We start from the raw sequence: 520197 nt of genomic DNA on the forward strand, positions 1-520197 counted from the left end.
CCTTCACTCAAAATATCTAGTTCACACCCCAGATTCATTGGATCACACGAGGTCAGACATTTCAAAACCCCTCGTGAGTCATAGTTCATAAACATGCCTAACCTCAACACTATATATGTACTCATGATTATATAATGATCTCAAATCTGACACAATCGCTCGGTGTGATGACCTAAACCCGCCCCTATAGGTTTAACATTGTAACTGGCCAGTAATCCTGGGATTACCAAAGGCCTCTGAAACAGTTTAACAAAAAGCAAATACAATCATATAATGTCTATAGAGCTATGCAGACGTACATGGAACAAAAAATTTGAAACTTCTATTTACATATATGATATCATTGTCACATTAGCCTTACGTCATCTTATATACAGATAAATCAAAATGGGCCTTAGCCCAATAAACAGAGTGTATAAGAACTTGATTAGACTTAAACAAAATAAACAAAAGGCTTAAATGTAGTTCACAAATTTCGACCACTTGAAGCATTCCGGGAACCTCCTTGGGAGGCGCACAGGTTGGCTGACACAAAATAGATCTAGGTAGCAACTTAGGTCTGATCACGCGCCTGATCACCTACATACATAAATAATACAATGAGTTAGAGCCTAGTGAATAACAACAGAGTAAAGGGTTTATGAATGATGTATAAAATAGATTCAGAAATCAGATTTCAGATCAGAACAAATTCAGATTCACATACTTACACAAATTTCTCAACCAGTTATACGTGGTACAACCATTAGCTAACAAATCACTTGGTTATAAAGACCCACATTCACTTGGGATGGTCATAAAGACCCACATTCACTTGAGATAGTCATAAAGACCCACGTGCAGATCATATAAGCAGTTATGCATAACCAGTTCCATGGATGGAACCCACTTGAAACCCTGGTTTTAGGTCACACATATCACATGAACACTTGATACTAAGGATGTTATGAATACATTGCAGAAAAAATGGACAACCATTCATGATTCTCAAAATAGCATTTATAAAACAAATCATATCTTAGTTACGACAAAATGGATTTAAATCCAATACAGTTAAAGCCCTAGGCTTGTACAAAAGGAATACAACAAAATAAACAAAATGAAGCTTTTACTTCCAAGTCCTCCCAATCTATTTCCTTGCAGAGACATATCATCAGCACCTGAAAATGGTTTTCCCACATAGGGTGAGCCAAAACCCAGTAGAAATAATCCAACACAATATATAAATCTTAACAAAGATATAAGGGTGAAATATACACGCAATGCTTGTGTCAAAACATTTTATATCTTTTTCCAAAAACCATGTAATGCCAGCTTTATACCAGAATTCATAAGTCACTTCCTTTACAATAGAAACAGGGCAGTGAATTACACTTTGGGAATCTCAAAACAATATCAACCTTTCACAGAAATTTCGTCTGCGAGAAACCGTAAATCGGCACCTATATAAACGTAGGCTGTACAAGCACTATTATTGTCATTTCATGAAAATTTCGTCCACGGGATCGGCACCTATGTATATGTGATAACCCTGTTCCTTATTATGCTAATTGGTCCTTATCATGAATTTGATTATGTGAAAATATGTGATTTTGAATTTCTATCTGTTCATCGTAAGAATATCTGTTTGATTATCTGCTTTGGAATTTAAATTGAAGGCCTTATCGGCCACAAAACCCGAAATTGACTACGCCATTGTGACTAGCGTGATTTTTAGAGCCTACGGTGAAATTTAATTAAAAATTGATTCGGATCAAAATAATTAGATTCAAAACGATTAAGTGCTCAATTATTTAATATTGATAATTTGATTTAGTGGGGTTATATAAAGGGCCATATACACTTAATTTCTCTCTTTTATTCAACTTGGCTGATTTAACTCTAAGAAAAGGAGAAAGCGTCGGCTTAGAGAGAGGGAGAGCTCACAATTGAAGTTTGATCTTGAAAGCTTGGAAATCTTGAAGATTACTCAAGAATTTGCTATAGATTGAAGGAATTGAACCTCTAGGTAAGCAAGTGAGCATGAATTCAGAAGTATAAGTTTGTAAATTGTGTATTCAAGCTAGTTGGGTAATCAAGAGTAAGAATTGAAATGAAATTGAGTTGATCATGTTGAATTGAAGGTCAATGTATGCATGCATGTGTGTAATTGCTTTGAATTTGCATGTTTGAGCACAAAATGTATGATCCATGTAAGATTTTAGTTGAAGCTCATGTTTTTGACCATCTCTTCATCATCTAAGTTGAGAACAAAAGTTGTGTTCCACATGCATGTACCATCCATGAGAATATGAGTTTGAAATACATGGAATTGTTATGATGGAAACAAGTTTGGTGTAAAGATTAATTAAATCATTAAAAATTTGGAGCGTGAAGTGCAATTAGATCCCTTTTTGAGGGGAATTCATATTATTCTCAATTAGAATAATTTATGGTTAGCTTGATTGGACTAATCAAATGAAATATCCAGGCTCCGTTTAAAAAAGCCCGTATCAATAATTATGATTTTACGTATGGACAATTCCTCAATATCTTGTTCATTCGCAAGAAAATATTTTCTTTGTGCGTCGGTAAAAAAAAACATGCTTTTTGGGGGAGAGATACTATTTCACCAATCGAGTCACAGGTATCTAGGACTCGTTGAGAATGATTCTGATCTAGTTCATGGCCTATTAGAAGTAGAAAGCGCTCTGGTGGGATCCTCACGGACAGAAAAAGATTGCAGTCAGTTTGATAATGATCGAGTGATATTGCTTCGTCGGCCCGAACCAAGGAATCCCTAGGACAGAAATAAAGCATTGGGTCGAACTCTTCTTTGGTGTCAAGGTAATAGCTATGAATAGTCATCGACTTCCGGGAAAGGGTAGACGAATGGGACCTAGGAGGGAATGAAGAAATCGAATAGGAACGAAAATACAAAGAAATAAAAGGGGATCCTATTTTATTTCTTTGTACTGTATCTGAACTGAATCTTGTTTATTTGTTGAATTGAAGGTCAATGTATGCATGCATGTGTGTAATTGCTTTGAATTTGCATGTTTGAGCACAAAATGTATGATCCATGTAAGATTTTAGTTGAAGCTCATGTTTTTGACCATCTCTTCATCATCTAAGTTGAGAACAAAAGTTGTGTTCCACATGCATGTACCATCCATGAGAATATGAGTTTGAAATACATGGAATTGTTATGATGGAAACAAGTTTGGTGTAATTTGGAACATGCATGTAGGTAATTCATGGAATTGAGCTTCATAATGTTGTAAATTGGTGTTTGTACCATGTTAGTACATGTATATGTGGAGTTTGAGCTAAAATCATGTATTTAGAGCCTTTGAATTTCAAGTTTGAGCTCAAGAAAAAGTTCTGGAAAACCCAGAAAATTTGATGTCCGCTCGAGCGGGAGAACCGCCGCTTGAGCGTAAAATTTGGGCTTCCAGTATTTTTTTGCAGGCATGGTGTTCGCTCGAGCAGAGAAGTTCACGCTCGAGCAGGGAGCCATGTAGTGAGGCCTTCCGCTCGAGCAGGGACCCCTGTTTCTAAAATTTTGAAAGTGCATTATGTGTTTCGTTTCCCGTTCTCTTTCACTCCTAAGTACTCTTAGGCATGCATTAAGCATTGTAAATGAATTAAAGGGACAAAAATGAAGCCTAAAGAGGAATGTGTAAATTAAAAACGGATTGAATCGGTTGTGACTCATATGTGTTATGTGATGTGGGTCAAGCTCCAGGGCAAATCAACCAGCCGATCACTGTGAGTAATATCTTAATAAAGATATTTGAAATATGTTGTTTGTCCAATTACTTACTTCTATGTAAGTCTTATAAGTCCATTAATTTAAATGGTGGACAATGTTTGCTATGCCAAATGAATGGGCCAAATGCCAGTTTGATACGAATGAATGAATGGGCCGAAGGCCAGTCTGACATGAATGAATGAATGGGCCAAATGCTAATTTGACATGAATGAATGAATGGGCCGAAGGCCAGTCTGACATGAATGAATGAATGGGCCAGAGGCCAGTATGATCTGAATGATAGAATGAGTGGGTCAGAGGCCAGTATGATCTGAATGAAAGAATGAATGGGCCAGAAGCCAGTCTGACATGAATGAAAGACAAATGGGCCAAAGGCCAGTTTGACATGAATGGATTGGGCCCGAGGCCGTCCGATGTGTTTGGAACCACAGTCACTTACTAGATAGAAATATGAATTGGGCCTAAGGCCGTCTAATGTATATATTGTTCCAATGTATCTTCTTTAATTGATATTATTCACTGGGCTTTCGCTCACGCTCATTCATGTGCTTGTAGGTGAGCCAAGAGAGGTCCAAACCCAACCTCAATGAAGTTTGTGTGAAACAACCAAGGTTTTGAAGAGTCAACCCTCATGTCTCACGAACGAGACACGTCTTCGCCCTTTTGCTACCTTATGTCATTTTGTCATATTGGAGAGGACTTTGGATACGTTTGTATATAGTTTTGATTGGTTGACTTAGACTTATATGATCCTGTATGTACAGAGCTTTGTGTTAGTACATATTTTGATGTGAGTTATTAATATATGTATATATATATGTATGGTTTGTCATGTGCCATGTAAGCACAACTCTATGGACAAAGTTTTAAATTACTTCCGTTTGGCCCCCATTAACTCTGTTAAAATACGTTTGGTTTGGTTTGAGGCCGCAGGTAATCTTATGATTACTGGCCGGTTATATCCTTAACCCATGGGGGCGGGTTCGGGTCATGACAGTATATGCTGTGACTCTTATTTGTATTGTTCTGAACTCGCAGCATAGCTTATACTTAAAACTTACATGTTCTCTGTCAATATGGTAATATGCAAAGTACCCCTTCCACTAATAATGAATGTATCTGCAGTTTCACCATCTTCAACTTTCATGGCCAAATTTTCTCAAGCTCACGATAGAGACGATCTCTTAAGTTTCTACTAGTAACATACTTTCCCTGAGAGCAAACATTGAAAATAGCAAACTGTCAATGCCAGACCACAATGAGGAAATGCTTATTAACTGCAAATGTTGATTATACAACCTAAGTAAGGCACATGAAGCAGCTAGGTTCTTATTGCCACAGAGAGAAATAGAAGAGTTAAAAATTGAGAAAAATGAAGTAAAACATGATTAAAACACACATAAGGAATGGGAACCACCAAACCAGGAAGAAATAAGAAATTATATTAAAAGTTTAAAATAACCTACTGAAAAGGTTTGATAAATAAAATGGAACACACAAGAACTATAATGATTAGTCCAACTAAGGGAACAATTAAAGAATCTTGTAAAAAATGTCATGTATCATCTTCTCAAAAAAGGCTTCAAGACCATAGAGAAAAAGAAAAACCCACTAACTACATTTCCCATAATTTTTTCCTCGTCTTTTCCTAGCAGGTCTTTTTTTTTTTTTCTTCTCAAAAGTTCCCAATGAATTTTCCTGAAGGTTCTAGACATTTCTAAAATGTTTCCAGTGGTTTCCCCTAAAATTTTTAGGATGTTCCATTACATACAAAGGTGAAATAGTAAGAGAGTTTTGTACAGTCCTATGTAAAATTACATCAACGCTGTGTTTGGATCAAGCATTTGAGGGAGAACTGGTGAAGGGAAAGGAAAAAATAAGGGAAAGTGAATAATATAAACTAAATTTCTGGATTTGCTGTTTCTAGACGAGTCCCATAACTCTGTTTTGCTGGTTTTGCACCATATGCATTTCTGGATTGCATCAATATTTATTATGTAATTGTCAACTAACATCATAGTAGATGAGTGGCCCTCATGTTCTTTTTACAGTCATATTTTTTTTATTGTATATTTGATTTATTTTATGGATCCATTGTATTTTGCTTGATAATTCTAAATTTGTTAAGATTCTTTCTACTTTTCTTGAACCTCGATTGCAGTGTATTACCCTACATGGAGTCAACACATCATGACCAATCATACCAATTTGCTCCTAGACAAAGACCAAGAGAGAGACTTTGAACCATGATGGCTGTAGCATGTTTCAGCTCTAGCCTTGGCATGAATTGGAAAATTTGTTTTCTTGTGTCTATGCTGTCTAATTTTCCAAAATCTCAATCAAAGTACTTCTTTGAACTGCTGTAGCATTTGTTAAACGGATACGCATTAACAAGAAGTGCCCTTCTATCCAGAAAAAACTTTGTTCTCTATTAGTCACTAATAGATTTAGTTGCTTTAAAAATTAAGAAATCATGAGGCTTGAGCTTCACTCATGCAGAGATTCCAATAGCACGATTCAAGCATTCATGCTTTGTTATTCTTAGGACACTGATGCACACTGAAAAGTTCAGATCTAATATAAATTTTATGAATTTGTAAATAATGTATTTGAGGATGAAACAGTATATAATGTATCAAGAATATCTTATATTGTTCATAACATGCAACAATACGCTTAAGGTACTGTTGCAAATTCTCTGGGCTTGTCGCATCATTATCAAGTAACATTACAAAAGATCCATCCAGAAACAGATGAACACGAGAATTTCAGATTTCCCAACTTGTTTTTGACAAAGGGACATGACCCATGAATTAGGAAGAAATCACATGAACACGAGAATCATGCAGCAAAGACTTACTAGTATCAATGGCTACAAACTTCGAGAATAAAATTGTTTTGATGATTCAATCAGTACTAAATTGTGAAACTAGGGAACAAATTTTCAAAGTCACAGTTTAATAACATACCTCTCCTGTTACCCAAAAAAAAAACAAAAAAAAAAAAAAAACAAACAAACAAACCAACATACCTCACGGCCAACAAAAGGTGAAGTATTGATAGAAAAAGCCATTTTCACTGTAGGTTCTTCCACCTTAATGGCAGGTAGTGGCTTCCCAGAAATTTTGTCACCAATTGTCTCACCAATCTAAGAAAAATAAATCAGTTACCACAATTTCAACAAAGAAAATGATTGATACAAATATTCATCTTACAAGTACTGTTAGAGAGAAAAAAATTTGATCAATGCAAAACAAGTTTTTTTCTACCTGAATATCATCAATACCACAAACAGCACAGATATCACCAGCCTCCACAGCCTGTGCAGCAACCCTACTAAATTTCTCATACACAAAAAGTTCACTAACTCTTACATATCTGCATGTCTCATCCGTTCTGCAGACCTTCAAAGATTCAAATTATTAAAATTATGAGTGAAGTTCTTTTTGTGTTCTTTTTTTACAGAAAATCTTCAGATTATAGAATGAAACTCATCTGAGCATGATATTTCTTATCACAATCTCCAAAGAGTAGCTTACCTTGCCATGGATCCTTCATCATTTCACAAGTCACAAATTCAAGAATAGCACATACAACTTAAACATCATAAGAGTCTTGGAAGAGACACACACTACATATGCATGTGTGTGTGTGTGTGTACTATGTATATTTGTAATGCAAAATCATACGTTGATATAACATGCATGAGAATCCGTGCAAAATAGTTTCATAGAGCATATCAGGTCAGGCAAGAGAAACATATGATATCATCCATTTTGGTTTCATAATATGAAACTATGACCTAATATCGAATAGGGAGATGGGTAAGACAAGAACTAGACCTCCTGTTGCAACAAAGATAATTACTCATCATCAACTTACACTTACTGCACCAAAAATTGGAAGTGCTCACTCATCACACCACTATGAAATACACCCCATTTATGTAACGTTAGTCCTGAATAGGACGAATTCCTAATTAGTATTTAACACATATGTTTTCCATTTCTTTTTTTATTTAAATAAACATAAATTTTATATAGGATCTTTTCAATTGTTTGAGCCTTTGTATATCATTAATAAGGTCTCTCACTTATAGACCATTACTCCACCTAGCACAGCCACCTTGCACAACCCGGCCACATAACATGGCAAAAGTCCAGATAGGAACTTCAAGTGAAAGCCAAACAAGATAACAAGAGTGCGATTTCTTTAAGAGACATCATTTCAAGAAATTCAAATTAATGGAGAACAGTAATCTCATATAACAGTGATGATGATCAATGATTGTCATATTAAAGTAATCAGAATACACAACACAGTCAGCCCTTAATATGATAATTCTAAAAATTGAACAAATGCCATCAGGAACAGATGTTAGCTCCAAAGCAGTACACTCGCACATCCAATCCTCTCCGCAAAACACCAGCATGCAGGCGCCCAATGGCTATCCGTCCTTTATGTTCCTCGTACTCAATATTTGTCACCTAGAAGTCTGTCTAGCAGCAATCAACTATAGCATAATAATATGATATTGAAATTTGACAAGATAATACAAAAGAAAACTTCCTTCACTTAAGTTTGAAAATAGGCGATCGGGGGCCAAAAAAATCTGTAACAGTCCCGAGAAGGCCCGTGGAACACCTCCAACACCTCGGGAGAAACCAATATAAGTTGTGGAAACTTACGGAACTAGCGCAGGACTTCCGGTTTGAAAACTAGGTCGGAAAGGGTACTTTTTTCACACTTAAGCTTTGAAAACAGGCATCGGCGGGCCGAAATCGTGTAACAATCACGAGAAGGCCCGGGGAACACCTCGAACATCTCAAGAGGAACCAATTTGAGCTGTGAAAACTTAACGAACAGGCACGGGACTCCTGATTTGAAAACTAGGTCGGAAAATACAGTTTTCTAACACTTAAGCTTGGAAGTAGGCCATCGGGGGGCCAAAATCATGTAACAGTTGCAAGAAAGGCCGGGAACACCTTAAACACCATGGGAGTGACCAACGTGAGCTATGAAAACTTACGGAACTAGCACGGGGACTCCCGGTTTGAAAACTAAGTTGGAAAGAGACACTTTTTCCACACTTAAGCTCGAAAATAGGACACCGGGGGGAGAGGGGCCAAAACCATGTCACAATCACGAGAAGGATCGGGAAATGCCCCAAACACCTCGGGAGGGTCCAAGGTAAGTTGCGGAGACTTACGGAACTAGCACGGGACTCTCGGTTTGAGAACAAAATCAAAAAATGCACTTTTTTCACACTTAAGCTCGAGAATAAGCCGTCGGGGGCCAAAGTCGTGTAACAGTCACGAGAAGGCCCGGGGAACACGTCAAACACCCCGGGAGGGACCGATGTAATTTGTGAAAACTTATGGAACTAGCACGGGACTCCCGGTTTGAAAACTAAGTCTGAAACGGCACTTTCCTCGCACCTAAGCTTGAAAATAGTCCATCGGGGGGCCAAAATCGTGTGAACGGGGAACACCTCGAACACCTAGGTCGGAAAATATACTTTTCTAACACTTAAGTTTGGAAGTAGGCCATCGGGCGGGCAAAATCATGTAACAGTCGCAAGAATGGCCGGGAACACCTCAAACACCACGGGAGTGATCAACGCGAGTTGTGAAAACTTACGGAACTAGCACGGGAGTCTCGGTTTGAGAACTAAATCAAAAAATGCACTTTTTTCACAATTAAGCTCGAAAATAAGCCGTTGGGGGCCAAAATCATGTAACAGTCACGAGAAGGCCCGGGGAACACGTCAAACACCCCGGGACGGACCAATGTAAGTTGTGAAAACTTACGAAACTAGCACGGGACTCCCAGTTTGAAAACTAAGTTCGAAACGGCACTTTCCTTGATCTTAAGGTTGAAAATAGTTCCTCGGGGGGCCAAAATCGTGTGACAGTCAAGAGAAGGTCCGGGGAACACCTCAAACACCTAGGGAGGGACCAACGTGAGCTGTGGAAACTTACAAAACTCGCATGGGACTCCCGGTTTGAAAACTAAGTCAAAAAATGCACATCCTAAACACTTAAGTTTGAAAATAGGCCATCGGGGGCCCCCAAAATCCTGTAACGGTCCCGAGAAGGCCCGTGGAACACCTCCAACACCTCGGGAGAAACCAATGTAAGTTGTGAAAATTTACGGAACTAGCGCGGGACTTCCGGTTTGAAAACTAAGTCGGAAAAGGTACTCTTTTCACACTTAAGCTGGAGAATAGGCCTCGGCGGGCCGAAATCGTGTACCAATCACGAGAATGCCCGGGAAACACCTCGAACACCTCAGGAGGGACCAATTTGAGTTGTGAAAACTTAATGAACAGGCACGGGACTCCCGATTTGAATACTAGGTCGGAAAATACACTTTCTAACACTTAAGTTTGGAAGAAGGCCATCGGGCGGGCAAAATCATGTAACAGTCGCAAGAATGGCCGGGAACACCTCAAACACCATAGGAATGACCAACGCGAGTTGTGAAAACTTACGGAACTAGCACGGGACTCTCGGTTTGAGAACTAAATAAAAAAATGAACTTTTTTCATACATAAGCTGGAAAATAAGCCGTCGGGGGCCAAAATCGTGTAATAGTCACGAGAAGGCCCGGGGAACACGTCAAACACCCCGGAGGGGACCAATGTAAGTTGTGAAAACTTACGGAACTAGCAGGGGACTCCCGGTTTGAAAACGAAGTCCGAAACGGCACTTTTCTCGCACCTAAGCTTGAAAATAGTTCCTCGAGGGGCCAAAATCGTGTGACAGTCAAAAGAAGGTTCGGGAAACACCTCAAACACCTAGGGAGGGACCAACGTGAGCTGTGGAAACTTATGGAGCTCGCATTGGACTCCCGGTTTGAAAACTAAGTCAAAAAATGTACATCCTAAACACTTAAGTTTGAAAATAGGCCATCGGGGGACCCCAAAATCCTGTAACAGTCCCGAGAAGGCCCGTGAAACACCTCCAACACCTCGGGAGAAACCAATGTAAGTTGTGGAAACTTACGGAACTAGCGAGGGACTTCCGGTTTGAAAACAAGGTCGGAAAAGGTACTCTTTTCACACTTAAGCTTGAGAATGGGCCTCGGCGGGCCGAAATCGTGTAACAATCACGAGAAGGCCCGGGGAACACCTCGAACACCTTAGGAGGGACCAATTTGAGTTGTGAAAACTTAACGAACAGGCACGGGACTCCCGATTTGAATACTAGGTCAGAAAATGCACTTTTCTAACACTTAAGCATGGAAGTAGGCCATCGGGGGGCCAAAATCATGTAACAGTCGCAAGAAGGGCCGGGAACACCTCAAACACCACGGGAGTGACCAACGCGAGTTGTGAAAATTTACCGAACTAGCACGGGACTCTCGGTTTGAGAACTAAATCAAAAAATGCACTTTTATCACACTTAAGCTCGAAAATAAGCCGTCGGGGGCCAAAATCGTGTAACAGTCACGAGAAGGCCCCGGGGAACACGTCAAACACCCCGTGACGGACCAATGTAAGTTGTGAAAACTTACGGAACTAGCACGGGACTCCTAGTTTGAAAACTAAGTTCGAAACGGCACTTTCGTTTTCAAACCGAGAGTCCCGTTGAAGTTCCGTAAGTTTCCACAACCTACAATGGTCTATCCTAAGGTGTTTGAGGTGTTCTTCGGACATTCTCGTGATTGCTACATTGTTTTCAAACCGGGAGTCCCGTGCTAGTTCTGTAAGTTTTCACAACTTACATTGGTCCCTCTCGAGGTGTTTGAGGGGTTTCGCTGGGGTTCTCGTGACTGTTACACAATTTTAGCTCCTCGATAGCCTATTCTCAAGATTAAGTGTGAAAAAAGTGCAATTTTTTACTTAGTTTTGAAGCGAGGAGTCCCGTGCAAGTTCCGTAAATTTTCACAACTTGCATTGGTTGCTCCGAGGTGTTTGAGGTGTTGCTTAGGCCTTCTCGTGACTGTTACACGAATTTGGCCACCGATGCTCTATTTTCAAGCTTGAGTGTGAAAAAAGTGCATTTTTTTACTTAGATTTCAAACCGGAAGTCCCGTGCTAGTTCCGTAAGTTTCCACAACTTCTCTTGGTCCTTCCCGAGGTGTCTGATGAGTTTTTTGGGCCTTCTCGTGACTGTTACACGATTTTGGCTCCCGATGTCCTATTTTTAAGCTTAAGTGTGAGAAAAGTGACTTTTCCGACAAAGTTTTCAAACCGGGAGCTCCATGCTAGCTCGGTAAGTTTGTACAACTTACACTAGTCGCTCTCGAGGTGTTTGAGGTGTTCCCTGGGCCTTCTCATGACTGTTACACAATTTTGGCCCTCGATAGCCTATTTTCAGGATTAAGTGTGAAAAAAGTGCATTTTTTGGCTTCGTTTTCAAACCGAGAGTCCTGTTGAAGTTCCGTAAGTTTCCACAACTTACAATGGTCTATCCTGAGGTGTTTGAGGTGTTCTTTGGACATTCTCGTGATTGCTACATTGTTTTCAAACCGGGAGTCCCGGGCAAGTTCTGTAAGTTTTCCCAACTTACATTGGTCCCTCTCGAGGAGTTTGAGGGGTTTCGCTGGGGTTCTCGTGACTGTTACACAATTTTAGCCCCCCGATAGCCTATTTTCAAGACTAAGGCCCCGTTTGGGGACTTACCTTTTTAGCCAAAAAGCCAAAAAGTTACCTTTTTAGCCCAAAAGCCAACAACTCATACCAAAAAGTCAAAAATTCTCTTTTCTCTCTACTTTTTGCACATCTTTTCGTAATTAGCCAAAAAGTCATCCCAAACATATAAGTTTTTTTTACCTAATTTAGCCAAATAGCCAAAAAGTTACTAAATTAGCCTGTTTCCAAACGAGGCTTAAGTGTGAAAAAAGTGCAATTTTTTACTTAGTTTTGAAGCGAGGAGTCCCGTGCAACTTCCTTAAATTTTCAAAACTTGCATTGGTCCCTCCGAGGTGTTTGAGGAGTTGCTTGGGCCTTCTCGTGACTGTTACACGAATTTGGCCACTGATGGTCTATTTTCAAGCTTAAGTGTGAAAAAAGTGCATTTTTTGACTTAGATTTCAAACGGGATTTCAAACCGGAAGTCCCGTGCTAGTTCCGTAAGTTTCCACAACTTCTCTTGGTCCTTCCCGAGGTGTTTGATGCGTTTCCTGGGCCTTCTCGTGACTGTTACACGATTTTGGCACCCGATGTCCTATTTTTAAGCTTAAGTGTGAGAAAAGTGACTTTTCCGACGTAGTTTTCAAACCGGGAGTCCCATGCTAGTTCGGTAAGTTTCTACAATTTACATTGGTCGCTCTCAAGGTGTTTGAGGTGTTCCCTGGGCCTTCTCATGACTGTTACACAATTTTGGCCCTCGATGGCCTATTTTAAGGATTAAGTGTGAAAAAAAGTGCATTTTTTGGCTTCGTTTTCAAACCGAGAGTCCCGTTGAAGTTCCGTAAGTTTCCACAACTTACAATTGCCTATCCTAAGGTGTTTAAGGTGTTCTTCGGACATTCTCGTGATTGCTACATTGTTTTCAAACCGGGAGTCCCGTGCTAGTTCTGTAAGTTTTCACAACTTACATCGGTCCCTCTCGAGGTGTTTGAGGGGTTTCGCTGGGGTTCTCGTGACTGTTACACAATTTTAGCCCCCCGATAGCCTATTCTCAAGATTAAGTGTCAAAAAAGTGCAATTTTTTACTTAGTTTTGAAGCGAGGAGTCCCGTGCAAGCTCCGTATAAATTTTCACAACTTGCATTGGTCCCTCCGAGGTGTTTGAGGTGTTGTTTGGGCTTTCTCGTGACTGTTACATGAATTTGGCCACTTATGGTCTATTTTCAAGCTTGAGTGTGAAAAAAGCGCATTTTTTGACTTAGATTTCAAACCGGAAGTCCCGTGCTAGTTCCGTAAGTTTCCACAACTTCTCTTGGTCCTTCCCGAGGTGTTTGATGCGTTTCCTGGGCCTTCTCGTGACTGTTACACGATTTTAGCTCCCGATGTCCTACTATTAAGCTTAAGTGTGAGAAAAGTGACTTTTCCGGCAAAGTTTTCAAACCGGGAGCCCCATGCTAGCTCGGTAAGTTTCTACAACTTACATTGGTCGCTCTCGAGGTGTTTGAGGTGTTCCCTGGGACTTCCCATGACTGTTACACAATTTTGGCCCTCGATGGCCTATTTTCAGGATTAAGTGTGAAAAAAGTGCATTTTTTGGCTTCGTTTTCAAACCGAGAGTCCCGTTGAAGTTCCGTAAGTTTCCACAACTTACAATGGTCTATCCTGAGGTGTTTGAGGTGTTCTTCGGACATTCTCGTGATTGCTACATTGTTTTCAAACCGGGAGTCCCGTGCTAGTTCTTTAAGTTTTCACAACTTACATTGGTCCCTCTCGAGGTGTTTGAGGGGTTTCGCTGGGGTTCTCGTGACGGTTACACAATTTTACCCCCCCGATAGCTTATTTTCAAGACTAAGTGTGAAAAAAGTGCAATTTTTTACTTAGTTTTGAAGCGAGGAGTCCCGTGCAAGTTCCGTAAATTTTCAAAACTTGCATTGGTCCCTCCGAGGTGTTCGAGGTGTTGCTTGGGCCTTCTTGTGACTGTTACACGAATTTGGCCACTGATGCTCTATTTTCAAGCTTGAGTGTGAAAAAAGTGCATTTTTTGACTTAGATTTCAAACCGGAAGTCCCGTGCTAGTTCCGTAAGTTTCCACAACTTCTCTTGGTCCTTCCCGAGGTTTTTGATGCATTTCCTGGGCCTTCTCGTGACTGTTACACGATTTTGGCTCCCGATGTCCTATTTTTAAGCTTAAGTGTGAGAAAAGTGACTTTTCCGACATAGTTTTCAAACCGGGAGCCCCATGCTAGTTCGGTAAGTTTCTACAACTTACATTGGTCGCTCTCGAGGTGTTTGAGGTGTTCCCTGGGCCTTCTCATGACTGTTACACAATTTTGGCCCTCGATGGCCTATTTTCAGGATAAAGTGTGAAAAAAGTGCATTTTTTTGCTTCGTTTTCAAACCGAGAGTCCCGTTGAAGTTCCGTAAGTTTCCACAACTTACTATTGTCTATCCTGTGGTGTTTTAGGTGCTCTTCGGACATTCTCGTGATTGCTACATTGTTTTCAAACCGGGAGTCCCGTGCTAGTTCTGTAAGTTTTCACAACTTACATTGGTCCCTCTCGAGGTGTTGGAGGGGATTTGCTGGGGTTCTCGTGACTGTTACACAATCTTAGCCCCCCGATAACCTATTCCCAAGATTAAGTGTGAAAAAAGTGCAATTTTTTACTTAGTTTTGAAGCGAGGTGTCCTGTGCAAGTTCCGTAAACTTTGACAACTTGCATTGGTCCCTCCGAGGTGTTTGAGGTATTGCTTGGGCTTTCTTGTGACTATTACACGAATTTGGCCACTGATGGTCTATTTTCAAGCTTAAGTGTGAAAAAAGTGCATTTTTTTAATTAGATTTCAAACCGGAAGTCCCGTGCTAGTTCCGTAAGTTTCCACAACTTCTCTTGGTCATTCCCGAGGTGTTTGATGCGTTTCCTGGAGCTTCTCGTGACTGTTACACGATTTTGGCTTCCGATGTCCTATTTTTAAGCTTAAGTGTGAGAAAAGTGACTTTTCCGACATAGTTATCAAACCGAGAGTCCCATGCTAGTTCGGTATGTTTCTACAACTTTCATTGGTCGCTCTTGAGGTGTTTGAGGTGTTCTTCTCATGACTGTTACACAATTTTGGCACTCGATGGCTATTTTTAGGATAAAGTGTGAAAAAAGTGCATTTTTTGGCTTCGTTTTCAAACCGAGAGTCCCGTTGAAGTTCCGTAAGTTTCCACAACTTACAATGGTCTATCCTGAGGTGTTTGAGGTGTTCTTCGGACATTCTCGTGATTGCTACATTGTTTTCAAACCGGGAGTCCCGTGCTAGTTCTGTAAATTTTTACAACTTACATTGGTCCCTCTCGAGGTGTTTGAGGGGTTTTGCTAGGGTTCTCGTGACTGTTACACAAATTTAGCCCCTTGATAGCCTATTCTCAAGATTAAGTGTGAAAAAAGTGCAATTTTTGACTTAGTTTTGAAGCGAGGAGTCCCGTGCCATTTCCGTAAATTTTCACAACTTGTATTGGTCCCTCCGAGGTGTTTGAGGTGTTGCTTGGGCCTTCTCGTGACTGTTACACAAATTTGGCCACTGATGCTCTATTTTCAAGCTCAAGTGTGAATAAAGTGCATTTTTTGACTTAGATTTCAAACCGGAAGTCCCGTGCTAGTTCCGTAAGTTTCCACAACTCCTCTTGGTCCTTCCCGAGATATTTGATGCGTTTCCTGGGCCTTCTCGTGACTGTTACACGATTTGGGCCCCCGATGTCCTATTTTTAAGCTTAAGTGTGAGAAAAGTGATTTTTCCGACATAGTTTTCAAACCGAGAGCCCCATGCTAGTTCGGTAAGTTTCTACAACTTACATTGGTTGCTCTCGAGGTGTTTGAGGTGTTCCCTGGGCCATCCTCATGACTGTTACACAATTTTCGTCCTCGATGGCCTATTTTCAGGATTCAGTGTGAAAAAAGTGCATTTTTTCACTTCGTTTTCAAACCGAGAGTCCCGTTGAAGTTCTGTATGTTTCCACAACTTACAATGGTCTATCCTGAGGTGTTTGAGGTGTTCTTCGGACATTCTCGTGATTGCTACATTGTTTTCAAACCAGGAGTCCCGTGCTAGTTCTTTAAGTTTTCACAACTTACATTGGTCCCTCTCGAGGTGTTTGAGGGGTTTCGCTGGGGTTCTCGTGACTGTTACAGAATTTTAGCAACCCGATAGCCTATTCTCAAGATTAAGTGTGAAAAAAGTGCAATTTTTTACTTAGTTTTGAAGCGAGGAGTCCCGTGCAAGTTCCGTAAATTTTCACAACTTGCATTGTACCCTCCGAGGTGTTTGAGGTGTTGCTTCGGCATTCTCGTGACTGTTACACGAATTTGGCCACTGATGGTCTATTTTCAAGCTTGACTGTGAAAAAAGTGCATTTTTTGACTTAGATTTCAAACCGGAAGTCCCGTGCTAGTTCCATAAGTTTCCACAACTTCTCTTGGTCCTTCCCGAGGTGTTTGATGCGTTTCCAGGGCATTGTCGTGACTGTTACACGATTTTGGCTCCCGATGTCCTATTTTTAAGCTTAAGTCTGAGAAAAGTGACTTTTCCGACATAGTTTTCAAACCGGGAGCCCCATGCTAGTTCGGTAAGTTTCTACAACCTACATTGGTCACTCTCGAGGTGTTTGAGGGGTTCCCTGGGCCTTCTCATGACTGTTACACAATTTTGGCCCTCGATGGCCTATTTTCAGTATTAAATGTGAAAAAAATGCATTTTTTGGCGTCATTTTCAAATCAAGAGTCCCGTTGAAGTTCCGTAAGTTTACACAACTTATAATGTTCTATCCCGAGTTGTTTGAGGTGTTCTTCGGACATTGTCATGATTGCTACATTGTTTTCAAACCGGGAGTCCCGTGCTAGTTCTGTAAGTTTTCACAACTTACATCGGTCCCTCTCGAGGTGTTGGAGGGGTTTCGCTGGGGTTCTTCTCGTGACTGTTACACAATTTTAGCCCCCCGATAGCCTATTCTCAAGATTAAGTGTGAAAAAAGTGCAATTTTTGACTTAGTTTTGAAGCGAGCAGTCCCCTGCAAGTTCCGTAAATTTTCACAACTTGTATTGGTCCCTCCGAGGTGTTGGAGGTGTTGTTTGGGCCTTCTCGTGACTGTTACACGAATTTGGCCACTGATGCTCGATTTTCAAGTTTGAGTGCGAAAAAAGTGCATTTTTTGACTTAGATTTCAAACCGGAAGTCCCGTGATAGTTCCGTAACTTTCCACAACTTCTCTTGGTCCTTCCCGAGGTGTTTCATACGTTTCCTGGGCCTTCTCGTGACTGTTACACGATTTTGGCTCCCGATGTCATATTTTTAAGCTTAAGTGGGAGAAAAGTGACTTTTCCGACAGTTTTCAAACCGGGAGCCCCATGCTAGTTCGGTAAGTTTCTACAACTTACATTCGTCGCTCTCGAGGTGTTTGAGGGGTTCCCTGTGCCTTCTCATGACTGTTACACAATTTTGGCCCTCGATGGCCTATTTTCAGTATTAAATGTGAAAAAAGTGCATTTTTTGGTGTCGTTTTCAAACCGAGAGTCACGTTCAAGTTCCGTAAGTTTACACAACTTACAATGGTCTATCCCGAGTTGTTTGAGGTGTTCTTCGGACATTCTCGTGATTGTTACATTGTTTTCAAACCGGGACTCCCGTGCTAGTTCTGTAAGTTTTCACAACTTACGTCGGTCCCTCTCGAGGTGTTTGAGGGGTTTCGCTGGGGTTCTTCTCATGACTGTTACACAATTTTAGCCCCCCGATAGCCAATTCTCAAGATTAAGTGTGAAAAAAGTGCAATTTTTCACTTAGTTTTGAAGCGAGGAGTCCCGTGCAAGTTTCGTAAATTTTCACAACTTGCATTGGTCCCTCCGAGGTGTTTGAGGTGTTGCTTGGGCCTTCTCGTGACTGTTACACGAATTTGGCCACCGATGGTCTATTTTCAAGCTCAAGTGTGAATAAAGTGCATTTTTTGACTTAGATTTCAAACCGAAAGTCCCGTGCTAGTTCCGTAAGTTTCCAAAACTCCTCTTGGTCCTTCCCGAGATATTTGATGCGTTTCCTGGGCCTTCTCGTGACTGTTACACGATTTTGGCCCCCGATGTCCTCTTTTTAAGCTTAAGTGTGAGAAAAGTGATTTTTCCGACATAGTTTTCAAACCGAGAGCCCCATGCTAGTTCGGTAAGTTTCTACAACTTACATTGGTCGCTCTCGAGGTGTTTGAGGTGTTCCCTGGGCCATCCTCATGACTGTGACACAATTTTCGTCCTCGATGGCCTATTTTCAGGATTGAGTGTGAAAAAAGTGCATTTTTTCACTTCGTTTTCAAACCGAGAGTCCCGTTGAAGTTCTGTATGTTTCCACAACTTACAATGGTCTATCCTGAGGTGTTTGAGGTGTTCTTTGGACATTCTCGTGATTGCTACATTGTTTTCAAACCGGGGGTCCCGTGCTAGTTCTGTAAGTTTTCACAACTTACATTGGTCCCTCTCGAGGTGTTTGAGGGGTTTCGCTGGGGTTCTCGTGACTGTTACACAATTTTAGACACCCAATAGCCTATTCTCAAGATTAAGTGTGAAAAAAGTGCAATTTTTTACTTAGTTTTGAAGCGAGGAGTCCCGTGCAAGTTCCGTAAATTTTCACAACTTGCATTGTACCCTCCGAGGTGTTTGAGGTGTTGCTTGGGCCTTCTCGTGACTGTTACACGAATTTGGCCACTGATGCTCTATTTTCAAGCTTGAGTGTGAAAAAAGTGCATTTTTTGACTTAGATTTCAAACCGGAAGTCCCGTGCTAGTTCCGTAAGTTTCCACAACTTCTCTTGGTCCTTCCCGAGGTGTTTGATGCGTTTCCAGGGCATTGTCGTGACTGTTACACGATTTTGGCTCCCGATGTCCTATTTTTAAGCTTAAGTGTGAGAAAAGTGACTTTTCCGACGTAGTTTTCAAACCGGGAGCCCCATACAACTTACATTGGTCACTCTCGAGGTGTTTGAGGGGTTCCCTGGGCCTTCTCATGACTGTTACACAATTTTGGCCCTCGATGGCCTATTTTCAGTATTAAATGTGAAAAAAGTGCATTTTTGGGCGTCGTTTTCAAACCGAGAGTCCCGTTGAAGTTCCGTAAGTTTACACAACTTACAATGGTCTATCCCGAGTTGTTTGAGGTGTTCTTCGGACATTGTCATGATTGCTACATTGTTTTCAAACCGGGAGTCCCGTGCTAGTTCTGTAAGTTTTCACAACTTACATCGGTCCCTCTCGAGGTGTTGGAGGGGTTTCCCTGGGGTTCTTCTCGTGACTGTTACACAATTTTAGCCCCCCGATAGCCTATTCTCAAGATTAAGTGTGAAAAAAGTGCAATTTTTGACTTAGTTTTGAAGCGAGGAGTCCCCTGCAAGTTCCGTAAATTTTCACAACTTGTATTGGTCCCTCCGAGGTATTTGAGGTGTTGCTTGGGCCTTCTCGTTACTGTTACACGAATTTGGCCACTGATGCTCTATTTTCAAGATTGAGTGTGAAAAAAGTGCATTTTTTGACTTAGATTTCAAACCGGAAGTCCCGTGCTAGTTCCGTAAGTTTCCACAACTTCTCTAGGTCCTTCCCGAGGTGTTTGATGTGTTTCCTGGGCTTTTTCGGGACTGTTACACGATTTTGGTTCCCGATGTCCTATTTTTAAGCTTAAGTGTGAGAAAAGTTACTTTTCCGACATAGTTTTCAAACCGGGAGCCCCATGCTAGTTCGGTAAGTTTCTACAACTGTTACACAATTTTGGCCCTCGATGGCCTACTTTCAGGAATCAGTGTGAAAAAAGTGCATTTTTTTGCTTCGTTTTCAAACCGAGAGTCCCGTTGAAGTACCGTAAGTTTCCACAACTTACAATGGTCTATCCTGATGTGTTTGAGGTGTTCTTCGGACATTCTCGTGATTGCTACATTGCTTTCAAACCGGGAGTCCCGAGCTAGTTCTGTAAGTTTTCACAACTTACATTGGTCCCTCTCGAGGTGTTTGAGGAGTTTCGCTGGGGTTCTCGTGACTGTTACAAAATTTTAGCCCCCCGATAGCCTATTCTCAAGATTAAGTGTGAAAAAAGTGAAATTTTTGACTTAGTTTTGAAGCGAGGAGTCCCGTGCAAGTTCCGTAAATTTTCACAACTTGCATTGGTCCCTCCGAGGTGTTTGAGGTGTTGTTTGGGCCTTCTCGTGACTGTTACACGAATTTGGCCACTGATGCTCTATTTTCAAGCTTGAGTGCGAAAAAAGTGCATTTTTTGACTTAGATTTCAAACCGGAAGTCCCGTGATAGTTCCGTAACTTTCCACAACTTCTCTTGGTCCTTCCCGAGGTGTTTCATGCGTTTCCTGGGCCTTCTCGTGACTGTTACACGATTTTGGCTCCCGATGTCCTATTTTTAAGCTTAAGTGGGAGAAAAGTGACTTTTCCGACATAGTTTTCAAACCGGGAGCCCATTCTAGTTCGGTAAGTTTCTACAACTTACATTCGTCGCTCTCGAGGTGTTTGAGGGGTTCCCTGGGCCTTCTCATGACTGTTACACAATTTTAGCCGTCGATGGCCTATATTCAGTATTAAGGCCAAGTTTGGCATCTACTAAATAATACAAAAAGTCAAAAAGTCACTATCTTATTTAAGTCACATCATCTTATTTAAATCACATCACCTCTCTAACACATCACATCAAACCCAACCCAAACCCAACCCATATAAGCCAATAAGTCAAAAAGTGCACTTTTTTAGAACATCCCAAACCAACCCTAAATGTGAAAAAAGTGCATTTTTTGGCGTCGTTTTCAAACCAAGAGTCCCGTTCAAGTTCCGTAAGTTTACACAACTTACAATGGTCTATCCCGAGTTGTTTGAGGTGTTCTTCGGATATTCTCGTGATTGCTACATTGTTTTCAAACCGGGACTCCCGTGCTAGTTCTGTAAGTTTTCACAACTTACATCGGTCCCTCTCGAGGTGTTTGAGGGGTTTCGCTGGGGTTCTTCTCATGACTGGTACACAATTTTAGCCCCCCGATAGCCTATTCTCAAGATTAAGTGTGAAAAAAGTGCAATTTTTTACTTAGTTTTGAAGCGAGGAGTCCCGTGCAAGTTCCGTAAATTTTCACAACTTGCATTGGTCCCTCCGAGGTGTTTGAGGTGTTGCTTGGGCCTTCTCGTGACTGTTACACGAATTTGGCCACCGATGGTCTATTTACAAGCTCAAGTGTGAATAAAGTGCATTTTTTGACTTAGATTTCAAACCGGAAGACCTGTGCTAGTTCCGTAAGTTTCCACAACTCCTCTTGGTCCTTCCCGAGATATTTGATGCGTTTCCTGGGCCTTCTCGTGACTGTTACACGATTTCGGCCCCCGATGTCCTATTTTTAAGCTTAAGTGTGAGAAAAGTGATTTTTCCGACATAGTTTTCAAACCGAGAGCCCCATGCTAGTTCGGTAAGTTTCTACAACTTACATTGGTCGCTCTCGAGGTGTTTGAGGTGTTCCCTGGGCCATCCTCATGACTGTTACACAACTTTCGTCCTCGATGGCCTATTTTCAGGATTGAGTGTGAAAAAAGTGCATTTTTTCACTTCGTTTTCAAACCGAGAGTCCCGTTGAAGTTCTGTATGTTTCCACAACTTACAATTGTCTATCCTGAGGTGTTTGAGGTGTTCTTTGGACATTCTCGTGATTGCTACATTGTTTTCAAGCCGGGAGTCCTGTGCTAGTTCTGTAAGTTTTCACAACTTACATTGGTCCCTCTCGAGGTGTTTGAGGGGTTTCGCTGGGGTTCTCGTGACTGTTACACAATTTTAGCCACCCAATAGCCTATTCTCAAGATTAAGTGTGAAAAAAGTGCAATTTTTTACTTAGTTTTGAAGCGAGGAGTCCCGTGCAAGTTCCGTAAATTTTCACAACTTGCATTGTACCCTCCGAGGTGTTTGAGGTGTTGCTTGAGCCTTCTCGTGACTGTTACACGAATTTGGCCACTGATGCTCTATTTTCAAGCTTGAGTGTGAAAAAAGTGCATTTTTTGACTTAGATTTCAAACCGGAAGTCCCGTGCTAGTTCCGTAAGTTTCCACAACTTCTCTTGGTCCTTCCCGAGGTGTTTGATGCGTTTCCAGGGCATTGTCGTGACTGTTACACGATTTTGGCTCCCGATGTCCTATTTTTAAGCTTAAGTCTGAGAAAAGTGACTTTTCCGACATAGTTTTCAAACCGGGAGCCCCATACAACTTACATTGGTCACTCTCGAGGTGTTTGAGGGGTTCCCTGGGCCTTCTCATGACTGTTACACAATTTTGGCCCTCGATGGCCTATTTTCAGTATTAAATGTGAAAAAAGTGCATTTTTTGGTGTCTTTTTCAAACCGAGAGTCCCGTTGAAGTTCCGTAAGTTTACACAACTTACAATGGGCTATCCCGAGTTGTTTGAGGTGTTCTTTGGACATTGTCATGATTGCTACATTGTTATCAAACCGGGAGTCCCGTGCTAGTTCTGTAAGTTTTCACAACTTACATCGGTCCCTCTCGAGGTGTTGGAGGGGTTTCCCTGGGGTTCTTCTCGTGACTGTTACACAATTTTAGCCCCCCGATAGCCTATTCTCAAGATTAAGTGTGAAAAAAGTGCAATTTTTGACTTAGTTTTGAAGCGAGGAGTCCCCTGCAAGTTCCGTAAATTTTCACAACTTGTATTGGTCCCTCCGAGGTGTTTGAGGTGTTGCTTGGGCCTTCTCGTGACTGTTACACGAATTTGGCCACTGATGCTCTATTTTCAAGATTGAGTGTGAAAAAAGTGCATTTTTTGACTTAGATTTAAAACCGGAAGTCCCGTGCTAGTTCCGTAAGTTTCCACAACTTCTCTTGGTCCTTCCCGAGGTGTTTGATGCGTTTCCTGGGCTTTTTTGGGACTGTTACACGATTTTGGCTCCCGATGTCCTATTTTTAAGCTTAAGTGTGAGAAAAGTGACTTTTCCGACATAGTTTTCAAACTGGGAGCCCCATGCTAGTTCGGTAAGTTTCTACAACTGTTACACAATTTTGGCCCTCGATGGCCTACTTTCAGGATTCAGTGTGAAAAAAGTGCATTTTTTTGCTTCGTTTTCAAACCGATAGTCCCGTTGAAGTTCCGTAAGTTTCCACAACGTACAATGGTCTATCCTGATGTGTTTGAGGTGTTCTTCGGACATTCTCGTGATTGCTACATTGTTTTCAAACCGGGAGTCCCGAGCTAGTTCTGTAAGTTTTCACAACTTACATTGGTCCCTCTCGAGGTGTTTGAGGGGTTTCGCTGGGGTTCTCGTGACTGTTACAAAATTTTAGCCCCCCGATAGCCTATTCTCAAGATTAAGTGTGAAAAAAGTGAAATTTTTGACTTAGTTTTGAAGCGAGGAGTCCCGTGCAAGTTCCGTAAATTTTCACAACTTGCATTGGTCCCTCCGAGGTGTTTGAGGTGTTGTTTGGGCCTTCTCGTGACTGTTACACGAATTTGGCCACTGATGCTCTATTTTCAAGCTTAAGTGCGAAAAAAGTGCATTTTTTTACTTATATTTCAAACCGGAAGTCCCGTGATAGTTCCGTAACTTTCCACAACTTCTCTTGGTCCTTCCCGAGGTGTTTCATGCGTTTCCTGAGCCTTCTCGTGACTGTTACACGATTTTGGCTCCCGATGTCCTATTTTTAAGCTTAAGTGGGAGAAAAGTGACTTTTCCGACATAGTTTTCAAACCGGGAGCCCCATGCTAGTTCGGTAAGTTTCTACAACTTACATTCGTCGCTCTCGAGGTGTTTGAGGGGTTCCCTGGGCCTTCTCATAACTGTTACACAATTTTGGCCCTCGATGGCCTATATTCAGTATTAAATGTGAAAAAAGTGCATTTTTTGGAGTCGTTTTCAAACCGAGAGTCCCGTTCAAGTTCCGCAAGTTTACACAACTTACAATGGTCTATCCCGAGTTGTTTGAGGTGTTCTTCGGACATTCTCGTGATTGCTACATTGTTTTCAAACCGGGAGTCCCGTGCTAGTTCTGTATGTTTTCACAACTTACATCGGTCCCTCTCGAGGTGTTTGACGGGTTTCGCTGGGGTTCTTCTCATGACTGTTACACAATTTTAGCCCCCCGATAGCCTATTCTCAAGATTAAGTGTGAAAAAAGTGCAATTTTTTACTTAGTTTTGAAGCGAGGAGTCCCGTGCAAGTTCCGTAAATTTTCACAACTTGCATTGGTCCCTCCGAGGTGTTTGAGGTGTTGCTTGGGCCTTCTCGTGACTGTTACACGAATTTGGCCACCGATGGTCTATTTTCAAGCTCAAGTGTGAATAAAGTGCATTTTTTGACTTAGATTTCAAACCGGAAGTCCCGTGCTAGTTCCGTAAGTTTCCACAACTCCTCTTGGTCCTTCCCGAGACATTTGATGCGTTTCCTGGGCCTTCTCGTGACTGTTACACGATTTTGGCCCCCGATGTCCTATTTTTAAGCTTAAGTGTGAGAAAAGTGATTTTTCCGACATAGTTTTCAAACCGAGAGCCCCATGCTAGTTCGGTAAGTTTCTACAACTTACATTGGTCGCTCTCGGTAAGTTTCCCTGGGCCATCCTCATGACTGTTACACAATTTTCGTCCTCGATGGCCTATTTTCAGGATTAAATGTGAAAAAAGTGCATTTTTTGGCGTCGTTTTCAAACCGAGAGTCCCGTTCAAGTTCCGTAAGTTTACACAACTTACAATGGTCTATCCCGAGTTGTTTGAGGTGTTCTTCGGACATTCTCGTGATTGCTACATTGTTTTCAAACCGGGAGTCCCGTGCTAGTTCTGTAAGTTTTCACAACTTACATTGGTCCCTCTCGAGGTGTTTGAGGGGTTTCGCTGGGGTTCTTCTCATGACTGTTACACAATTTTAGCCCGCCGATAGCCTATTCTCAAGATTAAGTGTGAAAAAAGTGCAATTTTTTACTTAGTTTTGAAGCGAGGAGTCCCGTGCAAGTTTCGTAAATTTTCACAACTTGCATTGGTCCCTCCGAGGTGTTTGAGGTGTTGCTTGGGCCTTCTCGTGACTGTTACACGAATTTGGCCACCGATGGTCTATTTTCAAGCTCAAGTGTGAATAAAGTGCATTTTTTGACTTAGATTTCAAACCGGAAGCCCCGTGCTAGTTCCGTAAGTTTCCACAACTCCTTTTGGTCCTTCCCGAGATATTTGATGCGTTTCCTGGGCCTTCTCGTGACTGTTACACGATTTTGGCCCCCGATGTCCTATTTTTAAGCTTAAGTATGAGAAAAGTGATTTTTCCGACATAGTTTTCAAACCGGGAGCCCCATGCTAGTTCGGTAAGTTTCTACAACTTACATTCGTCGCTCTCGAGGTGTTTGAGGTATTCCCTGGGCCTTCCTCATGACTGTTACACAATTTTCGTCCTCGATGGCCTAATTTCAGGATTTAGTGTAAAAAAAGTGCATTTTTTCACTTCGTTTTCAAACTGAGAGTCCCGTTGAAGTTCTGTATGTTTCCACAACTTACAATGGTCTATCCTGAGGTGGTTGAGGTGTTCTTCGGACATTCTCGTGACTGCTACGTTGTTTTCAAACCGGGAGTCCCGTGCTAGTTCTGTAAATTTTCACAACTTACATCGGTCCCTCTCGAGGTGTTGGAGGGGTTTCGCTGGGGTTCTTCTCGTGACTGTTACACAATTTTAGCCCCCCGATAGCCTATTCTCAAGATTAAGTGTGAAAAAAGTGCAATTTTTGACTTAGTTTTGAAGCGAGGAGTCCCCTGCAAGTTCCGTAAATTTTCACAACTTGTATTGGTCCCTCCGAGGTGTTTGAGGTGTTGCTTGGGCCTTCTCGTGACTGTTACACGAATTTGGCCACTGATGCTCTATTTTCAAGATTGAGTGTGAAAAAAGTGCATTTTTTGACTTAGATTTCAAACCGGAAGCCCCGTGCCAGCTCCGTAAGTTTCCACAACTTCTCTTGGTCCTTCCCGAGGTGTTTGATGCGTTTCCTGGGCTTTTTCGCGACTGTTACACGATTTTGGCTCCTGATGTCCTATTTTTAAGCTTAAGTGTGAGAAAAGTGACTTTTCCGACATAGTTTTCAAACCGGAAGCCCCATGCTAGTTCGGTAAGTTTCTACAATTGTTACACAATTTTGGACCTCGATGGCCTACTTTCAGGATTCAGTGTGAAAAAAGTGCATTATTTTGCTTCGTTTTCAAACCGATAGTCCCGTTGAAGTTCCGTAAGTTTCCACAACTTACAATGGTCTATCCTGATGTGTTTGAGGTGTTCTTCGGACATTCTCGTGATTGCTACATTGTTTTCAAACCGGGAGTCTCGAGCTAGTTCTGTAAGTTTTAACAACTTACATTGGTCCCTCTCGAGGTGTTTGAGGGGTTTCGCTGGGGTTCTCGTGACTGTTACAAAATTTTAGCCCCCCGATAGCCTATTCTCAAGATTAAGTGTGAAAAAAGTGAAATTTTTGACTTAGTTTTGAAGCGAGGAGTCCCGTGCAAGTTCCGTAAATTTTCACAACTTGCATTGGTCCCTCCGAGGTGTTTGAGGTGTTGTTTGGGCCTTCTCGTGACAGTTACACGAATTTGGCCACTGATGCTCTATTTTAAGGCTTGAGTGCGAAAAAAGTGCATTTTTTGACTTAGATTTCAAACCGGAAGTCCCGTGATAGTTCCGTAAGTTTCCACAACTTCTCTTGGTCCTTCCCGAGGTGTTTCATGCGTTTCCTGGGCCTTCTCGTGACTGTTACACGATTTTGGCTCTCGATGTCCTATTTTTAAGCTTAAGGGGGAGAAAAGTGACTTTTCCGACATAGTTTTCAAACCGGGAGCCCCATGCTAGTTCGGTAAGTTTCTACAACTTACATTCGTCGCTCTCGAGGTGTTTGAGGGGTCCCCTGGGCCTTCTCATGACTGTTACACAATTTTGGCCCTCGATGGCCTATATTCAGTATTACATGTGAAAAAAGTGCATTTTTTGGCGTCGTTGTCAAATCGAGAGTCCCGTTCAAGTTCCGTAAGTTTACACAACTTACAATGGTCTATCCCGAGTTGTTTGAGGTGTTCTTGGGACATTCTCGTGATTGCTACATTGTTTTCAAACCGGGAGTCCCGTGCTACTTCTGTAAGTTTTCACAACTTACATCGGTCCCTCTCGAGGTGTTTGAGAGGTTTCATTGGGGTTCTCGTGACTGTTAGACAATTTTAGCCCCCCGACAGCCTATTCTCAAGATTAAGTGTGAAAAAAGTGCAATTTCTGACTTAGTTTTGAAGCGAGGAGTCCCGTGCAAGTTCCGTAAATTTTCACAACTTGCATTGGTCCCTCCGAGGTGTTTGAGGTGTTGCTTGGGCCTTCTCGTGACTGTTACACGAATTTGGCCACCGATGGTCTATTTTAAAGCTCAAGTGTGAATAAAGTGCATTTTTTGACTTAGATTTCAAACCGGAAGTCCCGTGCAAGTTCCGTAAGTTTCCACAACTCCTTTTGGTCCTTCCCGAGATATTTGATGCGTTTCCTGAGCCTTCTCGTGACTCTTACACGATTTTGGCCCCCGATGTCCTATTTTTAAGCTTAAGTGTGAGAAAAGTGATTTTTCCGACATAGTTTTCAAACCGAGAGCCCCATGCTAGTTCGGTAAGTTTCTACAACTTACATTGGCCGCTCTCAAGGTGTTTGAGATGTTCCCTGGGCCATCCTCATGACTGTTACACAATTTTCGTCCTCGATGGCCTATTTTCAGGATTGAGTGTGAAAAAGAGTGCATTTTTTGGCTTCGTTTTCAAACCGAGAGTCCCGTTGAAGTTCCGTAAGTTTCCACAACTTACAATTGCCTATCCTGAGGTGGTTGAGGTGTTCTTCGGACATTCTCGTGATTGCTACGTTGTTTTCAAATCGGGAGTCCCGTGCTAGTTCTGTAAGTTTTCACAACTTACATCGGTCCCTCTCGAGGTGTTTGAGGGGTTTCGCTGGGATTCTCGTGACTGTTACACAATTTTAGCCCCCCGATAGCCTATTCTCAAGATTAAGTGTGGAAAAAGTGCAATTTTTGACTTAGTTTTGAAGCAAGGAGTCCCGTACAAGTTCCGTAAATTTTCACAACTTGCATTGGTCCCTCCGAGGTGTTTGAGGTGTTGCTTGGGCCTTCTCGTGACTGTTACACAAATTTGGCCACTGATGCTCTATTTTCAAGCTTGAGTGTGAAAAAGTGCATTTTTTGACTTAGATTTCAAACCGGAAGTCCCGTGCTAGTTTCGTAACTTTCCACAACTTCTCTGGGTCCTTCCCGAGGTGTTTCATGCGTTTCCTGGGCCTTCTCGTGACTGTTACACGATTTTGGCTCCCGATGTCCTATTTTTAAGCTTAAGTGTGAGAAAAGTGACTTTCCGACATAGTTTTCAAACCGGGAGCCCCATGCTAGTTCGGTAAGTTTCTACAACTTACATTCGTCGCTCTCGAGGTGTTTGAGGGGTTCCCTGGGCCTTCTCATGACTGTTACACAATTTTGGCCCTCGATGGCCTATTTCCAGTATTAAATGTGAAAAAAGTGCATTTTTTGGCGTCGTTTTAAAACCGAGAGTCCCGTTGAAGTTCCGTAAGTTTACACAACTTACAATGGTCTATCCTGAGTTGTTTGAGGTGTTCTTCGGACATTCTCGTGATTGCTACATTGTTTTCAAACCGGGAGTCCCGTGCTAGTTCTGTAAGTTTTCACAACTTACATCGGTCCCTCTCGAGGTGTTGGAGTGGTTTCGCTAGGGTTCTTCTCGTGACTGTTATACAATTTTAGCCCCTCGATAGCCTATTCTCAAGATTAAGTGTGAAAAAAGTGCAATTTTTGACTTAGTTTTGAAGCGAGGAGTCCCGTGCAAGTTCCGTAAATTTTCACAACTTGCATTGGTCCCTCCGAGGTGTTTGAGGTGTTGCTTGGGCCTTCTCGTGACTGTTACACGAATTTGGCCACTGATGCTCTATTTTCAACCTTGAGTGTGAAAAAAATGCATTTTTTGACTTAGATTTCAAACCGGAAGTCCCGGGATAGATCCGTAAGTTTCCACAACTTCTCTTGGTCCTTCCTGAGGTATTTCAGGCGTTTCCTGGGCCTTCTCGTGACTGTTACCCGATTTTGGCTCCCGATGTCCTATTTTTAAGCTTAAGTGTGAGAAACGTGACTTTTCCGACATAATTTTCAAACCGGGAGCCCCATGCAAGTTCGGTAAGTTTCTACAACTTACATTGGTCGCTCTCGAGGTGTTTGAGGGGTTCCCTGGGCCTTCTCATGACTGTTACACAATTTTGGCCCTCAATGGCCAATTTTCAGTATTAAATGTGAAAAAAGTGCATTTTTTGGCGTCGTTTTCAAACCGAGAGTCCCGTTGAAGTTCCGTAAGTTTACACAACTTACAATGGTCTATCCTGAGTTGTTTGAGGTGTTCTTCGGACATTCTCGTGATTGCTACATTGTTTTCAAACCGGGAGTCCCGTGCTAGTTCTGTAAGTTTTCACAACTTACATCGGTCCCTCTCGAGGTGTTGGAGGGGTTTCGCTTGGGTTCTTCTCGTGACTGTTAAACAATTTTGGCCCCTCGATAGCCTATTCTCAAGATTAAGTGTGAAAAAAGTGCAATTTTTGACTTAGTTTTGAAGCGAGGAGTCCCGTGCAAGTTCCGTAAATTTTCACAACTTGCATTGGTCCCTCCGAGGTGTTTGAGGTGTTGCTTGGGCCTTCTCATCACTGTTACACGAATTTGGCCACTGATGCTCTATTTTCAAGCTTGAGTGTGAAAAAAATGCATTTTTTGACTTAGATTTCAAACCGGAAGTCCCGTGATAGTTCCGTAAGTTTCCACAACTTCTCTTGGTCCTTCCTGAGGTGTTTCATGCGTTTCCTGGGTCTTCTCGTTACTGTTACCCGATTTTGGCTCCCGATGTCCTATTTTTAAGCTTAAGTGTGACAAAAGTGACTTTTCCGACATAGTTTTCAAACCGGGAGCCCCATGCTAGTTCAGTAAGTTTCTACAACTTACATTGGTCGCTCTCGAGGTGTTTGAGGGGTTCCCTGGGCCTTCTCATGACTGTTACACAATTTTGGCCCTCGATGGCCTATTTTCAGTATTAAATGTGAAAAAAGTGCATTTTTTCGCATCGTTTTCAAACCGAGTCCCGTTGAAGTTCCGTAAGTTTCCACAACTTACGATGGTCTATCCTGAGGTGTTTGAGGTGTTCTTCGAACATTCTCATGATTGCTACATTATTTTCAAACCGGGAGTCCCGTGCTAGTTCTGTAAATTTTCACAACTTACATTGGTCTTGCTCGAGGTGTTCGAGGGGTTTCGCTGGGGTTCTCGTGACTGTTACACAATTTTAGCCCCCCGATAGCCTATTCTCAAGAGTAAGTGTGAAAAAAAGTGCAATTTTTGACTTAGTTTTGAAGCGAGGAGTCCCGTGCAAGTTCCGTAAATTTTCACATCTTGCATTGGTCCCTCCGAGGTGTTTGAGGTGTTGCTTGGGCCTTTTCGTGGCTGTTACACGAATTTGGCCACTGATGCTCAATTTTCAAGCTTAAGTGTGAAAAAAATGCATTTTTTGACTTAGATTTCAAACCGGAAGTCCCGTGCTAGTTTCGGAAGTTTCCACAACTTCTCTAGATTCTTCCCGAGGTGTTTGATGCGTGTCCTGGGTCTTCTCGTGACTGTTACACGATTTTGGCTCCCGATGTCCTATTTTTAAGCTTAAGTGTGAGAAAAGTGACTTTTCCGGCAAAGTTTTCAAGCCGGGAGCCCCATGCCAGTTCGGTAAGCTTCTACAACTTACATTGGTCGCCCTCGAGGTATTTGACGTGTTCCATGGGCCTTCCGATGACTGTTACAAAATTGTGGCCCTCGATGGCCTATTTTCAGGATTCAATGTGAAAAAAGTGCATTTTTTTGCTTCGTTTTCAAGCCGAGAGTCCCGTTGAAGTTCTGTAAGTTTTCACAACTTACAATGGTCTATCCTGAGGTGTTTGAGGTGTTCTTCGGACATTCTCGTGATTGCTACATTGTTTTCAAACCAGGAGTCCCGTGCTAGTTCTGTAAGTTTTCACAACTTACATTGGTCCCTCTCGAGGTGTTCGAGGGGTTTCGCTGGGGTTCTCGTGACTGTTACACAATTTTAGCCCGCCGATAGCCTATTCTCAAGATTAAGTGTGAAAAAAGTGCAATTTTTGACTTAGTTTTGAAGCGAGGAGTCCCGTGCAAGTTCCGTAAATTTTCACAACTTGCATTGGTCCCTCCGAGGTGTTTGAGGTGTTGCTTGGGCCTTCTCGTGACTGTTACACGAATTTGGCCACTGATGCTCTATTTTCAAGCTTGAGTGCGAAAAAAGTGCATTTTTTGACATAGATTTCAAACCGGAAGTTCCGTGCTAGTTCCGTAAGTTTCCACAACTTCTCTTGGTCCTTCACGAGGTGTTTAAGGCGTTTCCTGGGCCTTCTCGTGACTGTTAAACGATTTTGGCACCCGATGTCCAATTTGTAAGCTTAAGTGTGGGAAAAGTAACTTTACCGACATAGTTTTCAAACCGGAAGCCCCATGCTAGTTCGGTAAGTTTCTACAACTTACGTTGGTCGCTCTCGAGGTGTTTGAGGTGTTCCCTGGGCCTTCTCATGACTGTTACGCAATTTTGGCCCTCGATGGCCTATTTTAAGGATTAAGTGTGAAAAAAGTACATTTTTGGCTTCGTTATCAAACCGAGAGTCCCGTTGAAGTTCTGTAAGTTTCCACAACTTACGATGGTCTATCCTGAGGTGTTTGAGGTGTTCTTCGGACATTCTCGTGATTGCTACATTATTTTCAAACCGGGAGTCCCGTGCTAGTTCTGTAAATTTTCACAACTTACATTGGTCTTTCTCGAGGTGTTCGAGGGATTTCGCTGGGGTTCTCGTGACTGTTACACAATTTTAGCCCCCCGATAGCCTATTCTCAAGAGTAAGTGTGAAAAAAAGTGCAATTTTTGACTTAGTTTTGAAGCGAGGAGTCCCTTGCAAGTTCCGTAAATTTTCACATCTTGCATTGGTCCCTTCGAGGTGTTTGAGGTGTTGTTTGGGCCTTTTCGTGACTGTTACACGAATTTGGCCACTGATGCTCTATTTTCAAGCTTAAGTGTGAAAAAAATGCATTTTTTGACTTAGATTTCAAACCGGAAGTCCCGTGCTAGTTCCGGAAGTTTCCACAACTTCACTTGGTCCTTCCCGAGGTGTTTGATGCGTTTCCTGGGACTTCTCGTGACTGTTACACGATTTTGGCTCCCGATGTCCAATTTTTAAGCTTAAGTGTGGGAAAAGTGACTTTTCCGACATAGTTTTCAAACCGGGAGCCCCATACTAGTTCGGTAAGTTTCTAACTTACGTTGGTCGCTCTCGAGGTGTTTGAGGTGTTCCCTGGGCCTTCTCATGACTGTTACACAATTTTGGCTCTCGATGGCCTATTTTCATGATTAAGTGTGAAAAAAGTGCATTTTTTGGCTTCGTTTTCAAACCAAGAGTCCCGTTGAAGTTTCGTAAGTTTCCATAACTTACAATGGTCTATCCTGAGGTGTTTGAGGTGTTCTTCGGACATTCTCGTGATTGCTACATTGTTTTCAAACCGGGAGTCCCGTGCTAGTTCTGTAAGTTTTCACAACCTACTTTGGTCCCTCTCGAGGTGTTTGAGGGGTTTCGCTGGGGTTCTCGTGACTTTTACACAATTTTAGCCTGCCGATAGCCTATTCTCAAGATTAAGTGTGAAAAAAGTGCAATTTTTGACTTACTTTTGAAGCGAGGAGTCCCGTGCAAGTTCCGTAAATTTTCACAACTTGCATTGGTCCTTCTGAGGTGTTTGAGGCATTGCTTGGGCCTGCTCGTGACTGTTACACGAATTGGGCCACTGATGCCCAATTTTCAAGCTTCAGTGTGAAAAAAGTGCATTTTTTGACTTAGATTTCATACCGGAAGTCCCGTGCTAGTTCCGTAAGTTTCCACAACTTCTCTTGGTCCTTCCCGTGTTGTTTGATGCGTTTCCTGGGCCTTCTCGTGACTGTTACACGATTTTGGCTACCGATCTCCTATTTTTAAGCTTAAGTGTGGGAAAAGTGACATTTCCGACATGGTTTTCAAATCGGGAGCCCCATGCTAGTTCGGTAAGTTTCTACAACTTACATTGGTCGCTCTCGAAGTGTTTGAGGTGTTCCCTGGGCCATCTCATGACTGTTACACAATTTTGGCCCTCGATGGCCTATTTTCAGGATTAAGTGTGAAAAAAGTGCATTTTTTGGCTTCGTTTTCAAACCGAGAGTCTCGTTGAAGTTCCGTAAGTTTCCATAACTTACAATTTTCTATCCTGAGGTGTTTGAGGTGTTCTTCGGACATTCTCGTGAGTCGTGATTGCTACATTGTTTTCAAACCGGGAGTCCCGTGCTAGTTCTGTAAGTTTTCACAACTTACATTGGTCCCTCTCGAGGTGTTTGAGCGGTTTCGCTGGGGTTCTCGTGACTTTTACACAATTTTAGCCCGCCGTTAGCCTGTTCTCAAGATTAAGTGTGAAAAAAGTGCAATTTTTGACTTAGTTTTGAAGCGAGGAGTCCCGTGCAAGTTCCGTAAATTTTCACAACTTACATTGGTCCCTCCGAGGTGTTTGAGGCATTGCTTGGGCCTTCTCGTGACTGTCACACGAATTTGGCCACTGATTCCATATTTTCAAACTTCAATGTGAAAAAAGTGCATTTTTTGACTTAGATTTCATAGCGGAAGCCCCGTGCTAGTTCCGTAAGTTTCCACAACTTCTCTTGGTCCTTCCCGTGTTATTTGATGCGTTTCGTGGGCCTCCTCGTGACTGTTACACGATTTTGGCTCCCGATGTCCTATTTTTAAGCTTAAGTGTGAGAAAAGTGACTTTTCCGACATAGTTTTCAAACCGGGAGACCCATGCGAGTTCGGTAAGTTTGTACAACTTACATTGGTCGCTCTCGAGGTGTTTAAGGTGTTCCCTGGGCCATCTTATGACTGTTACACAATTTTGGCCCTCGATGGCCTATTTTCAGGATTTAGTGTGAAAAAAGTGCATTTTTTGGCTTCGTTTTCAAACCGAGAGTCCCGTTGAAATTCCGTAAGTTTCCACAACTTACAATGGTCTATCCTGAGTTGTTTGAGGTGTTCTTCGGACATTCTCGTGATTGCTACATTGTTTTCAAACCGGGAGTCCCGTACTAGTTCTGTAAGTTTTCACAACTTACATTGGTCCCTCTCGAGGTGTTTGAGGGGTTTCGCTGGGGTTCTCATGACTGCTACACAATTTTAGCCCCCCGATAGCCTATTCTCAAGATTAAGTGTGAAAAAAGTGCATTTTTTACTTAGTTTTGAAGCGAGGAGTCCCGTGCAAGTTCCGTAAATTTTCACAACTTGCCAATTCCGAGGTGTTTGAGGTGTTGCTTGGGCTTCTCGTGACTGTTACACGAATTTGGCCATTGATGCTCTATTTTCAAGCTTGAGTGTGAAAAAAGTGCATTTTTTGACTTAGATTTCAAACCGGAAGTCCCGTGCTAGTTCCGTAAGTTTCCACAACTTCTCTTGGTCCTTCCCGAGCTGTTTGATGCGTTTCCTGGGCCTTGTCGTGACTGTTAAACGATTTTGGCTCCCGATGTCCTATTTTTAAGCTTAAGTGCAAGAAAAACGACTTTTCCGACATAGTTTTAAACCGGGAGCCCCATGCTAGTTCGGTAAGTTTCTACAACTTACATTGGTCGCTCTCGAGGTGTTTAAGGTGTTCCCTGGGCCTTCTCATGACTGTTACACAATTTTGGCGCTCGATGGCCAATTTTCAGGATTCAGTGTGAAAAAAGTGCATTTTTTGGCTTCGTTTTCAAACCGAGAGTCCCGTTGAAGTTCCGTAAGTTTCCATAACTTCCAATGGTCTATCCTGAGGTGTTTGAGGTGTTCTTCGGACATTCTCGTGATTGCTACATTGTTTTCAAACCGGGAATTCCGAGCTAGTTCTTTAAGTTTTCACAACTTACATTGGTCCCTCTCGAGGTGTTTGAGGGGTTTCGCTGGGGTCTCGTTATTGTTACACAATTTTAGCCACCCGATAGCCTATTCTCAAGATTAAGTGTGACAAAAGTGCAATTTTTACTTAGTTTTGAAGCGAGGAGTCCCGTGCAAGTTCTGTAAATTTTCACAATTTGCATTGGTCCCTCCGAGGTGTTTGAGGTGTTGCCTGGGCCTTCTCGTGACTGTTACACGAATTTGGCCACTGATGCTCTATTTTCAAACTTAAGTGTGAAAAAAGTGCATTTTTTTACTTAGATTTCAAAACGGAAGTCCCGTGCTAGTTTCGTAAATTTCCACAACTTCTCTTGGTCCTTCCCGAGGTGTTTGATGCGTTTCTTGGGCCTTCTCGTGACTGTTACACGATTTTGGCTCCCGATGTCATATTTTTAAGCTTAAGTGTAAGAAAAGCGACTTTTCCAACATTGTTTTAAAACCGGGAGCCCCATGCTAGTTCGGTAAGTTTCTACAACTTACATTGGTCGCTCTCGAGGTGTTTGAGGTGTTCCTTGCGCCTTCTCATGACTGTTACACAATTTTGGCCCTCGATGGCCTATTTTCAGGATTCAGTGTGAAAAAAGTGCATTTTTTGGCTTCGTTTTCAAACCGAGAGTCCCGTTGAAGTTCCGTAAGTTTCCACAACTTACAATGGTCTATCCTGAGGTGTTTGAGATGTTCTTCGGACATTCTCGTGATTGCTACATTGTTTTCAAACCGGGAGTCCCGTGCTAGTTCTGTAAGTTTTCACAACTTACATTGGTCCCTCTCGAGGTGTTTGAGGGGTTTCGCTGGGGTTCTCGTGACTGTTACACAATTTTAGCCCCCAGATAGCCTATTCTCAAGATTAAGTGTGAAAAAAAGTACAATTTTTGACTTAGTTTTGAAGCGAGGAGTCCCTTGCAAGTTCCGTAAATTTTCACAACTTGCATTGGTCCCTCCGAGGTGTTTGAGGTGTTGCTTGGGCCTTCTAGTGACTGTTACACAAATTTGGCCACTGATGGTCTATTTTCAAGCTTCAGTGTGAAAAAAGTGTATTTTTTTACTTAGATTTCAAACCGGAAGTCCCGTGCTAGTTCCGTAAGTTTCCACAACTTCTCTTGGTCCTTCCCGAGGTGTTTGATGCATTTCCTGGCCTTCTCGTGACTGTTACACGATTTTGGCTCCCGACGTTCAATTTTTAAGCTTAAGTGTGAGAATGGTAACTTTTCCGACATAGTTTTCAAACCGGGAGCCCTATGCCAGTTCAGTAATTTCTACAACTTACATTGGTCGCTCTCGATGTGTTTGAGGTGTTCCCTGGGCCTTCTCATGACTGTTACACAATTTTGGCCTTCGATGGCCTATTTTCAGGATTCAGTGTGAAAAAAGTGCATTTTTTGGCTTCGTTTCCAAACCGAGAGTCCCGTTGAACTTCCGTAAGTTTCCACAACTTCCAATGGTCTATCGTGAGTTGTTTGAGGTGTTCTTCGGACATTCTCATGATTGCTACATTGTTTTCAAACCGGGAGTCCCCTGCTAGTTCTGTAAGTTTTCACAACTTACATCGGTCCCTCTCGAGGTGTTTGAGGGGTTTCGCTGGGGTTCTCGTGACTGTTACACAATTTTAGTCCCCCGACAGCCTATTCTCAAGATTAAGCGTGAAAAAAGTAAAATTTTTGACTTAGTTTTGAATTGAGGAGTCCCGTGCCAGTTCCGTAAATTTTAACAACTTGCATTGGTCCCTCCGAGGTGTTTGAGGTGTTGCTTGGGCCTTCTCGTGACTGTTACACGAATTTGGCTACTGATGCTCTATTTTCAAGCTTGAGTGTGAAAAAAGTGCATTTTTTGACTTAGATTTCAAACCGGAAGTCCCGTGCTAGTTCCGTAAGTTTCCACAACTTCTCTTGGTCCTTCCCGAGGTGTTTGATGCGTTTCCTGGGCCTTTTCGTGACTGTTACACGATTTTGGCTCCCGATGTCCTATTTTTTTAGACTTAAGTGTGAGAAAAGTGACTTTTCCGACATAGTTTTCAAACCGGGAGCCCATGCTAGTTCGGTAAGTTTGTAAACCTTACATTGGTCGCTCTCGGGGAGTTTGAGGAGTTCCCTGGGCATTCTCGTGACTGTTACACAATTTTGGCCCTCGATGGCCTATTTTCAGGATTAAGTGTGAAAAAAGTGCATTTTTTGGCTTCGTTTTCAAACCGAGAGTCCCGTTGAAGTTCCGTAAGTTTCCACAACTTACAATGGTCTATCCTGAGGTGTTTGAGATGTTCTTCGGACATTCTCGTGATTGCTACATTGTTTTCAAACCGGGAGTCCCGTGCTAGTTCTGTAAGTTTTCACAACTTACATTGGTCCCTCTCGAGGTGTTTGAGGGGTTTCCCTGGGGTTCTCGTGACTGTTACACAATTTTAGCCCCCAGATAGCCTATTCTCAAGATTAAGTGTGAAAAAAAGTACAATTTTTGACTTAGTTTTGAAGCGAGGAGTCCCTTGCAAGTTCCGTAAATTTTCACAACTTGCATTGGTCCCTCCGAGGTGTTTGAGGTGTTGCTTGGGCCTTCTCGTGACTGTTACACGAATTTGGCAACTGATGCTCTATTTTCAAGCATAAGTGTGAACAAAGTGCATTTTTTGACTTAAATTTCAAACCGGAAGTCCCGTGCTAGTTCTGTAAGTTTCCACAACTTCTCTTGGTCCTTCCTGTGGTGTTTGTTGCGTTTCCTGGGCCTTCACGATTTTGGCTCCCGATGTCCTATTTTTAAGCTTAAGTGTGAGAAAAGTGACTTTTCCGACATTGTTTTCAAACCGGGAGCCCCATGCTAGTTCGGTAAGTTTCTACAACTTACATTGGTCGCTCTCGAGGTGTTTGAGGTGTTCCCTAGGCCATCTCATGACTGTTACACAATTTTGGCCCTCGATGGCCTATTTTCAGGATTAAGTGTGAAAAAAGTACATTTTTTGGCTTCGTTTTCAAACCGAGAGTCCCGTTGAAGTTCCGTAAGTTTCCACAACTTACAATGGTCTTTCCTGAGGTGTTTGAGGTGTTCTTCGGACATTCTCATGATTGCTACATTGTTTTCAAACCGGGAGTGTCGTGCTAGTTCTGTAAGTTTTCACAACTTACATTGGTCCCTCTCGAGGTGTTTGAGGGGTTTCGCTGGGGTTCTCGTGACTGTTACACAATTTTAGCCCCCCGATAGCCTGTTCTCAAGATTAAGTGTGAAAAAAGTGTAATTTTTTACTTAGTTTTCAAGCGAGGAGTCCCGTGCAAGTTCCGTAAATTTTCACAACTTGCATTGGTCCCTCCGAGGTGTTTGAGGTGTTGTTTGGGCCTTCTCGTGACTTTTACACAAATTTGGCCACTGATGCTCTATTTTCAAGTTTAAGAGTGAAAAAAGTGCATTTTTTGACTTAGATTTCAAACCGGAAGTCCGGTGCTAGTTCCGTAAGTTTCCACAACTTCTCTTTGTCTTTCCCGAGGTGTTTGATGCGTTCCCTGGGCCTTCTCGTAATTGTTACACGATTTTGGCTCCCGATGTCCTATTTTTAAGTTTGAGTGTGAGAAAAGTGACTTTTCCGACATAGTTTTCAAACCGGGAGTCCCATGCTAGTTCGGTAAGTTTGTACAACTTACATTGGTCGCTCTCGAGGTGTTTGAGGTGTTCCCTAGGCCTTCTCATGACTGTTACACAATTTTGGCCCTCGATGGCCTATTTTCAGGATTAAGTGTGAAAAAGTGCCTTTTTTTACTTAGATTTCAAACCGGAAGTCCAGTGCTAGTTCTGCAAGTTTCCACAACTTCTCTTGGTCCTTCCCAAGGTGTTTGATGCGTTTCCTGGACCTTCTCGTGATTGTTACACGATTTTGGCTCCCGATGTCAAATTTTTAAGCTTAAGTGTGAGAAAAGTGACTTTTCCGACATAGTTTTAGAACCGGGAGCCCCATGCTAGTTCGGTAAGTTTCTACAACTTACATTGGTCGCTCTCGAGGTGTTTGAGGGATTCCCTGGGCCTTCTCATGACTGTTACACAATTTTGGCCCTCGATATCCGATTTTCAGGATTAAGTGTGAAAAAAGTGCATTTTTTGGCTTCGTTTTCAAACCGAGAGTCCCGTTGAGGTTCCGTAAGTTTACACAACTTACAATGGTCCATCCTGATGTGTTTGAGGTGTTCTACGGACATTCTCGTGATTGCTACATTGTTTTCAAACCGGGAGTCCCGTGCTAGTTCTGTAAGTTTTCACAACTTACATTGGTCCCTCTCGAGGTATTTGAGGGGTTTCGCTGGGGTTCTCGTGACTGTTACACAATTTTAGCCCCCCGATAGCCTATTATCAAGATTAAGTGTAAAAAAAGTGCATTTTTTAACTTAGTTTTGAAGCGAGGAGTCCCGTGCAAGTTCCGTAAATTTTCACAACTTGCATTGGTCCCTCCGAGGTGTTTGAGGTGTTGCTTGGGCCTTCTTGTGACTCTTACACGAATATGGCCACTGATGCACCATTTTCAAGCTTAAGCGTGAAAAAAGTGCATTTTTTGACTTAAATTTCAAACCGGAAGTCCCGTGCTAATTCCGTAAGTTTCCACAACTTCTCTTGGTCCTTCCCAAGGTGTTTCATGCGTTTCCTGGGCCTTCTCGTGACTGTTACACGATTTTGGCTACCGATGTCCTATTTTTAAGCTTAAGTGCGAGAAAAGTGACTTTTTCGACATAGTTTTCAAACCGGGAGCCCCATGCTGGTTCGGTAAGTTTCTACAACTTACATTGGTCGCTCTCGAGGTGTTTGAGGTGTTCCCTGGGCCTTCTCATGACTGTTACACAATTTTGGCCCTCGATGGCCTATTTTCAGGACTCCGTGTGAAAAAAGTGCATTTTTTTGCTTCGTTTTCAAACCGAGAGTCCCGTTGAAGTTCCGTAAGTTTCCACAACTTACGATGGTCTATCCTGAGGTGTTTGAGGTGTTCTTCGGACATTCTCGTGATTGCTACATTATTTTCAAACCGGGAGTCCCGTGCAAGTTCTGTAAGTTTTCACAACTTACATTGGTCCCTCTCGAGGTGTTTGAGCAATTTCGCTGCGGTTCTCGTGACTGTTACACAATTTTAGACCCATGATGGCGTATTCTCCAGATTAAGTGCGAAAAAAAGTGCAATTTTTTACTTAGTTTTGAAGCGAGGAGTCCCGTGCAAGTTCCGTAAATTTTCACAACTTGCATTGGTCCCTCCGAGGTGTTTGAGGTGTTGCTTGGGCCTTCTCGTGATTGTTACACGAATTTGGCCACTGATGCTCTATTTTCAAACTTGAGTGTGAAAAAAGTGAATTTTTTGACTTAGATTTCAAACCGGAAGTCCCGTGCTAGTTCCGTAAGTTTCCACAACTTCCCTTGGTCCTTCCCGAGGTGTTTGATGCGTTTCCTGGGCCTTCTCGTGACTGTTACACGATTTTGGCTCCCGATGTCCTATTTTTAAGCTTAAGTGTGAGAAAAGTGACTTTTCCGACATAGTTTTCAAACCGAGAGTCCCGTTGAAGTTCCGTAAGTTTCCACAACTTACAATGGTCTATCCTGAGGTGTTTGAGGTGTTCTTCGGACATTCTCGTGATTTCTACATTGTTTTCACACTGGGAGTCCCGTGCTAGTTCTGTAAGTTCTCACAACTTACATTGGTCCCTCTCGAGGTGTTCGAGGGGTGTCGCTGGGGTTCTCGTAACTGTTACACAATTTTTGCCCGCCGATAGCCTATTCTCAAGATTAAGTGTGAAAAAAGTGCAATTTTTGACTTGGTGTTGAAGCGAGCAGTCCCGTGCAAGTTCCGTAAATTTTCACAACTTGCATTGGTCCCTCCGAGGTGTTTGACGTGTTGCTTGGGCCTTCTCGTGACTGTTACACGAATTTGGCCACTGATGCTCTATTTTCAAGCTTGAGTGTGAAAAAAGTGCATTTTTTGACTTAGATTTCAAACCGGAAGTCCCGTGCTAGTTCCGTAAGTTTCCACAACTTCTCTTGGTCCTTCCCGAGGTGTTTGATGCGTTTCCTGGGCCTTCTCGTGACTGTTAAACAATTTTGGCTCCCGATGTCCTATTTTTAAGCTTAAGTGTGGGAAAATTAACTTTTCCGACATAGTTTTCAAACCGGGAGCCCCATGCTAGTTCGGTAAGTTTCTACAACTTACGTTGGTCGCTCTCGAGGTGTTTGAGGTGTTCCCTGGGCCTTCTCATGACTGTTACAGAATTTTGGCTCTCGATGGCCTATTTTAAGGATTAAGTGCGAAAAAAGTACATTTTTTGGCGTCGTTTTCAAAGCGAGAGTCCCGTTGAAGTTCAGCAAGTTTCCACAACTTACGATGGTCTATCCTGAGGTGTTTGAGGTGTTCTTCGCACATTCTCGTGATTGCTAAATTATTTTCAAACCGGGAGTCCCGTGCTAGTTCTGTAAGTTTTCACAACTTACATTAGTCCTTCTCGAGGTGTTCGAGGGGTTTCGCTGGGGTTATCGTGACTGTTACACAATTTTAGCCCCCCGATAGCCTATTCTCAATATTAAGTGTGAAAAAAAGTGCAATTTTTGACTTAGTTTTGAAGCGAGGAGTCCCGTGCAAGTTTCGTAAATTTTCACAACTTGCATTGATCCCTCCGAGGTGTTTGAGGTGTTGCTTGGGCCTTCTCGTGACTGTTACACAAATTTGGCCACTGATGCTCTATTTTCAAGCTTAAGTGTGAAAAAAGTGCATTTTTTGACTTAGATTTCAAACCGGAAGTCTCGAGCTAGTTCCGTAAGTTTCCACAACTTCTCTTGGTCCTTCCCGAGGTGTTTGATGCGTTTCCTGGGCCTTCTCGAGACTGTTACACGATTTTAGCTCCCGATGTCCAATTTTTAAGCTTAAGTGTGAGAAAAGTGACTTTTCCGGCAAAGTTTTCAAACCGGGAGCCCCATGCTAGTTCGGTAAGTTTCTACAACTTACATTGGTCGCTCTCGAGGTGTTTGAGGTGTTCCCTGGGCCTTCTCATGACTGTTACACAATTGTGGCTCTCGATGGCCTATTTTCAGGATTCAGTGTGAAAAAAGTGCATTTTTTTGCTTCGTTTTCAAACCGAGAGTCCCGTTGAAGTTCCGTAAGTTTCCACAACTTACAATGGTCTATCCTGAGGTGTTTGAGGTGTTCTTCGGACATTCTCGTGATTGCTACATTGTTTTCAAACCAGGAGTCCCGTGCTAGTTCTGTAAGTTTTCACAACTTACATTGGTCCCTCTCGAGGTGTTTGAGGGGTTTCGCTGGGGTTCTCGTGACTGTTACACAATTTTAGCCCGCCGATAGCCTATTCTCAAGATTAAGTGTGAAAAAGTGCAATTTTTGACATAGTTTTGAAGCGAGGAGTCCCGTGCAAGTTCCGTAAATTTTCACAACATGCATTGGTCCCTCCGAGGTGTTTGAGGTGTTGCTTGGGCCTTCTCGTGACTGTTACACGAATTTGGCCACTGATGCTCTATTTTCAACCTAAAGTGTGAAAAAAGTGCATTTTTTGACTTAGATTTCAAACCGGAAGTCCCGTGCTAGTTCCGTAAGTTTCCACAACTTCTCTTGGTCCTTTCCGAGGTGTTTGAGGCGTTTCCTGGCCCTTCTCATGACTGTTACACGATTTTGGCTCCCGATGTCCTATTTTTAAGCTTAAGTGTGGGAAAAGTAACTTTTCCGACATAGTTTTCAAACCGGGAGCCCCATCCTAGTTCGGTAAGTTTCTACAACATACGTTGGTCGCTCTCGAGGTGTTTGAGGTGTTCCCGGGGCCTTCTCATGACTGTTACACAATTTTGGCCCTCGATGGCCTATTTTCAGGATTAAGTGTGAAAAAAGTGCATTTTTTGGCTTTGTTTTCAAACCGAGAGTCCCGTTGAAGTTCCGTAAGTTTCCATAGCTTACAATGGTCTATCCTGAGGTGTTTAAGGTGTTCTTCGGACATTCTCGTGATTGCTACATTATTTTCAAACCGGGAGTCCCGTGCTTGTTCTGTAAGTTTTCACAACTTACATTGGTCCCTCTCGAGATGTTTGAGGGGTTTCGCTGGGGTTCTCGTGACTTTTACACAATTTTAGCCCGCCGATAGCCTATTCTCAAGATTAAGTGTGAAAAAAGTGCAATTTTTGACTTAGTTTTGAAGCGAGGAGTCCCGTGCAAGTTCAGTAAATTTTCACAACTTGCATTGGTCCCTCCGAGGTGTTTGAGGCATTACTTGGGCCTTCTCGTGACTGTTACACGAATTTGGCCACTGATTCCCTATTTTCAAGCTTCAATGTGAAAAAAGTGCATTTTTTGACTTAGATTTCATACCGGAAGCCCCGTGCTAGTTCCGTAACTTTCCACAACTTCTCTTGGTCCTTCCCGTGTTGTTTGATGCGTTTCGTGGGCTTCCTCGTGACTGTTACACGATTTTGGCTCCCGATGTCCTATTTTTAAGCTTAAGTGTCAGAAAAGTGACTTTTCCGACATAGTTTTCAAACCGGGAGCCCCATGCAAGTTCGGTAAGTTTGTACAACTTACATTGGTCGCTCTCGAGGTGTTTGAGGTGTTCCCTGGGCCTTCTCATGACTGTTACACAATTTTAGCCCTCGATGGCCTACTTTCAGGATTAAGTGTGAAAAAAGTGCATTTTTTGGCTTCGTTTTCAAACCGAGAGTCCCGTTGAAGTTTCCGTAAGTTTCCACAACTTACAATGGTCTATCCTGAGTTGTTTCAGGTGTTCTTCGGACATTCTCGTGATTGCTACATTGTTTTCAAACCGGGAGTCCCGTGCTAGTTCTGTAAGTTTTCACAACTTACATTAGTCCCTCTCGAGGTGTTTGAGGGGTTTCGCTGGGGTTCTCGTTACTGTTACACAATTTTAGCCCCCCGATAGCCTATTCTCAAGATTAAGTGTGAAAAAAGTGCATTTTTTACTTAGTTTTGAAGCGAGGAGTCCCGTGCAAGTTTCGTAAATTTTCACAACTTGCATTGGTCCCTCCGAGGTGTTTGAGGTGTTGCTTGGGCCTTCTCGTGACTGTTACACGAATTTGGCCACTGATGCTCTATTTTCAAGCTTGAGTTTGAAAAAAGTGCATTTTTTGACTTAGATTTCAAACCGGAAGTCCCGTGCTAGTTCCGTAAGTTTCCACAACTTCTCTTGGTCCTTCCCGAGGTGTTTGATGCGTTTCTTGGGCCTTGTCGTGACTGTTACACAATTTTGGCTCCCGATGCCCAATTTTTAAGCTTAAGTGTGAGAAAAGTTACTTTTCCGACATAGTTTTAAAACCGGGAGCCCCATGCTAGTTCGGTAAGTTTCTACAACTTACATTGGTCGCTCTCGAGGTGTTTAAGGTGTTCCCTGGTCCTTCTCATGACTGTTACACAATTTTGGCCCTTGATGGCCTATTTTCAGGATTCAGTGTTAAAAAAGTGCATTTTTTGGCTTCGTTTTCAAACCGAGAGTCCCGTTGAAGTTCCGTAAGTTTCCACAACTTCCAATGGTCTATCCTGAGGTGTTTGAGGTGTTCTTCGGACATTCTTGTGATTGCTACGTTGTTTTCAAACCGGGAATCCCGAGCTAGTTCTATAAGTTTTCACAACTTACATTTGTCCCTCTCGAGGTGTTTGAGGGGTTTCGCTGGGGTTCTCGTGACTGTTACACAATTTTAGCCCCCCGATAGCCTATTCTCAAGATTAAGTGTGACAAAAGTGCAATTTTTTACTTAGTTTTGGAGCGAGGAGTCCCGTGCAAGTTCTGTAAATTTTCACAACTTGCATTGGTCCCTCCGAGGTGTTTGAGGTGTTACTTGGGCCTTCTCGTGACTGTTACACGAATTTGGCCACTGATGCTCTATTTTCAAACTTAAGTGTGAAAAAAGTGCATTTTTTGACTTAGATTTCAAAACGGAAGTCCCGTGCTAGTTCCGAAAGTTTCCACAACTTCTCTTGGTCCTTCCCGAGGTGTTTGATGCGTTTCCTGGGCCTTCTCGTGACTGTTACACGATTTTGGCTTCCGATGTCATATTTTTAAGCTTAGGTGAGAGAAAAGTGACTTTTCCGACATAGTTTTCAAACCGGGAGCCCCATGCTAGTTCGGTAAGTTTCTACTACTTACATTGGTCGCTCTCGAGGTGTTTGAGGTGTTCCCTGGGCCTTCTCATGACTGTTACACAATTTTGGCCCTCGATGGCCTATTTTCAGGAGTAAGTGTGAAAAAAGTACATTTTTTGCTTCGTTTTCAAACCGAGAGTCCCGTTGAATTTCCGTAAGTTTCCACAACTTACAATGGTCTATCCAGAGGTGTTTGAGGTGTTCTTCGGACATTCTCGTGATTGCTACATTGTTTTCAAACCGGGAGTCTCGTACTAGTTCTGTAAGTTTTCACAACTTACATTGGTCCCTCTCGATGTGTTTGAGGAGTTTCGCTGGGGTTCTCGTGACCGTTACACAATTTTAGCCCCCCGATAGCCTATTCTTTACTTAGTTTTGAAGCGAGGAGTCCGTGCAAATTCCGTAAATTTTCACAACCTGCATTGGTCCCTCCGAGGTGTTTGAGGTGTTGCTTAGGCCTTCTAGTGACTATTACACAAATTTGGCCACTGATGGTCCATTTTCAAGCTTGAGTGTGAAAAAAGTGCATTTTTTACGTAGATTTCAAACCGGAAGTCCCGTGATAGTTCCGTAAGTTTCCACAACTTCTCTTGGTCCTTCCCGAGGTGTTTGATGCGTTTCCTGAACCTTTTCGTGACTGTTACACGATTTTGGCTCCCGATGTCCTATTTTTAAGCTTAAGTGTGAGAAAGGTAACTTTTCCGACATAGTTTACAAACCGGGAGCCTTATGCCAGTTCGGTAAGTTTCTACAACTTACATTGTTCGCTCTCGAGGTGTTTGAGATGTCCCCTGGGCTTTCTCATGACTGTTACACAATTTTGGCCCTCGATGGCCAATTTTCAGGATTCAGTGTGAAAAAAGTGCATTTTTTGGCTTCGTTTTCAAACTGAGAGTCCCGTTGAAGTTCCGTAAGTTTCCACAACTTCCAATGGTCTATTGTGAGTTGTTTGAGGTGTTCTTCGGACATTCTCGTGATTGCTACATTGTTTTCAAACCGGGAGTCCCGTGCTAGTTCTGTAAGTATTCTCGTGATTGCTACATTGTTTTCAAACCGGGAGTCCCATGCTAGTTCTGTAAGTTTTCACAACTTACATCGGTCCCTCTCGAGGTGTTTGAGGGGTTTCGCTGGGGTTCTCGTGACTGTTACACAATTTTAGTCCCCCGATAGCCTATTCTCAAGATTAAGCGTGAAAAAAGTAAAATTTTTGACTTAGTTTTGAATCGAGGAGTCCCGTGCAAGTTCCGTAAATTTTCACAACTTGCATTGGTCCCTCCGAGGTGTTTGAGGTGTTGCTTGGGCCTTCTCGTGACAGTTACACGAATTTGGCCACTGATGGTATATTTTCAAGCTTTAGTGTGAAAAAAGTGCATTTTTTTACTTATATTTCAAACCGGAAATCCCGTGCTAGTTCCGTAAGTTTTCACAACTTCTCTTGGTCCTTCCCGAGGTGTTTGATGCGTTTCTTGGGCTTTCTAGTGACTGTTACACGATTTTGGCTCCCGATGTCCTATTTTTAAGCTTAAGTGTCAGAAAAGTGACTTTTCCGACATAGTTTTCAAACCGGGAGCCCCACGCTCGTTCGGTAAGTTTCTACAACTTACATTGGCCGCTCTCGGGGTGTTTGAGGTGTTCCACGGGCTTTCTCGTGACTGTTACACAATTTTGGCCCTCGATGGCCTATTTTCAGGATTCAGTGTGAAAAAAGTGCATTTTTTTGCTTCGTTTTCAAACCGAGAGTCCCATTGAAGTTCCGTAAGATTCCACAACTTACAATGGTCTATCCTGAGGTGTTTGAGGTGTTCTTCGGACATTCTCGTGATTGCTACATTGTTTTGAAACCGGGAGTCCCGTGCTAGTTCTGTAAGTTTTCACAACTTACATTGGTCCCTCTCCAGGTGTTTGAGGGGTTTCGCTGGGGTTCTCGTGACTGTTACACAATTTTAGCCTCCAGATAGCCTATTCTCAAGATTAAGTGTGAAAAAGAGTACAATTTTTTACTTAGTTTTGAAGGGACGAGTCCCGTGCAAGTTCCGTAAATTTTCACAACTTGCATTGGTCCCTCCGAGGTGTTTGAGGTGTTGCTTGGGCCTTCTCGTGACAGTTACACGAATTTGGCCACTGATGGTATATTTTCAAGCTTTAGTGTGAAAAAAGTGCATTTTTTTACTTATATTTCAAACCGGAAATCCCGTGCTAGTTCCGTAAGTTTTCACAACTTCTCTTGGTCCTTCCCGAGGTGTTTGATGCGTTTCTTGGGCTTTCTAGTGACTGTTACACGATTTTGGCTCCCGATGTCCTATTTTTAAGCTTAAGGGTGAGAAAAGTGACTTTTCCGACATAGTTTTCAAACCGGGAGCCCCATGCTAGTTCGGTAAGTTTCTACAACTTACATTGGTCGCTCTCGAGGTGTTTGAGGTGTTCCCTGGGCCATCTCATGACTGTTACACAATTTTGGCCCCCGATTTCAGGATTAAGTGTGAAAAAAGTGCATTTTTTGCTGCGTTTTCAAACCGAGAGTCCCGTTGAATTTCCGTAAGTTTCCACAACTTACAATGGTCTATCCTGAGGTGCTTGCGGTGTTCTTCAGACATTCTCGTGATTGCTACATTGTTTTCAAACCGGGAGTCCCGTGCTAGTTCTGTAAGTTTTCACAACTTACATTGGTCCCTCTCGAGGTGTTTGAGGGGTTTCGCTGGGGTTCTCATGACTGTTACACAATTTTAGCCCCCCGATAGCCTATTCTCAAGATTAAGTGTGAAAAAAGTGTAATTTTTTACTTAGTTTTGAAGCGAGGAGTCCCGTGCAAGTTCCGTAAATTTTCACAACTTGCATTGGTCCCTCCGAGGTGTTTGAGGTGTTGCTCGGGCCTTCTCGTGACTGTTACACGAATTTGGCCACTGATGCTCTATTTTCAAGCTTAAGTGTGAAAAAAGTGCATTTTTTGACATAGATTTCAAACCGGAAGTCCGGTGCTAGTTCCGTAAGTTTCCACAACTTCTCTGTCTTTCCCGAGGTGTTTGACGCGTTCCCTGGGCCATCTCGTGATTGTTACACGATTTTGGCTCCCGATGTCCTATTTTTATGCTTGAGTGTGAGAAAAGTGACTTTTCCGACATAGTTTTCAAACCGGGATTGCCATGCTAGTTCGGTAAGTTTCTACAACTTACATTGGTCGCTCTCGAGGTGTTTGAGGTGTTCCCTGGGCCTTCTCAGGACTGTTACACAATTTTGGCCCTCGATGGCCTATTTCAGGATTAAGTGTGAAAAAAGTGCATTTTTTTACTTAGATTTCAAACCGGAAGTCCCGTGCTAGTTCCGTAAGTTTCCACAACTTCTCTTGGTCCTTCCCGAGGTGTTTGATGCGTTTCCTGGACCTTCTCGTGATTGTTACACGATTTTGGCTCCCGATGTCCTATTTTTAAGCTTAAGTGTGAGAAAAATGACTTTTCCGAAATAGTTTTCAAAGCGGGAGCCCCATGCTAGTTCGGTAAGTTTCTACAACTTACATTGGTCGCTCTCGAGGTGTTTGAGGTGTTCCTAGGCCTTCTAATGACTGTTACATAATTTTGGCCGTCGATATCCTATTTTCAGGATTAAGTGTGAAAAAAGTGCATTTTTTGGCTTCGTTTTCAAACCGAGAGTCCCGTTGAGGTTCCGTAAGTTTACACAACTTACAATGGTCCATCCTGATGTGTTTGAGGTGTTCTACGGACATTCTCGTGATTGCTACATTGTTTTCAAACCGGGAGTCCCGTGCTAGTTCTGTAAGTTTTCACAACTTACATTGGTCCCTCTCGAGGTATTTGAGGGGTTTCGCTGGGGTTCTCGTGACTGTTACACAATTTTAGCCCCCCGATAGCCTATTATCAAGGTTAAGTGTGAAAAAAGTGCATTTTTTGACTTAGTTTGGAAGCGAGGAGTCCCGTGCAAGTTCTGTAAATTTTCACAATTTGCATTGGTCCCTCCGAGGTGTTTGAGGTGTTGCTTGGGCCTACTCGTGACTATTACACGAATATGGCCACTGATGCACCATTTTAAAGCTTAAGCGGGAAAAAAGTGCATTTTTTGACTTAGATTTCAAACCGGAAGTCCCGTGCTAATTCCGTAAGTTTACACAACTTCTCTTGGTCCTTCCCGAGGTGTTTCATGCATTTCCTGTGCCTTCTCGTGACTGTTACACGATTTTGGCGCCCGATGTCCTATTTTTAAGCTTAAGTGTGAGAAAAGTGACTTTTCCGACATAGTTTTCAAACCGGCAGCCCCATGCTGGTTCGGTAAGTTTCTACAACTTACATTGGTCGCTTTCGAGGTGTTTGAGGTGTTCCCCGGGCCTTCTCATGACTGTTACACAATTTTGGCCCTCGATGGCCTATTTTCAGGAATCAGTGTGGAAAAAGTGCATTTTTTTGCTTCGTTTTCAAGCCGAGAGTCCCGTTGAAGTTCAGTAAGTTTCCACAACTTACAATGGTCTATCCTGAGGTGTTTGAGGTGTTCTTCGGACATTCTCGTGATTGCTACATTGTTTTCAAACCGGGAGTCCCGTGCTAGTTCTGTAAGTTTTCACAACTTACATTGGTCCCTCTCGAGGTGTTTGAGGGGTTTCATTGGGGTTCTCGTGACTGTTACACAATTTTAGTCCCCCGAAAGCCTATTCTCAAGATTAAGTGTGAAAAAAGCGTATTTTTCACTTAGTTTTGAAGCGAGGAGTCCCGTGCAAGTTCCGTAAATTTTCACAACTTGCATTGGTCCCTCCGAGGTGTTTGAGGTGTTGCTTGGGCCTTCTCGTGACTGTTACACGAATTTGGCAACTGATGCTTTATTTTCAAACTTAAGTGTGAAAAAAGTGCATTTTTGGACTTAGATTTCAAAACAGAAGTCCCGTGCTAGTTCCGTAAGTTTCCACAACTTCTCTTGGTCCTTCCCGAGGTGTTTGATGTGTTTCCTGGCCTTCTCGTGACTGTTACACGATTTTGGCTCCCGACGTTCAATTTTTAAGCTTAAGTGTGAGAAAGGTAACTTTTCCGACATAGTTTACAAACCGGGAGCCTTATGCCAGTTCGGTAAGTTTCTACAACTTACATTGTTCGCTCTCGAGGTGTTTGAGGTGTCCCCTGGGCTTTCTCATGACTGTTACACAATTTTGGCCCTCGATGGCCAATTTTCAGGATTCAGTGTGAAAAAAGTGCATTTTTTGGCTTCGTTTTCAAACCGAGAGTCCCGTTGAAGTTCCGTAAGTTTCCACAACTTCCAATGGTCTATTGTGAGTTGTTTGAGGTGTTCTTCGGACATTCTCGTGATTGCTACATTGTTTTCAAACCGGGAGTCCCGTGCTAGTTCTGTAAGTATTCTCGTGATTGCTACATTGTTTTCAAACCGGGAGTCCCGTGCTAGTTCTGTAAGTTTTCACAACTTACATCGGTCCCTCTCGAGGTGTTTGAGGGGTTTCGCTGGGGTTCTCGTGACTGTTACACAATTTTAGTCCCCCGATAGCCTATTCTCAAGATTAAGCGTGAAAAAAGTAAAATTTTTGACTTAGTTTTGAATCGAGGAGTCCCGTGCAAGTTCCGTAAATTTTCACAACTTGCATTGGTCCCTCCGAGGTGTTTGAGGTGTTGCTTGGGCCTTCTCGTGACTGTTACACGAATTTGGCCACTGATGCTCTATTTTCAAGCTTGAGTGTGAAAAAAGTGCATTTTTTGACGTAGATTTCAAACCGGAAGTCCCGTGATAGTTCCGTAAGTTTCCACAACTTCTCTTGGTCCTTCCCGAGGTGTTTGATGCGTTTCCTGAGCCTTTTCGTGACTGTTACACGATTTTGGCTCCCGATGTCCTATTTTTAAGCTTAAGTGTGAGAAAAGTGACTTTTCCGACATAGTTTTCAAACCGGGAGCCCCATGGTAGTTCGGTAAGTTTCTACAACTTACATTGGTCGCTCTCGAGGTGTTTGAGGTGTTCCCTGGGCCTTCTCATGACTGTTACACAATTTTGGCCCTCGATGGCCTATTTTAAGGATTCAGTGTGAAAAAAGTGCATTTTTTTGCTTCGTTTTCAAACCGAGAGTCCCGTTGAAGTTCCGTAAGTTTCCACAACTTACAATGGTCTATCCTGAGGTGTTTAAGGTGTTCTTCGGACATTCTCGTGATTGCTACATTGTTTTCAAACCGTGAGTCCCGTGCTAGTTCTGTAAGTTTTCACAACTTACATTGGTCCCTCTCGAGGTGTTTGAGGGGTTTCGCTGGGGTTCTCGTGACTGTTACACAATTTTAGCCCCTCGATAGCCTATTATCAAGATTAAGTGTGAAAAAAGTGCAATTTTTTACTTAGTTTTAAAGCGAGGAGTCCCGTGCAAGTTCCGTAAATTTTCACAACTTGCATTGGTCCCTCCGAGGTGTTTGAGGTGTTGCTTGGGCCTTCTCGTGACTGTTACACAAATTTGGCCACTAATGGTCTATTTTCAAGCTTAAGTGTGAAAAAAGTGCATTTTTTGATTTAGATTTCAAACTGGAAGTCCGGTGCTAATTCCGTAAGTTTCCACAACTTCTCTTGGTCCTTCCCGAGGTGTTTGATGCGTTTCTTGGGCCTTCTCGTGACTGTTACACGATTTTGGCTCCCGATATCCTATTTTTAAGCTTAAGTGTGAGAAAAGTGACTTTTCCGACATAGTTTTCAAACCGGGAGTCCCATGCTAGTTCGGTAAGTTTCTATAATTTACATTGGTCGCTCTCGAGGTGTTTGAGGTATTCCCTTGGGCCTTCTCATGACTGTTACACAATTTTGGCCCTCGATGGCCTATTTTCAGGATTCAGTGTGAAAAAAGTGCATTTTTTGGCTTCGTTTTCAAACCGAGAGTCCCGTTGAAGTTCCGTAAGTTTCCACAACTTACAATGGTCTATCCTGAGGTGTTTGAGGTGTTCTTCGGACATTCTTGTGATTGCAACATTGTTTTCAAACCGGGAGTCCCGTGCTAGTTCTGTAAGTTTTCACAACTTACATTGGTCCCTCTCGAGGTATTTGAGGGGTTTCGTTGGGGTTCTCGTGACTGTTACACAATTTTAGCCCCTCGATAGCCAATTATCAAGATTAAGTGTGAAAAATGTGCAATTTTTTACTTAGTTTTGAAGCGAGGAGTCCCGTGCAAGTTCCGTAAATTTTCACAACTTGCATTGGTCCCTCCGAGGTGTTTGAGGTGTTGCTTGGGCCTTCTCGTGACTGTTACACGAATTTGGTCACTGATATTCTATTTTCAAGCTTAAGTGTGAAAAATGTGCATTTTTTGACTTAGATTTCAAACCGGAAGTCCGGTGCTAATTCCGTAAGTTTCCACAACTTCTCTTGGTCCTTCCTGAGGTGTTTGATGCGTTTCCTGGGCCTTCTCGTTACTGTTACACGATTTTGGCTCCCGATGTCCTATTTTTAAGCTTAAGTGTGAGAAAAGTGACTTTTCGGACATAGTTTTCAAACCGGGAGCTCCGTGCTAGTTCAGTAAGTTTCTACAACTTACATTGGTCGCTCTCGAGGTGTTTTGAGGTATTCCCTCAGGCCTTCTCATGACTGTTACACAATTTGGGCCCTCGATGGCCTATTTTCAGGATTTAGTGTGAAAAAAGTGCATTTTTTGGCTTCGTTTTCAAACCGAGAGTCCCGTTGAAGTTCCGTAAGTTTCCACAACTTACAATGGTCTATCCTGAGGTGTTTGAGGTGTTCTTCGGACATTCTCGTGATTGCAACATTGTTTTCAAATCGGGAGTCCCGTGCTACTTCTGTATGTTTTCACAACTTACATTGGTCCCTCTCGAGGTATTTGAGGGGTTTCGCTGGGGTTCTCGTGACTGTTACACAATTTTAGCCCCCCGATAGCCTATTATCAAGATTAAGTGTGAAAAAAGTGCAATTTTTTACTTAGTTTTGAAGCGAGGAGTCCCGTGCAAGTTCCGTAAATTTTCACAACTTGCATTGGTCCCTCCGAGGTGTTTGAGGTGTTGCTTGGGCCTTCTCGTGACTGTTACACGAATTTGGCCACTGATGCTCTATTTTCAAGCTTAAGTGTGAAAAAGGTGCATTTTTTTACTTAGATTTCAAACTGGAAGTCCGGTGCTAATTCCGTAAGTTTCCACAACTTCTCTTGGTCCTTCCCGAGGTGTTTGATGCGTTTCCTAGGCCTTCTCGTGACTGTTATACGATTTTGGCTCCCGACGTTCAATTTTTAAGCTTAAGTGTGGGAAAAGTGACTTTTCCGACATAGTTTTCAAACCGGGAGCCCATGGTAGTTCGGTAAGTTTCTACAACTTACATTGGTCGCTTTTGAGGTGTTTGAGGTATTCCCTTGGGCCTTCTCATGACTGTTACACAATTTTGGCCCTCGATGGCCTATTTTCAGGATTCAGTGTGAAAAAAGTGCATTTTTTGGCTTCTTTTTCAAACCGAGAGTCCTGTTGAAGTTCCGTAAGTTTCCACAACTTACAATGGTCTATCCTGAGGTGTTTGAGGTGTTCTTCGGACATTCTCGTGATTGCTACATTGTTTTCAAACCGGGAGTCTCGTGCTAGTTCTGTAAGTTTTCACAACTTACATTGGTCCCTCTCGAGGTGTTTGAGGGATTTCGCTGGGGTTCTCGTGACTGTTACACAATTTTAGCCCCCCCGATAGCCTATTCTCAAGATTAAGTGTGAAAAAAGTGCAATTTTTGACTTAGCTTTGAAGCGAGGAGTCCCGTGCAAGTTCCGTAAATTTTCCCAACTTGCATTGGTCCCTCCGAGGTGTTTGAGGTGTTGCTTGGGCCTTCTCGTGACTGTTACACGAATTTGGCTACTGATGCTCTATTTTCAAGCTTAATTGTGAAAAAAGTGCATTTTTTGACTTAAATTTCAAACCGGAAGTCCCGTGCTAGTTCCGTAAGTTTCCACAACTTCTCTTGGTCCTTCCCGAGGTGTTTGATGCATTTCCTGGGCCTTGTCGTGACTGTTACACGATTTTGGTTCCCGATGTCCTATTTTTAAGCTTAAGTGTGAGAAAAGTGACTTTTCCGACATAGTTTTCAAACCGGGAGTCCCATGCTAGTTCGGTAAGTTTCTATAACTTACATTGGTCGCTCTCGAGGTGTTTGAGGTGTTCCCTGGGGCTTCTCATGACTGTTACATAAGTGTGAAAAAAGTGCATTTTTTTACTTAGTTTCAAGCGCAGAGTCCCGTGCTAGTTTCATTAATTTTCACCACTTGTATTGGTCCCTCCCGAAGTGTTTGATGTGTCGCATGGGCCTTCTTGTGACTATTGCCCGATTTTGGCCCCCAATGGCCTTTTGTCAAGCTTAAGTGTGAATAAATTGCCTTTTTAGACTTTGTTTTCAAACTGAGAGTCCCGTGCTCGTTTCGTAGGTTTCCAAAACTCACATTGCTCCCTCTCGAGGTCCGTGCCTTCCTGTGACTTTTACCGATTTTGGCCCCCGATGGCATATTTTAAACCTTAAAAGTGAAAAAGGGCATTTTTTTACTTTAGTTTTCAAACCAGTAGTCACGTGCCAGTTCTGTAAGTTTCCACAACTTACATTGGTCCATCCCAAGGTGTTTGAGGTGTTTCCCGGGCCTTTTCGTGACTGTTACACGATTTTGGCCCACAAAGGCCTATTTTCAAGCTTAAGTGTGAAAAAAGTGCATTTTTCGACTTAGTCTTCAAACCGGGAGTCTCGTGCTAGTTCTGTAAGTTTCCACAACTAGCATTGACCCCTCTTAAGGTGTTTGAGGTGTTCCATAAGCCTTCTCGTGACTGTTAGACCCATTTTGGCCGGCGATGGCCTATTTTAAAGATTAAGTGTGAAAAAAATGTATTTTTTAGCTTAGTTTTCAAACCGGGAATCTCATGCATGTTCTGTAAGTTTCTACAACTTACATTGTCCTGATGGCCTATTTTCAAACTTAAGTATGAGAAATTTGCCTTTTTGGACTTAGTTTTCAAACCGGGAGTCCCGTACTAGTTCCGTAAGTTTTCACAGCTTACATTGGTCCTTCTGGAGGTGTTTAAGGTGTTCCCCATACTTTCTCGTGACTGTTACACGATTTTGGCCCCCGATGGCCTATTTCCAACCGTAAGTGTGAAAAAAATGCATTTTTCGACTTAGATTTCAAACAGGGAACCCTGTGCTAATTCCGCAAGTTTCCCCTACTGACATTGGTCCCTCCCAAGGAGATTGAGGTGTTCCCTGGGCCTTCTCGTGACTGTTATACGATTTTGAACATCGACGCCCTATTTTCAAGCTTAAATGCAGAAAAAGTGAATTTTTTAACTTACTTTTAAAACCGAGAGTCCCATACTAGTTCCATATTTTCAATAACTTACGTTGTTCTCTCCCGAGATGTTTGAGGTGTGGCCTTCGCATGACTGTTACACGATTTTGGCACACCAAGGCCTATTTTCATGCTAACGCGTGAAAAAAGTGTCGTTTTCGACTTAGTTTTCAAACCGGAAGTCCCGTGCCAGTTCCGTAAGTTTTCACAACTTACATTGGTCCCTCCCGAGGTGTTTGAGGTGTTCCCTGAGCCTTCTTGTGACTGTTACACGTTTTGCCCCCAATGGCCTATTTTTAAACTCAAGTGTGAAAAAATTATCTTTTTCGACTTAGTTTTCAAATCGGGAGTCCCGTGCTAGTTCCATAAGTTTCCACAACTTACATTGGTCTCTCCCAAGGTGTTTGAGGTATTCCCCGATCCTTCTCGTGACTGTTGCATGATTTTGGCCCCCGATGGCCTATTTTCAAACTTAAATGTGAAAAAAGTGACTTTTTCGACTTAGTTTTCAAACCGAAAGTCCCGTGCTAGTTCCGTAAGTTTTCAAAACTTATGTTGGTCCCTCTCGAGGTGTTGGTGGCGTTTCCCAGGCATTCTCATGATTGTTACACAATTTTGGCCCCCGATGGCCTATTCTTAAGCATAAATGTGAAAAAAGTGAATTTTTTGACTTAGTTTTCAAACTAGGAGTCCTGTACTAGTTCCGTAAGTTTCCACAACTTACGTTAGTCCCTCCTAAGGTGTTGGAGGTATTCCCTGGTCCTTCTCGTGACTGTTACACGATTTTAGCCTCTAATGGCTTATTTTCAAGCTTAAGTGATTGAAAAGTGCATTTTTTGACATAGTTTTCAAACCAGGAGTCCCGAGTTAGTTCCGTAAGTTTCCACAACTTACATTGGTCCCGCCTGAGGTGTTTGAGGTGTTCCCCGGGACTTCTCGTGACTGTTACACGATTTGAGCCCCCGATGGACTATTTTAAAGCTTAAGTGTGAAAAAAGTGCCTTTTTCGACTTCAATTCATGAATTCGGAATTAAACACATACCTAAAGTCTTCAAGAACACTAATTCTAGCAATTTCTTAAGGTGTCTTCCTCAATTCTTCAATTCTCAAGCAAAATTCCAAGCTTCCAAGCTCTTCTCTCTAAAATTGAGTTTCCAAGCTTAATTGCCTAAATGAGATTAATTAACATTTCTCGTAGATTAGCTTAGGGCCTTAATTAGGGATCAAGTTAGTTAAATAGAGCTTAAGACTAATTAATCAAGGCTTAATTTAATTGATTTAATCTGAATCAAATTTTAATCAAACTTCTGACGTCATTAAGGCCTTCAATTTCATATTATAACCGAAATCACAACAGATATTCCTACGGTTAACAGATATGAACCTAAAAATCATATTAAACACATAATAAGCATTCAAATTCACACAAAGCACTTAAATAACATTCAAAACAGATGATTAACAGGGTTGTCACAAGATCAATATTGCTTACCAACAACAAAATGTTTACTGGATTTTATAATTCAGAATGGGAAAAGTGAATAATCAAATTAAAGTCACACACAGCTCCATAAAAGATAACTTTGAGGGCAAAACTTAATTTATATGACACAAAATACAACAATTATTTCGTTGTGGTGATAAAAATACCTATACAAGAATAGTAAATATAAGTTGGATGCTAGAAGCGCACAAGGACCAAGCTTTCCTTCCACCACCCGTCAGGTCAGATAAAAATTTCCACAGCAAAATGTTTACTGGATTTTATAAATCATAATGGGAAAATTGGATTACCAATTTAAATCACACAGCTCCATAAAAGACAACTTTGAGGGCAAAAAACTTAATTTGTATGACACAAAATACAACAATTATTTTGCTGTGGTGATAAAATACATATACAAGAATAAGTAAATATAAGTTAGACGCTAGTAGTGCACAAGGGCCAAACCTTCCTTCCCAACACCCCAGGTCAGATAAAAATTTCCACAGTGTGAAATAGCATGGTCTTAGCAATATCATTTGTCAAGCGCTTGTGCCAGTTGTAATGCATCTCCAAGAAGACCTTTGAAGCCATGTCAAATGTTTTACGCCATGTCTACATGAAAAGAAAAAAATAAATAAATAAATAAATAAAAACTAATAATAGAAACTAAATAGAGGCAATTCACAGTTAAACATTAAGTTGACATTGTACTGCTACAGTTCACAATAATTTAATGAATCTCAAGGTGTAAATAGAAACTATTCCAATAGTTGATGAAATCATGATGGTGATGGAGTGGCGGCAGTGATGGCGTACCACAACCAATCCTGCTATCTAATGTAATGATAGTCACATGCTGGTGCAATCATCATGACAACGATAATGATACAAATCAAAAGAAAACGTGTACTTTTAAAATTTCAATCTCTTTTCACTATAAGTAAAATGAATTTTACCTAACCAAAAAAGTAAAATGAATTTTCTGTCTGATTTCTAATCTCATCCTTCCCAAAACACTTGATGTAGTAGGTATGTGCTTTAGGTCTTATCAATTTTGATACTTTAGGATAAGTCTTGTGAGTGTATACAGCCTTTCGTTTGCATGCTGACCAACACCTAGGTTCAGTTTTTCCTAAAGGAAGTCTTTATTATTAACTCCATTCTTACATTGTGCTAATCTAACATGTATCGCCCTTAATGCCAGCCATGCTTCGCCGTGGAAAAAATCATCGCAGCCACTCTATGGGAACATTTACTCTGGTGAAAGTTTCCTGCAGTTGAAATGCAAAATGTCATGCTTTTTGGTAACTATACAGTGCCATTCCTAGGGATCAAAATCTACGTATATCCCATGATCTACGTATATCCCAAATTTTAGTTGACTTGTATAAATCTTTCTTAGCCAGGCTTAAAATATAACCCTAATAAGCCCTCATCTATAAACAGGGTTTTATTTCACATCTTTTGGTCAAACGACTATTGCAGTAACATTTCAAATAAAAAATTAATTTGACAATGCTAAAAATCTAGTGATTCAGATAAAGTGCTAATGCTTCACACTTAAAATGTTGTTTGGCACTTGAATAAGGTCTAGAGGAGATTTAGCCCTCAAAATGGAAAGAATTTGCTTAGGATTGATAACATAACATGACAGAGATTATGAATTGTTCATTTTATTCAATTAAACCAGTACGAATTTTGCTTGATGCCAATCAATTCTGCAATCAATATAATAATCAATTAGACACACAAAAGGATTCCTTTTTTTTTTTTTTTTCCTTCTTCCTGTCGAAAATCAAAACGAACAAAAACCACAGGACCCCGTAGCCAACCAATTCACCATTAGTAAGGGGGAAAAAAAATAGAAACAATCCAACCCTAACCTAGTTCATGTGCCTTGTTAGCGTGTTTCTTATACCACTGGAAATTGATGATGTTTGTTCCTGAATGGTTGGTAGAGTATCAAGCATCCATGATACTCTGTGAATTCACCACAAATTAAACGCGATCCACCATTGACTAGGAAATCACCAAAACAAACTTGAAATGTATTAAAGTGATGTAAACGCATATTAATCAATTGATAGTGCAAGCGAATATGATACTTCTCTTATTTGACAAATTTATTTTGGTTACAACTAGTTTAATTCCCCTCCCGTACGAAATTGCTAGTCCATTGTAACTATTCCAAACATCCCAAAAAAATCATCTATGTTTTTTTATTTATTCTTTCTTTCAATTTGTAGGAAAAAAAAATACATTATTTATTGACCCTACTAAAAGGCATGAATGCTGAAAATTGACAAACAATTGGGGATGGAACGAGTATTTATAAATGAGATGACTTGAAGACCAATCCCATCCAAAATCCAAGTTAAAACCACCTTAGACTTTGCAAAATCGTTGGCCACTGCTCGAGCCATGAAAATCCCTAGAGATTGGGTGTCTGCTTCCACTTGAGATCTCAGTTTTTTAATAGATGGAAACAAAGTTGATTGAACACTCACAATTTTCATACAATGGAAGATTTTTTCTTTCAAGCTTGTCCCTTAGCTATCCTTCAAGTCAAAAGTTTTCCTATAAAAAATTGGATATGTTGTGACCAAGATTTTTCTTTATACTTTTGTTTGGATTTGACTTGCTTTCATATGTATTTTTTCTTCTATGATTTTGCTAAGCAGTCAAGTCACACAAGGAGGGTTCTTTCCATTCTAGTTGCTCCCAATATGTATTATTATTTCTTCCACGATTTTGCTAAGCAGACACAAAGGAGGAATAAAATGATTGATATTTGCTCCCAATAGGTATTATTTCTTCAATTGTGATTTTGAAGGTTGGAGCTAGTCCTCCTAGGCATTTGTACATCAACTTCTCAGCACACCAAAATCCCATCTAATCAACTTCCATTTGATTCAAATTCTTGTTAGCCCTCCAACACATAGGAGAATATAATGATTGATGTTGGGCCTCCAGTACTACTAAATCAACGACAGCCTAAGTTTTCTAATCCAAGATTAAATAGTTTGAGAATTCAACATGACCAGCCTTAAGACAACCAACTTTATTTTGTTCATGTTGTATCTCAAGGGGGGAATAATGAAGGAGAATTTTCCTCTTCCTGGTAGATAAAATCCAGAACGAGACACAAGGAGAAATCTCGGGCAAAAATTACATAAGAGGGAAAAAGGCCAAACTATACATCAACCCATAAGCTAAATTCTTCCGGCAAATCAATCAAGAAACAAAAGAAAGAGATTCCTAATAGTATTTATCAGAGAGAGAGAGAGAGAGAGAGAGATTCCTAATAGTAATCCAAAAAAGGGCTCAATATCAAATGTTTCGACTCCAAAATAAAAACTACACCTCCATTAAAGATTCTCCTGAGGTGGAGGCTTTTGAGGGAAATGAATTGAACAGTGTCTTTTCTTTGCCACCTCAGGGTCAGCAATTTCAGGGTGGTGATCATATGTCACTCAACGAGCTTATGACGCGTACAGTGAAAACGGATCCAGGCATGGAAAACGGGTGGACGGATTTCAGGCAGTTCACCGGAGATTTCGGGTTTGAACGGGTTCGAGATGAATTATGGCCTCTCCAGGACTACTAGCTACCCGGCAGCAGCGATATCGGAGGTGGCAGTTACGGCTACAGCAGTGACTGAAGCAAAACAGAGAGACTCTTCTGTCTTGCCAGAGAAGATGAGCTTCAAGGAGAGAAAGGCTGACAAGAGCCATAACCTCAAGGTTTGTCTTCTTTTCTTTTGTTTTATAAATTGTGAGCATTTGATTCACTCACAATCAAAATAACAGAATACATTTTAACAAATTGAAGAAAATATATGTTTGGAAACTAAGAAAATTTGACACATATTCAGGCAGTAGCAGAAGAAGAAGATTGTAAGGAAAAAAGGATCAGAGGATGTACCGAACAGGGAGAGTCGAAGATCACGGAGCAGAACAGCAACAGCGACAACGATAGCAAGAACACCAGCAACAACAATAACAACAAGAGAGAAACATCTGCAGATACTTCCAAGGAGAACTCGAAGGTTTCGGAGGTTCAAAAACCTGATTACATTCACGTTCGTGCACGGCGTGGCCAAGCCACTGACAGCCATAGCTTGGCCGAAAGAGTACGTTCGAGTGTTGCCATTGAACTTATATATGTTTTTAGATCTCTATAGTTGTAGATGGTACTAAATTTGTGCAATATATTTGTGAAATTGTGCATGTGAGGAGAGAAAATTAGTGAGAGAACAAAATATCTGCAAGATTTAGTACCGGGATGTAATAAGATCACGGGAAAGGCTGGTATGCTTGATGAAATCATCAACTATGTTCAATCTCTTCAAAGACAAGTAGAGGTAGAAAACATAGTAATCATAACACTTAATTCAATTGTTGTTCTTAAGAAGGGTAAAGTGATAATCTTCCTATGTTGTTATTGTTGCCAAAACACAGTTCCTGTCCATGAAACTGGCTGCTGTAAATCCAACACTCGACTTCAACATCGACAATTTTGTAGTGACAGAGGTAAAGACATCACAAAGTAGAAACATTTCAATGTTAACAATTTTCCAAAACATTTTAATGTAAACATTTCTATAAAACAGGTGTTTTCAGCATGCACATCCAATTTTCCAATCGAGGTATCATCAGAGATCGCTAACCCTGCCTACCTACAGTTTAATCCATTACAACAAGTAGTTTCGTGTAGCGGGTTGGAAATGGGAATAAACGCTCCTGATATGGCACTTCGAAGAACGATCAGCGCCCCCGTATCGAGCCCTGAAACATTTCTCGATTCGTCCTGTTTCAATGTAATTTCTTCTACTACTAATATTTTCCCCCTCCAATCTGAATGTTATACATATATTTTTAAATTTCTCACAAAAGTTTAATTCATTCACACTACAACATATACAATCCTCATCGGCTTGGGAAGCCAATTTACATAACCTTTATGGTGTGGAGTTTCTCCAAGGAAGATCACCATCATTTCAAGCCCAGCAATTTACAGGTATATAGAACTAACAAGTATTGTCAAATGTCAATCTTCAATTCCTGTTTCTAATAATTGTATAAGAAAGAAGTAGGGCTACAATCGAGCCTAATTGAACCAAGTTTTGTGATGTTCGAGCTTGGCTAGCTAAAAATTAGTCAAACTTGGCTCGAGCCAACGAGCCAAGCAAGAGCTTGAGTTCAAACTTGAAAAGAAAAATGGAACCTAAATTAATATTGTTCATTTAGTGGAGGAGCCTAAAAAAATAGCTTGAGCTTCAAAAGAGTTTTAAACGAACCAAGTTCAAGCTATTCATGAACAACTTAGTTGGTTTGGAGCCCTACAAAGGAAGTAAGAAAAATGGAGCAAAGTGGAACTTACTATGTATGAGAGAGACCATAGGGAACCCCACAAAATGTTAATGATTTTTCTCAAGAATAAATGGGTCTTCTTTGAGTTATATCAAGAAAGCTGCCTATTAGGTATCTTTCTTTTTCTTTGTCTTCCACCTAAAAGGACCGAAGTCATCGGACCCTTTCGATGACCATAAATTCCCAAAACCCTGACAAAATGAGTGGCGCATTTTGGCTATTGATGGACACAAAATGGCCATCTATATATCACCAATCCACTATTAAATAGTGCAACATACATTATCAAGACTTTTGCCCCAAAAAAAAAAAAAAGTCAAATTCTACACCCACAAAATCACACGGTTGTGATCATTTGATCGCATTGATTAACTTAAGATATGACAATATCACAGGCGTTGGATTCTCACTGTATGCATCTTATGCTATCCACATCCATATATATTCTTATGCAGTTTCTCTAACCCATACATGACTATAAATAACATTTGCTCTTTTTTGGTGTTGAATCTAAAGAAACATGACTCTTTCATTTGCAGGCTCCAATGAAGCTAGCAATCTGAAGATGGATATCTGAATCAAAACATAAATCATATGATTTGTTGGATGAGTTCAATCCAAATGCCTTTCTTCCTCATTCGTTTTTTGTTTTCTATAGCTAGTACATAACGTGGATAGTTGTATGTATACCATCTCCGTAGAAATAAGTATTATAATGAGAAGATACCTATTAACCTCCTCAACATTCTCTAGCGTGTGATGTACTATGGGTGTACTTTAGGTTTCAATCGCGATTGATTTTTTATTTTCTCCCTATGATTCTTCTGATCACCATTTGGACCATTCTGTTCTCATCAAAGTTACTACCATATATCAATTGAATAACAAAACAATACAAAACTACACTAGAAAAATAAAAGTTGTGCAATTGGGAAATGGAAGAACTGTAACGTGAAGATCAAGGGGCACAAATTGTCCTTACAATGAATGAAACCCAAAGGACAATGTTAAGGCATTCCCGTGACGGATAGAGAACATGAGCCAACCAATGGACCAGAGCGGTTTCTTTTGGGACAGAATGAGATGTGTCTGAATAAGACGCTGATAATTGGAGACAGTGAAAGAGAGCATATATAAATAAAGCCAAAACACACACTCTCTCTCTCTCCAGGAAAATCACATCCAATCCTGTCCACTAGGAAGGTTTCCATGTCCCCAGTATTTACAGTATCTAACTAGCTAACTGCATCATCAACATCAATATGTTTCCATATTACAATTTTTATATGTGCTGTGTAACAACAAAAGCAGCTATTAAATATCTTCAAACGATTTAAGAACATATTTGTAGCGTTAAGGGTGGAGTCAGAGAAAATATCAAGGTTAGTCATTCGGTTCCTTAGGTTTCGCATTAGGCTAATAAGGGAAGTTGTTTCACCTTAAAAACCATGTTAATTAGGATGAGTAAAGAGGTTTTACGGCACTCAATAACAATAGAGATCATGCCATACCTAATATTAGGATGATTTGAGATATAGATATATATCTAATGATGGTGTAGAAGTGAACTTAGTAACCCAGATGAAGATCCAGTGAATTATTAGCTTTTTCAATTCCAATATTCTTCTGTCATTGTTACTTCGTATGTAGACTCAGACAAGTATTTATAAAAATGTTGTTAGATGGATATAGTAAAAACTATAAAGTTTCAGTCACATTATACCGGTGACAAGGAAGAATGTTTCACAATTTTAGAGCATTATTTTCTAAGCCAACTAAGAAACACCAGCTCCCTCTCTTCCTAAAACCATAGTTGCATGAAGTGGGAGAGGGGAGACCAGGTAGCGACAGCCCTATAGAAGAGTTTTAAGGTTGGGAGTGGGGCCGGGAGTGAACCCCAATAGGAGTTTCCTGCTACTATGCCTAACACCATTTTTTAAGAAACAAAGTGAACAATTGAATCGAAACCAATTACTCCCTCCGTCCCAAAATATTAGTCCCTTATTCCATTTTTCATTGTCCCAAAATATTAGTCCCTCTTCAAAAATCAAGTACAAAAATAATATAAATTTCCTATTTTACCCTTCTTTTAAATTAATAAACAACATAAAAAGTACAATTATGCATTGATATTCCCAAAAAATGTACTATCAAAAGGATAATTTTGGAAAATCAATTTTTTTCAAATGCAATAATTGTACTACCAAAAAAAGTTGGATTCCCCAAAAGGGACCATTATTTTGGGACGGAGGGAGTAAATCATATTATTATTTTCACATATAAATTACATAACTAGACTAGGCTTCACAGCCAAAAAGATCACCCCAATGTCACAATCAATCTTAATACATAAATATAACTGCCATGGTTTTCTTCTCCTTTTTTTTTTCTTCCTAATTCTGGAATAACTAGTAATATCACAAGGGGTTTTATTTTTTCTATTCACAGACAGTCTCTATTCCATATCTGAATAACCAGTAATATCACAAGGGGTTATATTTTTTCCATTCTCAGACAATCTCTCTCTCTGTCTCTCTGTCTCTCTCTCTCTCTGTAAAAAAATTACCATAATTTGCTCATTTTCACATAAGAATTACATAACTAGACTAGTTTTCAGAGTGAAAAAAGATCACCCCAATTTCTCAATCAATCGTAATACATAAATATAACTGCCATGGGATATTTTTTTTCTAATTCAGGACTTACGGTAAAATATCACAAGGGGCCTATATTTTTTCCACTCTCTCTCTCTCTCTCTCAAACTATGAAGAAACCATACTTACCTCTTCTATGCTATCGAGTTTAGACAGCTACAAGTTCCTGTCTTTCTATTCATTGTCTTAATGCTAAAGAAAGGTTGTTTTCAGTGTTTGGGTAAGCAGCTATGAGCCATACTTTTCCCTTCCTTTTCAAGCCTCAAGTAATAGTGAGAGGGGTAGGACCTGTGGCCCTGTCTCATCTGGAGGCAAGATACTCTGTAATTCTCTCTGCCTCAAGTGGGATAGGGAGAGATGGTTTTTTGCCTTTACCCTTTCTTGAGGCCCACTTATGCTGACCTGGAATTTTCCCTTCTCACTTTTGACATGGTTGCATATTCAAGCACTCAAAAAGCTATAGAACCTAGAAAGATTCTCTGGGGCTATGTGGTGAATGTGAGTACTACTCTTGAGCCGATATTTATTGGGAGAAGCTAATCTGGGGATTGGACTGTCTCCAGCCCGTAATTGGACTAGAAACAGGGCTCAAAAGTGGGCTCACAAAGCCCAACAACACCTCTTCAGTCCAATGGAGGACTGAAGAGAAACCATAGCCTTAATTTGGTACGGGTGTTGGGTGCCAATGCCCCCATCAATCCTCAAATTTATAGGTACTTAGACTTGGTAAAAAAGTATTTTACTCATTTTGTAGCAATTATACAACAATATATATAATAATAGGGTCAAATACAATTATGTAAGAAATGTCCAACAAAAAGCATTGGACACATCCCACACCCTTGTCAAAGTTCCGGGCATCTAACACTGGTATTTTATTTATTTTGAAGAGTTTATGTAATGGGTCTTGTTAATGACCGTCCATTGGGTGTTGGTTAAGGATCAAGTAATGCCAAAAACATAAAAATTACAATACACATTTTACATATTTCTGAACACTTTCATATATTTATATACATATTTTACATATTTTAATATACTTCATACACATATAGCGGTGGTTAACATTTCCCATATGTAATATCAGCCCCCAAAGTTGGTGTCTTTTCCCTCAGGACTCAAGTTTGTGTCTTTTAATTGGCAGGAGAATCGTAATGAATTCTCTGCACAACCTAAAGAATCGAATTCCTCTGTTTGCCAAAAAAGCGGAGAGAACAAACATAAATGTACTGCAACTTGATAATTCAGCCCCCCCCCCCCCTCTACCTAAAGTGAACAATAAAGCCAAGAGACCTCAAGCATAATTATGAGCTACACCAATATTTGGGTTGATATATTTGACTAACAAAGACAATCTCATAATAAAGTATATATGCAAAATTTTGAAACAAGCCTAGGCCCAAAGTTCTCTGCTAGGCTCAATTAAATTGACTACAACCAAACTGTCCAAGTTGGGGTTTCTTTTTCAGAGAATTATTGAGTCACATAACTGCAATAAACAACAATAGGTAAATGAGTGACTCAAAATAATGTAATGGTCAGTCTGACTATAAGACCTACAAGTTGATGTGGCCACAAAGATCCGAACCGTACTACGAGGCATATACAGGTTCCATTGTGAGCAAATTTTTAACACACAAACCATTGGGGTTAGCCCAGTGGCCAGAACTTGTGTTCTTCGAGGTTACAACTTCAATTCTCCTCCCCCTCCAATGTACCAAAAAAAAATTACATGTTCTCCATATGCAAGTTCTTTCATAAACTTTGTTTAACAGCTTGAAAAGGTTGAACCAGGGAATTAATCTATGGTTAGAAGATTTCTCTATCAGATCATTAGATCGGAGACAAACAGTATAGAAGAATAATGCAAGAGAAACCAAAGTTCAAGATCAAGGAAAGTCTCCAGTCCGATTCGTTAGAACAGTTCGTTTTCTTTTATTTTATGTGCTTCTTTTTATGAGTTATTAACTCATGGGTTGGCTAATAGTATTTTCATTTAAAATGTCATGTGAGTCATGTAAATTGGCTTACTAACAACTAGTTATTCATTAAGGCAACTTTAGGCAGATTGCAGCTATAATATGACTCTAAGAAGCTCACTGCTGTATCAATTGTTATTCCTATTGGGAAAAGTATTATAAAAGTCATTCAGTAATTCTAGAATCTCAATTATCTTTATTCCCAGTTCATAAGTTTGCTATTATTTCTGTTTTCTCATTGATTATTAACATATAAATAATGAATTGATGAACTATCAACATATTAACGAAAGCAAAGAAACTTTAGAGCCAACTCATATGCTCTAGGATCTCTTTCAAGTGCTCTCACCTATATAAGCCTACCATCAACATTACTATTTTACTTTTCAAAGAAAAAAGAAAAGAAAAGAAAAAATGGTTCATTTGAAATTTAAAATATGCCAAAATTTACACATCCATCTTAGACTACATTTCCGCCAGGTACCTTTTTTCAAAAAGCAGGTTTTGTGAGTAAATAAGTCGAACAGAATGTAGTTACCGGAAACACTACTGATTCTTAATTGAATTATATAGCCAGGTATTTAACTAGAAAGAATCAATTTTAAATGGAAATTCTAAACCAGATGTACAGTGTGAAACAACATCACAACACCACTAATTCTGGACTCAAATGTGACAAATTTGGCAAGCATATGATTTCTCTAACTAATCAAGATAAGAATTTCCACAAGATTTGTGCTTACAATGATCTTTGCAGGCAACTATGGTTAAGCAACTGCACAGGGTGTTGTAGGAGTTTCAAAGTCGAGGCTTTGGATGAGGATGTATTAAGTGAGGATGAAGGGACCATAAGATTAAAAACACTCGAAGGTCTGAGTTTTATGGAGGCAAAGAAGCAGTACAAACGTCAGACTAGTCTAACAGGATTTGAGATGGCACAAACGATGAGGCCAGTTGATAAGGAGTGATAACGAGTGAATGAATCAAATTTACGCATTTGTTACTTGTGAATATTTAGATGGCTCAGATTTAATAAGAAGCCAGACAATGAGTTCTACTTCAATGCCTTTCAAACAATTACACAGTTTACACTCACCAATCATACATCTTTTAATAAAGAATATACATAATTCATGTCTACGAGTAACAAAACTACAACCATTGATTCACAAGCAAACTTGTCTTCATCACAACAGCTGCAAATACTCACAATGAAACAAGGTTTCAAACAGACGTCGAATCTGTTTTATATCTTCTTTCAAGTCAACTAAATTACAGATTCCTGTCCAGCTTTTGCCAGTTCCACATCACAATTTTATAAAATTCTGTAATTATTGAAAATCACCGAGAGGAAATCTACAGATTGATTTAGTTAAGACAAAATACCTTTGCCTGGAACAACAATAATGGGTGCTGTTTTACAGTTGTGGAAACAATACTCGCTCACACTTCCCTGCAATACACTGAAGAGAAAACTACCATTCATATCAGAGAAAAAGAAAGGGAGAGACAGAGAGAGAGGGAGGAAGGGAGGGAGGGTGAGAGTGACCTTTGGATTAAGGTTCGGCCTCTGGTACCCATTACAACAGCAGCAGGTTTTATCCTTTCTGATTCCTTGCAAATTGCCTTTCCTGCATCTCCTTCAACAACACAAGCCAATGTCTTCACCTATTATCATATAAATTATTCAAAATCTATTGATTATAAAGCTAGAAACGCCCAAGTTATCAAGGTATGGTTGACAACAAAGTTTTACTTGGTTAGAATATCATTTATCACATAGCTTCGTAAGGACTATTCCACACAGGCTTGGTTTAAGTATTCCATTTGTGTTATGCAGATTCCCTGAACTAACTTCTTGGGACAGCTTGGTATGAGAAAAAGGTTGATGGTTATTAACAAATTGCACTAATATTGCTTCAAATTTTATGCTGATTTAAGATAATCAACCCTTTTTGCATTTACCTCATCAATTTTGATCACAATTTCATTTTTGAGTTGTGTAACAAGTTTAGTGAAACCAATTTAAATTTGTGAAATGTAGAATTAAGGTTTGTGATTAAAATAATAAGAAATATAACCATTCTACTGCGAAGAATTGGAAAGAGGGGCAACATTTTTTTTGGGTGTCCAAACATGCTTTCCCACAAGTCTCTAGACTCTAGTTATGCTAGGAGCTTCCAATGAGAGATTTATTCAATTGTACAATTTTTATCTCGTTTACAACAATACTTTCCCTTTCCTCTTTCATAAGTAATTGGTTTGGCAACAAAGAAAGTATATGATTTTGGCCCGTCAACTACCACAAGTATTGGATTTAAATTTTGCATCTAATGCTATTTTTATTCCTGCTGTGGCTAGTAGTGACTTGCATTTATTTTTCCAACCTAAGATGATTTGTACAAGTCTAAAGATTCATGACACCCTTCAAGCACTGTGAAGAGAAGGAAAGAACTTTAGCTAGGGGTGCAATATGCACACCAACACCAACACACACACACACACACAAAAGAGGATAAGCACACTTGAGAAATTGTAGACATCAGACCTATATATAAAAAATAAATAAATAAATAAATAAATAAAAGACCAATGTGCAACTAACCAGATACTTTTATTGTGGGAAAGAGTTCATTCATGTAACAATGTTGAGCATTTACATTACACCAATTTGCTTCAATTTAGAGGTCATGAGCAATGTACCCAATCTATTATGCTGGATCATTTTCAAATTTAGTGTCTAAAATAAAAGCAAAGGGAAAAAGTATACCATACAAAGGGTAAGTGACACAAGAGTATCCGTCATGATGTTTGCTACCATGTGTATGGATGGGGTAAGAGTTTCTGGACCTACACTAACTCATCTCTACATTCTTCTTTTTCTCTAAAAGAATACCTACTCCCAAGTGTTCTTGCTTCTACTTTCACAAACTAACACAAAGCCCAATTCAAACTCTCACATATAAACCAATAACATTTGAATTCAGAAGCAACTGGCAGCTATCAAACTCAAAACTAGATCAAGCATAGCTGAACAAGTAGCAGTAATTGCGTGGTGAATAACTAAAAACACAAATCTCACCAAGGGAATTTCAGGCTCTAGAAACCCTCTAAGTAGAAAGCAACACTGATTTGTTGATTTGTCTGCCCCTTTTGTTTCTTTGCTTGCTCTCAAGCCGCCAAAGAGAGTAACGAATCTATTCAGAAAAACAGCGTGCCAAGAACATAAAGGAGGTGTATGATTGGCAGGATGCCATGGATCATACACGGAATATAGTAAGAGTCCTTTTGGGTTTTTTCCCTTTTTTTCTCTCTTCTATTTCAATAGAGAATTTTCAATAGAGTCCTACAGTCCAAGATTGAATTCTAAAATTTTGCAAATTTCTGACACTAAAATTTTCCATCCAAAACTTTAACAACATATGCGTGTGGCATGTATACATTAAAATATATGCACATGGCCAAGCTTTTTGTTAATCGATGTGGGATCACAACATACAATCACGATGTCCATGGTAACCCTATCCCTCGACCCAATGATAACCCTATCCCTTCTGGCTGTTTCACTCTATCAGTATTGGACACCTTAGTAGGTATCTAATCTATACATGTGTTTGATCTCATACCCAATGTAGTGGCTAGCTCTGATACCAAATAATACAAAAACTCAGTCTTAAACTGAATTTTCAAAACTGAAATTCCTCATTCAAGTTCTATAATATTCTATGAAAACAAAACAAAACAAATGTAGATAGTGAAAAGGAAGATAAAACACACCATAGCGATCTCAAATCCCTGGACCTGAGCCGTGACCTCCCAATCCCCACCCGCCGAATCAGCGCAGATGACATCCGGGTCAGGTGGATGCCGCCACAGCAGGAAGAAGCGATTTCCTCTCAACCAAACTGGCCCGGCGGCTTAAGGAGGAGGAGGAGGAGGGGTTTTCCCTGGTGATTTTTTTCCGGTGGCGGCGGCGTCGTTTTGCCAACTGCGAAAGCTCTTTCTTCGCGGTGGATCCCGAACCCACTTCCGCAAATTTCCTTCGAGAGAGAGAGAGAGAGAGAGAAACTCTAACCAAAACTTTTCAGGGATGTGAGCTTAATCGCAATGAGGAGAGAGAAGGATAAAAAGATGTAAGAGGAACATTTGCCTCCTTTGCAATTTTGGGAGAGAAATGTACCGTTTGGGTGGGGGCGGTGGTGAATATAGCCGTTGTTGGGTAGTAAGGAAACACGGGTTTTTTCCCAAAATAAGCCTCTTTTGCTATTTCTCAAAGTAGGTCAACTTCTGACGAAATTCTCAAATTAAGTTGAAGCACCATTCTGATTCGTGCTTTTACTATTAGGAGGTCGAAATTTGATGAACAGTGTAATCCCTATTCCAATTCGCGAGTTTGATTAAGAAAACGCTGTTACAAATAGCGCTTCTAAATAAAACGCTATTCTGAATATAGCTTCATTTCGGAATGTAGGTTTGTGAAGAAAACGCTATTACAAATAGTGCCTTCACTGTATATGTGACGAAAACGCTATTCGGAATAGCGCCTTTAGTGCGCAGTACTGTTCTGAAGAAAACGCTATTTCCAATAGCGTTTACACTGTACACCGCACCCAACTTTCATTTCTTTCCTCATTAGCAAATTATTTTTTTATTTTTTATTTTTTTTTTGTCTGTTGTCATTGTTTTGGTGATAATATGATTCATAAAATTGAAATTGGCTTTACTAAAGCTATTGCCATGTTAAAATATGTTTTTTTTTTCTTTTGTTTTTGAATGCAGGTTTACAATAAATTTTACATAATATGAGAAAAATCTCTTTTCATATATTAATTTTACATACTATTTTTCATATATATAATTTTAAAATCATATTCATTTAGATATTATTAAGCCAATCATGTTCATTTATTTGGCTTTACTGAAGCCATTCTCATGTTAAATTTTTTATTTTTTCTTTTGTCTTTGTTTTGATTTAGAAAATATAATTAATAATTTTTTTTCGTCTTACTGAAATTGTTTTCATGTAATTTTTTTTTTTTTGTTTATTGTTTTGTATTTGTTTTGGGTTAAAAGGTGATAATGTAATTAATAATTTTTTTTTTGCTTTACTAAAGTCGTTTTCATGTAAAAAAAAAATTTCTTTTGTCTTTGTTTTTGGTTAGAAGGTGTTATTTAGAAAATTATTTTTGCTTTACGAAAGCCGTTTTCATTTAAACATACACATATATTTATTCTTTTGTCTTTGTTTTGGGTTAGAAGGCGAGAATGTAATTTAGAAAACCAGTTTAGTAAACCAGTTTAGTAAGGCCATTTTGTACCCGTTTTCATTTAGAAAATTTATTTTTTTGTTTCATCTTTGTTATGAGTTAGAATGTGATATGCATGCTCTACAGTCCGAAGCACACCCACACACTGTGCAGCTCGACGAGCAACGACGAAGGGTGAGACGCGAAGACCACCGCGGAGTAGGCCAAGAAGACGAAGGCCACAGCGAGAGCTCCTAAAATAAATTTTGTCAACAATTTTGTAATAATACTTAATACATAATATACGAAGTCACTAATTTACTAAATACTCATACAGGCATGAACACAACATAACTGAAGTTGCAAATGTAATAGTTTCCAGTTACATAGGTAGTACAGACATAATTCTCCCACAAAAAGACATTCTGGACACCATGAACTGAACACACATTACATATATCCTGGACACCCTGAACTGAACACATAATACATAAACATAACAGTTAGACAGACAAACACCTAATTCATGACCTAATATTGCATATTAATAGCCGTAACATTTGATAGACACAATACATAAACATAAACTTAAACATAAACATAACATAACAAAACAGTTATACTTACTCTAACACAGACATTACATATTAATGCAAGTTGTTATATTGCCGAAGTGTAGGCATTAACACCTAATTCGCGCTTAAATCGGCAGGTGGCTCGGAGTCTGAACAATCTGAAAGCTCAGCATCAGAGACAAGCTGAGGATCCTCCATGATACCCTTGATAGCTGCATCATTTGGTTCTGTTTTGTTCTTCTGGGCATCCTTCTTAACTATGTATAGCTGCATATCGCGAGCTAACCTACGGGTCATTTGAGAAATCTCACGTTGTAGTCTTTCACATAGTCGATCAACATTATCAAGATCTTCCTTTTGGATCTCAACAGAACGTGCTTTTGGCACCTTCAATCGATTTTCCCGACATAATCTTTCCATTTGGACTCGCTCTATAAATAGTGCGGGCCACTTCAGAAGTCTAGCGTTTGCTAAACCATATCCTGTTTGATTATCTGATGGTTCCTCCACCAAACCACATGGATCTCGATAGTACTTGGGCATGACAAAATGTCGCTTCCCAAACCTATCATGATAAGCACAAGAGGCATCTAACGAAGCAAATGGTGTTTCATCTTCAGCATCGCCACTTCCCCTTCCCCCTCCTCATCGTGAACTGTCACCCCTTTGCAAGTTCCTACCACCTCTGCGATTCCCACTCCCTCCCATGAACCATGTAGCCATGCTAATTTTTTAAAGCAAATAAATGATAATTTCGTAAGGCGAAATGAGTTATAAGGTTGTGTCTTCACCTTTACTCGTTTATATAGTTGGTTATGAACGGCTTTAGAAAGATGCCTCTGCATGACAATCCGACATATATGAACAAGGTATGAGTTGCCACTAGACTGAAAAAACTGAGAAAAGCAAATACTGTGTACGAAGTCACGTGAGTTGAGAATCCATGTACGTATACGGACAAAATAAGGGCATGCTGACTGTAAGGTAAATCAGTGAATTCACTGTTGCCATGTGACTTTCTGAATTGAGAATCTCACATATATCAATAAGAGGTGAGTTGTCACTGTAATAAAAAAATACATGACTTGACAATCCATCTGCATATACGGACAAAAAAAGGGCATGCTCACTATAAGGTAAAACAGTGAATTCACTGTTGCCATGTGACTTTCTGAATTGAGAATCCCAAATATATCAAGTAGAGATGAGTTGTCACTGTAATAAAAAAATCGAGAAAAAAATCGAGAAAACGAAAGCCTGTGCACCAAGTCACATGACTTGACAATCCATCTGCATATACAGACAAAATAAGGACATGCTCACTGTAAGGTAAATCAGTGAATTCACTGTTGCCATGTGACTTTCTGAATTGAGAGTCCCACATATATCAAGTAAAGATGAGTTGTCACTGTAATAAAAAAATACATGACTTGACAATCCATCTGCATATACGGACAAAATAAGGGCATTCTCACTATAAGGTAAAGCAGTGAATTCATTGTTGCCATGTGACTTTCTGAATTGAGAATCGTAAATATATCAAGTAGAGATGAGTTGTCACTGTAATAAAAAAATCGAGCAAAAAATCGAGAAAACGAAAGCCTGTGCACCAAGTCACATGACTTGATAATCCATCTGCATATACAGACAAAATAAGAGCATGCTCACTGTAAGGTAAATCAGTGAATTCACTATTGTCATGTGACTTTCTGAATTGAGAATCCCACATATATCAAGTAGAGATGAGTTGTCACTGTAATAAAAAAATCGATCAAAATATCGAGAAAACCAAAGCCTGTGCACCAGGTCACATGACTTCACAAACTTAGTCCCCCAACTGGACCAACCACTTGGGTTTGAACTTGTTTGTCCAGCTCCCGAAGTTTAGTTTTCTGTCAACCCCCCATTCCTTACCAGAGTCATCATTTTTACTGGACTTCCAAGAATTGGAATGCGACTCTTTCTTCTTTCCTGATGGAGATTGAAATTCTTTACGTTGGGGATCCCTATTTGACGAGGCCCAGTTACGGGAAGCTTTTCACCGACCTACCTCTTATGTTTTATGTGTTATTGAAGGCGGTAGTTCGTTTCACCGAGTTTAGTTTTTTGTCAACCCCTCATTCATTACCGGAGTCATCATTTGTACTGGACTTTTAGGAATTGGAAGGTGACTCTTTCTTCTTTCCTAATGGAGATTGAAATTCTTTGTTAATTAATCCCTATTTCACCAGCCCCAGTTAAGGGAAGCTTTTGACCGAGCTACCTGTTATGTTTTATGTGTTTTAAGTATTCACATAATTGAACATACATTAATCCATTTATTAATCCAGAACATTCATTAACTCATTGCAATTCAATAAAGAAAGTCATGAAGTTCAGGTTCATAAAATAAATACTTGAAATACATCTGTACGTTAGATTAACAACAACATTGTCTTACACTCTAGTAACGAACATATGACACAACATACATACAAACATATATGGAAGATAACGGTGTTTGATTTCTTATTCCTCATCTGACATGTAGTAGTCAGAGAAATATTTTTCATTATTTAAGACACTATTTCGCTCAGTCATTGTCAAATCTCGGTTGCTTGCTTCTGCCATTTCGGTGGCTAGCTGAAGCATGAAATGTTGACATCTCCGCATCAACATTCTGTTGTTCTCCTTCTTAATTCTGGTAACTGCTATTTCATAGTCACTCACATTTCGTCTAGCCATGGTCAATGAACGACGATGAGGTACCGGTGCCCCAAAGTTATGCAGATCATTATACAATCCTTCTTGCTCCGTTACCCTGAACGCCCATTCTGCTCGGATACCAGCATAATAATCCTTCGGACTTGAGTACTTTTTGCTCTTGTAGTCATACGTAAATGGAGGTAGTAGCCACACTTTCGGATTTCTTTGCCGGCGTGAACTTCCTGCACCTCTTGAAGACATTGTTCAAAAAGTAAAAAAGTTAATAATAATAGTAATTGTAGATATGTTACTATTGTTATGACTTCAACAAACATCATACTGGGGTATTTATAGACATCATAGTGGGGGTTACCTAGAGGTGATCTGGTGACGATAATGCGTCCTGGGGCACTATGGAATATGTGATACACGTGATATTATTTTATGTTATTCATTTCATGCAATTTTACCAATATAATAGCATTTTCTACTTTTTTTCACAGTCGTATTAATGTAACTTAGATGAATTCTTAAATGCATTACTGCATCACTGTATAAAGTCACATGCTCTGATATAATGTGAGGAAAAAAGTCACAACGTATACAAGCATGGCAAAGTCAGAAAGTCACATGTATCACTGCATCACTGCATAAAGTGACATGCATCACTGCATCACTGTACAAAGTCACATGCATCACCGGGTCACTGCACAAATTAATAAAAAATAACAAATTAATAAATACATAAAAGTAAAAAATATTGTAGAAAAAGTGGTTTGCACAATGGGTAGAAAAATATATTGTACCTATGATGTAGTCACGGACGTGGTTGTCAGATAAAACTGCTCGGATTGTAGGCCAGAGAATCACAATGCAATCCCTTCATATTCGAGCAGTGAGTTGTCAAATAAAACTAAATGCAGTGAGTTGTCACATCGCCACATGAAACTATTTTGTCATGCTTACTTTTGTAATACAGTAAGTAGTCACTTGGAATTGACGTTTTCAGTACATATAGGTGTTTTAAAAAAATTATAAATTAAATCAAAAATAAAAACAACGGCTTTAAAGTAATATTGTTCATAAACAACTATAAAACAAAGTGCAAGTAAATACACAACCGTCCAACTCAGTTAGACCTATAAAATTATCGTTATTTTTTGCACCAAACTAATAAAATGGTCACCTCATATGTAAACACGATTGGAACTTTGCAGCCTATATTTTATCTTATTTACAGTTAATGAACTTCACAGTCATCCCATTTTCATTGTTGTTATACAACCATCCATCATGTTTTTTTTCACCAACATAATAGCATTTTCTGCTTCTTTTCACAGTCGTTTTAATGTGACTTAGATGACTTCTAAAATGTGACGAAAAAACAAAGCATGTAAGTTGCGTTGCAGAAAGTCACATGCATCACGTAATCTGAGGAAGCATCGCAAAGTCAGAAAGTCACATGCATTACTGCATCACTGCATAAAGTGACATGCATCACTGCATCACTGCACAAAGTCACATGCATCACCGTGTCACTGCACAAAGTCAGATGCATCACTGCACAAAGCCGCATACCTACCTACTGTGCCCATTGGAATTATGCAATTCATACAAATTTTGAGGGGGTGTCAGAACAAAATAACAATAAATTAATAACCATTACAATACACCTAAAAAGTAAAAAAATTTGTTAAAAAATAACAAATTAATAAATACATAAAAGTAAAAAATATTGTAGAAAAAGTGGTTTGCACAATGGGTAGAAAAATATATTGTAGAAAAAGATTGTAATGTGAGGAAAAAATACACTTATTTTGATCATCCCAAACAATCTATTAATTTTCAACTTCCATTTGAAGGTAAAGTTACATATTTACAGTAGCCAGGCTGACACCAGCTGCGGCACAATAGCCAATGTTACAGGCCCACCTCAAAGTTCATAACTTGACAAAAGTGGAGTTCTACCAGCCGAATGCACTGTATAAGGTCAGTGACATGCATACAATTCATAAAAGTCGAAGTGACAACTCCTATCAAGTTGATGCATAGTTGTTCAGGTCATCAAAGTTGACGTGACAACTCTGATACATAGTTGTCATAGTTGTTTACAATCATTTCATACATACAGCTGCCATGTGTATATATGATATAAATATCGCATCATACCACAACAAAAGTTTTACAGCTATTTCCAGTGATATTATCATGACATATACGGTGGTTGATCAGCAATGGGTCGCTATTGGGTTGCAGATGGAGATGAATTTCAATACCCATTAAATCCAAATTTGCGTTACTCACGTGCCACCGTCAATACCATGAGAGCTGAGTGGGAATTTCGCATAACTCGAGCAAACGTTCTCGTTGAGTTATGTCGTGAAGTTAATATTAAATCTCCTCGTCGGTTAGCCATGCGTATGCCAACTGACACTCCACAGTTATTGCAAAGGGCATTGCATCGTATCCGCGACGAAGTTAATTGCATGACCCAACGTTTGCAAAGGTCCTCACTAATGAAGACCGCAAATGAGCGGGCTGAAGATGAGTTAATGGATGATGCGCACCAGTACTACGCGTGGAGCATGGATGTTATGTATGAATCTGATATTGAGATGTCAGATGATGATGATAATGAATGAAATTGTTTGGATGAATGACCAAACCATTTATGTTGTAATGAATTTGTAATGCTTATCCACGACTTATCAATGAAGGGAGATTTTTCAATTGTTTTTAGGCTTGAACAATTGTAATTTATGATTTTCTAAAAATAAACAAAAATCAGTTTTTAATTTTTTTGTAAACATAAACCAAAAACGTAAACGTTACCAAACGCTACCTTATTTATTTTTATTTTAGGGTTTAGGATTTATAATTTAATTCTTCAAATTTATTTAAACATCAATTTTATAAATGGTTGTCTCAATTTGTAAAATTGAGGAAAAATCGTAAATTACTATAAGGAAGACACATTTACATCAATATAAGTAAGAAAAAAAAACTGTGAAATTATAATTGCGAGTAAATAAGGAAGACACATTTACATCAGCCGTACAAGTTTGATTTACAAAAACTATAACAATTACCAAAAAAAAAAGAAAAACTATACAGTCCATATCACAACCGCTAATGCCCTAACCTGCCCCCAGTCCCACAACCCCGACCGCGGACCTCCCTCATCGGTCTCCTGCGGTAGACTCTCTGAATATCTGGCACTCCCCCCTGCATGTGGCCCTCCAGTGACTGCCTGGGCACCTGTGCGTGTGACCCCCCCTCTCCTGCATCTGCTACCCCTGATCCTGTCTGTGTCTGCAAATCGGCCACTGCTGTGAGCTGTGAAACTCCCTCATCTGGTGCAACTGTGTCACGATCTGCAGCTCGACCTCGACCTCTACCTCTGCCCGCACCCCGACCTCGGCCGCGACGTCCCCCACGACCATAACCTCGGCCTCTCCCTCGTGCTCTGGGGAAGGGCTCAATATCGGCCTCATCATCAACGTGGGAGATGTCAGTGAGAACTGCATCATGTGTACTCATGGGCGTAGTCGAAATAGTCCCCAGAAAAGCAGGTGGTAACTGGGTGGGTGGGGTAACAACATCATGCATGAACCGGGGCGCGGTCGAAGTACTCCCCAAAAAAGCAGGTCGTAACTAGGTGGGTGGGGTAACAACATCATGCATGAACCGGGGCGGTGTCCAATCAGGGTCAGGATCAGGGTCAGCATGCTGGGTAAGATGTACGTGTGGGGAATCTGGAGAAATGTATTGGGTATAATGCGGTGGGGTCACTGAAGTCCAATGACCTGCTGTGGCTGGCGCTGAAGTGGGAGGCACTGACGTGGACGGGACTGATGTGTCTGGAGCAGCTGCTGCACTGTAGTCCCCAAAATGCAGACGATCTACCTGATGGGCATGCTGGATCCCCTCGTACAATAACTCTCGGATCTCTGCAAGGGCCTGCAGACCAAGCTGTCCATCACGTCTGAAAAGGACGTCTGAAAAGGGCGTCCTCAGCCAAGTGATATGACCTCCCAACTCGACCCACCTGAACAAAAAATCAGATATATTAGGCTATAGTTTACTGAAAACAATCAATTATGATATTAACAATTATCTGACACATACTATGATACTCACCAATGCCTCGAGAGAAGGCCCAACTCCCTGATATCCGGCCTCAGACAGGTGGCTCGGATTACCGACAAGTAGGTGTGTATGTCACCGATACCACAACATGTAAGGGTCGGGAGAGGGGAGGACCCCATCACTCCACTCAGCCTGTACAATAGTGTCGCGACGGGCATCCCACAACTGTATGTATCGCATGTGATGCACACTCCAGTCAGTGCTGGCTCGGCCACGTCTGTCAGTCGCATGCAACCGCCACTCGGTGTCACACCGATCCGGTACGGACTGGACCCGACCAAACTGTCGGAGGACACGATCAGGGAGATGCCACTCAACCACGTCAAAACAAATGAGTGGCACTATCGCCATCCATATCTCCTCACCTAGTCGGCAATAGTCTGGGAGCGTATCGAGGACCTCAACATAAGGCTGCCAGATAAACTACAATAACGACAAGTCTATTAAAAATCGCTCATGAACATATACACTTCATATGACAATTAAAATTTAGGTATTTAAATTTGATACCTCGCCGTCTATCATCCGGTCAAGCTGGTCTCTATACACGATGACTACGTGGGTCGATACGACCTCGTGGCCCATGTCAACCCTCCACAGGCTACCTCGAGGTCCGGCCGGCAACTGCATGTCTCCCTCGCCGATGGGAACCTCACCAGGAGCAACCAGTTGCCGCCTAGACGGCGCAATGCGAATCAATCTCTCCCACGCCCAAATCTGCAATAGTTCGAACGCAATTACAATACTAATATATGCCATACAATATGAATTGACATGTAATAAAATTCTTACTAACCTGTAGCAAGACAAGGGGTCCTCCAATCTGATTCGCACCCACCTAAGATGCTCGACATAGCATCCTATACAAGCATGCCAAAGCCGCGGCGCCCCAGTTGTACTGGCCGATCACGTCAATGTCTCTCAATAATGGCAAGTACATCAGCTTGAGCAGGTTCTGTGACTTATCAGGGAGAAGTACCCCCCCAATAAGCCACAGAATATATGCTCGTGCATGCTGATGTACTAACTCATCTGGAGCATGATCTGGAAGATGGCCCTGAAACTGCTCGGACAGCCACCTCACCCTCACTCTACCTGCCTGTAAGTCTGCAGGTGTAGGTGCTACTCCCAATAACTCAGCACATAGGGCTATCCACTGCTCCCTCGTCAATGATGGGTCAGGTCCAGTAACTGCTCGGCCATCAATCCGTAGACCGTATAGAACAGATACGTCCTGCAATGTGACGGTGGCCTCACCGGTCGGGAAATGAAATGTATGAGTCTCTGTGCGCCACCTCTCGACGAGAGCAGTAATGAGTGGGTGGTCCAGTCTGATATGGCCTATACGATATACACCATAGAATCCCACGCGTAGTAGACACTGCAAGACTCTATGGTCCAATGGATGGTCCCACAGGCCGGAATCTCCCCACCGGCATGCTACCACGGCACGTGCTTGGTCCTGCATAACAGAATAAGTAGTTTAAATTATAGCATTATCACGTAATATAAAACAAAATGCAGGATATTTTCATTGTAAGCGTAAAGTCCAACAAACGTTATTGCATACCGGGTCCTCCCATATACTGTCAGCCCGATGTGGATGACTAAAAAGTGGGACCTCATCAGGTAGATGTGCCATGAAGCCTGTACAGTTGAAAAACAAATACATTTTTAAAAACTGTATTCGTGAGCATGTAATTTAACTATAACAATTAAACAATTAATTATTCAGTACATGACGACTTGAAAAAGTATCAAATTTGTGTGGTCGATTATTTTAAAAGTATCAATTTGTGTGTCATTAACATGGAAGCAATTCACTAAAATCTAAAGTTTGCATATTATGTGCCATTAAATATGATAACCAATTCAACAGAACCTATCGTTATGTACGCTATAACTAATATAAAAATCTTTTACAAAATCATTTTACGGTCTCAGTTACATAAGGTTAATAACGACCAGTAACATGTTGATAGTTTTCGTACGTAAATAATTGCGAACAACAAGAATGAGAATTTTTTTTCCAAACCTTCATTATTGATTTTGGCATATTTGACAAAACTTCATTACATTTATGGCATATTTGACAAAACTTCATTACATTTATAGCATATTTGACAAAACTTCATTATTGATTTTGTAAGGTTTTTTTTTTCCAATAAAGTATACAATTTGTAAATTACGTACATCTAGTTCAGAAATTGTAAATGTACAAAATGCTCGCATCAGTCAAACTATTAAAATCTTCAAATGGTAGAAGAACTATGTGATTTTAACTAAAATTTTGTAATAGACATTTTCAATCAAGTAGAGAATAAAAAACATAGGCTTATGTGGTATAGTTAAATGTTTTTGCATTGTCATTTAGTTTAATTTATTTGTTTAGTATGTTAGTTGTAAATTTTGGAGGGCCTATTAAACAATTACAATATATAAAGAATTACAAAATAGAAATGATCTATTACAAATAAAAAATTATCTATTTAAATGTACGACCCTGTTTACAAATAATGAATTACAAAAGAAAAGAAAATTATCTATTACAAATAAAGAATTAAGAAATGATCTATTACAATATGTAAGTCATACATAGTCTCCATCGACCAACTCGTGCCGGAGATGTTCGCCTGTCATGACCTGTCTGCTGGCACTGACTGCAACGAGCGGTCAAACGCCTATCTGATATGTCCATCTCATTCGGAATACGAGACATAGATGCACGACCCCGTTTAACTTCTCGCAGACGCAGTATATTAGGCATTAAGGTTCACTGCGGATCAGCCCAATAATCTTGATGCGGTATTGGATTGAATTTAGTTTCCCAAACCCTCATGTATACAGGAAGCCTATATACTAGATCAACGTACTCGAATGGATTGTCACCGCATTCAGACATTACAGCGAGCATATGAGAACATGGATAGTGTCGTATCTCATATTTCCCACAACTGCACGTGGGTTAATTCATCCGCACAATTTGTGTATTGCGACCTTGTCCATGGCGAAAAGATGTTTGCACCTCAAACACGCGGCGTGGCCTATCAGAAAATTATAATAGAAATTAATCAAGTTCATGTTTTTAGGTGTACTTAACTTGACAACATAATAACAACAATTTAGTTTATATTACAAACTAACCTGTCATATGATATCAACCTGAAAGTATTTGCCCTTGCGATGCCATCCTCAATAGTTTTTTGCATATCTCTAGGGTATTAAAACTCATTTCGTACATCTATTTCAGCTTGGGCTCCCATCTCGTCAAAATATTTTACGAGCCGCCGAAATGTAAATTCAACCATAGCTGAGATAGGTAAGTTCCTTGCACCTTTCAAGACGCTATTGAAGTACTCTGCATCATTGCTGGTCAATACCCCCCACCGATGTCCACCGTCATACGAAATGGCACACTCCTCAGGATTCATCTTGTAAACCAAATTGATGGCTTCTTGGTCAATAGCCTGTATTTGTTGTAAGTAACCATTACACTTCCGTCGTTGATGAGCACTCCCTGCTTTCCATAGAAGTTGTTTGAGCTCCTTATTTTTGAACTTAGTGTTGAAGTTACTACAAACATGTCGAAGGCAGTGCCGATGATATCCAACAAATTGGAGCGAGGGATTCAGCCAATGCCGCCTCACAGCAGCTAAAATACTCTTAGCTCGATCAGATATCAAAGTCACTCCCTGTCGATCCATGACAATATGTTCCTTGATATTTGCAATGAAGAACGACCAAGACTCCAAACTCTCCCTGTCGACAACAGCGAATGCAAGCGGTAATAGTTTGCCATTGGCAGTGACAATCGTTGTTACAAGCAACACACCAGTGTATTTCCTGTATAAGAATGTACCATCTATGGTTATAACAGGCCTACAATGTCTGAATCCATCGATGACGAGTTTGAAAGACCAGAAAACAAAGTGGAAGACGGGCATAATGGTTGTACTTCCGGTATATTTGTGCTTCTATTGCACGATGGTGCCAGGATTAGATGTTTGTAATGCATACATGAATTTAGGCAACATCCTATATGATTTATCCCAATCCCCGAATACCATTCTAATTGCCTTTGCCCTTGCATGCCACGCCTTCTTGTATGATATACTATAGTTCATGGTCTTTTTTATATCTTCGATGACATTCTTAATGGGCATATCAGGTTCATTCTGCATATGACAAACAAATTATTTTGGTGTGAACACTTTAAACAAACAAATATGTATATAAATGTAAACATTTATTTTGTATACTCACCGTAACTTGTCCCAAAAGATGAGAAGCAATGTAACTAGAGCTAATATTTGTGTGGTTCCTGTTCATTCGTGGGTATAAACAATGGTGAGAACCCCTATACTGCTTTATTTCAAAAAGACCATGTTTCCTACTAAGAGATGCACGTAACCACCATCTACAATCGTGTTTGCAAGCACACACCCAAACGTCTCGTTTGGAGGTTACGACTTTATACTCTCGATTATTTGTTGCATGGTACAATTTCACTGCATGTATCAGTTGCTTCTTATCAACAAAAACCATCCCTTTGTCCAACTCTGGATTTTTAGCATTCCAGATTCGGTTACGGGGAACGATATCGCGGTTACTAATGTCAAAATCACAACCTATGTGAATGTTTTCATAGAAAGGGATTTCTGGTCTAGGTGGAATGGGGGCATTCTGAATATCAACGGGAGCGTCGGCATCATCTTCTTCATCATCATCATCATCTGATCCACCCAATAAATTTTCTTCATCACACATTTCATTCTCATCATTGTCTAGGGCGACATCAGGACCGTGCATGTCACTGTCAGCAAACTGCACAGAATTAACCGTTTCAGCCATATTACCAGCAACTTCAACTGGAGTGGTATGATGACTGTAGGTAGGCATATCTTCGGTGTTATTGTGAAATTCAGTCTCGTATCCACCACGTGAACTTGATTCTCCACCATGGCCATGAAATATCTGTTGTGTGTAGCCAGCTGCATAACATTCATTCGATTCATACATACGAGACTGAAAAGCTGTCGTGTCAATCCCATGTGTCAGCAATGTAGTGAACGGATGAGAATCCATCTGTGTTATATTCGGAAGATTTTGTACAACCTGTTTCTCAATGTACACTTCCAAACAATTTGGTGGTTGGAAACTTCCACCGATACTTAATACGGTGTTCAACGCCTCATCGTCATTGATCGGTAATATTTTGTATTTGCTAGTTGCTTGCCACTGGCGATAAGGATATCTGCATTTGAAGATCAATCGGACTGTTTCCCCATAACTTGCCATCTTGGACATAAACATCTCCTCCAAATTGCTAAGTGTGGCGCCAAGTTGCACCCCATATATCCCTTTCGGCTCAGCATCATATGATGCACCTTCATCGGGATCCCGAATTATGTTTCCCCCCAGTAGAAGATAATTGGAACAGTTGCCATATACTTGTTTCAATGAAACAATAAATATTAAAATATGAACAATATACATATATCGAAACAATGTCCATATAACCACAAGCATTATTATCAGCATAATAAAACAACCTTACTATTGTGGCAAGGGTCTCCCTATTACAATATGATCAATTTTTAAAAGGCATTCACTGAAAATAAATAAATAAATAAATAATAATAACTCTACAGAACCGTTAATTTACGCAACGATTTAATCGTACTTTGTATTCATCGGGATTCCGAATTAGTGCTTTGTATTCATAAAAGATGTGAGTCTAGGTATAGGGCTTGTAAAATGTTTACCTTAAAAAAGGTTCATGTTTCTTTAATGGTAAATGAAAAACATTTAAACACTTAAGAGATGAATATGATAGTGTAGATGAAACTAAAGAATATAGGTTTATCGTTGACTAAGGGAGTTTGAGGTGGAATTTGCACTGAAGAAGATGAAATCAGGTAATTTATTAGGATAAGATTGTTTCCCTATTGAGGGTTTGGAAATGTTTAGATAAGGAGGAGTTTGTCTTGATTGAAAAAATTCTTTAATAAGATTCTAATGAGTACAAAAATGTTTGATGAGTGGAGAAAAAGTATTTTAGTACTTTATTTATAAAAATAATGGAGAGTTGAGTTCATACCCTTATTTGCCTTCGTCATGGATGAGTTCATACTTGGGAGAATATCTCATGGTGTGGGTTATTCATTGATGATATTGTTCTAGTTAATGAAACTAAGGAAGGAATCAACAAAAATGTAATAATGACTTATAATTATATAAATCAAAATAAAAATTATAAAAACATAATGTTCAGATTTTCCTTTTCAATGGTGGCAGACAGTCACAAAGCGGAAGTGGCGATAAACCACTTCGTTTAATACCCATTTCAAAAACTTTTTCTAATTTTCTTAAGTTTTGTGAGGAAATTTTAATTTCTACTATAATGCTATTATATGTATTACAAATTCGGCTCATTAAATTTTTTAAAATTTCTATGACAAGATTATAAAATTAAATGTTAGTATTTTATAATGAAATTTCTTCAAATTATTCTAATATCAAAGTTAATATTTTTTTATATAAATTACTAATTTTATTGAATGTATATTAAAGATAATACATGATATAGCGGTTTGGTTTTATTTTTTTAATTATTTTTTTATTTTTTTGAAAAAATATAAATAAATTTGACAAAAATAAATTGTTTGGTTTGATTTGCAAATGGTTGTGAAAGAATGTGGCACCTCCCAAAATTACACTTTTTTGGTTGGTTAGCTTGGAGGGGCAGAGTGCAAAATGATCTTACATACAATTTACAAGTGAGTATGTGCTTATATGCAGACACCTGCAATAAGGTATGTCCTAAAGTATGGATTTCGATAGTTAACAACTAAGTGGAAACCTTTAGCTAAACCCAAATGAAAATAAATTCTAAGAATTTGTAATCATATTCTGGGTGTCTGACCCCAAATATAGTGAAATAAACCAAACGAAACTATACCAAAATATTATTATTTGAATAAAACAGAGTCAAAATTAAATATTTTGAGAGAACATGATATTTTCATTTATTATTTTGAAGTCAATGAAAATATTTATTTTTTAATAAACTAGAGTCAAAATTAAATGTTTTGAGAGAACATGATCTTTTCATTTATTATTTTGAAGTCAATAAAAAAATGTTTTATTTAATAAAATAGAGTCAAAATTAAATATTTGAGAGAACATAATATGAATTTGAATGAGGAAAAATTCCAATTCATGAGTAACAGAATATGAATTATCGGTTTATGAGTAACATAACTAATAGTTTGTTTGATATTTTTTTAACGAGGAAAAATTATTAGGTACTCTTGGAAAGTCATGCGTTTATGTTTTTCAGTAACCATCCATTGCCTTTAAGTAAAAATTGATTTATTGACCTCTTAATTTATAAATAATATGATTAAAAACTTGTTTGATATTATTTTTTTAATGATTTCTTTGACTTTTTTATAAGTTAAAAAAGTTAATATGAAATTGGGTTGCTTTTTATTTTTTATTTTTAACGGGTGATAAACATAATTTTTTTTATCAATTTTAATTTTTTAAAAATCAATTTTCACAAAATAATGTTTTTTGGGTGAATACAAAATAAGGTAATATTCCTTACAGTGTACCATAATATCTATACAAGTGATTGGACTTATAGATTTTCATAAGTCAGTATTATTTGGGTGAGTGGCAAATCGAAAATGAAATTTACCTACTTAGTTCTAGATTATGCCAACCAATTGATGTACAAACTGAATAAAAAATTCAATATACAACCATAAAGTGAACAATTCATGCTATGTATATTAGTAATTATGTGTAACAAATAAAGAATATTCTAACTGTATATATGATTAAAGCAAATTGACTTTAACACATCAACTTCATATATAACATATACAAAATGAAAAACATTATACAAATTCATAAATTTTATAAATTATTCTTAATAATTGATATATCATGTACTAATAAAATTTTTAAAATTAAAGCATGAATTATGTCAATGATGTAATAGGTGTTATACTAGTAGTTAATTTTTTTTATAATACAAATTTATTAATATATATAACATTATCAATTTAAAATAGGGATAATTGGTGAACAGTCCACACTTGGTGAACAGTCCACACTCATGGGGCCATATGTTATTTAGTTCATGAAAAATTCCAAATTCCAATTCAAACAAACTCTTAGTTATGTTACTCATAAATATCTGAATTCATGAATTTCATAAAATGATTTTCAATTTTCAATTCTCAATTATATGAATTTCATAATATGACATTAACAATTATCAATTATATGAATTTCAATTTTTTTAATTTTATTCTTAGTTAAAAAAAATTACTTTTAAAACCCTAATTTCAAAACTTAATTTCCTTTTAATTCCTCTTAACAAGCAACAAATAAAATTTCCAATTCAACAAATATAGGTTGATTTATACACAATTCAAAATTCCAAAAAAAATATAGACATTTTGATTCACAAGCATAATTTCAAAATTCCAATTTATGCTTTCAAATATCAAAATATAGACATTTCATAATTCCAATTCAACAAATATAGGTGAAGAAGATGATTTTGTGTATAGATCAAATATAGACATTTAGCTCAAAATGTTTATATTCCAATTTAACAAGTATGGCATCTAGCTCAAATATAGGTGAACAAATATTGGTGAAGAAGATGTCTATATTTTCTTCAGAAGATGATTTCGAAATATAGACATTTCAAATTATTCACAAACATAATTTCTGATTTCTGATTCAGAAGCAAAATTCCAAACCCTAACATTTTCACAACACTGATAAAAAACCCTAACACATTACAACCAACACATTTAATAATTGACATTTAAAACCCTAACATTCACATTTTCACAAACACACATTCACAAACACAATAAATAAATACATAAAATTCAGAAAAAAAGACACAGCCATACCACGGAGACAGAGACAGAGACAGAGAGCGAGAGCAGCGGGAGAGCGAGAGCGACAGTGAGAGTTGAGCAGAGGGAGATCGAGAGAGAGAGAGAGTGAGAGAGATCGAGAGCAGAGGGAGATCGAGAGCTGAGGGTGAGAGCAGAATACCAAGTGCAAAAAACGTGGCTTGGGTGTGTTTTATGCTGTCTGAAAGCGTTATTAGAAATGGCGAGTTTGTAAGTGCACAGTGAAGGCGCTATTCGGAATAGCGTTTTCTTCACAAACCTCCATTCCGAAATGAAGCGCTATTCCGAATAGCGTTTTCGTCACATATACAGTGAAGACGCTATTTGTAATAGCGTTTTCTTCACAAACCTGCATTCCGAAATGAAGCTATATTCAGAATAGCGTTTTATTTAGAAGAACTATTTGCAACAGCGTTTTCTTAATCAAACTCGCGAATTGGAATAGCGATTACACTGTTCATCAAATTTCGACCTCCTAACAGTAAAAGCGCGAATCGGAATGGCGCTTCAGCTTAGTTTGAGAATTTCGTCAGAAGTTGGCCTAGTTTGGGAAATAAAATGCAAAAGAGGCTTATTTTAGGAAAAAGCTCACGAAACACACCCCAAAATTCTAATAATCAAACTCTTTCAAAACTGTAATTATAATAAAAAAAATTCAAAATTCTTTTTCAAATGTATAACCAAACACACGATTCAAAATTTAATTTAATTTTTTTTTTTAAATTCATAATTAAACTCTTAAATTTTAAAAAATATTTTTTTATTTCATGTTTTAAAATCATGATTTTATTTTTTAAAATATTTTATTTTTTTTAATTTCAAAAAAATTTGGATGGCCATATATATCTAAACCATAACAAATTATTTGGCCAATACTTAAAAAAATAATAAAAAATATTTTGATTAAAAAGTTTTTGAATTGAGTTTTGAGTTATGTGTTTGGTTATGAATTTTAAAAATAATTTTTGAATTGAGTTTGGAGTCATGTGTTTGCTTATGATTTGATTGTGGAGTTATGTTTTGAATTTAAAAAATTTACAAAAATAAAATAAAATATTTAAAATGAAAAATAAAATTTTCTTAAACGTTTTTAAATATTTAAAAGAAATAAATTCGAAAAATTTCAAAATACAACTCAAAATTCAAAAACTTAAAACTCAAAATACAACTTAAAACTCTTTTCAAAACTCAAAATTCTTTTCAAAATTCAAAAACTCAAAAATATTTTCAAAACTCATAACCAAATAAATTTTTATTTTTTTAAAATTAAACTCACAACTCCACACTTAAAATCACAATTTCACACTTAAATCATAATTATAAAATTAAACTAAACGGATTTTACCATTAACTCTTACACTCACTACTATGCCTTGCACATACTCTCTCTCTCTCTCTCTCTCTCTCTCTCTCTCATACAGAGATGAAATTAGGATTTTATTACTACAGAGGTTAAAAGATAAATAATATTTTTTTACCATATAGACAAATACATATATAAATTATATATATACACATAAAAAAAATTAAATATCATATAAACAATCTCTAATAGAATGAATAAATTTTTTTCTAAAAAAATAATAGAGAATAAAAGATGAGAAAAGAATGAAATATATATCTTTTACACTAAGATGCTATTTTATTTATAAAATAATACATACAAATATATATATATATATTTAGAAGTACTACGGAAAATAAAATTTTCACAGAGACAGAGGGGTCATGACCCCTCATAATTTTCTCCTAGTTCTATCCCAGCACACATACACTCACCTCATTCTTTTAATAAAAAACAAAATAAAAAAAATTATCTTTATATTTTAAATTTATTTTATTTTATTAAAATATATTTAATATTTAATATACAAATTCTATTTTTATAAAATTGATATTGTTCTAAAAATATATTTAAAATTTTAAAATGCAGCTAATATTTCACATATTTAATAAAAATTTAAATTAATAATCTAAAATATATAAAAATTTATAGAATTAAAACAATTTGTATGACTTAAGTTAATATAAATAATAAATTACTTTTCTAATTAATATATTTATATATATATATTGATAGGAGAAAACGTTTAGAATTATACTAATGTAAATAAAAATATATTAATTCAAACCACGCAAATAATAACTCAAACCAAAATAATAATATAATAAAAAAATAGGGGCCATGTTTGATCCCACACACAAAGTAACACTTGCACCCACACAAACTAAACTTACACTTCACATAGACTAGACTTGTATCCCTACACATATTAGACTTACACCCCACACCTTACATAGATTAAACTCGTGCCCTACATAAATTAGACTTGCATCCCTACACAGATTCAACTTGCACTTCACACTAACTAAACTTTCACCTCCACACAGATTCAACGTACACGCTAACACAGACTAGACTTGCACTACTACACAGATTTGACTTGCACACTCTACGCATACTGAATATGCATCCCTACATAGACTAAGGTCTTGTTTGGCAAATGATGATTTTAGTCAAAAAGTCAAAAAGTCATTAAAAAAATCAAAAAACCAACTACTTATACCAAAAGTCAAAGATTCCCCTTTTCTCTCTACTTATTGCACATCTTTTCGTAAAAAAATCAAAAACTCATCCCAAACATACTAGTTTTTTTTATATCATATTTTAACCAAAAAGTCAAAAAATTACTAAAAAGCCTGTTCCCAAACGAGGCTTAAACATGCGCCCCACACAGATTAGATTTGCACCCTTACACAAATTCAACTTGCACCCATCATAGATTTAATTGCACCTTACACAGACTAAGCTTGCACTCCCATATAGATTTGCCTTGCACGCCAACACAGACTAGACTTGCACAACTACAAAGATTTGACTTCACACCACATAGACTAAACTTGCACCCTCACATAGATTCGACTTGCATGCTAACACAGACTAGACTTGCACCACTACATAGGTTTAACTTGGACACCACACATACTAAACTTGCACCTACACATAATGAACATGTACCCCCCACACATAATGGTCTTGCACCCTACAAAGTACTTTAAAAAATATATATACATCTGAGTTATTTATAAATGAAAAATATATTACAAAAATATTTCTAATATTTTATATTATTTTTTTAAAATTAATTTTTAAATAAAAAATATTATTTTATCTGCGAAGAAAAAACGTAGAGATTAATAAAAATATTAACTCAAATTATACAATTAATATAAAAATATTATTCAAACATACAAATATTATTTTCGTTAAAAACAGAAATAGAATCATATGAAAATGAAAACGATATCTTTTATCAGGCTACTTTTAATTTTTTTTTTAAAAAATAAAAGACAAAATTTAAAAATTCAACCAAACAGTTTACGTTTCAAACTTAAAACTAGTTTAAAAAAAATTAATCGCACAGCATATTTCAATTTTATAAATAGTTACAAAAAAAGTAAAAATTAGTCACAGGGAAAAAAAAAATCACATAATATTGTAGACACCCCATTTTGACCGGCCCTAAGACTTGGGCGCTTTCTTTTGATTACCCGATGATGACAATCAGAATGTGTTTCTCACAAAATTATTAGTAAGAGAGCTTGGAATTTGAGCTTTATTCCTAACCCTAAACCTATATCAGCCAAGTGTTTAAGCCCTGTGGGACACCCGGAGTGAAATGGGACCAAACCGGAGTGAAACAAGACCGAACCGGAGCAAAAAGGGACAAAATCCACCCTAGCCGGTCAACCGGTAGCACGATCGCGGGCACGACCAATGTGATCGCTGGTGCAACTTGCCTTACTACGGTCGCGACCTATTCACATTGGGCGAGTTTTTTTTACTGTGTGGGGCACTTTGTGATGTTATTTCTTACCTATTTTTGCACCAAATGCATGCTTACTCATCCTCCATTGACTAGTGCTTGAGCCAACGAGGATAATGCTCCATTTTAGTACCCCATTAGCTCCATTATCTTCTCTAAATGATCCACTTTGTCTTCCACCATTGCTTCACTAGCATTGCCTATATAATGAGAGCTATAGTCTTGAGTTTGAGGAGATGAATTAGAAGAGAAGTGTAGAGAGAATACTAAATTTGAGTTAGAATTTGAGAGAAAAAAAAAATCCTTGAAAGCAAGAGAGTTGTCTTTCCAAATTAGTAAAGTTATAAAGCCTCTATACATCTCATATTTCCTTGCAAACACCACTCAAGAACCAAGTCCTAAAGCTTTGACCAAAGTGAGAGTAGTCTTGCTAGTTGAGGAAGATTAAACCGTGATCATACACTTGTCCAAAACATTATTCTAAGCTCAAATTCCAAGCTCTTGAATTGAGGATTGAGATCAAAATTCATAACATTGAGGGTGATCAAGATGAAGTTTGGAAATCGAGAAGTTCAATCTTTCTCTGGAAGGTGAATTTCAAGTCTTTCATTTTCTTTATATTTTCTATTTCATAATTATTTTCTTACTTTCGATTTCATAGTATTTTGTTGTAATCTAATTGGAAGTGGTTAGTTTAGTTCATATTTATTTTCTTACTTCATATTTTAAAGCGTTTTGTTGTGTAATCCAAGTGGTTAGTTTAGCTCGTATTTATTTTCTTACTTTTTATTTCATAGTGTTTTGTTGTAATCCAAGTAGTTAGTTTAGCTCATATTTATTTTCTTGCTCTTGTTTCATATTGTTTTGTTGTAATCTAACTGGAAGCGGTTAGTTTTCAATTCTTTCATTTTCTTGCATTTTCAATCTTATAGTCATTTTCTTGTTTTAAGTTGTAAATTAGTTTTGTTGTAAGCTAGCCGGAAGTGGTTAGTTGAGTTGCCTACATATTTCTTGTTTGTTCTTTTCTCGGTATTGCAACAAGACAGGTTTTGCTAAGCCTAGGCCAGACGGTTAACTTCTTTTTGATAAAACGGCGTAATCTTTCAATGTTGACCAATTTTCGGTGGTTTTCAAGACGCATGAAACCTCTATTTTGTTTTTTTTTTATTTGAGTGTTTTGTGAGGTTTTTATTTTGTTGTAATATTTTCCTCATTTCTCTCTAATTTGGTTTGTAATTATTCTTTCAAGTGTTGTAATAATTCTCCGCTTTACTTCTTTCTATCCTATTCTTTTACTTGCTTTCCTTATTTGTTCATAAGCATCATAATTTTTTTTTAATCATATCCATGCTTTGCATCCATGTTTCATGCATCTTAATTCAGCTAAGTTTGCATTTGTGGTTTTAATCAATTCCTATGTGATTATGTGCGCTACCTCATATTTTTGAGATGATTCACATGTCATATCTTAGAAGTCAAATCTTTAGTTGCATTTCATGAGTGAATTGCATTAGAATTGGGTATAAAAGATCATGCATAGTTTTCTAATGTTGTTTTGTAGCTGTTTGCGGGACGTCGGTAAATATGTAAGTTTTTCATGCTTTAGCATCTCGCTTGTGTGTGTTTTGTTTGCGGTGTTTAAGTATCTTATCATATGGCTACTTGCTTACTTGATATAATTGTATGAATGCCGATGGATGAGGTTATGTCGCTTAATTTGGAATGATGTTGATTTTCATGATTGTAAACTCAATTTCTTTTAGTTGTACATCTTCAAAACTCTTTCAAAACATATGAAATCACGTTGTTCCAAAATGAATGGCATAGTCTATATTTGTATGCTTCACATAGTAACTTTTAATATTTATTTAATAATCAGAATATAAACATATAAAGTTAATAAAACTCATATCATCGTTTAGTAGAGGCTGATCTTTAATCAGGTGAGCGGGGGTGCTCAATTAATAACCTTCCTATACCTAAGGTTCTGAGCGAAGCATCTTTGGTTACGAGGAATAGCGATCCTGATTCTTCCTCCTTTGATTGTTGTATCTGGATTTAGGTTCCGTGGAGTTGGTTGTTGTATATGTCTTGTTGTCATCCTTTAATTCCATATGTTTGAGTTTTAGGATGTATTAGGCGTGTTTCGAACAGGTTGGTTGAGTTTTAGTCTCATTTCTTATTGCCCAGATTTTTGGTGGTCCGCTCGAGCGGGTCCCTTTGCGCTCGAGCGGAGTTTACACACTTTCAGCATTTTGTGCGTCTGCAAAAGTACCACAGGTTTGTTTTTCACATTCGAGCGGATTTCCTTACGCTCGAGCAGGCCTCTTTGCGCTCGAGCGGGTGTTCGAATTCTGTAAAAATACTAGAATAGTGAAATCTACGCTCGAGCGGGTTTCCCCTTTGCACTCAAGCGGGTGTGTTTTGCAGTTGTGTCTTGGCGCTCGAGCGGGTATCCTTGCCCTCGAGCGGGTCCAGTTTGTGTGTTTGACGCTCGAGCGTCCTATTCTTCGCTCGAGCGGGTTAGTCGTATATCAGTTAGCAACTGGGTGATTTTAAATCACTTTTTCATATCCCTCTCTCTCTCTTACTTTTCAAAACCCTATTTTGAGAGCTTCTCTCACTACCATATACCTTCTCTCTAAGGTTTGATCTAGCTTGAGTGATCTCTCACCTTTGTTCCTTTGTAAAAAGAGTAGAGCTTGGTGTGGGCTACCTATCAATCCGAAAATTTCTTGGTTTGGAGCATTTCGAGATTTCTTCATCATCTCTATTTGGTCTCATCTCTTGAGGTAGGGATAACTACTCATCTTTATGAGCTTTAACATGGATGTTGAGCTTGTTGAATAAATGGTTTGATTTGGGAAGTTAGGGTTTGAGGTGCGTTATATTGAAAAGAGGAGTTTTGTTCTTTTGACTCATACATATGTGTTTTGGGTTTGAAAAAGAGGTTATTGATGTTGTTGATAATATTTGGGCCTTTGGGTCAATATTGAGAAAATGGGGGAAAATGTCATGTTTGGGTATATTTGGGTCATTAGTGAAATTAATGACATTTATTATGGAAATATCAAATTGAGTTGGAAATAATGAAATTGGTTTATTATGAGAATGAATGGTGGTGTTGGATTGATTAATCACCCACTTTTGAAAATGTTGATAAATTATCTGTTCGATGCATTTATTATCTGTTTAGAAATAATTGCTTTGGGCTATCGGTGGAGGATAGTCTCGATTGTTGTAGACATTGCATGATAATTAGGTGAACTAAAACTAATCGGTTGAATGTCATTGAATATGACGATTGGAATAATACATCAAATTTGTGTATTGATTGAACATGTATATGATAAATGCTTATATACATTGTGTTGTGTGGGAGGAGATAGGGGATGCACTCTGCGGTTTGGGAGGAGATAGGGGATGGACTCCTAAACCGGTTGTTGTTTGGGAGGAGATAAGGGATGGACTCTATTGATACAACAAATCTGTGTATCATATATGAAGTATGGAAGTGTTTATTTGAGATTGATACAACAAATATGTGTATCTATTGTGAAGTATGGAAGTGTTTTGATATGAGTGTTATCTCATTTGAAAATGAATTGTGGATAAAGGAAGTGTTTTAATATGAGATGTAATCTCATTTAAATTGTTTGGCCAGGTTCTGAGCCATGTCTATAAATTGAATATTGTATAAGTAAAGGAAAGTGGAATGACACATAGATTATTTGTCATGGAACTAGGTTGTGTTATATGTTGGTTTATATGAGTTAAACATTTATCAAATGCTAATGTTTTAGTTATTGCTCATATTATGTTTAGCATATCTCTACTGGGCGTTGACTTACCCTATATGGGACATCATTTTCAGGTTCAGGTATTATGCCGCCTCCGTGGTCTTAGCTTGGATGGTTGTGGGAGTTGAAGGCTCTTTTGTTTATTTCGTGATTATATATATATTTTTTTTGTATTACATGTATATCAAGCCTAGGGCTTATTTTGTATAGAGTTAGTACTTTCCTTTTTGTAACCAAGTGTTGACATGGAAAGTTATAAGCCCGTAGGACATTTACTTTTGTTGTCAACATGTAATACTTTTGGATTAAATACTCTGATGAATGGAAACATGTTTATTTCTCTTATGGTTATGGATGTTGCGGATGTATGATTTATGGGTCTATTTTGAAGGCGTTACAATGACCTTGGCATGAGTCACTGGTTTTCTAATTTTCCCAAAATGATTCTAAGATCTGGTGATGCAGTCCAATTCTGGCAATGGTTTTGCAATAAAATGGATTTTCTATAAAAGTTGCCAAATTTGGACTCTCATCTATGTTTCATATTGCACTCGTGAGACTAGATCAAATAAATAGAGGTCCCGAACTGTTTAACGCCTATGGGTACCCCTCGGGCATGTGACAGTTTTTGGTGACTCCGTTAGGGATATTAAGAAATTTTGACTCGACCTCTATGATTTGAATTTTATTTTCAATTATATATTCATTGCATTGCATGTAATAGTGAACTTAAAGTTCCTGTGTTGCCCAGATTTTGGTGGGAGTGCAGGCAAACTTTTTGTGACACTATACCTATCTCTACGTTACTTTAGAGCCCTTGTGTTATAACTTTTTGAGATCTGTCAAAAAGGTAGTTCTACTGTCTAAGGTTCTCAGATTTCGATGAGAGGCTATATTGACTCTTCTGATTTCCTGGGATCTTCATTGGTTATTACCCAAAGGACTCTTTCGTAGCGTCACCTTGACATTAACCCCTAGAGTAGAGCCAACCTTATGCATATAGTGAGCTATAGTATTGTGAAAACCCCACATTTAATTATTCTTAAAAGAAAATAAATAAATTAATTAATTAATTAATTTTGTCTATAGTCTATCTGAATTGTATATTAGTGTAAAAGATAGTTTTAAATTGACTCAATTCAATCACTAACAAAGACATTATTAAGAATAATAATTTTGTGGGTGTTCAATATTTGTTGTTTATAAATTATTTTAATTAGAATTCAATATAATAATTATTTTTACTAAATACCTTAGTTAAAAATCTTAGTGTATCAATTTTCAGAAACCCACACAAATACAACAAAAAAAAAAGAGGGAATCAAACCTTTGCAGAAATTTGGTGGAGGCTTTCCACATGTTGATTTGCATGCTTGTTTAGGGAAGAAGAGCTAATGATGCTCTTGGAATTGAGAGAAAGAAAACTTAGAATGAAGAGAAAGAAAGAGAGAGAGAGAGAGAGAGAGAGAGAGATTTGTGCAACAAGCATTGTATATATATATGCATGCAAGCCTTCATTGTCTATAGGGTGCATGCAAGCATTCGGTGAGAAGAAAAAAAAAAAGAAGAGAGAAATTCCTGAAGCAACCAAGCTTAGTGATAGGAGAGGAAGAAGAGTAGGAGATTAAGGAAGCCAAAATTCTCAACCATTTTGTCACCCTATTACTAAGTAAGAAAACCCTCTCAACCCTCTCATTTCTTTTTATTAGTGAAACTTTTAGATTACTTCCTTGTGATTAAAATGACTACTCATAAATAGAAATTTTATATGTATGTGTAGGAATTTTGTGATGAAAATAGTTTGTTTTGAATCTGCCATAATGTTGTCCGAATTTTTAAACAATTTTATACTCAAAATTTCGAGATGATTTCTTCTACAAAGTTGTTGATAATGATGTCTAGTTTATCTAGAAATTTTTGGAAATAATTTTCGAGCTTTCTATGAATTTATACAAATTTTTAACTAAATCTGAAACTATGAGACAGATTTTACTATGTATTTGAAAATATATTTAAAATTCTCTACTAAGCCAAATCTAGTAATTTCTAACTAAAAGATGACATTTGAGAAGTCTAGTTTCATGATAAATTTTTAAATTATGGGTTTGATCTATGAATTAATCTAAATGAATAATGGTATATATAAAGTTACTGATAGAGGGTTAATACCGGGTATTCAGGGTGAGCCCTGGTTTTTAATAATTTTAAGTAAATTGTGTCGCGAACCCTAAGATGGCACGTGAATTATTTGAACCCTTATCGGTATTTGGTTTTGGAATAAGGGTGGATGTGCGGGTGGCACGCAGGGAAGTTACGTACCCCTGGCAGACCGTTCCCTTGGGGCAGACCACGGATGTTACGGCTTGGGTATATAACTCCGGGCGTAAGCATCTTTGGTAGTTCTTGAATATTTGACCAAGGGGGGTTCCAAATTAACCGTGGTCATGACTTAGTGGTTGGTAAGTTAAACCTCTTTGGTGAGATTTCAAGGGTCACCTAAGTTATTAAAATTATTTGAATTGTTTTAATGGCTGTAATTTATGTTTGCGATTATATTTTTATCTCGTGTTATAATCTCATTATTTTTCTCAAAAAGAATGGTAGGTTGGTTATGTTATCTTACTGTGTTGCAAAACTCGTGGCATATATTTTGTTGCCCTGGCGTTTCATGCCAGATTATGTCGAAGAAGGGACTGAGGCTGAAATTGGAGTTGCTGCCAATATCGAACCTTGGCTAACTTAGAGTCAAGATTTTATCAAAATAAAATCCTGTTATCCCTTGTATTAGGATTTAACTATGTTGTGATGTTGTGTGTGAACTTGTAGTTTTATTTTGTTGTTGGATTTTGACTATGTAAGAACTTAAAAGTTCCTAATTAGTAGTTAAAATTTTATCTAGTAAGTTATTGTTATTTAAATCTTATGACGTTTCAAAAAAAATTTGGGACGTCACAAGTACCTTCCAAAATTAGGACAGGATGCTCTCCTATTTCTAGAATTTATGATATCGTTTGTTTGAATAGTGAAGCCTTAGATCAATTCAAAGCTAGGAGAGTGTCATGACCCGAACCCGACCCCGTGGGTTAAGGACATAACCGGCCAATAATCATGAGATTACCTACGGCCTCACAACAAAAGAAACGTATTTTAACAAAGTTAATGGGGCCAAACGGAAGCAATTCGAAACTTTGTCCATAGAGCCGTGCTTACATGCACATCAAACAAACTATACATAAGTACGTTAATAACTCACAACAGAAACATAGTACCAAAAAGTTCTGCACAAACAGGATCATTCGAGTCTAAGTCAACTCATCTCAACTATATACAGATATACACAAAGTCATCGCCAACATGACAAAATATAAATACATAATAAAAGGGCGAAGACGGGTCTCGTGCGTGAGACACAAGGGCTGACTCTCCAAAATCTTTGTTGTTCCTCACAGACTTCACTGGGACTGGGTTTGGACTTCTCTTGGCTCACCTACAAACACATGAATGAGCGTGAGCGATAGCCCAGTGAATAATATCAAATACAGAAGTTATGTAAACGATATGAACAACAACATGCTTCCAACGGCCTTGGGCCCAATTCATATTTCTATTCAACATATATATATATATATATACAATTTAACTCAAGTGGTTGTGATTCCCCACATACTGGCCTTTGGCCCATTTATCTTTGCATAACAAACTGGCCTTCGGCCCATTCAGACTTTTATTCATGACAAAACGGCCTCTGGCCCATTCAATCATGTCAAAACGGCATTTGGCCCATTCATTTATGTCGAAATGGCCTTCGGCCCACTCATTCGTGTCTAAACGGCATTCGGCCCATTCATTCATGTCAAAACGACTTTCGGTCCATTCATTTGTATCAAAACGACCTTCGGTCCATTCAATTATGTCAAAACAACCTTCGGTCCATTCATTTGTATCAAAACGACCTTCGATCCATTCAATTATGTCAAAACGACCTTCGGTCCATTCATTCGTATCAAAACGACCTTCGGTCCATTCAATTATGTCAAAACGTTGTCCACCAATAGAATCGACAATTTATAAACTTACATAGAAGTAAGCAATTGGACAACAATATATTTCAAATATCTTTGATAAGATATTACTCATAGTGATCAGTTGGTTGGTTTGCTCTGGAGCTCGACCCTACACATTCCATGAACACAAAAGGGTCACTAACAATTCAATCTGTTCCTTAATTCACATATTCCTCTTTAGGCTTTATTCTTATCTCTTTAACTCAATTACAATGCTTAATGCATGCCTAAGAGTGCTTGCAAGTGAAAAAGAACGAAAAACGAAACACAGAACAAGCATACACAATTTCAAAAAACAGGGTCCCCGCTCGAGTGTGGACTTACCCGCTCGAGCGGACCCTTAAGGCCTGCAAAAGTACTGGTTGCCTCAAAAATACGTTCGAGCGTCAAATAGGGCGCTCGAGCGAAAGGCCTGACTACAAAGCTCCCCGCTCGAGCGTGAAATGCCCCACTCGGGCGGACACCAAGTTTGCAAAAAGTACTAGGAGCACGTAATTTACGCTCGAGCGACGGTTCTCCCGCTCGAGCGTACCTCAAAATTTTGGATTTTCCAGATTGAGTTCTTGAGCTCCAATTCGACTTTCCAACCACAATTCTTACATATAAGAGCTCAAACTTCATATTAACATGTACTAACATGATACCAACATCAAATCACAACATTTTGAAGCTCAATTTTATGAATCAAACACATGCATGTCTCAAATTAACTCAAACTCAACACCAACACATTAGATTCAAACATGCAAAGCTCATACCTCCATGATCTACTCTTGCACGTGAGAAATATTCATTCATATCAACTCAATTGGTGAAGAGATGATGAAATACATGGTCTTAAACCAAAAATTCAACATGGATCATACACATTGTGCTCAAATATGTAAATTCATAGTAATTTCTTACATGCATGAGTTCTAAGACTTCAAATTCAACAAAACCAACCCATTTCATGCTCCTTATCATCATACAACTTTGAACACACAAGATTACACATTAAACTCATGAATTCAAGAATTAATTGCTTACCTAGAAGCCCAATTCTTTCAATCTATGGTCCAATTTAGAGTTGGACTTCAAATTTCCAAGCCTTCAAGATCAAACTTTGATTCTCCTACACTTTCTCTCTCTCTAGTTCAGTTCTCTCTTCTTAGAGTTGAAACCAGCCCAAAATGATATAAAAGAGAAGAATCAAATATAATAAGGCCCTTAAATAAAAGTCCCACTAACCAAAATTATGAATATTAAATAATTGGACACTTAACTAATCGTTCTGAATCTAATTATTTTGATCCGAATCAATTTCCAATTAAATTTCACCGTAGGCTCTAAAAATTACGCTAATCACAATGGTGCAACCAATTTCGGGTTTTGTGGCCGATACGGCCTTCAATTTAATTTCCAAAGCAGTTAATCAAACAGATATTCCTACGGTGAACAGATAGAAATTCAAAACCACATATTTTCACATAATGGTACACAAAATCATATCAAAACACATAATCACATTCATATTAAGGACCAATTAACATATTACGGAGCAGGGGTATCACAGAGAGGGTAACCTTAGCCCCCATAGGGGTGTTTGTTCTCTTTCTTACTATGTGTTATGTGCAATGTATGGGGATTCTCAGATTTAGATGAATAGTTCAGGCATTTCAGTTTGTGGGGTTTGAGTTCATTTTTTCAGTGTGATTTAGTAGTAATCAATTGAACCAGCATGCTGCTGAAATTTAATTGGGGGTTCTGTTTTATTTTTGCAAGGTAGTTGGGCACCATAGTTTCAGAATAGTCAAATATACCCAAGTTCTGTGGACTCGTGTTGGTAGACTTTGTAAGACTATAGATTTGGTTTAAAGATAGCTAGTGTTATTTTCTTTGCCACCGATCACACGAAGCAGAAGAACAAAAGCCGCATCAGCTGTTTAGAGTACCCCTTCTTCACTAGCTAGATCATCCCCACTTAGCTTATCGGCATCATTGATGGCTCAAGTTCTGGAAAATACAGTGGACATATGTTGTTGGCCCTTCAATGAAGTTTGGCGTAATCTTCCCCGGACCTTCTCGTGACTGTTACAAGATTTCGACCCCCAATGGCTTATTTTCAAGTTTAAGTGTGAAAAAAGTGCCTTTTTCGTCTTACTTTTCAAACCGGGAGTTCTGTGCTGGTTCTGAAAGTTTCCATAAGTTACATTGGTTCCTCTCGAGCTGTTTGAGGTATTCCCCCCACCTTCTCATGACTGTTACACAATTTTGGCTTCCGATGGCCTATTTTCAATCTTAAGTGCGATAAAAGTGCATTTTTTGACTTAGTTTTTAAACCGGGAGTCTCGTGCTATTTTCGTAAGTTTCCACAACTTACATTGGTCCCTCCCGAGGTGTTTGATTACTTCCCGAGGCTTTCTCATGACTGTTACACGATTTTGGCCCCCCGATAGCCTATTTTCAAGCTTAAGTGTGAGAAAAGTGCCATGTTGGATTTAGTTTTCAAACCGGGAGTTTCGTGCTAGTTCCGTAAGTTTTCACAACTTACATTGGTCCCTCCCGAGGTGTTTGAGGTGTTTTTTGGGACTTCTTGTGACTGTTACACGATTTTGGCCCCCAGTGGCCTATTTTCAAGCTTAAGTGTGAACAAAGTATATTTTTCGACATAGTTTTCAAACTAGAAGTCCCGTGCTAGTTCCGTAAGTTTCAACAACTTACATTGGTCCCTCCAGAGATGTTTGACGTGTTTCTGGGGCCTTCTCGTGACTGTTATACGATTTTGGCTCCCGATGGCCTATTTTCAACCTTAAGTGTGAGAAAAGTGGCTTTTTGGACTTACTTTTCAGACCAAGAGTCCCGTGGTAGTTCCATAAGTTTTCGCAACTTATATTGGTCCCTCCTGAGGTGTCTGAGATGTTCCTCGGGCCTTCTCGTGACAGTTACACGACTTTGGCCCCCGATGACCTATTTTCAACCTTAAGTGTGAAAAAGTGCATTTTTTAACTTAGTTTTAGAACCGGGAGTCCCGTGCTAGTTCCGTAAGTTTTGACAACATACATTGGTCCCGCCCGAGGTGTTTGATATGTTCATTGGGCCTTCTCGTGACTGTTACACAATTTTGTCCCTCGATGACCTATTTTCAAGCTTAAGTATGAGAAAAGTTCTATTTTTGACTTAGTTTTCAAACCGGGAGTCCTGTGCTAGTTTCGTAAGTTTTCACAACTTACATTGGTCCCTCCCGAGGTGTTTGAGGACTTCGTCGTGCCATCTCGTGACTGTTACACGATTTTGGCCCCCGATGGCATATTTTAAATGTTAAGTGTGAAAAAAGTGTCTTTTTCGACTTACTATTCAAATCAGAAGTCCCGTGATAATTTTGTAAGTTTCCAAAACTTACATTGGTCCCTCCCGAGGTGTTTGATGTGTTCCCGGGCCTTCTCGTGACTGTTACACGATTTTGGCCGCCGATGGCCTATTTTTAAGCTTAAGTGTGAGAAAAGTGCCTTTTTGGACTTAGTTTTCAAATCGGGAGTTCCGTGCTAGTTTCGTAAGTTTTTACAACTTATCCCTCCTGAGGTGTTTGAGATGTTCCCCGGGACTTCCTGTGACTATTACACGATTTTGGCCTCCGATGGCCTAGTTTTAACCTTAAGTTTGAAAAAAGTCCATTTTTTTACTTCGTTTTCAACCCGGGAGTCCCGTGCGAGTTCCATACGTTTCCACAACTTACAATGCTCTCTCCCAAGGTGTTTGAGGTGTTCCACAGGCCTTCTCGTGACTGTTACACTATTTTGGCCTCCCGATGGCCTATTTTAAAACTTAAGTGTGAAAAAGTGTCTTTTTCAAGTTACTTTTCAAACCGGAAGTCCCGTGCTAGTTACGTAAGTTTCCACAACTTACATTGATCCCTCCCGAGATGTTTGATGTGTTCCCGGGCCCATCTCGTGACTGTTACACGATTTTGGCCCCCGATTGCCTATTTTCAAGCTTAAGTGTGAGAAAAGTGCCCTTTCGGACTTAGTTTTCAAACCGGGAGTCTCGTGCTAGTTTTGTAAGTTTTCAAAACTTACATTAGTCTCTCTTGAGGTGTTTGAGGTGTTGTGCAGTCATTTTCATGACTGTTACATGATTTTGGCCACCGATGGCCTATTTTCAACCTTACGTGTGAAAAAAGTGTATTTTTTGACATAGTTTTTAAACCGGTAGTCCCATGCCAGTTCCATAAGTTTCCACAACTTACATTAGTCTCCCCCGAGGTGTTTGAGGTGTTCCCCTGGCCTTTTCGTAACTGTTTCACGATTTTGACTCCCGAATGCCTATTTTCAAGCTTAAGTGTGAAAAAAATGTCTTTTTCAACTTAGTTTTCAAACCGGGATTCCCGTACTAGTTCTGTAAGTTTCCACGACTTAGATAGGTCCCTTTCAATGTGTTTGAGGTGTTTCCTTGGTCTTCTTGTAACTGTTACACAATTTTGGCCCCCAATGGCCTATTTTCAAGGTTAAGTGTGAAAAAAGTTAATTTTTTGACATTGCTTTCAAACGGGGAGTCCCCATGCTAGTTTAGTAAGTTTCCACAACTTAAATTGGTCCATTCCGAGGTGTTTGATGTGTCCCTGGGCCTTCTCGTGACTGTAGCACGATTTTGGCTCCCGATGGCCTATTTTGAAGCTTAAGTGGGAAAAAAGTGCCCATTGGGACTTAGTTTTCAAACCAGGAGTTTCGTGCTAATTTCGTAAGTTTTCACAACTTACATTGGTCCCTCCCGAGGTGTTTGTGGTGTTCCCTGGGACGTCTCGTGGCTGTTACAGGATTTTGGCTCTCGATGGCCTATTTTCAAGCTTAAGTGTGAAAAAAATGTCTTTTTTGACTTAGTTTTCAAACCGAAAGTCCCGTGCTAGTTCCGTAAGTTTCCACAACTTACATTGGTCCCTCCCGAGGTGTTTGATGTGTTACCGGGGCCTTCTCGTGACTGTTACACGATTTTGGCACCCGATGGCCTATTTTCAAGCTTAAATGTGAGAAAAATGACTTTTTGGACTTAGTTTTCAAATCGGGAGTCCCGTGACAGTTTCGTATGTTTCCACAACCTTCATTGGTCTCTCCCGAGGTGTTTAAGGTGTTCCCGGGTCTTCTCGTGACTGTTACACGATTTTGGCCTTCGATCGCCTATTTTCAAACTTAAGTTTGAAAAAAGTGCCTTTTTCAAGTTAGTTTTCATACCGGGAGTCCCGTGCTAGTTCGGTAAGTTTCCACAACTTACATTGGTCCCTCTCGAGGTGTTTGAGGTGTTCATCGGGCCTTCTCGTGACTATTACACAATTTTGGCCCCCGATGGCCTCTTTTCAAACTTAAATGTGAAAAACGTGCATTTTTTGACTTAGTTTTGAAACCGGTAGTCCCATGCCTGTTTCGTAAGTTTCTGTAACTTACATTGGTCCCTCCCGAGGTGTTTGAGGTGTGCGCCGGACCTTCTCATGACTGTTACACGATTTTTTCCCCCGATGGCCTATTTTTAAGCTTAAGTGTGAAAAAAATGCATTTTTTGACATAGTTTTCAAGCCGGGAGTCCCGTGCCAGTTTTGTAAGTTTTCACAACTTACATTACTCCCTCCCGAGGTGTTTGAGTTATCCCGAGCCTTCTCATGATTGTTACATGATTTTGGGCCCCGATTTCCTATTTTAAAGCTTAAGTGTGAAAAAAGTTCATTTTTCGACTTAGTTTTCAAGCCGGGAGTCCCGTCCCAGTTCTGTAAGTTTCCACAACTTACATTGGTCCCTCTCGAGGTGTTTGAGGTGTTTAACAGGCCTTCTCGTGATTGTTAAACAATTTTGGCCCCCGATGGCCTATTTTCAATCTTAAGTGTATAAAAAGTGCATTTTTTGAGTTAGTTTTTAAGCCAGTAGTCCCTTGCCAATTCTGTAAGTTTCCAAACCTTACATTGCTCCCTCCCAATATGTTGCAGTTGTTCCCCGAGCCTTCTCGTGACTGTTACACGATTTTGGCCTCCGATGGCTTATTTCAAGCTTAAGTCTGAAAAAAGTGCCTTTTTCGAGTTAGTTTTAAAACTGGGAGTCTTGTGCTAGTTTCGTAAGTTTTCACAACTTACATTGCTCCCTCCCGAGGTGTTTTAAGTGTTCTCAAGCCTTCTCATGACTGTTACAAAATTTTGGCCACCGATGCCCTGTTTTCAATCTTAAGTGTCATAAAAGTGCATTTTTTGACATAGTTTTCAAACTGGGAGTCCCGTGCTATTTCCGTAAGTTTTCACAACTTACATTGGTCCCTCCCAAGGTGTTTGATGTGTTCCCGGGGCTTTCTCGTGACTGTTACAAGATTTTGGCTCCCCAATGGCCTATTTTCAAGCTTAAGTTTGAGAAAGTGCCTGTTTGGACTTAGTTTTCAAATCGGCAGTCTTGTGCTAGTTCCGTAAGTTTCAAGTCCCGTCCGAGGTGTTTTAGGTGTTTCCCAGGATTTATCGTGACTGTTACACGATTTTGGCTCCCGATGGCCTATTTTCAAACTTAAGTGTGAAAAAAGTGTATTTTTTGACTTAGTTTTCAAACCGGGAGCCTCGTGCCAGTTCCGTAAGTTTTCACAACTTACATTGGTCCTTCCCGAGGTGTTTGTGGTGTTCCCTGAGCCTTCTCGTGACTGTTACACGATTTTGGCCCCCCGATGGCCTATTTTCAAGCTTAAGTCTGAAAAAAAGTTAATTTTTCGACTTAGTTTTTAAACCGGGAGTCCTGTACTTGTTCCGTAAGTTTCCACAACTTACATTGCTCGCTCCCGAGATGTTTGAAGTGTTCCTCGGGCCTTCTCGTGACTGTTATATGATTTTGGCCCCCGATGGCCTATTTTCAACCTTAAGTGTGAAAAAGTGCATTTTTCGACTTAGTTTTCAAATCGAGAATCCCGTGCCAGTTCTGTAAATTTTCACAACTTACATTGCTCCCTCCCAAGGTATTTGAGGTGTTCACCAGGCGTTCTTGTGACTGTTACAAGATTTTGGCCTCCGACGGCCTATTTTTAACCTTTTGCTTTAGGGGGTTGGTTCACAGGTACAACCTTTGTAACTTCATGGTATACTCATGGATTGGCTAGTTCCTATTTGGAAGGCTGTAATTTCTTAACAGCCGCAGTTTCTACTCCTACTAATAGTTTAGCACATTCTTTGTTGTTTCTATGGGGTCCTGAAGCACAAGGAGATTTTACTCGATGGTAAGTGTGAAAAAAATGCATTTTTTTACTTAGTTTTCAAACCAGGAGTCCCGTGCTAGTTCCGTTAGTTTCGACAACTTACATTGGTCCTTCCTGAGGTGTTTGGGTTGTTCCCGAGAGTTTTTGTGACTCTTACAAGATTTTGGACCCCGATGGCCTATTTTCAACCTTAAGTGTGAAAAAGTACATTTTTTGACTTAGTTTTCAAACTGGGAGTCTCGTGCCAGTTCCGTAAGTTTCCACAACTTATAATGCTCCCTCCTGATGTGTTTGAGGTGTTCTCCGAGTCTTCTCGTGACTGTTACACAGTTTTGGACCCCGATGGACTATTTTCAAGCTTAAGTGTGAAAAAGTGTCTTTTTTCACTTAGTTTTCAAACTAGAAGTTTCCACAACTTACATCGGTCCCTGTTGAGGTGTTCGCAGTGTTCCCCGGGCCTTCTTGTGACTGTTAACTGATTTTGGCCCACTTAAGTTAAAAACAAATAGTGGTCTAAGATATTTTGTTTAAGCTATTTTGTACCATGCAACAAAATAGCTAAGCCTAAACCTAAGCCTAAGACCTTGAGCTATAACTTGAGCTGAGGCTGCAACTGTAGCTTGAGTTGTGCCTTGAATTTGTTGAACTGTGTGTTAATCCTCTTCATTTTGCTTTGCTTTTCATTTTCATTGAAATAGGTCATATCAAAACCTTAGGACAATAGTTTTCGTACCAATATGTGTGCCTTTCTTTTCAGTCGTACAACATGATAAGAGAGGTTTGAAACATAGGGACACGAGCATTTTGAGATAAAGGAACCAAACTCTGTCAACTTTAATAGCGTAGTCATAAGTTAAGTCCTTGTCCCAATGTTTATGTCATTTTTTTTCAAGCCTCTCTCTTAACCATATAAGATAAGATATTATTCACCCAAAAAAAAAAACTATATAAGATATTACTCACCTTGAGTAGGTTGATTTTCTTCCACAACGTTCGAACCTACACATTGCATATAAGCATACACATTGAAACATATTGTTTGAACCGAATAATTCATCTACTCTTTTCTAATCCAATTATTCATGATGGTTTCTTACTTATTAGTTCCTTAATGAGTCATAATTCATGCCTAGGAATGCTTAGAAGAAGATGGAAACGAAGATGCGAACACAAAACAACATCCCAAAATGTGCTGAAAATGACATGATCGCTCGAGCCACCAAATGGTCGCTCGAGCAGACTGCATGGATTTCAAAAATGCTGGGAAGGTTTGAAGTTGGCTTGAGCCAACACTCCATCGCTCAAGTGGTCCGATAACATACAAAGGGTTCGCTTGAGCCACATTTTGGTCTCTCGAGCGATTTGTAAAGATTGCAAAACTATTGGGAGCCCATGAAGTTCGCTCGAGCCACTAAACGGTCGCTCGAGCGGTCTGCAAAATTTCTAGGTACCAAGCTCAACAAAAATGGCTTCTAACAACTCTTCAAAACTTGGGGTCGTGCATGGTTTGTTCAAATACATGGAATAGTTTTAGAAAACTCAAATACAAGACCTTTGAAACATCCTTTATTCAAATCTTCATCAATTTGTCAAAGGTTTGAACTAAAATCCACGCATGCAAGAATTTCCAACTCTTCTCTCTTATTCTTCAAAAAAATATGCAACGGTGCTTATAAATTCATGAGTTTCTGAAACAATAAACAAGATATGAATTCACATGCATGCAAAGACTTCAAAACTCATACTTAGAATGATGAAATCAAAGATTAACTACTAAGAATGTACATGCAACTCATCTTCATGCTCAAAAATCCATTTTTTTACAACTCTCATGAAAGTAGCTCAATAACTTGATGAAATCATGACGCATAAAGGATTTACTACAGAAATTGTGTTCAAGATTCTTACCTAGAGCTTTGATTTCAGAAAATATGAGATGATCCTCCTTAGTTTCTTCAATCTCTAGCACAAAAATGGGTTTTTCTCTCTAAAGCTAGTCTTCAACTCTCACTCTCTTTCTAACTTGAGCTCTCAACACAAGGAGCCAAGGATGAACTCAATAAAACCAAAGAAATAATACAACATTCCCTCAACTCAGCAGAATACATATACACACACTCTCACATCTTGACTCTCCTACACAAGATACGTGCACACACAACTCTTCTAAAGCTTCCAGCACAACACACACTCACGGATTTTAATCCTCTACACCCAACATTACAAAATTCTCATCTCATACTACACTAAATCTGATGTTGAATCATAAATAGGATTAAATTAGATACTAATCATGTATTATCTTATATCATCTTAATTAAACACAAGTAGTCTTAATTAATCAAGGTTAGTACACAACTCAATTAACCCAAAATAGTTCAAATTAAGGCTCAATTTAATCACATGCGATTTTACTAAACTAAATCAATTTCTAATAAAACTTTTTCAAATGGTTCCAAAAATTCCAATTAGTCTATCCATGTGCTTAGTTTCAGTTTCTAAAAACATTTTGGCTATCAATTTCAGATTTAGAGCAGAAACCATGATAGATAATTTCCAAATCAGATAGATATGTACAAATTAATCACAAGGCACATATCACAGTTAATAAATAACATATAAGTAAATGAATATAATCATGATATGTATGTTGAGGTTATCATCAGACTTGTAGAGGAAAATATTGGTTGCCTCAATTCACCGCTCAAGCAGTAACTCCACCGTTCAAGCGGTACTTTATTTCTCCAAAACTATTATAATGTTTTTGGATTCTTCGACGCAGATTATATGTCAACTTAACTCAACTCAAGGAAATGTTTGTGGTTTATTTGACACATATTGAGGAGCCCTCTCCGCTAATGGTATCTAATTGAGCTCATTAGTTGTAGAGGCTCACTAGTCACTATGTATTTCATCATCATAGAACGAAAAAAGAAAAAGAAAAAAAGAGAGAGCAATAAATGATAGGCATACTCCAAAATTCATCTTAAGCATTTGTCAAAAAGGCAATGCTATTATATGTAAGTTATAATATTTGTGGGGTTGATTATTACAAATGTCATAACTCAATTTGTTGGGAGTCAAAATTTAAAAATATTTATAAGGTATAACTAAAAAACGTTTGAATCATAACCAAAATAATGTCATAATCAATATTATAATGAGTCATGACTAACATTACAATAAATTATAACTAAATATTACAAAAATTATAACTAGAGATGCGTATGTATATACTATAAACTTTCCCTTGTGAAATATCTTTACCCTCTTTAACGAAGTGCATGACCAACCATCAGCAGTAGTTTGGAAGCAATTCTTTAGTAATTTTTAAAATTTTCAATTTTATTTTATTTTATTTTTGTTAATTTTAGTTTGGATTTTGATAAAAAGGTCACAGGGCCACCTAAAAACGTGTAGAAAGTATTTATTGTTTGTTGAAAGTGTGAATATTCGCACTTTAAAAAAAAATCGCATTATTTTTATTTAGAACAAGTGTAAAGTTTATTTATTTATTTTTTATTTGTTGCATTTCAAATATGTGAAATTTCACATTATTAGAAATTTAAATTTAAAATTTTTCAATTTAGAAACACTATGAAATTAGAAATTTAAATTTAAAATTTTTCAATTTAGAAACTATATGAATTTTAAAAATGTGAAATTTCGAAAGTTATACATTTTCATTCAAAAAGTGTTTTTTTTTTTAAAAATAATTTTATATTCAATTGAGATATTTTTTTGATAGATCTTATCAAATAGTTTTAAAAAATGTAAATTTTATCAAAAATAAAGGTAACGGCCCAAATACTACTCTTACTAAGAAGCTTTAGGCAATATTTGATCAATAATCAAGTAAGGAAAAATTGGTCTATAACCAATTATATATATGTTTTGTGCTATTAATTATAAGATTAAAAAATTTATCAATTTTGTTAGATAATCATTGGAATCTAAACTGAATAATAAAATTTGTAACAAAATAATAAAATGTGAGTTTCATGTACCAATAATTCAAATATCATATTATAATTCATCTAATCAAATAAGGCAACTATAACAATTAAATTATTTAAATTAAAATAATAGATATGAAAATAAAATTTAAATCAAATTAGAAGGATAAAAAGTGTAATTAACACTTGTATTTATTTGATATATATATATATATAATGCTTTAGACCACATGTGTTTTGTGCTTTTTTTTTTTTTTTCAATTGCCACCTCATTAATAATGGTATTGGTGATGATAAATTAATGGTCTATAGCATTGCTCTATATATATATATATATATAAACATTATAATCAGCAGTTTTGTCTAAAACCCTTCTAAAGCCTCCTCCGCAGCTCGTGCTCTGTATTGGTTTGGCTTTAGGGTTTAAACGATCACTTGTCTCAAAACCCTAGAACGTGTTTGGTTGCTTAGAAAAATTTTCAGGTAAAATGGCACGACCTTCCAAGAAAATTTCAAACAAGAAATCTGAGCAGAAATTCCAGAAGTCATCTAAGAAATCATTCAAGCCCACAAGTAAAACAGACGAAACACAAGTATTGGCTATGCAACTCCAAGACGACGTCCCTGACTTCCCTAGAGCCACTGCCAGAGGTGGTTCGTGTATATATATATATATATTACATGTATGTATGTATGTATGGTTTTAAATTTATTTGTTGTTTTGTATGTGTTATTATTATTAGGTGGAAGTAGTTCACTTGGGAAAGAGGTCGATGAAGTTGATGGCGATGATGTTGATATGGAGTTTGAATCAGGAGAGAGGGAGTTGAATAATAATAATTATAAGAATAAGAATAAAAGGCTACAAAAGCGAAATCATTCAGCAGAAGAGGATGATTTGGGTTCTCTTTTCGGTGATGGCATTTCTGGAAAACTACCTAGGTTTGCCAATAAGATCACCTTGAAGGTAAATATTTGTTAGATAATTGATTGTTTGTGTTTTAAGTTATTATATGTATGGAGATAGATTATTCTATCATTAGTGTGTACTACGGTTGGTTCTCTCGGATGCTATGCTATTGTTGACCCATCCTTGAATCATTATTATAATAGGGTTTTGATGTATAATTCATTCAAGTTTTCTTTTGTATTGTTGCTGCGACATCTGTTCTAAATGTCTGATTTTCCTAGTTTAGGAACTGGATACTCGAGTTATATGCTGAAAACAACAATGTGGTTTCGCAAGAAAACAAACAAACAAAAAAAATGGAGAGTAAGTGGGGGAATAAAAGAGGAAATGCATGAAAAGAAACAAGATTAGTAATGACTCAAACAATTGACAAGTTCGATTGGAGTTAGCCTATAAAATTGCATAATTACTAAGCTGAATAGGGAATTCACTGGGTGATGGAAGTAATAAGATGGTTGTTAACAGCCGTACTTAGGTGCTAATAGTGCTATTTCATTAAACTAAATTAAGTTACTGTATTTCCAGACTTGGTGAATTTTTGTTTAGTTGTTTGACAGGCCGAAAAACTGAAATCTGAGAACCTTTACATCTGCAATCTTGCCTTCACAATACTGAACTGACAATGTTTCAGCTTCATTCTCAGTTTGATCTATGAATTTAAGGTGCTTAGATTCCTTGAAAAAGGTACAAATAACAAGGGTGGGTTAACTTAGTTGGTTACCCTGGTACATTTCTATTTGAGAGGTTAGGGGGTCAATCCTTGCATTGAGCAAGGATTGATAATTTCTTCCCGCTCTTTCCTAATATTGTTCTCTTCTCACTACAGGAAAAGTGGTCTACAACAACGTTTTTTTTGTGGCGTTTAGGGAAACGCCACTATAAATTAACGAAACACAACGTTTTCGAAAAACGTTGTGTCTGATCTCAGTGAAACGGCGCCGTATTGGGTCAATGTATTGACCATCAAAACCTCCGTCTCTTTGAACTCAGTCTCTCTTTCTCAGTCTCTACCACAACTCAGTTTCCCTCTCTTCCAAAACCCTCGATTTGAAGCTCTCACTCGCTCTCGCTCAGTTTCAAACACACACTCTCTCGCTCGCTCGCTCAATTTCTCATCCTCAACCCTCGATTTGCTCGATTGCAGATCCAAAACCCTCGATGGTTTGCACTTAATCGATCTCTGTCGCTCGCAATCGAACTCTCTAGCTATTCTTCATCGATCTCTGTCGCTCGAGGGCTTTGCTCTAGCTGTTCTTCATTGAACTCGAACTCGATCTGTTCTTCATCAAATCGATCTGTTCTGTTCATCATCAAATCGATCTGTTCTTCATCAAATCGCAGATCCAAAATCCAAAATCCAAAATCGATCTGTTCTAACTGATCTCTCTTGCTCTTAATCAGGTACATTTTTCATTATCTACTTTCTCATTGTCAAATCTGTTGATCTGTTCTACTTTCTCTGTAATTTTTTCGTTCTTTAGTTTAAAAAATTTGGATTCTATTTACTTAAAATGTTTGTAATTTCCGAAGTCTTAGTGGATTCTATTTACTTAAAATGTTTGTTTGTTTGTAATTTTAATTTGGATGTAGGAGACAATAGGTCACTTGAGCAAATTCCTATTGCTTGCAAAGATGCAATAGTAATTTTGTTTATGTTTGATCTTACTAGCCGGTGTACTCTAAATAGGTATGTTAATTATTTCATCATTAAATCAATACTCCTTTTAATAGTGATACATACATAGTTTTAAGTTTAAAGAACCACTAATTTGATATAATTTTGTGTTTTCTGGATTATTACAGTGTTATTGGATGGTACAATCAAGCAAGAAAGTGGAATCAAGTACTAAATCTATCTTCTAAATTTGCATCAACTGGAATGTGTGGTTTAGATTATTCTATGCATTTTTCTGTAATATTTTTTTCTCCTATAGCAGTAGTGAATGGATAAATATAATGGCAACGAACAACATTATGAAAGTGGGTAGAACTTCATTTTGTTGATGGGGTCTTTACTAGTGAAGTGCCAAACATTTAAGATTATTAATGATCCAATCATATATTCCTCAAAAGAAAATAAAAAATAAAAAAATGCAATAGAAAAAGTACTTGTTTAATGCAATTGTGGCGGAGAAAAAGATTTATGTCAATAATTTGATCATTAATAAGTGTGTTATGGATGATATCGACAGCAATCTCTATTTTTGTATTGAAAAGAATGAAGTTGCAGAATTTCATTATTTGGATACTATTCATTCTTAAAAGAGTATGAACATATTTTCATATAAAATTTTTAATTTTTTTGCTTTAATTTTTGTTTGCAGACGGCAATTCCTATACTAATCGGGACCAAATTCGATGATTTTGTTCAACTTCTGCTGGATTTGCAGTGGACAATTGTGACCCAGGTACAAATTCCTCAGCATTTTTTGTGCATAATTTGTTCAGCAGTATTAATTGACAAAGAAATCTGTCTTTTTTGAAATAATGAAGTTGATTAACTAATTTTGTTCCCAAATATTAAGGAAAGCTTTAATATGCAAATGAAACAGGACCCATATTTTTCATATAAAGTACAACTTATTCATCATCCAGTCTGAAGGTGGAATATTCAAAATCTTGGTTCATAGCTGCCCACCCCAAGTGCTAAGCAGTATGTCATCCAGTTTGAAATGGATTCAAAACGTGCTAAGCAATATGTCCTATCCTTCATTTCAATACTTTGGTTTCTTAGCTTTCTTACTCTTATTATGTGGCATCATCTTTAAAATTGCAAGGTTTGATGATGATCTTTATCCAAAGTTGTTCTATGGTTTATTTTTCGGTTTAAAATTGCAAGGTTTTATACTTGTTCTGGTGCAGAGAAAGATCTGCACCAGATTGAGAATCCTGTGCCTAGTCAGTAGAGTTCCCAATATTAGCAGGAACATAAATCAGCACGACTTTGTAATTTTGGTTATACATGACTAGGAAAACTCGTTCAGTGATCAGTGTCAAATTAAAGAAATTGCATGCTCTTCCCTGGTGGGACAATAGGTCCTACGTTTGATCAAAGTTCATTTGCTCTTGAACTGGAAATCAATATGTATGAGTGTATGGGTTTTAAAGTGAAGTTGTTTGATATTAGTTCTTTCAATTAGTAATTCAGATGTGGTGGCTTTAGGTTTTTGTGTGTGTGTGTGTGTGTGTATCGTTTATATGACTATACTATTGAATACATTAGGTAATTGGATATGAGAAGTCTGCAATCTTTAAAATGAGATTGGTGTTATCTGTAAAGACTATTAATTTGATATGTGAGTTGCTGCGGAATAAATATGAAATGCTGTTATGCAGGCAATTTGCTCAACGTTCACGGGTTCGGAAACTTCAATATATAGCTGAACTGGAAAGGAATGTGCAAGCTTTACAGGCATGAATTAGTTAAAAACTACTAAAAAAATTTGAAACATTTTTTTTGGGGAAAGTTGCTGTAGTTTATCATAATGTGCTGATGTTGGTCCTTATATACAATTACAGGCAGAAGGATCTGAATTTTCTGCTGAGCTTGAATTTCTCAACCAACAAAATCTTATTCTAACCATGGAGAACAAAGCCTTGAAGCAACGTTTAGAAAGTTTAGCCCAGGAGCAGCTGATAAAGTATTGTGAGTTTTCATACTTCTTGAAGCTTTTTGAATCATATTTGCTTCTGTTGCTTGGAAGCCCCCAACTCAGGTATAATCAATCCTACAAGAATTATGGGAATATTGATAATGGATGCTGTTTGAGGGTAATTGTGAATCTGAATTCTTAGATGATAATTGAAGATATAAACTGTATTGGAATGAGCATAAAGGAATATTGAGCTAACTGTAAACTTCCAGTGGTTTTTGCCTATATGTCATTGAAGCAGGGGAAAATTTTTGTTGTAGCATTACATAATTTTTAAAACATTTCTTTTACATTTACTGTAAGAAAACATTAAATTTCTGGGCGTTTTCTGCATGAATGCTCCTTGAACTGTTATAGGGTTGGGGAGGGGTGGGGGATCAAAATCAGTTTCTGATTTCTGTGGAATTTGATAGAGCTTCTTTTATTTTTAGTTTTTTAGTTGCATTACATCATTACCATTTTTGGTTTCTTGTAGACCTTTATTCAATAAAAAATATGAAAACTGCTAACCCAATTGTTGCACTACTTAGCTTTAGGCTCATTAACATAGTAGGTGGATTATGCTTGTTTCAGTCCATGCTTATTCTAGTTCATTTGTTCAGCTGGTTGTAGCCCAGGGTCTTCAATAACTTTAATACCTTGTTTCCTGGGTATGTTTGGATAGCTAACCTAAGTCTTGGGATCAGGAGACCTATTATTGAACTTATGCTTGGATAATTGTAGTAGCTGTGCTTGTTTGCATCCTTGTCAGCACAGCATAAGTGCTTGCTAAACAGAAAGATTTCTCTCTAGATTGTTGCACCATTGTATTACCTGGCTGCTTTTGATAAGTATTAGTTTTTTAAAATTAAGGTGAATGGTGGATTCGCTTTTCTTGAGAAAGTGACATCCTTCTGGATGCCCTTAGAAAGTTGGTGGACGTATTTTCTCATTGGATAATGTAGAAGATGTTATGCTGAGGTGAGGAAATGATAATTGGACAATGGCAGCAAATATAAACAACCTTCATTTGAATCTGTCTTCTGGTGGACAGAATTATAGTGACAGTTGTGAATTTTAGATAATCAAATTTATTAGGCAATCATTTATGATAAAACTATTTCTTTGTTACAATTAGAACGAAAATTTTAGCTGGGTTGATCTACATGTTTGTTGTCATTTGTTTCATTAGTAGAATCCAACATATATATCTTCCTTTATGATTGTTACTAGAGGTGGCATTGAGGTAGGTTATATATAGAAACTCACATGATTGATATGTATTGCTTCATTTTTAAGAAAAATTGCAAGCAATTTTGCCATGTCATAATTTCTTTGTTGATAAATACACACATATAAGTGGTAGATAGGTTACATGCTTGAAAAGCTTTAATATCATTGGTATTGAAATCACTTGCATTACAAAATGTGCGACTTTGGAGCTTAGTAGCATAGCTATAAACACAGGACATTGACTTGACATGACTTGATGCGACATGGATTACATGACATTGCAAACCTTTAAAAAAGAAGACCCATCCATACTGAGGACACAATGCACAAGGCTCGCACTAAAGCAGGGTCTGGGAAGGGCAAGATGTACCCAGTCTTAACCCCCATTTTCGAGAACACATCAACATCTAAATATATGACAGTTATAATTTTGAACCATCTTACTTTTTGTGATAACAATTGCATAAAATGGAAATTGAAGCTTGGCAATTATCATATGGATAAATACATGTATGCTCTTTTTGTTTTGTTCACTTCACTTTTATTTATATTTACTTGTTCTATTATATGAGTGTTTATTGCATGCTTGACTTGTGGTGCCATGTGTACAAAGTGGAACTTTCTCAAACAAAGAAAAATGAATAGTAAAGGTTCGACACTACTGGGTGTACTCTTTGTTTTTTCAAGTGTGTTGGATGCAGGACTGTGTGCTTCACAACCAGTGTGGACACATTAAGCATATGAAAGAATGAGCGCTGTGGGGTTAATATATCCTTAATTTGTATTTTTTTGCGAGCTGCAACACAGGGCAGCAGTAAATTCTTTCACATATTTTCATCCAGAAACTAAGACAATTGAAGGGTTTATGCAGTGGAGCATGAAGTATTGGAAAGAAAAATTGGAAGGCTGCGAGCCTTGTGTCAACAACAACAACAACTGTCTTCTAGTCATAGACGCAACAAATAGTAGAGACCATGATTCACAATTTGCAAACCTCTCTTTGAAGCACAGGGATACCAGTTCTGGCCGTGACCCACTTCACATTTGAACATATGATGTAGCTAGAGAGCTGTGACCCACCTTGACTTAACAAAAATTGCTGTCTCCCTTGTGCCGGTGATGTTTGACCCGAGCTCTTTCACTCTCGGTACCTTTCATCTAGCAGCTTTACTTGTTTTCCATTTTGACTTTTGTTTCTGCTTTTCATTCTCTACTTGTATTTGCTCATTTAATTTAGTATGTGCACCTGGTAGTCATGCCACGAGCTTGACTCATCTGAGGTGGAAACTGAAAAGAATGATCAATGTTCTTCTCCACTGTATGTTCTACTGATTAAAATTCATAACTTTCCGTTCAAAATTTGCCCCCTTGCAAATTTATTGTCTCTTGGAATCCAATATAGTGCACAAATTTGTAGGGGAATTACTTGTAATGCATGCTGACAAGAATTGTTGTAAAATTTGTAATAAAAGCTATGCTTTCTCCAGGAATTTTTATTTATTTATTTATTTTATTTAATATGATGCATTTGGTTTATAGGTTGTCAATTAGCCTATTAGGCTCTATTGGTTATGAGATCATGTCGTTTCGGTATTTATGCATGCCCTTGAAGCTATGTTTGGATGTAAGGAAAATAATAGAGGGAAAAAAAAAAAAAAGAGTTGAAAGAAGTTGAATTCCTGTCTTTTATTTGGTAGAAATAATTTTTGAGAAATGGAAGTTGGAGGTTGTGGCTCAGCATTGAACCTCTAGATTTAACATTCTTGTATCAAGCTAAAATTTGTGTAGATTGTTGCCTAATTTCATGTGGTATTTGAAGTATCTGAAGTGTGAATTTGAATTTTGTTTTTTTGGATTTCATTATAATGTATTTGGCTTAGTCTAGTGGAAGATTTGTTTTTTCAAATTCATTATAATGCATATTTTCTAAAATGGTATGCTTTGGACATAATAATAATAATAAATAAATAAATAAATAAATAAATAAATAATTTTAAAAAAAAGAAAAAGAAAAAGAAAAAAAGTGGCGTTTTTGAAAAACGCCACTAAATGACGTCATGCTCACGTCACACGTTAGTTTGTGACGGTAATAGAAGCGGACGTCAACATTTTTGTGGCGTTTTAAAAAACACCGTCTAATAGTTTTAGCGACGTTTATTAAACGATGCAAACCTATTGCGGCGGCCGTATCAACGGCGAAAATTTTAAACGTCGCTATAACTTTTTACGGCGCTTTTCAGGCTTTTAGCGGCGTTTTAAAAACGCCGCTAAAACTCGAATTTCCTGTAGTGTCTTCCCCAATATGGGGCATGTTTGTAGGTTGGTTGGTTGGTTGGTTAGGCTACTTGTTTCTTTCCTATTATAGGGGCTCTTCACTAGATTAGTTGTGGGGCTTCTATTCTATAGTTGTTGGACTATGTTTGCCCCTGATGTAATTCACTTCATATTGAAAAATTCTCTCTATCAATTGACCCAAAAAAAGAAAAAAGAAGAAGGGGGGAATGTTATATACATAGACACGTACATCCGTATGACTTGATCAAACTCAATCCATGTAAAATTTTAATTAATATATATTAAAGGGTGAATGAACTATGACCATAAAGTACTGAATACAAGGGGAGCTTAGTTTCTAAAATTAAAGTTCTACTTGTGCTAAAATGGGAAAATAAAATTTACAAATCTGAGCCAGGTGGTTAGATTTTGTATTTCTTCCTTTAACTTGCCCCTGATTTCATGTGAAGTTAATGAACTACCCCGATGGAAGTTGTTGGATCAACTTGAGTGTCTAGGGTCTGCTAAACGTGTCAGCTGTGAGTCTTGTGACTACTTTTGCTATGCCCACTTGTTTTCTTCCTGATCATACTTTCTCCAACCCTACTTGTTTTCTTCCTGATCATACTTTCTCCAACCCTGATCATAATGTTATGATTGACTATATAGACCTTGTCCTGTCATACTATTTCATTTTCCCTTCTCTCGTTCCATATGTGAATGTTATCTATTATACTTCTTATTTATTTTTTTTTTTGGGTGAATAACTTCTTACTTCTTACTTCTTATTTATTTATTTATTTATTTTTGTGTATTTTCTTTCTTTATTTCTCTCTATTGAGACTGGGCAACCTGAGAATAGTACAGTGCGTGTAGACTTTATTTTGAAGATTTTAATAAAAATTGCATGAAATTTCAATAAATGCCTAATATTGTTTTCAAAAATTCTTGTAATTATTGGTACTGCTACTTTTGTATTTCTAGCTTATCTACACTTTGAAGTAAACTTCATAGATGCCATCTGTTAATAATTTAGCATCTTAATTTTGGATATATTTTTTTTCCATATTAATTTGCTGTCTAATTTAAAGTTATGCTTTCTTTGTGCATTCCTAGAATATTTCTCCGGGAATGAAGCTTTGGGGAGTCATTGCTGAAGTAAATGAGAAAGATATCATAATTAGTCTTCCAGGGGGCTTGCGTGGATTAGTTCGTGCAAGTGAAGCATTCGATCCTATTTCAGATAATAAAGTGAAGGTGGTGACTTGCTTCTTCTATAAAGAATATCCAAATAGTTCTTCCCTTGACATTTATTTTCTGTCTTTGTGCCATTATTATTCTATTGCTTTTGAACTAATTTTTCTCATTTAGATTTTCCCCCTCCTTCCGTACATTTATGTGTGCTTAAAATCGTTTGTTTTCATAATTTCAGTCTAAGAAGGTTTTATTTTCTATTATATCAGGATGTGGAGACTAATTTTCTTTCTAGCATTTATTATGTTGGGCAATTGGTTTCTTGCATTGTACTGCAACTGGGTGATGATAAGAAAAAGAGAAGGGGAAACGAAAGATCTGGCTTTCTTTGCGTCTTGCTTTGTTGCATAAGACCTTAACCTTGGATGTTATTCAAGAAGGAATGGTATGCATTTTTTCAAATGTTTCATTGAAGATTTAATTTTTCTTTTTGCAAGAAAATGACTCTGATACTAATATGATACTTTCTTCTTATTTTTGGTTCCTTCCTGTTTTCATTCAACTTTTTTTGACCACAATCCTATAACAAATGAATATTAATTTTAATAATGATAAATGTTACTAGTGAAAGGAAAAGGTGTAATAAAATATTTTGTGATGAGAAATTGAAATTTGATATTTTGTGAGTCGAGACATGTCACTTAAGACTAACGATGCCTTAACCTTAAGCCTAGGGCTTACAGACAATTAGTAAGGTACTTCTAATATGCTTATGTAAACGTGCTCAATATGCTCCTCTCTTGCGCGTCGCCTCCCTTGCTCTTGATGCCATGCTCGATGCCTTTTGTTTGGTGGTAGAGTGATTCTTTACTATAGTGTGTTTCACCTATGCTGCGTCCCCCCTTTTCCCCCAATGGCATCCAATGCTCCTACACTAGCCTAGGGACCTCTCTGGTAGAGTTTGTTCCACGATTACAGGGCAGTTGAGTGAGACCCTATGACCCTATGCAATACCTCTCAGGTCATGTGACTTGGTGGCTAGAATTAAAGGTTGATTAAGATGCTCGCTCCACTCTCCCTCGAGGGACTTGTGCTTTTGCTTGACTTAGAGAGCGAAAGAGATAGATCTCCAAAAGGAGATGACTCTATACCAAGATAAAGGCATGTGATGTGCTTTGTAAACATCTGAAATCTGTGTATTGGTGATTTGGCGGTCCTAGTAGTTGAGGTCCCACTATTAATGAGGTGTTAGGATAGACAAAGGCAAACCACCTGTATCTTGTACCCACTTAGGCATATGTCCTTGCTTTTTTGTGATGTAGAATCAGTGCAAATTGCACTCTACTAACAGGAGTGACTCTTGTTCTCAAATGTATAGCAACAAAAAAAGTGCATGTGACTCTTTCAGTTAGTTTTAAAAAGCTAGATGAGTGAAAAAATACGAGGATTTTACGGTTTTAAAAGTGAAACAAAGGGTTGGGTTTTGAGATTGAAAAATATGAGTTTTGGGGATTGGTTTGGGCTTGTTCCTACCTTGTGAACAATATCCAAAAAATAGGAATACATGTTTATTTTGCAGTTCTTTATAGGGTTGCACTTGTGATGTGAGATGTTTGAGGGTTAAAGTGCTTTAAATAAATCTGGTTATTGGAATCACTTTTACAAGCCTTTGACATCGCACCTCGAGTTTGATTGCCACCACACCCTCTAGCTTGGCCACCCTCTCCTCTGATTTCTTGCTTATCTCCACAGCTTCTAGCTTTGCCTTCTCATCTGACGCAATAGAAGTCTTAGGCCAAGATGCCTCTTGCTCAGCCACCTTGGGGGTCCTCTTGGAATCCTCTAAAGTAGTCAAATCATCAATGATATGCATCCTTTGTACACATTGAAGAAGACAGTCAATTAGTTGCTAACAAGGGAGAGGAAAGACTTAAATATGTACAAAAACACATTTCCATGGTTAGCATTTGGGCTATTCCCTTCATTATGTGGTTTCTTGAAGGAATGTTGTGGTTGGCCATGTCAAGTGGAAGAAGATCTTCGACAGATCGAAAGCCATCTCGCGTGAATTTACAACGGAGTTAGTGGTATTGATCAGTCGGCCAGTATGCATCAAAGGCTGTTCCCACAGCTCGGGCAACTCTTCGTTCCTTGCTCTTCAATATGGCATCAACTAGTTCTTCGCTAGTCTCCTTATGCCTCTTCGAGGACCTCTCGGTTTGGGGAAGGGGGGGACTTGTTTAGTTCAACCTCAGAATAAAATAAACGTTCTTCTCCTTCAGACAAATTTCTAAACAAGCCTCTCATACTACCTAGTCTAAGGAAAGGCAAGAGAGCTGTTCCTTGTGTAGATGTGGAATTGAGAACTTTGGTCTCCAAATCAAGCATCATTCTTTGCTTCAGCATGGTTATCTCCTTAGACAGTGCTATTGGGAGCTTGGCTCGAAGAACGGGTTGGAACAAAAGAAGAGGCACTTGTTGTCTAATCGAGTTGATGCTTGTCTTTATGCTCAGGAGACTCTTGAAGATAATCAGTACTTTAACTTTCTTTGTGATAGTAAACCTGTAGATTTGTATGTAACCGAGCAACTCTAGAGCTAAACGTTTTTTGTATTGAAATGTGGCCTTGATCGCTTCTACGTTCTCCGTGGTCGGCTGCCTCGTGTCAACTAGAACCTGAAAGGGGAACCAAACGAGTGACTTAGGCAAAATAATCAAGAATTTGAGATTAAAGGAGAGGTCAGTCCAAGACTTGGATGGCTATCGACTTGTGGTAGCCTCTCTATTTGGTCCTTAGTATCGGCTGAAAACTCCCAATTTCTCCTAACTTGAAGGAAGTCATCATTGTGCTTGTCCTTTACCAAAGAGCTTGGTAACTAGGTGCAACTCGGCCGATCAGACACACAAGTAATATGTAACTTGGCCGACCAAACACACAAGTAATATGTGCTATAATCCTTGTTGTGGAATAAACCATTGCAATGAAAGATGTCCCAGATTTCAAGGTTAAGTCTGAGCTTATGATTAAGGGTTGAGATTCCACAGACTATCCTAATGACATTAATAGAGACTTGCATCGAGGTAAGCATGACTTGATGGAAAAGCTGATGCAACCAAGTGTCTAATAAGAATCTAAGTCTGCCTTCAACAATGGATGCTATAAGGAAGGCGACTGTTGATTTGGCCCCCATCTGTTTAGCATCCATCATTGCCAACGATAATGTGACGTCATTGGCAACACTGTACTCATGTTGGAATCGCATCATAGCAGCGGGAGTATCCACCTTACTCTGAAACTTGTCCATGGCGTTGAAACCTCACAAAGCACGGAAATAATAAACGGCGGGGAAATCATGGCAATAGTCACTAGAATCAATGGCGGACATCGAGAGAAACCAGAACAATATTGGAAATCTAAGGAACTAAGTGCGACTAGGAATCAAAGCTAGTGAGGAAGGACGACTTACAACAGATGGGCTCAAAGTTGGGGTTGGAACAGGCTTGTTGGAGCGGAATGATGGAATTGGAGTGAACAAAATCTGCGAGAGAGCTCTAGATCATTAGAAAGGGGAAGACCTTCTTGGAAGGAAGATGTAGTACTCATAGCTTTTGAACTAGAAGAGACATCCGAGTGTATTGGGAAACCAAAGGGTGTTATTTATTACTATCATTACTTGTTGGGGAAGATGAAAAAATACAACGGATCGTGTCACATTGAGCAAATCAAGCGATTAAGGACAGGTTGGCTTCACCAATCGAAAAGCGCCACGTGTGCACAAGCAGTACACAAACGGATATTTGTGTCTGACCAGGGGGATGACTGAGCTAAGGAGGTAGACACTTAATATCACAAGGAGATTGCCCCTGAAGTTAGCTTCCTCTTCACTAAGTCCCGGTGTTTTAAAAGGCGCTCGAGTTGCAATGAGGAGCAACCTTGCGCTTCGAACAGGTCAAGGCGAGGCGCAATATGGAAGGCGCAGCTTAGGTGCTGAGGCGAGGGATTTTTTTTTTGAGGCGCGAGGTGTGGGATTTTTTTTGAGGCGCAAGACGTGAGCTCATACCTATTTTTCTACTCCAATTGTTGATTAAGTGCTTTTTTTGTGAGTATACCCACAGGGATTCAAAACTCTTCAATATAAAATGACAAAACGTGGTCAAAAGAGAGTGAAAAGTGATAAAAGATTGAATGTTATGCTTTATATCTTTCGTTGGATATATTTCTAGTTTTTAGATTATTGAATGTTATGTTTAAAGATTATTGGAAATGGTTATGATTTCTGAAATTTTGTATATATTAGTTATGTTGAAAAGTTTGCCTATTTTATAATTTTGCTTTTCTTCTACTACTTGTGCTTCGCTTTGGTGAGGCGAGCGCCTTGCCTCGTGCCTTGTGCTTAGGCTATAGGAGACCTTGTCGCCTTGGTGCGCCTAGAGCCTTTTAAAACACTGCTAACTACAAGTGAAAGCTAAGGGGCAAATGAAGGTGGTTAATATGACCGAGGCAAGGCCTAGATTGGGCCGAACTCGTCACATGGGTTAAGCCCAACTAGCCTGCGTATGTGGTTAGATAAGGGCATAGGCCAAGTACACGAGATGGGCTAAACCTAGTCTAGCACCCTTGGACCGCGCCGAGCTTTGGGCTAGGGCTATGGCTAGGGCTAGGGCTAGATATCGTATATTGGAATTAGGGTTGTGCGTCAAGAATGTTAGAGTTGGTCCAGCCACTATTTGGGCCAAGATAGGCAATGGCCGAGCATCTGTAACTGGATCAGACCACTAAGATTATCATATTGGCCAAGCACAGAGTGGTTAGTGTGGAAGAGCTTGACCGTACAACTAAGGGAGCACTCCCAGAGAGAGAGGGCTACCTTTTGGACTAAGTAACAAGGTCTTGTCCTTGGACTCAACTCAAGGTTGTAACAGAGGAATACATGTCATCAAAATCCCCAGGTGCTGGATTAAACAATTAGGGAAGAATCTTGCGTCACATAATAGGTGAGCTCACATGAAGGATGTGCCTAACAGCATTGTGGTTCCCGCACTTAGGAATGATGATGACTAGTGCTAATTGTGGTAACCCTAGTCCTAGTGTTGTGAAAGGCGCACTTAGGCGTAGGGCGCAACTGGTGTCTTGAAGGGACCCAAGGCGAGGCACGTTGAATGAGTTGTGCGCCTTGGCCAGGCGCTGAAAGGCGCAAGGTGTGAGCCTAAGAGGGCTTTTTTTGTTTTTGCTTTTGTTTCTGATGCTGATCTAACAGCTCTGATCTGTGTTCAAAAGGTTCTAACCCATAGGATTACAACTCATACAATACAACTCGACCCAAATCAGTCAACAACTTAAATCCCTAATCCATTGAAGAAATCTGTGTCGTCTTCTAGGCTCGTTTCTCTCGACTTCGACTTCGATTTCGATTGAGGACTTCAAAATCTTGAAGTCAGTTCTTCTTCTTCTTCTTCGTTAGTTGCTGTTAGGTGATTCGATTCAATTTGATTCGACTTTTTTTTTTCCCCCTTGCTCTTTTTCTTCGCTGGTTGCTAGGTGACTTATTTTTTCTCCCCTCCTCCCTCCCCTTCTACTTTGTTGCTCTCTGTTTTTTTCTTTTCGACTTTGACTCTCTCTCTCTCTCTCTTCTTCTTCTTCCTCCTCTTTGCTCTATTTTTTTTCTTTTTCTAGCTTCTTTGACTCTCTCTCTCTCTCTTCCCTGCTTCTTTGCTGGGCAGGGTTCTTCTCTCTCTTCTTTTCTGTCTATTGCCGGGTTGGGTTTTTTTTCCTGTCATTTTTTTTTGCTTCTCTGTTTCATGGAATAATGCAAAAACGAGAATAATAGCTGTTTGTATAAGCAAGCACATGTCTTCTTTTTTTATTCTATGGTTTGAGAATTATTCGATAATTTGCCTTGGTTACTTTCTTCTTCTTCTTTTATTTATTTTTAATTTTTTAATTTTTTAAAATAATTTGTCTTAGTACTAGTATGAGTCATTAGTCTATGTTAATTTATTTATTTTTTACTAAGACTGCGTGCCTTGCTTCAATAAAGCCCGCACCTCACCTTGCGCCTAGGTCCTAAGAGACCTTTAGTGACTTGGTGCGCCTTGAGCCTTTAAAAACACTGCCTAATCCTCTATAGCAGAGGTATGCCAATACTCAAATTAAATCCTCCCTTTTCAATTACCCATGAAAAAATAAGACTCAAGTATTATTGCTAAATTATTAATTATTATGTGTTCTTTTAGCTCTTTATTTTCTAGCTTTGAAGTTGTAAAATAAAAATTTTATTCCCTTATTTGCCTATATGACAAAGGAGGCTAGGTAAGGCACTCTTTTTGGTTTAATGTGGAGTCTGTTTCTTGCGAAATTGTGTTTGAGTTGAACACTCTACTCTTAACCATAGCTTTTGTTTATCTCTCATGCTTATGTTCTGGTATGATTTTTTTTTTTTTCTTTTTCTAATTGTGTATGATTTACAGGTTATCACTGCATATGTGAAGAGCATTGAAGACCACGGCTATATACTTCATTTTGGATTGCCTTCATTTACTGGGTTTATGTCGAAAAATAGTCAAGCTGGTAATCGCTAGTCATCCTAGCATATCCATTCTAGTCACTTTTTGTCCTTTAATTAATCTTTGTTACATCTTTTTTTATAAGTAAATATGTATTAGAAAAAAACAAAAGGGCAAAGGATACACAACCTGTATTCAAGAGTATCAAAGAAGGTTTGATGCCAAGTTGAGCTCCTGATGAAATCTACAGTAGACGAGGATTGACAAAAAATCTTTTACACCAACAAGGAAAACTATGCAAAAGACAAATCTTGAACATAAAAGTTGCTAACACTGTCATCATAAAAAATGCACCCATTTCTTTCTTTTCATAATACCACAAAATGCAGGGAGAAGCTTTCAATCAAGCTCTCTTTGTTCTCCTCCATTTGCAGCATTCCCAACTTTCCAACAACTCTCTTAATCAAGCAGGGATAACTCAAAGAACCCCAAAAATGTTCTAACAACAAATCCCAAAGCTCCCTAACCTTCTCGCAGTTGAAAAGCCAATGATCCAGAGCTTTGTTATCAGGATCTTACGATTCACGATTCGATTAACAATTTTTACAAAATCGATACAAATCTATGGATGAATCTATTTTGGAAGTGAGTCTCTAGTGAATCGCGCAATTCACAATTGATTTACAATTTGATTCACTTTTTATAATTCATGCAATTTTTGAAACTATCATGTTTGACATATTTCAATTTTTTTCTTCATTTTTTTAGTTAAAATGACATAATACAACTTCTCATAGGGTTTAGTGCGAAATAACCAATATATATACATGAATTTTTTTTTTTTAGATGAGGGAGTTTTTAATAGGATCCAATCAGATTTAGTCAGATCTAACATGTTTTTAATATTTTTTTCTCTCTTTTTTTTCTTTTTTTTTTTCCCCTTAAAAAAAAAGCAGAATGTATATTCTAAAAATGTTTAAGGTTAAAGTAATTTCCAATATGAATTCATCTATTGCTATTTTATTGAAATAAATATATTTTAATATTACATGGATGAGGTTAGTTAAACCTAATGGTTCTACAAGTTCGTTATTGTTGGGTCATTGTTACTTGTAAAGGTATATATGATTATGAAATATCAACATCATTGTTAAGTTATTGTTTCTTGAAAATTAAGAGTTGATTTTAATTGAATAGATTGCTGAAATTGCAATAAAAGTATAGGGGACAAGTAGGGCTTGTTTAGGATAATATATGGTTAAGAGTTTAAGCATGAAAAGATGAGATTTGGCACTGTTTAGGGGTTGTTAAAGTACAGAAAATACAAAAGGGAAAGAAGGAGAAGAAGAAGATAGGTTACGGAATCACTCTTAGAATCTTTTAGGCATTACACCTAGCATTTGATTGCATCACACAATCCGTGAAGAAGCTTCAAAAGCTTTGAAAATTTTCTTAAATATCAAATCTATTGAATTAGAAGAATTACATGACTTCATATAGACTTTAAAGACGTCCTATTCCAACTATAACAAGAAAAGTGAACTACTAAAAATTCTTTTACTTTCGAAACCAATTTAAGACCAAATAAGAAAATATGAATAAAATCCAATTCAGTAACTTGACCCACAGGCCAACCCCTACAACCCATGTTAGCAAATATGAAAATTACCAAAATACCGCTGCCTTAAAATCCTAGTAAATTAAAACTAGTCATAAAATAAGACTAATAATACTAGAGACATGATTATGTATCGATTTTTTTTTGAAATCATCCTAATTTTCAAGTATCATCGCTTATTTAAATTTACTCTTCCTTGAGCATTTTATACTCAGCATCATGCTAGCTGGATGGAAAAGGCAATATCTATATAAGAGATTAGAATCACTCTTATTAAGGGTTCCCTAGCTTGCTTGCCTACATTGTGTATAGGGGGCTTTCATCATTTTTGCCTTTTTAATCTAGCCTTGTTGGGTAAATGACTTTGGATATTCGGAGAATAGAAAGACAATCTATGGAGAAGGGTGACGATTGAGGATGGTCTGACTTTGTCAAGCACATGAGCTTTGTGGTGATGGTCATAGTGACCTTGGATCTTCATAGTGTTGTTGTGAACTAGGAAACTTTGATAGCAGATTACATGAGACTCAGGAATGGTTTGGAAATATCTCTCATTAGATTGCTTTAGGACTAGTAATTGGAGGCTATAAATTATTTCTTTGAGCTTCTATACAGAATTACTGTTCATAGGAGTAAGATTGGTGGAATCATGGGAATGGGATTTTCATGGTAAAGTCCTATTATTCTCTAACATTTGGTAGGGTGAGGATCTTATTTCCTTTTGAAGTGATTTGGGAGTTGGGAGCGCCAAAAAAGGTGGCATTCTTTGTATGGATGATTGCGTCAGACTCTTTTCTTACTATTGATAAACTAAAGAAGAAAGGATATAGGCTCACCAATCGCTTTATTAGTGTTGTGCTGCTTATGTTAGAAAGAGGAAACAATAAATAACTATTCCTTCTATTGATAACCTAAAGAAGGCAGGGTATATACATACCAATCATTGTCATTGCTTATATGAGAAAGAAGAGGAAACAATAAATTAGGAGTGTTAGCAGAGTGTCAGTGTTTGACATGACACTTCTTTCATAGAAGTGTTCCTACTTTTTGTGGATATATGGGAGCTTCTATTTGCACCCCAAAAAGTAGAATAGGCGCCTCAATTTAATGATATATTTTTTTATTACTATTAAGTCCCTATTTAAAATGACCAAAAAGTACTTGACTTTAGAAAAAGTGTAAATAAAAGTGTTTTGAAAACCCCATTCATCATCAGCCCCAATATTCATTTTCTCTATTCTTTTCCTACTTTTATCACTTTGCATCTTCATACCCAACCCTAACCCAACCCTATTTATTTTAATTCATCATTCTTGTATTCTATTTCATATTGAAATCAATCATGGACAATAAAGAAGACGTTTCCAAGCAATTTTCTATAGAGAAATTAAGTTTTTAATTGTTGTTCATCATTTTTCGTAGGTTAGTTTTCCGAATTGATTTGACACTGAGTATCCGAACAAACTTCACATGTTTGGAATTAAGTATCCGGACAAAATATTTTGTTCAGCACTGCGTATCCATATGAAACAACTGGCCGGAATAAACTTCACGTGTTTGGAATTAAGTATCCGGATAAATATATTTTGTTTGGCACTGAGTATCTATATGAAACAATCGGAATCAATTTTCTGTGGTTTGGGCTTGAGTATCCAAATAAACTTCATATGTTTGGAATTAAGTATGCGGTCAAATATATTTTGTTCCGCACTGAGTATCCATTTGAAACAATTGGGACCAGGTAGCCGCCGGTTAGGGGGTGTGCACGGTGCGGTTCGGGCAGCTTGAGAGTAAAATTATAAACCGAATGGCGGATTGACAGATTGATAGATTGGTAAATTGCGGTTTGAGTGGTTTTGGATGGATTGGCAGATTGAAGAATATTTTAGCCAATTATCAAGTTTTTGCATAATATATAATACTAATTTGCATAATATTTTTCATATATATGACACAAACTAATTTTACATAATAGTTTTCATATATATAACTACTAATTTGTAATAAATTTCACATATTAAATATCTTTGACACTCATTTTTACTTTGATATTTTATTATAGGTTAAAAAATATATATGTATTAATTATAGCGGAGCAGAGCGGTTTCGAAGGCAGATTATAAATTTTAAAGTTTAAACCGCGGTTAGCGGATAATGTGGATCGATGCGGATCGGTGCGATTTTAACGGATTGGGCGATATTTTGCATAGCCCTACCGCTGGTAGATGTAGGAGTAGTAGTTTGCTTTGATAGACGGATTGCATAGAGGAGTAGAGAGAGACCCTCTTCGTCTCAGATGAATTTAGAATCCCTTTTCAATCGCTTGGAATTCCAGAGACTCCAAATGTGGTTTTTGTTCCTCTGTTTATTGGTAATAGAGTGTACAAAGTAGATTTGTATAAGGTTTTAGAGCTTTTCCGATTAGGATAGGTATTATTTAGAGTGTCCAAACAAATAAATAAAATTTCAAATTTATTATTGGGGTGCTCAAAGTAATGGGGTCCTCAACCTACATTTTAGGGTGCAAATAGAAGCTCCCGTGGATATATATTAAAATATAGGGTAAATTACAAATATACCCCCTGAGGTTAATTTAAAATACGAATTCTGAAAATTACATTCCACCTCTTGAAGTTTTTAATTTCATAACAAATAGTCTCTTTTGTTAATAAATCATCAAATAAATTAACAGTTTTTAATGATGTCAGAAATTTATTTCAATTAATAATTCATGTAATTTTATTATTCTATAGAAGAGTAGTCAAAAATTTTATTTTTTTAGTTAATTCTGATAAATAAAAAATTCTAACAAGAAGGTATTTGTAATTTTCCAAACTATAAGAGATAATCCATATTTTAAGTAAATCTTAGGCGGTGTATTTGTAATTTGCTCTAAAATATAATTATATTTATGAGAATTTATATGCTTGAGTTGAAGTTGCCCTTTTCCCACCCACCCCCTCCTGAACCTAATCAGATTCTACCTACCCATTCCCAAACTCATCCCATTAAGGTTGGGATATTGTACCAAAAAAAGCATGGATGATTGTATCACGTGGTGGTTGTGGAGAGAGAGATGGATGCATGGTGGTGCAAAAATTAAAGATTTGTTTATTGCATAGTTCTCATTTTGGTATGAAGGATTTTTTTTTTTGTTTTTTTTTCAAATCCTCTTTTGCTCTAGTTAGTTGATATTACCAATGTAATACAAGATCATATACTTTACCCCTTAATTATTTATCATTAAAATCTGTTCTATTTTGTTTCTTAAATTTTTTAATTTATTTCAATTTTATCATTTCTATAACATCTATAAAAGAATGAAAGCTGCTTGAATTTAACACAAAACGTCAAAATAATGAATCTAACGCAAAACATCAAAATCATGTCCAATTGCCCAAAATTGCCTTTCATTTTTTAAGTTTAATTGTGTATGGTTTAAAAAAATTTGTAATCAAATTAAATTATTAAAATTATTCAATCAATTTGACCCAAATCATTTAAACACAATTTAGATGAATTTGGAATTACGTTTTTACATAATTTGTTCCTAAAAAAAATCATATAACATTATCAAAAAAATTTAACTTATCATAAATTTCTGAAACCATAACCCTCATATTTCACAATTCAAAACCCTAACCCTAATTGAAAAATGATTTCACATTCATCAATTCAAAACCCTAATTCAAAACCAAATACCTCATTTGTGATTTCACATTCAATAGAAAACCATAACCCTCATTTTCTCATTTCAAACATAATATTTAAATTTTTCTGAAACAGATTTCACAATTATAAACAGATTTCACACTTCTAAACAGATTTCACAAATTTTTAAACAGATTTCACAATTCAAAACCATAATTTCTCAAATCGTAATCGTAATTTCTGATTTCACCATTATAAACCCTAACCCTAATTTATGATTTATGATTTCACAACATTTTAACATTCATGAACCCTATTCTACCCACATTGTACCCACGTTCACATTTTCACAAACACAATAAACGCATAAAAATAGATCAACAGAGAGAGACATAAGCCATACCAACAAGAGAGAGCAACCCACGGACGGAGAGAGAGCACAGAGAGAGACTGAGAGCAAAATAAATTGAGAGACAGTGGCAGTTAATGCTGTGGATTGCATCAGTTCAGGCTACCCCGCAATTCTAAATTGAAAGACAGTGGCAGTGAGGCACGAAGGTGTTGGTTGTGATTGACAATGGATGATCCGGTGATTTGAGGCAGTGACAGTGTGATGATGTTGATGCTGCTGACGGTTCATCAACACTTGAAACATTGGTGGTTTCCAACTGTTCGATGAACCTCTTGAATGAATGAGGGTGGCCAATGCCAGGATCTGACACCTAAATTGATGCAGGATCAATAAGAAAGAACGAAAAGAAAAGACGAGAAACATTAGGTTTGAACATTGAAGGAGTTTAGTTTCAGACATAGCAGCAATCACCCTGGGCTTTCACATCAATCATAAGTCAAAACGATAATTATTAATTGTTTTCCAAGTCAGCTAAACCATTACATAAAAGATTTATTTATAAGCATGCCTAACTAATCCTAAACAAACTCGACTTCCTAAATAGATAAAATTCTTGGATAAATAGCTTGTAGATAAATAAAATTCATAGATAAATAGAACTTTTATTCTTATCCTTATCCCATGCATTCTCCATCACTTGAGTTGGACAATAAAGAGGCAATAGAACTTTTTTTCTTAAATTTTATGGCATGGTTATAGAAGTCACCCATGGGTCAGTATATCGGTCATTTGATGGTTTTGAGTCTCTGAATTTGTTTGAATTGGGTTATATAGGTTTTTTAGAACTTGATGCCTCAAGCTTTACATTTTGGAATCTTAATCTTTTGTTTGAATTGGGAGTTCTTTTAAGTCTGTATATAAGAGGTTGTGTCCTGGTGTGATGCAAGTGATATCCGCCTTCAGCCTTGTGGCTCGGGTTCTAGTCATGGGAAAAATATGGGGGGAAGGTGTGCATTGGCCTCTTTGTGTTTATGGGTAGGTGTGTTAGCTTGTGCATGTTTTAATCATATTTTGTGCAGTTTGTTTAATTGATTGGAGTTTCTTCTATAAGTGTTACTGTTTCTTTCTCCTTATTCCTTTGCCCCCCATGCAATGGGAAAAAAAATAAAAAAGAGAGAGGAAGAAGAAAGAATTGTACCTGAAAAAAAAAAAAAGAATTATTATTTGTAGCAAATTTCTGATTGACTATTTGATGTTGTGTGTCCTTATCTGATTATCGAAAGAAACTAACTGATTGCATCTGACCCAGATCTGAGCTTGGTTTAGATCCTGGTGATGACCCAACTTCGCTGTGTCATGTTGAACAAGTTGTCAAATGCAGAGTTACAAGTTCTGTTCCTGCTTCACGGCGCATCAACCTTAGTTTTGTTATAACACCTGCAAGGTAATCTTTGACATCATTAGATGAAGTGTTTATTATTATAATTGGGTGCAAATTTTTCGCAAAATACCTAGCTTTATAATAAAACCATAACATAATTGAGCAGTCAGAATATTTTTTTATAATTTGATTCAATAGTTAATGCATGTTTGACATATAATGACACACAACTCACAAAGGATCAGGATCTTTTAACATAATCTGTGAAACCTTGAAAAGTAACTGAAAAAAAAAGGAAAAAGAAAGAAGATATGATTTGTTTAGAATGATGAAACATATTTTTCATAGGAAAAGTGGTTGAAAATTTATGTCAGAAACAGTGCCTAGGTGTTGTAACTCGTGTGAAGGTTGTTTAAATAAGAAAAAAAAGAAAGAGATAAAGAGGGTGGAGAGTGAACAAGAAGGGTATGGGAGACCAACGCCATGGCTTCTGCACAACTCATTCATATTTTTCAGTCCTACCCTAGAATGGAAGGACATGATTTGCATTTTTGTAACTGGATACCTACGTGTGTAGTTAGTTGGCAGCAGAAACTGTATTTACTTGGTCAATAATTCAATGGCTACTATCTTTTGGTAAGGTAACTTGGTTGCATGAGTGTGAACTAATATTTGTATTACTTAGCAATTACCCCCTTTTTTTTTTCCTCATGGAAAACTCGTTAGAATAGGAAATGTGCCTACTATTCATACATGTAATATGCATCCAATCTTATAGGAACCTGCACATTGTAAAAGAATTATGGACTGAAAATAACATTGCTTCATACGTGGACAGTTATCTTCTCAAACATTGTTTTGTGAGCCGCCTTCCTTAGAATGCTCTTTTATGCTTTGAACAGTAACACTCCGTTTGGATTGTGAGGTGAGAAAAGAAATGATTATGGTTTCTCACCATCTACATTTCATGGATTTGGGTACGAGTGTCGGGTGCGGGTATATATTTAGAGGTCGGACTCAACAAACCTCTAAATGAGGGATACGCGGGTACGACTAAAAAGTACCCAAAAATTAGACACGGGTATCTGGATACGGTTAAACATGGATTTGCAAAAAAATATTTTGTATTTTTCTAATAAAATTTTATGTAATTTTTTGATAACATGACGGTTCTATTATAATTTCTTCCCAAACCAAAAGTACCACACCTAATAATTTCTCTTAATAATATTTTTAATTTATCTATATATGTTATCTTTAATTGACATCTATATATATTATAAATAAAACATTATAACAAAATAAGAAATAACAAATTATGTTGAAAGAAATAAAAAATAAAAAATAGATGATTTGTTTGACTCACGAAATGGCCTTGGATAGAGTTGAGTGGAGAAGAAGGATTCATGTAGTCGACCCCATTTGATGGGACTTAAGGTTTGGTTTGGTTATGATTTATTTTATAGATTTTTTATTATTATTATTATTATATATATATATATATAATTTTATTAGTTTTTTTTTAAAAAAAAATAAATGATCTATTTTATTCATTATTATCTATTAAATAGATGATTTTATTAGGGTTTTATTTATTTATTTATTTATTATCAGAGAGAGAGAGAGTGAGAGAGAGAGAAAAGAAGAGGAGATAAATCGATTGAGAGAGAAGAGGAGATCGACAGAGAGAGAGAGAGAGAAGAAAATGAGACGAGACTCGTTGAAGACGAAGGGGAAGTTGAAGAGGAGATCGACAGAGAGAAGAAGAGATCAGTGTCTTCACCCTTTTGAAGTTGGCGACCAGGTTGTCTCCTTGCTCTCTCTTCTTTCTCTTTTGCAATTAGGGCTCTATCATATCTGTTTGTAAACAGCCGTGTCCCGGTCATATTCAGCACCCGTACCCGTGTTGTGTCATGTCAACACGGGTACCTCTCAAAAAACAGAGAGTTCGTGTAACGTAGCTCACCATTATATTTGGATGAATAAAAGAGAAGATAATGTGGTTTCTCACCTCTCTTGTTTGGATAGAGTAAATAAGAAAAAAGAAAGGAAAGTGTTGTGTTTCATTTTACTAAAATAACCTTCCATATTAATAAGCTATGTTTTTTCATAGGCAAATTTGGCTATAAACCCCTTTTACCTTCCTTTTATTGTTAAAAGGACTAAGAAAAAAATTATACTTTCTAAACCCCCTCATAATTATAAAGTCTTGTATAAAGAACAAAATTTGTTATTTAAATATTTTATTAGACTATTATACTCTCAACTAAATTTTCCCACCTTTTCCACCCACTCTCTCCTCACCTTCTCTGTCTCTCTCCTTCCTCTTTCCTTTCTGACTTTGTTCTCCGCCGACGTGCTCCTCCTTCCAGATCTGAAGCTCTGTTTCTCGACAATTTTGGTAACTTCTTCTTCGGCGATGATAGCAACGTCATCGTCATCACTCTCCTAGCCAAGTCCGGTCAATTATCATGCGAAACTCCGGCGATCAACAATGCCGAAACCGATCTCTACAATGAACTCATCAAGAACATCAGGAACGAAATCAACTACGGGCCGGAAAATTGCCCTCCGGTGCCGGAATCGAAGGAGATCGTCTACAAGGAGAAACAGATCGTCTCTAAATTGAGGCATGTTTGGTGGAGTTGTTTGGTTATACATATTTTTTTAAACACAGATTTGAGTTTTGAATATATGTATATATATATATATATTTGTGTGTATGAGTGTTGTTGAACACATGTATTCTTTTCATTTAGATTTGTGATTGTTGATCGAGTTTTAGAAGTTTTTCTTCTCAATTAGATATGTTGATTTGTTGATTAATTTGTTTTGTTTTTGTTTGTTTGTTTGTTTGTTTTTTTATTTTTTTTTATTTTTGTTGTTTTTGATCTAATTTCATTTGACAGAACCAGAGTAAAATTTTACTCTGGTTCTATTGCTCTGTTTTTTGTTTCAGATAATGAGAGTAAAATTTTACTCTTGTTCTATTGCTCTATTTTTTGTTTGAAAGAATTAGAGTAAAATTTTACTCTGGTGTTAGAATGACAGTAAAACTTTACTGTTAAGAGGTGATCATTGCCAAACACTTCAGCCGCCACAAACACTGCCTTCGCTTTTTTACTTTTGTGCAGAGTAACATTTTACTTTTAGCTTCAGAATCTTACAGTTTACTCGTTTTTCAGAGTAAAATTTTACTTTTATACAGAGTAAAATTTTACTTTTGTGTAGAGTCTAACATTTTACTAGTTTTTCAGAGTAAAATTTTACTTTTATACAGAGTAAAATTTTACTTTAGCTTCAGAGTCTCACAATTTGCTCGTTTTTCAGAGTAAAATTTTACTTTTATACAGAGTAAAATTTTACTTTTGTGTAAAGTCTAACGTTTTACTAGTTTTTCAGAGTAAAATTTTACTTTTATACAGAGTAAAATTTTACTTTTAGTTTCAGAGGGTAACATTTTACTTTTATTCAGAGTAAAATTTTACTTTTATACAGAGTAAAATTTTACTCTGAAATACACTGTGAAGATGGCTTAATAGGAGAGCTGATAGATATGAGGGTAATATAGTAAAAGAAACAAGTTTTAAAATATTAAGGGGTTTTGAAAGTACTTATATAATTCTTGTCCCTTTGAAAGACAAATTAGATAATGAGGGGGCTATCACCAAATCCCTCTTTTTTCATAAGGGTAATTTTGGTATTTTAGAAAAGTTTCATTAAACCAATTCCTTTCTCACCAAATCTCACCGCTTTTGGTGAGAAACAAAACATAAGTTTGGTGAGAATCCTTTTCTCATCATTTCTCACCTACTTAACCATCCAAACAAGTGAGCATCCAAAAAAAAAAAAAACTAAATTTATCGAGCGAGCATCAAGATGATGCAAAAGAATACAAAAAGAGCCTTGGCATGGGGTGAAAAACTAACACCTAAGCAATAACATCATCCAAAAAATCAAAAAAGAACAAACAAATCCGAACCTGTCCTCCTTTCCAACCAAACAAATAATAAACGACTCTAGCCAGGACACACAATGATGAACCTCTTGAAACGTTCGTCGATTCCGTTCCAACCAAACCAACCACATCAAACTTAGCGGCACCAACAACCAAACCCCCCGCCGCCACTGCCGACAAACATAAACACGTGCTTTGAGCCTCAATTTTTATATTAAAAAACCCTTAGGGATTGAGAAAAAGCCCTTGGATTGCAATATGGATATATGACTTTGGCATTCCTTTCAACGTAGTGAATTAGGACAACTTTGGGCCAATGATTGAAGCTATCAGGCAATTTGGTCCCGGTTTAAAATCAAAACCACTAAGGTACTATATGTTGCGAGTTTCTTATCTAAAAAAGAAGTGAATATAAATTAATGAAGGAAGATAGGTAGTATTGGATAAAGTAAGGTTGAATGTTATTTTTGAGAAATTTTCGGAACGTTGAATGTTATTTTTATGATTTTTAGAATATTGAAATTTCTATGTTTTTTGAAATTTTAGAAATAGTTGCTTATGTTGAAAACCTTGCCTATATTATAATTTTACTTATAGCCTACGACTTGTGCCTCACTTTGATGAGGCATGTGCCTCGCCTTGCACCTCACACCTAGAGCTTTTTAAAACACTACTCTGGGGACATGCGAAGTATTTTTTTTTCTCCCTTGCTTTAGTGCTTTTGATGTATGTTGGATGTTGAATGTTAATTTCTTTTTGCTTAGATTTGAATACTTCATATATCATCCATAAAAAAGATACAAACGACAAGTGTTAATTTAAAGGTGATTTATTTATTTATTTCAATATTGAATTAGTATTAGTTTTTGTTAATTTTGATTGTTTCCAGATGTAATATTAATCTACATAGAAAATTAAAATATATGAAAAATATTTTATTGCTTTTTCCCCGCAATATCCGTGTCTCCATTTTTTTAAAAATGAGCATGTCTTGTGTCTGCATCCTTATCTGTGTCTATGATTCTTTGCAAATGATAAATGAAATGGTTGGGTTGGGGAGTGGGGATTGTCTTTGTTAAGAGAAAAACTAAAAGTACTAGGGAAGAGGGGGAGAAGAAGATATATGTGAATACAGTAGAAGAGAATAAATAGCTCTATCATGTCCTGTTTCTATTCTCTTTATCTCTCTATTTCTCTATTCTACTTTCTCATATTTCTTTTATCACATTTGACATGTTTTGTTTGCTTCGAAACTTCTTGTTTCTTTTTCTTTACAAAATGGAAAAACACAAACAATTTTGGCTAGGGACTCCTAATGGGTCTCTAACAAATTGTTCCTGTGTATTTCGTAGTGTTTTGGTGAGTTTCAATGTGTTTTGGTGGAAACACTAGAATTTTGGTTTTCAACCAGTGTTGTGTTGGTTTCTTGGAAAACTGAAATGTTTCGGTCATTTTCATTGAAACAAAATGAAATCTTGTTCCTTGTCTGTTACATAAAATGTTGATACTCATAATCTACAGTCATGTATGGTAATGGAAATATATGTCAATTCCTGAATTGCATTTTTCACATTGAACAGTGTACTAATCTCAACTGAGATTTTCTACTGGCAGGGTTACTGATGATGATGTGGCCAAGTTGGGCACTATTGTTTCTGGAGTGGTTGAGCGAGTAACCCCTCATGCAGCAATAGTACGTGTCAATGCAAAAGGTTACACCAAGGGTACAATTTGTGCAGAACATTTGTCAGATCACCAAGGTATATTTTCTGTCTTCAAGAAGAAAGGGTTGTTTAAGGCTGCGTTCTTTCATTGTTTACTGACTTTCAAGGCACTGCTGCACAGGGCTTGTGGGTTTGATGAAATCTGTCTTGAAGCCAGGATATGAGTTTGATCAACTATTGGTTCTTGGTACTCAGTTTCTTTCTTTTCAATACTTGTATCAAGGACACATCTTGTTTTCTCGTTAAATTGTTTTCCTTAGTTTTAATTTTTCTTTTGCTTTTGCTTTTATTATTATTATTATTATTATTATTATTATTATTATTATTATTTATGTTTTATGTTTCAATATGTACACTCTTTCTTATATTTTCAGTTTGTTTTATGCTTGTTCAAATAAGCCTTTTTATTGTGACATAATAATGATACTGGCTGGTCTAAACAACTGGAAAAATTTTGTTTATGTTTATATGAATTTCAGTGAATGTCTATATCCAATAGGCCTGCAGGATTATGAAAGCCAGTTTTTGTGCTTAGGATCAATTTCGTGTTATTTTTATGATTATTATTATTTCTTTAAACATGACAGTTAAATTAGGGCGAACAATTTAGTGGCCAGTATATCCTCTGGAAACATATTTATCAATTTGGTTTTTAGATCTGAGTTCAATGAATGCTGTACATTGTAGCCTGGTAGGCCACAGGATTGATATTTGTATAATTATATATATCTATTTGTAAATGAGTTTTAAAAATTGTGAGATAAACACACCATACAGGGGAAATAAATAAAAAAGGAAAACTGTTGAGCCAGCAACAATGGTTGAGTTCTTTGTTGATTGTGGAATAGGTGTTGGTTTCAACAGGTTTTAATGGAAATCAACACTCAACTTAAAATGAAAAAAGACCTGCACAAATAATGATTTTGGAGTTGCTTTCTTTTGTAAGTACTTGTATTTAAGCCCACTTCCCCATGTCCCAACGGCCCAACATTGCAGGGAGAGAGTTGAACTTAATAAATTAATGCTATTATGGTTTTTGACTCTCTCTCTCTCTCTCTCTCTCACACACACACGCGCACAGAGTTTTCCTTGACGAAGGTCTGGGATGCTATGCTTTTTTCTTATTTGCCCATTGTCTAATAGTTCCGATGTAATCCATATGAGGGACTAGAAAGAGTAAAATAAGAAAATTAGAAAAAATTTGTTGAAATTGACTTGATTTTAGGGTAGGGCCTATTTGAGACATTGCAATGGTCACATTTTTAGTCTTAGTGACATCTTGTTTTGTTGTTATCAGGTTGGTATGTTTGGATCAGTTTCTACATCTTTTGTTTGTTTTTTCAAATCAAAATATTTTCATATTTCTTAGTTTGCCTGACATCGGCTTTTTTTTTATTGGTCCATGCGATGTATTGGATCTTTAGTTGATGACTTTATACTGCTTCTTCTTTGAATCTATTATCTACTTCCCCGCGTCTGCTACTACTCCTACTACTGCTGATCTGTCTGTTCTCTACTGTAGCTGTTGTTTTCTCTTCTCCCTAACTGTTGTTGGATCTTTCCTCTGTCATTGATGTTGCCTTCTCTCTTTCTTCTCTACTGCTGCTGCTGATGATGATGATGATGAGGATTTCATCCGTGCCCAATTACTTAATTTGTTTACTCTTTGCTTGGTGCCACATATGTGTTTTGATGGAATTCCTGTGAGAAACCAGTTTACTTGTTTGGGAGTTTGGGCTGAATGTAGTAAAGTTCTCCATTTGAGTTATATCACTTGAAATTTTTTCTAACCAAAGTACCAAACTAAGCTAAATCCGAGAGTACATAGGAAGGAGAAACTTCGGAGCAATTTTTTGAAACGTAAACATCTCTTCAAACTCGAGATGGGTTTTCTTCGACAAGAGGGGTTTGATGTAATGTGGTCCCATAGGAAAAGATTGATTGCTGATTACTGGCATTGGATAAGCTTATTGCTGTATGTTTATTCCTTTGCTTTGATTCTCTGTTTTATGAACGTATCTCTGCAACATCTACATAAACTTGGGATTGTACACAGGGATGTAAAACCAGCAAATATTCTTGTAAACGTCATCACCATTTTCTAATTTGTTTTGTTTTGTTTTGTTTCTGATCTTTTTGTGGGTAAGATTGTGTTTCCTATTCAAGTGGTTGAATAATATGCTGCTGCTGCCTCTATTTTTTTATTTGTTGGCAGCTTGACGAAAACCTTCGTCCACATCTGGCAGACTTTGGTTTAGCAGAGGAGAACTGGGGATCATCTGGAAAGCCAACTGGTGGTTTCCATAAAAAGAATATGGTCGGCACACTCATATATGGCACCTGAAATATTGAGAAAGGAGATACATAATGAAAAGTCAGATGTATATAGTTTCGGTGTGACAATAAAGTAGGAGTTTGACATAAAATTAATGATTTTTCTATGCTCTCTGCCACTTTGAATTATAGCAAATCAAAATGCTGTTTTATCCTTTGTACCTGATGATGTTTTACGAGACGGACAAGAAGTTTTTTGAAATGCTATATGTTGATGACAAGTTAGTGATCGTAGAACTATGCTTTGATACTGAAATATATAGCCTGCACCTGTGCTTGTGGACTCTGGTAGCTCCAAAAGGTTTATTGAGTTTGCTCTACTAATTGTTGGCAGAAATTGCAGTCTTTAGTAGCTAGTACCTTGTCAGTTAACATTCTTGAGAAGTTGATGACAGATCCAATGATACATGTTGGACATTTCTTCATGTTAGATGCATGTCCAAATATGTCAATATTTTTTTAGATCCGGACACATTTTGGACACTCGGGGGACACGTGTGTCCATCACTTAGGAAAGGTGATAGGATTTTGTTAGTTAAATTAGTTATTGGACAAAATATAGTAAACGTTATTAGTGCTTACGCCCTCTAAGTATGATTAGATGATTAGACTAAGAGAGATGATTAGATGATCAGACTAAGAGAGATTTTTTGGACCAAATGGATGAGGTATTACAGAAAATACCCGTATGAGAGAACCTTGTTATAGGTGAATATTTGAACAGCCATGCAGGAATAGATAAATTAGGTTATGAGAGGGTGCATGGTGGGTATGGTTTTGGTGAAATAATAAGACCAGAGAGAATATTTTAGTGTTTGCATTGGCTTCTGACCTAGTGGTAGCCAATACTATGTATAAGAAGAGAGCCTTTAAGAGTGCGTCAATTAGGAGCCAAATAGATTACTTTTTCTAGTAAGAAAAGTGGACCACTTAAAATGCAACAACTGTAAGTTGATTCCTAGAGAGAGCCTAACGTCTCAACATAGGATTTTTGGTACCAGATTTATGCTTTAAAGGGAAACACCAAGCTAGGAAGAATATTGGGCGCTGTAGGATGAGATGGTGGGTCCTAAAAGGGGATAAACTAGAAATATTTAAGAATAGAATGGACGATGAAGGTATTTGGGACTTGGAAGAAGATGCTAACATTATGTGGAACTCAATAGCCAATTTTATGAGGAGAATCTCAAGGGAAGTCCTTGGAGAGTCGAAAGGAAAGAGATCCAACTCTATGGAAAGGAGGAAGAGAAAAGAATATACAAACTTACTAAGATAAGAAAAAAGAAAATAAGAGATTTTAATCAGGTTAAGTGCATCAGAAGTGAGGACTCTAAGGTGTTGGTAAAGGATAAAGAGATTAAAAAGAGGTTGAAGAGCTATTTTAATAAGTTGTTAAATGAAGAACATGGAGAAAGGTCAAAAGGGGAGGAAGTAACCAGTAATAAGGAAAATCAAAACTAAGGCTTTAGGGCCTTTGAAGTGGAGATTGCACTTAAGAAGATGAAATTGAATAAGGCTTTAGGACCCAATGATATCCATGTTGAAGCTTGGAAATGTTTGGGTAAGAAAAGGGTTGCTTGGTTGAATAGGTTATTTAGCAAAATTTTGTTGACTAGGAAAATGAAGTGGTGGAAGAGTATTTTAGTGCCAATTTATAAGAATAAAGGAGATGTCTAGAATTGTAACAACTATAGTGGAATCAAGCTGACGTGTCATATAATGAAAGTGTGGGAGAGAGTAATGGAACGTTGATTGCGAGATATAATAGAGATGTCAGATAATTAATTTGGATTTATGCTCGATAGGTCAATAATGGAAGTGATCTATTTTTCAAGGAGAGTAATAGAAAAGTATAGAGCAAAGAAAAGATACATTTATATGTTTTTTGATCTTGAAAAAGCATATAATAGAGTCTCTCGGGATATAATCTAGTGGGTGTTAGAGAAGAAAAGAGTGACAAAATGTTATATTGATGTGATTAGGGATATGTATGAAGGTGTGGTGACCACTATTAGATTGTCGGTTGGAGAGACAAGTGAATTTCCAATTACTGTGGGGTTACACCAAGGATCAACCTTAAATCCTTATCTTTTTGCTTTAGTCATGGATGAGTTGACGAGAAATATTCAAGATGATGTGCCATGGTATATATTTTTTTGCAGATGATATCGTGTTAGTGGATGAGAGTAGAGGAGTTAACACTAAGTTGAAGACTTGGAGAGAAGCATTTGAATCTAAAGGATTTAGGATAAGCAGAAATAAGACAGAGTACATGGAGTATAATTTTAGTAATAGTAACGATGGAAATAGAGGAGAAGTGTATATTGAGAACCAAGAACTACCTAAGTGTGAACATTTTTATTATTTATGATCGATTATCACAACAACTAGGGAAGTTGGAGAAGATGTGGTTCATACAATTAAGACAGGGTGGCTTAAGTGGAGGAATGCGTATGGGGTACTGTGTGATAAACGAGTACCCACTAGATTAAAAGGAAGGTTCTATAGAATGACTACTAGAATAGCGATATTGTATGGGATGGAATGTTGGGCAACTAAGAAACAACATATAGATAAGATGAGTGTTGATGAGATGAGGATGCCAAGGTAGATGTGTGGCAAGACTAGAAAAGACAGAGTTAGGAATGAGTATATTCGTGAGTGGGTAGGAGTTTATACCGATAGAAGATAAGCTGAGAGATAATAGATTAAGATGGTGTGGTCATATACAATGAAGACTAACAGAGGCAGTAGTGAAAAGATGCAATATAGTAACGGTAGAGGGAAGTGTTAGGGGAAGGGGAAAACCTAAATTGACGTGGGCTAGTGTAGTAAATAGAGATATGAATCTCCTTAATTTGACTAACCAAATGGCTTTTGATAGACTCGAGTGGAGAAAAAGGATTCATGTAGCTGACCCTATTTGATGAGACTTAAGGCTTGGCTTGGTTTGGTTTGGTTTGGTTTGATTTGGTATTAATTAAAGTATTCATATACATGACATATAATAAATATATAAAACTATTTATTTTGCAGGTGTCCTTCATATGTTGCATCTTGCATTTTTTGAAATTTGTTGTGCTAGCGTGTCCATGTCATGTCTCTATCGTGTCTCTTGTCCATGTCCATACTTCTTAGAGTGTCTAATAATGGATTAAACACTATTTTCTTGGGCTGACTATTTTCATGTCGTACTTGTCAAAAAGCAAATAGAATGATTGGTCATCTTGATCATTCATGAATGCCTTAATTCACTTTATCTCACAAATTTCATTTCGTGGCAATGTAATAACAAGAAGGGTATGCATGTACTTTTTATTGTTAGATTCGGGGATAACATTTCAATGCTAGATAGTATGTATAGACTAGTCTTTTGCTTTGTTATCTAGGTAGCTTATTTCTCTTATCTAGGTAGTGGAGTGGTGGCGATAGTAGTAGTAATGGTAGTCGTAGAGGTGAAGTGGCGACAGTGGAAGTAGTGGTGGTGGTGGAATGGCGTTTGCAGTAGTGGTGAAGGTGGTAGAGGAGATGGGTGGTGAGAGAGAGAAATGAGTGAGAGACAGATAGAGAAGAGAGAGGAGAGAGAGAGAGAGAGACAGAGTGATGAGCGAGAGAGAGACAAAGTGGTCGTTAAAAGTGCATTTTCTTGTAGTGGATCGATAAATCGAGAGGGAGCTCAGTAAATAGAGAAGACGGGAGTGCTGTGAGCAACGCAAACACAGTGGGAGAGAGAGAAAGAGAAAGAGATAGAGAGTGAGAGACAGAAAAGAGACATAGAGAAAAGAGAGATGGATGAGAGAGACAGAGAAAGATAGAGAGGAGAGATGAGCGAGAGACATAAAGAGAAGAGAGATGAACGAGAGAGACAGAGAGAAGAGAGATGAGCGAAAGAGACAGAGAGAGAAAAGAGATGAGAGAAGAGATAGATGAGTGAGACACAGAGAGAGAGTCAGATAGACAAACGGACAGAGAGAGAAGAGTGATGAAGATGAAAAAATGGATGAAAAGATATAGACAGAGAGAGAGAGAAAGAGCGAAAAGAGATAAACGAGAGAGAGAGACAGAGAGAGATGAGCGAGAGAGATAAAGAATAAGAGAAGAGAGAAAAGAGAGACAGAGAGAGAAGAGAGATAGAGAGAGAAGAAAGATGGACGAGAGACACAGAGAAAGAGACAGACAGACAGAGAAGAGTGATGAGTGAGAGAGAGAGAGAGAGAGAGAGAGACAGACAGAGAAAGAAGAGTGATGAGTGAGAGAGAGAGAGAGAGAGAGAGAGAGATAAAAGAGACAGAGACAGAGAAAGAGAGACAGACAGACAGAGATGAGTGAGAGAGAGAAAGAGAAGAGAGACAGAGAGATGGAAAGATGAAAAAATGGGTGAAAAGAGAAATGTTCAAAAGAGTAAGACGACGTCGTTTTTATTTTTTTATTTTTTTTTGTAACAGAAAAATACCGTTGCATTTATTTAAACCATTTTATGACTATATATATATGAAGCCGTCTCAAAGCCACAATATATATATATATATATATTTTTTTTAATTTTTAATTTTTTTTGCAACGGTACGTATTACAATCGCAAAAAACTCTTCCGTTTTTTTTTTTTTTTTTTGCGACTGCAGCTGGTACCTTTTTTTTTTTTGCGACAGCAATTTCTATCGTCAGAAATACTCTTTTTTTTGCGACGGCAAGTTGTGCCATCTAAAAAAGTCACATTTTTTTAGACGGGAAGTTGTGCCGTCTCAAAAAGTCACATTTTTTGAGACGGCAAGTAGTGCCGTCGCAAAAAGTCACATTTGTTGCGACGGCAAGTTGTGTCGTCTCAAAAAGTCACATTTTTTGAGACGGCAAGTTGTGTCGCCGCAAAAAGTTCCGTCTCATAAGCCCACTTTTCTTGTAGTGATACCATCCAGTGTTGTCTTGGGGATCCTTCGGTACTTGTGGGAGAAGGGAGACAATGGAGGACACTCACTTTCTTATGCCCCAATGTGCGGTGAGAAGGATATCCATGTGTTTGGAATCTTTGATGGTCATCGAGGTGCGTCATAAATTAAGAGCTACTTATTTTCATCCTATTGGTGTATTTGGTACCGAACTCAAGCAACAGTGGATTTTAATGAGAACTAAAGCTCATGTGGCTGATCACAATATTAATTAATAAACAATTGCTTGGGCATCACTTGAAGTGTTTCTTAATGAAACCAGAATGACATAATGAGCATTACAAAGCCCAACTATTACAAAATGGAATTGTTTTGGAAATTAGTTTTAAGAAATAAATGTTTAAATTCTTGAAGAATTCCTTGTTTTTTTCTTTTTTTTTAATAATTCTTTTTGGTTGTTTCCAAACATAGCCTATGTGTCGTGCATTAGTTGCTCTAGATTACAATAAAAATGGCAAGATCAAATGCAGGTGCAGTAGCTGCTGAGTTTTCTGCTCGAGCTCTACCAGGATTTTTGCAAAGTCTTGGTTCCATAAAAAGGTTTCTTCCATTCTATTATTCTTGTGGGCTCTTTACATTCTATAATCTTTATATGAATCTATTTAATAAGAAGTACATATTTTTATTTTGTATTTGATAACAATGCAGTCCGTCCGATGCATTACTAGAAGCATTTGTCAAGACAGATGTTGCATTCAGGAATGAATTGGATTCCCATCGTAAATCTAAGGGAGTTATTCAGAAAGACTGGCATCCTGGTTGCACAGCCATTGTGGCTCTTATAGTCAGAAACAAGCTTTTTGTTGCTAATGCTGGCGATTGCAGTTCAATGCTATGCCGAGCTGGCAATGCTTATGCTCTAAGTAAGGTGAGATCAGACTTGATTTATCAACTAAATGACTGTGTAGTTGAAACATTCTATTAGAATAAAACATGGACCTTTTTAAACTTATTTTATTAAAAATTGTCTCCTTTGCTTACCCAAATGGGTTAAATTGTTCTCCAACTAATTCAACTTGATGCTGTAGGATCATGTTGCAAGTTGTCCCGAGGAGAGAGAACATATTATCAGTGAAGGGGGACAGGTCAAATGGCAAGTTGACACGTGGAGGGTTGGGCCTGCTGCTCTCCAGGTTTTCTTCTTATCCTTTGCTTAACGATATTCTAGAAAAATGTGTAGACTATTGTCTTCTAATATGGTTGTCTATTGTGAGGAAGTATATAATATAAACTTATTTGTTTCGTCAAATTCTTTTTGCACCAAGTGTTAAGACACATGGACCACCACTACAACCCATATCTAGGGATATCTTGAGCATTATGATTACCAAAAATACTTATGATCACTAAAACATGAGAGAAAATATAAAAGGTAAGGAGTTGGTCCTCGCATCCTACTCCAACTTCTGAGCGTAGCGAGGAGGCTCCTTGTGTCCTGCATCGGCTGGTAGTTGTATGGAGGGTTCATCAGTTGTCACCATGAAGAGGAACATTATGCAAGTTGGGCTGAAAGCATTCGATGTGGTTGTTGACGAGGTTGATCGCAAGAAGATGTGGGTCGCGAAAAAGGGTAGATCTCTGCAAAGATCCCTGATGTTGGGATTTGAAGTTCCTTTGTTGGCTCAAAAGAAGCTTCTTAATTCCTGAAGAGAGGTCTTTTGGGCAGTCTCAACCTCTCAGAGGGCGCATAGGCTTTTGGAGGTCTAGAGACTGGTGAATAGGAGTGGTTGCTCCTTGAGGTTAGGATTTTTGGGGCAAATCAGTGGCAGGTTGTCACACCCCACCCCAATTTCATATTAGAAATCTAAGGCATGATGGTTAAGGGTTTAAGGCTAGTTAAGATTATTAAGTTAAAATAGTGAGATCTTCTATTGTAAGTTCATATTAGATTATTCACCCAAAAAAAAAAGTTCATATTAGATGTGGACTGATTCAAAAGAGTAGGGTGATTGATGTATGTTTTAAAGCCTAATTTAGTGTTCAAGGGTTCAACAACAAAAATGGAAACGAATAGCAAAGCAAATGATTTAGATTTCAATAACCAGACTTGCTTCGTATTGTGTGTGTTTATAATCCTAGTGTATAAAAGTAGCACACACCGAACTCTGTTTCCTCCCTACTCAAATCCCATTACATTACACAAAAGAAATAGTACAGGTACAACTTTCAGGTATATACATTACACTTTACAATCAGCTCACAACAGTACAGTAAAAAAATAGGGTAAATTACATTAAACATGACCTATTTTTGAGTTGCCCCCTTAATGTTTTAAAGGCAACACTTACCCCCCTTGAAGTATATGAATTGCAAAAGTCATTAACACTGTTAACAGAAATTATTAAGTTACCCTTTTACCCTTCAATTGTATTGCTACCAGACTACCATTATCTTCTTCAACCACTACCTAATTTCTTCCAAACCCTATTCAAATCAATTCAATCCCAAACCCTTAATTCCACAGTGTCTCCACAATTCCGATTAACAAACACAACAAATTCATTTGACAAAGGGAGTAAAGTCAGCCACTGTGAATCATCACAACAATCCCATATTTTTGCAGGACCTAATGATCAACAAAGGGAGTGAAGTTTGGGGGTGGCAATGGAGATGGGGGTGTTGTTTAAGGGCTTGGGGTTTTGAACTCATTGAAGAGAGAGAGAGAGAGAGAGAGAGAGAGAGAGACGAGGGGTTGGCAATGGCTACAATAGCTTACGGCAATGGCAATGGCAATGGCAACAACGGTGGTTGAAGACAATGGCCCACCTCTCTTCATCTCACTTGCCACATGCAACCCCTCTTCCAGCCTACACCAACTCCTTTTTTTTTCTTTCTTTAACCAATGGCATCTCCTTCATTGTTCCTCCCTCCTCCCATCTCTGCACCACCACCTTATTTCCCCCACCACTCACCACCTCCCCTTTCGATTCCCACCAAGCCGAAACCCCTTCCCCACAGCCTCCCTCCCACTGATCAAACACCCCAATACACTAAAAGCCCTATATTAATTCAACATATGTCCACTAAAATCCCCCCACCTAATCAACGTATCACCATCAAAACCCTCAATTCTTTTGTTGTGGAACTTTTTTATAAAATCATAATGGCTTGGCTAATAAGGGTCGTCTAGTTGGTATTAGCCATGAGAGTTTCTGGTTATGGCTTGGCATTTCTAGCCATGTAGAGTTGCTGGTTGTGTATATATACACGATGTATGTATATATAATAAGGCTTTTTTAGTCATAAATTTTTAATTACAGTATGATACATTTATGCCAAATGACTACCGGTGTGATGACAGAAGAGGTGTGATGACAGAAGAGGTTTAGAGTTACAAAACAAAACTATAAGCGGGTTGAGTGTTGAATTTTTAAACATTGATTTTTAACTTGACAATGGGTCATAGTTGAGGGGGGTTTACTGTAATTTACCCTAAAAATATATATGTTGTTAGAATAGGAAATTGATAGAATAGGAAATTGATCAGAATTATCAATATAAAAGGGAATGAAGTCTAACTCATTCCCTAACTGTTTCTTTTCTCTAAACCTACATATGTGTATATATATGTATGTATGTATATATATTAATATGATTTACCCTAAAACATTGATTTTGGTTCTCTGTGTGGTGTAGCTAAAATTAAATACAAGGTTGAGTATAGGAAGATTCATAGTTCTCAACCAAACTTGCTAGCATGTCCACCAACAAAGCACACCTACAGTAGGCAAACATTTTTTCTTTAATTCGTTAAAGTTATATATTCCTTTATTTTTATTTTTCCTTCATGTCTTGGGAGGGCCTGAACCTTGCACCTTATCTTTTTGGGTATTAAGAGATAGCACTGAGCTAATAGCTGATATTTTATTTATTTTATTTTTTAAATTCTAAATAATGAATTAGAAACAAAAGGTTGGTTTCTATTTAATGAGGTTTCTGTAAACTAGATTTAAAAAATAAAGAAACAAGAAGAGGGTGGGTAAACAGGAACACATGGTCCCTGCCCGGCCCCACTCTTTGCCCGTGCTTCCAGTATTCAACATGATGTGAAAGCAATAATCAATAATTTGTGGTTGAATTTGAAGTTTATTAATCACATATTTTTTACAGGTTACGCGGTCTATTGGTGACGATGATATGAAGCCTGTTGTGACTGCAGAACCTGAGATAACTGAGACCATACTGTATGTAGAAGATGAATACTTGGGAAGGTCCTTTGATCTGATAATCTTCTGTTATCTGGGGTTTGTTATTTGTGTGCTACGACAAACTAATAAATGGATTTGTGGCTTCTAAATAGACTTTTATGTACAGTTTCTAGGGAAATCAGAAATTTTCAATAACTGCAGTTGCATCTGCTTTAATCACTTTAAAAGCATTTGTTCTATATGCCATTACCAAACACAATTTTCTGTAGTGCCTGGATGATCATAGCACAATTCATGTTCTTGCAATTTGAAATTTGTAGGCCCCCAATTTAGGAGGTCCCGTACTTGGAAATGTTATTAGCAAGACAATACAATAATCCTGAGATATATTATTGAAGTTTGAAATCTATAGCCTTACAGAACAAGATTTTGTCCAAGTGTTTCCCACAAACACTCCATTAATACCAATAGTTTAAAAACCCTTTTACGAATGATGTGGAAAAGAAGTAACACAAGGTTTTAGAACAATAAACTCTTAAGGCGTTGAATTTAAACAACAAAGCTCAAATGCAAAAGAATATGGAAGTTGAAGCTCAAAACTTGAAAGATCTTGATGGGTATTACATTTAATCCTTCATCCCATGTTTGTAGACATGTAAAAATCTTGTTTTTATTGCCCTTCATCTCATTTTGGTCGTTCCAGTGCAGTAAATGCGTCTCTAGCAGTTGAAACGAAGTAGCTGTTGCATATTTTAGAATTTAAATTTTGCGAAGGAGTCAACTTATTTTGAATCTAGGTGAAATCTGAAGCTCTCAGAACTTTTCTTAAGGGATTCGATTTATTTTGTCAAGGAGTTGACTAATCCTTTTGTCTGCACGACAATTGGAGTTCAAGGTCGACTCATTTATTTGAGGTCGACTCAAGACCTTCAATGTTTTTAAGATTTTCACGTGTTAAGCATCTCAAACTCATCCAAAACCCTTTCTAACTCCAAAATAATTTAGATAATGAACATTTAATCATAAAACAAATATCAAAGACTTATTTTGGAGCTTTTTAATCTCAATCATTACAGCAGGAAAAATGTAAAACTTCTAAAACACTTGTACTCCTTTTGTAATGAATTATTCATCAAATACTAATGACAAAATCATGTTACATTCTCATATTTCATTAAGCTATCCAATACCTAACACCAAAGGATATTGACAATTCGAAGTACAAGTTTATCATTTGCTAGCCACTCACTAATTTTGTATTGTGAAATATCAAACATATATCACTGTAAAACACAACCAACAAAAGCATCATAGACAATATCAAAACTAAACCATAGGTCTAATTTCTCTTTCATTTGAAGCATTTTGAGGCTTCTTGAATTCAACCCTTACTCTTTTGTTATGTTTACAGTTAAAAATAGAATACAAGTATCTTGGCAGACTAACCCCAAGGGGTTGGCCTAGTGGTCAAGACCTGAGCCTGGGGTGTGCTCCCTTCAAAATCTACTAAGTGCAAACAATTTCTCGAGACCAGTTCATATGGGACTTTGCCCGACCCCCCACTAGTGGATGTGGGATTGGTCTTCCGGAGTAGTCGGTCTAGTGGGCCAGATGCTGAGTTATCAAAAAAAAAAAATATATTATCTTGGCAGACTTGTAATTATTCTAATTTGTATTATGCTTTTCGTTTGTTAGTGCATAACACAGGTAGGCACTCAGATCAAACTTATTCAAAAGAGATCATATACCACAATTTGAACGATTATGGTTTATGCCTTTGTTTTTCGGTTCTAAAAATAAAAAAATTCTAGCGACCTTGCCCTATCTCTTCCCTCCCCATTCACACCTCATGGTTTCAAAGCATTGAAATAAGACAAAACAAGGAGGGTGTGGAACTACATGTAAAGTGATACAGTCCATACCTAATATTAGGAAGATAACCTCTCTAGTATATTTGGGACTAGTTAAGTTTGAGATAATATTATAGTGTTAAAGATATCAGAATATATGAAGATCCATAATTGAAGGGATTTGATTGTATCTCCCACTATATATATGGTGTACCATGTAATCAAGAGGATTAACTAGTGTGAATAAAAGATGTAGCCCATAGGGCTTTGTATGTGTGGACGTAGGCCAAGATTGACTGAACCACATTAACTTTTTGTGTTCTTTCTTCTTTCTTTTCTATTTTTATGATCTCTTCATATTCAACTTTCTTGTCATATTACCAATATCAACTGTTAACACCTCCCTTCACATGCTTCTCATATTTCTGAACTTGGAGTTATATTATTTAGTTTAGTGATCTCTAAAAAATGATCTTTTGAAAAAAATTACAGTGGCTGAAAAGGGGGGTGGGAAGTAAAACCCTAGATAATTTTGCGACCTTTATGCTTTTCCCAATAATTCTTATTTAATTCAAATGCATATGATGTATGTTTCATTTGTAATCAGACCATTTTCAAAATTTTGCTTTATTTATGACGGATGGTTGTGACTTGTTAGCATATCACATTTTTATAGAGAGAGTAACAATATGTGTTCGACTGTCAGGTTATGGCTAGCGATGGCTCTGGGATGTTATGAGCAACGCAGAGATTGTTTGCATAAGAAAGGACATAGTGAAAGAGCCTGGGATGTGCTCAAAGAGATTGGCAACCGAGGCTGCTGAACGTGGAAGCAAAGATAATATAATTGTTATTGTCGTTTTCCTGCATCCTGTATCTATTGCAGAGAGGATTTACTAGGTTTGATGGTATTCTTATACAAATTGTTTTGTATGTATGAAATTAATTTTAGTGAGACATGGAAATGAACCAGAGGTGGTAGGAAAAGGTTTACCTCCTCATCTTGTGGAAATTGTATGCGTACATTTATTTTTAGTGGGAAACTACACAAAGCATATGCTTGTATTATTGGATTTCAATGTGCATATATGTTATAATATTGCTAATAGATGTTTAATGTGTTCACAGTGCGCGCGCGCACACACACACACTCTCTCTCTCCCCAAAAGGCATGAACACTTCATTAAAATTAAACTGCACTACATGATTAAGGCAGGAATTTTTGATATGATAATACGATTCAAATCTACATGAATATGTATATGGCACAACTCGTTAGCACGAATATTAAATAGGTTGGATTACTGTCAAATTTGTATAGAACAAAGCTGACACGAATAATTGCTATAATGAAAAATTAGTTACATATTTAATATTATTTCTATTAAAGGGGGTTATGACATTTTTTAATCTCTTATATAACTCCTATCTAACTAAGAAAAAAGCATGTAAAATAGGATTTGAAAGCTAATAAAGGTTTTGTTTTTGTTTTCAATTGAAAATTTATTTGTCTACTGTTTGAGTTAATTTAGTAAATATATATATATATATATATAATAAGATATTGTTTTTGTAAATTAAGAAAATCAAATTGAATTGAAATCAAATATTCTTATGAATAATTTCATTCAATATAGATTAGTTTCATAAAAATTAAATTGTGAAGAATTTTTTTTTTATATTTTTTGTACACTCGATATTTTTAGCTTATGGTAAAATATTTTTACATGACACATTAATACTATACAAATCGGATACAAATTAGAAATGACATGACAAAATAACACGAAATAATACATGAGTTAGGTTATTATTAAGATAATTTTGACACATTCAAAATATCACGACACGAACACGACCCCGAAAGCATGCGAAGAAAGCAAGAAAACCTATATAACTATATTAGTAAAGCGTAAAGAGATTTTCTCTACTTATTATCTTAGTATTGACCCTGAAACATTTGTACTAACTCAAATCCGATTCATCCCTCTTTTGATTTATTAACTAGAGTTTCAGGCTTGTTGATATTATTATGGCCGTGAAAGGCCTCAAATGAGAGATTTTTCTTGCTTCACTCCCAGCATTGAAAATAGGCTCCTCAGCTTTCCGCTAGACCCACCCTCTAGCTGTAAAAATTAATGTCCGCCATTTATTTGTTTCATAACCATCACTACTATATCATAATCTAGGATCACAAAATTTCTAAACCAAGACAACTACTATACACAATTCTAAAAACAAAAAAACAAAAAATAACAACCACCACTATTCGTGATAATCAAACACAACTATAAATCATTAACCAAACATTCCTAATATTATTTTGGTTAATAAATTTGGTTGGAGATTTAGCAAATGAAAGGGAAAAAGTATGTAAAATACGAATAAAATATAGTTACATTTTATCGACATTTCACACAACTTTTTCTTTTTCTTTTCAAATCCTTACTAAAATTTATCAACCGAATACAACCTAAATATTTGGGGGAAATCAAAACAGTACACTATTGGGATATTTTAAATAAATGCACTTTTTGACTTTTTATAAAATACGAGTTGGGTATGGGTTGGGTTTGAAGTGATGTGATAGAGAGGTGATATGACTTAAATAAGATGATATAACTTAAATAAGATAGTAACTTTTTGACTTTTTAATTTTTTTAGAGGATGACAAACAAGGACGGCAAGATTTTTCTTTACTCTAACCTGGGGCACGGCTATAGATTTTCTTGTAATTTTATTGTGCATAGCTTTAAACTATAAACGAACGAAATGATATTTGCAATGCTTTGTGATCGGGGAGAAGTTTGGCATTAAAATAGTTAAAAACTTATTCAAAAATCAAAAAGCTTAAAACTCATATAAAAAACAAAAACTCATTTTTTTATTTTTTTGCATATTTTCCATAAAAAATGAAATAAAAATTAGAGTCATTTACAAACACTTTCATTTTTCACTTCGTATTTTAATCAAAAATTTACTAAAAATAAATCACTTCCCAAAAGAAAATTAAAAGATGGGAAGACGAGTAATGGTATTTGATTGTATTTGTACCAATGTAGTCACTATGTTAAACCACTTGCGTGGTTAGTCCTTTGGTCACTAAGTCTCTCTTAAGGATAAATTTTGAGTTACACTCTTAGGAGTATAATAGGAGGCAAGACTTTAGTGTTTGTTAGGAGAAGGTGTGAGTTCAACTCCCTTAGATGTTAATCTAATAACTAATTACTAATTTTTGCTAATTAGAAAATAAAAAATAAAAGCAGAAAAACAATGAAAAAAGAAGGGTTGAAGATGGAAGAAAAAGTAAAAGGTGTGAGTTCAACTCCCTTAGATGTTAATCTAATAACTAATTACTAATTTTTGCTAATAAGAAAATAAAAAATAAAAGCAGAAAAACAATGAAAAAAGAAGGGTTGAAGATGGAAGAAAAAGTAAAATAAATGAGAAGAGAGGGGAAGGAAATAGCGAAAATATTGTACGTAAATATATTAAAATATACATTTTTATAATTATAAAAAAAATTAAAAAAAGAATATCATTAAATATGCAATAATTTTCCCAATCAATATTAAAATAGATGTATATTTGCAAAACAAAAAATAGAAAAGAAAATAATATTATATAGATACTTTTTTCATATTATAGAACAAGTAGTGCTATATAAAAAATAAAAATAAAAAATTGTACGCAAATATTGCAATAAAAACAAAATAAGTAATTCTATATGGGTGTAATTTTTATCATTGTTACATCATTTTGAGAGTAAATTTTATATAAAAATTATGGCGACATATCATTTTTCTTGTAAAAACATTATGTTAATTTGGACCTAAACATCTAGAAATTCAAGAAATGACTAGTGTACACACCCTTTAAAAAAAAATAATCACACCATAAGAATCTCTAATTCTGACCCTTAAATATTTGAAAATTAATGTGTCCATTTATGTGTTTCACAACTATCACCACTATATCATAATCTAGCATCACTAAATTTAAAAACAAAGACGACCACTACACTCAAATAAAAAAATAAAATAAAAAAAAGGCAACCAATACACGTGATAATCAAACACCACTATAAATCATTAACAAAACATTCTTATGTATTTGGGGAAGAAAAAAAGATTGGGAACTCTAAATTAAGAGTTTTAATAGTTTTAATTGGTGTGTAGGTCTCATGTGATGTGATGTTTTGATTTTGCTTTTTTTTTTTTCTTTTTTTTTTATATTTCTCACATAATTAGTGCTCTTTCAGAACTCCCAAATTAAAGGGATGTATCATTACTGATTTGGGAAAAACCAAATCTGTACATTTAATAATGTAGAATTTTCTTTACTCTAGCAGGGCCCACAACTATAAATTTTCTTGTAATTTTATTGTGCATAGCTTTTAACTATAAATCAGCCAAATAATGTTTGCAATGCTTTTGTGATTGAAAATAAATTGTTTTGTGTTAAAATAGTTAAAAACATATTTAAAAAAATAAAAAAGTTAAAAAATCATATAAAAAATTTTAAAATTCTTTTTCATTTCTTTTACACATTTATTCTAAAAAAAAAAAAATTCAAGTGCTTTAATTTTCCAAATACTTTAATTTTTTCACATCATATTTTAACTTAAAAAATCACTGGACAAAAGAAAATTGAAAGATGGGAAGATAAGATTAATGGTATTTGGTTGTATTTATACCAAGTCATTGGTTAAACCATGAATCTAATCAAGGAGAGGGTGTGAGTTCTCCATGGTGTTAATCTAACAATTAATCACTAACTTTTGCAAATAAATAAATAAAAGCAAAAAAAACAATTAAAAATTAAAATTAAAGCAAAAGTAAAATAAATAAGGAGAGGGGGAAGGGAATGAGTGTAAAAATGGTCTGCCGGCCCGATATTCGACACAACCCGACCCTCCAGTCTAGGGCTTGGTCCATGGTTTTTTGGGCTTGACCTAGCCTGAACAGCCCAACCTGAGGCCCAAACTGTCTGACGCCCAACATCACTTGCAAGCTAAGCCCAAGACCAGGTTCAAACCCTGGCCCGAGGTCTGATTAACCCTAGGATTGGACTTGGGCCTAGGCCTAAATTTTTTGGAACTGGACTGGCCCCGGTCTGACCCTAATTTTTGGCAAGAGCCCGAGCAGGACCAAGTTAGACGGGCCAAGCCAGGCCGATTTTACACCCCTAGCAAAGGGTCGTTATCTGTATATCTATTTCTAAGAAGCTTTTGATTACATCATATAAATATCTCTTTCAATTTATACATAAAAGTCATTCTTTATAAGGTACAACTATGCAATGTATAAAAAAAATTAACTATCATCGTCTTTTTTTTATTGAAATAACGCAATAGTGAAATATATATTTATTAATCCGCGATATCTCATGTTAGTTGTCCACTTCTAAATTCTCTTCTTTCTCTTTATCTTTTCTACATGACGGTCTGAAAGGGCTATGAATAACAAGTGACATCACATGCAAATGCTGTTAGGGTAATGCTAAAATATGTAGACCATATGCGCTTTTGTTATATATTTTTGTGATATATATATTACATATTTTTATGACAAATATTATATATTTTTTGCCTCAAAGTGGCCAAAAATAAAATGGGGTTTAAAAAGCACCAAATGGGCTTAAAGAGCACCAAAGCCCTACTGTTTGGCCCCATAACAAATTCGATTGTGCTCAGTAGGTACCCCTTCTTCCTAAAAGTTTGGGAGATTCTATTCTATGAGGTATACACCCATGAAAAGCAGAACTAATGGGAGCTCCATGGAGAAGAAGTGCGGGTGTTGATCATTTTTCATTTCCAAACCCTCTGGCTTCCAATGACACTGCCAACACCATCCCAACAGCTAGTCTTGTTTATCATCCATGTATCATATATAATATATACACATACATACTATATATATTGCAAAAAAATGCATGCCTGCCTGAGACCCAACCCGACCTGGCTCAAGGCCTAACCCCCCCAGGCTAGGGCTTGGGCCATGTTTTTTCTAGCCTTACTTAGCCCGAAGCCCGAGCTGCTTGACACCCAATGACAGCTGGAAGCTATTTTGGTGAAAAAAACTAAATAAATAAATCAGGCCGAACACAAGCCTATGCCCAGGCCTGAAGCCCGATTACACCTGGGCATGGGATTTGACCTAGGCCTAGATTTTTACGAACTAGACCGACTCAATCTGGCCTAATTTTTTGCAAGAGCCCAAGCAGGGCCAGGTCAAATGGGCCTGGCTGGGATGATTTTAAACCCCTACTAAAGGGTCCTTATTTGTATATCTATTTCTAAGGAGCCTTTGATTACATCATATAAATATCTATTTACATTTCAACAGTGCTAGAGACCTCCACATAGGGGTGACCCTATCACCTCCACATACACGTGGGGGTCAAAGAGTGGAGAACAAAAAATAAAAAATAATTTTTTTTTGAGCCAATCAAAAATCAGTGGGGGTGGTGGGGGTCACCCCCACTGGAGGTCTAAGTCATTTTTTATTTACATTTATATATAAAATCCTTTCTTTATAATGTACAACTATGATAATGTATAAAGAAAATAAAAATTTAACTATCATAGCCTCTCTTTATTATTGAAATGACATAATAGTAAAATATATATACATATATATTAACCCACAATATTTCATGTTAGTTACCTACTACTAAATTCTATTTCTCCTCTTTATCTTTTCTACATAATAGTCTAAAAAGGTTATGAATTGACTGAGACATCACATGCAAAAGTTGTTAGGGTAAATGCTAAAAGGTGTGTACCATATACGTTTTTGTCATGTATTTTTGCGAAATATAATATTTATTTTTATAGTAAATGTTACGTATTTTTAGCCCAAAGCGGCCAAAAATCCAAAAAAAAAAAATAAATAAATATCTTGAAAAGTACACCAAAGCATCACTGTTTGGCCCGATAGCAAATCTTGCTATACTCACAGGTACCCGTCCTCCCTATAAAGGTTGGGTGATTCTATTCTATGAGGCTCACAACCCATGAAAAGTAGAAGTAGTGAGAGCTCCATGGAGAAGAAGCGTGGGTGTTGGTCATTTTTCACTTGCAAAACCCTTTGACTTCAAAAGACACTTCCAACAGTATCCCAACAGTCAGTCTTGTTTATGATCTAGGTATAGTATATATTTATATTGCAAAACTGGCCTGACTAGGCCCGAGGCCCAATCCAGCCCAACTCTTTCAGACTAAAGCTTGGACCATGTTTTTCTTACTCAACCCTCCCCGAAGCCTAGGCCCAATGACACCTACAAGCTATTTTGGTGAAAGAAATTAAAAAATTAAAAAAATCAAGCTCGAACGAGAAATGACCAAAGCCTGTGCCCAGGCCCAAGCTGAGACCCGAAGCCTGATTATCCCTGAGCCTGGGCTTTGACATGGGACTAGATTTTTAAGAACTAGACCTACTCGGTTCAACCCGATTTTTTGCAAGAGCCCAAGCAAGGCCAGGCTGTGATGATTTTATATCTATATCTATTTTCTAGGGAGTCTTTGGTTACACCATATAAATATCTATTTTCATTTATATATAAAAGCTTTTCTTCATAATGTACAACTATGATAATGTATAAAAATAAATAAATAAATAACTATTATAAAAAAATGACTTGTTAAATTTATTTAATTTTCTCCTTATGAAATATAACATAATTTTCACAAAGTTTAAGTAAGAAATTATATTCGATTAATCATATGCTAAAACTAATTCAATTTTTTTTATCCACACCCTGGCCCACTAGACATAATTTTTTATTCTGCCCCTACTAACATCTACCTTAATAGCTCATGTTAACAAACTTCATAAATCGAATGCTAGTCAATAATGGAATGCTAAGAAAAAGAAATGGAAAATTCACATAGAATTTGTTCAATTAAATACATATGGAGACCATGGACTTTTTGTAGAGAGTGATTAGACTAACAAAAAAAATTTGACATAGAATTTGTTCAATTGGATACATATAGAGACCACAGACCTTTGTATACAGTAATTCGATTAACAAAAGAATTTGTTCAATTAAATATCTATGGAGACCATGAACCTTTGTAGATGGTAATTTGACTAATAAAAAACTCACATACAATTTATTCAATTAAATACATGAGGAGACCAGTGACCTTTGTGGACACCAATTTGACTAACAAAAAAATTGAAATAGAATTTGTTCAATTAAATACATATGGAGACCATAGATCTTTATAGATAGTAATTTGACTAACAAAAGAATTGGCATAGAATTCGTTCAATTAAGTACATATGAAGAACACGAACCTTTGTAGACAGTAATTAGACTAACAAAAAAAATTGGCATAAAATTTGTTTAATTTTAGACGGTAATTTGACCAACAAAAAAAAATTGACATAAAATTTGGTCAACTAAATACATATGGAGACCATAGATCCTACAAAATATTGATATGGAATTGTTCAATTAGATGTATGCTATTAAGTATTAACCTATGTAACCCTTAGCTTGTTTATGGTTTGATTATCTATAAGGAATATGTGTAAATTTAAAGGTAATAAAAAGTTATATAATCTATCATAAGTGAAAATATTATGAGGGAAAGACTTTAACTAGTTAGCAAACGAGTAATAGTTTGTTCAACATTTGTTCGAAAACCTGTTCATTTTCAAAGCATATTCAAACTTGGTATATTTAAGTAACAAGTTTATCTCAAACAAATTTTTAACAAGTCAAGTACGAGTTGAGCTCGAGTAACTTATTTGTTTTTATAGTGCACAAATATTTAACAACGATCAAACTTGGCTTATTTACATAACAAGTTAATCTTGAACAAATTTTTAACAAGTAGTAGAACAAGAGTCAAGCTCGAGCAATTTTTTTTAATAGTGCATAGTCGATAATAGGTTGTTTAAGATTGATTTGAAAACTTAATAAGATTTAAAATGTGTTTATAATTGGCTTGATTACATAAGGAGTTCTCGAACGAACTTTTAACGAGTCAAATACTAGTCGAGCACAAACAACTTTCTTTGTTTTACAATCCTAACTTTAATTAATATGTAACAAAAAAAAAAAATAGTTTAATTTGTTAAATCTAACTGGGGACTTTTACTTCCCTTTGGACTTGCCACTCTCCGAAACAAAAAGAGAAAGACAACTTATTTAATTTTTTAACTAAGTCCACGAAGAAGGAAAGTTACTACACCCACATAGAAAAGAAGGTGCAGAGAATACATTATAAGAATCCTAAATCTGCGAGAAAACTAAGAGCTAGTCGGAAGGAAAGAAAAGATATCCATTTGAATCCTTACTTGTGTACTCGTTGACAAAGTAGAATGATAACAAAAATAATACATGTAATTGACCTTACTTAATTGAGACACAACTAAGATTAATTTGGTTAAGATGTAAATTTATTTTCTTTATTGTAATATAAGTGATAAATAAGTTATAAATAAATTGGTAGATAGTACTAGCTTACCCATTACAACCCAACATTAAACATGCTACACATGTCAAATTAACCCAACACAATTTATTTATTAACTAATTAATTAGTTAAGTTGCTATTGAACTATTTTGTGTAATATATTTGTAAGTCAACATGACCCTACAAACCAGTTAATCGAACAGGCTTGACATTCCTAGACTATTCCAAATGAATCAAATAATTAAATAAATTACATATATGAAGAGTATTTTTTAAAGATACAAATTAATATTTGGTTCGAAGTATTTATTTCAAGGGAAAAGGTGTTTTGAGGTTATGCTCAGACACGTGGCACGGTATGATGCACTTAGATGTATGAATATGGTCCAAATAGGCTTTAAGTGATCTGGCATATGAGGGCGGACTCAAGAAATTAAATCAGAAAGACACTTATTAATTATTAAATTAAAAACTTTTACAAAAATATTTCACATAAATTTTTACGATTGACTTCAAGAAAAATAAAAAATAAAAAAAATAATGTTATTTGTAACTAGTTTATCATGGACCAAAAAAAAAAAAAAAGTCGTGGATATAAGTTTTAAGATAAATTATATAATGATAAAGTAATTTTTATACCAAATATGAGTAAAAATTCAATATAATAGTAATATTGCGTCATCATTGACATGTGATATCACCAATCAATAGTAAAGAAATACATGGAGGATGAACAACACATGTCAAAATGCAACTAACAATCCAATAAATTCCATATCTTTATTGAGATTAATTATTTTTCATGTCAATTATAATAGACATCACCACTATATTGAAATTTTCATAAACAATAATAAGACTTATTGTAGTCTCTTTATTTTCAATCAAAATAACCATTATTGTTATCATAATTTAAAAAATGTCATTGACATTTCACTCTAAATAATATTTTTATAATTTTTTTTATTTAAAGTATTTTTTTATGTTTGTAAAAAAAAAAAAATCCAAAACTCAAGGGGGCACGTGACCCTTAGACCCTCTTTGCCTCCGCCGCTGACAACTACTGACAACTACCGATGTCGTTGGGCTTGTGGGGCTTACTACTGGAGGTCATTGAGATGGTACTAAAAGGCTAATCTGGCATATCAAATTATATGTGGTTAGTTGATCCTTCTTAAGCAGAGTGTACAAATATCACACCATAAGAATCTCTAATTCTAACCCTTAAATATTTGAAAATTAATGTGTCCATTTATGTGTTTCACTACTATCACCACTATATCATAAGCTAGCATCACTAAATTTAAAAACAAAGACGACCACTACACTCAAATAAAAAAATAAAAAACAAAAAAGGCAACCAATACACGTGATAATCAAACACCACTATAAATCATTAACAAAACATTCTTATGTATTTGGGGAAGAAAAAAAGATTGGGAACTCTAAATTAAGAGTTTTAATAGTTTTAATTGGTGTGTAGGTCTCATGTGATGTGATTTTTTATTTTGGTTTTTTTCTTCTTTTTTTTTATTTCTCACATTATTAGTGCTCTTTTAGAACTCCCAAATTAAAGGGATGCATCATTACTGACTTGGGAAAAACCAAATCTGTACATTTAATAATGCAGAATTTTCTTTATCTAGCAGGGCCCACAACTATAAATTTTCTTGTAATTTTATTGTGCATAGCATTTAACTATAAATCAGCCAAATAATGTTTGCAATGCTTTTGTGATTGAAAAGAAATTGTTTGGTGTTAAAATAGTTAAAAACATATTGAAAAAAAATAAAAAAGTTAAAAAATCATATAAAAAATTTTAAAATTCTTTTTCATTTCTTTTACACATTTATTCTAAAAAAAAATTTGAAGTGCTTTAATTTTCCAATTACTTTAATTTTTTCACATCATATTTTAACTTAAAAAATTTACTAAAAAAATCACTTGCCAAAGAAAAATTGAAAGATGGGAAGATAAGATTAATGGTATTTGGTTGTATTCGTACCACGTCATTGGTTTAACCATTAATCTAATCAAGGAGAGGGTGTGAGTTCTCCATGGTGTTAATCTAACAATTAATCACTAACTTTTGCAAATAAATAAATAAAAGCAAAAAAAAACAATTAAAAAAATTAAAAAAATTAAAATTAAAGCAAAAGCAAAATAAATAAGGAGAGGGGGAAGGGAATGAGTGTAAAAATGGTCAGTTGGCCCGATATTCGACACAACCCGACCCCCTAGTCTAGGGCTAGGTCTATGCTTTTTTGGGTTTGACCTAGCCTGAACAGCCCAACTTGAGGCCCAAACCGTCTGACGCCCAACATCACTTGCAAGCTAAGCCCAAGACCAAGTCCAAACCCAGGTCCGAGGTCTGATTAACCCTAGGATTGGACTTGGGCCTAGGCCTAAATTTTTTTGAACTGGACTGGCCCCGATCTGACCCTAATTTTTGGCAAGAGCCTGAGCAGGACCAAGCTAGACGGGCCAAGCCAGGCCGATTTTACACCCCTAGCAAAGGGTCGTTATCTGTATATCTATTTCTAAGAAGCTTTTGATTACACCATATAAATATCTCTTTCAATTTATACATAAAAGTCATTCTTTATAAGGTACAACTATGTAATGTATAAAAAAAATTAACTATCATCGTCTTTTTTTTATTGAAATAACGCAATAGTGAAATATATATATATATATATATTAATCCACGATATCTCGTGTTAGTTGTCCACTTCTAAATTCTCTTCTTTCTCATTATCTTTTCTACATGACGGTCTGAAAGGGCTATGAATAACAAGAGACATCACATGCAAATGTTGTTAGGGTAATGCTAAAATATGTAAACCATATGCGCTTTTGTTATATATTTTTATGATAAATATTATATATTTTTTGCCTCAAAGTGGCCAAAAATAAAATGGGGTTTAAAAAGCACCAAATGGGCTTAAAGAGCACCAAAGTGATACTGTTTGGCCCCATAACAAATTCAATTGTGCTCAGCAGGTACCCCTTCTCCCTAAAAGTTTGGGAGATTCTATTCTATGAGGTATACCCCTTCATCACATTCTGATTGTCATCATCAGGTAATCAAAAGAAAGTGCCAAAGTCTTAGGGCCGGTCAAAATGGGGTGTCTACAATATTATGTGATTTTTTTTTCCCCGTGACTAATTTTTACAACTATTTATAAAATTGAAATATGTTGTACGATTAATTTTTTTAAACTAGTTTTAAGTTTGAAACGTAAACTGTTTGGTTGAATTTTTAAATTTTGTCTTTTATTTTTTTTAAAAAAAATTAAAAGTAGCTTGATAAAAAAAATATCTTTTTCATTTTCATATGATTCTATTTTTGTTTTTAATTAAAATAATATTTGTATGTTTGAATAATATTTTTATATTAATTGTATAATTTGAGTTAATATTTTTATTAGTCTCTACGTTTTTTCTTCACAGATAAAATAATATTTTTTATTTAAAAATTAATTTTAAAAAAATAATATAAAATATTATAAATATTTTTGTAATATCTTTTTCATTTATAAATAACTCAGATGCATATATATTTTTTAAAGTACTTTGTAGGGTGCAAGTCTATTATGTGTGGGGGTACATGTTCATTATGTGTAGGTGCAAGTTTAGTATGTGTGGTGTCCAAGTTAAACCTATGTAGTGGTGCAAGTCTAGTCTGTGTTAGCATGCAAGTCGAATCTACGTAAGGGTGCAAGTTTAGTCTATGTGGTATGCAAGTCAAATCTTTGTAGTTGCGCAAGTCTAGTCTGTGTTGGCGTGCAAGTCAAATCTATATGGGAGTACAAGCTTAGTCTGTGTAGGGTGCAATTAAATCTATGAAGGGTGCAAGTTGAATTTGTGTAAAGGTGCAAATCTAATTTGTGTGGGGTGCATGTTTAAGCCTCGTTTGGGAACAGACTTTTTTAGTAATTTTTGACTTTTTGGCTAAAATATGACATAAAAAAAAACTAGAATGTTTGGGATGAGTTTTTGGTTTTTTTATGAAAAGATGTGCAATAAATAGAGAGGAAAATGAAATCTTTGACTTTTTGGTATAAGTTGTTGATTTTTTGATTTTTTTAGTGACTTTTTGACTAAAATCACCACTTGCCAAACGAGACCTTAGTCTATGTAGGGATGCATATTCAGTATGCGTAGGGTGTGCAAGTCAAATCTGTGTAGTAGTGCAAGTCTAGTCTGTGTTGGTGTGTATGTTGAATCTGTGTGGAGGTGAAAGTTTAGTTAGTGTGAAGTGCAAGTTTAATTTGTGAGGGGTGCAAGCTGAATCTGTGTAGGGATGCAAGTCTAATCTATGTAGGACACGAGTTTAATCTATATAGAGTGTGGGGTGTAAGTCTAATATGCGTAGGGATACAAGTCTAGTCTATGTGAAGTGTAAGTTTAGTTTGTGTGGGTGTAAGTCTTATTTTGTGTGTGAGATCAAACATGGCCCCTATTTTTTTTATTATATTATTATTTTGGTTTGAGTTATTATTTGCGTGGTTTGAATTAATATATTTTTATTTACAATTGTATTATTCTAAACGTTTTCTCCTACCAATATATATATATATATATATATTAATTAGAAAAGTAATTTATTATTTATATTAACTTAAGTCATACAAATTATTTTAATTCTATAAATTTTTATATATTTTAGATTATTAATTTAAATTTTTATTAAATATGTGAAATATTAGTTGCATTTTAAAATTTTAAATATATTTTTAGAACAATATCAATTTTATAAAAATAGAATTTGTATATTAAATATTAGATATATTTTAATAAAATAAAATAAATTTAAAAATATAAAGATAATTTTTTTTTTATTAAAAGAATGAAGTGAGTGTATGAGTGCTGGGATAGAACTAGGAGAAGATTATGAGGGGTCATGACCCTTCTGTCTCTGTGAAAATTTTATTTTCCGTAGTACTTCTAAATATATATATATATATATATGTATGTATTATTTTATAAATAAAATAGCATCTTAGTATAAAAGATATATACTTCATTCCTTTCTCATCTTTTATTCTCTGTTATTTTTCTAGAAAAAAATTTATTCATTCTATTAGGGATTGTTAATATGATATTTAAATTTTTTTATGTGTATATATATAAATTATATATCATATTGCACATATATGTGTATTTGTCTATACGGTAAAAAAAATATTATTTATCTTTTAACCCCTGTAGTAATAAAATCCTAATTTCATCTCTGTATGAGAGAGAGAGAGAGAGAGAGAGAGAGTATCTGCAAGGCATATTAGTAGTGTAAGAGTTAAGGGTAAAATCCGTTTAGTTTAATTTTATAATTATGATTTAAATATAGAATTGTGATTTTAAGTGTGGAGTTGTGAGTTCAGTTTTTAAAAAATAAAAATTTATTTGGTTATGAGTTTTGAAAATATTTTTGAGTTTTTGAATTGTGAATTTTGAAAAGAATTTTGAGTTTTGAAAAGAGTTTTAAGTTGTATTTTTGAGTTTTAAATTTTTGAATTTTGAGTTGTATTTTGAAATTTTTCGAATTTATTTCTTTTAAATATTTAAAAATGTTTAAGAAAAATTTATTTTTCATTTTAAATATTTTATTTCATTTTTGTAAATTTTTTAAATTCAAAACACAACTCCACACTCAAATCATAAGCAAACACATAACTCCAAATTCAATTCAAAAACTATTTTTAAAACTCATAACCAAATATATAACTCAAAACTAAAAACTCAATTCAAAAACTTTTTAATCAAAATATATTTTTTAATTTTTTTATTTTATTGAAAAATATTTTTTGTTATTTTTTGGGCAAATTACAAACACCCCCCTCGAGGTTTGGTGAAAATACAGATTCTCCCTAAGGTTTGAGAAATTACAAATCGCTCCCTGAAGGTCAAATTTGCATATCAAATTAGGGAGAAATTTGTATGAAAATAAAAACCTCAGGGGGCAATTTGTTATGGAAATATAAACTTCAGGAGGCAGGATGTAATTTCTCAAACTTCAGGGGGAATTTGTATTTTCACCAAACCTCGAGGGGGTGTTTGTAATTTGTCCTTATTTTTTAAGTATTGGCCAAATAATTTGTTGTGGTTTAGATATATATGGCCATCCAATTTTTTTTTGAAATTAAAAAAAATTAAATATTTTAAAAAATAAAATCATTATCTTAAAACATAAAATAAAAAAATATTTTTTAAAATTTTTCTTTAAATAAAATTTTAAAAAGAGTTTAGTTATGAGTTTTGAAAAGAATTTTAAATTAAATTTTAAATTGTGTGTTTGATTACACATTTAAAAAAGAATTTTGAATTTTGATTTTTTTTTTATTTATTAGAATTACAATTTCAAAAGAATTTGGTTATGAGGATTTTTATTAGAATTTTGAGGTGGGTGTTTGGTACCCAACAACGGCTATATCTTTTTATCCTCCTCTCTCATTTGCGATTAAGCTCACATCCCGAACCCACTATCGCTCTGTCAAAAGTTTTGGTTAGGGTTTCTCTCTCTCTCTCTCTCTCTCTAGAATGGACAGTCGTCCTCCTCCTCCTCCACTTTCTTCACATTCCCAACCAATCCGCCTCCATCCCTCGCCTTCTTCGGCAACGGAACCCCCAATTCAACGTCCTCTCCGTTCTCTTCTCCCCAACGATAGATCCAGCATCGTCCCCCGTCAAATTATGTGAATTCACCATGTCTCTCACTCCATAAACGTTGAAGATTCCCAAAACGGCTTCGAAGAAAGAGAGATTTGAAGAGAAACCTGCACAGAGAAGAGAGGTGAGAAGCCATGGGAGGGCAGGGAAACCCTAGAGAGAGAAACAGAGAGGGGGAGAGAGAGAGAGGGGGGAATGGGGGAGGGGAGAGAGAGACGTTTAGGGGAAAAAAAATTTAAAAAAACGATTGGGAGGAAATCGCTTCTTCCTGCTGTGGCGGCATCCACCCGGATGTCTGATTCGGCGGCTAGGGTTTGGGAGGTCACGGAACATGTCCATTTTCGCCACAATTGGCAAGGTTAGTAATTTTACATACATAATATGTGCTATATATTTACATATTAATTGTGCCAAATTTAGTTGTTTGAATTCTCAACTTGTATCTGTAGAATTTGTGTGAAATTCTCGTAGAACATTCTGGTAATCTCGTAAATTCCCAACTCTGAAATTGATTGCACTGTGGTTTCCTTTTCATTGATTTATTTATTTATTTTTCTTTTTTTCTTTGTGTCTGAAGGCAGTTTGCAAATATCTTTTATCTATGTCTTGGCTCTTTAATTATTATTTAAGAGCTTGTTTAGTACATGATGTACATGATGACTCTAGTTTTGAATGATTCACCATATTAGATGTCTCTATCTTTTGAAATGATCTTTGTTTAATTTGAAAGTGGTATTGCATTGCAGTTCTCTTTTTAGTTTGGTTTATACATTGTTTAACCCACATTACTTTCATATTCTGATCTGTTTTAGTGGCATTTGTTTCGCGTTTCTCTGGTACTTTAATTTTTTGGGAATCTTGAAACATTTATGTTTTTCATCTCAAAAGAATGATATGCTATGATTCTTTGAACGTTTTGGCTCATACTTGGCTGTTGAAGCTGGTGAGATCTTTAATTGTGCTGTGCTTACAATACTAGGCAGCATAGCCACATCATTGTGTTATTACTGCTTTTTTATGCGGAGGAAATTATTTATTTCGAGGCCTTTCTAGTTATGATTTTCTTATTTTTTAGATTGTGCTTTGATTTTCTGCATACGAGAATGGATACTATGCCCTGTTACTTGTATGGGTTATGATGTGGGTAATTTCATCCAGCAGATCAGGAAAGCTTTTGATCTTTGTTTTTATTTTTGTCTAATTTGTGTTCACTTTGATAATTTTCTCTGTTGACCATCTTGATGTTTAAAGTGGTGTTGTTTCATAGTATTAGTTAAAATGACATGAATGAAAAATGTTGTCTTCTAGTATTATTGTGAACATTCGAAGGGTAGTTTTTGACTCGCTAAAATGAACCTATTAAATTCCACAAATAGGGTCTTGTACCATGTTAGAGTTGTGCCGGCTTTTGAGATTGATTTTTGTGAAAATAGAACTGCTCTTTAAAATGCCATTGTTAGTGAGCCCCTCTTTGATTCGCACCATTTTGAATTTTTTTTTTTCTTTCTTTCTTTGTGTTTGAAGGCAGTTTGCAAGTATCTTTTATCTATGTCTTGGCTGTTTAATTATCAGTGTTAAGTATTTGAGAGCTTGTTTAGTACATGATGTACATCGAATTCTGTTCTTTTATTTTTTTAGCAAGAGAAAAAAAGCTCGATATATATATATATATATTGCATGAGAAGAACAACATGCTTTGTCCTCTTTTTGATAACCAAGTCTATTTATTTCATCCATGAAAGCCATTGACTTCCATTCTTAAATGAATGATCAAGTTATGTTGGCTTTCATTAGTGGGAGTTTTCAGAGGCCAACTGTTAATGGTGGACTGTGGAAGCATATGTGCCTTTGTTATTGATCTGTCTGATGTAACTCATGCTGTATTTCCATTTGCATATGAAGTTGGCAACTAAGATGTAGTGACTTGTGACTCCTCCCTCATCCTTGTGTTGTTTCGTAAATAATCCCACATTTGGTACTGCAAAAGTTGCTTAGAATAGCTAATCCCACGTGACCCCTTTACCTACATATGAGGGATTATTTTGTCCTAGGGGTGGGATAGTTAAACCGGGGATAACTCTTTTGCATGTGAATGACTAAAATGCCTTTGCCTGGCTTACACATTCGGGGGTATCTTATCTGCCTAATCCAAACTGAAATCAAACATAGCCGGTGTAAAGTGGTGACTGTGCTCCTTTTTTTGGCACCTTTCTAATATATTTACTTGTCAAAAAAAAAAGGGAAGAAGAAAGAAATGGGCCGGAGTCTTCAGTGATTTGTTTTTGGTGATGCATCTAGGAGCACAACAGGAGAATCTTTAATGGAGGTGTAGTTTTTATTTTGGAGTCGAAACATTTGATATTGATCCCTTTTTTGGATTACTAATGTGTTATGTCTTGATATTTTGAAAATTTCCTGTGTCGGCATGTTCGTATCATGCGTAGTTTATGGGCAATAACATGATCTTTACTGGTTTAGATAGTCTAGTTCCTTGAGTTGTTGGAGCTTCTGTATAATGGTGGCCCTAATTTTGTAGGTATCTCTTTTGAAAATGAGACTTTAAACAGTATGGTTTCAAAGCTTGGTCATATATGGCAATAGTGGACCAGAGTGATGGTCTCTATATTCATTTTAGCAGGGGAATTAGACAACGCATTTGACATCAAAGTTTCTTTGAATCTATTTTATCTGCACAGAAATGAAAATTCTCTTTGCATGGAATTAGCTGAATGTCTTTGCTTTCTAGTACAATAAAGCTTGGTTGCAAAACCAAAATGCTGATATTCATAAAAGTAAACTTTTCATAAAAAACTGAAAACCGCTCGTAAAATGTTTGGGATGGTTATTATTATTATTATTTTGAATTTATTGCCGACAGCAATATAGTCTAAAAAGAACAAAAGGTTATTATTCTTTTAGCCTTATTGTTGAGTTTTTAGAACCCAAAAGCATATGCATAAAAAATTCTCGAATTTCTTTGAGAATAAGTAGATAAGGAGAAGAGGTGAACCAATATCAGAATAACTGGAAGATCTTTTGGAATATTAGTTTCTAATTGCTATGACCTTTATTTTGAATTGTTTTACTTGTGTTAAAATGTTGAGTTCATATGACAATGTTATATTTTGTCTATGATTATTTTATAGTACAAAAGAATATCAGCTTTGAAACTGTTCTAAGTGTGCTTTTGCCGTAATAGCGCTGTTGGAAATTATTTTAATATGCATTAATAAATCTTCTTCTGTGCTTCAAGTGTTCACCTGGCTTTCAAATTTTTTTTGCTATTTCCATTGCATTTGCGGCATGTTTACTAGATATTCCTTTTTCGGAGTCTTTTTAAATGTCATGCTGCAACAAAATTTTGATCCTTGTGCATGATATTGCATTAGAAAGCATTGCAATTTTAGGCTATTTACCTTTGTGGAGATGTTTTTCTTCTTATTTTTGTGTCGATTTTTAATTAAGAATTTGGATTATCTTCTTTATTTTTATTTTGTATATTCTTTTCAATGATGACCAAAATTCTTTCAAACCTGATAGTCTCTTGTACAAACTTTATGAGAAAATAGGATTTTATAACAATGGAAAAAGGAAATGACAACTGCAATTTCATTTTTAACATACGGTTCCCACCATACTTATAAAAGTAGCATGTGCAACCCTCTTCAAATTCTTTTGTCGACAGAACGTTCATTTTTTTGGATGTTGTACCAGTCTCGGTTACCATCCTTGTGCTATGTCTTGATAGTCTTCTTCTTTTTTTAATCTTCTTTCCAAGAGGATGAAATAATGAATAAGCTGCCCATCTTTTGATTTGTCCTTTGAATTTTTTTTTTGATAAATAATTTATCCTTTGAACTTTTCATCCTTGAGATCCCACTTATCTGCTAACTGGGGGTTGAAAAGTTGCATGGCCCATGGTTAGCCAAATTCTCCCCATGATTATTCTTAGATGGATGACGGTGGCATGAATATGCAAGTGGTTATTGGATTAGGAGTTGTTTCTGGATTTTATTTTTTGTTTTGTTGGAGATGCATTTTCTTTCTGTGTTTTCTTACTTGTAGAGGATGCCTCATCCTTGCCTCTTTTTTGATCTATTCAATAAATTCTGTTTTTGCTGATAAAAAAAAAAAAAGTCCTGTCATTTGAATTCAGAGGTGGTTGATTGGTTTTGAATGGTATAATTTCTTCTTATCCTGATGTTTGTTGTTTTTTATTGTCTGAGGTGCATTCTTTACAGAAAGCTGTATAGGGTACAAGCTTCAGTTCACAAGTCAAGCTCACTTATAAATGGTGTAGAATTCAATTTATTTGATGAGCTTGCTAAGGCTTGGTTTGGCTTAGTAAGCCATGATTGCTTTGATGGTTTTATTTATATATTTAAGTCTTTATGTGGAATTTTCTTTGTACCATTTAAGTAGGAAAAGATTGATGCTACTTTTTTGCAGTGAAGCATTGTTGGAGGACAATTTAAGAGCAACCCACCACTTGCCTTGATGAGTTTGGATCATTGAATATTAAGCAAGCTGAGTCAGTTTATTATGCTAACATGTGCTAGATGAAGGTGAAGGTTCCTACTTCATCTAGACTGTAAATGAGATGAAGCCAGCCAAGTACAAGGAGCTTGAGCTTGGTTCAGTAGCATAGGAGCTAGGCTCAATCTCAGCTTAGACTTGTTTTGACAAGTAAAATTCATACAAAGCCGGTTTTTGGAGATAAGCACTACTAATTCGATATTTCCTGGAGACGTTTCTTTGATTGACTTGAGTGTAGTTTTTGATTCTCTCTTCTTCTTCTTCTTCTTTTTTTTTTTTTTTTCACTTTTTATTTATTTTTTTACAAGATGTAGTTAAGAGGTTCAGCTTTTCTCTGCTTCTCTTTCTTTGGCTTCTTGCTTTGCACTTCAACTTTTCAATGAGAATCTTGAGGGTCCATTTGATTAGAGTAAAAAATATGATGGAAAACAAAAGTGATAGATAGTGAAGTGAAAGAAAAGGTGAAAGGAAAATTTATTTTCTCGTTTGCATTTGGTTTAATTTTTTGTGAGAAAGTTACAATAGTTGGCTACTTTAATGAGAGAAAAAAGTGACTGTATTTTTTTGTAAGAATCTAGAAGCAAAGTTGCCATTCTGGTGTGGGTTGTATAAGATATTTAACTTTGTTGTATTTTCCACCCTTCTCCTGCTAAACAAATACAAGAAATTAAATAGTTGAATTTTTGTTCTCTTTCCCCATCTTCATCCTGTTCAAACTCAGTCTGAGTGATTGTATGTTGTTTCTTTAGCAGTCACTTGCTTTGCTGACATCAACTGTTCGTTTGAAATTATTTTGCAGTTGTATCCTCCTAATGATTGGCTAGTGGGGTCATCCTTGCCCTCTAAATTCAGCCCAACCATTATTGAATCAGCACTCAATGAGCTTACCCCAAACAATGTTAGGTGAGTTCATTACTGCTCCGAGAAGCTCTAACTTACTATATTACTGATACATATGCTATTATTGACACGTCCTTCCCTTTATATATTTGTTTTGTCCAGGATGTACATTTAGTATCGATGATGCAAAATGTCCTTAATTTTGGCGTTAGTAAACAGGCTAATGAAGTATCTGTTCAAAAACATGCTAATGAAGCATTTAGACTTCAGTTTACACAGAGCATACAAGATCACTCTGTGCATGCCTGCAATACTTGTTATACATTGCATGTTTGTTTTAGTTATTATTAGAGAGGTCCATTACATGCTATGAACAAATAACAGAGATAGGAGTTCGCAGCTCAGATAAATAAATGATTGTATGTTGTTCTTATATACCTACTTTATTGAAAAGACACATGGAAAATGCTTCATCTTCAGTTGGATCAGAAATTATCCAGAGAGTAATGTGACTAATAAAGTTTCTGATAGAATTGTTGTCTTTGCGAGTTAAATATCGTAAGTGTCAATATAGTCAATAATAAGACAATTTGCATGTCGCTGTGCATACAGGATCCAAATGCCATTGTTTCAAGCATACTCATAACATGTGGTTTGGCTGGCATAATATGAAAGCATGTTTAAGGTGAATGTTCATTTATTTCGTCTAGAAATTTAGGATGCTAGGAACTATCCAGAAAGGATGGGAAAACTGAAATTTAGGCAATCAACAATGTCTTGCCTTGCTACTTGAAGGTTTGATTTCAGTAGAATATTCAAAAACTTGATTAACGTCTGCTAATTTGTCATTGGATTTTACAGTAATTATGGGTATTGTGAGTGCTCGATTCATCTTTCCCTCCTCTCCGTTTAGTACATAGCTAGTGTATTTACTGGTAAAACTTCATTAGTACACTTGCCCAAATGGAAGGTAATGATATTGAGGACATTTCTTTCACTTGGCAATTTTGATGTTGAATAGATGTTTAGAGAATAATGAATACTTGTTGACTATGCTCTTATGTCCATTCTTGCCCAAAAATTGTTGGGACACTTGCAAAAGTGTTCACCTTTATTGACTTAAGTACGTGCAGAAGTCCAAGGGCATTACTCCTCCTTGTCAAAGAATTTTTATATGGTTATTATTTTAGGTTAAGTATGCTATATAAGTGAATTCACTTTCATTATTGTACATCACATTCCATCCCACATCGTCTAGGTGGGAAAAGTTCCTGGGCTATATAAATGAGTTCATATTCCTTCCAAGTAACAACATGCTTTAAACCCTTGTGGGCCTAGCTCAAAGTGAACAATTGTTATGATTTGAGATGGGGGTGTTATAGTAGCAGAAGCTGTTAGAATATTTCCTTATTTCCTTATTTAGATTAGATTGTGATTGTGATTGTGATTGTGATTGATTGATTGTGATTCTTTAATCAGTCAGTCAATCAATCAATATAAAAGGTGATTTCTTAATCAGTGCCTTAGGGCTTCCTTTTGTAATAGTTGATTGATTAATATAAAAGGTGATGATATCATAATCATCACTCAAGCTTTGTACTCTCTTAAATTATATGGTATTAGAGCCAAAACCCTAAAAACCGTCACTCACACAGCCGCTACCACCAACCAGCCATCACCTATCACCACCCATCCTGTATCGCTGGTCCCTGAGTCTCTGTCGGAACCAGCCAAGGTCCCATAGAGCTGTTTCGACTTCAGCCGAATGCCCCTCTGGCCTAGTCGACCCTCATGAGGGTTGTCCTAGCCTCTCTTGATGTATTTTGGCTCCTGTGGATGAGTGTTTGTGGGTTGCCCATCTTTTGTTGCCTCTGAGTCTCTGTCGGAACCAGCCAAGGTCCCACAGAGCTGTTTCTGGCCTAGTCGACCCTTGTGAGGGTTGTCCTAGCCTCTCTTTATGTATTTCGGCTCCTGTGGATGAGTGTTTGTGGGTTGCCCATCTTCTGTTGCCTCAAGTTTCTTTCCCTCTACCTATGTTACATGGACTCTTTGGAATTTAGAAGGTACCTGTGTCGACACGACACGACACGGGTACAGGTGCGGGATACGGCCGGGATACGGCTCCTTAGAAACGGATACGGCAGAAGAATCGAAAGAGAAGAGAGCAAGGAGAGAACCTGGCCTTCGACTTCAATCGGTTGCAGAGCATCGATCGATCTGTAAAGTTGATCGATCTGCGAAGCTTGATCTGCGAAGTTGATCGATCTGCGAAGTCGATGTACTGTGTTTCGTCGTCTTCCCCTTTGAGCTCGATCTCGGACTCTCTTTGTCGTCTTCCCCTTCCGTCGTCTCTGCGAAGTCATTGCTCTACCAACCAATTTTCTAGGTCTTCCTCTTCCGTCGTCTCTGCGAAGCTAACACAATTTTTATTTCTATAGGTCTCTGACTTTTCTTTTTAATATAATTTGAATTATATAATATAAATTATATTAATATAATATTATTCATATTATATAATATTATTTATTCAAAAAAATATTATATAATATAATATATCATAAATAACATAACTTTTATGTCTAAAATTAAAATAATTTATTTTATCATATATAATATAATTTATTTTATGTCTAAAATAATGTTTATAATTTTTATTTATTATTTATTTGTTATTTTTTTAATAAAATTTGTTATTCCTTAAACTTTTTAAACTCATCTTCATATAATAAATATATTTAAAAATAACTATTTAACGTATCTCCATACCCGTATCCTAATTTGGATCCGTATCCACGTATCCTTAATTTTTAATTTTAAAGTGTCCGACCCTTAGATACACACCCGTACCCGATACCCGCACCCGAGTCCGTGTAACGTAGATTACTATTAGGAATCTCTCTCTCTCTCTCTCTCTCTCTCTCTCTATTGATAAATACTATTAGGAATCTCTTTCTTTTGTTTCTTGATTGATTTTCCGGAAGAATTTAGCTTATGGGCTGATGTATAGTTTGGCCTTTTTCCCTCTTATGTAATTTTTGCCCGGGATTTCTCCTTGTGTCTCGTTCTGGATTTTATCTACCAGGAAGAGGAAAATTCTCCTTCATTATTCCCCCTTGAGATACAACATGAACAAAATAAAGTTGGTTGTCTTAAGGCTGGTCAGGTTGAATTCTCAGACTATTTAATCTTGGATTAGAAAACTTAGGCTGTCATTGATTTAGTAGTATTGGAGGGCCAACATCACTCATTATACTCCTATGTGTTGGAGGGCTAACAAGAATTTGAATCAAATGGAAATTGATTGGATGGGATTTTGGTGTGCTGAGAAGTTGATGTACAAATGCCTAGGAGGACTAGCTCCAACCTTCAAAATCACAATTGAAGAAATAATACCTATTGGGAGCAAATATCAATCATTTTATTCCTCCTTTGTGTTTGCTTAGCAAAATCATAGAAGAAATAATAATACATATTGGGAGCAACTAGAATGGAAAGAACCCTCCTTGTGTGACTTGACTGCTTAACAAAATCATAGAAGCAAAAATACATATGAAAGCAAGTCAAATCCAAACAAAAGTATAAAGAAAAATCTTAGCCACAACATATCCAATTTTTTATAGGAAAACTTTTGACTTGAAGGATAGCTAAGGGACAAGCTTGAAAGAAAAAATCTTCCATTGTATGAAAATTGTGAGTTTTCAATCAACTTTGTTTCCATCTATTAAAAAACTGAGATCTCAAGTGGAAGCAGACACCCAATCTATTAAAAAACTGAGATCTCAAGTGGAAGCAGTCTCTAGGGATTTTCATGGCTCGAGCAGTGGCCAACGATTTTGCAAAGTCTAAGGTGGTTTTAACTTGGATTTTGGATGGGATTGGTCTTCAAGTCATCTCATTTATAAATACTCGTTCCATCCCCAACTGTTTGTCAATTTTCAGCATTCATGCCTTTTAGTAGGGTCAATAAATAATGTATTTTTTTCCCTACAAATTGAAAGAAAGAATAAATAAAAAAACATAGATGATTTTTTTGGGATGTTTGGAATAGTTAAAATGGACCAGCAATTTCGTACGGGAGGAGAACTAAACTAGTTGTAACCAAAATAAATTTGTCAAATAAGAGAAGCATCCATATTCGCTTGCACTATCAATTGATTAATACATTTTAAGTTTGTTTTGGTGATTTCCTAGTCAATGGTGGATCGTGTTTAATTTGTGGTGAATATACAGAGTATCATGGATGCTTGATACTCTACCAACCATTCAGGAACAAACATCACCGATTTCCAGTGGTATAAGAAACACGCTAACAAGTTTTAGGATTCAACACCTAAGGCACATGAACTGGGTTAGGGTTGGGTTGTTTCTATTTTTTTTTTTCCCTTACTAATGGTGAATTGGTTGGCTACGGGGTCCTGTGGTTTTTGTCCGTTTTGATTTTCGACAGGAAGAAGGAAAAAAGAAAAGAAAAAGGGAATCCTTTTGCGTGTCTAATTGATTATTATATTGATTGCAGAATTGATTGGCATAAAGCAAATTCGTACTGGTTTAATTGAATAAAATGAACAATTCATAATCTCTGTCATGTTATGTTATCAATCCTAAGCAAATTCTTTTCCATTTTGAGGGCTAAATCTCCTCTAGACCTTATTCAAGTGCCAAACAACATTTTAAGTGTGAAGCATTAGCACTTTATCTGAATCACTAGATCTTTAGCATTGTCAAATTAATTTTTTATTTGAAATGTTACTGCAATAGTCGTTTGACCATAAGATGTGAAATAAAACCTTGTTTATAGATGAGGGCTTATTAGGGTTATATTTTAAGCCTGACTAAGAAAGATTTACACAAGTCAACTAAAATTTGGGATATACGTAGATTTTGTTCCCTAGGAATGGCACTGTATAGTTACCAAAAAGCATGACATTTTGCATTTCAACTGGATGAAACTTTCACCAGAGTAAATGTTCCCATAGAGTGGCTGCGATGATTTTTTCCACGGCAAAGCATGGCTGGTATTAAGGGCGATACATGTTAGATTAGCACAATGTAAGAATGGAGTGTCCGTGTCGTGTCCGTGTCATGTCCTGTGTCCGTGTCCGTGTCCGTGTCCGTGCTACATTTTGCCTCTGTCAGATGGCGTGTTTTATGCCAAAGTTTGTGTTAAGAGTTGTTGGACTCCAGTTGCTGGTCTAGAGTGAGCAAGTGAGGATGCAGTTTAAGAAGTGTGTCCTTAATGCCTCTTTTGTTGTCTATGGAAGGAGAGGTATAGGACTTCATTTCAAGGAGTGAGGTGTTTGTGACCATGGAAGCATTTTTTTCCCTTCTTTTAAGCAGTTTATTTGTGTGGCCTATGGTGGTTTGCTGCAATCATTGGACTTTTTTGGTTAATTCTAAAGATATTTTGTGTGTGTCATTTTTGCTTCTCTGCATGTACTCCGGTTTGCACCCTGTTGAAGCTCTTTTGGATTTTTCTTATTTACAAAACTATGTATATTTTTTGTTGGCTCTTCATGAGACTCATTGCCTTTTACGATTTTCTATAAAAAATGATCTTCTTAAAGTTGTAGATTGCTGTTTATTCTTCCATCCTTGGTCCATGCAAGTTAATACGGGACATTGGGACGTATATCACCTAAGTATGCATCTCTAAAAGTTCCCAACATGGTTTATTCAACAGGGAATGATCTCACAAGGTTGGATCTTCCTGTTTAAGTTAAACTACGTAAAATTTTTTTTACTTGTCTTGTCACCCTGTTCAAACTGCGTAAAAATGTTTTTACTACTCTTATCACTCCTTCCGTTTTTGAGAGACACAACTAGTTGTTTTCTGAAAGTCAACATTGCAGATCCATTATCATTTGAATTGAGATTTTTTGGCATGGCAGTAAATGCAGTAGTTTTGACTATTAAGTTTCATACATTGTCAGTCTTGTACTCTTGTTATGTTCTTTCGAGGCTAGCTATTATTTGGGATCAAAATATTTATGCATACCATGTCCATTGAAGGTAAGCAAGGAACTAGTTATGTGCTAAGGCATAAACATTTTTTCATTAAAAGGAAGGCCGTAAACATAGGATTAGTGCGAATGTTGCTGCTAACTATAACATGTGTTTTGATTCATTCCAATATAGGAAGTGAATGCTTGGTAATAATGTATAAACTTGTTTCTAGATGATAGAATTTCCTGATCATTATCTTTGTTAGTAATTGATGCGTATCTACTTATTTTTCATTTCACGTTAGAATTGCAAGCTGGATTCATATGTTCGTTATTAATCTGTTACCCAATTATTTATTTTGTAGAAAGCAATTTGCAAGGACCCAACTGATTCAAAGGTTAGTATTGAACTACTCCTCTTCATGTATCATTCATTATTGTGTTAATTTTTTTAGAAATTTTTTTTTTGAGTCTATAATCTATATTTTCTTTCTGAAGGCACTAGGGGAAGAAAAGGAGATAAAATATTGAATTTTATTTAATATATATACTTAGAAAATATGAAGAAGAAGAACTCCGAAAATATGAGGAAGAAGGAATATATTTCTGTTATATTCAAAACTTCTTATCTTACAAGACCAAATGACACTCCTTATATAGGAGATATTACAAACATCATCATAACCCATTATATGCCACTTACATATTATATATTACCACTATCTACCACTATCTTATTATATACATGCCACTATCTACCACCAACACCACTATCATATTCTATACATGCCACTATCTACAACCAACACCACTATCATATTCTATACATACCACTATCTACCACCAACACCACTATCATATTCTATACATGAACACAATTTCCAGCACTCCCCCTCAAGCTGGTTTGAAGATATCTTCCATAGCCAGCTTGCTAGTCAGCTTATCAAATTGCTTCTTGTGTAGTCCCTTCGTTAGCACATCAGCTAATTGTTCACCTGTTGGAAGGTAGGTCATACAGATTATGCCAGCATTGATTTTCTCCTTGATGAAATGTTTATCCACTTCTATATGTTTTGTGCGATCATGTAGAACTGGATTATGAGCTATAGATATAGCTGCTTTGTTGTCACAATAGACCTTCATAGGTGTCGGGTGAGAAAGCTTTAATTCTTCAAGAATTCTTTTAATCCACATTACTTCACAGATTCCATGGGCAACAGCTCTGAACTCTGCTTCTGCACTACTTCTAGCTACCACATTCTGTTTTTTACTCCGCCATGTAACTAGGTTCCCACCTACAAAGGAGCAGTATCCGGATGTTGATCTCCTGTCTGTAACACTTCCTGCCCAGTCTGCATCTGTGTATACTTCAACTTGAAGATGTCCATGTTTCTTGAATAGTAAGCCTCTCCCTGGAGTTCCTTTCAAATATCTTAAGATCTTATAAACGGCCTCAAAGTGCTCTGCCCCTGGTGAGTGCATGAACTGACTTACCATGCTGACTGCAAAGGCAATATCAGGCCGCGTATGAGACAAGTAAATCAATTTCCCTACAAGTCGCTGATATTGTTCTCTCTCTTTGACTTCTTCAGCCTTAGCAGCTTGTAACTTCAAGTTAGGCTCGATCGGAGTCTCCGCCATCTTACAACCAAGCATACCTGTTTCTCCAAGGAGATCAAGAACATATTTTCTCTGATTAACGAATATACCTTCCTTGGATCTTGCAAATTCCATTCCGAGGAAATACTTGAGGGCTCCCAGATCCTTAATGTGAAATTCTTTTGCGAGTTTCTCTTTGAGGGCTGCTAACTCTGCTTCATCATTACCAGTTAAAATGATGTCATCAACATAAACAATCAAAATTGCAATTTTACTGTTTTTTGAATGTTTATAAAATATTGTGTGATCTGCTTGACTCTGCGAGAAGCCACAACTGATAACTGCCTTCCCAAAGCGTTCAAACCACGCTCTTGGTGATTGTTTGAGTCCGTATAATGACTTGTTCAATCTGCATACTCTGTCGCTTCCAAGTCTCTGCTCAAATCCCGGCGGTAGGCTCATGAACACCTCCTCTTCAAGATCACCATTGAGAAATGCATTTTTAATGTCAAGTTGATGTAGAGGCCAATCTGAATTTACTGCAAGAGATAACAGTACTCTGATGGAATTTATTTTAGCAACAGGAGCAAACGTCTCCTGATAGTCAATCCCATAAGTTTGAGTGAAGCCTTTAGCTACCAGTCTCGCCTTGTATCTCTCAACGCTTCCATCTGCGTTACATTTTATCGTAAACACCCATTTACACCCAACTGTTTTCTTGTCTTTGGGTAGATCAACTATCTCCCAAGTACCACTTCTCCTTAAAGCATTCATCTCCTCCATGACTGCTAATTTCCAATTCGGATCATCCAATGCTTCCTGTATATTCCTTGGAACAAACAAGTGTGAAATCCTAGATGTGAAAGCTCTATGGTTTTTAGACAGTCTTTGATAGGAGAGGTAATTTGCAATAGGATGTTTAATGCAATTTCGGACACCTTTCCTAATTGCTATAGGTACATCAAGGTCGGAAATAGAAGGAATAGGATTACCTAAAATTTCGATGCCAGAACTCGGGTGGACATTCGGGTCATTAGGATGGACATTCGGGTCATTATTCCTCAGATGAAATCGCTTCCTAGTATAAACCTGAAGCTCAGGATTTAGATCATTTTGTAGTACTTCTCCCCCTAAACAAGAATCTTCTTGACTAGGCACCATAGAACTTGGTTCTCCTAAGTGATCATTATCAGACAGATGTGGTTTTTGTGTAGGATAAATGACATTGGGGAGCGGGATAGAAATATCCCAAAAACGGTCTTCTACTCCACTTGTCTCCCCCTGAAGAGAAGTGTTGGGGAAATAGGATTTTGTTTCCACAAATGACACATCCATACTCACATGAAATTTCTTGTTTTGAGGATCGAAGCACTTATACCCCTTTTTGTTTGAGGAATAACCCAAAAAAACACATTTTATAGCACGGGGGTCAAGTTTTGAACGAAATTGACTGGGAACATGAACATAGGCAGTACATCCAAAAACTTTGGCGGGTAAATCAGAAAACAACCTCGTGTCAGGAAAAAAAGTTTTGAGACAATCAAAAGGTGTTTTGTATGTTAACACCTTTGTAGGCATCCTGTTTATCAAATACGAGGCTGTTAAAATTGCTTCACCCCATAAATATTTAGGAACATGCATGTAAAACATTATAGCACGTGCTACTTCAAGTAGATGTTTATTTTTTCGTTCTGCAATGCCATTTTGTTGAGGGGTATCCCGACATGTAGATTGATGAAAAATCCCTTTTTTTTCCAAAAACTCACCCAACTGCTCATTGAAATATTCTGTTCCATTATCAGAATGTAAAATACCAATTTTGGTTTGAAATTGGTTTTCAATCATATTGTAAAAATTTGTGAATAAATTTTTCACGTCAGATTTTTTATTCATCAAATAAATCCAACATAAGCGGGTATGGTCATCAATAAATGTAACAAACCATCTTTTACCAGAAAGAGTAGTGATTTTAGAAGGGCCCCAAACATCACTATGAATCAAATAAAAAGGTTTTGAAGCCTGGTAAGGTTTTGGCAAATAAGTAGAGCGATGAAATTTTGCAAAAATGCAACTTTCACAATGAAAAGAAGAACAATCAATCCCTTTAAATAATTCTGGAAATAAATGTTTCAGATAAAGAAAACTAGGATGTCCTAGCCTATAGTGCCATAGCATTATTTTTTCTCGAACAGAGATTGAACTGGTACTATTAAAGCTCTGAGCTTTTTTATTACTAACAGGTACTTCATCAAAGTAGTAAAGACCTTCAAGCATCCTAGCACGCCCAATCATCATCCCCGAGTTCTGGTCCTGAAATTCACAATGGGATTCAAAAAATGTAACACGACAATTAGAATCCTTAGATAGTTTACTGACAGACAAAAGGTTACAGGCTAAGTTGGGGACGTGAAGAACAGCATTGAGATTAATTTTCTCAGTTAGTTTAATAAGTCCTTTTCCTGCAATAGGTGAAAAACTACCATCGGCTATTCTGATTTTGTCATGACCAGAACAAGGGAAATAGGTACTAAATAAATGGGAAAAACTAGTCATGTGATCGGAGGCACCGGAATCTATGATCCACGGAGAGAAGTTTAGGCAAGAGAAGGCTTTAGGATTTCTACCTGTTTGTGCCAACAAAACACTAGGAGTACCGGATGAGGAGTTGGATTTTATCAGCTTTAAGAGTTGATCAATCTGCTCTTTGTTGAAGGGACCTGAATCGGCTTCATTAGCGGTAGGAAAGCCACGATTCTTCTCTCCTTGTTTGCTGCTTTTCCAGTTGACAGGTTTGCCATGAATCTTCCAACACGTTTCGCGTGTATGGCGAGGCTTGTTGCAAAAATCACACCAGACCCGTGGCTTATCATCAAACCTGCGCTGGTAATTTGCAGCCTTGTTGGCCGCAGCATCGCTAATTAAAGCAGAAATTTCAATTGATTCACCATTACCTTTTTTCTTAAGCATGACGCTCCTTCGGCTCTCTTCCCTTCTGACTTCGGCAAATACTTCGCCAATGGATGGGAGAGGAGGTCTGCCAATAATTCTTCCTCGCACTTCATCGAACTCAATGTTGAGGCCGGCAAGAAACTTGTAAATACGGCTGTCTTCCACAGTTTTCTTGTGGTGGTTGCAGTCGTCAACTGATTTCCATTCGTATGTGTTGAAGATGTCAAGATCCTGCCACAACCTTTTCAACGAATTGAAATATTTGGTGACGGAATCATCTCCTTGACGAATCTCTCCCAACTTCAAAGTTAATTCGAAAACTTGAGATTGATTTCCTAGGTCAGAATACATCTGACTAACATTATCCCACAATTCTTGTGCAGTAGTATAGCACATGTAATTAGAGCTTATATCCTCCTCCATGGAATTGACCAACCATGTCATAACCATGGAGTTTTCAGCGTCCCAATTGTCGAACAGCGGATCATTAACCGCAGGAGCCTTCTTGTCACCAGTGATGTAACCGATCTTTCCTTGCCCACGGATATACATCCGGACAGATTGTGACCAGCGGAGAAAATTATCACCATTTAGGCGGATGGTGGTGATTTGGACAGAGTGAGAGTTGGACGTTTTCACCGGAATGGCAGCGGCAGGGGTTGAAGTGGTTCCGGACGTGACTTCCGACATGGCTATGACGGTTTTAGGGCTGCTGTGTTTTTTGTTGCTCTGATACCAACTTAGAAAATATGAAGAAGAAGAACTCCGAAAATATGAGGAAGAAGGAATATATTTCTGTTATATTCAAAACTTCTTATCTTACAAGACCAAATGACACTCCTTATATAGGAGATATTACAAACATCATCATAACCCATTATATGCCACTTACATATTATATATTACCACTATCTACCACTATCTTATTATATACATGCCACTATCTACCACCAACACCACTATCATATTCTATACATGAACACAATTTCCAGCATATATCTATATTTATTTATTTTCTAAAAAATGGAGAGTTGTTTCAGCAATGACGTAATAGTCATATAAGCACTGTTGACTGGAAGTAGTTTTCTCAGCCGTCAATAATATGAATCTTATGATTCCAACGTTTATTGTAATCCTTTTCCTACATCCTATGTTTGAGTTGTTAGTTGGATGATATGTGGTTTGTACTCATTAATTGGGAGGGTCATGTCCTGTTGGAGTTCATGTTGTGTACTGAAAGGCTAACATTGTGTTTCATTCTTTAGGGAAAACAAATATTTTTGCAATGTGGTGTTTGTATTGGACATGAATGCCATTTTTCTTCTTCTTCTTCTTCTTCTTCTTTTACCAAGGTGGTTGTGTTAAACACCATTTTGTAATGGATATTGACATGCCATTGTGTCCTTGATATGTGTTTCATGTTGCAGTATTTATCACATTCTAACATCTCACGTACGTAGATGCCTGAACCTCAGGCCTAGGTTTAATTACAGACCAATAGGCATAGTCAAAATTTCATATGTGGTGGTGTAGTATGTTTGTTCCTTAGGATTGATTGACATTTGTCATAGATTGGATATATTGATGATTCTAGTTTCCTACAATCTATAATACACTATGCTGAATGTTTTCTTTTCTTCCGCTTTTCTTATATATATGATGTAGGAAGTTCCACTGCTCGATGTACCAGAGCTTTTGGCATTTTTAGTTAGGCAATCTGGGCCATTCTTGGATCAAATTGGTGTTAGAAGAGGTAAGCAATTCTCTTGAGTTTTGATTTTGATTTTATAATGAAGTGATCAATAATATTTTGAACTTTATATTGATAAAATAAAGGTATATATATATATATATATATATTTATATATAGAAATACACACAGTTTAGTTCCTATTAATGGGGTTCTAGGCACAGAGCTGACCTTTAATCATTATGTACAAAGTAGCTGCCTTGTATTCACACTCACTACTTCAAGGTTATTAGGCCTGAATTTAAAACCACTAAACCAATCGTCCCCTTTAAAGTACACCCACTTCAGTCCCAATTAATGGAATATATATATATATATGTTTGTTATGATAATTTGTATTGAGGATGATTGATGTAGTTTCATATATGTCATGTGACAAAATCTTTGCTTCACAACTTTAGATGGTCCTTTAGATAAGCTTTACTACACCAATTGAAACTAGTTTGCAATTCTTAGGCAGAAGTAAAATTCAGGACTGCAGCCTTATGTAATACAGCTGCCTTACAATTGAAATTATCAGAAATGTGCTACAAATTTAAACACCAGAACTACATTACAAAATGGTTTTTTTCTTTATCAATGTATGATTGTCTGCTTTTTGCTATATTCTAGAACTATCTGATGCTTTAAGAAAATTAACGATGTGGATTTGGTATATAGAAAGGTTCAGGGGAATAACTGACCTGTTGGTTCCCCTTATTTAGATGGTTGGGTTATGTGAGTTCACAGGTATTAGATAAGCAGGCAACAAGTATCAAAACTTGAAATTTTTTATCTAGAACTGTCTTTGAGGGTCCGTTTGGGGTTGCTAGACCTATTTGAAGGTGCTTATTTAGGTACGCTGACAAAATTAGCTGGGAATGTGTTAGGCAAAGGTTGTTTAAAAAGTGCTACAATTGGGTCACATATAGAATTATAACTTTTGCCAGGGGCCAAGTTTTAAAGTTAATATACTACAATGCAAGTATTTTTTTTTTTATTTTTTTTTGTTGATAAATTCTTTTTTTGTTGTTGATAAATTCAATGCAAGTATCAGTGGGCCCAAAACAACCAATAAGCTAAGAGGCATGATTGGATGTTTTTCTGAAAAAAGCTAACTTTTTGTTTAATTTGAAGTAGATCCACTTTAACCAAATGCCACAAATGGAGTTGTCTTGGTTCTAGTGTGGTTTGACTTGGAAAATTTTAAATTGTTCCAATTGACAATATGGAAGCAGCGTGTCATTTGGAGGTCTGAAGGGCTGTTCTTATATTAAGTATTCCACATGCTATTTGTAATATTTGGTTTATTTTCAAGGAATAGTTCCATGGTTTATAGCATATAATCTCTATTACTTAATTATTGACAAAAATGTTAGGACAACTAACAAGCATACCAACCAGACAAAATATTTGGTGAATCCCATACCAAGTGGTGGGACCTATGTACAAGCGCTCTGTTGGTATTTTTTTTTTAAGTGTTTCTAGCATTTTTGTATTATTGATAGTTCAGATGTTTCTTATACTCCAATGTACTGAACTCAGACTAATCATGGTTACTTGGGTTGAGGTTGGCAACATGGTTCCTCTTGCGTATGGTTGTTCGTAGAGTACACACACATACATACATATATATATATATACATATATATTTTTTTCAATTTTAGAATAACTATGTCCTTTCTCATGGTCTCAATTCTCTTTTTTTTTTTGTGTGTGTTTTTCTTCTGTCTTTGAGGCACCTATAACTTAGTTTCTGTTATTCCTTCTTGACAATATTTTATCCCTTCGTTGCTACTCTTAAACCATCCTGTGCTCCTTCACCTCATATTGTCTATGCTTCATGTTACTTGTAGCTCTAGAGAAATGTAGCACCTCATATTGTCTATGCTTCGTGCTACTTGTAGCTTTAGAGAAATGTAGTCATTTCTTATTGTTGTGCCCCCCTCCTGTCTGTGTCTGTGTCTATATCCTCATTTTTACATTTGCTTTTTATTGTCATCCAACATTTTGTACGGTATAGCATATGCCATGCAGCAGTCTTATGGAGATTTTCCATAAATTCCTATCCAATTACATGACTGCTTTAGAAGCACTTCTCCTTCTCATCCACTTGTTATAGCTTTAGGACCATAATGAGCTGGAGCTGGCACAGAGCCTGCTTGTTCAGCCTGGAATTGGGGTTAGGCGTTAAATAATTTGGGGTTGAGGCAAGATACGTGTGCTTGGCTTAATTAGATTTGGTTCAAATTAGAAAGTTATAATTGGTTCAATAAGTTGTGTTGGTGATGTACAAGAAAGCACTTAATTAATCTGAACATTATGGATTAGTTCTCTCTCTCTCTCCCCCTCCCTCCACCGGACAAAGTGAATCAAAAGCATAGCAAGCAAACCAAATTGTATGTGTGTTTTCGACAGCCTCCAAATATCCGTCCATCATCAAGGTGAACTACCATTATATCACCATCCTATTATCTCCATTATACTCACATTCATGTCTCTATTCTTTGCTACCTACACTGATAGAGGGCTCTTCCTTCTTTATACTAAATAAGTATGTATGTATCTCTCTACTTGCGTATATTGATAGAGGGCTCATGCTTAAGTGTTAGAAAAGTGTGTTTTCCGACCTAGTTTTCAAATCGGGAGTCCCCGTGCCTGTTCGTTAAGTTTTCACAACTCAAATTGGTCCCTCCTGAGATGTTCGAGGTGTTCCCCAGGCCTTCTCGTGATTGTTACACGATTCCGGCCCGCCGATAGCTGTTTTCAAGCTTCAGTGTGAAAAAAGTACCTTTTCCGACCTAGTTTTCACACCGGAAGTCCCGCGCTAGATCCGCAAGTTACCACAACTTACATTGGTTTCTTCCGAGGTGTTGGAGGTGTTCCACGGGCCTTCTCGGGACTGTTACAGGATTTTTTTGGCCCCCGATGGCCTATTTTCAAATTTGAGTGTTTAGGAAGTGCATTTTTTGACTTAGTTTCCAAACCGGGAGTCCCATGCGAATTTCGTAAGTTTCCACAACTCACGTTGGTCCCTCCCTAGGTGTTTTGAGGTGTTCCCTGGACCATCTCTTGGCTGTCACCCGATTTTGGCCCCCTCGATGGACTATTTTCAAGTATAGGTGCGAGAAAAGTGCTGTTTCAGACTTAGTTTCCAAATCGGGAGTCCCGTGCTAGTTCCGTAAGTTTTCACAACTTACATCAGTCCCTCCCGGGGTGTTTAACGTGTTCCCCGGGCCTTTTCATGACTGTTACACGATTTTGGCCCCTGACGGTTTATTTTCGAGCTTAAGTGTGAAAAAAGTTCATTTTTTGATTTAATTCACGAGCCGAGAGTCCCGTGCTAGTTCTGTAAGTCTCCGCAACTTACCTCTTGGACCCTCCCCAGGTGTTTGGGGCATTTTCCGGTCCTTCTCGTGACTGTGACACGGTTTTGGCCCCCTCTCGGTGTCTTATTTCCAAACCTAAGTGTGGAAAAAGTGTCTCTTTCCAACTTAGTTTTCAAACCGGGAGTCCCCGTGCTAGTTCCGTAAGCTTTCAACACTTCTAAGCTTAAGTGTTAGAAAAGTGTGTTTTCTGACCTAGTTTTCAAATTGGGAGTCCTCGTGCCTGTTCGTTAAGTTTTCACGGCTCAAATTGGTCCCAACTAAGATGTTCGGGGTGTTCCCCGGGCCTTCTCGTGATTGTTACACGATTTCGGCCTGTCGAGGCTTGTTTTCAAGTTTCAGTGTGAAAAAAGTACCTTTTCCAACCTAGTTTTCAAACCGCTAGTTCCGCGTAAGTTTCCACAACTTACATTGGTTTCTCCCGAGGTGTTGGAGGTGTTCCACGGGTCTTCTCGGGACTGTTATAGGATTTTTTTGGGCCCCAATTGCCTATTTTCAAACTTAAGCGTTTAGGAAGTGCATTTTTTGACTTAGTTTCCAAACCGGTAGTCCCATGCGAGTTCTGTAAGTTTCCACAGCTCACGCTGGTCCTTCCCTAGGTGTTTTGGGTAGTTCCCCGGACCTTCTCTTGGCTGTCACCCGATTTTGGCCCCCCCGATGCACTATTTTCAAGCTTAGGTGAGAAAAAAGTGCCATTTCGGACTTAGTTTCCAAACCGGGAGTCGCGTGCTAGTTCCGTAACTTTTCACGACTTACATCGGACCCTCCCAGGGTGTTTGACGTGTTCCCCGTGCCTTCTCGTGACTGTTACACGATTTTGGCCCCCGACGGCTTATTTTCGAGCTTAAGTGTGAAAAAAGTGCATTTTTTTGATTTAGTTCTCAAGTCGAGAGTCCCGTGCTAGTTCCGTAAGTCTCCGCAACATAACTATTGGACCTTCCCGAGGTGTTTTGGGTATTTCTCGGTCCTTCTCGCGGCTGTGACACGTTTTTGGTCTCCCCCCCGGTGTCCTGTTTCCAAGCCTAAGCGTGGAAAAAGTGTCTCTTTCCAACTTAGTTTTCAAACTGGGAGTCCCCGTGCTAATTCCGTAAGCTTTCACACCTCGCGTCTCTCACTCCCGAGGTGTTTGAGGTGTTCCCGGCCCCTTCTTGTAACTGTTACATGATTTTCACCACCCGATGGCCTACTTCCAAGCTTAAGTGTTAGAAAAGTGTGTTTTCCGACTTAGTTTTCAAATCGGGAGTCCCCGTGCCTGTTCGTTACGTTTTCACGGCTCAAATCGGTCCCTCCTGAGATGTTCGGGGTGTTTCCCGGGCCTTCTCGTGATTGTTACACGATTCCGGCCCGCCGAGGCCTGTTTTCAAGCTTCAGTGTGAAAAAGTACCTTTTTCGACCTAGTTTTCAAATCGGAAGTCCCGCGCTAGTTTCCACAACTTACATTGGTTACTCTTGAGGTGTTGGAGGTGTTCCACTGGCCTTCTCGGGACTGTTATAGAATTTTTTTGGCCCCCGATGGCATATTTTCAAATTTAAGTGTTTAGGAAGTGAATTTTTTGACATAGTTTCCAAACCGGGAGTCCCATGCGAGTTCCGTTAGTTTCCACAACTCACGTTGGTCCATCCCTAGGTGTTTTGAGGTGTTCTCCGGACTTTCTCTTGGCTATCACCCGATTTTGGCCCCCCCCCCCGATGGACTATTTTCAAGCTTAGGTGTGAGAAAAGTGCCGTTTCGGACTTAGTTTCCAAACCGGGAGTCCCATACTAGTTTCGTCATTTTTCACAACTTACATCGGTCCCTCCCGGGGTGTTTGACGTGTTCCCCGGGCCTTCTCGTGACTGTTACACGATTTTGTCCCCCGACGGCTTATTTTCGAGCTTAAGTGTGAAAAAAGTGCTTTTTTTGATTTAGTTTGCAAGCCGAGAGTTCCGTGCTAGTTCCGTAAGTCTCCGCAACTTACCTCTTGGACCCTCTCGAGGTGTTTTTGGCATTTGTCGGTCCTTCTTGCGACTGTGACACGTTTTTGGCCCCCCGATGGCCTACTTCCAAGCTTAAGTGTTAGAAAAGTGTGTTTTCCGACCTAGTTTTCAAATCGGGAGTCCCCGTGCCTATTCGTTATGTTTTCACGGCTCAAATTGGTCCCTCCTGAGATTTTCGGTGTGTTCCCCGGGCCTTCTCGTGATTGTTACACGATTTCGGCCCGCCGAAGCTGTTTTCAAGCTTCGGTGTGAAAAAAGTACCTTTTCCGACCCAGTTTTCAAACCGAAAGTCCCGCGTTAGTTTCCACAACTTACATTGGTTTCTCTCGAGGTGTTGGAGGTGTTCCACGGGCCTTTTCGGGACTGGCACAGGATTTTTTTGACGCCCGATCACCTATTTTCAAACTTAAGTGTTTAAGAAGTACATTTTTTGACTAAGTTTCCAAACCGGGAGTCCCATGTGAGTTTCTCTAGTTTCCACAACCCACGTTTGTCCCTCCCTAGGTATTTTGAGGTGTTCCCCGGACCTTATCTCGGCTGTCACCCGATTTTGGCCCACCCGATGCACTATTTTCAAGCTTAGGTGCGAGAAAAGTGCCGTTTCGGACTTAGTTTCCAAACGGGGAGTCCCGTGCTAGTTCCGTAAGTTTTCACAACTTACGTCGGTTCCTCCCGGGGAGTGTCACGTGTTCCCCGGGCCATCTCGTGACTGTTACACGATTTTGGCCCCCGATGGCTTATTTTCGAGCTTAAGTGTGAAAAAAGTGCATTTTTTGATTTAGTTCTCAAGCCGAGAGTCCCGTGCTTGTTCCGTAAGTCTCCGCAGCTTACCTCTTGGACCCTCCCGAGGTGTTTTGGGCATTTCTCTGTCCTTCTCGCGACTGTGACACGTTTTTGGCCTCCCCCCCCGGTGTCCTATTTCCAAGCCTAAGCGTGCAAAAAGTGTCTCTTTCCAGCTTAGTTTTCAAAACGGGAGTCCCCGTGCTAGTTCCGAAGCTTTCGCAACTCGCGTCTGTCACTCCCGAGGTGTTTGGGGTGTTCTCGGCCCTTGTTGCGACTGTCACATGATTTTGGCCCCCCGATGGCCTACTTCCAAGCTTAAGTGTTAGAAAAATGTGTTTTCCGACCTAGTTTTCAAATCGGCAGTCCCCGTGCCTCTTCGTTATGTTTTTACGGCTCAAATTGGTCCCTCCTGAGATGTTCGGGGTGTTTCCCGTGCTTTCTCGTGATTGTTACACGATTCCGGTCCGCTAAGGCCTGTTTTCAAGCTTCAGTGTGAAAAAAGTACCTTTTCCGGCCTAGTTTTCAAACCGGAAGTCCCGCGCTAGTTTCCACAACTTACATTGGTTTCTCCCGAGGTGTTGGAGGTGTTCCGCGGGCCCTCTCGGGACTGTTACAGGTTTTTTTGGGCCCCCGATGGCCTATTTTCAAACTTAAGTGTTTAGGAAGTGCATTTTTTGACTTAGTTTCCAAACCGGGAGTCCCATGCGAGTTCCGTAAGTTTCCACAACTCACGTTGGCCCCTCCCTAGGTGTTTTGAGGTGTTCCCCGGACCTTCTCTTGGCTGTCACCCGATTTTGGCCCCCCCCGATGGACTATTTTCAAGCTTAGTTGCGAGAAAAGTGCCGTTTCGGACTTAGTTTCCAAACCGGGAGTCCCGTGCTAGTTCCGTAAGTTTTCACAACTTACATCGGTCCCTCCCGGGGTGGTTGACGTGTTTCCTGGGCCTTCTCGTGACTGTTACACGATTTTGGCCCCTCGACGGCTTATTTTCGAGCTTAAGTGTGAAAAAAGTGCATTTTTTGATTTAGTTCTCAAGCCGAGAGTCCAGTGCTAGTTCCGTCAGTCTCCGCAACTTACCTCTTGGACCCTCCTGAGGTGTTTGTGGCATTTCCCGGTCCTTCTCGCGACTGTGACACGGTTTCGGCCCCTCCCCCCGGTGTCCTATTTCCAAGCCTAAGCGTGGAAAAAGTGTCACTTTCCAACTTAGTTTTCAAACCGGGAGTCCCCGTGTTAGTTCCGTAGCTTTCACACCTCGCGTCTGTCACTCCCGAGGTGTTTGAGGTGTTCCCGTCCCTTTGTTGCGATTGTTACGTGATTTTGTCCCCCCGATGGCCTACTTCCAAGCTTAAGTGTTAGAAAAGTGTGTTCTCCGACCTAGTTTTCAAATCGGCAGTCCCGTGTGAGTTTCGTTGGTTTCCATAACTCACGTTTGTCCCTCCCTAGGTGTTTTGAGGTGTTCCCCGGACCTTCTCTTGGTTGTCACCCGATTTTGGCCCCCCCGATGCACTATTTTCAAGCTTAGGTGCGAGAAAAGTGCCGTTTCGGACTTAGTTTCCCAACCGGGAGTCCCGAGAAAAGCGCCGTTTCGGACTTAGTTTCCTAACCGGGAGTCCCGTGCTAGTTCCGTAAGTTTTCACAACTTACATCGGTCCCTCCCGGGGTGTTTGACGTGTTCCCTGGGCCTTCTCGTGACTGTTACACGATTTTGGCCCCCGACGGCTTATTTTCGAGCTTAAGTGTGAAAAAAGTGCATTTTTTGATTTAGTTCTCAAGCCGAGAGTCCCGTGCTAGTTCCATAAGTCTTCGAAACTTACCTCTTGGACCCTCCCGAGGTGTTTTGGGCATTTCTCAGTCCTTCTCGCGACTGTGGCACGTTTTTGGCCTCCCCCCCCGGTGTCCTATTTCCAAGCCTAAGCGTGCAAAAAGTGTCTCTTTCCAGCTTAGTTTTCAAAACGGGAGTCCCCGTGCTAGTTCCGAAGCGTTCACAACTCGCGTCATTCACTCCCGAGGTGTTTGGGGTGTTCTCGGCCCTTGTTGCGACTGTCACATGATTTTGGCCCCCCGATGGCCTACTTCCAAGCTTAAGTGTTAGAAAAATGTGTTTTCCGACCTAGTTTTCAAATCGGCAGTCCCCGTGCCTCTTCGTTATGTTTTTACGGCTCAAATTGGTCCCTCCTGAGATGTTCGGGGTGTTTCCCGTGCTTTCTCGTGATTGTTACACGATTCCGGTCCGCTAAGGCCTGTTTTCAAGCTTCAGTGTGAAAAAAGTACCTTTTCCGGCCTAGTTTTCAAACCGGAAGTCCCGCGCTAGTTTCCACAACTTACATTGGTTTCTCCCGAGGTGTTGGAGGTGTTCCGCGGGCCTTCTCGGGACTGTTACAGGATTTTTTTGGGCCCCCGATGGCCTATTTTCAAACTTAAGTGTTTAGGAAGTGCATTTTTTGACTTAGTTTCCAAACCGGGAGTCCCATGCGAGTTCCGTAAGTTTCCACAACTCACGTTGGCCCCTCCCTAGGTGTTTTGAGGTGTTCCCCGGACCTTCTCTTGGCTGTCACCCGATTTTGGACCCCCCCCGATGGACTATTTTCTAGCTTAGGTGCGAGAAAAGTGCCGTTTCGGACTTAGTTTCCAAACCGGGAGTCCCGTGCTAGTTCGGTAAGTTTTCACAACTTACATCGGTCCCTCCCGGGGTGGTTGACGTGTTCCCTGGGCCTTCTCGTGACTGTTACACGATTTTGGCCCCCGACGGCTTATTTTCGAGCTTAAGTGTGAAAAAAGTGCATTTTTTGATTTAGTTCTCAAGCCGAGAGTCCCGTGCTAGTTCCATAAGTCTTCGAAACTTACCTCTTGGACCCTCCCGAGGTGTTTTGGGCATTTCTCGGTCCTTCTCGCGACTGTGGCACGTTTTTGGCCTCCCCCCCCCCGGTGTCCTATTTCCAAGCCTAAGCGTGCAAAAAGTGTCTCTTTTCAGCTTAGTTTTCAAAACGGGAGTCCCCGTGCTAGTTCCGAAGCGTTCACAACTCGCGTCTGTCACTCCCGAGGTGTTTGGGGTGTTCTCGGCCCTTGTTGCGACTGTCACATGATTTTGGCCCCCCGATGGCCTACTTCCAAGCTTAAGTGTTAGAAAAATGTGTTTTCCGACCTAGTTTTCAAATCGGCAGTCCCCGTGCCTCTTCGTTATGTTTTTACGGCTCAAATTGGTCCCTCCTGAGATGTTCGGGGTGTTTCCCGTGCTTTCTCGTGATTGTTACACGATTCCGGTCCGCTAAGGCCTGTTTTCAAGCTTCAGTGTGAAAAAAGTACCTTTTCCGGCCTAGTTTTCAAACCGGAAGTCCCGCGCTAGTTTCCACAACTTACATTGGTTTCTCCCGAGGTGTTGGAGGTGTTCCGCGGGCCTTCTCGGGACTGTTACAGGATTTTTTTGGGCCCCCGATGGCCTATTTTCAAACTTAAGTGTTTAGGAAGTGCATTTTTTGACTTAGTTTCCAAACCGGGAGTCCCATGCGAGTTCCGTAAGTTTCCACAACTCACGTTGGCCCCTCCCTAGGTGTTTTGAGGTGTTCCCCGGACCTTCTCTTGGCTGTCACCCGATTTTGGACCCCCCCCGATGGGCTATTTTCTAGCTTAGGTGCGAGAAAAGTGCCGTTTCGGACTTAGTTTCCAAACCGGGAGTCCCGTGCTAGTTCGGTAAGTTTTCACAACTTACATCGGTCCCTCCCGGGGTGGTTGACGTGTTCCCTGGGCCTTCTCGTGACTGTTACACGATTTTGGCCCCCCGACGGCTTATTTTCGAGCTTAAGTGTGAAAAAAGTGCATTTTTTGATTTAGTTCTCAAGCCGAGAGTCCAGTGCTAGTTCCGTCAGTCTCCGCAACTTACCTCTTGGACCCTCCTGAGGTGTTTGTGGCATTTCCCGGTCCTTCTCGCGACTGTGACACGGTTTCGGCCCCTCCCCCCGGTGTCCTATTTCCAAGCCTAAGCGTGGAAAAAGTGTCACTTTCCAACTTAGTTTTCAAACCGGGAGTCCCCGTGTTAGTTCCGTAAGCTTTCACGCCTCGCGTCTGTCACTCCCGAGGTGTTTGAGGTGTTCCCGTCCCTTTGTTGCGACTGTTACGTGATTTTGTCCCCCCGATGGCCTACTTCCAAGCTTAAGTGTTAGAAAAGTGTGTTCTCCGACCTAGTTTTCAAATCGGCAGTCCCGTGTGAGTTTCGTTGGTTTAAATAACTCACGTTTGTCCCTCCCTAGGTGTTTTGAGGTGTTCCCCGGACCTTCTCTTGGTTGTCACCCGATTTTGGACCCCCCCGATGCACTATTTTCAAGCTTAGGTGCGAGAAAAGTGCCGTTTCGGACTTAGTTTCCCAACCGGGAGTCCCGAGAAAAGCGCCGTTTCGGACTTAGTTTCCTAACCGGGAGTCCCGTGCTAGTTCCGTAAGTTTTCACAACTTACATCGGTCCCTCCCGGGGTGTTTGACGTGTTCCCTGGGCCTTCTCGTGACTGTTACACGATTTTGGCCCCCGACGGCTTATTTTCGAGCTTAAGTGTGAAAAAAGTGCATTTTTTGATTTAGTTCTCAAGCCGAGAGTCCCGTGCTAGTTCCATAAGTCTTCGAAACTTACCTCTTGGACCCTCCCGAGGTGTTTTGGGCATTTCTCGGTCCTTCTCGCGACTGTGGCACGTTTTTGGCCTCCCCCCCCCCCCGGTGTCCTATTTCCAAGCCTAAGCGTGGAAAAAGTGTCTCTTTCCAGCTTAGTTTTCAAAACGGGAGTCCCCGTGCTAGTTCCGAAGCGTTCGCAACTCGCGTCTGTCACTCCCGAGGTGTTTGGGGTGTTCTCGGCCCTTGTTGCGACTGTCACATGATTTTGGCCCCCCGATGGCCTACTTCCAAGCTTAAGTGTTAGAAAAATGTGTTTTCCGACCTAGTTTTCAAATCGGCAGTCCCCGTGCCTCTTCGTTATGTTTTTACGGCTCAAATTGGTCCCTCCTGAGATGTTCGGGGTGTTTCCCGTGCTTTCTCGTGATTGTTACACGATTCCGGTCCGCTAAGGCCTGTTTTCAAGCTTCAGTGTGAAAAAAGTACCTTTTCCGGCCTAGTTTTCAAACCGGAAGTCCCGCGCTAGTTTCCACAACTTACATTGGTTTCTCCCGAGGTGTTGGAGGTGTTCCGCGGGCCTTCTCGGGACTGTTACAAGATTTTTTTGGGCCCCCGATGGCCTATTTTCAAACTTAAGTGTCTAGGAAGTGCATTTTTTGACTTAGTTTCCAAACCGGGAGTCCCATGCGAGTTCCGTAAGTTTCCACAACTCACGTTGGCCCCTCCCTAGGTGTTTTGAGGTGTTCCCCGGACCTTCTCTTGGCTGTCACCCGATTTTGGCCCCCCCCCGATGGACTATTTTCAAGCTTAGGTGCGAGAAAAGTGCCGTTTCGGACTTAGTTTCCAAACCGGGAGTCCCGTGCTAGTTCCGTAAGTTTTCACAACTTACATCGGTCCCTCCCGGGGTGGTTGACGTGTTCCCTGGGCCTTCTCGTGACTGTTACACGATTTTGGCCCCCCGACGGCTTATTTTCGAGCTTAAGTGTGAAAAAAGTGCATTTTTTGATTTAGTTCTCAAGCCGAGAGTCCAGTGCTAGTTCCGTCAGTCTCCGCAACTTACCTATTGGACCCTCCTGAGGTGTTTGTGGCATTTTCCGGTCCTTCTCGCGACTGTGACGCGGTTTCGGCCCCTCCCCCCGGTGTCCTATTTCCAAGCCTAAGCGTGGAAAAAGTGTCACTTTCCAACTTAGTTTTCAAACCGGGAGTCCCCGTGTTAGTTCCGTAAGCTTTCACACCTCGCGTCTGTCACTCCCGAGGTGTTTGAGGTGTTCCCGTCCCTTTGTTGCGACTGTTACGTGATTTTGTCCCCCCGATGGCCTACTTCCAAGCTTAAGTGTTAGAAAAATGTGTTCTCCGACCTAGTTTTCAAATCGGCAGTCCCGTGTGAGTTTCGTTGGTTTCCATAACTCACGTTTGTCCCTCCCTAGGTGTTTTGAGGTGTTCCCCGAACCTTCTCTTGGTTGTCACCCGATTTTGGCCCCCCCGATGCACTATTTTCAAGCTTAGGTGCGAGAAAAGTGTCGTTTCGGACTTAGTTTCCCAACCGGGAGTCCCGAGAAAAGCGCCGTTTCGGACTTAGTTTCCTAACTCGGAGTCCCGTGCTAGTTCCGTAAGTTTTCACAACTTACATCGGTCCCTCCCGGGGTGTTTGACGTGTTCCCTGGGCCTTCTCGTGACCGTTACACGATTTTGGCCCCCGACGGCTTATTTTTGAGCTTAAGTGTGAAAAAAGTGCATTTTTTGATTTAGTTCTCAAGCCGAGAGTCCCGTGCTAGTTCCGTAAGTCTTCGAAACTTACCTCTTGGACCCTCCCGAGGTCTTTTGGGAATTTCTCGGTCCTTCTCGCTATTGTGGCACGTTTTTGGCCTCCCCCCCCCCCGGTGTCCAATTTCCAAGCCTAAGCGTGCAAAAAGTGTCTCTTTCCAGCTTAGTTTTCAAAACGGGAGTCCCCGTGCTAGTTCCGAAGCGTTCACAACTCGCGTCTGTCACTCCCGAGGTGTTTGGGGTGTTCTCGGCCCTTGTTGCGACTGTCACATGATTTTGGCCCCCCGATGGCCTACTTCCAAGCTTAAGTGTTAGAAAAATGTGTTTTCCGACCTAGTTTTCAAATCGGCAGTCCCCGTGCCTCTTCGTTATGTTTTTACGGTTCAAATTGGTCCCTCCTGAGATGTTCGGGGTGTTTCCCGTGCTTTCTCGTGATTGTTACACGATTCCGGTCCGCTAAGGCCTGTTTTCAAGCTTCAGTGTGAAAAAAGTACCTTTTCCGGCCTAGTTTTCAAACCGGAAGTCCCGCGCTAGTTTCCACAACTTACATTGGTTTCTCCCGAGGTGTTGGAGGTGTTCCGCGGGCCTTCTCGGGACTGTTACAGGATTTTTTTGGGCCCCCGATGGCCTATTTTCAAACTTAAGTGTTTAGGAAGTGCATTTTTTGACTTAGTTTCCAAACCGGGAGTCCCATGCGAGTTCCGTAAGTTTCCACAACTCACGTTGGCCCCTCCCTAGGTGTTTTGAGGTGTTCCCCGGACCTTCTCTTGGCTGTCACCCGATTTTGGCCCCCCCCGATGGACTATTTTCAAGCTTAGGTGCGAGAAAAGTGCCGTTTCGGACTTAGTTTCCAAACCGGGAGTCCCGTGCTAGTTCCGTAAGTTTTCACAACTTACATCGGTCCCTCCCGGGGTGGTTGACGTGTTCCCTGGGCCTTCTCGTGACTGTTACACGATTTTGGCCCCCCGACGGCTTATTTTCGAGCTTAAGTGTGAATAAAGTGCATTTTTTGATTTAGTTCTCAAGCCGAGAGTCCAGTGCTAGTTCCGTCAGTCTCCGCAACTTACCTCTTGGACCCTCCTGAGGTGTTTGTGGCATTTCCCGGTCCTTCTCGCGACTGTGACACGGTTTCGGCCCCTCCCCCCGGTGTCCTATTTCCAAGCCTAAGCGTGGAAAAAGTGTCACTTTCCAACTTAGTTTTCAAACCGGGAGTCCCCGTGTTAGTTCCGTAAGCTTTCACACCTCGCGTCTGTCATTCCCGAGGTGTTTGAGGTGTTCCCGTCCCTTTGTTGCGACTGTTATGTGATTTTGTCCCCCCGATGGCCTACTTCCAAGCTTAAGTGTTAGAAAAGTGTGTTCTCCGACCTAGTTTTCAAATCGGCAGTCCCGTGTGAGTTTCGTTGGTTTCCATAACTCACGTTTGTCCCTCCCTAGGTGTTTTGAGGTGTTCCCCGGTACTTCTCTTGGTTGTCACCCGATTTTGGCCCCCCCCGATGCACTATTTTCAAGCTTAGGTGCGAGAAAAGTGCCGTTTCGGACTTAGTTTCCCAACCGGGAGTCCCGAGAAAAGCGCCGTTTCGGACTTAGTTTCCTAACCGGGAGTCCCGTGCTAGTTCCGTAAGTTTTCACAACTTACATCGGTCCCTCCCGGGGTGTTTGACGTGTTCCCTGGGCCTTCTCGTGACTGTTACACGATTTTGGCCCCCGACGGCTTATTTTCGAGCTTAAGTGTGAAAAAAGTGCATTTTTTGATTTAGTTCTCAAGTCGAGAGTCCCGTGCTAGTTCCTTAAGTCTTCGAAACTTACCTCTTGGACCCTCCCGAGGTGTTTTGGGCATTTCTCGGTCCTTCTCGCGACTGTGGCACGTTTTTGGCCTCCCCCCCCCCACGGTGTCCTATTTCCAAGCCTAAGCGTGCAAAAAGTGTCTCTTTCCAGCTTAGTTTTCAAAACGGGAGTCCTCGTGCTAGTTCCGAAGCGTTCACAACTCGCGTCTGTCACTCCCGAGGTGTTTGGGGTGTTCTCGGCCCTTGTTGCGACTGTCACATGATTTTGGCCCCCCGATGGCCTACTTCCAAGCTTAAGTGTTAGAAAAATGTGTTTTCCGACCTAGTTTTCAAATCGGCAGTCCCCGTGCCTCTTCGTTATGTTTTTACGGCTCAAATTGGTCCCTCCTGAGATGTTCGGGGTGTTTCCCGTGCTTTCTCGTGATTGTTACACGATTCCGGTCCGCTAAGGCCTGTTTTCAAGCTTCAGTGTGAAAAAAGTACCTTTTCCGGCCTAGTTTTCAAACCGAAAGTCCCGCGCTAGTTTCCACAACTTACATTGGTTTCTCTCGAGGTGTTGGAGGTGTTCCGCGGGCTTTCTCGGGACTGTTACAGGATTTTTTTGGGCCCCCGATGGCCTATTTTCAAACTTAAGTGTTTAGGAAGTGCATTTTTTGACTTAGTTTCCAAACCGGGAGTCCCATGCGAGTTCCGTAAGTTTTCACAACTCACGTTGGCCCCTCCCTAGGTGTTTTGAGGTGTTCCCCGGACCTTCTCTTGGCTGTCACCCGATTTTGGCCCCCCCCCCGATGGACTATTTTCAAGCTTAGGTGCGAGAAAAGTGTCGTTTCGGACTTAGTTTCCAAACCGGGAGTCCCGTGCTAGTTCCGTAAGTTTTCACAACTTACATCGGTCCCTCCCGGGGTGGTTGACGTGTTCCCTGGGCCTTCTCGTGACTGTTACACGATTTTGGCCCCCCGACGGCTTATTTTCGAGCTTAAGTGTGAAAAAAGTGCATTTTTTGATTTAGTTCTCAAGCCGAGAGTCCAGTGCTAGTTCCGTCAGTCTCCGCAACTTACCTATTGGACCCTCCTGAGGTGTTTGTAGCATTTCCCGGTCCTTCTCGCGACTGTGACACGGTTTCGGCCCCTCCCCCCGGTGTCCTATTTCCAAGCCTAAGCGTGGAAAAAGTGTCACTTTCCAACTTAGTTTTCAAACCGGGAGTCCCCGTGTTAGTTCCGTAAGCTTTCACACCTCGCGTCTGTCACTCCCGAGGTGTTTGAGGTGTTCCCGTCCCTTTGTTGCGACTGTTACGTGATTTTGTCCCCCCGATGGCCTACTTCCAAGCTTAAGTGTTAGAAAAGTGTGTTCTCCGACCTAGTTTTCAAATCGGCAGTCCCGTGTGAGTTTCGTTGGTTTCCATAACTCACGTTTGTCCCTCCCTAGGTGTTTTGAGGTGTTCCCTGGACCTTCTCTTGGTTGTCACCCGATTTTGGCCCCCCCCGATGCACAATTTTCAAGCTTAGGTGCGAGAAAAGTGCCGTTTCGGACTTAGTTTCCCAACCGGGAGTCCCGAGAAAAGCGCCGTTTCGGACTTAGTTTCCTAACCGGGAGTCCCGTGCTAGTTCCGTAAGTTTTCACAACTTACATCGGTCCCTCCCGGGGTGTTTGACGTGTTCCCTGGGCCTTCTCGTGACTGTTACACGTTTTTGGCCTCTCCCCCCCCGGTGTCCTATTTCCAAGCCTAAGCGTGCAAAAAGTGTCTCTTTCCCGCTTAGTTTTCAAAACGGGAGTCCCCGTGCTAGTTCCGAAGCGTTCACAACTCGCGTCTGTCACTCCCGAGGTGTTTGGGTTGTTCTCGGCCCTTGTTGCGACTGTCACATGATTTTGGCCCCCCGATGGCCTACTTGCAAGCTTAAGTGTTAGAAAAATGTGTTTTCCGACCTAGTTTTCAAATCGGCAGTCCCCGTGCCTCTTCGTTATGTTTTTACGGCTCAAATTGGTCCCTCCTGAGATGTTCGGGGTGTTTCCCGTGCTTTCTCGTGATTGTTACACGATTCCGGTCCGCTAAGGCCTGTTTTCAAGCTTCAGTGTGAAAAAAGTACCTTTTCCGGCCTAGTTTTCAAACCGGAAGTCCCGCGCTATTTTCCACAACTTACATTGGTTTCTCCCGAGGTGTTGGAGGTGTTCCGCGGGCCTTCTCGGGACTGTTACAGGATTTTTTTGGGCCCCCGATGGCCTATTTTCAAACTTAAGTGTTTAGGAAGTGCATTTTTTGACTTAGTTTCCAAACCGGGAGTCCCATGCGAGTTCCGTAAGTTTCCACAACTCACGTTGGCCCCTCCCTAGGTGTTTTGAGGTGTTCCCCGGACCTTCTCTTGGCTGTCACCCGATTTTGGACCCCCCCCGATGGACTATTTTCTAGCTTAGGTGCGAGAAAAGTGCCGTTTCGGACTTAGTTTCCAAGCCGGGAGTCCCGTGCTAGTTCGGTAAGTTTTCACAACTTACATCGGTCCCTCCCGGGGTGGTTGACGTGTTCCCTGGGCCTTCTCGTGACTGTTACACGATTTTGGCCCCCCGACGGCTTATTTTCGAGCTTAAGTGTGAAAAAAGTGCATTTTTTGATTTAGTTCTCAAGCCGAGAGTCCAGTGCTAGTTCCGTCAGTCTCCGCAACTTACCTCTTGGACCCTCCTGAGGTGTTTGTGGCATTTCCCGGTCCTTCTCGCGACTGTGACACGGTTTTGGCCCCTCCCCCCGGTGTCCTATTTCCAAGCCTAAGCGTGGAAAAAGTGTCACTTTCCAACTTAGTTTTCAAACCGGGAGTCCCCGTGTTAGTTCCGTAAGCTTTCACGCCTCTCGTCTGTCACTCCCGAGGTGTTTGAGGTGTTCCCGTCCCTTTGTTGCGACTGTTACGTGATTTTGTCCCCCCGATGGCCTACTTCCAAGCTTAAGTGTTAGAAAAGTGTGTTCTCCGACCTAGTTTTCAAATCGGCAGTCCCGTGTGAGTTTCGTTGGTTTCCATAACTCACGTTTGTCCCTCCCTAGGTGTTTTGAGGTGTTCCCCGGACCTTCTCTTCGTTGTCACCCTATTTTGGCCCCCCCCGATGCACTATTTTCAAGCTTAGGTGCGAGAAAAGTGCCGTTTCGGACTTAGTTTCCCAACCGGGAGTCCCGAGAAAAGCGTCGTTTCGGACTTAGTTTCCTAACCGGGAGTCCCGTGCTAGTTCCGTAAGTTTTCACAACTTACATCGGTCACTCCCGGGGCGTTTGACGTGTTCCCTGGGCCTTCTCGTGACTGTTACACGATTTTGGCCCCCGACGGCTTATTTTCGAGCTTAAGTGTGAAAAAAGTGCATTTTTTGATTTAGTTCTCAAGCCGAGAGTCCCGTGCTAGTTCCATAAGTCTTCGAAACTTACCTCTTGGACCCTCCCGAGGTGTTTTGGGCATTTCTCGGTCCTTCTCGCGACTGTGGCACGTTTTTGGCCTCCCCCCCCGGTGTCCTATTTCCAAGCCTAAGCGTGCAAAAAGTGTCTCTTTCCAGCTTAGTTTTCAAAACGGGAGTCCCCGTGCTAGTTCCGAAGCGTTCACAACTCGCGTCATTCACTCCCGAGGTGTTTGGGGTGTTCTCGGCCCTTGTTGCGACTGTCACATGATTTTGGCCCCCCGATGGCCTACTTCCAAGCTTAAGTGTTAGAAAAATGTGTTTTCCGACCTAGTTTTCAAATCGGCAGTCCCCGTGCCTCTTCGTTATGTTTTTACGGCTCAAATTGGTCCCTCCTGAGATGTTCGGGGTGTTTCCCGTGCTTTCTCGTGATTGTTACACGATTCCGGTCCGCTAAGGCCTGTTTTCAAGCTTCAGTGTGAAAAAAGTACCTTTTCCGGCCTAGTTTTCAAACCGGAAGTCCCGCGCTAGTTTCCACAACTTACATTGGTTTCTCCCGTGGTGTTGGAGGTGTTTCGCGGGCCTTCTCGGGACTGTTACAGGATTTTTTTGGGCCCCCGATGGCCTATTTTCAAACTTAAGTGTTTAGGAAGTGCATTTTTTGACTTAGTTTCCAAACCGGGAGTCCCATGCGAGTTCCGTAAGTTTCCACAACTCACGTTGGCCCCTCCCTAGGTGTTTTGAGGTGTTCCCCGGACCTTCTCTTGGCTGTCACCCGATTTTGGCCCCCCCCGATGGACTATTTTCTAGCTTAGGTGCGAGAAAAGTGCCGTTTCGGACTTAGTTTCCAAACCGGGAGTCCCGTGCTAGTTCGGTAAGTTTTCACAACTTACATCGGTCCCTCCCGGGGTGGTTGACGTGTTCCCTGGGCCTTCTCGTGACTGTTACACGATTTTGGCCCCCCGACGGCTTATTTTCGAGCTTACGTGTGAAAAAAGTGCATTTTTTGATTTAGTTCTCAAGCCGAGAGTCCAGTGCTAGTTTCGTCAGTCTCCGCAACTTACCTCTTGGACCCTCCTGAGGTGTTTGTGGCATTTCCCGGTCCTTCTCGCGACTGTGACACGGTTTCGGCCCCTCCCCCCGGTGTCCTATTTCCAAGCCTAAGCGTGGAAAAAGTGTCACTTTCCAACTTAGTTTTCAAACCGGGAGTCCCCGTGTTAGTTCCGTAAGCTTTCACGCCTCTCGTCTGTCACTCCCGAGGTGTTTGAGGTGTTCCCGTCCCTTTGTTGCGACTGTTACGTGATTTTGTCCCCCCGATGGCCTACTTCCAAGCTTAAGTGTTAGAAAAGTGTGTTCTCCGACCTAGTTTTCAAATCGGCAGTCCCGTGTGAGTTTCGTTGGTTTCCATAACTCACGTTTGTCCCTCCCTAGGTGTTTTGAGGTGTTCCCCGGACCTTCTCTTGGTTGTCACCCGATTTTGGCCCCCCCCGATGCACTATTTTCAAGCTTAGGTGCGAGAAAAGTGCCGTTTCGGACTTAGTTTCCAAACCGGGAGTCCCGAGAAAAGCGTCGTTTCGGACTTAGTTTCCTAACCGGGAGTCCCGTGCTAGTTCCGTAAGTTTTCACAACTTACATCGGTCACTCCCGGGGTGTTTGACGTGTTCCCTGGGCCTTCTCGTGACTGTTACACGATTTTGGCCCCCGACGGCTTATTTTCGAGCTTAAGTGTGAAAAAAGTGCATTTTTTGATTTAGTTCTCAAGCCGAGAGTCCCGTGCTAGTTCCATAAGTCTTCGAAACTTACCTCTTGGACCCTCCCGAGGTGTTTTGGGCATTTCTCGGTCCTTCTCGCGACTGTGGCACGTTTTTGGCCTCCCCCCCCGGTGTCCTATTTCCAAGCCTAAGCGTGCAAAAAGTGTCTCTTTCCAGCTTAGTTTTCAAAACGGGAGTCCCCGTGCTAGTTCCGAAGCGTTCACAACTCGCGTCATTCACTCCCGAGGTGTTTGGGGTGTTCTCGGCCCTTGTTGCGACTGTCACATGATTTTGGCCCCCCGAAGGCCTACTTCCAAGCTTAAGTGTTAGAAAAATGTGTTTTCCGACCTAGTTTTCAAATCGGCAGTCCCCGTGCCTCTTCGTTATGTTTTTACGGCTCAAATTGGTCCGTCCTGAGATGTTCGGGGTGTTTCCCGTCCTTTCTCGTGATTGTTACACGATTCCGGTCCGCTAAGGCCTGTTTTCAAGCTTCAGTGTGAAAAAAGTACCTTTTCCGGCCTAGTTTTCAAACCGGAAGTCCCGCGCTAGTTTCCACAACTTACATTGGTTTCTCCCGAGGTGTTGGAGGTGTTCCGCGGGCCTTCTCGGGACTGTTACAAAATTTTTTTGGGCCCCCGATGGCCTATTTTCAAACTTAAGTGTTTAGGAAGTGCATTTTTTGACTTAGTTTCCAAACCGGGAGTCCCATGCGAGTTCCGTAAGTTTCCACAACTCACGTTGGCCCCTCCCTAGGTGTTTTGAGGTGTTCCCCGGACCTTCTCTTGGCTGTCACCCGATTTTGGACCCCCCCCGATGGACTATTTTCTAGCTTAGGTGCGAGAAAAGTGCCGTTTCGGACTTAGTTTCCAAACCGGGAGTCCCGTGCTAGTTCGGTAAGTTTTCACAACTTACATCGGTCCCTCCCGGGGTGGTTGACGTGTTCCCTTGGCCTTCTCGTGACTGTTACACGATTTTGGCCCCCCGACGGCTTATTTTCGAGCTTAAGTGTGAAAAAAGTGCATTTTTTGATTTAGTTCTCAAGCCGAGAGTCCAGTGCTAGTTCCGTCAGTCTCCGCAACTTACCTCTTGGACCCTCCTGAGGTGTTTGTGGCATTTCCCGGTCCTTCTCGCGACTGTGACACGGTTTCGGCCCCTCCCCCCGGTGTCCTATTTCCAAGCCTAAGCGTGGAAAAAGTGTCACTTTCCAACTTAGTTTTCAAACCGGGAGTCCCCGTGTTAGTTCCGTAAGCTTTCACACCTCGCGTCTGTCACTCCCGAGGTGTTTGAGGTGTTCCCGTCCCTTTGTTGCGACTGTTACGTGATTTTGTCCCCCCGATGGCCTACTTCCAAGCTTAAGTGTTAGAAAAGTGTGTTCTCCGACCTAGTTTTCAAATCGGCAGTCCCGTGTGAGTTTCGTTGGTTTAAATAACTCACGTTTGTCCCTCCCTAGGTGTTTTGAGGTGTTCACCGGACCTTCTCTTGGTTGTCACCCGATTTTGGCCCCCCCCGATGCACTATTTTCAAGCTTAGATGCGAGAAAAGTGCCGTTTCGGACTTAGTTTCCCAACCGGGAGTCCCGAGAAAAGCGCCGTTTCGGACTTAGTTTCCTAACCGGGAGTCCCGTGCTAGTTCCGTAAGTTTTCACAACTTACATCGGTCCCTCCCGGGGTGTTTGACGTGTTCCCTGGGCCTTCTCGTGACTGTTACACGATTTTGGCCCCCGACGGCTTATTTTCGAGCTTAAGTGTGAAAAAAGTGCATTTTTTGATTTAGTTCTCAAGCCGAGAGTCCCGTGCTAGTTCCATAAGTCTTCGAAACTTACCTCTTGGACCCTCCCGAGGTGTTTTGGGCATTTCTCGGTCCTTCTCGCGACTGTGGCACGTTTTTGGCCTCCCCCTCCCCCGGTGTCCTATTTCCAAGCCTAAGCGTGGAAAAAGTGTCTCTTTCCAGCTTAGTTTTCAAAACGGGAGTCCCCGTGCTAGTTCCGAAGCGTTCGCAACTCGCGTCTGTCACTCCCGAGGTGTTTGGGGTGTTCTCGGCCCTTGTTGCGACTGTCACATGATTTTGGCCCCCCGATGGCCTACTTGCAAGCTTAAGTGTTAGAAAAATGTGTTTTCCGACCTAGTTTTCAAATCGGCAGTCCCCGTGCCTCTTCGTTATGTTTTTACGGCTCAAATTGGTCCATCCTGAGATGTTCGGGGTGTTTCCCGTGCTTTCTCGTGATTGTTACACGATTCCGGTCCGCTAAGGCCTGTTTTCAAGCTTCAGTGTGAAAAAAGTACCTTTTCCGGCCTAGTTTTCAAACCGGAAGTCCCGCGCTAGTTTCCACAACTTACATTGGTTTCTCTCGAGGTGTTGGAGGTGTTCCGCGGGCCTTCTCGGGACTGTTACAAGATTTTTTTGGGCCCCCGATGGCCTATTTTCAAACTTAAGTGTCTAGGAAGTGCATTTTTTGACTTAGTTTCCAAACTGGGAGTCTCATGCGAGTTCCGTAAGTTTCCACAACTCACGTTGGCCCCTCCCTAGGTGTTTTGAGGTGTTCCCCGGACCTTCTCTTGGCTGTCACCCGATTTTGGCCCCCCCCGATGGACTATTTTCAAGCTTAGGTGCGAGAAAAGTGCCGTTTCGGACTTAGTTTCCAAACCGGGAGTCCCGTGCTAGTTCCGTAAGTTTTAACAACTTACATCGGTCCCTCTCGGGGTTGTTGACGTGTTCCCTGGGCCTTCTCGTGACTGTTACACGATTTTGGCCCCCCGACGGCTTATTTTCGAGCTTAAGTGTGAAAAAAGTGTATTTTTTGATTTAGTTCTCAAGCCGAGAGTCCAGTGCTAGTTCCGTCAGTCTCCGCAACTTACCTCTTGGACCCTCCTCAGGTGATTGTGGCATTTCCCGGTCCTTCTCGCGACTGTGACACGGTTTCGGCCCCTTCCCCCGGTGTCCTATTTCCAAGCCTAAGCGTGGAAAAAGTGTCACTTTCCAACTTAGTTTTCAAACCGGGAGTCCCCGTGTTAGTTCCGTAAGCTTTCACACCTCGCGTCTGTCACTCCCGAGGTGTTTGAGGTGTTCCCGTCCCTTTGTTGCGACTGTTACGTGATTTTGTCCCCCCGATGGCCTACTTCCAAGCTTAAGTGTTAGAAAAGTGTGTTCTCCGACCTAGTTTTCAAATCGGCAGTCCCGTGTGAGTTTCGTTGGTTTCCATAACTCACGTTTGTCCCTCCCTAGGTGTTTTGAGGTGTTCCCTGGACCTTCTCTTGGTTGTCACCCGATTTTGGCCCCCCCCGATGCACTATTTTCAAGCTTAGGTGCGAGAAAAGTGCCGTTTCGGACTTAGTTTCCCAACCGGGAGTCCCGAGAAAAGCGCCGTTTCGGACTTAGTTTCCTAACCGGGAGTCCCGTGCTAGTTCCGTAAGTTTTCACAACTTACATCGGTCCCTCCCGGGGTGTTTGACGTGTTCCCTGGGCCTTCTCGTGACTGTTACACGTTTTTGGCCTCTCCCCCCCCGGTGTCCTATTTCCAAGCCTAAGCGTGCAAAAAGTGTCTCTTTCCCGCTTAGTTTTCAAAACGGGAGTCCCCGTGCTAGTTCCGAAGCGTTCACAACTCGCGTCTGTCACTCCCGAGGTGTTTGGGTTGTTCTCGGCCCTTGTTGCGACTGTCACATGATTTTGGCCCCCCGATGGCCTACTTGCAAGCTTAAGTGTTAGAAAAATGTGTTTTCCGACCTAGTTTTCAAATCGGCAGTCCCCGTGCCTCTTCGTTATGTTTTTACGGCTCAAATTGGTCCCTCCTGAGATGTTCGGGGTGTTTCCCGTGCTTTCTCGTGATTGTCACACGATTCCGGTCCGCTAAGGCCTGTTTTCAAGCTTCAGTGTGAAAAAAGTACCTTTTCCGGCCTAGTTTTCAAACCGGAAGTCCCGCGCTAGTTTCCACAACTTACATTGGTTTCTCCCGAGGTGTTGGAGGTGTTCCGCGGGCCTTCTCGGGACTGTTACAGGATTTTTTTGGGCCCCCGATGGCCTATTTTCAAACTTAAGTGTTTAGGAAGTGCATTTTTTGACTTAGTTTCCAAACCGGGAGTCCCATGCGAGTTCCGTAAGTTTCCACAACTCACGTTGGCCCCTCCCTAGGTGTTTTGAGGTGTTCCCCGGACCTTCTCTTGGCTGTCACCCGATTTTGGCCCCCCCCCGATGGACTATTTTCTAGCTTAGGTGCGAGAAAAGTGCCGTTTCGGACTTAGTTTCCAAGCCGGGAGTCCCGTGCTAGTTCGGTAAGTTTTCACAACTTACATCGGTCCCTCCCGGGGTGGTTGACGTGTTCCCTTGGCCTTCTCGTGACTGTTACACGATTTTGGCCCCCCGACGGCTTATTTTCGAGCTTAAGTGTGAAAAAAGTGCATTTTTTGATTTAGTTCTCAAGCCGAGAGTCCAGTGCTAGTTCCGTCAGTCTCCGCAACTTACCTCTTGGACCCTCCTGAGGTGTTTGTGGCATTTCCCGGTCCTTCTCGCGACTGTGACACGGTTTCGGCCCCTCCCCCCGGTGTCCTATTTCCAAGCCTAAGCGTGGAAAAAGTGTCACTTTCCAACTTAGTTTTCAAACCGGGAGTCCCCGTGTTAGTTCCGTAAGCTTTCACACCTCGTGTCTGTCACTACCGAGGTGTTTGAGGTGTTCCCGTCCCTTTGTTGCGACTGTTACGTGATTTTGTCCCCCCGATGGCCTACTTCCAAGCTTAAGTGTTAGAAAAGTGTGTTCTCCGACCTAGTTTTCAAATCGGCAGTCCCGTGTGAGTTTCGTTGGTTTCCATAACTCACGTTTGTCCCTCCCTAGGTGTTTTGAGGTGTTCCCCGGACCTTCTCTTGGTTGTCACCCGATTTTGGCCCCCCCCGATGCACTATTTTCAAGCTTAGGTGCGAGAAAAGTGCCGTTTCGGACTTAGTTTCCCAACCGGGAGTCCCGAGAAAAGCGCCGTTTCGGACTTAGTTTCCTAACCGGGAGTCCCGTGCTAGTTCCGTAAGTTTTCACAACTTACATCGGTCCCTCCCGGGGTGTTTGACGTGTTCCCTGGGCCTTCTCGTGACTGTTACACGATTTTGGCCCCCGACGGCTTATTTTCGAGCTTAAGTGTGGAAAAAGTGCATTTTTTGATTTAGTTCTCAAGCCGAGAGTCCCGTGCTAGTTCCATAAGTCTTCGAAACTTACCTCTTGGACCCTCCCGAGGTGTTTTGGGCATTTCTCGGTCCTTCTCGCGACTGTGGCACGTTTTTGGCCTCCCCCCCCCCGGTGTCCTATTTCCAAGCCTAAGCGTGCAAAAAGTGTCTCTTTCCAGCTTAGTTTTCAAAACGGGAGTCCCCGTGCTAGTTCCGAAGCGTTCACAACTCGCGTCTGTCACTCCCGAGGTGTTTGGGGTGTTCTCGGCCCTTGTTGCGACTGTCACATGATTTTGGCCCCCCGATGGCCTACTTCCAAGCTTAAGTGTTAGAAAAATGTGTTTTCCGACCTAGTTTTCAAATCGGCAGTCCCCGTGCCTCTTCGTTATGTTTTTACGGCTCAAATTGGTCCCTCCTGAGATGTTCGGGGTGTTTCCCGTGCTTTCTCGTGATTGTTACACGATTCCGGTCCGCTAAGGCCTGTTTTCAAGCTTCAGTGTGAAAAAAGTACCTTTTCCGGCCTAGTTTTCAAACCGAAGGTCCCGCGCTAGTTTCCACAACTTACATTGGTTTCTCTCGAGGTGTTGGAGGTGTTCCGCGAGCCTTCTCGGGACTGTTACAGGATTTTTTTGGGCCCCCGATGGCCAATTTTCAAACTTAAGTGTTTAGGAAGTGCATTTTTTGACTTAGTTTCCAAACCGGGAGTCCCATGCGAGTTCCGTAAGTTTCCACAACTCACGTTGGCCCCTCCCTAGGTGTTTTGAGGTGTTCCCCGGACCTTCTCTTGGCTGTCACCCGATTTTGGCCCCCCCCCGATGGACTATTTTCAAGCTTAGGTGCGAGAAAAGTGCCGTTTCGGACTTAGTTTCCAAACCGGGAGTCCCGTGCTAGTTCCGTAAGTTTTCACAACTTACATCGGTCCCTCCCGGGGTGGTTGACGTGTTCCCTGGGCCTTCTCGTGACTGTTACACGATTTTGGCCCCCCGACGGCTTATTTTCGAGCTTAAGTGTGAAAAAAGTGCATTTTTTGATTTAGTTCTCAAGCCGAGAGTCCAGTGCTAGTTCCGTCAGTCTCCGCAACTTACCTATTGGACCCTCCTGAGGTGTTTGTGGCATTTTCCGGTCCTTCTCGCGACTGTGACACGGTTTCGGCCCCTCCCCCCGGTGTCCTATTTCCAAGCCTAAGCGTGGAAAAAGTGTCACTTTCCAACTTAGTTTTCAAACCGGGAGTCCCCGTGTTAGTTCCGTAAGCTTTCACACCTCGCGTCTGTCACTCCCGAGGTGTTTGAGGTGTTCCCGTCCCTTTGTTGCGACTGTTACGTGATTTTGTCCCCCCGATGGCCTACTTCCAAGCTTAAGTGTTAGAAAAGTGTGTTCTCCGACCTAGTTTTCAAATCGGCAGTCCCGTGTGAGTTTCGTTGGTTTCCATAACTCACGTTTGTCCCTCCCTAGGTGTTTTGAGGTGTTCCCCGGACCTTCTCTTGGTTGTCACCCGATTTTGGCCCCCCCGATGCACTATTTTCAAGCTTAGGTGCGAGAAAAGTGCCGTTTCGGACTTAGTTTCCCAACCGGGAGTCCCGAGAAAAGCGCCGTTTCGGACTTAGTTTCCTAACCGGGAGTCCCGTGCTAGTTCCGTAAGTTTTCACAACTTACATCGGTCCCTCCCGGGGTGTTTGACGTGTTCCCTGGGCCTTCTCGTGACCGTTACACGATTTTGGCCCCCGACGGCTTATTTTTGAGTTTAAGTGTGAAAAAAGTGCATTTTTTGATTTAGTTCTCAAACCGAGAGTCCCGTGCTAGTTCCGTAAGTCTTCGAAACCTACCTCTTGGACCCTCCCGAGGTGTTTTGGGAATTTCTCGGTCCTTCTCGCGACTGTGGCACGTTTTTGGCCTCCCCCCCCCCCGGTGTCCAATTTCCAAGCCTAAGCGTGCAAAAAGTGTCTCTTTCCAGCTTAGTTTTCAAAACGGGAGTCCCCGTGCTAGTTCCGAAGCGTTCACAACTCGCGTCTGTCACTCCCGAGGTGTTTGGGGTGTTCTCGGCCCTTGTTGCGACTGTCACATGATTTTGGCCCCCCGATGGCCTACTTCCAAGCTTAAGTGTTAGAAAAATGTGTTTTCCGACCTAGTTTTCAAATCGGCAGTCCCCGTGCCTCTTCGTTATGTTTTTACGGTTCAAATTGGTCCCTCCTGAGATGTTCGGGGTGTTTCCCGTGCTTTCTCGTGATTGTTACACGATTCCGGTCCGCTAAGGCCTGTTTTCAAGCTTCAGTGTGAAAAAAGTACCTTTTCCGGCCTAGTTTTCAAACCGGAAGTCCCGCGTTAGTTTCCACAACTTACATTGGTTTCTCCCGAGGTGTTGGAGGTGTTCCGCGGGCCTTCTCGGGACTGTTACAGGATTTTTTTGGGCCCCCGATGGCCTATTTTCAAACTTAAGTGTTTAGGAAGTGCATTTTTTGACTTAGTTTCCAAACCGGGAGTCCCATGCGAGTTCCGTAAGTTTCCACAACTCACGTTGGCCCCTCCCTAGGTGTTTTGAGGTGTTCCCCGGACCTTCTCTTGGCTGTCACCCGATTTTGGCCCCCCCCCGATGGACTATTTTCAAGCTTAGGTGCGAGAAAAGTGCCGTTTCGGACTTAGTTTCCAAGCCGGGAGTCCCGTGCTAGTTCCGTAAGTTTTCACAACTTACATCGGTCCCTCCCGGGGTGGTTGACGTGTTCCCTGGGCCTTCTCGTGACTGTTACACGATTTTGGCCCCCCGACGGCTTATTTTCGAGCTTAAGTGTGAAAAAAGTGCATTTTTTGATTTAGTTCTCAAGCCGAGAGTCCAGTGCTAGTTCCGTCAGTCTCCGCAACTTACCTCTTGGACCCTCCTGAGGTGTTTGTGGCATTTCCCGGTCCTTCTCGCGACTGTGACACGGTTTCGGCCCCTCCCCCCGGTGTCCTATTTCCAAGCCTAAGCGTGGAAAAAGTGTCACTTTCCAACTTAGTTTTCAAACCGGGAGTCCCCGTGTTAGTTCCGTAAGCTTTCACACCTCGCGTCTGTCACTCCCGAGGTGTTTGAGGTGTTCCCGTCCCTTTGTTGCGACTGTTACGTGATTTTGTCCCCCCGATGGCCTACTTCCAAGCTTAAGTGTTAGAAAAGTGTGTTCTCCGACCTAGTTTTCAAATCGGCAGTCCCGTGTGAGTTTCGTTGGTTTCCATAACTCACGTTTGTCCCTCCCTAGGTGTTTTGAGGTGTTCCCTGGACCTTCTCTTGGTTGTCACCCGATTTTGGCCCCCCCCGATGCACTATTTTCAAGCTTAGGTGCGAGAAAAGTGCCGTTTCGGACTTAGTTTCCCAACCGGGAGTCCCGAGAAAAGCGCCGTTTCGGACTTAGTTTCCTAACCGGGAGTCCCGTGCTAGTTCCGTAAGTTTTCACAACTTACATCGGTCCCTCCCGGGGTGTTTGACGTGTTCCCTGGGCCTTCTCGTGACTGTTACACGTTTTTGGCCTCTCCCCCCCCGGTGTCCTATTTCCAAGCCTAAGCGTGCAAAAAGTGTCTCTTTCCCGCTTAGTTTTCAAAACGGGAGTCCCCGTGCTAGTTCCGAAGCGTTCACAACTCGCGTCTGTCACTCCCGAGGTGTTTGGGTTGTTCTCGGCCCTTGTTGCGACTGTCACATGATTTTGGCCCCCCGATGGCCTACTTGCAAGCTTAAGTGTTAGAAAAATGTGTTTTCCGACCTAGTTTTCAAATCGGCAGTCCCCGTGCCTCTTCGTTATGTTTTTACGGCTCAAATTGGTCCCTCCTGAGATGTTCGGGGTGTTTCCCGTGCTTTCTCGTGATTGTTACACGATTCCGGTCCGCTAAGGCCTGTTTTCAAGCTTCAGTGTGAAAAAAGTACCTTTTCCGGCCTAGTTTTCAAACCGGAAGTCCCGCGCTAGTTTCCACAACTTACATTGGTTTCTCCCGAGGTGTTGGAGGTGTTCCGCGGGCCTTCTCGGGACTGTTACAGGATTTTTTTGGGCCCCCGATGGCCTATTTTCAAACTTAAGTGTTTAGGAAGTGCATTTTTTGACTTAGTTTCCAAACCGGGAGTCCCATGCGAGTTCCGTAAGTTTCCACAACTCACGTTGGCCCCTCCCTAGGTGTTTTGAGGTGTTCCCCGGACCTTCTCTTGGCTGCCACCCGATTTTGGCCCCCCCCCGATGGACTATTTTCTAGCTTAGGTGCGAGAAAAGTGTCGTTTCGGACTTAGTTTCCAAGCCGGGAGTCCCGTGCTAGTTCGGTAAGTTTTCACAACTTACATCGGTCCCTCCCGGGGTGGTTGACGTGTTCCCTGGGCCTTCTCGTGACTGTTACACGATTTTGGCCCCCCGACGGCTTATTTTCGAGCTTAAGTGTGAAAAAAGTGCATTTTTTGATTTAGTTCTCAAGCCGAGAGTCCAGTGCTAGTTCCGTCAGTCTCCGCAACTTACCTCTTGGACCCTCCTGAGGTGTTTGTGGCATTTCCCGGTCCTTCTCGCGACTGTGACACGGTTTTGGCCCCTCCCCCCGGTGTCCTATTTCCAAGCCTAAGCGTGGAAAAAGTGTCACTTTCCAACTTAGTTTTCAAACCGGGAGTCCCCGTGTTAGTTCCGTAAGCTTTCACGCCTCTCGTCTGTCACTCCCGAGGTGTTTGAGGTGTTCCCGTCCCTTTGTTGCGACTGTTACGTGATTTTGTCCCCCCGATGGCCTACTTCCAAGCTTAAGTGTTAGAAAAGTGTGTTCTCCGACCTAGTTTTCAAATCGGCAGTCCCGTGTGAGTTTCGTTGGTTTCCATAACTCACGTTTGTCCCTCCCTAGGTGTTTTGAGGTGTTCCCCGGACCTTCTCTTGGTTGTCACCCGATTTTGGCTCCCCCCATGCACTATTTTCAAGCTTAGGTGCGAGAAAAGTGCCGTTTCGGACTTAGTTTCCCAACCGGGAGTCCCGAGAAAAGCGTCGTTTCGGACTTAGTTTCCTAACCGGGAGTCCCGTGCTAGTTCCGTAAGTTTTCACAACTTACATCGGTCACTCCCGGGGCGTTTGACGTGTTCCCTGGGCCTTCTCGTGACTGTTACACGATTTTGGCCCCCGACGGCTTATTTTCGAGCTTAAGTGTGAAAAAAGTGCATTTTTTGATTTAGTTCTCAAGCCGAGAGTCCCGTGCTAGTTCCATAAGTCTTCGAAACTTACCTCTTGGACCCTCCCGAGGTGTTTTGGGCATTTCTCGGTCCTTCTCGCGACTGTGGCACGTTTTTGGCCTCCCCCCCCGGTGTCCTATTTCCAAGCCTAAGCGTGCAAAAAGTGTCTCTTTCCAGCTTAGTTTTCAAAACGGGAGTCCCCGTGCTAGTTCCGAAGCGTTCACAACTCGCGTCATTCACTCCCGAGGTGTTTGGGGTGTTCTCGGCCCTTGTTGCGACTGTCACATGATTTTGGCCCCCCGATGGCCTACTTCCAAGCTTAAGTGTTAGAAAAATGTGTTTTCCGACCTAGTTTTCAAATCGGCAGTCCCCGTGCCTCTTCGTTATGTTTTTACGGCTCAAATTGGTCCCTCCTGAGATGTTCGGGGTGTTTCCCGTGCTTTCTCGTGATTGTTACACGATTCCGGTCCGCTAAGGCCTGTTTTCAAGCTTCAGTGTGAAAAAAGTACCTTTTCCGGCCTAGTTTTCAAACCGGAAGTCCCGCGCTAGTTTCCACAACTTACATTGGTTTCTTCCGAGGTGTTGGAGGTGTTCCGCGGGCCTTCTCGGGACTGTTACAGGATTTTTTTGGGCCCCCGATGGCCTATTTTCAAACTTAAGTGTTTAGGAAGTGCATTTTTTGATTTAGTTTCCAAACCGGGAGTCCCATGCGAGTTCCGTAAGTTTCCACAACTCACGTTGGCCCCTCCCTAGGTGTTTTGAGGTGTTCCCCGGACCTTCTCTTGGCTGTCACCCGATTTTGGACCCCCCCCGATGGACTATTTTCTAGCTTAGGTGCGAGAAAAGTGCCGTTTCGGACTTAGTTTCCAAACCGGGAGTCCCGTGCTAGTTCGGTAAGTTTTCACAACTTACATCGGTCCCTCCCGGGGTGGTTGACGTGTTCCCTGGGCCTTCTCGTGACTGTTACACGATTTTGGCCCCCCGACGGCTTATTTTCGAGCTTAAGTGTGAAAAAAGTGCATTTTTTGATTTAGTTCTCAAGCCGAGAGTCCAGTGCTAGTTCCGTCAGTCTCCGCAACTTACCTCTTGGACCCTCCTGAGGTGTTTGTGGCATTTCCCGGTCCTTCTCGCGACTGTGACACGGTTTCGGCCCCTCCCCCCGGTGTCCTATTTCCAAGCCTAAGCGTGGAAAAAGTGTCACTTTCCAACTTAGTTTTCAAACCGGGAGTCCCCGTGTTAGTTCCGTAAGCTTTCACACCTCGCGTCTGTCACTCCCGAGGTGTTTGAGGTGTTCCCGTCCCTTTGTTGCGACTGTTACGTGATTTTGTCCCCCCGATGGCCTACTTCCAAGCTTAAGTGTTAGAAAAGTGTGTTCTCCGACCTAGTTTTCAAATCGGCAGTCCCGTGTGAGTTTCGTTGGTTTAAATAACTCACGTTTGTCCCTCCCTAGGTGTTTTGAGGTGTTCCCCGGACCTTCTCTTGGTTGTCACCCGATTTTGGACCCCCCCGATGCACTATTTTCAAGCTTAGGTGCGAGAAAAGTGCCGTTTCGGACTTAGTTTCCCAACCGGGAGTCCCGAGAAAAGCGCCGTTTCGGACTTAGTTTCCTAATCGGGAGTCCCGTGCTAGTTCCGTAAGTTTTCACAACTTACATCGGTCCCTCCCGGGGTGTTTGACGTGTTCCCTGGGCCTTCTCGTGACTGTTACACGATTTTGGCCCCCGACGGCTTATTTTCGAGCTTAAGTGTGAAAAAAGTGCATTTTTTGATTTAGTTCTCAAGCCGAGAGTCCCGTGCTAGTTCCATAAGTCTTCGAAACTTACCTCTTGGACCCTCCCGAGGTGTTTTGGGCATTTCTCGGTCCTTCTCGCGACTGTGGCACGTTTTTGGCCTCCCCCCCCCCGGTGTCCTATTTCCAAGCCTAAGCGTGGAAAAAGTGTCTCTTTCCAGCTTAGTTTTCAAAACGGGAGTCCCCGTGCTAGTTCCGAAGCGTTCGCAACTCGCGTCTGTCACTCCCGAGGTGTTTGGGGTGTTCTCGGCCCTTGTTGCGACTGTCACATGATTTTGGCCCCCCGATGGCCTACTTCCAAGCTTAAGTGTTAGAAAAATGTGTTTTCCGACCTAGTTTTCAAATCGGCAGTCCCCGTGCCTCTTCGTTTTGTTTTTACGGCTCAAATTGGTCCCTCCTGAGATGTTCGGGGTGTTTCCCGTGCTTTCTCGTGATTGTTACACGATTCCGGTCCGCTAAGGCCTGTTTTCAAGCTTCAGTGTGAAAAAAGTACCTTTTCCGGCTTAGTTTTCAAACCGGAAGTCCCGCGCTAGTTTCCACAACTTACATTGGTTTCTCCCGAGGTGTTGGAGGTGTTCCGCGGGCTTTTTCGGGACTGTTACAGGATTTTTTTGGGCCCCCGATGGCCTATTTTCGAACTTAAGTGTTTAGGAAGTGCATTTTTTGACTTAGTTTCCAAACCGGGAGTCCCATGCGAGTTCCGTAAGTTTCCACAACTCACGTTGGCCCCTCCCTAGGTGTTTTGAGGTGTTCCCCGGACCTTCTCTTGGCTGTCACCCGATTTTGGCCCCCCCCCGATGGACTATTTTCAAGCTTAGGTGCGAGAAAAGTGCCGTTTCGGACTTAGTTTCCAAACCGGGAGTCCCGTGCTAGTTCCGTAAGTTTTCACAACTTACATCGGTCAATCCCGGGGTGGTTGACGTGTTCCCCGGGCCTTCTCGTGACTGTTACACGATTTTGGCCCCCCGACGGCTTATTTTCGAGCTTAAGTGTGAAAAAAGTGCATTTTTTGATTTAGTTCTCAAGCCGAGAGTCCAGTGCTAGTTCCGTCAGTCTCCGCAACTTACCTATTGGACCTTCCTGAGGTGTTTGTGGCATTTCCCGGTCCTTCTCGCGACTGTGACACGGTTTCGGCCCCTCCCCCCGGTGTCCTATTTCCAAGCCTAAGCGTGGAAAAAGTGTCACTTTCCAACTTAGTTTTCAAACCGGGAGTCCCCGTGTTAGTTCCGTAAGCTTTCACACCTCGCGTCTGTCACTCCCGAGGTGTTTGAGGTGTTCCCGTCCCTTTGTTGCGACTGTTACGTGATTTTGTCCCCCCGATGGCCTACTTCCAAGCTTAAGTGTTAGAAAAGTGTGTTCTCCGACCTAGTTTTCAAATCGGCAGTCCCGTGTGAGTTTCGTTGGTTTCCATAACTCACGTTTGTCCCTCCCTAGGTGTTTTGAGGTGTTCCCCGGACCTTCTCTTGGTTGTCACCCGATTTTGGCCCCCCCCGATGCACTATTTTCAAGCTTAGGTGCGAGAAAAGTGCCGTTTCGGACTTAGTTTCCCAACCGGGAGTCCCGAGAAAAGCGCCGTTTCGGACTTAGTTTCCTAACCGGGAGTCCCGTGCTAGTTCCGTAAGTTTTCACAACTTACATCGGTCCCTCCCGGGGTGTTTGACGTGTTCCCTGGGCCTTCTCGTGACTGTTACACGGTTTTGGCCCCCTACGGCTTATTTTCGAGCTTAAGTGTGAAAAAAGTGCATTTTTTGATTTAGTTCTCAAGCCGAGAGTCCCGTGCTAGTTCCATAAGTCTTCGAAACTTACCTCTTGGACCCTCCCGAGGTGTTTTGGGCATTTCTCGGTCCTTCTCGCGACTGTGGCATGTTTTTGGCCTCCCCCCCCCCCCGGTGTCCTATTTCCAAGCCTAAGCGTGCAAAAAGTGTCTCTTTCCAGCTTAGTTTTCAAAACGGGAGTCCCCGTGCTAGTTCCGAAGCGTTCACAACTCGCGTCTGTCACTCCCGAGGTGTTTGGGGTGTTCTTGGCCCTCGTTGCGACTGTCACATGATTTTGGTCCCCCGATGGCCTACTTCCAAGCTTAAGTGTTAGAAAAATGTGTTTTCCGACCTAGTTTTCAAATCGGCAGTCCCCGTGCCTCTTCGTTATGTTTTTACGGCTCAAATTGGTCCCTCCTGAGATGTTCGGGGTGTTTCCCGTGCTTTCTCGTTATTGTTACACGATTCCGGTCCGCTAAGGCCTGTTTTCCAGCTTCAGTGTGAAAAAAGTACCTTTTCCGGCCTAGTTTTCAAACCGGAAGTCCCGCGCTAGTTTCCACAACTTACATTGGTTTCCCCCGAGGTGTTGGAGGTGTTCCGCGGGCCTTCTCGGGACTGTTACAGGATTTTTTTGGGACCCCGATGGCCTATTTTCAAACTTAAGTGTTTAGGAAGTGCATTTTTTGACTTAGTTTCCAAACCGGGAGTCCCATGCGAGTTCCGTAAGTTTCCACAACTCACGTTGGCCCCTCCCTAGGTGTTTTGAGGTGTTCCCCGGACCTTCTCTTGGCTGTCACCCGATTTTGGCCCCCCCCCGATGGACTATTTTCAAGCTTAGGTGCGAGAAAAGTGCCGTTTCGGACTTAGTTTCCAAACCGGGAGTCCCGTGCTAGTTCCGTAAGTTTTCACAACTTACATCGGTCCCTCCCGGGGTGGTTGACGTGTTCCCTGGGCCTTCTCGTGATTGTTACACGATTTTGGCCCCCCGACGGCTTATTTTCGAGCTTAAGTGTGAAAAAAGTGCATTTTTTGATTTAGTTCTCAAGCCGAGAGTCCAGTGCTAGTTCCGTCAGTCTCCGCAACTTACCTCTTGGACCCTCCTGAGGTGTTTGTGGCATTTCCCGGTCCTTCTCGCGACTGTGACACGGTTTCGGCCCCTCCCCCCGGTGTCCTATTTCCAAGCCTAAGCGTGGAAAAAGTGTCACTTTCCAACTTAGTTTTCAAACCGGGAGTCCCCGTGTTAGTTCCGTAAGCTTTCACACCTCGCGTCTGTCACTCCCGAGGTGTTTGAGGTGTTCCCGTCCCTTTGTTGCGACTGTTACGTGATTTTGTCCCCCCGATGGCCTACTTCCAAGCTTAAGTGTTAGAAAAGTGTGTTCTCCGACCTAGTTTTCAAATCGGCAGTCCCGTGTGAGTTTCGTTGGTTTAAATAACTCACGTTTGTCCCTCCCTAGGTGTTTTGAGGTGTTCCCCGGACCTTCTCTTGGTTGTCACCCGATTTTGGCCCCCCCCGATGCATTATTTTCAAGCTTAGGTGCGAGAAAAGTGCCGTTTCGGACTTAGTTTCCCAACCGGGAGTCCCGAGAAAAGCGCCGTTTCGGACTTAGTTTCCTAACCGGGAGTCCCGTGCTAGTTCCGTAAGTTTTCACAACTTACATCGGTCCCTCCCGGGGTGTTTGACGTGTTCCCTGGGCCTTCTCGTGACTGTTACACGGTTTTGGCCCCCTACGGCTTATTTTCGAGCTTAAGTGTGAAAAAAGTGCATTTTTTGATTTAGTTCTCAAGCCGAGAGTCCCGTGCTAGTTCCATAAGTCTTCGAAACTTACCTCTTGGACCCTCCCGAGGTGTTTTGGGCATTTCTCGGTCCTTCTCGCGACTGTGGCACGTTTTTGGCCTCCCCCCCCCGGTGTCCTATTTCCAAGCCTAAGCGTGCAAAAAGTGTCTCTTTCCAGCTTAGTTTTCAAAACGGGAGTCCCCGTGCTAGTTCCGAAGCGTTCACAACTCGCGTCTGTCACTCCCGAGGTGTTTGGGGTGTTCTTGGCCCTCGTTGCGACTGTCACATGATTTTGGCCCCCCGATGGCCTACTTCCAAGCTTAAGTGTTAGAAAAATGTGTTTTCCGACCTAGTTTTCAAATCGGCAGTCCCCGTGCCTCTTCGTTATGTTTTTACGGCTCAAATTGGTCCCTCCTGAGATGTTCGGGGTGTTTCCCGTGCTTTCTCGTGATTGTTACACGATTCCGGTCCGCTAAGGCCTGTTTTCAAGCTTCAGTGTGAAAAAAGTACCTTTTCCGGCCTAGTTTTCAAACCGGAAGTCCCGCGCTAGTTTCCACAACTTACATTGGTTTCTCCCGAGGTGTTGGAGGTGTTCCGCGGGCCTTCTCGGGACTGTTACAGGATTTTTTTGGGCCCCCGATGGCCTATTTTCAAACTTAAGTGTTTAGGAAGTGCATTTTTTGACTTAGTTTCCAAACCGGGAGTCCCATGCGAGTTCCGTAAGTTTCCACAACTCACGTTGGCCACTCCCTAGGTGTTTTGAGGTGTTCCCCGGACCTTCTCTTGGCTGTCACCCGATTTTGGCCCCCCCCCGATGGACTATTTTCAAGCTTAGGTGCGAGAAAAGTGCCGTTTCGGACTTAGTTTCCAAACCGGGAGTCCCGTGCTAGTTCCGTATGTTTTCACAACTTACATCGGTCCCTCCCGGGGTGGTTGACGTGTTCCCTGGGCCTTCTCGTGACTGTTACACGATTTTGGCCCCCCGACGGCTTATTTTCGAGCTTAAGTGTGAAAAAAGTGCATTTTTTGATTTAGTTCTCAAGCCGAGAGTCCAGTGCTAGTTCCGTCAGTCTCCGCAACTTACCTCTTGGACCCTCCTGAGGTGTTTGTGGCATTTCCCGGTCCTTCTCGCGACTGTGACACGGTTTCGGCCCCTCCCCCCGGTGTCCTATTTCCAAGCCTAAGCGTGGAAAAAGTGTCACTTTCCAACTTAGTTTTCAAACCGGGAGTCCCCGTGTTAGTTCCGTAAGCTTTCACATCTCGCGTCTGTCACTCCCGAGGTGTTTGAGGTGTTCCCGTCCCATTGTTGCGACTGTTACGTGATTTTGTCCCCCCGATGGCCTACTTCCAAGCTTAAGTGTTAGAAAAGTGTGTTCTCTGACCTAGTTTTCCAATCGGCAGTCCCGTGTGAGTTTCGTTGGTTTCCATAACTCACGTTTGTCCCTCCCTAGGTGTTTTGAGGTGTTCCCCGGACCTTCTCTTGGTTGTCACCCGATTTTGGCCCCTCCCGATGCACTATTTTCAAGCTTAGGTGCGAGAAAAGTGCCGTTTCGGACTTAGTTTCCCAACCGGGAGTCCCGAGAAAAGCGCCGTTTCGGACTTAGTTTCCTAACCGGGAGTCCCGTGCTAGTTCCGTAAGTTTTCACAACTTACATCGGTCCCTCCCGGGGTGTTTGACGTGTTCCCTGGGCCTTCTCGTGACTGTTACACGATTTTGGCCCCCGACGGCTTATTTTCGAGCTTAAGTGTGAAAAAAGTGCAGTTTTTGATGTACTTCTCAAGCCGAGAGTCCCGTGCTAGTTCCATAAGTCTTCGAAACTTACCTCTTGGACCCTCCCGAGGTGTTTTGGGCATTTCTCGGTCCTTCTCGCGACTGTGGCACGTTTTTGGCCTCCCCCCCCCGGTGTCCTATTTCCAAGCCTAAGCGTGCAAAAAGTGTCTCTTTCCAGCTTAGTTTTCAAAACGGGAGTCCCTGTGCTAGTTCCGAAGCGTTCACAACTCGCGTCTGTCACTCCCGCAGTGTTTGGGGTGTTCTCGGCCCTCGTTGCGACTGTCACATGATTTTGGCCCCCCGATGGCCTACTTCCAAGCTTAAGTGTTAGAGAAATGTGTTTTCCGACCTAGTTTTCAAATCGGCAGTCCCCGTGCCTCTTCGTTATGTTTTTACGGCTCAAATTGGTCCCTCCTGAGATGTTCGGGGTGTTTCCCGTGCTTTCTCGTGATTGTTACACGATTCCGGTCCGCTAAGGCCTGTTTTCAAGCTTCAGTGTGAAAAAAGTACCTTTTCCGGCTTAGTTTTCAAGCCGGAAGTCCCGCGCTAGTTTCCACAACTTACATTGGTTTCTCCCGAGGTGTTGGAGGTGTTCCTCGGGCCTTCTCGGGACTGTTACAGGATTTTTTTGGGCCCCCGATGGCCTATTTTCGAACTTAAGTGTTTAGGAAGTGCATTTTTTGACTTAGTTTCCAAACCGGGAGTCCCATGCGAGTTCCGTAAGTTTCCACAACTCACGTTGGCCCCTCCCTAGGTGTTTTGAGGTGTTCCCCGGACCTTCTCTTGGCTGTCACCCGATTTTGGCCCCCACCGATGGACTATTTTCAAGCTTAGGTGCGAGAAAAGAGCCGTTTCGGACTTAGTTTCCAAACCGGGAGTCCCGTGCTAGTTCCGTAAGTTTTCACAACTTACAACGGTCAATCCCGGGGTGGTTGACGTGTTCCCTGGGCCTTCTCGTGACTGTTACACGATTTTGGCCCCCCGACGGCTTATTTTCGAGCTTAAGTGTGAAAAAAGTGCATTTTTTGATTTAGTTCTCAAGCCGAGAGTCCAGTGCTAGTTCCGTCAGTCTCCGCAACTTACCTATTGGACCCTCCTGAGGTGTTTGTGGCATTTCCCGGTCCTTCTCGCGACTGTGACACGGTTTCGGCCCCTCCCCCCGGTGTCCTATTTCCAAGCCTAAGCGTGGAAAAAGTGTCACTTTCCAACTTAGTTTTCAAACCGGGAGTCCCCGTGTTAGTTCCGTAAGCTTTCACACCTCGCGTCTGTCACTCCCGAGGTGTTTGAGGTGTTCCCGTCCCTTTGTTGCGACTGTTACGTGATTTTGTCCCCCCGATGGCCTACTTCCAAGCTTAAGTGTTAGAAAAGTGTGTTCTCCGACCTAGTTTTCAAATCGGCAGTCCCGTGTGAGTTTCGTTGGTTTAAATAACTCACGTTTGTCCCTCCCTAGGTGTTTTGAGGTATTCCCCGGACCTTCTCTTGGTTGTCACCCGATTTTGGCCCCCCCCGATGCACTATTTTCAAGCTTAGGTGCGAGAAAAGTGCCGTTTCGGACTTAGTTTCCCAACCGGGAGTTCCGAGAAAAGCGCCGTTTCGGACTTAGTTTCCTAACCGGGAGTCCCGTGCTAGTTCCGTAAGTTTTCACATCTTACATCGGTCCCTCCCGGGGTGTTTGACGTGTTCCCTGGGCCTTCTCGTGACTGTTACACGATTTTGGCCCCCGACGGCTTATTTTCGAGCTTAAGTGTGAAAAAAGTGCATTTTTTGATTTAGTTCTCAAGCCGAGAGTCCCGTGCTAGTTCCATAAGTCTTCGAAACTTACCTCTTGGACCCTCCCGAGGTGTTTTCGGCATTTCTCGGTCCTTCTCGCGACTGTGGCACGTTTTTGGCGTCCCCCCCCCCCGGTTTCCTATTTCCAAGCCTAAGCGTGCAAAAAGTGTCTCTTTCCAGCTTAGTTTTCAAAACGGGAGTCCCCGTGCTAGTTCCGAAGCGTTCACAACTCGCGTCTGTCACTCCCGAGGTGTTTGGGGTGTTCTCGGCCCTCGTTGCGACTGTCACATGATTTTGGCCCCCCGATGGCCTACTTCCAAGCTTAAGTGTTAGAGAAATGTGTTTTCCGACCTAGTTTTCAAATCGGCAGTCCCCGTGCCTCTTCGTTATGTTTTTACGGCTCAAATTGGTCCCTCCTGAGATGTTCGGGGTGTTTCCCGTGCTTTCTCGTGATTGTTACACGATTCCAGTCCGCTAAGGCCTGTTTTCAAGCTTCAGTGTGAAAAAAGTACCTTTTCCGGCCTAGTTTTCAAACCGGAAGTCCCGCGCTAGTTTCCACAACTTACATTGGTTTCCCCCGAGGTGTTGGAGGTGTTCCGCGGGCCTTCTCGGGACTGTTACAGGATTTTTTTGGGCCCCCGATGGCCTATTTTCAAACTTAAGTGTTTAGGAAGTGCATTTTTTGACTTAGTTTCCAAACCGGGAGTCCCATGCGAGTTCCGTAAGTTTCCACAACTCACGTTGGCCCCTCCCTAGGTGTTTTGAGGTGTTCCCCGGACCTTCTCTTGGCTGTCACCCGATTTTGGCCCCCCCCCCGATGGACTATTTTCAAGCTTAGGTGCGAGAAAAGTGCCGTTTCGGACTTAGTTTCCAAACCGGGAGTCCCGTGCTAGTTCCGTAAGTTTTCACAACTTACATCGGTCAATCCCGGGGTGGTTGACGTGTTCCCCGGGCCTTCTCGTGACTGTTACACGATTTTGGCCCCCCGACGGCTTATTTTCGAGCTTAAGTGTGAAAAAAGTGCATTTTTTGATTTAGTTCTCAAGCCGAGAGTCCAGTGCTAGTTCCGTCAGTCTTCGCAACTTACCTATTGGACCCTCCTGAGGTGTTTGTGGCATTTCCCGGTCCTTCTCGCGACTGTGACACGGTTTCGGCCCCTCCCCCCGGTGTCCTATTTCCAAGCCTAAGCGTGGAAAAAGTGTCACTTTCCAACTTAGTTTTCAAACCGGGAGTCCCCGTGTTAGTTCCGTAAGCTTTCACACCTCGCGTCTGTCACTCCCGAGGTGTTTGAGGTGTTCCCGTCCCTTTGTTGCGACTGTTACGTGATTTTGTCCCCCCGATGGCCTACTTCCAAGCTTAAGTGTTAGAAAAGTGTGTTCTCCGACCTAGTTTTCAAATCGGCAGTCCCGTGTGAGTTTCGTTGGTTTAAATAACTCACGTTTGTCCCTCCCTAGGTGTTTTGAGGTGTTCCCCGGACCTTCTCTTGGTTGTCACCCGATTTTGGCCCCCCCCGATGCACTATTTTCAAGCTTAGGTGCGAGAAAAGTGCCGTTTCGGACTTAGTTTCCCAACCGGGAGTTCCGAGAAAAGCGCCGTTTCGGACTTAGTTTCCTAACCGGGAGTCCCGTGCTAGTTCCGTAAGTTTTCACATCTTACATCGGTCCCTCCCGGGGTGTTTGACGTGTTCCCTGGGCCTTCTCGTGACTGTTACACGATTTTGGCCCCCGACGGCTTATTTTCGAGCTTAAGTGTGAAAAAAGTGCATTTTTTGATTTAGTTCTCAAGCCGAGAGTCCCGTGCTAGTTCCATAAGTCTTCGAAACTTACCTCTTGGACCCTCCCGAGGTGTTTTGGGCATTTCTCGGTCCTTCTCGCGACTGTGGCACGTTTTTGGCGTCCCCCCCCCCGGTGTCCTATTTCCAAGCCTAAGCGTGCAAAAAGTGTCTCTTTCCAGCTTAGTTTTCAAAACGGGAGTCCCCGTGCTAGTTCCGAAGCATTCACAACTCGCGTCTGTCACTCCCGAGGTGTTTGGGGTGTTCTCGGCCCTTGTTGCGACTGTCACATGATTTTGGCCCCCCGATGGCCTACTTCCAAGCTTAAGTGTTAGAGAAATGTGTTTTCCGACCTAGTTTTCAAATCGGCAGTCCCCGTGCCTCTTCGTTATGTTTTTACGGCTCAAATTGGTCCCTCCTGAGATGTTCGGGGTGTTTCCCGTGCTTTCTCGTGATTGTTACACGATTCCAGTCCGCTAAGGCCTGTTTTCAAGCTTCAGTGTGAAAAAAGTACCTTTTCCGGCCTAGTTTTCAAACCGGAAGTTCCGCGCTAGTTTCCACAACTTACATTGGTTTCTCCCGAGGTGTTGGAGGTGTTCCGCGGGCCTTCTCGGGACTGTTACAGGATTTTTTTGGGCCCCCGATGGCCTATTTTCGAACTTAAGTGTTTAGGAAGTGCATTTTTTGACTTAGTTTCCAAACCGGGAGTCCCATGCGAGTTCCGTAAGTTTCCACAACTCACGTTGGCCCCTCCCTAGGTGTTTTGAGGTGTTCCCCGGACCTTCTCTTGGCTGTCACCCGATTTTGGCCCCCCCCCGATGGACTATTTTAATGCTTAGGTGCGAGAAAAGCGCCGTTTCGGACTTAGTTTCCAAACTGGGAGTTCCGTGCTAGTTCGGTAAGTTTTCACAACTTACATCGGTCCCTCCCGGGGTGGTTGACGTGTTCCCTGGGCCTTCTCGTGACTGTTACACGATTTTGGCCCCCCGACGGCTTATTTTCGAGCTTAAGTGTGAAAAAAGTGTATTTTTTGATTTAGTTCTCAAGCCGAGAGTCCAGTGCTAGTTCCGTCAGTCTCCGCAACTTATCTCTTGGACCCTCCTGAGGTGTTTGTGGCATTTCCCGGTCCTTCTCGCGACTGTGACACGGTTTCGGCCCCTCCCCCCGGTGTCCTATTTCCAAGCCTAAGCGTGGAAAAAGTGTCACTTTCCAACTTAGTTTTCAAACCGGGAGTCCCCGTGTTAGTTCCGTAAGCTTTCACACCTCGCGTCTGTCACTCCCGAGGTGTTTGAGGTGTTCCCGTCCCTTTGTTGCGACTGTTACGTGATTTTGTCCCCCCGATGGCCTACTTCCAAGCTTAAGTGTTAGAAAAGTGTGTTCTCCGACCTAGTTTTCAAATCGGCAGTCCCGTGTGAGTTTCGTTGGTTTCCATAACTCACGTTTGTCCCTCCCTAGGTGTTTTGAGGTGTTCCCCGGACCTTCTCTTGGTTGTCACCCGATTTTGGCCCCCCCCGATGCACTATTTTCAAGCTTAGGCGCGAGAAAAGTGCCGTTTCGGACTTAGTTTCCCAACCGGGAGTCCCGAGAAAAGCGCCGTTTCGGACTTAGTTTCCTAACCGGGAGTCCCGTGCTAGTTCCGTAAGTTTTCACAACTTACATCGGTCCCTCCCGGGGTGTTTGACGTGTTCCCTGGGCCTTCTCGTGACTGTTACACGGTTTTGGCCCCCTACGGCTTATTTTCGAGCTTAAGTGTGAAAAAAGTGCATTTTTTGATTTAGTTCTCAAGCCGAGAGTCCCGTGCTAGTTCCATAAGTCTTCGAAACTTACCTCTTGGACCCTCCCGAGGTGTTTTGGGCATTTCTCGGTCCTTCTCGCGACTGTGGCACGTTTTTGGCCTCCCCCCCCCCGGTGTCCTATTTCCAAGCCTAAGCGTGCAAAAAGTGTCTCTTTCCAGCTTAGTTTTCAAAACGGGAGTCCCCGTGCTAGTTCCGAAGCGTTCACAACTCGCGTCTGTCACTCCCGAGGTGTTTGGGGTGTTCTTGGCCCTCGTTGCGACTGTCACATGATTTTGGCCCCCCGATGGCCTACTTCCAAGCTTAAGTGTTAGAAAAATGTGTTTTCTGACCTAGTTTTCAAATCGGCAGTCCCCGTGCCTCTTCGTTATGTTTTTACGGCTCAAATTGGTCCCTCCTGAGATGTTCGGGGTGTTTCCCGTGCTTTCTCGTGATTGTTACACGATTCCGGTCCGCTAAGGCCTGTTTTCAAGCTTCAGTGTGAAAAAAGTACCTTTTCCGGCCTAGTTTTCAAACCGGAAGTCCCGCGCTAGTTTCCACAACTTACATTGGTTTCTCCCGAGGTGTTGGAGGTGTTCCGCGGGCCTTCTCGGGACTGTTACAGGATTTTTTTGGGCCCCCGATGGCCTATTTTCAAACTTAAGTGTTTAGGAAGTGCATTTTTTGACTTAGTTTCCAAACCGGGAGTCCCATGCGAGTTCCGTAAGTTTCCACAACTCACGTTGGCCCCTCCCTAGGTGTTTTGAGGTGTTCCCCGGACCTTCTCTTGACTGTCACCCGATTTTGGCGCCCCCCCCCCCCCCGATGGACTATTTTCAACCTTAGGTGCGAGAAAAGTGCCGTTTCGGACTTAGTTTCCAAACCGGGAGTCCCGTGCTAGTTCGGTAAGTTTTCACAACTTACATCGGTCCCTCCCGGGGTGGTTGACGTGTTCCCTGGGCCTTCTCGTGACTGTTACACAATTTTGGCCCCCCGACGGCTTATTTTCGAGCTTAAGTGTGAAAAAAGTGCATTTTTTGATTTAGTTCTCAAGCCGAGAGTCCAGTGCTAGTTCCGTCCGTCTCCGCAACTTACCTCTTGGACCCTCCTGAGGTGTTTGTGGCATTTCCCGGTCCTTCTCGCGACTGTGACACGGTTTCGGCCCCTCCCCCCGGTGTCCTATTTCCAAGCCTAAGCGTGGAAAAAGTGTCACTTTCCAACTTAGTTTTCAAACCGGGAGTCCCCGTGTTAGTTCCGTAAGCTTTCACACCTCGCGTCTGTCACTCCTGAGGTGTTTGAGGTGTTCCCGTCCCTTTGTTGCGACTGTTACGTGATTTTGTCCCCCCGATGGCCTACTTCCAAGCTTAAGTGTTAGAAAAGTGTGTTCTCCGACCTAGTTTTCAAATCGGCAGTCCCGTGTGAGTTTCGTTGGTTTCCATAACTCACGTTTGTCCCTCCCTAGGTGTTTTGAGGTGTTCCCCGGACCTTCTCTTGGTTGTCACCCGATTTTGGCCCCCCCCGATGCACTATTTTCAAGCTTAGGTGCGAGAAAAGTGCCGTTTCGGACTTAGTTTCCCAACCGGGAGTCCCGAGAAAAGCGCCGTTTCGGACTTAGTTTCCTAACCGGGAGTCCCGTGCTAGTTCCGTAAGTTTTCACAACTTACATCGGTCCCTCCCGGGGTGTTTGACGTCTTCCCTGGGCCTTCTCGTGACTGTTACACGATTTTGGCCCCCGACGGCTTATTTTCGAGCTTAAGTGTGAAAAAAGTGCAGTTTTTGATTTAGTTCTCAAGCCGAGAGTCCCGTGCTAGTTCCATAAGTCTTCGAAACTTACCTCTTGGACCCTCCCGAGGTGTTTTGGGCATTTCTCGGTCCTTCTCGCGACTGTGGCACGTTTTTGGCCTCCCCCCCCCCCCGGTGTCCTATTTCCAAGCCTAAGCGTGCAAAAAGTGTCTCTTTCCAGCTTAGTTTTCAAAACGGGAGTCCCCGTGCTAGTTCCGAAGCGTTCACAACTCGCGTCTGTCACTCCCGAGGTGTTTGAGGTGTTCCCGTCCCTTTGTTGCGACTGTTACGTGATTTTGTCTCCCCGATGGCCTACTTCCAAGCTTAAGTGTTAGAAAAGTGTGTTCTCCGACCTAGTTTTCAAATCGGCAGTCCCGTGTGAGTTTCGTTGGTTTCCATAACTCACGTTTGTCCTTCCCTAGGTGTTTTGAGGTGTTCCCCGGACCTTCTCTTGGTTGTCACCCGATTTTGGCCCCCCCCGATGCACTATTTTCAAGCTTAGGTGCGAGAAAAGTGCCGTTTCGGACTTAGTTTCCCAACCGGGAGTCCCGAGAATAGCGCCGTTTCGGACTTAGTTTCCTAACCGGGAGTCCCGTGCTAGTTCCGTAAGTTTTCACAACCTACATCGGTCCCTCCCGGGGTGTTTGACGTGTTCCCTTGGCCTTCTTGTGACTGTTACACGATTTTGGCCCCCGACGGCTTATTTTCGAGCTTAAGTGTGAAAAAAGTGCATTTTTTGATTTAGTTCTCAAGCCGAGAGTCCCGTGCTAGTTCCATAAGTCTTCGAAACTTACCTCTTGGACCCTACCGAGGTGTTTTGGGCATTTCTCGGTCCTTCTCGCGACTGTGGCACGTTTTTGGCCTCCCCCCCGGTGTCCTATTTCCAAGCCTAAGCGTGCAAAAAGTGTCTCTTTCCAGCTTAGTTTTCAAAACGAGAGTCCCCGTGCTAGTTCCGAAGCTTTCACAACTCGCGTCTGTCACTCCCGAGGTGTTTGGGGTGTTCTCGGCCCTTGTTGCGACTGTCACATGATTTTGGCCCCCCGATGGCCTACTTCCAAGCTTAAGTGTTAGAAAAATGTGTTTTCCGACCTAGTTTTCAAATCGGCAGTCCCCGTGCCTCTTCGTTATGTTTTTACGGCTCAAATTGGTCCCTCCTGAGATGTTCGGGGTGTTTCCCGTGCTTTCTCGTGATTGTTACACGATTCCGGTCCGCTAAGGCCTGTTTTCGAGCTTCAGTGTGAAAAAAGTACCTTTTCCGGCCTAGTTTTCAAACCGGAAGTCCCGCGCTAGTTTCCACAACTTACATTGGTTTCTCCCGAGGTGTTGGAGGTGTTCCGCGGGCCTTCTCGGGACTGTTACAGGATTTTTTTGGGCCCCCGATGGCCTATTTTCAAACTTAAGTGTTTAGGAAGTGCATTTTTTGACTTAGTTTCCAAACCGGGAGTCCCATGCGAGTTCCGTAAGTTTCCACAACTCACGTTGGCCCCTCCCTAGGTGTTTTGAGGTGTTCCCCGGACCTTCTCTTGGCTGTCACCCGATTTTGGCCCCCCCCCCGATGGACTATTTTCAAGCTTAGGTGCGAGAAAAGTGCCGTTTCGGACTTAGTTTCCAAACCGGGAGTCCCGTGCTAGTTCCGTAAGTTTTCACAACTTACATCGGTCCCTCCCGGGGTGGTTGACGTGTTCCCTGGGCCTTCTCGTGACTGTTACACGATTTTGGCCCCCCGACGGCTTATTTTCGAGCTTAAGTGTGAAAAAAGTGCATTTTTTGATTTAGTTCTCAAGCCGAGAGTCCAGTGCTAGTTCCGTCAGTCTCCGCAACTTACCTCTTGGACCCTCCTGAGGTGTTTGTGGCATTTCCCGGTCCTTCTCGCGACTGTGACACGGTTTCGGCCCCTCCCCCCGGTGTCCTATTTCCAAGCCTAAGCGTGGAAAAAGTGTCACTTTCCAACTTAGTTTTCAAACCGGGAGTCCCCGTGTTAGTTCCGTAAGCTTTCACACCTCGCGTCTGTCACTCCCGAGGTGTTTGAGGTGTTCCCGTCCCTTTGTTGCGACTGTTACGTGATTTTGTCCCCCCGATGGCCTACTTCCAAGCTTAAGTGTTAGAAAAGTGTGTTCTCCGACCTAGTTTTCAAATCGGCAGTCCCGTGTGAGTTTCGTTGGTTTCCATAACTCACGTTTGTCCCTCCCTAGGTGTTTTGAGGTGTTCCCCGGACCTTCTCTTGGTTGTCCCCCGATTTTGGCCCCCCCCGATGCACTATTTTCAAGCTTAGGTGCGAGAAAAGTGCCGTTTCGGACTTAGTTTCCCAACCGGGAGTCCCGAGAAAAGCGCCGTTTCGGACTTAGTTTCCTAACCGGGAGTCCCGTGCTAGTTCCGTAAGTTTTCACAACTTACATCGGTCCCTCCCGGGGTGTTTGACGTGTTCCCTGGGCCTTCTCGTGACTGTTACACGATTTTGGCCCCCGACGGCTTATTTTCGAGCTTAAGTGTGAAAAAAGTGCAGTTTTTGATTTAGTTCTCAAGCCGAGAGTCCCGTGCTAGTTCCATAAGTCTTCGAAACTTACCTCTTGGACCCTCCCGAGGTGTTTTGGGCATTTCTCGGTCCTTCTCGCGACTGTGGCACGTTTTTGGCCTCCCCCCCCCCCGGTGTCCTATTTCCAAGCCTAAGCGTGCAAAAAGTGTCTCTTTCCAGCTTAGTTTTCAAAACGGGAGTCCCCGTGCTAGTTCCGAAGCGTTCACAACTCGCGTCTGTCACTCCCGAGGTGTTTGGGGTGTTCTCGGCCCTCGTTGCGACTGTCACATGATTTTGGCCCCCCGATGGCCTACTTCCAAGCTTAAGTGTTAGAAAAATGTGTTTTCCGACCTAGTTTTCAAATCGGCAGTCCCCGTGCCTCTTCGTTATGTTTTTACGGCTCAAATTGGTCCCTCCTGAGATGTTCGGGGTGTTTCCCGTGCTTTCTCGTGATTGTTACACGATTCCGGTCCGCTAAGGCCTGTTTTCAAGCTTCAGTGTGAAAAAAGTACCTTTTCCGGCCTAGTTTTCAAACCGGAAGTCCCGCTCTAGTTTCCACAACTTACATTGGTTTCTCCCGAGGTGTTGGAGGTGTTCCGCGGGCCTTCTCGGGACTGTTACAGGATTTTTTTGGGCCCCCGATGGCCTATTTTCGAACTTAAGTGTTTAGGAAGTGCATTTTTTGACTTAGTTTCCAAACCGGGAGTCCCATGCGAGTTCCGTAAGTTTCCACAACTCACGTTGGCCCCTCCCTAGGTGTTTTGAGGTGTTCCCCGGACCTTCTCTTGGCTGTCACCCGATTTTGGCCCCCCCCCCGATGGACTATTTTCAAGCTTAGGTGCGAGAAAAGTGCCGTTTCGGACTTAGTTTCCAAACCGGGAGTCCCGTGCTAGTTCCGTAAGTTTTCACAACTTACATCGGTCCCTCCCGGGGTGGTTGACGTGTTCCCTGGGCCTTCTCGTGACTGTTACACGATTTTGGCCCCCCGACGGCTTATTTTCGAGCTTAAGTGTGAAAAAAGTGCATTTTTTGATTTAGTTCTCAAGCCGAGAGTCCAGTGCTAGTTCCGTCAGTCTCCGCAACTTACCTCTTGGACCCTCCTGAGGTGTTTGTGGCATTTCCCGGTCCTTCTCGCGACTGTGACACGGTTTCGGCCCCTCCCCCCGGTGTCCTATTTCCAAGCCTAAGCGTGGAAAAAGTGTCACTTTCCAACTTAGTTTTCAAACCGGGAGTCCCCGTGTTAGTTCCGTAAGCTTTCACACCTCGCGTCTGTCACTCCCGAGGTGTTTGAGGTGTTCCCGTCCCTTTGTTGCGACTGTTACGTGATTTTGTCCCCCCGATGGCCTACTTCCAAGCTTAAGTGTTAGAAAAGTGTGTTCTCCGACCTAGTTTTCAAATCGGCAGTCCCGTGTGAGTTTCGTTGGTTTCCATAACTCACGTTTGTCCCTCCCTAGGTGTTTTGAGGTGTTCCCCGGATCTTCTCTTGGTTGTCACCCGATTTTGGCCCCCCCCGATGCACTATTTTCAAGCTTAGGTGCGAGAAAAGTGCCGTTTCGGACTTAGTTTCCCAACCGGGAGTCCCGAGAAAAGCGCCGTTTCGGACTTAGTTTCCTAACCGGGAGTCCCGTGCTAGTTCCGTAAGTTTTCACAACTTACATCGGTCCCTCCCGGGGTGTTTGACGTGTTCCCTGGGCCTTCTCGTGACTGTTACACGATTTTGGCCCCCGACGGCTTATTTTCGAGCTTAAGTGTGAAAAAAGTGCAGTTTTTGATTTAGTTCTCAAGCCGAGAGTCCCGTGCTAGTTCCATAAGTCTTCGAAACTTACCTCTTGGACCCTCCCGAGGTGTTTTGGGCATTTCTCGGTCCTTCTCGCGACTGTGGCACGTTTTTGGCCTCCCCCCCCCCGGTGTCCTATTTCCAAGCCTAAGTGTGCAAAAAGTGTCTCTTTCCAGCTTAGTTTTCAAAACGGGAGTCCCCGTGCTAGTTCCGAAGCGTTCACAACTCGCGTCTGTCACTCCCGAGGTGTTTGAGGTGTTCCCGTCCCTTTGTTGCGACTGTTACGTGATTTTGTCTCCCCGATGGCCTACTTCCAAGCTTAAGTGTTAGAAAAGTGTGTTCTCCGACCTAGTTTTCAAATCGGCAGTCCCCGTGCCTCTTCGTTATGTTTTTACGGCTCAAATTGGTCCCTCCTGAGATGTTCGGGGTGTTTCCCGTGCTTTCTCGTGATTGTTACACGATTCCGGTCCGCTAAGGCCTGTTTTCGAGTTTCAGTGTGAAAAAAGTACCTTTTCCGGCCTAGTTTTCAAACCGGAAGTCCCGCGCTAGTTTCCACAACTTACATTGGTTTCCCCCGAGGTGTTGGAGGTGTTCCGCGGGCCTTCTCGGGACTGTTACAGGATTTTTTTGGGCCCCCGATGGCCTATTTTCAAACTTAAGTGTTTAGGAAGTGCATTTTTTGACTTAGTTTCCAAACCGGGAGTCCCATGCGAGTTCCGTAAGTTTCCACAACTCACGTTGGCCCCTCCCTAGGTGTTTTGAGGTGTTCCCCGGACCTTCTCTTGGCTGTCACCCGATTTTGGCCCCCCCCCCGATGGACTATTTTCAAGCTTAGGTGCGAGAAAAGTGCCGTTTCGGACTTAGTTTCCAAACCGGGAGTCCCGTGCTAGTTCCGTAAGTTTTCACAACTTACATCGGTCCCTCCCGGGGTGGTTGACGTGTTCCCTGGGCCTTCTCGTGACTGTTACACGATTTTGGCCCCCCGACGGCTTATTTTCGAGCTTAAGTGTGAAAAAAGTGCATTTTTTGATTTAGTTCTCAAGCCGAGAGTCCAGTGCTAGTTCCGTCAGTCTCCGCAACTTACCTCTTGGACCCTCCTGAGGTGTTTGTGGCATTTCCCGGTCCTTCTCGCGACTGTGACACGGTTTCGGCCCCTCCCCCCGGTGTCCTATTTCCAAGCCTAAGCGTGGAAAAAGTGTCACTTTCCAACTTAGTTTTCAAACCGGGAGTCCCCGTGTTAGTTCCGTAAGCTTTCACACCTCGCGTCTGTCACTCCCGAGGTGTTTGACGTGTTCCCGTCCCTTTGTTGCGACTGTTACGTGATTTTGTCCCCCCGATGGCCTACTTCCAAGCTTAAGTGTTAGAAAAGTGTGTTCTCCGACCTAGTTTTCCAATCGGCAGTCCCGTGTGAGTTTCGTTGGTTTCCATAACTCACGTTTGTCCCTCCCTAGGTGTTTTGAGGTGTTCCCCGGACCTTCTCTTGGTTGTCACCCGATTTTGGCCACCCCGATGCACTATTTTCAAGCTTAGGTGCGAGAAAAGTGCCGTTTCGGACCTAGTTTCCCAACCGGGAGTCCCGAGAAAAGCGCCGTTTCGGACTTAGTTTCCTAACCGGGAGTCCCGTGCTAGTTCCGTAAGTTTTCACAACTTACATCGGTCCCTCCCGGGGTGTTTGACCTCTTCCCTGGGCCTTCTCGTGACTGTTACACGATTTTGGCCCCCGACGGCTTATTTTCGAGCTTAAGTGTGAAAAAAGTGCAGTTTTTGATTTAGTTCTCAAGCCGAGAGTCCCGTGCTAGTTCCATAAGTCTTCGAAACTTACCTCTTGGACCCTCCCGAGGTGTTTTGGGCATTTCTCGGTCCTTCTCGCGACTGTGGCACGTTTTTGGCCTCCCCCCCCCGGTGTCCTATTTCCAAGCCTAAGCGTGCAAAAAGTGTCTCTTTCCAGCTTAGTTTTCAAAACGGGAGTCCCCGTGCTAGTTCCGAAGCGTTCACAACTCGCGTCTGTCACTCCCGAGGTGTTTGGGGTGTTCTCGGCCCTCGTTGCGACTGTCACATGATTTTGGCCCCCCGATGGCCTACTTCCAAGCTTAAGTGTTAGAAAAATGTGTTTTCCGACCTAGTTTTCAAATCGGCAGTCCCCGTGCCTCTTCGTTATGTTTTTACGGCTCAAATTGGTCCCTCCTGATATGTTCGGGGTGTTTCCCGTGCTTTCTCGTGATTGTTACACGATTCCGGTCCGCTAAGGCCTGTTTTCAAGCTTCAGTGTGAAAAAAGTACCTTTTCCGGCCTAGTTTTCAAATCGGAAGTCCCGCTCTAGTTTCCACAACTTACATTGGTTTCTCCCGAGGTGTTGGAGGTGTTCCGCGGGCCTTCTCGGGACTGTTACAGGATTTTTTTGGGCCCCCGATGGCCTATTTTCGAACTTAAGTGTTTAGGAAGTGCATTTTTTGACTTAGTTTCCAAACCGGGAGTCCCATGCGAGTTCCGTAAGTTTCCACAACTCACGTTGGCCCCTCCCTAGGTGTTTTGAGGTGTTCCCCGGACCTTCTCTTGGCTGTCACCCGATTTTGGCCCCCCCCCCGATGGACTATTTTCAAGCTTAGGTGCGAGAAAAGTGCCGTTTCGGACTTAGTTTCCAAACCGAGAGTCCCGTGCTAGTTCGGTAAGTTTTCACAACTTACATCGGTCCCTCCCGGGGTGGTTGACGTGTTCCCTGGGCCTTCTCGTGACTGTTACACGATTTTGGCCCCCCGACGGCTTATTTTCGAGCTTAAGTGTGAAAAAAGTGCATTTTTTGATTTAGTTCTCAAGCCGAGAGTCCAGTGCTAGTTCCGTCAGTCTCCGCAACTTACCTCTTGGACCCTCCTGAGGTGTTTGTGGCATTTCCCGGTCCTTCTCGCGACTGTGACACGGTTTCGGCCCCTCCCCCCGGTGTCCTATTTCCAAGCCTAAGCGTGGAAAAAGTGTCACTTTCCAACTTAGTTTTCAAACCGGGAGTCCCCGTGTTAGTTCCGTAAGCTTTCACACCTCGCGTCTGTCACTCCCGAGGTGTTTGAGGTGTTCCCGTCCCTTTGTTGCGACTGTTACGTGATTTTGTCCCCCCGATGGCCTACTTCCAAGCTTAAGTGTTAGAAAAGTGTGTTCTCCGACCTAGTTTTCAAATCGGCAGTCCCGTGTGAGTTTCGTTGGTTTCCATAACTCACGTTTGTCCCTCCCTAGGTGTTTTGAGGTGTTCCCCGGACCTTCTCTTGGTTGTCACCCGATTTTGGCCCCCCCCGATGCACTATTTTCAAGCTTAGGTGCGAGAAAAGTGCCGTTTCGGACTTAGTTTCCCAACCGGGAGTCCCGAGAAAAGCGCCGTTTCGGACTTAGTTTCCTAACCGGGAGTCCCGTGCTAGTTCCGTAAGTTTTCACAACTTACATCGGTCCCTCCCGGGGTGTTTGACGTGTTCCCTGGGCCTTCTCGTGACTGTTACACGATTTTGGCCCCCGACGGCTTATTTTCGAGCTTAAGTGTGAAAAAAGTGCAGTTTTTGATTTAGTTCTCAAGCCGAGAGTCCCGTGCTAGTTCCATAAGTCTTCGAAACTTACCTCTTGGACCCTCCCGAGGTGTTTTGGGCATTTCTCGGTCCTTCTCGCGACTGTGGCACGTTTTTGGCCCCCCCCCGGTGTCCTATTTCCAAGCCTAAGCGTGCAAAAAGTGTCTCTTTCCAGCTTAGTTTTCAAAACGGGAGTCCCCGTGCTAGTTCCGAAGCGTTCACAACTCGCGTCTGTCACTCCCGAGGTGTTTGAGGTGTTCCCGTCCCTTTGTTGCGACTGTTACGTGATTTTGTCTCCCCGATGGCCTACTTCCAAGCTTAAGTGTTAGAAAAGTGTGTTCTCCGACCTAGTTTTCAAATCGGCAGTCCCCGTGCCTCTTCGTTATGTTTTTACGGCTCAAATTGGTCCCTCCTGAGATGTTCGGGGTGTTTCCCGTGCTTTCTCGTGATTGTTACACGATTCCGGTCCGCTAAGGCCTGTTTTCGAGTTTCAGTGTGAAAAAAGTACCTTTTCCGGCCTAGTTTTCAAACCGGAAGTCCCGCGCTAGCTTCCACAACTTACATTGGTTTCCCCCGAGGTGTTGGAGGTGTTCCGCGGGCCTTCTCGGGACTGTTACAGGATTTTTTTGGGCCCCCGATGGCCTATTTTCAAACTTAAGTGTTTAGGAAGTGCATTTTTTGACTTAGTTTCCAAACCGGGAGTCCCATGCGAGTTCCGTAAGTTTCCACAACTCACGTTGGCCCCTCCCTAGGTGTTTTGAGGTGTTCCCCGGACCTTCTCTTGGCTGTCACCCGATTTTGGCCCCCCCCCCGATGGACTATTTTCAAGCTTAGGTGCGAGAAAAGTGCCGTTTCGGACTTAGTTTCCAAACCGGGAGTCCCGTGCTAGTTCGGTAAGTTTTCACAACTTACATCGGTCCCTCCCGGGGTGGTTGACGTGTTCCCTGGGCCTTCTCGTGACTGTTACACGATTTTGGCCCCCCGACGGCTTATTTTCGAGCTTAAGTGTGAAAAAAGTGCATTTTTTGATTTAGTTCTCAAGCCGAGAGTCCAGTGCTAGTTCCGTCAGTCTCCGCAACTTACCTCTTGGACCCTCCTGAGGTGTTTGTGGCATTTCCCGGTCCTTCTCGCGACTGTGACACGGTTTCGGCCCCTCCCCCCGGTGTCCTATTTCCAAGCCTAAGCGTGGAAAAAGTGTCACTTTCCAACTTAGTTTTCAAACCGGGAGTCCCCGTGTTAGTTCCGTAAGCTTTCACACCTCGCGTCTGTCACTCCCGAGGTGTTTGAGGTGTTCCCGTCCCTTTGTTGCGACTGTTACGTGATTTTGTCCCCCCGATGGCCTACTTCCAAGCTTAAGTGTTAGAAAAGTGTGTTCTCCGACCTAGTTTTCAAATCGGCAGTCCCGTGTGAGTTTCGTTGGTTTCCATAACTCACGTTTGTCCCTCCCTAGGTGTTTTGAGGTGTTCCCCGGACCTTCTCTTGGTTGTCACCCGATTTTGGCCCCCCCCGATGCACTATTTTCAAGCTTAGGTGCGAGAAAAGTGCCGTTTCGGACTTAGTTTCCCAACCGGGAGTCCCGAGAAAAGCGCCGTTTCGGACTTAGTTTCCTAACCGGGAGTCCCGTGCTAGTTCCGTAAGTTTTCACAACTTACATCGGTCCCTCCCGGGGTGTTTGACGTGTTCCCTGGGCCTTCTCGTGACTGTTACACGATTTTGGCCCCCGACGGCTTATTTTCGAGCTTAAGTGTGAAAAAAGTGCATTTTTTGATTTAGTTCTCAAGCCGAGAGTCCCGTGCTAGTTCCATAAGTCTTCGAAACTTACCTCTTGGACCCTCCCGAGGTGTTTTGGGCATTTCTCGGTCCTTCTCGCGACTGTGGCACGTTTTTGGCCTCCCCCCCCCGGTGTCCTATTTCCAAGCCTAAGCGTGCAAAAAGTGTCTCTTTCCAGCTTAGTTTTCAAAACGGGAGTCCCCGTGCTAGTTCCGAAGCGTTCACAACTCGCGTCTGTCACTCCCGAGGTGTTTGGGGTGTTCTCGGCCCTTGTTGCGACTGTCACATGATTTTGGCCCCCCGATGGCCTACTTCCAAGCTTAAGTGTTAGAAAAATGTGTTTTCCGACCTAGTTTTCAAATCGGCAGTCCCCGTGCCTCTTCGTTATGTTTTTACGGCTCAAATTGGTCCCTCCTGAGATGTTCGGGGTGTTTCCCGTGCTTTCTCGTGATTGTTACACGATTCCGGTCCGCTAAGGCCTGTTTTCAAGCTTCAGTGTGAAAAAAGTACCTTTTCCGGCCTAGTTTTCAAACCGGAAGTCCCGCGCTGGTTTCCACAACTTACATTGGTTTCTCCCGAGGTGTTGGAGGTGTTCCGCGGGCCTTCTCGGGACTGTTACAGGATTTTTTTGGGCCCCCGATGGCCTATTTTCAAACTTAAGTGTTTAGGAAGTGCATTTTTTGACTTAGTTTCCAAACCGGGAGTCCCATGCGAGTTCCGTAAGTTTCCACAACTCACGTTGGCCCCTCCCTAGGTGTTTTGAGGTGTTCCCCGGACCTTCTCTTAGCTGTCACCCGATTTTGGCCCCCCCCCCGATGGACTATTTTCAAGCTTAGGTGCGGGAAAAGTGCCGTTTCGGACTTAGTTTCCAAACCGGGAGTCCCGTGCTAGTTCGGTAAGTTTTCACAACTTACATCGGTCCCTCCCGGGGTGGTTGACGTGTTCCCTGGGCCTTCTCGTGACTGTTACACGATTTTGGCCCCCCGACGGCTTATTTTCGAGCCTAAGTGTGAAAAAAGTGCATTTTTTGATTTAGTTCTCAAGCCGAGAGTCCAGTGCTAGTTCCGTCAGTCTCCGCAACTTACCTCTTGGACCCTCCTGAGGTGTTTGTGGCATTTCCCGGTCCTTCTCGCGACTGTGACACGGTTTCGGCCCCTCCCCCCGGTGTCTTATTTCCAAGCCTAAGCGTGGAAAAAGTGTCACTTTCCAACTTAGTTTTCAAACCGGGAGTCCCCGTGTTAGTTCCGTAAGCTTTCACACCTCGCGTCTGTCACTCCCGAGGTGTTTGAGGTGTTCCCGTCCCTTTGTTGCGACTGTTACGTGATTTTGTCCCCCCGATGGCCTACTTCCAAGCTTAAGTGTTAGAAAAGTGTGTTCTCCGACCTAGTTTTCAAATCGGCAGTCCCGTGTGAGTTTCGTTGGTTTCCATAACTCACGTTTGTCCCTCCCTAGGTGTTTTGAGGTGTTCCCCGGACCTTCTCTTGGTTGTCACCCGATTTTGGCCCCCCCCCGATGCACTATTTTCAAGCTTAGATGCGAGAAAAGTGCCGTTTCGGACTTAGTTTCCCAACCGGGAGTCCCGAGAAAAGCGCCGTTTCGGACTTAGTTTCCTAACCGGGAGTCCCGTGCTAGTTCCGTAAGTTTTCACAACTTACATCGGTCCCTCCCAGGGTGTTTGACGTGTTCCCTGGGCCTTCTCGTGACTGTTACACGATTTTGGCCCCCGTCGGCTTATTTTCGAGCTTAAGCGTGAAAAAAGTGCATTTTTTGATTTAGTTCTCAAGCCGAGAATCCCGTGCTAGTTCCATAAGTCTTCGAAACTTACCTCTTGGACCCTCCCGAGGTGTTTTGGGCATTTCTCGGTCCTTCTCGCGACTGTGGCACGTTTTTGGCCTCCCCCCCCCCGGTGTCCTATTTCCATGCCTAAGCGTGCAAAAAGTGTCTCTTTCCAGCTTAGTTTTCAAAACGGGAGTCCCCGTGCTAGTTCCGAAGCGTTCACAACTCGCGTCTGTCACTCCCGAGGTGTTTGGGGTGTTCTCGGCCCTTGTTGCGACTGTCACATGATTTTGGCCCCCCGATGGCCTACTTCCAAGCTTAAGTGTTTGAAAAATGTGTTTTCCAACCTAGTTTTCAAATCGGCAGTCCCCGTGCCTCTTCGTTATGTTTTTACGGCTCAAATTGGTCCCTCGTGAGATGTTCGGGGTGTTTCCCGTGCTTTCTCGTGATTGTTACACGATTCCGGTCCGCTAAGGCCTGTTTTCAAGCTTCAGTGTGAAAAAAGTACCTTTTCCGGCCTAGTTTTCAAACCGGAAGTCCCTCGCTAGTTTCCACAACTTACATTGGTTTCTCCCGAGGTGTTGGAGGTGTTCCGCGGGCCTTCTCGGGACTGTTACAGGATTTTTTTGGGCCCCCGATGGCCTATTTTCAAACTTAAGTGTTTAGGAAGTGCATTTTTTGACTTAGTTTCCAAACCGGGAGTCCCATGCGAGTTCCGTAAGTTTCCACAACTCACGTTGGCCCCTCCCTAGGTGTTTTGAGGTGTTCCCCGGACCTTCTCTTGGCTGTCACCCGATTTTGGCCCCCCCACCCCGATGGACTATTTTCAAGCTTAGGTGCGAGAAAAGTGCCGTTTCGGACTTAGTTTCCAAACCGGGAGTCCCGTGCTAGTTCGGTAAGTTTTCACAACTTACATCGGTCCCTCCCGGGGTGGTTGACGTGTTCCCTGGGCCTTCTCGTGACTGTTACACGATTTTGGCCCCCCGACGGCTTATTTTCGAGCTTAAGTGTGAAAAAAGTGCATTTTTTGATTTAGTTCTCAAGCCGAGAGTCCAGTGCTAGTTCCGTCCGTCTCCGCAACTTACCTCTTGGACCCTCCTGAGGTGTTTGTGGCATTTCCCGGTCCTTCTCGCGACTGTGACACGGTTTCGGCCCCTCCCCCCGGTGTCCTATTTCCAAGCCTAAGCGTGGAAAAAGTGTCACTTTCCAACTTAGTTTTCAAACCGGGAGTCCCCGTGTTAGTTCCGTAAGCTTTCACACCTCGCGTCTGTCACTCCTGAGGTGTTTGAGGTGTTCCCGTCCCTTTGTTGCGACTGTTACGTGATTTTGTCCCCCCGATGGCCTACTTCCAAGCTTAAGTGTTAGAAAAGTGTGTTCTCCGACCTAGTTTTCAAATCGGCAGTCCCGTGTGAGTTTCGTTGGTTTCCATAACTCACGTTTGTCCCTCCCTAGGTGTTTTGAGGTGTTCCCCGGACCTTCTCTTGGTTGTCACCCGATTTTGGCCCCCCCCGATGCACTATTTTCAAGCTTAGGTGCGAGAAAAGTGCCGTTTCGGACTTAGTTTCCCAACCGGGAGTCCCGAGAAAAGCGCCGTTTCGGACTTAGTTTCCTAACCGGGAGTCCCGTGCTAGTTCCGTAAGTTTTCACAACTTACATCGGTCCCTCCCGGGGTGTTTGACGTCTTCCCTGGGCCTTCTCGTGACTGTTACACGATTTTGGCCCCCGACGGCTTATTTTCGAGCTTAAGTGTGAAAAAAGTGCAGTTTTTGATTTAGTTCTCAAGCCGAGAGTCCCGTGCTAGTTCCATAAGTCTTCGAAACTTACCTCTTGGACCCTCCCGAGGTGTTTTGGGCATTTCTCGGTCCTTCTCGCGACTGTGGCACGTTTTTGGCCTCCCCCCCCCCCCCGGTGTCCTATTTCCAAGCCTAAGCGTGCAAAAAGTCTCTTTCCAGCTTAGTTTTCAAAACGGGAGTCCCCGTGCTAGTTCCGAAGCGTTCACAACTCGCGTCTGTCACTCCCGAGGTGTTTGAGGTGTTCCCGTCCCTTTGTTGCGACTGTTACGTGATTTTGTCTCCCCGATGGCCTACTTCCAAGCTTAAGTGTTAGAAAAGTGTGTTCTCCGACCTAGTTTTCAAATCGGCAGTCCCGTGTGAGTTTCGTTGGTTTCCATAACTCACGTTTGTCCTTCCCTAGGTGTTTTGAGGTGTTCCCCGGACCTTCTCTTGGTTGTCACCCGATTTTGGCCCCCCCCGATGCACTATTTTCAAGCTTAGGTGCGAGAAAAGTGCCGTTTCGGACTTAGTTTCCCAACCGGGAGTCCCGAGAATAGCGCCGTTTCGGACTTAGTTTCCTAACCGGGAGTCCCGTGCTAGTTCCGTAAGTTTTCACAACCTACATCGGTCCCTCCCGGGGTGTTTGACGTGTTCCCTTGGCCTTCTTGTGACTGTTACACGATTTTGGCCCCCGACGGCTTATTTTCGAGCTTAAGTGTGAAAAAAGTGCATTTTTTGATTTAGTTCTCAAGCCGAGAGTCCCGTGCTAGTTCCATAAGTCTTCGAAACTTACCTCTTGGACCCTACCGAGGTGTTTTGGGCATTTCTCGGTCCTTCTCGCGACTGTGGCACGTTTTTGGCCTCCCCCCCGGTGTCCTATTTCCAAGCCTAAGCGTGCAAAAAGTGTCTCTTTCCAGCTTAGTTTTCAAAACGAGAGTCCCCGTGCTAGTTCCGAAGCTTTCACAACTCGCGTCTGTCACTCCCGAGGTGTTTGGGGTGTTCTCGGCCCTTGTTGCGACTGTCACATGATTTTGGCCCCCCGATGGCCTACTTCCAAGCTTAAGTGTTAGAAAAATGTGTTTTCCGACCTAGTTTTCAAATCGGCAGTCCCCGTGCCTCTTCGTTATGTTTTTACGGCTCAAATTGGTCCCTCCTGAGATGTTCGGGGTGTTTCCCGTGCTTTCTCGTGATTGTTACACGATTCCGGTCCGCTAAGGCCTGTTTTCGAGCTTCAGTGTGAAAAAAGTACCTTTTCCGGCCTAGTTTTCAAACCGGAAGTCCCGCGCTAGTTTCCACAACTTACATTGGTTTCTCCCGAGGTGTTGGAGGTGTTCCGCGGGCCTTCTCGGGACTGTTACAGGATTTTTTTGGGCCCCCGATGGCCTATTTTCAAACTTAAGTGTTTAGGAAGTGCATTTTTTGACTTAGTTTCCAAACCGGGAGTCCCATGCGAGTTCCGTAAGTTTCCACAACTCACGTTGGCCCCTCCCTAGGTGTTTTGAGGTGTTCCCCGGACCTTCTCTTGGCTGTCACCCGATTTTGGCCCCCCCCCCCGATGGACTATTTTCAAGCTTAGGTGCGAGAAAAGTGCCGTTTCGGACTTAGTTTCCAAACCGGGAGTCCCGTGCTAGTTCCGTAAGTTTTCACAACTTACATCGGTCCCTCCCGGGGTGGTTGACGTGTTCCCTGGGCCTTCTCGTGACTGTTACACGATTTTGGCCCCCCGACGGCTTATTTTCGAGCTTAAGTGTGAAAAAAGTGCATTTTTTGATTTAGTTCTCAAGCCGAGAGTCCAGTGCTAGTTCCGTCAGTCTCCGCAACTTACCTCTTGGACCCTCCTGAGGTGTTTGTGGCATTTCCCGGTCCTTCTCGCGACTGTGACACGGTTTCGGCCCCTCCCCCCGGTGTCCTATTTCCAAGCCTAAGCGTGGAAAAAGTGTCACTTTCCAACTTAGTTTTCAAACCGGGAGTCCCCGTGTTAGTTCCGTAAGCTTTCACACCTCGCGTCTGTCACTCCCGAGGTGTTTGAGGTGTTCCCGTCCCTTTGTTGCGACTGTTACGTGATTTTGTCCCCCCGATGGCCTACTTCCAAGCTTAAGTGTTAGAAAAGTGTGTTCTCCGACCTAGTTTTCAAATCGGCAGTCCCGTGTGAGTTTCGTTGGTTTCCATAACTCACGTTTGTCCCTCCCTAGGTGTTTTGAGGTGTTCCCCGGACCTTCTCTTGGTTGTCCCCCGATTTTGGCCCCCCCCGATGCACTATTTTCAAGCTTAGGTGCGAGAAAAGTGCCGTTTCGGACTTAGTTTCCCAACCGGGAGTCCCGAGAAAAGCGCCGTTTCGGACTTAGTTTCCTAACCGGGAGTCCCGTGCTAGTTCCGTAAGTTTTCACAACTTACATCGGTCCCTCCCGGGGTGTTTGACGTGTTCCCTGGGCCTTCTCGTGACTGTTACACGATTTTGGCCCCCGACGGCTTATTTTCGAGCTTAAGTGTGAAAAAAGTGCAGTTTTTGATTTAGTTCTCAAGCCGAGAGTCCCGTGCTAGTTCCATAAGTCTTCGAAACTTACCTCTTGGACCCTCCCGAGGTGTTTTGGGCATTTCTCGGTCCTTCTCGCGACTGTGGCACGTTTTTGGCCTCCCCCCCCCCGGTGTCCTATTTCCAAGCCTAAGCGTGCAAAAAGTGTCTCTTTCCAGCTTAGTTTTCAAAACGGGAGTCCCCGTGCTAGTTCCGAAGCGTTCACAACTCGCGTCTGTCACTCCCGAGGTGTTTGGGGTGTTCTCGGCCCTCGTTGCGACTGTCACATGATTTTGGCCCCCCGATGGCCTACTTCCAAGCTTAAGTGTTAGAAAAATGTGTTTTCCGACCTAGTTTTCAAATCGGCAGTCCCCGTGCCTCTTCGTTATGTTTTTACGGCTCAAATTGGTCCCTCCTGAGATGTTCGGGGTGTTTCCCGTGCTTTCTCGTGATTGTTACACGATTCCGGTCCGCTAAGGCCTGTTTTCAAGCTTCAGTGTGAAAAAAGTACCTTTTCCGGCCTAGTTTTCAAACCGGAAGTCCCGCTCTAGTTTCCACAACTTACATTGGTTTCTCCCGAGGTGTTGGAGGTGTTCCGCGGGCCTTCTCGGGACTGTTACAGGATTTTTTTGGGCCCCCGATGGCCTATTTTCGAACTTAAGTGTTTAGGAAGTGCATTTTTTGACTTAGTTTCCAAACCGGGAGTCCCATGCGAGTTCCGTAAGTTTCCACAACTCACGTTGGCCCCTCCCTAGGTGTTTTGAGGTGTTCCCCGGACCTTCTCTTGGCTGTCACCCGATTTTGGCCCCCCCCCCGATGGACTATTTTCAAGCTTAGGTGCGAGAAAAGTGCCGTTTCGGACTTAGTTTCCAAACCGGGAGTCCCGTGCTAGTTCCGTAAGTTTTCACAACTTACATCGGTCCCTCCCGGGGTGGTTGACGTGTTCCCTGGGCCTTCTCGTGACTGTTACACGATTTTGGCCCCCCGACGGCTTATTTTCGAGCTTAAGTGTGAAAAAAGTGCATTTTTTGATTTAGTTCTCAAGCCGAGAGTCCAGTGCTAGTTCCGTCAGTCTCCGCAACTTACCTCTTGGACCCTCCTGAGGTGTTTGTGGCATTTCCCGGTCCTTCTCGCGACTGTGACACGGTTTCGGCCCCTCCCCCCGGTGTCCTATTTCCAAGCCTAAGCGTGGAAAAAGTGTCACTTTCCAACTTAGTTTTCAAACCGGGAGTCCCCGTGTTAGTTCCGTAAGCTTTCACACCTCGCGTCTGTCACTCCCGAGGTGTTTGAGGTGTTCCCGTCCCTTTGTTGCGACTGTTACGTGATTTTGTCCCCCCGATGGCCTACTTCCAAGCTTAAGTGTTAGAAAAGTGTGTTCTCCGACCTAGTTTTCAAATCGGCAGTCCCGTGTGAGTTTCGTTGGTTTCCATAACTCACGTTTGTCCCTCCCTAGGTGTTTTGAGGTGTTCCCCGGATCTTCTCTTGGTTGTCACCCGATTTTGGCCCCCCCCGATGCACTATTTTCAAGCTTAGGTGCGAGAAAAGTGCCGTTTCGGACTTAGTTTCCCAACCGGGAGTCCCGAGAAAAGCGCCGTTTCGGACTTAGTTTCCTAACCGGGAGTCCCGTGCTAGTTCCGTAAGTTTTCACAACTTACATCGGTCCCTCCCGGGGTGTTTGACGTGTTCCCTGGGCCTTCTCGTGACTGTTACACGATTTTGGCCCCCGACGGCTTATTTTCGAGCTTAAGTGTGAAAAAAGTGCAGTTTTTGATTTAGTTCTCAAGCCGAGAGTCCCGTGCTAGTTCCATAAGTCTTCGAAACTTACCTCTTGGACCCTCCCGAGGTGTTTTGGGCATTTCTCGGTCCTTCTCGCGACTGTGGCACGTTTTTGGCCTCCCCCCCCCCGGTGTCCTATTTCCAAGCCTAAGTGTGCAAAAAGTGTCTCTTTCCAGCTTAGTTTTCAAAACGGGAGTCCCCGTGCTAGTTCCGAAGCGTTCACAACTCGCGTCTGTCACTCCCGAGGTGTTTGAGGTGTTCCCGTCCCTTTGTTGCGACTGTTACGTGATTTTGTCTCCCCGATGGCCTACTTCCAAGCTTAAGTGTTAGAAAAGTGTGTTCTCCGACCTAGTTTTCAAATCGGCAGTCCCCGTGCCTCTTCGTTATGTTTTTACGGCTCAAATTGGTCCCTCCTGAGATGTTCGGGGTGTTTCCCGTGCTTTCTCGTGATTGTTACACGATTCCGGTCCGCTAAGGCCTGTTTTCGAGTTTCAGTGTGAAAAAAGTACCTTTTCCGGCCTAGTTTTCAAACCGGAAGTCCCGCGCTAGTTTCCACAACTTACATTGGTTTCCCCCGAGGTGTTGGAGGTGTTCCGCGGGCCTTCTCGGGACTGTTACAGGATTTTTTTGGGCCCCCGATGGCCTATTTTCAAACTTAAGTGTTTAGGAAGTGCATTTTTTGACTTAGTTTCCAAACCGGGAGTCCCATGCGAGTTCCGTAAGTTTCCACAACTCACGTTGGCCCCTCCCTAGGTGTTTTGAGGTGTTCCCCGGACCTTCTCTTGGCTGTCACCCGATTTTGGCCCCCCCCCCGATGGACTATTTTCAAGCTTAGGTGCGAGAAAAGTGCCGTTTCGGACTTAGTTTCCAAACCGGGAGTCCCGTGCTAGTTCCGTAAGTTTTCACAACTTACATCGGTCCCTCCCGGGGTGGTTGACGTGTTCCCTGGGCCTTCTCGTGACTGTTACACGATTTTGGCCCCCCGACGGCTTATTTTCGAGCTTAAGTGTGAAAAAAGTGCATTTTTTGATTTAGTTCTCAAGCCGAGAGTCCAGTGCTAGTTCCGTCAGTCTCCGCAACTTACCTCTTGGACCCTCCTGAGGTGTTTGTGGCATTTCCCGGTCCTTCTCGCGACTGTGACACGGTTTCGGCCCCTCCCCCCGGTGTCCTATTTCCAAGCCTAAGCGTGGAAAAAGTGTCACTTTCCAACTTAGTTTTCAAACCGGGAGTCCCCGTGTTAGTTCCGTAAGCTTTCACACCTCGCGTCTGTCACTCCCGAGGTGTTTGAGGTGTTCCCGTCCCTTTGTTGCGACTGTTACGTGATTTTGTCCCCCCGATGGCCTACTTCCAAGCTTAAGTGTTAGAAAAGTGTGTTCTCCGACCTAGTTTTCCAATCGGCAGTCCCGTGTGAGTTTCGTTGGTTTCCATAACTCACGTTTGTCCCTCCCTAGGTGTTTTGAGGTGTTCCCCGGACCTTCTCTTGGTTGTCACCCGATTTTGGCCACCCCGATGCACTATTTTCAAGCTTAGGTGCGAGAAAAGTGCCGTTTCGGACCTAGTTTCCCAACCGGGAGTCCCGAGAAAAGCGCCGTTTCGGACTTAGTTTCCTAACCGGGAGTCCCGTGCTAGTTCCGTAAGTTTTCACAACTTACATCGGTCCCTCCCGGGGTGTTTGACCTCTTCCCTGGGCCTTCTCGTGACTGTTACACGATTTTGGCCCCCGACGGCTTATTTTCGAGCTTAAGTGTGAAAAAAGTGCAGTTTTTGATTTAGTTCTCAAGCCGAGAGTCCCGTGCTAGTTCCATAAGTCTTCGAAACTTACCTCTTGGACCCTCCCGAGGTGTTTTGGGCATTTCTCGGTCCTTCTCGCGACTGTGGCACGTTTTTGGCCTCCCCCCCCCGGTGTCCTATTTCCAAGCCTAAGCGTGCAAAAAGTGTCTCTTTCCAGCTTAGTTTTCAAAACGGGAGTCCCCGTGCTAGTTCCGAAGCGTTCACAACTCGCGTCTGTCACTCCCGAGGTGTTTGGGGTGTTCTCGGCCCTCGTTGCGACTGTCACATGATTTTGGCCCCCCGATGGCCTACTTCCAAGCTTAAGTGTTAGAAAAATGTGTTTTCCGACCTAGTTTTCAAATCGGCAGTCCCCGTGCCTCTTCGTTATGTTTTTACGGCTCAAATTGGTCCCTCCTGATATGTTCGGGGTGTTTCCCGTGCTTTCTCGTGATTGTTACACGATTCCGGTCCGCTAAGGCCTGTTTTCAAGCTTCAGTGTGAAAAAAGTACCTTTTCCGGCCTAGTTTTCAAATCGGAAGTCCCGCTCTAGTTTCCACAACTTACATTGGTTTCTCCCGAGGTGTTGGAGGTGTTCCGCGGGCCTTCTCGGGACTGTTACAGGATTTTTTTGGGCCCCCGATGGCCTATTTTCGAACTTAAGTGTTTAGGAAGTGCATTTTTTGACTTAGTTTCCAAACCGGGAGTCCCATGCGAGTTCCGTAAGTTTCCACAACTCACGTTGGCCCCTCCCTAGGTGTTTTGAGGTGTTCCCCGGACCTTCTCTTGGCTGTCACCCGATTTTGGCCCCCCCCCCGATGGACTATTTTCAAGCTTAGGTGCGAGAAAAGTGCCGTTTCGGACTTAGTTTCCAAACCGAGAGTCCCGTGCTAGTTCGGTAAGTTTTCACAACTTACATCGGTCCCTCCCGGGGTGGTTGACGTGTTCCCTGGGCCTTCTCGTGACTGTTACACGATTTTGGCCCCCCGACGGCTTATTTTCGAGCTTAAGTGTGAAAAAAGTGCATTTTTTGATTTAGTTCTCAAGCCGAGAGTCCAGTGCTAGTTCCGTCAGTCTCCGCAACTTACCTCTTGGACCCTCCTGAGGTGTTTGTGGCATTTCCCGGTCCTTCTCGCGACTGTGACACGGTTTCGGCCCCTCCCCCCGGTGTCCTATTTCCAAGCCTAAGCGTGGAAAAAGTGTCACTTTCCAACTTAGTTTTCAAACCGGGAGTCCCCGTGTTAGTTCCGTAAGCTTTCACACCTCGCGTCTGTCACTCCCGAGGTGTTTGAGGTGTTCCCGTCCCTTTGTTGCGACTGTTACGTGATTTTGTCCCCCCGATGGCCTACTTCCAAGCTTAAGTGTTAGAAAAGTGTGTTCTCCGACCTAGTTTTCAAATCGGCAGTCCCGTGTGAGTTTCGTTGGTTTCCATAACTCACGTTTGTCCCTCCCTAGGTGTTTTGAGGTGTTCCCCGGACCTTCTCTTGGTTGTCACCCGATTTTGGCCCCCCCCGATGCACTATTTTCAAGCTTAGGTGCGAGAAAAGTGCCGTTTCGGACTTAGTTTCCCAACCGGGAGTCCCGAGAAAAGCGCCGTTTCGGACTTAGTTTCCTAACCGGGAGTCCCGTGCTAGTTCCGTAAGTTTTCACAACTTACATCGGTCCCTCCCGGGGTGTTTGACGTGTTCCCTGGGCCTTCTCGTGACTGTTACACGATTTTGGCCCCCGACGGCTTATTTTCGAGCTTAAGTGTGAAAAAAGTGCAGTTTTTGATTTAGTTCTCAAGCCGAGAGTCCCGTGCTAGTTCCATAAGTCTTCGAAACTTACCTCTTGGACCCTCCCGAGGTGTTTTGGGCATTTCTCGGTCCTTCTCGCGACTGTGGCACGTTTTTGGCCCCCCCCCCCGGTGTCCTATTTCCAAGCCTAAGCGTGCAAAAAGTGTCTCTTTCCAGCTTAGTTTTCAAAACGGGAGTCCCCGTGCTAGTTCCGAAGCGTTCACAACTCGCGTCTGTCACTCCCGAGGTGTTTGAGGTGTTCCCGTCCCTTTGTTGCGACTGTTACGTGATTTTGTCTCCCCGATGGCCTACTTCCAAGCTTAAGTGTTAGAAAAGTGTGTTCTCCGACCTAGTTTTCAAATCGGCAGTCCCCGTGCCTCTTCGTTATGTTTTTACGGCTCAAATTGGTCCCTCCTGAGATGTTCGGGGTGTTTCCCGTGCTTTCTCGTGATTGTTACACGATTCCGGTCCGCTAAGGCCTGTTTTCGAGTTTCAGTGTGAAAAAAGTACCTTTTCCGGCCTAGTTTTCAAACCGGAAGTCCCGCGCTAGCTTCCACAACTTACATTGGTTTCCCCCGAGGTGTTGGAGGTGTTCCGCGGGCCTTCTCGGGACTGTTACAGGATTTTTTTGGGCCCCCGATGGCCTATTTTCAAACTTAAGTGTTTAGGAAGTGCATTTTTTGACTTAGTTTCCAAACCGGGAGTCCCATGCGAGTTCCGTAAGTTTCCACAACTCACGTTGGCCCCTCCCTAGGTGTTTTGAGGTGTTCCCCGGACCTTCTCTTGGCTGTCACCCGATTTTGGCCCCCCCCCCGATGGACTATTTTCAAGCTTAGGTGCGAGAAAAGTGCCGTTTCGGACTTAGTTTCCAAACCGGGAGTCCCGTGCTAGTTCGGTAAGTTTTCACAACTTACATCGGTCCCTCCCGGGGTGGTTGACGTGTTCCCTGGGCCTTCTCGTGACTGTTACACGATTTTGGCCCCCCGACGGCTTATTTTCGAGCTTAAGTGTGAAAAAAGTGCATTTTTTGATTTAGTTCTCAAGCCGAGAGTCCAGTGCTAGTTCCGTCAGTCTCCGCAACTTACCTCTTGGACCCTCCTGAGGTGTTTGTGGCATTTCCCGGTCCTTCTCGCGACTGTGACACGGTTTCGGCCCCTCCCCCCGGTGTCCTATTTCCAAGCCTAAGCGTGGAAAAAGTGTCACTTTCCAACTTAGTTTTCAAACCGGGAGTCCCCGTGTTAGTTCCGTAAGCTTTCACACCTCGCGTCTGTCACTCCCGAGGTGTTTGAGGTGTTCCCGTCCCTTTGTTGCGACTGTTACGTGATTTTGTCCCCCCGATGGCCTACTTCCAAGCTTAAGTGTTAGAAAAGTGTGTTCTCCGACCTAGTTTTCAAATCGGCAGTCCCGTGTGAGTTTCGTTGGTTTCCATAACTCACGTTTGTCCCTCCCTAGGTGTTTTGAGGTGTTCCCCGGACCTTCTCTTGGTTGTCACCCGATTTTGGCCCCCCCCGATGCACTATTTTCAAGCTTAGGTGCGAGAAAAGTGCCGTTTCGGACTTAGTTTCCCAACCGGGAGTCCCGAGAAAAGCGCCGTTTCGGACTTAGTTTCCTAACCGGGAGTCCCGTGCTAGTTCCGTAAGTTTTCACAACTTACATCGGTCCCTCCCGGGGTGTTTGACGTGTTCCCTGGGCCTTCTCGTGACTGTTACACGATTTTGGCCCCCGACGGCTTATTTTCGAGCTTAAGTGTGAAAAAAGTGCATTTTTTGATTTAGTTCTCAAGCCGAGAGTCCCGTGCTAGTTCCATAAGTCTTCGAAACTTACCTCTTGGACCCTCCCGAGGTGTTTTGGGCATTTCTCGGTCCTTCTCGCGACTGTGGCACGTTTTTGGCCTCCCCCCCCCGGTGTCCTATTTCCAAGCCTAAGCGTGCAAAAAGTGTCTCTTTCCAGCTTAGTTTTCAAAACGGGAGTCCCCGTGCTAGTTCCGAAGCGTTCACAACTCGCGTCTGTCACTCCCGAGGTGTTTGGGGTGTTCTCGGCCCTTGTTGCGACTGTCACATGATTTTGGCCCCCCGATGGCCTACTTCCAAGCTTAAGTGTTAGAAAAATGTGTTTTCCGACCTAGTTTTCAAATCGGCAGTCCCCGTGCCTCTTCGTTATGTTTTTACGGCTCAAATTGGTCCCTCCTGAGATGTTCGGGGTGTTTCCCGTGCTTTCTCGTGATTGTTACACGATTCCGGTCCGCTAAGGCCTGTTTTCAAGCTTCAGTGTGAAAAAAGTACCTTTTCCGGCCTAGTTTTCAAACCGGAAGTCCCGCGCTGGTTTCCACAACTTACATTGGTTTCTCCCGAGGTGTTGGAGGTGTTCCGCGGGCCTTCTCGGGACTGTTACAGGATTTTTTTGGGCCCCCGATGGCCTATTTTCAAACTTAAGTGTTTAGGAAGTGCATTTTTTGACTTAGTTTCCAAACCGGGAGTCCCATGCGAGTTCCGTAAGTTTCCACAACTCACGTTGGCCCCTCCCTAGGTGTTTTGAGGTGTTCCCCGGACCTTCTCTTAGCTGTCACCCGATTTTGGCCCCCCCCCCGATGGACTATTTTCAAGCTTAGGTGCGGGAAAAGTGCCGTTTCGGACTTAGTTTCCAAACCGGGAGTCCCGTGCTAGTTCGGTAAGTTTTCACAACTTACATCGGTCCCTCCCGGGGTGGTTGACGTGTTCCCTGGGCCTTCTCGTGACTGTTACACGATTTTGGCCCCCCGACGGCTTATTTTCGAGCCTAAGTGTGAAAAAAGTGCATTTTTTGATTTAGTTCTCAAGCCGAGAGTCCAGTGCTAGTTCCGTCAGTCTCCGCAACTTACCTCTTGGACCCTCCTGAGGTGTTTGTGGCATTTCCCGGTCCTTCTCGCGACTGTGACACGGTTTCGGCCCCTCCCCCCGGTGTCTTATTTCCAAGCCTAAGCGTGGAAAAAGTGTCACTTTCCAACTTAGTTTTCAAACCGGGAGTCCCCGTGTTAGTTCCGTAAGCTTTCACACCTCGCGTCTGTCACTCCCGAGGTGTTTGAGGTGTTCCCGTCCCTTTGTTGCGACTGTTACGTGATTTTGTCCCCCCGATGGCCTACTTCCAAGCTTAAGTGTTAGAAAAGTGTGTTCTCCGACCTAGTTTTCAAATCGGCAGTCCCGTGTGAGTTTCGTTGGTTTCCATAACTCACGTTTGTCCCTCCCTAGGTGTTTTGAGGTGTTCCCCGGACCTTCTCTTGGTTGTCACCCGATTTTGGCCCCCCCCGATGCACTATTTTCAAGCTTAGATGCGAGAAAAGTGCCGTTTCGGACTTAGTTTCCCAACCGGGAGTCCCGAGAAAAGCGCCGTTTCGGACTTAGTTTCCTAACCGGGAGTCCCGTGCTAGTTCCGTAAGTTTTCACAACTTACATCGGTCCCTCCCAGGGTGTTTGACGTGTTCCCTGGGCCTTCTCGTGACTGTTACACGATTTTGGCCCCCGTCGGCTTATTTTCGAGCTTAAGCGTGAAAAAAGTGCATTTTTTGATTTAGTTCTCAAGCCGAGAATCCCGTGCTAGTTCCATAAGTCTTCGAAACTTACCTCTTGGACCCTCCCGAGGTGTTTTGGGCATTTCTCGGTCCTTCTCGCGACTGTGGCACGTTTTTGGCCTCCCCCCCCCCGGTGTCCTATTTCCATGCCTAAGCGTGCAAAAAGTGTCTCTTTCCAGCTTAGTTTTCAAAACGGGAGTCCCCGTGCTAGTTCCGAAGCGTTCACAACTCGCGTCTGTCACTCCCGAGGTGTTTGGGGTGTTCTCGGCCCTTGTTGCGACTGTCACATGATTTTGGCCCCCCGATGGCCTACTTCCAAGCTTAAGTGTTTGAAAAATGTGTTTTCCAACCTAGTTTTCAAATCGGCAGTCCCCGTGCCTCTTCGTTATGTTTTTACGGCTCAAATTGGTCCCTCGTGAGATGTTCGGGGTGTTTCCCGTGCTTTCTCGTGATTGTTACACGATTCCGGTCCGCTAAGGCCTGTTTTCAAGCTTCAGTGTGAAAAAAGTACCTTTTCCGGCCTAGTTTTCAAACCGGAAGTCCCTCGCTAGTTTCCACAACTTACATTGGTTTCTCCCGAGGTGTTGGAGGTGTTCCGCGGGCCTTCTCGGGACTGTTACAGGATTTTTTTGGGCCCCCGATGGCCTATTTTCAAACTTAAGTGTTTAGGAAGTGCATTTTTTGACTTAGTTTCCAAACCGGGAGTCCCATGCGAGTTCCGTAAGTTTCCACAACTCACGTTGGCCCCTCCCTAGGTGTTTTGAGGTGTTCCCCGGACCTTCTCTTGGCTGTCACCCGATTTTGGCCCCCCCACCCCGATGGACTATTTTCAAGCTTAGGTGCGAGAAAAGTGCCGTTTCGGACTTAGTTTCCAAACCGGGAGTCCCGTGCTAGTTCCGTAAGTTTTCACAACTTACATCGGTCCCTCCCGGGGTGGTTGACGTGTTCCCTGGGCCTTCTCGTGACTGTTACACGATTTTGGCCCCCCGACGGCTTATTTTCGAGCTTAAGTGTGAAAAAAGTGCATTTTTTGATTTAGTTCTCAAGCCGAGAGTCCAGTGCTAGTTCCGTCAGTCTCCGCAACTTACCTCTTGGACCCTCCTGAGGTGTTTGTGGCATTTCCCGGTCCTTCTCGCGACTGTGACACGGTTTCGGCCCCTCCCCCCGGTGTCCTATTTCCAAGCCTAAGCGTGGAAAAAGTGTCACTTTCCAACTTAGTTTTCAAACCGGGAGTCCCCGTGTTAGTTCCGTAAGCTTTCACACCTCGCGTCTGTCACTCCCGAGGTGTTTGAGGTGTTCCCGTCCCTTTGTTGCGACTGTTACGTGATTTTGTCCCCCCGATGGCCTACTTCCAAGCTTAAGTGTTAGAAAAGTGTGTTCTCCGACCTAGTTTTCAAATCGGCAGTCCCGTGTGAGTTTCGTTGGTTTCCATAACTCACGTTTGTCCCTCCCTAGGTGTTTTGAGGTGTTCCCCGGACCTTCTCTTGGTTGTCACCCGATTTTGGCCCCCCCGATGCACTATTTTCAAGCTTAGGTGCGAGGAAAGTGCCGTTTCGGACTTAGTTTCCCAACCGGGAGTCCCGAGAAAAGTGCCGTTTCGGACTTAGTTTCCTAACCGGGAGTCCCGAGAAAAGTCCCGCGCTAGTTTCCACAACTTACATTGGTTTCTCCCGAGGTGTTACTGGTGTTCCACGGGCCTTCTCGGGACTGTTACAGGATTTTTTTGGCCCCCGATGGCCTATTTTTAAACTTACGTGTTTAGGAAGTGCATTTTTTGACTTAGTTTCCAAACCAGGAGTCCCATGCGAGTTCTGTAAGTTTCCACAGCTCACGTTGGTCCTTCCCAAGGTGTTTTGAGGTGTTCCCCGGACCTTCTCTTGGCTGTCACCCGATTTTGGCCCCCCCGATGCACTATTTTCAAGCTTAGGTGCGAGAAAAGTGCCGTTTCGGACTTAGTTTCCAAATCGGGAGTCCCCGTGCTAGTTCCGTAAGTTTTCACAACTTACATCGGTCCCTCCCGGGGTGTTTGACGTGTTCCCCGGGCGTTCTCGTTACTGTTACACGATTTTGGCCTCCGACGGCTTATTTTCGAGCTTAAGTGTGAAAAAAGTGCATTTTTTTATTTTGTTCTCAAGCTTAGAGTGCCGTGCTAGTTCCATAAGTCTCCGCAACTTACCTCTTGGACCCTCCCGAGGTGTTTGGGGCATTTTCCGGTCCTTCTCGCGACTGTGACACGTTTTTGGCCCCTTCCCCCGGTGTCCTATTTCCAAGCCTAAGCGTGGAAAAAGTGTCTCTTTCCAACTTAGTTTTCAAACCGGGAGTCCCCGTGTTAGTTCCGTAAGCTTTCACAACTCGCGTCTGTCACTCCCGAGGTGTTTGAGGTGTTCCCGTCCCTTGTTGCGACTTTTACATGATTTTGTCCCCCCGATGGCCTACTTCCAAGCTTAAGTGCTAGAAAAGTGTGTTTTCCAATATAGTTTTCAAATCGGGAGTCCTCGTGCCTGTTCGTTAAGTTTTCACGGCTCAAATTGGTCCCTCCTGAGATGTTCGGGGTGTTCCCTGGGCTTTCTCGTGATTGTTACACGATTCCGGCCTGCCGAGGCCTGTTTTCAAGCTTCACTGTGAAAAAAGTACCTTTTCCGACCTAGTTTTCAAACCGGAAGTCCCGCTCTAGTTTCCACAACTTACATTGGTTTCTCCCAAGGTGTTTGAGGTGATCCACGGGCTTTCTCGGGACTGTTGCAGAATTTTTTTGGGCCCCGATTGCCTATTGTCAAACTTAAGTGTTTAGGAAGTGCATTTTTTGACTTAGTTTCTAAACTGGGAGTCCCATGCAAGTTCCGTAAGTTTCCACAGCTCACGTTGGTCCGTCCCTAGGTGTTTTTAGGTGTTCCTCGGACCTTCTCTTGGCTGTCGCCCGATTTTGGCCCCCCCGATTGACTATTTTCAAACTTAGGTGCAAGAAAATTGCCGTTTCGGACATAGTTTCCAAACCGGGAGTCCCGTGCTAATTCCGTAAGTTTTTACAACTTACATCGGTTCCTCTCGGGGTGTTTGACGTGTTCCCCGGGCCTTTTCGTGACTGTTACACGATTTTGGCCCCCGACGGCTTATTTTCGAGCTTAAGTGTGAAAAAAGTGCATTTTTTGATTTAGTTCTCAAGCCTAGTGTCCCGTGCTAGTTCCGGAAGTCTCCGCAACTTACCTCTTGGACCCTCTCGAGGTGTTTGGGTCATTTCCCGGTCCTTCTCGCGACTGTGACACGGTTTTGGCCCCCCCCGGTGTCCTATTTCCAACCCTAAGCGTGGAAAAAGTGTCTCTTTCCAACTTAGTTTTCAAACCGAGAGTCTCCGTGCTTGTTCCGTCAGCTTTCACAACTCGCGTCTGTCACTCCCGAGGTGTTTGAGGTGCTCCCGGCCCTTGTGGCGACTGTTACATGATTTTAGGCCCCCGTTGGCCTACTTCCAAGCTTAAGTGTTAGAAAAGTGTGTTTTCCGACCTTGTTTTCAAATCGGGAGTCCCCGTGCCTGTTTGTTTTCACAGCTCAAATTGGTCCCTCCTGAGATGTTCGGGGTGTTCCCCGGTCCTTCTCGTGATTGTTACACGATTCCGGCCCGCCGAGGCCTGTTTTCAAGCTTCAGTGTGAAAAAAGTACCTTTTCCGACCTAGTTTTCAAACCGGAAGTCCCGCGCTAGTTTCCACAACTTACGTTGGTTTCTCCCGATGTGTTGGAGGTGATCCACGGGCCTTCTCGGGACTGTTGTAGGATTTTTTTGGACCCCGATTGCCTATTTTCAAACTTAAGTGTTTAGGAAGTGCATTTTTTGACTTAGTTTCCAAACCGTGAGTCCCATGCGAGTTCCGTAAGTTTTCACTGCTCACGTTGGTCCCTCCCTAGGTGTTTTGAGGTGTTCCCCGGACCTTCTCTTGGCTGTCACCCGATTTTGGCCCCCCTGATGGACTATTTTCTAGCTTAGATGCGAGAAAAGTGCCATTTCGGACTTAGTTTCCAAACCGGGAGTCCCGTGCTAGTTCCGTAAGTTTTCACAACTTACATCGGTCCCTCCCGGGGTGTTTGACGTGTTCCCCAGGCCTTCTCGTGACTGTTACACGATTTTGGCCCCCGACGGCTTATTTTCGAGTTTAAGTGTGAAAAAAGTGCATTTTTTGATTTAGTTCTCAAGCCGAAAGTCCCGTGCTAATTTCGTAAGTCTCCGCAACTTACCTCTTGGACCCTCCTGAAGTGTTTGGGGCATTTCCCGGTCCTTTTCGCGACTGTGACACGGTTTTGGCCCACCCTCGGTGTCCTATTTCCTAACCTAAGCGTGGAAAAATTCTCTCTTTCCCACTTAGTTTTCAAACCGGGAGTCCCCGTGCTAATTTCGCAAGCTTTCACAACTTGCGTCTCACTCCTGAGGTGTTTGAGGTGTTCCCGGCCCTTGTTGCGACTGTTACATGATTTTGGCCCCCCGATGGCCTACTTCCAAGTTTAAGTGTTAGAAAAGTGTGTTTTTCGACCTAGTTTTCAAATCGGGAGTCCCCGTGTCTGTTCGTTATGTTTTCACAGCTCAAATTGGTCCCTCCTGAGATGTTCGAGGTGTTCCCAGGGCCTTCTCGTGATTGTTACACGATTCCGGTCCGCCAAGGCCTGTTTTCAAGCTTCAGTGTGAAAAAAGTACCTTTTCCGACCTAGTTTTCAAACCGAAAGTCCCGCGCTAGTTTCCACAACTTACATTGGTTTCTCCCGAGGTGTTGGAGGTGTTCCACGGGCCTTCTCGGGACATTTACAGGATTTTTTTGGCCCCCGATGGCCTATTTTCAAACTGAAGTGTTTAGGAAGTGCATTTTTTGACTTAGTTTCCAAACCGGGAGTCCCATGCGAGTTCCGTAAGTTTCCACAACTCACGTTGGTCCCTCCCTAGGTGTTTTGAGGTGTTCCCCAGACCTTCTCTTGGCTGTCACCCGATTTTGGCCCCCCCAATGGGCTATTTTCAAGCTTAGGTGTGAGAAAAGTGCCGTTTCGGACTTAGTTTTCAAACCGGGAGTCACGTGCTAGTTCCGTAAGTTTTCACAACTTACATCGGTCCCTCCCGGGGTGTTTGACGTGTTCCCCCGGGCCTTCTCGTGACTGTTGCACGATTTTGACCCCCGACGACTTATTTTCGAGCTTCAGTGTGAAAAAAGTACATTTTTTGATTTAGTTCTCAAGCCGAGAGTCCCGTGCTAGTTCCGTAAGTCTCCGCAACTTACCTCTTGGACCCTCCCGAGGTGTTTGGGGCATTTCCCAGTCCTTCTCGCGACTGTGACACGGTTTTGGGCTCCCTCGGTGTCCTATTTCCAAGCCTAAGCGTGGAAAAAGTATCTCTTTCCAACTTAGTTTTCAAACCGGGGGTCCCCGTGCTAGCTCCGTAAGCTCTCACAACTCGCGTCTGTCATTGCCGCGGTGTTTAAGGTGTTCCCGGCCCTTGTTGCGACTGTTACATGATTTTGGGCCCCCGATGGCCTACTTCCAAGCTTAAGTGTTAGAAAAGTGTGTTTTCCGACCTAGTTTTCAAATCGGTAGTCCCGATGGCCTACGTTTGAAGGAGTGTAAACTTAATCAACAGAATTATACGAGACAGATTATTTCGTGCTCGTACAATTTTAATAAAATAAAATAAAAATTCAACTTTTTAACCGACCTACCAAAATAATCTATCTTCATCCTCTCCATCCCAGCCAAACCCGAAGCTTCGTTTTTGCACCCTCTTCTACATATACATAAACATATAAATATATACATGGGTGAGAGGCGAGAGAGAGAGAGAGAGATATGGGGGTGGAGATTGTGGAGTCAAACACATGCATTCGGGGTTGCTGCCGGAGCGACTCAATTCCTCTGCATCTCCCACCTTCTTCCTCCTCTCTCTTAAACCCAATTGCTCGAGGTATCAATCAATATATATATGTGTGTATTTGTTTTTTTGTTTCTCAATTGCAATTCAAAGAGAAAGCTTAATTTGTGGCCCTTAATTTGTACCCCTCTTTGGCTTTGCTCTCACATTGGCTTTGTTGTTGTGAATGTGAAACTGAATTGGTGTGTATTCATTCTGTTTCGGGAGCAGAAAGTGTGGTTTATGAAGCTGTTTTGGATGGAAACAAGGTTGCTATGAAAAAACCCATTTTGTCTACCTCTGATCACATTGATAAATTCCACAAGGAATTGCAAATACGATGGTCATTTCTACTCTCTCTCTCTCTCTCTCTCTCTCCATATATACAGTAGCTCATTTTGTCCTATTTAGCACACAAATATTCTCCACCTTTTCTCATTTTCTATCTCTGCCTTACGTGAATTCCAAATTAGCAAAACCCCTTTTTGTGTGTATATACATGTGTGTGTGTGTCTCACTATGTAAGTAGCCAACTATAGTGCGATGATCAAGACCTACCCTGAGTTGTTGGAGCCCTAAGAGGACTCTTGAAATTGGAGCCTTTTATATATAATCATTAAAAAAATTGCATGTAAAATAGTAAGTATTTACATTTTATATATATATATATATATATTTAAATTTGCTATTACCCACACAAATTTAGCTTGCAGATATAATTACTAAAATTTAACTTACACAAATTAAGACACGAAGAAAAATCATTGCGAGAGCTCAAAATGATAAGAATATTGTCTTGTTAGTTTTATAATTTGACCAAATTCAGTTTACAAAAAGGTATCAGTTAAATAATACCAAATAAAAATTGAACCAACTACAACAGTGTATCAGTTAAATATTACTTTTCTCACATTTTTTAATGCAAAATTACTAATTAAGCTTGCATAATCTATAAGGACCCTTTAGTTTAGATTGTGAACTTAGATTAGTTGTACTGAATCCTTATTTTTGAGCCTACTAATGCTATAAGAGTTAAAATTAATTAGGGCCCCTAAATTTTGTTAAAATTTGGAGGCCCTTGGTGGTCTTGCCTCAAGGTTGGGGCTGGCCATGATGCATTTGGGGGAGGAGAGGGATATTGGTTCTGGAAAAGGATGTTGAGGTGGTTTTAGGTAGTTTTACCATTTTATCATTCTGTGCAAATCAAAATAGAATCCAAAGATGTTTGAGCACGGGGTAATTCAGGCATACTAAAAATCTGTCAGGGACATCAATTAAGGTGTTTCCTTCTAATAATAGTATAAAATATGCGCTTATATATGAATTTATGTGTGTAGATGTTTATGTATGTGTATTTGGTTTGTTTATTTGAATGTCTACATGTGATATGCAGAATTCTTTTTTGACAATTTGGTTATATGATGTGATGATGAAGCAAGTTAGATCATCTAGGAATCACCACATTGGTTGCAGCACATGCAAAGCCTCCAAATTACATGTTTTTCTTCAAATTCTACGAGTCCCTAAATTTGGCAGAGAAACTACACGTGGAAGAGTGGAATCCAACTTTTGATCAAGTGCTCACCATCTTAGTCCAGTTAGGTATGTCTTTGATGATCTTGGCTTCATTTGAGTTTGTTTTAATTTTGTGAAGTAAACCTTAATTCCTTACTGGTCATTGAAATTCTTTGTATTTTCTTTGTGATATTATGTGCAAAATTCCTCTTATTAAGGGTAAATAAGTAGTGTAGATTAGGCTGAACATGACACTCATAGACTCATAGTGTTTTATTACCTGTTATGATTTGTTTAGGTAATATGAAATACTTGAGATGATTCTTATAGGTGCTTAGTTCACATTGATGACATGTTAGTGATGTGGTGTAGATTTCAGGTTTAGGTTTCTAACTACTGTAAAGTTATATAGTGAATCTTTCCATTGGTGTTTTTCTTGCTTGAAGTCTCTTTTTACTTTGAGTGTTGCTAATGGTACTACTCATGCTCTGTCACAATTATTACAAATGATAAATTTTCGAAATTCTTGGACATTTAGTCTTTTTTGGAAAAATAATAAATAAAGAAATGTAGTAAATCCTTTAAACAGAGCCTTCTATTGAACCTAAATTGTTTTCAAAGCATCTTTTCAATTCTGGACGAAAACAAAAATTTTAGTCCTAGTTTTTGTTTTGATGCAATTGAAGGAGTAAAATTGTAACTTAAATCATAGATTTGTGTCAGGAGCAAAACTCCAACAACCCCTAGCAATAATAATAATAATAATGATAATGATAATATTTATCAAAAAAAATAATAATAACAATTATAAAAATTAAGCCATTAAACAATAAACACCTATGAAGTACGATACTCCAAAAATGGTGTCGTACGAGTACTGGGTACGAGTACTGGGTACTTACCGAGTGCGGGTACGAGTACCGATACAGCAGTACATGTACCGGGTACGCCGAATACATGCCGTGTACGGCAAATACATTTGGGTACGTCATGGGTACACTGTGGATACGGCATGGGTACGACACCAGTACGGCAAAATGAATTTTTTTTTTTTTCCCCTCAGATGCTAGAATTTATTGCATCCTTTATTATTATTCTTTCAATTTTGAAAATATCAAGTAATTTATTTCCAACACTCTTTACCTATGAGTCATGGTTTTGGTCTCTTTTGTATCCTGTTTTAGACAATCAAAAAAGAAAAAAAAATAATTGTATAACTTTTTAGACAAGTTAGTTGTTCTCTTTTTAGTTTTGATATTGAAATTTTGATTTGTATGTTGGATGTTTGGCTATAAATTTTAAAAAAAATTAAAAAAAATTGATGTACCCAGCCGTACTAGTACCCTACTTTTTAAAGAATTTTCCGTATCGGTGTACCCGTATCGTACCCGTACCCGCACCCATGCTTCATAGATAAACACTTAAGGCTGCAAATTACTATTTGACGATTGTCACCGTCTAGAGGGAAAAAAGGTAATAAAAAAATTTTAAAAAGTGAAATGAAAGTCAAAATGTAAATGCTTTGGTATGTAACTTTATTTTGTTGATTAAGGTTGGAGTTTTCTATTTATTCGAGAGGCTTTTATAGGAACAAATGAAATTACAATGGACTTCATTTGATCGAAGGGTTGATATCATGTCTTTAACAAATTAGGAGCAATTGAAATAGGCGCATGCCTCGGATGCGCTTCGTTAATGTCATCTCACCTCAAGGATGGCAATGGATCGGGTTTTGAGTGTGAATTCTTGCTTTTAAACTTAATTAATTTAGTGATACAATTTTATACTTTACTTTACTATAAACCTGACAATTTTGACCTACCTACCGCTATAGTTTACCCTACCCTGGCCCTCAGGTGCACCTTATTACACTTTGTGCCTAGGTGCGTGCCTAAGCACGCTTTTGATAGCATTGGCTTAGATTTTACACACATTCCATAAAACATACGTTGTCAATGATTAAGGATGTGCAATCTACTACCATGTTGTGTTCTTAAGTATTGTTTTTTTCAACATATAGGAATTAGTAGTGTTTTTTGTCAATTTTGAATAGATTATTCCTGATGCATCTAGAGAAGGGAACCCAAACTTAGATTAGGTTATTGACCATTGACCAAAATAAAATAAAGAGATTAACTTATTGGTAAGTTTTAGCATGTTGCACAAGATTTATAAGAATGTCTAAACATATGAGTGATGATAATGAAGTATTTATGTCACGATGGACATAATGCTCTTCAAAAATTTTGATAAATATCCTTGAATTTCTGTAAAACATGGGAATAGCTAACGTGGAATATGATTTCAATTTTTAAAACATTCATGAATAAATAATGCAAATAATATTAATTTTTCTAAATTATTTCCAACATCTCACCAATTTAACCTGCATGGATAGCCTAGTAGTCAAAGGAGTGAGATATAAACTCAGATGTTTTGGGTTCAACTCTTGCTGGCATCTAGACCCTGTCTTGGAGAGGTTCTTCATCATCCAAAAGGAAAAAAACCTCGCCAATTTTAAAATTTGGTATTGCTACTCAGCATCTTAGGTAGACGTCCTAATTAGATACCTCTTTAAGTTTTAGCTGAAAATTCTTGGAATTACTTTATGGATTTAATGGTAACTACTGAACCTCTTCAAATTACTTGTCTCATTAATTTAGAAATTCCAAATTTGTTTTGGTTTCAGCTCTCGCTGCTTCTTCTCTGTTTCTTTCTCTCAACATCTTCTGCTTCCTTTGTCTCTCTCTTCTCTGCATATTCTTCTCTTTTCTGCATCTTCCCTGGTTCTTTCTCCTTCTCTGCATAGCTTAGCTTCGCTTCTTCTTCCTCTTCTTTACTGCTTTCTTCTTCTTCATCTTCCCAGCTGGTTTCTTCTTCCTCTCCCCTGTTGCTTTCTCTTTCTTCTTCTTCACTGATGTTGCTTCTATTCTCTGCTTCTTCTTTGAATCTATTATCTACTTCCCCGCGTCTGCTATTACTCCTGCTACTGCTGATCTGTCTGTTCTCTGTTGTAACTGTTGTTTTCTCTTCTCCGTAACTGTTGTTGGATCTTTCCTCTGTCACTGATGTTGCCTTCTCTCTTTCTTCTCTACTGCTGCTGCTGCTGATGATGATGATGAGGAGGATTTCATCTGTGTCCAATTACTTAATTTGTTTACTCTTTGCTTGGTACCACATATGTGTTTTGATGGAATTCCTGTGAGAAACCAATTTACTTGTTTGGGAGTTTGGGCGGAATGTAGTAAAGTTCTCCGTTTGAGTTATATCACTTGAAATTTTTTCTAACCAAAGTACCAAACTAAGCTAAATCCGAGTACATAGGAAGGAGAAACTTTGGAGCAATTTTTTGAAACGTAAACATCTCTTCAAACTCGAGATGGGTTTTCTCCGACAAGAGGGGTTTGATGTAATGTGGTCCCATAGGAAAAGATTGATTGCTGAGTACTGGCATTGGATAAGCTTATTGCTGTATGTCTATCCCTTTGTTTTGATTCTCTGTTTTTATGAACGTATGATAAGGTTTATACTAAAGTTATAATGATCATGTTTCCTATTTTACAGCTAAAGCTCTGCAACATCTACATAAACTTGGGATTGTACACAGGGATGTAAAACCAGCAAATATTCTTGTAAAGGCCATCTACATAAGCTTATTGTTTTGTTTTGTTTTGTTTCTGATCTTTTTGTGGGTAAGATTTTGTGTTTCCTATTGAAGTGGTTGAATAATATGCTGCTGGTGCCTCTGTTTTTTTTTTTTTTTTGGCAGCTTGATGAAAACCTTCGTCCACATCTGGCAGACTTTGGTTTAGCAGAATATAAGAAAGATCTTAAACGAGTTTCTATGGAGAACTGGAGGTCATTTGGAAAGCCAACTGGTGGTTTCCATAAAAAGAATATGGTCGGCACACTCATTTATATGGCGCCTGAAATATTGAGAAAGGAGATACATAATGAAAAGTCAGATGTATATAGTTGCAGGTGTCCTTCACGTGTTGCATCTTGCATTTTTTGAAATTTGTTGTGCTAGCGTGTCCATGTCATATCTCTATCGTGTCTCGTCCATGTCCATACTTCTTAGAGTGTCTAATAATGGATTAAACACTATTTTCTTGCGCTGACTATTTTCATGTCGTACTTGTCGAAAAGCAAATAGAATGATTGGTCATCTTGATCATTCATGAATGCCTTAATTCACTTTATCTAACAAATTTCGTGGCAATGTAATAACAAGAAGGGTATGCATGTACTTTATATTGTTAGATTCGGGGATAACATTTCAATGCTAGATAGTAGGTATAGACCGAGTCTTTTGCTTTGTTATCTAGGCAGCTTATTTCTCTTACAGTCCTACCTTGTCGTAGAACTTGGGATTTGATAGATCATTATCATTTGCAATGACATGTAGAAGAATTTATTTTATATAATTTCATATAAACATGAAATTTGATAGATCATTATCTTTTGCTTACTGGTGTTGTCCCATATACTGATCTTCATGCAGAAGCGCAGGTTTGACTTTTTCCTTTTACTATAACTCACTGTTTACATGGCTATATGGCTGTTAAATTATCACTCTTGCGAGTGGAGGTGTAGAAATGTGTGTGGGCCAGTAATAGCATAGATGAAGTAAATGTCTGAGGAGTTTGGCACCTCCTTGATGTTGATGTTACGTGCCCCGAAAGTGCTGGTGATGTAAGGGGTGCTAACTCCTATTTATAAGAGGGGGGTCACAAGACCCATAACAAATTTCCTAGATATTTCTGTATTCCATTAGGATATGCCACAACATGTGGCTGTGTATCAATCCCTTGGGATTTGCCTTGATCCCTGAGCATCCACACAAAAGGTCCAATGGTGTGGTATCTCTCTCTCAGTAAGGCTGGCTTAAGTGGCACTCACAGGGGTGTCGTAGTGATCAACACTTTAGTCTCTAGCCACCAAACCACAAAATCTTCCGAGGTGCTATGTTGAATACTTCAGCATATATAAGTCCTGCCTCTTTGACTTGGCTATTGGACGAATGGCACAGTGTTACTATCACAGAGTTGAAGGACATGTAGTTTGACCACCATGGTGATTAAGACAAGTGGAACACTTGAATCCTGCAGTTTAACCACAGCAGTTTCAGGCAAGCGTGGCATGAACTCATTTTCTGGGACTTGGGGTATATTTCCTGCCACTCTGTGTTGAAGGTCATGTAGTTTGACCACCACGCTAAGCTCTCCCATTTTCAGCCACTCTGTGTTGTTCAATCTCATTTAACATCTAGTGGGATTTCTCTTCCTGCTTTCTAGATTACTTCTCATACCATTCCTCATTTTTCTTGTCATTCAGTTTATGAGCACACATATGTTCATGCATATAACTGCTTATCAGGGTTCAGGTTTCCCATATAATTTTCATATTCTAAAAATTGTATTAAAAAAAAAAGGTTTCTGTCGAAGTTACGTTTCTTCTGGACGTCCAATTCTTCACAGATAATATCTTACATCTTAATCTGACTGAATGCCCCCTAATCATTTGACCTATCAACTATGCTTTTTAACATGGTTGTGCATCATGTGATCTGCTTGCAGGCCCACGCTGTGCTGGAAATGAACTGTACTGAACAGCAACTTACAGCAGCCGTGGTGTCTGAAGGATTGCGACCTGCTCTTGCTGGTCACAGCTCGTCTGCACCAACAGGTTTCCCGTCCTTGATACAGAGATGTTGGGATGCAAATCCCCAAAATAGGCCTTCTTTTGATGATATTATTCTGGAACTTGATCCCATCTTGGAATGCAGAAAGAGAGTAGAGGAAGACGAAAAGGAAAAGGCACTTGTTGACCCCTCTATCCCTCTTGGTGATGAGGGCATCCCGAGCCTTCTTGCTTATCAAAAAAGTATTAACTGGTTTACTGAGGGTGAAAAGAGATCTTGTCTCGCAGCTGATTCTGGTGTCAGAATTTGGCCTGATCCTTTTACTGATCCTTCAGCACACCATCCAGTGTTGTCTTGGGGATCCTTCGGTACTTGTGGGAGAAGGGAGACAACGGAGGACACTCACTTTCTTATGCCCCATATGTGCGGTGAGAAGGATATCCATGTGTTTGGAATCTTTGATGGTCATCGAGGTGCGTCATAAATTAAGAGCTACTTATTTTCATCCTATTGGTGTATTTGGTACCAAACTCAAGCAACAGTGGATTTTAATGAGAACTAAAGCTCATGTGGGTGATCACAATATTAATTAATAAACAATTGCTTGGGCATCACTTGAAGTGTTTCTTAATAAAACCAGAATGACATAATGAGCATTACAAAGCCCAACTATTACAAAATGGAATTATTTGGAAATTAGTTTTAAGAAATTAATGTTTAAATTCTTGAAGAATTCCTTTTTTTTTTTCTTTTTTTTTTTATAATTCTTTTTGGTTGTTTCCAAACATAGCCTATGTGTCGTGCATTAGTTGCTCTAGATTACAATAAAAATGGCAAGATCAAATGCAGGTGCAGCAGCTGCTGAGTTTTCTGCTCGAGCTCTACCAGGATTTTTGCAAAGTCTTGGTTCCATAAAAAGGTTTCTTCCATTCTATTATTCTCGCGGGCTCTTTACATTCTATAATCTATATATGAATGTATTTAATAAGAAGTACATATTTTTATTTTGTATTTGATAACAATGCAGTCCGTCCGATGCATTACTAGAAGCATTTGTCAAGACAGATGTTGCATTCAGGAATGAATTGGATTCCCATCGTAAATCTAAGGGAGTTATTCAGAAAGACTGGCATCCTGGTTGCACAGCCATTGTGGCTCTTATAGTCAGAAACAAGCTTTTTGTTGCTAATGCTGGCGATTGCAGGGCAATGCTATGCCGAGCTGGCAGTGCTTATGCTCTAAGTAAGGTGAGATCGGACTTGATTTATCAACTAAATGACTGTGTAGTTGAAACATTCTATTAGAATAAAACATGGACCTTTTTTTAACTTATTTTATTAAAAATTGTCTCCTTTGCTTACCCAAATGGGTTAAATTGTTCTCCAACTAATTCAACTTGACGCTGTAGGATCATGTTGCAAGTTGTCCTGAGGAGAGAGAACGTATTATCAGTGAAGGGGGACAGGTCCAATGGCAAGTTGACACGTGGAGGGTTGGGCCTGCTGCTCTCCAGGTTTTCTTCTTATCCTTTGCTTAACGATATTCTAGAAAAATGTGTAGACTATTGTCTTCTAATATGGTTGTCTATTGTGAGGAAGTATATAATATAAACTTATTTGTTTCGTCAAATTCTTTTTGCACCAAGTGTTAAGACACATGAACCACCACTACAACCCATATCTAGGGATATCTTGAGCATTATGATTATCAAAAATACTTATGATCACTAAAACATGAGCGAAAATATAAAAGGTAAGGAGTTGGTCCTCGAATCCTACTCTAGCTTCTGAGCGTAGCGAGGAGGCTCCTTGTGTCCTGCATTGGCTGGTAGTTGTATGGAGGGTTCATCAGTTGTCACCATGAAGAGGAACATTATGCAAGTTGGGCTCAAAGCATTCGATGTGGTTGTTGACGGGGTTGATCGCAAGAAGATGTGGGTCGCAAAAAAGGGTAGATCTCTGCAAAGATCCCTGATGTTGGGATTTGAAGTTCCTTTGTTGGCTCAAAAGAAGCTTCTTAATTCCTGAAGAGAGGTCTTTCGGGCAGTCTCAACCTCTCGGAGGGCGCATAGGCTTTTGGAGGTCTAGAGACTGGTGAATAGGAGTGGTTGCTCCTTGAGGTTAGGATTTTTGGGGCAAATCAGTGGTAGGTTGTCACACCCCAATTTCAGATTAGAAATCTAAGGCATGATGGTTAAGGGTTTAAGGCTAGTTAAGATTATTAAGTTAAAATAGTGAGATCTTCTATTGTAAGTTCATATTAGATGTAGACTGATTCAAAAGAGTAGGGTGATTGATGTATGTTTTAAAGCCTAATTTAGTGTTCAAGGGTTCAACAACAAAAATGGAAACGAATAGCAAAGCAAATGATTTAAATTTCAATAACAAGACTTGCTTCATATGTGTGTGTGTTTATAATCCTAGTGTATAAAAGTAGCACACACCGAACTCTCTTTCCTCCCTACTTAAATCCCATTACATTACACAAAAGAAATAGTACGGGTACAACTTTCAGGTATATACATTACACTTTACAATCAGCTCACAACAGTACAATAAAAAAATACGGTAAATTACGTTAAACCCCCCTCAACTATTTTTGAGTTGCCCCCTGAATGTTTTAAAGGCAACACTTACCCCCCTTGAAGTATATGAATTGCAAAAGTCATTAACACTGTTAACAGAAATTATTAAGTTACCCTTTTACCCTTCAATTGTATTGCTACCAGACTACCATTATCTTCTTCAACCACTACCTAATTTCTTCCAAACCTCAATTCAATCCCAAACCCTTAATTCCACAGTGTCTCCACAATTCCGATTAACAAACACAACAAATTCATTTGACAAAGGGAGTAAAGTCAGCCACTGTGAATCACCACAACAATCCCATATTTTTGCAGGACCTAATGATCAACAAAGGGAGTGAAGTTTGGGGGTGGCAATGGATATAGGGGTGTTGTTTAAGGGCTTGGGGTTTTGAACTCATTGAAGAGAGAGAGAGAGAGAGAGAGATGAGGGGTTGGCAGTGGCTACAACAGCTTATGGCAATGGCAATGGCAATGGCAATGGCGGCAACGGTGGTTGAAGACAATGGCCCACCTCTCTTCATCTCACTCGCCACATGCAACTCCTCTTCCAGCCTACACCAACTCCTTTTTTTTTCTTTCTTTAACCAATGGCATCTCCTTCATTGTTCCTCCCTCCTCCCATCTCTGCACCACCACCTTATTTCCCCCACCACTCACCACCTCCCCTTTCGATTCCCACCAAGCCGAAACCCCTTGCCCACAGCCTCCCTCCCACTGATCAAACACCCCAATACACATTGAAACCCCTCAACACTAAAAGCCCTATATTAATTCAACATATGTCCACTAAAATCCCCCCACCTAATCAACGTATCGCCATCAAAACCCTCAATTCTTTTGCTGTGAAACTTTTTTATCAAATCATAATGGCTTGGCTAATAAGGGCTCTCTAGTTGGTATTAGCCATGAGAGTTTCTAGTTATGGCTTGGCATTTCTGGCCATGTAGAGTTGCTGGTTGTGTATATATATACAATGTATGTATATATAATAAGGCTTTTTTAGTCATAAATTTTTAATTACAGTATGATACATTTATGCCAAATGACTACCGGTGTGATGACAGAAGAGGTTTAGAGTTACAAAACAAAACTATAAGCGGGTTGAGTGTTGAATTTTAAACATTGATTTTTAACTTGACAATGGGTCATAGTTGAGAGGGGTTTACTGTAATTTACCCTAAAAATATATATGTTGTTAGAATAGGAAAATAATGAATTGTATTCTTATTTATTCCTTTTTTAGTTGCTTGAATTATGCCTGTAATTGATCAGAATTATCAATATAAAAGGGAATGAAGTCTAACTCATTCCCTAACTCTTTCTTTTCTCTAAACCTACATATGTGTATATATATGTATGTATGTATGTATATATATTAATATAATTTACCCTAAAACATTGATTTTTGTTCTTTGTGTGGTGTAGCTAAAATTAAATACAACAATGGGTTGAGTTAGGAAGATTCATAATTCTCAACCAAACTTGCTAGCATGTCCACCAACAAAGCACACCTACAGTAGGCAAACATTTTTTCTTTAATTTGTTAAAGTTATATATTCCTTTATTTTTATTTTTCCTTCATGTCTTGTGAGGGCCTGAACCTTGCACCTTATCTTTTTGGGTATTAAGAGATAGCACTGAGCTAATAGCTGATATTTTATTTATTTTATTTTTTAAATTCTAAATAATGAATTAGAAACAAAAGGTTGGTTTCTATTTAATGAGATTTCTGTAAACTAGATTTAAAAAATAAAGAAACAAGAAGAGGATGGGTAAACAGGAACACATGGTCCCTGCCCAGCCCCACTCTTTGCTCGTGCTTCCAGTATTCAACATGATGTGAAAGCAATAATCAATAATTTGTGGTTGAATTTGAAGTTTATTAATCACATATTTTTTACAGGTTACGCGGTCTATTGGTGATGATGATCTGAAGCCTGCTATGATTGCAGAACCTGAGATAACTGAGACCATACTGTTTGTAGAAGATGAATACTTGGTAAGGTCCTTTGATCTAATAATCTTCTGTTATCTGGGGTTTATTATTTGTGTGCTACGAGAAACTAATAAATGGATTTGTGGCTTCTAAATAGACTTTTATGTACAGTTTCCAGGGAAATCAGAAATTTTAAATAACTGCAGTTGCATCTGCTTTAATCACTTTAAAAGCATTTGTTCTATATGCCATTACCAAACACAATTTTCTGTAGTGCCTGGATGATCATAGCACAATTCATGTTCTTGCAATTTGAAATTTGTAGGCCCCCAATTTAGGAGGTCCCGTACTTGGAAATGTTATTAGCAAGACAATTGAATAATCCTGAGATATATTATTGAAGTTTGAAATCTGTAGCCTTACAGAACAAGATTTTCTCCAAGTGTTTCCCACAAACACTCCATTAATCCCAATAGTTTAAAAACCCTTTTACGAATGATGTGGGAAAGAAGTAACACAAGGTTTTAGAACAATAAACTTTTAAGGAGTTGAATTTAAACAACAAAGCTCAAAAGCAAAAGAATATGGAAGTTGAAGCTCAAAACTTGAAAGATCTTGATGGGTATTACATTTGATCCTTCATCCCATGTTTGTAGACATGTAAAAATCTTGTTTTATAGCCCTTCGTCTCATTTTGGTCATTCCAGTGCAGTAAATACGTCTCTAGCAGTTGAAACGAAGTAGCTGTTGCATATTTTAGAATTTAAATTTCGCGACGAAGGAGTCAACTTATTTTGAATCTAGGTGAAATCTGAAGCTCTCAGAACTTTTCTTAAGGGATTCGATTTATTTTGTCAAGGAGTCGACTAATCCTTTTATCTGCACGACAACTGGAGTTCAGGGTCGAATCATTTATTTGAGGTCGACTCAAGACCTTCAATGTTTTTAAGATTTTCACGTGTTAAGCATCTCAAACTCATCCAAAACCCTTTCTAACTCCAAAATAATTTAGATAATGAACATTTAATCACAAAACAAATATCAAAGACTTATTTTGGAGCTTTTTAATCTCAATCATTACAGCAGGAAAAATGTAAAACTTTTAAAACACTTGTACTCCTTTTGCAATGAATTATTCATCAAATACTAATGACAAAATCATGTTACATTCTCATATTTCATTAAGCTATCCAATAGCTAACACCAAAGGATATTGACAATTCAAAGTACAAGTTTATCATTTGCTAGCCACTCACTAATTTTGTATTGTGAAATATCAAACATATATCACTGTAAAACACAACCAACAAAAGCATCATAGACAATATCAAAACTAAACCATAGGTCTAATTTCTCTTTCATTTGAAGCATTTTGAGGCTTCTTGAATTCAATCCTTATTCTTTTGTTATGTTTACAGTTAAAATAGAATACAAGTATCTTGGCAGACTAACCCCAAGGGGTTGGCCTAGTGGTCAAGACCTGGGCCTGGGGTGTGCTCCCTTCAAAATCTTCTAAGTGCAAACAATTTCTGGGACTTTGCCCCGACCCCCCACTAGTGGATGGTGGGATTGGTCTTCCGGAGTAGTCGGTCTAGTGGGCCAGATGCTGAGTTATCAAAAAAAAAATTATCTTGGCAGACTTGTAATTATTCTAATTTGTATTATGCTTTTCGTTTGTTAGTGCATAACACAGGTAGGCACTCAGATCAAACTTATTCAAAAGAGATCGTATACCACAATTTGAACGATTATGGTTTATGCCTTTGTTTTTCGGTTCTAAAAATAAAAAAATTCTAGCAACCTTGCCCTATCTCTTCCCTCCCCATTCACACCTCATGGTTTCAAAGCATTGAAATAAGACAATACAGGGAGGGTGTGGAGTAATCCTAGAATGAGAGAGTGTTCTGACAATTGAACTTCCATAGAACTACATGTAAAGTGAGACAGTCCATACCTAATATTAGGAAGATAACCTCTCTAGTATATTTGGGACTAGTTAAGTTTGAGATAACATTATAGTGTTAAAGATATTAGAATATATGAAGATCCATAACTGAAGGGATTTGATTGTATCTCCCACTTTATATATATGGTGTACCATGTAATCAAGAGGATTAAGTAGTGTGAATAAAAGATGTAGCCCATAGGGCTTTGTATGTGTGGACGTAGGCCAAGATTGACTGAACCACATTAACTTTTTGTGTTCTTTCTTCTCTCTTTTCTATTTTTATTATCTCTTCATATTCAACCTTCTTGTCATATTACCAATATCAACTATTAACACCTACCTTCACATGCTTCTCATATTTCTGAACTTGGAGTTATATTCTTTTAGTTTAGTGATCTCTAAAAAATGATCTTTTGAAAAAAATTACAGTGGCTGAAAAGGGGGGTAGGAAGTAAAACCCTAGATAATTTTGCGACCTTTATGCTTTTCCCAATAATTCTTATTTAATTCAAATGCTTATGATGTATGTTTCATTTGTAATCAGACCATTTTCAAAATTTTGCTTTATTTATGATGGATGGTTGTGACTTGTTAGCATATCACATTTTTATAGAGAGAGTAACAATATGTGTTCGACTGTCAGGTTATGGCTAGCGATGGCTCTGGGATGTTATGAGCAACGCAGAGATTGTTTGCATAATAAAGGACACAGTGAAAGAGCCTAGGATGTGCTCAAAGAGATTGGCAACCGAGGCTGCTGAACGTGGAAGCAAAGATAATATAACTGTTATTGTCGTTTTCTTGCATCCTGTATCTACTGCAGAGAGGATTTACTAGGTTTGATGGTATTCTTATACAAATTGTTTTGTATCTATGAAATTAATTTTAGTGAGACATGGAAATGAACCAGAGGTGGTAGGAAAAGGTTTACCTCCTCGTCTTGTGGAAATTGTATGTGTACATTTATTTTTAGTGGGAAACTACACAAAGCATATGCTTGTATTATTGGATTTCAATGTGCATATATGGAATAATATTGTTAATAGATGTTTAATGTGTTCACAGTGCGCGCGCGCACACACACACTCTCTCTCTCTCCCCCAAAAAGGCATGAACACTTCATTAAAATTAAACTGTACTACATGATTAAGGCATGAATTTTTGATATGATAATACGATTCAAATCTACATGAATATATGTATATGGCACGACTCATTAGTACGAATATTAAATAGGTTGGATTACTGTCGAATTTGTATAGAACAAAGCTGACACGAATAATCGGTATAATGAAAAATTAGTTGCATATTTAATATTATTTCTATTAAAGGGTGTTATGACATTTTTTAATCTCTTATATAACTCCATCTAACTAAGAAAAAAGCATGTAAAATAGGATTTTAAAGCTAATAAAGGTTTTGTTTTTGTTTTCAATTGAAAATTTATTTGTCTACTGTTTGAGTTAATTTAGTAAAAATATATATATATAATAATAAGATATTGTTTTTGTAAATTAAGAAAATCAAATTGAATTGAAATCAAATATTCTTATGAATAATTTCATTCAATATAGATTAGTTTCATAAAAATTAAATTGTGAAGAATTTTTTTTTTTTTTTTTTTCTGTACGCTTGATATTTTTAGCTTATGGTAAAATATTTTTACATGACACGTTAATACTATACAAATCGAATACAAATCAGAAATGACATGACACAATAACACGAAATAATACATGAGTTAGGTTATTATTAAGATAATTTTGACACATTCAAAATGTCACGACACGAACACGACGCCGAAAGCATGCGAAGAAAGTAAGAAAACCTATATAATTATATTAGTAAAGCGTAAAGATATTTCCTCTTCTTATTATCTCTCAGGTTCATCCCTCTTTTGATTTATTAACTAGAGTTTCAGGCTTGTTGATATTATTATGGCTGTGAAAGGCCTCAAATGAGAGATTTTTCTTGCTTCACTCCCAGCATTGAAAATAGGCAGCCTTGTGTCAATATGAGCTCGTCCGAAGATCGTGATTTAGCTGTTGCGAACTCCTCAGCTTTCCGCTAGACCCACCCTCTAGCTATAAAAATTAATGTCTGCCATTTATTTGGTTCATAACCATCACTACTACATCATAATCTAGGATCACAAAATTTCTAAACCAAGACAACTACTATACACAATTCTAAAAACAAAAAAACAAAAAATAACAACCACTACTATTCGTGATAATCAAACACAACTATAAATCATTAACCAAACATTCCTAATGTTATCTTGGTTAATAAATTTGGTTGGAGATTTAGCAAATGAAAGGGAAAAAGTATGTAAAATGCGAATAAAATATAGTTACATTTTATTTACATTTCACAGAACTTTCCTTTTTCTTTTCAAATCCTTACTAAAATTTATCAACCGAATACAACCTAAATATTTGGGGAAAATCAAAACAATACACTTTTGGGATATTCTAAATAAGTGCACTTTTTGACTTTTTATAAAATATGAGCTGGATATGAGTTGAGTTTAAAATGATGTGATAGAGAGGTGATATGACTTCTAAATAAGTGCATTTTTTGACTTTTTATAAAATATGAGTTGGGTATGGGTTGGGTTTGAAGTGATGTGATAGAGAGATGATATGACTTAAATAAGATGATATGACTTAAATAGGATAGTGACTTTTTGACTTTTTAATTTTTTTAGAGGATGACAAACAAGAACGACAATATTTTTCTTTACTCTAACCAGGGGCACGACTATAAATTTTCTTGTAATTTTATTGTGCATAGCTTTAAACTATAAACGACCGAAATGATATTTACAATGCTTTGTGATCGGGGAGAAGTTTGGTATTAAAATAGTTAAAAACTTATTAAAAAATCAAAAAGCTTAAAAGTCATATAAAAAATAAAAACTCATTTTTTATTTTTTTGCATATTTTCTATAAAAAAATAAAATAAAAATTAGAGTCATTTACAAACACTTTCATTTTTCACTTCATATTTTAATAAAAAAATTACTAAAAATAAATCGCTTCCCAAAAGAAAATTAAAAGATGGGAAGACGAGTAATGGTATTTGATTGTATTTGTACCAATGTAGTCACTATTGTTAAACCACTTGCGTGGCTAGTCCTTTGGTCAAATTTTGAGTTACACTCTTAGGAGTATAATAGGAGGCAAGATTTAGTGTTTGTTAGGAGAAGGTGTGAGTTCAACTCCCTTAGATGTTAATCTAATAACTAATTACTAATTTTTGCTAATAAGAAAATAAAAAATAAAAGCAGAAAAACAATGAAAAAAGAAGGGTTGAAGATGGAAGAAAAAGTAAAAGGTGTGAGTTCAACTCCCTTAGATGTTAATCTAATAACTAATTATTAATTTTTGCTAATAAGAAAATAAAAAATAAAAGCAAAAAAACAATGAAAAAAGAAGGGTTGAAGATGGAAGAAAAAGTAAAATAAATGAGAAGAGAGGGGAAGGAAATAGCGAAAATATTGTACGTAAATATATTAAAATATACATTTTTATAATTATAAAAAAAAATTAAAAAAAGAATATCATTAAATTTGCAATAATTTTCCCAATCAATATTAAAATAGATGTATATTTGCAAAACAAAAAATAGAAAAGAAAATAATATTATATGGATACTTTTTTCATATTATAGAACAAGTAGTGCTATATAAAAAATAAAAATAAAAAATTGTACACAAATATTGCAATAAAAACAAAATAAGTAATGCTATATGGGTGTAATTTTTATCATTGTTACATCATTTTGAGAGTAAATTTTATATAAAAATTATGGTGACATATCATTTTTCTTGTAAAAACATTATGTTAATTTGGACCTAAACATCTAAAAATTCAAGAAATGACTAGTGTACACACCCTTTAAAAAAAATAATCACACCATAAGAATCTCTAATTCTAACCCTTAAATATTTGAAAATTAATGTGTCCATTTATGTGTTTCACTACTATCACCACTATATCATAAGCTAGCATCACTAAATTTAAAAACAAAGACGACCACTACACTCAAATAAAAAAATAAAAAACAAAAAAGGCAACCAATACACGTGATAATCAAACACCACTATAAATCATTAACAAAACATTCTTATGTATTTGGGGAAGAAAAAAAGATTGGGAACTCTAAATTAAGAGTTTTAATAGTTTTAATTGGTGTGTAGGTCTCATGTGATGTGATTTTTGATTTTGGTTTTTTTCTTCTTTTTTTTTATTTCTCACATTATTAGTGCTCTTTTAGAACTCCCAAATTAAAGGGATGCATCATTACTGACTTGGGAAAAACCAAATCTGTACATTTAATAATGCAGAATTTTCTTTATCTAGCAGGGCCCACAACTATAAATTTTCTTGTAATTTTATTGTGCATAGCATTTAACTATAAATCAGCCAAATAATGTTTGCAATGCTTTTGTGATTGAAAAGAAATTGTTTGGTGTTAAAATAGTTAAAAACATATTGAAAAAAAATAAAAAAGTTAAAAAATCATATAAAAAATTTTAAAATTCTTTTTCATTTCTTTTACACATTTATTCTAAAAAAAAAAATTGAAGTGCTTTAATTTTCCAATTACTTTAATTTTTTCACATCATATTTTAACTTAAAAAATTTACTAAAAAAATCACTTGCCAAAGAAAAATTGAAAGATGGGAAGATAAGATTAATGGTATTTGGTTGTATTCGTACCAAGTCATTGGTTTAACCATTAATCTAATCAAGGAGAGGGTGTGAGTTCTCCATGGTGTTAATCTAACAATTAATCACTAACTTTTGCAAATAAATAAATAAAAGCAAAAAAAAACAATTAAAAAAATTAAAAAAATTAAAATTAAAGCAAAAGCAAAATAAATAAGGAGAGGGGGAAGGGAATGAGTGTAAAAATGGTCTGTTGGCCCGATATTCGACACAACCCGACCCCCTAGTCTAGGGCTAGGTCCATGCTTTTTTGGGTTTGACCTAGCCTGAACAGCCCAACTTGAGGCCCAAACCGTCTGACGCCCAACATCACTTGCAAGCTAAGCCCAAGACCAAGTCCAAACCCAGGCCCGAGGTCTGATTAACCCTAGGATTGGACTTGGGCCTAGGCCTAAATTTTTTTGAACTGGACTGGCCCCGATCTGACCCTAATTTTTGGCAAGAGCCTGAGCAGGACCAAGCTAGACGGGCCAAGCCAGGCCGATTTTACACCCCTAGCAAAGGGTTGTTATCTGTATATCTATTTCTAAGAAGCTTTTGATTACACCATATAAATATCTCTTTCAATTTATACATAAAAGTCATTCTTTATAAGGTACAACTATGTAATGTATAAAAAAAATTAACTATCATCGTCTTTTTTTTATTGAAATAACGCAATAGTGAAATATATATATATATATATATTAATCCACGATATCTCGTGTTAGTTGTCCACTTCTAAATTCTCTTCTTTCTCATTATCTTTTCTACATGACGGTCTGAAAGGGCTATGAATAACAAGAGACATCACATGCAAATGTTGTTAGGGTAATGCTAAAATATGTAAACCATATGCGCTTTTGTTATATATTTTTATGATAAATATTATATATTTTTTGCCTCAAAGTGGCCAAAAATAAAATGGGGTTTAAAAAGCACCAAATGGGCTTAAAGAGCACCAAAGTGATACTGTTTGGCCCCATAACAAATTCGATTGTGCTCAGCAGGTACCCCTTCTCCCTAAAAGTTTGGGAGATTCTATTCTATGAGGTATACCCCTTCTTCACATTCTGATTGTCATCATCAGGTAATCAAAAGAAAGCGCCCAAGTCTTAGGGCCGGTCAAAATGGGGTGTCTACAATATTATGTGATTTTTTTTTCCCCGTGACTAATTTTTACAACTATTTATAAAATTGAAATATGTTGTACGATTAATTTTTTTAAACTAGTTTTAAGTTTGAAACGTAAACTGTTTGGTTGAATTTTTAAATTTTGTCTTTTATTTTTTTTAAAAAAAATTAAAAGTAGCTTGATAAAAAAAATATCTTTTTCATTTTCATATGATTCTATTTTTGTTTTTAATTAAAATAATATTTGTATGTTTGAATAATATTTTTATATTAATTGTATAATTTGAGTTAATATTTTTATTAGTCTCTACGTTTTTTCTTCACAGATAAAATAATATTTTTTATTTAAAAATTAATTTTAAAAAAATAATATAAAATATTATAAATATTTTTGTAATATCTTTTTCATTTATAAATAACTCAGATGTATATATATTTTTTAAAGTACTTTGTAGGGTGCAAGTCTATTATGTGTGGGGGTACATGTTCATTATGTGTAGGTGCAAGTTTAGTATGTGTGGTGTCCAAGTTAAACCTATGTAGTGGTGCAAGTCTAGTCTGTGTTAGCATGCAAGTCGAATCTACGTAAGGGTGCAAGTTTAGTCTATGTGGTATGCAAGTCAAATCTTTGTAGTTGCGCAAGTCTAGTCTGTGTTGGCGTGCAAGTCAAATCTATATGGGAGTACAAGCTTAGTCTGTGTAGGGTGCAATTAAATCTATGAAGGGTGCAAGTTGAATTTGTGTAAAGGTGCAAATCTAATTTGTGTGGGGTGCATGTTTAAGCCTCGTTTGGGAACAGACTTTTTTAGTAATTTTTGACTTTTTGGCTAAAATATGACATAAAAAAAAACTAGAATGTTTGGGATGAGTTTTTGGTTTTTTTATGAAAAGATGTGCAATAAATAGAGAGGAAAATGAAATCTTTGACTTTTTGGTATAAGTTGTTGATTTTTTGATTTTTTTAGTGACTTTTTGACTAAAATCACCACTTGCCAAACGAGACCTTAGTCTATGTAGGGATGCATATTCAGTATGCGTAGGGTGTGCAAGTCAAATCTGTGTAGTAGTGCAAGTCTAGTCTGTGTTGGTGTGTATGTTGAATCTGTGTGGAGGTGAAAGTTTAGTTAGTGTGAAGTGCAAGTTTAATTTGTGAGGGGTGCAAGCTGAATCTGTGTAGGGATGCAAGTCTAATCTATATAGGACACGAGTTTAATCTATATAGAGTGTGAGGTGTAAGTCTAATATGCGTAGGGATACAAGTCTAGTCTATGTGAAGTGTAAGTTTAGTTTGTGTGGGTGTAAGTCTTACTTTGTGTGTGAGATCAAACATGGCCCCTATTTTTTTTATTATATTATTATTTTGGTTTGAGTTATTATTTGCGTGGTTTGAATTAATATATTTTTATTTACAATTGTATTATTCTAAACGTTTTCTCCTACCAATATATATATATATATATATTAATTAGAAAAGTAATTTATTATTTATATTAACTTAAGTCATACAAATTATTTTAATTCTATAAATTTTTATATATTTTAGATTATTAATTTAAATTTTTATTAAATATGTGAAATATTAGTTGCATTTTAAAATTTTAAATATATTTTTAGAACAATATCAATTTTATAAAAATAGAATTTGTATATTAAATATTAGATATATTTTAATAAAATAAAATAAATTTAAAAATATAAAGATAATTTTTTTTTTATTAAAAGAATGAAGTGAGTGTATGAGTGCTGGGATAGAACTAGGAGAAGATTATGAGGGGTCATGACCCTTCTGTCTCTGTGAAAATTTTATTTTCTGTAGTACTTCTAAATATATATATATATATATATATGTATGTATTATTTTATAAATAAAATAGCATCTTAGTATAAAAGATATATACTTCATTCCTTTCTCATCTTTTATTCTCTGTTATTTTTCTAGAAAAAAATTTATTCATTCTATTAGGGATTGTTAATATGATATTTAAATTTTTTTATGTGTATATATAAAAATTATATATCATATTGCACATATGTGTGTATTTGTCTATACGGTAAAAAAATATTATTTATCTTTTAACCCCTGTAGTAATAAAATCCTAATTTCATCTCTGTATGAGAGAGAGAGAGAGAGAGAGAGAGAGAGAGAGAGAGAGAGAGTATCTGCAAGGCATATTAGTAGTGTAAGAGTTAAGGGTAAAATCCGTTTAGTTTAATTTTATAATTATGATTTAAATATAGAATTGTGATTTTAAGTGTGGAGTTGTGAGTTCAGTTTTTAAAAAATAAAAATTTATTTGGTTATGAGTTTTGAAAATATTTTTGAGTTTTTGAATTGTGAATTTTGAAAAGAATTTTGAGTTTTGAAAAGAGTTTTAAGTTGTATTTTTGAGTTTTAAATTTTTGAATTTTGAGTTGTATTTTGAAATTTTTCGAATTTATTTCTTTTAAATATTTAAAAACGTTTAAGAAAAATTTATTTTTCATTTTAAATATTTTATTTCATTTTTGTAAATTTTTTAAATTCAAAACACAACTCCACACTCAAATCATAAGCAAACACATAACTCCAAATTCAATTCAAAAACTATTTTTAAAACTCATAACCAAATATATAACTCAAAACTAAAAACTCAATTCAAAAACTTTTTAATCAAAATATATTTTTTAATTTTTTTATTTTATTGAAAAATATTTTTTGTTATTTTTTGGGCAAATTACAAACACCCCCCTCGAGGTTTGGTGAAAATACAGATTCTCCCTAAGGTTTGAGAAATTACAAATCACTCCCTGAAGGTCAAATTTGCATATCAAATTAGGGAGAAATTTGTATGAAAATAAAAACCTCAGGGGGCAATTTGTTATGGAAATATAAACTTCAGGAGGCAGGATGTAATTTCTCAAACTTCAAGGGGAATTTGTATTTTCACCAAACCTCGAGGGAGTGTTTGTAATTTGTCCTTATTTTTTAAGTATTGGCCAAATAATTTGTTATGGTTTAGATATATATGGCCATCCAATTTTTTTTTGAAATTAAAAAAAATTAAATATTTTAAAAAATAAAATCATTATCTTAAAACATAAAATAAAAAAATATTTTTTAAAATTTTTCTTTAAATAAAATTTTAAAAAGAGTTTAGTTATGAGTTTTGAAAAGAATTTTAAATTAAATTTTAAATTGTGTGTTTGATTACACATTTAAAAAAGAATTTTGAATTTTGATTTTTTTTTTATTTATTAGAATTACAATTTCAAAAGAATTTGGTTATGAGGATTTTTATTAGAATTTTGAGGTGGGTGTTTGGTACCCAACAACGGCTATATCTTTTTATCCTCCTCTCTCATTTGCTATTAAGCTCACATCCCGAACCCACTATCGCTCTCTGAAAAGTTTTGGTTAGGGTTTCTCTCTCTCTAGAATGGACAGTCGTCCTCCTCCTCCTCCACTTTCTTCACATTCCCAACCAATCCGCCTCCATCCCTCGCCTTCTTCGGCAACGGAACCCCCAATTCAACGTCCTCTCCGTTCTCTTCTCCCCAACGATAGATCCAGCATCGTCCCCCGTCAAATTATGTGAATTCACCATGTCTCTCACTCCATAAACGTTGAAGATTCCCAAAACGGCTTCGAAGAAAGAGAGATTTGAAGAGAAACCTGCACAGAGAAGAGAGGTGAGAAGCCATGGGAGGGCAGGGAAACCCTAGAGAGAGAAACAGAGAGGGGGAGAGAGAGAGAGGGGGGAATGGGGGATGGGAGAGAGAGACGTTTAGGGGAAAAAAAATTTAAAAAAACGATTGGGAGGAAATCGCTTCTTCCTGCTGTGGCGGCATCCACCCGACCCGGATGTCGTCTGCGCTGATTCGGCGGCTGGGGATTGGGAGGTCACGGAACATGTCCATTTTCGCCACAATTGACAAGGTTAGTAATTTTACATACATAATATGTGCTATATATTTACATATATACATATTAATTGTGCCAAATTTAGTTGTTTGAATTCTCAACTTGTATCTGTAGAATTTGTGTGAAATTCTCGTAGAACATTCTGGTAATCTCGTAAATTCCCTACTCTGAAATTGATTGCACTGTGGTTTCCTTTTCATTAATTTTTTTTTTCTTTCTTTGTTTCTTTGTGTCTGAAATTGATTGCAGTTTGCAAGTATCTTTTTCACCTTTGTTTTGAATCCTGCAATCCCAAATCACATTGTTGTTAACCTAAGATAACATGGACATAATAAAAACGGAATAAAAACGATAGTTCATATATATATACCGGAAATCTTGAATTACACTTGTTGTTGGTGCCATTGACTGCTCAAAGTTTGACAGGTTCAGCCCTTTGATCCCCACGCTGCTGTGTCTTTCTGAGAGTAGATTAACAAATTAATACACCATGGTTTTGTTTTTCCATATCAAATTCTGATAATATTCATCTTTTCAATGACAAAGCCCCAAAGGGTAATCTATCAACAATAGAAAATTTTCTGTGTTTTACATCCAATTTTTGTTTACATGATGGAAACAATCAAATCACACTAAGTTAGGTAAGCTACCAAATATCATACAAACCAAGCAGATAATAAAGATTTTAGTCTTTCAGTTTAATGGGTGCGTGGCTTGCACCCATTACACAAAGATTCAATTAGAAAACTGGCCCACCAATAAATATTATATCTATATTATGTTGTGGTTTGGCAAAAAAAATTTTAATTGGCTTTTTAGAGTTGAGATTTTTTTTAGTTGGGATTAAAAAGTTTGTTTGGGTTGATTATTTTAGTTTAATGGGCTTGGGGTATAGGCTTTTGAGAATCTAAAATGCTTTTGGTTTACTATGATTATCTCTTTTGTGACTTGAGGAAAAGTTGCAGACTTCAAGGATTGCATTAGGGGGACCAACCTTTCATAATTTGATTTTGGGGAATCCATTTCCTTGAAACCCTAATCTCAACCTTATGTACTTAGTACTAGTTTCCATAAATCCTAATCTCAACATTATGTCCTTTTGTTACATTATTTATTTATACAGCCGGATCTATTTAAAAATAAAAATTAAATCATGTTTCAAAAAAAAATGTATCAAAACTTGACATGGCACGATAATCAAACTTGCTCACCCTAATAATGGAAAATTTCGGTGCTTACATATGTAAATATAAGTTGGTGTTAATTTTGCAATTTGATGTTGATGGCAGTAGTTTAATAGGCCCCCATCCTTATCAATAAATATGTGCTATATATTTACATATATACATATTAATTGACACAATTGACGGGGTTAGTAATTTTACATACATAATATGTGCTATATATTTACATATATACATATTAATTGTGCCAAATTTAGTTGTTTGAATTCTCAACTTGTATCTGTAGAATTTGTGTGAAATTCTCGTAGAACATTCTAGTAATCTCGTAAATTCCCGACTCTTAAATTGATTGCACTGTGGTTTCCTTTTCATTGAATTTTTTTTTTTCTTTCTTTCTTTCTTTCTTTGTGTCTGAAGGCAGTTTGCAAGTATCTTTTATCTATGTCTTGGCTGTTTAATTATCAGTGTTAAGTATTTAAGAGCTTGTTTAGTACATGATGTACATCGAATTCTGTTCTTTTATTTTTTTAGCAAGAGAAAAAAAGCTCGAGATATATATATATATATATTGCATGAGAAGAAGAACATGTTTTGTCCTCTTTTTGATAACCAAGTCTATTTATTTCATCCATGAAAGCCATTGACTTCCATTCTTAAATGAATGATCAAGTTATGTTGGCTTTTATTAGTGGGAGTTTTCAGAGGCCAACTGTTAATGGTGGACTGTGGAAGCGTATGTGCCTTTGTTACTGATCTGTCTGACGTAACTCATGCTGTATTTCCATTTGCATATGAAGTTGGCAACTAAGATGTAGTGACTTGTGACTTCTCCCTCATCCTTGTGTTGTTTCGTAAATAATCCCACATTTGGTACTGCAAAAGTTGCTCAGAATAGCTAATCCCACGTGACCCCTTTACCTACATATGAGGGATTATTTTGTCCTAGGGGTGGGACAGTTAAACCGGGGATAACTCTTTTGCATGTGAATGACTAAAATGCCTTTGCCTGGCTTACACATTCGGGGGTATCTTATCTGCCTAATCCAAACCGAAATCAAACATAGCCGGTGTAAAGTGGTGACTGTGCTCCTTTTTTTGGCACCTTTCTAATATATTTACTTGTCAAAAAAAAAAGGGAAGAAAAAAGAAATGGGCCGGAGTCTTTAGTGATTTGTTTTTGGTGATGCATCTAGGAGCACAACAGGAGAATCTTTAATGGAGGTGTAGTTTTTATTTTGGAGTCGAAACATTTGATATTGAGCCCTTTTTTGGATTACTATTGTGTTATGTCTTGATATTTTGGAAATTTCCTGTGTCGGCATGTTCGTATCATGCGTAGTTTATGGGCAATAACATGATCTTTACTGGTTTAGATAGTCTAGTTCCTTGAGTTGTTGGAGCTTCTGTATAATGGTGGCCCTAATTTTGTAGGCATCTCTTTTGAAAATGAGACTTTAAACAGTATGGTTTCAAAGCTTGGTCATATATGGCAATAGTGGACCAGAGTGATGGTCTCTATATTCATTTTAGCAGGGGAATTAGACAACGCATTTGACATCAAAGTTTCTTTGAATCTATTTTATCTGTACAGAAATGAAAATTCTCTTTGCATGGAATTAGCTGAATGTCTTTTCTTTCTAGTACAATAAAGCTTGGTTGCAAAACCAAAATGCTGATATTCATAAAAATAAACTTTTCATAAAAAACTGAAAACTGCTCGTAAAATGTTTGGGATGGTTATTATTATTATTATTTTGAATTTATTGTCGACAGCAATATAGTCTAAAAAGAACAAAAGGTTATTATTCTTTTAGCCTTATTGTTGAGTTTTAGAACCCAAAAGCACATGCATAAAAAATTCTCGAATTTCTTTGAGAATAAGTAGATAAGGAGAAGAGGTGAACCAATATCAGAATAACTGGAAGATCTTTTGGAATATTAGTTTCTAATTGCTATGACCTTTATTTTGAATTGTTTTACTTGTGTTAAAATGTTGAGTTCATATGACAACGTTATATTTTGTCTATGATTATTTTATAGTACAAAAGAATATCAGCTTTGAAACTGTTCTAAGTGTGCTTTTGCTGTAATAGCGCTGTTGGAAATTATTTTAATATGCATTAATAAATCTTCTTCTGTGCTTCAAGTGTTCACCTGTCTTTCAAAGTTTTTTTTGCTATTTCCATTGCATTTGTGGCATGTTTACTAGATATTCCTTTTTCGGAGTCTTTTTAAATGTCGTGCTGCAACAAAATTTTGATCCTTGTGCATGATATTGCATTAGAAAGCATTGCAATTTTAGGCTATTTACCTTTGTGGAGATGTTTTTCTTCTTATTTTTGTGTCGATTTTTAATTAAGAATTTGGATTATCTTCTTTATTTTTATTTTGTATATTCTTTTCAATGATGACCAAAATTCTTTTAAACCTGATAGTCTCTTGTACAAACTTTATGAGAAAACAGGATTTTATAACAATGGAAAAAGGAAATGACAATTGCAATTTCATTTTTAACATACGGTTCCCACCATACTTATAAAAGTAGCATGTGCAACCCTCTTCAAATTCTTTTGTCGACAGAATGTTCATTTTTTTGGATGTTGTACCAGTCTCAGTTACCATCCTTGTGCTATGTCTTGATAGTCTTCTTTTTTTAATCTTCTTTCCAAGAGGATGAAATAATGAATAAGCTGCGCATCTTTTGATTTGTCCTTTGAACTTTTTTTTGATAAATAATTTATCCTTTGAACTTTTCATCCTTGAGATCCCACTTATCTGCTAACTGGGGGTTGAAAAGTTGCATGGCCCATGGTTAGCCAAATTCTCCCCATGATTATTCTTAGATGGATGACGGTGGCATGAATATGCAAGTGGTTATTGGATTAGGAGTTGTTTCTGGATTTTATTTTTTGTTTTGTGGAGATGCATTTTCTTTCTGTGTTTTCTTACTTGTAGAGGATGCCTCATCCTTGCCTCTTTTTTGATCTATTCAATAAATTCTGTTTTTGCTGATCAAAAAAAAAAAAGTTTTGTCATTTGAATTCAAAGGTGGTTGATTGGTTTTGAATGGTATAATTTCTTCTTTTCCTGATGTTTATTGTTTTTTACTGTCCGAGGTGCATTCTTTACAGAAAGCTGTATAGGGTACAAGCTTCAGTTCACAAGTCAAGCTCACTTATAAATGGTGTAGAATTCAATTTATTTGATGAGCTTGCTAAGGCTTGGTTTGGCTTAGTAAGCCATGATTGCTTTGATGGTTTTATTTATATATTTAAGTCTTTATGTGGAATTTTATTTGTACCATTTAAGTAGGAAAAGATTGATGCTACTTTTTGCAGTGAAGCATTGTTGGAGGATAATTTAAGAGCAACCCACCACTTGCCTTGATGAGTTTGGATCATTGAATATTAAGCAAGCTGAGTCAGTTTATTATGCTAACTTGTGCTAGATGAAGGTGAAGGTTCCCACTTCATCTAGACTGTAAATGAGATGAAGCCGGCCAAGTACAAGGAGGTTGAGCTTGGTTCAGTAGCATAGGAGCTAGGCTCAATCTCAGCTTAGACGTTTCTTTGATTGACTGGAGTGTAGTTTTTGATTCTCTCTTCTTCTTCTTCTTTTTTTTTTTTTTTTTTTTTCACTTTTTATTTATTTTTTTACAAGATGTAGTTAAGAAGTTGAGCTTTTCTCTGCTTCTCTTTCTTTGGCTTCTTGCTTTGCACTTCAACTTTTCAATGAGAATCTTGAGGGTCCATTTGATTAAGTAAAAAATATGATGGAAAACAAAAGTGATAGATAGTGAAGTGAAAGAAAAGGTGAAAGGAAAATTTATTTTCTCATTTGCATTTGGTTTAATTTTTTGTGAGAAAGTTACAATAGTTGGCTACTTTAATGAGAGAAAAAAGTGACTGTATTTTTTTGTAAGAATCTAGAAGCAAAGTTGCCATTCTGGTGTGGGTTGTATAAGATATTTAACTTTGTTGTATTTTCCACCCTTCTCCTGCTAAACAAATACATGAAATTAAATAGTTGAATTTTTGTTCTCTTTCCCCATCTTCATCCTGTTCAAACTCAGTCTGAGTGATTGTTGTTTCTTCAGCAGTCACTTGCTTTGCTGACATCAACTGTTCGTTTGAAATTATTTTGCAGTTGTATCCTCCTAATGATTGGCTAGTGGGGTCATCCTTGCCCCCTAAATTCAGCCCAACCATTATTGAATCAACACTCAATGAGCTTACCCCAAACAATGTTAGGTGAGTTCATTGCTGCTCCGAGAAGCTGTAACTTACTATATTACTGATACATATGTTATGATTGACACTTCCTTCCCTTTATATATTTGTTTTGTCCAGGACGTACATTTAGTATCGATGATGCAAAATGTCCTTAATTTTGGCATTAGTAAACAGGCTAATGAAGTATCTGTTCAAAAACATGCTAATGAAGCATTTAGACTTCAGTTTACACAGAGCATACAAGATCACTCTGTGCATGCCTGCAATACTTGTTATGGCATGTTTGTTTAGTTATTATTAGAGAGGTCCATTACATGCTATGAACAAATAACAGAGACGGGAGTTCGCAGCTCAGATAAATAAATGATTGCATGTTGTTCTTATATACCTACTTTATTGAAAAGACACATGGAAAATGCTTCATCTTCAGTTGGATCAGAAACTATCCAGAGAGTAATGTGACTAATAAAGTTTCTGATAGAATTGTTGTCTTTGCGAGTTAAATATCGTAAGTGTCAATATAGTCAATAATAAGACAATTTGCATGTCGCTGTGCATACAGGATCCAAATGCCATTGTTTCAAGTATACTCATAACATGTGGTTTGGCTGGCATAATATGAAAGCATGTTTAAGGTGAATGTTCATTTATTTCGTCTAGAAATTTAGGATGCTAGGAACTATCCAGAAAGGATGGGAAAACTGAAATTTAGGCAATCAACAATGTCTTGCCTTGCTACTTGAAGGTTTGATTTCAGTAGAATATTCAAAAACTTGATTAACGTCTGCTAATTTGTCATTGGATTTTACAGTAATTATGGGTATTGTGAGTGCTCAATTCATCTTTCCCTCCTCTCCGTTTAGTACATAGCTAGTGTATTTATTGGTAAAACTTCATTAGTACACTTGCCCAAATGGAAGGTAATGATATTGAGGACATTTCTTTCACTTGGCAATTTTGATGTTGCATAGATGTTTAGACAATAATGAATACTTGTTGACTATGCTCTTATGTCCATTCTTGCCCAACAATTGTTGGGACACTTGCAAAAGTGTTCACCTTTATTGACTCAAGTACGTGCAGGTTAAGTATGCTCTATAAGTGAATTCACTTTCATTATTGTACATCACATTCCATCCCACATCGTCTAGGTAGGAGAAGTTCCTGGGCTATATAAATGAGTTCATATTCCTTCCAAGTAACAACATGCTTTAAACCCTTGAGGGCCTAGCTCAAAGTGAACAATTGTTATGATTTGAGATGGGTGTTATAGTAGCAGAAGTTGTTAGAATATTTCCTTATTTAGATTAGATTGTGATTGTGATTGATTGATTGTGATTCCTTAATCAGTCAGTCAATCAATCAATATAAAAGGTGATTCCTTAATCATTGCCTTAGGGCTTCCTTTTGTAATAGTTGATTGATTAATATAAAAGGTGATGATTTCATAATCATCACTCAAGCTTTGTATTCTCTTAAATTATATGATAGCCAAAACCCCAAAAACCGTCACTCACACAGCCGTTACCACCAACCAGCCATCACCTATCACCACCCATCCTGTATCGCTGGTCCCGGAGTCTCTGTCGGAACCAACCAAGGTCCCATATAGCTGTTTCGACTTTAGCCGAATGCCCCTCTGGCCTAGTTGACCCTCGTGAGGGTTGTCCTAGCCTCTCTTTATGTATTTTGGTTCCTGTAGATGAGTGTTTGTGGATTGCCCATCTTTTGTTGCCTCTGAGTCTCTGTGGGAACCAGCCAAGGTCCCACAGAGCTGTTTCGACTTCAGCCGAAGGCTCCTCTGGCCTAGTCGACCCTTGTGAGGGTTGTCCTAGCCTCTCTTTATGTATTTCGGCTCCTGTGGATGAGTGTTTGTGGGTTGCCCATCTTCTGTTGCCTCAAGTTTCTTTCCCTCTACTTATGTTACACGGACTCTTTGGAATTTCGAAGGTACCTGTGTCGAGACAACACGGGTACGGGTGTGGGATACGGCCGGGATACGGCTTCTTAGAAACGGATACGGCAGAAGAATCGAAAGAGAAGAGAGCAAGGGGAGAACCTGGCCTTCGACTTCAATCGGTTGCAGATCATCAATCGATCTGCGAAGCTTGATCTGCGAAGTCGATGTACTGTGCTTCGTCGTCTTCCCCTTTGACCTCAATCTCGGACTCTCTTCGTCGTCTTCCCCTTCCGTCGTCTCTGCGAAGTCATTGCTCTACCAACCAATTTTCTAGGTCTTCCCCTTCCGTCGTCTCTGCGAAGCTAACACAATTTTTATTTCTATAGGTCTCTGACTTTTCTTTTTAATATAATTTGAATTATATATAATATAAATTATATTAATATAATATTATTCATATTATATAATATTATTTATTCAAAAAAATATTATATAATATAATATAATATATCATAAATAACATAACTTTTATGTCTAAAATTAAAATAATTTATTTTATCATATATAATATAATTTATTTTATGTCTAAAATAATGTTTATAATTTTTATTCATTATTTATTTGTTATTTTTTTTAATAAAATTTGTTATTCCTTAAACTTTTTAAACTCATCTTCATATAATAAATATATTTAAAAATAACTATTTAACGTATCTCCGTATCCGTATCCTAATTTGGATCCGTATCCACGTATTTTTAATTTTTAATTTTAAAGTGTCCGACCCTTAGATGCACACCCGTACCCGATATCCGCACCCGAGTCCGTGTAACGTAGATTACTGTTAGGAATCTCTCTCTCTCTCTCTCTCTCTCTCCGGGGAACACCTCAGACGCCTCGAGAGGGACTAATGTAAGTTTTGAAAACTTACAGAACAGGCGCAGGACTCCCGGTTTGAAAACTGAGTCGAAAAAGACACTTTTTTTCACACTTAACCTTGAAAATAGGCCCTCGGGGAACGAAATCAATTAACAGTCAGGAGAAGTCCCGGGGAACACCTCAAACACCTCGGGAGGGACCAATGTAAGTTGTGGAAACTTATGAAACTGCCACGGGATTCCCCGATTTGAAAACTAAACCAAAACAAGCACTTTTTTAACACTTAAGGTTGAAAATAGGCCATCGATGGCCAAAATTGACTAACAGTCACGAGAAGGCTCAGGGAACATCTCAAACACCTCGGGAGGGACCAATATAAGTTTTGGAAACTTACGGAATTACCCCGGAACTTTCGGTTTGAAAACTAAGTCCAAAAAGCCACTTTTCTCGCATTTAAGCTTGAAAATTGGCCATCAGGGGCCAACATCATGTAACAGTCATGAGAAGGCACAGGAAACACATCTAACACCTCGAAAGGGACCAATATAAGTTGTGGAAATTTACGAAACTAGCACGGGACTCCCGGTTTCAAAACTAAGTAAAAAGATGCATTTTTTTCACACTTAATCTTGAAAATAGGCCATCGGGAGCCAAAATCGTGTAACAGTCTCGAGTAGGTGTGGAGAACACCTCAAATACCTCAAGAGGGACCAATGTAAGTTGTGGAAACTTACAGAACTAGCACGGGACTCCCGGTTTGAAAACTAAGACAAAAAAGACATATTTTTCACACTTAAGCTTGGAAATAGTCCATTAGGGGCCAAAATCGTGTAACAGTCACGAGAAGGCCCAGGGAATACCTCAAACACCTTGGGAAGGACCAATTTAAGTTGTGGAAACTTATGGAACTGGCACGAGATTCCGGTTTGAAAACTAAGTCAAAAAATGCAATTTTTTCACACTTAAGTTTGAAAATAGGCTATCGGAGGCTAAAATCGCGTAACAGTCATGAGAAGGCCCGGGGAACACCTCAAAGGAACTAGCACGGGACTCCCGATTTGAAAAATAAGTCCGAAAAGGCAATTTTCTCAAACTTAATTGTGAAAATAGGCCATCGCGGGCCAGAATCGTGTAACAGCCACGGCAAGGCCCGAGGAACACATCAAACAACTCGGGAGGCACCAATGTAAGTTGTGGAAACTTATGAAACTAGCACGAGACTTCCGGTTTGAAAACTAAGTCGAGAAAGACATTTTTTTCATACTTAAGCTTGAAAATAGGCCATCGGGTGCCAAAATCGTGTAACAGTCACGAGAATGCCCAATGAACGCCTTGAACACCTTGGGAGGGACCAATGTAAGTTGTGAAAACTTACAGAACTAGCACGGGACTTCCAGTTTGAAAACAATGTAGCAATCACGAGAATGTCCGAGGAATACCTTAAACACGTCAGGAGAGACCATTGTAAGTTGTGGAAACTTACGGAATTTCAACGGGACTCCCGACTTGAAAACGAAACAAAAAAATGCACTTTTTTCCACACTTAATCCTGAAAATAGGCCATCGAGGGCCAAAATTGTGTAACAGTCACGAGAAGGCCCGGGGAACACCTCACACCTCGAGAGCGACCAATGTAAGTTGTGGGAACTCACCGAACTAGCATGGGGCTCCCGGTTTGAAAACTATGTCGGAAAAGTCACTTTTTTCACACTTAAGCTTAAAAATAGGACATCGGGAGCCAAAATCGTGTAACAGTCACGGGAAGGCCCATGAAACGCATCAAACACCTCAGGAAGGACCAATAGAAGTTGTGGAAACTTACGGAACTAGCACGGGACTTCCGATTTGAAATCTAAGTCAAAAAATGCACTTTTTTTCACACTTAGGCTTGAAAATAGACCATCAGTGGCCAAATTCGTGTAACAGTCACGAGAAGGCCCAAGCAACACCTCAAACACCTCGGGGGGGGACCAATGCAGGTTGTGAAAATTTACGGAACTTGCACGGGACTCCTCGTTTCAAAACTAAGTAAAAAATTGCACTTTTTTCACATTTAATCTTGAAAATAGGTTATCAGGGGCCAAAATTGTGTAACAGTCACGAGAACCCTAGCGAAACCCCTCAAACACATCAAGAGGGACGAATATAAGTGGTAGAAATTTACAGAACTAGCACGGGAGTCCCGGTTTGAAAACTAAGTGGAAAAAGACACTTTTTTCAAACTTAAGTTCGAAAATAGGCCATTAGGGGGCCAAAATCGCGTAACGGTCACAAGAAGGCCTTGGAAACACGTCAAACACCTCGGTAGGGACCAATGTAAGTTGTGCAAACTTACGGAATTGGCACAGGACTCCCGGTTTGAAAACTAAGTCAAAAAATGCACTTTTTTCACACTTAAGGTTAAAAATAAGTCATCAGTGGCCAAAATCGTGTAGCATTCAATAGAACACCTGGGGAACACCTTGGGAGGGATCAATGTATGTTATTGAAACTTACAGAATTAGCACGGGACTGCCGGTTTGAAAACTAAGCCGAAAAAGGCACGTTTCTCATACTTAAGCTTGAAAATTGGCCATCAGGGGGCCAAAATCGTGTAATAGTCACGAGAAGGCCCATGGAACACATCAAACAACTTGGGAGGGACCAATGTAAGTTGTGGAAACTTACGGAACTAGCACGGGACTTCCGGTTTGAAAACTAATTTGAAAAAGACATTTTTCTCACACTGAAGCTACAAAATAGGCCATCGGGGACCAAAATCGTGTAACAGTCATGAGTAGGCCCGTGGAACACCTCAAACACCTCGGGAGGGACCGATGTAAGTTGAGAAAAGTTACGGAACTAGTACGGGACTCCTGGTTTGAAAACTATATCAAAAAATGCACTTTTTTTCACATTTAAGCTTGTAAATAGGCCATCGGGGCCAAAATCGGGTAACTATCACGAGAAGGCCCGGGGAACACCGCAAACACGTCGGGATGGACTAATGCAAGTTGTGAAAGCTTACGGAACTTGCACGGGACTCCTGGTTTGAAAATTAAGTTAAAAAATGCACTGTTTCCCACTTAATCATGAAAATAGGCCATTGGGCGCCAAAGTTATGTAACAATCACGAGAAAGCCCAGAGAATACTTTGAACACCTCCAGGGGGACCAATGTAAGTTGTGGAAACTTACAGAACTAGCACAGGACTACCGGTTTGAAAACTAAGTCGAAAAAGGCAGTTTTTTTACACTTAAGCTTGAAAATAGGCATCGGGGGCCAAAATCGTGTAACAGTCACGAGATGGCCCAGGGAACACATCAAACACCTTAGGACGGACCAATGTGAGTTGTGGAAATTTACGGAACTAGCACGACACTTCCGGTTTGAAAACTAAGTCGAAAAAGCCACTTTTTTCACATTTAAGCTTGAAAATAGGCCATCAGGGGCCAAAATCGTATAACAGGCGCGAGACTTTCCGGGGAACACCTCAGACACCTCTAGAGGGACCAATGTAAGTTGTGGAAAGTTACAGAACAAGTATGGGACTCCCAGTTTGAAAACTAAGTCAAAAAATGCATGTTTTTCACTTAAAGCTTGAAAATAGGCCATCGGGGGCCAAATTTTTGTAACAGTCACGACAAGGCCCAAGGAACACATCAAACAACTCGGGAGGCACTAATGTAAGTTGTGGAAACTTATGGAACTAGCACGAGACTTCCGGTTTGAAAACTAAGTCGAGAAAGACATTTTTTTCATACTTAAGCTTGAAAATAGGCCATCGGGTGCCAAAATCGTGTAACAGTCACGAGAAGGCCCAATGAACGCCTTGAACACCTTGGGAGGGACCAATGTAAGTTGTGAAAACTTACAGAACTAGCACGGGACTTCCGGTTTGAGCAATCACGAGAATGTCCGAGGAATACCTCAAACACCTCAGGAGAGACCATTGTAAGTTGTGGAAACTTACGGAACTTCAACGGGACTCCCGACTTGAAAACGAAGCAAAAAAATGCACTTTTTTTCACACTTAATCCTGAAAATAGGCCATCGAGGGCCAAAATTGTGTAACAGTCACTAGAAGGCCCGGGGAACACCTCACACCTTGAGAGCGACCAATGTAAGTTGTGGGAACTCACCGAACTAGCATGGGGCTCCCGGTTTGAAAACTATGTCGGAAAAGACACTTTTTTCATACTTAAGCTTAAAAATAGGACATCGGGAGCCAAAATCGTGTAACAGTCACGGGAAGGCCCAGGAAACGCATCAAACACCTCGGGAAGGACCAATAGAAGTTGTGGAAACTTACGGAACTAGCACGGGACTTCCGGTTTGAAATCTAAGTCAAAAAATGCACTTTTTTTCACACTTAGGCTTGAAAATAGACCATCAGTGGCCAAATTCGTGTAATAGTAACGAGAAGGCTCAAACAACACCTCAAACACCTCGCGGGGGACCAATGCAGGTTGTGAAAATTTACGGAATTTGCACGGGACTCGCCGTTTCAAAACGAAGTCAAAAATTGCACTTTTTTCACACTTAAACTTAAAAATAGGCCACCAGGGGCCAAAATTGTGTAACAGTCACGAGAACCCTAGCGAAACCCCTCAAACACCTTGAGAGGGACGGAACTAGCACGGGACTCCCGGCTTGAAAACTGAGTCAAAAAATGCACTTTTCAAACACTTAGGCTTGAAAATAGGCTATCAGGAGCCAAAACCGTGTAACAGTTAAAACCATAACCAAAACCATAGATATCATCTTTATACATTAAATATAATAAACATATGATATCCTTGATTAAACATTTTATTTCGAAGAATACAGGGTAGATTTAACTTTCAAAGAAGTTGTACTGCAAAATAAATAGTGATTTATCGCCACTCACCTCTTTTCCCCCTTAAAATGTAGGTTAGTCCAAATATAATTCAACCTGCATCATATAAAACAATGCATGTTTGTACACAATCCATTTCAACAAAATTATAGCAATTTTAATTCAGTTTGAAATTCATTTTCTTAAATTAACTTGTTTAAGGTATATCGAAGTTTCCACCATGTTGCTTACTAGGCCCTTGCTAATATCTCAAAACATGTTCGAGTTAAATTCTGTGTGATTTGGGGCTGAATTAGATGAAGAAAATAAGTTTGAAACCATTTTAATGCGATTCGAATTGTGCGGGCAGCAGTAGGTGAAATCAGTCTGGTTCAGTCTGGTTTTGCATGTTTTTTTGACAGAATTGTTAAAATCGGTTTTCTACAACTATGGCACCAAACAGACTGACTAGAACAAGTAAACCGGACCGGACAGGTAAATTCGGTTTTGTTTGATTCGGTGCAGTTTACCGGTTTGTGCATTTGTTTTAAAAAAAATAATAATTGCCTTTATATATATATATATATATATTTTATAGATCAATCTAATTAAAATATAAGGCTTGTTTTTACCCAACAAACAACAACATAATTGCACCAAGACTAATTCATCAAATATCAAATTCAACAACAGTAAGAGGTAATGCTTGTATATTATTTGAATGTTCGGTAAATTCAGCATAATTCGTTAAGTTCGGTTCTATCCGGGTGAAATCTCCAAAACCGAACACTGAACCGATTTCCAGGAAAAAAAAAAAAAAATCGCAACACAGTCCAACGGTGCAGAAAACAGACCAAAAACCGGGATCTGTTCAGTGTAGGCAGTTTTTCCTTCACCCCTAGGCAGCACCGACACCTTTTAGTAAAATAATCATATCTCTCACTACAAAACTTGAAATCGAGCTCCGTTTGATGTGTTAGAAACTAGACTCCTATATGTTTCCAATGGTATAGGCCATACCATTTATTTCTTTCCCAATTAATACAGATTTGCAATCAAAATTGACCCAAAACTTTTGCTGCCTGTCCACTGATTTTCGGCAAAGGTAAGTTACTTTCAAATGAGCATAACTCCTTCACACAAACTTGGGTTTGGGCAAAATTGACTCTAAATTGAACTCCCATAAGTCTAGTTTCTAATAGTAGTAATTTCACATCAAAATTTCACATATTTTAGGAGATATGGTCAAAAGAGTGCAACCTGTTCAGATTCTACTTGTCAAGAACTCAGTTATTTTCCTACTCAAAAGCTTAAATTCAATTAGAGTAAGTGTCAAAGCATAAAATCAACCAATTAAAGGTAACAATAAGGTGAACATGAATTTTACCTATCAATAATAATAATAATAATAATAATAATAATAATAATAAATTTTTTTTTTTTTTTTTACCTCAATTCAAACTAGGGGCAAGTCTAGGTTCTTCTTCTCTCTCTCTCTCTCTCTCTCTATTTTCCGTTGTTTTTTGTTACTAGAGAGACACTTGTCTCTCCTATATATGTATCTATCTATTCAAGTATGAGGTTTCACACTCCTAAGTGAGGTGTGTGCTTGGATGTCTCTACCAATACATGATTAATATTAATTAATCAAGTTTACACTAATTAAGCTAGGTTAGTACTGATTAATCAAGTTCAGGCAACTAATCACACTTGACTTAATTATTCATGTTTAAGTTTAATTAATCTTGATTAAATTCACTAATCACACTTAAATTACCACTAATCCTGATTATGTTTTCCACACATTGCATATAAATGTTAAGAACATTAGACCATGCCATTTCAGCATCTTGATGAGGGAAATATAATTATATATAGCTTACCGTATGCAAATATAATTCTTCCTTTCTTGTCTCTGTGTTTTCTTTCATTTCATATCAAATGACAGAACTTCAAGGCTATAAACATTGGATAGCAAAACATGTGTATTTTATTCAAAGAACAAATCTTTCTAGTCATGCCAAAGGACCATCAAAGTATGTCTTTTAAGTGTATCATACACCGAAGAAGGAAAATTTAATTCCAGGCATTTCAAGCATTGAAATGAGAAATATGTACGTGTCAGTTAATAGAAATACCTAGGGTGTTACAACAGCAGTTGGTGGTTGACAGAATGCGTGGGTTCAGTGAACAAGGACTACATGGGAAGAGACAGTAGAAACAGTGAGGAAATCCTGAAGCAATCCCCCCTAGACTCTTTTGGCATCACATCTGCAAGAGGTTGCATCACATACCACTAGTAACTGTCTTCCAACAAATTCCTCATTCAGGGCTTCAAAGTAATTCCACTGCATCACTTTTATAGAGGATTTAATCTTGAAAATTTGGAGCCAAGTAGTCTTGAAAATTAAGTAAAGCTAAGGGTTGGACCTATACAGAATCGTACTCATGATATTGAAAGCTTACCTGAGTAATAAAGAACAAAAGACAATCAGAATATAACTGAAAAGTAAAATTAGCAAAATACCCTAATATGCAAATTAAAAAGTAAAAAGAAAAGCTGTAATCAAACTTAAAGAATAAACCAACTTTACTAATCCAATTCTAGGAGAGGTTCTTTCCAAATATTTTTGAAACTCTATAGGTTCAAAATTATATATGCTTTTTTGTGGATTCACAAGTTGAAATTGTTTATGTAATGTAGTGTCATTGCCACCATCATGGCTTTGCCAAGCCCTGCAACAACTGGGAGGTTGCTGTTGCTACTTAAATCTGTAAGTGAGGTTACAGAGACTTCTAGTTCAAAAAGAGCAAAAAAGAAGTCTGGCTATGATGTGGGAGCTGTTGTTCAGGCAGAGGTAGAAATATCTATTTTTGTTGGATTTCCATCTTGGTGTTAATATTTAAAGGCTTCATTTGACCACAAAAACCTGTTGTCATGGTTTCTTTATTTTTTAAGATTATGCAATTGTGTTTTATTGCTAGATTACTGAAATAAAGATTTTGGAACTGAAATTGAAATTTGGATCTGGTTTCCATGGGAGGGTACATATCACAGAGGTGAATATTTTTCAATTATTATTTTTTATTTTTTTGACACAATGGTACAGTACAGTCATCTATGATTATTGTCTCTAGATTTATATGGGTTTCCAATTACTTGGCTGTATATACTAGTTAAACTTGTGTCGTGGCAGGCAAATGATGATAATGCTGTTGAAAATCCCTTTAAAGACTTCAGAATTGGACAAACACTGACCGCAGTAATTGTTTCAAAGACCAATAAATCAGAAAACAATAGGAAAAACTATCAGTGGGAATTGTCTATCAGACCTTCACTCGTTACAGGTACGAATGTCTGAAGTTTCTTTATTTATAGTCTATATCAAAGCTTTTATTCACTGGGTTCCCTCAACAGCATACTTGTCCTTTCAATATGTTAACATATCACCCAAAGTTGGTTGACATTTATTCCAAGTAGTTGAATTGGCAACACAACTTGTGTTTTTCATTCTTTCTTATCTAAGTACACCATTCTTTTCTTGTAACCTTGAATCATTTTCTACACTTCTACTCCTCCCCTTTATGCAAGCAGTATCTTGAACTTGGACTATAACCCCAGCACTAGAGCCGTTTAACTTTATTTTCCATCACAAATTGTGTTCCATCATATCTACTTATCATAGTGTTCTTCCATCTCAAAATAGTTCATCCCAGTAATGCTACTTTGTATCCTTTATTGTAGTATTTTTTTGATCAGCAACAAAGAGATTTATTAATGAACAAAAAGAAACGAGGATAAGGCATCCTCTACAAAGAGGATAAAAAAGAAAGAAAGTACACAACCCAAACAAGACTACATCAAAATCCTTCTACATGTCACACATCGACAACCAATCTCTAAAAAGTGGAACCCCTCTAAAAAGAGCATTCACCGAAGCCCAAAAGGAGGTTACATGACAAATTTTATCCCACAAAAAATCCACATCCCGAAATTTATATTCGAAAACCCGTGCATTCCTTTACAACCAAATGACCCAAAAAGTCGCAAAGATGGCACAATACCAATGCACTTTGGCCTTCTTCGATGCACCCAAAGCTCAAAAGTCAATTAGTAGCATATGCACACTGCCTTTTGGGGCCACCCACATAGCATTCTTCAAAAGAAACAATCTATGCCATAAACTCAAAGCAACTGGATAGTGCAAAAATAAATGATCCATGAACCAAGGACCACATGAACACCTTTGCCTTAAGAGGAGCACAAGTCTTTCAAATTATTTTATTAAAAGGAAATTGAGGAACTTTAGGATTATCAATGATTTTGCCAAAAAAGACTTGCAAGAAAAAATACCTGATGAATGAAGAGCCCAAACCCTTCTGTCTTCCGAAAGAGGAGCCAAAGAAATATGATTAACTTTTGACAACAAAGACATCAACTCTTCAGCTTCGCTATCATTGAGATTCCTAAAAAAATTGAAATTTCAAGAAATTGGAGCCAAAAAGAAACAAGCCATGGAAGCTATAGAACTATTATGAGACCAGGCCACTCTATATAAATGTGGAAAATTTGAAACAAAGGAAGAAGAGCCCACCCAAACGTCCTCCCAAAATCTAACAAGTTCCCATTATCCACCATCATAGAAAGATAATGAGACCAAAGTGGATAGAGATGAGAAATTGATTTCCAAGGAGCACGACAACTACCCCTAAAGACCACCTGTGAATTCCTACCATTACCCTGAATCCCATACTTGCTTCTAATAACAGAATGCCATAGTGTGTCACATTCATTTGGAAATCTCTATAACCACTTGCCAAGTAGTCATGTTTCTAGCCACAATGTTACCAATGGCCAAATCCCCCTTTTCCTTTGCGAAGGAAACTATTTCGTAGTTCACTAGATGATCCTTCTTACCCTCATCCTTACCTACCTAGAGGACCTTATCAACTTTTCTAATGATCTTGCAACCTTAATTGGAATCCTAAACAAAGATAATAAAAAAAAAAATGGAAATACCGCTTAAAACTGTCTTAACTAGAGTATATCTACCCCCACGTGAGAGTAAAGCCTTGCGTCACCCTTTCAACCTCTTGCCAATCTTTTCCACAACTGGATTCCAAAAAGATTCACTCCTAGGAGTATCCCTCAGTGGAAGTCTCAGGTACTTGAACGAAAGTACCTCAATACCACATCCTAGAAGCGAAGCCATTTGTTGAAGCTTATTAGTTGCAAATTGATGCCCACCACACTACTTTTTTTCAAATTAGCCCTGAGATCACCCCAAAAATTCTCAAAACCAAAAAAAGATCAACTATCTGGCTCTCATCCCCGGTGGAAAAAAAACGGTATACTTTATTGTAGCATGACTCACCTTATGCTATTAATTGTCTTTGTAGTTATCCCACTTGAAGATAAATTCGTTGAAATGCTTACATCTTGTAATATGTTTAACTCAGAAATAGAAAAGCTTACACCTTATATGTGTCTGTTAATAGTTGTTGGGCATTGCTCTAGGGATCATCCTCATCTGTGTATGAGCACAGATGAAAAGGCATTCACACCTGTATTTAATGTGCATCTCTTTCGTGCCTAAGCAACTGTTTTAAACACAAACACACAGACATATTTTATATGTATCTTTTTGTTGCTGTAGAAAGTAGTACTTAACTACCATGACCACTCATTTCTACTCCATTTTCCCAAAATTTGGTCCCTGAGCATGCTGCTGACTACTTGTCGTTGGATGTTTCTTATGGCTAATATATTAAAAAAGTAGATATTTTTTTATCTACTGGGTGTAGTTTTTATCCTTTTTCTCTGGTTGGGTCTATTCAAAGCAATGCTCGGTGAGATCCAAGGCCACTCCCTCAGTTTTCCTCTTTGTTCTGTTTGAGACTGCAACATGTATCAAATCAGCCCTTGCTGGTGCATTAGTTCGTCTAAGTTGCACATGACCCAAACTTTGTTCTAGTATCTGTTTTATCACTCAAGTTGATCCAAATGCAATTGCTTATCCAGGTTCTACAGAAATGGGAGGCAACACCCCCAGTTATTCAATTGGGCAACATGTAACTGGATATGTCTATAAATTGGATAGTGAATGGATCTGGTTAACAATATCTCGACATGTGAAGGCTCAGCTCCACGTTCTTGACAGTTCACGTGAACCTACTGAACTTCAGGAATTCCAGAAGCGCTATACTGTGGGGAAAGCAATATCTGGTTATATTTTAAGTGCTAATAAGGAGAAAAAGTTGTTACGTTTCGTGCTGCGTCCAATTTATTCTGTTCCTGATAGAACACTTGGTTGTGAAACTATTAAGATAGATGACACAAGCAATCACTTGAATGGGAATGTAACATACCATATTCACGAAGGTGATGTTGTGGGCAGCAGGATTTCCAAAATTCTTCCTGGTGTGGGTGGAATGCTCATCAAAATAGATCCACACCATTATGGAAAGGTCCATTTTACTGAATTGACGGACTTATGGGTTTCTGACCCATTGTCTGGATATCATGAGGGACAATTTGTCAAATGCAAAGTCCTAGAAATCAGCCATTCAGTTAAGGGAACTTTCCAGGTTGATTTGTCATTACGCACAACTTCAGATGGCATTCATTCTCAGAAGTCTACTACTGTCAGCAACAGTGAACTCAACAACATTGTAAGTATTTAGAATTACTGGTGCTTTCTTGCATCACCAAGTCAGTATATAATTAAAATTCTATTTCATTCTTTTGCACTTATCATTTTGCATTATTATTATAACCCTTCAACCGACCACCAACACCCCCCCCCCCCCCCCGCCCCTTCTTGTTTAGTGGGTGCTGCAAGCAGTCAACAAACACCCAACAAAAAATAGGAACTAATATCCCCAAATCATATTAGAAAATTGCAAAACAATGTTGAACTGACCCAAAAAAATTAACTGTCAAACAACACACCAGGGACCTGAATACCAATGGGGCCCAGAGCTTAACATTACGCTCCAATAAACCTGGCTGGTGATCCCAATTAGCCAGTCAGCACCTTCAATATCCGATGGAACTGAAAATTGCTCCACACAAAGCTGGCAATTTAGATTTCAAAAAAACTGCCCCTTTTTCTGGAAAATCATATGAAATATAATAGTCAGCTCTCTATTATTGAATCACTTGTCTTTTTTGATGAAGTAGTTATTTAAGATGTATGGTTAATAGGCCTTATTTAAATAGTTAATAGGACTTATTTAAGCTGGCAATTTAGATTTCAGAAAAACTGCCCCCTTTTCTGGAAAATCATATGAAATATAATAGTCGGCTCTCTATTATTGAATCACGTGTCTTTTTTCGATGTAGTTATTTAAGATGTATGGTTAATAGGACTTATAGTTTGTTTTCTTGGCTGAATATCAGCTTTTATTTTTATGCTTTGAATGTCATCTGTCAAATATTATTTTGAAGAGATAGCCATTTAATGATTCACAGATATTTTGCAAGCCGTGTAGAAAGTATAGAGGATCTTCATCCTAAGATGAATGTGCAGGTATTACATACTATAAATTCCTCTCTCTCTCTCTCTCTCTCTCTCTCTAAATTATTATTATTATTATTATTATTATTATTTTGTTGTCTATACTCAATATAGCCTATGACTTCTCAAAACTTCTGTCATGGTGAAATCTATCATGGTATTAACTCATGCTTTTATGGATGCCTTTCAGTTCACCATCGTGTATCTCCTCCCAAAAGTATTATTATTATTATTATTATTATTATTATTGTTATTGTTGTTGTTGTTGTTGTTGTTGTTTATTTATTTTGAGATAGGACCAAGAATCTAATTACAATATTGGTGTGGAAGGGGGGAAGTATCGAAGCTCAAAACCCAGGACATAGCATGCGAAAGGCTTTCCCTTACCATCAGCCTAGGCCTTGGTTTCATTTATTCTCTCTCCCCACCTATTTGTCTTTTTTGATGATTTTTTGTGTGAATTCGATTAGGATGCATTGTTCTATTACCTCAAATTTACATTGATTTATTAGTTTAGAAACAACATAAATTCTTGTAGTGTTTGTCAGTATTTTTCCCTTCCCATTTTGCTAGTATCATATTTTGGTGAGAATCTCAGTTTCATTGTGTTGAATATGTCGATACTAAATTTTAGTTTTTATTAATTTTGTGATCTGTTAAGTTATGGTGAGCTCATGGAGTTTCAACGTGCCATTGAAATTTTTAGTAGAAGAGAGCGGATTCTAGGGCTGCAAACCTACTAAGTCAAGCCAAGTAATAGGTTGTTGAAGTTTAGCTTGAAAACTTAACGAGCTTTAAAACATGTTTAGGCTTAGCTTGTTTACATAATGAGTCAATTTCAACGAGTTTTTAACGAGCCAAACACGAGTTGAGCGTGAGTAGTTTGGTTCATTTTGTAGCCCTAGTGGATATCGGAAATGACAAGGGTAAATGAACCACTTAACGATATTGTGACTATTACAATTTGAAAAATCACATCACATCATTAGGGCACTTAAGGAATTTTGTGACTGATTCCAACTACCGGCAACAACTAGACTTTTGTTTTGGAATTATATTGTGAATGATGAATGGAGAAGGTCCAACTAGACATTTTGATGTAACATCTATTGCATGTTAAACAAGTACGATAGGCTTTGGAAGTTCGAAACAAAGTCTAAGGGTCCCATGATCGTCAAGAAGCCTTTTTGGTCTAAAGAAAAGTGTCCATGATAGTGTTTAGTAGTTGAAGGTATTATGGTAATTTCAATAATTGTTGGAGATGGGTTGTAGGGGGAGCTTCTATTTACACCACAAATTTTACTCCTTATTTTTTTGTTTGTTTGTTTTATTTTATTTTTTTAGAGTAAATTACACTTAACCTTCCTAAAGTTTTGGAGAAAATATAGTATGTCCAACAATTTTGACATAATAACATTGACCTCCCTTTTAGTGAGGCTAAATGGACCAGAACTAATGTAGATTGTGTAAATATGTTAACATCATTTTTCTATCCATTTGGCCAAGGAATGATTGATGAAAAAGGGACTAAGTCTTACATAAATTAAAACCTTTAGGGAACTCATTGTAATTATGCCAAGATTACTGTATTTTCTCCAAACCTCAAGTGTGGTCAGTGTAATTCACATCCCTTTTTTTAATTTTTTTTTATTACAATTCTATCCTCATGTAAAATTACCCAAAAAAAAAACTCCCCTACAAATTATAAATCCTAATTTTTCAAACACCCCCAAACTGCCATTACTACTGGCAATTGCACCGACAACCAACGCCACAACCTTTCCAACTTGCTGCCATTCCTTCCTATAACCACCGCAACCTCTCTACTAACCCTGCGAACCAATACAACCTCTCCTCTCCATCTCGATGAACCACGACAACCCTTCCTCCACACCAGCAGACCACTGCAATCTCTCTCCAAAACCACCGCAACCCCTTCCCATAGCCATTGACCTACTGCGCGCACCCCCTCCCCCTTCCTCTTCCCTAGTGAACTTGTTCGATGACTCCCCAATGAACTATACCATCCTGTTCGATGACTGCTCTCCAAACAAACATGATTCATTCAACATCAAAAAATTGAACAAACGCTATTCGTTTGTCTCTGGTTATCTATATTCGAACATTGAGCATTGAACCGACGCCATGAAGCTGCAAAGAGACGATTTGTTCAACTTCGGTAGCTTGATGACAACGACTTCCTCCTTTTCTTCTCTGAGAACTCTAGATCCTCTTCCCTTCCTTTATGAAAACCCTAGATTTGAGGTTGGGGAAGGGTGAGGGGAGGCTACGAAGTGATGGCCACTTGGATAGGGAAGGTTGTATAGTGGGGTCGTTGGGTTGGGGATGGTTGCGATGTGGTGGTCCCCGAGCTTGGGAGGGCTGAGGGGGATGGAGGCTATGTAATGGTGTAGGAGGTTGGGGAGGGCTGGTGGTTGCTGTGGTTAGAGATGGTAGCTACGGCAGTTAGAGATGGTGGTTATAGCTGTTAGAGGGTAGGTTTGTGAGTTAAGATTTGGGAAGGTGCATATTTTTTAATTTTTGATGGGCTGCAAATAGAAAAAAGGTGCAAGGAGATACAGTTGTTGTGTAAGTAGAGGCTCATATTGTTTAGGTTGTCCATGGTTTGTATTTTGGATCCAATTATTAAATGGATTATGATATGGGGATAATTATTAGCAGGTCATATTGACTAGACTTATTTACTCACAAGTCCCAAGTGAATTTGTTTATTTTTTAACATATTTGCCTCTTGTTTTGATAATGAGAACATTTTCAAACTTTTTAGATGTGTTTTGTGTTTGTGGAATGATAATTTGTTAGTAGTAATGATATTGATAAATTTATCAAATTTGACTTTTGTTTGTGAATTTGTTTTATTCTTAGTTTATTTGTGTTAGTTTGTATTGAAATATGATGTGGGAAATAGTTGAATTGCATTTAAAAAAAAACATTTTTTAAGTGATAAATTTATCATTGAAAGTTGGAGTGTTCTTTTTGATAAATAAGTCCAGTCCACAGGACTAGCTTGTAACTACCCCTATTATATATATGTTTTGTTATGTGTAGAATAGTCTGAGTGGTAAAAAAGGTCAAAGTTTCTTATTTTGAATTTATGTCATAGTTGGAGTAGAATTAGAAGTCATAGTAATAGTTCGTCTAGAATTTTTGTAGTTTTAGTTTCTAAATTTGAGTCTTAATCCTTTGTTTGAGTAGGGAGTAAGGGAGTCTTTAGCCTATAAATATATGTGTACTCTCAATGATTTAATAGAGTTCAAATTATGAGAATTTAAGATTGTGTTTGTGTGTGATTGGCGTAACCCTTTCGAGGGTGAAACACCTATTTCTTCTTCTATTTCCTTTTCTTCTTCTTTTTGTACATACCCAAGTTACTATTTTCCGGTTATATCATTCATAGCCCTCAAAAAGTGCACTTTTCAGCCCGAAAATCCTTTACAATCAAACCCAAATCTAAATAGCCTCTGTTCTGAAAATCCAAAAAGCTGTCCTACATTACATTGTCTGGCAAATGACCACACTTTGACTTTGCTGATAATGTTGTATGAATTGGAAATTAGTATGTTTACTTCGTCAAGATCTTTTTCGACCGTATGATTAATTCATGATTATCAAAATAAATGAACTGATCCTCAGTTTCTTCTTCCATCAGAATCTACTTTTTGTTCTGTCCATGTGATATTTAAGTTTCAAATGTACAGTAATCATCCATTCTAATTGATTTGTTGCTTGGACAGAATATGATCAGTATGTTTTTTTTGTCATATATGTAGAATATTGTTTTGCATCAGTTCAATTAATTTAGGCTGAGCAGTGTGTTTTGTTGTCTGTTGACATTTGTTGCTTTTCATGTCATCAAATATTCATGCTTAGCACCTTAGTTTTTTATTTTTCTTTTTTGGGTTAAATAGGGCTATGTTAAGAACATCACACCAAAGGGATGCTTCATTATGCTTTCTCGGAAGCTCGATGCGAAAATCCTTCTCTCAAACTTGTCTGATGGCTATGTTGAAAATCTCGAAAAAGAATTCGCTATTGGGAAACTTGTTGTTGGCAAGTAAGTATTTCTGGTAGTACTACTTTCTGATAGATAGTTGTTAAGGAAATCTTTTGAGACACTTTGCATGCAGGGTGGCATCTGTGGAACCTTTGTCTAAGCGAGTTGAAGTCACCCTTAGGGACATCAAATGCAAGCAAAACACAAAAAAAGTGACATAAATGGTTTAAATAGTCTCCATGTTGGAGATATTGTTTCTGGCCAGATTAAGCGCATTGAATCATACGGTTTGTTTATCACAATTGATCATACAAACACGGTAATTTGGTATTTCTCTGCAAGTTCGTTCTTATGATATCCAGACTTGTAGTTTTGAACAAGAATAATTGGGTCTCAGTTTATTTATTGTAACATCTAGCCCATCAACTTCTGTCACTAAAATAATAAGCCAGTTTGTACAATCATCATATTTGTTTGATTTTACCAAACTTTGAATATAGGATGCGTTTTATGGGTAGGTGTGCCCCAACTCTTTTTAGGTTATGTAACACATGGTATTCTGCTTTGGCAGCAGACTGTATATTAGTTTGGGTTTATAATTGCATTCTTCTTCTGCCTAGGTTGGATTATGCCTTATTTCCGAGCTTCCTGATGATCATGTTGACAATATTGAAACTAAATATAGAGCAGGGGAGAGAGTTACTGTCATGACCCGAACCCGCCCCTATGGGTTGAGGCCATAACCGGCCAGTAATCTCAGATTACCTACGGCCTCCATTCCAAGTCAAAACTCATCAGAGAAAAAGGGGCCAAACGGAAGCAATTTAAAACTTTGTCCATAGAGCTGTGCTTATATGCACACCATAACATTTCAGAATTTATATGCTAATAACTCACAACAGATTATGTACTAGTACAAAACACTGTACATACAGGATCATACGAAAGTAAGTCAACCCAAGGTAACTATGTACATGTGAAGATTATTGTATTTTCTATTAGTTATTTATGGTAGTTTAGTCTATTAGATTATTAGGGTTTATTTCATTTAGGTTATATATATTGTACTCAATGATTATTCAAAATATATGAAATAGATGTTCTTTGTTATCATGGTATCAGAGCGGGTTCTGAGTCAAACCTCTAGAAGCCCTTGAGTCAACGTCTTCTTCCCTGTGATCGTCTGGTTTGATTGAAGGCTTCTAGCGACCAACAGTTCTCTCACGAATGCCTCTGCCTGGCTTCGAGACCCGACTGCCCTGTCTCGTGCCTCCCTCTTCTGTTCTGCTTCATGAATTTCATTCGTGGTTCTCTCAGTAATTTCGGCTCCAAGTCTTCGATGTCGTTCGTCATTCTTTCGTCAATCACAACTGCCTGACTCTGTTTTGATTTCTCTCTGGTCGTTCGTGGTTCTGGTCGCTGGGATTGGAACTCTCTCCTTCGCCCTTCCTCATCGTGATCTCTGGCTCACTGTATCTCTCTGACTGGTACTACTCTCTCTCTCTTCTCTTCGCACTTCGTCATCGTGGTCTCTGGTTCAGTGTGTATCTGTGTCTGGTACTATTTGTTATTTGCACTGGGTTGTTTGATTATAGCAATATGGCTGATGATAAATTGCAAGCCATCACGACTAAGTTGGATGGCACAAATTATTCTTATTGGTCTCATGTAATGAAAAATTTTATCATGGGTAAAGGTATGTGGAACTATGTTATTGGTGTAACTACTCGACCATTAGAATCCAAAGAAACTGAGGCTGATGTTGCTAAATGGGATAAGGAAAATGCACAAATTCTTACTTGGTTTCATAATTCAGTTCAAACCACTATTGGTATGAATTTCTCCAAGTATTTTACTTCTAAACAAGTTTGGGACTATTTGAAAACTATGTACCTTGAGTCTAACTTTGCAAAACAGTATGAACTTGAGATGTCCATTCGCAGTGCTAGTCGGAAAGATAAGTCCATTCAGGAATTTTATAATGAGATGACTACTTATTGGGATCAGCTTGCTCTAATGGAACCATCAGATTTGCAGTTACTTGACAGTTATACCAAGTATCAGGAGAAGCAACGTCTTGTTCAGTTTCTTATGGCCCTTCGTGATCAGTTTGAGCCACTTCGGGGCGCTATTCTTCATCGGTCCCCCTTGCCTTCTGTTGATGGTGCTGTCCGTGAGCTTATTGCAGAAGAAACTCGCTTTAAGGTGGCTCATGGTACTCCTCATTCCCAATCAGTTTTTGCCACTCCTCCGCTCTTGCCAACCCCACCATCTTCTTTATTTCAAGTTACTGGTAAGCCCAAGCCTCGGGTTTCTATGGATGAGTGCAGCTTCTGTCATCAGAAAGGTCATTGGAAACATGCTTGTCCTAAGCTGGTGCAGCCCAAAGGCTGTTCACCTGGTCCACCATCCTCTAAGCCGACATCTTCGGGATCTCGCTCATCTGCCGCCTTTTCTGCACCAGTTTTTGAGAATGGTCTATCTTCCAATATGCAGTCTATGTTTGAGCAGTTCAAGTCTTTCATGGTGGCCAATCCAGCTCTTTCGTCCCAGGCTTCCGCTATGACTACCACTCAATTAGGTTTGTCTGGTTCATCATCCTCAGGTAATATCCACACTTCGTGGATCTTTGATTCTGGTTGTTCACATCATATGACCCCTGTTGCATCTCTCCTTAGTAATTGTGTCTCCCCTCCTTCTCCTATCACTATTGCTACTGCTAATGATTCATCTATGCCTGTCTCCTCTATTGGTTCTATTTTCTCTTCCCATTTGTCTCTTTCTCCTGTATTTTATGTACCTCACCTCTCACTTAGTCTTATTTCTATTAGTCAATTATCTGATTCCAGTTTTGATGTTGTTTTCTCTTCCTCTCATTGTGTTGTGCAGGATCGGGTCTCCAAGAGGCAGATTGGGATTGAGCGTAGAGTTGGAGAACTATATATCTTGGACAGCTTACATGTTCCTTTAGATGTGTCTTCTACTGCATTGTCTTCTTTTTGTTTAAACAATAAGTCCTCTTTATTTTATATTTGGCATTCTAGGTTAGGTCATTTGTCGAGTGATCGTTTGAGGATGTTAGTTCAGTCTGGACATTTAGGCCATTTTCCCATTGCTGATATTTCAGTGTCGTGGTTGTAAACTGGCTAAAATGTCTGCTCTTCCATTTAATAAAAGTAGTTCTATTTTGTCTTCTCCTTTTCAATTGGTTCATACTGATGTTTGGGATCCTTCCCCTATAGTTACTAAGGGAGGTTCGCAATATTATGTATCTTTTGTGGATGATTATAGTCGGTTTACATGGGTTTATTTGATGACACGAAAATCTGATATTTACAAAATATATTCCAATTTTCACTCCATGATTTGCACTCAATTTTCCACCACCATTAAAGTTCTTCGTTCTGATTTGGGAGGTGAGTATTACTTGTCTGAGTTTGAGGAGTTTTTAGCTACTCATGGTACTATTCATCAATCTTGTTTAGACACTCCTGCCCAAAATGGTCGCGCTGAGCGCAAACATCGCCATCTCCTTGATACAGCTCGTTCTTTGCTACTCTCATCCTTTGTCCCTTCTGTCTTTTGGGGAGAAGCTATGCTCACTGCTGCATATCTTCTCAATCGGATGCCTACTCTTCTCTCCGGCTCATCTCCGTATGAGCGTCTTCTTGGTGTTACTCCCAATTATTCTCTTCTTCGTGTTTTCGGTTCTACATGCTTTGTGCTCCTTCCTAAACGGGCGCGCTCTAAGCTTAGTCCTCGTTGTGTCCTATGTGTCTTTTTAGGGTATGGCATTAATCAGAAAGGTTATCGGTGCTATGATCCTGCCACCAAAAAGCTTTATGTGTCTAGGCATGTCACTTTTTTGGAAAAACTACCCTACTACACTATACCTTCCACCCATGTCCTTATTACCAAGGAGGAAGTGGTTCACGTTGACCCATTTCCTTCTGATGTTTCTTCTGATGAGTTTGTTTCTGATCTTGAGATCTCTACCTTGCCTCCTTCTAGTACCTCTAATATCTCGGCAACTCCTCCCTCTCCAGCTCCCGCTTCCCCTGCTCCTCTTCTTGTTTATCAGCGTCGCAAAGCACTTCCGAGTTCGTCTGTCTCTAGCTCTACTGTCCCTCCAGCTGTTTCTTTGGATCCCGCTCCTCCTGCACGTCGTTTTTCCACGCGTGATCGTCATGCTCCGAACTGGTATGGTTTTGGTAATACATGTTTTTCCCTTTCATATCAGTCTTTTCTTTCTTGTCTTCATACTTATTTTGAGCCTAGGTCCTACAAGGAAGCTTGTCATGATCCCAATTGGATTGCTGCCATGAATGACGAGTTAACTGCTTTAGCTAACACTCAGACTTGGGATTTGGTTCCATTACCTACTGGCAAGAATATTGTAGGCTCTAAATGGGTCTATAAGGTCAAAACCCTTTCTGATGGTTCTTTGGAACGATACAAGGCTCGTTTGGTTGCCCAGGGCTTTTCTCAGGAGTATGGGATTGATTACGATGAGACTTTTGCCCCCGTTGCCAAGATGACTACTGTTCGCACTCTTATCTCTGTTGCTGCTGCCCATCACTGGTCTTTGTTTCAACTTGATGTCAAAAATGCCTTTCTGAATGGGCATCTTGCAGAGGAAGTAAATATGCGCCCTCCACCGGGTCTCTCACACCCTCCTGGTGTGGTTTGTCGTCTTCGCCGTGCTCTCTATGGTCTTAAGCAGTCTCCTCGTGCTTGGTATGAGCGATTTCACTTTGTTGCACTTCAGCTTGGGTTTTGCCCTAGTCATCATGATTGTGCTCTATTTGTTCGGCGTACTTCTGTTGGCCTTGTTCTTCTTCTCTTATATGTGGATGATATGATCATCACAGGCTCTGATTGTAATATTATTGAGGAGGTTAAGCATCAGTTGTTTCAGGAGTTCGAGATGAAAGATTTGGGGTCTCTTCGATATTTTCTTGGTATTGAGGTTGCTACTTCTCCTACTGGGTATCTTCTTTCTCAGACTAAATATGCCCGTGATATTCTTTCTCGTGCCAATCTCACTGATGATAAGATTGTCGACACTCTTCTTGAGTTGCATGCTAAGTTTTCTGCTTCTGATGGCGTTCCTCTTGAGGATCCCACTTTGTATCGTGAGTTGGTTGGGTGCCTTGTTTATCTCACCGTTACTTGTTCGGATATCTCCTATGCTGTGCACATTCTCAGTCAGTTTGTTTCTGCTCCTCGCTCCACACACTGGGCTGCCTTACTCCGTACTCTGCGTTACCTTTAGGGCACTTTGTTGCAATGTCTGCTGTTATCCGCCTCTTCGGACTTGACTCTCCGTGCCTACGCTGACGCTGATTGGGCCGGTGACATCTCTGATCGCAAATCCACTTCTGGTCTTTGTGTTTTCCTTGGTGATTCTCTTATATCTTGGAAAAGTAAGAAACAGTCTGTTGTAGCTCGTTCCACTGTTGAGGCTGAGTATCGTGCCATGGCTCATGCTACTTCCGAGATAGTCTGGCTTCGTTGGCTTCTCTCTGATATGGGCATGTCTCTTTCTGATCCGACTCCGTTGTATTGTGATAATCAGAGTGCTGTTCAGATTGCTCATAATTCAGTCTTCCATGAGCGGACCAAGCATGTTGAAATCGATTGTCACTTTGTCCGACAACATCTTCAGGCTGGCACTATTTCTCTTCCTTTTGTTCCGTCCTCTCTTCAGTTGGCCGATTTTTTTACAAAGACTCATATTGTTGCTCGTTTTCGTTTTCTTCTTAGCAAACTTTCGATGCTTTCTGCACTCGCATCCTCAGTTTGAGGGGGTGTGTGAAGATTATTGTATTTTCTATTAGTTATTTAGGGTAGTTTAGTCTATTAGATTATTAGGGTTTATTTCATTTAGGTTATATATATTGTACTCAATGATTATTCAAAATATATGAAATAGATGTTCTTTGTTATCAGTACAGACATATACGAAGACTTTGCCAACATAACTGCATAAAACAAAATGACAAAAGGCGAAGTCAGTCTCGTGCGTGAGACTTTTGGCTGACTCTTCAAAACTCTGACTGTTTCTCACAATTTCACCGGGGCTGATTTTGGACATCCCTTAGCTCACCTACATGTACATGAATGAGTATGAGCGAATGCCCAGTGAATAATATCAAATAAGCAAGTTACATAAGCAATTATTGAAACAATACAGCGGACAGCCTTCGGCCCAATCATTTTTTTCAAGCGGCCTTAGGCCCAATCATTCTTTTCAATCAACGTGCAAAGCTTATATGGAAGTAACAATTGGACAATAGCATACTACAAATATCTTGTTAAGATATTACTCACAGTGATCGGTTGATTGGTTCGCCCTGGAACTCGACTCTACACATGCCATGAACATAGAAGGGTCATTAACAATTCAATCCGTACAAAATTCACATTTTTCCTCTTTAGGCTTCATTCTTATCCCTTTAACTCATTTACAATGCTTAACATATGCCTAAGAGTGCTTGCAAGTAAAAGAGAACGGAAAACAGAACATGGAATGCAAAAACAGAATTTCAGAAATCAGGGTCCCAGCTCGAGCGTGGACATACCTGCTCGAGCGGACCCGTAAGGCCTGCAAAAGTACTGGTTGCATGAAAGATACGCTCGATCGCGCATTCTGGCGCTCGAGCGGAAGGCCTATCTACAATGCTACCTCGCTCGAGCGGACACCAAGTCTGCAAAAAGTGCTGGGAGGACGAAATTCACGCTCGAGCGGCCGTTTCCCCACTCGAGCGGTATTCAAACTTTCTGGAAATTCCAGAACTGTTCTTGGAGTTCAAATTCAATGTTCAAAGGTCTCAATTCATGATTTTTGGCTCAACTTCATATATTTATGTACTAACATGGTACAAGCATCAAAGCACATCATCATGGAGCTCAATTTCAAGAATTAAACACATGTATGTCTCAAATTGACACTAGACTCCCTTCCATCATACACATTCATGCATTCAAAGCTCCTATCTTCACAAATTGTACATGCATGTGATTTATTCCTCTCATTCTCAACTTAGTTAGTACAAAAGATGATTATAACATGAGCTTTAACCAAAATCTACATGAATCATGTGTTTCAAGCCCAAACATGCAAGTTCAAGGCAATTATCTACATGCATGCATATATAGTCTTCTAATTCAACTAGACCAACTCAAATCATGCTCTTGATCACCAACAAGTCTTGAGCTTACAAAATTACAAATTCAAACTTATGAATTCAAGGTCAATTACCTACCTAGAGGCCCAATTCTTCCAAGCTATGGCAAATTCTTGGGTTTAATCCTCCAATTCTCCGAGTTCTTGCCCAAACCTTCAATCCCCTACTCTCTCTTCCTCTAACCGACCCTCTCTTCTCCTCTTTGAATTTGATCAGCCAAAAATGAGGATAGGGAGAGAGAGATTGAGTGTATAAAGCCCCCCCCCCCCCCCCACTCAACCATTATTTTAATATAAAACAATTGGGCACTTAAATCATTAATTTTATCTAATTAATTTGGTCCAAATCAATTTCTAATTAAATTTCACCGTAGGCTCTAAAAATTATGCTAATCACAGTGGCGTAATCAATTTCGGGTTCTATGGCCGATAAGGCCCTCAATTTAATTTTCGAAGCGGAAAATCAAACAGATATTCCTACGGTGAACAGATAGAAATTCAAAACCACATATTTTCACATAATGACACACAATACTATATTAAACACCTAATCATACTCATATTAAGGACCAATTACATATTACAGAGCAGGGGTATCATAGTTACATCAATGGTTTTGAAGGTATACAATTGCATGTCAAGCTTTGCAAGCAGTATCATTGTTGTGTTATGATTGCTGAATGGTGATTATTGTAACCTCTTTCTAGACTCTGGAGAACATGTATCTTGATTCAAATGAATAATTTCTCTTAAATATTATCTAAAATAGGAACAGCTGCTATGGAACTTCCGCCAGTTTGAGTAACTCTGTGGCTACAGAAGTTGTATTTTTTATTTTCTTCTGTTTTTCAAACTATTATCAGGATAGACAACGAATTTCTCTTGGGATGAAGAATTCATATTTTATGAGCAATTATGACATTCAAGCTCCTTCAAAGCAGAAGTATGATGATGCCATTGAGGAAAAAGATCACATGGTGGGTACTCAGTTAACAATGTTGCCAGATAGAGGCTCATTGGGGATGCAGAATTTGGACTTTGAATGTGAAAATGGGCAGCATCTTCTTCTTGCTGAAGTGGAAGCGAGGGCTTCTATTCTTCCACTTGAGGTCCCTCTCGATGATATAGAGAAATCAGACATGGTTAATGCTGCTTGTCAAAATATAGAGCACGTTGATGATGCTGATGCTGATGCTGTAGATCAAAAGAATAAAAGCCAGGCAAAGAAGAAAGCCAATGAAGAGAGGTAATTTTTTTGTTCACTTATTTTCATGATTTTCTTATAAAAGGCTGTCTGTCTCAGTTTTCCTGTTAAGAATGGAAATTGTTCTGCTCAGGGAACGAGAAATTAGGGCTGCTGAAGAAAGGCTATTAGAGAAAGATATTCCAAGAAGTGCTGATGAATTTGAGAAAGTGGTTAGAATTTCCCCAAATAGCAGCTTTGTCTGGATAAAGTACATGGCATTTATGCTTTCTTTGGCTGATGTTGAGAAAGCCCGCTCAATTGCTGAGAGGTAATCATTTAGCTGTATTATTAGTTTCCAATTTGCTCTGGCAAAAACATATGGAGCGTTTTTTTTTTCTGCATTTGTATTTTTATTTTATTTTTAAAATCTTATTTGAAATTCTTGCTTCAAGCAAAACATTTTGTCCCTAAATGTGTCTTTTTATTGTTGTTATTCTCCTTATTATGATTTATTTTTTAACAGGAAATACTGAAAGTTATTAACAATGGGATCCGATCCACTGCCTGCTTTTATCAATGTTATAATAAGCATTTCTCCGGTAGTATGAAGAAAGAAAATATTCAAATTGAGCTGAGATAATTGAGACAAAGGCTTGTTTAATTTGAGTTGAAAAGTAAACGCTAAACCTTAAATTTTCAAAATAACGAGACTGATTTGTTGAGTGGATAGCCACATGGCACATAGGAGTGCATGGTCTTGTGTGTAAGCTTTTGTTTGTCAAGAAAAAGCGAGAATATCTGAACAGGATGTGAAAGTGGATTAGGGATCTTGGGCTTGAAGCAGAGAATTGACATTATTATGGGTCCTGAATTGCATTTCTGCTTTCTGGTCACGTGATGTCTTATTGTATTGATTTGTTCCTTTTTTTTTCTTTGTTTCTTTCTTCTTTGGTTTCATTTTTCTCTACATTCAAATTTTTTGGTTTTACCTTATATTCCCTTCATCAAATATGCTGTGGTTGAACTGACAAGCCATTTTTTGTGTCAGCAGTAGCTAGTTGCATCAAAAAAATAAAATAAATGCACATCCACAAATTGGCTTTTATGTTCATAATGTGTGTTAGTTTGCTTCTCACTCTATGTCTGTGTCGTATTCTTTAGGGCTTTGAAGACAATAAACATCCGAGAAGAATCTGAGAAGTTGAATGTATGGGTGGCTTATTTTAATTTAGAGAATGAATATGGATATCCTCCAGAGGTAAAATATATATACTATACATGTATATCCTTTTGCCTTGTTTCCAAAAAACTCTCACCATCAGTATCATTTCAATAGCTCTAGGAGTTTTCTTACTTTAGTTTTTCTCTTCAGGACGCCGCTTCAAAAATATTTGGAAGAGCATTGCAGTATTGTGATCCCAAAAAGGTGCATCTGGCACTGTTGGGAATGCATGAAAGGATTGAGCAACACAAGTTGGCTGACGAGCTTCTCAGCAAAATGAGCAAGAAGTTCAAGCATTCATGCAAGGTATTTTTATGATATAATAAACTAGAGTATTGTTATTGTTTTTTCCTCGAGCGGCGGAGCTATCAAATTAATCTACTAGACTTCACTATACGTTTTTTATTAATTTTATTTTTTATAGGTTTGGCTAAGGCGGATTCAGTGGCTTTTGAATCAAAATCGGGATGAAGTTCAGTCTATTGTAAAACGAGCTGTTGTATGCCTTCCCCATTAAGTTCCTCTCGCAAGCAGCTATTCTAGAGTTCAAATGTGGGGTTCCTGATAGAGGGCGATCCATGTTTGAGGGAATGCTTCGCGAGTACCCAAAGAGAACAGATTTGTGGAGCATTTATCTTGATCAAGTAAAAATCCTTTTCTTCTATTTCTGTTGTTTATTTTTAACAATGAATGATAAAAAAATATAGTTTGCTTTATGCATTAAAATTTGTCTTAAAAAAAAATTAACAAACAGGAAATTTGACTTGGTGATGTGGATGTGATTCGTGCATTATTTGAGAGGGCAACAAGTTTGAGCCTGCCACCTAAAAGGATGAAGGTGTGTGCAACTTAACTGGTTGGTTGTGTTTGTTTTTGTTTTTTTGTTTTTTTTCGTGCTCATGCTAAAGATTTAGTTTTTGAGACTTTCCTTGTCACATGAGTGAGTGAATAAGTGGTTTGTTGGAAATGCAGTTCTTATTCAAAAAGTATTTGGAGTATGAAAAGTCTGTAGGTGATGATGAAGAAAGGATTGAATCTGTTAAGAGGAAGGCGATGGAATATGTTGAGAGGTAGTCTTGCTTGATGAAGATGAAGATGAAGATGAAGATGAGGATGAGGTTGTTTCGCATTTCAACGGGAATCATCCATTGGGTACAGTCCAAAGTATTATGACATCCGCTCGATCGCTCACCCACTCAATATTTGCAATAGGAGGATGAGCAGCAGCAGCACGACAGTTAGAAATAGATGGCATAAATAACTAATAACCATCCTCCTGTTTGTCTCATGATTGTGTATGCTTTTTGTTTAATTAATTATTCACTGAACGTCTTTGTTCTCTCTCTCTCTCTCTCTACATTAAGGTTTCTTTTATTTTTTATTTTTGTTTCGGTGTCCTGAACAACACTTTACACTAGTGGGTGAGTATCACCCAATAAATGTCATGTTAAATCTATAAAATATACATTTTGATTTTGAATTAAAAATATAGTGTCTATTGCTTTAGTGGTAGAAGTATTGTTTATTAGACCAATGATTTTAGGTTCAAGCCCCTTTCACCACCTTAATATTTAATTTTATATTTCTCTAAGAAATATGGGACACATGGCATAAAAAGAAGGTTTGGACATCAAGTAACATGTTCACTTTATGGGGGTGTTTGGCAAGTTGGTTTTAGCCTTTTTTTTCTGGGTTAAAATTTACGAAAGGACAAAATATGCTAAAATAATTAATAAGACAATGTTAAAATTTATAATCATTTCACTTTTTCTCTTACAAACATCACATTCAACTACAAAAAAAATCTATTTTCTTAAACATAGATTTTTAGCTTACTAAAATAGTTAAAAATTAAAATAACCTACTAAAATAACAACTTTTCAAACACTCACTATATATAGTTGAATAAAAATGACACGGGTAACCATATTACTTGATGTGAAAATGATTTGGATCGGACACTTGAATTACAAGCCTCATTTGGAAAACCTTTTGTCAATTAAGACCCAGCACTGATTCAGTGCTCTAAAATGGTAGTACTAATGCCAGCTCTAATGAGCTGGCAATGCACGAAGAAATAAAACAAAAAACAAAAAACAAAGGCTAAACTATCACACCAGTGATGGAGTCCACATGGTGTCATATCATTAGTGGTGAATTAGTGGTCTGAAGCATTTTTCATTAAGAAGTTATTAAAGTTTCTTAATATTATATCCACACTCTAAATCCTTAGATTTTACAATGGAACATAGGAGGGAAGAACAAAGAGAAATATTTTGTGGAGATTTTGTGTAAACTCCCATACGAATAATGCATATATTATTTTTTCTCTCTATATCAGATGTATAGAGATTCTCTACCAATAGAGGCGGAGTTGTAATCTCCCAAAACTCAAACACTTCCCGAAAGATAATCTTTTAATTATCTTATTTACAAATCATGTGAATTATCAATAATCCATATGGACATTCCATGGGTAATGGGTCGAGTCAAAACCGACTCAATTTCTAACATCTTCCACTCGTCCACATCATTGGTTATATTTGCAACTATCATTTTGTCAATCTCTCATTCAATCTACTACTCATACAAAAAAATAAAGCGTCCGACTTAAGAAGGTGTAAAGGGAAGAGTGCAATATTAAGTCACCATGAACTAACCTTCACTCAAAATATCTAGTTCACACCCCAGATTCATTGGATCACACGAGGTCAGACATTTCAAAACCCCTCGTGAGTCATAGTTCATAAACATGCCTAACCTCAACACTATATATGTACTCATGATTATATAATGATCTCAAATCTGACACAATCGCTCGGTGTGATGACCTAAACCCGCCCCTATAGGTTTAACATTGTAACTGGCCAGTAATCCTGGGATTACCAAAGGCCTCTGAAACAGTTTAACAAAAAGCAAATACAATCATATAATGTCTATAGAGCTATGCAGACGTACATGGAACAAAAAATTTGAAACTTCTATTTACATATATGATATCATTGTCACATTAGCCTTACGTCATCTTATATACAGATAAATCAAAATGGGCCTTAGCCCAATAAACAGAGTGTATAAGAACTTGATTAGACTTAAACAAAATAAACAAAAGGCTTAAATGTAGTTCACAAATTTCGACCACTTGAAGCATTCCGGGAACCTCCTTGGGAGGCGCACAGGTTGGCTGACACAAAATAGATCTAGGTAGCAACTTAGGTCTGATCACGCGCCTGATCACCTACATACATAAATAATACAATGAGTTAGAGCCTAGTGAATAACAACAGAGTAAAGGGTTTATGAATGATGTATAAAATAGATTCAGAAATCAGATTTCAGATCAGAACAAATTCAGATTCACATACTTACACAAATTTCTCAACCAGTTATACGTGGTACAACCATTAGCTAACAAATCACTTGGTTATAAAGACCCACATTCACTTGGGATGGTCATAAAGACCCACATTCACTTGAGATAGTCATAAAGACCCACGTGCAGATCATATAAGCAGTTATGCATAACCAGTTCCATGGATGGAACCCACTTGAAACCCTGGTTTTAGGTCACACATATCACATGAACACTTGATACTAAGGATGTTATGAATACATTGCTGAAAAAATGGACAACCATTCATGATTCTCAAAATAGCATTTATAAAACAAATCATATCTTAGTTACGACAAAATGGATTTAAATCCAATACAGTTAAAGCCCTAGGCTTGTACAAAAGGAATACAACAAAATAAACAAAATGAAGCTTTTACTTCCAAGTCCTCCCAATCTATTTCCTTGCAGAGACATATCATCAGCACCTGAAAATGGTTTTCCCACATAGGGTGAGCCAAAACCCAGTAGAAATAATCCAACACAATATATAAATCTTAACAAAGATATAAGGGTGAAATATACACGCAATGCTTGTGTCAAAACATTTTATATCTTTTTCCAAAAACCATGTAATGCCAGCTTTATACCAGAATTCATAAGTCACTTCCTTTACAATAGAAACAGGGCAGTGAATTACACTTTGGGAATCTCAAAACAATATCAACCTTTCACAGAAATTTCGTCTGCGAGAAACCGTAAATCGGCACCTATATAAACGTAGGCTGTACAAGCACTATTATTGTCATTTCATGAAAATTTCGTCCACGGGATCGGCACCTATGTATATGTGATAACCCTGTTCCTTATTATGCTAATTGGTCCTTATCATGAATTTGATTATGTGAAAATATGTGATTTTGAATTTCTATCTGTTCATCATAAGAATATCTGTTTGATTATCTGCTTTGGAATTTAAATTGAAGGCCTTATCGGCCACAAAACCCGAAATTGACTACGCCATTGTGACTAGCGTGATTTTTAGAGCCTACGGTGAAATTTAATTAAAAATTGATTCGGATCAAAATAATTAGATTCAAAACGATTAATTAAGTGCTCAATTATTTAATATTGATAATTTGATTTAGTGGGGTTATATAAAGGGCCATATACACTTAATTTCTCTCTTTTATTCAACTTGGCTGATTTAACTCTAAGAAAAGGAGAAAGCGTCGGCTTAGAGAGAGGGAGAGCTCACAATTGAAGTTTGATCTTGAAAGCTTGGAAATCTTGAAGATTACTCAAGAATTTGCTATAGATTGAAGGAATTGAACCTCTAGGTAAGCAAGTGAGCATGAATTCAGAAGTATAAGTTTGTAAATTGTGTATTCAAGCTAGTTGGGTAATCAAGAGTAAGAATTGAAATGAAATTGAGTTGATCATGTTGAATTGAAGGTCAATGTATGCATGCATGTGTGTAATTGCTTTGAATTTGCATGTTTGAGCACAAAATGTATGATCCATGTAAGATTTTAGTTGAAGCTCATGTTTTTGACCATCTCTTCATCATCTAAGTTGAGAACAAAAGTTGTGTTCCACATGCATGTACCATCCATGAGAATATGAGTTTGAAATACATGGAATTGTTATGATGGAAACAAGTTTGGTGTAATTTGGAACATGCATGTAGGTAATTCATGGAATTGAGCTTCATAATGTTGTAAATTGGTGTTTGTACCATGTTAGTACATGTATATGTGGAGTTTGAGCTAAAATCATGTATTTAGAGCCTTTGAATTTCAAGTTTGAGCTCAAGAAAAAGTTCTGGAAAACCCAGAAAATTTGATGTCCGCTCGAGCGGGAGAACCGCCGCTTGAGCGTAAAATTTGGGCTTCCAGTATTTTTTTGCAGGCATGGTGTTCGCTCGAGCAGAGAAGTTCACGCTCGAGCAGGGAGCCATGTAGTGAGGCCTTCCGCTCGAGCGCCAGAATTCACGATCAAGCGTAAAAATGACATAACCAGCACTTTTGCAGGCCTCAGGGGTCCGCTCGAGCGGGGAAGTCCACGCTCGAGCAGGGACCCCTGTTTCTAAAATTTTGAAAGTGCATTATGTGTTTCGTTTCCCGTTCTCTTTCACTCCTAAGTACTCTTAGGCATGCATTAAGCATTGTAAATGAATTAAAGGGACAAAAATGAAGCCTAAAGAGGAATGTGTAAATTAAAAACGGATTGAATCGGTTGTGACTCATATGTGTTATGTGATGTGGGTCAAGCTCCAGGGCAAATCAACCAGCCGATCACTGTGAGTAATATCTTAATAAAGATATTTGAAATATGTTGTTTGTCCAATTACTTACTTCTATGTAAGTCTTATAAGTCCATTAATTTAAATGGTGGACAATGTTTGCTATGCCAAATGAATGGGCCAAATGCCAGTTTGATACGAATGAATGAATGGGCCGAAGGCCAGTCTGACATGAATGAATGAATGGGCCAGAGGCCAGTATGATCTGAATGATAGAATGAGTGGGTCAGAGGCCAGTATGATCTGAATGAAAGAATGAATGGGCCAGAAGCCAGTCTGACATGAATGAAAGACAAATGGGCCAAAGGCCAGTTTGACATGAATGGATTGGGCCCGAGGCCGTCCGATGTGTTTGGAACCACAGTCACTTACTAGATAGAAATATGAATTGGGCCTAAGGCCGTCTAATGTATATATTGTTCCAATGTATCTTCTTTAATTGATATTATTCACTGGGCTTTCGCTCACGCTCATTCATGTGCTTGTAGGTGAGCCAAGAGAGGTCCAAACCCAGCCTCAATGAAGTTTGTGTGAAACAACCAAGGTTTTGAAGAGTCAACCCTCATGTCTCACGAACGAGACACGTCTTCGCCCTTTTGCTACCTTATGTCATTTTGTCATATTGGAGAGGACTTTGGATACGTTTGTATATAGTTTTGATTGGTTGACTTAGACTTATATGATCCTGTATGTACAGAGCTTTGTGTTAGTACATATTTTGATGTGAGTTATTAATATATGTATATATATATGTATGGTTTGTCATGTGCCATGTAAGCACAACTCTATGGACAAAGTTTTAAATTACTTCCGTTTGGCCCCCATTAACTCTGTTAAAATACGTTTGGTTTGGTTTGAGGCCGCAGGTAATCTTATGATTACTGGCCGGTTATATCCTTAACCCATGGGGGCGGGTTCGGGTCATGACAGTATATGCTGTGACTCTTATTTGTATTGTTCTGAACTCGCAGCATAGCTTATACTTAAAACTTACATGTTCTCTGTCAATATGGTAATATGCAAAGTACCCCTTCCACTAATAATGAATGTATCTGCAGTTTCACCATCTTCAACTTTCATGGCCAAATTTTCTCAAGCTCACGATAGAGACGATCTCTTAAGTTTCTACTAGTAACATACTTTCCCTAAGAGCAAACATTGAAAATAGCAAACTGTCAATGCCAGACCACAATGAGGAAATGCTTATTAACTGCAAATGTTGATTATACAACCTAAGTAAGGCACATGAAGCAGCTAGGTTCTTATTGCCACAGAGAGAAATAGAAGAGTTAAAAATTGAGAAAAATGAAGTAAAACATGATTAAAACACACATAAGGAATGGGAACCACCAAACCAGGAAGAAATAAGAAATTATATTAAAAGTTTAAAATAACCTACTGAAAAGGTTTGATAAATAAAATGGAACACACAAGAACTATAATGATTAGTCCAACTAAGGGAACAATTAAAGAATCTTGTAAAAAATGTCATGTATCATCTTCTCAAAAAAGGCTTCAAGACCATAGAGAAAAAGAAAAACCCACTAACTACATTTCCCATAATTTTTTCCTCGTCTTTTCCTAGCAGGTCTTTTTTTTTTTTCTTCTCAAAAGTTCCCAATGAATTTTCCTGAAGGTTCTAGACATTTCTAAAATGTTTCCAGTGGTTTCCCCTAAAATTTTTAGGATGTTCCATTACATACAAAGGTGAAATAGTAAGAGAGTTTTGTACAGTCCTATGTAAAATTACATCAACGCTGTGTTTGGATCAAGCATTTGAGGGAGAACTGGTGAAGGGAAAGGAAAAAATAAGGGAAAGTGAATAATATAAACTAAATTTCTGGATTTGCTGTTTCTAGACGAGTCCCATAACTCTGTTTTGCTGGTTTTGCACCATATGCATTTCTGGATTGCATCAATATTTATTATGTAATTGTCAACTAACATCATAGTAGATGAGTGGCCCTCATGTTCTTTTTACAGTCATATTTTTTTTATTGTATATTTGATTTATTTTATGGATCCATTGTATTTTGCTTGATAATTCTAAATTTGTTAAGATTCTTTCTACTTTTCTTGAACCTCGATTGCAGTGTATTACCCTACATGGAGTCAACACATCATGACCAATCATACCAATTTGCTCCTAGACAAAGACCAAGAGAGAGACTTTGAACCATGATGGCTGTAGCATGTTTCAGCTCTAGCCTTGGCATGAATTGGAAAATTTGTTTTCTTGTGTCTATGCTGTCTAATTTTCCAAAATCTCAATCAAAGTACTTCTTTGAACTGCTGTAGCATTTGTTAAACGGATACGCATTAACAAGAAGTGCCCTTCTATCCAGAAAAAACTTTGTTCTCTATTAGTCACTAATAGATTTAGTTGCTTTAAAAATTAAGAAATCATGAGGCTTGAGCTTCACTCATGCAGAGATTCCAATAGCACGATTCAAGCATTCATGCTTTGTTATTCTTAGGACACTGATGCACACTGAAAAGTTCAGATCTAATATAAATTTTATGAATTTGTAAATAATGTATTTGAGGATGAAACAGTATATAATGTATCAAGAATATCTTATATTGTTCATAACATGCAACAATACGCTTAAGGTACTGTTGCAAATTCTCTGGGCTTGTCGCATCATTATCAAGTAACATTACAAAAGATCCATCCAGAAACAGATGAACACGAGAATTTCAGATTTCCCAACTTGTTTTTGACAAAGGGACATGACCCATGAATTAGGAAGAAATCACATGAACACGAGAATCATGCAGCAAAGACTTACTAGTATCAATGGCTACAAACTTCGAGAATAAAATTGTTTTGATGATTCAATCAGTACTAAATTGTGAAACTAGGGAACAAATTTTCAAAGTCACAGTTTAATAACATACCTCTCCTGTTACCCAAAAAAAAAACAAAAAAAAAAAAAAAACAAACAAACAAACCAACATACCTCACGGCCAACAAAAGGTGAAGTATTGATAGAAAAAGCCATTTTCACTGTAGGTTCTTCCACCTTAATGGCAGGTAGTGGCTTCCCAGAAATTTTGTCACCAATTGTCTCACCAATCTAAGAAAAATAAATCAGTTACCACAATTTCAACAAAGAAAATGATTGATACAAATATTCATCTTACAAGTACTGTTAGAGAGAAAAAAATTTGATCAATGCAAAACAAGTTTTTTTCTACCTGAATATCATCAATACCACAAACAGCACAGATATCACCAGCCTCCACAGCCTGTGCAGCAACCCTACTAAATTTCTCATACACAAAAAGTTCACTAACTCTTACATATCTGCATGTCTCATCCGTTCTGCAGACCTTCAAAGATTCAAATTATTAAAATTATGAGTGAAGTTCTTTTTGTGTTCTTTTTTTACAGAAAATCTTCAGATTATAGAATGAAACTCATCTGAGCATGATATTTCTTATCACAATCTCCAAAGAGTAGCTTACCTTGCCATGGATCCTTCATCATTTCACAAGTCACAAATTCAAGAATAGCACATACAACTTAAACATCATAAGAGTCTTGGAAGAGACACACACTACATATGCATGTGTGTGTGTGTGTGTACTATGTATATTTGTAATGCAAAATCATACGTTGATATAACATGCATGAGAATCCGTGCAAAATAGTTTCATAGAGCATATCAGGTCAGGCAAGAGAAACATATGATATCATCCATTTTGGTTTCATAATATGAAACTATGACCTAATATCGAATAGGGAGATGGGTAAGACAAGAACTAGACCTCCTGTTGCAACAAAGATAATTACTCATCATCAACTTACACTTACTGCACCAAAAATTGGAAGTGCTCACTCATCACACCACTATGAAATACACCCCATTTATGTAACGTTAGTCCTGAATAGGACGAATTCCTAATTAGTATTTAACACATATGTTTTCCATTTCTTTTTTTATTTAAATAAACATAAATTTTATATAGGATCTTTTCAATTGTTTGAGCCTTTGTATATCATTAATAAGGTCTCTCACTTATAGACCATTACTCCACCTAGCACAGCCACCTTGCACAACCCGGCCACATAACATGGCAAAAGTCCAGATAGGAACTTCAAGTGAAAGCCAAACAAGATAACAAGAGTGCGATTTCTTTAAGAGACATCATTTCAAGAAATTCAAATTAATGGAGAACAGTAATCTCATATAACAGTGATGATGATCAATGATTGTCATATTAAAGTAATCAGAATACACAACACAGTCAGCCCTTAATATGATAATTCTAAAAATTGAACAAATGCCATCAGGAACAGATGTTAGCTCCAAAGCAGTACACTTGCACATCCAATCCTCTCCACAAAACACCAGCATGCAGGCGCCCAATGGCTATCCGTCCTTTATGTTCCTCGTACTCAATATTTGTCACCTAGAAGTCTGTCTAGCAGCAATCAACTATAGCATAATAATATGATATTGAAATTTGACAAGATAATACAAAAGAAAACTTCCTTCACTTAAGTTTGAAAATAGGCGATCGGGGGCCAAAAAAATCTGTAACAGTCCCGAGAAGGCCCGTGGAACACCTCCAACACCTCGGGAGAAACCAATATAAGTTGTGGAAACTTACGGAACTAGCGCAGGACTTCCGGTTTGAAAACTAGGTCGGAAAGGGTACTTTTTTCACACTTAAGCTTTGAAAACAGGCATCGGCGGGCCGAAATCGTGTAACAATCACGAGAAGGCCCGGGGAACACCTCGAACATCTCAAGAGGAACCAATTTGAGCTGTGAAAACTTAACGAACAGGCACGGGACTCCTGATTTGAAAACTAGGTCGGAAAATACAGTTTTCTAACACTTAAGCTTGGAAGTAGGCCATCGGGGGGCCAAAATCATGTAACAGTTGCAAGAAAGGCCGGGAACACCTTAAACACCATGGGAGTGACCAACGTGAGCTATGAAAACTTACGGAACTAGCACGGGGACTCCCGGTTTGAAAACTAAGTTGGAAAGAGACACTTTTTCCACACTTAAGCTCGAAAATAGGACACCGGGGGGAGAGGGGCCAAAACCATGTCACAATCACGAGAAGGATCGGGAAATGCCCCAAACACCTCGGGAGGGTCCAAGGTAAGTTGCGGAGACTTACGGAACTAGCACGGGACTCTCGGTTTGAGAACAAAATCAAAAAATGTACTTTTTTCACACTTAAGCTCGAGAATAAGCCGTCGGGGGCCAAAGTCGTGTAACAGTCACGAGAAGGCCCGGGGAACACGTCAAACACCCCGGGAGGGACCGATGTAATTTGTGAAAACTTATGGAACTAGCACGGGACTCCCGGTTTGAAAACTAAGTCTGAAACGGCACTTTCCTCGCACCTAAGCTTGAAAATAGTCCATCGGGGGGCCAAAATCGTGTGAACGGGGAACACCTCGAACACCTAGGTCGGAAAATATACTTTTCTAACACTTAAGTTTGGAAGTAGGCCATCGGGCGGGCAAAATCATGTAACAGTCGCAAGAATGGCCGGGAACACCTCAAACACCACGGGAGTGATCAACGCGAGTTGTGAAAACTTACGGAACTAGCACGGGAGTCTCGGTTTGAGAACTAAATCAAAAAATGCACTTTTTTCACAATTAAGCTCGAAAATAAGCCGTTGGGGGCCAAAATCATGTAACAGTCACGAGAAGGCCCGGGGAACACGTCAAACACCCCGGGACGGACCAATGTAAGTTGTGAAAACTTACGAAACTAGCACGGGACTCCCAGTTTGAAAACTAAGTTCGAAACGGCACTTTCCTCGATCTTAAGGTTGAAAATAGTTCCTCGGGGGGCCAAAATCGTGTGACAGTCAAGAGAAGGTCCGGGGAACACCTCAAACACCTAGGGAGGGACCAACGTGAGCTGTGGAAACTTACAAAACTCGCATGGGACTCCCGGTTTGAAAACTAAGTCAAAAAATGCACATCCTAAACACTTAAGTTTGAAAATAGGCCATCGGGGGCCCCCAAAATCCTGTAACGGTCCCGAGAAGGCCCGTGGAACACCTCCAACACCTCGGGAGAAACCAATGTAAGTTGTGAAAATTTACGGAACTAGCGCGGGACTTCCGGTTTGAAAACTAAGTCGGAAAAGGTACTCTTTTCACACTTAAGCTGGAGAATAGGCCTCGGCGGGCCGAAATCGTGTACCAATCACGAGAATGCCCGGGAAACACCTCGAACACCTCAGGAGGGACCAATTTGAATTGTGAAAACTTAATGAACAGGCACGGGACTCCCGATTTGAATACTAGGTCGGAAAATACACTTTCTAACACTTAAGTTTGGAAGAAGGCCATCGGGCGGGCAAAATCATGTAAAAGTCGCAAGAATGGCCGGGAACACCTCAAACACCATAGGAATGACCAACGCGAGTTGTGAAAACTTACGGAACTAGCACGGGACTCTCGGTTTGAGAACTAAATAAAAAAATGAACTTTTTTCATACTTAAGCTGGAAAATAAGCCGTCGGGGGCCAAAATCGTGTAATAGTCACGAGAAGGCCCGGGGAACACGTCAAACACCCCGGAGGGGACCAATGTAAGTTGTGAAAACTTACGGAACTAGCAGGGGACTCCCGGTTTGAAAACGAAGTCCGAAACGGCACTTTTCTCGCACCTAAGCTTGAAAATAGTTCCTCGAGGGGCCAAAATCGTGTGACAGTCAAAAGAAGGTTCGGGAAACACCTCAAACACCTAGGGAGGGACCAACGTGAGCTGTGGAAACTTATGGAGCTCGCATTGGACTCCCGGTTTGAAAACTAAGTCAAAAAATGTACATCCTAAACACTTAAGTTTGAAAATAGGCCATCGGGGGACCCCAAAATCCTGTAACAGTCCCGAGAAGGCCCGTGAAACACCTCCAACACCTCGGGAGAAACCAATGTAAGTTGTGGAAACTTACGGAACTAGCGAGGGACTTCCGGTTTGAAAACAAGGTCGGAAAAGGTACTCTTTTCACACTTAAGCTTGAGAATGGGCCTCGGCGGGCCGAAATCGTGTAACAATCACGAGAAGGCCCGGGGAACACCTCGAACACCTTAGGAGGGACCAATTTGAGTTGTGAAAACTTAACGAACAGGCACGGGACTCCCGATTTGAATACTAGGTCAGAAAATGCACTTTTCTAACACTTAAGCATGGAAGTAGGCCATCGGGGGGCCAAAATCATGTAACAGTCGCAAGAAGGGCCGGGAACACCTCAAACACCACGGGAGTGACCAACGCGAGTTGTGAAAATTTACCGAACTAGCACGGGACTCTCGGTTTGAGAACTAAATCAAAAAATGCACTTTTATCACACTTAAGCTCGAAAATAAGCCGTCGGGGGCCAAAATCGTGTAACAGTCACGAGAAGGCCCCGGGGAACACGTCAAACACCCCGTGACGGACCAATGTAAGTTGTGAAAACTTACGGAACTAGCACGGGACTCCTAGTTTGAAAACTAAGTTCGAAACGGCACTTTCGTTTTCAAACCGAGAGTCCCGTTGAAGTTCCGTAAGTTTCCACAACCTACAATGGTCTATCCTAAGGTGTTTGAGGTGTTCTTCGGACATTCTCGTGATTGCTACATTGTTTTCAAACCGGGAGTCCCGTGCTAGTTCTGTAAGTTTTCACAACTTACATTGGTCCCTCTCGAGGTGTTTGAGGGGTTTCGCTGGGGTTCTCGTGACTGTTACACAATTTTAGCTCCTCGATAGCCTATTCTCAAGATTAAGTGTGAAAAAAGTGCAATTTTTTACTTAGTTTTGAAGCGAGGAGTCCCGTGCAAGTTCCGTAAATTTTCACAACTTGCATTGGTCGCTCCGAGGTGTTTGAGGTGTTGCTTAGGCCTTCTCGTGACTGTTACACGAATTTGGCCACCGATGCTCTATTTTCAAGCTTGAGTGTGAAAAAAGTGCATTTTTTTACTTAGATTTCAAACCGGAAGTCCCGTGCTAGTTCCGTAAGTTTCCACAACTTCTCTTGGTCCTTCCCGAGGTGTCTGATGAGTTTTTTGGGCCTTCTCGTGACTGTTACACGATTTTGGCTCCCGATGTCCTATTTTTAAGCTTAAGTGTGAGAAAAGTGACTTTTCCGACAAAGTTTTCAAACCGGGAGCTCCATGCTAGCTCGGTAAGTTTGTACAACTTACACTGGTCGCTCTCGAGGTGTTTGAGGTGTTCCCTGGGCCTTCTCATGACTGTTACACAATTTTGGCCCTCGATAGCCTATTTTCAGGATTAAGTGTGAAAAAAGTGCATTTTTTGGCTTCGTTTTCAAACCGAGAGTCCCGTTGAAGTTCCGTAAGTTTCCACAACTTACAATGGTCTATCCTGAGGTGTTTGAGGTGTTCTTCGGACATTCTCGTGATTGCTACATTGTTTTCAAACCGGGAGTCCCGTGCTAGTTCTGTAAGTTTTCACAACTTACATCGGTCCCTCTCGAGGTGTTGGAGGGGTTTCGCTGGGGTTCTCGTGACTGTTACACAATTTTACCCCCCCGATAGCTTATTTTCAAGACTAAGTGTGAAAAAAGTGCAATTTTTTACTTAGTTTTGAAGCGAGGAGTCCCGTGCAAGTTCCGTAAATTTTCACAACTTGCATTGGTCCCTCCGAGGTGTTCGAGGTGTTGCTTGGGCCTTCTTGTGACTGTTACACGAATTTGGCCACTGATGCTCTATTTTCAAGCTTGAGTGTGAAAAAAGTGCATTTTTTGACTTAGATTTCAAACCGGAAGTCCCGTGCTAGTTCCGTAAGTTTCCACAACTTCTCTTGGTCCTTCCCGAGGTTTTTGATGCATTTCCTGGGCCTTCTCGTGACTGTTACACGATTTTGGCTCCCGATGTCCTATTTTTAAGCTTAAGTGTGAGAAAAGTGACTTTTCCGACATAGTTTTCAAACCGGGAGCCCCATGCTAGTTCGGTAAGTTTCTACAACTTACATTGGTCGCTCTCGAGGTGTTTGAGGTGTTCCCTGGGCCTTCTCATGACTGTTACCCAATTTTGGCCCTCGATGGCCTATTTTCAGGATAAAGTGTGAAAAAAGTGCATTTTTTTGCTTCGTTTTCAAACCGAGAGTCCCGTTGAAGTTCCGTAAGTTTCCACAACTTACTATTGTCTATCCTGTGGTGTTTGAGGTGCTCTTCGGACATTCTCGTGATTGCTACATTGTTTTCAAACCGGGAGTCCGTGCTAGTTCTGTAAGTTTTCACAACTTACATTGGTCCCTCTCGAGGTGTTGGAGGGGATTTGCTGGGGTTCTCGTGACTGTTACACAATCTTAGCCCCCCGATAACCTATTCCCAAGATTAAGTGTGAAAAAAGTGCAATTTTTTACTTAGTTTTGAAGCGAGGTGTCCCGTGCAAGTTCCGTAAACTTTGACAACTTGCATTGGTCCCTCCGAGGTGTTTGAGGTATTGCTTGGGCTTTCTTGTGACTATTACACGAATTTGGCCACTGATGGTCTATTTTCAAGCTTAAGTGTGAAAAAAGTGCATTTTTTTAATTAGATTTCAAACCGGAAGTCCCGTGCTAGTTCCGTAAGTTTCCACAACTTCTCTTGGTCATTCCCGAGGTGTTTGATGCATTTCCTGGAACTTCTCGTGACTGTTACACGATTTTGGCTTCCGATGTCCTATTTTTAAGCTTAAGTGTGAGAAAAGTGACTTTTCCGACATAGTTATCAAACCGAGAGTCCCATGCTAGTTCGGTATGTTTCTACAACTTTCATTGGTCGCTCTTGAGGTGTTTGAGGTGTTCTTCTCATGACTGTTACACAATTTTGGCACTCGATGGCTATTTTTAGGATAAAGTGTGAAAAAAGTGCATTTTTTGGCTTCGTTTTCAAACCGAGAGTCCCGTTGAAGTTCCGTAAGTTTCCACAACTTACAATGGTCTATCCTGAGGTGTTTGAGGTGTTCTTCGGACATTCTCGTGATTGCTACATTGTTTTCAAACCGGGAGTCCCGTGCTAGTTCTGTAAATTTTTACAACTTACATTGGTCCCTCTCGAGGTGTTTGAGGGGTTTTGCTAGGGTTCTCGTGACTGTTACACAAAATTTAGCCCCTTGATAGCCTATTCTCAAGATTAAGTGTGAAAAAAGTGCAATTTTTGACTTAGTTTTGAAGCGAGGAGTCCCGTGCCATTTCCGTAAATTTTCACAACTTGTATTGGTCCCTCCGAGGTGTTTGAGGTGTTGCTTGGGCCTTCTCGTGACTGTTACACGAATTTGGCCACTGATGGTCTATTTTCAAGCTCAAGTGTGAATAAAGTGCATTTTTTGACTTAGATTTCAAACCGGAAGTCCCGTGCTAGTTCCGTAAGTTTCCACAACTCCTCTTGGTCCTTCCCGAGATATTTGATGCGTTTCCTGGGCCTTCTCGTGACTGTTACACGATTTGGGCCCCCGATGTCCTATTTTTAAGCTTAAGTGTGAGAAAAGTGATTTTTCCGACATAGTTTTCAAACCGAGAGCCCCATGCTAGTTCGGTAAGTTTCTACAACTTACATTGGTTGCTCTCGAGGTGTTTGAGGTGTTCCCTGGGCCATCCTCATGACTGTTACACAATTTTCGTCCTCGATGGCCTATTTTCAGGATTTAGTGTGAAAAAAGTGCATTTTTTCACTTCGTTTTCAAACCGAGAGTCCCGTTGAAGTTCTGTATGTTTCCACAACTTACAATGGTCTATCCTGAGGTGTTTGAGGTGTTCTTCGGACATTCTCGTGATTGCTACATTGTTTTCAAACCGGCAGTCCCGTGCTAGTTCTTTAAGTTTTCACAACTTACATTGGTCCCTCTCGAGGTGTTTGAGGGGTTTCGCTGGGGTTCTCGTGACTGTTACACAATTTTAGCAACCCGATAGCCTATTCTCAAGATTAAGTGTGAAAAAAGTGCAATTTTTTACTTAGTTTTGAAGCGAGGAGTCCCGTGCAAGATCCGTAAATTTTCACAACTTGCATTGTACCCTCCGAGGTGTTTGAGGTGTTGCTTGGGCATTCTCGTGACTGTTACACGAATTTGGCCACTGATGGTCTATTTTCAAGCTTGACTGTGAAAAAAGTGCATTTTTTGACTTAGATTTCAAACCGGAAGTCCCGTGCTAGTACCATAAGTTTCCACAACTTCTCTTGGTCCTTCCCGAGGTGTTTGATGCGTTTCCAGGGCATTGTCGTGACTGTTACACGATTTTGGCTCCCGATGTCCAATTTTTAAGCTTAAGTCTGAGAAAAGTGACTTTTCCGACATAGTTTTCAAACCGGGAGCCCCATGCTAGTTCGGTAAGTTTCTACAACCTACATTGGTCACTCTCGAGGTGTTTGAGGGGTTCCCTGGGCCTTCTCATGACTGTTACACAATTTTGGCCCTCGATGGCCTATTTTCAGTATTAAATGTGAAAAAAATGCATTTTTTGGCGTCGTTTTCAAATCGAGAGTCCCGTTGAAGTTCCGTAAGTTTACACAACTTACAATGTTCTATCCCGAGTTGTTTGAGGTGTTCTTCGGACATTGTCATGATTGCTACATTGTTTTCAAACCGGGAGTCCCGTGCTAGTTCTGTAAGTTTTCACAACTTACATCGGTCCCTCTCGAGGTGTTGGAGGGGTTTCGCTGGGGTTCTTCTCGTGACTGTTACACAATTTTAGCCCCCCGATAGCCTATTCTCAAGATTAAGTGTGAAAAAAGTGCAATTTTTGACTTAGTTTTGAAGCGAGCAGTCCCCTACAAGTTCCGTAAATTTTCACAACTTGTATTGGTCCCTCCGAGGTGTTGGAGGTGTTGCTTGGGCCTTCTCGTTACTGTTACACGAATTTGGCCACTGATGCTCTATTTTCAAGATTGAGTGTGAAAAAAGAGCATTTTTCGACTTAGATTTCAAACCGGAAGTCCCGTGCTAGTTCCGTAAGTTTCCACAACTTCTCTTGGTCCTTCCCGAGGTGTTTGATGCGTTTCCTGGGCTTTTTCGGGACTGTTACACGATTTTGGCTCCCGATGTCCTATTTTTAAGCTTAAGTGTGAGAAAAGTGACTTTTCCGACATAATTTTCAAACCGGGAGCCCCATGCTAGTTTGGTAAGTTTCTACAACTATTACACAATTTTGGCCCTCGATGGCCTACTTTCAGGATTCAGTGTGAAAAAAGTGCATTTTTTTGCTTCGTTTTCAAACTGATAGTCCCGTTGAAGTTCCGTAAGTTTCCACAACTTACAATGGTCTATCCTGATGTGTTTGAGGTGTTCTTCGGACATTCTCGTGATTGCTACATTGTTTTCAAACCGGGAGTCCCGAGCTAGTTCTGTAAATTTTCACAACTTACATTGGTCCCTCTCGAGGTGTTTGAGGAGTTTCGCTGGGGTTCTCGTGACTGTTACAAAATTTTAGCCCCCCGATAGCCTATTCTCAAGATTAAGTGTGAAAAAAGTGAAATTTTTGACTTAGTTTTGAAGCGAGGAGTCCCGTGCAAGTTCCGTAAATTTTCACAACTTGCATTGGTCCCTCCGAGGTGTTTGAGGTGTTGTTTGGGCCTTCTCGTGACTGTTACACGAATTTGGCCACTGATGCTCTATTTTCAAGCTTGAGTGCGAAAAAAGTGCATTTTTTGACTTAGATTTCAAACCGGAAGTCCCGTGATAGTTCCGTAACTTTCCACAACTTCTCTTGGTCCTTCCCGAGGTGTTTCATACGTTTCCTGGGCCTTCTCGTGACTGTTACACGATTTTGGCTCCCGATGTCCTATTTTTAAGCTTAAGTGGGAGAAAAGTGACTTTTCCGACATAGTTTTCAAACCGGGAGCCCCATGCTAGTTCGGTAAGTTTCTACAACTTACATTCGTCGCTCTCGAGGTGTTTGAGGGGTTCCCTGTGCCTTCTCATGACTGTTACACAATTTTGGCCCTCGATGGCCTATTTTCAGTATTAAATGTGAAAAAAGTGCATTTTTTGGTGTCGTTTTCAAACCGAGAGTCACGTTCAAGTTCCGTAAGTTTACACAACTTACAATGGTCTATCCCGAGTTGTTTGAGGTGTTCTTCGGACATTCTCGTGATTGTTACATTGTTTTCAAACCGGGACTCCCGTGCTAGTTCTGTAAGTTTTCACAACTTACGTCGGTCCCTCTCGAGGTGTTTGAGGGGTTTCGCTGGGGTTCTTCTCATGACTGTTACACAATTTTAGCCCCCCGATAGCCAATTCTCAAGATTAAGTGTGAAAAAAGTGCAATTTTTCACTTAGTTTTGAAGCGAGGAGTCCCGTGCAAGTTTCGTAAATTTTCACAACTTGCATTGGTCCCTCCGAGGTGTTTGAGGTGTTGCTTGGGCCTTCTCGTGACTGTTACACGAATTTGGCCACCGATGGTCTATTTTCAAGCTCAAGTGTGAATAAAGTGCATTTTTTGACTTAGATTTCAAACCGGAAGTCCCGTGCTAGTTCCGTAAGTTTCCAAAACTCCTCTTGGTCCTTCCCGAGATATTTGATGCGTTTCCTGGGCCTTCTCGTGACTGTTACACGATTTTGGCCCCCGATGTCCTCTTTTTAAGCTTAAGTGTGAGAAAAGTGATTTTTCCGACATAGTTTTCAAACCGAGAGCCCCATGCTAGTTCGGTAAGTTTCTACAACTTACATTGGTCGCTCTCGAGGTGTTTGAGGTGTTCCCTGGGCCATCCTCATGACTGTGACACAATTTTCGTCCTCGATGGCCTATTTTCAGGATTGAGTGTGAAAAAAGTGCATTTTTTCACTTCGTTTTCAAACCGAGAGTCCCGTTGAAGTTCTGTATGTTTCCACAACTTACAATGGTCTATCCTGAGGTGTTTGAGGTGTTCTTTGGACATTCTCGTGATTGCTACATTGTTTTCAAACCGGGGGTCCCGTGCTAGTTCTGTAAGTTTTCACAACTTACATTGGTCCCTCTCGAGGTGTTTGAGGGGTTTCGCTGGGGTTCTCGTGACTGTTACAAAATTTTAGACACCCAATAGCCTATTCTCAAGATTAAGTGTGAAAAAAGTGCAATTTTTTAGTTAGTTTTGAAGCGAGGAGTCCCGTGCAAGTTCCGTAAATTTTCACAACTTGCATTGTACCCTCCGAGGTGTTTGAGGTGTTGCTTGGGCCTTCTCGTGACTGTTACACGAATTTGGCCACTGATGCTCTATTTTCAAGCTTGAGTGTGAAAAAAGTGCATTTTTTGACTTAGATTTCAAACCGGAAGTCCCGTGCTAGTTCCGTAAGTTTCCACAACTTCTCTTGGTCCTTCCCGAGGTGTTTGATGCGTTTCCAGGGCATTGTCGTGACTGTTACACGATTTTGGCTCCCGATGTCCTATTTTTAAGCTTAAGTCTGAGAAAAGTGACTTTTCCGACGTAGTTTTCAAACCGGGAGCCCCATACAACTTACATTGGTCACTCTCGAGGTGTTTGAGGGGTTCCCTGGGCCTTCTCATGACTGTTACACAATTTTGGCCCTCGATGGCCTATTTTCAGTATTAAATGTGAAAAAAGTGCATTTTTTGGCGTCGTTTTCAAACCGAGAGTCCCGTTGAAGTTCCGTAAGTTTACACAACTTACAATGGTCTATCCCGAGTTGTTTGAGGTGTTCTTCGGACATTGTCATGATTGCTACATTGTTTTCAAACCGGGAGTCCCGTGCTAGTTCTGTAAGTTTTCACAACTTACATCGGTCCCTCTCGAGGTGTTGGAGGGGTTTCCCTGGGGTTCTTCTCGTGACTGTTACACAATTTTAGCCCCCCGATAGCCTATTCTCAAGATTAAGTGTGAAAAAAGTGCAATTTTTGACTTAGTTTTAAAGCGAGGAGTCCCCTGCAAGTTCCGTAAATTTTCACAACTTGTATTGGTCCCTCCGAGGTGTTTGAGGTGTTGCTTGGGCCTTCTCGTTACTGTTACACGAATTTGGCCACTGATGCTCTATTTTCAAGATTGAGTGTGAAAAAAGTGCATTTTTTGACTTAGATTTCAAACCGGAAGTCCCGTGCTAGTTCCGTAAGTTTCCACAACTTCTCTTGGTCCTTCCCGAGGTGTTTGATGTGTTTCCTGGGCTTTTTCGGGACTGTTACACGATTTTGGTTCCCGATGTCCTATTTTTAAGCTTAAGTGTGAGAAAAGTTACTTTTCCGACATAGTTTTCAAACCGGGAGCCCCATGCTAGTTCGGTAAGTTTCTACAACTGTTACACAATTTTGGCCCTCGATGGCCTACTTTCAGGAATCAGTGTGAAAAAAGTGCATTTTTTTGCTTCGTTTTCAAACCGAGAGTCCCGTTGAAGTACCGTAAGTTTCCACAACTTACAATGGTCTATCCTGATGTGTTTGAGGTGTTCTTCGGACATTCTCGTGATTGCTACATTGCTTTCAAACCGGGAGTCCCGAGCTAGTTCTGTAAGTTTTCACAACTTACATTGGTCCCTCTCGAGGTGTTTGAGGAGTTTCGCTGGGGTTCTCGTGACTGTTACAAAATTTTAGCCCCCCGATAGCCTATTCTCAAGATTAAGTGTGAAAAAAGTGAAATTTTTGACTTAGTTTTGAAGCGAGGAGTCCCGTGCAAGTTCCGTAAATTTTCACAACTTGCATTGGTCCCTCCGAGGTGTTTGAGGTGTTGTTTGGGCCTTCTCGTGACTGTTACACGAATTTGGCCACTGATGCTCTATTTTCAAGCTTGAGTGCGAAAAAAGTGCATTTTTTGACTTAGATTTCAAACCGGAAATCCCATGATAGTTCCGTAACTTTCCACAACTTCTCTTGGTCCTTCCCGAGGTGTTTCATGCGTTTCCTGGGCCTTCTCGTGACTGTTACACGATTTTGGCTCCCGATGTCCTATTTTTAAGCTTAAGTGGGAGAAAAGTGACTTTTCCGACATAGTTTTCAAACCGGGAGCCCATTCTAGTTCGGTAAGTTTCTACAACTTACATTCGTCGCTCTCGAGGTGTTTGAGGGGTTCCCTGGGCCTTCTCATGACTGTTACACAATTTTAGCCGTCGATGGCCTATATTCAGTATTAAGGCCAAGTTTGGCATCTACTAAATAATACAAAAAGTCAAAAAGTCACTATCTTATTTAAGTCACATCATCTTATTTAAATCACATCACCTCTCTAACACATCACATCAAACCCAACCCAAACCCAACCCATATAAGCCAATAAGTCAAAAAGTGCACTTTTTTAGAACATCCCAAACCAACCCTAAATGTGAAAAAAGTGCATTTTTTGGCGTCGTTTTCAAACCAAGAGTCCCGTTCAAGTTCCGTAAGTTTACACAACTTACAATGGTCTATCCCGAGTTGTTTGAGGTGTTCTTCGGATATTCTCGTGATTGCTACATTGTTTTCAAACCGGGAGTCCCGTGCTAGTTCTGTAAGTTTTCACAACTTACATCGGTCCCTCTCGAGGTGTTTGAGGGGTTTCGCTGGGGTTCTTCTCATGACTGGTACACAATTTTAGCCCCCCGATAGCCTATTCTCAAGATTAAGTGTGAAAAAAGTGCAATTTTTTACTTAGTTTTGAAGCGAGGAGTCCCGTGGAAGTTCCGTAAATTTTCACAACTTGCATTGGTCCCTCCGAGGTGTTTGAGGTGTTGCTTGGGCCTTCTCGTGACTGTTACACGAATTTGGCCACCGATGGTCTATTTACAAGCTCAAGTGTGAATAAAGTGCATTTTTTGACTTAGATTTCAAACCGGAAGACCCGTGCTAGTTCCGTAAGTTTCCACAACTCCTCTTGGTCCTTCCCGAGATATTTGATGCGTTTCCTGGGCCTTCTCGTGACTGTTACACGATTTCGGCCCCCGATGTCCTATTTTTAAGCTTAAGTGTGAGAAAAGTGATTTTTCCGACATAGTTTTCAAACCGAGAGCCCCATGCTAGTTCGGTAAGTTTCTACAACTTACATTGGTCGCTCTCGAGGTGTTTGAGGTGTTCCCTGGGCCATCCTCATGACTGTTACACAACTTTCGTCCTCGATGGCCTATTTTCAGGATTGAGTGTGAAAAAAGTGCATTTTTTCACTTCGTTTTCAAACCGAGAGTCCCGTTGAAGTTCTGTATGTTTCCACAACTTACAATGGTCTATCCTGAGTTGTTTGAGGTGTTCTTCGGACATTCTCGTGATTGCTACATTGTTTTCAAACCGGGAGTCCCGTGCTAGTTCTGTATGTTTTCACAACTTACATCGGTCCCTCTCGAGGTGTTTGACGGGTTTCGCTGGGGTTCTTCTCATGACTGTTACACAATTTTAGCCCCCCGATAGCCTATTCTCAAGATTAAGTGTGAAAAAAGTGCAATTTTTTACTTAGTTTTGAAGCGAGGAGTCCCGTGCAAGTTCCGTAAATTTTCACAACTTGCATTGGTCCCTCCGAGGTGTTTGAGGTGTTGCTTGGGCCTTCTCGTGACTGTTACACAAATTTGGCCACCGATGGTCTATTTTCAAGCTCAAGTGTGAAAAAAGTGCATTTTTTGACTTAGATTTCAAACCGGAAGTCCCGTGCTAGTTCCGTAAGTTTCCACAACTTCTCTTGGTCCTTCCCGAGGTGTTTGATGCGTTTCCAAGGCATTGTCGTGACTGTTACACGATTTTGGCTCCCGATGTCCTATTTTTAAGCTTAAGTCTGAGAAAAGTGACTTTTCCGACATAGTTTTCAAACCGGGAGCCCCATACAACTTACATTGGTCACTCTCGAGGTGTTTGAGGGGTTCCCTGGGCCTTCTCATGACTGTTACACAATTTTGGCCCTCGATGGCCTATTTTCAGTATTAAATGTGAAAAAAGTGCATTTTTTGGTGTCTTTTTCAAACCGAGAGTCCCGTTGAAGTTCCGTAAGTTTACACAACTTACAATGGGCTATCCCGAGTTGTTTGAGGTGTTCTTTGGACATTGTCATGATTGCTACATTGTTATCAAACCGGGAGTCCCGTGCTAGTTCTGTAAGTTTTCACAACTTACATCGGTCCCTCTCGAGGTGTTGGAGGGGTTTCCCTGGGGTTCTTCTCGTGACTGTTACACAATTTTAGCCCCCCGATAGCCTATTCTCAAGATTAAGTGTGAAAAAAGTGCAATTTTTGACTTAGTTTTGAAGCGAGGAGTCCCCTGCAAGTTCCGTAAATTTTCACAACTTGTATTGGTCCCTCCGAGGTGTTTGAGGTGTTGCTTGGGCCTTCTCGTGACTGTTACACGAATTTGGCCACTGATGCTCTATTTTCAAGATTGAGTGTGAAAAAAGTGCATTTTTTGACTTAGATTTAAAACCGGAAGTCCCGTGCTAGTTCCGTAAGTTTCCACAACTTCTTTGATGCGTTTCCTGGGCTTTTTTGGGACTGTTACACGATTTTGGCTCACGATGTCCTATTTTTAAGCTTAAGTGTGAGAAAAGTGACTTTTCCGACATAGTTTTCAAACTGGGAGCCCCATGCTAGTTCGGTAAGTTTCTACAACTGTTACACAATTTTGGCCCTCGATGGCCTACTTTCAGGATTCAGTGTGAAAAAAGTGCATTTTTTTGCTTCGTTTTCAAACCGATAGTCCCGTTGAAGTTCCGTAAGTTTCCACAACGTACAATGGTCTATCCTGATGTGTTTGAGGTGTTCTTCGGACATTCTCGTGATTGCTACATTGTTTTCAAACCGGGAGTCCCGAGCTAGTTCTGTAAGTTTTCACAACTTACATTGGTCCCTCTCGAGGTGTTTGAGGGGTTTCGCTGGGGTTCTCGTGACTGTTACAAAATTTTAGCCCCCCGATAGCCTATTCTCAAGATTAAGTGTGAAAAAAGTGAAATTTTTGACTTAGTTTTGAAGCGAGGAGTCCCGTGCAAGTTCCGTAAATTTTCACAACTTGCATTGGTCCCTCCGAGGTGTTTGAGGTGTTGTTTGGGCCTTCTCGTGACTGTTACACGAATTTGGCCACTGATGCTCTATTTTCAAGCTTAAGTGCGAAAAAAGTGCATTTTTTTACTTATATTTCAAACCGGAAGTCCCGTGATAGTTCCGTAACTTTCCACAACTTCTCTTGGTCCTTCCCGAGGTGTTTCATGCGTTTCCTGAGCCTTCTCGTGACTGTTACACGATTTTGGCTCCCGATGTCCTATTTTTAAGCTTAAGTGGGAGAAAAGTGACTTTTCCGACATAGTTTTCAAACCGGGAGCCCCATGCTAGTTCGGTAAGTTTCTACAACTTACATTCGTCGCTCTCGAGGTGTTTGAGGGGTTCCCTGGGCCTTCTCATAACTGTTACACAATTTTGGCCCTCGATGGCCTATATTCAGTATTAAATGTGAAAAAAGTGCATTTTTTGGAGTCGTTTTCAAACCGAGAGTCCCGTTCAAGTTCCGCAAGTTTACACAACTTACAATGGTCTATCCCGAGTTGTTTGAGGTGTTCTTCGGACATTCTCGTGATTGCTACATTGTTTTCAAACCGGGAGTCCCGTGCTAGTTCTGTATGTTTTCACAACTTACATCGGTCCCTCTCGAGGTGTTTGACGGGTTTCGCTGGGGTTCTTCTCATGACTGTTACACAATTTTAGCCCCCCGATAGCCTATTCTCAAGATTAAGTGTGAAAAAAGTGCAATTTTTTACTTAGTTTTGAAGCGAGGAGTCCCGTGCAAGTTCCGTAAATTTTCACAACTTGCATTGGTCCCTCCGAGGTGTTTGAGGTGTTGCTTGGGCCTTCTCGTGACTGTTACACAAATTTGGCCACCGATGGTCTATTTTCAAGCTCAAGTGTGAATAAAGTGCATTTTTTGACTTAGATTTCAAACCGGAAGTCCCGTGCTAGTTCCGTAAGTTTCCACAACTCCTCTTGGTCCTTCCCGAGATATTTGATGCGTTTCCTGGGCCTTCTCGTGACTGTTACACGATTTTGGCCCCCGATGTCCTATTTTTAAGCTTAAGTGTGAGAAAAGTGATTTTTCCGACATAGTTTTCAAACCGAGAGCCCCATGCTAGTTCGGTAAGTATCTACAACTTACATTGGTCGCTCTCGGTAAGTTTCCCTGGGCCATCCTCATGACTGTTACACAATTTTCGTCCTCGATGGCCTATTTTCAGGATTAAATGTGAAAAAAGTGCATTTTTTGGCGTCGTTTTCAAACCGAGAGTCCCGTTCAAGTTCCGTAAGTTTACACAACTTACAATGGTCTATCCCGAGTTGTTTGAGGTGTTCTTCGGACATTCTCGTGATTGCTACATTGTTTTCAAACCGGGAGTCCCGTGCTAGTTCTGTAAGTTTTCACAACTTACATTGGTCCCTCTCGAGGTGTTTGAGGGGTTTCGCTGGGGTTCTTCTCATGACTGTTACACAATTTTAGCCCCCCGATAGCCAATTCTCAAGATTAAGTGTGAAAAAAGTGCAATTTTTTACTTAGTTTTGAAGCGAGGAGTCCCGTGCATGTTCCATAAATTTTCACAACTTGCATTGGTCCCTCCGAGGTGTTTGAGGTGTTGCTTGGGCCTTCTCGTGACTGTTACACGAATTTGGTCACCGATGGTCTATTTTCAAGCTCAAGTGTGAATAAAGTGCATTTTTTGACTTAGATTTCAAACCGGAAGCCCCGTGCTAGTTCCGTAAGTTTCCACAACTCCTTTTGGTCCTTCCCGAGATATTTGATGCGTTTCCTGGGCCTTCTCGTGACTGTTACACGATTTTGGCCCCCGATGTCCTATTTTTAAGCTTAAGTATGAGAAAAGTGATTTTTCCGACATAGTTTTCAAACCGGGAGCCCCATGCTAGTTCGGTAAGTTTCTACAACTTACATTCGTCGCTCTCGAGGTGTTTGAGGTATTCCCTGGGCCTTCCTCATGACTGTTACACAATTTTCGTCCTCGATGGCCTAATTTCAGGATTTAGTGTAAAAAAAGTGCATTTTTTCACTTCGTTTTCAAACTGAGAGTCCCGTTGAAGTTCTGTATGTTTCCACAACTTACAATGGTCTATCCTGAGGTGGTTGAGGTGTTCTTCGGACATTCTCGTGACTGCTACGTTGTTTTCAAACCGGGAGTCCCGTGCTAGTTCTGTAAATTTTCACAACTTACATCGGTCCCTCTCGAGGTGTTGGAGGGGTTTCGCTGGGGTTCTTCTCGTGACTGTTACACAATTTTAGCCCCCCGATAGCCTATTCTCAAGATTAAGTGTGAAAAAAGTGCAATTTTTGACTTAGTTTTGAAGCGAGGAGTCCCCTGCAAGTTCCGTAAATTTTCACAACTTGTATTGGTCCCTCCGAGGTGTTTGAGGTGTTGCTTGGGCCTTCTCGTGACTGTTACACGAATTTGGCCACTGATGCTCTATTTTCAAGATTGAGTGTGAAAAAAGTGCATTTTTTGACTTAGATTTCAAACCGGAAGCCCCGTGCCAGCTCCGTAAGTTTCCACAACTTCTCTTGGTCCTTCCCGAGGTGTTTGATGCGTTTCCTGGGCTTTTTCGCGACTGTTACACGATTTTGGCTCCTGATGTCCTATTTTTAAGCTTAAGTGTGAGAAAAGTGACTTTTCCGACATAGTTTTCAAACCGGAAGCCCCATGCTAGTTCGGTAAGTTTCTACAATTGTTACACAATTTTGGCCCTCGATGGCCTACTTTCAGGATTCAGTGTGAAAAAAGTGCATTATTTTGCTTCGTTTTCAAACCGATAGTCCCGTTGAAGTTCCGTAAGTTTCCACAACTTACAATGGTCTATCCTGATGTGTTTGAGGTGTTCTTCGGACATTCTCGTGATTGCTACATTGTTTTCAAACCGGGAGTCTCGAGCTAGTTCTGTAAGTTTTAACAACTTACATTGGTCCCTCTCGAGGTGTTTGAGGGGTTTCGCTGGGGTTCTCGTGACTGTTACAAAATTTTAGCCCCCCGATAGCCTATTCTCAAGATTAAGTGTGAAAAAAGTGAAATTTTTGACTTAGTTTTGAAGCGAGGAGTCCCGTGCAAGTTCCGTAAATTTTCACAACTTGCATTGGTCCCTCCGAGGTGTTTGAGGTGTTGTTTGGGCCTTCTCGTGACAGTTACACGAATTTGGCCACTGATGCTCTATTTTAAGGCTTGAGTGCGAAAAAAGTGCATTTTTTGACTTAGATTTCAAACCGGAAGTCCCGTGATAGTTCCGTAAGTTTCCACAACTTCTCTTGGTCCTTCCCGAGGTGTTTCATGCGTTTCCTGGGCCTTCTCGTGACTGTTACACGATTTTGGCTCTCGATGTCCTATTTTTAAGCTTAAGTGGGAGAAAAGTGACTTTTCCGACATAGTTTTCAAACAGGGAGCCCCATGCTAGTTCGGTAAGTTTCTACAACTTACATTCGTCGCTCTCGAGGTGTTTGAGGGGTCCCCTGGGCCTTCTCATGACTGTTACACAATTTTGGCCCTCGATGGCCTATATTCAGTATTACATGTGAAAAAAGTGCATTTTTTGGCGTCGTTGTCAAATCGAGAGTCCCGTTCAAGTTCCGTAAGTTTACACAACTTACAATGGTCTATCCCGAGTTGTTTGAGGTGTTCTTGGGACATTCTCGTGATTGCTACATTGTTTTCAAACCGGGAGTCCCGTGCTACTTCTGTAAGTTTTCACAACTTACATCGGTCCCTCTCGAGGTGTTTGAGAGGTTTCGTTGGGGTTCTCGTGACTGTTAGACAATTTTAGCCCCCCGACAGCCTATTCTCAAGATTAAGTGTGAAAAAAGTGCAATTTCTGACTTAGTTTTGAAGCGAGGAGTCCCGTGCAAGTTCCGTAAATTTTCACAACTTGCATTGGTCCCTCCGAGGTGTTTGAGGTGTTGCTTGGGCCTTCTCGTGACTGTTACACGAATTTGGCCACCGATGGTCTATTTTCAAGCTCAAGTGTGAATAAAGTGCATTTTTTGACTTAGATTTCAAACCGGAAGTCCCGTGCAAGTTCCGTAAGTTTCCACAACTCCTTTTGGTCCTTCCCGAGATATTTGATGCGTTTCCTGAGCCTTCTCGTGACTCTTACACGATTTTGGCCCCCGATGTCCTATTTTTAAGCTTAAGTGTGAGAAAAGTGATTTTTCCGACATAGTTTTCAAACCGAGAGCCCCATGCTAGTTCGGTAAGTTTCTACAACTTACATTGGCCGCTCTCGAGGTGTTTGAGATGTTCCCTGGGCCATCCTCATGACTGTTACACAATTTTCGTCCTCGATGGCCTATTTTCAGGATTGAGTGTGAAAAAGAGTGCATTTTTTGGCTTCGTTTTCAAACCGAGAGTCCCGTTGAAGTTCCGTAAGTTTCCACAACTTACAATTGCCTATCCTGAGGTGGTTGAGGTGTTCTTCGGACATTCTCGTGATTGCTACGTTGTTTTCAAATCGGGAGTCCCGTGCTAGTTCTGTAAGTTTTCACAACTTACATCGGTCCCTCTCGAGGTGTTTGAGGGGTTTCGCTGGGATTCTCGTGACTGTTACACAATTTTAGCCCCCCGATAGCCTATTCTCAAGATTAAGTGTGGAAAAAGTGCAATTTTTGACTTAGTTTTGAAGCGAGGAGTCCCGTGCAAGTTCCGTAAATTTTCACAACTTGCATTGGAGCCTCCGAGGTGTTTGAGGTGTTGCTTGGGCCTTCTCGTGACTGCTACACGAATTTGGCCACTGATGCTCTATTTTCAAGCTTGACTGTGAAGAAAGTGCATTTTTTGACTTAGATTCAAAACCGGAAGTCCCGTGATAGTTCCGTAAGTTTCGACAAATTCTCTTGGTCCTTCCCGAGGTGTTTGATGTGTTTCCTCGGCCGTCTCGTGACTGTTAGCGAATTTGGCTCCCGATGTCCTATTTTTAAGCTTAAGTGTGAGAAAAGTGACTTTTCCGACATAGTTTTCAAACCAGGAGCCCCATGCTAGTTCGGTAAGTTTCTACAACCTACTTTGGTCGTTCTCGAGGTGTTTGAGGTGTTCCCTGGGCCTTTTCATGATTGTTACACAATTTTGGCCCTCGATGGCCTATTTTCAGGATTAAATGTGAAAAAAGTACATTTTTTGGATTCGTTTTCAAACCGAGAGTCCCGTTGAAGTTCTGTAAGTTTCCACATCTTACAATGGTCTATCCTGAGTTGTTTGAGGTGTTCTTGGGACATTCTCGTGATTGCTATATTGTTTTCAAACCGGGAGTCCCGTGCTAGTTCTGTAAGTTTTCACAACTTACATCGGTCCCTCTCGAGGTGTTTGAGAGGTTTCGTTGGGGTTCTCGTGACTGTTAGACAATTTTAGCCCCCCGATAGCCTATTCTCAAGATTAAGTGTGAAAAAAGTGCAATTTCTGACTTAGTTTTGAAGCGAGGAGTCCCGTGCAAGTTCCGTAAATTTTCACAACTTGCATTGGTCCCTCCGAGGTGTTTAAGGTGTTGCTTGGGCCTTCTCGTGACTGTTACACAAATTTGGCCACTGATGCTCTATTTTCAAGCTTGAGTGTGAAAAAGTGCATTTTTTGACTTAGATTTCAAACCGGAAGTCCCGTGCCAGTTTCGTAACTTTCCACAACTTCTCTGGGTCCTTCCCGAGGTGTTTCATGCGTTTCCTGGGCCTTCTCGTGACTGTTACACGATTTTGGCTCCCGATGTCCTATTTTTAAGCTTAAATGTGAGAAAAGTGACTTTCCGACATAGTTTTCAAACCGGGAGCCCCATGCTAGTTCGGTAAGTTTCTACAACTTACATTCGTCGCTCTCGAGGTGTTTGAGGGGTTCCCTGGGCCTTCTCATGACTGTTACACAATTTTGGCCCTCGATGGCCTATTTCCAGTATTAAATGTGAAAAAAGTGCATTTTTTGGCGTCGTTTTAAAACCGAGAGTCCCGTTGAAGTTCCGTAAGTTTACACAACTTACAATGGTCTATCCTGAGTTGTTTGAGGTGTTCTTCGGACATTCTCGTGATTGCTACATTGTTTTCAAACCGGGAGTCCCGTGCTAGTTCTGTAAGTTTTCACAACTTACATCGGTCCCTCTCGAGGTGTTGGAGTGGTTTCGCTAGGGTTCTTCTCGTGACTGTTATACAATTTTAGCCCCTCGATAGCCTATTCTCAAGATTAAGTGTGAAAAAAGTGCAATTTTTGACTTAGTTTTGAAGCGAGGAGTCCCGTGCAAGTTCCGTAAATTTTCACAACTTGCATTGGTCCCTCCGAGGTGTTTGAGGTGTTGCTTGGGCCTTCTCGTGACTGTTACACGAATTTGGCCACTGATGCTCTATTTTCAACCTTGAGTGTGAAAAAAATGCATTTTTTGACTTAGATTTCAAACCGGAAGTCCCGGGATAGATCCGTAAGTTTCCACAACTTCTCTTGGTCCTTCCTGAGGTATTTCAGGCGTTTCCTGGGCCTTCTCGTGACTGTTACCCGATTTTGGCTCCCGATGTCCTATTTTTAAGCTTAAGTGTGAGAAACGTGACTTTTCCGACATAATTTTCAAACCGGGAGCCCCATGCAAGTTCGGTAAGTTTCTACAACTTACATTGGTCGCTCTCGAGGTGTTTGAGGGGTTCCCTGGGCCTTCTCATGACTGTTACACAATTTTGGCCCTCAATGGCCAATTTTCAGTATTAAATGTGAAAAAAGTGCATTTTTTGGCGTCGTTTTCAAACCGAGAGTCCCGTTGAAGTTCCGTAAGTTTACACAACTTACAATGGTCTATCCTGAGTTGTTTGAGGTGTTCTTCGGACATTCTCGTGATTGCTACATTGTTTTCAAACCGGGAGTCCCGTGCTAGTTCTGTAAGTTTTCACAACTTACATCGGTCCCTCTCGAGGTGTTGGAGGGGTTTCGCTTGGGTTCTTCTCGTGACTGTTAAACAATTTTGGCCCCTCGATAGCCTATTCTCAAGATTAAGTGTGAAAAAAGTGCAATTTTTGACTTAGTTTTGAAGCGAGGAGTCCCGTGCAAGTTCCGTAAATTTTCACAACTTGCATTGGTCCCTCCGAGGTGTTTGAGGTGTTGCTTGGGCCTTCTCATCACTGTTACACGAATTTGGCCACTGATGCTCTATTTTCAAGCTTGAGTGTGAAAAAAATGCATTTTTTGACTTAGATTTCAAACCGGAAGTCCCGTGATAGTTCCGTAAGTTTCCACAACTTCTCTTGGTCCTTCCTGAGGTGTTTCATGCGTTTCCTGGGCCTTCTCGTTACTGTTACCCGATTTTGGCTCCCGATGTCCTATTTTTAAGCTTAAGTGTGACAAAAGTGACTTTTCCGACATAGTTTTCAAACCGGGAGCCCCATGCTAGTTCAGTAAGTTTCTACAACTTACATTGGTCGCTCTCGAGGTGTTTGAGGGGTTCCCTGGGCCTTCTCATGACTGTTACACAATTTTGGCCCTCGATGGCCTATTTTCAGTATTAAATGTGAAAAAAGTGCATTTTTTCGCATCGTTTTCAAACCGAGTCCCGTTGAAGTTCCGTAAGTTTCCACAACTTACGATGGTCTATCCTGAGGTGTTTGAGGTGTTCTTCGAACATTCTCATGATTGCTACATTATTTTCAAACCGGGAGTCCCGTGCTAGTTCTGTAAATTTTCACAACTTACATTGGTCTTTCTCGAGGTGTTCGAGGGGTTTCGCTGGGGTTCTCGTGACTGTTACACAATTTTAGCCCCCCGATAGCCTATTCTCAAGAGTAAGTGTGAAAAAAAGTGCAATTTTTGACTTAGTTTTGAAGCGAGGAGTCCCATGCAAGTTCCGTAAATTTTCACATCTTGCATTGGTCCCTCCGAGGTGTTTGAGGTGTTGCTTGGGCCTTTTCGTGGCTGTTACACGAATTTGGCCACTGATGCTCAATTTTCAAGCTTAAGTGTGAAAAAAATGCATTTTTTGACTTAGATTTCAAACCGGAAGTCCCGTGCTAGTTCCGGAAGTTTCCACAACTTCTCTTGATTCTTCCCGAGGTGTTTGATGCGTGTCCTGGGTTTTCTCGTGACTGTTACACGATTTTGGCTCCCGATGTCCTATTTTTAAGCTTAAGTGTGAGAAAAGTGACTTTTCCGGCAAAGTTTTCAAGCCGGGAGCCCCATGCCAGTTCGGTAAGCTTCTACAACTTACATTGGTCGCCCTCGAGGTATTTGACGTGTTCCATGGGCCTTCCGATGACTGTTACAAAATTGTGGCCCTCGATGGCCTATTTTCAGGATTCAATGTGAAAAAAGTGCATTTTTTTGCTTCGTTTTCAAGCCGAGAGTCCCGTTGAAGTTCTGTAAGTTTCCACAACTTACAATGGTCTATCCTGAGGTGTTTGAGGTGTTCTTCGGACATTCTCGTGATTGCTACATTGTTTTCAAACCAGGAGTCCCGTGCTAGTTCTGTAAGTTTTCACAACTTACATTGGTCCTTCTCGAGGTGTTCGAGGGGTTTCGCTGGGGTTCTCGTGACTGTTACACAATTTTAGCCCGCCGATAGCCTATTCTCAAGATTAAGTGTGAAAAAAGTGCAATTTTTGACTTAGTTTTGAAGCGAGGAGTCCCGTGCAAGTTCCGTAAATTTTCACAACTTGCATTGGTCCCTCCGAGGTGTTTGAGGTGTTGCTTGGGCCTTCTCGTGACTGTTACACGAATTTGGCCACTGATGCTCTATTTTCAAGCTTGAGTGCGAAAAAAGTGCATTTTTTGACATAGATTTCAAACCGGAAGTTCCGTGCTAGTTCCGTAAGTTTCCACAACTTCTCTTGGTCCTTCACGAGGTGTTTAAGGCGTTTCCTGGGCCTTCTCGTGACTGTTAAACGATTTTGGCACCCGATGTCCAATTTGTAAGCTTAAGTGTGGGAAAAGTAACTTTACCGACATAGTTTTCAAACCGGAAGCCCCATGCTAGTTCGGTAAGTTTCTACAACTTACGTTGGTCGCTCTCGAGGTGTTTGAGGTGTTCCCTGGGCCTTCTCATGACTGTTACGCAATTTTGGCCCTCGATGGCCTATTTTAAGGATTAAGTGTGAAAAAAGTACATTTTTGGCTTCGTTATCAAACCGAGAGTCCCGTTGAAGTTCCGTAAGTTTCCACAACTTACGATGGTCTATCCTGAGGTGTTTGAGGTGTTCTTCGGACATTCTCGTGATTGCTACATTATTTTCAAACCGGGAGTCCCGTGCTAGTTCTGTAAATTTTCACAACTTACAATGGTCTTTCTCGAGGTGTTCGAGGGATTTCGCTGGGGTTCTCGTGACTGTTACACAATTTTAGCCCCCCGATAGCCTATTCTCAAGAGTAAGTGTGAAAAAAAGTGCAATTTTTGACTTAGTTTTGAAGCGAGGAGTCCCTTGCAAGTTCCGTAAATTTTCACATCTTGCATTGGTCCCTTCGAGGTGTTTGAGGTGTTGTTTGGGCCTTTTCGTGACTGTTACACGAATTTGGCCACTGATGCTCTATTTTCAAGCTTAAGTGTGAAAAAAATGCATTTTTTGACTTAGATTTCAAACCGGAAGTCCCGTGCTAGTTCCGGAAGTTTCCACAACTTCACTTGGTCCTTCCCGAGGTGTTTGATGCGTTTCCTGGGCCTTCTCGTGACTGTTACACGATTTTGGCTCCCGATGTCCAATTTTTAAGCTTAAGTGTGGGAAAAGTGACTTTTCCGACATAGTTTTCAAACCGGGAGCCCCATACTAGTTCGGTAAGTTTCTAACTTACGTTGGTCGCTCTCGAGGTGTTTGAGGTGTTCCCTGGGCCTTCTCATGACTGTTACACAATTTTGGCTCTCGATGGCCTATTTTCATGATTAAGTGTGAAAAAAGTGCATTTTTTGGCTTCGTTTTCAAACCAATAGTCCCGTTGAAGTTTCGTAAGTTTCCATAACTTACAATGGTCTATCCTGAGGTGTTTGAGGTGTTCTTCGGACATTCTCGTGATTGCTACATTGTTTTCAAACCGGGAGTCCCGTGCTAGTTCTGTAAGTTTTCACAACCTACTTTGGTCCCTCTCGAGGTGTTTGAGGGGTTTCGCTGGGGTTCTCGTGACTTTTACACAATTTTAGCCAGCCGATAGCCTATTCTCAAGATTAAGTGTGAAAAAAGTGCAATTTTTGACTTACTTTTGAAGCGAGGAGTCCCGTGCAAGTTCCGTAAATTTTCACAACTTGCATTGGTCCTTCTGAGGTGTTTGAGGCATTGCTTGGGCCTGCTCGTGACTGTTACACGAATTGGGCCACTGATGCCCAATTTTCAAGCTTCAGTGTGAAAAAAGTGCATTTTTTGACTTAGATTTCATACCGGAAGTCCCGTGCTAGTTCCGTAAGTTTCCACAACTTCTCTTGGTCCTTCCCGAGGTGTTTGATGCGTTTCCTGGCCTTCTCGTGACTGTTACACGATTTTGGCTCCCGACGTTCAATTTTTAAGCTTAAGTGTGAGAATGGTAACTTTTCCGACATAGTTTTCAAACCGGGAGCCCTATGCCAGTTCGGTAATTTCTACAACTTACATTGGTCGCTCTCGATGTGTTTGAGGTGTTCCCTGGGCCTTCTCATGACTGTTACACAATTTTGGCCTTCGATGGCCTATTTTCAGGATTCAGTGTGAAAAAAGTGCATTTTTTGGCTTCGTTTCCAAACCGAGAGTCCCGTTGAAGTTCCGTAAGTTTCCACAACTTACAATGGTCTATCCTGAGGTGTTTGAGATGTTCTTCGGACATTCTCGTGATTGCTACATTGTTTTCAAACCGGGAGTCCCGTGCTAGTTCTGTAAGTTTTCACAACTTACATTGGTCCCTCTCGAGGTGTTTGAGGGGTTTCGATGGGGTTCTCGTGACTGTTACACAATTTTAGCCCCCAGATAGCCTATTCTCAAGATTAAGTGTGAAAAAAAGTACAATTTTTGACTTAGTTTTGAAGCGAGGAGTCCCTTGCAAGTTCCGTAAATTTTCACAACTTGCATTGGTCCCTCCGAGGTGTTTGAGGTGTTGCTTGGGCCTTCTAGTGACTGTTACACAAATTTGGCCACTGATGGTCTATTTTCAAGCTTCAGTGTGAAAAAAGTGTATTTTTTTACTTAGATTTCAAACCGGAAGTCCCGTGCTAGTTCCGTAAGTTTCCACAACTTCTCTTGGTCCTTCCCGAGGTGTTTGATGCGTTTCCTGGCCTTCTCGTGACTGTTACACGATTTTGGCTCCCGACGTTCAATTTTTAAGCTTAAGTGTGAGAATGGTAACTTTTCCGACATAGTTTTCAAACCGGGAGCCCTATGCCAGTTCGGTAATTTCTACAACTTACATTGGTCGCTCTCGATGTGTTTGAGGTGTTCCCTGGGCCTTCTCATGACTGTTACACAATTTTGGCCTTCGATGGCCTATTTTCAGGATTCAGTGTGAAAAAAGTGCATTTTTTGGCTTCGTTTCCAAACCGAGAGTCCCGTTGAAGTTCCGAAAGTTTCCACAACTTCCAATGGTCTATCGTGAGTTGTTTGAGGTGTTCTTCGGACATTCTCATGATTGCTACATTGTTTTCAAACCGGGAGTCCCCTGCTAGTTCTGTAAGTTTTCACAACTTACATCGGTCCCTCTCGAGGTGTTTGAGGGGTTTCGCCGGGGTTCTCGTGACTGTTACACAATTTTAGTCCCCCGACAGCCTATTCTCAAGATTAAGCGTGAAAAAAGTAAAATTTTTGACTTAGTTTTGAATTGAGGAGTCCCGTGCAAGTTCCGTAAATTTTAACAACTTGCATTGGTCCCTCCGAGGTGTTTGAGGTGTTGCTTGGGCCTTCTCGTGACTGTTACACGAATTTGGCCACTGATGCTCTATTTTCAAGCTTGAGTGTGAAAAAAGTGCATTTTTTGACTTAGATTTCAAACCGGAAGTCCCGTGCTAGTTCCGTAAGTTTCCACAACTTCTCTTGGTCCTTCCCGAGGTGTTTGATGCGTTTCCTGGGCCTTTTCGTGACTGTTACACGATTTTGGCTCCCGATGTCCTATTTTTTTAGACTTAAGTGTGAGAAAAGTGACTTTTCCGACATAGTTTTCAAACCGGGAGCCCATGCTAGTTCGGTAAGTTTGTAAACCTTACATTGGTCGCTCTCGGGGAGTTTGAGGAGTTCCCTGGGCATTCTCGTGACTGTTACACAATTTTGGCCCTCGATGGCCTATTTTCAGGATTAAGTGTGAAAAAAGTGCATTTTTTGGCTTCGTTTTCAAACCGAGAGTCCCGTTGAAGTTCCGTAAGTTTCCACAACTTACAATGGTCTATCCTGAGGTGTTTGAGATGTTCTTCGGACATTCTCGTGATTGCTACATTGTTTTCAAACCGGGAGTCCCGTGCTAGTTCTGTAAGTTTTCACAACTTACATTGGTCCCTCTCGAGGTGTTTGAGGGGTTTCCCTGGGGTTCTCGTGACTGTTACACAATTTTAGCCCCCAGATAGCCTATTCTCAAGATTAAGTGTGAAAAAAAGTACAATTTTTGACTTAGTTTTGAAGCGAGGAGTCCCTTGCAAGTTCCGTAAATTTTCACAACTTGCATTGGTCCCTCCGAGGTGTTTGAGGTGCTGCTTGGGCCTTCTCGTGACTGTTACACGAATTTGGCCACTGATGCTCTATTTTCAAGCATAAGTGTGAAAAAAGTGCATTTTTTGACTTAAATTTCAAACCGGAAGTCCCGTGCTAGTTCCGTAAGTTTCCACAACTTCTCTTGGTCCTTCCTGAGGTGTTTGTTGCGTTTCCTGGGCCTTCACGATTTTGGCTCCCGATGTCCTATTTTTAAGCTTAAGTGTGAGAAAAGTGACTTTTCCGACATTGTTTTCAAACCGGGAGCCCCATGCTAGTTCGGTAAGTTTCTACAACTTACATTGGTCGCTCTCGAGGTGTTTGAGGTGTTCCCTAGGCCATCTCATGACTGTTACACAATTTTGGCCCTCGATGGCCTATTTTCAGGATTAAGTGTGAAAAAAGTACATTTTTTGGCTTCGTTTTCAAACCGAGAGTCCCGTTGAAGTTCCGTAAGTTTCCACAACTTACAATGGTCTTTCCTGAGGTGTTTGAGGTGTTCTTCGGACATTCTCATGATTGCTACATTGTTTTCAAACCGGGAGTGTCGTGCTAGTTCTGTAAGTTTTCACAACTTACATTGGTCCCTCTCGAGGTGTTTGAGGGGTTTCGCTGGGGTTCTCGTGACTGTTACACAATTTTAGCCCCCCGATAGCCTGTTCTCAAGATTAAGTGTGAAAAAAGTGTAATTTTTTACTTAGTTTTTAAGCGAGGAGTCCCGTGCAAGTTCCGTAAATTTTCACAACTTGCAATGGTCCCTCCGAGGTGTTTGAGGTGTTGTTTGGGCCTTCTCGTGACTGTTACACAAATTTGGCCACTGATGCTCTATTTTCAAGTTTAAGAGTGTAAAAAGTGCATTTTTTGACTTAGATTTCAAACCGGAAGTCCGGTGCTAGTTCCGTAAGTTTCCACAACTTCTCTTTGTCTTTCCCGAGGTGTTTGATGCGTTCCCTGGGCCTTCTCGTAATTGTTACACGATTTTGGCTCCCGATGTCCTATTTTTAAGTTTGAGTGTGAGAAAAGTGACTTTTCCGACATAGTTTTCAAACCGGGAGTCCCATGCTAGTTCGGTAAGTTTGTACAACTTACATTGGTCGCTCTCGAGGTGTTTGAGGTGTTCCCTAGGCCTTCTCATGACTGTTACACAATTTTGGCCCTCGATGGCCTATTTTCAGGATTAAGTGTGAAAAAGTGCCTTTTTTTACTTAGATTTCAAACCGGAAGTCCAGTGCTAGTTCTGCAAGTTTCCACAACTTCTCTTGGTCCTTCCCAAGGTGTTTGATGCGTTTCCTGGACCTTCTCGTGATTGTTACACGATTTCGGCTCCCGATGTCAAATTTTTAAGCTTAAGTGTGAGAAAAGTGACTTTTCCGACATAGTTTTAGAACCGGGAGCCCCATGCTAGTTCGGTAAGTTTCTACAACTTACATTGGTCGCTCTCGAGGTGTTTGAGGGATTCCCTGGGCCTTCTCATGACTGTTACACAATTTTGGCCCTCGATATCCGATTTTCAGGATTAAGTGTGAAAAAAGTGCATTTTTTGGCTTCGTTTTCAAACCGAGAGTCCCGTTGAGGTTCCGTAAGTTTACACAACTTACAATGGTCTATCCTGAGGTGTTTGAGGTGTTCTACGGACATTCTCGTGATTGCTACATTGTTTTCAAACCGGGAGTCCCGTGCTAGTTCTGTAAGTTTTCACAACTTACATTGGTCCCTCTCGAGGTATTTGAGGGGTTTCGCTGGGGTTCTCGTGACTGTTACACAATTTTAGCCCCCCGATAGCCTATTATCAAGATTAAGTGTAAAAAAAGTGCATTTTTTAACTTAGTTTTGAAGCGAGGAGTCCCGTGCAAGTTCCGTAAATTTTCACAACTTGCATTGGTCCCTCCGAGGTGTTTGAGGTGTTGCTTGGGCCTTCTTGTGACTCTTACACGAATATGGCCACTGATGCACCATTTTCAAGCTTAAGGGTGAAAAAAGTGCATTTTTTGACTTAAATTTCAAACCGGAAGTCCCGTGCTAATTCCGTAAGTTTCCACAACTTCTCTTGGTCCTTCCCAAGGTGTTTCATGCGTTTCCTGGGCCTTCTCGTGACTGTTACACGATTTTGGCTACCGATGTCCTATTTTTGAGCTTAAGTGCGAGAAAAGTGACTTTTTCGACATAGTTTTCAAACCGGGAGCCCCATGCTGGTTCGGTAAGTTTCTACAACTTACATTGGTCGCTCTCGAGGTGTTTGAGGTGTTCGCTGGGCCTTCTCATGACTGTTACACAATTTTGGCCCTCGATGGCCTATTTTCAGGACTCCGTGTGAAAAAAGTGCATTTTTTTGCTTCGTTTTCAAACCGAGAGTCCCGTTGAAGTTCCGTAAGTTTCCACAACTTACGATGGTCTATCCTGAGGTGTTTGAGGTGTTCTTCGGCTATTCTCGTGATTCCTACATTATTTTCAAACCGGGAGTCCCGTGCAAGTTCTGTAAGTTTTCACAACTTACATTGGTCCCTCTCGAGGTGTTTGAGCAATTTCGCTGGGGTTCTCGTGACTGTTACACAATTTTAGACCCATGATAGCGTATTCTCCAGATTAAGTGCGAAAAAAAGTGCAATTTTTTACTTAGTTTTGAAGCGAGGAGTCCCGTGCAAGTTCCGTAAATTTTCACAACTTGCATTGGTCCCTCCGAGGTGTTTGAGGTGTTGCTTGGGCCTTCTCGTGATTGTTACACGAATTTGGCCACTGATGCTCTATTTTCAAACTTGAGTGTGAAAAAAGTGAATTTTTTGACTTAGATTTCAAACCGAAAGTCCCGTGCTAGTTCCGTAAGTTTCTACAACTTCCCTTGGTCCTTCCCGAGGTGTTTGATGCGTTTCCTGGGCCTTCTCGTGACTGTTACACGATTTTGGCTCCCGATGTCCTATTTTTAAGCTTAAGTGTGAGAAAAGTGACTTTTCCGACATAGTTTTCAAACCGAGAGTCCCGTTGAAGTTCCGTAAGTTTCCACAACTTACAATGGTCTATCCTGAGGTGTTTGAGGTGTTCTTCGGACATTCTCGTGATTTCTACATTGTTTTCACACTGGGAGTCCCGTGCTAGTTCTGTAAGTTCTCACAACTTACATTGGTCCCTCTCGAGGTGTTCGAGGGGTGTCGCTGGGGTTCTCGTAACTGTTACACAATTTTTGCCCGCCGATAGCCTATTCTCAAGATTAAGTGTGAAAAAAGTGCAATTTTTGACTTGGTGTTGAAGCGAGCAGTCCCGTGCAAGTTCCGTAAATTTTCACAACTTGCATTGGTCCCTCCGAGGTGTTTGACGTGTTGCTTGGGCCTTCTCGTGACTGTTACACGAGTTTGGCCACTGATGCTCTATTTTCAAGCTTGAGTGTGAAAAAAGTGCATTTTTTGACTTAGATTTCAAACCGGAAGTCCCGTGCTAGTTCCGTAACTTTCCACAACTTCTCTTGGTCCTTCCCGAGGTGTTTGATGCGTTTCCTGGGCCTTCTCGTGACTGTTAAACAATTTTGGCTCCCGATGTCCTATTTTTAAGCTTAAGTGTGGGAAAATTAACTTTTCCGACATAGTTTTCAAACCGGGAGCCCCATGCTAGTTCGGTAAGTTTCTACAACTTACGTTGGTCGCTCTCGAGGTGTTTGAGGTGTTCCCTGGGCCTTCTCATGACTGTTACAGAATTTTGGCTCTCGATGGCCTATTTTAAGGATTAAGTGCGAAAAAAGTACATTTTTTGGCGTCGTTTTCAAACCGAGAGTCCCGTTGAAGTTCAGCAAGTTTCCACAACTTACGATGGTCTATCCTGAGGTGTTTGAGGTGTTCTTCGCACATTCTCGTGATTGCTACATTATTTTCAAACCGGGAGTCCCGTGCTAGTTCTGTAAGTTTTCACAACTTACATTAGTCCTTCTCGAGGTGTTCGAGGGGTTTCGCTGGGGTTATCGTGACTGTTACACAATTTTAGCCCCCCGATAGCCTATTCTCAAGATTAAGTGTGAAAAAAAGTGCAATTTTTGACTTAGTTTTGAAGCGAGGAGTCCCGTGCAAGTTCCGTAAATTTTCACAACTTGCATTGGTCCCTCCGAGGTGTTTGAGGTGTTGCTTGGGCCTTCTCGTGACTGTTACACGAATTTGGCCACCGATGGTCTATTTTCAAGCTCAAGTGTGAATAAAGTGCATTTTTTGACTTAGATTTCAAACCGGAAGTCCCGTGCTAGTTCCGTAAGTTTCCACAACTCCTCTTGGTCCTTCCCGAGATATTTGATGCGTTTCCTGGGCCTTCTCGTGACTGTTACACGATTTTGGCTCCCGATGTCCTATTTTTAAGCTTAAGTGTGAGAAAAGTGATTTTTCCGACATAGTTTTCAAACCGAGAGCCCCATGCTAGTTCGGTAAGTATCTACAACTTACATTGGTCGCTCTCGGTAAGTTTCCCTGGGCCATCCTCATGACTGTTACACAATTTTCGTCCTCGATGGCCTATTTTCAGGATTAAATGTGAAAAAAGTGCATTTTTTGGCGTCGTTTTCAAACCGAGAGTCCCGTTCAAGTTCCGTAAGTTTACACAACTTACAATGGTCTATCCCGAGTTGTTTGAGGTGTTCTTCGGACATTCTCGTGATTGCTACATTGTTTTCAAACCGGGAGTCCCGTGCTAGTTCTGTAAGTTTTCACAACTTACATTGGTCCCTCTCGAGGTGTTTGAGGGGTTTCGCTGGGGTTCTTCTCATGACTGTTACACAATTTTAGCCCCCCGATAGCCAATTCTCAAGATTAAGTGTGAAAAAAGTGCAATTTTTTACTTAGTTTTGAAGCGAGGAGTCCCGTGCATGTTCCATAAATTTTCACAACTTGCATTGGTCCCTCCGAGGTGTTTGAGGTGTTGCTTGGGCCTTCTCGTGACTGTTACACGAATTTGGTCACCGATGGTCTATTTTCAAGCTCAAGTGTGAATAAAGTGCATTTTTTGACTTAGATTTCAAACCGGAAGCCCCGTGCTAGTTCCGTAAGTTTCCACAACTCCTTTTGGTCCTTCCCGAGATATTTGATGCGTTTCCTGGGCCTTCTCGTGACTGTTACACGATTTTGGCCCCCGATGTCCTATTTTTAAGCTTAAGTATGAGAAAAGTGATTTTTCCGACATAGTTTTCAAACCGGGAGCCCCATGCTAGTTCGGTAAGTTTCTACAACTTACATTCGTCGCTCTCGAGGTGTTTGAGGTATTCCCTGGGCCTTCCTCATGACTGTTACACAATTTTCGTCCTCGATGGCCTAATTTCAGGATTTAGTGTAAAAAAAGTGCATTTTTTCACTTCGTTTTCAAACTGAGAGTCCCGTTGAAGTTCTGTATGTTTCCACAACTTACAATGGTCTATCCTGAGGTGGTTGAGGTGTTCTTCGGACATTCTCGTGACTGCTACGTTGTTTTCAAACCGGGAGTCCCGTGCTAGTTCTGTAAATTTTCACAACTTACATCGGTCCCTCTCGAGGTGTTGGAGGGGTTTCGCTGGGGTTCTTCTCGTGACTGTTACACAATTTTAGCCCCCCGATAGCCTATTCTCAAGATTAAGTGTGAAAAAAGTGCAATTTTTGACTTAGTTTTGAAGCGAGGAGTCCCCTGCAAGTTCCGTAAATTTTCACAACTTGTATTGGTCCCTCCGAGGTGTTTGAGGTGTTGCTTGGGCCTTCTCGTGACTGTTACACGAATTTGGCCACTGATGCTCTATTTTCAAGATTGAGTGTGAAAAAAGTGCATTTTTTGACTTAGATTTCAAACCGGAAGCCCCGTGCCAGCTCCGTAAGTTTCCACAACTTCTCTTGGTCCTTCCCGAGGTGTTTGATGCGTTTCCTGGGCTTTTTCGCGACTGTTACACGATTTTGGCTCCTGATGTCCTATTTTTAAGCTTAAGTGTGAGAAAAGTGACTTTTCCGACAAAGTTTTCAAACCGGAAGCCCCATGCTAGTTCGGTAAGTTTCTACAATTGTTACACAATTTTGGCCCTCGATGGCCTACTTTCAGGATTCAGTGTGAAAAAAGTGCATTATTTTGCTTCGTTTTCAAACCGATAGTCCCGTTGAAGTTCCGTAAGTTTCCACAACTTACAATGGTCTATCCTGATGTGTTTGAGGTGTTCTTCGGACATTCTCGTGATTGCTACATTGTTTTCAAACCGGGAGTCTCGAGCTAGTTCTGTAAGTTTTAACAACTTACATTGGTCCCTCTCGAGGTGTTTGAGGGGTTTCGCTGGGGTTCTCGTGACTGTTACAAAATTTTAGCCCCCCGATAGCCTATTCTCAAGATTAAGTGTGAAAAAAGTGAAATTTTTGACTTAGTTTTGAAGCGAGGAGTCCCGTGCAAGTTCCGTAAATTTTCACAACTTGCATTGGTCCCTCCGAGGTGTTTGAGGTGTTGTTTGGGCCTTCTCGTGACAGTTACACGAATTTGGCCACTGATGCTCTATTTTAAGGCTTGAGTGCGAAAAAAGTGCATTTTTTGACTTAGATTTCAAACCGGAAGTCCCGTGATAGTTCCGTAAGTTTCCACAACTTCTCTTGGTCCTTCCCGAGGTGTTTCATGCGTTTCCTGGGCCTTCTCGTGACTGTTACACGATTTTGGCTCTCGATGTCCTATTTTTAAGCTTAAGTGGGAGAAAAGTGACTTTTCCGACATAGTTTTCAAACAGGGAGCCCCATGCTAGTTCGGTAAGTTTCTACAACTTACATTCGTCGCTCTCGAGGTGTTTGAGGGGTCCCCTGGGCCTTCTCATGACTGTTACACAATTTTGGCCCTCGATGGCCTATATTCAGTATTACATGTGAAAAAAGTGCATTTTTTGGCGTCGTTGTCAAATCGAGAGTCCCGTTCAAGTTCCGTAAGTTTACACAACTTACAATGGTCTATCCCGAGTTGTTTGAGGTGTTCTTGGGACATTCTCGTGATTGCTACATTGTTTTCAAACCGGGAGTCCCGTGCTACTTCTGTAAGTTTTCACAACTTACATCGGTCCCTCTCGAGGTGTTTGAGAGGTTTCGTTGGGGTTCTCGTGACTGTTAGACAATTTTAGCCCCCCGACAGCCTATTCTCAAGATTAAGTGTGAAAAAAGTGCAATTTCTGACTTAGTTTTGAAGCGAGGAGTCCCGTGCAAGTTCCGTAAATTTTCACAACTTGCATTGGTCCCTCCGAGGTGTTTGAGGTGTTGCTTGGGCCTTCTCGTGACTGTTACACGAATTTGGCCACCGATGGTCTATTTTCAAGCTCAAGTGTGAATAAAGTGCATTTTTTGACTTAGATTTCAAACCGGAAGTCCCGTGCAAGTTCCGTAAGTTTCCACAACTCCTTTTGGTCCTTCCCGAGATATTTGATGCGTTTCCTGAGCCTTCTCGTGACTCTTACACGATTTTGGCCCCCGATGTCCTATTTTTAAGCTTAAGTGTGAGAAAAGTGATTTTTCCGACATAGTTTTCAAACCGAGAGCCCCATGCTAGTTCGGTAAGTTTCTACAACTTACATTGGCCGCTCTCGAGGTGTTTGAGATGTTCCCTGGGCCATCCTCATGACTGTTACACAATTTTCGTCCTCGATGGCCTATTTTCAGGATTGAGTGTGAAAAAGAGTGCATTTTTTGGCTTCGTTTTCAAACCGAGAGTCCCGTTGAAGTTCCGTAAGTTTCCACAACTTACAATTGCCTATCCTGAGGTGGTTGAGGTGTTCTTCGGACATTCTCGTGATTGCTACGTTGTTTTCAAATCGGGAGTCCCGTGCTAGTTCTGTAAGTTTTCACAACTTACATCGGTCCCTCTCGAGGTGTTTGAGGGGTTTCGCTGGGATTCTCGTGACTGTTACACAATTTTAGCCCCCCGATAGCCTATTCTCAAGATTAAGTGTGGAAAAAGTGCAATTTTTGACTTAGTTTTGAAGCGAGGAGTCCCGTGCAAGTTCCGTAAATTTTCACAACTTGCATTGGAGCCTCCGAGGTGTTTGAGGTGTTGCTTGGGCCTTCTCGTGACTGCTACACGAATTTGGCCACTGATGCTCTATTTTCAAGCTTGACTGTGAAGAAAGTGCATTTTTTGACTTAGATTCAAAACCGGAAGTCCCGTGATAGTTCCGTAAGTTTCGACAAATTCTCTTGGTCCTTCCCGAGGTGTTTGATGTGTTTCCTCGGCCGTCTCGTGACTGTTAGCGAATTTGGCTCCCGATGTCCTATTTTTAAGCTTAAGTGTGAGAAAAGTGACTTTTCCGACATAGTTTTCAAACCAGGAGCCCCATGCTAGTTCGGTAAGTTTCTACAACCTACTTTGGTCGTTCTCGAGGTGTTTGAGGTGTTCCCTGGGCCTTTTCATGATTGTTACACAATTTTGGCCCTCGATGGCCTATTTTCAGGATTAAATGTGAAAAAAGTACATTTTTTGGATTCGTTTTCAAACCGAGAGTCCCGTTGAAGTTCTGTAAGTTTCCACATCTTACAATGGTCTATCCTGAGTTGTTTGAGGTGTTCTTGGGACATTCTCGTGATTGCTATATTGTTTTCAAACCGGGAGTCCCGTGCTAGTTCTGTAAGTTTTCACAACTTACATCGGTCCCTCTCGAGGTGTTTGAGAGGTTTCGTTGGGGTTCTCGTGACTGTTAGACAATTTTAGCCCCCCGATAGCCTATTCTCAAGATTAAGTGTGAAAAAAGTGCAATTTCTGACTTAGTTTTGAAGCGAGGAGTCCCGTGCAAGTTCCGTAAATTTTCACAACTTGCATTGGTCCCTCCGAGGTGTTTAAGGTGTTGCTTGGGCCTTCTCGTGACTGTTACACAAATTTGGCCACGGATGCTCTATTTTCAAGCTTGAGTGTGAAAAAGTGCATTTTTTGACTTAGATTTCAAACCGGAAGTCCCGTGCCAGTTTCGTAACTTTCCACAACTTCTCTGGGTCCTTCCCGAGGTGTTTCATGCGTTTCCTGGGCCTTCTCGTGACTGTTACACGATTTTGGCTCCCGATGTCCTATTTTTAAGCTTAAATGTGAGAAAAGTGACTTTCCGACATAGTTTTCAAACCGGGAGCCCCATGCTAGTTCGGTAAGTTTCTACAACTTACATTCGTCGCTCTCGAGGTGTTTGAGGGGTTCCCTGGGCCTTCTCATGACTGTTACACAATTTTGGCCCTCGATGGCCTATTTCCAGTATTAAATGTGAAAAAAGTGCATTTTTTGGCGTCGTTTTAAAACCGAGAGTCCCGTTGAAGTTCCGTAAGTTTACACAACTTACAATGGTCTATCCTGAGTTGTTTGAGGTGTTCTTCGGACATTCTCGTGATTGCTACATTGTTTTCAAACCGGGAGTCCCGTGCTAGTTCTGTAAGTTTTCACAACTTACATCGGTCCCTCTCGAGGTGTTGGAGTGGTTTCGCTAGGGTTCTTCTCGTGACTGTTATACAATTTTAGCCCCTCGATAGCCTATTCTCAAGATTAAGTGTGAAAAAAGTGCAATTTTTGACTTAGTTTTGAAGCGAGGAGTCCCGTGCAAGTTCCGTAAATTTTCACAACTTGCATTGGTCCCTCCGAGGTGTTTGAGGTGTTGCTTGGGCCTTCTCGTGACTGTTACACGAATTTGGCCACTGATGCTCTATTTTCAACCTTGAGTGTGAAAAAAATGCATTTTTTGACTTAGATTTCAAACCGGAAGTCCCGGGATAGATCCGTAAGTTTCCACAACTTCTCTTGGTCCTTCCTGAGGTATTTCAGGCGTTTCCTGGGCCTTCTCGTGACTGTTACCCGATTTTGGCTCCCGATGTCCTATTTTTAAGCTTAAGTGTGAGAAACGTGACTTTTCCGACATAATTTTCAAACCGGGAGCCCCATGCAAGTTCGGTAAGTTTCTACAACTTACATTGGTCGCTCTCGAGGTGTTTGAGGGGTTCCCTGGGCCTTCTCATGACTGTTACACAATTTTGGCCCTCAATGGCCAATTTTCAGTATTAAATGTGAAAAAAGTGCATTTTTTGGCGTCGTTTTCAAACCGAGAGTCCCGTTGAAGTTCCGTAAGTTTACACAACTTACAATGGTCTATCCTGAGTTGTTTGAGGTGTTCTTCGGACATTCTCGTGATTGCTACATTGTTTTCAAACCGGGAGTCCCGTGCTAGTTCTGTAAGTTTTCACAACTTACATCGGTCCCTCTCGAGGTGTTGGAGGGGTTTCGCTTGGGTTCTTCTCGTGACTGTTAAACAATTTTGGCCCCTCGATAGCCTATTCTCAAGATTAAGTGTGAAAAAAGTGCAATTTTTGACTTAGTTTTGAAGCGAGGAGTCCCGTGCAAGTTCCGTAAATTTTCACAACTTGCATTGGTCCCTCCGAGGTGTTTGAGGTGTTGCTTGGGCCTTCTCATCACTGTTACACGAATTTGGCCACTGATGCTCTATTTTCAAGCTTGAGTGTGAAAAAAATGCATTTTTTGACTTAGATTTCAAACCGGAAGTCCCGTGATAGTTCCGTAAGTTTCCACAACTTCTCTTGGTCCTTCCTGAGGTGTTTCATGCGTTTCCTGGGCCTTCTCGTTACTGTTACCCGATTTTGGCTCCCGATGTCCTATTTTTAAGCTTAAGTGTGACAAAAGTGACTTTTCCGACATAGTTTTCAAACCGGGAGCCCCATGCTAGTTCAGTAAGTTTCTACAACTTACATTGGTCGCTCTCGAGGTGTTTGAGGGGTTCCCTGGGCCTTCTCATGACTGTTACACAATTTTGGCCCTCGATGGCCTATTTTCAGTATTAAATGTGAAAAAAGTGCATTTTTTCGCATCGTTTTCAAACCGAGTCCCGTTGAAGTTCCGTAAGTTTCCACAACTTACGATGGTCTATCCTGAGGTGTTTGAGGTGTTCTTCGAACATTCTCATGATTGCTACATTATTTTCAAACCGGGAGTCCCGTGCTAGTTCTGTAAATTTTCACAACTTACATTGGTCTTTCTCGAGGTGTTCGAGGGGTTTCGCTGGGGTTCTCGTGACTGTTACACAATTTTAGCCCCCCGATAGCCTATTCTCAAGAGTAAGTGTGAAAAAAAGTGCAATTTTTGACTTAGTTTTGAAGCGAGGAGTCCCATGCAAGTTCCGTAAATTTTCACATCTTGCATTGGTCCCTCCGAGGTGTTTGAGGTGTTGCTTGGGCCTTTTCGTGGCTGTTACACGAATTTGGCCACTGATGCTCAATTTTCAAGCTTAAGTGTGAAAAAAATGCATTTTTTGACTTAGATTTCAAACCGGAAGTCCCGTGCTAGTTCCGGAAGTTTCCACAACTTCTCTTGATTCTTCCCGAGGTGTTTGATGCGTGTCCTGGGTTTTCTCGTGACTGTTACACGATTTTGGCTCCCGATGTCCTATTTTTAAGCTTAAGTGTGAGAAAAGTGACTTTTCCGGCAAAGTTTTCAAGCCGGGAGCCCCATGCCAGTTCGGTAAGCTTCTACAACTTACATTGGTCGCCCTCGAGGTATTTGACGTGTTCCATGGGCCTTCCGATGACTGTTACAAAATTGTGGCCCTCGATGGCCTATTTTCAGGATTCAATGTGAAAAAAGTGCATTTTTTTGCTTCGTTTTCAAGCCGAGAGTCCCGTTGAAGTTCTGTAAGTTTCCACAACTTACAATGGTCTATCCTGAGGTGTTTGAGGTGTTCTTCGGACATTCTCGTGATTGCTACATTGTTTTCAAACCAGGAGTCCCGTGCTAGTTCTGTAAGTTTTCACAACTTACATTGGTCCTTCTCGAGGTGTTCGAGGGGTTTCGCTGGGGTTCTCGTGACTGTTACACAATTTTAGCCCGCCGATAGCCTATTCTCAAGATTAAGTGTGAAAAAAGTGCAATTTTTGACTTAGTTTTGAAGCGAGGAGTCCCGTGCAAGTTCCGTAAATTTTCACAACTTGCATTGGTCCCTCCGAGGTGTTTGAGGTGTTGCTTGGGCCTTCTCGTGACTGTTACACGAATTTGGCCACTGATGCTCTATTTTCAAGCTTGAGTGCGAAAAAAGTGCATTTTTTGACATAGATTTCAAACCGGAAGTTCCGTGCTAGTTCCGTAAGTTTCCACAACTTCTCTTGGTCCTTCACGAGGTGTTTAAGGCGTTTCCTGGGCCTTCTCGTGACTGTTAAACGATTTTGGCACCCGATGTCCAATTTGTAAGCTTAAGTGTGGGAAAAGTAACTTTACCGACATAGTTTTCAAACCGGAAGCCCCATGCTAGTTCGGTAAGTTTCTACAACTTACGTTGGTCGCTCTCGAGGTGTTTGAGGTGTTCCCTGGGCCTTCTCATGACTGTTACGCAATTTTGGCCCTCGATGGCCTATTTTAAGGATTAAGTGTGAAAAAAGTACATTTTTGGCTTCGTTATCAAACCGAGAGTCCCGTTGAAGTTCCGTAAGTTTCCACAACTTACGATGGTCTATCCTGAGGTGTTTGAGGTGTTCTTCGGACATTCTCGTGATTGCTACATTATTTTCAAACCGGGAGTCCCGTGCTAGTTCTGTAAATTTTCACAACTTACATTGGTCTTTCTCGAGGTGTTCGAGGGATTTCGCTGGGGTTCTCGTGACTGTTACACAATTTTAGCCCCCCGATAGCCTATTCTCAAGAGTAAGTGTGAAAAAAAGTGCAATTTTTGACTTAGTTTTGAAGCGAGGAGTCCCTTGCAAGTTCCGTAAATTTTCACATCTTGCATTGGTCCCTTCGAGGTGTTTGAGGTGTTGTTTGGGCCTTTTCGTGACTGTTACACGAATTTGGCCACTGATGCTCTATTTTCAAGCTTAAGTGTGAAAAAAATGCATTTTTTGACTTAGATTTCAAACCGGAAGTCCCGTGCTAGTTCCGGAAGTTTCCACAACTTCACTTGGTCCTTCCCGAGGTGTTTGATGCGTTTCCTGGGCCTTCTCGTGACTGTTACACGATTTTGGCTCCCGATGTCCAATTTTTAAGCTTAAGTGTGGGAAAAGTGACTTTTCCGACATAGTTTTCAAACCGGGAGCCCCATACTAGTTCGGTAAGTTTCTAACTTACGTTGGTCGCTCTCGAGGTGTTTGAGGTGTTCCCTGGGCCTTCTCATGACTGTTACACAATTTTGGCTCTCGATGGCCTATTTTCATGATTAAGTGTGAAAAAAGTGCATTTTTTGGCTTCGTTTTCAAACCAAGAGTCCCGTTGAAGTTTCGTAAGTTTCCATAACTTACAATGGTCTATCCTGAGGTGTTTGAGGTGTTCTTCGGACATTCTCGTGATTGCTACATTGTTTTCAAACCGGGAGTCCCGTGCTAGTTCTGTAAGTTTTCACAACCTACTTTGGTCCCTCTCGAGGTGTTTGAGGGGTTTCGCTGGGGTTCTCGTGACTTTTACACAATTTTAGCCTGCCGATAGCCTATTCTCAAGATTAAGTGTGAAAAAAGTGCAATTTTTGACTTACTTTTGAAGCGAGGAGTCCCGTGCAAGTTCCGTAAATTTTCACAACTTGCATTGGTCCTTCTGAGGTGTTTGAGGCATTGCTTGGGCCTGCTCGTGACTGTTACACGAATTGGGCCACTGATGCCCAATTTTCAAGCTTCAGTGTGAAAAAAGTGCATTTTTTGACTTAGATTTCATACCGGAAGTCCCGTGCTAGTTCCGTAAGTTTCCACAACTTCTCTTGGTCCTTCCCGAGGTGTTTGATGCGTTTCCTGGCCTTCTCGTGACTGTTACACGATTTTGGCTCCCGACGTTCAATTTTTAAGCTTAAGTGTGAGAATGGTAACTTTTCCGACATAGTTTTCAAACCGGGAGCCCTATGCCAGTTCGGTAATTTCTACAACTTACATTGGTCGCTCTCGATGTGTTTGAGGTGTTCCCTGGGCCTTCTCATGACTGTTACACAATTTTGGCCTTCGATGGCCTATTTTCAGGATTCAGTGTGAAAAAAGTGCATTTTTTGGCTTCGTTTCCAAACCGAGAGTCCCGTTGAAGTTCCGTAAGTTTCCACAACTTACAATGGTCTATCCTGAGGTGTTTGAGATGTTCTTCGGACATTCTCGTGATTGCTACATTGTTTTCAAACCGGGAGTCCCGTGCTAGTTCTGTAAGTTTTCACAACTTACATTGGTCCCTCTCGAGGTGTTTGAGGGGTTTCGATGGGGTTCTCGTGACTGTTACACAATTTTAGCCCCCAGATAGCCTATTCTCAAGATTAAGTGTGAAAAAAAGTACAATTTTTGACTTAGTTTTGAAGCGAGGAGTCCCTTGCAAGTTCCGTAAATTTTCACAACTTGCATTGGTCCCTCCGAGGTGTTTGAGGTGTTGCTTGGGCCTTCTAGTGACTGTTACACAAATTTGGCCACTGATGGTCTATTTTCAAGCTTCAGTGTGAAAAAAGTGTATTTTTTTACTTAGATTTCAAACCGGAAGTCCCGTGCTAGTTCCGTAAGTTTCCACAACTTCTCTTGGTCCTTCCCGAGGTGTTTGATGCGTTTCCTGGCCTTCTCGTGACTGTTACACGATTTTGGCTCCCGACGTTCAATTTTTAAGCTTAAGTGTGAGAATGGTAACTTTTCCGACATAGTTTTCAAACCGGGAGCCCTATGCCAGTTCGGTAATTTCTACAACTTACATTGGTCGCTCTCGATGTGTTTGAGGTGTTCCCTGGGCCTTCTCATGACTGTTACACAATTTTGGCCTTCGATGGCCTATTTTCAGGATTCAGTGTGAAAAAAGTGCATTTTTTGGCTTCGTTTCCAAACCGAGAGTCCCGTTGAACTTCCGTAAGTTTCCACAACTTCCAATGGTCTATCGTGAGTTGTTTGAGGTGTTCTTCGGACATTCTCATGATTGCTACATTGTTTTCAAACCGGGAGTCCCCTGCTAGTTCTGTAAGTTTTCACAACTTACATCGGTCCCTCTCGAGGTGTTTGAGGGGTTTCGCTGGGGTTCTCGTGACTGTTACACAATTTTAGTCCCCCGACAGCCTATTCTCAAGATTAAGCGTGAAAAAAGTAAAATTTTTGACTTAGTTTTGAATTGAGGAGTCCCGTGCAAGTTCCGTAAATTTTAACAACTTGCATTGGTCCCTCCGAGGTGTTTGAGGTGTTGCTTGGGCCTTCTCGTGACTGTTACACGAATTTGGCCACTGATGCTCTATTTTCAAGCTTGAGTGTGAAAAAAGTGCATTTTTTGACTTAGATTTCAAACCGGAAGTCCCGTGCTAGTTCCGTAAGTTTCCACAACTTCTCTTGGTCCTTCCCGAGGTGTTTGATGCGTTTCCTGGGCCTTTTCGTGACTGTTACACGATTTTGGCTCCCGATGTCCTATTTTTTTAGACTTAAGTGTGAGAAAAGTGACTTTTCCGACATAGTTTTCAAACCGGGAGCCCATGCTAGTTCGGTAAGTTTGTAAACCTTACATTGGTCGCTCTCGGGGAGTTTGAGGAGTTCCCTGGGCATTCTCGTGACTGTTACACAATTTTGGCCCTCGATGGCCTATTTTCAGGATTAAGTGTGAAAAAAGTGCATTTTTTGGCTTCGTTTTCAAACCGAGAGTCCCGTTGAAGTTCCGTAAGTTTCCACAACTTACAATGGTCTATCCTGAGGTGTTTGAGATGTTCTTCGGACATTCTCGTGATTGCTACATTGTTTTCAAACCGGGAGTCCCGTGCTAGTTCTGTAAGTTTTCACAACTTACATTGGTCCCTCTCGAGGTGTTTGAGGGGTTTCCCTGGGGTTCTCGTGACTGTTACACAATTTTAGCCCCCAGATAGCCTATTCTCAAGATTAAGTGTGAAAAAAAGTACAATTTTTGACTTAGTTTTGAAGCGAGGAGTCCCTTGCAAGTTCCGTAAATTTTCACAACTTGCATTGGTCCCTCCGAGGTGTTTGAGGTGCTGCTTGGGCCTTCTCGTGACTGTTACACGAATTTGGCCACTGATGCTCTATTTTCAAGCATAAGTGTGAAAAAAGTGCATTTTTTGACTTAAATTTCAAACCGGAAGTCCCGTGCTAGTTCCGTAAGTTTCCACAACTTCTCTTGGTCCTTCCTGAGGTGTTTGTTGCGTTTCCTGGGCCTTCACGATTTTGGCTCCCGATGTCCTATTTTTAAGCTTAAGTGTGAGAAAAGTGACTTTTCCGACATTGTTTTCAAACCGGGAGCCCCATGCTAGTTCGGTAAGTTTCTACAACTTACATTGGTCGCTCTCGAGGTGTTTGAGGTGTTCCCTAGGCCATCTCATGACTGTTACACAATTTTGGCCCTCGATGGCCTATTTTCAGGATTAAGTGTGAAAAAAGTACATTTTTTGGCTTCGTTTTCAAACCGAGAGTCCCGTTGAAGTTCCGTAAGTTTCCACAACTTACAATGGTCTTTCCTGAGGTGTTTGAGGTGTTCTTCGGACATTCTCATGATTGCTACATTGTTTTCAAACCGGGAGTGTCGTGCTAGTTCTGTAAGTTTTCACAACTTACATTGGTCCCTCTCGAGGTGTTTGAGGGGTTTCGCTGGGGTTCTCGTGACTGTTACACAATTTTAGCCCCCCGATAGCCTGTTCTCAAGATTAAGTGTGAAAAAAGTGTAATTTTTTACTTAGTTTTTAAGCGAGGAGTCCCGTGCAAGTTCCGTAAATTTTCACAACTTGCAATGGTCCCTCCGAGGTGTTTGAGGTGTTGTTTGGGCCTTCTCGTGACTGTTACACAAATTTGGCCACTGATGCTCTATTTTCAAGTTTAAGAGTGTAAAAAGTGCATTTTTTGACTTAGATTTCAAACCGGAAGTCCGGTGCTAGTTCCGTAAGTTTCCACAACTTCTCTTTGTCTTTCCCGAGGTGTTTGATGCGTTCCCTGGGCCTTCTCGTAATTGTTACACGATTTTGGCTCCCGATGTCCTATTTTTAAGTTTGAGTGTGAGAAAAGTGACTTTTCCGACATAGTTTTCAAACCGGGAGTCCCATGCTAGTTCGGTAAGTTTGTACAACTTACATTGGTCGCTCTCGAGGTGTTTGAGGTGTTCCCTAGGCCTTCTCATGACTGTTACACAATTTTGGCCCTCGATGGCCTATTTTCAGGATTAAGTGTGAAAAAGTGCCTTTTTTTACTTAGATTTCAAACCGGAAGTCCAGTGCTAGTTCTGCAAGTTTCCACAACTTCTCTTGGTCCTTCCCAAGGTGTTTGATGCGTTTCCTGGACCTTCTCGTGATTGTTACACGATTTCGGCTCCCGATGTCAAATTTTTAAGCTTAAGTGTGAGAAAAGTGACTTTTCCGACATAGTTTTAGAACCGGGAGCCCCATGCTAGTTCGGTAAGTTTCTACAACTTACATTGGTCGCTCTCGAGGTGTTTGAGGGATTCCCTGGGCCTTCTCATGACTGTTACACAATTTTGGCCCTCGATATCCGATTTTCAGGATTAAGTGTGAAAAAAGTGCATTTTCTGGCTTCGTTTTCAAACCGAGAGTCCCGTTGAGGTTCCGTAAGTTTACACAACTTACAATGGTCTATCCTGAGGTGTTTGAGGTGTTCTACGGACATTCTCGTGATTGCTACATTGTTTTCAAACCGGGAGTCCCGTGCTAGTTCTGTAAGTTTTCACAACTTACATTGGTCCCTCTCGAGGTATTTGAGGGGTTTCGCTGGGGTTCTCGTGACTGTTACACAATTTTAGCCCCCCGATAGCCTATTATCAAGATTAAGTGTAAAAAAAGTGCATTTTTTAACTTAGTTTTGAAGCGAGGAGTCCCGTGCAAGTTCCGTAAATTTTCACAACTTGCATTGGTCCCTCCGAGGTGTTTGAGGTGTTGCTTGGGCCTTCTTGTGACTCTTACACGAATATGGCCACTGATGCACCATTTTCAAGCTTAAGCGTGAAAAAAGTGCATTTTTTGACTTAAATTTCAAACCGGAAGTCCCGTGCTAATTCCGTAAGTTTCCACAACTTCTCTTGGTCCTTCCCAAGGTGTTTCATGCGTTTCCTGGGCCTTCTCGTGACTGTTACACGATTTTGGCTACCGATGTCCTATTTTTGAGCTTAAGTGCGAGAAAAGTGACTTTTTCGACATAGTTTTCAAACCGGGAGCCCCATGCTGGTTCGGTAAGTTTCTACAACTTACATTGGTCGCTCTCGAGGTGTTTGAGGTGTTCGCTGGGCCTTCTCATGACTGTTACACAATTTTGGCCCTCGATGGCCTATTTTCAGGACTCCGTGTGAAAAAAGTGCATTTTTTTGCTTCGTTTTCAAACCGAGAGTCCCGTTGAAGTTCCGTAAGTTTCCACAACTTACGATGGTCTATCCTGAGGTGTTTGAGGTGTTCTTCGGCTATTCTCGTGATTCCTACATTATTTTCAAACCGGGAGTCCCGTGCAAGTTCTGTAAGTTTTCACAACTTACATTGGTCCCTCTCGAGGTGTTTGAGCAATTTCGCTGGGGTTCTCGTGACTGTTACACAATTTTAGACCCATGATAGCGTATTCTCCAGATTAAGTGCGAAAAAAAGTGCAATTTTTTACTTAGTTTTGAAGCGAGGAGTCCCGTGCAAGTTCCGTAAATTTTCACAACTTGCATTGGTCCCTCCGAGGTGTTTGAGGTGTTGCTTGGGCCTTCTCGTGATTGTTACACGAATTTGGCCACTGATGCTCTATTTTCAAACTTGAGTGTGAAAAAAGTGAATTTTTTGACTTAGATTTCAAACCGAAAGTCCCGTGCTAGTTCCGTAAGTTTCCACAACTTCCCTTGGTCCTTCCCGAGGTGTTTGATGCGTTTCCTGGGCCTTCTCGTGACTGTTACACGATTTTGGCTCCCGATGTCCTATTTTTAAGCTTAAGTGTGAGAAAAGTGACTTTTCCGACATAGTTTTCAAACCGAGAGTCCCGTTGAAGTTCCGTAAGTTTCCACAACTTACAATGGTCTATCCTGAGGTGTTTGAGGTGTTCTTCGGACATTCTCGTGATTTCTACATTGTTTTCACACTGGGAGTCCCGTGCTAGTTCTGTAAGTTCTCACAACTTACATTGGTCCCTCTCGAGGTGTTCGAGGGGTGTCGCTGGGGTTCTCGTAACTGTTACACAATTTTTGCCCGCCGATAGCCTATTCTCAAGATTAAGTGTGAAAAAAGTGCAATTTTTGACTTGGTGTTGAAGCGAGCAGTCCCGTGCAAGTTCCGTAAATTTTCACAACTTGCATTGGTCCCTCCGAGGTGTTTGACGTGTTGCTTGGGCCTTCTCGTGACTGTTACACGAGTTTGGCCACTGATGCTCTATTTTCAAGCTTGAGTGTGAAAAAAGTGCATTTTTTGACTTAGATTTCAAACCGGAAGTCCCGTGCTAGTTCCGTAACTTTCCACAACTTCTCTTGGTCCTTCCCGAGGTGTTTGATGCGTTTCCTGGGCCTTCTCGTGACTGTTAAACAATTTTGGCTCCCGATGTCCTATTTTTAAGCTTAAGTGTGGGAAAATTAACTTTTCCGACATAGTTTTCAAACCGGGAGCCCCATGCTAGTTCGGTAAGTTTCTACAACTTACGTTGGTCGCTCTCGAGGTGTTTGAGGTGTTCCCTGGGCCTTCTCATGACTGTTACAGAATTTTGGCTCTCGATGGCCTATTTTAAGGATTAAGTGCGAAAAAAGTACATTTTTTGGCGTCGTTTTCAAACCGAGAGTCCCGTTGAAGTTCAGCAAGTTTCCACAACTTACGATGGTCTATCCTGAGGTGTTTGAGGTGTTCTTCGCACATTCTCGTGATTGCTACATTATTTTCAAACCGGGAGTCCCGTGCTAGTTCTGTAAGTTTTCACAACTTACATTAGTCCTTCTCGAGGTGTTCGAGGGGTTTCGCTGGGGTTATCGTGACTGTTACACAATTTTAGCCCCCCGATAGCCTATTCTCAAGATTAAGTGTGAAAAAAAGTGCAATTTTTGACTTAGTTTTGAAGCGAGGAGTCCCGTGCAAGTTCCGTAAATTTTCACAACTTGCATTGGTCCCTCCGAGGTGTTTGAGGTGTTGCTTGGGCCTTCTCGTGACTGTTACACGAATTTGGCCACCGATGGTCTATTTTCAAGCTCAAGTGTGAATAAAGTGCATTTTTTGACTTAGATTTCAAACCGGAAGTCCCGTGCTAGTTCCGTAAGTTTCCACAACTCCTCTTGGTCCTTCCCGAGATATTTGATGCGTTTCCTGGGCCTTCTCGTGACTGTTACACGATTTTGGCCCCCGATGTCCTATTTTTAAGCTTAAGTGTGAGAAAAGTGATTTTTCCGACATAGTTTTCAAACCGAGAGCCCCATGCTAGTTCGGTAAGTATCTACAACTTACATTGGTCGCTCTCGGTAAGTTTCCCTGGGCCATCCTCATGACTGTTACACAATTTTCGTCCTCGATGGCCTATTTTCAGGATTAAATGTGAAAAAAGTGCATTTTTTGGCGTCGTTTTCAAACCGAGAGTCCCGTTCAAGTTCCGTAAGTTTACACAACTTACAATGGTCTATCCCGAGTTGTTTGAGGTGTTCTTCGGACATTCTCGTGATTGCTACATTGTTTTCAAACCGGGAGTCCCGTGCTAGTTCTGTAAGTTTTCACAACTTACATTGGTCCCTCTCGAGGTGTTTGAGGGGTTTCGCTGGGGTTCTTCTCATGACTGTTACACAATTTTAGCCCCCCGATAGCCAATTCTCAAGATTAAGTGTGAAAAAAGTGCAATTTTTTACTTAGTTTTGAAGCGAGGAGTCCCGTGCATGTTCCATAAATTTTCACAACTTGCATTGGTCCCTCCGAGGTGTTTGAGGTGTTGCTTGGGCCTTCTCGTGACTGTTACACGAATTTGGTCACCGATGGTCTATTTTCAAGCTCAAGTGTGAATAAAGTGCATTTTTTGACTTAGATTTCAAACCGGAAGCCCCGTGCTAGTTCCGTAAGTTTCCACAACTCCTTTTGGTCCTTCCCGAGATATTTGATGCGTTTCCTGGGCCTTCTCGTGACTGTTACACGATTTTGGCCCCCGATGTCCTATTTTTAAGCTTAAGTATGAGAAAAGTGATTTTTCCGACATAGTTTTCAAACCGGGAGCCCCATGCTAGTTCGGTAAGTTTCTACAACTTACATTCGTCGCTCTCGAGGTGTTTGAGGTATTCCCTGGGCCTTCCTCATGACTGTTACACAATTTTCGTCCTCGATGGCCTAATTTCAAGATTTAGTGTAAAAAAAGTGCATTTTTTCACTTCGTTTTCAAACTGAGAGTCCCGTTGAAGTTCTGTATGTTTCCACAACTTACAATGGTCTATCCTGAGGTGGTTGAGGTGTTCTTCGGACATTCTCGTGACTGCTACGTTGTTTTCAAACCGGGAGTCCCGTGCTAGTTCTGTAAATTTTCACAACTTACATCGGTCCCTCTCGAGGTGTTGGAGGGGTTTCGCTGGGGTTCTTCTCGTGACTGTTACACAATTTTAGCCCCCCGATAGCCTATTCTCAAGATTAAGTGTGAAAAAAGTGCAATTTTTGACTTAGTTTTGAAGCGAGGAGTCCCCTGCAAGTTCCGTAAATTTTCACAACTTGTATTGGTCCCTCCGAGGTGTTTGAGGTGTTGCTTGGGCCTTCTCGTGACTGTTACACGAATTTGGCCACTGATGCTCTATTTTCAAGATTGAGTGTGAAAAAAGTGCATTTTTTGACTTAGATTTCAAACCGGAAGCCCCGTGCCAGCTCCGTAAGTTTCCACAACTTCTCTTGGTCCTTCCCGAGGTGTTTGATGCGTTTCCTGGGCTTTTTCGCGACTGTTACACGATTTTGGCTCCTGATGTCCTATTTTTAAGCTTAAGTGTGAGAAAAGTGACTTTTCCGACATAGTTTTCAAACCGGAAGCCCCATGCTAGTTCGGTAAGTTTCTACAATTGTTACACAATTTTGGCCCTCGATGGCCTACTTTCAGGATTCAGTGTGAAAAAAGTGCATTATTTTGCTTCGTTTTCAAACCGATAGTCCCGTTGAAGTTCCGTAAGTTTCCACAACTTACAATGGTCTATCCTGATGTGTTTGAGGTGTTCTTCGGACATTCTCGTGATTGCTACATTGTTTTCAAACCGGGAGTCTCGAGCTAGTTCTGTAAGTTTTAACAACTTACATTGGTCCCTCTCGAGGTGTTTGAGGGGTTTCGCTGGGGTTCTCGTGACTGTTACAAAATTTTAGCCCCCCGATAGCCTATTCTCAAGATTAAGTGTGAAAAAAGTGAAATTTTTGACTTAGTTTTGAAGCGAGGAGTCCCGTGCAAGTTCCGTAAATTTTCACAACTTGCATTGGTCCCTCCGAGGTGTTTGAGGTGTTGTTTGGGCCTTCTCGTGACAGTTACACGAATTTGGCCACTGATGCTCTATTTTAAGGCTTGAGTGCGAAAAAAGTGCATTTTTTGACTTAGATTTCAAACCGGAAGTCCCGTGATAGTTCCGTAAGTTTCCACAACTTCTCTTGGTCCTTCCCGAGGTGTTTCATGCGTTTCCTGGGCCTTCTCGTGACTGTTACACGATTTTGGCTCTCGATGTCCTATTTTTAAGCTTAAGTGGGAGAAAAGTGACTTTTCCGACATAGTTTTCAAACAGGGAGCCCCATGCTAGTTCGGTAAGTTTCTACAACTTACATTCGTCGCTCTCGAGGTGTTTGAGGGGTCCCCTGGGCCTTCTCATGACTGTTACACAATTTTGGCCCTCGATGGCCTATATTCAGTATTACATGTGAAAAAAGTGCATTTTTTGGCGTCGTTGTCAAATCGAGAGTCCCGTTCAAGTTCCGTAAGTTTACACAACTTACAATGGTCTATCCCGAGTTGTTTGAGGTGTTCTTGGGACATTCTCGTGATTGCTACATTGTTTTCAAACCGGGAGTCCCGTGCTACTTCTGTAAGTTTTCACAACTTACATCGGTCCCTCTCGAGGTGTTTGAGAGGTTTCGTTGGGGTTCTCGTGACTGTTAGACAATTTTAGCCCCCCGACAGCCTATTCTCAAGATTAAGTGTGAAAAAAGTGCAATTTCTGACTTAGTTTTGAAGCGAGGAGTCCCGTGCAAGTTCCGTAAATTTTCACAACTTGCATTGGTCCCTCCGAGGTGTTTGAGGTGTTGCTTGGGCCTTCTCGTGACTGTTACACGAATTTGGCCACCGATGGTCTATTTTCAAGCTCAAGTGTGAATAAAGTGCATTTTTTGACTTAGATTTCAAACCGGAAGTCCCGTGCAAGTTCCGTAAGTTTCCACAACTCCTTTTGGTCCTTCCCGAGATATTTGATGCGTTTCCTGAGCCTTCTCGTGACTCTTACACGATTTTGGCCCCCGATGTCCTATTTTTAAGCTTAAGTGTGAGAAAAGTGATTTTTCCGACATAGTTTTCAAACCGAGAGCCCCATGCTAGTTCGGTAAGTTTCTACAACTTACATTGGCCGCTCTCGAGGTGTTTGAGATGTTCCCTGGGCCATCCTCATGACTGTTACACAATTTTCGTCCTCGATGGCCTATTTTCAGGATTGAGTGTGAAAAAGAGTGCATTTTTTGGCTTCGTTTTCAAACCGAGAGTCCCGTTGAAGTTCCGTAAGTTTCCACAACTTACAATTGCCTATCCTGAGGTGGTTGAGGTGTTCTTCGGACATTCTCGTGATTGCTACGTTGTTTTCAAATCGGGAGTCCCGTGCTAGTTCTGTAAGTTTTCACAACTTACATCGGTCCCTCTCGAGGTGTTTGAGGGGTTTCGCTGGGATTCTCGTGACTGTTACACAATTTTAGCCCCCCGATAGCCTATTCTCAAGATTAAGTGTGGAAAAAGTGCAATTTTTGACTTAGTTTTGAAGCGAGGAGTCCCGTGCAAGTTCCGTAAATTTTCACAACTTGCATTGGAGCCTCCGAGGTGTTTGAGGTGTTGCTTGGGCCTTCTCGTGACTGCTACACGAATTTGGCCACTGATGCTCTATTTTCAAGCTTGACTGTGAAGAAAGTGCATTTTTTGACTTAGATTCAAAACCGGAAGTCCCGTGATAGTTCCGTAAGTTTCGACAAATTCTCTTGGTCCTTCCCGAGGTGTTTGATGTGTTTCCTCGGCCGTCTCGTGACTGTTAGCGAATTTGGCTCCCGATGTCCTATTTTTAAGCTTAAGTGTGAGAAAAGTGACTTTTCCGACATAGTTTTCAAACCAGGAGCCCCATGCTAGTTCGGTAAGTTTCTACAACCTACTTTGGTCGTTCTCGAGGTGTTTGAGGTGTTCCCTGGGCCTTTTCATGATTGTTACACAATTTTGGCCCTCGATGGCCTATTTTCAGGATTAAATGTGAAAAAAGTACATTTTTTGGATTCGTTTTCAAACCGAGAGTCCCGTTGAAGTTCTGTAAGTTTCCACATCTTACAATGGTCTATCCTGAGTTGTTTGAGGTGTTCTTGGGACATTCTCGTGATTGCTATATTGTTTTCAAACCGGGAGTCCCGTGCTAGTTCTGTAAGTTTTCACAACTTACATCGGTCCCTCTCGAGGTGTTTGAGAGGTTTCGTTGGGGTTCTCGTGACTGTTAGACAATTTTAGCCCCCCGATAGCCTATTCTCAAGATTAAGTGTGAAAAAAGTGCAATTTCTGACTTAGTTTTGAAGCGAGGAGTCCCGTGCAAGTTCCGTAAATTTTCACAACTTGCATTGGTCCCTCCGAGGTGTTTAAGGTGTTGCTTGGGCCTTCTCGTGACTGTTACACAAATTTGGCCACTGATGCTCTATTTTCAAGCTTGAGTGTGAAAAAGTGCATTTTTTGACTTAGATTTCAAACCGGAAGTCCCGTGCCAGTTTCGTAACTTTCCACAACTTCTCTGGGTCCTTCCCGAGGTGTTTCATGCGTTTCCTGGGCCTTCTCGTGACTGTTACACGATTTTGGCTCCCGATGTCCTATTTTTAAGCTTAAATGTGAGAAAAGTGACTTTCCGACATAGTTTTCAAACCGGGAGCCCCATGCTAGTTCGGTAAGTTTCTACAACTTACATTCGTCGCTCTCGAGGTGTTTGAGGGGTTCCCTGGGCCTTCTCATGACTGTTACACAATTTTGGCCCTCGATGGCCTATTTCCAGTATTAAATGTGAAAAAAGTGCATTTTTTGGCGTCGTTTTAAAACCGAGAGTCCCGTTGAAGTTCCGTAAGTTTACACAACTTACAATGGTCTATCCTGAGTTGTTTGAGGTGTTCTTCGGACATTCTCGTGATTGCTACATTGTTTTCAAACCGGGAGTCCCGTGCTAGTTCTGTAAGTTTTCACAACTTACATCGGTCCCTCTCGAGGTGTTGGAGTGGTTTCGCTAGGGTTCTTCTCGTGACTGTTATACAATTTTAGCCCCTCGATAGCCTATTCTCAAGATTAAGTGTGAAAAAAGTGCAATTTTTGACTTAGTTTTGAAGCGAGGAGTCCCGTGCAAGTTCCGTAAATTTTCACAACTTGCATTGGTCCCTCCGAGGTGTTTGAGGTGTTGCTTGGGCCTTCTCGTGACTGTTACACGAATTTGGCCACTGATGCTCTATTTTCAACCTTGAGTGTGAAAAAAATGCATTTTTTGACTTAGATTTCAAACCGGAAGTCCCGGGATAGATCCGTAAGTTTCCACAACTTCTCTTGGTCCTTCCTGAGGTATTTCAGGCGTTTCCTGGGCCTTCTCGTGACTGTTACCCGATTTTGGCTCCCGATGTCCTATTTTTAAGCTTAAGTGTGAGAAACGTGACTTTTCCGACATAATTTTCAAACCGGGAGCCCCATGCAAGTTCGGTAAGTTTCTACAACTTACATTGGTCGCTCTCGAGGTGTTTGAGGGGTTCCCTGGGCCTTCTCATGACTGTTACACAATTTTGGCCCTCAATGGCCAATTTTCAGTATTAAATGTGAAAAAAGTGCATTTTTTGGCGTCGTTTTCAAACCGAGAGTCCCGTTGAAGTTCCGTAAGTTTACACAACTTACAATGGTCTATCCTGAGTTGTTTGAGGTGTTCTTCGGACATTCTCGTGATTGCTACATTGTTTTCAAACCGGGAGTCCCGTGCTAGTTCTGTAAGTTTTCACAACTTACATCGGTCCCTCTCGAGGTGTTGGAGGGGTTTCGCTTGGGTTCTTCTCGTGACTGTTAAACAATTTTGGCCCCTCGATAGCCTATTCTCAAGATTAAGTGTGAAAAAAGTGCAATTTTTGACTTAGTTTTGAAGCGAGGAGTCCCGTGCAAGTTCCGTAAATTTTCACAACTTGCATTGGTCCCTCCGAGGTGTTTGAGGTGTTGCTTGGGCCTTCTCATCACTGTTACACGAATTTGGCCACTGATGCTCTATTTTCAAGCTTGAGTGTGAAAAAAATGCATTTTTTGACTTAGATTTCAAACCGGAAGTCCCGTGATAGTTCCGTAAGTTTCCACAACTTCTCTTGGTCCTTCCTGAGGTGTTTCATGCGTTTCCTGGGCCTTCTCGTTACTGTTACCCGATTTTGGCTCCCGATGTCCTATTTTTAAGCTTAAGTGTGACAAAAGTGACTTTTCCGACATAGTTTTCAAACCGGGAGCCCCATGCTAGTTCAGTAAGTTTCTACAACTTACATTGGTCGCTCTCGAGGTGTTTGAGGGGTTCCCTGGGCCTTCTCATGACTGTTACACAATTTTGGCCCTCGATGGCCTATTTTCAGTATTAAATGTGAAAAAAGTGCATTTTTTCGCATCGTTTTCAAACCGAGTCCCGTTGAAGTTCCGTAAGTTTCCACAACTTACGATGGTCTATCCTGAGGTGTTTGAGGTGTTCTTCGAACATTCTCATGATTGCTACATTATTTTCAAACCGGGAGTCCCGTGCTAGTTCTGTAAATTTTCACAACTTACATTGGTCTTTCTCGAGGTGTTCGAGGGGTTTCGCTGGGGTTCTCGTGACTGTTACACAATTTTAGCCCCCCGATAGCCTATTCTCAAGAGTAAGTGTGAAAAAAAGTGCAATTTTTGACTTAGTTTTGAAGCGAGGAGTCCCATGCAAGTTCCGTAAATTTTCACATCTTGCATTGGTCCCTCCGAGGTGTTTGAGGTGTTGCTTGGGCCTTTTCGTGGCTGTTACACGAATTTGGCCACTGATGCTCAATTTTCAAGCTTAAGTGTGAAAAAAATGCATTTTTTGACTTAGATTTCAAACCGGAAGTCCCGTGCTAGTTCCGGAAGTTTCCACAACTTCTCTTGATTCTTCCCGAGGTGTTTGATGCGTGTCCTGGGTTTTCTCGTGACTGTTACACGATTTTGGCTCCCGATGTCCTATTTTTAAGCTTAAGTGTGAGAAAAGTGACTTTTCCGGCAAAGTTTTCAAGCCGGGAGCCCCATGCCAGTTCGGTAAGCTTCTACAACTTACATTGGTCGCCCTCGAGGTATTTGACGTGTTCCATGGGCCTTCCGATGACTGTTACAAAATTGTGGCCCTCGATGGCCTATTTTCAGGATTCAATGTGAAAAAAGTGCATTTTTTTGCTTCGTTTTCAAGCCGAGAGTCCCGTTGAAGTTCTGTAAGTTTCCACAACTTACAATGGTCTATCCTGAGGTGTTTGAGGTGTTCTTCGGACATTCTCGTGATTGCTACATTGTTTTCAAACCAGGAGTCCCGTGCTAGTTCTGTAAGTTTTCACAACTTACATTGGTCCTTCTCGAGGTGTTCGAGGGGTTTCGCTGGGGTTCTCGTGACTGTTACACAATTTTAGCCCGCCGATAGCCTATTCTCAAGATTAAGTGTGAAAAAAGTGCAATTTTTGACTTAGTTTTGAAGCGAGGAGTCCCGTGCAAGTTCCGTAAATTTTCACAACTTGCATTGGTCCCTCCGAGGTGTTTGAGGTGTTGCTTGGGCCTTCTCGTGACTGTTACACGAATTTGGCCACTGATGCTCTATTTTCAAGCTTGAGTGCGAAAAAAGTGCATTTTTTGACATAGATTTCAAACCGGAAGTTCCGTCCTAGTTCCGTAAGTTTCCACAACTTCTCTTGGTCCTTCACGAGGTGTTTAAGGCGTTTCCTGGGCCTTCTCGTGACTGTTAAACGATTTTGGCACCCGATGTCCAATTTGTAAGCTTAAGTGTGGGAAAAGTAACTTTACCGACATAGTTTTCAAACCGGAAGCCCCATGCTAGTTCGGTAAGTTTCTACAACTTACGTTGGTCGCTCTCGAGGTGTTTGAGGTGTTCCCTGGGCCTTCTCATGACTGTTACGCAATTTTGGCCCTCGATGGCCTATTTTAAGGATTAAGTGTGAAAAAAGTACATTTTTGGCTTCGTTATCAAACCGAGAGTCCCGTTGAAGTTCCGTAAGTTTCCACAACTTACGATGGTCTATCCTGAGGTGTTTGAGGTGTTCTTCGGACATTCTCGTGATTGCTACATTATTTTCAAACCGGGAGTCCCGTGCTAGTTCTGTAAATTTTCACAACTTACATTGGTCTTTCTCGAGGTGTTCGAGGGATTTCGCTGGGGTTCTCGTGACTGTTACACAATTTTAGCCCCCCGATAGCCTATTCTCAAGAGTAAGTGTGAAAAAAAGTGCAATTTTTGACTTAGTTTTGAAGCGAGGAGTCCCTTGCAAGTTCCGTAAATTTTCACATCTTGCATTGGTCCCTTCGAGGTGTTTGAGGTGTTGTTTGGGCCTTTTCGTGACTGTTACACGAATTTGGCCACTGATGCTCTATTTTCAAGCTTAAGTGTGAAAAAAATGCATTTTTTGACTTAGATTTCAAACCGGAAGTCCCGTGCTAGTTCCGGAAGTTTCCACAACTTCACTTGGTCCTTCCCGAGGTGTTTGATGCGTTTCCTGGGCCTTCTCGTGACTGTTACACGATTTTGGCTCCCGATGTCCAATTTTTAAGCTTAAGTGTGGGAAAAGTGACTTTTCCGACATAGTTTTCAAACCGGGAGCCCCATACTAGTTCGGTAAGTTTCTAACTTACGTTGGTCGCTCTCGAGGTGTTTGAGGTGTTCCCTGGGCCTTCTCATGACTGTTACACAATTTTGGCTCTCGATGGCCTATTTTCATGATTAAGTGTGAAAAAAGTGCATTTTTTGGCTTCGTTTTCAAACCAAGAGTCCCGTTGAAGTTTCGTAAGTTTCCATAACTTACAATGGTCTATCCTGAGGTGTTTGAGGTGTTCTTCGGACATTCTCGTGATTGCTACATTGTTTTCAAACCGGGAGTCCCGTGCTAGTTCTGTAAGTTTTCACAACCTACTTTGGTCCCTCTCGAGGTGTTTGAGGGGTTTCGCTGGGGTTCTCGTGACTTTTACACAATTTTAGCCTGCCGATAGCCTATTCTCAAGATTAAGTGTGAAAAAAGTGCAATTTTTGACTTACTTTTGAAGCGAGGAGTCCCGTGCAAGTTCCGTAAATTTTCACAACTTGCATTGGTCCTTCTGAGGTGTTTGAGGCATTGCTTGGGCCTGCTCGTGACTGTTACACGAATTGGGCCACTGATGCCCAATTTTCAAGCTTCAGTGTGAAAAAAGTGCATTTTTTGACTTAGATTTCATACCGGAAGTCCCGTGCTAGTTCCGTAAGTTTCCACAACTTCTCTTGGTCCTTCCCGAGGTGTTTGATGCGTTTCCTGGCCTTCTCGTGACTGTTACACGATTTTGGCTCCCGACGTTCAATTTTTAAGCTTAAGTGTGAGAATGGTAACTTTTCCGACATAGTTTTCAAACCGGGAGCCCTATGCCAGTTCGGTAATTTCTACAACTTACATTGGTCGCTCTCGATGTGTTTGAGGTGTTCCCTGGGCCTTCTCATGACTGTTACACAATTTTGGCCTTCGATGGCCTATTTTCAGGATTCAGTGTGAAAAAAGTGCATTTTTTGGCTTCGTTTCCAAACCGAGAGTCCCGTTGAAGTTCCGTAAGTTTCCACAACTTACAATGGTCTATCCTGAGGTGTTTGAGATGTTCTTCGGACATTCTCGTGATTGCTACATTGTTTTCAAACCGGGAGTCCCGTGCTAGTTCTGTAAGTTTTCACAACTTACATTGGTCCCTCTCGAGGTGTTTGAGGGGTTTCGATGGGGTTCTCGTGACTGTTACACAATTTTAGCCCCCAGATAGCCTATTCTCAAGATTAAGTGTGAAAAAAAGTACAATTTTTGACTTAGTTTTGAAGCGAGGAGTCCCTTGCAAGTTCCGTAAATTTTCACAACTTGCATTGGTCCCTCCGAGGTGTTTGAGGTGTTGCTTGGGCCTTCTAGTGACTGTTACACAAATTTGGCCACTGATGGTCTATTTTCAAGCTTCAGTGTGAAAAAAGTGTATTTTTTTACTTAGATTTCAAACCGGAAGTCCCGTGCTAGTTCCGTAAGTTTCCACAACTTCTCTTGGTCCTTCCCGAGGTGTTTGATGCGTTTCCTGGCCTTCTCGTGACTGTTACACGATTTTGGCTCCCGACGTTCAATTTTTAAGCTTAAGTGTGAGAATGGTAACTTTTCCGACATAGTTTTCAAACCGGGAGCCCTATGCCAGTTCGGTAATTTCTACAACTTACATTGGTCGCTCTCGATGTGTTTGAGGTGTTCCCTGGGCCTTCTCATGACTGTTACACAATTTTGGCCTTCGATGGCCTATTTTCAGGATTCAGTGTGAAAAAAGTGCATTTTTTGGCTTCGTTTCCAAACCGAGAGTCCCGTTGAACTTCCGTAAGTTTCCACAACTTCCAATGGTCTATCGTGAGTTGTTTGAGGTGTTCTTCGGACATTCTCATGATTGCTACATTGTTTTCAAACCGGGAGTCCCCTGCTAGTTCTGTAAGTTTTCACAACTTACATCGGTCCCTCTCGAGGTGTTTGAGGGGTTTCGCTGGGGTTCTCGTGACTGTTACACAATTTTAGTCCCCCGACAGCCTATTCTCAAGATTAAGCGTGAAAAAAGTAAAATTTTTGACTTAGTTTTGAATTGAGGAGTCCCGTGCAAGTTCCGTAAATTTTAACAACTTGCATTGGTCCCTCCGAGGTGTTTGAGGTGTTGCTTGGGCCTTCTCGTGACTGTTACACGAATTTGGCCACTGATGCTCTATTTTCAAGCTTGAGTGTGAAAAAAGTGCATTTTTTGACTTAGATTTCAAACCGGAAGTCCCGTGCTAGTTCCGTAAGTTTCCACAACTTCTCTTGGTCCTTCCCGAGGTGTTTGATGCGTTTCCTGGGCCTTTTCGTGACTGTTACACGATTTTGGCTCCCGATGTCCTATTTTTTTAGACTTAAGTGTGAGAAAAGTGACTTTTCCGACATAGTTTTCAAACCGGGAGCCCATGCTAGTTCGGTAAGTTTGTAAACCTTACATTGGTCGCTCTCGGGGAGTTTGAGGAGTTCCCTGGGCATTCTCGTGACTGTTACACAATTTTGGCCCTCGATGGCCTATTTTCAGGATTAAGTGTGAAAAAAGTGCATTTTTTGGCTTCGTTTTCAAACCGAGAGTCCCGTTGAAGTTCCGTAAGTTTCCACAACTTACAATGGTCTATCCTGAGGTGTTTGAGATGTTCTTCGGACATTCTCGTGATTGCTACATTGTTTTCAAACCGGGAGTCCCGTGCTAGTTCTGTAAGTTTTCACAACTTACATTGGTCCCTCTCGAGGTGTTTGAGGGGTTTCCCTGGGGTTCTCGTGACTGTTACACAATTTTAGCCCCCAGATAGCCTATTCTCAAGATTAAGTGTGAAAAAAAGTACAATTTTTGACTTAGTTTTGAAGCGAGGAGTCCCTTGCAAGTTCCGTAAATTTTCACAACTTGCATTGGTCCCTCCGAGGTGTTTGAGGTGCTGCTTGGGCCTTCTCGTGACTGTTACACGAATTTGGCCACTGATGCTCTATTTTCAAGCATAAGTGTGAAAAAAGTGCATTTTTTGACTTAAATTTCAAACCGGAAGTCCCGTGCTAGTTCCGTAAGTTTCCACAACTTCTCTTGGTCCTTCCTGAGGTGTTTGTTGCGTTTCCTGGGCCTTCACGATTTTGGCTCCCGATGTCCTATTTTTAAGCTTAAGTGTGAGAAAAGTGACTTTTCCGACATTGTTTTCAAACCGGGAGCCCCATGCTAGTTCGGTAAGTTTCTACAACTTACATTGGTCGCTCTCGAGGTGTTTGAGGTGTTCCCTAGGCCATCTCATGACTGTTACACAATTTTGGCCCTCGATGGCCTATTTTCAGGATTAAGTGTGAAAAAAGTACATTTTTTGGCTTCGTTTTCAAACCGAGAGTCCCGTTGAAGTTCCGTAAGTTTCCACAACTTACAATGGTCTTTCCTGAGGTGTTTGAGGTGTTCTTCGGACATTCTCATGATTGCTACATTGTTTTCAAACCGGGAGTGTCGTGCTAGTTCTGTAAGTTTTCACAACTTACATTGGTCCCTCTCGAGGTGTTTGAGGGGTTTCGCTGGGGTTCTCGTGACTGTTACACAATTTTAGCCCCCCGATAGCCTGTTCTCAAGATTAAGTGTGAAAAAAGTGTAATTTTTTACTTAGTTTTTAAGCGAGGAGTCCCGTGCAAGTTCCGTAAATTTTCACAACTTGCAATGGTCCCTCCGAGGTGTTTGAGGTGTTGTTTGGGCCTTCTCGTGACTGTTACACAAATTTGGCCACTGATGCTCTATTTTCAAGTTTAAGAGTGTAAAAAGTGCATTTTTTGACTTAGATTTCAAACCGGAAGTCCGGTGCTAGTTCCGTAAGTTTCCACAACTTCTCTTTGTCTTTCCCGAGGTGTTTGATGCGTTCCCTGGGCCTTCTCGTAATTGTTACACGATTTTGGCTCCCGATGTCCTATTTTTAAGTTTGAGTGTGAGAAAAGTGACTTTTCCGACATAGTTTTCAAACCGGGAGTCCCATGCTAGTTCGGTAAGTTTGTACAACTTACATTGGTCGCTCTCGAGGTGTTTGAGGTGTTCCCTAGGCCTTCTCATGACTGTTACACAATTTTGGCCCTCGATGGCCTATTTTCAGGATTAAGTGTGAAAAAGTGCCTTTTTTTACTTAGATTTCAAACCGGAAGTCCAGTGCTAGTTCTGCAAGTTTCCACAACTTCTCTTGGTCCTTCCCAAGGTGTTTGATGCGTTTCCTGGACCTTCTCGTGATTGTTACACGATTTCGGCTCCCGATGTCAAATTTTTAAGCTTAAGTGTGAGAAAAGTGACTTTTCCGACATAGTTTTAGAACCGGGAGCCCCATGCTAGTTCGGTAAGTTTCTACAACTTACATTGGTCGCTCTCGAGGTGTTTGAGGGATTCCCTGGGCCTTCTCATGACTGTTACACAATTTTGGCCCTCGATATCCGATTTTCAGGATTAAGTGTGAAAAAAGTGCATTTTTTGGCTTCGTTTTCAAACCGAGAGTCCCGTTGAGGTTCCGTAAGTTTACACAACTTACAATGGTCTATCCTGAGGTGTTTGAGGTGTTCTACGGACATTCTCGTGATTGCTACATTGTTTTCAAACCGGGAGTCCCGTGCTAGTTCTGTAAGTTTTCACAACTTACATTGGTCCCTCTCGAGGTATTTGAGGGGTTTCGCTGGGGTTCTCGTGACTGTTACACAATTTTAGCCCCCCGATAGCCTATTATCAAGATTAAGTGTAAAAAAAGTGCATTTTTTAACTTAGTTTTGAAGCGAGGAGTCCCGTGCAAGTTCCGTAAATTTTCACAACTTGCATTGGTCCCTCCGAGGTGTTTGAGGTGTTGCTTGGGCCTTCTTGTGACTCTTACACGAATATGGCCACTGATGCACCATTTTCAAGCTTAAGCGTGAAAAAAGTGCATTTTTTGACTTAAATTTCAAACCGGAAGTCCCGTGCTAATTCCGTAAGTTTCCACAACTTCTCTTGGTCCTTCCCAAGGTGTTTCATGCGTTTCCTGGGCCTTCTCGTGACTGTTACACGATTTTGGCTACCGATGTCCTATTTTTGAGCTTAAGTGCGAGAAAAGTGACTTTTTCGACATAGTTTTCAAACCGGGAGCCCCATGCTGGTTCGGTAAGTTTCTACAACTTACATTGGTCGCTCTCGAGGTGTTTGAGGTGTTCGCTGGGCCTTCTCATGACTGTTACACAATTTTGGCCCTCGATGGCCTATTTTCAGGACTCCGTGTGAAAAAAGTGCATTTTTTTGCTTCGTTTTCAAACCGAGAGTCCCGTTGAAGTTCCGTAAGTTTCCACAACTTACGATGGTCTATCCTGAGGTGTTTGAGGTGTTCTTCGGCTATTCTCGTGATTCCTACATTATTTTCAAACCGGGAGTCCCGTGCAAGTTCTGTAAGTTTTCACAACTTACATTGGTCCCTCTCGAGGTGTTTGAGCAATTTCGCTGGGGTTCTCGTGACTGTTACACAATTTTAGACCCATGATAGCGTATTCTCCAGATTAAGTGCGAAAAAAAGTGCAATTTTTTACTTAGTTTTGAAGCGAGGAGTCCCGTGCAAGTTCCGTAAATTTTCACAACTTGCATTGGTCCCTCCGAGGTGTTTGAGGTGTTGCTTGGGCCTTCTCGTGATTGTTACACGAATTTGGCCACTGATGCTCTATTTTCAAACTTGAGTGTGAAAAAAGTGAATTTTTTGACTTAGATTTCAAACCGAAAGTCCCGTGCTAGTTCCGTAAGTTTCCACAACTTCCCTTGGTCCTTCCCGAGGTGTTTGATGCGTTTCCTGGGCCTTCTCGTGACTGTTACACGATTTTGGCTCCCGATGTCCTATTTTTAAGCTTAAGTGTGAGAAAAGTGACTTTTCCGACATAGTTTTCAAACCGAGAGTCCCGTTGAAGTTCCGTAAGTTTCCACAACTTACAATGGTCTATCCTGAGGTGTTTGAGGTGTTCTTCGGACATTCTCGTGATTTCTACATTGTTTTCACACTGGGAGTCCCGTGCTAGTTCTGTAAGTTCTCACAACTTACATTGGTCCCTCTCGAGGTGTTCGAGGGGTGTCGCTGGGGTTCTCGTAACTGTTACACAATTTTTGCCCGCCGATAGCCTATTCTCAAGATTAAGTGTGAAAAAAGTGCAATTTTTGACTTGGTGTTGAAGCGAGCAGTCCCGTGCAAGTTCCGTAAATTTTCACAACTTGCATTGGTCCCTCCGAGGTGTTTGACGTGTTGCTTGGGCCTTCTCGTGACTGTTACACGAGTTTGGCCACTGATGCTCTATTTTCAAGCTTGAGTGTGAAAAAAGTGCATTTTTTGACTTAGATTTCAAACCGGAAGTCCCGTGCTAGTTCCGTAACTTTCCACAACTTCTCTTGGTCCTTCCCGAGGTGTTTGATGCGTTTCCTGGGCCTTCTCGTGACTGTTAAACAATTTTGGCTCCCGATGTCCTATTTTTAAGCTTAAGTGTGGGAAAATTAACTTTTCCGACATAGTTTTCAAACCGGGAGCCCCATGCTAGTTCGGTAAGTTTCTACAACTTACGTTGGTCGCTCTCGAGGTGTTTGAGGTGTTCCCTGGGCCTTCTCATGACTGTTACAGAATTTTGGCTCTCGATGGCCTATTTTAAGGATTAAGTGCGAAAAAAGTACATTTTTTGGCGTCGTTTTCAAACCGAGAGTCCCGTTGAAGTTCAGCAAGTTTCCACAACTTACGATGGTCTATCCTGAGGTGTTTGAGGTGTTCTTCGCACATTCTCGTGATTGCTACATTATTTTCAAACCGGGAGTCCCGTGCTAGTTCTGTAAGTTTTCACAACTTACATTAGTCCTTCTCGAGGTGTTCGAGGGGTTTCGCTGGGGTTATCGTGACTGTTACACAATTTTAGCCCCCCGATAGCCTATTCTCAAGATTAAGTGTGAAAAAAAGTGCAATTTTTGACTTAGTTTTGAAGCGAGGAGTCCCGTGCAAGTTCCGTAAATTTTCACAACTTGCATTGATCCCTCCGAGGTGTTTGAGGTGTTGCTTGGGCCTTCTCGTGACTGTTACACGAATTTGGCCACTGATGCTCTATTTTCAAGCTTAAGTGTGAAAAAAATGCATTTTTTGACTTAGATTTCAAACCGGAAGTCTCGAGCTAGTTCCGTAAGTTTCCACAACTTCTCTTGGTCCTTCCCGAGGTGTTTGATGCGTTTCCTGGGCCTTCTCGAGACTGTTACACGATTTTAGCTCCCGATGTCCAATTTTTAAGCTTAAGTGTGAGAAAAGTGACTTTTCCGGCAAAGTTTTCAAACCGGGAGCCCCATGCTAGTTCGGTAAGTTTCTACAACTTACATTGGTCGCTCTCGAGGTGTTTGAGGTGTTCCCTGGGCCTTCCCATGACTGTTACACAATTGTGGCCCTCGATGGCCTATTTTCAGGATTCAGTGTGAAAAAAGTGCATTTTTTTGCTTCGTTTTCAAACCGAGAGTCCCGTTGAAGTTCCGTAAGTTTCCACAACTTACAATGGTCTACCCTGAGGTGTTTGAGGTGTTCTTCGGACATTCTCGTGATTGCTACATTGTTTTCAAACCAGGAGTCCCGTGCTAGTTCTGTAAGTTTTCACAACTTACATTGGTCCCTCTCGAGGTGTTTGAGGGGTTTCGCTGGGGTTCTCGTGACTGTTACACAATTTTAGCCCGCCGATAGCCTATTCTCAAGATTAAGTGTGAAAAAGTGCAATTTTTGACATAGTTTTGAAGCGAGGAGTCCCGTGCAAGTTCCGTAAATTTTCACAACATGCATTGGTCCCTCCGAGGTGTTTGAGGTGTTGCTTGGGCCTTCTCGTGACTGTTACACGAATTTGGCCACTGATGCTCTATTTTCAAGCTAAAGTGTGAAAAAAGTGCATTTTTTGACTTAGATTTCAAACCGGAAGTCCCGTGCTAGTTCCGTAAGTTTCCACAACTTCTCTTGGTCCTTCCCGAGGTGTTTGAGGCGTTTCCTGGGCCTTCTCATGACTGTTACACGATTTTGGCTCCCGATGTCCTATTTTTAAGCTTAAGTGTGGGAAAAGTAACTTTTCCGACATAGTTTTCAAACCGGGAGCCCCATCCTAGTTCGGTAAGTTTCTACAACATACGTTGGTCGCTCTCGAGGTGTTTGAGGTGTTCCCGGGGCCTTCTCATGACTGTTACACAATTTTGGCCCTCGATGGCCTATTTTCAGGATTAAGTGTGAAAAAAGTGCATTTTTTGGCTTTGTTTTCAAACCGAGAGTCCCGTTGAAGTTCCGTAAGTTTCCATAGCTTACAATGGTCTATCCTGAGGTGTTTAAGTTGTTCTTCGGACATTCTCGTGATTGCTACATTATTTTCAAACCGGGAGTCCCGTGCTTGTTCTGTAAGTTTTCTAAACTTACATTGGTCCCTCTCGAGATGTTTGAGGGGTTTCGCTGGGGTTCTCGTGACTTTTACACAATTTTAGCCCGCCGATAGCCTATTCTCAAGATTAAGTGTGAAAAAAGTGCAATTTTTGACTTAGTTTTGAAGCGAGGAGTCCCGTGCAAGTTCAGTAAATTTTCACAACTTGCATTGGTCCCTCCGAGGTGTTTGAGGCATTACTTGGGCCTTCTCGTGACTGTTACACGAATTTGGCCACTGATTCCCTATTTTCAAGCTTCAATGTGAAAAAAGTGCATTTTTTGACTTAGATTTCATACCGGAAGTCACGTGCTAGTTCCGTAACTTTCCACAACTTCTCTTGGTCCTTCCCGTGTTGTTTGATGCGTTTCGTGGGCCTCCTCGTGACTGTTACACGATTTTGGCTCCCGATGTCCTATTTTTAAGCTTAAGTGTCAGAAAAGTGACTTTTCCGACATAGTTTTCAAACCGGGAGCCCCATGCAAGTTCGGTAAGTTTGTACAACTTACATTGGTCGCTCTCGAGGTGTTTGAGGTGTTCCCTGGGCCTTCTCATGACTGTTACACAATTTTAGCCCTCGATGGCCTATTTTCAGGATTAAGTGTGAAAAAAGTGCATTTTTTGGCTTCGTTTTCAAACCGAGAGTCCCGTTGAAGTTTCCGTAAGTTTCCACAACTTACAATGGTCTATCCTGAGTTGTTTCAGGTGTTCTTCGGACATTCTCGTGATTGCTACATTGTTTTCAAACCGGGAGTCCCGTGCTAGTTCTGTAAGTTTTCACAACTTACATTAGTCCCTCTCGAGGTGTTTGAGGGGTTTCGCTGGGGTTCTCGTGACTGTTACACAATTTTAGCCCCCCGATAGCCTATTCTCAAGATTAAGTGTGAAAAAAGTGCATTTTTTACTTAGTTTTGAAGCGAGGAGTCCCGTGCAAGTTTCGTAAATTTTCACAACTTGCATTGGTCCCTCCGAGGTGTTTGAGGTGTTGCTTGGGCCTTCTCGTGACTGTTACACGAATTTGGCCACTGATGCTCTATTTTCAAGCTTGAGTTTGAAAAAAGTGCATTTTTTGACTTAGATTTCAAACCGGAAGTCCCGTGCTAGTTCCGTAAGCTTCCACAACTTCTCTTGGTCCTTCCCGAGGTGTTTGATGCGTTTCCTGGGCCTTGTCGTGACTGTTACACAATTTTGGCTCCCGATGCCCAATTTTTAAGCTTAAGTGCGAGAAAAGTTACTTTTCCGACATAGTTTTAAAACCGGGAGCCCCATGCTAGTTCGGTAAGTTTCTACAACTTACATTGGTCGCTCTCGAGGTGTTTAAGGTGTTCCCTGGTCCTTCTCATGACTGTTACACAATTTTGGCCCTTGATGGCCTATTTTCAGGATTCAGTGTTAAAAAAGTGCATTTTTTGGCTTCGTTTTCAAACCGAGAGTCCCGTTGAAGTTCCGTAAGTTTCCACAACTTCCAATGGTCTATCCTGAGGTGTTTGAGGTGTTCTTCGGACATTCTCGTGATTGCTACGTTGTTTTCAAACCGGGAATCCCGAGCTAGTTCTATAAGTTTTCACAACTTACATTGGTCCCTCTCGAGGTGTTTGAGGGGTTTCGCTGGGGTTCTCGTGACTGTTACACAATTTTAGCCCCCCGATAGCCTATTCTCAAGATTAAGTGTGACAAAAGTGCAATTTTTTACTTAGTTTTGGAGCGAGGAGTCCCGTGCAAGTTCTGTAAATTTTCACAACTTGCATTGGTCCCTTCGAGGTGTTTGAGGTGTTACTTGGGCCTTCTCGTGACTGTTACACGAATTTGGCCACTGATGCTCTATTTTCAAACTTAAGTGTGAAAAAAGTGCATTTTTTGACTTAGATTTCAAAACGGAAGTCCCGTGCTAGTTCCGAAAGTTTCCACAACTTCTCTTGGTCCTTCCCGAGGTGTTTGATGCGTTTCCTGGGCCTTCTCGTGACTGTTACACGATTTTGGCTTCCGATGTCATATTTTTAAGCTTAGGTGAGAGAAAAGTGACTTTTCCGACATAGTTTTCAAACCGGGAGCCCCATGCTAGTTCGGTAAGTTTCTACTACTTACATTGGTCGCTCTCGAGGTGTTTGAGGTGTTCCCTGGGCCTTCTCATGACTGTTACACAATTTTGGCCCTCGATGGCCTATTTTCAGGAGTAAGTGTGAAAAAAGTACATTTTTTGCTTCGTTTTCAAACCGAGAGTCCCGTTGAATTTCCGTAAGTTTCCACAACTTACAATGGTCTATCCTGAGGTGTTTGAGGTGTTCTTCGGACATTCTCGTGATTGCTACATTGTTTTCAAACCGGGAGTCCCGTACTAGTTCTGTAAGTTTTCACAACTTACATTGGTCCCTCTCGATGTGTTTGAGGAGTTTCGCTGGGGTTCTCGTGACCGTTACACAATTTTAGCCCCCCGATAGCCTATTCTTTACTTAGTTTTGAAGCGAGGAGTCCCGTGCAAATTCCGTAAATTTTCACAACCTGCATTGGTCCCTCCGAGGTGTTTGAGGTGTTGCTTGGGCCTTCTAGTGACTATTACACAAATTTGGCCACTGATGGTCCATTTTCAAGCTTGAGTGTGAAAAAAGTGCATTTTTTACTTAGATTTCAAACCGGAAGTCCGGTGCTAGTTCCGTAAGTTTCCACAACTTCTCTTGGTCCTTCCCGAGGTGTTTGATGCGTTTCTTGGCCTTCTCGTGACTGTTACACGATTTTGGCTCCCGACGTTCAATTTTTAAGCTTAAGTGTGAGAAAGGTAACTTTTCCGACATAGTTTACAAACCGGGAGCCTTATGCCAGTTCGGTAAGTTTCTACAACTTACATTGTTCGCTCTCGAGGTGTTTGAGATGTCCCCTGGGCTTTCTCATGACTGTTACACAATTTTGGCCCTCGATGGCCAATTTTCAGGATTCAGTGTGAAAAAAGTGCATTTTTTGGCTTCGTTTTCAAACCGAGAGTCCCGTTGAAGTTCCGTAAGTTTCCACAACTTCCAATGGTCTATTGTGAGTTGTTTGAGGTGTTCTTCGGACATTCTCGTGATTGCTACATTGTTTTCAAACCGGGAGTCCCGTGCTAGTTCTGTAAGTATTCTCGTGATTGCTACATTGTTTTCAAACCGGGAGTCCCATGCTAGTTCTGTAAGTTTTCACAACTTACATCGGTCCCTCTCGAGGTGTTTGAGGGGTTTCGCTGGGGTTCTCGTGACTGTTACACAATTTTAGTCCCCCGATAGCCTATTCTCAAGATTAAGCGTGAAAAAAGTAAAATTTTTGACTTAGTTTTGAATCGAGGAGTCCCGTGCAAGTTCCGTAAATTTTCACAACTTGCATTGGTCCCTCCGAGGTGTTTGAGGTGTTGCTTGGGCCTTCTCGTGACTGTTACACGAATTTGGCCACTGATGCTCTATTTTCAAGCTTGAGGGTGAAAAAAGTGCATTTTTTGACGTAGATTTCAAACCGGAAGTCCCGTGATAGTTCCGTAAGTTTCCACAACTTCTCTTGGTCCTTCCCAAGGTGTTTGATGCGTTTCCTGAGCCTTTTCGTGACTGTTACACGATTTTGGCTCCCGATGTCCTATTTTTAGGCTTAAGTGTGAGAAAAGTGACTTTTCCGACATAGTTTTCAAACCGGGAGCCCATGCTAGTTCGGTAAGTTTGTAAACCTTACATTGGTCGCTCTCGAGATGTTTGAGGTGTTCCCTGGGCCTTCTCATGACTGTTACACAATTTTGGCTCTCGATGGCCTATTTTCAAGATTAAGTGTGAAAAAAATGCATTTTTTTGCTTCGTTTTCAAACCGAGAGTCTCATTGAAGTTCCGTAAGTTTACACAACTTACAATGGTCTATCCTGAGGTGTTTGAGGTGTTCAACAAGCATTCTCGTGATTGCTACATTGTTTTCAAACCGGGAGTCCCGTGCTAGTTCTGTAAGTTTTCACAACTTACATTGGTCCATCTCGAGGTGTTTGAGGGATTTCGCTGGGGTTCTCGTGACTGTTACACAATTTTATCCCCCCGATAGCCTATTCTCAAGATTAAGTGTGAAAAAAGTGCAATTTTTTACTTAGTTTTGAAGCGAGGAGTCCCGTGCAAGTTCCGTAAATTTTCACAACTTGCATTGGTCCCTCCGAGGTGTTTGAGGGGTTGCTTGGGCCTTCTCGAGACTTTTACACGAATATGGCCACTGATGCTCTATTTTCAAGCTTCAGTGTGAAAAAAGTGCATATTTTTACTTATATTTCAAACCGGAAGTCCCGTGCTAGTTCCGTAAGTTTCCACAACTTCTCTTGGTCCTTCCCGAGGTGTTTGATGCGTTTCCTGGGCCTTGTAGTGACAGTTACACGATTTTGGCTCCCGATGTCCTATTTTTAAGCTGAAAAGTGACTTTTCCGACAAAGTTTTAAAATCGGGAGCCCCATGCTAGTCCGGTAAGTCTCTACAACTTACATTGGCCGCTCTCGGGGTGTTTGAGGTGTTCCCTGGGCTTTCTCATGACTATTACACAATTTTGGCCCTCGATGGCCTATTTTCAGGACTAAGTGTGAAAAAAGTGCATTTTTTTGCTTCGTTTTCTAACCGAGAGTTTCGTCGAAGTTCCGTAAGTTTACACAACTTACAATGGTCTATCCTGAGGTGTTTGAGGTGTTCTTCGGACATTCTCGTGATTGCTACATTGTTTTCAAACCGGGAGTCCCGTGCTAGTTCTGTAAGTTTTCACAACTTACATTGGTCCTTCTCCAGGTGTTTGAGGGGTTTCGCTGGGGTTCTCGTGACTGTTACACAATTTTAGGCCCCCAATAGCCTATTCTCAAGATTAAGTTTCAAAAAAGTGTAATTTTTTACTTAGTTTTGAAGGGACGAGTCCCGTGCAAGTTCCGTAAATTTTCACAACTTGCATTGGTCCCTCCGAGGTGTTTGAGGTGTTGCTTGGGCCTTCTCGTGACAGTTACACGAATTTGGCCACTGATGGTATATTTTCAAGCTTTAGTGTGAAAAAAGTGCATTTTTTTACTTATATTTCAAACCGGAAATCCCGTGCTAGTTCCGTAAGTTTTCACAACTTCTCTTGGTCCTTCCCGAGGTGTTTGATGCGTTTCTTGGGCTTTCTAGTGACTGTTACACGATTTTGGCTCCCGATATCCTATTTTTAAGCTTAAGTGTGAGAAAAGTGACTTTTCCGACATAGTTTTCAAACCGGGAGCCCCACGCTCGTTCGGTAAGTTTCTACAACTTACATTGGCCGCCCTCGGGGTGTTTGAGGTGTTCCATGGGCTTTCTCGTGACTGTTACACAATTTTGGCCCTCGATGGCCTATTTTCATGATTCAGTGTGAAAAAAGTGCATTTTTTTGCTTCGTTTTCAAACCGAGAGTCCCATTGAAGTTCCGTAAGATTCCACAACTTACAATGGTCTATCCTGAGGTGTTTGAGGTGTTCTTCGGACATTCTCGTGATTGCTACATTGTTTTCAAACCGGGAGTCCCGTGCTAGTTCTGTAAGTTTTCACAACTTACATTGGTCCCTCTCGAGGTGTTTGAGGGGTTTCGCTGGGGTTCTTGTGACTGTTACACAATTTTAGCCTCCAGATAGCCTATTCTCAAGATTAAGTGTGAAAAAGAGTACAATTTTTGACTTAGTTTTGAAGGGACGAGTCCCGTGCAAGTTCCGTAAATTTTCACAACTTGCATTGGTCCCTCCGAGGTGTTTGAGGTGTTGCTTGGGCCTTCTCGTGACAGTTACACGAATTTGGCCACTGATGGTATATTTTCAAGCTTTAGTGTGAAAAAAGTGCATTTTTTTACTTATATTTCAAACCGGAAATCCCGTGCTAGTTCCGTAAGTTTTCACAACTTCTCTTGGTCCTTCCCGAGGTGTTTGATGCGTTTCTTGGGCTTTCTAGTGACTGTTACACGATTTTGGCTCCCGATGTCCTATTTTTAAGCTTAAGGGTGAGAAAAGTGACTTTTCCGACATAGTTTTCAAACCGGGAGCCCCATGCTAGTTCGGTAAGTTTCTACAACTTACATTGGTCGCTCTCGAGGTGTTTGAGGTGTTCCCTGGGCCATCTCATGACTGTTACACAATTTTGGCCCCCGATTTCAGGATTAAGTGTGAAAAAAGTGCATTTTTTGCTACGTTTTCAAACCGAGAGTCCCGTTGAATTTCCGTAAGTTTCCACAACTTACAATGGTCTATCCTGAGGTGCTTGCGGTGTTCTTCAGACATTCTCGTGATTGCTACATTGTTTTCAAACCGGGAGTCCCGTGCTAGTTCTGTAAGTTTTCACAACTTACATTGGTCCCTCTCGAGGTGTTTGAGGGGTTTCGCTGGGGTTCTCATGACTGTTACACAATTTTAGCCCCCCGATAGCCTATTCTCAAGATTAAGTATGAAAAAAGTGTAATTTTTTACTTAGTTTTGAAGCGAGGAGTCCCGTGCAAGTTCCGTAAATTTTCACAACTTGCATTGGTCCCTCCGAGGTGTTTGAGGTGTTGCTCGGGCCTTCTCGTGACTGTTACACGAATTTGGCCACTGATGCTCTATTTTCAAGCTTAAGTGTGAAAAAAGTGCATTTTTTGACTTAGATTTCAAACCGGAAGTCCGGTGCTAGTTCCGTAAGTTTCCACAACTTCTCTGTCTTTCCCGAGGTGTTTGACGCGTTCCCTGGGCCTTCTCGTGATTGTTACACGATTTTGGCTCCCGATGTCCTATTTTTATGCTTGAGTGTGAGAAAAGTGACTTTTCCGACATAGTTTTCAAACCGGGAGTGCCATGCTAGTTCGGTAAGTTTCTACAACTTACATTGGTCGCTCTCGAGGTGTTTGAGGTGTTCCCTGGGCCTTCTCAGGACTGTTACACAATTTTGGCCCTCGATGGCCTATTTCAGGATTAAGTGTGAAAAAAGTGCATTTTTTTACTTAGATTTCAAACCGGAAGTCCCGTGCTAGTTCCGTAAGTTTCCACAACTTCTCTTGGTCCTTCCCGAGGTGTTTGATGCGTTTCCTGGACCTTCTCGTGATTGTTACACGATTTTGGCTTCCGATGTCCTATTTTTAAGCTTAAGTGTGAGAAAAATGACTTTTCCGAAATAGTTTTCAAAGCGGGAGCCCCATGCTAGTTCGGTAAGTTTCTACAACTTACATTGGTCGCTCTCGAGATGTTTGAGGTGTTCCTGGGCCTTCTAATGACTGTTACATAATTTTGGCCGTCGATATCCTATTTTCAGGATTAAGTGTGAAAAAAGTGCATTTTTTGGCTTCGTTTTCAAACCGAGAGTCCCGTTGAGGTTCCGTAAGTTTACACAACTTACAATGGTCCATCCTGATGTGTTTGAGGTGTTCTACGGACATTCTCGTGATTGCTACATTGTTTTCAAACCGGGAGTCCCGTGCTAGTTCTGTAAGTTTTCACAACTTACATTGGTCCCTCTCGAGGTATTTGAGGGGTTTCGCTGGGGTTCTCGTGACTGTTACACAATTTTAGCCCCCCGATAGCCTATTATCAAGGTTAAGTGTGAAAAAAGTGCATTTTTTGACTTAGTTTGGAAGCGAGGAGTCCCGTGCAAGTTCTGTAAATTTTCACAATTTGCATTGGTCCCTCCGAGGTGTTTGAGGTGTTGCTTGGGCCTACTCGTGACTATTACACGAATATGGCCACTGATGCACCATTTTAAAGCTTAAGCGGGAAAAAAGTGCATTTTTTGACTTAGATTTCAAACCGGAAGTCCCGTGCTAATTCCGTAAGTTTACACAACTTCTCTTGGTCCTTCCCGAGGTGTTTCATGCATTTCCTGTGCCTTCTCGTGACTGTTACACGATTTTGGCGCCCGATGTCCTATTTTTAAGCTTAAGTGTGAGAAAAGTGACTTTTCCGACATAGTTTTCAAACCGGCAGCCCCATGCTGGTTCGGTAAGTTTCTACAACTTACATTGGTCGCTTTCGAGGTGTTTGAGGTGTTCCCCGGGCCTTCTCATGACTGTTACACAATTTTGGCCCTCGATGGCCTATTTTCAGGAATCAGTGTGGAAAAAGTGCATTTTTTTGCTTCGTTTTCAAACCAAGAGTCCCGTTGAAGTTCAGTAAGTTTCCACAACTTACAATGGTCTATCCTGAGGTGTTTGAAGTGTTCTTCGGACATTCTCGTGATTGCTACATTGTTTTCAAACCGGGAGTCCCATGCTAGTTCTGTAAGTTTTCACAACTTACATTGGTCCCTCTCGAGGTGTTTGAGGGGTTTCATTGGGGTTCTCGTGACTGTTACACAATTTTAGTCCCCCGAAAGCCTATTCTCAAGATTAAGTGTGAAAAAAGCGTATTTTTGACTTAGTTTTGAAGCGAGGAGTCCCGTGCAAGTTCCGTAAATTTTCACAACTTGCATTGGTCCCTCCGAGGTGTTTGAGGTGTTGCTTGGGCCTTCTCGTGACTGTTACACGAATTTGGCCACTGATGCTTTATTTTCAAACTTAAGTGTGAAAAAAGTGCATTTTTGGACTTAGATTTCAAAACGGAAGTCCCGTGCTAGTTCCGTAAGTTTCCACAACTTCTCTTGGTCCTTCCCGAGGTGTTTGATGTGTTTCCTGGCCTTCTCGTGACTGTTACACGATTTTGGCTCCCGACGTTCAATTTTTAAGCTTAAGTGTGAGAAAGGTAACTTTTCCGACATAGTTTACAAACCGGGAGCCTTATGCCAGTTCGGTAAGTTTCTACAACTTACATTGTTCGCTCTCGAGGTGTTTGAGGTGTCCCCTGGGCTTTCTCATGACTGTTACACAATTTTGGCCCTCGATGGCCAATTTTCAGGATTCAGTGTGAAAAAAGTGCATTTTTTGGCTTCGTTTTCAAACCGAGAGTCCCGTTGAAGTTCCGTAAGTTTCCACAACTTCCAATGGTCTATTGTGAGTTGTTTGAGGTGTTCTTCGGACATTCTCGTGATTGCTACATTGTTTTCAAACCGGGAGTCCCGTGCTAGTTCTGTAAGTATTCTCGTGATTGCTACATTGTTTTCAAACCGGGAGTCCCGTGCTAGTTCTGTAAGTTTTCACAACTTACATCGGTCCCTCTCGAGGTGTTTGAGGGGTTTCGCTGGGGTTCTCGTGACTGTTACACAATTTTAGTCCCCCGATAGCCTATTCTCAAGATTAAGCGTGAAAAAAGTAAAATTTTTGACTTAGTTTTGAATCGAGGAGTCCCGTGCAAGTTCCGTAAATTTTCACAACTTGCATTGGTCCCTCCGAGGTGTTTGAGGTGTTGCTTGGGCCTTCTCGTGACTGTTACACGAATTTGGCCACTGATGCTCTATTTTCAAGCTTGAGTGTGAAAAAAGTGCATTTTTTGACGTAGATTTCAAACCGGAAGTCCCGTGATAGTTCCGTAAGTTTCCACAACTTCTCTTGGTCCTTCCCGAGGTGTTTGATGCGTTTCCTGAGCCTTTTCGTGACTGTTACACGATTTTGGCTCCCGATGTCCTATTTTTAAGCTTAAGTGTGAGAAAAGTGACTTTTCCGACATAGTTTTCAAACCGGGAGCCCCATGGTAGTTCGGTAAGTTTCTACAACTTACATTGGTCGCTCTCGAGGTGTTTGAGGTGTTCCCTGGGCCTTCTCATGACTGTTACACAATTTTGGCCCTCGATGGCCTATTTTAAGGATTCAGTGTGAAAAAAGTGCATTTTTTTGCTTCGTTTTCAAACCGAGAGTCCCGTTGAAGTTCCGTAAGTTTCCACAACTTACAATGGTCTATCCTGAGGTGTTTAAGGTGTTCTTCGGACATTCTCGTGATTGCTACATTGTTTTCAAACCGTGAGTCCCGTGCTAGTTCTGTAAGTTTTCACAACTTACATTGGTCCCTCTCGAGGTTTTTGAGGGGTTTCGCTGGGGTTCTCGTGACTGTTACACAATTTTAGCCCCTCGATAGCCTATTATCAAGATTAAGTGTGAAAAAAGTGCAATTTTTTACTTAGTTTTAAAGCGAGGAGTCCCGTGCAAGTTCCGTAAATTTTCACAACTTGCATTGGTCCCTCCGAGGTGTTTGAGGTGTTGCTTGGGCCTTCTCGTGACTGTTACACAAATTTGGCCACTGATGGTCTATTTTCAAGCTTAAGTGTGAAAAAAGTACATTTTTTGATTTAGATTTCAAACTGGAAGTCCGGCGCTAATTCCGTAAGTTTCCACAACTTCTCTTGGTCCTTCCCGAGGTGTTTGATGCGTTTCTTGGGCCTTCTCGTGACTGTTACACGATTTTGGCTCCCGATATCCTATTTAAGCTTAAGTGTGAGAAAAGTGACTTTTCCGACATAGTTTTCAAACCGGGAGTCCCATGCTAGTTCGGTAAGTTTCTATAACTTACATTGGTCGCTCTCGAGGTGTTTGAGGTATTCCCTTGGGCCTTCTCATGACTGTTACACAATTTTGGCCCTCGATGGCCTATTTTCAGGATTCAGTGTGAAAAAAGTGCATTTTTTGGCTTCGTTTTCAAACCGAGAGTCCCGTTGAAGTTCCGTAAGTTTCCACAACTTACAATGGTCTATCCTGAGGTGTTTGAGGTGTTCTTCGGACATTCTTGTGATTGCAACATTGTTTTCAAACCGGGAGTCCCGTGCTAGTTCTGTAAGTTTTCACAACTTACATTGGTCCCTCTCGAGGTATTTGAGGGGTTTCGCTGGGGTTCTCGTGACTGTTACACAATTTTAGCCCCTCGATAGCCAATTATCAAGATTAAGTGTGAAAAATGTGCAATTTTTTACTTAGTTTTGAAGCGAGGAGTCCCGTGCAAGTTCCGTAAATTTTCACAACTTGCATTGGTCCCTCCGAGGTGTTTGAGGTGTTGCTTGGGCCTTCTCGTGACTGTTACACGAATTTGGTCACTGATGGTCTATTTTCAAGCTTAAGTGTGAAAAATGTGCATTTTTTGACTTAGATTTCAAACCGGAAGTCCGGTGCTAATTCCGTAAGTTTCCACAACTTCTTTTGGTCCTTCCCGAGGTGTTTGATGCGTTTCCTGGGCCTTCTCGTTACTGTTACACGATTTTGGCTCCCGATGTCCTATTTTTAAGCTTAAGTGTGAGAAAAGTGACTTTTCGGACATAGTTTTCAAACCGGGAGCTCCGTGCTAGTTCAGTAAGTTTCTACAACTTACATTGGTCGCTCTCGAGGTGTTTTGAGGTATTCCCTTGGGCCTTCTCATGACTGTTACACAATTTGGGCCCTCGATGGCCTATTTTCAGGATTTAGTGTGAAAAAAGTGCATTTTTTGGCTTCGTTTTCAAACCGAGAGTCCCGTTGAAGTTCCGTAAGTTTCCACAACTTACAATGGTCTATCCTGAGGTGTTTGAGGTGTTCTTCGGACATTCTGGTGATTGCAACATTGTTTTCAAATCGGGAGTCCCGTGCTACTTCTGTATGTTTTCACAACTTACATTGGTCCCTCTCGAGGTATTTGAGGGGTTTCGCTGGAGTTCTCGTGACTGTTACACAATTTTAGCCCCCCGATAGCCTATTATCAAGATTAAGTGTGAAAAAAGTGCAATTTTTTACTTAGTTTTGAAGCGAGGAGTCCCGTGCAAGTTCCGTAAATTTTCACAACTTGCATTGGTCCCTCCGAGGTGTTTGAGGTGTTGCTTGGGCCTTCTCGTGACTGTTACACGAATTTGGCCACTGATGCTCTATTTTCAAGCTTAAGTGTGAAAAAGGTGCATTTTTTTACTTAGATTTCAAACTGGAAGTCCGGTGCTAATTCCGTAAGTTTCCACAACTTCTCTTGGTCCTTCCCGAGGTGTTTGATGCGTTTCCTAGGCCTTCTCGTGACTGTTATACGATTTTGGCTCCCGACGTTCAATTTTTAAGCTTAAGTGTGAGAAAAGTGACTTTTCCGACATAATTTTCAAACCGGGAGCCCATGGTAGTTCGGTAAGTTTCTACAACTTACATTGGTCGCTTTTGAGGTGTTTGAGGTATTCCCTTGGGCCTTCTCATGACTGTTACACAATTTTGGCCCTCGATGGCCTATTTTCAGGATTCAGTGTGAAAAAAGTGCATTTTTTGGCTTCTTTTTCAAACCGAGAGTCCTGTTGAAGTTCCGTAAGTTTCCACAACTTACAATGGTCTATCCTGAGGTGTTTGAGGTGTTCTTCGGACATTCTCGTGATTGCTACATTGTTTTCAAACCGGGAGTCTCGTGCTAGTTCTGTAAGTTTTCACAACTTACATTGGTCCCTCTCGAGGTGTTTGAGGGATTTCGCTGGGGTTCTCGTGACTGTTACACAATTTTAGCCCCCCCGATAGCCTATTCTCAAGATTAAGTGTGAAAAAAGTGCAATTTTTGACTTAGCTTTGAAGCGAGGAGTCCCGTGCAAGTTCCGTAAATTTTCCCAATTTGCATTGGTCCCTCCGAGGTGTTTGAGGTGTTGCTTGGGCCTTCTCGTGACTGTTACACGAATTTGGCAACTGATGCTCTATTTTCAAGCTTAATTGTGAAAAAAGTGCATTTTTTGACTTAAATTTCAAACCGGAAGTCCCGTGCTAGTTCCGTAAGTTTCCACAACTTCTCTTGGTCCTTCCCGAGGTGTTTGATGCATTTCCTGGGCCTTGTCGTGACTGTTACACGATTTTGGCTCCCGATGTCCTATTTTTAAGCTTAAGTGTGAGAAAAGTGACTTTTCCGACATAGTTTTCAAACCGGGAGTCCCATGCTAGTTCGGTAAGTTTCTATAACTTACATTGGTCGCTCTCGAGGTGTTTGAGGTGTTCCCTGGGGCTTCTCATGACTGTTACATAAGTGTGAAAAAAGTGCATTTTTTTACTTAGTTTCAAGCGCAGAGTCCCGTGCTAGTTTCATTAATTTTCACCACTTGTATTGGTCCCTCCCGAAGTGTTTGATGTGTCGCATGGGCCTTCTTGTGACTATTGCCCGATTTTGGCCCCCAATGGCCTTTTGTCAAGCTTAAGTGTGAATAAATTGCCTTTTTAGACTTTGTTTTCAAACTGAGAGTCCCGTGCTCGTTTCGTAGGTTTCCAAAACTCACATTGCTCCCTCTCGAGGTCCGTGCCTTCCTGTGACTTTTACCGATTTTGGCCCCCGATGGCATATTTTAAACCTTAAAAGTGAAAAAGGGCATTTTTTTACTTTAGTTTTCAAACCAGTAGTCACGTGCCAGTTCTGTAAGTTTCCACAACTTACATTGGTCCATCCCAAGGTGTTTGAGGTGTTTCCCGGGCCTTTTCGTGACTGTTACACGATTTTGGCCCACAAAGGCCTATTTTCAAGCTTAAGTGTGAAAAAAGTGCATTTTTCGACTTAGTCTTCAAACCGGGAGTCTCGTGCTAGTTCTGTAAGTTTCCACAACCAGCATTGACCCCTCTTAAGGTGTTTGAGGTGTTCCATAAGCCTTCTCGTGACTGTTAGACCCATTTTGGCCGCCGATGGCCTATTTTAAAGATTAAGTGTGAAAAAAATGTATTTTTTAGCTTAGTTTTCAAACCGGGAATCTCATGCATGTTCTGTAAGTTTCTACAACTTACATTGTCCTGATGGCCTATTTTCAAACTTAAGTATGAGAAATTTGCCTTTTTGGACTTAGTTTTCAAACCGGGAGTCCCGTACTAGTTCCGTAAGTTTTCACAGCTTACATTGGTCCTTCTGGAGGTGTTTAAGGTGTTCCCCATACCTTCTCGTGACTGTTACACGATTTTGGCCCCCGATGGCCTATTTCCAACCGTAAGTGTGAAAAAAATGCATTTTTCGACTTAGATTTCAAACAGGGAACCCTGTGCTAATTCCGCAAGTTTCCCCTACTGACATTGGTCCCTCCCAAGGAGATTGAGGTGTTCCCTGGGCCTTCTCGTGACTGTTATACGATTTTGAACATCGACGCCCTATTTTCAAGCTTAAATGCAGAAAAAGTGAATTTTTTAACTTACTTTTAAAACCGAGAGTCCCATACTAGTTCCATATTTTCAATAACTTACGTTGTTCTCTCCCGAGGTGTTTGAGGTGTAGCCCGGCCTTCGCATGACTGTTACACGATTTTGGCACACCAAGGCCTATTTTCATGCTAACGCGTGAAAAAAGTGTCGTTTTCGACTTAGTTTTCAAACCGGAAGTCCCGTGCCAGTTCCGTAAGTTTTCACAACTTACATTGGTCCCTCCCGAGGTGTTTGAGGTGTTCCCTGAGCCTTCTTGTGACTGTTACACGTTTTGCCCCCAATGGCCTATTTTTAAACTCAAGTGTGAAAAATTTATCTTTTTCGACTTAGTTTTCAAATCGGGAGTCCCGTGCTAGTTCCATAAGTTTCCACAACTTACATTGGTCTCTCCCAAGGTGTTTGAGGTATTCCCCGATCCTTCTCGTGACTGTTGCATGATTTTGGCCCCCGATGGCCTATTTTCAAACTTAAATGTGAAAAAAATGACTTTTTCGACTTAGTTTTCAAACCGGAAGTCCCGTGCTAGTTCCGTAAGTTTTCAAAACTTATGTTGGTCCCTCTCGAGGTGTTGGTGGCGTTTCCCAGGCATTCTCATGATTGTTACACAATTTTGGCCCCCGATGGCCTATTCTTAAGCATAAATGTGAAAAAAGTGAATTTTTTGACTTAGTTTTCAAACTAGGAGTCCTGTACTAGTTCCGTAAGTTTCCACAACTTACGTTAGTCCCTCCTAAGGTGTTGGAGGTATTCCCTGGTCCTTCTCGTGACTGTTACACGATTTTAGCCTCTAATGGCTTATTTTCAAGCTTAAGTGATTGAAAAGTGCATTTTTTGACATAGTTTTCAAACCGGGAGTCCCGAGTTAGTTCCGTAAGTTTCCACAACTTACATTGGTCCCGCCTGAGGTGTTTGAGGTGTTCCCCGGGACTTCTCGTGACTGTTACACGATTTGAGCCCCCGATGGACTATTTTAAAGCTTAAGTGTGAAAAAAGTGCCTTTTTCGACTTCAATTCATGAATTCGGAATTAAACACATACCTAAAGTCTTCAAGAACACTAATTCTAGCAATTTCTTAAGGTGTCTTCCTCAATTCTTCAATTCTCAAGCAAAATTCCAAGCTTCCAAGCTCTTCTCTCTAAAATTGAGTTTCCAAGCTTAATTGCCTAAATGCGATTAATTAACATTTCTCATAGATTAGCTTAGGGCCTTAATTAGGGATCAAGTTAGTTAAATAGAGCTTAAGACTAATTAATCAAGGCTTAATTTAATTGATTTAATCTGAATCAAATTTTAATCAAACTTCTGACGTCATTAAGGCCTTCAATTTCATATTATAACCGAAATCACAACAGATATTCCTACGGTTAACAGATATGAACCTAAAAATCATATTAAACACATAATAAGCATTCAAATTCACACAAAGCACTTAAATAACATTCAAAACCGATGATTAACAGGGTTGTCACAAGATCAATATTGCTTACCAACAACAAAATGTTTACTGGATTTTATAATTCAGAATGGGAAAAGTGAATAATCAAATTAAAGTCACACACAGCTCCATAAAAGATAACTTTGAGGGCAAAACTTAATTTATATGACACAAAATACAACAATTATTTCGTTGTGGTGATAAAAATACCTATACAAGAATAGTAAATATAAGTTGGATGCTAGAAGCGCACAAGGACCAAGCTTTCCTTCCACCACCCGCCAGGTCAGATAAAAATTTCCACAGCAAAATGTTTACTGGATTTTATAAATCATAATGGGAAAATTGGATTACCAATTTAAATCACACAGCTCCATAAAAGACAACTTTGAGGGCAAAAAACTTAATTTGTATGACACAAAATACAACAATTATTTTGCTGTGGTGATAAAATACATATACAAGAATAAGTAAATATAAGTTAGACGCTAGTAGTGCACAAGGGCCAAACCTTCCTTCCCAACACCCCAGGTCAGATAAAAATTTCCACAGTGTGAAATAGCATGGTCTTAGCAATATCATTTGTCAAGCGCTTGTGCCAGTTGTAATGCATCTCCAAGAAGACCTTTGAAGCCATGTCAAATGTTTTACGCCATGTCTACATGAAAAGAAAAAAAATAAATAAATAAATAAATAAAAACTAATAATAGAAACTAAATAGAGGCAATTCACAGTTAAACATTAAGTTGACATTGTACTGCTACAGTTCACAATAATTTAATGAATCTCAAGGTGTAAATAGAAACTATTCCAATAGTTGATGAAATCATGATGGTGATGGAGTGGCGGCAGTGATGGCGTACCACAACCAATCCTGCTATCTAATGTAATGATAGTCACATGCTGGTGCAATCATCATGACAACGATAATGATACAAATCAAAAGAAAACGTGTACTTTTAAAATTTCAATCTCTTTTCACTATAAGTAAAATGAATTTTACCTAACCAAAAAAGTAAAATGAATTTTCTGTCTGATTTCTAATCTCATCCTTCCCAAAACACTTGATGTAGTAGGTATGTGCTTTAGGTCTTATCAATTTTGATACTTTAGGATAAGTCTTGTGAGTGTATACAGCCTTTCGTTTGCATGCTGACCAACACCTAGGTTCAGTTTTTCCTAAAGGAAGTCTTTATTATTAACTCCATTCTTACATTGTGCTAATCTAACATGTATCGCCCTTAATGCCAGCCATGCTTCGCCGTGGAAAAAATCATCGCAGCCACTCTATGGGAACATTTACTCTGGTGAAAGTTTCCTGCAGTTGAAATGCAAAATGTCATGCTTTTTGGTAACTATACAGTGCCATTCCTAGGGATCAAAATCTACGTATATCCCATGATCTACGTATATCCCAAATTTTAGTTGACTTGTATAAATCTTTCTTAGCCAGGCTTAAAATATAACCCTAATAAGCCCTCATCTATAAACAGGGTTTTATTTCACATCTTTTGGTCAAACGACTATTGCAGTAACATTTCAAATAAAAAATTAATTTGACAATGCTAAAAATCTAGTGATTCAGATAAAGTGCTAATACTTCACACTTAAAATGTTGTTTGGCACTTGAATAAGGTCTAGAGGAGATTTAGCCCTCAAAATGGAAAAGAATTTGCTTAGGATTGATAACATAACATGACAGAGATTATGAATTGTTCATTTTATTCAATTAAACCAGTACGAATTTTGCTTGATGCCAATCAATTCTGCAATCAATATAATAATCAATTAGACACACAAAAGGATTCCCTTTTTTTTTTTTTTTTCCTTCTTCCTGTCGAAAATCAAAACGAACAAAAACCACAGGACCCCGTAGCCAACCAATTCACCATTAGTAAGGGGGAAAAAAAATAGAAACAATCCAACCCTAACCTAGTTCATGTGCCTTGTTAGCGTGTTTCTTATACCACTGGAAATTGATGATGTTTGTTCCTGAATGGTTGGTAGAGTATCAAGCATCCATGATACTCTGTGAATTCACCACAAATTAAACGCGATCCACCATTGACTAGGAAATCACCAAAACAAACTTGAAATGTATTAAAGTGATGTAAACGCATATTAATCAATTGATAGTGCAAGCGAATATGATACTTCTCTTATTTGACAAATTTATTTTGGTTACAACTAGTTTAATTCCCCTCCCGTACGAAATTGCTAGTCCATTGTAACTATTCCAAACATCCCAAAAAAATCATCTATGTTTTTTTATTTATTCTTTCTTTCAATTTGTAGGAAAAAAAAATACATTATTTATTGACCCTACTAAAAGGCATGAATGCTGAAAATTGACAAACAATTGGGGATGGAACGAGTATTTATAAATGAGATGACTTGAAGACCAATCCCATCCAAAATCCAAGTTAAAACCACCTTAGACTTTGCAAAATCGTTGGCCACTGCTCGAGCCATGAAAATCCCTAGAGATTGGGTGTCTGCTTCCACTTGAGATCTCAGTTTTTTAATAGATGGAAACAAAGTTGATTGAACACTCACAATTTTCATACAATGGAAGATTTTTTCTTTCAAGCTTGTCCCTTAGCTATCCTTCAAGTCAAAAGTTTTCCTATAAAAAATTGGATATGTTGTGACCAAGATTTTTCTTTATACTTTTGTTTGGATTTGACTTGCTTTCATATGTATTTTTTCTTCTATGATTTTGCTAAGCAGTCAAGTCACACAAGGAGGGTTCTTTCCATTCTAGTTGCTCCCAATATGTATTATTATTTCTTCCACGATTTTGCTAAGCAGACACAAAGGAGGAATAAAATGATTGATATTTGCTCCCAATAGGTATTATTTCTTCAATTGTGATTTTGAAGGTTGGAGCTAGTCCTCCTAGGCATTTGTACATCAACTTCTCAGCACACCAAAATCCCATCTAATCAACTTCCATTTGATTCAAATTCTTGTTAGCCCTCCAACACATAGGAGAATATAATGATTGATGTTGGGCCTCCAGTACTACTAAATCAACGACAGCCTAAGTTTTCTAATCCAAGATTAAATAGTTTGAGAATTCAACATGACCAGCCTTAAGACAACCAACTTTATTTTGTTCATGTTGTATCTCAAGGGGGGAATAATGAAGGAGAATTTTCCTCTTCCTGGTAGATAAAATCCAGAACGAGACACAAGGAGAAATCTCGGGCAAAAATTACATAAGAGGGAAAAAGGCCAAACTATACATCAACCCATAAGCTAAATTCTTCCGGCAAATCAATCAAGAAACAAAAGAAAGAGATTCCTAATAGTATTTATCAGAGAGAGAGAGAGAGAGAGAGAGATTCCTAATAGTAATCCAAAAAAGGGCTCAATATCAAATGTTTCGACTCCAAAATAAAAACTACACCTCCATTAAAGATTCTCCTGAGGTGGAGGCTTTTGAGGGAAATGAATTGAACAGTGTCTTTTCTTTGCCACCTCAGGGTCAGCAATTTCAGGGTGGTGATCATATGTCACTCAACGAGCTTATGACGCGTACAGTGAAAACGGATCCAGGCATGGAAAACGGGTGGACGGATTTCAGGCAGTTCACCGGAGATTTCGGGTTTGAACGGGTTCGAGATGAATTATGGCCTCTCCAGGACTACTAGCTACCCGGCAGCAGCGATATCGGAGGTGGCAGTTACGGCTACAGCAGTGACTGAAGCAAAACAGAGAGACTCTTCTGTCTTGCCAGAGAAGATGAGCTTCAAGGAGAGAAAGGCTGACAAGAGCCATAACCTCAAGGTTTGTCTTCTTTTCTTTTGTTTTATAAATTGTGAGCATTTGATTCACTCACAATCAAAATAACAGAATACATTTTAACAAATTGAAGAAAATATATGTTTGGAAACTAAGAAAATTTGACACATATTCAGGCAGTAGCAGAAGAAGAAGATTGTAAGGAAAAAAGGATCAGAGGATGTACCGAACAGGGAGAGTCGAAGATCACGGAGCAGAACAGCAACAGCGACAACGACAGCAAGAACACCAGCAACAACAATAACAACAAGAGAGAAACATCTGCAGATACTTCCAAGGAGAACTCGAAGGTTTCGGAGGTTCAAAAACCTGATTACATTCACGTTCGTGCACGGCGTGGCCAAGCCACTGACAGCCATAGCTTGGCCGAAAGAGTACGTTCGAGTGTTGCCATTGAACTTATATATGTTTTTAGATCTCTATAGTTGTAGATGGTACTAAATTTGTGCAATATATCTGTGAAATTGTGCATGTGAGGAGAGAAAATTAGTGAGAGAACAAAATATCTGCAAGATTTAGTACCGGGATGTAATAAGATCACGGGAAAGGCTGGTATGCTTGATGAAATCATCAACCATGTTCAATCTCTTCAAAGACAAGTAGAGGTAGAAAACATAGTAATCATAACACTTAATTCAATTGTTGTTCTTAAGAAGGGTAAAGTGATAATCTTCCTATGTTGTTATTGTTGCCAAAACACAGTTCCTGTCCATGAAACTGGCTGCTGTAAATCCAACACTCGACTTCAACATCGACAATTTTGTAGTGACAGAGGTAAAGACATCACAAAGTAGAAACATTTCAATGTTAACAATTTTCCAAAACATTTTAATGTAAACATTTCTATAAAACAGGTGTTTTCAGCATGCACATCCAATTTTCCAATCGAGGTATCATCAGAGATCGCTAACCCTGCCTACCTACAGTTTAATCCATTACAACAAGTAGTTTCGTGTAGCGGGTTGGAAATGGGAATAAACGCTCCTCATATGGCACTTCGAAGAACGATCAGCGCCCCCGTATCGAGCCCTGAAACATTTCTCGATTCGTCCTGTTTCAATGTAATTTCTTCTACTACTAATATTTTCCCCCTCCAATCTGAATGTTATACATATATTTTTAAATTTCTCACAAAAGTTTAATTCATTCACACTACAACATATACAATCCTCATCGGCTTGGGAAGCCAATTTACATAACCTTTATGGTGTGGAGTTTCTCCAAGGAAGATCACCATCATTTCAAGCCCAGCAATTTACAGGTATATAGAACTAACAAGTATTGTCAAATGTCAATCTTCAATTCCTGTTTCTAATAATTGTATAAGAAAGAAGTAGGGCTACAATCGAGCCTAATTGAACCAAGTTTTGTGATGTTCGAGCTTGGCTAGCTAAAAATTAGTCAAACTTGGCTCGAGCCAACGAGCCAAGCAAGAGCTTGAGTTCAAACTTGAAAAGAAAAATGGAACCTAAATTAATATTGTTCATTTAGTGGAGGAGCCTAAAAAAATAGCTTGAGCTTCAAAAGAGTTTTAAACGAACCAAGTTCAAGCTATTCATGAACAACTTAGTTGGTTTGGAGCCCTACAAAGGAAGTAAGAAAAATGGAGCAAAGTGGAACTTACTATGTATGAGAGAGACCATAGGGAACCCCACAAAATGTTAATGATTTTTCTCAAGAATAAATGGGTCTTCTTTGAGTTATATCAAGAAAGCTGCCTATTAGGTATCTTTCTTTTTCTTTGTCTTCCACCTAAAAGGACCGAAGTCATCGGACCCTTTCGATGACCATAAATTCCCAAAACCCTGACAAAATGAGTGGCGCATTTTGGCTATTGATGGACACAAAATGGCCATCTATATATCACCAATCCACTATTAAATAGTGCAACATACATTATCAAGACTTTTGCCCCAAAAAAAAAAAAAAGTCAAATTCTACACCCACAAAATCACACGGTTGTGATCATTTGATCGCATTGATTAACTTAAGATATGACAATATCACAGGCGTTGGATTCTCACTGTATGCATCTTATGCTATCCACATCCATATATATTCTTATGCAGTTTCTCTAACCCATACATGACTATAAATAACATTTGCTCTTTTTTGGTGTTGAATCTAAAGAAACATGACTCTTTCATTTGCAGGCTCCAATGAAGCTAGCAATCTGAAGATGGATATCTGAATCAAAACATAAATCATATGATTTGTTGGATGAGTTCAATCCAAATGCCTTTCTTCCTCATTCGTTTTTTGTTTTCTATAGCTAGTACATAACGTGGATAGTTGTATGTATACCATCTCCGTAGAAATAAGTATTATAATGAGAAGATACCTATTAACCTCCTCAACATTCTCTAGCGTGTGATGTACTATGGGTGTACTTTAGGTTTCAATCGCGATTGATTTTTTATTTTCTCCCTATGATTCTTCTGATCACCATTTGGACCATTCTGTTCTCATCAAAGTTACTACCATATATCAATTGAATAACAAAACAATACAAAACTACACTAGAAAAATAAAAGTTGTGCAATTGGGAAATGGAAGAACTGTAACGTGAAGATCAAGGGGCACAAATTGTCCTTACAATGAATGAAACCCAAAGGACAATGTTAAGGCATTCCCGTGACAGATAGAGAACATGAGCCAACCAGTGGACCAGAGCGGTTTCTTTTGGGACAGAATGAGATGTGTCTGAATAAGACGCTGATAATTGGAGACAGTGAAAGAGAGCATATATAAATAAAGCCAAAACACACACTCTCTCTCTCTCCAGGAAAATCACATCCAATCCTGTCCACTAGGAAGGTTTCCATGTCCCCAGTATTTACAGTATCTAACTAGCTAACTGCATCATCAACATCAATATGTTTCCATATTACAATTTTTATATGTGCTGTGTAACAACAAAAGCAGCTATTAAATATCTTCAAACGATTTAAGAACATATTTGTAGCGTTAAGGGTGGAGTCAGAGAAAATATCAAGGTTAGTCATTCGGTTCCTTAGGTTTCGCATTAGGCTAATAAGGGAAGTTGTTTCACCTTAAAAACCATGTTAATTAGGATGAGTAAAGAGGTTTTACGGCACTCAATAACAATAGAGATCATGCCATACCTAATATTAGGATGATTTGAGATATAGATATATATCTAATGATGGTGTAGAAGTGAACTTAGTAACCCAGATGAAGATCCAGTGAATTATTAGCTTTTTCAATTCCAATATTCTTCTGTCATTGTTACTTCGTATGTAGACTCAGACAAGTATTTATAAAAATGTTGTTAGATGGATATAGTAAAAACTATAAAGTTTCAGTCACATTATACCGGTGACAAGGAAGAATGTTTCACAATTTTAGAGCATTATTTTCTAAGCCAACTAAGAAACACCAGCTCCCTCTCTTCCTAAAACCATAGTTGCATGAAGTGGGAGAGGGGAGACCAGGTAGCGACAGCCCTATAGAAGAGTTTTAAGGTTGGGAGTGGGGCCGGGAGTGAACCCCAATAGGAGTTTCCTGCTACTATGCCTAACACCATTTTTTAAGAAACAAAGTGAACAATTGAATCGAAACCAATTACTCCCTCCGTCCCAAAATATTAGTCCCTTATTCCATTTTTCATTGTCCCAAAATATTAGTCCCTCTTCAAAAATTAAGTACAAAAATAATATAAATTTCCTATTTTACCCTTCTTTTAAATTAATAAACAACATAAAAAGTACAATTATGCATTGATATTCCCAAAAAATGTACTATCAAAAGGATAATTTTGGAAAATCAATTTTTTTCAAATGCAATAATTGTACTACCAAAAAAAGTTGGATTCCCCAAAAGGGACCATTATTTTGGGACGGAGGGAGTAAATCATATTATTATTTTCACATATAAATTACATAACTAGACTAGGCTTCACAGCCAAAAAGATCACCCCAATGTCACAATCAATCTTAATACATAAATATAACTGCTATGGTTTTCTTCTCCTTTTTTTTTTCTTCCTAATTCTGGAATAACTAGTAATATCACAAGGGGTTTTATTTTTTCTATTCACAGACAGTCTCTATTCCATATCTGAATAACCAGTAATATCACAAGGGGTTATATTTTTTCCATTCTCAGACAATCTCTCTCTCTGTCTCTCTGTCTCTCTCTCTCTCTGTAAAAAAATTACCATAATTTGCTCATTTTCACATAAGAATTACATAACTAGACTAGTTTTCAGAGTGAAAAAAGATCACCCCAATTTCTCAATCAATCGTAATACATAAATATAACTGCCATGGGATATTTTTTTTCTAATTCAGGACTTACGGTAAAATATCACAAGGGGCCTATATTTTTTCCACTCTCTCTCTCTCTCTCTCAAACTATGAAGAAACCATACTTACCTCTTCTATGCTATCGAGTTTAGACAGCTACAAGTTCCTGTCTTTCTATTCATTGTCTTAATGCTAAAGAAAGGCTGTTTTCAGTGTTTGGGTAAGCAGCTATGAGCCATACTTTTCCCTTCCTTTTCAAGCCTCAAGTAATAGTGAGAGGGGTAGGACCTGTGGCCCTGTCTCATCTGGAGGCAAGATACTCTGTAATTCTCTCTGCCTCAAGTGGGATAGGGAGAGATGGTTTTTTGCCTTTACCCTTTCTTGAGGCCCACTTATGCTGACCTGGAATTTTCCCTTCTCACTTTTGACATGGTTGCATATTCAAGCACTCAAAAAGCTATAGAACCTAGAAAGATTCTCTGGGGCTATGTGGTGAATGTGAGTACTACTCTTGAGCCGATATTTATTGGGAGAAGCTAATCTGGGGATTGGACTGTCTCCAGCCCGTAATTGGACTAGAAACAGGGCTCAAAAGTGGGCTCACAAAGCCCAACAACACCTCTTCAGTCCAATGGAGGACTGAAGAGAAACCATAGCCTTAATTTGGTACGGGTGTTGGGTGCCAATGCCCCCATCAATCCTCAAATTTATAGGTACTTAGACTTGGTAAAAAAGTATTTTACTCATTTTGTAGCAATTATACAACAATATATATAATAATAGGGTCAAATACAATTATGTAAGAAATGTCCAACAAAAAGCATTGGACACATCCCACACCCTTGTCAAAGTTCCGGGCATCTAACACTGGTATTTTATTTATTTTGAAGAGTTTATGTAATGGGTCTTGTTAATGACCGTCCATTGGGTGTTGGTTAAGGATCAAGTAATGCCAAAAACATAAAAATTACAATACACATTTTACATATTTCTGAACACTTTCATATATTTATATACATATTTTACATATTTTAATATACTTCATACACATATAGCGGTGGTTAACATTTCCCATATGTAATATCAGCCCCCAAAGTTGGTGTCTTTTCCCTCAGGACTCAAGTTTGTGTCTTTTAATTGGCAGGAGAATCGTAATGAATTCTCTGCACAACCTAAAGAATCGAATTCCTCTGTTTGCCAAAAAGGCGGAGAGAACAAACATAAATGTACTGCAACTTGATAATTCAGCCCCCCCCCCCCCCCCCTCTACCTAAAGTGAACAATAAAGCCAAGAGACCTCAAGCATAATTATGAGCTACACCAATATTTGGGTTGATATATTTGACTAACAAAGACAATCTCATAATAAAGTATATATGCAAAATTTTGAAACAAGCCTAGGCCCAAAGTTCTCTGCTAGGCTCAATTAAATTGACTACAACCAAACTGTCCAAGTTGGGGTTTCTTTTTCAGAGAATTATTGAGTCACATAACTGCAATAAACAACAATAGGTAAATGAGTGACTCAAAATAATGTAATGGTCAGTCTGACTATAAGACCTACAAGTTGATGTGGCCACAAAGATCCGAACCGTACTACGAGGCATATACAGGTTCCATTGTGAGCAAATTTTTAACACACAAACCATTGGGGTTAGCCCAGTGGCCAGAACTTGTGTTCTTCGAGGTTACAACTTCAATTCTCCTCCCCCTCCAATGTACCAAAAAAAAATTACATGTTCTCCATATGCAAGTTCTTTCATAAACTTTGTTTAACAGCTTGAAAAGGTTGAACCAGGGAATTAATCTATGGTTAGAAGATTTCTCTATCAGATCATTAGATCGGAGACAAACAGTATAGAAGAATAATGCAAGAGAAACCAAAGTTCAAGATCAAGGAAAGTCTCCAGTCCGATTCGTTAGAACAGTTCGTTTTCTTTTATTTTATGTGCTTCTTTTTATGAGTTATTAACTCATGGGTTGGCTAATAGTATTTTCATTTAAAATGTCATGTGAGTCATGTAAATTGGCTTACTAACAACTAGTTATTCATTAAGGCAACTTTAGGCAGATTGCAGCTATAATATGACTCTAAGAAGCTCACTGCTGTATCAATTGTTATTCCTATTGGGAAAAGTATTATAAAAGTCATTCAGTAATTCTAGAATCTCAATTATCTTTATTCCCAGTTCATAAGTTTGCTATTATTTCTGTTTTCTCATTGATTATTAACATATAAATAATGAATTGATGAACTATCAACATATTAACGAAAGCAAAGAAACTTTAGAGCCAACTCATATGCTCTAGGATCTCTTTCAAGTGCTCTCACCTATATAAGCCTACCATCAACATTACTATTTTACTTTTCAAAGAAAAAAGAAAAGAAAAGAAAAAATGGTTCATTTGAAATTTAAAATATGCCAAAATTTACACATCCATCTTAGACTACATTTCCGCCAGGTACCTTTTTTCAAAAAGCAGGTTTTGTGAGTAAATAAGTCGAACAGAATGTAGTTACCGGAAACACTACTGATTCTTAATTGAATTATATAGCCAGGTATTTAACTAGAAAGAATCAATTTTAAATGGAAATTCTAAACCAGATGTACAGTGTGAAACAACATCACAACACCACTAATTCTGGACTCAAATGTGACAAATTTGGCAAGCATATGATTTCTCTAACTAATCAAGATAAGAATTTCCACAAGATTTGTGCTTACAATGATCTTTGCAGGCAACTACGGTTAAGCAACTGTACAGGGTGTTGTAGGAGTTTCAAAGTCGAGGCTTTGGATGAGGATGTATTAAGTGAGGATGAAGGGACCATAAGATTAAAAACACTCGAAGGTCTGAGTTTTATGGAGGCAAAGAAGCAGTACAAACGTCAGACTAGTCTAACAGGATTTGAGATGGCACAAAAGATGAGGCCAGTTGATAAGGAGTGATAACGAGTGAATGAATCAAATTTACGCATTTGTTACTTGTGAATATTTAGATGGCTCAGATTTAATAAGAAGCCAGACAATGAGTTCTACTTCAATGCCTTTCAAACAATTACACAGTTTACACTCACCAATCATACATCTTTTAATAAAGAATATACATAATTCATGTCTACGAGTAACAAAACTACAACCATTGATTCACAAGCAAACTTGTCTTCATCACAACAGCTGCAAATACTCACAATGAAACAAGGTTTCAAACAGACGTCGAATCTGTTTTATATCTTCTTTCAAGTCAACTAAATTACAGATTCCTGTCCAGCTTTTGCCAGTTCCACATCACAATTTTATAAAATTCTGTAATTATTGAAAATCACCGAGAGGAAATCTACAGATTGATTTAGTTAAGACAAAATACCTTTGCCTGGAACAACAATAATGGGTGCTGTTTTACAGTTGTGGAAACAATACTCGCTCACACTTCCCTGCAATACACTGAAGAGAAAACTACCATTCATATCAGAGAAAAAGAAAGGGAGAGACAGAGAGAGAGGGAGGAAGGGAGGGAGGGTGAGAGTGACCTTTGGATTAAGGTTCGGCCTCTGGTACCCATTACAACAGCAGCAGGTTTTATCCTTTCTGATTCCTTGCAAATTGCCTTTCCTGCATCTCCTTCAACAACACAAGCCAATGTCTTCACCTATTATCATATAAATTATTCAAAATCTATTGATTATAAAGCTAGAAACGCCCAAGTTATCAAGGTATGGTTGACAACAAAGTTTTACTTGGTTAGAATATCATTTATCACATAGCTTCGTAAGGACTATTCCACACAGGCTTGGTTTAAGTATTCCATTTGTGTTATGCAGATTCCCTGAACTAACTTCTTGGGACAGCTTGGTATGAGAAAAAGGTTGATGGTTATTAACAAATTGCACTAATATTGCTTCAAATTTTATGCTGATTTAAGATAATCAACCCTTTTTGCATTTACCTCATCAATTTTGATCACAATTTCATTTTTGAGTTGTGTAACAAGTTTAGTGAAACCAATTTAAATTTGTGAAATGTAGAATTAAGGTTTGTGATTAAAATAATAAGAAATATAACCATTCTACTGCGAAGAATTGGAAAGAGGGGCAACATTTTTTTTGGGTGTCCAAACATGCTTTCCCACAAGTCTCTAGACTCTAGTTATGCTAGGAGCTTCCAATGAGAGATTTATTCAATTGTACAATTTTTATCTCATTTACAACAATACTTTCCCTTTCCTCTTTCATAAGTAATTGGTTTGGCAACAAAGAAAGTATATGATTTTGGCCCGTCAACTACCACAAGTATTGGATTTAAATTTTGCATCTAATGCTATTTTTATTCCTGCTGTGGCTAGTAGTGACTTGCATTTATTTTTCCAACCTAAGATGATTTGTACAAGTCTAAAGATTCATGACACCCTTCAAGCACTGTGAAGAGAAGGAAAGAACTTTAGCTAGGGGTGCAATATGCACACCAACACCAACACACACACACACACACAAAAGAGGATAAGCACACTTGAGAAATTGTAGACATCAGACCTATATATAAAAAATAAATAAATAAATAAATAAATAAAAGACCAATGTGCAACTAACCAGATACTTTTATTGTGGGAAAGAGTTCATTCATGTAACAATGTTGAGCATTTACATTACACCAATTTGCTTCAATTTAGAGGTCATGAGCAATGTACCCAATCTATTATGCTGGATCATTTTCAAATTTAGTGTCTAAAATAAAAGCAAAGGGAAAAAGTATACCATACAAAGGGTAAGTGACACAAGAGTATCCGTCATGATGTTTGCTACCATGTGTATGGATGGGGTAAGAGTTTCTGGACCTACACTAACTCATCTCTACATTCTTCTTTTTCTCTAAAAGAATACCTACTCCCAAGTGTTCTTGCTTCTACTTTCACAAACTAACACAAAGCCCAATTCAAACTCTCACATATAAACCAATAACATTTGAATTCAGAAGCAACTGGCAGCTATCAAACTCAAAACTAGATCAAGCATAGCTGAACAAGTAGCAGTAATTGCGTGGTGAATAACTAAAAACACAAATCTCACCAAGGGAATTTCAGGCTCTAGAAACCCTCTAAGTAGAAAGCAACACTGATTTGTTGATTTGTCTGCCCCTTTTGTTTCTTTGCTTGCTCTCAAGCCGCCAAAGAGAGTAACGAATCTATTCAGAAAAACAGCGTGCCAAGAACATAAAGGAGGTGTATGATTGGCAGGATGCCATGGATCATACACGGAATATAGTAAGAGTCCTTTTGGGTTTTTTCCCTTTTTTTCTCTCTTCTATTTCAATAGAGAATTTTCAATAGAGTCCTACAGTCCAAGATTGAATTCTAAAATTTTGCAAATTTCTGACACTAAAATTTTCCATCCAAAACTTTAACAACATATGCGTGTGGCATGTATACATTAAAATATATGCACATGGCCAAGCTTTTTGTTAATCGATGTGGGATCACAACATACAATCACGATGTCCATGGTAACCCTATCCCTCGACCCAATGATAACCCTATCCCTTCTGGCTGTTTCACTCTATCAGTATTGGACACCTTAGTAGGTATCTAATCTATACATGTGTTTGATCTCATACCCAATGTAGTGGCTAGCTCTGATACCAAATAATACAAAAACTCAGTCTTAAACTGAATTTTCAAAACTGAAATTCCTCATTCAAGTTCTATAATATTCTATGAAAACAAAACAAAACAAATGTAGATAGTGAAAAGGAAGATAAAACACACCATAGCGATCTCAAATCCCTGGACCTGAGCCGTGACCTCCCAATCCCCACCCGCCGAATCAGCGCAGATGACATCCGGGTCAGGTGGATGCCGCCACAGCAGGAAGAAGCGATTTCCTCTCAACCAAACTGGCCCAGCGGCTTAAGGAGGAGGAGGAGGAGGAGGAGGGGTTTTCCCTGGTGATTTTTTTCCGGTGGCGGCGGCGTCGTTTTGCCAACTGCGAAAGCTCTTTCTTCGCGGTGGATCCCGAACCCACTTCCGCAAATTTCCTTCGAGAGAGAGAGAGAGAAACTCTAACCAAAACTTTTCAGGGATGTGAGCTTAATCGCAATGAGGAGAGAGAAGGATAAAAAGATGTAAGAGGAACATTTGCCTCCGTTGCAATTTTGGGAGAGAAATGAACCGTTTGGGTGGGGGCGGTGGTGAATATAGCCGTTGTTGGGTAGTAAGGAAACACGGGTTTTTTCCCAAAATAAGCCTCTTTTGCTATTTCTCAAACTAGGTCATCCTCTGACGAAATTCTCAAATTAAGCTGAAGTACCATTCTGATTCGTGCTTTTACTATTAGGAGGTCGAAATTTGATGAACAGTGTAATCCCTATTCCAATTCGCGAGTTTGATTAAGAAAACGCTGTTACAAATAGCGCTTCTAAATAAAACGCTATTCTGAATATAGCTTCATTTCGGAATGTAGGTTTGTGAAGAAAACGCTATTACAAATAGTGCCTTCACTGTATATGTGACGAAAACACTATTCGGAATAGCGCCTTTAGTGCGCAGTACTGTTCTGAAGAAAACGCTATTTCCAATAGCGTTTACAGTGTACACCGCACCCAACTTTCATTTCTTTCCTCATTAGCAGATTATTTTTTTATTTTTTATTTTTTTTTGTCTGTTGTCATTGTTTTGGTGATAATATGATTCATAAAATTGAAATTGGCTTTACTAAAGCTATTGCCATGTTAAAATATGTTTTTTTTTTCTTTTGTTTTTGAATGCAGGTTTACAATAAATTTTACATAATATGAGAAAAATCTCTTTTCATATATTAATTTTACATACTATTTTTCATATATATAATTTTAAAATCATATTCATTTAGATATTATTAAGCCAATCATGTTCATTTATTTGGCTTTACTGAAGCCATTCTCATGTTAAATTTTTTATTTTTTCTTTTGTCTTTGTTTTGATTTAGAAAATATAATTAATAATTTTTTTTCGTCTTACTGAAGTTGTTTTCATGTAATTTTTTTTTTTGGTTTATTGTTTTGTATTTGTTTTGGGTTAAAAGGTGATAATGTAATTAATAATTTTTTTTTGGCTTTACTAAAGTCGTTTTCATGTAAAAAAAAATTTTCTTTTGTCTTTGTTTTTGGTTAGAAGGTGTTATTTAGAAAATTATTTTTGCTTTACGAAAGCCGTTTTCATTTAAACATACACATATATTTATTCTTTTGTCTTTGTTTTGGGTTAGAAGGCGAGAATGTAATTTAGTAAACCAGTTTAGTAAGGCCATTTTGTACCCGTTTTCATTTAGAAAATTTATTTTTTTGTTTCGTCTTTGTTATGAGTTAGAATGTGATATGCATGCTCTACAGTCCGAAGCACACCCACACACTGTGCAGCTCGACGAGCAACGACGAAGGGTGAGACGCGAAGACCACCGCGGAGTAGGCCAAGAAGACGAAGGCCACAGCGAGAGCTCCTAAAATAAATTTTGTCAACAATTTTGTAATAATACTTAATACATAATATACGAAGTCACTAATTTACTAAATACTCATACAGGCATGAACACAACATAACTGAAGTTGCAAATGTAATAGTTTCCAGTTACATAGGTAGTACAGACATAATTCTCCCACAAAAAGACATTCTGGACACCATGAACTGAACACACATTACATATATCCTGGACACCCTGAACTGAACACATAATACATAAACATAACAGTTAGACAGACAAACACCTAATTCATGACCTAATATTGCATATTAATAGCCGTAACATTTGATAGACACAATACATAAACATAAACTTAAACATAAACATAACATAACAAAACAGTTATACTTACTCTAACACAGACATTACATATTAATGCAAGTTGTTATATTGCCGAAGTGTAGGCATTAACACCTAATTCGCGCTTAAATCGGCAGGTGGCTCGGAGTCTGAACAATCTGAAAGCTCAGCATCAGAGACAAGCTGAGGATCCTCCATGATACCCTTGATAGCTGCATCATTTGGTTCTGTTTTGTTCTTCTGGGCATCCTTCTTAACTATGTATAGCTGCATATCGCGAGCTAACCTACGGTTCATTTGAGAAATCTCACGTTGTAGTCTTTCACATAGTCGATCAACATTATCAAGATCTTCCTTTTGGATCTCAACAGAACGTGCTTTTGGCACCTTCAATCGATTTTCCCGACATAATCTTTCCATTTGGACTCGCTCTATAAATAGTGCGGGCCACTTCAGAAGTCTAGCGTTTGCTAAACCATATCCTGTTTGATTATCTGATGGTTCCTCCACCAAACCACATGGATCTCGATAGTACTTGGGCATGACAAAATGTCGCTTCCCAAACCTATCATGATAAGCACAAGAGGCATCTAACGAAGCAAATGGTGTTTCATCTTCAGCATCGCCACTTCCCCTTCCCCCTCCTCATCGTGAACTGTCACCCCTTTGCAAGTTCCTACCACCTCTGCGATTCCCACTCCCTCCCATGAACCATGTAGCCATGCTAATTTTTTAAAGCAAATAAATGATAATTTCGTAAGGCGAAATGAGTTATAAGGTTGTGTCTTCACCTTTACTCGTTTATATAGTTGGTTATGAACGGCTTTAGAAAGATGCCTCTGCATGACAATCCGATATATATGAACAAGGTATGAGTTGCCACTAGACTGAAAAAACTGAGAAAAGCAAATACTGTGTACGAGGTCACGTGAGTTGAGAATCCATGTACGTATACGGACAAAATAAGGGCATGCTGACTGTAAGGTAAATCAGTGAATTCACTGTTGCCATGTGACTTTCTGAATTGAGAATCCCACATATATCAATAAGAGATGAGTTGTCACTGTAATAAAAAAATACATGACTTGACAATCCATCTGCATATACGGACAAAAAAAGGGCATGCTCACTATAAGGTAAAACAGTGAATTCACTGTTGCCATGTGACTTTCTGAATTGAGAATCCCAAATATATCAAGTAGAGATGAGTTGTCACTGTAATAAAAAAATCGAGAAAAAAATCGAGAAAACGAAAGCCTGTGCACCAAGTCACATGACTTGACAATCCATCTGCATATACAGACAAAATAAGGACATGCTCACTGTAAGGTAAATCAGTGAATTCACTGTTGCCATGTGACTTTCTGAATTGAGAGTCCCACATATATCAAGTAAAGATGAGTTGTCACTGTAATAAAAAAATACATGACTTGACAATCCATCTGCATATACGGACAAAATAAGGGCATTCTCACTATAAGGTAAAGCAGTGAATTCATTGTTGCCATGTGACTTTCTGAATTGAGAATTGTAAATATATCAAGTAGAGATGAGTTGTCACTGTAATAAAAAAATCGAGCAAAAAATCGAGAAAACGAAAGCCTGTGCACCAAGTCACATGACTTGATAATCCATCTGCATATACAGACAAAATAAGAGCATGCTCACTGTAAGGTAAATCAGTGAATTCACTGTTGTCATGTGACTTTCTGAATTGAGAATCCCACATATATCAAGTAGAGATGAGTTGTCACTGTAATAAAAAAATCGATCAAAATATCGAGAAAACCAAAGCCTGTGCACCAGGTCACATGACTTCACAAACTTAGTCCCCCAACTGGACCAACCACTTGGGTTTGAGCTTGTTTGTCCAGCTCCCGAAGTTTAGTTTTCTGTTAACCCCCCATTCCTTACCAGAGTCATCATTTTTACTGGACTTCCAAGAATTGGAATGCGACTCTTTCTTCTTTCCTGATGGAGATTGAAATTCTTTACGTTGGGGATCCCTATTTGACGAGGCCCAGTTACGGGAAGCTTTTCACCGACCTACCTCTTATGTTTTATGTGTTATTAAAGGCGGTAGTTCGTTTCACCGAGTTTAGTTTTTTGTCAACCCCTCATTCATTACCGGAGTCATCATTTGTACTGGACTTTTAGGAATTGGAAGGTGACTCTTTCTTCTTTCCTAATGGAGATTGAAATTCTTTGTTAATTAATCCCTATTTCACCAGCCCCAGTTAAGGGAAGCTTTTGACCGAGCTACCTGTTATGTTTTATGTGTTTTAAGTATTCACATAATTGAACATACATTAATCCATTTATTAATCCAGAACATTCATTAACTCATTGCAATTCAATAAAGAAAGTCATGAAGTTCAGGTTCATAAAATAAATACTTGAAATACATCTGTACGTTAGATTAACAACAACATTGTCTTACACTCTAGTAACGAACATATGACACAACATACATACAAACATATATGGAAGATAACGGTGTTTGATTTCTTATTCCTCATCTGACATGTAGTAGTCAGAGAAATATTTTTCATTATTTAAGACACTATTTCGCTCAGTCATTGTCAAATCTCGGTTGCTTGCTTCTGCCATTTCGGTGGCTAGCTGAAGCATGAAATGTTGACATCTCCGCATCAACATTCTGTTGTTCTCCTTCTTAATTCTGGTAACTGCTATTTCATAGTCACTCACATTTCGTCTAGCCATGGTCAATGAACGACGATGAGGTACCGGTGCCCCAAAGTTATGTAGATCATTATACAATCCTTCTTGCTCCGTTACCCTGAACGCCCATTCTGCTCGGATACCAGCATAATAATCCTTCGGACTTGAGTACTTTTTGCTCTTGTAGTCATACGTAAATGGAGGTAGTAGCCACACTTTCGGATTTCTTTGCCGGCGTGAACTTCCTGCACCTCTTGAAGACATTGTTCAAAAAGTAAAAAAGTTAATAATAATAGTAATTGTAGATATGTTACTATTGTTATGACTTCAACAAACATCATACTGGGGTATTTATAGACATCATAGTGGGGGTTAACTAGAGGTGATCTGGTGACGATAATGCGTCCTGGGGCACTATGGAATATGTGATACACGTGATATTATTTTATGTTATTCATTTCATGCAATTTTACCAATATAATAGCATTTTCTACTTTTTTTCACAGTCGTATTAATGTAACTTAGATGAATTCTTAAATGCATTACTGCATCACTGTATAAAGTCACATGCTCTGATATAATGTGAGGAAAAAAGTCACAACGTATACAAGCATGGCAAAGTCAGAAAGTCACATGTATCACTGCATCACTGCATAAAGTGACATGCATCACTGCATCACTGCACAAAGTCACATGCATCACCCTGTCACTGCACAAATTAATAAAAAATAACAAATTAATAAATACATAAAAGTAAAAAATATTGTAGAAAAAGTGGTTTGAACAATGGGTAGAAAAATATATTGTACCTATGATGTAGTCACGGACGTGGTTGTCAGATAAAACTGCTCGGATTGTAGGCCAGAGAATCACAATGCAATCCCTTCATATTCGAGCAGTGAGTTGTCAAATAAAACTAAATGCAGTGAGTTGTCACATCGCCACATGAAACTATTTTGTCATGCTTACTTTTGTAATACAGTAAGTAGTCACTTGGAATTGACGTTTTCAGTACATATAGGTGTTTTAAAAAAATTATAAATTAAATCAAAAATAAAAACAACGGCTTTAAAGTAATATTGTTCATAAACAACTATAAAACAAAGTGCAAGTAAATACACAACCGTCCAACTCAGTTAGACCTATAAAATTATCGTTATTTTTTGCACCAAACTAATAAAATGGTCACCTCATATGTAAACACGATTGGAACTTTGCAGCCTATATTTTATCTTATTTACAGTTAATGAACTTCACAGTCATCCCATTTTCATTGTTGTTATACAACCATCCATCATGTTTTTTTTCACCAACATAATAGCATTTTCTGCTTCTTTTCACAGTCGTTTTAATGTGACTTAGATGACTTCTAAAATGTGACGAAAAAACAAAGCATGTAAGTTGCGTTGCAGAAAGTCACATGCATCACGTAATCTGAGGAAGCATCGCAAAGTCAGAAAGTCACATGCATTACTGCATCACTGCATAAAGTGACATGCATCACTGCATCACTGCACAAAGTCACATGCATCACCGTGTCACTGCACAAAGTCAGATGCATCACTGCACAAAGCCGCATACCTACCTACTGTGCCCATTGGAATTATGCAATTCATACAAATTTTGAGGGGGTGTCAGAACAAAATAACAATAAATTAATAACCATTACAATACACCTAAAAAGTAAAAAAATTTGTTAAAAAATAACAAATTAATAAATACATAAAAGTAAAAAATATTGTAGAAAAAGTGGTTTGCACAATGGGTAGAAAAATATATTGTAGAAAAAGATTGTAATGTGAGGAAAAAATACACTTATTTTGATCATCCCAAACAATCTATTAATTTTCAACTTCCATTTGAAGGTAAAGTTACATATTTACAGTAGCCAGGCTAACACCAGCTGCGGCACAATAGCCAATGTTACAGGCCCACCTCAAAGTTCATAACTTGACAAAAGTGGAGTTCTACCAGCCGAATGCACTGTATAAGGTCAGTGACATGCATACAATTCATAAAAGTCGAAGTGACAACTCCTATCAAGTTGATGCATAGTTGTTCAGGTCATCAAAGTTGACGTGACAACTCTGATACATAGTTGTCATAGTTGTTTACAATCATTTCATACATACAGCTGCCATGTGTATATATGATATAAATATCGCATCATACCACAACAAAAGTTTTACAGCTATTTCCAGTGATATTATCATGACATATACGGTGGTTGATCAGCAATGGGTCGCTATTGGGTTGCAGATGGAGATGAATTTCAATACCCATTAAATCCAAATTTGCGTTACTCACGTGCCACCGTCAATACCATGAGAGCTGAGTGGGAATTTCGCATAACTCGAGCAAACGTTCTCGTTGAGTTATGTCGTGAAGTTAATATTAAATCTCCTCGTCGGTTAGCCATGCGTATGCCAACTGACACTCCACAGTTATTGCAAAGGGCATTGCATCGTATCCGCGACGAAGTTAATTGCATGACCCAACGTTTGCAAAGGTCCTCACTAATGAAGACCGCAAATGAGCGGGCTGAAGATGAGTTAATGGATGATGCGCACCAGTACTACGCGTGGAGCATGGATGTTATGTATGAATCTGATATTGAGATGTCAGATGATGATGATAATGAATGAAATTGTTTGGATGAATGACCAAACCATTTATGTTGTAATGAATTTGTAATGCTTATCCACGACTTATCAATGAAGGGAGATTTTTCAATTGTTTTTAGGCTTGAACAATTGTAATTTATGATTTTCTAAAAATAAACAAAAATCAGTTTTTAATTTTTTTGTAAACATAAACCAAAAACGTAAACGTTACCAAACGCTACCTTATTTATTTTTATTTTAGGGTTTAGGATTTATAATTTAATTCTTCAAATTTATTTAAACATCAATTTTATAAATGGTTGTCTCAATTTGTAAAATTGAGGAAAAATCGTAAATTACTATAAGGAAGACACATTTACATCAATATAAGTAAGAAAAAAAAACTGTGAAATTATAATTGCGAGTAAATAAGGAAGACACATTTACATCAGCCGTACAAGTTTGATTTACAAAAACTATAACAATTACCAAAAAAAAAAGAAAAACTATACAGTCCATATCACAACCGCTAATGGCCTAACCTGCCCCCAGTCCCACAACCCCGACCGCGGACCTCCCTCATCGGTCTCCTGCGGTAGACTCTCTGAATATCTGGTACTCCCCCCTGCATGTGGCCCTCCAGTGACTGCCTGGGCACCTGTGCGTGTGACCCCCCCTCTCCTGCATCTGCTACCCCTGATCCTGTCTGTGTCTGCAGATCGGCCACTGCTGTGAGCTGTGAAACTCCCTCATCTGGTGCAACTGTGTCACGATCTGCAGCTCGACCTCGACCTCTACCTCTGCCCGCACCCCGACCTCGGCCGCGACGTCCCCCACGACCATAACCTCGGCCTCTCCCTCGTGCTCTGGGGAAGGGTTCAATATCGGCCTCATCATCAACGTGGGAGATGTCAGTGAGAACTGCATCATGTGTACTCATGGGCGCAGTCGAAATAGTCCCCAGAAAAGCAGGTGGTAACTGGGTGGGTGGGGTAACAACATCATGCATGAACCGGGGCGCGGTCGAAGTACTCCCCAAAAAAGCAGGTCGTAACTAGGTGGGTGGGGTAACAACATCATGCATGAACCGGGGCGGTGTCCAATCAGGGTCAGGATCAGGGTCAGCATGCTGGGTAAGATGTACGTGTGGGGAATCTGGAGAAATGTATTGGGTATAATGCGGTGGGGTCACTGAAGTCCAATGACCTGCTGTGGCTGGCGCTGAAGTGGGAGGCACTGACGTGGACGGGACTGATGTGTCTGGAGCAGCTGCTGCACTGTAGTCCCCAAAATGCAGACGATCTACCTGATGGGCATGCTGGATCCCCTCGTACAATAACTCTCGGATCTCTGCAAGGGCCTGCAGACCAAGCTGTCCATCACGTCTGAAAAGGACGTCTGAAAAGGGCGTCCTCAGCCAAGTGATATGACCTCCCAACTCGACCCACCTGAACAAAAAATCAGATATATTAGGCTATAGTTTACTGAAAACAATCAATTATGATATTAACAATTATCTGACACATACTATGATACTCACCAATGCCTCGAGAGAAGGCCCAACTCCCTGATATCCGGCCTCAGACAGGTGGCTCGGATTACCGACAAGTAGGTGTGTATGTCACCGATACCACAACATGTAAGGGTCGGGAGAGGGGAGGACCCCATCACTCCACTCAGCCTGTACAATAGTGTCGCGACGGGCATCCCACAACTGTATGTATCGCATGTGATGCACACTCCAGTCAGTGCTGGCTCGGCCACGTCTGTCAGTCGCATGCAACCGCCACTCGGTGTCACACCGATCTGGTACGGACTGGACCCGACCAAACTGTCGGAGGACACGATCAGGGAGATGCCACTCAACCACGTCAAAACAAATGAGTGGCACTATCGCCATCCATATCTCCTCACCTAGTCGGCAATAGTCTGGGAGCGTATCGAGGACCTCAACATAAGGCTGCCAGATAAACTACAATAACGACAAGTCTATTAAAAATCGCTCATGAACATATACACTTCATATGACAATTAAAATTTAGGTATTTAAATTTGATACCTCGCCGTCTATCATCCGGTCAAGCTGGTCTCTATATACGATGACTACGTGGGTCGATACGACCTCGTGGCCCATGTCAACCCTCCACAGGCTACCTCGAGGTCCGGCCGGCAACTGCATGTCTCCCTCGCCGATGGGAACCTCACCAGGAGCAACCAGTTGCCGCCTAGACGGCGCAATGCGAATCAATCTCTCCCACGCCCAAATCTGCAATAGTTCGAACGCAATTACAATACTAATATATGCCATACAATATGAATTGACATGTAATAAAATTCTTACTAACCTGTAGCAAGACAAGGGGTCCTCCAATCTGATTCGCACCCACCTGAGATGCTCGACATAGCATCCTATACAAGCATGCCAAAGCCGCGGCGCCCCAGTTGTACTGGCCGATCACGTCAATGTCTCTCAATAATGGCAAGTACATCAGCTTGAGCAGGTTCTGTGACTTATCAGGGAGAAGTACCCCCCCAATAAGCCACAGAATATATGCTCGTGCATGCTGATGTACTAACTCATCTGGAGCATGATCTGGAAGATGGCCCTGAAACTGCTCGGACAGCCACCTCACCCTCACTCTACCTGCCTGTAAGTCTGCAGGTGTAGGTGCTACTCCCAATAACTCAGCACATAGGGCTATCCACTGCTCCCTCGTCAATGATGGGTCAGGTCCAGTAACTGCTCGGCCATCAATCCGTAGACCGTATAGAACAGATACGTCCTGCAATGTGACGGTGGCCTCACCGGTCGGGAAATGAAATGTATGAGTCTCTGTGCGCCACCTCTCGACGAGAGCAGTAATGAGTGGGTGGTCCAGTCTGATATGGCCTATACGATATACACCATAGAATCCCACGCGTAGTAGACACTGCAAGACTCTATGGTCCAATGGATGGTCCCACAGGTCGGAATCTCCCCGCCGGCATGCTACCACGGCACGTGCTTGGTCCTGCATAACAGAATAAGTAGTTTAAATTATAGCATTATCACGTAATATAAAACAAAATGCAGGATATTTTCATTGTAAGCGTAAAGTCCAACAAACGTTATTGCATACCGGGTCCTCCCATATACTGTCAGACAGATGTGGATGACTAAAAAGTGGGACCTCATCAGGTAGATGTGCCATGAAGCCTGTACAGTTGAAAAACAAATACATTTTTAAAAACTGTATTCGTGAGCATGTAATTTAACTATAACAATTAAACAATTAATTATTCAGTACATGACGACTTGAAAAAGTATCAAATTTGTGTGGTCGATTATTTTAAAAGTATCAATTTGTGTGTCATTAACATGGAAGCAATTCACTAAAATCTAAAGTTTGCATATTATGTGCCATTAAATATGATAACCAATTCAACAGAACCTATCGTTATGTACGCTATAACTAATATAAAAATCTTTTACAAAATCATTTTACAGTCTCAGTTACATAAGGTTAATAACGACCAGTAACATGTTGATAGTTTTCGTACGTAAATAATTGCGAACAACAAGAATGAGAATTTTTTTTCCAAACCTTCATTATTGATTTTGGCATATTTGACAAAACTTCATTACATTTATGGCATATTTGACAAAACTTCATTACATTCATAGCATATTTGACAAAACTTCATTATTGATTTTGTAAGGTTTTTTTTTTCCAATAAAGTATACAATTTGTAAATTACGTACATCTAGTTCAGAAATTGTAAATGTACAAAATGCTCGCATCAGTCAAACTATTAAAATCTTCAAATGGTAGAAGAACTATGTGATTTTAACTAAAATTTTGTAATAGACATTTTCAATCAAGTAGAGAATAAAAAACATAGGCTTATGTGGTATAGTTAAATGTTTTTGCATTGTCATTTAGTTTAATTTATTTGTTTAGTATGTTAGTTGTAAATTTTGGAGGGCCTATTAAACAATTACAATATATAAAGAATTACAAAATAGAAATGATCTATTACAAATAAAAAATTATCTATTTAAATGTACGACCCTGTTTACAAATAATGAATTACAAAAGAAAAGAAAATTATCTATTACAAATAAAGAATTAAGAAATGATCTATTACAATATGTAAGTCATACATAGTCTCCATCGACCAACTCGTGCCGGACATGTTCGCCTGTCATGACCTGTCTGCTGGCACTGACTGCAACGAGCGGTCAAACGCCTATCTGATATGTCCATCTCATTCGGAATACGAGACATAGATGCACGACCCCGTTTAACTTCTCGCAGACGCAGTATATTAGGCATTAAGGTTCACTGCGGATCAGCCCAATAATCTTGATGCGGTATTGGATTGAATTTAGTTTCCCAAACCCTCATGTATACAGGAAGCCTATATACTAGATCAACGTACTCAAATGGATTGTCACCGCATTCAGACATTACAGCGAGCATATGAGAACATGGATAGTGTCGTATCTCATATTTCCCACAACTGCACGTGGGTTAATTCATCCGCACAATTTGTGTATTGCGACCTTGTCCATGGCGAAAAGATGTTTGCACCTCAAACACGCGGCGTGGCCTATCAGAAAATTATAATAGAAATTAATCAAGTTCATGTTTTTAGGTGTACTTAACTTGACAACATAATAACAACAATTTAGTTTATATTACAAACTAACCTGTCATATGATATCAGCCTGAAAGTATTTGCCCTTGCGATGCCATCCTCAATAGTTTTTTGCATATCTCTAGGGTATTAAAACTCATTTCGTACATCTATTTCAGCTTGGGCTCCCATCTCGTCAAAATATTTTACGAGCCGCCGAAATGTAAATTCAACCATAGCTGAGATAGGTAAGTTCCTTGCACCTTTCAAGACGCTATTGAAGTACTCTGCATCATTGCTGGTCAATACCCCCCACCGATGTCCACCGTCATACGAAATGGCACACTCCTCAGGATTCATCTTGTAAACCAAATTGATGGCTTCTTGGTCAATAACCTGTATTTGTTGTAAGTAACCATTACACTTCCGTCGTTGATGAGCACTCCCTGCTTTCCATAGAAGTTGTTTGAGCTCCTTATTTTTGAACTTAGTGTTGAAGTTACTACAAACATGTCGAAGGCAGTGCCGATGATATCCAACAAATTGGAGCGAGGGATTCAGCCAATGCCGCCTCACAGCAGCTAAAATACTCTTAGCTCGATCAGATATCAAAGTCACTCCCTGTCGATCCATGACAATATGTTCCTTGATATTTGCAATGAAGAACGACCAAGACTCCAAACTCTCCCTGTCGACAACAGCGAATGCAAGCGGTAATAGTTTGCCATTGGCAGTGACAATCGTTGTTACAAGCAACACACCAGTGTATTTCCCGTATAAGAATGTACCATCTATGGTTATAACAGGCCTACAATGTCTGAATCCATCGATGACGAGTTTGAAAGACCAGAAAACAAAGTGGAAGACGGGCATAATGGTTGTACTTCCGGTATATTTGTGCTTCTATTGCACGATGGTGCCAGGATTAGATGTTTGTAATGCATACATGAATTTAGGCAACATCCTATATGATTTATCCCAATCCCCGAATACCATTCTAATTGCCTTTGCCCTTGCATGCCACGCCTTCTTGTATGATATACTATAGTTCATGGTCTTTTTTATATCTTCGATGACATTCTTAATGGGCATATCAGGTTCATTCTGCATATGACAAACAAATTATTTTGGTGTGAACACTTTAAACAAACAAATATGTATATAAATGTAAACATTTATTTTGTATACTCACCGCAACTTGTCCCAAAAGATGAGAAGCAATGTAACTAGAGCTAATATTTGTGTGGTTCCTGTTCATTCGTGGGTATAAACAATGGTGAAAACCCCTATACTGCTTTATTTCAAAAAGACCATGTTTCCTACTAAGAGATGCACGTAACCACCATCTACAATCGTGTTTGCAAGCACACACCCAAATGTCTCGTTTGGAGGTTACGACTTTATACTCTCGATTATTTGTTGCATGGTACAATTTCACTGCATGTATCAGTTGCTTCTTATCAACAAAAACCATCCCTTTGTCCAACTCTGGATTTTTAGCATTCCAGATTCGGTTACGGGGAACGATATCGCGGTTACTAATGTCAAAATCACAACCTATGTGAATGTTTTCATAGAAAGGGATTTCTGGTCTAGGTGGAATGGGGGCATTCTGAATATCAACGGGAGCGTCGGCATCATCTTCTTCATTATCATCATCATCTGATCCACCCAATAAATTTTCTTCATCACACATTTCATTCTCATCATTGTCTAGGGCGACATCAGGACCGTGCATGTCACTGTCAGCAAACTGCACAGAATTAACCGTTTCAGCCATATTACCAGCAACTTCAACTGGAGTGGTATGATGACTGTAGGTAGGCATATCTTCGGTGTTATTGTGAAATTCAGTCTCGTATCCACCACGTGAACTTGATTCTCCACCATGGCCATGAAATATCTGTTGTGTGTAGCCAGCTGCATAACATTCATTCGATTCATACATACGAGACTGAAAAGCTGTCGTGTCAATCCCATGTGTCAGCAATGTAGTGAACGGATGAGAATCCATCTGTGTTATATTCGGAAGATTTTGTACAACCTGTTTCTCAATGTACACTTCCAAACAATTTGGTGGTTGGAAACTTCCACCGATACTTAATACGGTGTTCAACGCCTCATCGTCATTGATCGGTAATATTTTGTATTTGCTAGTTGCTTGCCACTGGCGATAAGGATATCTGCATTTGAAGATCAATCGGACTGTTTCCCCATAACTTGCCATCTTGGACATAAACATCTCCTCCAAATTGCTAAGTGTGGCGCCAAGTTGCACCCCATATATCCCTTTCGGCTCAGCATCATATGATGCACCTTCATCGGGATCCCGAATTATGTTTCCCCCCAGTAGAAGATAATTGGAACAGTTGCCATATACTTGTTTCAATGAAACAATAAATATTAAAATATGAACAATATACATATATCGAAACAATGTCCATATAACCACAAGCATTATTATCAGCATAATAAAACAACCTTACTATTGTGGCAAGGGTCTCCCTATTACAATATGATCAATTTTTAAAAGGCATTCACTGAAAATAAATAAATAAATAAATAATAATAACTCTACAGAACCGTTAATTTACGCAACGATTTAATCGTACTTTGTATTCATCGGGATTCCGAATTAGTGCTTTGTATTCATAAAAGATGTGAGTCTAGGTATAGGGCTTGTAAAATGTTTACCTTAAAAAAGGTTCATGTTTCTTTAATGGTAAATGAAAAACATTTAAACACTTAAGAGATGAATATGATAGTGTAGATGAAACTAAAGAATATAGGTTTATCGTTGACTAAGGGAGTTTGAGGTGGAATTTGCACTGAAGAAGATGAAATCAGGTAATTTATTAGGATAAGATTGTTTCCCTATTGAGGGTTTGGAAATGTTTAGATAAGGAGGAGTTTGTCTTGATTGAAAAAATTCTTTAATAAGATTCTAATGAGTACAAAAATGTTTGATGAGTGGAGAAAAAGTATTTTAGTACTTTATTTATAAAAATAATGGAGAGTTGAGTTCATACCCTTATTTGCCTTCGTCATGGATGAGTTCATACTTGGGAGAATATCTCATGGTGTGGGTTATTCATTGATGATATTGTTCTAGTTAATGAAACTAAGGAAGGAATCAACAAAAATGTAATAATGACTTATAATTATATAAATCAAAATAAAAATTATAAAAACATAATGTTCAGATTTTCCTTTTCAATGGTGGCAGACAGTCACAAAGCGGAAGTGGCGATAAACCACTTCGTTTAATACCCATTTCAAAAACTTTTTCTAATTTTCTTAAGTTTTGTGAGGAAATTTTAATTTCTACTATAATGCTATTATATGTATTACAAATTCGGCTCATTAAATTTTTTAAAATTTCTATGACAAGATTATAAAATTAAATGTTAGTATTTTATAATGAAATTTCTTCAAATTATTCTAATATCAAAGTTAATATTTTTTTATATAAATTACTAATTTTATTGAATGTATATTAAAGATAATACATGATATAGCGGTTTGGTTTTATTTTTTTAATTATTTTTTTATTTTTTTGAAAAAATATAAATAAATTTGACAAAAATAAATTGTTTGGTTTGATTTGCAAATGGTTGTGAAAGAATGTGGCACCTCCCAAAATTACACTTTTTTGGTTGGTTAGCTTGGAGGGGCAGAGTGCAAAATGATCTTACATACAATTTACAAGTGAGTATGTGCTTATATGCAGACACCTGCAATAAGGTATGTCCTAAAGTATGGATTTCGATAGTTAACAACTAAGTAGAAACCTTTAGCTAAACCCAAATGAAAATAAATTCTAAGAATTTGTAATCATATTCTGGGTGTCTGACCCCAAATATAGTGAAATAAACCAAACGAAACTATACCAAAATATTATTATTTGAATAAAACAGAGTCAAAATTAAATATTTTGAGAGAACATGATATTTTCATTTATTATTTTGAAGTCAATGAAAATATTTATTTTTTAATAAACTAGAGTCAAAATTAAATGTTTTGAGAGAACATGATCTTTTCATTTATTATTTTGAAGTCAATAAAAAAATGTTTTATTTAATAAAATAGAGTCAAAATTAAATATTTGAGAGAACATAATATGAATTTGAATGAGGAAAAATTCCAATTCATGAGTAACAGAATATGAATTATCGGTTTATGAGTAACATAACTAATAGTTTGTTTGATATTTTTTTAACGAGGAAAAATTATTAGGTACTCTTGGAAAGTCATGCGTTTATGTTTTTCAGTAATCATCCATTGCCTTTAAGTAAAAATTGATTTATTGACCTCTTAATTTATAAATAATATGATTAAAAACTTGTTTGATATTATTTTTTTAATGATTTCTTTGACTTTTTTATAAGTTAAAAAAGTTAATATGAAATTGGGTTGCTTTTTATTTTTTATTTTTAACGGGTGATAAACATAATTTTTTTATCAATTTTAATTTTTTAAAAATCAATTTTCACAAAATAATGTTTTTTGGGTGAATACAAAATAAGGTAATATTCCTTACAGTGTACCATAATATCTATACAAGTGATTGGACTTACAGATTTTCATAAGTCAGTATTATTTGGGTGAGTGGCAAATCGAAAATGAAATTTACCTACTTAGTTCTAGATTATGCCAACCAATTGATGTACAAACTGAATAAAAAATTCAATATACAACCATAAAGTGAACAATTCATGCTATGTATATTAGTAATTATGTGTAACAAATAAAGAATATTCTAACTGTATATATGATTAAAGCAAATTGACTTTAACACATCAACTTCATATATAACATATACAAAATGAAAAACATTATACAAATTCATAAATTTTATAAATTATTCTTAATAATTGATATATCATGTACTAATAAAATTTTTAAAATTAAAGCATGAATTATGTCAATGATGTAATAGGTGTTATACTAGTAGTTAATTTTTTTTATAATACAAATTTATTAATATATATAACATTATCAATTTAAAATAGGGATAATTGGTGAACAGTCCACACTTGGTGAACAGTCCACACTCATGGGGCCATATGTTATTTAGTTCATGAAAAATTCCAAATTCCAATTCAAACAAACTCTTAGTTATGTTACTCATAAATATCTGAATTCATGAATTTCATAAAATGATTTTCAATTTTCAATTCTCAATTATATGAATTTCATAATATGACATTAACAATTATCAATTATATGAATTTCAATTTTTTTAATTTTATTCTTAGTTAAAAAAAATTACTTTTAAAACCCTAATTTCAAAACCTAATTTCCTTTTAATTCCTCTTAACAAGCAACAAATAAAATTTCCAATTCAACAAATATAGGTTGATTTATACACAATTCAAAATTCCAAAAAAAATATAGACATTTTGATTCACAAGCATAATTTCAAAATTCCAATTTATGCTTTCAAATATCAAAATATAGACATTTCATAATTCCAATTCAACAAATATAGGTGAAGAAGATGATTTTGTGTATAGATCAAATATAGACATTTAGCTCAAAATGTTTATATTCCAATTTAACAAGTATGGCATCTAGCTCAAATATAGGTGAACAAATATTGGTGAAGAAGATGTCTATATTTTCTTCAGAAGATGATTTCGAAATATAGACATTTCAAATTATTCACAAACATAATTTCTGATTTCTGATTCAGAAGCAAAATTCCAAACCCTAACATTTTCACAACACTGATAAAAAACCCTAACACATTACAACCAACACATTTAATAATTGACATTTAAAACCCTAACATTCACATTTTCACAAACACACATTCACAAACACAATAAATAAATACATAAAATTCAGAAAAAAAGACACAGCCATACCACGGAGACAGAGACAGAGAGCGAGAGCAGCGGGAGAGCGAGAGCGACAGTGAGAGTTGAGCAGAGGGAGATCGAGAGAGAGAGAGAGTGAGAGAGATCGAGAGCAGAGGGAGATCGAGAGCTGAGGGTGAGAGCAGAATACCAAGTGCAAAAAACGTGGCTTGGGTGTGTTTTATGCTATCTGAAAGCATTATTAGAAATGGCGAGTTTGTAAGTGCACAGTGAAGGCGCTATTCGGAATAGCGTTTTCTTCACAAACCTCCATTCCGAAATGAAGCGCTATTCCGAATAGCGTTTTCGTCACATATACAGTGAAGACGCTATTTGTAATAGCGTTTTCTTCACAAACCTGCATTCCGAAATGAAGCTATATTCAGAATAGCGTTTTATTTAGAAGCACTATTTGCAACAGCGTTTTCTTAATCAAACTCGCGAATTGGAATAGCGATTACACTGTTCATCAAATTTCGACCTCCTAACAGTAAAAGCGCGAATCGGAATGGCGCTTCAGCTTAGTTTGAGAATTTCGTCAGAAGTTGGCCTAGTTTGGGAAATAAAATGCAAAAGAGGCTTATTTTAGGAAAAAGCTCACGAAACACACCCCAAAATTCTAATAATCAAACTCTTTCAAAACTGTAATTATAATAAAAAAAATTCAAAATTCTTTTTCAAATGTATAACCAAACACACGATTCAAAATTTAATTTAATTTTTTTTTTAAATTCATAATTAAACTCTTAAATTTTAAAAAATATTTTTTTATTTCATGTTTTAAAATCATGATTTTATTTTTTTAAATATTTTATTTTTTTTAATTTCAAAAAAATTTGGATGGCCATATATATCTAAACCATAACAAATTATTTGGCCAATACTTAAAAAAATAATAAAAAATATTTTGATTAAAAAGTTTTTGAATTGAGTTTTGAGTTATGTGTTTGGTTATGAATTTTAAAAATAATTTTTGAATTGAGTTTGGAGTTATGTGTTTGCTTATGATTTGATTGTGGAGTTATGTTTTGAATTTAAAAAATTTACAAAAATAAAATAAAATATTTAAAATGAAAAATAAAATTTTCTTAAACGTTTTTAAATATTTAAAAGAAATAAATTCGAAAAATTTCAAAATACAACTCAAAATTCAAAAACTTAAAACTCAAAATACAACTTAAAACTCTTTTCAAAACTCAAAATTCTTTTCAAAATTCAAAAACTCAAAAATATTTTCAAAACTCATAACCAAATAAATTTTTATTTTTTTAAAATTAAACTCACAACTCCACACTTAAAATCACAATTTCACACTTAAATCATAATTATAAAATTAAACTAAACGGATTTTACCATTAACTCTTACACTCACTACTATGCCTTGCACATACTCTCTCTCTCTCTCTCTCTCTCTCTCTCTCTCTCATACAGAGATGAAATTAGGATTTTATTACTACAGAGGTTAAAAGATAAATAATATTTTTTTACCATATAGACAAATACATATATAAATTATATATATACACATAAAAAAAATTAAATATCATATAAACAATCTCTAATAGAATGAATAAATTTTTTTCTAAAAAAAAATAGAGAATAAAAGATGAGAAAAGAATGAAATATATATCTTTTACACTAAGATGCTATTTTATTTATAAAATAATACATACACATATATATATATATATATATTTAGAAGTACTACGGAAAATAAAATTTTCACAGAGACAGAGGGGTCATGACCCCTCATAATTTTCTCCTAGTTCTATCCCAGCACACATACACTCACCTCATTCTTTTAATAAAAAACAAAATAAAAAAAATTATCTTTATATTTTAAATTTATTTTATTTTATTAAAATATATTTAATATTTAATATACAAATTCTATTTTTATAAAATTGATATTGTTCTAAAAATATATTTAAAATTTTAAAATGCAGCTAATATTTCACATATTTAATAAAAATTTAAATTAATAATCTAAAATATATAAAAATTTATAGAATTAAAACAATTTGTATGACTTAAGTTAATATAAATAATAAATTACTTTTCTAATTAATATATTTATATATATATTGATAGGAGAAAACGTTTAGAATTATACTAATGTAAATAAAAATATATTAATTCAAACCACGCAAATAATAACTCAAACCAAAATAATAATATAATAAAAAAATAGGGGCCATGTTTGATCCCACACACAAAGTAACACTTGCACCCACACAAACTAAACTTACACTTCACATAGACTAGACTTGTATCCCTACACATATTAGACTTACACCCCACACCTTACATAGATTAAACTCGTGCCCTACATAAATTAGACTTGCATCCCTACACAGATTCAACTTGCACTTCACACTAACTAAACTTTCACCTCCACACAGATTCAACGTACACGCTAACACAGACTAGACTTGCACTACTACACAGATTTGACTTGCACACTCTACGCATACTGAATATGCATCCCTACATAGACTAAGGTCTTGTTTGGCAAATGATGATTTTAGTCAAAAAGTCAAAAAGTCACTAAAAAAATCAAAAAACCAACTACTTATACCAAAAGTCAAAGATTCCCCTTTTCTCTCTACTTATTGCACATCTTTTCGTAAAAAAATCAAAAACTCATCCCAAACATACTAGTTTTTTTTATATCATATTTTAACCAAAAAGTCAAAAAATTACTAAAAAGCCTGTTCCCAAACGAGGCTTAAACATGCGCCCCACACAGATTAGATTTGCACCCTTACACAAATTCAACTTGCACCCATCATAGATTTAATTGCACCTTACACAGACTAAGCTTGCACTCCCATATAGATTTGCCTTGCACGCCAACAGAGACTAGACTTGCACAACTACAAAGATTTGACTTCACACCACATAGACTAAACTTGCACCCTCACATAGATTCGACTTGCATGCTAACACAGACTAGACTTGCACCACTACATAGGTTTAACTTGGACACCACACATACTAAACTTGCACCTACACATAATGAACATGTACCCCCCACACATAATGGTCTTGCACCCTACAAAGTACTTTAAAAAATATATATACATCTGAGTTATTTATAAATGAAAAATATATTACAAAAATATTTCTAATATTTTATATTATTTTTTTAAAATTAATTTTTAAATAAAAAATATTATTTTATCTGCGAAGAAAAAACGTAGAGATTAATAAAAATATTAACTCAAATTATACAATTAATATAAAAATATTATTCAAACATACAAATATTATTTTCGTTAAAAACAGAAATAGAATCATATGAAAATGAAAACGATATCTTTTATCAGGCTACTTTTAATTTTTTTTTAAAAAAATAAAAGACAAAATTTAAAAATTCAACCAAACAGTTTACGTTTCAAACTTAAAACTAGTTTAAAAAAAATTAATCGCACAACATATTTCAATTTTATAAATAGTTACAAAAAAAGTAAAAATTAGTCACAGGGAAAAAAAAAATCACATAATATTGTAGACACCCCATTTTGACCGGCCCTAAGACTTGGGCGCTTTCTTTTGATTACCCGATGATGACAATCAGAATGTGTTTCTCACAAAATTATTAGTAAGAGAGCTTGGAATTTGAGCTTTATTCCTAACCCTAAACCTATATCAGCCAAGTGTTTAAGCCCTGTGGGACACCCGGAGTGAAATGGGACCAAACCGGAGTGAAACAAGACCGAACCGGAGCAAAAAGGGACAAAATCCACCCTAGCCGGTCAACCGGTAGCACGATCGCGGGCACGACCAATGTGATCGCTGGTGCAACTTGCCTTACTACGGTCGCGACCTATTCACATTGGGCGAGTTTTTTTTACTGTGTGGGGCACTTTGTGATGTTATTTCTTACCTATTTTTGCACCAAATGCATGCTTACTCATCCTCCATTGACTAGTGCTTGAGCCAACGAGGATAATGCTCCATTTTAGTACCCCATTAGCTCCATTATCTTCTCTAAATGATCCACTTTGTCTTCCACCATTGCTTCACTAGCATTGCCTATATAATGAGAGCTATAGTCTTGAGTTTGAGGAGATGAATTAGAAGAGAAGTGTAGAGAGAATACTAAATTTGAGTTAGAATTTGAGAGAAAAAAAAAATCCTTGAAAGCAAGAGAGTTGTCTTTCCAAATTAGTAAAGTTATAAAGCCTCTATACATCTCATATTTCCTTGCAAACACCACTCAAGAACCAAGTCCTAAAGCTTTGACCAAAGTGAGAGTAGTCTTGCTAGTTGAGGAAGATTAAACCGTGATCATACACTTGTCCAAAACATTATTCTAAGCTCAAATTCCAAGCTCTTGAATTGAGGATTGAGATCAAAATTCATAACATTGAGGGTGATCAAGATGAAGTTTGGAATCGAGAAGTTCAATCTTTCTCTGGAAGGTGAATTTCAAGTCTTTCATTTTCTTTATATTTTCTATTTCATAATTATTTTCTTACTTTCGATTTCATAGTATTTTGTTGTAATCTAATTGGAAGTGGTTAGTTTAGTTCATATTTATTTTCTTACTTCATATTTTAAAGCGTTTTGTTGTGTAATCCAAGTGGTTAGTTTAGCTCGTATTTATTTTCTTACTTTTTATTTCATAGTGTTTTGTTGTAATCCAAGTAGTTAGTTTAGCTCATATTTATTTTCTTGCTCTTGTTTCATATTGTTTTGTTGTAATCTAACTGGAAGCGGTTAGTTTTCAATTCTTTCATTTTCTTGCATTTTCAATCTTATAGTCATTTTCTTGTTTTAAGTTGTAAATTAGTTTTGTTGTAAGCTAGCCGGAAGTGGTTAGTTGAGTTGCCTACATATTTCTTGTTTGTTCTTTTCTCGGTATTGCAACAAGACAGGTTTTGCTAAGCCTAGGCCAGACGGTTAACTTCTTTTTGATAAAACGGCGTAATCTTTCAATGTTGACCAATTTTCGGTGGTTTTCAAGACGCATGAAACCTCTATTTTGTTTTTTTTTTATTTGAGTGTTTTGTGAGGTTTTTATTTTGTTGTAATATTTTCCTCATTTCTCTCTAATTTGGTTTGTAATTATTCTTTCAAGTGTTGTAATAATTCTCCGCTTTACTTCTTTCTATCCTATTCTTTTACTTGCTTTCCTTATTTGTTCATAAGCATCATAATTTTTTTTTAATCATATCCATGCTTTGCATCCATGTTTCATGCATCTTAATTCAGCTAAGTTTGCATTTGTGGTTTTAATCAATTCCTATGTGATTATGTGCGCTACCTCATATTTTTGAGATGATTCACATGTCATATCTTAGAAGTCAAATCTTTAGTTGCATTTCATGAGTGAATTGCATTAGAATTGGGTATAAAAGATCATGCATAGTTTTCTAATGTTGTTTTGTAGCTGTTTGCGGGACGTCGGTAAATATGTAAGTTTTTCATGCTTTAGCATCTCGCTTGTGTGTGTTTTGTTTGCGGTGTTTAAGTATCTTATCATATGGCTACTTGCTTACTTGATATAATTGTATGAATGCCGATGGATGAGGTTATGTCGCTTAATTTGGAATGATGTTGATTTTCATGATTGTAAACTCAATTTCTTTTAGTTGTACATCTTCAAAACTCTTTCAAAACATATGAAATCACGTTGTTCCAAAATGAATGGCATAGTCTATATTTGTATGCTTCACATAGTAACTTTTAATATTTATTTAATAATCAGAATATAAACATATAAAGTTAATAAAACTCATATCATCGTTTAGTAGAGGCTGATCTTTAATCGGGTGAGCGGGGGTGCTCAATTAATAACCTTCCTATACCTAAGGTTCTGAGCGAAGCATCTTTGGTTACGAGGAATAGCGATCCTGATTCTTCCTCCTTTGATTGTTGTATCTGGATTTAGGTTCCGTGGAGTTGGTTGTTGTATATGTCTTGTTGTCATCCTTTAATTCCATATGTTTGAGTTTTAGGATGTATTAGGCGTGTTTCGAACAGGTTGGTTGAGTTTTAGTCTTATTTCTTATTGCCCAGATTTTTGGTGGTCCGCTCGAGCGGGTCCCTTTGCGCTCGAGCGGAGTTTACACACTTTCAGCATTTTGTGCGTCTGCAAAAGTACCACAGGTTTGTTTTTCACATTCGAGCGGATTTCCTTACGCTCGAGCAGGCCTCTTTGCGCTCGAGCGGGTGTTCGAATTCTGTAAAAATACTAGAATAGTGAAATCTACGCTCGAGCGGGTTTCCCCTTTGCACTCAAGCGGGTGTGTTTTGCAGTTGTGTCTTGGTGCTCGAGCGGGTATCCTTGCCCTCGAGCGGGTCCAGTTTGTGTGTTTGACGCTCGAGCGTCCTATTCTTCGCTCGAGCGGGTTAGTCGTATATCAGTTAGCAACTGGGTGATTTTAAATCACTTTTTCATATCCCTCTCTCTCTCTTACTTTTCAAAACCCTATTTTGAGAGCTTCTCTCACTACCATATACCTTCTCTCTAAGGTTTGATCTAGCTTGAGTGATCTCTCACCTTTGTTCCTTTGTAAAAAGAGTAGAGCTTGGTGTGGGCTACCTATCAATCCGAAAATTTCTTGGTTTGGAGCATTTCGAGATTTCTTCATCATCTCTATTTGGTCTCATCTCTTGAGGTAGGGATAACTACTCATCTTTATGAGCTTTAACATGGATGTTGAGCTTGTTGAATAAATGGTTTGATTTGGGAAGTTAGGGTTTGAGGTGCGTTATATTGAAAAGAGGAGTTTTGTTCTTTTGACTCATACATATGTGTTTTGGGTTTGAAAAAGAGGTTATTGATGTTGTTGATAATATTTGGGCCTTTGGGTCAATATTGAGAAAATGGGGGAAAATGTCATGTTTGGGTATATTTGGGTCATTAGTGAAATTAATGACATTTATTATGGAAATATCAAATTGAGTTGGAAATAATGAAATTGGTTTATTATGAGAATGAATGGTGGTGTTGGATTGATTAATCACCCACTTTTGAAAATGTTGATAAATTATCTGTTCGATGCATTTATTATCTGTTTAGAAATAATTGCTTTGGGCTATCGGTGGAGGATAGTCTCGATTGTTGTAGACATTGCATGATAATTAGGTGAACTAAAACTAATCGGTTGAATGTCATTGAATATGACGATTGGAATAATACATCAAATTTGTGTATTGATTGAACATGTATATGATAAATGCTTATATACATTGTGTTGTGTGGGAGGAGATAGGGGATGCACTCTGCGGTTTGGGAGGAGATAGGGGATGGACTCCTAAACCGGTTGTTGTTTGGGAGGAGATAAGGGATGGACTCTATTGATACAACAAATCTGTGTATCATATATGAAGTATGGAAGTGTTTATTTGAGATTGATACAACAAATATGTGTATCTATTGTGAAGTATGGAAGTGTTTTGATATGAGTGTTATCTCATTTGAAAATGAATTGTGGATAAAGGAAGTGTTTTAATATGAGATGTAATCTCATTTAAATTGTTTGGCCAGGTTCTGAGCCATGTCTATAAATTGAATATTGTATAAGTAAAGGAAAGTGGAATGACACATAGATTATTTGTCATGGAACTAGGTTGTGTTATATGTTGGTTTATATGAGTTAAACATTTATCAAATGCTAATGTTTTAGTTATTGCTCATATTATGTTTAGCATATCTCTACTGGGCGTTGACTTACCCTATATGGGACATCATTTTCAGGTTCAGGTATTATGCCGCCTCCGTGGTCTTAGCTTGGATGGTTGTGGGAGTTGAAGGCTCTTTTGTTTATTTCGTGATTATATATATATTTTTTTTGTATTACATGTATATCAAGCCTAGGGCTTATTTTGTATAGAGTTAGTACTTTCCTTTTTGTCACCAAGTGTTGACATGGAAAGTTATAAGCCCGTAGGACATTTACTTTTGTTGTCAACATGTAATACTTTTGGATTAAATACTCTGATGAATGGAAACATGTTTATTTCTCTTATGGTTATGGATGTTGCGGATGTATGATTTATGGGTCTATTTTGAAGGCGTTACAATGACCTTGGCATGAGTCACTGGTTTTCTAATTTTCCCAAAATGATTCTAAGATCTGGTGATGCAGTCCAATTCTGGCAATGGTTTTGCAATAAAATGGATTTTCTATAAAAGTTGCCAAATTTGGACTCTCATCTATGTTTCATATTGCACTCGTGAGACTAGATCAAATAAATAGAGGTCCCGAACTGTTTAACGCCTATGGGTACCCCTCGGGCATGTGACAGTTTTTGGTGACTCCGTTAGGGATATTAAGAAATTTTGACTCGACCTCTATGATTTGAATTTTATTTTCAATTATATATTCATTGCATTGCATGTAATAGTGAACTTAAAGTTCCTGTGTTGCCCAGATTTTGGTGGGAGTGCAGGCAAACTTTTTGTGACACTATACCTATCTCTACGTTACTTTAGAGCCCTTGTGTTATAACTTTTTGAGATCTGTCAAAAAGGTAGTTCTACTGTCTAAGGTTCTCAGATTTCGATGAGAGGCTATATTGACTCTTCTGATTTCCTGGGATCTTCATTGGTTATTACCCAAAGGACTCTTTCGTAGCGTCACCTTGACATTAACCCCTAGAGTAGAGCCAACCTTATGCATATAGTGAGCTATAGTATTGTGAAAACCCCACATTTAATTATTCTTAAAAGAAAATAAATAAATTAATTAATTAATTAATTTTGTCTATAGTCTATCTGAATTGTATATTAGTGTAAAAGATAGTTTTAAATTGACTCAATTCAATCACTAACAAAGACATTATTAAGAATAATAATTTTGTGGGTGTTCAATATTTGTTGTTTATAAATTATTTTAATTAGAATTCAATATAATAATTATTTTTACTAAATACCTTAGTTAAAAATCTTAGTGTATCAATTTTCAGAAACCCACACAAATACAACAAAAAAAAAAAGAGGGAATCAAACCTTTGCAGAAATTTGGTGGAGGCTTTCCACATGTTGATTTGCATGCTTGTTTAGGGAAGAAGAGCTAATGATGCTCTTGGAATTGAGAGAAAGAAAACTTAGAATGAAGAGAAAGAAAGAGAGAGAGAGAGAGAGAGAGAGAGATTTGTGCAACAAGCATTGTATATATATATGCATGCAAGCCTTCATTGTCTATAGGGTGCATGCAAGCATTCGGTGAGAAGAAAAAAAAAAAGAAGAGAGAAATTCCTGAAGCAACCAAGCTTAGTGATAGGAGAGGAAGAAGAGTAGGAGATTAAGGAAGCCAAAATTCTCAACCATTTTGTCACCCTATTACTAAGTAAGAAAACCCTCTCAACCCTCTCATTTCTTTTTATTAGTGAAACTTTTAGATTACTTCCTTGTGATTAAAATGACTACTCATAAATAGAAATTTTATATGTATGTGTAGGAATTTTGTGATGAAAATAGTTTGTTTTGAATCTGCCATAATGTTGCCCGAATTTTTAAACAATTTTATACTCAAAATTTCGAGATGATTTCTTCTACAAAGTTGTTGATAATGATGTCTAGTTTATCTAGAAATTTTTGGAAATAATTTTCGAGCTTTCTATGAATTTATACAAATTTTTAACTAAATCTGAAACTATGAGACAGATTTTACTATGTATTTGAAAATATATTTAAAATTCTCTACTAAGCCAAATCTAGTAATTTCTAACTAAAAGATGACATTTGAGAAGTCTAGTTTCATGATAAATTTTTAAATTATGGGTTTGATCTATGAATTAATCTAAATGAATAATGGTATATATAAAGTTACTGATAGAGGGTTAATACCGGGTATTCAGGGTGAGCCCTGGTTTTTAATAATTTTAAGTAAATTGTGTCGCGAACCCTAAGATGGCACGTGAATTATTTGAACCCTTATCGGTATTTGGTTTTGGAATAAGGGTGGATGTGCGGGTGGCACGCAGGGAAGTTACGTACCCCTGGCAGACCGTTCCCTTGGGGCAGACCACGGATGTTACGGCTTGGGTATATAACTCCGGGCGTAAGCATCTTTGGTAGTTCTTGAATATTTGACCAAGGGGGGTTCCAAATTAACCGTGGTCATGACTTAGTGGTTGGTAAGTTAAACCTCTTTGGTGAGATTTCAAGGGTCACCTAAGTTATTAAAATTATTTGAATTGTTTTAATGGCTGTAATTTATGTTTGCGATTATATTTTTATCTCGTGTTATAATCTCATTATTTTTCTCAAAAAGAATGGTAGGTTGGTTATGTTATCTTACTGTGTTGCAAAACTCGTGGCATATATTTTGTTGCCCTGGCGTTTCATGCCAGATTATGTCGAAGAAGGGACTGAGGCTGAAATTGGAGCTGCTGCCAATATCGAACCTTGGCTAACTTAGAGTCAAGATTTTATCAAAATAAAATCCTGTTATCCCTTGTATTAGGATTTAACTATGTTGTGATGTTGTGTGTGAACTTGTAGTTTTATTTTGTTGTTGGATTTTGACTATGTAAGAACTTAAAAGTTCCTAATTAGTAGTTAAAATTTTATCTAGTAAGTTATTGTTATTTAAATCTTATGACGTTTCAAAAAAAATTTGGGACGTCACAAGTACCTTCCAAAATTAGGACAGGATGCTCTCCTATTTCTAGAATTTATGATATCGTTTGTTTGAATAGTGAAGCCTTAGATCAATTCAAAGCTAGGAGAGTGTCATGACCCGAACCCGACCCCGTGGGTTAAGGACATAACCGGCCAATAATCATGAGATTACCTACGGCCTCACAACAAAAGAAACGTATTTTAACAAAGTTAATGGGGCCAAACGGAAGCAATTCGAAACTTTGTCCATAGAGCCGTGCTTACATGCACATCAAACAAACTATACATAAGTACGTTAATAACTCACAACAGAAACATAGTACCAAAAAGTTCTGCACAAACAGGATCATTCGAGTCTAAGTCAACTCATCTCAACTATATACAGATATACACAAAGTCCTCGCCAACATGACAAAATATAAATACATAATAAAAGGGCGAAGACGGGTCTCGTGCGTGAGACACAAGGGCTGACTCTCCAAAATCTTTGTTGTTCCTCACAGACTTCACTGGGACTGGGTTTGGACTTCTCTTGGCTCACCTACAAACACATGAATGAGCGTGAGCGATAGCCCAGTGAATAATATCAAATACAGAAGTTATGTAAACGATATGAACAACAACATGCTTCCAACGGCCTTGGGCCCAATTCATATTTCTATTCAACATATATATATATATACAATTTAACTCAAGTGGTTGTGATTCCCCACATACTGGCCTTTGGCCCATTTATCTTTGCATAACAAACTGGCCTTCGGCCCATTCAGACTTTTATTCATGACAAAACGGCCTCTGGCCCATTCAATCATGTCAAAACGGCATTTGGCCCATTCATTTATGTCGAAATGGCCTTCGGCCCACTCATTCGTGTCTAAACGGCATTCGGCCCATTCATTCATGTCAAAACGACTTTCGGTCCATTCATTTGTATCAAAACGACCTTCGGTTCATTCAATTATGTCAAAACAACCTTTGGTCCATTCATTTGTATCAAAACGACCTTCGATCCATTCAATTATGTCAAAACGACCTTCGATCCATTCATTCGTATCAAAACGACCTTCGGTCCATTCAATTATGTCAAAACGTTGTCCACCAATAGAATCGACAATTTATAAACTTACATAGAAGTAAGCAATTGGACAACAATATATTTCAAATATCTTTGATAAGATATTACTCATAGTGATCAGTTGGTTGGTTTGCTCTGGAGCTCGACCCTACACATTCCATGAACACAAAAGGGTCACTAACAATTCAATCTGTTCCTTAATTCACATATTCCTCTTTAGGCTTTATTCTTATCTCTTTAACTCAATTACAATGCTTAATGCATGCCTAAGAGTGCTTGCAAGTGAAAAAGAACGAAAAACGAAACACAGAACAAGCATACACAATTTCAAAAAACAGGGTCCCCGCTCGAGCGTGGACTTACCCGCTCGAGCGGACCCTTAAGGCCTGCAAAAGTACTGGTTGCCTCAAAAATACGTTCGAGCGTCAAATAGGGCGCTCGAGCGAAAGGCCTGACTACAAAGCTCCCCGCTCGAGCGTGAAATGCCCCACTCGGGCGGACACCAAGTTTGCAAAAAGTACTAGGAGCACGTAATTTACGCTCGAGCGGCGGTTCTCCCGCTCGAGCGTACCTCAAAATTTTGGATTTTCCAGATTGAGTTCTTGAGCTCCAATTCGACTTTCCAACCACAATTCTTACATATAAGAGCTCAAACTTCATATTAACATGTACTAACATGATACCAACATCAAATCACAACATTTTGAAGCTCAATTTTATGAATCAAACACATGCATGTCTCAAATTAACTCAAACTCAACACCAACACATTAGATTCAAACATGCAAAGCTCATACCTCCATGATCTACTCTTGCACGTGAGAAATATTCATTCATATCAACTCAATTGGTGAAGAGATGATGAAATACATGGTCTTAAACCAAAAATTCAACATGGATCATACACATTGTGCTCAAATATGTAAATTCATAGTAATTTCTTACATGCATGAGTTCTAAGACTTCAAATTCAACAAAACCAACCCATTTCATGCTCCTTATCATCATACAACTTTGAACACACAAGATTACACATTAAACTCATGAATTCAAGAATTAATTGCTTACCTAGAAGCCCAATTCTTTCAATCTATGGTCCAATTTAGAGTTGGACTTCAAATTTCCAAGCCTTCAAGATCAAACTTTGATTCTCCTACACTTTCTCTCTCTCTAGTTCAGTTCTCTCTTCTTAGAGTTGAAACCAGCCCAAAATGATATAAAAGAGAAGAATCAAATATAATAAGGCCCTTAAATAAAAGTCCCACTAACCAAAATTATGAATATTAAATAATTGGACACTTAACTAATCGTTCTGAATCTAATTATTTTGATCCGAATCAATTTCCAATTAAATTTCACCGTAGGCTCTAAAAATTACGCTAATCACAATGGTGCAACCAATTTCGGGTTTTGTGGCCGATACGGCCTTCAATTTAATTTCCAAAGCAGTTAATCAAACAGATATTCCTACGGTGAACAGATAGAAATTCAAAACCACATATTTTCACATAATGGTACACAAAATCATATCAAAACACATAATCACATTCATATTAAGGACCAATTAACATATTACGGAGCAGGGGTATCACAGAGAGGGTAACCTTAGCCCCCATAGGGGTGTTTGTTCTCTTTCTTACTATGTGTTATGTGCAATGTATGGGGATTCTCAGATTTAGATGAATAGTTCAGGCATTTCAGTTTGTGGGGTTTGAGTTCATTTTTTCAGTGTGATTTAGTAGTAATCAATTGAACCAGCATGCTGCTGAAATTTAATTGGGGGTTCTGTTTTATTTTTGCAAGGTAGTTGGGCACCATAGTTTCAGAATAGTCAAATATACCCAAGTTCTGTGGACTCGTGTTGGTAGACTTTGTAAGACTATAGATTTGGTTTAAAGATAGCTAGTGTTATTTTCTTTGCCACCGATCACACGAAGCAGAAGAACAAAAGCCGCATCAGCTGTTTAGAGTACCCCTTCTTCACTAGCTAGATCATCCCCACTTAGCTTATCGGCATCATTGATGGCTCAAGTTCTGGAAAATACAGTGGACATATGTTGTTGGCCCTTCAATGAAGTTTGGCGTAATCTTCCCCGGACCTTCTCGTGACTGTTACAAGATTTCGACCCCCAATGGCTTATTTTCAAGTTTAAGTGTGAAAAAAGTGCCTTTTTCGTCTTACTTTTCAAACCGGGAGTTCTGTGCTGGTTCTGAAAGTTTCCATAAGTTACATTGGTTCCTCTCGAGCTGTTTGAGGTATTCCCCCCACCTTCTCATGACTGTTACACAATTTTGGCTTCCGATGGCCTATTTTCAATCTTAAGTGCGATAAAAGTGCATTTTTTTGACTTAGTTTTTAAACCGGGAGTCTCGTGCTATTTTCGTAAGTTTCCACAACTTACATTGGTCCCTCCCGAGGTGTTTGATTACTTCCCGAGGCTTTCTCATGACTGTTACACGATTTTGGCCCCCCGATAGCCTATTTTCAAGCTTAAGTGTGAGAAAAGTGCCATGTTGGATTTAGTTTTCAAACCGGGAGTTTCGTGCTAGTTCCGTAAGTTTTCACAACTTACATTGGTCCCTCCCGAGGTGTTTGAGGTGTTTTTTGGGACTTCTTGTGACTGTTACACGATTTTGGCCCCCAGTGGCCTATTTTCAAGCTTAAGTGTGAACAAAGTATATTTTTCGACATAGTTTTCAAACTAGAAGTCCCGTGCTAGTTCCGTAAGTTTCAACAACTTACATTGGTCCCTCCAGAGATGTTTGACGTGTTTCTGGGGCCTTCTCGTGACTGTTATACGATTTTGGCTCCCGATGGCCTATTTTCAACCTTAAGTGTGAGAAAAGTGGCTTTTTGGACTTACTTTTCAGACCAAGAGTCCCGTGGTAGTTCCATAAGTTTTCGCAACTTATATTGGTCCCTCCTGAGGTGTCTGAGATGTTCCTCGGGCCTTCTCGTGACAGTTACACGACTTTGGCCCCCGATGACCTATTTTCAACCTTAAGTGTGAAAAAGTGCATTTTTTAACTTAGTTTTAGAACCGGGAGTCCCGTGCTAGTTCCGTAAGTTTTGACAACATACATTGGTCCCGCCCGAGGTGTTTGATATGTTCATTGGGCCTTCTCGTGACTGTTACACAATTTTGTCCCTCGATGACCTATTTTCAAGCTTAAGTATGAGAAAAGTTCTATTTTTGACTTAGTTTTCAAACCGGGAGTCCTGTGCTAGTTTCGTAAGTTTTCACAACTTACATTGGTCCCTCCCGACGTGTTTGAGGACTTCGTCGTGCCATCTCGTGACTGTTACACGATTTTGGCCCCCGATGGCATATTTTAAATGTTAAGTGTGAAAAAAGTGTCTTTTTCGACTTACTATTCAAATCAGAAGTCCCGTGATAATTTTGTAAGTTTCCAAAACTTACATTGGTCCCTCCCGAGGTGTTTGATGTGTTCCCGGGCCTTCTCGTGACTGTTACACGATTTTGGCCGCCGATGGCCTATTTTTAAGCTTAAGTGTGAGAAAAGTGCCTTTTTGGACTTAGTTTTCAAATCGGGAGTTCCGTGCTAGTTTCGTAAGTTTTTACAACTTATCCCTCCTGAGGTGTTTGAGATGTTCCCCGGGACTTCCCGTGACTATTACACGATTTTGGCCTCCGATGGCCTAGTTTTAACCTTAAGTTTGAAAAAAGTCCATTTTTTTACTTCGTTTTCAATCCGGGAGTCCCGTGCGAGTTCCATACGTTTCCACAACTTACAATGCTCTCTCCCAAGGTGTTTGAGGTGTTCCACAGGCCTTCTCGTGACTGTTACACTATTTTGGCCTCCCGATGGCCTATTTTAAAACTTAAGTGTGAAAAAGTGTCTTTTTCAAGTTACTTTTCAAACCGGAAGTCCCGTGCTAGTTACGTAAGTTTCCACAACTTACATTGATCCCTCCCGAGATGTTTGATGTGTTCCCGGGCCCATCTCGTGACTGTTACACGATTTTGGCCCCCGATTGCCTATTTTCAAGCTTAAGTGTGAGAAAAGTGCCCTTTCGGACTTAGTTTTCAAACCGGGAGTCTCGTGCTAGTTTTGTAAGTTTTCAAAACTTACATTAGTCTCTCTTGAGGTGTTTGAGGTGTTGTGCAGTCATTTTCATGACTGTTACATGATTTTGGCCACCGATGGCCTATTTTCAACCTTACGTGTGAAAAAAGTGTATTTTTTGACATAGTTTTTAAACCGGTAGTCCCATGCCAGTTCCATAAGTTTCCACAACTTACATTAGTCTCCCCCGAGGTGTTTGAGGTGTTCCCCTGGCCTTTTCGTAACTGTTTCACAATTTTGACTCCCGAATGCCTATTTTCAAGCTTAAGTGTGAAAAAAATGTCTTTTTCAACTTAGTTTTCAAACCGGGATTCCCGTACTAGTTCTGTAAGTTTCCACGACTTAGATAGGTCCCTTTCAATGTGTTTGAGGTGTTTCCTTGGTCTTCTTGTAACTGTTACACAATTTTGGCCCCCAATGGCCTATTTTCAAGGTTAAGTGTGAAAAAAGTTAATTTTTTGACATTGCTTTCAAACGGGGAGTCCCCATGCTAGTTTAGTAAGTTTCCACAACTTAAATTGGTCCATTCCGAGGTGTTTGATGTGTCCCTGGGCCTTCTCGTGACTGTAGCACGATTTTGGCTCCCGATGGCCTATTTTGAAGCTTAAGTGGGAAAAAAGTGCCCATTGGGACTTAGTTTTCAAACCAGGAGTTTCGTGCTAATTTCGAAAGTTTTCACAACTTACATTGGTCCCTCCCGAGGTGTTTGTGGTGTTCCCTGGGACGTCTCGTGGCTGTTACAGGATTTTGGCTCTCGATGGCCTATTTTCAAGCTTAAGTGTGAAAAAAATGTCTTTTTTGACTTAGTTTTCAAACCGAAAGTCCCGTGCTAGTTCCGTAAGTTTCCACAACTTACATTTGTCCCTCCCGAGGTGTTTGATGTGTTACCGGGGCCTTCTCGTGACTGTTACACGATTTTGGCACCCGATGGCCTATTTTCAAGCTTAAATGTGAGAAAAATGACTTTTTGGACTTAGTTTTCAAATCGGGAGTCTCGTGACAGTTTCGTATGTTTCCACAACCTTCATTGGTCTCTCCCGAGGTGTTTAAGGTGTTCCCGGGTCTTCTCGTGACTGTTACACGATTTTGGCCCCCGATCGCCTATTTTCAAACTTAAGTTTGAAAAAAGTGCCTTTTTCAAGTTAGTTTTCATACCGGGAGTCCCGTGCTAGTTCGGTAAGTTTCCACAACTTACATTGGTCCCTCTCGAGGTGTTTGAGGTGTTCATCGGGCCTTCTCGTGACTGTTACACAATTTTGGCCCCCGATGGCCTCTTTTCAAACTTAAACGTGAAAAACGTGCATTTTTTGACTTAGTTTTGAAACCGGTAGTCCCATGCCTGTTTCGTAAGTTTCTATAACTTACATTGGTCCCTCCCGAGGTGTTTGAGGTGTGCGCCGGACCTTCTCATGACTGTTACACGATTTTTTCCCCCGATGGCCTATTTTTAAGCTTAAGTGTGAAAAAAATGCATTTTTTGACATAGTTTTCAAGCCGGGAGTCCCGTGCCAGTTTCGTAAGTTTTCACAACTTACATTACTCCCTCCCGAGGTGTTTGAGTTATCCCGAGCCTTCTCATGATTGTTACATGATTTTGGGCCCCGATTTCCTATTTTAAAGCTTAAGTGTGAAAAAAGTTCATTTTTCGACTTAGTTTTCAAGCCGGGAGTCCCGTCCCAGTTCTGTAAATTTCCACAACTTACATTGGTCCCTCTCGAGGTGTTTGAGGTGTTTAACAGGCCTTCTCGTGATTGTTAAACAATTTTGGCCCCCGATGGCCTATTTTCAATCTTAAGTGTATAAAAAGTGCATTTTTTGAGTTAGTTTTTAAGCCAGTAGTCCCTTGCCAATTCTGTAAGTTTCCAAACCTTACATTGCTCCCTCCCAATATGTTGCAGTTGTTCCCCGAGCCTTCTCGTGACTGTTACACGATTTTGGCCTCCGATGGCTTATTTCAAGCTTAAGTCTGAAAAAAGTGCCTTTTTCGAGTTAGTTTTAAAACTGGGAGTCTTGTGCTAGTTTCGTAAGTTTTCACAACTTACATTGCTCCCTCCCGAGGTGTTTTAAGTGTTCTCAAGCCTTCTCATGACTGTTACAAAATTTTGGCCACCGATGCCCTATTTTCAATCTTAAGTGTCATAAAAGTGCATTTTTTGACATAGTTTTCAAACTGGGAGTCCCGTGCTATTTCCGTAAGTTTTCACAACTTACATTGGTCCCTCCCAAGGTGTTTGATGTGTTCCCGGGGCTTTCTCGTGACTGTTACAAGATTTTGGCTCCCCAATGGCCTATTTTCAAGCTTAAGTTTGAGAAAAGTGCCTGTTTGGACTTAGTTTTCAAATCGGCAGTCTTGTGCTAGTTCCGTAAGTTTCAAGTCCCGTCCGAGGTGTTTTAGGTGTTTCCCAGGATTTATCGTGACTGTTACACGATTTTGGCTCCCGATGGCCTATTTTCAAACTTAAGTGTGAAAAAAGTGTATTTTTTGACTTAGTTTTCAAACCGGGAGCCTCGTGCCAGTTCCGTAAGTTTTCACAACTTACATTGGTCCTTCCCGAGGTGTTTGTGGTGTTCCCTGAGCCTTCTCGTGACTGTTACACGATTTTGGCCCCCCGATGGCCTATTTTCAAGCTTAAGTCTGAAAAAAAGTTCATTTTTCGACTTAGTTTTTAAACCGGGAGTCCTGTACTTGTTCCGTAAGTTTCCACAACTTACATTGCTCGCTCCCGAGATGTTTGAAGTGTTCCTCGGGCCTTCTCGTGACTGTTATATGATTTTGGCCCCCGATGGCCTATTTTCAACCTTAAGTGTGAAAAAGTGCATTTTTCAACTCAGTTTTCAAATCGAGAATCCCGTGCCAGTTCTGTAAATTTTCACAACTTCCATTGCTCCCTCCCAAGGTATTTGAGGTGTTCACCAGGCGTTCTTGTGACTGTTACAAGATTTTGGCCTCCGACGGCCTATTTTTAACCTTTTGCTTTAGGGGGTTGGTTCACAGGTACAACCTTTGTAACTTCATGGTATACTCATGGATTGGCTAGTTCCTATTTGGAAGGCTGTAATTTCTTAACAGCCGCAGTTTCTACTCTTACTAATAGTTTAGCACATTCTTTGTTATTTCTATGGGGTCCTGAAGCACAAGGAGATTTTACTCAATGGTAAGTGTGAAAAAAATGCATTTTTTTACTTAGTTTTCAAACCAGGAGTCCCGTGCTAGTTCCGTTAGTTTCGACAACTTACATTGGTCCTTCCTGAGGTGTTTGGGTTGTTCCCGAGAGTTTTTGTGACTCTTACAAGATTTTGGACCCCGATGGCCTATTTTCAACCTTAAGTGTGAAAAAGTACATTTTTTGACTTAGTTTTCAAACTGGGAGTCTCGTGCCAGTTCCGTAAGTTTCCACAACTTATAATGCTCCCTCCTGATGTGTTTGAGGTGTTCTCCGAGTCTTCTCGTGACTGTTACACAGTTTTGGACCCCGATGGACTATTTTCAAGCTTAAGTGTGAAAAAGTGTCTTTTTTCACTTAGTTTTCAAACTAGAAGTTTCCACAACTTACATCGGTCCCTGTTGAGGTGTTCGCAGTGTTCCCCGGGCCTTCTTGTGACTGTTAACTGATTTTGGCCCACTTAAGTTAAAAACAAATAGTGGTCTAAGATATTTTGTTTAAGCTATTTTGTACCATGCAACAAAATAGCTAAGCCTAAACCTAAGCCTAAGACCTTGAGCTATAACTTGAGCTGAGGCTGCAACTGTAGCTTGAGTTGTGCCTTGAATTTGTTGAACTGTGTGTTAATCCTCTTCATTTTGCTTTGCTTTTCATTTTCATTGGAATAGGTCATATCAAAACCTTAGGACAATAGTTTTCGTACCAATATGTGTGCCTTTCTTTTCAGTCGTACAACATGATAAGAGAGGTTTGAAACATAGGGACACGAGCATTTTGAGATAAAGGAACCAAACTCTGTCAACTTTAATAGCGTAGCCATAAGTTAAGTCCTTGTCCCAATGTTTATGTCATTTTTTTTCAAGCCTCTCTCTTAACCATATAAGATAAGATATTATTCACCCAAAAAAAAAAACTATATAAGATATTACTCACCTTGAGTAGGTTGATTTTCTTCCACAACGTTCGAACCTACACATTGCATATAAGCATACACATTGAAACATATTGTTTGAACCGAATAATTCATCTACTCTTTTCTAATCCAATTATTCATGATGGTTTCTTACTTATTAGTTCCTTAATGAGTCATAATTCATGCCTAGGAATGCTTAGAAGAAGATGGAAACGAAGATGCGAACACAAAACAACATCCCAAAATGTGCTGAAAATGACATGATCGCTCGAGCCACCAAATGGTCGCTCGAGCAGACTGCATGGATTTCAAAAATGCTGGGAAGGTTTGAAGTTGGCTTGAGCCAACACTCCATCGCTCAAGTGGTCCGATAACATACAAAGGGTTCGCTTGAGCCACATTTTGGTCTCTCGAGCGATTTGTAAAGATTGCAAAACTATTGGGAGCCCATGAAGTTCGCTCGAGCCACTAAACGGTCGCTCGAGCGGTCTGCAAAATTTCTAGGTACCAAGCTCAACAAAAATGGCTTCTAACAACTCTTCAAAACTTGGGGTCGTGCATGGTTTGTTCAAATACATGGAATAGTTTTAGAAAACTCAAATACAAGACCTTTGAAACATCCTTTATTCAAATCTTCATCAATTTGTCAAAGGTTTGAACTAAAATCCACGCATGCAAGAATTTCCAACTCTTCTCTCTTATTCTTCAAAAAAATATGCAACGGTGCTTATAAATTCATGAGTTTCTGAAACAATAAACAAGATATGAATTCACATGCATGCAAAGACTTCAAAACTCATACTTAGAATGATGAAATCAAAGATTAACTACTAAGAATGTACATGCAACTCATCTTCATGCTCAAAAATCCATTTTTTTACAACTCTCATGAAAGTAGCTCAATAACTTGATGAAATCATGACGCATAAAGGATTTACTACAGAAATTGTGTTCAAGATTCTTACCTAGAGCTTTGATTTCAGAAAATATGAGATGATCCTCCTTAGTTTCTTCAATCTCTAGCACAAAAATGGGTTTTTCTCTCTAAAGCTAGTCTTCAACTCTCACTCTCTTTCTAACTTGAGCTCTCAACACAAGGAGCCAAGGATGAACTCAATAAAACCAAAGAAATAATACAACATTCCCTCAACTCAGCAGAATACATATACACACACTCTCACATCTTGACTCTCCTACACAAGATACGTGCACACACAACTCTTCTAAAGCTTCCAGCACAACACACACTCACGGATTTTAATCCTCTACACCCAACATTACAAAATTCTCATCTCATACTACACTAAATCTGATGTTGAATCATAAATAGGATTAAATTAGATACTAATCATGTATTATCTTATATCATCTTAATTAAACACAAGTAGTCTTAATTAATCAAGGTTAGTACACAACTCAATTAACCCAAAATAGTTCAAATTAAGGCTCAATTTAATCACATGCGATTTTACTAAACTAAATCAATTTCTAATAAAACTTTTTCAAATGGTTCCAAAAATTCCAATTAGTCTATCCATGTGCTTAGTTTCAGTTTCTAAAAACATTTTGGCTATCAATTTCAGATTTAGAGCAGAAACCATGATAGATAATTTCCAAATCAGATAGATATGTACAAATTAATCACAAGGCACATATCACAGTTAATAAATAACATATAAGTAAATGAATATAATCATGATATGTATGTTGAGGTTATCATCAGACTTGTAGAGGAAAATATTGGTTGCCTCAATTCACCGCTCAAGCAGTAACTCCACCGTTCAAGCGGTACTTTATTTCTCCAAAACTATTATAATGTTTTTGGATTCTTCGACGCAGATTATATGTCAACTTAACTCAACTCAAGGAAATGTTTGTGGTTTATTTGACACATATTGAGGAGCCCTCTCCGCTAATGGTATCTAATTGAGCTCATTAGTTGTAGAGGCTCACTAGTCACTATGTATTTCATCATCATAGAACGAAAAAAGAAAAAGAAAAAAAGAGAGAGCAATAAATGATAGGCATACTCCAAAATTCATCTTAAGCATTTGTCAAAAAGGCAATGCTATTATATGTAAGTTATAATATTTGTGGGGTTGATTATTACAAATGTCATAACTCAATTTGTTGGGAGTCAAAATTTAAAAATATTTATAAGGTATAACTAAAAAACGTTTGAATCATAACCAAAATAATGTCATAATCAATATTATAATGAGTCATGACTAACATTACAATAAATTATAACTAAATATTACAAAAATTATAACTAGAGATGCGTATGTATATACTATAAACTTTCCCTTGTGAAATATCTTTACCCTCTTTAACGAAGTGCATGACCAACCATCAGCAGTAGTTTGGAAGCAATTCTTTAGTAATTTTTAAAATTTTCAATTTTATTTTATTTTATTTTTGTTAATTTTAGTTTGGATTTTGATAAAAAGGTCACAGGGCCACCTAAAAACGTGTAGAAAGTATTTATTGTTTGTTGAAAGTGTGAATATTCGCACTTTAAAAAAAAATCGCATTATTTTTATTTAGAACAAGTGTAAAGTTTATTTATTTATTTTTTATTTGTTGCATTTCAAATATGTGAAATTTCACATTATTAGAAATTTAAATTTAAAATTTTTCAATTTAGAAACACTATGAAATTAGAAATTTAAATTTAAAATTTTTCAATTTAGAAACTATATGAATTTTAAAAATGTGAAATTTCGAAAGTTATACATTTTCATTCAAAAAGTGTTTTTTTTTTTAAAAATAATTTTATATTCAATTGAGATATTTTTTTGATAGATCTTATCAAATAGTTTTAAAAAATGTAAATTTTATCAAAAATAAAGGTAACGGCCCAAATACTACTCTTACTAAGAAGCTTTAGGCAATATTTGATCAATAATCAAGTAAGGAAAAATTGGTCTATAACCAATTATATATATGTTTTGTGCTATTAATTATAAGATTAAAAAATTTATCAATTTTGTTAGATAATCATTGGAATCTAAACTGAATAATAAAATTTGTAACAAAATAATAAAATGTGAGTTTCATGTACCAATAATTCAAATATCATATTATAATTCATCTAATCAAATAAGGCAACTATAACAATTAAATTATTTAAATTAAAATAATAGATATGAAAATAAAATTTAAATCAAATTAGAAGGATAAAAAGTGTAATTAACACTTGTATTTATTTGATATATATATATATATATATATAAAATGCTTTAGACCACATGTGTTTTGTGCTTTTTTTTTTTTTTTTCAATTGCCACCTCATTAATAATGGTATTGGTGATGATAAATTAATGTTCTATAGCATTGCTCTATATATATATATATATATATAAACATTATCATCAGCAGTTTTGTCTAAAACCCTTCTAAAGCCTCCTCCGCAGCTCGTGCTCTGTATTGGTTTGGGTTTAGGGTTTAAACGATCACTTGTCTCAAAACCCTAGAACGTGTTTGGTTGCTTAGAAAAATTTTCAGGTAAAATGGCACGACCTTCCAAGAAAATTTCAAACAAGAAATCTGAGCAGAAATTCCAGAAGTCATCTAAGAAATCATTCAAGCCCACAAGTAAAACAGACGAAACACAAGTATTGGCTATGCAACTCCAAGACGACGTCCCTGACTTCCCTAGAGCCACTGCCAGAGGTGGTTCGTGTATATATATATATATATATATTACATGTATGTATGTATGTATGGTTTTAAATTTATTTGTTGTTTTGTATGTGTTATTATTATTAGGTGGAAGTAGTTCACTTGGGAAAGAGGTCGATGAAGTTGATGGCGATGATGTTGATATGGAGTTTGAATCAGGAGAGAGGGAGTTGAATAATAATAATTATAAGAATAAGAATAAAAGGCTACAAAAGCGAAATCATTCAGCAGAAGAGGATGATTTGGGTTCTCTTTTCGGTGATGGCATTTCTGGAAAACTACCTAGGTTTGCCAATAAGATCACCTTGAAGGTAAATATTTGTTAGATAATTGATTGTTTGTGTTTTAAGTTATTATATGTATGGAGATAGATTATTCTATCATTAGTGTGTACTACGGTTGGTTCTCTCGGATGCTATGCTATTGTTGACCCATCCTTGAATCATTATTATAATAGGGTTTTGATGTATAATTCATTCAAGTTTTCTTTTGTATTGTTGCTGCGACATCTGTTCTAAATGTCTGATTTTCCTAGTTTAGGAACTGGATACTCGAGTTATATGCTGAAAACAACAATGTGGTTTCGCAAGAAAACAAACAAACAAAAAAAATGGAGAGTAAGTGGGGGAATAAAAGAGGAAATGCATGAAAAGAAACAAGATTAGTAATGACTCAAACAATTGACAAGTTCGATTGGAGTTAGCCTATAAAATTGCATAATTACTAAGCTGAATAGGGAATTCACTGGGTGATGGAAGTAATAAGATGGTTGTTAACAGCCGTACTTAGGTGCTAATAGTGCTATTTCATTAAACTAAATTAAGTTACTGTATTTCCAGACTTGGTGAATTTTTGTTTAGTTGTTTGACAGGCCGAAAAACTGAAATCTGAGAACCTTTACATCTGCAATCTTGCCTTCACAATACTGAACTGACAATGTTTCAGCTTCATTCTCAGTTTGATCTATGAATTTAAGGTGCTTAGATTCCTTGAAAAAGGTACAAATAACAAGGGTGGGTTAACTTAGTTGGTTACCCTGGTACATTTCTATTTGAGAGGTTAGGGGGTCAATCCTTGCATTGAGCAAGGATTGATAATTTCTTCCCGCTCTTTCCTAATATTGTTCTCTTCTCACTACAGGAAAAGTGGTCTACAACAACGTTTTTTTTGTGGCGTTTAGGGAAACGCCACTATAAATTAACGAAACACAACGTTTTCGAAAAACGTTGTGTCTGATCTCAGTGAAACGGCGCCGTATTGGGTCAATGTATTGACCATCAAAACCTCCGTCTCTTTGAACTCAGTCTCTCTTTCTCAGTCTCTACCACAACTCAGTTTCCCTCTTTTCCAAAACCCTCGATTTGAAGCTCTCACTCGCTCTCGCTCAGTTTCAAACACACACTCTCTCGCTCGCTCGCTCAATTTCTCATCCTCAACCCTCGATTTGCTCGATTGCAGATCCAAAACCCTCGATGGTTTGCACTTAATCGATCTCTGTCGCTCGCAATCGAACTCTCTAGCTATTCTTCATCGATCTCTGTCGCTCGAGGGCTTTGCTCTAGCTGTTCTTCATTGAACTCGAACTCGATCTGTTCTTCATCAAATCGATCTGTTCTGTTCATCATCAAATCGATCTGTTCTTCATCAAATCGCAGATCCAAAATCCAAAATCCAAAATCGATCTGTTCTAACTGATCTCTCTTGCTCTTAATCAGGTACATTTTTGATTCTCTACTTTCTCATTGTCAAATCTGTTGATCTGTTCTACTTTCTCTGTAATTTTTTCGTTCTTTAGTTTAAAAAATTTGGATTCTATTTACTTAAAATGTTTGTAATTTCCGAAGTCTTAGTGGATTCTATTTACTTAAAATGTTTGTTTGTTTGTAATTTTAATTTGGATGTAGGAGACAATAGGTCACTTGAGCAAATTCCTATTGCTTGCAAAGATGCAATAGTAATTTTGTTTATGTTTGATCTTACTAGCCGGTGTACTCTAAATAGGTATGTTAATTATTTCATCATTAAATCAATACTCCTTTTAATAGTGATACATACATAGTTTTAAGTTTAAAGAACCACTAATTTGATATAATTTTGTGTTTTCTGGATTATTACAGTGTTATTGGATGGTACAATCAAGCAAGAAAGTGGAATCAAGTACTAAATCTATCTTCTAAATTTGCATCAACTGGAATGTGTGGTTTAGATTATTCTATGCATTTTTCTGTAATATTTTTTTCTCCTATAGCAGTAGTGAATGGATAAATATAATGGCAACGAACAACATTATGAAAGTGGGTAGAACTTCATTTTGTTGATGGGGTCTTTACTAGTGAAGTGCCAAACATTTAAGATTATTAATGATCCAATCATATATTCCTCAAAAGAAAATAAAAAATAAAAAAATACAATAGAAAAAGTACTTGTTTAATGCAATTGTGGCGGAGAAAAAGATTTATGTCAATAATTTGATCATTAATAAGTGTGTTATGGATGATATCGACAGCAATCTCTATTTTTGTATTGAAAAGAATGAAGTTGCAGAATTTCATTATTTGGATACTATTCATTCTTAAAAGAGTATGAACATATTTTCATATAAAATTTTTAATTTTTTTGCTTTAATTTTTGTTTGCAGACGGCAATTCCTATACTAATCGGGACCAAATTCGATGATTTTGTTCAACTTCTGCTGGATTTGCAGTGGACAATTGTGACCCAGGTACAAATTCCTCAGCATTTTTTGTGCATAATTTGTTCAGCAGTATTAATTGACAAAGAAATCTGTCTTTTTTGAAATAATGAAGTTGATTAACTAATTTTGTTCCCAAATATTAAGGAAAGCTTTAATATGCAAATGAAACAGGACCCATATTTTTCATATAAAGTACAACTTATTCATCATCCAGTCTGAAGGTGGAATATTCAAAATCTTGGTTCATAGCTGCCCACCCCAAGTGCTAAGCAGTATGTCATCCAGTTTGAAATGGATTCAAAACGTGCTAAGCAATATGTCCTATCCTTCATTTCAATACTTTGGTTTCTTAGCTTTCTTACTCTTATTATGTGGCATCACCTTTAAAATTGCAAGGTTTGATGATGATCTTTATCCAAAGTTGTTCTATGGTTTATTTTTCGGTTTAAAATTGCAAGGTTTTATACTTGTTCTGGTGCAGAGAAAGATCTGCACCAGATTGAGAATCCTGTGCCTAGTCAGTAGAGTTCCCAATATTAGCAGGAACATAAATCAGCACGACTTTGTAATTTTGGTTATACATGACTAGGAAAACTCGTTCAGTGATCAGTGTCAAATTAAAGAAATTGCATGCTCTTCCCTGGTGGGACAATAGGTCCTACGTTTGATCAAAGTTCATTTGCTCTTGAACTGGAAATCAATATGTATGAGTGTATGGGTTTTAAAGTGAAGTTGTTTGATATTAGTTCTTTTAATTAGTAATTCAGATGTGGTGGCTTTAGGTTTTTGTGTGTGTGTGTGTGTGTATCGTTTATATGACTATACTATTGAATACATTAGGTAATTTGATATGAGAAGTCTGCAATCTTTAAAATGAGATTGGTGTTATCTGTAAAGACTATTAATTTGATATGTGAGTTGCTGCGGAATAAATATGAAATGCTGTTATGCAGGCAATTCGCTCAACGTTCACGGGTTCGGAAACTTCAATATATAGCTGAACTGGAAAGGAATGTGCAAGCTTTACAGGCATGAATTAGTTAAAAACTACTAAAAAAATTTGAAACATTTTTTTTGGGGAAAGTTGCTGTAGTTTATCATAATGTGCTGATGTTGGTCCTTATATACAATTACAGGCAGAAGGATCTGAATTTTCTGCTGAGCTTGAATTTCTCAACCAACAAAATCTTATTCTAACCATGGAGAACAAAGCCTTGAAGCAACGTTTAGAAAGTTTAGCCCAGGAGCAGCTGATAAAGTATTGTGAGTTTTCATACTTCTTGAAGCTTTTTGAATCATATTTGCTTCTGTTGCTTGGAAGCCCCCAACTCAGGTATAATCAATCCTACAAGAATTATGGGAATATTGATAATGGATGCTGTTTGAGGGTAATTGTGAATCTGAATTCTTAGATGATAATTGAAGATATAAACTGTATTGGAATGAGCATAAAGGAATATTGAGCTAACTGTAAACTTCCAGTGGTTTTTGCCTATATGTCATTGAAGCAGGGGAAAATTTTTGTTGTAGCATTACATAATTTTTAAAACATTTCTTTTACATTTACTGTAAGAAAACTTTAAATTTCTGGGCGTTTTCTGCATGAATGCTCCTTGAACTGTTATAGGGTTGGGGAGGGGTGGGGGATCAAAATCAGTTTCTGATTTCTGTGGAATTTGATAGAGCTTCTTTTATTTTTAGTTTTTTAGTTGCATTACATCATTACCATTTTTGGTTTCTTGTAGACCTTTATTCAATAAAAAATATGAAAACTGCTAACCCAATTGTTGCACTACTTAGCTTTAGGCTCATTAACATAGTAGGTGGATTATGCTTGTTTCAGTCCATGCTTATTCTAGTTCATTTGTTCAGCTGGTTGTAGCCCAGGGTCTTCAATAACTTTAATACCTTGTTTCCTGGGTATGTTTGGATAGCTAACCTAAGTCTTGGGATCAGGAGACCTATTATTGAACTTATGCTTGGATAATTGTAGTAGCTGTGCTTGTTTGCATCCTTGTCAGCACAGCATAAGTGCTTGCTAAACAGAAAGATTTCTCTCTAGATTGTTGCACCATTGTATTACCTGGCTGCTTTTGATAAGTATTAGTTTTTTAAAATTAAGGTGAATGGTGGATTCGCTTTTCTTGAGAAAGTGACATCCTTCTGGATGCCCTTAGAAAGTTGGTGGACGTATTTTCTCATTGGATAATGTAGAAGATGTTATGCTGAGGTGAGGAAATGATAATTGGACAATGGCAGCAAATATAAACAACCTTCATTTGAATCTGTCTTCTGGTGGACAGAATTATAGTGACAATTGTGAATTTTAGATAATCAAATTTATTAGGCAATCATTTATGATAAAACTATTTCTTTGTTACAATTAGAACGAAAATTTTAGCTGGGTTGATCTACATGTTTGTTGTCATTTGTTTCATTAGTAGAATCCAACATATATATCTTCCTTTATGATTGTTACTAGAGGTGGCATTGAGGTAGGTTATATATAGAAACTCACATGATTGATATGTATTGCTTCATTTTTTAAGAAAAATTGCAAGCAATTTTGCCATGTCATAATTTCTTTGTTGATAAATACACACATATAAGTGGTAGATAGGTTACATGCTTGAAAAGCTTTAATATCATTGGTATTGAAATCACTTGCATTACAAAATGTGCGACTTTGGAGCTTAGTAGCATAGCTATAAACACAGGACATTGACTTGACATGACTTGATGCGACATGGATTACATGACATTGCAAACCTTTAAAAAAGAAGACCCATCCATACTGAGGACACAATGCACAAGGCTCGCACTAAAGCAGGGTCTGGGAAGGGCAAGATGTACCCAGTCTTAACCCCCATTTTCGAGAACACATCAACATCTAAATATATGACAGTTATAATTTTGAACCATCTTACTTTTTGTGATAACAATTGCATAAAATGGAAATTGAAGCTTGGCAATTATCATATGGATAAATACATGTATGCTCTTTTTGTTTTGTTCACTTCACTTTTATTTATATTTACTTGTTCTATTATATGAGTGTTTATTGCATGCTTGACTTGTGGTGCCATGTGTACAAAGTGGAACTTTCTCAAACAAAGAAAAATGAATAGTAAAGGTTCGACACTACTGGGTGTACTCTTTGTTTTTTCAAGTGTGTTGGATGCAGGACTGTGTGCTTCACAACCAGTGTGGACACATTAAGCATATGAAAGAATGAGCGCTGTGGGGTTAATATATCCTTAATTTGTATTTTTTTGCGAGCTGCAACACAGGGCAGCAGTAAATTCTTTCACATATTTTCATCCAGAAACTAAGACAATTGAAGGGTTTATGCAGTGGAGCATGAAGTATTGGAAAGAAAAATTGGAAGGCTGCGAGCCTTGTGTCAACAACAACAACAACTGTCTTCTAGTCATAGACGCAACAAATAGTAGAGACCATGATTCACAATTTGCAAACCTCTCTTTGAAGCACAGGGATACCAGTTCTGGCCGTGACCCACTTCACATTTGAACATATGATGTAGCTAGAGAGCTGTGACCCACCTTGACTTAACAAAAATTGCTGTCTCCCTTGTGCCGGTGATGTTTGACCCGAGCTCTTTCACTCTCGGTACCTTTCATCTAGCAGCTTTACTTGTTTTCCATTTTGACTTTTGTTTCTGCTTTTCATTCTCTACTTGTATTTGCTCATTTAATTTAGTATGTGCACCTGGTAGTCATGCCACGAGCTTGACTCATCTGAGGTGGAAACTGAAAAGAATGATCAATGTTCTTCTCCACTGTATGTTCTACTGATTAAAATTCATAACTTTCCGTTCAAAATTTGCCCCCTTGCAAATTTATTGTCTCTTGGAATCCAATATAGTGCACAAATTTGTAGGGGAATTACTTGTAATGCATGCTGACAAGAATTGTTGTAAAATTTGTAATAAAAGCTATGCTTTCTCCAGGAATTTTTATTTATTTATTTATTTTATTTAATATGATGCATTTGGTTTATAGGTTGTCAATTAGCCTATTAGGCTCTATTGGTTATGAGATCATGTCGTTTCGGTATTTATGCATGCCCTTGAAGCTATGTTTGGATGTAAGGAAAATAATAGAGGGAAAAAAAAAAAAAGAGTTGAAAGAAGTTGAATTCCTGTCTTTTATTTGGTAGAAATAATTTTTGAGAAATGGAAGTTGGAGGTTGTGGCTCAGCATTGAACCTCTAGATTTAACATTCTTGTATCAAGCTAAAATTTGTGTAGATTGTTGCCTAATTTCATGTGGTATTTGAAGTATCTGAAGTGTGAATTTGAATTTTGTTTTTTTGGATTTCATTATAATGTATTTGGCTTAGTCTAGTGGAAGATTTGTTTTTTCAAATTCATTATAATGCATATTTTCTAAAATGGTATGCTTTGGACATAATAATAATAATAAATAAATAAATAAATAAATAAATAATTTTAAAAAAAAGAAAAAGAAAAAGAAAAAAAGTGGCGTTTTTGAAAAACGCCACTAAATGACGTCATGCTCACGTCACACGTTAGTTTGTGACGGTAATAGAAGCGGACGTCAACATTTTTGTGGCGTTTTAAAAAACGCCGTCTAATAGTTTTAGCAACGTTTATTAAACGATGCAAACCTATTGCGGCGGCCGTATCAACGGCGAAAATTTTAAACGCCGCTATAACTTTTTACGGCGCTTTTCAGGCTTTTAGCGGCGTTTTAAAAACGCCGCTAAAACTCGAATTTCCTGTAGTGTCTTCCCCAATATGGGGCATGTTTGTAGGTTGGTTGGTTGGTTAGGCTACTTGTTTCTTTCCTATTATAGGGGCTCTTCACTAGATTAGTTGTGGGGCTTCTATTCTATAGTTGTTGGACTATGTTTGCCCCTGATGTAATTCACTTCATATTGAAAAATTCTCTCTATCAATTGACCCAAAAAAAGAAAAAAGAAGAAGGGGGGAATGTTATATACATAGACACGTACATCCGTATGACTTGATCAAACTCAATCCATGTAAAATTTTAATTAATATATATTAAAGGGTGAATGAACCATGACCATAAAGTACTGAATACAAGGGGAGCTTAATTTCTAAAATTAAAGTTCTACTTGTGCTAAAATGGGAAAATAAAATTTACAAATCTGAGCCAGGTGGTTAGATTTTGTATTTCTTCCTTTAACTTGCCCCTGATTTCATGTGAAGTTAATGAACTACCCCGATGGAAGTTGTTGGATCAACTTGAGTGTCTAGGGTCTGCTAAACGTGTCAGCTGTGAGTCTTGTGACTACTTTTGCTATGCCCACTTGTTTTCTTCCTGATCATACTTTCTCCAACCCTACTTGTTTTCTTCCTGATCATACTTTCTCCAACCCTGATCATAATGTTATGATTGACTATATAGACCTTGTCCTGTCATACTATTTCATTTTCCCTTCTCTCGTTCCATATGTGAATGTTATCTATTATACTTCTTATTTATTTTTTTTTTTGGGTGAATAACTTCTTACTTCTTACTTCTTATTTATTTATTTATTTATTTTTGTGTATTTTCTTTCTTTATTTCTCTCTATTGAGACTGGGCAACCTGAGAATAGTACAGTGCGTGTAGACTTTATTTTGAAGATTTTAATAAAAATTGCATGAAATTTCAATAAATGCCTAATATTGTTTTCAAAAATTCTTGTAATTATTGGTACTGCTACTTTTGTATTTCTAGCTTATCTGCACTTTGAAGTAAACTTCATAGATGCCATCTGTTAATAATTTAGCATCTTAATTTTGGATATATTTTTTTTCCATATTAATTTGCTGTCTAATTTAAAGTTATGCTTTCTTTGTGCATTCCTAGAATATTTCTCCGGGAATGAAGCTTTGGGGAGTCATTGCTGAAGTAAATGAGAAAGATATCATAATTAGTCTTCCAGGGGGCTTGCGTGGATTAGTTCGTGCAAGTGAAGCATTCGATCCTATTTCAGATAATAAAGTGAAGGTGGTGACTTGCTTCTTCTATAAAGAATATCCAAATAGTTCTTCCCTTGACATTTATTTTCTGTCTTTGTGCCATTATTATTCTATTGCTTTTGAACTAATTTTTCTCATTTAGATTTTCCCCCTCCTTCCGTACATTTATGTGTGCTTAAAATCGTTTGTTTTCATAATTTCAGTCTAAGAAGGTTTTATTTTCTATTATATCAGGATGTGGAGACTAATTTTCTTTCTAGCATTTATTATGTTGGGCAATTGGTTTCTTGCATTGTACTGCAACTGGGTGATGATAAGAAAAAGAGAAGGGGAAACGAAAGATCTGGCTTTCTTTGCGTCTTGCTTTGTTGCATAAGACCTTAACCTTGGATGTTATTCAAGAAGGAATGGTATGCATTTTTTCAAATGTTTCATTGAAGATTTAATTTTTCTTTTTGCAAGAAAATGACTCTGATACTAATATGATACTTTCTTCTTATTTTTGGTTCCTTCCTGTTTTCATTCAACTTTTTTTTACCACAATCCTATAACAAATGAATATTAATTTTAATAATGATAAATGTTACTAGTGAAAGGAAAAGGTGTAATAAAATATTTTGTGATGAGAAATTGAAATTTGATATTTTGTGAGTCGAGACATGTCACTTAAGACTAACGATGCCTTAACCTTAAGCCTAGGGCTTACAGACAATTAGTAAGGTACTTCTAATATGCTTATGTAAACGTGCTCAATATGCTCCTCTCTTGCGCGTCGCCTCCCTTGCTCTTGATGCCATGCTCGATGCCTTTTGTTTGGTGGTAGAGTGATTCTTTACTATAGTGTGTTTCACCTATGCTGCGTCCCCCCTTTTCCCCCAATGGCATCCAATGCTCCTACACTAGCCTAGGGACCTCTCTGGTAGAGTTTGTTCCACGATTACAGGGCAGTTGAGTGAGACCCTATGACCCTATGCAATACCTCTCAGGTCATGTGACTTGGTGGCTAGAATTAAAGGTTGATTAAGATGCTCGCTCCACTCTCCCTCGAGGGACTTGTGCTTTTGCTTGACTTAGAGAGCGAAAGAGATAGATCTCCAAAAGGAGATGACTCTATACCAAGATAAAGGCATGTGATGTGCTTTGTAAACATCTGAAATCTGTGTATTGGTGATTTGGCGGTCCTAGTAGTTGAGGTCCCACTATTAATGAGGTGTTAGGATAGACAAAGGCAAACCACCTGTATCTTGTACCCACTTAGGCATATGTCCTTGCTTTTTTGTGATGTAGAATCAGTGCAAATTGCACTCTACTAACAGGAGTGACTCTTGTTCTCAAATGTATAGCAACAAAAAAAGTGCATGTGACTCTTTCAGTTAGTTTTAAAAAGCTAGATGAGTGAAAAAATACGAGGATTTTACGGTTTTAAAAGTGAAACAAAGGGTTGGGTTTTGAGATTGAAAAATATGAGTTTTGGGGATTGGTTTGGGCTTGTTCCTACCTTGTGAACAATATCCAAAAAATAGGAATACATGTTTATTTTGCAGTTCTTTATAGGGTTGCACTTGTGATGTGAGATGTTTGAGGGTTAAAGTGCTTTAAATAAATCTGGTTATTGGAATCACTTTTACAAGCCTTTGACATCGCACCTCGAGTTTGATTGCCACCACACCCTCTAGCTTGGCCACCATCTCCTCTGATTTCTTGCTTATCTCCACAGCTTCTAGCTTTGCCTTCTTATCTGACGCAATAGAAGTCTTAGGCCAAGATGCCTCTTGCTCAGCCACCTTGGGGGTCCTCTTGGAATCCTCTAAAGTAGTCAAATCATCAATGATATGCATCCTTTGTACACATTGAAGAAGACAGTCAATTAGTTGCTAACAAGGGAGAGGAAAGACTTAAATATGTACAAAAACACATTTCCACGGTTAGCATTTGGGCTATTCCCTTCATTATGTGGTTTCTTGAAGGAATGTTGTGGTTGGCCATGTCAAGTGGAAGAAGATCTTCGACAGATCGAAAGCCATCTCGCGTGAATTTACAACGGAGTTAGTGGTATTGATCAGTCGGCCAGTATGCATCAAAGGCTGTTCCCACAGCTCGGGCAACTCTTCGTTCCTTGCTCTTCAATATGGCATCAACTAGTTCTTCGCTAGTCTCCTTATGCCTCTTCGAGGACCTCTCGGTTTGGGGAAGGGGGGGACTTGTTTAGTTCAACCTCAGAATAAAATAAACGTTCTTCTCCTTCAGACAAATTTCTAAACAAGCCTCTCATACTACCTAGTCTAAGGAAAGGCAAGAGAGCTGTTCCTTGTGTAGATGTGGAATTGAGAACTTTGGTCTCCAAATCAAGCATCATTCTTTGCTTCAGCATGGTTATCTCCTTAGACAGTGCTATTGGGAGCTTGGCTCGAAGAACGGGTTGGAACAAAAGAAGAGGCACTTGTTGTCTAATCGAGTTGATGCTTGTCTTTATGCTCAGGAGACTCTTGAAGATAATCAGTACTTTAACTTTCTTTGTGATAGTAAACCTGTAGATTTGTATGTAACCGAGCAACTCTAGAGCTAAACGTTTTTTGTATTGAAATGTGGCCTTGATCGCTTCTACGTTCTCCGTGGTCGGCTGCCTCGTGTCAACTAGAACCTGAAAGGGGAACCAAACGAGTGACTTAGGCAAAATAATCAAGAATTTGAGATTAAAGGAGAGGTCAGTCCAAGACTTGGATGGCTATCGACTTGTGGTAGCCTCTCTATTTGGTCCTTAGTATCGGCTGAAAACTCCCAATTTCTCCTAACTTGAAGGAAGTCATCATTGTGCTTGTCCTTTACCAAAGAGCTTGGTAACTAGGTGCAACTCGGCCGATCAGACACACAAGTAATATGTAACTTGGCCGACCAAACACACAAGTAATATGTGCTATAATCCTTGTTGTGGAATAAACCATTGCAATGAATGATGTCCCAGATTTCAAGGTTAAGTCTGAGCTTATGATTAAGGGTTGAGATTCCACAGACTATCCTAATGACATTAATAGAGACTTGCATCGAGGTAAGCATGACTTGATGGAAAAGCTGATGTAACCAAGTGTCTAATAAGAATCTAAGTCTGCCTTCAACAATGGATGCTATAAGGAAGGCGACTGTTGATTTGGCCCCCATCTGTTTAGCATCCATCATTGCCAACGATAATGTGACGTCATTGGCAACACTGTACTCATGATGGAATCGCATCATAGCAGCGGGAGTATCCACCTTACTCTGAAACTTGTCCATGGCGTTGAAACCTCACAAAGCACGGAAATAATAAACGGCGGGGAAATCATGGCAATAGTCACTAGAATCAATGGCGGACATCGAGAGAAACCAGAACAATATTGGAAATCTAAGGAACTAAGTGCGACTAGGAATCAAAGCTAGTGAGGAAGGACGACTTACAACAGATGGGCTCAAAGTTGGGGTTGGAACAGGCTTGTTGGAGCGGAATGATGGAATTGGAGTGAACAAAATCTGCGAGAGAGCTCTAGATCATTAGAAAGGGGAAGACCTTCTTGGAAGGAAGATGTAGTACTCATAGCTTTTGAACTAGAAGAGACATCCGAGTGTATTGGGAAACCAAAGGGTGTTATTTATTACTATCATTACTTGTTGGGGAAGATGAAAAAATACAACGGATCGTGTCACATTGAGCAAATCAAGCGATTAAGGACAGGTTGGCTTCACCAATCGAAAAGCGCCACGTGTGCACAAGCAGTACACAAACGGATATTTGTGTCTGACCAGGGGGATGACTGAGCTAAGGAGGTAGACACTTAATATCACAAGGAGATTGCCCCTGAAGTTAGCTTCCTCTTCACTAAGTCCCGGTGTTTTAAAAGGTGCTCGAGTTGCAATGAGGAGCAACCTTGCGCTTCGAACAGGTCAAGGCGAGGCGCAATATGGAAGGCGCAGCTTAGGTGCTGAGGCGAGGGATTTTTTTTTTGAGGCGCGAGGTGTGGGATTTTTTTTGAGGCGCAAGACGTGAGCTCATACCTATTTTTCTACTCCAATTGTTGATTAAGTGCTTTTTTTGTGAGTATACCCACAGGGATTCAAAACTCTTCAATATAAAATGACAAAACGTGGTCAAAAGAGAGTGAAAAGTGATAAAAGATTGAATGTTATGCTTTATATCTTTCGTTGGATATATTTCTAGTTTTTAGATTATTGAATGTTATGTTTAAAGATTATTGGAAATGGTTATGATTTCTGAAATTTTGTATATATTAGTTATGTTGAAAAGTTTGCCTATTTTATAATTTTGCTTTTCTTCTACTACTTGTGCTTCGCTTTGGTGAGGCGAGCGCCTTGCCTCGTGCCTTGTGCTTAGGCTATAGGAGACCTTGTCGCCTTGGTGCGCCTAGAGCCTTTTAAAACACTGCTAACTACAAGTGAAAGCTAAGGGGCAAATGAAGGTGGTTAATATGACCGAGGCAAGGCCTAGATTGGGCCGAACTCGTCACATGGGTTAAGCCCAACTAGCCTGCGTATGTGGTTAGATAAGGGCATAGGCCAAGTACACGAGATGGGCTAAACCTAGTCTAGCACCCTTGGACCGAGCCGAGCTTTGGGCTAGGGCTATGGCTAGGGCTAGGGCTAGATATCGTATATTGGAATTAGGGTTGTGCGTCAAGAATGTTAGAGTTGGTCCAGCCACTATTTGGGCCAAGATAGGCAATGGCCGAGCATCTGTAACTGGATCAGACCACTAAGATTATCATATTGGCCAAGCACAGAGTGGTTAGTGTGGAAGAGCTTGACCGTACAACTAAGGGAGCACTCCCAGAGAGAGAGGGCTACCTTTTGGACTAAGTAACAAGGTCTTGTCCTTGGACTCAACTCAAGGTTGTAACAGAGGAATACATGTCATCAAAATCCCCAGGTGCTGGATTAAACAATTAGGGAAGAATCTTGCGTCACATAATAGGTGAGCTCACATGAAGGATGTGCCTAACAGCATTGTGGTTCCCGCACTTAGGAATGATGATGACTAGTGCTAATTGTGGTAACCCTAGTCCTAGTGTTGTGAAAGGCGCACTTAGGCGTAGGGCGCAACTGGTGTCTTGAAGGGACCCAAGGCGAGGCACGTTGAATGAGTTGTGCGCCTTGGCCAGGCGCTGAAAGGCGCAAGGTGTGAGCCTAAGAGGGCTTTTTTTGTTTTTGCTTTTGTTTCTGATGCTGATCTAACAGCTCTGATCTGTGTTCAAAAGGTTCTAACCCATAGGATTACAACTCATACAATACAACTCAACCCAAATCAGTCAACAACTTAAATCCCTAATCCATTGAAGAAATCTGTGTCGTCTTCTAGGCTCGTTTCTCTCGACTTCGACTTCGATTTCGATTGAGGACTTCAAAATCTTGAAGTCAGTTCTTCTTCTTCTTCTTCGTTAGTTGCTGTTAGGTGATTCGATTCAATTTGATTCGACTTTTTTTTTTCCCCCTTGCTCTTTTTCTTCGCTGGTTGCTAGGTGACTTATTTTTTCTCCCCTCCTCCCTCCCCTTCTACTTTGTTGCTCTCTGTTTTTTTCTTTTCGACTTTGACTCTCTCTCTCTCTCTTCCCTGCTTCTTTGCTGGGCAGGGTTCTTCTCTCTCTTCTTTTCTGTCTATTGCCGGGTTGGGTTTTTTTTCCTGTCATTTTTTTTTGCTTCTCTGTTTCATGGAATAATGCAAAAACGAGAATAATAGCTGTTTGTATAAGCAAGCACATGTCTTCTTTTTTTATTCTATGGTTTGAGAATTATTCGATAATTTGCCTTGGTTACTTTCTTCTTCTTCTTTTATTTATTTTTAATTTTTTAATTTTTTAAAATAATTTGTCTTAGTACTAGTATGAGTCATTAGTCTATGTTAATTTATTTATTTTTTACTAAGACTGCGTGCCTTGCTTCAATAAAGCCCGCACCTCACCTTGCGCCTAGGTCCTAAGAGACCTTTAGTGACTTGGTGCGCCTTGAGCCTTTAAAAACACTGCCTAATCCTCTATAGCAGAGGTATGCCAATACTCAAATTAAATCCTCCCTTTTCAATTACCCATGAAAAAATAAGACTCAAGTATTATTGCTAAATTATTAATTATTATGTGTTCTTTTAGCTCTTTATTTTCTAGCTTTGAAGTTGTAAAATAAAAATTTTATTCCCTTATTTGCCTATATGACAAAGGAGGCTAGGTAAGGCACTCTTTTTGGTTTAATGTGGAGTCTGTTTCTTGCGAAATTGTGTTTGAGTTGAACACTCTACTCTTAACCATAGCTTTTGTTTATCTCTCATGCTTATGTTCTGGTATGATTTTTTTTTTTTTTCTTTTTCTAATTGTGTATGATTTACAGGTTATCACTGCATATGTGAAGAGCATTGAAGACCACGGCTATATACTTCATTTTGGATTGCCTTCATTTACTGGGTTTATGTCGAAAAATAGTCAAGCTGGTAATCGCTAGTCATCCTAGCATATCCATTCTAGTCACTTTTTGTCCTTTAATTAATCTTTGTTACATCTTTTTTTATAAGTAAATATGTATTAGAAAAAAACAAAAGGGCAAAGGATACACAACCTGTATTCAAGAGTATCAAAGAAGGTTTGATGCCAAGTTGAGCTCCTGATGAAATCTACAGTAGACGAGGATTGACAAAAAATCTTTTACACCAACAAGGAAAACTATGCAAAAGACAAATCTTGAACATAAAAGTTGCTAACACTGTCATCATAAAAAATGCACCCATTTCTTTCTTTTCATAATACCACAAAATGCAGGGAGAAGCTTTCAATCAAGCTCTCTTTGTTCTCCTCCATTTGCAGCATTCCCAACTTTCCAACAACTCTCTTAATCAAGCAGGGATAACTCAAAGAACCCCAAAAATGTTCTAACAACAAATCCCAAAGCTCTCTAACCTTCTCGCAGTTGAAAAGCCAATGATCCAGAGCTTTGTTATCAGGATCTTACGATTCACGATTCGATTAACAATTTTTACAAAATCGATACAAATCTATGGATGAATCTATTTTGGAAGTGAGTCTCTAGTGAATCGCGCAATTCACAATTGATTTACAATTTGATTCACTTTTTATAATTCATGCAATTTTTGAAACTATCATGTTTGACATATTTCAATTTTTTTCTTCATTTTTTTAGTTAAAATGACATAATACAACTTCTCATAGGGTTTAGTGCGAAATAACCAATATATATACATGAATTTTTTTTTTTTTAGATGAGGGAGTTTTTAATAGGATCCAATCAGATTTAGTCAGATCTAACATGTTTTTAATATTTTTTTCTCTCTTTTTTTTCTTTTTTTTTTTTCCCCTTAAAAAAAAAGCAGAATGTATATTCTAAAAATGTTTAAGGTTAAAGTAATTTCCAATATGAATTCATCTATTGCTATTTTATTGAAATAAATATATTTTAATATTACATGGATGAGGTTAGTTAAACCTAATGGTTCTACAAGTTCGTTATTGTTGGGTCATTGTTACTTGTAAAGGTATATATGATTATGAAATATCAACATCATTGTTAAGTTATTGTTTCTTGAAAATTAAGAGTTGATTTTAATTGAATAGATTGCTGAAATTGCAATAAAAGTATAGGGGACAAGTAGGGCTTGTTTAGGATAATATATGGTTAAGAGTTTAAGCATGAAAAGATGAGATTTGGCACTGTTTAGGGGTTGTTAAAGTACAGAAAATACAAAAGGGAAAGAAGGAGAAGAAGAAGATAGGTTACGGAATCACTCTTAGAATCTTTTAGGCATTACACCTAGCATTTGATTGCATCACACAATCCGTGAAGAAGCTTCAAAAGCTTTGAAAATTTTCTTAAATATCAAATCTATTGAATTAGAAGAATTACATGACTTCATATAGACTTTAAAGACGTCCTATTCCAACTATAACAAGAAAAGTGAACTACTAAAAATTCTTTTACTTTCGAAACCAATTTAAGACCAAATAAGAAAATATGAATAAAATCCAATTCAGTAACTTGACCCACAGGCCAACCCCTACAACCCATGTTAGCAAATATGAAAATTACCAAAATACCGCTGCCTTAAAATCCTAGTAAATTAAAACTAGTCATAAAATAAGACTAATAATACTAGAGACATGATTATGTATCGATTTTTTTTTGAAATCATCCTAATTTTCAAATATCATCGCTTATTTAAATTTACTCTTCCTTGAGCATTTTATACTCAGCATCATGCTAGCTGGATGGAAAAGGCAATATCTATATAAGAGATTAGAATCACTCTTATTAAGGGTTCCCTAGCTTGCTTGCCTACATTGTGTATAGGGGGCTTTCATCATTTTTGCCTTTTTAATCTAGCCTTGTTGGGTAAATGACTTTGGATATTCGGAGAATAGAAAGACAATCTATGGAGAAGGGTGACGATAGAGGATGGTCTGACTTTGTCAAGCACATGAGCTTTGTGGTGATGGTCATAGTGACCTTGGATCTTCATAGTGTTGTTGTGAACTAGGAAACTTTGATAGCAGATTACATGAGACTCAGGAATGGTTTGGAAATATCTCTCATTAGATTGCTTTAGGACTAGTAATTGGAGGCTATAAATTATTTCTTTGAGCTTCTATACAGAATTACTGTTCATAGGAGTAAGATTGGTGGAATCATGGGAATGGGATTTTCATGGTAAAGTCCTATTATTCTCTAACATTTGGTAGGGTGAGGATCTTATTTCCTTTTGAAGTGATTTGGGAGTTGGGAGCGCCAAAAAAGGTGGCATTCTTTGTATGGATGATTGCGTCAGACTCTTTTCTTACTATTGATAAACTAAAGAAGAAAGGATATAGGCTCACCAATCGCTTTATTAGTGTTGTGCTGCTTATGTTAGAAAGAGGAAACAATAAATAACTATTCCTTCTATTGATAACCTAAAGAAGGCAGGGTATATACATACCAATCATTGTCATTGCTTATATGAGAAAGAAGAGGAAACAATAAATTAGGAGTGTTAGCAGAGTGTCAGTGTCTGACATGACACTTCTTTCATAGAAGTGTTCCTACTTTTTGTGGATATATGGGAGCTTCTATTTGCACCCCAAAAAGTAGAATAGGCGCCTCAATTTAATGATATATTTTTTTATTACTATTAAGTCCCTATTTAAAATGACCAAAAAGTACTTGACTTTAGAAAAAGTGTAAATAAAAGTGTTTTGAAAACCCCATTCATCATCAGCCCCAATATTCATTTTCTCTATTCTTTTCCTACTTTTATCACTTTGCATCTTCATACCCAACCCTAACCCAACCCTATTTATTTTAATTCATCATTCTTGTATTCTATTTCATATTGAAATCAATCATGGACAATAAAGAAGACGTTTCCAAGCAATTTTCTATAGAGAAATTAAGTTTTTAATTGTTGTTCATCATTTTTCGTAGGTTAGTTTTCCGAATTGATTTGACACTGAGTATCCGAACAAACTTCACATGTTTGGAATTAAGTATCCGGACAAAATATTTTGTTCAGCACTGCGTATCCATATGAAACAACTGGCCGGAATAAACTTCACGTGTTTGGAATTAAGTATCCGGATAAATATATTTTGTTTGGCACTGAGTATCTATATGAAACAATCGGAATCAATTTTCTGTGGTTTGGGCTTGAGTATCCAAATAAACTTCATATGTTTGGAATTAAGTATGCGGTCAAATATATTTTGTTCCGCACTGAGTATCCATTTGAAACAATTGGGACCAGGTAGCCGCCGGTTAGGGGGTGTGCACGGTGCGGTTCGGGCAGCTTGAGAGTAAAATTATAAACCGAATGGCGGATTGACAGATTGATAGATTGGTAAATTGCGGTTTGAGTGGTTTTGGATGGATTGGCAGATTGAAGAATATTTTAGCCAATTATCAAGTTTTTGCATAATATATAATACTAATTTGCATAATATTTTTCATATATATGACACAAACTAATTTTACATAATAGTTTTCATATATATAACTACTAATTTGTAATAAATTTCACATATTAAATATCTTTGACACTCATTTTTACTTTGATATTTTATTATAGGTTAAAAAATATATATGTATTAATTATAGCGGAGCAGAGCGGTTTCGAAGGCGGATTATAAATTTTAAAGTTTAAACCGCGGTTAGCGGATAATGTGGATCGATGCGGATCGGTGCGATTTTAACGGATTGGGCGATATTTTGCACAGCCCTACCGCTGGTAGATGTAGGAGTAGTAGTTTGCTTTGATAGACGGATTGCATAGAGGAGTAGAGAGAGACCCTCTTCGTCTCAGATGAATTTAGAATCCCTTTTCAATCGCTTGGAATTCCAGAGACTCCAAATGTGGTTTTTGTTCCTCTGTTTATTGGTAATAGAGTGTACAAAGTAGATTTGTATAAGGTTTTAGAGCTTTTCCGATTAGGATAGGTATTATTTAGAGTGTCCAAACAAATAAATAAAATTTCAAATTTATTATTGGGGTGCTCAAAGTAATGGGGTCCTCAACCTACATTTTAGGGTGCAAATAGAAGCTCCCGTGGATATATATTAAAATATAGGGTAAATTACAAATATACCCCCTGAGGTTAATTTAAAATACGAATTCTGAAAATTACATTCCACCTCTTGAAGTTTTTAATTTCATAACAAATAGTCTCTTTTGTTAATAAATCATCAAATAAATTAACAGTTTTTAATGATGTCAGAAATTTATTTCAATTAATAATTCATGTAATTTTATTATTCTATAGAAGAGTAGTCAAAAATTTTATTTTTTTAGTTAATTCTGATAAATAAAAAATTCTAACAAGAAGGTATTTGTAATTTTCCAAATTATAAGAGATAATCCATATTTTAAGTAAATCTTAGGCGGTGTATTTGTAATTTGCTCTAAAATATAATTATATTTATGAGAATTTATATGCTTGAGTTGAAGTTGCCCTTTTCCCACCCACCCCCTCCTGAACCTAATCAGATTCTACCTACCCATTCCCAAACTCATCCCATTAAGGTTGGGATATTGTACCAAAAAAAGCATGGATGATTGTATCACGTGGTGGTTGTGGAGAGAGAGATGGATGCATGGTGGTGCAAAAATTAAAGATTTGTTTATTGCATAGTTCTCATTTTGGTATGAAGGATTTTTTTTTTTGTTTTTTTTTCAAATCCTCTTTTGCTCTAGTTAGTTGATATTACCAATGTAATACAAGATCATATACTTTACCCCTTAATTATTTATCATTAAAATCTGTTCTATTTTGTTTCTTAAATTTTTTAATTTATTTCAATTTTATCATTTCTATAACATCTATAAAAGAATGAAAGCTGCTTGAATTTAACACAAAACGTCAAAATAATGAATCTAACGCAAAACATCAAAATCATGTCCAATTGCCCAAAATTGCCTTTCATTTTTTAAGTTTAATTGTGTATGGTTTAAAAAAATTTGTAATCAAATTAAATTATTAAAATTATTCAATCAATTTGACCCAAATCATTTAAACACAATTTAGATGAATTTGGAATTACGTTTTTACATAATTTGTTCCTAAAAAAAATCATATAACATTATCAAAAAAATTTAACTTATCATAAATTTCTGAAACCATAACCCTCATATTTCACAATTCAAAACCCTAACCCTAATTGAAAAATGATTTCACATTCATCAATTCAAAACCCTAATTCAAAACCAAATACCTCATTTGTGATTTCACATTCAATAGAAAACCATAACCCTCATTTTCTCATTTCAAACATAATATTTAAATTTTTCTGAAACAGATTTCACAATTATAAACAGATTTCACACTTCTAAACAGATTTCACAAATTTTTAAACAGATTTCACAATTCAAAACCATAATTTCTCAAATCGTAATCGTAATTTCTGATTTCACCATTATAAACCCTAACCCTAATTTATGATTTATGATTTCACAACATTTTAACATTCATGAACCCTATTCTACCCACATTGTACCCACGTTCACATTTTCACAAACACAATAAACGCATAAAAATAGATCAACAGAGAGAGACATAAGCCATACCAACAAGAGAGAGCAACCCACGGACGGAGAGAGAGCACAGAGAGAGACTGAGAGCAAAATAAATTGAGAGACAGTGGCAGTTAATGCTGTGGATTGCATCAGTTCAGGCTACCCCGCAATTCTAAATTGAAAGACAGTGGCAGTGAGGCACGAAGGTGTTGGTTGTGATTGACAATGGATGATCCGGTGATTTGAGGCAGTGACAGTGTGATGATGTTGATGCTGCTGACGGTTCATCAACACTTGAAACATTGGTGGTTTCCAACTGTTCGATGAACCTCTTGAATGAATGAGGGTGGCCAATGCCAGGATCTGACACCTAAATTGATGTAGGATCAATAAGAAAGAACGAAAAGAAAAGACGAGAAACATTAGGTTTGAACATTGAAGGAGTTTAGTTTCAGACATAGCAGCAATCACCCTGGGCTTTCACATCAATCATAAGTCAAAACGATAATTATTAATTGTTTTCCAAGTCAGCTAAACCATTACATAAAAGATTTATTTATAAGCATGCCTAACTAATCCTAAACAAACTCGACTTCCTAAATAGATAAAATTCTTGGATAAATAGCTTGTAGATAAATAAAATTCATAGATAAATAGAACTTTTATTCTTATCCTTATCCCATGCATTCTCCATCACTTGAGTTGGACAATAAAGAGGCAATAGAACTTTTTTTCTTAAATTTTATGGCATGGTTATAGAAGTCACCCATGGGTCAGTATATCGGTCATTTGATGGTTTTGAGTCTCTGAATTTGTTTGAATTGGGTTATATAGGTTTTTTAGAACTTGATGCCTCAAGCTTTACATTTTGGAATCTTAATCTTTTGTTTGAATTGGGAGTTCTTTTAAGTCTGTATATAAGAGGTTGTGTCCTGGTGTGATGCAAGTGATATCCGCCTTCAGCCTTGTGGCTCGGGTTCTAGTCATGGGAAAAATATGGGGGGAAGGTGTGCATTGGCCTCTTTGTGTTTATGGGTAGGTGTGTTAGCTTGTGCATGTTTTAATCATATTTTGTGCAGTTTGTTTAATTGATTGGAGTTTCTTCTATAAGTGTTACTGTTTCTTTCTCCTTATTCCTTTGCCCCCCATGCAATGGGAAAAAAAATAAAAAAGAGAGAGGAAGAAGAAAGAATTGTACCTGAAAAAAAAAAAAAGAATTATTATTTGTAGCAAATTTCTGATTGACTATTTGATGTTGTGTGTCCTTATCTGATTATCGAAAGAAACTAACTGATTGCATCTGACCCAGATCTGAGCTTGGTTTAGATCCTGGTGATGACCCAACTTCGCTGTGTCATGTTGAACAAGTTGTCAAATGCAGAGTTACAAGTTCTGTTCCTGCTTCACGGCGCATCAACCTTAGTTTTGTTATAACACCTGCAAGGTAATCTTTGACATCATTAGATGAAGTGTTTATTATTATAATTGGGTGCAAATTTTTAGCAAAATACCTAGCTTTATAATAAAACCATAACATAATTGAGCAGTCAGAATATTTTTTCATAATTTGATTCAATAGTTAATGCATGTTTGACATATAATGACACACAACTCACAAAGGATCAGGATCTTTTAACATAATCTGTGAAACCTTGAAAAGTAACTGAAAAAAAAAGGAAAAAGAAAGAAGATATGATTTGTTTAGAATGATGAAACATATTTTTCATAGGAAAAGTGGTTGAAAATTTATGTCAGAAACAGTGCCTAGGTGTTGTAACTCGTGTGAAGGTTGTTTAAATAAGAAAAAAAAGAAAGAGATAAAGAGGGTGGAGAGTGAACAAGAAGGGTATGGGAGACCAACGCCATGGCTTCTGCACAACTCATTCATATTTTTCAGTCCTACCCTAGAATGGAAGGACATGATTTGCATTTTTGTAACTGGATACCTACGTGTGTAGTTAGTTGGCAGCAGAAACTGTATTTACTTGGTCAATAATTCAATGGCTACTATCTTTTGGTAAGGTAACTTGGTTGCATGAGTGTGAACTAATATTTGTATTACTTAGCAATTACCCCCTTTTTTTTTTTCCTCATGGAAAACTCGTTAGAATAGGAAATGTGCCTACTATTCATACATGTAATATGCATCCAATCTTATAGGAACCTGCACATTGTAAAAGAATTATGGACTGAAAATAACATTGCTTCATACGTGGACAGTTATCTTCTCAAACATTGTTTTGTGAGCCGCCTTCCTTAGAATGCTCTTTTATGCTTTGAACAGTAACACTCCGTTTGGATTGTGAGGTGAGAAAAGAAATGATTATGGTTTCTCACCATCTACATTTCATGGATTTGGGTACGAGTGTCGGGTGCGGGTATATATTTAGAGGTCGGACTCAACAAACCTCTAAATGAGGGATACGCGGGTACGACTAAAAAGTACCCAAAAATTAGACACGGGTATCTGGATACGGTTAAACATGGATTTGCAAAAAAATATTTTGTATTTTTCTAATAAAATTTTATGTAATTTTTTGATAACATGACGGTTCTATTATAATTTCTTCCCAAACCAAAAGTACCACACCTAATAATTTCTCTTAATAATATTTTTAATTTATCTATATATGTTATCTTTAATTGACATCTATATATATTATAAATAAAACATTATAACAAAATAAGAAATAACAAATTATGTTGAAAGAAATAAAAAATAAAAAATAGATGATTTGTTTGACTCACGAAATGGCCTTGGATAGAGTTGAGTGGAGAAGAAGGATTCATGTAGTCGACCCCATTTGATGGGACTTAAGGTTTGGTTTGGTTATGATTTATTTTATAGATTTTTTATTATTATTATTATTATATATATATATATATATAATTTTATTAGTTTTTTTTTTTAAAAAAATAAATGATCTATTTTATTCATTATTATCTATTAAATAGATGATTTTATTAGGGTTTTATTTATTTATTTATTTATTATCAGAGAGAGAGAGAGTGAGAGAGAGAGAAAAGAAGAGGAGATAAATCGATTGAGAGAGAAGAGGAGATCGACAGAGAGAGAGAGAGAGAAGAAAATGAGACGAGACTCGTTGAAGACGAAGGGGAAGTTGAAGAGGAGATCGACAGAGAGAAGAAGAGATCAGTGTCTTCACCCTTTTGAAGTTGGCGACCAGGTTGTCTCCTTGCTCTCTCTTCTTTCTCTTTTGCAATTAGGGCTCTATCATATCTGTTTGTAAACAGCCGTGTCCCGGTCATATTCAGCACCCGTACCCGTGTTGTGTCATGTCAACACGGGTACCTCTCAAAAAACAGAGAGTTCGTGTAACGTAGCTCACCATTATATTTGGATGAATAAAAGAGAAGATAATGTGGTTTCTCACCTCTCTTGTTTGGATAGAGTAAATAAGAAAAAAGAAAGGAAAGTGTTGTGTTTCATTTTACTAAAATAACCTTCCATATTAATAAGCTATGTTTTTTCATAGGCAAATTTGGCTATAAACCCCTTTTACCTTCCTTTTATTGTTAAAAGGACTAAGAAAAAAATTATACTTTCTAAACCCCCTCATAATTATAAAGTCTTGTATAAAGAACAAAATTTGTTATTTAAATATTTTATTAGACTATTATACTCTCAACTAAATTTTCCCACCTTTTCCACCCACTCTCTCCTCACCTTCTCTGTCTCTCTCCTTCCTCTTTCCTTTTTGACTTTGTTCTCCGCCGACGTGCTCCTCCTTCCAGATCTAAAGCTCTGTTTCTCGACAATTTTGGTAACTTCTTCTTCGGCGATGATAGCAACGTCATCGTCATCACTCTCCTAGCCAAGTCCGGTCAATTATCATGCGAAACTCCGGCGATCAACAATGCCGAAACCGATCTCTACAATGAACTCATCAAGAACATCAGGAACGAAATCAACTACGGGCCGGAAAATTGCCCTCCGGTGCCGGAATCGAAGGAGATCGTCTACAAGGAGAAACAGATCGTCTCTAAATTGAGGCATGTTTGGTGGAGTTGTTTGGTTATACATATTTTTTTAAACACAGATTTGAGTTTTGAATATATGTATATATATATATATATATTTGTGTGTATGAGTGTTGTTGAACACATGTATTCTTTTCATTTAGATTTGTGATTGTTGATCGAGTTTTAGAAGTTTTTCTTCTCAATTAGATATGTTGATTTGTTGATTAATTTGTTTTGTTTTTGTTTGTTTGTTTGTTTGTTTGTTTTTTTATTTTTTTTTATTTTTGTTGTTTTTGATCTAATTTCATTTGACAGAACCAGAGTAAAATTTTACTCTGGTTCTATTGCTCTGTTTTTTGTTTCAGATAATGAGAGTAAAATTTTACTCTTGTTCTATTGCTCTATTTTTTGTTTGAAAGAATTAGAGTAAAATTTTACTCTGGTGTTAGAATGACAGTAAAACTTTACTGTTAAGAGGTGATCATTGCCAAACACTTCAGCCGCCACAAACACTGCCTTCGCTTTTTTACTTTTGTGCAGAGTAACATTTTACTTTTAGCTTCAGAATCTTACAGTTTACTCGTTTTTCAGAGTAAAATTTTACTTTTATACAGAGTAAAATTTTACTTTTGTGTAGAGTCTAACATTTTACTAGTTTTTCAGAGTAAAATTTTACTTTTATACAGAGTAAAATTTTACTTTAGCTTCAGAGTCTCACAATTTGCTCGTTTTTCAGAGTAAAATTTTACTTTTATACAGAGTAAAATTTTACTTTTGTGTAAAGTCTAACGTTTTACTAGTTTTTCAGAGTAAAATTTTACTTTTATACAGAGTAAAATTTTACTTTTAGTTTCAGAGGGTAACATTTTACTTTTATTCAGAGTAAAATTTTACTTTTATACAGAGTAAAATTTTACTCTGAAATACACTGTGAAGATGGCTTAATAGGAGAGCTGATAGATATGAGGGTAATATAGTAAAAGAAACAAGTTTTAAAATATTAAGGGGTTTTGAAAGTACTTATATAATTCTTGTCCCTTTGAAAGACAAATTAGATAATGAGGGGGCTATCACCAAATCCCTCTTTTTTCATAAGGGTAATTTTGGTATTTTAGAAAAGTTTCATTAAACCAATTCCTTTCTCACCAAATCTCACCGCTTTTGGTGAGAAACAAAACATAAGTTTGGTGAGAATCCTTTTCTCATCATTTCTCACCTACTTAACCATCCAAACAAGTGAGCATCCAAAAAAAAAAAAAACTAAATTTATCGAGCGAGCATCAAGATGATGCAAAAGAATACAAAAAGAGCCTTGGCATGGGGTGAAAAACTAACACCTAAGCAATAACATCATCCAAAAAATCAAAAAAGAACAAACAAATCCGAACCTGTCCTCCTTTCCAACCAAACAAATAATAAACGACTCTAGCCAGGACACACAATGATGAACCTCTTGAAACGTTCGTCGATTCCGTTCCAACCAAACCAACCACATCAAACTTAGCGGCACCAACAACCAAACCCCCCGCCGCCACTGCCGACAAACATAAACACGTGCTTTGAGCCTCAATTTTTATATTAAAAAACCCTTAGGGATTGAGAAAAAGCCCTTGGATTGCAATATGGATATATGACTTTGGCATTCCTTTCAACGTAGTGAATTAGGACAACTTTGGGCCAATGATTGAAGCTATCAGGCAATTTGGTCCCGGTTTAAAATCAAAACCACTAAGGTACTATATGTTGCGAGTTTCTTATCTAAAAAAGAAGTGAATATAAATTAATGAAGGAAGATAGGTAGTATTGGATAAAGTAAGGTTGAATGTTATTTTTGAGAAATTTTCGGAACGTTGAATGTTATTTTTATGATTTTTAGAATATTGAAATTTCTATGTTTTTTGAAATTTTAGAAATAGTTGCTTATGTTGAAAACCTTGCCTATATTATAATTTTACTTATAGCCTACGACTTGTGCCTCACTTTGATGAGGCATGTGCCTCGCCTTGCACCTCACACCTAGAGCTTTTTAAAACACTACTCTGGGGACATGCGAAGTATTTTTTTTTCTCCCTTGCTTTAGTGCTTTTGATGTATGTTGGATGTTGAATGTTAATTTCTTTTTGCTTAGATTTGAATACTTCATATATCATCCATAAAAAAGATACAAACGACAAGTGTTAATTTAAAGGTGATTTATTTATTTATTTCAATATTGAATTAGTATTAGTTTTTGTTAATTTTGATTGTTTCCAGATGTAATATTAATCTACATAGAAAATTAAAATATATGAAAAATATTTTATTGCTTTTTCCCCGCAATATCCGTGTCTCCATTTTTTTAAAAATGAGCATGTCTTGTGTCTGCATCCTTATCTGTGTCTATGATTCTTTGCAAATGATAAATGAAATGGTTGGGTTGGGGAGTGGGGATTGTCTTTGTTAAGAGAAAAACTAAAAGTACTAGGGAAGAGGGGGAGAAGAAGATATATGTGAATACAGTAGAAGAGAATAAATAGCTCTATCATGTCCTGTTTCTATTCTCTTTATCTCTCTATTTCTCTATTCTACTTTCTCATATTTCTTTTATCACATTTGACATGTTTTGTTTGCTTCGAAACTTCTTGTTTCTTTTTCTTTACAAAATGGAAAAACACAAACAATTTTGGCTAGGGACTCCTAATGGGTCTCTAACAAATTGTTCCTGTGTATTTCGTAGTGTTTTGGTGAGTTTCAATGTGTTTTGGTGGAAACACTAGAATTTTGGTTTTCAACCAGTGTTGTGTTGGTTTCTTGGAAAACTGAAATGTTTCGGTCATTTTCATTGAAACAAAATGAAATCTTGTTCCTTGTCTGTTACATAAAATGTTGATACTCATAATCTACAGTCATGTATGGTAATGGAAATATATGTCAATTCCTGAATTGCATTTTTCACATTGAACAGTGTACTAATCTCAACTGAGATTTTCTACTGGCAGGGTTACTGATGATGATGTGGCCAAGTTGGGCACTATTGTTTCTGGAGTGGTTGAGCGAGTAACCCCTCATGCAGCAATAGTACGTGTCAATGCAAAAGGTTACACCAAGGGTACAATTTGTGCAGAACATTTGTCAGATCACCAAGGTATATTTTCTGTCTTCAAGAAGAAAGGGTTGTTTAAGGCTGCGTTCTTTCATTGTTTACTGACTTTCAAGGCACTGCTGCACAGGGCTTGTGGGTTTGATGAAATCTGTCTTGAAGCCAGGATATGAGTTTGATCAACTATTGGTTCTTGGTACTCAGTTTCTTTCTTTTCAATACTTGTATCAAGGACACATCTTGTTTTCTCGTTAAATTGTTTTCCTTAGTTTTAATTTTTCTTTTGCTTTTGCTTTTATTATTATTATTATTATTATTATTATTATTATTATTATTATTATTATTATTATTTATGTTTTATGTTTCAATATGTACACTCTTTCTTATATTTTCAGTTTGTTTTATGCTTGTTCAAATAAGCCTTTTTATTGTGACATAATAATGATACTGGCTGGTCTAAACAACTGGAAAAATTTTGTTTATGTTTATATGAATTTCAGTGAATGTCTATATCCAATAGGCCTGCAGGATTATGAAAGCCAGTTTTTGTGCTTAGGATCAATTTCGTGTTATTTTTATGATTATTATTATTTCTTTAAACATGACAGTTAAATTAGGGCGAACAATTTAGTGGCCAGTATATCCTCTGGAAACATATTTATCAATTTGGTTTTTAGATCTGAGTTCAATGAATGCTGTACATTGTAGCCTGGTAGGCCACAGGATTGATATTTGTATAATTATATATATCTATTTGTAAATGAGTTTTAAAAATTGTGAGATAAACACACCATACAGGGGAAATAAATAAAAAAGGAAAACTGTTGAGCCAGCAACAATGGTTGAGTTCTTTGTTGATTGTGGAATAGGTGTTGGTTTCAACAGGTTTTAATGGAAATCAACACTCAACTTAAAATGAAAAAAGACCTGCACAAATAATGATTTTGGAGTTGCTTTCTTTTGTAAGTACTTGTATTTAAGCCCACTTCCCCATGTCCCAACGGCCCAACATTGCAGGGAGAGAGTTGAACTTAATAAATTAATGCTATTATGGTTTTTGACTCTCTCTCTCTCTCTCTCTCTCTCACACACACACGCGCACAGAGTTTTCCTTGACGAAGGTCTGGGATGCTATGCTTTTTTCTTATTTGCCCATTGTCTAATAGTTCCGATGTAATCCATATGAGGGACTAGAAAGAGTAAAATAAGAAAATTAGAAAAAATTTGTTGAAATTGACTTGATTTTAGGGTAGGGCCTATTTGAGACATTGCAATGGTCACATTTTTAGTCTTAGTGACATCTTGTTTTGTTGTTATCAGGTTGGTATGTTTGGATCAGTTTCTACATCTTTTGTTTGTTTTTTCAAATCAAAATATTTTCATATTTCTTAGTTTGCCTGACATCGGCTTTTTTTTTATTGGTCCATGCGATGTATTGGATCTTTAGTTGATGACTTTATACTGGTTATATGGATTGCACTAGCAAGCATATAAAATTTTAAATTTGGATTCTAAATCCTACCGAAGTTAGGATTCTATGTTACATTGACTAAAAAGAAACCAAATACTCATGTTGGACACCCGACACTTGGGCAATGGTGTGGGATATATGTCCGATACTTCTCATTGGGCACTCCATACATATTTTTATTTAACATTGTTATTATATGTATATATTGTTGTATTATTGCTATAAAATAAATAAAATGCTTTTTTGACATTGTATGTTACATATAAGTTAACATTGTTTTATCTCATATAATAGATTAAAAATATAAAATATGACCTTTTATACCGAGTTAGTGTACCCTTAAATTTGAGGTTTGCTGGGTCTGACCTCTAGATACCCTCCCGCACCCGATACTTGTACCTGAGTCCGCGTAACATAGTTTAGGATTATCTACTAGTCTACATATAATACCTACTAGATGCATTCAGTTCAATAGAGAGAAGTTCTCGAGGAATTTTCTAGCAATTTATTAGGGAATGTGTGGTGCAATTCCAAGCCTAGGTCTGACCTTTAAGGATTTTTAGAATTGCCTCCTAGCATCTACTTCTACTGAAATTGTTTTTTTGGTCTTAGTTTATGACCCGTAACTACTTTTAACCCTTGTAAAATGTTCTCTGTTGAGCTTATTTGCTTTCCTTTTGAAATAATTAGCCATAGAAATGACACCAACTGTAATTGTCTGGGCACTGTTCACATCCTCAAAGTTTTGTATCTCTTTCTTGATTAAAGGCACCCAAACAAAATGTTTTTCTTTTGCTGTTTACCTCTTTTATTATTTTATGCTTCATTGAGGTTGTGTCCCCAAGTCAGTTGCTATTAGTTTGAACATTAAAGATTTATTAGTTTTAACATGGATAGTTCATTGGCCTTCAGAAATACATTCAAGATTTATTTTGCCCATTTGTTTTTGTATGTAAGAACAGAGGGAAGACAGTTGATCATCTCTTTACTGCTTGATTTAGTGAGCTATGGTCCCTTTATTTTTTTTCTCTCTTTACACTCCCCTCCAAGAAACCATGATGAATTGGGACCAGCATTTGGGGAAGGGAATGGGTTCATTGAATTATCAGAGACTAGTATTAGGTGTTGGGAGGTTGTCAAGGGGTGTATACGTTAATGGAGCAGATGTTTGGAGTTGCACCCTTGCTGCTTGTGGGTGAATATCTGGAGAGGGGGAGAGAGCTAGTTTTTGGCAGTCATCATTTTTATTTCTTAGTCATTTTCTTCTTCTTGAAAGGATATTTCTCGTATGTATGCTTGTTTCCTGCTTAGATGCTATTAAATTTTCATTGCCAGAAAGTCTTTATGACAATTATGAATTGCTGATCCAAATTTTAAAATTTCCTCTTGAATGTTGTGGATGCTGAGAGCAACAATTTAATTCTCACCGCAAAGTATTCACTTATTAAATCTGCTAAACAGCTTCCTGCGGAAGTTTCTCAAATTTGTCCTCACTCAGTAATCCATGTAAGAATTTATTTACTAGTTTATTTCTGAGCCCTGTTTTTTTCTATTTTTTTATATATATATATATATATTTTTTTGTAGGAAAACTCATCACATATTAATGCAGCCCCCTATTCTGCTGCATTTTTAAAAGTAATTTCTTAAAAAATATATATATTGAGGGAGAAGCTAGAGAATATGCATTGTTGGTTTCATTGGTTTTCAAAACAGAACTGAAAATGGCCAAAAAAAGAATGACATTATAAGATGATAGGATGAAAAAGAATGAAAAGTAAATCTTGTCAACCCCTTTTCACATTTTCTCCGTTTGTGTTTGCCTAAGCCCACCCCTTGTCTTCATTCTTTTCCAATCCTAAACCATTGCCGACCTTGCCCAATCTTCATTTATAAAATATTATACTCACACCTGCACTCTCCAACAAGAGAAAAAATTAAACTCCAGCTTGCCACTAGACTATTCAGCCACTTAACTCCTCCATACAGTTCACACTCACTGTGTTCCCTTTGATTAACCCACTTCCCTTACCAAACAACTGGATCATCATCTCCAACAACTTAGATTACCTACAGATGAAGCCCATGGAAAGTTGGAACTTAAAAGTATACGAAATATTATCAAAGTGTCCCATAGCTTTAAAAGATCAATTGTGGATATTTTGTAGTTGAGTTTTATTGACTAATACTACTTCGGATGTTTGAACCAGGGGTATGTGTGTAACTTGATTGAATCTGGTTGTTTTGTTCGATATATTGACCGTTTAACTGGTTTTGCTCCTAGAAGCAAGGTAGTAACCTTCTTTATTTCTGGTTCGCTGAACTGATAAAAACATGAGGTAATGATTTCTTGAAATGGCTGATGATGTTCACTGTACGCATAAGGTTCTTGAAACAGCTGACGAAAGGTTTACTAGTGGACTAACTTATATCAGCTTCTGAATTGCTCTATGATGGGAAAAAGTTGCGCTTCCACTACAGGTTTGAGGGCTTACAATGGCTAGCAAAAGCAGTTTTATTTATTATCTATATTTTTTGTGAGTAAAAGATTTATTAGAGAAAGCATTAAAGGGGTACTGACCAATAGCAACAGTCAGACTTGTCACAAAAGCCAAAATGCCTATTAGCACTCCTCAGTTATCTAGCGCTCTACAAAAACAGGAAGAATTGTGAATGTGATAGAAATTGAAGGACACCAAAAACGATTGTCATGCTGTAAGGCTAACTATGTCATTTTCTTGTAGTATTGCTCATGAGTTAGCACAGGAAATGTATCAATGTACACTATAGGAAAATTGTCTAAACTATTCCTAATTGCGCATGCAGAATTGTCTTAAATATACTTCTTTTTATTTATTTATTTATTTATTTATATTATTATTAAAGTTGCCATCAAAGTTTTAGGGTTGGAAAGTGGTTCAAGGTGGACAAGAAGGGGTGGTATTTCTTTTTGTTATGTTTGATCTGATCTGACGTCATTTGCGAATGAATTTTCCTTTGAAATCTTAGGTTGCGTTTGGTAGAGCTTTGTAACTATGATTTGAGAGTAGGAGTTGTATTTTGAGTCTGTGAGTTTTGGAAAATTTGTTTGGTGAAAGAGTTTTGAATTGAGTGGGAAATTTTTGATGTGACATTTGATATTTGATACAAAAACTTACAACTTATAACCAAACATATAACTCAAAATTCTATTAAAACACAAAAAAATTTAAAAATTCAGAAAATATTTTTTTCAAATATATAAAAATTAAAGTATGTCAATTGCAAAAAATTAAAAAAAAAAATGCACTGTTCAGGTCAATCGGCCGGACGACTGGTGGGACAACGAGGCGTTTGACGTGTTCCCTGGGCCTTTTCGTGTCTGTTACACGATTTTGGCCCTCGACGGCTTATTTTCGAGCTTAAGTGTGAAAAAAATGCATTTTTTTATTTAGTTCTCAAACCGAGAGTCTCATGCTAGTTCCGTAAGTCTCCGCAACTTGCCTTGGACCCTCCCGATGTGTTTGGGGCATTTCCCGGTCCTTCTCGTGACTGTTACCCGGTTTTGGCCCCCCCGGTGTCCTATTTCCAAGCTTAAGTGTGGAAAAAGTGTCTCTTTCCAACTTAGTTTTCAAACCGGGAGTCTCCGTGCTAGTTCCGTAAGTTTTCACAACTCGCGGTGGTCACTCCCGAAGTGTTTGAGGTGTTCCCGGCCCTTCTTGCGATTGTTACATGATTTTGGCCCCCCGATGGCCTACTTCCAAGCTTAAGTGTTAGAAAAGTGTAATTTCCGATCTAGTTTTCAAATCGGGAGGCCTGTGCCTGTTCGTTAAGTTTTCACAACTCAAATTGGTCCCTCCTGAGATGTTCGAGGTGTTTCCCGGGCCTTCTCGTGATTGTTACATGATTTCGGCCCGCTGAGGTTTATTTTCAAGCTTAAGTGTGAAAAAAGTACCTTTTCCGATATAGTTTTCAAATCGGAAGTCCCGCGCTAGTTCCGTAAGTTTCCACAACTTACGCAAGTGTTTCACGGAATTGTTGGAGGTGTTCCACAGGCCTTCTTGGGACTGTTACATGATTTTTTTGGCCCCCGATGGCCTATTTTCAAACTTAAGTGTTTAGGAAGTGCATTTTTTGACTTTGTTTCCAAACCGGGAGTCCCATGCGAGTATTTGGGAGGCTTAGCTTGATTTAGGTTGGAGTTTTCTATTTATTCGAGAGGCTTTTCTAGGAACAAATGAAATTACAATGGGCTTCATTTGATTGAAGGGTTGATATCATGTCTTTAACAAATTAGGAGCAATTGAAATAGGCGCATGCCTCGGATGCGCTTCATTAATGTCATCTCACCTCAGGGATGGCAATGGATTGGGTTTTGAGTGTGATTTCTTGCTTTTAAACTTAATTAATTTAGTGATACAATTTTATACTTTACTTTACTATAAACCTGACAATTTTGACCTACCTACCGCTATAGTTTACCCTACCACGGCACAAATACAATCGGGCCGAGGAATTTTGCCATCCCTCAGGTGCACCTTACTGCACTTTGTGCCTAAGTGCGTGCCTAAGCACGCTTTTGATGGCATTGGCTTAGATTTTACAGACATTCCATAAACACATACGGTGTCAATGATTAAGGATGTGCAGTCTACTACCATGTTGTGTTCTTAAGTATTGTTTTTTGCATCATATAGGAATTAGTAGTGTTTTTTGTCAATTTTTTATAGATTATTCCTGATGCATCTAGAGAAGGGAACCCAAACTTAGATTAGGTTATTGACCATTGACCAAAATAAAATAAAGAGATTAACTTATTAGTAAGTTTTAGCATGTTGCACAAGATTTATAAGAATGTCTAAACATATGAGTGATGATAATGAAGTATTTATGTCACGATGGACATAATGCTCTTCAAAAAATTTGATAAATATCCTTGAATTTCTGTAAAACATGGGAATAGCTAACGTGGAATATGATTTCAATTTTTAAAACATTCATGAATAAATAATGCAAATAATATTAATTTTTCTAAATTATTTCCAACATCTCACCAATTTAACCTGCATGGATAGCCTAGTTGTCAAAGGAGTGAACTCTTGGATGAGATATAAACTCAGATGCTTTGGGTTCAGCTCTTGCTGGCATCTAGACCCTGTCTTGGAGAGGTTCTTCATCATCCAAAAGGAAAAAAACCTCGCCAATTTTAAAATTTGGTATTGCTACTCAGCATCTTAGGTAGACGTCCTAATTAGATACCTCTTTAAGTTTCAGCTGAAAATTCTTGGAATTACTTTATGGATTTAATGGCAACTACTGAACCTCTTCAAATTACTCGTCTCATTAATTTAGAAATTCCAAATTTGTTTTGGTTTCAGCTCTCGCTTCTTCTTCTCTGTTTCTTTCTCTCAACATCTTCTGCTTCCTTTGTCTCTCTCTTCTCTGCATATTCTTCTCTTTTCTGCATAGCTTAGCTTCGCTTCTTCTTCCTCTTCTTTACTGCTTTCTTCTTTTTCATCTTCCCAGCTGGTTTCTTCTTCCTCTCCTCAGCTGGTTTCTTCTTCCTCTCCTCTGTTGCTTTCTTTTTCTTCTTCTTCACTGATGTTGCTTCTATTCTCTGCTTCTTCTTTGAATCTATTATCTACTTCCCCGCGTCTGCTACTACTCCTACTACTGCTGATCTGTCTGTTCTCTACTGTAGCTGTTGTTTTCTCTTCTCCCTAACTGTTGTTGGATCTTTCCTCTGTCACTGATGTTGCCTTCTCTCTTTCTTCTCTACTGCTGCTGCTGATGATGATGATGATGAGAATTTCATCCGTGCCCAATTACTTAATTTGTTTACTCTTTGCTTGGTGCCACATATGTGTTTTGATGGAATTCCTGTGAGAAACCAGTTTACTTGTTTGGGAGTTTGGGCTGAATGTAGTAAAGTTCTCCATTTGAGTTATATCACTTGAAATTTTTTCTAACCAAAGTACCAAACTAAGCTAAATCCGAGAGTACATAGGAAGGAGAAACTTCGGAGCAATTTTTTGAAACGTAAACATCTCTTCAAACTCGAGATGGGTTTTCTTCGACAAGAGGGGTTTGATGTAATGTGGTCCCATAGGAAAAGATTGATTGCTGATTACTGGCATTGGATAAGCTTATTGCTGTATGTTTATTCCTTTGCTTTGATTCTCTGTTTTATGAACGTATCTCTGCAACATCTACATAAACTTGGGATTGTACACAGGGATGTAAAACCAGCAAATATTCTTGTAAACGTCATCACCATTTTCTAATTTGTTTTGTTTTGTTTTGTTTCTGATCTTTTTGTGGGTAAGATTTTGTGTTTCCTATTCAAGTGGTTGAATAATATGCTGCTGCCGCCTCTATTTTTTTATTTGTTGGCAGCTTGACGAAAACCTTCGTCCACATCTGGCAGACTTTGGTTTAGCAGAGGAGAACTGGGGATCATCTGGAAAGCCAACTGGTGGTTTCCATAAAAAGAATATGGTCGGCACACTCATATATGGCACCTGAAATATTGAGAAAGGAGATACATAGTGAAAAGTCAGATGTATATAGTTTCGGTGTGACAATAAAGTAGGAGTTTGACATAAAATTAATGATTTTTCTATGCTCTCTGCCACTTTGAATTATAGCAAATCAAAATGTTGTTTTATCCTTTGTACCTGATGATGTTTTACGAGACGGACAAGAAGTTTTTTGAAATGCTATATGTTGATGACAAGTTAGTGATCGTAGAACTATGCTTTGATACTGAAATATATAGCCTGCACCTGTGCTTGTGGACTCTGGTAGCTCCAAAAGGTTTATTGAGTTTGCTCTACTAATTGTTGGCAGAAATTGCAGTCTTTAGTAGCTAGTACCTTGTCAGTTAACATTCTTGAGAAGTTGATGACAGATCCAATGATACATGTTGGACATTTCTTCATGTTAGATGCATGTCCAAATATGTCAATATTTTTTTAGATCCGGACACATTTTGGACACTCGGGGGACACGTGTGTCCATCACTTAGGAAAGGTGATAGGATTTTGTTAGTTAAATTAGTTATTGGACAAAATATAGTAAACGTTATTAGTGCTTACGCCCTCTAAGTATGATTAGATGATTAGACTAAGAGAGATGATTAGATGATCAGACTAAGAGAGATTTTTTGGACCAAATGGATGAGGTATTACAGAAAATACCCGTATGAGAGAACCTTGTTATAGGTGAATATTTGAACAGCCATGCAGGAATAGATAAATTAGGTTATGAGAGGGTGCATGGTGGGTATGGTTTTGGTGAAATAATAAGACCAGAGAGAATATTTTAGTGTTTGCATTGGCTTCTGACCTAGTGGTAGCCAATACTATGTATAAGAAGAGAGCCTTTAAGAGTGCGTCAATTAGGAGCCAAATAGATTACTTTTTCTAGTAAGAAAAGTGGACCACTTAAAATGCAACAACTGTAAGTTGATTCCTAGAGAGAGCCTAACGTCTCAACATAGGATTTTTGGTACCAGATTTATGCTTTAAAGGGAAACTCCAAGCTAAGAAGAATATTGGGCGCTGTAGGATGAGATGGTGGGTCCTAAAAGGGGATAAACTAGAAATATTTAAGAATAGAATGGACGATGAAGGTATTTGGGACTTGGAAGAAGATGCTAACATTATGTGGAACTCAATAGCCAATTTTATGAGGAGAATCTCAAGGGAAGTCCTTGGAGAGTCGAAAGGAAAGAGATCCAACTCTATGGAAAGGAGGAAGAGAAAAGAATATACAAACTTACTAAGATAAGAAAAAAGAAAATAAGAGATTTTAATCAGGTTAAGTGCATCAGAAGTGAGGACTCTAAGGTGTTGGTAAAGGATAAAGAGATTAAGAAGAGGTTGAAGAGCTATTTTAATAAGTTGTTAAATGAAGAACATGGAGAAAGGTCAAAAGGGGAGGAAGTAACCAGTAATAAGGAAAATCAAAACTAAGGCTTTAGGGCCTTTGAAGTGGAGATTGCACTTAAGAAGATGAAATTGAATAAGGCTTTAGGACCCAATGATATCCATGTTGAAGCTTGGAAATGTTTGGGTAAGAAAAGGGTTGCTTGGTTGAATAGGTTATTTAGCAAAATTTTGTTGACTAGGAAAATGAAGTGGTGGAAGAGTATTTTAGTGCCAATTTATAAGAATAAAGGAGATGTCTAGAATTGTAACAACTATAGTGGAATCAAGCTGACGTGTCATATAATGAAAGTGTGGGAGAGAGTAATGGAACGTTGATTGCGAGATATAATAGAGATGTCAGATAATTAATTTGGATTTATGCTCGATAGGTCAATAATGGAAGTGATCTATTTTTCAAGGAGAGTAATAGAAAAGTATAGAGCAAAGAAAAGATACATTTATATGTTTTTTTATCTTGAAAAAGCATATAATAGAGTCTCTCGGGATATAATCTAGTGGGTGTTAGAGAAGAAAAGAGTGACAAAATGTTATATTGATGTGATTAGGGATATGTATGAAGGTGTGGTGACCACTATTAGATTGTCGGTTGGAGAGACAAGTGAATTTCCAATTACTGTGGGGTTACACCAAGGATCAACCTTAAATCCTTATCTTTTTGCTTTAGTCATGGATGAGTTGACGAGAAATATTCAAGATGATGTGCCATGGTATATATTTTTTTGCAGATGATATCGTGTTAGTGGATGAGAGTAGAGGAGTTAACACTAAGTTGAAGACTTGGAGAGAAGCATTTGAATCTAAAGGATTTAGGATAAGCAGAAATAAGACAGAGTACATGGAGTATAATTTTAGTAATAGTAACGATGGAAATAGAGGAGAAGTGAATATTGAGAACCAAGAACTACCTAAGTGTGAACATTTTTATTATTTATGATCTATTATCACAACAACTAGGGAAGTTGGAGAAGATGTGGTTCATACAATTAAGACAGGGTGGCTTAAGTGGAGGAATGCGTATGGGGTACTGTGTGATAAACGAGTACCCACTAGATTAAAAGGAAGGTTCTATAGAATGACTACTAGAATAGCGATATTGTATGGGATGGAATGTTGGGCAACTAAGAAACAACATATAGATAAGATGAGTGTTGATGAGATGAGGATGCCAAGGTAGATGTGTGGCAAGACTAGAAAAGACAGAGTTAGGAATGAGTATATTCGTGAGTGGGTAGGAGTTTATACCGATAGAAGATAAGCTGAGAGATAATAGATTAAGATGGTTTGGTCATATACAATGAAGACTAACAGAGGCAGTAGTGAAAAGATGCAATATAGTAACGGTAGAGGGAAGTGTTAGGGGAAGGGGAAAACCTAAATTGACGTGGGCTAGTGTAGTAAATAGAGATATGAATCTCCTTAATTTGACTAACCAAATGGCTTTTGATAGACTCGAGTGGAGAAAAAGGATTCATGTAGCTGACCCTATTTGATGAGACTTAAGGCTTGGCTTGGTTTGGTTTGGTTTGATTTGGTATTAATTAAAGTATTCATATACATGACATATAATAAATATATAAAACTATTTATTTTGCAGGTGTCCTTCATATGTTGCATCTTGCATTTTTTGAAATTTGTTGTGCTAGCGTGTCCATGTCATGTCTCTATCGTGTCTCTTGTCCATGTCCATACTTCTTAGAGTGTCTAATAATGGATTAAACACTATTTTCTTGGGCTGACTATTTTCATGTCGTACTTGTCAAAAAGCAAATAGAATGATTGGTCATCTTGATCATTCATGAATGCCTTAATTCACTTTATCTCACAAATTTCATTTCGTGGCAATGTAATAACAAGAAGGGTATGCATGTACTTTTTATTGTTAGATTCGGGGATAACATTTCAATGCTAGATAGTATGTATAGACTAGTCTTTTGCTTTGTTATCTAGGTAGCTTATTTCTCTTATCTAGGTAGTGGAGTGGTGGCGATAGTAGTAGTAATGGTAGTCGTAGAGGTGAAGTGGCGACAGTGGAAGTAGTGGTGGTGGTGGAATGGCGTTTGCAGTAGTGGTGAAGGTGGTAGAGGAGATGGGTGGTGAGAGAGAGAAATGAGTGAGAGACAGATAGAGAAAAGAGAGGAGAGAGAGAGAGAGAGACAGAGTGATGAGCGAGAGAGAGACAAAGTGGTCGTTAAAAGTGCATTTTCTTGTAGTGGATCGATAAATCGAGAGAGAGCTCAGTAAATAGAGAAGACGGGAGTGCTGTGAGCAACGCAAACACAGTGGGAGAGAGAGAAAGAGAAAGAGATAGAGAGTGAGAGACAGAAAAGAGACATAGAGAAAAGAGAGATGGATGAGAGAGACAGAGAAAGATAGAGAGGAGAGATGAGCGAGAGACATAAAGAGAAGAGAGATGAACGAGAGAGACAGAGAGAAGAGAGATGAGCGAAAGAGACAGAGAGAGAAAAGAGATGAGAGAAGAGATAGATGAGTGAGACACAGAGAGAGAGTCAGATAGACAAACGGACAGAGAGAGAAGAGTGATGAAGATGAAAAAATGGATGAAAAGATATAGACAGAGAGAGAGAGAAAGAGCGAAAAGAGATAAACGAGAGAGAGAGAGACAGAGAGAGATGAGCGAAAGAGATAAAGAATAAGAGAAGAGAGAAAAGAGAGACAGAGAGAGAAGAGAGATAGAGAGAGAAGAAAGATGGACGAGAGACACAGAGAAAGAGACAGACAGACAGAGAAGAGTGATGAGTGAGAGAGAGAGAGAGAGAGAGACAGACAGACAGAGAAAGAAGAGTGATGAGTGAGAGAGAGAGAGAGAGAGAGAGAGAGATAAAAGAGACAGAGACAGAGAAAGAGAGACAGACAGACAGAGATGAGTGAGAGAGAGAAAGAGAAGAGAGACAGAGAGATGGAAAGATGAAAAAATGGGTGAAAAGAGAAATGTTCAAAAGAGTAAGACAACGTCGTTTTTATTTTTTTATTTTTTTTTGTAACAGAAAAATACCGTTGCATTTATTTAAACCATTTTATGACTATATATATATGAAGCCGTCTCAAAGCCACAATATATATATATATATTTTTTTTAATTTTTAATTTTTTTTGCAACGGTACGTATTACAATCGCAAAAAACTCTTCCGTTTTCTTTTTCTTTTTTTGCGACTGCAGCTGGTACCTTTTTTTTTTTTGTGACAGCAATTTCTATCGTCAGAAATACTCTTTTTTTTGCGACGGCAAGTTGTGCCATCTAAAAAAGTCACATTTTTTTAGACGGGAAGTTGTGCCGTCTCAAAAAGTCACATTTTTTGAGACGGCAAGTAGTGCCGTCGCAAAAAGTCACATTTGTTGCGACGGCAAGTTGTGTCGTCTCAAAAAGTCACATTTTTTGAGACGGCAAGTTGTGTCGTCGCAAAAAGTTCCGTCTCATAAGCCCACTTTTCTTGTAGTGATACCATCCAGTGTTGTCTTGGGGATCCTTCGGTACTTGTGGGAGAATGGAGACAATGGAGGACACTCACTTTCTTATGCCCCAATGTGCGGTGAGAAGGATATCCATGTGTTTGGAATCTTTGATGGTCATCGAGGTGCGTCATAAATTAAAAGCTACTTATTTTCATCCTATTGGTGTATTTGGTACCGAACTCAAGCAACAGTGGATTTTAATGAGAACTAAAGCTCATGTGGGTGATCACAATATTAATTAATAAACAATTGCTTGGGCATCACTTGAAGTGTTTCTTAATGAAACCAGAATGACATAATGAGCATTACAAAGCCCAACTATTACAAAATGGAATTGTTTTGGAAATTAGTTTTAAGAAATAAATGTTTAAATTCTTGAAGAATTCCTTGTTTTTTTCTTTTTTTTTAATAATTCTTTTTGGTTGTTTCCAAACATAGCCTATGTGTCGTGCATTAGTTGCTCTAGATTACAATAAAAATGGCAAGATCAAATGCAGGTGCAGTAGCTGCTGAGTTTTCTGCTCGAGCTCTACCAGGATTTTTGCAAAGTCTTGGTTCCATAAAAAGGTTTCTTCCATTCTATTATTCTTGTGGGCTCTTTACATTCTATAATCTTTATATGAATCTATTTAATAAGAAGTACATATTTTTATTTTGTATTTGATAACAATGCAGTCCGTCCGATGCATTACTAGAAGCATTTGTCAAGACAGATGTTGCATTCAGGAATGAATTGGATTCCCATCGTAAATCTAAGGGAGTTATTCAGAAAGACTGGCATCCTGGTTGCACAGCCATTGTGGCTCTTATAGTCAGAAACAAGCTTTTTGTTGCTAATGCTGGCGATTGCAGTTCAATGCTATGCCGAGCTGGCAATGCTTATGCTCTAAGTAAGGTGAGATCAGACTTGATTTATCAACTAAATGACTGTGTAGTTGAAACATTCTATTAGAATAAAACATGGACCTTTTTAAACTTATTTTATTAAAAATTGTCTCCTTTGCTTACCCAAATGGGTTAAATTGTTCTCCAACTAATTCAACTTGATGCTGTAGGATCATGTTGCAAGTTGTCCCGAGGAGAGAGAACATATTATCAGTGAAGGGGGACAGGTCAAATGGCAAGTTGACACGTGGAGGGTTGGGCCTGCTGCTCTCCAGGTTTTCTTCTTATCCTTTGCTTAACGATATTCTAGAAAAATGTGTAGACTATTGTCTTCTAATATGGTTGTCTATTGTGAGGAAGTATATAATATAAACTTATTTGTTTCGTCAAATTCTTTTTGCACCAAGTGTTAAGACACATGGACCACCACTACAACCCATATCTAGGGATATCTTGAGCATTATGATTACCAAAAATACTTATGATCACTAAAACATGAGAGAAAATATAAAAGGTAAGGAGTTGGTCCTCGCATCCTACTCCAACTTCTGAGCATAGCGAGGAGGCTCCTTGTGTCCTGCATCGGCTGGTAGTTGTATGGAGGGTTCATCAGTTGTCACCATGAAGAGGAACATTATGCAAGTTGGGCTGAAAGCATTCGATGTGGTTGTTGACGAGGTTGATCGCAAGAAGATGTGGGTCGCGAAAAAGGGTAGATCTCTGCAAAGATCCCTGATGTTGGGATTTGAAGTTCCTTTGTTGGCTCAAAAGAAGCTTCTTAATTCCTGAAGAGAGGTCTTTTGGGCAGTCTCAACCTCTCAGAGGGCGCATAGGCTTTTGGAGGTCTAGAGACTGGTGAATAGGAGTGGTTGCTCCTTGAGGTTAGGATTTTTGGGGCAAATCAGTGGCAGGTTGTCACACCCCACCCCAATTTCATATTAGAAATCTAAGGCATGATGGTTAAGGGTTTAAGGCTAGTTAAGATTATTAAGTTAAAATAGTGAGATCTTCTATTGTAAGTTCATATTAGATTATTCACCCAAAAAAAAAAGTTCATATTAGATGTGGACTGATTCAAAAGAGTAGGGTGATTGATGTATGTTTTAAAGCCTAATTTAGTGTTCAAGGGTTCAACAACAAAAATGGAAACGAATAGCAAAGCAAATGATTTAGATTTCAATAACCAGACTTGCTTCGTATTGTGTGTGTTTATAATCCTAGTGTATAAAAGTAGCACACACCGAACTCTGTTTCCTCCCTACTCAAATCCCATTACATTACACAAAAGAAATAGTACAGGTACAACTTTCAGGTATATACATTACACTTTACAATCAGCTCACAACAGTACAGTAAAAAAATAGGGTAAATTACATTAAACATGACCTATTTTTGAGTTGCCCCCTTAATGTTTTAAAGGCAACACTTACCCCCCTTGAAGTATATGAATTGCAAAAGTCATTAACACTGTTAACAGAAATTATTAAGTTACCCTTTTACCCTTCAATTGTATTGCTACCAGACTACCATTATCTTCTTCAACCACTACCTAATTTCTTCCAAACCCTATTCAAATCAATTCAATCCCAAACCCTTAATTCCACAGTGTCTCCACAATTCCGATTAACAAACACAACAAATTCATTTGACAAAGGGAGTAAAGTCAGCCACTGTGAATCATCACAACAATCCCATATTTTTGCAGGACCTAATGATCAACAAAGGGAGTGAAGTTTGGGGGTGGCAATGGAGATGGGGGTGTTGTTTAAGGGCTTGGGGTTTTGAACTCATTGAAGAGAGAGAGAGAGAGAGAGAGAGAGAGAGACGAGGGGTTGGCAATGGCTACAACAGCTTACGGCAATGGCAATGGCAATGGCAATGGCAACAACGGTGGTTGAAGACAATGGCCCACCTCTCTTCATCTCACTTGCCACATGCAACCCCTCTTCCAGCCTACACCAACTCCTTTTTTTTTCTTTCTTTAACCAATGGCATCTCCTTCATTGTTCCTCCCTCCTCCCATCTCTGCACCACCACCTTATTTCCCCCACCACTCACCACCTCCCCTTTCGATTCCCACCAAGCCGAAACCCCTTCCCCACAGCCTCCCTCCCACTGATCAAACACCCCAATACACTAAAAGCCCTATATTAATTCAACATATGTCCACTAAAATCCCCCCACCTAATCAACGTATCACCATCAAAACCCTCAATTCTTTTGTTGTGGAACTTTTTTATAAAATCATAATGGCTTGGCTAATAAGGGTCGTCTAGTTGGTATTAGCCATGAGAGTTTCTGGTTATGGCTTGGCATTTCTAGCCATGTAGAGTTGCTGGTTGTGTATATATACACGATGTATGTATATATAATAAGGCTTTTTTAGTCATAAATTTTTAATTACAGTATGATACATTTATGCCAAATGACTACCGGTGTGATGACAGAAGAGGTGTGATGACAGAAGAGGTTTAGAGTTACAAAACAAAACTATAAGCGGGTTGAGTGTTGAATTTTTAAACATTGATTTTTAACTTGACAATGGGTCATAGTTGAGGGGGGTTTACTGTAATTTACCCTAAAAATATATATGTTGTTAGAATAGGAAATTGATAGAATAGGAAATTGATCAGAATTATCAATATAAAAGGGAATGAAGTCTAACTCATTCCCTAACTGTTTCTTTTCTCTAAACCTACATATGTGTATATATATGTATGTATGTATATATATTAATATGATTTACCCTAAAACATTGATTTTGGTTCTCTGTGTGGTGTAGCTAAAATTAAATACAAGGTTGAGTATAGGAAGATTCATAGTTCTCAACCAAACTTGCTAGCATGTCCACCAACAAAGCACACCTACAGTAGGCAAACATTTTTTCTTTAATTCGTTAAAGTTATATATTCCTTTATTTTTATTTTTCCTTCATGTCTTGGGAGGGCCTGAACCTTGCACCTTATCTTTTTGGGTATTAAGAGATAGCACTGAGCTAATAGCTGATATTTTATTTATTTTATTTTTTAAATTCTAAATAATGAATTAGAAACAAAAGGTTGGTTTCTATTTAATGAGGTTTCTGTAAACTAGATTTAAAAAATAAAGAAACAAGAAGAGGGTGGGTAAACAGGAACACATGGTCCCTGCCCGGCCCCACTCTTTGCCCGTGCTTCCAGTATTCAACATGATGTGAAAGCAATAATCAATAATTTGTGGTTGAATTTGAAGTTTATTAATCACATATTTTTTACAGGTTACGCGGTCTATTGGTGACGATGATATGAAGCCTGTTGTGACTGCAGAACCTGAGATAACTGAGACCATACTGTATGTAGAAGATGAATACTTGGGAAGGTCCTTTGATCTGATAATCTTCTGTTATCTGGGGTTTGTTATTTGTGTGCTACGACAAACTAATAAATGGATTTGTGGCTTCTAAATAGACTTTTATGTACAGTTTCTAGGGAAATCAGAAATTTTCAATAACTGCAGTTGCATCTGCTTTAATCACTTTAAAAGCATTTGTTCTATATGCCATTACCAAACACAATTTTCTGTAGTGCCTGGATGATCATAGCACAATTCATGTTCTTGCAATTTGAAATTTGTAGGCCCCCAATTTAGGAGGTCCCGTACTTGGAAATGTTATTAGCAAGACAATAGAATAATCCTGAGATATATTATTGAAGTTTGAAATCTATAGCCTTACAGAACAAGATTTTCTCCAAGTGTTTCCCACAAACACTCCATTAATACCAATAGTTTAAAAACCCTTTTACGAATGATGTGGAAAAGAAGTAACACAAGGTTTTAGAACAATAAACTCTTAAGGCGTTGAATTTAAACAACAAAGCTCAAATGCAAAAGAATATGGAAGTTGAAGCTCAAAACTTGAAAGATCTTGATGGGTATTACATTTAATCCTTCATCCCATGTTTGTAGACATGTAAAAATCTTGTTTTTATTGCCCTTCATCTCATTTTGGTCGTTCCAGTGCAGTAAATGCGTCTCTAGCAGTTGAAACGAAGTAGCTGTTGCATATTTTAGAATTTAAATTTTGCGAAGGAGTCAACTTATTTTGAATCTAGGTGAAATCTGAAGCTCTCAGAACTTTTCTTAAGGGATTCGATTTATTTTGTCAAGGAGTTGACTAATCCTTTTATCTGCACGACAATTGGAGTTCAGGGTCGACTCATTTATTTGAGGTCGACTCAAGACCTTCAATGTTTTTAAGATTTTCACGTGTTAAGCATCTCAAACTCATCCAAAACCCTTTCTAACTCCAAAATAATTTAGATAATGAACATTTAATCATAAAACAAATATCAAAGACTTATTTTGGAGCTTTTTAATCTCAATCATTACAGCAGGAAAAATGTAAAACTTCTAAAACACTTGTACTCCTTTTGTAATGAATTATTCATCAAATACTAATGACAAAATCATGTTACATTCTCATATTTCATTAAGCTATCCAATACCTAACACCAAAGGATATTGACAATTCGAAGTACAAGTTTATCATTTGCTAGCCACTCACTAATTTTGTATTGTGAAATATCAAACATATATCACTGTAAAACACAACCAACAAAAGCATCATAGACAATATCAAAACTAAACCATAGGTCTAATTTCTCTTTCATTTGAAGCATTTTGAGGCTTCTTGAATTCAACCCTTACTCTTTTGTTATGTTTACAGTTAAAAATAGAATACAAGTATCTTGGCAGACTAACCCCAAGGGGTTGGCCTAGTGGTCAAGACCTGAGCCTGGGGTGTGCTCCCTTCAAAATCTACTAAGTGCAAACAATTTCTCGAGACCAGTTCATATGGGACTTTGCCCGACCCCCCACTAGTGGATGTGGGATTGGTCTTCCGGAGTAGTCGGTCTAGTGGGCCAGATGCTGAGTTATCAAAAAAAAAAAAAAATATTATCTTGGCAGACTTGTAATTATTCTAATTTGTATTATGCTTTTCGTTTGTTAGTGCATAACACAGGTAGGCACTCAGATCAAACTTATTCAAAAGAGATCATATACCACAATTTGAACGATTATGGTTTATGCCTTTGTTTTTCGGTTCTAAAAATAAAAAAATTCTAGCGACCTTGCCCTATCTCTTCCCTCCCCATTCACACCTCATGGTTTCAAAGCATTGAAATAAGACAAAACAAGGAGGGTGTGGAACTACATGTAAAGTGATAGAGTCCATACCTAATATTAGGAAGATAACCTCTCTAGTATATTTGGGACTAGTTAAGTTTGAGATAATATTATAGTGTTAAAGATATCAGAATATATGAAGATCCATAATTGAAGGGATTTGATTGTATCTCCCACTATATATATGGTGTACCATGTAATCAAGAGGATTAACTAGTGTGAATAAAAGATGTAGCCCATAGGGCTTTGTATGTGTGGACGTAGGCCAAGATTGACTGAACCACATTAACTTTTTGTGTTCTTTCTTCTTTCTTTTCTATTTTTATGATCTCTTCATATTCAACTTTCTTGTCATATTACCAATATCAACTGTTAACACCTCCCTTCACATGCTTCTCATATTTCTGAACTTGGAGTTATATTATTTAGTTTAGTGATCTCTAAAAAATGATCTTTTGAAAAAAATTACAGTGGCTGAAAAGGGGGGTGGGAAGTAAAACCCTAGATAATTTTGCGACCTTTATGCTTTTCCCAATAATTCTTATTTAATTCAAATGCATATGATGTATGTTTCATTTGTAATCAAACCATTTTCAAAATTTTGCTTTATTTATGACGGATGGTTGTGACTTGTTAGCATATCACATTTTTATAGAGAGAGTAACAATATGTGTTCGACTGTCAGGTTATGGCTAGCGATGGCTCTGGGATGTTATGAGCAACGCAGAGATTGTTTGCATAATAAAGGACATAGTGAAAGAGCCTGGGATGTGCTCAAAGAGATTGGCAACCGAGGCTGCTGAACGTGGAAGCAAAGATAATATAATTGTTATTGTCGTTTTCCTGCATCCTGTATCTATTGCAGAGAGGATTTACTAGGTTTGATGGTATTCTTATACAAATTGTTTTGTATGTATGAAATTAATTTTAGTGAGACATGGAAATGAACCAGAGGTGGTAGGAAAAGGTTTACCTCCTCATCTTGTGGAAATTGTATGCGTACATTTATTTTTAGTGGGAAACTACACAAAGCATATGCTTGTATTATTGGATTTCAATGTGCATATATGTTATAATATTGCTAATAGATGTTTAATGTGTTCACAGTGCGCGCGCGCACACACACACACTCTCTCTCTCCCCAAAAGGCATGAACACTTCATTAAAATTAAACTGCACTACATGATTAAGGCAGGAATTTTTGATATGATAATACGATTCAAATCTACATGAATATGTATATGGCACAACTCGTTAGCACGAATATTAAATAGGTTGGATTACTGTCAAATTTGTATAGAACAAAGCTGACACGAATAATTGCTATAATGAAAAATTAGTTACATATTTAATATTATTTCTATTAAAGGGTGTTATGACATTTTTTAATCTCTTATATAACTCCTATCTAACTAAGAAAAAAGCATGTAAAATAGGATTTGAAAGCTAATAAAGGTTTTGTTTTTGTTTTCAATTGAAAATTTATTTGTCTACTGTTTGAGTTAATTTAGTAAATATATATATATATATATAATAAGATATTGTTTTTGTAAATTAAGAAAATCAAATTGAATTGAAATCAAATATTCTTATGAATAATTTCATTCAATATAGATTAGTTTCATAAAAATTAAATTGTGAAGAATTTTTTTTTTATATTTTTTGTACACTCGATATTTTTAGCTTATGGTAAAATATTTTTACATGACACATTAATACTATACAAATCGGATACAAATTAGAAATGACATGACACAATAACACGAAATAATACATGAGTTAGGTTATTATTAAGATAATTTTGACACATTCAAAATATCACGACACGAACACGACCCCGAAAGCATGCGAAGAAAGCAAGAAAACCTATATAACTATATTAGTAAAGCGTAAAGAGATTTTCTCTACTTATTATCTTAGTATTGACCCTGAAACATTTGTACTAACTCAAATCCGGTTCATCCCTCTTTTGATTTATTAACTAGAGTTTCAGGCTTGTTGATATTATTATGGCCGTGAAAGGCCTCAAATGAGAGATTTTTCTTGCTTCACTCCCAGCATTGAAAATAGGCTCCTCAGCTTTCCGCTAGACCCACCCTCTAGCTGTAAAAATTAATGTCCGCCATTTATTTGTTTCATAACCATCACTACTATATCATAATCTAGGATCACAAAATTTCTAAACCAAGACAACTACTATACACAATTCTAAAAACAAAAAAACAAAAAATAACAACCACCACTATTCGTGATAATCAAACACAACTATAAATCATTAACCAAACATTCCTAATATTATTTTGGTTAATAAATTTGGTTGGAGATTTAGCAAATGAAAGGGAAAAAGTATGTAAAATACGAATAAAATATAGTTACATTTTATCGACATTTCACACAACTTTTTCTTTTTCTTTTCAAATCCTTACTAAAATTTATCAACCGAATACAACCTAAATATTTGGGGGAAATCAAAACAGTACACTATTGGGATATTCTAAATAAATGCACTTTTTGACTTTTTATAAAATACGAGTTGGGTATGGGTTGGGTTTGAAGTGATGTGATAGAGAGGTGATATGACTTAAATAAGATGATATAACTTAAATAAGATAGTAACTTTTTGACTTTTTAATTTTTTTAGAGGATGACAAACAAGGACGGCAAGATTTTTCTTTACTCTAACCTGGGGCACGGCTATAGATTTTCTTGTAATTTTATTGTGCATAGCTTTAAACTATAAACGAACGAAATGATATTTGCAATGCTTTGTGATCGGGGAGAAGTTTGGCATTAAAATAGTTAAAAACTTATTCAAAAATCAAAAAGCTTAAAACTCATATAAAAAACAAAAACTCATTTTTTTATTTTTTTGCATATTTTCCATAAAAAATGAAATAAAAATTAGAGTCATTTACAAACACTTTCATTTTTCACTTCGTATTTTAATCAAAAATTTACTAAAAATAAATCACTTCCCAAAAGAAAATTAAAAGATGGGAAGACGAGTAGTGGTATTTGATTGTATTTGTACCAATGTAGTCACTATGTTAAACCACTTGCGTGGCTAGTCCTTTGGTCACTAAGTCTCTCTTAAGGAGAAATTTTGAGTTACACTCTTAGGAGTATAATAGGAGGCAAGACTTTAGTGTTTGTTAGGAGAAGGTGTGAGTTCAACTCCCTTAGATGTTAATCTAATAACTAATTACTAATTTTTGCTAATTAGAAAATAAAAAATAAAAGCAGAAAAACAATGAAAAAAGAAGGGTTGAAGATGGAAGAAAAAGTAAAAGGTGTGAGTTCAACTCCCTTAGATGTTAATCTAATAACTAATTACTAATTTTTGCTAATAAGAAAATAAAAAATAAAAGCAGAAAAACAATGAAAAAAGAAGGGTTGAAGATGGAAGAAAAAGTAAAATAAATGAGAAGAGAGGGGAAGGAAATAGCGAAAATATTGTACGTAAATATATTAAAATATACATTTTTATAATTATAAAAAAAATTAAAAAAAGAATATCATTAAATATGCAATAATTTTCCCAATCAATATTAAAATAGATGTATATTTGCAAAACAAAAAATAGAAAAGAAAATAATATTATATAGATACTTTTTTCATATTATAGAACAAGTAGTGCTATATAAAAAATAAAAATAAAAAATTGTACGCAAATATTGCAATAAAAACAAAATAAGTAATTCTATATGGGTGTAATTTTTATCATTGTTACATCATTTTGAGAGTAAATTTTATATAAAAATTATGGCGACATATCATTTTTCTTGTAAAAACATTATGTTAATTTGGACCTAAACATCTAGAAATTCAAGAAATGACTAGTGTACACACCCTTTAAAAAAAAATAATCACACCATAAGAATCTCTAATTCTGACCCTTAAATATTTGAAAATTAATGTGTCCATTTATGTGTTTCACAACTATCACCACTATATCATAATCTAGCATCACTAAATTTAAAAACAAAGACGACCACTACACTCAAATAAAAAAATAAAATAAAAAAAAGGCAACCAATACACGTGATAATCAAACACCACTATAAATCATTAACAAAACATTCTTATGTATTTGGGGAAGAAAAAAAGATTGGGAACTCTAAATTAAGAGTTTTAATAGTTTTAATTGGTGTGTAGGTCTCATGTGATGTGATGTTTTGATTTTGCTTTTTTTTTTTTTCTTTTTTTTTTATATTTCTCACATAATTAGTGCTCTTTTAGAACTCCCAAATTAAAGGGATGTATCATTACTGATTTGGGAAAAACCAAATCTGTACATTTAATAATGTAGAATTTTCTTTACTCTAGCAGGGCCCACAACTATAAATTTTCTTGTAATTTTATTGTGCATAGCTTTTAACTATAAATCAGCCAAATAATGTTTACAATGCTTTTGTGATTGAAAAGAAATTGTTTTGTGTTAAAATAGTTAAAAACATATTTAAAAAAATAAAAAAGTTAAAAAATCATATAAAAAAATTTAAAATTCTTTTTCATTTCTTTTACACATTTATTCTAAAAAAAAAAAATTCAAGTGCTTTAATTTTCCAAATACTTTAATTTTTTCACATCATATTTTAACTTAAAAAATCACTGGACAAAAGAAAATTGAAAGATGGGAAGATAAGATTAATGGTATTTGGTTGTATTTATACCAAGTCATTGGTTAAACCATGAATCTAATCAAGGAGAGGGTGTGAGTTCTCCATGGTGTTAATCTAACAATTAATCACTAACTTTTGCAAATAAATAAATAAAAGCAAAAAAAACAATTAAAAATTAAAATTAAAGCAAAAGTAAAATAAATAAGGAGAGGGGGAAGGGAATGAGTGTAAAAATGGTCTGCCGGCCCGATATTCGACACAACCCGACCCTCCAGTCTAGGGCTTGGTCCATGGTTTTTTGGGCTTGACCTAGCCTGAACAGCCCAACCTGAGGCCCAAACTGTCTGACGCCCAACATCACTTGCAAGCTAAGCCCAAGACCAGGTTCAAACCCTGGCCCGAGGTCTGATTAACCCTAGGATTGGACTTGGGCCTAGGCCTAAATTTTTTGGAACTGGACTGGCCCCGGTCTGACCCTAATTTTTGGCAAGAGCCCGAGCAGGACCAAGTTAGACGGGCCAAGCCAGGCCGATTTTACACCCCTAGCAAAGGGTCGTTATCTGTATATCTATTTCTAAGAAGCTTTTGATTACATCATATAAATATCTCTTTCAATTTATACATAAAAGTCATTCTTTATAAGGTACAACTATGCAATGTATAAAAAAAATTAACTATCATCGTCTTTTTTTTATTGAAATAACGCAATAGTGAAATATATATTTATTAATCCGCGATATCTCATGTTAGTTGTCCACTTCTAAATTCTCTTCTTTCTCTTTATCTTTTCTACATGACGGTCTGAAAGGGCTATGAATAACAAGAGACATCACATGCAAATGCTGTTAGGGTAATGCTAAAATATGTAGACCATATGCGCTTTTGTTATATATTTTTGTGATATATATATTACATATTTTTATGACAAATATTATATATTTTTTGCCTCAAAGTGGCCAAAAATAAAATGGGGTTTAAAAAGCACCAAATGGGCTTAAAGAGCACCAAAGCCCTACTGTTTGGCCCCATAACAAATTCGATTGTGCTCAGTAGGTACCCCTTCTTCCTAAAAGTTTGGGAGATTCTATTCTATGAGGTATACACCCATGAAAAGCAGAACTAATGGGAGCTCCATGGAGAAGAAGTGCGGGTGTTGATCATTTTTCATTTCCAAACCCTCTGGCTTCCAATGACACTGCCAACACCATCCCAACAGCTAGTCTTGTTTATCATCCATGTATCATATATAATATATACACATACATACTATATATATTGCAAAAAAATGCATGCCTGCCTGAGACCCAACCCGACCTGGCTCAAGGCCTAACCCCCCAGGCTAGGGCTTGGGCCATGTTTTTTCTAGCCTTACTTAGCCCGAAGCCCGAGCTGCTTGACACCCAATGACAGCTGGAAGCTATTTTGGTGAAAAAAACTAAATAAATAAATCAGGCCGAACACAAGCCTATGCCCAGGCCTGAAGCCCGATTACACCTGGGCATGGGATTTGACCTAGGCCTAGATTTTTACGAACTAGACCGACTCAATCTGGCCTAATTTTTTGCAAGAGCCCAAGCAGGGCCAAGTCAAATGGGCCTGGCTGGGATGATTTTAAACCCCTACTAAAGGGTCCTTATTTGTATATCTATTTCTAAGGAGCCTTTGATTACATCATATAAATATCTATTTACATTTCAACAGTGCTAGAGACCTCCACATAGGGGTGACCCTATCACCTCCACATACACGTGGGGGTCAAAGAGTGGAGAACAAAAAATAAAAAATAATTTTTTTTTGAGCCAATCAAAAATCAGTGGGGGTGGTGGGGGTCACCCCCACTGGAGGTCTAAGTCATTTTTTATTTACATTTATATATAAAATCCTTTCTTTATAATGTACAACTATGATAATGTATAAAGAAAATAAAAATTTAACTATCATAGCCTCTCTTTATTATTGAAATGACATAATAGTAAAATATATATACATATATATTAACCCACAATATTTCATGTTAGTTACCTACTACTAAATTCTATTTCTCCTCTTTATCTTTTCTACATAATAGTCTAAAAAGGTTATGAATTGACTGAGACATCACATGCAAAAGTTGTTAGGGTAAATGCTAAAAGGTGTGTACCATATACGTTTTTGTCATGTATTTTTGCGAAATATAATATTTATTTTTATAGTAAATGTTACGTATTTTTAGCCCAAAGCGGCCAAAAATCCAAAAAAAATAAATAAATAAATATCTTGAAAAGTACACCAAAGCATCACTGTTTGGCCCGATAGCAAATCTTGCTATACTCACAGGTACCCGTCCTCCCTATAAAGGTTGGGTGATTCTATTCTATGAGGCTCACAACCCATGAAAAGTAGAAGTAGTGAGAGCTCCATGGAGAAGAAGCGTGGGTGTTGGTCATTTTTCACTTGCAAAACCCTTTGACTTCAAAAGACATTTCCAACAGTATCCCAACAGTCAGTCTTGTTTATGATCTAGGTATAGTATATATTTATATTGCAAAACTGGCCTGACTAGGCCCGAGGCCCAATCCAGCCCAACTCTTTCAGACTAAAGCTTGGACCATGTTTTTCTTACTCAACCCTCCCCGAAGCCTAGGCCCAATGACACCTACAAGCTATTTTGGTGAAAGAAATTAAAAAATTAAAAAAATCAAGCTCGAACGAGAAATGACCAAAGCCTGTGCCCAGGCCCAAGCTGAGACCCGAAGCCTGATTATCCCTGAGCCTGGGCTTTGACATGGGACTAGATTTTTAAGAACTAGACCTACTCGGTTCAACCCGATTTTTTGCATGAGCCCAAGCAAGGCCAGGCTGTGATGATTTTATATCTATATCTATTTTCTAGGGAGTCTTTGGTTACACCATATAAATATCTATTTTCATTTATATATAAAAGCTTTTCTTCATAATGTACAACTATGATAATGTATAAAAATAAATAAATAAATAACTATTTTAAAAAAATGACTTGTTAAATTTATTTAATTTTCTCCTTATGAAATATAACATAATTTTCACAAAGTTTAAGTAAGAAATTATATTCGATTAATCATATGCTAAAACTAATTCAATTTTTTTTATCCACACCCTGGCCCACTAGACATAATTTTTTATTCTGCCCCTACTAACATCTACCTTAATAGCTCATGTTAACAAACTTCATAAATCGAATGCTAGTCAATAATGGAATGCTAAGAAAAAGAAATGGAAAATTCACATAGAATTTGTTCAATTAAATACATATGGAGACCATGGACTTTTTGTAGAGAGTGATTAGACTAACAAAAAAAATTTGACATAGAATTTGTTCAATTGGATACATATAGAGACCACAGACCTTTGTATACAGTAATTCGATTAACAAAAGAATTTGTTCAATTAAATATCTATGGAGACCATGAACCTTTGTAGATGGTAATTTGACTAATAAAAAACTCACATACAATTTATTCAATTATATACATGAGGAGACCAGTGACCTTTGTGGACACCAATTTGACTAACAAAAAAATTGAAATAGAATTTGTTCAATTAAATACATATGGAGACCATAGATCTTTATAGATAGTAATTTGACTAACAAAAGAATTGGCATAGAATTCGTTCAATTAAGTACATATGAAGAACACGAACCTTTGTAGACAGTAATTAGACTAACAAAAAAAATTGGCATAAAATTTGTTTAATTTTAGACGGTAATTTGACCAACAAAAAAAAATTGACATAAAATTTGGTCAACTAAATACATATGGAGACCATAGATCCTACAAAATATTGATATGGAATTGTTCAATTAGATGTATGCTATTAAGTATTAACCTATGTAACCCTTAGCTTGTTTATGGTTTGATTATCTATAAGGAATATGTGTAAATTTAAAGGTAATAAAAAGTTATATAATCTATCATAAGTGAAAATATTATGAGGGAAAGACTTTAACTAGTTAGCAAACGAGTAATAGTTTGTTCAACATTTGTTCGAAAACCTGTTCATTTTCAAAGCATATTCAAACTTGGTATATTTAAGTAACAAGTTTATCTCAAACAAATTTTTAACAAGTCAAGTACGAGTTGAGCTCGAGTAACTTATTTGTTTTTATAGTGCACAAATATTTAACAACGATCAAACTTGGCTTATTTACATAACAAGTTAATCTTGAACAAATTTTTAACAAGTAGTAGAACAAGAGTCAAGCTCGAGCAATTTTTTTTAATAGTGCATAGTCGATAATAGGTTGTTTAAGATTGATTTGAAAACTTAATAAGATTTAAAATGTGTTTATAATTGGCTTGATTACATAAGGAGTTCTCGAACGAACTTTTAACGAGTCAAATACTAGTCGAGCACAAACAACTTTCTTTGTTTTACAATCCTAACTTTAATTAATATGTAACAAAAAAAAAAATAGTTTAATTTGTTAAATCTAACTGGGGACTTTTACTTCCCTTTGGACTTGCCACTCTCCGAAACAAAAAGAGAAAGACAACTTATTTAATTTTTTAACTAAGTCCACGAAGAAGGAAAGTTACTACACCCACATAGAAAAGAAGGTGCAGAGAATACATTATAAGAATCCTAAATCTGCGAGAAAACTAAGAGCTAGTCAGAAGGAAAGAAAAGATATCCATTTGAATCCTTACTTGTGTACTCGTTGACAAAGTAGAATGATAACAAAAATAATACATGTAATTGACCTTACTTAATTGAGACACAACTAAGATTAATTTGGTTAAGATGTAAATTTATTTTCTTTATTGTAATATAAGTGATAAATAAGTTATAAATAAATTGGTAGATAGTACTAGCTTACCCATTACAACCCAACATTAAACATGCTACACATGTCAAATTAACCCAACACAATTTATTTATTAATTAATTAATTAGTTAAGTTGCTATTGAACTATTTTGTGTAATATATTTGTAAGTCAACATGACCCTACAAACCAGTTAATCGAACAGGCTTGACATTCCTAGACTATTCCAAATGAATCAAATAATTAAATAAATTACATATATGAAGAGTATTTTTTAAAGATACAAATTAATATTTGGTTCGAAGTATTTATTTCAAGGGAAAAGGTGTTTTGAGGTTATGCTCAGACACGTGGCACGGTATGATGCACTTAGATGTATGAATATGGTCCAAATAGGCTTTAAGTGATCT

General features: G+C 39.4%; 7 protein-coding genes and 3 pseudogenes across 67 annotated transcripts; 8 read left to right on the plus strand and 2 right to left on the minus strand.

Annotated features, from left to right (window-relative positions):
- Window positions 1-300: 300 nt before the first annotated feature.
- Window positions 301-71470, minus strand: LOC114323668 (putative elongation factor TypA-like SVR3, chloroplastic). 14 transcript variants are annotated; one of them, XM_082898193.1, is made up of 10 exons: window positions 71034-71470; window positions 68806-68896; window positions 68643-68709; window positions 58419-58522; window positions 57717-57863; window positions 57416-57522; window positions 7024-7158; window positions 6786-6902; window positions 711-1160; window positions 301-579 (listed from the first exon to the last, which is right to left on the minus strand). In XM_082898193.1, the coding sequence occupies exons 1-4, from the start codon at window positions 71105-71107 to the stop codon at window positions 58446-58448; spliced, it is 309 nt and encodes a 102-aa protein (XP_082754319.1). In that variant the 5' UTR covers window positions 71108-71470; the 3' UTR covers window positions 301-579; window positions 711-1160; window positions 6786-6902; window positions 7024-7158; window positions 57416-57522; window positions 57717-57863; window positions 58419-58445. The 14 variants fall into 14 exon arrangements, with proteins under 14 accessions (XP_082754319.1, XP_082754318.1, XP_082754316.1 ...); XM_082898192.1 differs by lacking the exon at window positions 57416-57522; XM_082898190.1 differs by lacking the exons at window positions 57416-57522; window positions 58419-58522 and adding an exon at window positions 4816-4966 and having other exon boundaries at window positions 7024-7150; window positions 68643-68719; window positions 71034-71443.
- On the plus strand, window positions 60586-63200 carry LOC114317143 (transcription factor bHLH63-like; annotated as a pseudogene).
- Window positions 71471-112049: 40579 nt separating the features above from the next.
- LOC145788749 (rRNA biogenesis protein RRP5-like) lies at window positions 112050-140153 on the plus strand. 2 transcript variants are annotated; one of them, XM_082898221.1, is made up of 6 exons: window positions 112050-112342; window positions 112432-112655; window positions 120914-121054; window positions 127460-127559; window positions 134426-134560; window positions 140070-140153. In XM_082898221.1, exons 1-5 carry the CDS (start codon window positions 112177-112179, stop codon window positions 134440-134442), a joined length of 648 nt encoding a protein of 215 aa, XP_082754347.1. In that variant the 5' UTR covers window positions 112050-112176; the 3' UTR covers window positions 134443-134560; window positions 140070-140153. The 2 variants fall into 2 exon arrangements, with proteins under 2 accessions (XP_082754347.1, XP_082754346.1); XM_082898220.1 differs by lacking the exons at window positions 120914-121054; window positions 127460-127559; window positions 134426-134560; window positions 140070-140153 and adding exons at window positions 114983-115066; window positions 118395-119036.
- On the plus strand, window positions 136203-151936 carry LOC145803459 (uncharacterized). Its single transcript, XM_082896732.1, has 7 exons — window positions 136203-136301; window positions 136748-137127; window positions 140070-140215; window positions 140301-140366; window positions 147927-147996; window positions 148105-148324; window positions 151567-151936. The coding sequence occupies exons 1-7, from the start codon at window positions 136203-136205 to the stop codon at window positions 151750-151752; spliced, it is 1167 nt and encodes a 388-aa protein (XP_082752858.1). The 3' UTR covers window positions 151753-151936.
- Window positions 151937-169311: 17375 nt separating this feature from the next.
- LOC114278966 (rRNA biogenesis protein RRP5) lies at window positions 169312-320405 on the plus strand. 22 transcript variants are annotated; one of them, XM_082898202.1, is made up of 16 exons: window positions 169312-169809; window positions 284705-284810; window positions 290126-290229; window positions 300491-300644; window positions 300772-300846; window positions 300984-301134; window positions 303809-304458; window positions 305243-305318; window positions 309236-309381; window positions 317374-317756; window positions 317848-318024; window positions 318858-318954; window positions 319069-319224; window positions 319343-319562; window positions 319673-319756; window positions 319891-320405. In XM_082898202.1, the coding sequence occupies exons 2-8, from the start codon at window positions 284736-284738 to the stop codon at window positions 305303-305305; spliced, it is 1272 nt and encodes a 423-aa protein (XP_082754328.1). In that variant the 5' UTR covers window positions 169312-169809; window positions 284705-284735; the 3' UTR covers window positions 305306-305318; window positions 309236-309381; window positions 317374-317756; window positions 317848-318024; window positions 318858-318954; window positions 319069-319224; window positions 319343-319562; window positions 319673-319756; window positions 319891-320405. The 22 variants fall into 22 exon arrangements, with proteins under 22 accessions (XP_082754328.1, XP_082754327.1, XP_082754326.1 ...); XM_082898201.1 differs by lacking the exon at window positions 169312-169809 and having other exon boundaries at window positions 284192-284810; window positions 317280-317756; window positions 319673-319774; XM_082898200.1 differs by lacking the exon at window positions 169312-169809 and having other exon boundaries at window positions 284192-284810; window positions 317280-317756.
- LOC145804418 (protein kinase and PP2C-like domain-containing protein) lies at window positions 262846-276092 on the plus strand (annotated as a pseudogene). Its single transcript, XR_014346096.1, has 10 exons — window positions 262846-263014; window positions 266492-266559; window positions 266697-266919; window positions 267381-267439; window positions 268507-269044; window positions 269421-269490; window positions 269599-269818; window positions 269980-270084; window positions 273065-273160; window positions 275689-276092. The product of XR_014346096.1 is annotated as a protein kinase and PP2C-like domain-containing protein (transcript).
- Window positions 320406-321879: 1474 nt separating the features above from the next.
- On the minus strand, window positions 321880-422847 carry LOC114282052 (putative elongation factor TypA-like SVR3, chloroplastic). Of its 22 annotated transcripts, none has more exons than XR_014346092.1 (9): window positions 422398-422805; window positions 420170-420288; window positions 420007-420083; window positions 409074-409220; window positions 408773-408879; window positions 327756-327890; window positions 327518-327634; window positions 322288-322737; window positions 321880-322156 (listed from the first exon to the last, which is right to left on the minus strand). XR_014346092.1 is itself a non-coding variant. In XM_082898240.1 (9 exons), the coding sequence occupies exons 1-4, from the start codon at window positions 422469-422471 to the stop codon at window positions 409804-409806; spliced, it is 309 nt and encodes a 102-aa protein (XP_082754366.1). In that variant the 5' UTR covers window positions 422472-422847; the 3' UTR covers window positions 321880-322156; window positions 322288-322737; window positions 327518-327634; window positions 327756-327890; window positions 409074-409220; window positions 409777-409803. The 22 variants fall into 22 exon arrangements, 18 of the variants coding, with proteins under 18 accessions (XP_082754366.1, XP_082754365.1, XP_082754363.1 ...); XM_082898240.1 differs by lacking the exon at window positions 408773-408879 and adding an exon at window positions 409777-409880 and having other exon boundaries at window positions 420007-420073; window positions 420170-420260; window positions 422398-422847; XM_082898239.1 differs by lacking the exon at window positions 408773-408879 and adding an exon at window positions 325549-325699 and having other exon boundaries at window positions 327756-327882; window positions 420007-420073; window positions 420170-420260; window positions 422398-422797.
- Window positions 411946-412847, plus strand: LOC145804337 (uncharacterized; annotated as a pseudogene). Its single transcript, XR_014345973.1, has 2 exons — window positions 411946-412354; window positions 412486-412847. The product of XR_014345973.1 is annotated as an uncharacterized LOC145804337 (transcript).
- Window positions 422848-463394: 40547 nt separating the features above from the next.
- On the plus strand, window positions 463395-494705 carry LOC114316867 (uncharacterized). Of its 3 annotated transcripts, none has more exons than XR_014346111.1 (11): window positions 463395-463690; window positions 463787-464010; window positions 466338-466421; window positions 469749-470024; window positions 472259-472399; window positions 472606-472781; window positions 478735-478834; window positions 485703-485837; window positions 491356-491501; window positions 491587-491652; window positions 494389-494705. XR_014346111.1 is itself a non-coding variant. In XM_082898244.1 (4 exons), the coding sequence occupies exons 1-4, from the start codon at window positions 463528-463530 to the stop codon at window positions 469923-469925; spliced, it is 651 nt and encodes a 216-aa protein (XP_082754370.1). In that variant the 5' UTR covers window positions 463402-463527; the 3' UTR covers window positions 469926-470390. The 3 variants fall into 3 exon arrangements, 1 of the variants encoding a protein (XP_082754370.1); XR_014346110.1 differs by having other exon boundaries at window positions 463402-463693; XM_082898244.1 differs by lacking the exons at window positions 472259-472399; window positions 472606-472781; window positions 478735-478834; ... (2 more) ...; window positions 491587-491652; window positions 494389-494705 and having other exon boundaries at window positions 463402-463693; window positions 469749-470390.
- LOC145804419 (protein kinase and PP2C-like domain-containing protein) lies at window positions 491666-511439 on the plus strand. The gene is made up of 8 exons (XM_082898245.1): window positions 491666-494433; window positions 495138-495218; window positions 495313-495408; window positions 504828-504897; window positions 505006-505225; window positions 505386-505490; window positions 508472-508566; window positions 511067-511439. Exons 3-8 carry the CDS (start codon window positions 495378-495380, stop codon window positions 511182-511184), a joined length of 639 nt encoding a protein of 212 aa, XP_082754371.1. The 5' UTR covers window positions 491666-494433; window positions 495138-495218; window positions 495313-495377; the 3' UTR covers window positions 511185-511439.
- Window positions 511440-520197: the final 8758 nt, after the last annotated feature.

Source organism: Camellia sinensis, chromosome 12, assembly GCF_055761805.1.
Source record: "Camellia sinensis isolate YWXY chromosome 12, ASM5576180v1, whole genome shotgun sequence".
Classification (NCBI taxonomy): domain Eukaryota; kingdom Viridiplantae; phylum Streptophyta; class Magnoliopsida; order Ericales; family Theaceae; genus Camellia; species Camellia sinensis.

Excerpts from the sequence above, each read along its gene's own strand:
- LOC114323668 (XM_082898187.1), bottom strand. The coding sequence starts at position 57,787 with ATGATATTGCTAAGACCATGCTATTTCACACTGTGGAAATTTTTATCT. Across the intron at positions 7,151-57,716 it reads CTGGGGTGTTGGGAAGGAAG|AACGGATGAGACATGCAGAT; the intron begins GTTTGGCCCTTG and ends GAAGGTCTGCAG. Across the intron at positions 580-6,785 it reads CACCTTTTGTTGGCCGTGAG|GTGATCAGGCGCGTGATCAG; the intron begins GTATGTTGGTTT and ends TTATGTATGTAG.
- LOC145788749 (XM_082898220.1), top strand. The coding sequence starts at position 112,177 with ATGGCACGACCTTCCAAGAAAATTTCAAACAAGAAATCTGAGCAGAAA. Across the intron at positions 112,343-112,431 it reads TAGAGCCACTGCCAGAGGTG|GTGGAAGTAGTTCACTTGGG; the intron begins GTTCGTGTATAT and ends TATTATTATTAG. Across the intron at positions 115,067-118,394 it reads AGTGGACAATTGTGACCCAG|TGGAGCATGAAGTATTGGAA; the intron begins GTACAAATTCCT and ends GGGTTTATGCAG.
- LOC145803459 (XM_082896732.1), top strand. The coding sequence starts at position 136,203 with ATGAGACGAGACTCGTTGAAGACGAAGGGGAAGTTGAAGAGGAGATCG. Across the intron at positions 140,216-140,300 it reads ACATTTGTCAGATCACCAAG|GGCTTGTGGGTTTGATGAAA; the intron begins GTATATTTTCTG and ends ACTGCTGCACAG. Across the intron at positions 148,325-151,566 it reads ATGCTTATGCTCTAAGTAAG|GTTACGCGGTCTATTGGTGA; the intron begins GTGAGATCAGAC and ends TATTTTTTACAG.
- LOC114278966 (XM_082898196.1), top strand. The coding sequence starts at position 312,473 with ATGTCTGCTCTTCCATTTAATAAAAGTAGTTCTATTTTGTCTTCTCCT.
- LOC114282052 (XM_082898229.1), bottom strand. The coding sequence starts at position 409,144 with ATGATATTGCTAAGACCATGCTATTTCACACTGTGGAAATTTTTATCT. Across the intron at positions 327,635-327,755 it reads GTGGTATTGATGATATTCAG|ATTGGTGAGACAATTGGTGA; the intron begins GTAGAAAAAAAC and ends TATTTTTCTTAG. Across the intron at positions 322,157-327,517 it reads CACCTTTTGTTGGCCGTGAG|GTGATCAGGCGCGTGATCAG; the intron begins GTATGTTGGTTT and ends TTATGTATGTAG.
- LOC114316867 (XM_082898244.1), top strand. The coding sequence starts at position 463,528 with ATGGCACGACCTTCCAAGAAAATTTCAAACAAGAAATCTGAGCAGAAA. Across the intron at positions 463,694-463,786 it reads TAGAGCCACTGCCAGAGGTG|GTGGAAGTAGTTCACTTGGG; the intron begins GTTCGTGTATAT and ends TATTATTATTAG. Across the intron at positions 466,422-469,748 it reads AGTGGACAATTGTGACCCAG|TGGAGCATGAAGTATTGGAA; the intron begins GTACAAATTCCT and ends GGGTTTATGCAG.
- LOC145804419 (XM_082898245.1), top strand. The coding sequence starts at position 495,378 with ATGATGGGAAAAAGTTGCGCTTCCACTACAG. Across the intron at positions 505,491-508,471 it reads TTGGGCCTGCTGCTCTCCAG|GTTACGCGGTCTATTGGTGA; the intron begins GTTTTCTTCTTA and ends TATTTTTTACAG. Across the intron at positions 508,567-511,066 it reads TATGTAGAAGATGAATACTT|GTTATGGCTAGCGATGGCTC; the intron begins GGGAAGGTCCTT and ends TTCGACTGTCAG.